Source organism: Muntiacus reevesi, chromosome 2, assembly GCF_963930625.1.
Source record: "Muntiacus reevesi chromosome 2, mMunRee1.1, whole genome shotgun sequence".
In the NCBI taxonomy this organism is placed as follows: domain Eukaryota; kingdom Metazoa; phylum Chordata; class Mammalia; order Artiodactyla; family Cervidae; genus Muntiacus; species Muntiacus reevesi.
Genome location: NC_089250.1, coordinates 248,241,722 through 248,808,244, shown reverse-complemented (window position 1 = coordinate 248,808,244; position 566,523 = coordinate 248,241,722). Strand labels below are relative to the sequence as shown.

Below are 566,523 nucleotides of genomic sequence, written 5' to 3'. Positions count from 1 at the left end.
GAATTCCCTGATGGTCCAGTGGTTAGGGCTCCATACTTCCACTGCAGGGGACAGAGATTCCATCCCTGGTCAGGGAAACTAAAAAATCTTGCCATGCCCTCAGGTACAGTCAAATAAATAAAGTCCAGAATGAAGTATTATAAATGTTGAGGTTCCATTTGAATGATCAGGGAGCTTCACCATATTTAGAATATCTTTACTATTAAAATTAATTGGATTATACCCTCTCTGACAATCCATCTATTTATATAGTCAGTTTATAGTAACTATAACTGTGTATTCTCTCATATTAGAACTATAAAATATGAGAACTAAAAGGCATTTTATCTTTAATAGATAAGAAATGTGAGGCTTGTAATGCTAATATTTTTTCCAAGGTCACACAGAGAGCTGATGGCCACTGGAAACGCTTTGCTGTATTTTTTATTTTTCCTAAGTATCTTGTCCTCTCATGCTTCAGTTTGGGACCTAAGCATTTTTGGTACAAGACTCAGTTTCTGTGACTATATCCCTAAGGGTGGAGATGCTTAAAGATCCCAAAGACTTCTCTTGAGTCCCAAGCACAAAGGAAGTAGGATGGAATATGAGAAATAAATGGAGGCTAGTGGGAGGAAACTGGTAGGTGGTAGAGAAATAAGAGCAAATTGAGATCTTTCTCCAACCACAATCTCCTTAGAGACAGAGCAGAGGGAAAATATTCAAGGAAAACATGCTTCTTATCAAAATATATTGTGGGAAAAAACCCTACAAATTTGGCTTTCTGAGAATAACTGCCAGATCTGGCTGCTACAAAACCAGCTTGCTAGCATTTAAAACTATTACACTTCTTTATTCTCCAGTATAAATACTTTACACTCATCTTGTGAGGACTGTCATTATTCTGCATCCTAAGATGAAATTAACAAGTATAAAAATCAACTCTATTGTACTGTAAGTGGACAAAGTAGATCAATATTAAAACATCTGTTGTGAGCAATGAGTTTTAGAATTTTACTTTAGTCTTTTTTGTTGCTATTTTGGCTGATGCTGGGAAAGACTGAAGACAGGAGGAGAAGGGGATGACAGAGGACAAGATGGTTGGATGGCATCACCAATTCAATGGACATGAGTTTGAGAAAGCCCCAGCAGATGGTGAAGGACAGGGAGGCCTGGCGTGCTTCAGTCCATGGGGTCGCAAAGAGTCAGACATGACTGAGCGACTGAACAACAAACAGTCAGCTTAATTTTTTCACTTACTTTTACTTTATGTTCACTGTAAAAATAAAAGTAGTTCACAGAATTCCTTGGTGGTCCAGTGGTTAGGACTCTGTGCTTTCACTGCCCAGAGCCTGGGTTCAATCCCTGGTCAGGAAATTAAGATCCCACAAGCCCGACAATGTGGCCAAAATAAATAAATAAATAAAAATAAATGCAGTTTTATTCTAGCATGTAATCAATAGTCTTTGAAGAAATTAGTCATACTTTCATCCTGCAGACCTCCCACACCCATTTCACAGCCTGCCCCTCTCACACCTGAGAGAAACACATTTCTAACGTCATTCCTGTACTGCAAGTTCTCTCAGCATTTGTCTATCACTAGTATAACATGTATGAGACAATCTAGATTAACTTAGGTCAGTTTATTAGCATTTATAAAGCCACTTGGAGGTAAGGGTGGTGGGGCTCATGTTTTCTTTCTACTTCTCCAAGTGTCCAGCAGAAATGTGGGTATTCAATGAACTGACTAATCACATACAGCTATCTATTTGTGCCTGGCATGGAAAATCAAAGATTGGGAGGCACTAATAATAATAACCTTCAGAGGACTGATGCAACAACCCAGAATCCAGAGCATGACTTTCTGCACATGAAGCCAATCATAGTGATAAATTCTACTGGTCTTCAGGCTTGCTAGCTTCTTAAACTGATTCATTGGAGAAGCAATCTATTAAAACAGTAAATAGCAGCAGCTGTGGAGTCTGAGAAATCTGTGCCTCTACCATCCAAGTGCTGCAACCTTGGGCAAATTATTTAATTTCTGCAGGCTTCAATTTCTTCATATTTAAGATGGGCATGATGATACCTGCCTCACAGGGCTGTTAAAAGAAACTGTGACAATGCATGTAAACAGCTTAGCAGAGTAAAGGTCTCAATAATGTCATTATTACTTATTTCTATTGTTTTAACTTTTAAAAACTTTACAATTTAGCTACAAAAATATTTCAAGCACTCTAGCTTCAAAGTCTGCATTATTATCATGGACATAAGTTTGCTTAGCATCCACTCCATTCCACATTTCATAGTTTGGTGATGCTGCCAATCTCAACACACCAAGGATGGGTACATGAGGCAAGCCTAGATTATAGTCTCCACCATTGTGGAAACAGAGAGACGTCCTAAGGGTAGACAAAGTAGAATTAATCAGAGTCCTTTCCAGAAACTGCAGGTGCTAGAATAAAACTTTCCTTTTTTAAAGGGGTTACTAAGTTAGGGCAGTACATTCCTACAACTGCTGGCACCATCTTAGCTGACTACACAGAATTAGATTCTCCACAGCAGATGTTGCAGCCAAGATAATTTGAGCCTTTGGATCCCTCCGGACCTAAACCTAGATCCACCCCCAGTCTTAGCAGTTATATGAGGCAATACATTCCACTTCTGCTCCGTTTGGTTTTGGTTTCTGCAAACCAAAATAATTCTTACTAAAAAAACTGTCTATGTCTGTTCTGATAGACAAAGATTTTTCTCCATCCCAGTCTACCTCTAATGTCAGGGCCTGTCTGTAAGCGCTAGATAGTTTTCTTGCCCTAGTTATAAAACGATAATCATAATACAATCTTGAGAAGTTGCTTGAAATGTATATAAAATTGATGTTCAAAAGAGGATGCTGAGACTAATAATTTATTATGCACTTTGGAGTTTCAAGAATCTTTGAAATGCTCCAACTAGCTTGCCTGTGCCCAAGCAAAGGTATTCTTCTTGCTTTCCTTTTACAGCTGTTTATAAAGTTTCTAAATCTCTTAACTAATATGGTAGTTTCTCATTTAATCTCTAATAAGAACCTCTGGTGGTTTTAGAACACTGGAGTGGGTGTCCTTTGTTTATGTCTGTCTACCATCCACTCCCCCTTCTTTTGGTAACATCAGCTTGATTATCTTTTGAGAAACTCCCATGTGATTTAGGCTTGGCCAACTGGAACATCCCAGTTATCTCCTGCCACATGCCTGGAATATATATGTATGAGTGAGGTCTAGTACTTCTGGCAAAATGAGTGGGAAAGAGACATTACAAAGATCTCAGTTCTCTTAAAAATTAATTTATGGATTTAATACAATTTTAATCAAAATCCCAAAGGATTTTCTTAAGAAATGATAAAATCACTCCAAAATTTATCTGGATAAATAAGTAATTACACCAGCCTCTAATTATTCATTGTTATTTTTCCAAATTCTTCTTGACTGGTGTAATCCACTTGAATGATCACTTATTAACTGTTAAAGTTACAACATACTGTGTGGTTACAAAACACTCGAATAAAAAGTCCAGAATCAGATTGCAGAATATAAAAATTAAATATACAAACAGTGGTGCAATTCCAACCAGTGAGGGAAAAACAGGTCACTCCTATGGTGACAGGTATGCAGCGTGTGTACTGCACACCTCAACGCAGCACACTCACTGCAGACGTCCCTAGTGAAGCACAGACCGTCTTCCTGCTGCACCCAGATATGACTTTGGAATCTTTCCGCACATGGCACTCCAGGCAGCCCATCAATCTAGCAGACAGTGCATACAAGAGGTTTATTTGACAAATGCTGAGACAATCGTTAACTATTTGGAAAAGCATAGAATGTGGACTCTCTCGCATACCTGTGTCAAAATAAACTCGATGTAGATTAAAGAGTTAAACGTAAAAAGTGAAACTGTAAAAGGACTTGAACAAAGCTGTTGCAAAAAAATGTTCTCAGAGAGAAACAGAGAAGCTCTGAGATGAGGAGACATGAGCAAGAGTGGAAAGCGTAGTCCTCAGCACTGCCTGGGTCCTTGACATTTCTGAGGCCTGGCTGCTCAGCTTTTCCTGGAGTCCTGAGACCTGTCTATATCTTTCCAATACTTTCACCCTTCAACTTGAACTGGTGGTGAAACCAAAAAAGCCTTGAATAACACACGTGCATTATCTTTACTTTAAAAAAAAAAACTCGCCAGCAACTACTTTTACCAAAAATAAACCTTTGTCTCTTTCAGTGAAAAATCAAAACTTCCCAATTTCCAAGTGTGAGGTGTAAATATTTTATGTATATGACAGTTTAATTAAATTTGAAAGATAAAGATTCAACTTTCTCATCTCTGTCCCATCAACTTTACTTTCATAAAGCATTCTGAAATACTTGCAAAACTAAAAACAAGAGTAGAACACGGTGGAAAGAACAAAATGTTGCAGAAAGTCAAAGTAATTTTTGTAAAAAGCTGCACTTTGGGAATTCCCTGGCGGTCTAGTGGTTAGGGCTTGCACTTTCACTCATGGGGTAACTAAGATTGGCAAGCCATGAGGTTTGGCCAAAAGAAAAGGTTGCACTTCACGTATTTTTCACTACTTACATGTCGAATCATTCTAGCAATGTCATGGGAGCCAGATCACAGAAACCAAACCAAATTTGAGTTTTGTAACTCTACTCTTTTTAAAACTACTGATATCATAATCACTGGCACTCTGTTTATATACAGAATTATTTCATGAATTTTTGTTTTCACACTGAAGTAAAACACACATTTTATGAAGGACTCGGTGCATATTCCTTAGAATGGCACTTAAGTAACTAAATCAACTGCTACTTCTCCAGATACAAAATATTAAACTCACCCAAATATACCATCATTTCTCCAGAAGGAGCCCCAAACTCCTTTTACTAATCTAGGGGCATAAAACCTTTAAAGGAAGAATATGCTCTTATACCATGTGATTGATGTGATGTTTTATAAACTAAAGTTTTTCTTCTCAATCCCCACAGCCAGCTGACAAGAGTTACGCAGCCTAAGGGCTTTATAACATGGCTGAGTGCTTCTGCTGTCCCTGTCCCAGAGTTAATTCATTATATCCAATCTACCCCCACATCCTGTCATTTCTTCCTTCAAAACAGTGGCTCTCTAGTTTCCACTCCAATGACTCTGAGGGATCAAATTCCTGTACTAATAACAGAGGCCAGAGATTCTCTACAAGTGTCCAAACTTTGGGAGTCCCAGGCAGTCAGAAGGAGGCTATCTGGGCAGGAAAAGGTCCCCAGTGGATTCTGCTGTTCCCTGGCAAGAAATCACCTGCTTTAAAATGTTTCTTGAATTGAACCTGCCCCTGTTCCCAGGGCCACCACTGTCAGCCCTCCAGTGGTTGCCATCTCTGCTTTGGACTCCTCTTCTTCTCCTGTACTTTTCCTACCTTCGCTCTTTCCTCTTGCACTGCATCCAGTGCATGCACTGCTGCCAACCCCAAATTCTGTTCCCATCATGTCACTTCCTGGCTCGAGAATGGATTGCATCAGTTCCCCATCCTTTCTATCTCTTCAACCTCTCCCTTCTCGGCCGGCCTTTTCTCCTTACTATACAAATAGGTGGCAATTCTTTCCCTTAAAACAAAATAAAATCCAAAAACTACAAAAGTAGGATCCTTCTTGGATATTTTATTCAACTCTAGTTACCACCCTTGTGGCGTTTATTTTTCTGAGAAACTTTAGAAGCTGAGAAGTATGGTCTATTCACTGCTCTCTGCTCCTGTCAGTCAGCTGAAATTGCTCTTGAGAGAACTCTCATGACCTTCTTCTCTAATCACCAAATCCAATGGACTTCTGTTTCCTTCTTGACTTCTCCAGCATCTCAAGATGCTGATCACCTCCGCCTTTTTGAAACCACTTCTTTCCAGATTTCTGTTCCTCCACTCTTGCTTTTAAATAGAGCAGTTCTGCAGGGTTCCATCCTGTCCCTACTTCTCTTTTTAATTTGCACTCTCCTAACGATTACATCAACACTTATGGCATCAATCACCACTACTACACTAACATCTCATGAATCTGCAGCTCATTTCTGACATTTCTCTTGACTACAGACCTGTACCAGCCTTCTGCGCCAGGATGTCACACAGGTGACTCAAATTCTACCTGTCCAAAACCAAGCTTCTCTTCCCCACAAAAAAACTAGTTCCTCCCCGATTCATTCTGATTTCAGTTACCCACTTTCCCAGGCCAGACATCTAGGAGTTATCCTCCCTCTCTTTTCCTCTCCCCCTCGGTCTCCAAACACCATTTAGCACCACCACTTCTAGCTACTTAATATCTTTCAGCTTCATACTGTCCCATCCAGTCTCACTAGCCTGATGGTGTCGCAACAGGCTCCTAAGTGCTTTCCCTGACCTCAAAGTCTTGGGCTCCTACACTCCGCATCTGCCACGCTTTCGGACAGATTGCTCCTTTGTTTAAAGCACTCCTTATTTAAAGCACTTTAACAACCTGGGTGGCTTGCCAGGTCTAAAACTCTTGATAGTACACACCCATCAGTAAATGTGTGAGTCTATGTGCTCATCCTATGAATATTCACTAAAGTATACGTATTATAAAACATATACAAGACATAAACATCAAGAATGAATGAGATAAAGATGAAATACACTAAATATATCCCTGATGAAGTCATGCCATCATTAGCTACTGTATGATTCAAAACACAATACAGCCTTATATAGTTCATTATTAAGGTTCATTATTAATGGTAATGTGTTAATCCACATTTCAAATACTCTTCTTGATGATTTCATTTTTTAGGCTGACGTCTTAACAGACAGGATTACCCTGAAATGTGACAAAGAGCTCCTACTAGGAGAAACGTAAAGCTCTACTGTTTTGTTATTATTTGTATTGCTAGAATTATCATGAATCCAAGGTTTCTCTGTGCAAATCTTTAAGTCACTTGTTCACTTTGTAAAGATAAATGCAGTTAAAAGCAGACAATATATCATAAATCCACTCAACCAGGCTCAAGAAGTAAGTTGTAATGACAGGAGCAGAAAAATGAATAAAGTCACCACTCTCAAGTCCTGTCCTCTGCAAAGCTTTTCTCTTCCCTGGAGATATCACCCTGTGTATCAAGTGTGAAATGTCACTGTCTTCTAAGACTGAGGAAGAGAACCAGGGTTATCTGTGCATTAAATACTAACACAACTAAAATTCTTCTTGTAGGTTTTAGGTTGCAAATATAAACCCCACTTAGAGACCACTGCTTGGCACTGCCTATGAGACCCTTACCAATCTGGTTTCTGTCTACCTTTCCAGCCCGCTCTGCAGCTACACCCTTCCCACACCTTCCCACGCTTCACTTCTCTCAACACACCAGCTACTCATCACTTCCCTGCCTTTGAGAGGCCATCTCCTTTGCACTGCCACCTCTGTTTCCAGGGCACCATGTTCTCATCTCTTTTAAAGCATTTATCACAGCCTGCTGTAATTGCTTCCCTACAAGCCTAAAGGGCAGAGATTACTCCCAATTTTGAGTTCCCAGCATCTACCACAACACTTCATTTGCAGTAGGTACTTAAGGTTGACAGAATGAAAAGGGTCCAAATTCCTTGGCCTGCTTTCAAGGCCTTGCATAATCTGGTTTCAATTTATCTATTCGGCTTAATTTTCTTCCCCTAAGTCCATTCCTATTCTCACTTCCTATCACAGGTCATGCTTGTTTTGGCTTCTGCGCATGTTACCTCCTCACGTTGAACTGCCTTCCAACTAGAGAAGCGACTCATCCTTCAAGCCCAGACAAAATTATCCTTTCCCCATGAGGTCACACTTGACTCTTCCATCCCCCAGTGGATCACCTCTTCAGAGAATTCTTGAAGAGTGAGTACTATACATTGCAGCAATTACTCTCTATTGGGTGCTCTTCTCTCCCCAATTTCAGTCTAAGTTCTCTGATGCCAGGGACCAGCCACCCTCAACTTCTTTTGCACACTGATCTCTCACAACACACTGCAACATGATGACGCACATGAGATGCCAGAAGTTCTGACTGACTGGGTGGAGATATCATGGTACAAGGGGGACAGCAGTGAACTAACTGGGTCTTAGTCCAAGTTCCATAACTGGTTAGTTAGATGACCTTAAACATGCTTATTTGACCTCTTTGGCCATTAAGCCTTCATCTGCAAGATGAGACTTTTTTTTTTTTTTTTAACAATTTTTAAAATTCCAGTAAGACTTTTCTTCATGCTCACAAGAAACATGAACATTTTCCCCCTAAAAATAAAGAGAAATTCTGAGACATTCAGTAACTCACTTAACATGAATGAACTTCAGTGCAATCAACATCAGCCTCAAAGGACGGTGTAAAGGTCAAATGAGAAAATATTCAGGAAAACGCACATATAATGATACACATCTGACCACAAAGTAAAGTAACCTTTATCCTTGAAGGACTATAGGCCAGGGAATACATCAGTTGAAGTTCTGAGTTACAGTTGAGATCTAAATTAAAGCCCAAGTATGGTTTCCAAAAATGCTCTTAGAATTTTCATAATCACTCTGTATTAGAACCAATAAATTTCTCATATTTTTCTAACAATTTAGAGAGCATATTTTAGCAAGAAGGGGACTCTATAAGAAATAATCTGGTTACAAAGATATGGCTGCTTATATAAACATGCTTAATCACTCAAATGAAACACAGTGAGACTAGTCAAAAAAAACAAAACAGAAACATAAAATGTCCTGACAATTTAGTGGTTCTTTAAGACATAGACTGATGAATATACAATGCAAAGTCCAAAGAAAATGTAAAATGTTTTCTCCAGAAGACTTTCAAACTTTCCAACATACAGTGAAGAAAACAGCAGTGTAAGAACCCAAACTAGCTTCTTCAAATGAGCAGCCTAATAACATCAGTAGTTAAATGTCCTTTAACATACACAAAGAATCAGCCATATATGACACTCAAAATCTCAAACTATTCTAGATATAAAAATTATTTTCAACTCTGAAATTAAATTTCACATCAGTCTACTTCCTCTATATACTTAACTATTTTCTTTTCCATAGATTTGATAACAATAATTTTAGAATCATATTTACACAATAGAAGATGATTTTTCAGCAATATTCCAACGAGAATTGCTTCAAAAATTTACTGATTCTTTTCTCAAATTTCAGATCTTATGCTGAACACCATTCTGTCTTTTCTAACCTCCTCTGGTTAGGATGTGTAGTCTAATTCAAATATAAATTCTAGAAGCTTTCTGGATAGACTATCTCTAACACACAGATATAGTTAAACTCATACAATATGATGGAAGAGTAGTCACCCCTTTATGCTGAGAATCAGTGTATCTCTGCATATCTTAACATCAGACATTAGTCAAAACTACAAGTACAAGGTTATTAGCAAGTTTTAAGGTTCTGAGCAGCAAGTGTGAAGGAACAGGAACAATCAGAGGGATGAAAAAGTAAGTGCAAAATTTAAAGATAAAAAAGTTGGCCTACACAAGGGATGACAGGAAAACAAGATTAAAAAAGGGGTTTGCATACAAGAAATGCAAAATCATTCTTGACCTGTTCACCTAAAATAACTTATTCTTAACATGTATTTCTTTTCAAGGAAAATGGAGCCCTGGATTTTAACAACTCGATATTCTGGCTATTCTGAGTGTCTTTGTTAACTCGTAGCATACCTTCATGACCCAGTCCTACCTTCCTTATTCAGATTTTGTTTTCATTACTGTTGCTTACTGCTTCAACTCCCAGTTCCCCAAAAGGCTCCCAGCACATAAACTGTCAAATGAACAATGGCCCTGTGAAGAGGTGTTATTATCATCCTGGTTTTACAGATGAGGAAACTAAGGCACAGCAAGGTTGAGTTAAGTTGCCTAGGGGTTACAAACCACTAGCCAGAAACATACCCTGGTCTAGCTCACCACAAAGTGCTCATTTGTGCTCTAACCTCCCTGGGCAAAATGACTTCTTCAGGTCTCTCACTTGTCTTTACTGGTGGTAGCTCTCTCCTTGATTCAAACTTGAACTTCTCCAACAACCTTTTCTTGGGCATCCTCAACCTCTGATGCCCACAAGGGTCTTTGTGCTGCACCCTTTTCAGAGTTGTAGTCTCACACTGTTTTTAGCCCTTAGCTGTACTATTTCTTAACTCTCTCTTATCTCAACTCCAAACTTCCTGAGGGCAGAAATCAGACTATCTTTAAGCGCCTCTGGCAAGTGGAAGAGCTGAATAAATTTTTCTTTGATGTATGCATGAATAATCCCTACAAATCCATGAGATTTAAAAAAAAAAAACCTTCAGTTCACTGGGTTCCCTAACCACAGGCAACCAGAGACTACAGCTTTCCTTTGCCTGGGGGTGATAAAGGCATGCCTAAAATTCTCTGCACACACCACAAAAGAGCATCACTATGCTATTTTAAGGCAGTTTTTCAAGTTTTGAGACATCAAATGGAAGGATCATTCAGTTCTAAAACTCTAAGGGCTAAGCATAAAAATCTATCTTTTAAAAGTAGCCTTCCTGGATGGGTCACTAGCTCTCAATTTTAAATGTCTGACTGATCCTAGGAAATCACTGTTTTCAGTGGTTCTGCATATTATAAGCAATTTTATTTTTATATTCTTTGATTTTTAAAGTTCAGTCTCATACCTCTCCACACATATAAGAACAAAAATGTCCTCTTTTAGAAAATGGGAATATAAGGTAGAACCTGTTAGGTAAACAGACATTCATTAAATGTTACGCTGCCATTTGTAAAGCCTCCTTCTAAAAGCACATGCGGCCTATTTTAGGTTAAGGAATACTATGAAGTGTTTACTAGATGATTTTTATTTAAGTGGTATGAATACCAGGTTCAAATTATATCTAAACAAAAACTGGATTTAAAAAATATAGATATGGGGTTAAGAGCTGAAACATCTGCCCATCACCACTGACCACCACATAAATAGTACTATAGTCAGTATTCTGGTTCTAAGAATTTATAACCAAATTCTTAGTTAGCACAATTTCAAGATACACATTTATGGCAACTTTTCCTTTTTTTACACACATACCACTCACACCGCCACAATTTATAATTTTACTCCTTTTATTAACACTAATTTCTGAGTAGTGCCTAGCCCCACCTAAGCGAAATATAAATAAGACTTATAAATAGGATATTATAAGGTGGGGCACTGGAATTTCACAATTAGAGCACATTAAAATATTTACTTGGAAACTAACACTTTCCCAAATGTCTACTAGCAGATTTAGAAAAAAGTGAAAATCACTTTGCCAAGTTGGACTTCTGGCCCCTCAGTTTGATGACTGGCCCCTTCCTACCTCCACTCCCCACCCCTTCCCTTCTGTTCTTCCTCTGCCAGGAACACCCTCTTGACTCATCCCTGCCTATGTCCATCACTTCCTTGGAGACCTGGCTCAAGATTCAGCTTCTTGAAAAACTCCTCCCTGATCAACCTGATTTCCACTACTTCCTAACTTTGCACTCCCTTGGTATTCATATAGTTTGCACTCCACAATCTATAATTTGTAAGTTGTTTTGCATTTTTCTATCATTTTCCCAACTAGACACCAAATAGAGACACATCATCTTTTATATTCTCTTCTATATAGCCAGCAGTAAATGCCTCTAAAATGACTGAATGGGTGAAAGAAGGCTGATTGCTCAAAAATTTCTGAAGTAATATTCCCTCCAACATCATGAGTCCTTCAAGAAGATAAAATTTATTTTGCCTTAGTTCCATAAAAGACCCAGGTAACAGTTCACATTCAAACTTAAAAGAATAATTCTGGCTATTCAAACATAACTTGAGATTTAACACTTCAGGCTTCTGAATAAGCTTAAAGCCTTGAAGCCTGTGAATGGTAGGAAGCTGGCACCCAGTCTCCTGCAAAAAGGGACAAAACTCTAGTTGGCAGTAAATGTTCAAACACGTGAGCCTCCACTGTTAAACAAGGCTCATTAACCACACAAACTTGCTGTTTCAGCTTTCTGGCTTCGATGAAATGCTATGATCTCCTTTGGTTATTGTTGAGAGCCAATGATGGGTTAAATTCCCATAAATTAACCAGCGTTTTGGTGGTTTGCCCAAGCATACCGCTGGCATCGGTGTGGATGAGTTTTTTTTGTTTTGTTTTGTTTAAAAAAAAAAAAACCGACCTGCCCAACCCTGAGAAGCCGGAGGTGAGTTAAGAAAGCGCCACTCAGGAGGCAAACGGAGACCTTCAAAAGTCCTGCTCTAGTTCTAAGTGTCAGCTTAGAGTGCAGAGGCGAGGTTTCGAGGACGGCTGCTCCAAACTAAAACCTTCCTAGGGGACTGCAAGCCACACTTCGGCGGCTGCCCAACTTTTTCTGCAGGGAGCATCAGTTTTTCCATCCTCAAAGCTCAGGCAACGGGGTTGTGGGGAAGCCGGCCGCCAGCAGAGGGGAAGGTGAGGTCTCCGGGTTGGGAGGGAAGGGGCTGGCCCCGCAAAGGGGGCAGGGTGGCAGAACAAAGTGAGCGCCGGCCAGCCCAGCCCAGCGCCGCCCGCCCGCCGGCCCCGCTCACCCTCCAGCAGCACCTCCTTGCCCGCGCGCTTCAGCGCCTGCACGGCCTGGTCGTGGGTGGCCTGGCGCAGGTCGGTGCCGTTCACCGACAGGATGGCGTCGCCCAGCCGCAGCGCCCGGCTCTGGTCGGCCGCCAGTCCCGGGAAGATCTTGGAGATGAGGATCGGCATCCGGTTCTCGCGGCCGCCCTTGATGCTGATGCCCAGGCCGCCCGCCTCCTGCTTCACCACACGGACCCGGCGCACCGGCGGTGACGCGCCCGCCTCGCCCGCCGGGCTCCCCGGAGGTGCGGGTGGACTCGGGGGGCCCAGGCCGCGGCTCGGGCTCCCGGGCAGCGAGTCGCCGGCGCCGCCGCCGTTCGGGAGGCCGTTGAAGGCGGCCGCCGCGGGCCCGAGAGCGGGCTCGGACTCAGCCACCGCGGCGTCGCCCGTCAGGCTCAGGCTCTCCCCGCTCAGTTCGGCCACCACTCGAACCCAGCGCTCCCTGAGGAGCAGCTCCACCAACCCCGCTTTGGTGGCCCGCGTCCACACCGCCATGGCCGGCCCCGCTCCCGCCGCCGCAGTCGCCGCAGCTACCCTCATTCCAGTCAGGCAGCCTCGGCGCTTCCCCCTTCCCGCCCGAGGGGGCGGGCCCGGTCCCGCCCCCCGGCGGTGATTCATTATTAATGAGGCCACGCCCACCTTCCGGAGGTGCGAGGAGAGGACAGCCTAGCCGCTTCCGGGAGGTTAAGGAGTTGCCCGCAGTCCAGTGGGTTACAGTTCACCGGACGTGGGCAGCTCGCGTGGTTTGGGCTCTGTCTCACGTTCTCCCTCGTACGCCTCCGATTTTCCCACCCCCAGCTCCTGACCTCTACCGTGCAACTCGCCAGAGCTGCCTGGGCACGGAGTAAAATCAGCTTCGAGAGGCACTTTGCAAGCCTGCAAGACCCAGTTGCAGGTACACTTTTGCATTGATTGGTTTACAGAACGCTCCGTGAAGTGTGCTCCTTTTTGAGGCCTAGAGATGAGATGAATAAAATGCACCACAGCTGAGAGCTGAGAGTCTAGTTGGGGAGGAAAACAAGACAATCAGCTAACCTGATGTTATAGTATGTGGTTAAGTGTCAAGTAGAAAATGCCCTGTGAGCAGAAGAGAACATTTAGTTGGGCCTGGGGTCATCTTTACAGAGGTGACAATGGAAACTCAAAACTCCAACCATTTGTCACTCTGCTTTATAATCCCCCATTTACTTGCCAGTATTGTCAGAGGAAAGGTATTTTTAGCCCTGCAGTCACAATAGCTAGGTCTCAAAGATATCTGTAAAATGACGGTTACTTAGGGAGATGCCAGAATCCAGGGTCAACAGAAAATAGGGTCAGTGGCAACGACAGGATACTAGTGTAAAAAGCCGCATATAACCACATATTTGGAAGTATTTGAACTTGAATTTGTAGATCTGACTTTCTCACCCTGGAGGCCATGGCCTTATGTTGGGGCAAGTGCACATGGGCCTCCCCAGAAACACTGCACAATGTAGGGCCTGCAGCAGCTTTTATCCAAAGACATAGGTGATACAATTCACTTGCTTCTTCCAGTTTCATGGGCTTGAAGAGCAGAAAGTAACACAACATTGTAAAGCAATTATACTCAAAGGAAAAAAAAGACATTGATTTAGTAGAATGGGGAGAATAAATCAGCTATCTCACCTTAAAATTACAAAACAAAAACAAGAGCTGAGGAAACTGAGGCCTAGAAAATCAAAGATTCTGGCCCAAAGCCCACAGTGAAGAAACAGACAACTCACGTTTCCCACCCTCCTGGTCCAGTGTTTTTTTTTTTTTTAAAGAAAATCACGCTGGAAAGATGGATCTCAAAAACATAAGATCACCATGCCCTCTAACTTTCCTTTTTTTTTAGCAGGAAAAGCAAAATTCCCCTATTTTCATTTGGGTAGGAGGGGAGTTGGGGGGGGCAGGGAGGGAGAAGGGGGATGCCAGCAGAGGGAGTGTACACCAATTCCTGTAAAAGGGGGTTGTATACCTGCTTGCTCAGGAAGTTCATGTTGAAGCTCGTAAGCTGTGTCCATGCACCACTCTGAATGCACATTCAAGTATGGGCAGAAACTTTCAAAGAGCCTCCTATACCAGAAGTGAAAACAATAAAAATAGAGACTAGAAATCACCCAGAGCCCAAGTGAAGAAAGAATTCACAATGAGAAGAGTATCTTACCCCTAAAAAATCATTACAGCAGAATCCTCTTTGCAATTAGCAGAACAGGATTTTCCAAGCTGCAAGTGTCAGCAGAAGCTCAACCCTCCAGCCTCTCCTAAATCAACTGCAGTGAGGCCAGCTCACTGTTTCGGCAGGTCCCGATGTGCCCACATGCACCTGCAGTCACAGACATTTCTGGCTTTGCTCCAGCTGAGGGGTGAGCCCCCAGAGACCTGAGTTATGTGAAATTTCTGCTTATTAGAGAGCACTTGGCAGCTGATTCCTTAGAGTATGAGCACAATTTTGAACCTTTTACATACATAATCACCCAGAGGTTGGGCACTTGAAGACACCCTGAAGAGCAAAAGGGAAGGGCTGGAAATTCTTTCCAAAAATGTCATGACCTTTTTGTGAACAGAATTGAAGGAAGTCACAGATCTTACAACTAAATAGTAGGTGAGGGCACTTACATAAGTTATATAACAAAATAATCCCAGGAAGAGAAGGTAAGAGAGATTGATACTGGGATTCCAAACTATTGAACTGGTTTTATAAGCTCTTCCATCAGAACTTAATTTTCCATATTCTCTTTCATCACTATTTTCAGATTGGCCAAACTCACCCAGTCTCCCAACGACACACCACACATTCCTGCTGGAGGCCATCCTTCTAAATGCTTCCTGCCCCTTTTAACCACTTAACCACCTTGCAAGATCTCATCCCAGTTTTCCCGTCTTCCCAATTTGTTGGGATTTTTTTTTTCCTTTGAACAACTTTATTCTATTCCTTGCTTGTTTGTCCAAGTAGGTTACAGAATACAGGAGGGCAGGAACCACCCATCGACTTCCTTTTGTTCCCCACTCTTCCAAAAATACCACCTTGCAGAGAAGGAACTCATTAAACATGTGATTGACTGAAATTCAGTGCCTCCTGCGGTGCAGTCATTTCAAATAATCCCTCTGAAGGTTATTGGTTCCTTGCAGAGTGAAAATTGCCATCTAGGAAATCTCAAGTAGTCAGTGGAAATCTACTTACTGTGGATAATGAAATCTGAATTAAAAAGAGTACACATCTGTTCCCATAGTTTCTTAGGGATGGCAAGACAAGCACACATAATTCTTTGAACAAGCAGGCTATTTTATCTGCCTCTAAAAAAGGGAATGGCTGTGATAATTCCTAATCACCTTTCATTCCTGTCACCTATCAGTAGGTATTCTCTGCTCAAGCTGTTATCTTACCATTTTCTCAGAACAAGGCAGGCATCGTTGCTACAATACTTTAAAGTGAGGCGGTTGGGTTAGCTCTCAGTTCCATAATTTCCTACAATTTTGACTCAGGCTTTGATTCTGCTGCTGCTGCTGCTGCTAAGTTGCTTCAGTCGTGTCTGACTCTGTGCAACCCCATAGATGGCAGCCCACCAGGCTCCCCCATCCCTGGGATTCTCCAGGCAAGAACACTGGAGTGGGTTGCCATTTCCTTCTCCAATGCATGAAATGAAAAGTGAAAGTGAAGTCACTCAGTCGTGTCTGACTCTTTGTGACCCCATGGACTACAGCCTACCAGGCTCCTCCTTCCATGGGATTTTCCAGGCAAGAGTACTGGAGTGGGTTGTCATTGCCTTCTTTGCAGGCTTTGATTCTAGGCTCTCTCAAAAGCCAATGGTCTTTTTCCCCTTTCTTCTTTTCTCTCATACTAGATGTGTGAGATAGCATGGTAATTAAGAGCACAAGGTTCGGCTCTGTGATGACTTAGAGGGGTGGGAGGGAGGCTCGAGAGGGAGGGGATGTATGTATACGTGTGGCTGATTCACACTGTTGTACAGCAGAAACTAACAAGTATAATTGTAAAGCAATTATACTCCAATTTTAAAAAATTAATAAACCTCTATCAGGTGCTTGCCTCAAAACAAACAAAAATAAAAGCACAAGGTTCAAATCCTAGTCTGGCCACTTACTAGTTATATGACAATGTCAAGGGACTGAGGTCACAGGCTTCAGTGTCTTTTTCGAAACACTTCAGACATCTTCTACCTCGAAGGGTGGCTGAGACAGTTGACTGGGATGATGGCTGCAAAGCGCTTAGCAGCACTGTACCTGATGCAAGAGTTCCATGAAAAGTACCACTGCTGTTCTCATTACCTGTTGACCTTTTAGCAGCAGCCACAATAAAACCTTTGGAAGAAATTCTCCAGCTGAGAGTCTATACTTTATCGAGGAATGAGTTCACCATCGTATTATTTGATTCCAGGCTTAAAGGGCAAATGGCCAAATTAAATTCGGTGACAAACAGATCTCATGTAAAGTTACACTTCAGCTAAAAGGGAGTACAGAGTGCCAAAAGTCCGCCAAAGGAAAGAATTAGTGGATCTGGGGCTGCTTCCAAGGTTTGAGTGTTGTGTAATTTCATGAGGAAGGAGGGCCTCAGGCAAAACTGCAGCCTTTAGCAAGCCTGAAGGTTACACCACAAAGGCGGCCTGATGCCAGAGGAAAAAAAGCAAGAGCTGCTCTGTCACTACTAACGAAGAGGCCAGAGGGAGAAAGCAGCTTGGAAGATAACCAATCCAACATCCAACTCTGAAAAAGTATCCACCCCCGTCAGGGAACTGTGCGATCAACTGTCCCTCTCGACAGTATGACTTTGTCTTCCAGGAGAAACATCCTAGAGTGTGTTTTTCTCTCCAGCACAAACATGAAGTGCAAGAGGAAAAGGTGCCTATACCCTTTAGCTGATGCCAGCGCATTTTAAAATTCATCCCACCAAGATAAATCACTATCCATCTGAAACCCACAAAAACGGATTAACTATCTCAAGTGTTATAACTATGAAAACCCACATCTGTTAACCACATTCCTAATGAGAAGCAGCTGGTGCCAGTTTTGTAGTTCTGCGACTTTCTTTTTAGGAAAATATTAGTGAGGACATTAACAAGCAGAAGGTTAGTTCACTGAATCCATTTAAGTTACGGAAAATCACCAGTGTTTTTTATTGACAATCATGGTAATTATATCATTTCCCATGAAATTCAAATAAGGTCCAAAAATAAAAATCAATTTTCCTTCCATACTGGTTCTAACAATTTCCAGTGCCTCGCAGTTAACACCTACAGTCCTCTAGTCAGCTTAAACTCTTTCTTCATATACAAGTGAACAACAAATCATGTTTATCGATGCCTGTGGCGTTTCCAATAAGGCCTTCGTCTCACATCTTATAAATAGCCAACTGGGGAGGGATCATGGATCCTCTGAGCTTCCCAAGTGGCACTAGTGGTAAAGAACCCGCCTGCCAATGCAGGAGACAGGAGATGCAGGTTCAATCCCTGGGTCGGGAAGATCCCCTGGAGGAGGGCATGGCAACCCACTCCAGTATTCATTCTTGTCTGAAGAATCCCAGAGGGAGAGGAGCCTGGTGGGCTATAGTCCACATCCACAGGGTTGCAAAGAGTCGCGCACATACGGATCCTTGGGAATCAGTTGCCTGCTGGGGACCCACCTCAGACAAATGCACACTTGTGTAAAACTCAGCATTCAAACCTGAGGGCTCACAAAGCCCCTGAAGCCCTTCCACACACTGTCATGGACTGAATCGTTGTTTCCTCAAAATTTACAGGCTGAAGTCCAGGTCCACAGCACCTCAAGAGTGAGACTGTGTCTGGAGACAGGGTCTTTAAGGAGGTAATTAAATTAAAATAAGGTCACTAGGGTGGGCCCTGAGCCAGTGTAACCGCTGTCCTTATAAACAGAGATTAAGACGCAGGCACGCAGGTAAGACTCAAGGAGAAAAGGGCCCTCTACAAACCAAGGGAAGAGGCCTCAGAAGAAACTGACCCTGTTGTTTCCTTGATCTTGGATTTCTGGCTTCCAGAATTGTGAGAGGATGAACTTCTGTTGTTTAAGCGACCCAGTGACTGTGATGCATTATGGCAACCCTAGCAAATTAATACAAACCCCTGAGTTAAGAACCTACACGGGAGCCTGTTATTTGCCTCCCTAACTTCCAGTCTCTTCTGCCCTTTACTTACACAAGTGGACATTTTTACTGTGCCATTCCTTTGAATCTGAGTGGTTCATAATAACTGTGTCTTCCACTGAATGGTAATTCTTAACTGCAGACTTCAAGGTCCACTCCTATCTGGCCCTATTTTTCACTACACGTGGGCTTAAGGGCTCTTGATCCAAATCTACTTAACTAAGCTGCTTAGCTCTCCTCTGCACTGGCTACTCTTACCTTTCCTAGGTACTTCATCTGCTTGTTACCATCAGCTGGGGAAGCTGTCACCCTCCAGGGTGTGCCCAGTATTACGGTACCTTTCAGCCTCATTTTCCTCCATTTCTGATCTATGCTGTTTCAACCACACGGAACTACTGGTGAACCCTCGGACAGGCTATGCTCTCGCTTCAGACCTTTGCATGGAGAATGCTGCAGGAAGGCCTCTTTTCTTCTCTTTTCCACCTTGCTAATTCCTACCCAACTCTCAAGGACTGTCTCCTTCCTTTAACCTCGTTAGGTGCCCCTTCTTTGTGCTCATCTCTAATGTTGACGGGCTTCTCTCAACTAGGCAGTGAAGTTCTTGAGGGCCAACACCATCTTCTGTCTGTTGGCTGATACAAAGCATATAGTGGACACTCAACAATTCTATGTTAAATAGATATTAAGTTCTAAAGACAGAACTGACACAAGCTAAGCCTTAATATCTAGAATTGTGTTGTCCACTAAAAAATCCACTTGCTACACATAGCTATTTAATTTTTTTTTCTGGTTGCGCTATGTGGCTTATGAAATTTTAGTTCCCTGACCAGGGACTGAACCTGGTCCCTCAGCAGTGACAGTGCAGAGTCCTACCCACTAAATAGCTAGGGAATTCCCAGATTAAAGTCAATTAAAATTTTAAAATTCAGTTCTTTTGTCATACCAGCCACATTTCAAGTGCTCAACAGCCGTATGTGGCTATGGTACAGCACAGATACAGAACATTTCCACCACCATGGAGAGTTTATTGGATACTACATCATAAGATGCCTTGAAATATGAAAGAAAAAGACAACACATTAGGAGGAAAAGGAGAAGAGGTCATGCCATTTACACAGCCTAATAGCCAAAATACACTAAAAAGAGAGCCAACTCATGAGTAAACAGGGAAAGGCAAAATACTATTTTTCACCCACTGGACAGGCTAAAACTAAAGTCTATCACTACAGTGTCAAAGTTTTAAGGAAATAAGTAAGTGCTTTCAAACCCTTCTGATGGACATATATTCAACTCCAAAGGGCAACTGAAAGTGAAAGAAAATGAGCACCATGTGAGTTAGCAAGTCCAGCCCTAAGAATGAACCTTAGAGTAACATCCCCATGAGAGCACGAGCAGACAGCATGCTAGTTTGTTCATTACAACACTCTCTGGTTTACACACAAGACTGCCCACAGAAGTCACTCTAATAGTGAAATCAAGTGCTCATCAAGAGCAAGAAATGCTTAAACACCTTCTCTGCAGCCTGTGGAATGGAAAATCCTTTGCAGACCATGCCTACTAATCCTATTTATGAGTGCATCCCTCCTGCTAAGAGACAGTAGAGGAATAATTATTAAGGATGCTACCTTGGCTTCTAATGAACCATTGTGTAACCATGGGAAAAATCACCTTCTCTTGTTCTCCATTTCCATGAGTGAGTATAAAAATGAGGCCAAGAGCCACATAAGTTTCTTTCAGAAAATTTTGGGCATCGCTCCCCCACTCCCACCCCCACAAGCCTAAACAGCTCCACTTTTATCTGTAGCATATATTTCAGTTCGGAACAAAGTTCCATTTGAAGAGAGTTTTGATACTTAAAAAAATCAAACTTTAAAACCCTCAAAGTACATGATCTCTAACTTTCTTCCAATATTCCAAGATTTCAGTTTCTCTCTATCTAAACTGGCGTAATCTCCCTGGTAAAGGTTTCATTATCCATTCAGAGATCCAATTACTAGTTACTGCATGAGAAAAGTGAATTTTTAAAGCAATTGAATCAGGTTAGCAAATATGACCTTTCTCAGGTTGGTCTCAGCTCAAAATTTTTCTGTGGCACTCGAGTATGAGCAGCAGTCTGCAAAATGCCTGAAACAGAAACATAATGCGTCTAGGTTACACAAACTCCTAAAGTAAAATCACCCTAAAACGCAGGCCCCAAAGTGTCCCCTATATACACTGTTTCCCTTTCCCTTCCCCCAATCACTTTCTGCTTCATTTGTAATTCAGAAACTCTCCTCTTAAGAAGAATTTCAAGGCCCAAAGCTTTTACTTCCCATACCATTTATGGAAGTCCAAGTCATTGGCTAGACATGTTGCAAAGGAATGCTATCTACTTTCAGAAAAGTTTTACTTCTTCACTCAGATGATCTGTGAGCCCTCTCTGTCAGAATTACACTCGCCAACATCAACGGGATTTCAGAATATGTTTAAAGTTAAGTAAATCAAGTCTTAAACTAGATTCCAGTTAATTAAGAGTCTCTGAATTTATAGCTCTACAGTCAGGGAAAAGCGAGTGAGTTAATATTTAAGGCATCCTAGCCTCCTTCTGGTCATAGTCACTGTAGCTCAGTGACTTGAATTTTGATTTCAATCACACAAAAAAAGACCTCAAAGATTTCTTAGGAAGGGTGGGATATTCCAGTCTACTGAAAGCCTGGGCTAGTCCAGTCAAATGCAAACTGGAAGAGTATGTCTCACTAAGAAGATGTACTTAAGAGAGAGGAAAGTTATTTTACACAAATGACCTGAAAAGTTGCATCTATTTGTTTACTCTTCTCACTGGAAAGAAAACATAAAAAGATGGGGCAGAAAGGCCATTATACACCTTGTTATATCTGTTCACTCTTAGCAAACCCAAAATAGGCTTTCCTTTATATTATAAATTATACGGCTCTGTTTATCTTATTACCTCTGTTAATCCTCCTACTATAAATTTTCATTTTTCCCCCCTTTCCAAGCTGGAAGGCAATACCAAAGATTGCTCAAACTACTGCACAACTGCACTCATCTCACACGCTGGTAAAGTAATGCTCAAAATTCTCCAAGCCAGGCTTCAACAGTATGTGAACCGTGAACTTTCAGATGTTCACGCTGGCTTTAGAAAAGGCAGAGGAACCAGAGATCAAATTGCCAACATCTACTGGCTTATTGAAAAAGCAAGAGAGTTCCAGAAAACTTCTATTTCTGCTTTATTGACTACGCCAAAGCCTTTGACTATGTGGATCACCGCAAACTGTGGAAAATTCTTCAAGAGATGGGAATACTAGACCACCTGACCTGCTTCTTGAGAAATCTGTATGCAGATCAAGAAGCAAGAATTAGAACTGGACAGGGAACATACTGCCTCGAAATTGGGAAAGGAGTACATCAAGGCTGTATATTGTCACCCTGCTTATTTAACTTATATGCAGAGTACATCATGAGAAACACTGGGCTGGATGAAGCATAAGCTGGAATCAAGATTGCTGGGAGAAATATCAATATTTCACATCTCAGACATGCAGATGACATCACCCTTATGGCAGAAAGCAAAGAACTAAAGAGTCTCTTGATGAAAGTGAAAGAGGAGAGTGAAAAAGTTGGCTTAAAGCTCAACATTCAGAAAACTAAGATCATGGCATCCAGTCCCATCACTTCATGGCGAATAGATGGGGAAACAATGGAAACAGTGAGAGACTTTAATTTTGGGGCTCCAAAGTCACTGCAGATAGTGACTGCAGCCATGAAATTAAAAGATGCTTGCTCCTTGGAAGAAAAGCTATGACAAACCTAGACAGCATATTAAAAAGCAGAGACATAAATAAATGGAAAAAAAAAAAGCAGAGACATTACTTTGCCAACAAAGATCTGTCTAGTCAAAGCTATGGTTTTTCCAGTAGTCATGTATAGATGTGAGAGTTGGACTATAAAGAAAGCTGAGCGCCAAAGAATTGATGCTTTTGAACCGTGGTGTTGGAAAAGAATCTTGAGAGCCCCTTGGACTGCATGGAGATCCCACCAGTCAATCCTAAAGGAAATCAGTCCTGAATATTCATTGGAAGGACTGATGTTGAAACTGAAACTCCAATACTTCGGCCACCTGATGCGAAGAACTGACTCACTGGAAAAGACCCTGACACTGGGAAAGATTGAAGGTGGGAGGAGAAGGGGATGACAGGATGAGACGGCTGGATAGCATCACTGACTCAATGGACATGAGTTTGAGTAAGCTCCAGGAGTTGGTGATGGACAGGGAGGACTGGCGTGCTGCAGTCCACGGGGTCACAAAAAGTTGGATACGACTGAGTGACTTAACTGAAGCTGGACGGTGGGGTTCATCTCAGTAAAAATGTTTCTCATCAGCACTTTACTCATGTCATCAGAGCCCTCATATTCCTCTGTCTGTACCACAGCCTTTCACCTACCCCAAACAAACAAAACCATACATACTGGGTTTTCACAGGCATGCAAAAGAATATATCCACCTAGATGAGAAAGAAATCTGTCTGCTTCATTCAGGTCAACTTTAGTTCTTCATGTTCTAATTTAGAAGATCACATTAAAACTCATCAACTGATGACACCTATAAGAATAACAATGTCAAAGCAAGCAGAAGAGAACAGAAAGGGTGAAATATCACACAGCAGGCTACTGGGTCACCACCTCCACTCCTGCTCTGTAAGAAAATGCCCAATGTTTTCCCTAACCTTTGGAATGGACTTAGAACATAAAAACATGTGTTACTGAGACTGATATCCCCAAACCTGATTCTTTCCTTTCAAATAAAATGTAATAGCTCACTACCAAAGGCCAAGGGCATCTATTTTTCAGATGGAGCATTACAGTTAAAATTCACTTTTGAAACATAACCCTGATTATGGCTTTTGGTAGTGAGGCTGGCCTGAATAAGCAACCATAGCTTCCCTATCCTCGAAGGCAACTTGGGCCAAGTTCCCACACCTCTGATGGGCTGTGGGCTGCAGGCTGGTAGACAATGAAAGTTGTCCGCCTTTGGAAGCCTCAAGCACGTGTTAGGGAATAGATGGCAACTATCGCCTTCCCCCACCCCTGACGTAAGGTCTGAAGAACAGGATACTAGAAAAAGTTGGATGAATTTGCGGTTAACTGGAACATTATACAAATGACAAATACCTGGCAGTTTCTGTTCACTTTCAGTCGATGAAGGCAAATTACTGTCCAGTATTTGAGAGACTAATATTCATAATGACTAGTCCTAAAGAATAATTTTGTTTTATTATCATGATTTGTGAAAACAGGGTAGACAGTTCAAGGAAGGACACACACGGTGCCCTTTTTAGGTTCCAAATTTCTTCTTTTTGATGGGTGGTGGGAGCTGAGCAACGATGTCATCCAAAGGCCGTTCTACCGCCACCAGGGTCTTTTCATCCAGGAGATCCATAAAGAGCAGAGGCTGGAGAGAGATGGTAAGGTTCTCACCAGGAGTTAGATTCCAGCGCTAGTTCTCAACTGACTAGCTAGGGCCAAAAGGCTAGCCTCCTGCGAGCTGGAGGGGAGTAAATCTCTGATGAGCCTTTTATAACTGAATCCAATCATTTAAGATTTTGGCAGGATTCTTCATATTTCTCTGTTAAAGAAGGTCTGTGAGCTTCTGATTTCTTAGGAATTTATGTTAACAGAGGACTTTGGAGCCTAAACTGACAAATGGCAAGTTACAAATTACTTTAATTTAAAACACCTCCTCCCCCAAGAAAACATTCTAGGATTCAATGAATAACTGTTCTATCACAGTGGAAAGCCTAGCCCAGAAAGGGGATCATAAATTCAATGACTTCCATTTGGTTGAAACTTATCTTGTGGAAGAACTATTCTCCACTGGAAATCAAATTTAAAAGCCCAGCTTTAACCCAGAGACCCAACTGAGCTCCACCATCACTTCTCACAACCAACGTATTTCATTTTTGTAAAGTATGATGTACCTGACTCTAATATACTGAGGCAAGAACAATCAGCTACAAACCTAAGGGACAAACAGCCTCAGAAAGGCAGCTTATTTTCCCAAACCAGGTTCCCGCATGTACAATGAAGGCACTCTTGTCTTCCTCTTGTGGGACTTACTATATTTTGATAATATCATAGGGAACCAACCACTCAGAATATGATGGAAGACGTATTACCTTATATTTCTTAGAAATTTTAAAGGCATGAGCTGTGCGCCTCCTGATGACATCAGATTCGTTTGTGGGAGGCAGTGGGTTGTACAGTAAGGTTTTGTCGTTTGGAAGAGGCTAGAAAGACAAAAATATATTGTTTAATCATTACTATTTTTTAAGTTGAGCCTCTACAGACCAAAAGAGTCTAGTGATTTTTCAGGAAAACCCCATCTTCTAAACATCATGTTATACACTTACTACCTCTGATTCTTCTTTTTTTTAATTAAAATATTTTTGACTGTGCCGCATGGCATGAGGGCCCCTAGCTCCCTGACCAGGGACTGAACTCACATTCCCTGTGTTGGGAGTACAGTCTGGATCACCAAGGAAGTACCCCCCCCCCCGACTTTTCTTACATCAGGGAGAAAGCTGGAGCCACACCCCCAGCTCTACTGTATAACGGGGGGGGGGGGAATATGTGGCAAAGAGAGCTCGGTACCCCATGCCAGCAAGATCAAAGGGCTGGCCTGGGGCTTCTGGCCAGTCTCGTTAGTAACACTTTGTGAGCCAGAAACAAACTGGCATGCATAGGAGCTCAGCCTGTGCAGGCTCTGCTTTCTAGAATCTCTCCCCAACAGATAATGGGCTGGCCAGGTGACACAAACCACCCCCACTGATGTCACGGACACTGCGAGAGATGACGACCTCTGGCCAAGCAAGTGATTATTTCATTTCTGACTTCCTTGGGAAATAGCTCTGCCCTTCATGAGGAAGTGATGGACTTATCACCAACACTGGGAGAACCAAATAACTTGGGCTGATCTGGGTTGAGTTATAAAGACGCAGCTGAGTGGGAGGGGCCCTTCCTGTATCATCATCTCACAGAAGCCACTTGTCAGCCAGCTCTGCTTCCCACACCGAGCACGCGGGGCTCACGAGATGAGTTCCAGTGACACGTCACGCACACCTCCTCTAGAGCCATCTGCTGCTTCCCCCGTGCTGCTCCTACCCCACCTTCACAACACACCAAAACACTGCGTGCTGGCTGTGCTTAAGCCCAAACTGCATTACAGGCACGGCCACAGCTCACGCCGCTGCTGGGAAGAAAGCGCCTGCCCAGAAAAAGACACGAAATTTAGGGTGAATCAAAAGAGCAGCTGGCAGAGGCTGGAATCCGGAACGGAGAAGAAAAAAACGTTCACATCCCACCTAAACCACTGCCACGAAGGATGGAATTTTCCTAATTGGCGTTTTCTTGAGACGCTAACAACAGCTCCTCAAACTGGCAGATAGTGTGTCAGTAAACTCAACCCGGGGGGGGCACAAGTGGTCAAACCCCCAGCCTGTATGTATATCCTTCAATGAAATCGTGTCAGTCACCCCAGGGTGCAAAAGAGGAAGTGACTGAGAGCCTGAATACGGCTACTTTCTGAATATGGACTTCATCTTTTTCCTACTTAATTTTATGTGCTCTGAGGCAGAGCAGGCAAATAGTCAAATCAGCAAAAACCAGCACACCAGGGCCTGCCCCTTCTCTCAGAGCCTCCGGAGACTGGGAAGAAAAATGAGGAAATCTGCAAAACAAAAAGCTCCTTCCTTCCAAAGAAGGTACCAGCAACCTTTACTCTGATTCTCCTTCCTCTAATGGTCCTCCTTTGCTTTCAGAACAAAGATTGCTAAGGAAAGTAGAACCCAGTGAGTAGAGGAGGCAGGGGTGAAGGACTCACCAATGACTTGTCGATGAGGCAGAACATGTAGGTGTCGTGGAGAAGGATGTGCATTGGTCTCTTGGGATGAAAACTGATGTGTGTGATGGGAGTGTCCCTTTGGAGCCAAAGATGATGAAACCCCTGCTTCTGGACGGCCCGGCTCCATTCTGTGTACTGCTTGTCTGGGATGCTGTACTCAAATACCTGAGAGAGGATGTGACACAGAGGAGATGCAGGCTGGCACCCAGAAAACCAGAAGGTCAGCCCTGACCGGAAAAATAGCTATGTAAACCCTGCCTGGATCATATTCAGGATATGCGTTTTCACTACTTTCTTTTTTTTTTTTGGTCATACCTCACATCATGCGGGATCTTAGTTCCCCACCTGGGGATCAAACCCATGACCCCTGCAGTAGAAACACAGAGTCTTAACCACTGGACCATCAAGGAAGTCTGAACTACTGTTTTTTAAAATAAAAAGAATTTAAGGTAAATTAAAGAACAATAAACAATTCAAACAGCCCAGAAAAGGTTATATAGTGAAAAAGCACCCTGCAATTTTAATCTCTTTTCCCCAAGACAAAAGCAGCCTGTTCCTTATTTACATCTTTTCAGAGATATTTTATGCATAGCGTACACAATGTTCTGCGTGTTGCATTTTTCACTGAGCATTGTATCATGGAGACTGACTCATATCAACATCCACACACATCACTTATGCTCCCTTTGAAGAACACATAATAATCATCTATTCACTTCCTGGATGTAGCAGGATTTTTCTATCTGTTTAATGAGCACTGAGGTATTTCCAGTCTTTGGCTACTACACATGAGGCTGTAATGATTCTCTCCGTATCAGTGTCTTTTTTGTACAACTGAAAGCAAACACCTGCCGAGAACTTCTAGAGTTGGAACTTCTGAATCAAAGATGATGTGCATTAAAATATTTTTTTTTAGGCTTCTCCAAATGCTTTCTAAGGGGGTCATACTAATTTATGCAATATATGAAGTGCTATCTCCTGGTACCCTCACTGCAGTGTGTGAGTAACGCTATTAATCTCTAATTAAACGGGTACAAAAAATTTCCCCCTAGTTTTAACAACAGAAGAAGTTAAAATGAGAGATTCCATTTTCTTCAAGTAATGGATGTTTGTGTAAAATCTGCTAATCAAAGTAGCCAGCATCATCTGCCTAGTGATCTATTCAAGCGTGCTTCTTGGAGCCCTGCACTGAGATGGTTGTTTTTTAAAATGTTTCTGAATTTTATGATAATTTATAAAGTCATATGTATATCTGTATATAATATTTATAAACTTAATAAAATTTATAATAATTTGGTTTTTTAGAACAGTGCTTCTTGGATCACATTTAATCTTTTGTATAATAGCTCAGTGAGGCAGGTATTATCAAGCCTATTTGACCAGAGAGGATTTATAAGTATTGATAAATTCATGCATAATGTGTTCTGTAGCTCCGATATTCTACAGCTCTTATAATTATATTCTCATTACAACTTAGTATGGAAAAGAGTGGTAGATAAAGCACTAATTTTGTCCATTGTATATTCTTGTCTCCTTTGTTGAAGATAAACTAAGCCATTGGTGAGTGGGTTTATTTCTGGGCTCTCTAGTCTGTTCCATTGATCCATATGTCTGTTTCTGTGTCACTACCAAACTGTTTTAATTACTGTAGCTTTGTAGTAATGTCTGAAGTCTCGGAGGGTTATGCCTCCTACTTTTTTTCTTTTTCCTCAGGACTGCTTCAGCAATTCTGGGTCTTTTATGATTCCATATAAACTTTAGGATTATTTGTTCTGGTCATGTGAAAAATGTCACAAGTAATTTGATAAAAATCACATTAAATCTACAGACTACTTTCAGTAGTATGGTCATTTTAACAATATTAATTTTTCCCATCCAAGAGCAGGGGATATCTTTCTATTTCTCTGAATCATCTTTGATTTCCTCTATTAATGTTTTATAGTTCTCAGCATAGAAGTCTTTCACTTCCTTGGTGATGCTTATTCCTAAGTATTTTATGCTTTTTATGTGATTTTAAAAGGAATTGTTTTATGTGAAAGCTTTACTATACACAAGAGGAAACTACTTTTATATCATTCAGTATTTGCAAAGAAAACTCCTCCAAAATTATTATCTCAGCTTTTTAGTTCCCATCCATTTGGAGGGAATTAGGAAGCACTGGGATCTCTTACCTGCTGGTCAGAATGAGCAATGACGAGGTTGTTGGTATTGGGTGCGATGGCCAGAGCAGTCACAGGGAAGTCGTAAGCAGGTACTGTGCAGTGAAGCTGGGGACAAATCAAAGACACAGGAAATTCTAAAATGGGATTCCATGCCCCAGGAAAGACCGGATGGTCTAGGTCAGTAGTTTTAAAATAGTGTTCCTTAGAACTCAAAACGTTCTAGTCTACGGAAGTTCCTGTAGACATCAGGTATTTTCCCAAATAATAAACTTTAATTCCATTTATTTAAAAAGTGCAAGTTTAACTGCCAAGAAAAATGACAGCGTTCACAGAGGACTTGGAGGTAAAGCCTTCCGGGCTGTCTCTACACAGGTATGAATTGCTCATAAATACATCACTGAACAGGGGATCTACAGCTCTACACTGAACTTAAAAGAAATTAACCCCTGTACAGCAACCATATGCCAATAAAAATTAATTAAAAAAAAGAAATTAATGCCTATACAGCAACCATATGCCAATAAAAATTAATTAAAAAAAAAAGAATGCCTAGGCATTAATGGACATATATGTCCATCACAAAGCATGTACACTGGTACACAGGAACACTTTTAAATGCCAGGCAAGGCTCAAAGAGCAGTACATGCTCTTGCCACAATGCAATAAAGATTAAGTTTAGGGTAATTCTTTTTTTTTCTTTTGCATTTTCTTTTTTTACTGAAGGATAACTGCTTTACAAAGTTTTGCTGTTTTCTGTCAAACATCAACATGCATCAGCCACAGGTATACATATGTGCCCTCTCTCCTAAGCCTCCCTCCCGTCTCCCCCGCCATCTCAGCCCTCTGGGCTGATACAGAGCCCCTGTTTGAGTTCCCTGAATCATAGAGCAAATTCCCGCTGCTACCTGTTTTACATTTGGTAATGGAAGTTTCCATGTTACTCTCTCCACACATCTCACCCTCTCCTCCCACCCCCACCCCCCTTACGTTTAGGGTAATTTTTATCTGACTTTCAGATGAAGATGACAACCTGTAAGGGAACATTAGTAATTAAATCTGGGGATGACAATATCATTGCTAATTAGTGAAAAATGTTTTGCTGCTATTCCTAGTTCTGTTTAATTTGAAAATATCTTGAGATTACAAGGCAAGCTATTGATGGAAACTGTTTCTATCTACATCAATTCCTCTGTAGATCAGAATTTTCCTCCTCAAAATATAGACAAAACCTGGATGTAGATTTCATTACTCATAAATCCTTAACTTCAAATTTCTGAGCACGAGTGGCTTCACTGTTTCTATTGACTGATTTTTAATTTAAGATTATAGCTTTGGGGTTTCAAACAAGTAAAACAGGAAAAATTTTTTGTTTAAAACAAACAAAAAAAAAAGGCCAGTAATTTTCCAGGTGCTTTCAGTCTTCCCTGAGTCTTATAACTGCAGGGCTAAGTTCCTCCTGTTTGCTGTGACCAAACCTCACGCTCACCTTTAGTTGTTTCACGTTGTACACGTGGACACCAGCACTGGAGCCTGAGGCAGCGAGCCAGTTTCCGTCCGGACTGACTGCCAGCAAACACATGGACTGCACGGTCCCTGCGAGGACAGAAGAGCAGCTCAGCCTCCGAATTCAGTGCCCACGGCCAGCCAGCCCTCCCTGAGTATGACGGCAAAAGCCACCTCAGTTTTCAATTACACACAGGACAATTTCTTGACAGTTTTACAAATAAGTTCTAGGTGCTAATCTGTCTACTACTGTAATTTAAGTAGCCATCCTTCATGTAAAGGGGAGCCAGAGAGAGAGAGAGAGAAACCGGAAAGCAGCGCTTGCTCGGGAAGGAGATGAGCTCTCGACTATGAGAGTGGAGAATCAGAGTAAGAGCTATCACCAAAATCTACACCTCTAAAGTCCTTTCCTATCAAATGTTTTTAATCAAAGTTACAAGCAGCAAATTCAATAGGTCTGAGGCAGATCTTTAACTTACAAAGTGCCTGCTATATATTTAGCACTAAGGCAGCATGGGCACAGATGAGCCATCTCTGTCATTAAGAGAATTTTAAACCAATGTGGCAACATGAAGACTCTTGTGGGATAAAAATCAGACAGTGATGCGATATGCCAAAGTAAGTGCTGCCTATAAAACATCCCCAAACAATGAAAAAGTTTTACAACTAGACATAAACGTGACGCTAAAGGATGAGGGAGGTGGGTAGAAAAGGGTGGCGAACACTGTGAGCCAAGTGACAAGGACAGGAAAACAGGTTTGAGGGCTGTGAAGAAACCAGCCTGACCATCAGAGGAAGTAAGATGAGAGCGGAGGACAAAATAAAGTCACGTGCATAATGCAGACCACAATTTTAAATGCGTGCTAAAGGCAAAGAATCTAAGGTAAAGCGCTAAAGGTAAAGAATCTAAGTTTCCTAATAAAACCACATATAGGTACTCAATAAGTACTGTCAGTTTACTTCATCTGACTCCTGACTTGTATGTTTCTTTTTCTGTTTGCTTCTGGGGCAGTTTATGAGCAGTGAGACTTTAAGTTGATTTTAAAAAGTTGATTTTCCAGGGACTTCCCTGGTGGTTCAGTGGTTGAGATTTCACCTTCAATACAAGGGGCATGGGTCTGAACCCTGGTCAGGGAACTAGGATCCCATATGCTTGGTGGCCAGAAAAGTCAAAGCATAAAACAGAGACAATACTGTGGCAAATTTCATGGGGACTTTGAAAATGGTCCAGATTAAAAAAAAAAAAATCTTAAAAGCTGGTTATCCATACAGATGGAGTCTAAATAACAGTGAAGTCATTACAATCCTGGACAAGGGAGAAAAAAAAAAAAAGACCCATGGGAAGTACTAAGTTCTTAACAGTCAACTCACTAAAAGTTATCTACCCATAGTCACACATTCATGCACACTCATGTTCTCAACACATACAGAAACATAGTCAAAAACATTCAGGTAGTGAAACTGTATGCACAAGTTCATTTTTATAAAAATTAACAAACCCAAAATTAACATGTCCACAAAATACCTACATACAAGCACCTCCTAGAAATATACACAGATAATAATGGTGGTTATTAGGATCACAAATGATTTTAAATTTCTTCTTGCTCTACTAACAAAACTCCAAGAAGCATGATGAAACTTCTCTGGCCCTAAATAAGGAATCAAAAACCCAGTGAGAAAAGAGTAGGTGTGAGCAACACTTCATATCTCATCAAGCCGTTTCACTTGCCAGGTATCTCGTCCTGCTTTAAATCGCAGATACATGAGTGAGTGTGTAGTTTTTGCAGGGCTGAGAGGAGCATTAATGAATCCCCAACAATTGAGATTTAAGTGGAAAAATAGAAACATCGGAGACTGGCAACTCTCTCCCGAGGTCAGGTCCTAACTTCTCACCGGACTGGGGTTGGAAAGTATGCAGGTGCTTGAAGCCTCCTTCCAGCAGCCGAATGACATGAAGAGACCCTTGATTTGATGCCACAAAGAGTTTTGTTGAATCCTCAGAAAACAAAATCTGGAGGGCAGAGCGAAGGAACACTGGCATTTTGGAAACCTTGGGGGAAATATTGGTAAAGGTCAGAAGGAGAGAAGTTAGACCCGAAGCCCATAAAAAATTACCAGCGCCAGGCTCACATCACATGAGTACTTCCTGTCTCCAAGGAGGCCCACTGGCCAAGGGCCTGGAACACTGACGTGCCTACTGTAGCCCCTCTACTCCCCCCGTCATCTCCTCAAAAGCCTAACCTTTTACTGCCATTTTGTGACATTTACCTACTCCTCCAAAAACATAATTTTAAATTTGGCAATAAGAGACCATTTTGTAATAGATTTCTCACTGAACAAGGATTCATATCCAGAAAATTTCCACTTCACACAAAAATCACCCCCTTATAAGGTTTCTTCTTATTCAACTAGACCCTGGGTTATCACTTACCCTCTGCAGGCTTATGTTGTCATGTTCGTAATTCAGTCGGTAGAGAAAAAACCGAGAAGCTGTAGAACAGGCTATCCAACCACCGCATGAGGAGATAGAGCTGCAGATAATGTTCTCAGGACCCTGGCAGAGTGAGGAAGCAGGACAAACGGTCATGTAAAACTTCACACAAGGTTCACTGTGACCTGGACCCTCAAGCTACTGCCACTCTGAACCCACAAATACCTACACGTAATCCCGACAGCCATATGCTGTGCATCACTATGATTATTCCACAGGTGGAGCATCTGAGGGGTGCAGCTTTGATTTCCAGAACAGAGGTCTCTGAATAATGTCAGCTTATCACAGCTCTTTGCATACTTCATAGGTAGCTTCCTACTAAACCTAACTCTAAAAACCTGACCAGGCAGGCATTGAATGCAGGGGAGCTTTGGAAGCCTGGTGACTTGGGGAATGGTTTTCTGTTTTGTCAATGACAACCTGCTTTAAAGACCTCTAAGAAATATTAAGTGAAAAAAAATTTGCACAACACAGGAAAAGTTTAGTGTAACATTTGTTAGGATTCAAAAACTCAAAGAACGTCTAAATGTAGGTAAGGGGACTTCCCTAGCGGTTCAGTGGTTAAGACTCCACGCTCCCAAATGAGGGAGCACAGGTTTAATCCCTGCTCAGGGTACTAAGATACCCCATGCTGCCCAGCATGGCCAAAAAAGGGAAAAAACACTTAAGTATGTATGTACACACACATACATATTCTCATATGCAGAACAAGGTCAAGGAGGATAAATAGCTAATCAATTAACAGCAATCACTTCAGGAAGGGTGACTAGAATTAAAGAGCTGGACAGAGATATGAACTATCACTGTTATTTGAATTCTTTATAGGAAGACTGTAATTCACAAGTATTTGTGCAACTGAAGATGTTTTAAAAGGAAGATACCAAAGCTGTTTGTATGGCATAGTCCCATTAGTATTGAAAGAAATGATATATACACATACACACAGGTGAACATTTTTTCTAAAAGAATATATAAGAAACCATTGGCAGCCATCATCTCTGAGGGGTTGGGGGTTAGAAGGAGGTTCATTTTTCACTGCATACTCATTTTGCATTATTTGTATTTTTAAGAACATGCATATTATCTTCATAATAATACCAAAACAAGAAATATCAATTTCTTATATTCATTCATCTAATCAATTCTGAATGCCTGACTTATAATCACAGGAAACCCAATTCTGTTGATATAGTACTTCATTCAAATAATTTTAGATTTTACAGTTCAGGATGTCAGCTAAGGACCCCCACCCAAATTTAGAATGGGAAATATGTTCTGGATTTCAGAGTCTGAACACCCAGTTCAACTTCCTTACCTTTGTCTTGAGGTGAAGTAAATGATCTGCATTTTTAGAGAGTGGAAGGGTATCCCCATTCTTTCCTGGAACAAGAAATATCTCTGATATTTTCCTTCCCAAAGGAAGGCTATACAAATGTTTTTTTTCTTTTAAAAAGCCATTCCTGGGTAGAATGGAATCTCTACCACTGGGAAGTCAGAAACATGTCTGACAGAGTGAGCTTAGAGTTTTCTGGGAGTATGTATAAGAAGAGGAGAACAACGAGCACGTTCTTAGCCTCTCCTTGGGGCCCCTGAATATGGCCACGGCACACACTCTTTTCTGAAGCTGCTCCCCACAGCCAGGCATGCAGGTGGATGGAAGTGAAGTTTGTGTGGCCTCAACTGCAACTTCTTTTGCTCATTGTGGAGCCTAAAGCCAAAGCCTCTATTATAAAACAACAGCACCCACATACATGTGTCATACCTAAGGCCATGAGGCTGTCACCCTGGTAAGATCTGCATGACCTTCTTTTTCATGAAGGCTTGTCACAACTCAACATGCAAGTCTGTCATTTTTCAACAGCCTGTTCTGATCCCAGTCCAGCCAGGGCGAACCACTCCACTACCCTTGCCTCCCCTATACCCTGCGGTGCACTGTACAGAACTGCAAACTTTCCAAAGATGATTTGGTGTCCAGCTTATGATTTTAACACTCTGAGGAACTCCTCTGCTGTATCTAGTGGATGGGAAACTGTAAGGATGTCAAACAGACAGAAAAATAATCGACTTCCGTTTTTCCACAAGCAGAATTTCAATTGCAATTTCTGGCTTCTCTCTCCCAGTTTTCTTGTTGCGAAAAAACCTTCTCCCAGTTTACCTGTTGCAACTGTGGATCCCAGTCGCCAGAGTTCCAAGTGATGAGCAAACTGGAAGAGGAGAAGCTGCTTCTTTTTTGCACAGGAAACAAGTCGTCGCTGTACCCATCCAAGAATCAAAAAGACAGAAACAAGCTGGGGTCATCTAGTGCAGCAACACCTCAGAACACTTTTACTGTTGAAACCCACTGACTTGACAAGTATTTCCTAAGTACTACCATACACCAGGCACTGTCACAGTGGTAAATAAAAACCTAGCTACTGGGACTTCCCTGGTGGTCCAGTGGTTAAGAATCCACTTTTCAATGTAGGGGATGTGGGTTCGATTCCCGGTCAAGGAACTAAGATCCTACATGCCAGGGGGCAACTACTGAGCCCCCGCTCTACAGCCTGTGTGCTGAAACAGGGGATGCCCGTGAGCCACAACAAGGATCCAGCGCAACCAAACGAACAAACCAAAAACCTAGCTACTGCTCTCAAGCTTACAGTTTAAAGGGTTGACGTAAAATTAAACAGGCAATTACACTAAAGGTGCAAAGAATTTTAACACGGCTAAGCACAGTATGTGATGAAAAAAAGGAGAAAGGATATTTAGTTTAACCCCACGGCAGTAAAGACAGGAGCCCAGACGAGGTTCACTGGTAAAGATCACTCAGGAAAGAAAGCGGGGCAGGATGTTCCAGGCAAACACGTGGCTCGGGAAACATCTCAAAGGTAAGAGAGCATCTCGGGGAGTAAAGAGGAGTCCTTCAGAACTGCCAGACTGGGTGGGGGTGGGTGTGGAGGTGCTGCAGGGGTGTGAGAGCAGAGGGGAGGGAAGAAGCTTTCTTCTCCGCATCAAGAGAGGTGTCATGAGCCATGCTAAGAAAGCAGGTCGTTATGAAGGCAACGAGGGCCAACCAAAGGTGTTTAAGCATGGAGCGATGAATAAAGTTACTTTCTGAACAAATCTTTGCCAGAGGCTTGCCTGAGAAACATGGAAGAAAGAAGAAGGCAGGTAACTACAGAAGACCTACAGATTCGCCTAAGAGTGAGTGGTGCTGTCTGTGGGACAGATGGACGGGGAGGTGAGGAGGCGGTGGGGGTTAGAGGATGATACTCACGTGGGGAAAAGTGATTTTTCGGAGAGCAGCATCGTAATTCTTTACCTCCACCTTCTCCATCAGAGGACGAATAACTAAGTGGGTGTCGGTGCCTGCAGTGAGAAGGACAGGGGAAAAAGCATCGGAATTAGAAAAAGCTCCGCATGAACGTAACTGGAGATAGGCAGAGTAAAGAAGCAGCCAGGCAGGGAGCAAAACCCACCTCCAGATATCAGTGCGGTGGGGCTGTGAGCCACGGTTCGCACGTCGTGGGTGTGATGCTGAAATGGCTTCGTCCGCACCCACTGCTTCTCGCTGCTGCTGGAAGTCACAGGGACCAGCTGAAAATGGAACACTGTCCCCTCGGCTGTGCCCACCACGAAACTGTCTTCTTGCTGAGAAAGGAAATCATCAAGGAGATACATTTGAGCAAAACAAGGCCCAGTGTTAAAATAAGCTTTTCTACCTGGAAAGCTTATGGAGGAAAACGCCCAGAATTGGGGATGGGAGGTTGCAGGGGTCTTTTTTCCTCCAGGAGCTAATAATTCCATGAATAGGTAACAACACGCCCCCTACTGACAAAATTAATACGAAGTACTTTAAACTTAAGAATGCTTTCATATAATGCAAACTAGACCTCAACAGAACAGCAACAATATTGGGCACAAGAGAAGGGGCCTCAAAAGAGGCAGCCAGAAGACAGAAGTTCCGAAAACCCTAAAATTCACTGTTCTTTTTAGAGAAGCAAGGGCAGGCTGAGGAGGGGAAGTGGCCTGATCAATATCACAAAGATGTACGTTCCCTGGTTCCGCAGTTTAAGGCTCTTTCTGGTCAGTATGTTGAGCACAGGGATTCCCGTTAGTTTTAAAAGGTCTTGCTGTGTCTACAACTACTTTTTAAAATTTCTCTAAAATAATTTTCATTGTAACTTTTTTTTTTTGCACATAATTCTGAGTAAGAAAAAAACAAAACAGGATACTTGATAGGGTAGTGAGAAAAAAATCAGGAACCTGGATCAGTAGTTAAACCAGTCAAATAGTGTAAAGAGTCGGTGAACTGGTCAAGAACAGTGAGATGTCTGAACACGTAAGAATGGGGTTGCTGTCAACTACACACTGTGATGGGAACTTTAAGTTCCATCATCTCTAATCTTTCAACAGCCTGAACCTTAAGTATCATTTGCCCCATTGGGAGCAACTGTAAAGGACTGCAATGAGCATAGCAAGTCCTGGTCAAGGGAGCCCTTTGATTGTTCAAGAGCCATTTCACAACTCTACAAATTGTGAAAAGCTGAGAGTGATGCAAAAGGTTCTCTTGCGTAGAGATGCAAAGGGATTCTGCTGGGTAGAAGGCAGTGGATGACTGCCCTGTGGACAATGAGTTTGCAACAAAATCGTAAAACATTTCACCTTCCTGACTGCCTGACATAACTGTGTTCTCTGATTTCTCCCTTTGAACTGCTTGTGACATCCTACTGGCTCCCTCATTAATTAATGAGTCAAAGAAAATCCTGGACATACGTTCATTTCACGTTTGTATGAATCATGATTTTACCTTTCTTTTCCCCTGCCTAATCATCATTTAATAGGCCTCTACCCTGCTAAGGAAACTGGAACTTCAAGAGTTTACCTGCTTGTCCATTTACAGACTTGACAAAGCTACACACTCTCTGCTGCCGAAGCCTTTGCTCTGGACACAGCCTCTCCTTTACCTCCTCTAAGGGTACAGTTTGAAAGTCATCAGGCCAGAGCAAAGTGGAAAATACTGAGTTGCTTAGGAACTCACATGCTCTTTGCTTCTACCTCCACTAAACAGATCAAGCGGCCATCTGCTCAAAGTCCTACCTACAGAGAAGAACTGGGAAGGAAGTTTCGCACTCCACATTTTCTTTCCTTGAGGTCGAATCATAAAAGCACTGAGAAGGAAACGAAAGCTCTCTTGGGGGCTTCCCTGCTGGTCCAGTGGTTAAGAATCTGCCTGTCAATGCAGGGTTCAATCCTTGGTGGTGGAACTAAGTCCATGGGCCACAACCAGAGAAGCCCAAATACCACAACTACTGAGCCCAAGCTCCACACGGAAGAAGCGTGCTCGCTGTAACCAGAGAAGCCCTCGCGCCACAACTAGAGAAAGCCCATGCTCGGCAATGAAAAGCAGTGCAGCCAAAACAAAAGTTAAACTAAAAAAAACAATTTTTTTTTTTTAAAGGGCTTTCTTGGAGTGAAGCAGGAACCAAGCAAGGGAAAAGCCGACTTGGAAGAGGTGTGTATATGATTATGGACACACACAAGGCCTCCAAGAAGATCAAAGGTCTGGATGTTTGCCAAAACTCACTCTTAAATCAATGAAAAACCATCAAAAAGAAACCTAAAAATAACTATCTGCTGTGGCAAGAGAGTGTGGAGAAAAGCCTTGAAATCAGGATTGGTTTCAAAAGAGATGTAAAAATGGTAACAGCACACTCACTGTGCCAGACACTGTACCTAGCACTTCACAAATGCAACCCATTTAATCTTTCCTCAGACTGCTATGAGGCATGTATTATGAACATCCCTGTTTTCACAGAGGAAGAAACTGAGGCGTAGAAAGCAGCAACCTGCCCAAGGAAGATACGGAGCTATATTAAGTGGCAGAACTGGGATTCAAACCCAAGTCTGCCCAGTTCCAGAGGGTGTGATAAGCATTTCTGAGGACTGGAATTTGTATCACTGCATTTTTTTTTTCAGTTTAAAAAAAAAAAGTACCACAATCCCTTGATTCTCAGGCACACACTTACCCACATTTTAACATCTCCGAAATAAAAATATCTTATATCTGTAAATCTTTGTATGTGTGACATCTTCAGATAAAGAACGAATATCAAAACTTGTGGAAGAGTTGTCAAAAGCCTAAAAGAAAACTTGGTGACCACAGTGGGGCATCTTCGATGAACACTGTGGATGGCAGAGAGGCACGTGTGAGAACTGAGAACTGAGAACTGAGTCCAAGTAATCCAGAGTCCTGAGTAACTGAGAACGTGAAGAAGTTCTAGGAATACCCTCACTGCTTTATTTCACACACTTTCCATTTTATACATGCATAAGAGTAATATGACAAAAATTTATGTCAAGGTCAAGGGATTTTCCAGGCAAGAGTACTGGAGTGGGGTGCCATTGCCTTTCCGAGTTTTTCAGTAAGAAAACATAAATTCTACATTTAAAAAAGCACTGTAGTCAGAATGGCCATCACTAAAAAAATCTACAAACATTAAATGCTGGATAGGACTTGGAGAAGAGGGAACCCTCTTGCACTGTTAGTGGGAATGTAAATTGATACAGACCCTATGGAGAACGGTATGGAGATCCCTTAAAAATCTAGGAATAAAACTACCATATGACCTAACAATCATACTACTGGACATATACTCTATGAAAATCATAATTCAAAAAAACACGTGCACCCCAATGTTCATCGCAGCACTATTTACAACAGCCAGGACACAGAAGCAACCTAGATGTCCATCCACAGATGAATGGATAAAGAAGCTGTGGTACACAGATACAAGGAATATTACTCAGCCATAAAAAGGAAAGAATTTGAGTTGGTTCTAGTGCGGTGAATGAACCTAGAGCCTGTAACACAGGGTGAAGTAAGTCAGAAAAACAAACATTGTAATCTAAACGCATATATATGGGATTTAGAAAAATGGTACTGATAAACCTATTTGCAGGGCAGGAATAGAGATGCAGACACAGAGAACAGACTTGCAGACACAGCGGGGGAAGAGGACGGTGGGACAAACAGAGAGGCACTGAAACATACATATGTAAAACAGCTAGTGGGAAGTTTGCTATATAACACAGGGAGCTCAAATCTGTGACAACCTAGGGGGTGGGGTGGGGTGGGAGGTGGAAGGGAGTTTCAAAAGGGAGGGAACATACGGATACTTATGGCTGATTCACGTCGTTGTATGGCAGAAACCAAGACAACACAGTAAAGCAATTGTCCTCCAATTAAGAATTTTAAAAAGCCTTGTATCAGTTTATATTGTAAAAGCTTATATGTTTATAAAATACAAACTTTACATTAAAAAACCCTGCTCTGTCAAAAGCGGGTTAATCCCTGGGTTAACCAGGGATGAGGAGAGTCTGAAAAAAACCTCTCAGCTAACTAACCTTTTAGGGACTACTCTCTTAACAGCTGGAGAGTAAGAGTTCAGGCAAATTCTGTGGGTTTAGAGACACACTGTCCTAAGCTCATCTTCTCCCACTACAACACTCAGGATTAGGGAACAGTGCTGGGGGCGTATCGCGGACACAGCCTTCTCCCTCCCTGCCCAGGGTATACAGGAACTGCGCCAACAGGGGCCTCACTCACGTCGGATACTGCAATGGACTGCACGTCAGCATTCGAGACCAGGTGGCTCTTCACGAGGGTCCGGGTAGCCGAGTCCCAGATCTGCACCTTCCCCGCAGAGTCCGCGCTGATGACGGTGCCATCCGAGAGGAAGGCCACGCCCCAGACGATGCACTTCCGCCTAGACACGCCCATGTACTGCCTGTCCACCAGCATCTTGCCAACAGCGCTCCCTGGCAAAACAAGCCAAGCCCACGTTTGAACAACACTCATTTCTCCTTAGTCTTGAAAAGCTGCCTGTGTTGGCATCTGGTAAGTTCAGCTGCTTGAGCCCAGACCACAGAGAGCCCGTAAACAGTGGTTATGGTGAACTCAGGTATGGACACCAAAATGTTACCTAGAGAAGGAGGGTGGGGCGGGGGCACGTTGACAGAAGAAATTTGTGGTGAGGAGATGAGATGGAAAGGAGACGTTTGAGACTTCACTTAAAAATGGCCAGCTGCGCATGCATGTGTTACTCTGTTCTTTTCCAAATCTCCATGAGAATGGGACAGAAGACAACAGTGTCAAAATGTGGGGACTGGAAAGCAGACAGAGTAGTAACTGACTTAGTAGAACCCGAAACTAAGTCCCAAATTAGCAGTAGGAAGAGCCAAGAAACCACCTGATTTCTACCATGGAATCCTCGAAGACCCAGCAACTGGTGCTCCAGACACACTGGAAATAGAGGTGAAAGTGGGGTTAAAAGGAGGGACTGGTTGAAAAAAAGTTTAAGAAACCTGAGATGCTAAAGGCAAAGGAGAAAAGGAAAGATATATCCATCTGAATGCAGAGTTCCAAAGAACAGCAAGGAGAGTTGAGAAAGCTTTCCTCAGTGATCACTGCAAAGAAACAGAGGAAAACAAGAGAATGGGAAAGTCTAGAAATCTCTTCAAGAAAATTAGAGATACCAAGGGAACATTTCATGCAAAGATGGGCACTATAAAGGACAGAAGTAGTATGAACCTAACAGAAGCAGAAGAGATTAAGAAGAGGTGGCAAGAATCACAGAAGAACTATACAAAAAAGATCTTCACGACCCAGATAACCACGATGGTGTTATCACTCAGCTAGAGCCAGACATCCTGGCATGCGAAGTCAAGTGGGCCTTAGGAAACATCACTATGAACAAAGCTAGTGGAAGTGATGGAATTCCAGTGGAGCTATTTCAAATTCTAAAAGATGATGCTGTGGAAGTGCTGTACTCAATATGCCAGCAAATTTGGAAAACTCAGCAGTGGCCACAGGACTGGAAAAGGTCAGTCTTCATTCCAATCCCAGAGAAAGGCAATGCCAAAGAATGTTCAAACTACCGCACAATTGCACTCATCTCACACGCTAGCAAAGTAATGCTCAAAATTCTCCAAGCCAGGCTTTAACAGTACATGAACCGTGAACTTCCAAATGTTTAAGCTGGATTTAGAAGAGCCAGAGGAACCAGAGATCAAATTGCCAACAACTGGATCATCGAAAAAAGCAAGAGAATTCCGGAAACACATCTACTTCTGCTTTATTGACTATGCCAAAGCCTTTGACTGTGTGGATCACAACAAACCGTGGAACATTCTTCAAGAGATGGGAATACCAAACCAGCTTACTTGCCTCCTGAGAAATCTGTATGCAGGTCAAGAAGCAACACTTAGAACTGGACATGGAACAACAGACTGGTTCCAATTGGGAAAGGAGTACATCAAGGCTGCATATTGTCACCCTGCTTATTTAACTTATATGCAGAGTACATCATGCAAAATGCCGAGCTGGATGAAGCACAAGCTGGGATCAAGATTGCCAGAAGAAATATCAATAACCTCAGGTATGAAGATGACACCACCCTTATGGCAGAAAGTGAAGAACTCAAGAGCCTCTTGATGAAAGTGTAAGAGACTGAAAAAATTGGCTTGAAATTCAACACTTAGAAAACTAAGATCATGGCATCCGGTCCCATCACTTCATGGTAAATAGATGGGGAAGCAATGGAAACAGTGACAGATTTTCTTTTCTTGGGTTCCAAAATCACTGTAGATGGTGATTGCAGCCATGAAATTAAAAGATGCTTACTCCTTGGAAGAAAAGTTATGACCAACCTAGACAGCATATTAAAAAGCAGAGACATTACTTTGCCAACAAAGATTTGTCTAGTCAAAGCTATGGTTTTTCCAGTAGTCAAGTATGGATGTGAGAGTTGGACTAAAAAGAAAGCTGAGCGTCGGAGAATTGATGCTTTTGAACTGTGGTGTTGGAGAAGACTCTTGAGAGTCCCTTGGACTGCAAGGAGATCCAACCAGTCCATCCTAAAGGAAATCAATCCTGAATATTCATTGGAAGGACTGATGCTAAAGCTGAAACTCCAATACTTTGGCCACCTGATGTAAAGAACTGACTCAAAGGAATTTCCAGGATGGTTGAAAAACCAGGATTCAAGATCTCAGAGTTGTGTAGCAGGCCCAGAAACTGGCTTCACTCGACTGAGGCAGGGCAGAAGGCTCTGGGAGAGAATCCTTCAAGGCGATAAGAGTGGTAGAAAGAAAACCAGAAGTGGGAATTACCTAGTGGTCCGTAGTTAGTGGCGGTCTGGTGCTTTCACTGCAGGGGCCCAGGTTCAATCCCTGCCCAGGGAACTAAGATCCTGCAAGCCATGCAGTGCACCCCACCCCACCCCAACCAAAACAAGAAAGAAAACCAGATGTAGCTGAACCTACGTTGGACAACTAGAAGAATGTAGAGATGAATCACTGATACATGTATCAATCACACACAGGAGAGAGAGAGACAGACACACAATATTAACGGTAAGTACACAGGGTACTTTCCAATCAAAAATAAAATTTAAAAAAAGCATACAGGAAAGGAAAAGACATTTACTCTGCAAGTAGTATCTATATAGTCTGAGAATAAAAACCTCAACTGCTAATCTGAACAAAATTACAATATAACCGTACTGGGAGGATCAAGAAGAAATATGAGTACATGTGGCAAAGGGCAAAGAAAGAGGGTTAATAGAGCAGAAGTCAATAAACAATGGGCTAAAACTGAAGAAAATAAAATACAGTATTTTAGGCATACTATGTATAGCACAGAGACAAATACCAAAAGAAACAGCTAAGAGTTGCAGGTTATTGCCTTTGAGGAGCAGGAGAGGGGATACCGGGGGAGTCCTGCTTTTTTGTAGAAAGCCTTAAGGAATTCTTTGACTATACGCATATATGACTGAGAACAATAAAAAACTTGCTTAAGCAGTACAGGGAAAAAGGCGACATCCCTGCCCTGTGTATCCTCTCATCTTAGAGGGGAGTACAGACGGCCACCTAACAGGTTGAAGTCAGTCTCATCACTGAAGGAATCCATCAGCCAAACCTCCAGGCCAAGAGCAGAGGAAATACATTACCGTATTACCAAGAACTTAGGTTCCTCAAAGACAGACACCTTCTTTTATGAAGAACTGGTATATATAAATAGGTATCTACTGATTATTTACAGTAAGTGGCTTACTGGTTGAAGGCAAATTTTAGTGTGAATTCTTAGGATGAAAAACACTGTATTCCATTGAAGAATCAAGATTCTCCTAAAAGCAGCAGTAGGAATCCAAGAAAGATATGAAATTCATGGTGACATCTCAGAAGGTTGGTGAAAGCACAAGGTCACAAGCTTTCTGAAACAGAGAAATGTGAATCTGACAAACAAGACCCACATCCCGAACGAGCTGAGAAAAACAGTCACCTGATTTGGCGTCAAACACGCTAATATAGTCTATGGAGCCAGCCGCGACGTGAGTACCAGCTGGATGCCAGCTGAGACTCAGGATTCGACCTGTGGAGTTTTACAACCAAAGAGAAAGTGACATACATGTAAATATACAGCCAACGGTAACAGTTCTCTTTCCACAGCAATCTACAGGGCTAGTATTCTATAGACTTAGTGCTCATCTACTGCATTTTTGTGAAGAACGGTTTTGTAACAGGTTGAGGAACAACTTTTTCCTGGGACCCACATGACATATTTGATGCTTGCTTTTAATAAAGGATAAACGGCTGATAGGAGTGTAAACAAGCACAAGCTTCTGAGGGTGATCTGGCAGCAACCAAACAAAATTTAAATGTGCGTATCTGTCACAGCAACTGCACTGGCAATTTCACCACAGAGAAATATTACCGGAAGTGAATAGCCCAAGTGAAGAAAAGAATGCTCATTACAGCACTGGCTTGAGTAGTAAAAAATAATATCTATTGATAGGAGTTTGGTCAAATAAATTATGGAACACCATAAAATGGAATGCCACTCACATGGGCACAACTCAACTCACACAGAAAGATGTCTGTGATATAGCAAATGAAAAAAACAAAAAAGCTGAAAAGCAAGTGCAGGCACTCTTGGAAATGTATCCATCCGTTCGAAGATACAAAAAGGTCTAGGTTCATTTAAAAATGTTGCCTACAGACTGAAATGAGCCACATGTGGCACAGAACATAACTTCTTGTTAACACTATTCACTGCCCTGATGACAAATAACCCTTACTTTTCTGACGATCAAAATTTCTTTCAAACTGGATTCTGTCTGGGGTGATCTGAAATAATTTCACAGATCCATCTTCACAGCCAACCTATCATGGAAAAGGGGGTGGAAAACAGAGAAAGCATTTCAGAGAACTAAATATACTCAGTTAAAATACACACATTTCTTCCCTCAAGCTAACACTTGCTCTGAAAGAGGAAAAATAGTTTGTGAAAGGGAAAAAGTACTGGTATCAAGAAATTTGGTTCCTGGCAGCCTTCACATCCCAACCAGAAAGCAGGCCAATGAGTGGCCTAATTCCTGCACAGGACATGGAGGACAAATAGGGTTTCACGGCATGTCTGTGCTAGATACAACGGCCTAAATTAAAGACCCAGTAACTGTGTCACCTTCATGGAGATATGTCAAGATACTGTAAAATAGTACCAAAAAAAAAATCAGAAACTCATCACAGAAAACTAATGGTAAGAATGCGTGGGGAGGAGGGAAATCTTGTCTGTGCTCAAAAAATTTTTGAGAAACATGGTTCTACAAGTTGACTTGTAAAAAGACCTATCAAAACTCTTAATATACTAACGTGTGCTGTGAATCTACAGAAGGATTTAATACCTGGTAATTCTGAAACAAAACGTATCATAGAACACAAAGTGCAGCCAAACAAAAGACAGTGTCTGTATCTCCCAATTCCAAAGGACAGTTTGGGAGATGCTGAACCAAACTGAAACCTCTGCTGTCATAAATGAACAAACAAGATCCAAAGTAGAAGCAGAAAGGGTGCAAAAGGACAAGGGATTTTTACATCTTCAGTAACAACCCTAATCGTGTATCTCCTATTGGAATTGAGGTACAATTGGTTGCTTGGTTGCTGGAATTGCGACTGGCCATGATATAACTTCACCTTCCTATGAACATAGGGAGGCAAGTGTAAATGGGCACAAGAGGAAATCTCGGTTTGGATCACCAATAGTTGTGTACTGACCAAAAGTTGAGAGCCACTGGGGCTGGCGGCCATGCTCCAGATGGGCCCTCCAAAGGCATCCACAGCATACTTGATGGTCAATTCCTGTAAATCATACTCGATAATTTCTCCATTGAGTCCAGCACTGAACAGTCGCTGTCCTTTCGCCCAGCACAGAGCTTCTGTGGCCCGAGACTCATGACCTGGGAAAAACTACAGAAACACCATAACTTCTCAACCCACCGTGAATTCACCAGCTACCAGCACTGAGTGGTCTCAGGCAGAAGGGGAAAATTAAAACACCTCTCTAGAAATAACTTAGTGTGGAGTTTCACACTATCTGAAGATCATGATACTGATATTTTCATTTTTTTTCAGGCTCACATTTTAGTTATACGGTTGGTTTTGTTTCTTTTTCTAGGACTTGTTCTGCAAAATGTTTTCAGACAATAAAGTCTGCAAGTAATTGTATTTGATGTTATCTGATTTTTAAAAATCATTGCAATGATCTCGATTGATGATTTCAAAGGTGTATACGTGTCAAAGATTATCAATATGTATACTTTGAAAACATGTTGCTTATTGTGGGACAATTTCACCAATAAACATTGTCTAAAAAATGAAAATAAAAGAAATGAATGCAGCTCACTCCAGCCTTTCATTCAAGTCTCAGATTTCTAAGTGTTTTCTTCTTGCTCAAAAAACATTCATACAATCAAGGAATTTTATTCTTATAGCTTCTTGCTACCAAAGGGAAAGAAGAGATACAATTTTTCCTATCTGAACTTAAAAAAGCACCTGTAAATGAAGTGATCTGCCCAAATTGCCAAAGACAATGACACGAATAGAAAACAACTCTCCTTACTACTAGTCCCTACTCTTCATTCTCACAGTTACAATGTTTTCATGATCTGAGAGTGATCAGCCTAATCAATCTTCAATAGCCAGGAAGGGAACAAGGAAACAAAGTGAAAGACCAGACTGAATTAATTGTTCAAGGAAAAAGAAAACCGACGGGAGTGGAAAATAAGATGTACTAGGTAAAGACCAGTCGAACATATATTAACTCAGTGATGTCTTCGTATTAAGCACTTGCTAAATGCTGGGAATACAGCCGTATCACTGACAAGATCCCTTTTTCATAAAATTTGAAGTTCAGCAGGGAAGAAGACATTAAACAAATATATAAACAATTACATAGTTGCAATGATAATAACAAGAAAAATCACATGATGCAACAAGCATGCATCACAGCATGTTTTTCATGCTATAGAATGTGACTCATTTTTGGTGATCAGTGATTTCTTAACTCCTGTTAGTGTTTCAGGGGTCAGCTCAGGTAAGTCATCCCTTTCCAGGAATCCTAAACCCACCTCATCAGGGGAAGGTACCTCTCCACTAAGATTCTATGCCCATGCTTAGGTCTATCATAAAACATTACACTATTTCAAAACTGTAAACTCATCTTTCCCCCACTGGATTTTGAGCTCCTTGAAGGTAGGGCCTCTGATGTTCATCTTAATGCCTAATGCTTGCAGTCACTTAGAAACAGTTACAGAGCACCTAAATTCCAAGTACTATGCTGCTAGACACTGCATTCATTTTTCCTTCTATTCATTTGTATCATGGTGTTGAGCACATGCAAGGCACTCAATAAATGTGAACTGAATTATTTTGCTGCACCTGAAATCTGTAATCAGAGACTTTGAAAAATATGCTGCTGTAACAGCCCTTTGCGTATACCCAAATGATATTTTATCTAATTTAAAATCTTCTTTACTTCCAAACATTAGGTATATAAATCTACCTTCTCTCAAATAGATAGCTTAGGAATTCATCTTCTTGCTATCACATCACCAAAATGTTTGATATTAAAATGTCTCATCATTTTTTTCTGAATTAACAGTGAAATGGGTACTAAAGTGGCAGGAAATGCCGCTTTACTATAAAGTTACAATGGTGCAGAGACTGCCAGGAAGCAATGATCTTGACAATAAGAACACTGTGCCCAACACATCCAGTAAACATCAGTTTCCAAATGGCAGTGAGCACCACAATTCCTAGGTAGGATCTTTCTTTCTTTTTTTTTTTTAGGTAGGATCTTTCTAACCAACATTACATAGATTGAAGCTCTAAGCTCATCAGTCAGACAAGAGATTGTATATTTGTTCTGTGTTTCTAAACAACAGGGAGAGTAGGGGAGTCACTGTCTTCTGATCTCTCTGAATACAAAAAAGACATAGATTTTGCAGAACTGAACTTAAGAGAAAAAAATTAACATCGACACCACCAAATCAGGCTCCCAAATGACTTACTTTCTCCTGAAAGTAGTTTGCTGACAAATTATAAATTTCCACAGTGCCATCTGTTCGTGAAACAGCCAATCTGTTTGACTGGTTATTGTAAGCCACACAGCGGATCCCTGATGGAACATAATTAAAGAAACGCACTCGATGGACATTAAATTCACCCATTCCTAGGAGGGGAGAAAAAAATCATTGTTAAACAGCGGTATGTCACATCTATTGTTTATTACCACCACTGTTCTGGACTTCCCTGGTGGCTCAGATGGTAAAGAATCAGCCTGCAATGAGGGAAACCTGGATTCCATCTCTGAGTGAATATCCCCTGGAGGAGGGCATGACAACCCACTCCAGTGTTCTTGCCTGGAGAAGCCCCATGGACAGAGGAGCCTGGCGGGCTACAGCCCATAGGGCCGCAAAGAGTCGCAAACGACTGATTGACTAAGCACAGCACAGTAACACTGTTCTACGTGGCAGGCTCCAAATGTATCTCACTGAAATTCATTTCTATTCCCTCCACCTTTTTTGGGGTGGAGAGAAAGCCAGGCAGGAACTGGGGGTGGGGAGGATGTGGGATCTTAGCTCCCCTGCCCCCTTCACTAGAAGCTCCCAGTCTTAACCCTGGACCTCCTGGGAAGTTTGACTGCGGCTCATTTTAAAATATTCAACTAAAAATGCTTTCATGGTGCACAAAGAATCTATCAAATGGTCTCCAGAAGCTCACACAAAAAAATTTAAAGATCAACACATAGAGCATCACCCAGCCTCCTGGCAAACCTGCCAACTGCCTGAAGGAAGTGCTCCAGGAAGAGAGGTGAGAATCTAAAACTTGATCTTAGAGCAAAAGACTGAACATAACCTCATTTTTTTTAAATCGGGAGTGCGTGCTTGAATGAAGCCACAAAGAACTGACCAATTGTATTCCAAAAGAAAGTGAAGTCGCTCAGTCCTGTCCAACTTTTTGCGACCCCATGGACTGTATGTAGCCTACTAGGTTCCTCAATCCATGGGATTTTCCAGGCAAGAATACTAGACTGGGTTGCCATCTCCTTCTCCAGGAACTGTATTCGAGGCAGAACTAAAGTCTCCTTAGTATTTGGTGCGTGAGATTTCTGGGGTTGGGGGTGGTGAAGAGGAGGATCAATACCTCGACCATTCTAAGCAAGCAAGAAATGTTGACAGTCTAAAGGAGCCTCTCAAAGTCAGGTCCGCAGAACTCCTAAACCAAAAAGATCTTTAACAAGGCAGGATTCCGGGTACTAATCCATAGCTCCAGAATCCCAGTCTTTGGGGGCGAGAGGAGGTCAAGGAAACTGCATTTTGGCAAACATCTCCATCTCCACTGCATGCTGTTTGCAAATCACAGACTTAACTACGGTGGTGACGGTGGGGCTGATGGGCAGAAAAACCAAGAGCTTCTCAGTGGGAAGAAGCTACAGGACTGATCTGGCATCTGTCAATTACTTTCTCTATCCCCAGCTCCGCCGCCGCCAACAGACGCACTTCGGGTCGGCTTCGCCCCTTACTCATCTCCCTTCAAGATGAAGAATCTTTCAGGAGAGAAGGCACGTTCGGCCCAGCTAGGCTATGCGTGCTTCCGAGGCGCGCGAGGGCTCCGCCGCCCCTTCCCTCTCCCAGGATCTCTGGAGTAGCCCCCATCCAGCCGCGGCACAGGGGAATCGGCGAGTTTCCCGGGGGGGGCGACCTAGAGCAGGCCGCACTCGCTAGATACACCCCCATTTCATTCCCGCTCCCTACGCCCCTTCCCCAACTCACCAGTGGAAGGGCTTGCCACTCAGGGAGCTCGCCTCTCTCCGCCCCGGCCCCACGTGCGCGCGCTCGCGTGTTCTGCCCCGGAAGTGCTCGCGGCGCAAGGCCGGAAGTGCGCAGGCAGTGCTCGCGGCGGCGGCGACGGCGGCGGGAGGTTCGGTTGTCGCCCGTTGGCCGCGCGGCGCCGCGATCGGCGGCCGCCATTGCAGGTCAGGCCGCGGGCAGGGAGCGCGGGAGGCCGCGGGGAGCGAGGGCTGAGCCGGGGATTGGCGGGGGGCGAGGGTGCGAGGGAGCGGGAAGCTAGGAAGCTGGGGCCGGGCGGGGCGCGCAGCTCGAGGAGAAGAATGGCGAGCTGAGGGGCGGGGAGCGGCGGGCGGGGGAGGGGAGGCCGGGAAGAGGGAGGGGAGCGGGGAGGGCCGCGCAGAGGTGGGGGCGACCCAGAGGCGCCCCGGGGTAGGAGAGCCGGGAATTGCGGAGAAGGGAGCGGTGCGGAGTCGGAAGGCGGAGGAAAGGGAGCGAGCAGGGCGGAGCGGGAGAAGGGCGGAAAGATTGGCCGAGCGCGGGCGGAGGACGGAGAAGGGGGCGGCGCGGGCCGGAACCTCGAGGTATGTGCGGGAAGGGGCTCTTCCCTGGGTGGGGAGGGAGCCCAGCACGCGATGCTTGCGAGAGAGAGGGAGATCTGGATCCCAGGAAGTAGCGGGAACATCAGAAGGGGTCTAAGAGGGGGGTAGGACTGTGAGTTCTTTGGAGGGGACATTTTTAAATCTTGGGGGGAAGAGGCTATTGGGAGCGGTAGTTAGGAGGGTGATCCAGCTTCTTTTGTGGGCGGAGTGAGAGACGGGAGAAGAGTGGGGTGGAGTCGGGTCCTGAGGAGCGAAGTACTTAAGGATTGGGGGACATAGGGGACGATTTGGAAGATGAGGGTGGTAGAGGAATAACGTTTAGAGCGATCTTTAGGAGGGTGAACGGTTTGGAAAGACCATTCTGGGGTTGGAGGATGGAGTTTAAAATAGTTTCCTTGGGAGGTAGAAGAAAGGGTTAAACAGCTTGGTAAGAGGTTCTAGAAAAAGACGGGGGGGTCATGGGGGGTGGGCAAGAGAGGGGAAGCGGACGGAGAAGTCCCAGAAAGTGGGAGGGGCTAGAAATAGGAAGTGCTTGTAGCTCAATTTCAAGGGAGAGGAGGAGGGGGTCAGGGGAGATGGTGAAGATGGGGCTGGTGGGAGGGAAATCCAGTATAAAGGGAGACCTCAAGCAGAACTAGACAGGAAGGGACTTTGGGCAAGAGAGGGGCTCAGGGCAGTAAGAGGAGGAAGGGTAGATGGGGCCGCAGAGTAGCAGAAGATGGAGAAAACTGGAGTAACTCAGAACGACTGAAGCCATCTTTTCTACCTATTGTCTACGAATACCAGTAATTGATTCCCTCCATCATGGGGATCTTAAAACGTGATGGGAAAGTCCCACATGTATGCATAGTGTCCACACACGTTTTTTAACACACTGTTCACTAATGAAAAGTTCGGAAGCATTCAGTTCCACCTACCCTCCATGGCCCCTTTTCGGAGGAGTGCAGGGTTTTCATTTAGAAACTGGATTTTAGCACTTAATAAGTCTGTCAAGAGACAAGGTCTTCCCTTGAAACTTTGACTATCCCCATCAGTCACAAAACCACAATAACACTGCTAATAAAAATAATCTGTATCCAGTTGTATATAAAAGTTCATGAATTGTTCATTTGCTGGAAAGGCACACAGAGAAATAGTTATCATGCTTAGAGAAGAAAACCTTCCAGAACTTAATCCCTGAAGCAGCTTGGTAAACCCTGACTGCCATGTTTGAATTGTTCTCCCATTGTGTAAACTTGATATTATTCTTACAACATGCTGCTTTTATAGGATGTTTTAGTCCACTATAAAGATTAAAATAATTAAAGAGTAGTGTAAAGTCATTCTATTGGACATGTACTAAGAAAATGCCATGTTCCTCCAGATAATCAATAGCTTGACCTTAAGTTTTACCATATGTTAGGCACGTGCTAAGGACTTCACATTCACAACTTCATTTAATAAAACAACCTTTTTGAGATAGGTTCTTTTTTATGCCCAGTTTATTGGTGGAGAAACTGACAGATTACGTTACCTCCATCATACATAGGCTAGAAAGATGGTAGAATCACAGAAGGCAGGTCTGACACTGAATTCTCACTAAATCCCTGAACACAGAATAGTCCTTGCGACCAAATAAGGACTCAATAAAGGCTAATTGTTGGCCCAGCAATTTGCAAATATTTTGTCATATTTAATTTTTTTAAATAAAAATGAATTTTTAAAAAATAAAGTGAAAGTCTTTATTCCCCTTTTTTTAAAAAGAAAAAAAATTGAAAGGGCCTAAAGAAAACAATTTTTAAAAGACTCTTTAGCTCTAATAAAATTAATACCATGCATACCACACTTTGTTACATCTTATTTTGGGAGGTGTTACCATTATTAAGGATCCTTGCTCATGCTGTTCTCTGTTAAGCACTTAGTAATATTAACAAACAATTCAGAAACCAATGGATAAAAAATTTTGTAGATTAGATGAATCAGTGACAAAGAATGCTCTGTTCTTCTGACTTATTTTGTCTAATATTAAGGAAACTGGTTTGGGCTATAGTTTTGAACCCTGGAGCTGACTTTGAGTACATCTCTAGGGATTTCAGAAACTTAAGTCTCAGCAATTGGATATGATGAAAAGCATGTTTACTTGATTTCAACTGCCTACCCCACAGATGTGATAGTGGCAGTATGTAAGATTTTCCTCATAGGTGGTTTATTTGCCATTCTGTGGTAGATGCTGTGAGAAAGGCATGTTTATAAAGCAGGTTCCTCTATAGACATCAGGCATGGCGGAGGGGGTTGCTTTGTGAGAGGACCGCAGGAAAGGATGGGTTGTGGGGGAGTTAAGGTCATATTCCACACCAGCCACTCTCAGGTGTTTGACCAGTTACTTAACCTTTAGCTTCTCTAAGCATTGTTTCCTCACTGTGAAAAGGGAGTGACAGACAGTGCCTGTCTAGGATTGTTTTCAGGATGAAAAAAAATCCAGGTAAATGTTCAGAAAGGTTTAGCTATGTAAGAAGCAGCTTTCTGTATTATAAAGATAATGTTTTGCCTGAACTTTTTTTCTAATTAGGAAACTGTGATAGCACTTCAATTTTTCGGGTTTTAACAACCTTAATAGTAACTGACTTCAAAATGACAGTTAAGATATATCCCAGATTTGGTCTGATTTCAGACAAACCTTTTGAGTTTTGATTAGGGCTCCCATTGTGAGTATGGGTTTGTTTTGAGAAGAAGGGATTCCTTTGCTACTCTGTAGTTTGTTCAGGCCTCTTGAAGTCATCTGGACTACTGTCTTGAGAAACAACAGTGTTTCAGCTTTACTTGCAACCTCCAAAATAACTCCAGGTCTTAAGGTTGGGAATGATCTGGAGTAACCTCAGATATTTCTAAAAAAATTTTAGATACTATTTCTAGAAATCTTGAAGCCCCCCCCCCCCCAAGACATTTTGTTTTTGTCTTTCCATAAGGGAAAAAAATAGGAGTTAAAATGTACACAATGCTTTTTAAAAAGCTTCTTTTACATAGCTAAAGTCATTTGACTAATGAGTACAGAACATATGTATTTATTTAGCTATGTAATAGCCTCAAAAACTTAGGTAGAAAAAAATTTCCCCTTCTATAAGAGGGGATAGGGAGTCAAAATAATTCATTGCAGGGAAAAGGTGTTTGATTTTTTCCATACCTTCCATCTCCAAGTCCATACTGTAGTCGTGGCTTTTGAGACTCCACTCTGAAATACATTGAATTTAAACATCTTTTTGAAATGTGAGATCATAAAATTCTTCCTGGCTCTACAGGAACTTGGAATTATTATTCTTAACCAAAAACAGTTGATCCTATCTAAATCTGGGATTAAACTCAAGGCTGTTGAGAGAGAGAGGTGCTGGGCAATCTTTTCCATTGACTTTTAGTTTCGTGATTTGATATGGTGCATTGGTCAAACTGTGCCTTCAGATATTGCTCTTGATAACAGCTGCAGTTTCTACACAAGCAGTACCTTAGAACAGACACTTAAAAATTGCTTTGGTTATTTGTAAATCTTGGAATGAGTTGAGACTGAAGAATTAGAAATCTCTGTTTTACAGAAATTTTTCATTATAAGGTTATTTGTTACCAACAGGATTTGACTTGTATTTTACTTCTTCACCTCTTTGTTTTCCTAACTTGCTCTGCCTGCTCTCAAGGGGATGGGGACAGATTGGACTGCATGTTCTCATGTTTTTTTTAGCTATCTCCACACTGGGTGAAATGCACCTCTGTTAGGTGTTTTGTTAGTAAAGTGCCCAGGTAAACACACCTAGTTTTAAGAACAGCTGTTTAGAGCATGGAGCAAGAAAAAAGAGTAATCTCATTCAGCCAATAGGATATTTTAAGGTGCTAAAGGAGAATTTTAAAATTCAAAGGGATGCGTTCCCCTGCATTATTTATTAATACTAACTTGCTAAATACACCCCCATATACATAAATACAGCCATATCAGTCCACGGGTTCCTGTGAGCTAGACTCTTGCAAACTGGATGTGAACTTCGTTTGTTGTCACATCTCCAGCCTCATTAGGTCTAGCACAAGTGTTTAGGCCACAGGATTCTTATTTTTAGGAGAATTGCTAGCTGTCTGCCTGTATCAATAAGTGTACTCAGGCAGGGCCTCCTACATAAGTGGATAGAGAGCCGTGTGGGCTTGTTGAAGCATTAGCAACAAGTATGGAGGTGCAACTACTCTGACCCAGCTATCAGACATCTGTTTTCCTTTATCCACTTTGACCACTTTTTCTTCTTGTTTTTATTTATTTAGCTTTTTTGGCCACACCTCACAGCTAGTGGGATCTTAGTTCTCTGACCCAGGCCCATGGCAGTGAAAGCCCTAAGAAGGCCACTATTTTGAAGTCTTGTTCTAGCAGGAGACTGTTCAGGAAATAGGGAATGCACCGAAAATATTTCTATTAATACATACCCTTTTTCTAAACAGTCCATACATTCCTACCTCAAAGTCAGAGGTCTTAAAGATTAATCTCCTTCCTTGCTGTGATTTTCCTAAAATGTGTATCTATGAGAACACTTTATTGCTTCTCTGAAACTACCTGTATTTTACTATCACTTACACTTACCAAGGAAAATACACTGTATCATCAGTCACCAAAAGTTTATTTAAATTAAACAAATATTGTAAAGCAGTTACCAGTCAAAAAGTAAATACAATTTTAAGAACTCATTTACAAGAACTCTTTCTTGATCTACATGCATTTATTAACCTTTAGAAACTTTACAACTTCAGTTTCATTTATTGAGCCTTTTTTGATTTATGGCTAAAATGTACCTACCTCTTAAGTTTTATAGTTATAATGTGGAAATGCTGATTTACTTATCCTTTGAAAAATTAGCTATATGTTAGCCTTCTAAAGCAGTTCCACATGTCTTAATAATATTTGGTTTTCATAATAGTTAAATGAAGCCGACAATCTAGGTTTTAGCCCTACAGTGACTTGTGTATGATGAGTGTCCACACTTCAGGCTGGAACCTGAACTTAGGGCTTCTAATTTTAAATTGTTAGTCTTTCTCCTTCAAGAGACCTTGGAAGAATATTAAAAGTGCTTTGGTTGGTCTGTTGATGGTGGAGGTACGGCCTTCTTACTGTCAGACCTTTGCTCGCCTGAGCCAGTGTATTACCTGTGGTCCAGGGGTATCACACTAGGCAGTGCTGCAGAAGGTCTGACTTATTCAAGCATGCCTTCTTGATTTAGCTCTTGCTAAATGCATGTAAGCAGTGCCTGTCTGATGCCTTCATGCCTTTTTGTTCTCACTTGGTTTTCCCCTTGGTTGGGAGGTATTGATTACAAATGTGAAGTCAGATGGCCTAGGTTTTTACGCTGGCTCTGCCACCTGCTAGCTGTGTTTGTACCACATATAAGCGAGAGTATATCCCTCAGTAACTTTTATCTGCAAAATATGGGTAAGTCCCTGTCTAACAGTAGTTGAATGAGATACCACTCATCATATATATGCACAGCGTCTGATTCATAGTAAACATTGAATAAATACTAGCTGCTATTTATACTTAAAGTCCAGTTATTGACCAGCCTCGTGATTCCAAAGTGTGTCTGGTGCTCAAGAGTAAGAGGTTCTGCTGTCATACAGGGCTGCTGGCAGTATATTGATACTTTTCCCTGGAGATTCAAAATAAAGATTGACATGTCAATAAGGAAACCTGTTTAAGCAGGTGTTTGCTAATTGTGAGCACAATCATAAATACCTGTTAACTTGTTCTACAGTTTGTAAACACTGATCTGATAACCTTGCACTAGCCTTCATCTATTCATTGGAAAGATTTGTACAGAAGTCATAGTTTAGATTCCCCATCCCTTCAGTCCCCTCGTCCCCATCAATCTACCTTTCTTAGGAAGACAAGTATAAGGAGCCAGTTTCAGTCAAAAATGTCCCATTTTAACTCATTCTTGTAGAGTATTGCAAACTGCCACCAGATGGGGCCATTGTATAAAATGAAAGATGAAGCGTCAGGGTTGTTTGAGTGTCTAAATGAAAGATGGGCAATGTGTTTGATGAGAATCATGTTAGAAATAAGCTTTACCATCCACTAAAGTCTGAAGGAACTTGTCCGTTCTCTCAGCTTTTAGTTCAGAGGGATCCTTTAAATCTTGAAATATAACCAAAGTGGCAGACATCCACTTACACCATCACCAAAGGAAAAAGTAAAATCTAAAAGAATTCCTTAGTTTTTTAGACATACACAGAATGGAAAATATAATGCCTCTGAGAAAGGCAAGTTAGCATACTGACGAGAGGGTGGGCTCTGCAGTATATGTCTTGGGTTCAAATCTTGGCTGGTTGACTAGTAGCTATGTGACCTTGAACACAACTGTGGTACCTATTAACTTTCCACACTGTAGTTGACCCTTGGTGATCTGAAGCAATTCTCTATGTGTCTAAAGCATTTAGAAAATGCCTGGCACACAGTATTAGTTATGATTATCCTAAAAAATATGTTTTTCCTTTACAGCTTCTCTTCCGTTGCTTTTTAACGACGTAAAGCTCATGGTGCAGATTGTTATTTCCAGGTGAGTAAATTTTGAGAGCTTTAATTTAACTTGAATGATTAAGTCTACATAGGTTTGAAATTTCCCTGGAAGAATTGGGGTCCTCAGATGCATCCGGCACAAATCCCAGCCTTTCAGTTTTGAGTTCAGTGCTTGGCACTGCCCAATTTCCCAAGAACTTGTGCTCAACAAGGTGTTCCCTTGGGCCTTGAATGGTGGTGTAGGACACTATGATTCATCCTTCACCCCTCCAAAATAGTGTAACCGCCAGCCCTTTGCTTGCAGTGCTGGGGCTGGAGGCCTGGCAGAATGGGTGCTGATGGAGCTACAGGGGGAGATCGAGGCTCGCCACAGCACTGGATTAGCTGGAAACCTCCTGGGAGACCTACATTACACCACTGAGGTGAGGGGACTTTTCTTTCCCTGCCTAATGCCTCAGGAAAGCAAGCTACACCAAGGTGGTGCTCCCAGGACCCACAGTGAGGACTGCCCTCAGGTTTGTTACTCAGGGTCTAGCCAGGCCCCACTTGTTCTCCCCTCTACCCCTGACCACTGCAGTAGCAGGGTAATTGAGCTTTGGGGAATCTGGAAAGGTCACGGTTCTGAACGTAGAACTTCTCTTACCTGGGGCCGGAAAGAATAAAAAGGATATGAGGGTGGGTTGTCCGTTGTGACTTCTCAGCAGTGGCAGAGGGAGTGGAGGTGTCAGCATCATCTCCTAAGAGCATCTCTGGAAGGCACCTGAATTTTGTGACTTTGCCCTGAATCTCAGGTGTCTCCTTCTTGTTCTGCCGAAGGGAACCCCTGTGCTGATCGTGGGGCATCACATCCTGTACGGGAAGATCATCCACCTGGAGAGACCTTTTGCCGTCCTTGTTAAACACACCCCTGGGCAGGACTGTGATGCACTTGACAGTGAGAGTGGCACCCGGTACCTGGTGACAGCACTCATCAAAAACAAGATCCTTTTTAAGACTCGCCCCAAGCCCATCATCACCAACGTCCCCAGGAAAGTATGAAAGAGCCTCGGATTTTCCCTCGAGAGCGGCCAACTCCTTGGACTCGTGCCCCCCTGCCACCTCGAGGACGGCTGGACGGTTCCCTGGGACCCCAGGGGGGTCCTGTTCTAAACACAGGCCACCCACTGGGCATGAACTCTGATCCCTTCCTTATGGCAGGCAGTTCTCTTGGTGGAAATTTGGCCCCGTTTCCAAGGAACCCCACTCCTTTTCCCACTTCATCAGGCTCACTGGCTTCAAATCCAGCACCTTTCCCTGCTGGTGCTCGTGACCCGGGCCTGGCTTCTTTCCCAAGAGGGATGAACCCCACTGGCACAGGTGCAGTTTCTTTCCCAAGGCCAGGTGGTCTCTTGGGCCCAAGCCCAGGGTCAACTCTGAATCCTAGGGCAGGGGCTCTTCCAGGCCCAGGGCCTCTGTCTAACCCAAGGCTAGGGGGTCTCCCAGGGCCAGGTCCAGTGTCCAACCCAAGGCCAAGTGGTCTTCTGGGAACAGGTCCTGACCTCAGAAGTGGTGGCCCCATGGGCCCTGGATCTGGACCCAGCCTGAGAGCAGGTGTCCTGTTGACTTCTGGAAATGGTCCTCCCAATCCTAGACCTGTTGGCCTGGGCCCTGGACCGAGTCCCAGTCTGAGGTCAGGCTTTGTAGGTACAAACCCTGCCCCGAGGTCAAGTATGTTTCCAGGTCCTGGCCTTGGGCCCAACCCAAGATCAAGTGGCCTGGGCCCAGGCCTTGGGCCTAATCCAAGGGCAGGTGGCCTGGGCCCAGGCCCTAATCTGGATGCCAGAGCAGGTGGCCTCTTGGGCACAGGATCTGGTCTTAACTTAAGAATGGCTGGGCCTCAAGGCCTAGATCTTGCTCCCATTCTAAGAGCAGCAGGTCTTTTAGGAGCAAATTCAGCTTCTTTCTCACAGGCTTCTGGAAACATGGGCACAAGCCCATCTTCCATGGCCAGACTTCCTGGCCCCATAGGCCCAAATTCAGGGCCTGGCTCTCGGGGAATTAGCCTTCCAGGGCCAAATCCATCTCCCCTGTCAAGGGCTCCTGGCCCCATTGGCCCTAATTCAGCTCATTTTGCAAGGCCTGCTGGCCCTATGGGAGTAAATGCTAATCCCTTTCCAAGGGGGACAGGTTCAGGGGGGTTGAACCCAGCTGCCTTCTCTCAGTCTTCTAACACATTGGCTTCAAACCCAATTAACTTCCAGCGGGCTGCTGGCCTCCAGGGTTCAAGTCCAGCAGTTTTCCCAAGAGCCTCTGGGCCACTAGGTCCCAACCCAGCTAACTTCCCAAGGGCCACTGGCTTACAGGGTCCAAGTCCAGCTACCTTCCCCAGGTCTACTGGCCCATTAGGCCCTGGTCCGGTTACCTTCCCCAGGCCAGCTCCAGGGCCCCTAGGCTCTTCGCCAGCAGGCCCCGTGGGTATCAACCCAGCTCCTTTTGCAAGGCCAACTGGGACCCTGGGTGTAAATCCAGCTTCCTTTCCAAGAATGAATGGCCCTGTGAGCAAGACTTTGGTTCCATTTCCTAGAGTGGGGAGCCTCCCTGGCACAAACCCAGCTGCTTTCCCCAGACCAGGGGGTCCAATGGCTGCAATGTACCCAAATGGAATGTTACCCCCTTAAACACCATTTTCTCTCCAGGACCACCTTGGTTTCCAGGCACTGTGGTTCTGGGCAGGTGAAGAAATAGATATGGAACTACAGTCTGAAGTACATACCTGGGGCTCAAGTTCAAACGAGCCTTTTCCCACTCTGCGTCTTTTCTTGACTGACGGAAACGTTACCTGTGGGATGTGGACTCTGGCATGTGGGAATGAACCCACCTTGAGAGAAGGAATCTCCAGCCTTCAGGAGCCTGCTGTGCTTTTGTCCCACAGCTTTTTGCCCCTTGTTTCTTACTAGTTTCTTGATTTGTTCTTGTGGACCTTTCCTCAGGGATACATTGGCCTGCAGGTCCCAATTCATACATAGTCCCCTGCTCACCACTGGAGAATGAGCTCACTGCTTTCTAGAAATGTTGCGTTGGTGAAAGGACCATGCTTCTGTAACACTGACCTGGTCATCCTCTCCTGCCATACCTTCTTCCCTCGGGGGCTTGAACACAGAACAGGGAAGTGCAGCTACTTCAGAGAGCCACCAAATACAGCATCCGCTGTATCCCCAGACGGACTGCAGCTTCCTTCTCCTGGGACTTAGAGGAAGCCAGAACCAAGGCTCCACTGCTCATCCAACTCCCTCTCCACTGGTACTCCCAATCAAAGAACCTCAAGATTAAACTGATGTGGATGGGATTATGGGAATTGGGGTGGGGGTGGGGGGATAAAGGGGAGAAATCACTGTGCTCTGTTCAGCCTGATGTGAAAGGATGGTTGGTGTTTTTCCCGCATTGTATCTTTTCTTACTGTTTCTTTAATAAATGAGACGAGAGGGCTGTTGATTTCACTCCCTTTTTATTACCTGTTCCACAGGGAAGGAAGCTTAACCACTGCTTTTCATTGTTTCAACTTGGCCAGAATCCTCCATGACCTCTCAAGATAATATACTTTCACTCAAGGAGGAAGCAAGCTTTGATTTTTAGCCTTAACTGGTTAGCTAGGGCTAACTCATTGGTTCAGTAATTTCTCCACAGACCCTATGCATCCTCTGCAGTAAAAACCAAGCCACCACAGGTGTGCAGTTACTAGGCAGGCCTACTGTATCCCCAGGTCCAGAGGCAGCTTTGACAACTTACCTGCTTCTGAGTTCCATGGGAATTACCTTGCTGAAACTAGTTCTGCCTTAAATACCCATCTTGGAACTGAATTAAAGAGCTTTCATTAGTTCAAAGAGGAAAGGAGGAGTTCAGAGATACCAGCCTTAAGTGAGATTCTTTATTTTGACAAATAAGTGCAGTATAAAAAATTTCACCAGAAAGTAAAAAAAAAAAAAGTAAAAATAAATATGTTTACAAATTGTAGAAATAATACAAAAGAGGATTAAAATTCTCATTGAGGAAAAAAAACATGTCCAATTGTATAAAGGCTCTTCCCTTGCAAGAAATGGGAATAAAGCTGAAGACCCAGTTTGGTTTCGCTGCTGAAAAATGTACAAAATAACTTAGAAAAACCAGTCGAGGTCAAACGTTGTGAGCCCACTTACTTGTACCTGCCTGCTCGACCTGGGGAAAGTTGATAATCTCTTAAGTGCAAGGCAGAGCTGAGAGTAGGACTGCCGAGTGTTCTCCATCTGGGAGTCCATCCCACGTTAACCTTCAAGTAAAAGCTGAAGAAAAACAAGCCCTTAGTGAAGTCTGAGCTCTGCAGTTGGCTGACCGGATTTCCTCCATTGTAGTGCTCAAAATAGTTTACTTCTTGGCCAGCAAAAACACGGAAGAGCCCGGAACAACTGCCTTTAGCAAATGCCTGCTGCCTCTTCCTAGCCCTCATGGATTAGGCCTGATGTCAGCCAGCAGTCTTCTTAGAAACTCGAGGCCTGTGCAATGCAGCAGTGTTGGCGCACCTGGAAACCCCATGAGTTGGCGGGCGATGAAGGGAAGCACCAAGGTTTGCCAGTCGCTCAGAGTGCACCTAGTTCCTTTATGGGCAGCACCTGGGCACGCTAGAGGCTTGCCCCCAACTACTCTCCACCTTGGTGCTGGTTCTGACAGGTCAGCAGGCCCTCTGGAGTGGACATTTGGAGAGAGAGCACACTGGAGCAAGCAACCCCTAAGTCAAAGGCTTAGTCAGTATCCCAGGTTTTAAACCCAAGAGCTCAGAGCAGTCTTGTGGATTGCGAATCTGTAGAAAACAGCCTTCCCTCACACCCTCTCCAAAAAAGCAGAGGAAAATCAAACATCCTCAAGAGGCATGAGAGAAGACAAGAACCTTAGAATTTAGATACCAGTTCCATCCCTTTGTTTGGTTTCTGGACAGGAGCAAGCAAGTGCAGTAGTGACTATCCACAACTTGGCTGTAAGAATTCCCTGGAGAAGCCACTGAGGAGGATGGACAGTCTCAACGATGACTGGCTTGGACTGAGGGCTCACTTAGGGAATGCTGAAAAGCTTTCCATTAGAGGTGATTGTCAAGAGCTACAGCCTGAATGTCATGTGTGCTGTCCAGCTGCCAAGGAACCTGTCCAGGCAGCTCCAGGCTGCAGCCAGCTTGGTCAGAGACTCCTGATCTCCCCCCACATGCTGATGGCAGGCTGGCCGACTGCAGAGGGGCCGAGGAGAGCCCTAGGCTCTGTCTCACTCGCCACCTTGAAAAACTTGGTGAGGAGGAGGGTGGGAGAGGTGACTATCACCGTGAAGGGAAGCCAAGTAAGGAGGCTGGCTTAGATTCAGAGCTGAATTTGAAAGAGGAATTCAGGAGTATACAGCTTGTAATACCCAAGTCCTCACTTCCTTTCTTATCACATTAGGGTTTGATCTTCTTGGTAGATGACCAAAACATTTCACCTCCTCAGAAGAGATCACAGACAAGCTAATCTAGATGTTTGGGCAATTTCCAGGTAGAATACAGTCAGCTCCCAGCCTCCATGTAACCCATGGCTTTTAGCACCACCATCAATGTTTGTTCCTCCTGGCCAGCTTTCCTTTTTAACATACATAAACACAGACACACACACACACACTTAAAAACAGTACAGTGCTAACTCCCTGCTAGTCTGGCTCATCCTTGGGATGCTGAGATGTGGAATGAGGTACTTCACATAAGAAAGCACCATTCCTGGACCCTGTTTTCTGATGCCCAAAGATCAGGCTTCTGGGCCTTGTATTTCAGGCACAATCTTATTGCATTGATAACTAGACTGAGGTGGGGACATGTTACTAGCTGGCCCAGATCACTCAGAAGTACTCCCACCACCTCTGATTGTGTTCAGATGGACTAAGAGAACCCCCTCCCATGGGCCCTCGTTGCTCACTCACCTGTGAGAAGCTGCCACTGAATGGAACTTACTGTTTGCTTTAGCACACTTCTGAGTTCCCTCTGGATTTCAGGGGAGGAAGTGGAATCTTGCCCAGAGGCCCCCTGTATGTGCAGAGGCAGCAGACAAGCGGCCTGAAAACAGTGCCTCCTCTGCCTCCTCCACTGCACTGGACTTGCCTCCTCGAAGCAGAGCTGTCCCAGGCCATACGACAGTCACCATTCTTTGCACTTTGGACCATTAAGAAACTAAAACAGCACTCCCTCTCCCTCCCACCCTGTCTTCTCTTCCGTTCCCCTTCCCTCCCTTACCCATTGCACTCTTCCCGCTCTGCTTGGGGGCTGCATCACACCTCAGCAAAGGCTAAGCTATACTGTTCTGGCTTCTTCCCACATCGCCGGGCGATGATGGCCAGGTACAGCATGAGGAGGGCCACCCAGTAGCAGCCATACAGGATGGCCCCAGAGACCAGGAAGGCCAGCTCTGTCTCACTGAACAGATCCTGGCAGTAAGCTGTGTAGGCCAGCCCCCCAAGGAGGACTGCCACCCAGATGGACACAGGGATGAGGCCAATGAAGTTCACCACAATGGTTTTTCGGCCAGAGGTGCCCCAGCCAGACTTGTTGATGGTAGCAATGGCAAAGATCTTGGCCGGCAGGAGGCTGGACATATAGAGAAGGGAGTAGAGCGACATGAAGATCATCTCTGCGTTGCCTCGCAGGAAGCAGGCGTAGGTGGCCTTGATAATGCCCACTAGCTGCACTGTCAGCAGAAAGAGGAGAATGTTCCAGATGCGGCCCCGGTAGAAGAGCTGTATGACCGTGGCAATGAGGAAGAAGGGGAAGAAACCCGTGACCACTGACTCGTAGGTCATCCAGAGGTGGTGCTTGTGGAACCACAGAGAGTTGTAGAGCCACTCCCGGAAGTAAGACTTGCTCCAGCGGGTCTGCTGATTGAGCCACCGGAGGTACTTGGTGGGGGTCTCCGTGAGGCATTTAGAGCGAGCTGTATACTTAGTCCTGTAGCCGAGACTCAGGACTCGGTTGGTGAGGTGCCGGTCATCCCCAAAGCTGCACTTGCTGCCCAGAAACTTCTGGTGGTACCAGTCCTCCAGGAATTGCTGAAGGAGGCTGTTGCGGTACATGCCCAAGGGCCCGCTGATGCACTGCACGCAGCCAAAGTAGGACTGGCAAGCCCGCTCCACGTTGAAGGCCATCCAGTACCGCACACTGCTCAGGAAGGAGATCCATGAATCGTACTTGTTGAGGATCTGCAAGGGAACCAGAGATTCTGGGCCTCCTTGCCTGAGGACGAGAGCCCCAGGAGACAGACACCAGAGACCAGGAGGCCTCCCTACACTCTGAGATCCCTAGCCCTTTGCTCTAGTTCCTGGCCACGAGTCCCAGCTCACTCAGAGGCTGAGAGGAGGCAACCACACCCAGTCAACTCAGCACCAGCCCCACCTCTCCTCTGTCATAGGCACCGACTGTCCCAATGAAGTTGCTCTAGCAGCCAAAGCCACCTTCAATCTCAGGAGGCGGCCTGTGGTGGTGGCTGAGAGAAAGGCTTGAGAAAGAAGCAAAGTAACACCCCAGCCCCCCATCCTGACCCTCTCTGCAGTTTGAAAGCTTCTTGGGAAGACATGGTATGTTGCCAGCAGTTCCCCTGGAAGAAGATCTGGCCCTTTATTCATACCACACTGCACAGAGCTCTTCAGTGTCACGTCCCCATCAGGAAGCGTTTTTCAGGGGGTCTAACTTTGGAGGTACTTGCTGCACCACCAGCCAAAAAGGAAGCACCCTCTAGGATGGATGGCCTCAGAACACTGTGCCCCTCCCAGCAGCACAGGCTCTCCTCATGCCGGTTATTTTCTGCCCTCCCTCCCCCCAGTGGAAATAGAACAGGAAAGGGGGTGGGTAGCAGATGAGCCCTTCGATACCAATGAAACTGTCAAAGAGGAAACCCCCTTCCAAAACGAAATGCACACTTCCCCAGTATATCCAATTAGATGACGAAGCAGAATCCAGACCCGCCGCCCCCAGGAATCCTTGGTTACTTCTTACCTGGACATCTCCCCCGACTCCCCCTACTTGAGGGTCCTCCTCCAGGACTCGAAGCATCTCAATGGTGCAGGCTGGATCCAGCACAGTGTCAGAGTCACAAACCTGCAGAAGGAAGGCACTGTCAGTCCATTCTGACACAGACACACCCACCCACCCCTGGTGGATCACTGCCTGAGGGACATAACCCCTTCACCAGACACACTTCAGACCACTAAAAAAGAGACCTATGCCAAATAGAAGGGGTGAAAAGAAACAGGAGAGTTCAGGTACCGACTTGATAGCTGCTTGGCTGAGAGAGGAACCCAGGGGACTTTCAGTGGTGGGCACAGAAAGGGAGAAGTGTCTAGTACTGGGCAGATCTTTAGCCCTGATTGAGCCAGGCTCCTCAGAAGTGGTCTTAATGTATTTCTCTGAGGTCCTTGGTAAGAAAGGAAAACGTCACTGAAATCAGATTGACAGGCACTGTGACTCGAGCAAGGCCAGCAGACATTGCTCAGAAGGCTGAGAAATGGCTCCTGCCAGAGGCTATCACCAAAGCTTGCTCACAGGATCATCACGAACGGGGCTGCCCTGTTTCAGCCTCTTAGCCAGCCAGCCCCAGTGGAGGGTGTATCTAGCCCAGCCTCAGCCCCACCAGTGTGGCTGCCAGGCCATTTGTGCCCTGCGGGCCGGGACTCCCAGACTAGGTCCCAGCAGAGCCAAGGGCTGTTCTCGCCTAGGTTCCAGCCCTGGGTGGGCCTAGAAGCTGGCAGCAGCTCCTCCGCTTAGAACCTGGATCAAATCCTGCCCACCCACCCTCCTCTCCATGGGAGACTCCTGGTTTGATTCTGTTCGGTGACCCATTATTGTTAATAGTTGAACCTGTACAACTATTGCCTCACTCCTTGTCTACATTTTAGAAAGTTATTGAGATGGTGTAAAAATCCCAGATAACCACTGGGTAGGGGAACTGGTTTCCTGACCCCTGACAGAGCAAGAAACTACCCACAGATGAGCCCAGAACTTATTCTGCAAAAGCCTAAAGTTCTTCTACTGAAGTTGCTGAGTGAGAGCCCGCCAGCCTGCAGGAAGGGGGCTGCACCCTAAGGCTCTGCTTCTTGCTCCACGCTGGAGCCTCAGTGCTGCAGACAAGCAGCGGAGGGCAGAGGGCAACCAGGCAGTCATCGCAGCCACTCCCTCCTGCCTCCCCACTGACATATCCTTACAGTACTGGCCCAGACTGGGAAGGAAGCCTCAGGCCACACTCCCAGAACCTCCTCAGCTTACAGGTCAAGCTTCCCAGCACTGCTGGTCACACAACTACTCCAGCCCTGACTCTGATTCCTCACACTGTGGCACTTCCTTCATCCCAGGGAGGTCTTTCCAACTGAGTAAGATTAGGAAAGGCTATCGCTCTTGGCTGCCTGGACTTCCCCACTGGCTGAAGCAGGCTTATCTCCTGAAGAGGGAAAGACACCTTCAGTGGGGCTCATGAAGACAGACTGAAATCCAGAGTGTTCACTGACAGGCGGGCCCAGGGCTGCTCCGGGCAGCGAGCCCATGTGAACACATTGAAAGGAAGGTGGATTCCAACCCACCGGAACACACAGGAAAGGAGGAGGTGTGGGAGGGCAGGGCTGGGGGGATCCTGTGCTTCGAGGGAAGAGATAGCAGTCACTACGGCTTGAGCCTATGCCAGGGCTCAAGGGCTTTTTCTAAGTCGTCTGAGTCCACAGGCAAGTCTCAGAGGCCCCTTGACCCTAAATGGACTGCAGAGTTAAGACCTGTCTCACAGCCTTCCCTCTCTGGTGCTGAAGGGGCCCTTGGGCCTAAGAAGGCAGGAAGAGGCAGGTGTACCGACTCTTACGCGAGGGTGCAACTTTCCAAACAGCCAAGACAAAAAAACCTGCAGCAAGCTAATTTTAGGTGGGTACCGTATAGAAAATTTAAATACTGGAGTACACAACATGCTGTCAGCAAGACTGTGCTGGTACGTACGTGGGCGACCACAGCAGCTGCTATTCATTCAAGCGATGGGCATATGTGGAGAAGGGCAGGAACAGAGACGGAACAGACGCTGGACCACAAATCTGGGTCCTGGGTGTCAGTTTCCACTTGGTACTGAGATGCAGAATCTTTGATCAGTTTTTTCTAGGTTTTGTTATATGAAAACCGGAGCCATGTTACCTTGTCAACATAATAAAATTTCCAAGGAGGTGTCAATGCCCGCTTCAGCTGGAAGCGAGGCAGGGTCTGTTGGGGTCCTGGCCCTGCCTAGATGGCTGCAGCACTGAGCTGGGGGGTGATTCGCACCTGTGTCCCTCCGCCTTACAGACAAGAACTTGACACCAGAAAGAGTGAGACTTTTCATCAACCCATAACTAAAACTATCTGAGTGCTTTGGAGCATGATTCTTTTTTGCTCTTCCCCATACTATATGAAGAGACTCATCCCCACTCTGCCAATGGTGAGGCAGTATTGCACAAGGACAAACGGCCTGGACTCAACTCCTGGCTCTGCTCATCACTGCTGTGTGATGTTAGGCAATTTAGGCATTAGGCAACTGCACTTCAGGCTCAGTTTCTGTAGGTAGAAATAAGCGTGGTACCTATCCTCTAGGAATATTATGAGGATTAAAAGAACTAAAACATATGAAGTACCTACAACAGTGTCTGGTATAAAGTAAATGCTATACATACTTGTTTGCCACTCTGGGGATACCAATCCACAGACCTGCCCAGATTCCAGAGATCTGTCCAGATTCACAGAGCTAAGTACCAGCAGATCCAAGATTCCCACCTAGGTCTTCTTGACCCCAGGACAGCTGTTGAAAATTACTGTGTTTACTGCCTTCTGAAGTAAGTGTAGGGGAGGAAAGTACATGACACAAGGGACCTTGACTGGACCTAAAATTCCCCAGGAGATATGCCTCGCTGGCTGGACACATCCACACGTCCACACACACCTAGGGAGGCACCCTCACCTGGATGTAGTCCACCGAATCACCAAGGGCCTTGAAGGCTGTGTACATGACCTCTCGCTTGCCTCCCCACTTCTGCATGATGCACGAGAAGGTGCTGGCCCGCACCACGTCCCGAACGCGGTCCATGCCCTCCTGCAGGCTGGCCTCCGTCTCGCCCTCACCCGCCTCATGGAAATTGCTGCGCCACACAAAGAAGCCGGCTTGCTCGGTGCCCCCGAGCACCTCATGGAAGATGTCCAGCATGTAGGCATCCTCCTGGCGGTTGCCGTCCACCACCAGGACCACTTTGAGGTCGGGGAAGGCGATGCGCTGGGCTGAGCGCAGGCACTTGCGCAGGTAGTCGGGGTCCTCCTGGTACGCAGCGATGCAGAGCGCCACTGAGCGCCGCAGTGGGGAGGGCAGCTTCAGGGTCCGGCCTGCCCGCCGCATGCGCCGGTGCTCCAGGAAGGCAAATAGGCTCTGGATGAGCAGGTGCAGGCCCAGGATGGCACCGTACAGCCCGAAGGACAGATAGTGTTTTTCTGTATGGATGAACTGGTAGCCTGTCACATAAGCTGCCAGGATCCCACCCAGCACTGCCAAGGCAAACAGGCTGGTGCCCACCACGCGCAGGGCTGTTGTCAGCTGCACCGGCATCTGGTGGGAGAAGGTGCGAGAGGTGGGTCAGCGGGAGGCAGCTTCTCTGGTCAATGGCCATGGGGGCATTTTCTCTGGGCCTGGCCTAGACCCAGGGAAATGATCCACTAGTAACAACCATCACCATTTACTGAGCATGACTAAGATTGGAGACTCGAAAGCCAGACTAGTAGTAGTAGTAGTTGAGTTTAGTAGTAGACAGAGGACAGGCTCCTCTGTCCATGGGATTCTCCAGGCAAGAACACAGTTCTGCCACTTACTGTGTGCCTGTTCTACCCCTTAGTGTATTCACCTGTAAAATGTGTGTTGCAGCACTAGCCTCCTAACATCTTTGAGGATTAAATGGGTTATATACATAAAGCACTCAAAGCAGCATTTATTATCATTAGCTAAACCCAAGCCAGAAAGATCTGAGAGAGACCTAGCTGGTGGCAGAACTGGGATCTACCTGACCCAACGCTCTCACAGGCAAGCTTCGGTAGGGTGAGCCTGAGGCCAGAGGAAGCTCTGAGCATCTGAAAAGCCAAGAAGAGGGAGGAAGTGGAGGGGCAACGGCAGGTAGACAGACTTTATGCCCTACACCCACCAGGGGATCACACCATGAAGAAAGTGGGGAAGGAAAAGATGAGAAAGAGCAGGAAACATAAAGAGGTGCATGAGGGAAAAAACAAGGAAACAGCTTCCCTTTCTCAAAACAACTAAATCTGTAAGAGAAAGTTTACCAACGTTCTCTGCTTTCTCACCTTTTTCTCTTTGACTTGAGAGGCAGCAAAGAAAGGGAAAGTAACCAGGAAAAGCAGACACGGGAAAGAAAAGGAAATGAGAGCTGGGGTGTGGACAGCCCTCCTGGAAGCCCAGCACTGGGGCACCAGGGGGAACTGCAGCTCCCACTGCAGCAGCCCAGCAGCCTGGGAGGGGTGCCTGCCCGGGAAGCCCCATCCACTTGGTCCTAGTGCCTGCATGGGATCTCTGTCCATGTACCCCTGCCCCGCTACTCCAGGAAATGCTGGCAGGTTTTGTTAGGAAAACTCAGGACTTCTAGCATCTGCCCATCTGGAAAGAGCTGTGTTTTAGTGAGCCGAGTCTAGCACTTGGTACTTGAAGCTTTGTGCTGGAGACACAGCCCTACTATCACCCCGGCTGCCTGATCTTGCCCAAATTCTCTGGAACTTAGCAACTCCCCTGGGGAGGGATTCCAATGGTTTCTTGTTCCATAGGTCCCAGGTAAATCATTATAGTGATTAGTAGCCCTGAAGGACTATCTGAGTTGGGGGGGGGGGGGTTGGGGGAAGGCTGATGAGGACAGCTCCCTGCCCTCCACTCTGAGGCCCCCTCCCCATCTCCTCTCCTTGCCACCTGCCTGATCTGGAGAATCCTGTTACCACCACCGCCCACCCTTTACAGACAAAAGGGTCTCACTTCCAAGCTTGCTCCAAGTCTGGGTCTCACTCAAACTGACTCCTGACTGCCACCTCAACACAAACACACTTTCTTGCTAGGGGGCTGGTTCCCCTGCCACCCTTCACAGAGGAGGGATGAGGAACACGCAGTCGGTGCCTAAATCAACCGGAGATTCAGGCCTCAGCAGCATTCCAGCAGCTTCGGTCCGGAAAGTGCTGTTGGCAGCCTCACCTCTCCGGGAAGCTCGGCCTCCGGGCGCTCTGCCCCGCTGTCCCGGGGAGCCTGCCGTGTGCTTCCTCTGTAGGATTCCCAGCCGTCCTTGTCTACCCCCCGCCCCACCCCGGGGGGGGGGCCCTCGTACACACTTGCAGCCCACGGGTCCCTAGGCCCTGCATCCACCACCCAGGAGCACCCCCACTCCCCTCTAGAGCTTATATGCCATGGGGGCGCTGCGGGCACAGCTGCCTGCCTGCGCGCTGGTAAAGAGCAGGGGGCGCCGAGACCAACCTAGCAACCTGCCCGGCGCTGGCGCCCCGCCTCGGTGCAGTGCCAGAGGCGGTGCCCACCAGGGTAACGCAGCCCGGAAGGCACTAGCCATGCTTCTCACCCCCACCAGACCTTGGCTTTCTAACGAAGGCGGTCCCGGCCACACCCACGTGCCCGTTTCCCACGACCCAGCCGGGAAGAAACGGAAAATGCAAGGAATCAGTCGGACCAGGCCCCACTCACCTCCTGGGGGTGGGGGGGGGGGGCGGGCGCTACCTTGGCAAAGTGTGCCTGCAGACAAAGGCAGCATCCTCAGTGTCGCCGGCCCCCTCCTTTCCCGGGGCAGGACCCCTCCTCCCCCGCTCAGGAACTAGGGGCTTTATCCTGGCACCCCTACATCACAGAGGCCCCAAGAAGGTCCCGCAGCCAGAGACCCCATGTGCAATCAGGCTCTGGTGCCAGCTCCGCCTCAAGTGGCCCTGCCCAGACAAGGGGCCGTGTCACCCCTCAAGCCGGCGGAGAGGAGCCTCTTGTCCCCCTACACCCCCTTTGCTCAGAGGAGATCCAGGAGAGCTCGGCCCCTGTAGGTTAATGCGCACCCGGCTTCAAGGGCAAGAGATTGGGGACGCTCTCTGAGCCCTCCCCCTGCACCGAGAGACGTGGGAAAGAGAAAACCTCCAGCCGAAGACGAACGCCGCCAATCTGCTCCTGACGCCGCGCGGGGCTGCCCAGTCTGTAGGTTCTCCAGCTGACAGGTGTGCCCTTCTGCGGGGCCCACACGCGCGGCAGGACGGAAACTTGTGCGCGGGGCACGGGCTCTTTCCTTTGCGCCTGGCCGCCCTCCCAGCCCCTCCAAGGCCGCAAGGGAAGGGGAGCCCAGGCCGCGGGTACTTGCGGCCATGGCCCGGCTGACCCGCAGTAACCGGGGCGCCGAAAATCTTGGTGCCTGCACAGGTGCGCACACCCGGGCGGGCCTGGGGCAGCGAGAAACTCCAGTCAGCCTCGTGCCCCTCACCGTCGTCCACCTCCTAATCCATTCACAAAACGGGAGCCGCAAGGGAGGAAGGGAGGAGAGGCTGGAGAAGGAGAGGATGGAGGAAGAAAGGGAGGAGGGGTCAGTGGGGAGGGGGCTACAGGAACGGCCGCCGGGAAGCCTGGAGATGCCGCAGCCCTCAGCCCGCCTCGCGGCGCTGCACGCAGCACCCACACGGCTCGGGGAGCCGGCGGGGTCCGCGGGGCTCAGCAAGCGGCACCGCTGGAGCCCGGCGCGCCCGGGTCCCTCGGGCAGCCCGCCCCTCCGTGAGGGCTGGCCGGTCGGCCAGGCCCGCGCTCACCGTGCCGCCGGCTGCCCGCGCTCCGGTGCTCAGCAGGCCCGCGGCGGCTCCATGCCCCTCCTCCCGCTCCTCGCCGCCGCGCCTCTCTTCACGGTGCGCCGCTGCTGCCGCGCGCTCCGACTGACGAGCGCTGGCCCCGCCGAGCAGCCTTTAAGTACCGAGCGCGCCCCCGCCGGGAGAAGCGCCCTCCTCCGGCCCTGCGGCCGGGAAAGTTGGGAAGAGTGGGAGGGCTCCCCCGAGGGCTGCGAGGAGCATCCCCTTCCCGGCTCGGCCGGGGGTAGCCCCACGCGGCCGGCGCGCGGCGGCACGCAGGGTCCCGAGTGGACACGGCTCCTCCTGTTCGGAAAGACTCGTAGCCTTTGCACACTCCGAAATTGCGGTTCCCCAACCGAAGCCAAAAGCCGAGTTCCGCCGCGCTCGGCCCGGGACCAACTGCCCAGGGAAGAGGTGGTCATTGTGCTCAACCTGGAACCTGAAGCGCAGTTAACTTCAGTATAACCCATAGGGGCTTCCAAAATTGTGACTCTCAGTTGCCCGTTGCCCCGCGCCCCGTCTTCTAAGCCTCGTCGAACTCTACTCACCCTGTAAACCAAGCAGGTAGAAATCCCCCGACTGCTGCAAGCGAAGGGGCTGTGCTTTGTGTAGAACACTCCCTAAAGCCAAAACAGCAGAACCTTCCTGCTGAGGGTAAAGAAGGCTCAGAAGACAATACTCGTTAAATATAAAAAAAACTGGTCAAAGGTGTTAACAATTGTGACAAGCTCTAAATTCCGCAGTGGGGCGCTGATGACTTTAAGGCTTTCAAGAGCTGCAACGGTTTTGCAAGAACCTTGAAAGTTCCCTGTGTCCTAGAGCCAAAACCAATTCCTCCTCCCCGTTTTTACACCTTTACTTCCAACACCCACGACTTCCTAAATTCCCAACTGACCTTATCACCAGAGGTTTCCAAGTTCCCCAAAGCTGACGCTAGACCTGGGTGAGGTGAGGTGAGGTGGGGTGGGGTAGGGTTAGGGAGAAATGGGGAGTTCTTAGCATTCAAGGAAGGAAGTTTACAATCAGCTGAACACAATGGTTTCTCAATCTCGGAAAATCTTGGATGTATTATAACTGAAGACTAGTAAAAAATGAATTTACATATCTCCTGGATACCCCTGGGACAACCGCTACGAAAATTTATAGGAATGTGAGTTGCAGTCTCCAAGTTGCTCCTCTCAGAAGTCTTAGGGGCTCACTGTGACTCAGCTGGGTCACAGAGCTCACCTTTCAGTCTCCCAGGTAAACAGACCCTTGACACATCACCCACTCCCATCTTGCAGTATATAAACCAAATCATTTTGGACTCTTGCTTGAGAAAGTCATCACTAATATGCTACATAGTTTAAACATTCTTTTTTGTGTGTGCTTTTAATAACAAGTGTTCAGGACTTCCCTGAGGGTCCAGTGGTTAAGAATCTGGCTGCCAATGTAGGGGACGTGGGTTTGATCCCTGATCCAGGAAGATCCCACATGCCAAGGAGCAACTAAGCCTATGCACCACAGCTACTGAAGCTCAAGTGGAGAGAAGACCTTGGTTAAGCCCTTGGAGTAAGTTCTGTCACTAGCCATGTGGCACTAACCTGTGTCTTCATCCCGGAGATGGGACTACTTGACAGGACTGTCATAAAGCTTGAAAGACCGACTGAGAGTAAGTGCCCAGTAAAGGTTAACTCCAGCCAACTTCAACCAGAGAATGGCATCTGCTTGCCAATGCTATGGATTCTACACACCTATCCCTCCAGGGTGTGACACTTGGTGGCAGGAAGTTCAGTGTTCATGAAAAATGCCTTGTCTCAATTGCATTAAGGACTCCATGAGCTCTAACTACTGCCTCTACACCCAGGGGCTTGCCAGACTGGAGGAGCTATCTAATTCTACCTCCCACCCAAATTTGCAATCTACAAATTTTTAGAGCAGGGGAAACAAGCAGAGGCTGGGCAGCTATGAGTGACCAGCTTGGTGGGAAGTGAACGCCCCACTTATAGGAGATGTCCCTTTGAGAGGGATGGCCCAGCGTGGCTAGGTGCTCTGTTGTTAGGAGAAGCCAGAAATTCAGATTCTTATGTGAAGTCTTCTCCTATTGAAGTGCTAGCTACCAATTCAAACATTAAAAGACACTCCACAGGTCAGGCCAAATGTGTCTGAGTCAGATCCAGTCAACTGGCTGCTTGCAAGTCTGTTTAGACGATTAAGGAACAGAGCAGCCAGTTTGGAAAGATCCCTTCTGCCCTCAGCAACGCAGCAGCATGACTTCTCCGTGTGCAAGTTTCCTGGGGCTGCTCCGCGATCATCTCATGCCTAGTTAATTTCCAAGACTCTAAATTTGTCCCACAGGCTTAGTGCCTAACTCACTCAGCTGGTTCCAGGGAGGTTTATAGGTGGTGAGCTGGTATAGCACCACCTCACTAGTCAATTAAAACCTCTGAAATAAGCAGCAGGCCCAGGGCACCATTATGAGAACAGTAAACACTCTTCCCATATCCACTGGCTTGGCTCCCTAAATGGCTTCCCCTGGGGAGCAAATTCTCTTTTTCTGGTCTTCAGGGCCAGGTGACCTGGTGTGATCAGACAGCTAGGAGAGCTTTACCCTTGTGGCCAGGCAGAATTTGCCTGTAATTAACATCCACTTTGCTGGACCCTATTTGCATTAGTCTCTTCAGGGGGAGGTGGGTTGGGGAATCTTTAAGGGGCTGATACAACAAAGCTCACATTTATCTCTGTTTACCACTGGGGATTTAGAAATAGGAATAATTCCATACCCAATTACTTAAAAACGTGATTTCAGAGGGTGCTGAACTGGCTGCTACCCAGGTTCCAGAGGGTAAGCCTCCTATTCCGTTCTGTGGCAGAAGGTTCATGCAGTATTTCAACATTCATGTATGACCTGCTCTGAGCCGAGAAGAATGCTCTGGCACTGCAGTCTCAGGCTGGTCTGTGCTGTCTAAATGGTTATCCATTTGGAAGACAAATACACTTGAAAACTTAAGTTACCATAGAAGAAAGTTTATAATTAAATGTTGCTGAGAGACTCCAATTAGAAGAATTTGAAGATTTTTTTCAGGAAAGAGATCTCTGAGCTGGTATGGGCTGGGCAGAGTTCCACGGAAAGTGGCAGGAGCATTCTAGACAGAAGGCATCATTTACAAATAAGAGTGTATAGAAGAGGAACTTCCCTGGTGGTCCAGTGGTTAAGAATCCATTGGCCTTCTAAAGCAGGGGACATGGGTTCCATCCCTGGTTGGGGAACTAGGATCCCACATGTGTGCTAAGTCACTCAGTCGTGTCTGACTCTCTCTGATCCCATGGACTGTGGCCTGCCAGGTTCCTCTGTCTGTGCGAATTCTCCAGGTGAGAATACTGGAGTGGGTTGCCATGCCCTCCTCCAGGGGATCTTCCCAACCCAGGGATCAAACCCAGATCTTCCACACTGCAGCCAGATTCTTTACCATCTGAGCCACCAGGGAAGCCCAGGATCCCATGTGGTGCAGGGCACCTGAGCCCTCGTGGCAGCACAGCTACTGAGCCTGTGCACTGCAACTAGAGAAGCCAGTGAGCCACAGCGAAGATTCCACACGTCACAAACGAATAACCTGACGCAGCCAAACACACATTCTAAAAAAGAGCAGGTAGAGGAATGCGTCTGGACAAGGCAATGGCAACCCACTCCAGTATTCTTGCCTGGAAAATCCCATGGATGGAGGAGCCTGGTAGGCTGCAGTCCATGCGGTCGCACAGAGTCAGACACGACTGAAGCGACTTAGCAGCAGCAGCAGCAGAGGAATGTGTGAGGTGTGTTTGAAGTCCAGCAAAGACCAGTCACGATGAAACAAAAAATTTACACTGAAGAACCTGCATCGCTGCCTGCCAGGTAGAAAGTGCCTGATACAGTCTACCTGCAGAGGAGGAAGCTGGGGATGGATTCCGGAGGGCCTTGGGTGACACAATGGTCGTCTGGGTTTTATCCAGTAGGTAACAGAACTACTGATGATGTCAGAGCAAAGAAGTAAGAGGTTACAAGTCTTGTTTGGTACTTTGGGGTAAAGACTAGGAGTGGGGTAGGAGACCTGTTAGGAGGCAGAAGGGATCCATCCTCCTTCTGCCGAGCCTCTCATGTCTCCAGCACTGGCAGGTGGGTTCTTTACCTCTAGCGCCACCTGGGAAGCCCTAGGAGGCAGATAAATCACAACAAAGGGGCGAGAAAAGGCTGTTGTGAGAATCATTGGTGCTGCCTTCAGGAAGTGGAGGTAAGGGCTGGCAGTGTCAACTACCGGGGCACAAGTGAGATTACAGGTGGTGGAGTAACCAAGGGAGAGAGACTTCTAGAGTTTGGAGGGCTGAAGAGGCCATTCTCAAAGCTCTGGCGGGTCTGAGGAGACTGAATCCGACACTACCACAAACAAATCTAACACTGCTACAAACAAATCTCACCTTTCAACTATTTTTCAAATCCAAACCCATGAGATATTCAAATACCTGTGCCAATAGGAGCCCGCTGTGCAACCCCTGCTGTCACCTCTCATGCTTGAAGCTGTGGGATCGCCCTGCCAGGTGCTGCTCTGCCCCACTGGTGGCCTAGAGTCACTGGGCAGAGGAGGGGTAGAGGGATGTTCTAGCGCCACAGCTCCCTCTGACCTCTGACCTCACGCTTCAGTGCTCCACCTGGCATCCAGCCCACAGCTTCCAGCAGAGCAAAGCAGAATGGAGGATGGCAACCAAGCCATGAGGGCTCCTCCAATGGCTACAGGCTTCATCCCATCAGCTTCCTCTGGGCTGACCACAGTCAAAACCTCTCAAAGCTAGTGAAGGTGAAATTTAAATTGGCCCCCAAAGAGCAGCAGGCTACGTCTCCCAGGTGACTAAATAGGGCCTTCTCCTCAAGGCAGCCTAATCTGCAATACTAGTTAATACGTAATTTAAAGTGGAAGGTGCGTGCCTTGACAGCAGCCAGGCAGCTACCTTCAAACAAAGTTATCCTTTCATAGCTCTCCCTCTTACGGACAAGTAGTCTGTAATCAGTACCATTTCTAGGGGCTACGTTTGAAGAAGGAGGCTCAAGGACTTCTCTGTCCTGCAGTTACAGTGGTTAGATTTTAACCCTAGTCTTTCAATCCTTGGATGGAAGGGTCGTTTTCATTTCAAGTTAAGGGGCCTCTGCTCGACTGGAGGCAGGGCTGCCAGGTCCTACTAAGGGGCCAGGTTCTTTTAGGCTGGCTTGAAGGTCAGAATTAGAAGGGCACATGATAATGAAGAATCAAGCCAGACTTGGAGATGATTTTCTTGGAATCCTGAACAGGAAAAGCTCTTCCTGGCCATCTTTCCTTCCTCTCCCTCCCCCAGGTGAATGCAGAAAGAAATCCAGAAGGCGATTTTAAAGAATAATCTATCTTCTTGGTGGAATATTGTGCAGCTACTAAATATGATGTTCAGGAATAGAATGTAAGAATATGCAAAAAATACTTATGATGCAAATGTTAAATGAAAAGGCAGGATACAAAAATCATCATGTATGAATGACTGCATTTAATGTTGCTGTTTCCTTTTGAATCCTATGAATTAAAAGTCAGGAGAGAAATTCACCTAGATATTAATATCAGGTTTGGGTGGTAGATCAATGAATTTTTCTCTTTGCTTTTTTCTCTGTACTCTCCAAATATTCTATTAATGGTACAGTGCATAGGAATCTGCTTGCCAATGCAGGGGACACAGGTTCGATCCCTGGTCTGGGAAGATTCCATATGCCTCGGAGCAACTAAGCCCATGAACCACAACAATTGAAGCCTGCGAGCCCTAGAGTCCATGCTCTGCAATAAGAGAAATCACTGCAACAAGAAGCCATCTCATTGAAACTAGATAGCAGCCCCCGCTCTCTGCAACTAGAGAAAGCCCATGCAACAGTGGAGACCCAGCACAACCAAAAAATTAAGTAAATAAATAAAAATAATAATATAAAATAAAATTATATAAATTGTAAATTCATAGAAAATGGTGCTGGGTGGGATAGAGCATCATATATGGGTTCACATTCAAAAGGTCTGGCAACCTCAGTATAGGGAAAAAGCAGGGAAGTTGGGAGGGCCAGGATACAGGATTAGTGGTCGCCAAAACTCCAGTAATTTGCTTTATTTAAATCCCTCGTACTGTTCAAGAGATTTTTTGCAGGGAAGAAGGGAGTATGTAGATCTGAGCCTGCTCATCCAGCAACTCTGAGTGAATTCCAAAAACACTCTTTCCTCTTGGCAACACAACCCTGAGCCCAGGGCACAGGATCTGCCTGGCACAACCCAGCTGGTGTCAACCTCCACTCAGCCCCTCATCCAGGATCATGGTGATCCTGGGGAGGAGAGGCAGGCACTCTAAATGTGGGCTCTAGGAGCATCCTGAGAGGATGCTCTTCCTGAAAAAAACCAATTTCCAAGAATGGTGATGTCAACAGCATCTCACTCTTGCTTGGGGAGAGGCTGTCTTCTCTGGGTGCTATAAACCAAATCCCATGCTGGTACCCATGGGCATGTCCACACCCACACGTGCACATAACATACTGTACACAGAACCAACATGTGCACACTCGTTCATCACACAAACACACACTCACTTTTCCCAGACCTGATCGGGACACAATCCCAGCCTAGAGCCTCAGCTGCAGGGTCAAGGATCAACAGGAGGGTAACAAACTGCTTAAGGGTAACCTCGTTCCATATTCACCTGTGCTTTGTTACAGTATTGTCAACCACAGTTCTTAAATGTGCTGGTACTTCTGCTTCATGTCCTCTTTCTTGATTAAAGACACAGTTAGTCGCTGTCACAGAGGAGGTCCAAAGCTCCATCATCCATAAAAGCAATTGGAGAAGAGCCAATGGTAGGGGCAGTTCCCATCAGTCCTCTGTGGGGAGAGACCCCCCCCCCCAATATGTCCCACACTCATTTTTTGTTAGGACACCTCCCTAACACACACACTCTGTGTCTTTCTCTCTTCCTGCCCCCTGCCACCCTTTTCTCACCAGATAAGCTAATGCACTGGTTCTCACGTCTGGCTACTGCACATTATTAGACTTTTAAAACTCCAGGAGGTTTTTAAAAACATGAATGTCTGAACCCTATCCCGGATCAATTTAGTCACAATCACTGGGGGTGAGCTCCAGGCTTGAATTTTTATTGAATTCCCTAGGAGATTCTATTATGCATCCAGCATTGAACACACATCCCATGGATTCTCCTCACATGGGTTTGCAAGTGCATCTCTGGCACCCGGAGGACAGCAACCAACCAGCCAGTCCTGGAGCTGAGCTCCAGAGCAGATGAGTATCTACCCAGCACCTTGCCTGCCACGCTGGTCTGAATGAAGTGACCTTAAAGACTTAACAATGAACCAATGAACTATGAGCCATGAGGTAAAAAGGAAAAGGAGAAAAGACATCAATTTGAGGTAGAAATTAGCAGGGAGCGCCAAGGAGATAAACAGAGGTGGATGGGACCACCTAGGCGTGTCAGTCCCCAGATCTCTGAATCTACCTGGAATGGGGTTGATACAACCTTTCCATTGGCAAAAGTGTTGCCTGCTTCTTCCAGGATAACCGGGGCAAAGCCAGGGAGGAGAGAGTTGCCAAAAAGTAACCAGGATTTGTTTCATAAATGACAGGATTTCTGTGCATGGAGGGCTTTTCCTCCCCAAAGGATGGGTTAGGGTGGTGGATCTGGGCTGCTCTCTTTTGGGGCACAGAGTCCCCACAACTTTCTCTCACATGGTCCTGGCCCTGGCCACAGAGAAACTCCCACAAGTCAGATGCTGGAGCCTTGTTCTTTGCAATCTCTGAACAACACTGACATAGTTTCTTTGGGAAGTGGTGGTGGGAGGGTGGAGACTCACCCCAGGCCCAGCTCTCCGAAGCATCAGTACCACATTTCTTTTAGTACAGACAGCCTAATTTCAGGCTGGCCCTTCCCTAGGATTAATATGGTCACCATAGGTTTGAAAGTGTGGAAAGTGGCTCTGTGGTCTAATTAAGGTATGCGTGAATGTGGGTGGTGGGGCGGGGTGGGGGTGGGGGAGCCTGTTCAGGCTCTAGAGATTCTGGAAGCTTGGAGCAGGTAGCTTTGTTCTCCCCAGCGCCCAGCTACCTATGCGTGTGATGACTAGGGCTGTACCTCTGAAAAGCCCCACCCAGGCACTGTTCTAAGCAGGCTTTAGCTCTTAAGGCAGTCAATGAAGATTAAATCTTATATCATTTAATAAACCACTTAAAGGCCCAGTAGCTGTCCCCAGGCCCCCAGCAGAGAGGATGCTCCTGCAGCTCTGAAGCGGCTCCTCACAAGGAGCCCACCCTCGGCGCCCCCGCATCTCTGTGATGGAGTTAGGCGCTGGCTACCTGGTTCCTGTAAGAACCAGCAAATAGGGACTTCCCCAGAGTCCAGTGGCTAAGACTTCTCGCTTTCAAATGCAGCAGGCACAGGGTTCCATCCAGATCAGGGAACTGAGATCCTCCTGTGTGCCTCAACTAAGACCCAGCAGAGCAAAAAAAAAACAAACTAGTGAATAATATCAGAAGCTTCTCTGCTCTAGTGCACTCACTCATTTCTCCCTGTTTCTCTTTCCATTTTTAAGAACTTATCTCTCTGAACCCTATTTTCCCCTTCTGCAAAATAAGCCCATGAATTCCAGTCTCATTTTCTTTTCTCTGAAGGAATGGTACGGAATAGAGGTATCAGTGTATATATGCAGGAAGTATATACCCAAGACTTAAAACCATCCATTGTTATTATTCTGAGATAGTGAAACCTGAGAACTTTTCATAGGAGGTGAAAAGTTAAAAAAAAAAAAAGAAAATCTATAAGGAGACATTTCTGGGTTCTGATTAGAGTTCATGGGAAGACTTGCTACATTTTCTCTGCCCCTACACACAGCTCTGCAGCCTCAAAGGTCTACTGCCTTGGCCACCCCAGAAAGAAGAACAGGTCCTTCAGTGGGTAATTTACAAGAGCTGTCTAAGTACAGCAGCAGACAGGCTAAGGGGCCTGAGCAAATCTCACGTCCGGCTGCTGGACAAAGGACAAGGTCAAATACGGTACGTGTAACAAGTTCTGGTGTTTGAAGTTGGGTTTTGATGTACAAGGACACTATCTGGAGGGAGTCTGGACTGAGGTTTACCTTGAAACACATGCTCCATCTGAAGAGCCAGGGAACCATTGTCTTTATTCTCACTGATATTAAGAACAGTTTTTTGGATTTCTCTGATGGTCCAGGGGCTGAGTCTCCACGCTCCCAATGCAAGGGGCCCAGGTTAAATCCCTGGACAGTGAACTAGATCCCACATGCCGCAAGTAAGGACTCACATTCCGCAACAGAGACTGAAGATCCACGAGCAGCAACTAAGACTAGCACAGCCAAATAAATAAAATAAGCATTAAAAAAGGAAAGGGAAAAAAAGTGTGTGTGTGTGTGTGTGTGTTTTACCACTTGGAAACATAGTGTCTGTCTACTGGGTAGCAAAGCACAGTGGCTAAAAGCCCAGCCTTGGGAGTCAGACTGACTTGAGTCCAAATACTGGTTTGGCTCCTTTTCACTAACTACGTAATCTGGAGCAAGTAATTAGCCTCTTATGTGTCTCAGTTTTCCCATCTATAAAACAGGGATAATAATAATACCTCCCTCCTAGGCCTAGTGTGAGGATTTAGTGGATTAATAAATGTCAGGTATACAGAAGAGCATAAGAAGCTCTTTATAGTGTTAAGGTAATGAGGAGCTCCAGCAATCATTTCACTTGGGTTTTACAGGATGAACCTGATAATCTGAGGCGCCGTCAGACCCTAGGTCCTGAGTCTGCTTTGGGAACCACGGTCATCATCAAGGGGGCGCTTCTAACCCTGTGAGAAGGCACTCCCTGAACACATAGGACTGAGTCTCAGAGTGGAGAGCCTCGTCCAGCACTTCTGAACAGACCTGCGGGGGCTCAGGCTCTCTCTCCAGGATGAGTACTCGTAGCTGGCTGCCAGTGAGCACAGCTGCAAAGAGTGTCACTGTGCCCCTATTAGTGGCTTTGATCCACAGAAAACTCCATCCTCTGAAGACTCCTTGGGCTGGAATTTTTTAGAGAATGGTGTTAACACTGCGCTGTGGTGACTGAACCTGTATGGCATGGCTATTAACACAGTCAGCTAAGGATGGAGGAACAGAGATCAGCAGAAGCAGGTTGATAGACGTTTTGGTACAAACACTGAAAAGATTTGTATCTTTCGAATCTGGTCTTCCAACCTCTTAGGACTTATAGAAACACTTCAGGATGCAAAGAGTTATATCTGAGAAGCACTGGAAATTAGAGATAATTCAGCTGACCATCAAGAGGCAAATGCTTAAACCAGCTGTGGCTCATCTATACAATGGAAGACACACCACATCACAGGGTAGAGTCTAAGATATGTGACTAAGAAAATGTCTCCAAGATATGTGACTAAGAAAAAAATATACAGGACAGTCTTTATGGTGACAATCCCATTTTTCCTTTCGAAAGCAGTAATGTACATTTGAGTGTACATTTGGGGAAAGGGTGAAAGGAAGGAAAGATCTAGGGATATACACCCAACTGCGGATCAGTGGTAACCTTGGGTAGGAGTGGGGGTGAGTATATCTTTGTTACATATACTTTAAGTCTATTATAATTCATAAAACATGTAACACACATGTGCATGCACAGACAGACAGATGCAGCCAGGGCGTTTGTACCTGAGGAGCTGGCTTTGTTGCTCGTCAGCACTCTGAGGGCAGGGGACAGGACAGGGCTAGCATCCCTCAGCACAGGTCCTCGCAGATTCAACCACTGCTTCGTGGAACTCACATACTGGGGCTTCTGTGTGTACATGAGCGCCTGAGTGTTTCCCAAACTGTGCTCTAGTTGGAAGTGTTTTCCTTCTATACTAATTTTGTGGGGAGAGGCTCCCTAGGATTCAGTGTATGTTCCAAAGAGTCTGCTTCAACCCCCCAGGAGACTTTGGCCAAATTCCACCGAAAAGCAAGAACAATAGTTTGCCTCTTCGCTCCATGATGCTGTCCTGAGAATTAAACAACCTCATGGATAAAAAATGACCTTCAAACTAAAGGAAACCCAGAGGGATTGGCCTTGCTCTTCTATGCCCAGGGATGCAGAGTGTCCTGGGGGTGGGAACAGGTAACACCTGAGTCCTCCTGGGAGCATGGACCCCCTGAGTCAGCATGAAGGACACGTGGGGAGGGATCACAGGGAGGACCCTTTGAGTAAGTGGAAACAGCCCCTTTCAGGGCTGACGGTGCGGGTCTGCGTTCCCGCTACACGGCTGGCAGGCACGGGTACCCTGAGCACAGCCCTGAGCCCTGGCAGCAGCCGGTGTTCTAAGACAACTCCCCAACCCCCAAGCGGCCAGGCAGCTCGGAGCAAGTGGTGCATGGAAGGGAGAGGAGCGCGCACTGCAGTGAGGCTGCCGTGTGTGACTGCAGAAGCTCTGTGGCTGCAGAACTCGCTAGAGGACACAGCTGAGCCCTTAGAGGTCATGCCTGCTCCTGTCCAGGGTGCAGGGGAAGAAGCCCATGCCTACCCCTCTTCCATGGTCAGGCAGAGTGGCTGCCTCCCACAGCCCACCCTGAAACTCAGTTCCCGTTTTCAGCTGCCCCCCGCCTTGCACTGAAATTCCAACTGAGCCTTTGATTCTGTGCAGAGACTGCAGAGGCCAGTCTGATTGTGCACAGGTCAGATGAATTATCCTCCCACCCACTGATCAACTTTCACTCACCCTGGCTGTCCCTCCATGGAGGGACTGCCCGTGAGTCACAGGCAGGTGGCAGGCAAGGCTCCATTCACTCACAGCCTCACAGACAAAGAGCTGGAGCAGGGCGGGGACGGAGGCCAGACCCACAGGGCTGCTGTCCTTTCTTCTGCTGCCAAAGAAGGAGGGTGGTGAAAGGGGACAGGGCTCACTGCTTCCATAGGACGGAGGGAAAAAAAAAAAACTGTGGTTGGGTATGAATTCCCTCTGCCTCAATGTATTTCCCATTTTACAGCTTTCATCACCTTGGGCTCAAAGTACTTTCCAAAAACAAGCTGAAAGAGACTTCGCCTTCCAATGCAGGGGGTGCGGGTTTGATCCCTGGTCAGGGAACTAAGATCCCACATGCCTCCTGGCCAAAAAACCAAAACAGAAAGCAGAAGTAATATTGAACAAATTCAATAAACACTTTAAAATGGCCCGCATTTAAAGGGAAAAAAAGGAATCTTAAAAAACACCAAAAACATGCTGAAGGGGCTTCAGGTGGAAATAGGTCTGTGGCTGCCCCTACCTCACTCAAAGTGGTCCCCAGGCTGTGTGTCCCACACCCTTTCCCTCCATTTCCAGTGGGCTCACACCACCCCTCCTCTTTCACCTCTCTCCTCTCCCACCTTGGACCCTGGCAGTCGCCACTTCCTCTGCCTGGACTGCTCTTCCCCCAAGTATCTTTGTCTGCTCCTTCACCTCCTTCTGATCTTTACTCAAATATCAGCTTCTCAGGGAGGCCTTCTCTGGACAACTTCTCCAAACTTACAGCTCTCAGCCAATACGCAGCCCAATTCCTGACCTCATTTTTCCCTATAGCACTTATCGCCATTTGATGTTCTATTCTTTATCTTATTTCTTGTCTGGCTCCTTTTGCTATAGTGTCAGCTCTCCCTGAAGGTCAGGGTTTTGCTTGCTCTGTGTTCTCAGTGCCTGGTACAGCATCTGGCACATAATAGGTGCTCAACAAACTGTTATCATTGTGATTTGCTTTCCTACCCAGCATCCCTGGTTGGCCGTTATCTGGGGATGGATTGGCAGAGTCATAGGAAAGTGAAGAAATGGAAAAGAGAGGTAAAGAAAGAACAAGAATATGAAAATATGGGAAAGTATGTGTTTGGAGAGATGATACGGAGCAAAGTGCAAGTTAGGAGATTTCTGATTAAATAACAGAGGGTGGGGACGTCCCTGGTGGTCTAGTGGTAAGACTCCACACTCCCAATGCAGGGTGCGATCCTTGGTTGGGGAACTAAAGATCCCCCATGCCACACAGTGCAGCATAAATGAATGAATGAATAGATAAATAAATAAATAACAGAGGATGTGTAAAAGGGCAGGTATGTGCTAAGGAGGAAGGACAGCATACCAGAGAGGGAAGCTATCCAGAATGTCCAAGAAGTCTAACCTGATGAAGCAGTCGATGCTTGGGCAGAGTGCCTGGGTTTGGCTGCAGTCACAGCTTTCGGTCTCTTGCTGGTCTTTTGCCACAGTCCCATCCTCTGGAGATCAAGGGAGCTGTGCCAGTGGGCCTGGAAGCGGAAGAAGAAGTAGGGAAGGGAAGGGGGTGCAAGTAAAAGACCCATGAGTGACACAGGGGAGCTTGGGGCAGACCACTATGCAGTGGAGGAAGTGGAGGTGAGAGGCCAGGAGAGCTTCAGTGGCAGAGATGGAGGGAGGAGCCTGGAGGAGCAGCAGGAGAAGATGGCCCCAGAAGGAGGAGAGATGGGCAGAGGTGGAGGCAAGTGGAGGGACACAGCTGTGACACAGAAGCAGACACACCTTATAGGCCTATGCAGGGAACTGTCACCACTGCTCCTGCCATCTGCCCCTGGAGTTCTATACCTTTTTCTTTTTTAAGTTATGTGTTTTTATTATCCTAAAGCTCTAAATTCTCATGCTCTTTCTCAAGGATGGAGATGTATAGAGATATATATATCTATATAATATCTACATAGATAAACATAGGAGATTATAATTTGGAAACTTTTCATGTTTAAGGTGTTTAGGAGGGTAACATTAAGGTATTAAATCCCCTTGAGTTTGGGATTCCCGGGTGGTGCTAATGGTAAAGAATCCACCTGCTAATGCAGAGATGCAAGAGACATGGGTTTAATCCTCGGGCTGGGAAGATCCCCTGGAGTAGGAAATGGCACCCCACTGCATTTTCTTTCCTAGAAAATTCCATGGGCAGAGGAGCCTGGCAGGCTACAGTCCAGGGGGCCACAAATAGTCAGACACAACTGAGCAACTAGGCACACACAATGACCCTTTGAGTTTGGTAACAAGGACAGAAAAAGTTACTTTCTGAAATTGAATCCACCAAAATCAATAAAGAACAGATGCTTTTAGCCAGTTGCCAAATAATTCAAATTAATAGGCAACTTCTAATGGAGATAAAGGGACCAGGATGCTCTGTGAGGCACTCCCTCTATGGGTGTTTAGACTGGAGTTTCTCATTCTAATCAAGTTGATCCAAGAGGGTATGTCCTAAGAATTGCAATGCATTTAAAACAAAGCTGTAAATTAAACCAACGGTTTGACACATCTGATTGTCTTAAGAGGGTGGTATGGAGTTTAGTTAGAGGAAGGCCAAAAAATAAAAACTTCCAGTGTCTATCCAACTGGTCCACAGGAGATTCTTCTCTGATCTGAAAGTGCAATCCTGATGTTCTAGACATCTTTGATCTGGAGAATGGAATAATCTCGATACCCTAGCTGAATGGAAATATTCCTTAAAAACACCTGATTGCCTATGTTCTAATTCACTGCTCACCACAAAGGTTCTAAGCTAAGGACCATGTCTGTAATTTGGCCAGATGGAAATAGTCTGAGGTAAACCGGCAAATGGACCTGCTTGCAGACAGATCCTTCAGTCACTTGAGAGTTTTGGGAAACTGTGTTTTGCTTCTGCTGTGCCTGGTCACCAGAAAGCGGGGATAAAACTCCAACAAAACTCATCCCTGAGGACTGGTTAAAGACTCTGGGTTAGCCTCACCAAGGTGTTGATGACAGAGAGGGTTTGTCTGAAGCAGTCATCCAGTTTCTCCTTTTTGTCTTCTCTTTTAACTGTAATCAAAATTCAGAGGTCGAAATATGTAAATTGGTATAAAGACATCCATAGCACTACATGTGAAATTACTTCAGCAAACATGGCATCAGGTCACCAATAAACAGTACACTTCCAAAAGGCATTTAGCATGAACACGCTGTCTAAACATTCCTTAATCTAAAGGAGCATAAGACTGAAGGCAGGATATAAACTTTCATCTATGATGTTCATGGTTCTTTTCTGCTATTATCAGGGCAACTCTATGCAAATATTAGCAGAGGAAGTGAAAGAAAATGGTCTGGGAGGGCAAACACAGTGCTTACCCTTCTTCTCTGGAAGATTCAACCAGTTTGATTCTTTTTTCTGGAGATTGAATCCTCAGTGCTACAGCTTTTCATCTCAATAGCAGAGGACCAGATTCAGACCTGTTATTCTTTCCAGTTGAGATTATTTTATTCCATTTCTGCACATTTTGATAACAAATTCCTTTCCCTCCCTACCACCAGCTGTATCTCCATCCTCTGAAATGCCACCTGAGCAGCCAAGGATGACTAGCCCTGGCTGTTCCTCATTATAAAAGGACTATCACCAGGGAAGAATATCAGATATGTGATAGGTGAGTGGTCAAGTCTATACTCAAGTCGTAAAAGAATGGTTAGTTAACCAAATTCCATCGGTTGTGTTAAAAATATACTTCCATCAGGTAGATGTCCTTCTCTGAATGCTACGGGACAGTGAAAAATGTTCAGATCAATGAAACCTGTAATATCTTCTATTGGTACACACTTTAGGCTGAATGCAGTGTGACTAAACAGATGACACAGGAAGGTCCGCATGAAGACACACGTGACCAGAGACAGAAAGCCACCTCCAGGGGCAGCCATGCTGCCAGCTCCAAAGGGGCAGTGGGGCCACCTGCTGGAAGGCCTGGACACTGCTCAGGCTGCTTGGTCCCTCTGCCTCCTCCGAGTCCTTCGAGGCTGGTCTATGGCAAGACCGTGATCTTTTTCTCTAGCTTCTGTGGAGGAAACAGGAAGTTTCTCATGATCTCATCCAGCTCTTCCAGGGCCAGCTGGGCATGAAGCCTGGCCACGTCATCGGGCTCCAAATACAGCACGTGCTTCAGCAGGTGGTAGAGATCCTTGAGGACATCCCTCAGCACCTGGACGAGAAAGACAGAGTCAAGGCCATCTGTCTACTGTGCCAAATTTTCCCTGAGTGACCTAACTGCCGTCTCCTATCTGAGGCGTTCTGGGAGGAAACCCACAGGGTCCTTTAAGAAGATAAAAAGTGGTCCTCTCAGGTGGGAGATGGGAGTGGGGCAGCTGTATTGAGATAGGCTTCCCTTTGGGTTTCTCACACACTCTTGACCCCTTACCACACTGGCCTTTGTGGTTGCTACTCCCTTTTAGCTACTGACCCAAGTAGAGATCCCAGACCCCTTCCTTCAGTCCCAAAGCATGGCACCAACCTCAGGACCACAGGCAGGCAGTACTGCCCGATGCAGGTGCTGTTAGCATCCTCCCCCACCAACTCCCACAAAGCCCTTTGTGACACCCACAGAACTGGCATCTAGCTTATGAAACCCAGGGGGCTATTCTTTGGCAACCATGCTTTTTCTTGCCACTCCTTTAAAAATTTTCCACTAGTTTCATTCTGGTGCAGTTCTCTCAGCCACTCTGTAACTTTTTTTCAACTCCAACTCTGCCAGGGGAAACAAGATAGGACTCCATAAACACAGACCCATTTCTTCTTGTCCAATACTCTGACCTGATGGTCTCATATGGAACTGGGAAGGTGCCAAAGAACAAAGCACCTCCTCCTAGGAGCTTCTAATTTTGTACCAATTCCTCCTGGCTTGGAAGTCAGAACTTCTAGCAAGAAATGGGTTCTTCTAGCAAGAGAGCAGGGAAACTCAGTATAAGGGGACTTAGGGATCATTTGGGCAGATGAAGGACTGAAGAGTCCAGGTCACAGTGGATCACATATCTTGCCTGCAGCTACTTGCAAAGTTACTTCTGGTCTAGGACTCTTTGCCTCAAATGCTACATTTTTTGGTTCAGGTACTGTACTAGATATTTTCTTTATATTATCTAATTTTTATGCCAGTCGTATAAAGGGAAATTATTAACCCCACTTTACAGATAAAGAAACAGAGTCGATTAGAGAGTTAAGTAAACTTCCAACATCATTTGGCTAAAGAAAGGAGGAGCCAGTTTTTAAACTTTCAGAGTCTGTGTTTCTTACCTGTTTATTTTTATTGAAGAGGTAATACAGTATAAAGACCATATTAAAAAATAAGTCTCTCTTCTACCAAGACTCCTAATTTCTCTTCTCAGAGGATATCATTCTTAATTGTGTGTGTGTGTGTGTGTGTGTGTGTGTGTATCTGCCTTTTTTTCCCTTCCCCTTTTTAAAGCACAGAATTATATGCTACACTGCTAAGTACCATGATTCCCACTCCACCAAACGTATTTTGAAGATCTTTTCCTATTACAAAAATTACTGCAATAAACATTCTGCTACCTAATCTTTGCAGACATGCACAAGTGTATCTGCAGGACAAATATCCAGAAATGGAATTCCAAGGTCAAAGGGTAATGTGCAGTAAAAATCTTGATAGCTGGCCAGAGAGGTTGTAATAATTTATATTTTTACCTATCACTTTGAAAACTCCTATTTCCCCATATTCTCATAAGTACTGCAAACTCTTTGCTAATTATTAATGGCAAAATAGGACCTTGCTGTTTTAAATTTGCATCTTTCTAATACATAAAAAAAGAAATAGGAGAATGGAGAAATTCTTTCATTCTTTCGCTTCTATGGCTTTCCAGAAAAATCATGTAATAAATATATATATAATAGCTTATATACAATAGACACAGATTATCTCTGCAAAATACTGGTTGCCTCCGGCAAGGGAAACTGGAGAGAGATGCGGGGGATTATATACCCTTTTGTGCCAGTTTAATATTGTATTTTATGAATATATAATCTATTAAAAATAAATATGCCTTTTTTGAACTCAATTAACTGCTAGACAAAGATTTTCCTAAGGCCACTTACTAGGTAAAGGAGACACAGAACCTGCTTTTAAAAGCTTACCCTCTGGTGGTGAGTCTGCTTACCTTCTGGAGGTAAACGAAGGCAATACAGAACAGAACATGGAAAGTTCCTGAGAGCAGAAAGTATGTGAAAAGAGGTTCGAGGAAACAGAGGTCACATTTTAGGAACAGGAAGTGAATTGGAAATGGTGAACAAAAATGATGGGAAATGGTTAATTCAGTGGGTAGTGAGTACATTTATATCTACGATGTAGTTAAATTTAGCAATTTTGGGGGTGGATCTGGCCCCCATGGCCCCCTGAACGTTCTACACAAGTACACTAAGCATGTAGCATCACACATCTTGAACTTGCTAAAGAACAGAAGATGAGGGACTTCCCTGGTGGTCCAATGGTAAGACTCCATGCTTCCAACGCAGCGAGCCTGAGTTCAATCCCTGGTCAGGGGATTATGCTCCAGCTAAGCTCCCTTATGCTCCAAATAAGCTCCAAATATGCTCCAAATAAGCTCCCTTATGCTCCAACTAAGAGTTTGCATGCCTCAACTAAAGATCCCACATACTGCAACTAAAAAAAAAAAGATTCCTTACACTGCAACTGAGGATCTGGGGCAGTCAAATAAATAAATTAATAGGAAGAAAAAAAAAAGAATAAAGACAGAGCCCTTCCCATCATTTGATATTCTCGAACAGCATGGGCACTGGGGAGTGGAAGGAGCTAGGTAGGGGTTGGGGGACACAAAACCAGCTCCCCCGGCCACCTGCTGGTCTCCCTCTTGTCCCTGGGTTCCAGCTGTGTAGGCCTTTTTCTTTCCTTGTCTGAGCAAAGCCCCTCCCCAGCTCAAGGCCTTTGCTTATGTTGTTCCCTCAGCCTGGGAGACCACTTTTGCTCTCTCTTCACCTACAAGTCCTCCTCACCCTCAGCCTGAAATGCCATATCCTAGCTCCCACCTAGCTAAGCCTTTTAGAGTTGTGTCTGTAGCCTCTCTCACAATTGCAATTTACTCACTGTGTAACTAAAAATATATTTTCCTCACTAGCTCACACTACTGATGCTGATGCCATGTCTTGCCTTGTACACTCTGGTGTAGTCTCAATGCCTCATAGAGTGACTGGCACATGGCAAGTATCTAAAAAATATTTATAAGTGAGAGAAGGCACACATGCATGCTATTCCTGGCTAGTCTGTCACTTGGTAAAAGTTAAAAATTCTAAGAACATTCATTGAAACAGTGTCATGAAACCAGGCCTGATTCACAGGTGTGTGACCTGTGCAGCCACACAGGGTCCCATGATCAAGAGGGCCCCATGCTTGGTTTAATGGTCTGCTGCTGCAACGTGACACTTAATAACTGCATCTTTGAGCTTGTATTTTATAAGTGAAGTTCAAGAGGACACAGGAATCTGACGGTGTGCAGAGGAGACCTGCCCCATACGTGTTTCCCCCATTCCTGCCGGTGCCCCATGAGCTCTGCTCTGATGCACCTACATGAAGGAGTTCAGCTAGTCCTGAAGTCTCTACCAGGGGAGGGTGTCTGTTACATTCATGACTGAAAAGTGAAGGCACTGAAAGCCTGGAGAGGCCACACTTCTGTGGAAACTACCACTTGCTTCAAACACAGTAAGCAGGCGACGACTTTCTAAGAAACATGGATGAGGAAGGAACCCATCATATCCTCTGCATGAATTTCCCGTGTTAGCCAGCCATTTATGCTGAAAATGATGACAGAGAAGGAAACAGGACAGCCCACAGTTCTTGTTCTTTCACCTTTTTCTTATCCATCAGTAAACTGAAGATAAAGGGTGTTGGTAAGATAAGCATGTATCAAGATGTGAAATAAAAACAGTTAATTTTGTGCAGACTTTCCACTGTTCTGCTCGGAAGGAAATACATATGCATGCACCAGCTACAGAATACAAATTGTATAATTGTGGTGATCCCACATTTAAGTTAAATATGTGTGGGTTTAAATGAGTTAAACATCTGAAATTGGCATCACACAATATAAAGATGATCAGTAAAAATAAATGCTAATGGTCTAACACATAAAAGGTTCTCAACTTAGAACAGTGTTAACAGCAAATAATAAACCCCTTGACAAGTCAAATGACAGAGAGACTGTGGAAGAAAGGAAAACAACTTGATATTTAAAAACCCTGAACAGTACTTTCTCCTTGTTTTTTTTTTCACAAGTGACCCTGCATTTTCATTTTGCACCGGGCCCCACATACTATGCACTTGGCCCTACAGACAACTCTCTCTGCTCCTTGCCCGATATCTCAGCATTAAATGCCTGAATCCTACAGGCAAAGTCCACAAAGATGCCACCCCACCTCTGCCATGCGGTTGTCTCCTGACGTTCTCTGGAGCTGCTGGGTCATGACGCGTAGGTGTCTGACTCTGGAACTATCACCTGCTGCCCTTTCATAACCTAGCTTTCTCCTTCCCCAAGGCTGCCAGTGTGAAAAGGAGAAACGATTCTGGAAAGAGGATTACTCCCCACAGGGACTGCCTCATGCTTACTCACTCATTCAATAATCGTTATTGAGGGCCTACTTCGTGTCTAGGCAGTGTGCTGGTGATAAAAGGTGAATAATGTACAAGCCCTACCCTCCGGCAGCTATAGCCCAGCAGGGAGGCAGACACGCACACCAGTGTGAGCCTCAATCTAAGAGATAAGTGTACGTGATTCCACAGAAGCAAAGGAAGTTATTTCTGCCTATGGAGGTGAGGAGGAACATTTCCCTGCCATGCGAAAAGGCCTTCGCTCTGACTTTTATTTGTAGCCAATGGGTGGCACCACAGAGTGGCCAGGGGAAGTTTTACTGTCTGCCCCCCTCACCCTCAAACCACCTCAAATAAATGCAGAGTCTAAGCAGACAAGCATGCCTGTTTGTGAATAAAATTTAAAGACAAATCTCCCGACACTCTCTTCAATGGATTATAGCCCAGTGTCTCTTATACAGAGATTCTAGTGCTCCCATTGTTTATTATAAGGTCGTCTCTTTTTCTTCTTCTTTCACCTAGCCAGAAACACCTTAGAGATTTTTTGCTAGAGCCTCCTAATGGGAGATTTGGACTGACATATATACACCACCACGTGTAAAACAGAGAGCTAGTGGGAAGCTGTGGTATACGGCACAGGGAGCTCAGCTCACTGCTGTCATGACCCAGAGGGGTGGGATGGGGAGAGTGGGAGGGAAGTCCAAGAGGGAGGGCATATACATATGCACATGGATGACTTACTTCACTGCACAGGAGAAAACTAAAACAACACTGTAAAGCAACTGTATTCCAATTTTAAAAACGGAAGACAAGAACAAAGTAAGATGAGCTTTTCTTTGTTAAAAAGGAGAGTTCTGAGGCATTCTGGTTGCTAAGGTGCTTTTTCTTTCCCGGTGTGCGTAGGAATTTTTTCCTGGCACTGCTGTGTCCTTAAAACAATAATGCTTCTGCAAACACCACTTCATACTTCAGGGGTGCTGAGTCCCTTGTTATCAGTTACCGGATCTCCTTTTTTAGGTAACTGAGTGTTAGGAAAAAGACTCCTTAATTAATGGGTCTGTCTTAGCAACTCACCCTGAGACTTCTCCCCAGTCCCTATAGAGCTGAGGATCCCACACATTATAGGACTTCCTCTGGACTCCCCGAGGATCAAAGCTTTCCGCCAGCCAGGGATTGTCACCAAATCCCATGGATCAGGGGCTGAATACAAGGAGAGTTCAAAGGTAAAGTTACTCACAGGAGCCTCTGTGGTGGGCAGGATATAGGCAATCCCACAGAGGAAACCTCTCATTAAGAGTTCAACACACCTGCTCTTCATCCCCCCAAGCAGCAAGGCCCTAGGACTCTAAGGAGAGGTGGTGGAGGGTGCGAGGGGGGTGGGCCAGGGATGGCTTCAAGAAGTACCCAGATTCCTAGTCTAAAAGCTCTTTGGAAACGGATGGGGTTCAGGTGCTTTTAAGAAAAGAATTTAGAGTGTGGGTGCAACACACACACTTCCTCTCCTCCCCCTCCACTCTCGCCTTCCAGGGGCCGGTTCCCTGGAGCGCACAAAGCGGACGCTTCAGGAACACAGGAAGCCTTCAGGTTAGACATGGCTTAGAAAAGCCAGATGAGGCACGACCCACCGAAAAGGGACTGTGTGAGCAAAAGGCTGCCTTGGGCGCACAGGTGCCTTTTCAATGGAAAACCAGGAAAACTGTTTGCCTCTTTCAATGAGCTTGACCCCAAACACGCCCAGAGTGGTGGTTGTATCTCTGTGTTAAGATCAAAAGAAGAAATACATGGCGAATAGCTCTCTTCAGTGTAATTCCCAAGCTTATTTATATATTTGATTATAAAAACAATATAACCACAACCCAGAATATCTGGGAAACAGGAAGGAAAAAAAGGTCTCTAGTCAAACTACCTAACATAAACTCCATGAGTAAATACATTTAACAATTAGTATTCATTTACATTTTAAAATTATTTTAAAAGTCACCCTTCCAGGTGATTTTACAAATGAAACTAAAGGAAGTGAAACCGCTATTCTTTTGTATTATTATGTGAGATCAATAAGACATACAAATGGCCATAGATGAGACATTAACAGAAATAAGAATTTCAGAAAGCATGATCTAGAGGAGGACTTTCCACCTACATTTTTGTAATATTTAAGGCAAAAATGGATTACTAAATATGAAAGGATTAAAAAGTTAAACACTATCACACACTAACTGTATTTAGAAATTCAGTCTTCTATAGAGCTAGAAGAATTGTGATTCCTTTTGTGGTTAAGAAATAAGTGCTGGGCACAAAGGCAAAAGCAGAGAAAGAACAGGGAAGTCAGATATTGAAATAAAAGGCAGGAGTTGACATGAGAAACAAGTGAACTGGAGTTGGTGGCTGGATACTGACCTGGCAGACAGAAAAATTCTCTGACTGGGGCCCAGAAGAGGAGGAAACCCCAGGATCCAACTAGTTCTGTTTAAAGACAGGCTGAAATAAGCATCAGGTGTGGCATGAGGAAGTCTGGTCAACCTTTGAGAATCCTCATCTTGACCCCTGTGCTTCCATGTTAAAACCAACGTATGGGGACTTCCTTGCTGTCCAGTGACTAAGACTGCATGCTCCCAATGCAGGGGGCCCAGGGTCGACCGCTGGTGAAGGAACCAGAACCCACTTGCCACAATTAAGGGTTTGAATGCCACAACTAAAGATTCTGCATGCCAAAACTAAGATTAAAGATCCCACATGATGCAATTTGGCCTGGTGGGGCCAAATAAATTAAAACCAAAACCAATGTCAGCCTAATGTCTGAGGGAAGTGAGTGAGATCAGAAGAGACTAGTTATGGGGCACAGTCAAGCATCAACAACAGAGCACAAGCTGGCCAACGTTTCCCGAACTGTGTGCAGGAGACTGAGGTCAGCCAGCTGGGTGCTGAGGGCCGGCTCCAACCCTCAGGAGCTCACCACTGTCTGGGGGAGACAGACGTGCAGAGTCGAACCTAATGGTCTGCTGGCAGGTGGACTGGGTGAAGTGAATACTGGCACCACAATTAGCAGCTGGGGAATCCTGAGCAAACCACTTGGGCTTTTGGAACACCAAAGATTTCCTCTCGGGATGGGAATAACACTGCCTCTTTTTAAAGCTGCTGTGAGAATGACTATCTGTAATGATCCAAGCGCAAGGATTTGCATGTGGTGGCGGCTGCACAGGTGGCAGTAATGCTGTGATCTCGGGACTTCCCTGCTGATGTGACTAAGACTCTGAGCTCCCAATGCAGGTGGCCCAGGTTCCATCCACAGTCAGGGAACTAGATCCCGCTTGCCGCAACTAAAGTTTCTGCATGTTGCAACGAAGACTGAAGATCCTACGTGCTGTCCAACTAAGACCAGGTGCAGCCAAATAAATTTTAAAAAATACTGCGACCTCTCTGAGGCCAGACTGTGTCCATCTTACTACTCTTGCATCACTGAGACTGCAAGCAGAGCCTGGCAGGTAATAATCTTTAACGAGCATAAGGGTGAATGAACATGTGATAACAACAACTAATCTCCACATAGTATCTATTATGTGCCAAATGTGGTTCCAGGCAATTTATCTCTAGTAACTCACTGAATCCTCACAACACCATGAGAGAGGTACTATTATCTCCAATTTGTCCACAGAGCTGGTGACAGCAGGAGGCAGGATTCACACCCTGGGTGTCTGGATCTGAGTCAATGCTCTTTATTAACCACTAGATTATCCTGCCTCTCCAAGTGGTTATTTCACTACTATGGAGTGGGGAACATAAGCACATATATTGCCCACCTTACAAGTTTACTGAGAGAGCAAAAGAGATAATGCAGCTGAGGGCACTTTGCTATCACAGTGTGGTGATCAATAATTCAAAATATCAGTGGTACTATTACTCTGACATTGAGGTAATTGGATTTACCACCCAGGGGCTAAGAAAATAAGGGGAAAGGCTCAGCTCTGAAGATGAAAAATAGAGAGCAGGAGCCAAAGAAGGAGCTGAATACATGGAGGAGAGTCCGGACACAAGGGGAGGGCGGTAAGAGAGGGGAAACGGGTCTGGTGCAGTCTGAGCACGGGATCGGGGCCAGCCTCAGGCTCTGGCGGTCGGGAACACGTGCGCACCCTGCACAGAGCTTAGAGTACCAGCAAGGGCTCTTCCGGTCAAGCAGAGAGCGCCCAGCTCTGAGGCCTCCCTCGGATAATGGGCAGGAAACAAAATAAAGTGGGGAAGCGGTACGGAGGCAGACAATCTGAACCTCACTGAGGAAGTTCGGTCCAAAGAAGGATAAATGCTTTACTGATAAAACCTAAAACTTCACTTTGATGGCTCTATGAAAAAGAAATCAGGCCCAATTCAAATAGAAAGACCTGGCTTTTGAGACACTTCATTGAAAAGCGCTGGGTGGGTCAGCAGAGAAAGACAAGATTACTAATGGCTGAGAGATTCCTATTTGTGCCTGACAGATCATCTCAAACATGAAGTTCAGGGCGGCATTCTTATTAATGCTGGAGGTTACTGAGCTTTTCAAAACCTTTTATTCTTAAAGTATTTTTCTCTGATAGGCCTAGAGATAAATGGCATTTTTATCCTTTCTGGGTTGTGTCTGGCTATTAAATAAAAAGGGCATCTCAAGTGCAAGGTGGAAATGGTGGGAAGGGGGTGAGGGGGTATCAGGTGTGATTTTCATTGAAAAATAAGGGGAAATTTGTAACTAGTGATGTGCTCAAAACGCTACAGGGATGCAGACAGGCTGGGCAGTTGAGGGGCAAAGACTAAGACGGGCTTTACGGTGAACCCCTGGGAGAGGTAACAGTTCAGGGATCCTAAACAAAAAGTAGGCACTGGGGCTGTTCACTCGCTGTGGCAGGGACTGGAGCAGCCGCCGCCGTGGCGCTAGGAGCAGCGGTGGCAGCATCTCTCAGCATGTCTTTAAATAGCAACCTGAGGAAGGCAGCAGTTTTCCTACGTCCCCACAGGCACGGAAATAGAACAAAGAAGGCAGGAAAAAATGGCCGGAGGATGTGCAGAGGCAGCAGGCTGCTGCTCACAGGAGAGGAGATGGGGCGCTTTGTCTGTGGAAGGGGATTAATATCCCAGCTTTCAAACTGTACTCAATTACTGCATCTGGGGGAAAGGGGCTTCATTTTCCTTGGCCCTCGAAGCTTCCCATGCAGACACCCTGCCGAGGGAGCACCAGCCTGCTCCCTTTCTACACTCATGCCTCCCACGTGGGATTAGACAGCGCCTGTGAAGGCTCACTACTACCGTTCGTTGAGTGTTTACCAGCTTCAGTCACTGTTGAGCCATTCATGCGCATTATCTCATTCAATCCTATGAGGTAGGTGTTATGAGGCCCAGTTGACAAAATAGCGAAAGAGGATGTAGAGAGGTTTAGTGATTTGCTCAAGGACACGGCTAGAATTCAAACCTGCATCCATCAGGCCTCACTACAAACCCTGCTCTTACCAGGAAATCCAACACACAGGCGGATGCTCTGGAGAGAATCTGACCTTTTCCCTGCACTTTCAAAGTAGCTGATTTGGATGAGGCCTGGCTAGGGAGGAGGAGGAACAGCAGCTGGGTTCCTGGCTGACCGCAGGCGGTAGGCTTCCTCTGGGGCACTGCTTAGCTTGGGGCATCTCACAGCACCCCAGGCTCCTGTGGCTCACACAGCCTCATGTCCAGCTTGACGGGCCATCAGGGAAGTGCAGGCCACTCTCCTTAAGGCAGCAGTCCTCAACCATTTTGGCACCAGGGACCAGCTTCGTGGAAGACAGTTTTTCCATGGACTGGGGTGTTGGGGGATGGTTTCAGGATGATTCAAGTGCACTACATTTACTGTCCATTTTATTTCTATTATTACTACAGCAGCTCCACCTCAGATCATCAGGCATTAGATTCTGGAGGTTGGGAACCCCTACTTAGAGGGTCTGCCTAGTGGGATTCAGGCTTCCTAGATGGCTCAGAGGTAAAGAATCCATCTGTCAATGCAGAAGATGTGGGTTCAATCCCCGGGTTGGGAAATCCCTTGGAGGAGGAAATGGCAACCCACTCCAGTATTCTTGCCTGGAAAATTCCAAGGATAGAGGAGCCTGGTGGGCTACAGTCCATGGGGTAGCAAAGAGTCAGACACGACTGGGGGACTGAGCACGCATGCACACACACTAGTGGAATTCAGCACTCTGTGCAAGATGCCTCAGGAAGAAAAGGTTAGAGAGTTACACCAAAAGGCCAGAGGAAACCACAGTCACTGAAGTCCTGGCAGGGTTGGTAGTATGTGTTCATATATACACGGCATGGACTAGAGCAGAAAAAGCAACCTGCCCACCAATGCTTAAGTATTGCTACACAGCCCAGACTCTGCCTCTGAGCAACACCACCATTCTAACAGTGATTCTCTACCTCTGCTGCAGATTACAATCCCCTGGAGAACTATTAAAATGTGTGGACCCCCACTTCACACCTAAGAATCAGAATATTAGGGGTATGAGGTTAAAGGCGTAAAAGAATTTTTTTTTTTTTTATTTCTTTTTATGCTCTCCAGGTGACTCTAACGAGCGGCCAGGATATAGCAATGCAACATGTGAGGCAAAAATACTGGGTGTTGCTGTTTTTGTTGTTTAGTCACTAAGTCATGTCCAACTTCTTTGTAACCCCAAGGAGCAGGCTGCCAGGTTCCTTTATCCACGGGATTTCCCAGGCACCCCATGAAATTTTCCCAGGCGTGGGTTGCTATTTCCGTAGGAGACATGTCATGGTTTCCAAAGAAGGCTCACTATGACAATTTGGCCATGAAAAATCTAAGTGCCAAGAGCAAGGGTGATGTGATTAAGACATGACCTGTTGTACTTTATAGAATTTTCTTAACTATCAATTACTAGATTTTGCATTTTCTAGCGAGGGGACTGGGTCAAAAACATTTCGATCCACAAATTAATACTGCATCTTTTTTTCCTGGAATATTTAAAAAACTTGTTCTTAAACATGTACATTGGAATACAATTCTTTTTTATTTTTTGAGTGCAACTCTGAAGACAGAGAACGTTACAGGCTCCCCAAAAATGCATGCAGCTGCCTCCATTACTAGATTAGCTGTAATTATGGCAAAAAACCTCTGCTCAGATGGGAGAAATTAAGGAAAATACATATGCTACAATTTTGACAGCAACGTACACACACATACACACACTTGTGTGTGTGAGTGTGTGAAGCCAAGTTTTGAAATGCAGCCAGTTCTGGTTGCTTGTCAGTATTCTTTCTGTCACTGTGCCTCAGGACTCCTCCCAGCTGATCTGGGGACAGCATGTCTACAACCCAACTGCAATGAAAACTGTAGGCGTTTCTGAGTAAGGAAGGTAAAGCTGCCTCCTAACGAGAACACCTATTTGGGCAACTTCTGATCTGGGGAAAGGTGAATACCGGAAAAGTTAGGAAGCCCCAGAATTTCCAGTTTAAGATCTAAGCAGTCTATTTGTTGCAAAGGCGGGTACAAAGAAATTTAAGACATGTATTGCTCCATGCACCTTAGACAAAAGATTTCATGCACTCTCTCAAAAGACATTTATTAAGTGCTATTCTGTGCAAAGCAATGTGCCAGATTTGGGGAATATAAGAGTGAGTGGAAAAGCAGTCAGATTCACAGAGACAGAGATTGCTTGGGGCTGAAGGGTGGGCTTCCCTGGTAGTTCAGTTAGTAAAGAATCTGCCTGCAAGGCAGGAGACCCCGGTTCAATTCCTGGTGTTGGAAAGATCTCCTGCAAAAGGGACAGGCTACCAACTCCAGTATTCTTGGGTTTCCCTGGTGGCTCAGCTGGTAAAGAATCTGCCCGCAATGCAGGAGATCTTAGTTTGATCCCTGGGTTGGGAAGATCCTGGGTTCGATCCCTGGGTTGGAAGGGGCTGAAGGAGGGGGAGAGTTAGTGTTTAACAGGTACAGTGTTTACGTTTTATGAGACGAAGAGTCCTGCAGAGGGATGCCGGTGGTTGTAGTACAAAAATGAGAATGTACTTAATGCTACTGATGTGCTGTGTGTGTCATGTATATTTATTACATTTAAAAAATTACTTATTTATTTGTTGCACTGGGTCTGAGTTGTGGCATTTTCAATCTTTGCTGTGACATGTGAGATCTAGTTCCCTGACCAGGACCCTGCACTGGAAACACAGACTCTTAGCCCCTGGGCCACCAGTGAAGTCCCCTTACTGCATTTTCATTAAAAAAAAAAAAAAAAAAAAAAAAAAAAATATATATATATATATATATATATATATGTATGATTGGTGTGTTCAGGGGCTGTGCCCTGTTGACAATAGAGGTGAACAAAGAAGTGCAATATCTACGGTGGTCCTGAGCTGATACATAAACTACTATAGAGCCTGGAGAAAGGAGGACTAAATTTGCCTGAGAAATCAGGATAGGCTTTTTACAAAGACCAGAACATTTAACATTTAGAGTTCTAACGGATGAATATAAGTTTATCAGATGGAGAGGTTGGGGCAGGAGAAGGCATCTGAGGCATAAAAAACAGTATGGACCAATACGCTGGAGGCAAGAAATAGTACGTTGACTATGTGGAGCTGGTGCGAAGTTCTCAGGGCTTCTGGTTGGGGGCGGGGGGGAGTACAGGAGAGAATTATAAAGTCCAGAGGGGTCCCGATTAAAAAGGACCTGCCCATCATGCTAGGGAGCCTGGCATTTATCTTAGGGACCACAGGGAACCTTTGAAAAAATGATAGTTGAGGACAGGTCTTCAGATATGCATTTCAGAAAGATCTCTTTGGCTGCTCTCTTACCACACTGAGTAACTGAACATCTACTAATCTGGAGAATTAAAAGAGTAGAAGTCCCCTGGTGAAGGAAAGAAGTCCTAGGAATCCAGGTCTGTCCCAGTACACTTGTTAACAGTTTACCTCTTCCTCAAGTATAATCTCAGGCCTATTCTTCTTAGTTCCTTCAGAACAGACAGCTGGCAATGAAGCAGCCTGGGTTTGGCTCAGCTCTCTTCTGTCTGACCTGGGCACCTAAATGTAAAGTTTCCCGACTTCAATTTTCTTACCTACAAGTAGGGTTATGAGTGTAATTATCTCACAAGGTTGTCAGGGTTCAATGAGATAAAGCATGTGAAGAACTCAGTGCTTGGGATTCCCCTGGTGGTCCAGTGATTAAGAATCACCTTCCAATCCAGGGAATGCAGGTTCAATCCCTGGTCAGGGAACTAAGATCCCACATGCCACAAAGCAACTAAGCCCACATTCTGCAACTAAGACCTGACACAGTCAAAAAACAACAACAACAACAAAAAAAAAACAACTCAGTGCATTGCCTGGCATATAGCAGACCCCTGGTACACATTAGTTACATCATTAAATGCTAAACCTCAGAGAACACACAATTTGTTTGGAGCAGATTTGCTAAGAGCAAACACGCTGTGGGGTGATGAGCAATGAGCTGGAACAGACCCCAGAGCATTAATCCAAACTGTTACTTTAAGTTACTCCAAGGAGTCAGAACCTCGCCCTTTCAGAGGATGGAGCAAAGATAAGTGGGTTTTGCAACCCAGAGGCCTATCTGATTATTAGCACAATCACTCTTAGAGGAAGAGCAGATTCTCAATCAGGCTGCAGGGCAGGAGGGAAGTCCCAAGCCTCTCACTTCCCAGCCTGCAGCCCCAGAGGTACTGTGTCTCTTTCAGTTTTTTTCGGCTCCCTTCCTTTTCAGTTCTGGGTCCATTATGAGAAGTTGCTAGATGGCATAGTCCATGGTTGGCCTATGCTTTTGGCAAGGGCTACAGGAACACAAGGAAGAATAAAAATGAAGCCTGCGCTGTTTCCTGTCTCTGCTCTCTGAAGAGTTCCCTCTGGCAGGTCCCAGGAGCAGGGCATCTGGGTCCGAGGCTGGTCCCAACACTCTGCTCTCCCTCTGTCATTCTCCAGGGTAGACAGTAAACCAACACTAAAGAGAGACTCTGGTCTGTTCTCCTTTTGGTTTCCAGGATCCAAAGCTGCCTTCCATTAGCTGTATTCTATGTAGAAAATGCCCAAGTGACTCAGTTTCTGAGTCCTTCAGATGACAGTCACAGAACCTGTGAGGACAAGTTCAGGAGCTGCACTGCCTGGGTTCATTGACTGGGCTGTAACTTACTATTAAAATAGTTGCTGAACAAGTTACTTATCTTCTCTGTCTTAGTTTCCCCATGTATAAAATGGGGATATTAATCATACCTAAGTGGGATCATTATGAAAATTAAATGAATGAATTTAAAGCACTTAAATATATGTGCTACCATATAATAAATGCTCAATGAAAGTATTTTCACTAGGTTGTATGATACACTGAATTTTTTAAGAATGCAAGTACTATATAAATTGAGAGAAGCTAATAGTTTTATTTGTTTGGAATTTTACAGAGAGCAGTTTACCAGTTTGGAAAATCAGGCTACTCAACTTACTTCTCAGTAGCTGGTATAAGAAATTTATTATTGACTTGTATTTGTAGCTCTTACATTCATGATGGTTCTGCACAGAAGAGGAACTGAACAGTTCATTGTATCTTTAGAGTTGGCCTAGATATTACTATATTAAAATATGTTATTATAAAATACTATTCCTTTATTCCTTCTTTATATTATAGTTGAATATTACATTGATTTTTAAATATAGGTAGGTTAAGGAGCTATACATTTCATTTCAGGAGGATAAAAAGGGGAACTCTAAAATATTTGTTAAAATAACTTGCTGTAATCACAGTATGTTGGTTCTGATCTAGAGAAAGGGAGTTGACATTGATGTTTCCACATATGATAGTTATCTTGTGCTCCAATTCACTTTCATGACGTGACCTAAGACACTGTGGATAAAAAGGTGAACCTTGTTCAAGTGGGTGAGAGAATTAAGCAAGAAGAAGAGGGGGAGATACTATATTCTCACAAGCCCTTGACCAACATGAGCTCCCAAGAATAACTGGAAACAGTGCTAATCCTTCCTGGCATTACCTTTGGAAAATCGTAACCGCAGTCTCTTCATGAACTTCGTTTCTTCATTCATAAAACAGGATGGTTGGATTATTTTCCAAAGTATGTCTCATGGAACATTACTACTTGGCATGCTTATAATGAAAACAGGGTTCCTTGGTAAATGGCTGAGGAGCTGAGGAAGCTGGTAGTTTTCTTTGTCACAGGACTTCTCAAATCCCTTAACAGGCAAACGTACACAGAATCTCCAGGAGGGGAGTATACAGCAGTACACAGCATTTTCCAAAGTTATTTGACCTTGGACACCTCATGTTGAAGGAGCAACTCACGGAGTTAATAAGCAAAGTGAAATTTTTTGTGAATTGTAAATGAAATAGTCTCTAAGGACTTTTCTACCACGAAGATTTCAAAATTCTGTGCTTAAATGACAGTATCTTCTTGGTGATTTTAGATCAGATTAGGAAGGGTAAGGATAAAGCTATCCTACAGAAAATAAAACAGCTTAAGTCTGATGTAGAAGAGGAAGACAACTCAGGTTCTAACATATGTAAGTCTATGTAAATGAGTATGCAGAAGAGGCAGAAAGGGAGCAGTCTTTAAATGTTAGGTCTTCCAAACTGTCACTTATGTTATCACTAGAAAAAGTTGTACACTTATATTTTAGCAGAAACAGTACGGTACTGAGTCCCAATTTTTTCAGTTTTACTTCTTAAATCCATCACTTATGTCATATTGATTTGGCCAAGTTACTGTTGAGGAAATCTACGGGACTATCCCCTACTCCCAGGCACTGGCTCCAGCCTCTTCTCTCATAAATGGCTATGGGGGAGGCTGAACCTCATTTTATACAAATTAGCAACCCCACACGTCCCACTTGGCCCAGGCATGCTGGCTGACCTGGGATGGGTATCCGATCTTAGCTGGCACATTATGTTTCTCCCCTGAAATTTTTGCATTTGAGGCCAGAGAGAGAATATCTCAGTGTTAGATGTAAGATGCCACACTGGGCTACCATCAGTGGTCATGCTGCTGTCAGAACAAAAAGAACTAACAAGGCCACGGGCAACAAAAGTTCAGATGCTAGAAAGCAACTGGATGAATCCTAGGGTCATGGTTCTGATTTGCCCAGGTTAGTACAGATTACATCTACTGTGATGCTATAATTATTAATAGTGTCCGCTCAGAAGTGTCCTGGTTTGGATGGCAAATTGATTCTTAAATCTAAGAAGCCCAGAAGCAAGTCTAATGTACTACAGAAATGCAAAAAACTTCAGGAGTTGATGCGCTATACTTCTTAACATGGAGATGAACAGAAGCCCTGGTTAGAAGTGAGTATGAGTAGAATTAGGTCCCCTAATGCCTTCCACTCTGTATCCAGGTGACTGCCCCTCCCCAACCACAGCAGAAGTCTAGAGTTTTATCCTCTTGAGGTCCAATTAGAGAGACTCTGGATAGATGAACATCAGATAAAGATAAGGATGAGGTTGCTATGTTGAAAACAACAATTATGTGAAAGTCCACACACTGAATGGTGAGACTGCCATCCTCCTCCTTCCACCTGTCTTTCAGAACCCTGGCAGCCAGGCTCACATCCTCTAGGAAGGAGACAAGACAGTTCTTCTCTAACCAGACTCAAAGATAAGACTTCAAAATAAGTCGGAATCTCCCAATGAATTGGCCAGATCACCCTCCTATACAGTCCACCTGTTCATAAGTATTGCCCATGCACACAGAGCATCATGAGCTTTTAAAGTGTTCTATTCTTAAATCTTGCAACAGGTTTAGGAAGTAATGGGTCCAGAGAAGAGCAAGTGGATGAAGGGTTGATTGTAGGAGTCATGTGAAGATATTAGAGTACCTGATGTATTTGAAACTTTTAAGAGATTTATAAACTTTTAGCAGAGATTGGGGATGAATTGATCATAGATTTATAGAAAAGGAACAACTATAAACCTGAGATATTTATCAACCTCAGAGAAAGCTGAAATTCATATAAGAAAGGAAATATAATCATATCACATGGCTCAGCTATGAATAATGGTTATAGTCAGAATAATATAAACATTAAATGCTGTACAGTAAAAACTGTAATGTAGTTGTATAGGGAGAATGGGGAAGAGGAATGCATATATTTGTGGGGGGCACACTAATAATAACTAATACATATTGACTTTTTAGAGCCTATACATTCTAAATACTTTATATAAAGAAGTTCATTTAATTCTCACAGCAACCCTATAAAATGGTACCCATTATCCCCATTTTACAGATGAGGAAACCAAGGGAACTCAATCTTAGACATTCTAATCTTAGAGTTCATGCTCTAAGCCTAAGCCACATATACTCTGCTGTCTCATTCCTTCTCACTGCAGGCCAGTTTTTTTATACCTGAGGAACATAATGACTACATCCCACTTGTACGTATTAGATCTAGTCAGAAGTCATTAAATGAACTGAAAAATCAAGAAATAAGAGTATAAGCATGCTACTTAGAAATGTAAGAGTAAACATTTAAAAAAGTATCTCATCAATAGGATCTCTGGTTCCTCTGCCTTTTCTAAAACCAACTTGAACATTTGGAAGTTCACGGTTCACGTGTTGCTGAAACCTGACTTGGAGGATTTTGAGCATTACTTTACCAGCACGTGAGATGAGTGCAATTGTGCGGTAGTTTGAGCATTCTTTGGCATTGCCTTTCTTTGGGACTGGAATGAAAACTGATCTTTTCCAGTCCTGTGGCCACTGCTGAGTTTTCCAAATTTGCTGGCATATTGAGTGCAGCACTTTCACAGCATCATCTTTTAGGATTTGAAATAGCTCCACTGGAATTCCATCACCTCTACTAGCTTTGTTCATAGTGATGCTTTCTAACGCCCACTTGACTTCACATTCCAGGATGTATGGCTCTAGGTGAGTGATCACACCATCGTGATTATCTGGGTCATGAAGACCTTTTTTGTACAGTTCTTCTGTGTATTCCTGCCACCTCTTCTTAATATCTTCTGCTTTTGTTAGGTCCATACCATTTCTTTCCTTTATCGAACCCATCTTTGCATGAAATATTCCCTTGGTATCTCTAATTTTCTTGAAGAGATCTCCAGTCTTTCCCATTCTGTTGTTTCCCTCTATTGCCAACATCAGCTGGATCATCGAAAAAGCAAGAGAGTTCCAGAAAAACATCTATTTCTGCTTTATTGACTATGCCAAAGCTTTCGACTGTGTGGATCACAATAAACTGTGGAAAATTCTGAAAGAGATGGGAATACCAGACCACCTGGCCTGCCTCTTGAGAAACCTGTATGCAGGTCAGGAAGCAACAGTTAGAACTGGACATGGAACAACAGACTGGTTGCAAAAAGGAAAAGGAGTACGTCAAGGCTGTATATTGTCACCCTGCTTATTTAACTTATATGCAGAGTACATCATGAGAAATGCTGGGCTGGATGAAGCACAATCTGGAATCAGGATTGCCGGGAAAAATATCAATAATCTCAGATATGCAGATGACACCACCCTTATGGCAGAAAGTGAAGAGGAACTAAGCAGGCTCTTGATGAAAGTGAAAGCAGAGAGTGAAAAGGTTGGCTTAAAGCTCAACATTCAGAACACTAAGATCATGGCATCTGCTGGTCCCATCACTTCATGGCAAATAGATGGGGAAACAGTGGAAACAGTGTCAGACTTTATTTTGGAGGGCTCCAAAATCACTGCAGATGGTGATTACAGCCATGAATTTAAAAGATGCTTACTCCTTAGAAAGAAAGTTATGACCAACCCAGACAGCCTATTAAAAAGCAGAGACATAACTTTGCCAACAAAAGTCCATCTAGTCACGGCTGTGGTTTTTCCAGTGGTCATGTATGGATGTGAGAGTTGGACTGTGAAGAAAGCTGAGTGCTGAAGAATTGATGCTCTTGAACTGTGGTGTTGGAGAAGACTCTTGAGAGTCCCTTGGTCTGCAAGGAGACCCAACCAGTCCATCCTAAAGCAGATCAGTTCTGGGTGTTCATTGGAAGGACTGATGCTGAAGCTGAAACTCCAATACTTTGGCCACCTCATGCGAAGAGTTGACTCATTGGAAAAGACCCTGATTCTGGGAGGGATTGGGGGCAGGAGGAGAAGGGGACAACAGATGGCTGGATGGCATCACTGTCTCGATGGACATGAGTTTGAGTGAACTCTGGGAGTTGGTGATGGACAGGGAGGCCTGGCGTGCTGTGATTCATGGGGTCAGAAGGAGTCGGACACGACTGAGCGACTGAACTGAACTAGTCAGCAGGATACAAGATTAATATACAGAAACCTGTTGCATTTCTTTACACTAATAGTGAAATATTAGAAAAAGAAAGTAAAAAACAATCCCCTCTAATATAGTATTGAAAAAAAATACTTGGGAATGAACTTGACAAAGGAGGTGAAAGACTTATATGCTGAGAACTTTATAAAACACTGAAAAAGGAAACTGAAAATGATTCAGAAAGATAATCCCTGCTCTTGGATTATAAATGTTAATACTGTTAAAATGACCATAATACCCAAAGCAATCTACAGATTTAATGTGATCCATATCATATTACTCACATTTTTCATAGAACTAGAACAAATAACCTTAAAATTTATATGGAATCCAAGAGACCCATAATTGCCAAAGCAATTCTGAGGAAAAAGAACAAAGATGGAGGCCAAATCCTTCCAGACTTCAGAAATTACTGCAAAACTACAGTAATCAAAACAGCATGGTATTGGCATAAAAAACAGACATATGGATCAATGGAATATAATACAGCCCAGAAATAAATCCAAATCCTATGGTCATTTAATCTTTGACAAGGAGGCAGAGTATACAGTGGAGAAAAGACAGTCTCTTTGACAAGTAATGCTGGGAAAGCAGGACAGTGGCATGCAAGTCAGAACACTTCATAACACCAACACAAAAATAAATTCAAAATGACTTAAAGGCAAATATAAGACATGACACCACAAAATTCTTAAAAGAGAATATAAATCATAAATCTGACATAAATCACATATTACATGGCTGAGCTATAGATAATAGTTATAGTCATAATAATATAAACACTAAATGCTATACAGTAAAAACTGTAATGTGATTGTATAAGGAGAATGGGGAAGAGGAATGCAAATACATATATTTCTTATGTCAGTCTTCCAAGGCAATAGAAAAAAAAGCAAAAAACTTAAACAACAACAAATGAGCACTAATCAAACTAATAAGCTTTTGAATAGCAAAGGAAACCATAAACAAAAAGAAAAGAACCTACAGAAAAGGAAAAAATATTTGCAAACAATGGAACCAACAAGAGCTTTATTTCCCAAATACACAAATAACTCATGCAACTCAATAACAAAAAGACAAATAACCCACTCAAAAAATAGGGAGAAAAATGTAAATAGATATTTCTTCAAAGAAGACATACAGATGGCCAATAGGCATAGGAAAAGATGCTTAACAACGTTAATTATCAGAGGAATCAAATAAAAATTACTAAGTTAAAAAAATACACACCAGTCAGAATGGCCATCATTAAAAACTCCACAAACAATAAATGCTAGAAAGGGTGTGGAGGAAAGGGAACCCTCCTAAACTGCTGATGGGAATGTAAACTGGTACAGCCACTATGGATAACAGTATGGAAGTTCCTGAAAAACTAAAAATAAAGTTGCCATATGATCCAGTAATCCCAAATATGGGCATATACCTGGACAAAACCATAATTCGAAAAGATGTATGTTCATTGCAGCACTATTTACAATAGCTAAGACACAGGAGCAATCTAAATGTCCATCAACAGATAAATGAATAAAGAAGATATGGTCACATATATACAATGGAATACTACACAACTATAAAAAGAATGAAGTAATGCCACTTGCAGCAACATGGATAGACCCAGAGATTATATTAAGTGCAGTAAGCCAGACAGAGAAAGACAAGTATCATATGATACCACTTACATGTGGGATCTAAAATACAAGTGAACTTACGTATGAATCAGAAACACTCACAGATACAGAAAACAAACATATGGTTGCCAAAACGGACAAAGGGGACGAAGGATAAATGAGGAGCCTGGGATTTGCAGACACAAACTACTCTATACAAAACAGATAAACAATAAGGTCCTACTGTATAGTACAGGGAACTAATATTCAATATCATGTAATAACCTACAATGAAAAAGAATACATGTAACTGAATCACTGTGCTGTATATCAGAAACCAACTTAACATTGTAAATCAACTACAATAAAATCTAAAATAAATAAAGTACACCACTTTACACCCAGCAGGATGGCTATAAATCTGGTAAATGACAGACAAGAGCTAATGAGAATGTGGAACATTTGAAACCCTCATGTGCTGCTGGTAGAAAAAAAAAAATGGTGCAGCTGGAGAACAGTCTGGCAGTTCCTCAAAAAGCTAAACATAGAGGCACCATACAACCCAGCAACTTCACTCCTAGGTATATATCCAAGAAAACTGAAAACATATGTTGCACAAAATCTTGTACACAAATGCTCATAGCAACATTATTTAAAATAGCCGAAAAGTGGAAATAACCCAAATGTCCATCAATGAATGAATGAATGGGTAAATAGATATGCTAGATCTACATAGTGGAATATTATTCAGCAATAAAAAGTAATGAAATCCTGATACATGATCATCATATGGGTACAAGATCATCATATGGATGATCTTGACCACATTATTCTAAGTGAAAGGAGCCAGACACACAAGGTTGCATATTATGGTTCTTTTTTATATGAAGTATCTAGAAAAGGCAAATCCATAGGCAGAAAGTAGGCTATCCATAGTAGAAATCCACAGGCAGTAGTGGGTGCCAGGGGTTGGAGGGGTCATGGGGGAATAACTGCTAATGAGTACAAAGCTTCTTTTTGGGAGTAATGAAATGCTCTGGATTAAATGGTGGTGATGTTTGCACAACTTAATGAATATACTAAAAACCTTGAATTGTAGGCTTTAATTTTACAGATATGAGTTACATCAGTTATATCTCAGTTTTAGAAATTGTCAGAAAAACCTACAAGGTGAGGGGAGACAGGGGCTACTGTGCTATTGATGGACAGAGCATGGTCAATTTACCTTTCTTTGGGTCAGCAGCAGTGGCCTTGCATAAGTGTCTTTGTCTGCCTGGACCTGGCCTTGCCTCTCTTCTATTCACCAGCTTCCCTCAGGCTGGGTCTGTCTCCAGCCTGGTCCTACTCTCCTGACAACTTTCCAGCAGCTCTCTCAGACCCTGGCTCAGAGCCTGGGACAAATACACCACTGAAAAATGCCCCTGACAATCTCCAGAGTTATCTAGCTGCAAACCCTTTCTTTAACTCAGGGGTTTCGAGGCATGACTTCTGAATCACTATCCCATATAGAAATCCTGAGAGATGGTACAGATCCTTGGAAAAACAAGCATTCATTACTGACTAAACATTTAATTTTTAATGTGTGGGAATGAACATTTGAAAAGTTGTGCTTCTGGTCTGACTGGGTCTTAGGAAGTGAAGAAAGTCATCACAGTTTCTTGGCAACACCTTGCTAGAGGGAAGGGATGAGAACTTGCTACTTACAGAGAAAGTATATGGCTAAACAGGAAATGAAACTTGGTACCAAGTCTCCATTCGATAAACCGCAACATTGCTTTAAACATTCTCAGCATGGGAAATTAAATCAGTGACTGCTTATTGTATATTTTCACATACTACTGGTGTAATTCTTTGCATTAAAAAATAATCTTTATCCACTCTTTGTTTTTAAAAAAGTAAGCAGCATGAGGTTCGGAACAGTAAAGCAGGCTAGAGCACGGGCCTACAGAAAAGCAGCCAGGGCTTAAACCTCTACCACTCAATACTAGCTGTGTCAGCTTGAGTGGCTTGTTTAACCTCTGAAGGGCTTCCTTTAGCTATCTGTAAAATGGGGGTAACACCACCTACCCCTCAGAGGTCCTGAGGGAATCAAGTGAGACAATACAGCAACGGACTAGCTCAGTGCCTGCTTTATGAGAGCAGAGAGCATGATTCTTCTTATTTTGTGGTGCTATATCCACTGCTTCCTTGTGGTAGGCAAGAAAGGGGGAAAACAACAGTGTTGGAGGTTAAATCAAGTCCAAACATATAAGTTCTTTTAGTTCAATAACTACAAAGCTTCTAGGCTCTTGTGCATTTTCCCAGTCAAGTTGGTACCAATTATGAGGAGGAATGAGGTGATGTATGCAATTGTGAGATGCTTGCAGAGTTGAAAGGCTCAACTGCAAAATCTGAGATGACTGAGGGTGAGGGGCTGACATGATAGAAGGTATAAGGTTCTAAAGTTCCAGCCATGAAAGAAATTTCCTATTCATTTGGATTGAATATAAAAATATCTTTGAAAAAAAAAATTATCTTTGGTGGGTTTTCACTAGTCATTCAACAACCCAGCAAATCTATGGATCAGACATTAGTGGTGGTTATGGTGGTGATAATAACATCATCCCCACTATAATCCTCATCATTGTTGTCTTTGATATTTGAGACACTCCACACAGAACAGGCTTTTCTCAAGATGCAACAATAATGAACAAGTGGAGAAGCATGAGCACAAGACAGAAAGGACTGTGGGATCCTAAGGGCCTCTGATGAGTTAGATTTTGTCTTCCAGTCCCCCTGTGTTCGGGTCCTGACGCCCAGTACCTCAGAATGTGACCCCACATTATTTGGAAACAGAGTGGGAGTGATACAATTAGTTAAGATAATGTCATACTGGAGCAGGCTGGGCTTCTGACCCAAAATGACTGGTGTCCTTACAAGAAGAAAGCCATGTAATGACAGACATAGAGGGAGCATGCAGACCACCACAGAGGCAGAGACTGGAATAAGGTAGTGTCAAGCCAGTAAACACTCAGGATTACTGGCAAACCACTGTAGGCTGAGGAGAAGCAAGGAAGAACTTCCCAATTGACCTCAGAGAGAGCACAGTCCACCTTGATTTTACACTTCTGGCCTCCAGAACTACAGGACAGTAAATATTTTACTTCATTATATTATTTTAAAATCATTTCATCTTGTATTTTTTTGGCTGTGTCATGTGGCATGTGGGATCCTAGTTCTCTCACTAGGGATCAAACCCATGCCCCCCTGCAGTGGAAGCGCAGAGTCCCGACCACTGAACCACCCTGGGGAGTCCCAAGGCAGTAAAATTTTGTTGTTTTAAGCCACCCCATTTGAGGTACTTGTTATGGTTGCTCTAAGAAATTGATACAGGGCCTCAGAGGATTTTTTCTCTAAGATTGAATGGAGCAACAGCAAGAAGAATGTCTAAGAGTGAGTCAGAGGGAAGTGTCTGTGGGGGATACAACATACTTTAAAACCCCTCTATGCCTCTGTCTCCAGGGCATCATAAACAATGCTGCAAAATGCTGAATTCCTATTAAATGCTTTTTATTAATATTATCAATAGGTAAACACCTAAGCCCAAGCCAGTAGTGGATGACTGACAAAACTCCTGCCCTGTTCAACTGGCAGTGGCGTTATGCTCCCAGGAAGGGGTGATACTCCTTAATTTCAGTCTTGAAAGGGCTCTCCTCAGCTCTTTTTCAAAGTTTACAAAGGAGTAATTATTACCTGGATCCAAGTCATTTTTATATAAATGTTCTTTTCATTTGCTCCTCATATGGAACCTCTGATTTGTTAAAAGGAGTAGTGTCTGTGGAACCAGCTCTGGGAAGGAAACTGGGCTCGTTTAACTGCACCCATAGCACCAAAAAACCCCACAACAAATGTCAAAATAATTTTGGGGATAAAGCAAAGCCAATAAAATGCAGAAAAGATTCCATGTAGTCTGTCAGTTCACTTATAACCTGCTGCGTCAGAGACTGTCACATCTCCCTTGGGTTCTAGTTCTCAGTCTGGACAGACAGGCACAAGGTGAACCCAAGACACATTTGCTAATCTTTTGGATGAACTGCTGTCAGTTCATGTGACTGTATGTGACTGCTGTCATTAAAAAAAATAACATCATACACAAATCTTTTCTAAGCCTTGGTTTTTGCTTTCTCTCTCACAAAAAAGTAGGAGAGCAACTTCCAACTGCACAAAAGTGAGTGAACCCGCTATTACTAATGTTACTGGGAACAGACTGCTAGTATCAGAGTCCAACACTGGACTCAAAAGAAGGAATCAAAAACCATTCCTGGGACTTCTCTGGTGGTCTACTGGCTAAGACTCTGTGTCCCCAATGCAGGGGGCCTGGGTTTAATCCCTGGTTGGGGAACTAGGTCCCACAAGCTGCAGCTAAGACCTGGCACAACCAAACAAATAAATAATTATTTAAAAAAAAAATTCCTGGGTGGAGGCCTGGATTTGGCTCTGAACCTGACTCAACCATCAATTAATAATTAATCTCAAACTCTTCTCCCTGAAGATGCTTCCAGATTTTGCTTATTTTTGAAGACACAAGATGGTGTTGAGGGTTGGTTGTCATCTTGAAGGAATAAATTCTAAAGCCGACTTACTTATCTCCCATTAAAGTATAGATTATTCTTTTGTCACTTAAAATTAGGGATTAGAAGGAAGAAATGGTACGTGCTATAATTACTTGTTAATGTTAAAAAACAAGGGAGAAAGTTTCAATATTAAAATGTCACCACACTTAGTCACTACAAACCTGTGTGCAAAGTTCTAAAGTATTTCATGGTTGTTGTTTTTTTTTTCTTTTTTCTGACCACAACATGCAGGATCTTAGTTTCCTGACCAGGGATCAAACCCATGCGGCTCGAACCCATGCCCCCTGAAGTGGAAGTGCAATGTCTTAACTACTGGACTGCCAGGGAAGGCCCTCACAGTTCTTCTAAGTCAACTTTCAGTAAACTATGCAGAGGACTGTGGTATTATTTACCTACATAAATCTAGAACTATGGTCAACCCCAAATCATTCATTCTTTTTCTTACGATACTCAACCTTTTCCCCAGTGTATATATAGTTGGTTCGTGTTATTCATAATATTAATAGTTATGTTCTATAAAATTGTGTGAACACTGAATTAACAGATCCTGAATTAATGGATACTGAACTATTGCTCCTAAGGGAAATATATGGTCAGGATTCTGAGAGCCTCTGGTCACACCAAATCACTCATTCAAAAATCTTTAAAAGGGCTTTCCTGGTGGCTCAGTGGTAAAGAAGCCAACTGCCAAAGCAGGAGATGAGGGTATGATCTCTGAGAGAAGATCCCCTGAAGAAGGAAATGGCAACCCACTTCAGTATTCTTGCCTGGAAAATTGCATGGACAGAGGAGCCTGGTGGGCTTCAGTCCATGGGGTCACAAAAGAACTGAACATGACTTAGCAATTGAGCATGTATGCACCCCTAATGCACTGCATGCCTCCCAGATACAACTGGTAGGCTGTTGCTCAGCCCTTACTGTTCCAATTATTCATTACTGTCTTTGGAATGAATGAATGTCCTAATAATATGGGTGTGCTACACATTTACAATTCTCAGAATAAACAAGTCACCTTGCAAAGACTTAACCTGGGGAGAGTTGGAGAGTTAGGCACAATTTTCCCATGCTGTCTCCCGTCTCATAATTTCCATGATAAGGAGGGCTGTTCTTAACTCTGAGGCCAACAGAAAGCACAGGTATAAACATATCTCTTCTCCTTGGCATTCCTTGTAAATTCAATTTTCAGCAAAGGTAAGGCAGAATTCGCTTATACAGGGGGTTCCCTTCTGGCTGCAGGTTATACTTGAGAATGAGTAAATAAACAGATATGATCATAAGGCCAAAACAAGGCTAAGCAGAGAAAGTGTTTCATTAAGAAAGAGAAGGCTGTATTTCCCTCCAAAGTGGCTATTCTAGCTATGTACAAATGGGAAAAAGGTAAAAGCTACCCCATTGGTGGAGGTGGTAATGTCTTCCCTCTCTGATTCCAGTCTATCTCCTGATCTTTTGGACCTCCACTTCTTACCGGACTCTGTTTTCTTTTCAAGCTGCCGGGAGCACAGTTTGTAGGCCGGCACATCCACAAGAAACAGAGAATTCACTGAAACCTAGGATTATCTTTTGGCACTCTGCAGCTTGAGAGACAGTGATTAAGAGGAAACAAAACAAAACAAAACTTCACCAACAAAGTGGCATTTTCATTTCAGCTGTTCCTGGGGGCAAAACAGAGCAGTGAAGAAAATCTTAGATTGAAAGCTCTGCGGTTATCCCCACTTCTCATTAAAGTGTCCCTGATGATAATCACACCTACGATTACAAGACTTAACACACCTGGTCTCAAGGGCGCACCAGGAAGAGAAGTTGTACACTCATCTCATCTCATTTCGTTTTCTTTATTCACTGAGTAAGCACAATTTATAAATTTCAGTGAGTACAGACTGGAGACAGTTTGGAGAACAGAAGTTTTTCATTCACATGGCTTTTTGAAAGTGACACAAACCTTCCATGGCTACAAATTATTTCCGTACTGGTGAGACAGGCAGTGTTGCTCTCAGTGGCTACATGCAGATGTGAAAAAATCTGGACAGCGCTTCTATTTCTTCTTGCACTTCACTAACCAGACATTTGCTATGCTACACACATACACACACACTTTCTCACTGAGTAAGGATGCGTGCACTCACAGAGTTTTTAAGATTTAGTTTAATAGTGTTGTGACTCAATTTTTAAAATAAATTTTTATTTTGACATAATTTTAGATTTACAGAAAAGCTGCAAAGACAATACAGAGAATTCCTGTATACTCCTTACCCAGTTTCCTCTGTTGTTAACAGAGGCGCTATATTTGTCAAGAGTTTCGTAGATTTTGACAGTGGGTAAAAAACACTGACTTTTCAAATTCCATTTTGTACAGCAGATTCTCAACAAGAACAGTGAGTACCCTAAAACCATTATCTGAAATGTCAAGTTATGATCTCTCCGTCCCCCACTCCAATCAAGGTCCTAGATAAAATAACTGGGGGATAACTAATGCTTGTACAAAAATGGTGTCAGGAATTCGATTTGGCAAAATTCTAGCATGAACAAAGCTAAGTGTCTGACAAAACACTTTCTTAATGGCTTCACTGACACTTGGTTAAATACTGATGTGTCGGCCGTAGACAAGCATTGTGGATGCCAAGAAGTGAATTATTAATGCAAACTCTCTTTATAAAGTCAACTGGGAATGTGTTTCCAATAAAATCAAGCAGAAAATTAATTTAGAGGTCATTCTTTCTTAGCACACACGTGAACAGATATACTTTCTTCCTTAGACTGGTCACACACTGGGGAGAAATCCAGCCAAACCCACTTGGAGGAATAAAAGTTTAATTTATGCAACGACTAAAATCTCATGGATTGCACTCACAGCTAGAAAGGAGACATCTGAAATGAAGCCCTTTAGTGATTCCATATGAACAATGAAATGAGTCAGGAAGACAAATCACTCAAGTTCACGCTATAAAAAGCAGGCTTGGTGCGGTCCATAGCTCACCCTGGAACCTGTCCCTCTAAAGGGAATGCTGGGGCCCAGGACCTCAACCTATAAACTTGTGTCCTGGTTTTTCTGGAGGTTAGGATGCAGTTTGCCTAATGTGATACAGAGAAAACGAGACTCTTACAGAAGATGCAAACAACAGAATTTTCCTGCTATAAAAGTCCCTGCTGACTTGATTCATCTGTATGAATTCACCCAGGAAAAAGGTTCCAGGCCTGTCCTGGTGAAAGGAAGACTGATGAACAGATAAAGAACAAAGAGGGAGGGGATCTGCAAATGGTAAGAGACTGACTTACCTCAGTGGCCTTCTGGCTGAGTCCCCGAAGCAGCAGCACAATCACGTGGATGGCAGCTCTCCGCACCTGGACTTCATGGTCTGTTTTTGCCACAGCAATCAGACAAGCTGTTACCTAAGAGGGTCAGGGAAGAAGAAGTCAATAAAAATCAGAGTTGCACAATTACCTAAAGCCTTTCAACTGTGTTCCACTTTCTACACATTCATTGCAAAAATGTGGCTTAGCCAGGGGTGGACTGCGTCCTCATTCTCCATGAAAAGGGAGAGATGTAGTGGTGGAGACCTTGATTTAGTCTGGCTTTTCTGGAAAGGGGCAAAATCTGGTTTGGAATTCAGGAGGGAGATTTGGGAGTGGGAAGGAAATATACATGCATATAATAAAGGCATGGTCAGAGGTAAATTTCTCCTCCAAAGTGGAAGGAACTGTTACCTGCCCCACTTTGGGGACATCATGTCGAAGAAAGAAAAACTGATCTGAAACACAGTGGTGTATAGGGATGTGAGGACCTTGAAGACTGACCCAAGCAGGCTTTCGAGTTCAAGGCCTGGCATGAGGATCAATGTGCCAACTGATGAAATTTTCAGTCCAGGGATAGAGAAATACATAAATATTCAAACTGATATTCTAGCATGTCCAGATACCCCATCCGACAAGTCCAGTGTATGGCCCATGCGAGTCACAAGGGGTCAGTTTCTGAGACTCCCTGCCTAGGCATCTTCACTTGTGGAATGGGTCCTTTAGTGTTCATTTACTTTAAAAGACACTTCAGTAACAGAAAAGACTTGGGAATTATTTGCAAAACATGGTATAAGATATAGAGTAATAATTATACGTCATAAAATGAAAAATTTCTATACCTTGTACCAGCCATCCTGCTCCCACCCTACTCCTGGTAGGCACAACAAAAATATTCTAAAACCTCTGTAAAAAGACACCACTAGAAACAGCAGTAATGATCCTTTATGAGGTATCTGTGCAAGATCGAGAAGGAAAAAAACATTTTGGAGTGTAACCAATGACAGCAAAAATCTGAAGGTAAGTCTAAATTATTCACTTGGTTTCTTACATACTTTGTTATGTGATTTACTGTGTGAGTGTATATCTTGGCCAACTGGTAGGATTGCTAACCATGATAAGAAAATAGCCAGATTGTGTGCTTGGGAACATGTATAAATACATATTACATTTAAAGAATGGTTTTTTAAAAAGGTTTAAAAAAAGCACGTAGGCACAAATGAGGAAATAGCTTGTGCAGAAATTTTAACTATGCAGGTTGTATTTTTCACAGCTTTCAAACAGTTGGGCATAGTTCAAAGTGTCTAATTAATCAGCGATGGCAGAGGGATTAGAAGAAATAGCTTGTTCTTAAATATAATTGCATCTGTGATGTACTGGCATTTAATCAAGTTGTACATCTATTAGACAAGCCTGACGCTTACAAGTGAAGGGAAATCCCAGAAAAACTCAACTCTTTGGGGACTGTTTCTCAATAAGACTCAGCAAGCTGCTTTTGCTTTTACCTGGGACCCCAACCCAATGCCATCAGGGGCTTCCATGCCTCTGGCATTAACGGTAGAAGCAATTCAGTCCTCGGAGGAGTCCCTTGGGTGACCTCCAAAAAGGCAACAGTATAATAGGTACCTCCACTTGCAGGCTTAGTATTTACGAGGTAAGAGCTGAAATCAGAGAACAAGTTGGAGCTAGGTCTGAGGCCTTCCTGACACATAAAAGGTTAGCTTATTCAGTCTGATAACTGAAGTATGAAAGCCAGCCCAGGCCCATGTAATACACAGACTCTGCAAAGCCTTTTGCCTGCTTCCTTCAAGGTTTGGTTCTGGCCCACGTTTCTACATTTGGTGGACAAAAGCCTCCTGGCCTGGAACCCCGCCTGGTCCAACGCTTCTGCCTCAAGGTTCAGTGTAGAATCAGCTCTGACTGTCAGGCATTTATTCCACAGTCAGGACAGGCAAAAGCATCTTGACTGGAAAAGGGCTTCTGCTGTAAGGCCAGTCCTTGAATCCCTGTGCCACCTTAAAGATGTGACTGGGAGGAGCTGGTTATTCCACACCTTGCTGAGATCAGCCATAATGGCCTTGTGCTCTTGGTGACTTATGACCAGACTGTACCAAGCCCATCTGCAATCAGCCACTCAGGACAGTCAGGCAGAGGTCTGTGACACCTTCATCACAGTACCAAATCCCATGACATGTATACAATGTTCGGTTGTGCAAAATGTTTTTTCAAGGCATCAGAATTTTAATACGGTCTTGCACATACCATCAAAACATACAAACAGCTTCTTCCGTTCAGGTCAAGCTCCCATAACCAACTCGGAATGCTGTCCTTCAGCAGGCCAGTGGGGCAGACTCCTCGTCAAACACTACAAGCAGGGAAGACGCCTGGCCGCTCTCTTCCATCTGGCCAGTCTGAACAAGTCACTCTCATGGCTGGTCGCTCTCACCTCCAGCCCCAAGGACATACTCAACACTGCCTTCTACCCCCTAAAAGCTTTGGAGAACAGATAGATGATGTAAGGTCTTTACTAATTTATGAATTGGGATAGTATTTCTCTTCTAAGTCTTCCCAAAGGGCAGAAACCCATTCCATGGTATCTTCATGTCACCTGCCCTAAGGGCCAATGCACCTATACTAATAAACTAAACTATGGAAGGGTTTTTTTAAATTGGATAAACTATGTAAACCATCTCCACTTCTGAAAGCCAAGCAGAGAGAAAAATGACAATCGCTTTGGAAATGTTAAAGGTCAGTTTAACCAATTTGACACCTGATAGGAGCCAACAGAAATATGGAAAAATATCACTCCCCAAATAGCTGGCACACACCAGGCATAATCAGAACTATATAAATAAAGATAAAACAAATGGCAAGAGGGCCAAAAATCAACTTTGGAAAATTTCAGAAGAGAGGTAGCAGGGTTCAGGTATCAAGAAAGCATGATTTCAACTTTCCAACAGCACCTTCCTCCCCTTTCCCCAAACTTCCTCTGTTAAAAGCCAGCCAGTCTGCTAACTTGTTCAATGTTAAATCATTTGTCTTTCTGTCAACTAAGAAACGTTAAGGTGGGACAAAGTGAGAGCGTAGCACTGACATAAACATACTATCATATGTAAAATAGCTAACAGGAAGCTACTGTGTATTACAGGGATCTCAATTCGGTGCTCTGTGATGACCAAGAGGGATGGATGGGATGGAGGTCAATGTGGGAGGGAGGCCCAAGAGGGAGGAGACATATGTGTATATGTAGCTGATTCACGTTCTACGGCAGAAGCCAACACAACACTGTAAAGCAATTATTCTCTAATTAAAAATAAATAAAAATAATCTTGCAATTGAAAAAAAAAAAAGAAACTTTAACAGCCAGGCAGGATGCCTCTAATTCACTTAATCTGATGAGAAACAGAACCGTGGTGGCTCTGTTCACTTCCTTGAGGTTCCCCAGGACATCTACATGAGCCTTCATCTCAGTGCTTAAGCTGTTATCGAGGAAACAACACTGATGGTGACAAATCTGGTCATCAAATCAAATCACTCAGTGGAATCAGAGGTGACAGCTCTGCATCAGCCTTCAAAGCCCGAGTTTGTGGAATTCTGGGCACCACCTTACAAGTGGCTTGCTCCTGTACTTGTCGCCTGGGGCATATCCTATTTGCTGTTCTGAGGATGGGCCTCTCACTGCAGTTCGCTTAAATCATATTTACTTTTCATGGAGAATGATAAAGATGAAACAGACTATCAAGATTTGGTTTCAAGCAACACAGTTTTTGACAAGAACAAGGAGAAATTGGGGAAAAATAATAATGGTTTCCAGACAGGTTAAATCTTGACATCAACAGAGAGGAAAAACCTGAATTCCCAGTAGAGGCTGTGAAAGGGCTGGTCCTTTCAAATCCTTTTATGTTCCTTCCCTACTTGTAAGCAGTGTCACGGCATAGACAGTACCCAAGTCTGGACTACCCAACGGGGTGGACAGCTTTGCTCAGAAGCTCGAAGCCTATGACCCTTGGATCAGATCACGTGAGAAGTGCCTATGAAGGCTAGTTTGTTCAATTTTATATCAAAACAGGTTACACTTCCCCTTTCCTCTGCCTGCCTAATGCTTGATCAATGTGACTTCCCTGCTGCCCCGACAGGCCTACCTGAGGGTCCCAGCTCTGTGTTCCCTCAGGACCTTGGGCTTGTCACGGGATATCACTCTATTCCACTGTCTATTTATTCCTGTGTGCCACAGTCTACTGAGATTTCCTTGGGGGAAGAGATTGGGTCCTTTGTGTCCTTTCATATACCTGACACACGACAAACACCCATGAAGAACTCTTTCAGTTTGCAGCCAAAGACACATTTCCCCAGAGTTAAAAGTTCCTTCTCCACTAGTACATGCTGGGGTCAAGCATGTCTGAGACTACAAAAGACTTCAAGAGCTTTCATGAGACAGTGAAAAAACTTTTGTAGAAGACACAATAAACTTTTAAAATAAATTAGATAGGACTTCCCTGGTGGTCCAGTGGATAAAAATCTGTCTGCCAATGAAGGGGAGGCCGGTTCAATCCCTGGCTGGGAAGATCCGACATGCTGCAAGGCGACTGAAGCCTGTGTGCTACAGCCACACTCTAGAGCCTGTGGCTGCAAGAGAAGTCACTGCAATGAGAACCCTGTGCACTGCAACGGAGAGCAGCCCCTGCTTACCCCAACTAGAGAAAGTCCATATGCAGCAATGAAGACTCAGCACAGCCAAAAATAAATAAACAATTAAAAAAAAAAAGTAATTTCATTCCTCTGCTCTGGTTACCCATCTCACTCACAGTAAAAGTCAAAGCCCAGAAGGCCCTCTCCCCATGTATCTGCCAGGATCTGCTCCTGCTCCTTCACGTGTGCTTAAGTCACTCATCACTGAAGCTTTCCTTATTCATCCTGGTTCACAGATTCACATATAATAGCAAAGTCCCTCCATCCCCTTGCCTGACTAGATTCATCTCCACTTACTCTATCTGACACAGTACATATTTGTTTGTTCACTTGCTTGTTTGTCACCCAACTGTCCTCTTTAGAATGTCAGCTTCATGAGGACAGAAACTCCGTTCTGTTCAGAGATGGATCCCGAGCATGTGGCTTGGCTCCAGTCTCATAACTGGCACAGAGTAAGTGCTCAGGAAGTATTTATCAAATGAAAAACAAATGAATGAACAACTATAAAAAAAAAAAAAAACAGGCCAAATCTCCCACTTATTTGATGCGAATGGACAAGAGTAACCTAACTACAGGAGGACCCAGTGGCTGAAATAGGAAGACTGTCAGGTGTCCAATCAAGTTCAAACTTGCAGTCCACCCAAAGCAGCTGGTTTGGCACTGATGACACAGCAGGCGTGGGGAACTACATAAGAAGGAGCATCTAAAAAGAGACAGGAATTATGTGGGATGGAAACACCTGGTTTTTCAAATCAGAGGGAATACATTGTCTTCTGAAGTTTCATTGCCAAAAGCAAGTGCTGTTAAAACAAAACTGCATGACCCTTCCTGTCAGGAGCTTTTTTCATATGGCAACTCTCCTTCTTTTTCAAGGGCACAAAGCAATCTTATAAACAAAATGAAAACATTCATTGAGAGACAATACAGAGGAGTCGTTAAGAGCACAGGTTCAGGAACCGAATGCCTGCATTCAAATCCCAGCCTGGCATGACCTTGGTAACGAATTTAATCTCTCTTATTTTATTTACTTAGGCTGTGTCGGGTCTTAGCTGCAGGGCATGGGCTCTTCGTTGTGGCATGCTGGCTCAGCTGCCCCGCAGCACATGGGGTCTTAGTTCTCCAATCAGGGATTGAAACTGCATCCCCTGCATTGAAAGGTGGATTCTTAACCACTGGACCACCAGGGAAGTCCCTAACATACTATATATTTTAACAAGTATATCATTTATTGTCTGTCTCCTCCCACTAGAACATCCCATCCAAGATGATGGGAGGCAATGTCTATTCTGAAGAATGACAGATATCCAGAATGTTATTTAGCATATATGCTGTTTGGCTCTCAATAGCAATTGTTGAATGAATCACTGTATACTGTATCTAGGCATACACATTATCCCTAGATCCTTGTAACAATCCTGCATTATAGATATTTTAATCCCATTTTCTAGGTCAGGAAACCAAGCTCAGAATCTAAGTCATCTGACCAAGTGAACACACAGGTAAGTGGGTGGTAAGGTGGGGCCTCATTTATTCCCATCCCCAAGTATGCCTGGAAATTTGGTTCTCTTCCAACAGGTCAGGGGGGTCTCCAGAAAGACGACATGTTTTTTTCTTTGACACTTCTTAAATGTTGCAAAATCTGCTTTGGCACAATCTTTCTAATTAACCAAACCAAGAAATTTCTCTAACACTTTCAACAGGAAATGATATGCCATCAGCATGTTACAGTTTCCTTAAGAAAAGAAAGGAAAGATGAAACTAGGAACTCAAAAAGAAGTATGGTCTCAGTTTCCGGGTTCAGAGAAGATCATGATGTCAAGCATAGTTTGAGTTCATTGGTTTTAGAAAATGTATGGGATATGGTCAAATCTGAACTGATTCACTTGGACATTTGGATGAAATTTTTATTCAGGTCATATATTGTACTGTTAGTCGTTCAGTCGTGTCCAACTCTTTGCAACTCCATGGACTGTAGCCCACCAGGCTCCTGTGGGCTCCTCTGTTCATGGGATTGTCCAGGCAAGAATGGGAATACTCCATTCCCCATGGAATGGGTTGCCATGCCCTGCTCCAGAGGATCTTCCCAACCCAGCGATCAAACCTGGTTCTCCTGCATTGCAGGCAGATTCTTTACTGTGAGCTACAGGGAAGTACCTATTCAGCTCATGGCTATGTTCAAGAAAATTGGGGGATGTTCCCACAACTCTGAATATACTAAAAACCATTGAATTGTACTCTTTAAGTAGGTGGATTATGTACAGTATGTGAACTCTATCTCTGTTATTAGGAATAATAGTATTTGGGTTTGGTTCAGATCATGGTCCAGGAGTTTTTTTCAGTTCAGGGTTTATGGTTCAGTTTGGGTTGAGTCACATGATCAGATCAAATAAACGGAGTAAAAAATACGGGAGCCATTTCAATACTGGACCCAGAATATTTATAACAGACTGAAATCTTTAGCTGATATAAAAAAACAGACCTGCAAAGTCCTTAACTGTTACAAGTTAATAGACTAAACAGTAAGAGAATGCAAAGTGCCACCTAAAAAAAGTAAAAATCAGATGCTCAATGGTTCATGTGTATTAGCATACTGAAAGATTTTAAGTTGGTGAAAATCATTGTTTTTAAGTTATTAAAAACTTAAATACAAAGGGGCTTCCCTGGTGATCCAGTAATTAAGAATCCACCTGGCAATGCAGGATATCTTCAACCAGTGAGGGCCAATTAGAATATGTATTTGCCTGAGATGTTTCTGTGAACAAAGATGACACTCATAGGTAGCCCAGAGATCTAGGGCAAAGTTTTTTTTGCCCTTCCTCAAAGTTTCTTCTGTTCTGTTTCCTTGGAATATTTACAGTATATCCCCTTTTATGGCTTAAAGCAGGTTAAGATGACATCCTGTCACTTGCAATTTAAAAATTCTTACTAATACAACTTTCAACATACATATGAGACTATCAAGGCTGAGGGAGGTTAAATGACTTTCTAGATCTAGAAAAAGAACACAGGTCTCCTAACTCCCAGGGCCAAGCTACATTATAGGTCCAAGTGAAAACAAGCTATAGAGAAAGGAATCAATCTGCAATACCTCATGAACCACGGAGCCCAGCATAAAGTCCAGCCTCTGGCACAGCTCTCCAAGGTTGGACAGGCTGCTGGCCCTGTGAGCACTCTCTGGATCTCTCGCTCCTCTGAGGAAGGTGTGGATTAAAGGTTCTCGGTACTTTGAGACCATGTCCCCTGCAGCAAAAGGGAAGAAATCACAGTCTCGTAAAACAAACTTTTAACTACTTAAAGAAGGAATAATATATCATCATTGAACAGTGTATGGTGTTTTATGCTTTTCAAATTACTTGTATAACCATTAAAAAATCATATCTGGAAGAATAATGCTAGGAAAAACATGCATGATGAATTATTTTGTGAAAAAGCAATTTATATACATATATATATATATGAAAGAAAAATGAATATATTGTAAGTACATAGCTTAAATACACTTTCACAAATTCAATACAACTCTCGCAGTTACAGAAATAGCAAGTTTGGTCCTAGGCTAGACCCTGGTCATCAGCCTAGTACTTTTCTTACACTGTCACCCTACCTACTCAAGCAAAGCAAGTGAAAGACAACCAAGGCATTTTGGATCCTTGTCAAGGAAAGCTTGATGATTTGTTTATTGAGAGACCTACTATGTGCTAAGCACAGTTGCTGATAGTTGGGATACACCTGTGAACAAAAGAAACAAAGAGCCTTGCCCTCTTGCAGTTTCCACTGCAGTAAACTATACAGTAAGTTAGAAGGTAATAAATGCCATGAGGGGCAGCAGGAGGAAAGTAGGGTAAAAATATCAGAAGGAACAAGGATGGTGGCAGGTTTGTTTTTATTTTATTATTACTATTTTTTTGCATGCAGGATCTTAGTTCCCCAAGCAAGGACTGAACCTCTGCCTCCTGTGGTGGAAGCACACAGTCTTAACCACTGGACCACCAGGGAAGTCCCAGACTTCTTCGTTGAGTTGGCTGAGACATTCAGTCAAAGGCTAGACGGTGAGGCTGTCTCCATGTGGATACGGTGGGGAGGAGCACATCAGGAAGAGGGAACAGCCAGTGTAGAAACCCTGTGGAGGGGCATCAAGAAGGCCCAAGATGGGACTTCCCTGGAAATCCTGGCTAAAGCTGTGCGCTTCTAATGCAACAGGCCTGGTCAGGAAACTAGATCCTGCATGCTGCAACCAGCCAAATAAATAAATTAAATAATTTTTTTTTAAAAAGAGAAAGCCCGAGAGGAGGCTAGAGGGGAGATGGTAAGGGCGGGTGGTGGTGCAGCTCTTGCAAGGCTTTATAGACCTCTGTAAGGACTTGGACTTTTTTCAGAGTAAAATGAAAGGCCTTTGGAGGATTTTGAGCAAAAAAGTACAAAAAGATCACTCTGGCTGCAGTGCTAAGAACACACCTTAGTGTAGGTGAGTGTGTATGTCTTATGGAAACAGGGTACAAGTCAGAAAGCTGCTTGAGAGAGAATGGTAACTTGAGAGGAGGAGGTGAGAAAGATTCTGCTTATTTTCTAAAGATTGTACCAACATGACTTTTGGATGACTCCAGTGATGACTCCTAGGGTTTTTGCCTTTGTGTGGTAGAATGAAGTTACTACCAACTAAGATGGGAAAGGCTCCAAGTAAATCAAGTTTGGGGCAGAAGGAAAAGTCAGAATTCAGTTTTAATATGTTGAGCAAGTAGTAGAAGATATACAGAGTGTTCAGGAAAGAGAAGTCTGGGTTGAAGATATACATTTTTGAGTCAAGGGAATATAGATGATACTTAAAACCTTGAAACTAGATATATAATCAAGCAGTGAGTTTAGGCAGGGAAGGGAAGTAGACTAAGGACCAAATCGGTGTTTCCTTCAACCCTAGGTCTGGGATGAGTCTGGGAAGGGAACCAGCAAAGGAGACTAAAAAGAAATAACCAGCCACATAGGGGGAAAATTAGCCTGGTATCCTAGAAATTAAGAGAAGAAAGTCTACCAGAGAGGAAAGAATGGTCTACATTAAATGCTGCTAATAAGTAAGGTAAAAGAAGACCAAAACTGACGATGAGATTGAGCAACAATGAGGTCACTGCTGACCTTGACAAGAACAGTTCTGATGGGCTGGTAGGGGTGAGTACATGACAGAAGTGGGTTAAAGATAGAAAAGGAGAAAAAGAATTGGATCATTTAAGGAGTTTTTCTGCAAAGCAGATCAAAGAAATGGATGATAGCTAGTCAAGGAAGTAGGGTCAAGAAAAGTTTGGGGGGACTCCCCTGGCAGTCCAGTGGTTGAGACTCTGTGCTTCCAGTGCAGTGGGTGTGAGTTCAATCCCTACTCCGGGAACTAAGATCCCACATGCCATGCAGTCAAAACAAAGGAAGAAAAATTTGTGTTTCATTTTTGAAGAGAGGAGAAATAAAATGCTAAGGCACTCTGAATTGGGTAGAGAGGGAGGTGGGAGGGGGGATTGGGATGGGGAATACATGTAAATCCATGGCTGATTCATGTCAACGTATGACAAAACCCACTACAATATTGTAAAGTAATTAGCCTCCAACTAATAAAAATAAATGAAAAAAAAAAAAAAAGAATTGACTTTAAAAACAAAACAGAAACAACTTCTTCCTCCATGGACATGCTTAGAACTAAAGATGTTTTGGCTTGATCTTGGGTCTGAGGCCCTAGTTCCAGAGCCCAAGTGTAACACTTCACTTCCAGCCTATTTGTAGCCCGAAAGTTACATGACATCTAGACAGTGACAATGGTTTTTGAAACATATGTTTAAAGTCACCAAAATGGTAATTACACAGAAAAATCAACAACCTGCTCTATCAGGCCCAGCTCTGTGCTGCCCTGTGCTTAGTCACTCAGTTGTGTCCGACTCTTTGCGACCCCATGGACTGTGGCCCACCAAGCTCCTCTGTCCGTGGAATTCTCCAGGCAACAATACTGGACTGGGTAGCCATTCCCTTCTCCAGGGGATCTTCCCAATCCAGGGATTGAACCCAGGTCTCTCGCATTGCGGGCAGATTCTTTACCATCTGAGCCATCAGGGAAGCTCCAGGTCCAACTCAAATGTCTCAAATTCTACTTCCTTTGTGAAAACCTTCCTTAATATTCTTTTAGCCTTAATTTGTTCTCCTTGGAAGCCCCACAATACTTTGGTTTAAATCACATTTGTTACTAACACCTTGATTCCTAGAGAAATATCTATTTCTCACATTAGACTCTAAATTCTTTGAGGGAGAACTTTGACTGCTTCATCTCTGTTGTTATCAGTTCTTAGTAATCTTTGCATATCCTAGACACTTAACAAATGCCAATGTTGACTTGAATTTACTCATTTCTTCAACAAAATATAATTATGTGCTGGTATTATGCTCATGTTCGAGGGATACAAAAATTGATAAAACATAATCTTTACCCTTTAAAAAACCCAAAGTTTAGGGGGTGGGTATAAACAGATAAGTACCAACAATTATAGTTCTGTGTGGTTAATGCCGTCATTGAGTCGAGCAGAGGTTGCTTAGTATAATTTCACTAATTTTAGTCACTTGGAAGGGGGAAGAGGAGAAAGTTTATTTTTTGCTTTCCCTCAAAGTCAGGAACACAATGTACTTTCCTTACAATGTAAGAAAAAGATGAGGGGTAATTTCTCTAAAATGCTCCCAGTTCCTAATATAATACATGCAGCATGAGACTCACCCCCCTGCCCAGTTAACATCAACATATAATGCAGAAATTGAACCAGTGATGACTTAGTCATACCCTGTTTTCAGAACCCTGTGCCTACTTAGACCTAGTATTTGCACTTCTGAATACCAGTCCTAGTGAATGCAGTCACATGTTATGCACAAGAATTTGCATAAAGGCTTCTCTGCAGAGCTGTAATAGTGAAAAATGAGAAGATATAAATTAAAATGAATTAGCGTGAAAGTGGTTAAACAACCATACACATTGTGGAATACTACATGGTCGTTAAAAGGAACAAGACAGAACTGGAAAGGTATCCCTGGACTGTCCTGGTGATCCAGTGGTTAAGACTCTGTGCTTCCACTGCAGGGGGCGTGAGTTTAATTTCACAGGCCTCTTGGCCAAAAAAAGAAAGAGAAAAACCACTAAAAAAATATTTTCTTAAGACGATATTAAGTGAAAGAAACTAATAGAACCAGTATCATTCCATGTACGTACATAAAAATGCACACACATAATTTCTCTCAATATTAACAAACCCCATCTACAGATTTAAATATGTATATTAAGCATACAAATGCATAGAAAGAAGAGAAAAAGGATATACTGAAATAGAAAGGTTAGATAACTTGTTCAAAACAACCAAGATCAAATGTAGGCAGTCTTACACTTAACTCCTATGATACAATGCATTTAAGATATTTCCAACTAAAAGAAAAACATATTTCTCTACTTTTGGTATAACACTGTCCTTTTCTGGAGTCAGAAAGGAGCTTGCTTGTTCTGCAGTGAGATGTGCATCTAGAGTTAAGAACTCTATGTTCTAATTTTGTTTAAATTTTATTTTTTCGCAGTACCACTCGGCATGCAGGATCTTAGTTCACCCAACCAGGGATCGAATAGGTATCTCCTTGCAGTAGAAACGTGGAGTCTTAACCACTGGACTGCTGTGTTCTAATTTCTTCCCTGAGGCCAACTAGCAGTGACTTAGGGCAAATCCCTTCACCTCCTCAGACCAACTGGAGATGAGTCAATTAGACGAGACTGTCTCTCTGGCCCCTTCCAGTTGGAGGTCTATGAGGTGATGAGTCACCTTCGGCTTAGCCATCAGGGGAACGAGATTCAGGAGAGCAGGAAGGGAAGAAAAAGCATCTATTCATGAGCCCTAGAGTGGGAGGCTGCTGTGGTTAAAGGAATGAAGGTCTCTGTTGGGAAGGAAGTCACTGAGAAATGACAGAAGTCTGGAATCCATAAAGGAGGGGAAATTGCAGGTTGAAAAGGTAAGAGCAGATGACAAACTAGTTATTATTTATTAATGTAGGGATTTTAAGTTAAAAATAAGCAGTAAACTGTAAAGCAACTATAGACCTCAATTAAAAAAATAATAAGTGGAAAACTAACACAGCACTGTAAATTAGTTATATTTCAATTTTAAAATGGATTAAAAAATAAGTGGTAAAGAAAAGGTGTAATGGTATTCAAAGCATACTGAGGAAGAGGAAAAATATTGACCAAGCAACAACACTGGAGTGAGATGTCCCCAAAATGGTGACAGAGAAGATACTTTTATGAGTAATGTTTTGATCTGGTTCCAATTTCCATTAACAACAGCTCCAGTATTCTTATTCATCCAGACTCAAAAGACTGGTGTTCTTTTTTGACTTCTCCCTGTCACCCTTCAGACAGTCAGGCAGTTCATTTATTATTCTTCAACCCTCATTTACTTCCCTATGGGAATTGAGGCAACTTCCAATAAATAATACTGAAACTGAAATGAATATTTTTTAAAAGCTCTATAGTGAGGAAGTACTGACTATCCCATGCTAAGAATGGTTATTGCAAACGAACCCCAAATTTAGTTTAGCAATTCTAATAGCTAAGGCAAAAAAAAAAACCAGAAAACATATTTCACATTAGCAATAAAAGAAGGTACATCTATTTCCTTCTTTAGGAAGAATACCAAGAGGTATCTCACTCATTCATTCAGCAAATCTTAATTGAGTGCCTAAAACGTTCCAAGTATGGTCTCAGTACTGGAGATAATATATAGCATGAACAAGAAAGCAAAGTTCCCATCTTTATGAAGCCTACTTCTATTGGAGGAGAAAGACAATAAATAGTAAATAAACTTTCCAGCAGCAATAAGAGCTATGAAGAAAAATAAGGAAGGGGGAGCAGTTAAGAGTCAGGGGTCAGGGCTCAGGGAAAAGGTATCAGAGGAGAAGAGCTGAAGGAAAAAGTCATGTGACCTGGGGGAAACTGAAGAACAGAACGGACAACATAAGTTTTATATTCAATGTAGAAATCATGTGGCTGCTTCTTACACTTTCTCACCATAAAAGTTAAGGGCATACCATTACATTAACAAAATCAAAATTTAACATTCCATTTACATAAATTCCTGCCTTGCCAGAGCTTCATTACAACTTTCCAAATGAGCATCCATTTAACTGCATGCTCCACCAACCCCACTCCCAAGCATACCTAAGAACCAAGAGGAGCTAGTGGAGACCCGGAATCTTGAGAGCCCCACACTGAATCCAGCCAGCTGGCTCTGGGCCCACCTGCTCCCTTGTTTTCCAGGTATTGGACTGGATGAGCTGGAACACTCCCTGCACCCACCGTGCATTTCTCAAAGTGCCACGACGTCATGTTTTCCGCAACCTGACCTCCCTTAGACCTCGTATACACAGCCAGGACATGTCACACCTTGCTCAAACCTGGTCTTCTTTGGGAATTTACAGCTCTGCCCCCATTTCCTGAAGGCTCTGTTAACCTCTGACGGTCTTCACTCTCCCTTGCTCCTATCGTGCTGTGTGGTTGGTTTCTTAAGATTATACTGGATCCCAGTTGCCAGTTAGCCCTGACCAGGTTTCTATGCAGAACAAAATGAATGTATGTGAACAGAGAACACAGCTTCCAGGGCTACATGTGACACCATCACAGAATTCAAAGATCCTACAAAAAGGGTTCTTAATTTTAGCTTAAGGGATCCCCATGTGTCAAATTTTCTTGTGTACGTCTCACTGGCATTCTCCCTTTCTTCCTCGTAAAACCACTCTAATTTTGCTCAAATATCCATCTTCTCCCTGTCCAGACACCACTTATCTGATTCAGGCTAAGGTCTTTATTGATCTAAATGAATCATGGTGGACATACCCTCTTAATTGCTCTGGGCATGTGATCCAGTGTGAACAAAGAGATGTGAAGGAAAATCTGATGGAAGACTCTAAGAAAATACTTTGCCTCTGGTTATGTGTAGCCTGGTGGGCTACAGTCCATGGGGTTGCAAAGAGTCTGACACAACTTAACGACTAAACAACAACAAATGATTTTAAAAACATAACACCTCAGAGTTGCTGCAGCCAATGCAAACTATGAGGAACTAGGAGATGAGGGTGGCAGAGTAGAAAGATGAAGAGATTTGGGGTCCTGAATGATGTAATGGAGGCAAAGAATTAACCAATTCAGGGCTTTTGTCATGTGTAATGATTTACTCCTTATTATTTAAGCCAGTTGAGTTGAGAATTTGTTAGCTGTAGCCAAAAGTATTCTAACTGATTTGACATATGAAAATTTAATGGTGTAGAGGTCTTCTATATCAGTTCTATGTCTATCAACACAAAGTCTAAAAAGTTAGATTTGCCAATACAAAGACACTTAAGATGGTGTATGTTTTTAAAAGGATTCAGAAGTCACTTTTATAACATATAAAAGAAAAAAATAAGCCCGATAATTTTCTTACTTCTAATTACAATTTTAATTGGGACAATAGCCTAGTACACAGCATGACTCAAAATATCAATGTATATATATATTCTGGGTTGACCAAAAGGTTCATCTGGGCTTTTTTCCATAACATCTTTTTTTGTTAATTTATTTTTTAATTGGGGGAAAGTTGCTTTAACCATGTTGTGTTGGTTTCTGCCGTACAACAACGCGAATCAGTCATAATATATATTTATCCCCTCCTTCTTGAGCATCCCTCCTCTCCCCCTCATCCCATCCCTCTAGGTCATCACAGAGAGCCAGGCTGCACACCCCTGTGTTGTATGGAAGCTTCCCACTAGCTCTTTCACACATGATAGTGTATATATGTCAATGCTACTCTCCCAATTCCTCTTACGCTCTCCTTCCCCCGCTGTGTCCACAAGTCCATAAATTTGATTAAACCTTCTGGCCAACCTAATACATACAAAAGAGCAGAGTCATCTTTTTACATCTGCCAACTTATTAAATAAAGAAAAGTGAGTAACTATTTACAGTAGGAGCTCATGTAAGGGGGTTACATGCTGAGTGTATTTCACAACTACTGACTAACCACCCATATCATTATGAACTAAAACCTCAGGCTCTGGGACATTCACTGCTATTCCCTAGTTTCTGATTAAGCAACAAAACCTCAATTATCCCATCTGGGAGGGTGTTGGTTAATATATATTTTTGGCTTCTTTTTCTGCTCTTCTTTATCCAGATGAGATGTTTGTATTTCTTCAGTTTGAACTTACCTGAACCACAAGGTTCTAAGATCCTAATTCACCTTTTGTTAGAAAAGGTGGCATACACTTGCCCCCGACAAGGGCAAGTACTTGTTACCATCCTGCTATCTCCTTCAAACTATGCATACTGTATGGCTTTTACAAAAAATAGTATTGATTTCTGAACTCCCTAATCCCCATTTTCAGAAAGTATTTCCCATAGATTACAATATTTAGACTAAGATATACCCATGGAACTGAAGTTGGAGAGACTATCATCTTTTCCTCAAGCATTTAGCAACAGCTTCAGGGAAATGAACACAGTAAACTCAAGACCAACTTTTAGAAACTTTCGCAAGTTGATTTTAGTTGAGTTTTTCCTAGTTCAGTTCTAATGGATTTTACTTTGTGCAATGACAATGATAACACCTGGTTATTTGCATCTCTGTATTCTTCTCAGGAAGTTAGCAATAATCAACCCTCTTTTAAAGCAAACAGCTGTGCATTCAAGGAACCAAATGAAGGATCTAGATTTGTTTGAACAAATGATTAAAAAACGAGTTTCTTTGGAAGGTAAAAAATCAAGTGCATAGTGAAAAGAGAGAGTTGAAAGAATTTTCACCTGCCTATGACTTGTGTGAATCAATTATCATCTATATGAAAAGATTCCTTCAACAAATTAGGATTCAGAAGTTTTTTTTTAATCAAGTGTTGCTATGGTACTTTGAAGTCTAGTTTGATAGATTCATTTATGCCTATCAGATCCTCCCTTCTCTCATAAAGGATCTGAGATTACCATCTGCAACACGAGACACTTACACACTGAAAGAGCACCATCAGATCTGAACTGACATAGTGAACTTCTGTAGTTGGGGGATCTGCTGACTTCAAGGGCTCACCTACTCTTCTAGTTCACTGAAACATGTCATAAAGGTGATATTGAGAAGAATTAAGTGAGAAAGAAGATCTCATCCTTGGTCAAATCTTTACAACATCCTTTCAAAACTCTATTATTAATGTCTGCGTGTGTGTGCTCAGTCGTGTCTGACTCTGTGACCCCATGGACTGTAGCCTGCCAGGCTCCTCTGTCCATGGGATTTTCCAGGCAAGAATACTGAAGTCATTCAGATACTGAATACCATTTCCTACTCCAAGGGATCTTCTTAACCAGGGATCGAGCCTGTGTCTCCCTAGTCACCTACACTGGCAGGAGGATTCTTTAACACTGAGCCACCTGGGAAGGTCTGGAGGGCCTCTATTCCTTCCTTCTTGCCTCTCTCTCTCTTTCTCTCGCCCTCCCCATTTTTTTTTTTTTTTTAAACACAGAAGTGAGTACAGATAAAATTATTCCTAACTAATCTCTTCTATCTACCAACAGGAAGTAACTAAGAAATACCATATCCTCTAAAAAAAAAAAAAAGAAAGAAAGAAATACCATATCCTGCTAGTGAAGGTGCTGCTGGGTAAAAGCAATTATATTTTCCACAGATTGAATGATCACGTACAGCCAGCACTCCTCTGTAATCAGAAGTTTACATACATTCTGAGTAATGTTTTAGATCAATGTCTGTCAAACACAAACATGGGTACTGAAATTGCGCAGTGCAACTTGATTATAATGTGTATCCAGGTGATTCAGAATTATCATTAAAATGAAAACACAGCATTTAAAAAAATCTTTTAAAGAATTCACAGATCCCTGAATTCTATCAGAATTTAATCTCCATACTCCAGCCCATCCATATAGCCAATTCGATGAAAACATTTAATGTGTACTACGACACACAAGGACTCTGCAGGGCACTAGGGATTTAGTGAAAGTGAAAGTCGCTCAGTCGTATCTGACTTCTTGCGATCCCATGGACTATACAGCCCACGGAATTCTCCAGGCCAGAATACTGGAGCGGGTAGCTGTTCTCTTCTCCAGGGGATCTTCCCAATCCAGGGGTGGAACCCAGGTCTCCCACAATGCAGGCGGATTCTTTACCAGCTGAGTCACCAGGGAAGAGATTTAAGGGTGAAGCAAATTTTGCATATACACGTCCAGTTGTTCCAGTACCATTTGTTGAAAAAACTGATAATGCTTTTTTGAGGAAAGGAATGGTTTAACAGGAGACTGAGTTTAGAGAATCTGATTGTATACATGTGTTCACAAAGAACAAAAGTTTTTGTTCTATGATGGAGAGTGAGGTTTACATTGCAATGACTTATATGCAGAGTACATCATGAGAAACGCTGGGCTGGAGGAAGCACAAGCTGGAATCAAGATTGCTGGGAGAAATATCAATAACCTCAGATATGCAGATAATACCACCCTTATGGCAGAAAGTGAAGAAGAACTCAAGAGCCTCTTGATGAAAGTGAAAGAGGAAAATGAAAAAGTTGGCTTAAAACTCAACATTCAGAAAACTAAGATCATGGCATCTGGTCCCATCACTTCATGGCAAATAGATGGGGAAACAGTGGAAACAGTGGCTGACTTTATTTTTCTGGGCTCCAAAATCACTGCAGATGGTGACTGCAGCCATGAAATTAAAAGACACTTACTCCTTGAAAGGAAAGTTATGACCAACCTAGACAGCATTTTAAAAAGCAGAGACATTACTTTGTCAACAAAGGTCCGTCTAGTCAAGGCTACGGTTTTTCCAGTAGTCATGTATGGATGTGAGAGTTGGACTATAAAGAAAGCTGAGTGCCAAAAAATTGATGCTTTTGAACCGTGGTGTTGGAGAAGACTCTTGAGAGTCCCTTGGACTGCAAGGAGATCCAACCAGTCCATCCTAAAGGAGATCAGTCCTGGGTATTTATTGGAAGGATGGATGTTGAAACTGAAACTCCAATATTTTGGCTACCTGATGCAAAGAGCTGACTTATTTGAAAAGACCTTGATGCTGGAAAAGATTGAGGGCAGGAGGAGAAGGGGATGACAGGATGAGATGGTTGAATGGCATCACCGATTCAACGGACATGGGTTTGGGTGAACTCTGGGATTTGGTGATGGACAGGGAGGCCTGGCGCACTGCGGTTCATGGGGTCGCAAAGAGTTGGACACGACTGAACTGAACTGAAATGCCTTCAGTGTCCTCTTACTCTGTTAACTGATTGTAAAGTCAGTCAGACAAAGGATATGATAATCTTTTAGGGATCAATTTCCCCCCGCCAAATGATCAATGATTCAAATAGTAAGAGGTTTCTCTACATAATAAGGGTAGTAAGTAAAATATCAAAATGCATTAACTTTTACATTCTTTAGCAAGAGAAAGTCTTTCTATGATAGTCACAGATGAATCAGGTCATTAACACAATCACTGCATGGTGTGGCCTCATCAGCTCAGAAGTGCTAATATCTCCTTCACTCTCAATGTAGGATAGGGGGGTGTGTGTGTGTATGTGCGCGCGTGTGTTTTTCTGTGTGTGTGTTTGTGTGTGTGTTTTCCAGTCATGTCCGACTCTGTGACCTCACAGACCACAGCCTCTGTCCATGGGATTTCCCAGGCAAGAATACTGCAGTGGGTTGCCATGTCCTCTTCTAGGGGATCTTCTTGACCCAGGGATCAAATCCAGGTCTCCTGCACTGCAGCCAGAGTCTTTACCATCTGAGCCACCAGGGAAAGATACAAAGAACTCTGACAACACAATTAAAAAGACATAAATAAGTCAGATTCACAAGCACACAGCTGATTCACTTTGTTGTACAGTGGAAACTAACACATTATACTCAAATAATAAAATAAGAAATAACCCACCCCAAAAAAGTCAGTTAAAAAAAAAGGCACATGTTTTATGACTTTATAGGAAATATCCACAATAAGAAAATCCTCAAAGAGAGAAAGTAGGTTAGTGACTGTGTGACTGGTAATGGGTATAGGTTTTTCTAGGGGTAGTGAAATGTTCCAAAATTGATTGTGGTGGTGCTGGTTGTACACCTTTGTGAACATACAAAAAAAATTGATTTGTGCACTGTAAACTGTTGAATTGTAAGGATGAAGTATATCTCAATAACTTTTTTTAAAAGTAAGTTTTTGAATAAGAGGGGTAAAAGTAGGGCTGCAGAATCCAGTTTATGTTGAAGCTGGAAAAATATATAACATAAAAATCTTTACATATTAGAAGAGAAGAGGTGTATGTGTATAAGCAGAATCTGATATGAAACATAACTCTGCCTTTCAAAAGATCAGAGATCAAAGGCTTGAGGCAAATCTCACAGACAATTCACAATAGTGGCTCCTTTCAAACATGAAGCGGGAGATCTGGATTCTTTGATGGTATGCCCACTACGGGAACCAGGTCGTGCCCTTGACTGCCAGTCAAGCAGAACCCAGAGATTTCCTACTGCTTTACGAATGGCATTGCTTCTGCTAGCTCTATGCTTCCTTATTTGTCAGTAAAAGATGGTGCCAATACAGTTTCAGTCTTTACTGCCTCATAGCTGGCAGTTTAACAGGTAACATTTTTTTAAACCTTTTAATTTTCACTGCATCAGTTTTTTTTAAAAATTAGTATAATATAAAAGTCTCTTAAAAGGGGCAAGGAAAATACTGAAGGGATAGACTCAGAGGTTCTTACATATTGTTATAGCCATTTGGACCAATACTCCATCTCTGGGTATGCCAAACCACATATGACAAACATTAACCCAGGGACAGTGAAGACCTCCTGCCAGTGTTTTAAAGCCTTTGTGCTCCAGCCTTTTTATTAAGTCTGTCCCAATTGCTTCTTTTTTTTTTTTTTCAATTGCTTCTTTTTATTTCATTTCCTCTTAGGGACCAGACTCAAGTGGAGATGGAGAACTGGGGTCTTTATGTGCATATCTTTGAATCTTATCTTTCCAATTACATTGGATCTCAATTACATTGTTTGAATCCCCTTTGTAATCTAACCAGTTCAAGTAGTCTCTTCCTTTTCCACGACAGTACTTTTAGATTTGATATTAGATATTCTGGGGAGAAAATAAGAATAAAAGCATAAAGAGGTCAAATGTCACAACACACACTTGACTTCACTAAATCTCTTACTGGAAAAAGGGATCCAGAAAAACTACTTTTTCTCCCATTTATTCGGGAACTAAAGTGACTAGATAGTTGGGGTAAGTACATGGTGGAGAGTCACATGCGCTCACAGAAATATTCCTGCTGACCCAGTCAGTGAGGAAATAGGAGACAAAATACAGATCTGACACTTTTCATGGACCCTTTTATGTCCTTCATAACATCTATTAATTTTTCCTGCATTTCAGGGTCTAGAATTCTATTTCACTACTGAAAGAAACATAGTAGAATTATTACTGGTTTCTTTTAACATTTCATGATTACAAATTATTGCCACATGTGGACCAGAGTCAACAGAGACAATAATTTCAATCAAGGTCAGAAGGAAATTAGATTGACACAGCAGATCCTAAAGCTGTTTAGAGAATTAAATAATTTAAATGCAATTAATTTTTTATGAAATTCATCATTAAAAAAATTCACAGGTAAATTCTGATCTATTAACAACAATTACTTTTCAGCCATGAATTTTCCCTACAGCTCTGGGGAAATCACTTCTTTTCTGATTTTAGTTTCCCTTCTCCACACAGCCCTTTACAAACACAGAAGAGATTTTAGTTATGATAAGATGTGCAGCTACAGTACAATGGGAGAAAAAAATGGTGTGTGCATTTGTAAGCCTCTTTATCTGCAAAACACCTGTGTGCCTATAAATGCATAAGAATTTTACATTGGTAGAAAAAAAAACGTTCTTAATTCTGTACTAAGGAAAGAAAGAATTTAACAGGCTGATCCCAGGTCACACAACTACAGAAAGACAGACACATTCTCTAGCCTCCCGGGCAGAGGGCTCTTACTACTGCCATCAGGACATTTACTTGGCTCACTAACAACAGCAGGAACTTCTGCTCTAAAACAAAAGATATCAGTGTGGCCCGCTGATTCCCTGACACCTCTGACATTTCACGGTCATCACCAATTTTCATTCTTGTTTAACCTCATAAGGCATGAGTGGAAGAGAAGCCAGGGATTTATGTCTTATAAAAGGGCATAAGCAATGGGGCATAATAGGAATAATTTCCTAATTCTAGCCTGAAGAGGAAAACAAAAAAAAAATCTCCCCTCTTCTTTACTATCTTCAAAGTGGTAACATTTCCGGTTTCCTAATGGTAGGAGATGACTGGTAAATGGCCTTGTGAAAGCTGCTAAAGTGCTATGCTTGATGCACATATTAGGGCATTAAAGGGCTGGAGCCAAAGCCATCTTCTGGTCTTGATGGGGCTTGCCAGGGAGGCAGGTCCCAGGAGTCACTGGGCAAGAATGCTGGGTAGTCCCTGGATAGAGTCTCCCTTATTGGTGTCTACATGTCAGGACCCTTTTTCTCCCTCAGGCGAATTGTTGATTTGCTGTTTTTTGTTTTTCCATTCATACTGTGATCCTTTTTAAGGAAATGTAACCAAACGGTGACCCTGAGCTAGGAATAGATTAGCAAAGATCTGAGAGGCTAGTTTCATTGTACCTCTTCACAGACTACATAGGACTGGATGATCTGGATATAAGTTGTACAGAGACAGACTTTGACAGGCTTAGATGTAACCAAGGGAAGACTTCTGTGGGACAAGTTATTTAAAACAAACAAACTTGTTAGTAGGACTATTGTTGGAGCAAGTGACTTACCAAGTGTGCTTTAAAGAGATACAGAGACCGTCTTGTCTCCAAATATCTCTATTTGCAAACTGTATTGCGTCAGAGTCTGTTTAATCATTAGAACTATGTTTCTTTAGCCTAAAACACTTCCTTATTCAAAATGCAAACCATTTTCCAAGAAGGCAGCAAGATAGGAGGCTATCATTCACACCTTAGTAAATATTAATATACCTGCTATTCCTTTTAACAAGCTGGGAAAAACAAGAATGATTTGAAATGATTTCTGAAGTTTAATGACTTTCTGGTGATGGTCAAAAAGAAAGTTTTAAGTGTGCAGGGAGAAGAAAAAGGTTAACGATGGGCATTGAAAGGAGAGGGAAAGATTGTACTTTACACTCTGACTCTTCCCATGACTTCCAATAAGAGCAACGTGCAAGTAAGAACCATAGATAAACATCTTTTGGACAATGTAAAACAATAGACAGGAAATGCTTTGTACCACTAGATTTTTGGCAACCGAATGAACTAAGGTAATACAGAAAGAAAGACAGTTTGAAACAGTGGATGCCAAGATTTCTGTAGCTGTGTATTAACTAGGTTACTCATTCCATCTCAACAGGTCATTGAATTCCAAGATTGGTTTAACCAGTGTATAAACTTTCAGCTTACACAGTTACCCTACAAGGAAAATCTACAACAAATGACTCTACCCTAGGTTACTGACAAGACAGAGATTAATTCTTCTGAAAAAGGTGCTGAGACAGTAACAAACTTCAGAAACATGGTGGAATTTTCTTGAAGGGCGGAATTAATAAAGTAAAGCCAGAAATGCGATCACAAGGGAGGAAAAGTTCCAGGTTTATGGTAAGTTATTTTAAAAAAGATGAAAGAAAAAAAAAAAAAACTAGGTATTTTAAGTGAAGTAAACTCTCTTTATGATTTTGTAATGATGAAAGTATTAAAACCATTCCAGTGACTTAATTAATTTAATTTGCTACCTAAATGTTCAAACTCGTTAAAGCATGTCCAAGAGTTAGTGAGCCTCATAATATTGACAAACAGAAATCAGGAAGCCTGTGGCCTGAGAATAAAACTTCATGCATAAATTCTTAACAGAAAAGCCCTCAAGTGCTATGAAATCAGTCTTTACCACATCAGGTCCAGCGAAAAGAAAACTAAGTTACAACTTTTTTCTAAAGGGAATATTATATTCCAATCAGATTGCTAGCTTACTCTCTTGCAGGTCCGTAAGTAAAAGTGAATGCAAGAATCTATTTTGAATTCAAGAATCTATTTTAAAACTTGTAAATAAAAGATATTTCACTGTCCTATGTTGTTTCATAGCCATAAGAAAGAAACCAAATTAATGCTTTAATTTACTCTAAAGTGGAATTGGGGCTTCCCTGTTGGCTCACTAGGAAAGAATCTGCCTGTTAAGCAGGAGAAGGGTTCAATCCCTAGGTCGGAAAGATCCCCTGGAGAAAGAAATGGCAACCCAATCCAGTCTTCTTGCCTGGGAAATGCCATGGACAGAGGAGCCTGGTGGGCTACAGTCCATGGGGTCACGAACAGTTGGACATGACTTAACAACTAAACAACAACAACAACAAAATTGAAATTAGGGGTGTGAGATGAGAAAACAAAAGTATGAAGACAGGGAAAATAAAAATAACAGCAGAATAAAAAACTGAAACATTCGAGTATAGAGTGTCCTTCAATATCTGTGGGGATATTGAAGTTTGTTCCAGGACTCCCTGAGAAAATAAAAATCCATGGATGCTTAAGTTTCTTAGCTGGCCCTTCATATCTGCAGGTTTACAGAAGCAGGGCCAGCTCAACTGTGTCATCTTTAAAGCAAGGACTCTTTGCCAATGACATCTTCTATCTCCTGAGCTAATAACTGCAGCTTGTGATTTTAGAAAAAAAATGTAATATCTATCCAAATCTATTTAAAGAGCTCTAATTATAAAGGGTAAGTTTCTGCTGTTTAAAGTAAGACACAAAGTTTGATGTAGCAGGAAGAAAAATTTAAGAATGATTTTGTAAGATGAGTTATACTTCCAAAGAAACTTCACTGATGAGCAAGCAATGAAGGGTTGCCAAAGAAATATATACATATGTATTTACTTGAATAATGGTTACCTTAGAAAAGTGTCAGCAGACTTTTTCTATAAAGAGCCAGACAGTAAATAAATACTTTTGGCTTCAAGGACCAATTTATGTTTGTCATTGTAACTACTGAATTTTGCCAATGGAGTGCAAACATAGCCACAGCCAATACATAAATAAGCATGACTGTTTTAATAAAACTTTCAATGGACATTAAAGTTTGCATTTCACATGTCACAAAACATTATTATTCTTTTACCTCCCCCTCCCCCAAACCATGTAAAAAATGTGAAAACCGTTAGCAGCTCATGGGCTACATAAAACAGGTAGCAGGTAAGATTTGGCTCAAGGGCAGGGGTTTGTCAACCCCTACAATTCCCTAACACAGAAGTCCATGGAATGTAAACTGGTGTAGCCACTACGGAGAACAGTACGGAGGTTCCTTAAAAAACTAAAAATAGAGCCACCATATGATCCTGCAATAATTTGAAAAGATACATTACTTCTATGTTCACAGTAGCACTGTTTACAACAGCCAAGACATGGGAGCAACCTAAATGTCTATCAACAGAGGACTGGATAAAGAAGATATGGCATGTTCTGTGTGATACACACACACACATGCTATGTTTATACATATACACACATACAATGGAATAGTACTCAGTCATAAAAAGAATGAAATAATACCATTTGGACCTAGAGATTATCATGGGCTTCCCAGGTGACTCAGTGGTAAAGAATCCACCAATGCAGGAAATGTAGGTTTGATCCCTTGAGAAGGAAATGGCAAGCTGTTCCACTATTCTTGCCTGAGAAATCCCACGGACAGAGAAGCCTGGCGCACAACAGTCCATGGAGCTGCAAAAGAATCTGACTTAGTGATCGAACAACAGATATTATCATAATAAATGAAATCAGAAAGCAAAAGACAAACATCATATGATATCACTTATATATGGAATCTAAAAAAATGATACAAATGAACTTATTTACAAAACAGAAAGAGACTCACAGACATAGAAAACAGACTTTTTAGGTAGTTATCAATGTAGACAGTAAAGGGAGTGGGAAAGATAAATTATGACTTTAGGATTAACACATACACACTACTAAAAAGCAGAAAGGGAAAGATATACCCAACTAAATGCAGAGCTCCAAAGAATAGAGAGGAGAGATAAGAAAGCCTTCTTAAGTGAACAAAGAAAAGAAATACAGGAAAACAACAGAATGGGAAAGACTAGAGATCTCTTCAAGAAAATTAGAGATATCAAGGGAACAATTCATCAAAGATGCACACAATAAAAGGACAGAAATGGTAAGGACTTAACAGAAGCAGAAGAGATTAAGAAAAATGGCAAGAATACACAGAAGAACTGCACAAAAAAGGTCTTAATGACCCAGATAACCATGATGGAGTGATCACTCACCTAGAGCCAGACATTCTGGAATGTAAAGTCAAGTGGGGCCTTAGGAAGCATTACTATGAACAAAGCTAGTGGAGGTGATGGAATTCCAGCTGAGCTATTTCAAATCCTAAAACATGATACTGTTAAAGCGCTACACTCAATATGCCAGCAAATTTGGAAAACTCAGTAGTGGCCACAGGACTGGAAAAGGACAGTTTTCATTCCAATTCCAAAGAAGGGCAATGCCTAAGAATGTTCAAGATACTGTACAATTGTGCTCATTCCACATGCTTATAAGGTTATGCTCAAAATCCTTCAAGCTAGCCTTCAGTAGTACAGGAACCAAGAACTTTCAGATGTACAAAATGGATTTAGAAAAGGTAGAGGACCCAGAGATCAAATTGCCAACATCTGGTGGATCACAGAAAAAGCAAGAGAATTCCAGGAAAACATCTACTTCTGTTTCATTGACTACACTAAAGCCAATGCGTGAATCACAATGAATTGTGGAAAATTCTTAAAGAGAAGGGAATACCAGACCACCTTACCTACCTCCTGAGAAACCTGTATGCAGGACAAGAAGCAACAGTTAGAACTGGACATGGAACAATGGACTGGTTCAAAATTGGGAAAGGAGTATATCAATGCTGTATATTGTCACCTGGCTTATTTAATTTATATGCAGAGTATATCATGCGAAATTCCATGCTAGATGAAGCACAAGCCAGAATCAAGATTGCTGGGATTGCTGGGAAGAAATATCAACAACCTCATATATGCAGATGACACCACCTTAATGGCAGAAAGTGAAGAGGAACTAAAGAGACTCTTGATGAAAGTGAAAGAGGAGAGTAAAAAATCTGGCTTAAAACTCAACATTCAAAAAACGAAGATCATGGCATCTGGTCCCATCACTTCATGGTAAATAGATGGGGAAACAATGGAAACAGTGGCAGACTTTATTTCCTTGTGCTCCAAAATCACTGAGATGGTGACTGCAGCCATAAAATTAAAAGATGCTTGCTCCTTGGAAGGAAGGCTACGACAAACTTAGTGTATTAAAAAAGCAGAGATATCACTTTGCCAACAAAGGTCCATATAGTCAAAACTATGGTTTTTCCAGTAGACATGTACATATCTGAGAGCTGAACCATAAAGAAGGCTGTTCAGTTCAGTTGCTCAGTCATGTTCGACTCTGTGAAATAACTCCAAAGAGGTATCAGAGAAATAACTCCAGAAAGAATGAAGGGATGGAGCCAAAGCAAAAACACCACCCAGTTGTGAATGGGACTGATGATAGAAGAAAGGTTTGACGCTGTAAAGAGCAATATTGCATAGGAACCTGGAATGTTAGGTCCATGAATCAAGGCAAATTGGAAGTGGTCAAACAGGAGATGGTAAGAGTGAACGTCAACATTCTAGGAATCAGCAAACTAAGATGGACTGGAATGGGTGAATTTAACTCAGATGACCATTATATTTACTACTGTGGGGCAGGAATCCCTTAGAAGAAATGGAATAGCCATCATAGTCCACAAAAGAGTCTGAAATGAGGTACTTGGATGCAATCTCAAAAATAACAGAATAATCTCTGTTCGTTTCCAAGGCAAACCATTCAATATCATGGTAATCCAAGTCTATGCCTCAACCAGTAACGCTGAAGAAGCTGAAGTTGAATGATTCTATGAAGACCTACAAGACCTTCTAGAACTAATACCCCAAAAAGATGTCCTTTTCATTATAGGGGACTGGAATGCAAAAGTAGGAAGTCAAGGAACACCTGGAGTAACAGGCAAATTTGGCATTGGAGTACAAAATGAAGCAGGGCAAAGGCTAATAGAGTTCTGCCAAGAGAACGCACTGGTCATAGTAAACACCCTCTTCCAACAACACAAGAGAAGACTCTACACATGGACATCATCATATGGTCAACACCGATATCAGATTGATTATATTCTTTGCAGCCACAGATGGAGAAGCTCTATATAGTCAGCAAAAATAAGACCAGGAGCTGACTGTGGCTCAGATCATGAACTCCTTATTGCCAATTTCAGACTTAAATTGAAGAAAGTGGGGAAAACCACTAGACCATTCAGGTATGACCTAAATCAAATCCCTTATGACTATACAGTGGAAGTGAGAAATAGATTTAAAGGACTAGATCTGCTAGAATAACTGAAGAACTATGGATGGAAGTTCGTGACATTGTACAGGAGACAGGAATCAAGACCATCCCCAAACAAAAAGCAAAATGACTGTCTGAGGAGGCCTTACAAATAGCTGTGAAAAGAAGAGAAGCAAAAAGCAATGGAGAAAAGGAAAGATATACCCATTTGATTGCAGAGTTCTAAAGAATAGCAAGGAGAGATAAGAAAGCCTTCCTCAGCAATTAATGCAAAGAAATAGAGGAAAACAATAGAATGGGAAAGACTAGAGAGCTCTTCAAGAAAATTAGAGATACCAAGGGAACATTTCATGCAAAGACAGGCTCAATAAAGGACAGAAATGGTACGGACCCAACAGAAGCAGAAGATATTAAGAAGACGTGGCAAGAATACACAGGACTGTATAAAAAAGATCTTCATGACCCAAATAATCACAATGGTCTGATCACTCACACTCACCAAGAGCCAGACATCCTGGAATGTAAAGTCAAGTGGGCCTTAGGAAGCATCACTATGAACAAAGCTAGTGGAGGTGATGGAATTCCTGTTGAGTAATTTCAAATCCTAAAAGATGATGTTGTGAAAGTGCTGCACTCAATACGCCAAAAAATTTGGAAAACTCAGCAGTGGCCATAGGGCTGGAAAAGGTCAATTTTCATTCCAATCCCAAAGAATACTCAAACTACCGCACAACTGCACTCATCTCACATGCTAGTAAAGTAATGCTTAAAATTCTCCAAGCCAGGCTTCAGCAATATGTGAACCGTGAACGTCCAGATGTTCAAGCTGGTTTTAGAAAAGGCAGAGGAACCAGAGATCAAATTGCCAACATTCGCTGGATCATTGAAAAAGCAAGAGAGTTCCAGAAAAACATCTATTTCTGCTTTATTGACTATGCCAAAGCCTTTGTGTGGATCACAATAAACTGTGGAAAATTCTGAAAGAGATGGGAATACCAGACCACCTGACTTGCCTCTTGAGAAATCTGTACGAAGGTCAGGAAGCAACAGTTAGAACTGGACATGGAACAACAAACTAGTTGCAAATCAGGAAAGGAGTACATCAAGGCTGTATGTTGTCACCCTGCTTATTTAACTTCTATGCAGAGTACATCATGAGAAATGCTGGGCTGGAGGAAGCACAAGCTGGAATCAAGATTGCTGGGAGAAATATCAATAACCTCAGATATGCAGATGACACCACCCTTATGGCAGAAAGCGAAGAAGAACTAAAGAGCCTCTTGATGAGAGTGAGAGAGGACAGTGAAAAAGTTAGACTTAAAATTCAACATTCAGAAAACTAAGATCATGGCATCTGGTCCCATCACTTCATGGCAAATAGATGGGGAAACAGTGGAAACAGTGGCTGATTTTATTTTTCTGGGCTCCAAAATCACTGCAGATGGTGATTACAGCCATGAAATTAAAAGACGCTTGCTCCTTGGAAGGAAAGTTATGAGCAACCTAGACAGCATTAAAAAGCAGAGACATTACTTTGCCAACAAAGGTCTGTCTAGTCAAGGCTATAGTTTTTCCAGTGGTCGTGTATGGATGTGAGAGTTGGACTGTGAAGAAAGCTGAGCACCAAAAAATTGATGCTTTTGAACTGTGATGTTGGAGAAGACTCTTGAGAGTCCCTTGGATTGCAAGGAGATCCAACCAGTCCATCCTAAAGGAGATCAGTCCTGGGTGTTCATTGGAAGGACTGATGTTGAAGCTGAAACTCCAACACTTTGGCTACCTGTTTCGAAGAGCTGACTCATCTGAAAAGACCTTGATGCTGGGAAAGATTGAGGGCAGGAGGAGAAGGGGATGACAGGATGAGATGGTTGGATGGCATCACCGACACAATGGACATGGGTTTGGGTGGACTCCGGGAGTTGGTGGTGTACAGGGAGGCCTGGTGTGCTGCGGTTCATGGGGTCACAAAGGAAAAAAAAAAAAAAAGAAGGCTGAGCACCAAAGAACAGGTCCTCTCAAACTGTGGTGCTGGAGAAGACTCTTTAGAGTCCCTTGGACAGCAAGAAGAACAAACCAGTCAGTCCTAAAGGAAATCAGCCCTGAATGTTCATTGGAAGAACTGATTCTGAAGGTGACGCTCCAATACTTTGCCCATCTGAGGCAAAAAGCTGACTCACTGGAAAAGACTCTGATGTTGGGAAAGATCAAAGGCAAGAGAAGGGGACAACAGCAGATGAGATGGTTGGATGGCATTACTGACTCAATTGACATGAGTTTAAGCATACTCTTGGAGATGGTGAAGGACAGGTAAGCCTGGCATGCTGCATGCAGACCATGGGGTCGCATAGTGTTAGACACAACTTAGCAACTGAACAACTTTTACTACTATATACAAAACAGGTGAACAACAAGGACCTACCGCATAACACAAGAAAGTATATTCAATATCTTGTACTAATCTAGGATGGAAAAGAATTTGAAAAATAATGTATATATATATATTTTTTTTTTAAATATATTTATATATATATAACTGAATCACTTTTCTGTGTACTTGAAAATAACATAACATTGTAAGTTAACTATAATTCAATTTTTAAAAGTCCCCATAAGTTTTTTATTACAGAAATTCTGTGTTGCTACTGCAGTCACCAAGGTATATTTTACCTCTAAGAATTCATGCCGATATCAGACAGCTGATTTTGTAATTTCACACTAAAATTTGGCTTTTAAAATCTTCACATTAATTCAAACAAAAATTTGGGTTAAAGCAAACAACTGTTCATTACAGTTGTGATTAAGGGCATGATCTTTGCAATCAGTAAAATCAGGCTTTGAGTCCCTGATTGAGCACCAACTAGCTATGATCCTGGGCAAGCAGTAAGTACTCCGAACATGTTACCTTCTCTATAAAATGGTAATGATAATGAAAGGAGTCACCTTGTAGGGTCATTTCAAGGATTATGTGAGAACATGTACATAAAGTGATTAATGGAGAGCCTGGAATAAAATAAGTATTCAACTATGATTTGTATTCTTGAATAGGACAGGATGATCATACATTTTACTTGTCTGAAGGGCTGTTTATTCAGGGTTGGCTTTGGCCGTGGGAGAATGGAGGAATACACTGTACTAACTCAAAAATAACAAAAGGAAAATAATAGCAATCAACATTTATTCACCCCTTACCATGAAAGATGCTTGTTGTGAACACTTTACATATATTATCTCTTTAATTTCATAACCATGCTATCAGGAAGCTACCATAATTATCCCCATCTTACAGAAAAGGAATAGAGAAGTTATGGAACTTGTTCATAGCTATTAAATGTTAAGAGTTAAGACCAAAAGTGAGGAAGTTATGACTCTGGGGATTGCAGTGCATACTCCTGACAGAGAGAGGTTAAATCTATACATCAAATTCCTATTTCCCTACCCAATGGCTGCCATTGTAGATAGTCCTACCTCTCTTCATTGGTCTCTGGCAACCTCAGTACAGGAATTAATATAGCCATAAATATATCTCTATAATGATACTCAAATATTTGTAAGTGATTTTGTGTGTGTGTGTGTGTGTGTGTGTGTGTGTGTGTGTGTGTGTTTTATTTCATTTGAGCCTCTCAACATTTCTATGAGAATAACTGGGTAGACTACACTAGGTAGAATTGCTGGGTGGATTATAACTTCATCTCCACTAAATGTTAAAAAAGATGACAGTCTCTCATTTCTTCTTCTGAATTGCCTATAATATCTACTTTTTCTCACCATTCTCACAGGCATCCCTCTAATCAAAGTCTTCATCTCTTTATGCCAGAGAATACCACAACAGCCTCTTAGCTATCTCTCTGGCTCCAGCCTCTCCTTTCTTCACTCATGTTTCATGCCCCTGCCAACCACACCTATGTATCTCTCATCACGTTGCTTCCTTTCTTAAGAGTCCACAGTGATTCCCAAATGCCCCTGATATCAAGTCCTAACTCCTCTGCCCAGTCTTCAAGGTTCTTTGTGGTCTGCCCCACTCTATCTAGCCTCACTTCCCCAAGGAACCCAACACAATCTGCTGTAGGGTGACACGTCATCTCTATTCTCCATACGCAATTCAGGCATCCCACTTTTGTTCTGTTCTCACACTTTCTTTCCTATCTGGGGACATCATTTTCCTTCTTTATTACATGTAAACCCTCACTCAGTATCCATCACCATCTCTACCAGACTGTCCAACAACTTTCTACCAGTCTCCATTCTAGTCTTTCGTCTCATTCTCATCCTTCACATAGCAGCCAAAACGATTTTGCTAAAAAGTAATTATGATCAATTCTTCCCTCCTTAAAATCTCTCACTGACTTCCATTTAAAGTCAACATAAACCCAAATCCCTTAACACAGCACATACAGCTCTTTATGATTTTGGTTTCCTGAGCTAAGCCAGGCCATAGCAACCTGGCCTGGGTTTAAAAAAGGATGAGAATGATGGCTTCTTCTTTTTTTAACGTTATTTTCTCCCAAAGCAACAAAAAAGCAGGACAAAGATTATAAGGGAGATAAGTATTCAGGTAGCTGAATATAGTCTACCATTGTCTCTCTTGGATCTCAGGGAAATGTGCTGAAATTAAGTATGTGTACACCAGACACAAAGCAGCTTGCGCTAAGACTAGAAGAAATGAAGTGAGATTTGAACTACTGCCCGCTTCAGGTAAGACAAAAATCTGAAGTTTGAGTCCAATTTAACTGCCTGCTAAAACAAAAAATTTAACACTTTGAAGGACTATAACAGAATCCACAGCCTTCTCAACATAATTTAATAATGTCCAGGACATAATCCAAAGTGACTTGTAATATGGTCCATTCTCAAGGAGAAAGATACTCAACAGAAGCCAGGATTGAATGATATAGACATTTCAATGATCAAAGACAGATTTTAAAGCAGCAACTATAGCTGTGCTCAGTGAGGTAAAGAAAAATACAATGAATGAAAAGATAGGAAAAATACCTGAAGTTTAAACAAAAAACACCGCATTTCTAAGTAAGCCACGGTAGGAAAAGAGATCACAAGCAAAGCTAGAAAATATTCTGAAATGAAAACATATCAAAATTATGGCATTCAACTAAAGCAATTTTTATAGGATAATTTACTAATGGGACTTTCCTGGTGGCTCAGATGGTCAAGAATCTGCCTGAAAGGTGGGAGATCCACTCTATGAAATAGGTCTTATTACAATGATCACTGTACAAATGAAGAAACTGACACAGAGATGTTAAATAACTGGCCTATGGTCACATATTCAAGACTTAAGAAGTGGCAGCTTTCAGATTTGAATGTAGGCAGCCTGACTTCAAAACAAGGGTTTTGTAATAGTTCATACAGAAGAAAAATATGGGAGTAAGGATTCATCATACAACATGTAAAAATTTGGGCATGCTGATGTAAAAAAAAATTCTTCACCATAACATCTGAACCATACTTACACTGTGAGCAGTGACTTCATCTCATTTCTCATTTTAGCAACACATGATGTATCATATCAAAATAATGTCATCAATTTGATTTTTTTGTTGACATTAAAATTTTAAATTTGTTCTTAAGCTGTGAAAGAGCTAAAATATATCACTAATTTTATGTTTTTTCATATTAATTAATATCATCATTAATATTATGATAAATATTTTCACCAGAAAAAGCATCTCCTCAAAAGACACCATTAAAGAAAACACTGGTAGAAACTACTAGCAATACATATGTATGACAAAGGACTAGTATTTACTCCATACAAAGGACACTTACAACTCAATAAATACTTGGAGAAATAAAGAGAAACAATCCAGTTAAATGGAAAAAGATCTTAACAGTTCCTTCAAGAGATACAGGAGTAGAAAATAAGCACATGAAAAGACAAGAGCTTAACATAATTAGTCATCAGGGAAATATAAATTAAAACCATAATGACATGACACCACACATTTTTTTAAAACGGCAAAAAATTTTAAAGAATGCTATTAAGTGTTGGTAAGGATATGGAGCAGTTGGAACTCTCATATCTTGCTGGTCATAATGTAAAATTACTTTGGAAAACATTCAGGTAGATTTTTATACAACTATTATATGATCCAACAATTTCACTCCGAATACTTACCCAAGACACACACACACACACACACGGCTTCCCATTATTATATGATCCAGCAATTCCACACACACACACACACACACACACACACACACACACAGCTTCCCACGTGGTAAAGCGATGTAGGAGACTCAGAAGACGCAGGTTTGATTCCTGGGTCAGGAAGATCTCCTGGAGAAGGATATGGCAACCCACTCTAGTATTCCTGCCTGGAAAATTATATGGAGAAGCCTGGCGGGCTACAGTCCAGAGTAAAGAGTCGGACACAACTGAGCATGCACCACCACCACATATCTTCACACTAAGACTTATACAAGAATATTCCCAGCAACTACACTCAGAATAGCTCAAAACCGGAAACAACTTGAATGTCCATCAACAGGTAAATGTATGAACGCCTGTGGTACATTCAAATGTAGTACTACTACTTAGTAATATAAAGTAGTAAACTACTAATACACACAACAAGGATGAATCGCAAAAACTTTTGCTGAGCAAAAGAATTCAGACACAAAAGGGTATACACTTCATGATTCCATTTACATAAAACTCTAAAAAACAAATCGAATCTACAGTAGCAGAATGCTTATCAGTGGTTGTCTGAGTTGGTGTGTGACATGGGAGATGATGTGGGAACAAAGGAACTTTCTAAGGTGACAAAATTTTGACTGTAGTGATGGTTACACCAGTTTACAGCAAACCTCACTGAAATGTACACTTGAAATGGGGGCATTTATTGGATGTAAATTACAACTTGGTAAAGCTGATTTCAAAGAAAGCAAACTGCAGACTAATAATATGTAATAGTATATAATTATACTAAAAATAATAGTATGTTAAGATTCTGTTTTTGGTGAAAGAAAGCCCATGTAAAAAGCCCACATATGTTTGCATGTATCTGTAGGAACACAGGAAGAGGTGTGAAAGAATACATATCAAACTATTATCATTGTTTACCTTGGGAGGTAAGAATATTAACTATAACATTTAGCAGAGACTGGATTTTTCTTTATATACCCATATAGATCCATGTATTGTTAGGCTTCTGTCAACAAACACAATAAGCATGCACTAGTATGCAGATATGTTTACCAGTACGCCATCCCTGAACGTGGTTTCTTTCATCAAGAGTCAGAGGCCACTTCCCTTCCCCTTGAACCTGGGCTGGTCTGGGGACTCACTCTGACAGCAGACTGTGGCAGAAGTTATACTAAGCCAATTCTAGCTTTAGCTCTTAAGAGGCCTGGCAGTTTCTGTTTCTGTTTTCTGGGAAACCATTCATCATACTGAAAAGAAGTTTGGCTTAGACTGCTGAATGATGACCATCCACACGCAAGAACAGACTGAAGCCATATGGAGGAGCACTAGGGTGCCCCAGTCAAGGTCCCAACTGAATGCAATCTCCTGGGTGAGCCTAGCCGACTCCGCAGGCAGTAAAAGAGCCACCAGCTGAGCCCAGACAACACCATGTGGAGCAGAGATGAGATGTCCCTGCCAAGCATTATGTGGTTCACAGAATTCTGAACAAATATATGGTGGTAGTTTTTTGTTTTGTTCTTAAATTTTGGCCATACCCCGCGGCAAGTGGGACACAAGCTCCCCAACCAGGGACTGAACCTGTACCCCTCGCATTGGAAAGCAGAGCCTCAACCACTGGACCTCCAGGGAAGTCCCTAAATGGTGGCTGTTTTAAGCCATTACGTTCTGAGCTCTTTTACTACATATAAGGGAACCACAACATATGCGATGAAGCAAAAAACCCTTAAACTAACATTTTAAAATTAGTAAATTAAAAGTTTAAATATTTCTGGAAACTACTTAATTAGAAAGCCCTTAAGGTGATTGATTATAATGCTGCACCTTTAAACAAGTTTCATTGAGCAAGATATTTCTAAAAGCGATTTGTCATTCCTTGACTAGTATTATATGTTATTTAATAGCAAAATGCATTAATAATTTATTACTTTTTTTAGGCTGCTGCTGTACAGCTTGCAAGACATTAGTTCCCCAAGCAGGAATTGAACCCACGCCCTTGGCAATGAAACTGTGGAGTCCTAACCACTGGACAGCCAGGGAATTCCCAGGAGTTTATTACTTAAAATGCCTTTCTTCCCACTGCAATCAAGACAAACGACAAAATAGCACAAAAGAGGACATTTTTAGTCCACTCTCTTTGAAAAACAATTTTCAAAAGATATTTTTCTCTATTTGACAACAGACATAGCAGGGGGTTCAAAAAGCCCTGTCTCACCTACAATTTCAGGAAGTAATCTGCTAGTACATAAACAATTTAAAATAAAAACAGCCAGTGACTGAGTGAATCCACTTTGGCAAGTATCAATCTCACAGAAATAAAGGTCCAGTATTTCAATATTTACATATATATGAACTTTGCACATATACATATCTAATAAATATTTCCATTGGCCCACATATATGAGAATTTATATTGCAGCACTGCATGTCATAGGAAAAAAATGAAGACAAACAGCTGAATAAGTGAATTGTGGTGCATCTACACTATAAAATTCTATGCAGCTATTTAAAAGCTTCTCTTTGGACTTCCCTGGTGGCACAGTGGGTGGGAATCTGCCTGCCACTGCAGGGGACACGTGATTGTTCTGTGGTCCGGGAGGATTCCACGTGCCGCAGAGCAACTAAGCCTATGCGCCACAACTGCTGAAGTCCGAGCGCCCAGAGCCCGTGCTCCGCAACGAGAAGCCACCATAATGAGAATTCCTCCACCACAACAAAGAGTAGCCACCGCTCACCCAACTAGAGAAAGCCCTCACACAGCAGGCAAGACCCAGCCCAGCCATAAATAAATAAATAAAGTTAAAAAAAAAATTGACTCAAATTAAAAAAAAAGTTTTCTTTTAAAAAAGCTCCTCTCCTCATCTTAAATCCCAGGCTAACCCAACTGGGTTAACTCACAGTAGCCTGCTGGACAAATCCAATTATTCCATTTTCCTTTGTTTTCTACCACGGGCTAGAAGGTGTTCATCAGAGCAGAGCCTGGTGCTGAATCTGCTCCTCTATGGGCAGGGATCGTCAGGTTTTCTAAAATCAGACTACGGGCTTCATCCTGCAGTTGGAGGGGATCATGGGCTACTTATCACATAGATGAATTGAAAAGTGGCAACACTGAACTAAAACAAAAGCAGATGATACAGAAAGAGTTGACAAAACACATTAAATGAGTGCTATGCAGGCTCTAAGAGAGAGAGATATATATAATACACACATACATACATCTCTTAAAGGCCCAGGACCCACCCTTCTCGGGGCATAGAGAGTAATTTGAGAAAAGGTGCTTTCTAACCAAGAAGTATAAGCTGCTGTGCCCCAGTATTCTCAGTGTCACTAGCTGCCATGGCGCAGTCTAACAGAGACCTGAAATTTAGTTCTCTCCTCTCATTCCTCATTCCAAATATTAATTCCTTGTTCTTTCTTACAGTGTTCCCTGAAGGTAAACTCTTCAGATGAAACAATGTGAATTTGACTTTCTATTTCTGCTCTCAATTATCGACGTTTCTGACCTAGAGTAAACCAGAACTTGTCTAAGCTTGCTGATTAGAAGACTACGTTCTGCCTCTAAAAATAAAGTGCTGTTCTTTGTATGTCATGATGACACTACCAGATCTGAGTTGCTCTTCCAGGGCAGCTCTGAGTCATGCATCCACCCTTCCATCCATCAGTCCCTCCCTGACCTCCTTCCCTTCATCCACCCCCTCTCCCTCCAGCATTCTCTGACAGATTCCTCCATTCATTCAGGGAGCAAAGGTACACATTTCAGAGATGGCTGGTCAGGGTTAGCCGAGAAGGCAACGGCAACCCACTCCAGTACTCTTGCCTGGAAAATCCCAAGGATGGAGGAGTCTGGTAGGCTGCAGTCCATGGGCTAGCGAAGAGTCGGACATGACTGAGCGACTTCACTTTCACTTTTCACTTTCATACATTGGAGAAGGAAATGGCAACCCACCCCAGTGTTCTTGCCTGGAGAATCCCAGGGACGGGGGAGCCTGGTAGGCTGCCGTCTATGGGGTCGCACAGAGTCGGACACGACTGAAGTGACTCAGCAGCAGCAGCAGCAGGTCAGGGTTAGAGGATAGGTATGAAGCCATTGAATAATTTTTCTCTGATACTGGCAGTCTCTTTCACTGCTGACCAGAGAGGACATATCTGAAGGGCAACTTAACACTAAATATCAAGAGCCTTAAAGTATTAGCATGCACATACTTTGACTAAGTAATTTCCCTGTAGGAACCAACCCTAAGGAAGGACTCAAAGATTCACCAAAGGATTTATGTATAAGAATAATCAATAGCACACTTTTCATAATCCTCATAAAGTTCCTAATAAAGTAAGAAACCAGAACCACCTAATTAAACATTAATATCTTTTGAGAAGATAATTAAATAAAATTATGATAAATTCAGGTGATTAATTATAATAACTAATAAATCTTATATTTTCAAGAAATATTTAATGACATGGAAAAGTGATTATAAATAATGTTAAATGGAAAAAAGGCAGCATATATACTACAAATCTGAGAAAGAAAAACAAACTAAAGGAAACATCAAAATATAAACAAAGAATGGCTACTTCTGAATGGTGAAACTATCAGTGATTACTTTTTTATACTTTTTAATATTTTCCAAACTGTCCAAAATTATTACATATTACTAATACAATTAGGAAAGGAAAGGTCTATTAGTAACTTTTAAAGTTATAACTCTAAAAAAAAATTGACATGAGGAAAAGAAAACAGAAAGCAGTGAAGAAAAAAATTATTCAGCCTGAGCTACAACTTTTACTTTTGGCCAGATTAATATTTTTAATTCACATTAATGTAAGTATTTGTTGAACTATACTGATGCTAACCTAGGCAAACTTGGCAAGAAGCATTTCATTTGATTTGCTGGATTTTGCTGAAAAATTCTCCTTTCCAAGTATGTAAACTCTAATACTTGACAGTCATTCATTGCTGCTGAAATCTATGAATACTGAACTCCCAGACTGGTATCCAATTATTCACACATTCAACATACTTTTTCACTTTAGATCAGGCTTTGCCATTAGTTGAAAATCTCTGAAAGCTGACATACAAAAGCTGTTCTTCAAAAACTGACCTGCTGTGTTTGATAACGATGCGGAACTGATGTAACCCTACAGCATTCTGACACATTTAACTGCAGGGTCTAAGCAGAAAAAGGACAGATGAGACTGTTTCCTCTGAGCTCCCACAACACTCCACACAGGCCTCGCCATAAATTAGCAGGTCGCCTCACAATGATGTGTGTATGAGCTGACCTCTCTGACTAAACTATAAGCTCCTTGAAGGACGAGATTGTGGATTTTCCGTGTTTCTATCTCCAGCCTCAGGCACAGAACCCACCATTCAGTGCATACTCAAAAAATAGTTTTAAACTGGACTACACTGATGACTCTATGCCCCAAATTAAGGAAAAAAAAAAATCATATTCAAGACAAATAAAACCAACTTTGAGCATTAGGAAGAGTTACCAAATAACTCAGGAATGTATATGATTTAGAACTTGACAAAAGCAGGAAATTAAACAAGCATTCAGAGAATGTTCGGGCATTACTACAGGCAGAGGTGGAAACTATTCTTCCACCAAAGACTTCTGATCCAAACTCGAGATTGAAATGAGAGCCACAAATGAGTAAAAAGCAGTTCCATTTATATCTCCCTCTTTTTCCTTAGAATGAGAAATAAATATTAACAAAGGATATAAAATATTCCCTAAATACAAGAGATAATTTTAAATTACACTTTAATTCTTATTATGGTTCATTAAATGCAAACAGAAGGCAAAAAAAGAGACATATGTAATTGCTTCAAAGATGGTCACAAGCTCTAATAAGGACACACTCCTATAGTTAGCAAAAATCAGAAAAGGCTATCCACTAAAAAGAATGCTTGTAAGATTCGTATAAAATACATAATATTAGCCATGTGCAGAACCTCCCACATGCAAAAGGATTTGTAAATACATTACAAAAATGAATGAATAACTTTTTCCAACTCTCTCCAGTGAGAGGGCAATCTAGGTTGCAACTGAGATGGGGGATAGGCTGGAATTCAGCTAAGGCCATGAGGACGACTGCACAGCTGAGTATGGGGACAGCTCCAGAGCATGCCATTCATCCAGTGACGTCTCTCAGACTTTCTGAATCTGTGAACAACCTGCACAATTTTATGTGGCAGTCCTGGATTCAATTAACGCATCTGTGATGTTATGAAGCAGAAACAGGAGCTCTACAACAGGGCACATCAACAGAAGGCCTACTGACATTCTCGGCCAGGTCATTTTTGGTTGCAGGGGGCTGTCCTAGGCACTGCAGGATGTTAAAAAACTTCCCTAGTGTCCACCCACTTAATGCCAGTAACATCCTCTCTGCCCCCAGCTATAACAACTAAAGAAAGATGTCTCCAAACATTGCCAATGTCCCGTGGGGGGCAAAATTCTTCCCTCCACTCCCCCATTTGAGACTCACTGGTCTAGAGGAACAAAGAATTGGGTAGTGTTGGCCCAGCTCTGCTGAAGAGAGAGAATACACTGTATCTGCCATATGTGAGCAAGGAGTGTAGTCTACAACAGATCAGGAATAACACTAGGCAATCTCAGAAGGAAATATCCTCACAGATGAACTCAATACCTTTTGCTTTAATTGCACTTGCCAGGTGTTGTCCCAATTATCAATTCAATATCTTGAGCACAGTTACTTAATTCTATACATTTAAAAGAAGTTTTAAAAAATGCAATGACATATAACAACCCACAGGTTATTGCTGACACTGGGCCATATAAGAGGAAACAGATGGAGAAACATTTGGAGTGACTGGTAATTTAGCAATGTGTTAAGATTAAATTTCTAAAAGTACAATAAAAAAACTAAATAGTTCTTTAAATAAAAGAAATGAAACTAAAAAAGAAGAAATGGAGAAAAAAGGAAATGGAACTAAAATTCTTCCACCATATTTTCTATGTTAAGGAACAGAGATTAAAATATTGGTTTGCCAAAAACTTCATTTGTGGTTTTCTATAAGATTGTACAGAAAACCCCAAACCAACTTTTCGGCCAACACAATATATAGATTCATACTTATACGATGTTGCTTTAAGAAAGCCTTTCTCTATAAGAGAGAAACCATAAAGGAAAAGATAGATTTGCCTACATCAAAATAAAAAGCTTCTGCAATTCAAAACAAGTTAAACAGAAAATGTGAACAAAACTAAAATGTAAACCCAAAGAAAATATTTACAACATAAATGTTAGTGGTTCAAGATCTATAAGTATATAAAGTTTTACAAATTAAATAACAAAATCAACACCACAATGGAAAAATGAAGAAAGGATAGGAAGAAGCAATTCATATGCACACGCACACACAAAAATTTAGCCTATGAAAACTATTTAACCCTATCAATTGAATAAATAGAAATAAAAACAATAGCATTTCTTTATTTATGTTTGATAAAAATAACACACAGCGTAATAGTGCTGATGAAGGCACAAATATCAAACATTCAGATATAAGCTGGCACAATTTCTTGGGAAGACAATTTAGCAATAAATACATTTAAAAATATGCATATGCTTCTAAGAAATTATACTTTTAGAAAATTTTCCTAGGAAATTGTCATGGGTCTGGACAAAGATTTAGCTATAAGAATATTTGTCTTAACATAATTCATAATAGTGAAAAATCAGAACAACTGTAAGCTGGTCAGTTGAAAAAAATTATGATACATTCAAATGATGTATTATCATGCGATCATTAAAAATTATAGAGGATGTGGAAAATGTGCATGTTAATGACAGGAAAAAGATGCTTACTGACATGGGAAAATTTTCAGGATGCAGTATCTGGCAGTGGGTTAGAAACTGGGTCTGGAGTCAGACTGTCTGGGCTGAAATTTTGGATCCATCACTAATTAGCTGTGTAACATTAGGCAAGTTAGTAACCCTCTCCGAAGCTGTTTCCTGATGTGTAAAAAAAGGTAACTTCTATGAAATAACACCAACAATCAAGGCAACAATCACCAGTGGTTACTTAAAACCAACAGAGGGAAGGTTGATGGGGAAGTTTATTATGGATTTATCCTATGGGAAACATCACTGATCAATCTCCACATCACTAAAAGAGGACACCAGACATCATACACCTCGAAATGTGAGACAACAGGAAACAGAAGGCACAAGATAGCCTGTGATATATTCTTGCCCCTTAAAATCTGACCCAAATTTTACCCAAGAGCCTATATCTATCAACTTACTGGAAATATGGGGATTTAATTCCATTAAAATGAGATTCACAAGACAATCAAAATAAATTAATGCTGATAAAATGTCAGAAGAGTGCTTACCTCTGGGGCAGGTATAGACTAGGAAGGGAAAAAAGGAAACTTTATGGGTTATTAGAGGTTTCTCTGTATTGATCTGGGTGGTGGTAAATATGTAAAGAATAATAAAACTACACTATTAAAATTAGAGGGCTTTATATACTTTTTTATATGCATATAATACTTCAATTGTTTTAATGGAAAGTAAAAAAAAAAAAAAAGCTCCAGCTGACTTTTCATCATTGTCTAGCAGTAGAAAGAAAAGCAGGGGTGGTTAGAGAACTGAAGCCAAGAGGAAGTGGTGGTGGACAGCACCTGGCTGCTACCTGTGGGTCTCATGCTCCCATGGAACTCCCCCTGCTGCAAAGAAGAGCTGGAGGGTGGGGACAGCACAAGGCTTGGACCACTGGGAAATTAGGGTACTTATTAAAGAAATCTTATAAAGTGGCTGTCACAAGGATTTCCACACTAATAGGAAACTAAGGATATTGGCTACGTTGTAAAAATGGGTTTTAATTTCACTTAAAGGATTTCAATAAGCCATCTCACCTATGCACCTGGACAAATTGGTAAAGTGAATTAGAAAGTCGCAGTTAAAGCTAAGGCAATGTTTACGGCTGGGTACTTGCTGGAACAGACATCAGGAAGATTAGAACTTTGAGCATTGATGGAATATGCTTTGAAATGCCAGAAGGAGGTTTTGGAAACTGTGCTAATTATAGGAACATGTAAGGAGGAGCAAAACCTGTCTCCCACTCAACCTAGTCCTTCATCCCCACTTTCACTCTCACCACAGGAAGTGATCTGGACTGGCCCATGGAGACAAAGAAGTGTGCATTTTCAGTGTTTATCTTCCCAATGGTAGAGGTCTATCAGAAGTTTCAGAGAAAAGATATGTTCTTCTGATGCCACCTATGTATCAGACACATTCTTCCTGAGATCGACAGTCACAATGTTACACACAATGGAAGTCGGAAGCTGCATTTGATCCTGCAATACATTAAACTGAGTACTCACCACCTACTGTGAGAGAAGCATCGCTCATAATGGTTCACTTGCCTGGTATGTTTCAGACCCATATTTAAGACAAAGGCAAATATAGAAAGTTGGCCGTTTTTCAGAGGAGAGAAAAAAATTATCTTTTTAATTTCACTCTCATGAGATTTCCCTTTCAGTTATGAAAGAATTTAAGTGTTTGGAGATATAAGTTCTATCTTCTTTAGCCAGAACGGTCACCCAGAAATTAGGAAAATTAATGGCTATATCCATAGACATGATACATGACTATGTGAAAACTTTTGAAATCCTTGGACGTACTGGTGAAGGAAGAACTCAATGAGATTTCGTGATACCAGAGGCAAAAAAGCTAGTTTTCCAAAATCTTCCCCTAGTGAGTGAAGAGTAAAATTTAACCCTTACAATAGGCATATGAGGCTAAGTATTATTAATATCTTCTTTTTATATATCAGGACACTGAGGCATCACGAGGTCAAGAACCATTCCTATAATCAAAAGTCACTAGCAAGCAGCTTGGGATCTGATCCCAGGCAATGCAACTCTGGAGCCCACAGTCTTAATACTCTCAACTCATGGTTGTGGTTTTGAGCAATTTCCTCTGAGTTGGCAGGTTCACTTCTTATCTTTTTTTTAGTATTTGTTTATTTGGCTGCACTGGGTCTTTGTTGTGGCATGCAAGATCTTTAGTTGAGGCATGTGAACTCTTAGTTGGGGCATGGAGGATCTAGTTCCCTGACCAGGAATGGAACCCAGGCCCTCTGCACTGGGAATGTGGAGTCTTAGCCATTGGAGCACCAGGGAAGGGCCAGCAGATTTAATTCTTAGCACTACTATTTACCAGCTGAATGAGTCTTAAACAAATTGCTGAAGTTCTTTGTGCCACAGTTTCCTCATCTATGAAATGGACCTAACAACAGCCTCTTTAGAGAATGTCTTGGGAAAATCAGATGAGATCATGAATGTAGATAACCAGGTACACAAGAGCCATTTAAGCAGAGTTAGCACCCCTCCTTCTCTGTCTGACATTCCCCTTCTTTTCATGCTCACTGTTGCTCAGCAAGTGGGAAACCTCTCGCCCCAGCTCTGAGGAAAATCAGGCCCTGACATAGCACAGGGGAGGGACTAAGCAGCTGCAGGAGCATGCGCACTACTGGGCCAATCTGTCGGTGTGCACTGGACATTTGCTAAATCCTTGAACATAAAATAGTTCATCCCAGCTCCCAGACTGTCCTCCCCTTGCTAGCATAACAAGCCTCCAAGGTGCACAGACTTTGGTTCCACAGCCACACCACTTCCTGAACCCATTTCAGAGGCTGGAACAAGAAAACTCACCTAATGCCCTGACGATTCGCATCAGGATTTCCCCCACTTTCATTCTGGTCTCCGGTGTGTGCCTGTCTTTACTGCTATCATACTGAGCCAGCAGGACAGGCAAGATTTTCTCAGGGTACACGTCTGAAAGGAGGGCAACCCCTAGGGTGAAAAATGGAAAGAAAGGATTCATTACTGTTTAGCACTGAAAGGAAAATAAGCCCAGACAGTTTGTGATGGGATGAACACAGAGACATTTTTATTTATTTATTTATTTATTTTTTCACAGAGACATTTAAATCCACCTCTGTAATTCCACCAGCAAGGGCTGCCCTTCATTTGGAATGACAACATTGGTAGTGGAAAGAACATGGGTCTTTAGAGTTCACACTCCTGGATTCTTGTGGTCTCAGCCCTATATGATCTCTAAGATCACATTCAGCACTGACATTCCATGACCTATGGATTCTAGACTCTGGAAGCTGAGGCTAGATGATTACATAACATAGCAAGGATTCACACAGCAGGGGAACAGACTCGATCAAATGCCCTGGAGGGAGTCTTTCAGGTCTGAGTCAGTAAGTTTCTAAGTCTAGTATCACTCCTGCCAATCCATCAGCCTGAAGCACAGCAGCGCTTCCTATCTTTGCTGCAGTTCTTTACCCTAGAATGAGTTTTCTCTGTAAAACTGACAATGATGAGAGCAATTTCCGTAAGGAAATAAGGAATGCAAATTCTGGGCATGATGAGGAGTAGAGACCCAGCTGAGTTTCCTGATCAGGAGAGAAGATTCTGCTCCGGATTTCTCCTTCCTAGTACTTGCCGACACCCTCTCTTCTTCACACAGCACACCTAGAGGTGGAATCTGCAGTAGAGGTAACATTATCCGGGCCCAGACCCATAGCAAGCAAACTTCACAAAGGTTGAGAGAAGAAGGGAAATAAGACTAAGACAGGACCAGAAATAAAAACCCTAGTCTCAAAGCTATATAAACACAAATTCCATTACTTTGGGGTGAGGGAAGGTTTGGGGAGAGGTTACGTACTTCTAAAGAATAGTGAGGAAAAAGAAACATCTGCAGGTGTTCTATCACTGATGTCATCATAAAGCCTAGTACATATTACAGATCTGTAGCAACCATAACTCCTATTTCATCAGAAGTTCCCAACTCAGCAATTCCATGGATCTGTCTCCTTTTAGGAATATAGTTATACCTTTATAATGAAAATCGGTGGGGAAAAGGGATTTGCTCTAAAAAGCTTTGATCTGTATCTAGCTTCTCTGAAAAATACATATTACCAGAGTCCCTTCTACTGTCATTTATGCCTAATTTTCTCTCACTAATCTTTAGCAGAGAAGTTATTTACTTCTGTGAGCATATCCTGCTGTATACTTCAAAACCAAGTGAACTGGGACATCCCTGGTAGTCTAGTGGTTAAGAATCTGCCTTCCAATGCAAGAGGTGCAGGTACGATCCCTAGTCAGGGAACTACGATCCCCCATGCCACAGAGCAACTAAGCCCACACACCACAACTAGAGAAGTTAGTGCACTGCAAAGAAGACCCAGTGCAGCTGAAATTAAAAAACAAAACAAAACCCAAGGGAGTTCCTGATTTTCTCTCTGTAGCAAACAGACTTTGGTTGCACATAGCATCTGTTCTCTCTTCTGGTAATGACACCTGTTGTTCCTTTAGGAAATATTCCTTCCCTATTCTCAGTCTACGTTGTTTGAGCGGGGTTAATGACCCACTTTCTCTCTTCATATGTGAACTAACTCATATCAAAGGTGCCTTAGGATATTCCATCCCATCACCACCACAATGTCTGGTTCAGGAATGAGGAAAGAGACTCAATCCTAGAACCAATTTTGGAACTACTAGGGAAGATGAGCTCGTGGAGTTTGTGTGTTTGTGTGGATGGTTATTTTGGCTCTTTGTTTTCTTGTTTTTGCCTGTTGAAGTGATTAACCTGGAGCTCCCAGTGACCATCACTGGGAGAAAGTCTGCTCCACAATGGTGTCAATACAGAGGAGGGTCAAACCAAGAGACGAAGGAGGAAAAGAGAACTGCATCACGCTTTGAGCCCCTGGATCCAACTATACTTCTACTCATTAGAACCTTAGGGTGCATCAGCCAATAAATATCCTTTTACATTTACACCAATTTGATTTTTTTTCACCCAAAGGAATACTAATATATCTTTCTTAAGATTAAAGAAACAATCCAGGTTAAAAAATAAAGTTTCCCATAATGCTAGACCTGTAGTTCTACCAGGGAGCTTTAATTCTTCCAATCTTTCATAAAAAGGTTGCCAACAGCACAGTACAGTTTCCTTGCTTCCCACAGTTCCAGGTTAGCGATTGTTTATCTTCCTGCTGGCCTGCTCCACTAAGGGTTGCCAAATGGCTCTCTGTTTGAATTTACCTTCTAGGATACAGTTGCTACCTATGAATTTACAAATCCCTAGAGAACATTGGTTCCTTCCTTACTCTTACACAAACCAGTGAAGAGAAGCACATATGATGGTTAAGACTACAGAACAATTTTTTTTTTTTAAAAAGATAAGATTTTAAAAATTTTGACAACTGAGGAAACCTGGCCTTAACCTTCCTATAACCCTTGGCCCCTCCTTTGTAATCTGAAAAATGGGGTAATTTCTGGGTCAGTCCAGGCTTTAAGGAAACATGACACATCAATCCCTTTGGCAATAAGGACCAAATGATTGTGTGAGAGATACCTGCTCCTGCTCTGATCACAGGAAAATGACTAGACATTTTGAGATGTGGTGGAACAGATAAGATACACAGAAGGCAAAGGTGAACCAGATCTGGCAAGAGTTCATAAAAATGTTCTGATCTGTGTTTGGAGGCAAAGCATAGGATAAGGCAAATTAACCAACTGAAAAAATATTACTGAAAGTAATTATGCAACAAAATAGAGATAGTCAATTTTGTAAGACAATTGTTTTTTCCCCCAAAGACTTTCATTACAAAGCCAGAACTGTATTCTGATCCAGTGTTGACTTCAAGATGATCCCTTAGCATACTGCTCAGTGATCTGCAGACCTTGGAAAGTCACGGTAGTTTAGGTCTCACTTTACACAAGGGTTTTACATTGTAGGAAAGATAGTCTAATCCTAAATATCTTTGCTGACTAACTCTCTCCTGGAAATCTGCTAAGTCATCCCCACTGTAAAACTAATCTGACTTACTTTCCTGAGTAGGTAACAACTTATCTCCCAAAATACCCACATCAACTTGGAAAACCACCTACTCACTTGAATTTCTGCTTAAAACTGTTAAGAAACAGAAATGCCTGCATACAGTATGACTCTATTTACATAAAAATGTCCAAAATAGGCAAATCTGCAGACAGAAAGTAGATTTCGTGGTTGCTTAAGGCTGTGGGAGTTGGGTAAGAAATAAAGACTGACAGCTAGTGATATGGAATTTCATTATGGAAAGATAAAAACATTCTAAAATTAATTACAGTGATGGCTACACACACTGTGAGTATAACAAAAAGCACTGAATTGTACACTTTAAATGGGTGAATTGTATGAAATATGAATTATATCTCAAAGACCTGTTATTTAAAAACTGCAAGATTCATAAAACTCAATAGCAAAAAGAAAAATTGACTAAAAAATGAGCAGATGATCTGATTAGGCATTCTTCTAACGAAGACAGACAGATGGCTAAGAGATGCATGAAAAGATATTTAACATCCCTCATCACCAGGGAAATATAAAACAAAACCACAATGAGATGCCATCTCACACCTGTCAGAAAGCTATTATCAAAAAGATAAGAAATAACAAGTGCTGGAGAAGATGTGGCAAAAATGGGATTCTCATGTACTGTTGGTGGGAAGGTAAATTGGTATGACTACTATGGAAAACAGTATGGAGGTTCATGAAAAAATTAAAAATAGAGCTACCATAAGACCTAGCAATTCTACCACTAGGCATTTATCTGAAGAATATAAAAACACAAACTCAAAAAGATACGTGCACTCCTATGTTCATTACAACATTGTTTACAATAGCCAAGACACAGAAACAATCTAAATGTCCATCAATGGGTAAACGGACAAAGAACACATTGGTAAATAAATACAATGCAATGCTAATCATCCATAAAAAGGAAAACTCAAATTTTCAACATGGATGGACCTTGAGAGAACTATGTTAAGTAAAATAAATCAGACACAGAAAGATATTCACAAGAAAATGAGAAGCTTTTAAAGAACTTTTATGGAATAAATTCTAAGATTCATTGTTAAGTGAAATGCAAGGTGCAAAACAATGCGTATAAAAATTCAACAATTTGTGTACAAAGGGGAAATACTCATGAATAGTTCTGTACAGATACACAAGAAACCAATGATATTGGTCCTTTCTAGGGAGGGAAAAGGAGTAACTAGGGGATAGATAAAAGGGATTTTTTAACTCTGTATCTTTGTATTCTTTTTAAATTTTGAACCATGTAACGTATCAAACATAAATAAATAAAATATAAGTTAAAAATCTGTGCTAAGGGGCAAAGTCTTTTAAAATGGAACAGCCTCTTTTAGAGGTGAAAATGCAAAAATAATTTTCAATCAGATGTAACAGAATGACCACAAGCATCTTCCCCCTGAAATCTCTCTACAGTTAATAGCCAAGGAGTAAAAAAGGAATAAACTGATCAACAAGAATGAAAAAAATATAGATATCAAAGGCTGAAGTATGGGTAAAGAGAACAAAGATGGGACAAAATAATGACATGCATTTGACAGAGCTGTTGGATCATTTGTGGAAAAACAGCAATTATCTGATAGAAAACTAAGCAAATACACAAGAAAGGACAACTGAACTAGGCATAGCCATGAATAATATTCATAGAGTCAGCCGAAAACACTGTCCAGTGATTCAGCCAAAAACTGTGAAAGGGAAATGAAGAGAAGGAGTAGGAAGAGAAGGAGTGCAAGCATGTGTCTACAGGCATGCATGTGCATGTGGATGTTAACCCTCCATCCAATCTACAGGAAATGAGTAGATAACGTGCAGAAATTTTAACAGCGAGATCTGTGAAAGCATTTTTCATATAAATATACGAGAACAAACTATTTAAGGTGGGTGGAGGGGATGATTATCACTGAGGACTAACTGTGAGGCGTAAGCTGGGAAGGAGACAAGCTTCTTGATTCTTCACAAAGGATGTTCAAAGAAATTAACAGATACATATTAATTTTAAAAACTAGAAAAAAGTTAAAATGTATATTAACCTGGGAAGAAGCTCTAGTTTGAAAGAACAATGATGGTGAAGAGGTAAAGCACAAGGAACTTTTCCTTCCAATTCCAAAAAGATAATCACCAGCCCGTGACTGTCCTCTCCTGTTGCAGCTCAAGGACACAAAGAGAAGAAAGATTGACCCTGGAGAGAAGGAGACTGCTACCCTCTAGCAGATACTTCAGTTGTTACATTAGAGACTGCTCATTATAATGGAAATTAACAATCATTTCAACTCCAAGAATCCAGGAAGCTGCACAAACTGGGGAAGTTGGTTATTAAATCAAGGAAGTATGGCGAACGCAACTGAATAGCCAGGTTGTCTTTGTAATTAGAGTAAATGATAATGTCTAGCATGCCAACATAATGTTCAGTTTCTCTAAAGCTCCAAAGTTGTGCTAAGTATGGACAAGCCCCAACACATCTATAAAGATTTAACGTGAGTGAGTGTTACTCAGGCCTGAGGAAAAAAGAAGGTTAGACTAATAAGTTGAAGATTTGTAAGAATGGCGGTACGGTACCTACAGTCTGCTTCTTTAAACCAAGATCTAAATAATATACTCAAACACTAAAATCAGGCAAATATATTTACTTACATTGTTCTCTAATTCTCATTTTGGAAGGAAAAAAGCTATAATCTATACTTAGTGACAGTTAACTGTACTTGCCAGAAGCCATTTGGATTATGAAATATTTACCTATCATAATAAATGAAAATCTTGTAGCAAAGATAGTAAAAATTCTTACCGTTTAATGAGTGTTTTCAATATGTCAGGCATGGTCCTAAGTACTTTACATGCATTCATCTGTTTAATGCTTCCAACAATCCTTTGCAGTAGATGCTATTAATACTATCATTCCTAATTTTACTGAGGGAGAAGCTGAGGAACAGAAGGGTAAAAAATATGGTCCCAGATCACACAGCTGCCATGTGACAAGAGCACGACTGCAAACCCGCATCTGCTATCCCACCAAGAAAGTACCAGCTTTGCAAATCCTAACCCTAAAGACAGCAAATCTTACATTTTCAAGTGTTTCTCAGCCATAAGATTTACTTTCTATTAGACTCCAAGGTCAGAGGAAGGAGAGGCAGTCTGCACACTGCATCCTGTATGAACAGGCAGAATCCTCGTGGGTTCCAGCTGGGCTTCATAGGGACTGCTTTGTTCTTAATCGGTATATTTATTTATTTATATTTATCTTAACGTGGAAAAGGGAAGTAGCAATGTTAATGAAATTCACAAATGACTTTGACTTGAGATGCTGCTGACATTAGCGATGACAGAGGAGACCTACAGGGAAACTTGGATTTTAGTGAGTTTCTGTTTTTGTTTTTTTTTTTTTGAGTTTCTGTTTTTAATCATTGATTTTCAAATATCTCCATGTCACTTCTTTATGGGCTATTGCAATTCCCCTAAATCTCTTATTCTACTACCCACCCCCCAAATAAATAAAACCCAAGTCAGCACCAAAAAGCTTAGAATCTACCTTGTTAGGACTGCCTCTATCAATTACTTCTGGGAGATACAGAACAGAGCTGAGAAAAGTGAGCCTTAAGAACACAATGATCAAGGGCTCTATTGTTAAAGTACAGAAATACAAACAAAGCTGCCCTAATACTGACTGAAGGCATAAGTGAGGAAGGAAGGAAGAGAAAACAGCAATTAGTGCTGCTTTGAGAGTAATCATTGTCCTGTGCATTCAGAGAAACTTGCATTTCAGCTGATCCTGGGTGAGAAAAAAGCAGGATGTTATTTATTGAGTTCTCTTTACAGTAGCTTTCAAACATTAACATTCTCTTTATGCCATCAAAAGAAACAATTGCTGATAATATGAAGAGAAGGCCTTCTGATTTTCCAGAAAACTGTCTGTAGTTATCTTTTAGCTGTATCTGGGTAAGAAACAGTCTTGGAAGACCCCCAAGCTAGGTGGTCCCAGTAGAGGGAGTACTACCTGAACTCCAGATTCATTTCTTTCTAAGTTTTCTACTGACATTTCACCTCAAACTTAGGCAAAGAGAAGCTGCAGAATCAGCAAAGCTGACTGATGCGTCGGGTTCTCACTAGTTTTGAGAGTCAAAGCCTCCCAGGGGAGTGATCACCTGGCCTGAAGCTCTAACAAGACATGGCTGATCTTTCTCATGATCCAGTGTCTTAAGGCTCTAAGATCTGCTCTGTGCTTTGGATACCAAGCAGTGATAGAGGCAAGATAGAAACTCCAGAGTTCTCCCTTTTTTCCTTCAGTTGAAGGTAGCAGATATCCTGATAAGATAAGATGATTAGGTAAGTCTCTAGGTGCTCTGGGCCAAGACTGGCTCAGAAAAAGTGACTGTTGCGAAATCAGTAACCATGACATGTAGGATATAAATGGTAGTTTCATATGGAAACCAGGCAGCGCTGCTGTAAATCTGCCCTGATAAAATGCATATATATACTTAAACACTCTGCCTACAATCCTGGCAAGTGACCAGACCTCTAGTCAGGGCCCTCAGGTTTAAATCACTTTGCTAAATAAGCAGGACATCTATAAACAGAGGAGAAAAGGAGAAGCCTTGAAAAACCATTTCCACAATCAAAAGAATGTTACTTTTCCCCTGATCATACATAAAAAATACATAGTCACTATAAAAGATTCAAATACTAGAGAAAAACATAAGAAAAAAGTCACACATGGATGTATGGGAGGATTGAGGAATAAAGGCTATGGGGAACCGGTCTCTTTTTAGAGTAATGAAAATGTTCTAAGATGGATTGTGGTGATAGATGTGCAACTCCGAATACACTCAAAGCTATTATATTACACACCTAAAAAAAGCAAATGGTATGGTATGTGAATTATATCTCAAAAAAGCTGTCTCTAAAAAAAAACTTGAAACCTGAAATCAACATAAGCATTTTAATGCCCACTCATCCATACCTCACTCTTGTGAATAAATACACACAAGCGTGCACACACACACACACACACACGTATACACACACATTTTTTATAGTGAACAATTTTGCTTTACTTAAGTCTGTTTTTTTTCTGGGAAGATTGGGGGGGAAGGTTTATTCCCCCAGATGGCTTGGCTTGCACACTAGGTCATTTGGAGTGGTCTAACAATAATAATGAAAACTTTAATAGCAATACTATTATTTAGCATGGAGAAATAGTAAGGATTCTTTTCAATTTTACTTTCTTTAAAAAGAGGGGGAAAGGGGTCAATTAAAAAAATACAAATTGGTTACATAGGAGCGTATAGAAGTAATCTGCAGCTATGGCATAAATCCTAAAGCTTGGAAAACAGCTTTAGAATAAAGGCAATGGAAATCATTCTTTCACACATTCACACATTAACAGAGTTCTACCATGTGCCAGGTACTAAGTGTTACAAATGTAATACGACAGTGCCTATCTGAGAGAGACAAATCAGACAATGATTACAAGACAGTGTGGTTAGTGCAGCATTTTGGGGTATAATGAGAACACAGGGAGAGAAGAGTGAAAAAAGGGTTTAGGAAGGGGTGGGGCTTCCTGGAGAAGGGGACAAATGAGCTATGAAAGCATAAGGTTCTTCAATTGGGTTTTTTAATTGAGAGCTGTCCCTGGGACCAAGAGCCATTTGCAAAATTATTCATCGATGGAAAACATTTCATAGACCTTTTCAGACAGAATTAGCATAAGCACCTAACTCCCATTTATATTCTTAGGGTAGATTTCCCCAAAGATAAAGAACTGGCTCCAAGGGTATAAAAACATTTTCAAAGCTGCATTCCTAAAATGTTCCAGTTACTTTTCCTACCAATAGAGTTCAAGGGTGCCTAGTGAAATAGGCACCCTACAACTGGCCAGCACTGAATATTCTTCCCATCTTAAAAAAAATCTGTTTTTTGAAATGGTGTTAAAAATTGTATTTCATTATTATTTTAATCTACATTTCTTTGCCTATTAGAAAAGTTCCTTAAATCTTTATTCCCTGGAGAAGGGAATGGCAACCCACTCCAGTGTTCTTGCCTAGAGAATCCCAAGGACAGGGGAGCCTGAAATGCTACAGTCCATGGGGTCTCAAAGAGTGAGACACGACTGAGCAACTTCCACGTTCCTCTACCATGAATTGCCTATTTTTTTTAATTATTTTTTTACTGAAGGATAATTGCTTTACAGAATTTTGTTGTTTTCTGTCAAACCTCAACATGAATCAGCCATAGGTATACATATATCCCCTCCCTTTTTGAACCTCCCTCCCATCTCCCGCCCCATCCCACCCTTCAAGGTTGATACAGAGCCCCTGTTAAAAGAGTTTCCTGAGCCAGGCAGGAAATTCCCATTGGCTATTTATTTTACATATGGTAATATAAGTTTCCATGTTACTCTTTCCATACATCTCACCCTCTCCTCCCCTCTCCATGTCCATAAGTCTATTCTCTATGTCTGTTTCTTCACTGCTGCCCTGTAAATAAATTCTCCGGTACCATTTTTCTAGATTCTGTATATATGCATTAGAATACAATATTAATCTTTCTGACTTCACTCTATATAATAGGTTCTAAGTTCATCCACCTCATTAGAACTGACACAAATGCATTCCTTTTTATGACTGAGTAATATTCCACTATGTCTATGTACCACAACTTCTTTATCCATTCATCTGTCGATGGACATCTAGGTTGCTTCCATGTTCCAGCTATTGTAAATAGTGCTGCAATGACAATGGGATACATGCATCTTTTTCAATTTTGGTTTCCTCAGAGTATATGCCTAGGGGTGGGGTTGCTGGGTCACATGGTGGTTTTATTCCTAGTTTTCTAAGGAATCTCCATACTGTCTTCCACAGTGGCTGTATCAATTTACAGTCCCACCAACAGGGCAAAAGCATTCCTTTTTCTCCACACCCTCTCCAGCATTTACTGTTTGTAACTTTTTGATGATGGTCATTCTGACCAGTGTGAAGTGGTCTCTCACTGTGGTTTTGATTTGCATTTCTCTAATAATGAGCAATGCTGAGCATCTTTTCATGTGTTTGTCAGCCATGTGTATGTCTTCTTTGGAGAAATATCTGTTTAGGTCTTTTTCCCACTTTTTGATTGGGTTGTTTGTTTTTCTGGTATTGAGTTGTATGAGCTGCTTGTGTAATTGGGAAATTAATTCTGTCAGTTGTTTCATTGCCATTATTTTCTCCCATTCTGAAGGCTGTCTTTTCACCTTGCTTATAGTTTCCTTTGCTGTGCAAAAGCTTTTAAGTTTAATCAGGTCCCAGTTGTTTACTTTTGTTTTTATTTCTGTTACTCTAGCAGGTGGGTCATAGATGATCTTGCTTTAATTTATGTCATTGAGTGTTCTGCCTATGTTTTCCTTTAAGAGTTTTATAGTTTCTGATCTTACCTTTAGGTTTCTATTTCATTTTGAGTTTATCTTTGGTATGGTGTTAGGAAGAGTTTAATTTCATTCTTTTCCATGTAGCTGTCCAGTTTTCCAAGCACCATTTATTGAAGAGGCTGTCTTTGCCCCATTGTATATTCTTGCCTCCTTTGTCAAAAATAAGGTACCCATAGGTGCATGGGTTTATTTCTGGGCTTTCTATCTTCTTCCATTGGTCTATGTTTCTGTTTTTGTGCCAGCACCACACTGTCTTGATGACCGTAGCTTTGTAGTATAACCTGAAGTCAGGAAGGTTGATTCCTCCAGCTCCATTCTTCTTTCTCAAGACTGCTTTGGCTATTCAGGGTCTTTTGTGTTTCCATATGAATTGTGAAATTTTTTGTTCTAGTTTTGTGAAAAATGTCATTGGTAATTTGATAGGGATTGCACTGAATCTGTAGAATGCATTTGGTAGTAAAATCATTTTCACAATAGTGATTCTTCCTACCCAGGAACATGGAATATCTCTCCATCTGTTTATATCGTCTTTGATTTCTTTCATCACTGTCTTCTAATTTTCTGTGTACAGTATCTTGGTCTCCTTAGGTAAGCTTATTCCTAGATACTGAATTTTTTTTTGCTGCAATGGTGAATGGGATTGCTTCCTTAATTTCTCTTTCTGAATTTTCATTGTTAGTATACAAAATTCAAGTGTTTCTGTGTACTGATTTTCTATCCTGCAACTTTGCTAAATTCACTAATTAGCTCTAGTAATATTCTGATACTATCTTTAGGGGTTTCTATGTGCAGTATTGTATCATCTGCAAACAGTGAGAGCTTTACTTCTTTTCTGATCTGGATTTCTTTTATTTCCCTTTCTTCTCTGATTGCTGTAGCTAGGACTTCTAAAACTATGTTGAATAGTGGTGAAAGTGAACACCCTTGTCTTGTTCCTGATCTTAGGAGGAATGCTTTCAGTTTTCCACCATTGAGAATAATGTTTGCTGTAACCTCTCTTGGAGAATTTTGAGCATTACTTTACTAGCGTGTGATGAGTACAAATGTGCAGTAGTTTGAGCATTCTTTGGCATTGCCTTTCTTTGGGATTGGAATGAAAACTGACCTTTTCCAGTCCTGTGGCACTGCTGAGTTTTCTAAATTTGCTGGCATATTGAGTGCAGCACTTTCACAGCATAATCTTTTAGGATTTGAAATAGCTCAACTGGAATTCCATCACTTCCACTAGCTTTGTTTATAGTGATGCTTCCTATGAACAAACGGTGGACTTTTGTGTGTGTTACAATGTTGGATGTAACACACACAAATTATTAAGTAACGAGGCTTCCTATACTCAAAGAAAAATAAGACAAGCTTGAAAATATCTTCAGGGATAGAAAGCAACCAAATCTGATGCAGCACATTTGAAAAATAAACCAAAGAAAATGTTCAAAGAGTAGGATAAAATTAAAACTTCAATGAATGAGTTTTACAGTAGACAAAGTTAAGAGAGTGTTAATGAATCAGAAGATAGAAAGGAAGACATTATGCAGAATGCAGCACAGAGAGACAGTATTTAATCTCTGGATGGAGAAATCAAAAAGAAAAAATTAATAGATGTCATCTCATAAAAGTTTAAAGTTCATTAATGTCAAAATAATTTAACCTTAATTGAAATGCAAAGTATAATTAAAGAAAAAAGATTTGCAATGAGAAGGACAAACATAAGTCAGCAGAGACAGAAAATAGATTTGCTGTTACCTAGAGCAGGGACTCTGGACAGAAAAGGAAGGTAACTACACAAATGAAGGAACAAACTAGAAACACAGAAGTCCAAACAAATGAAGAGGAAATAGGCAAACTACCTGAAAAAGAATTCAGAATAATGATAGTAAAGATGATGAAAAACCTTGAAAACAAAATGGAGGAAATGCAAGAATCAATTAACAAAGACCTAGAAGAATTAAAGAATAAACATACAAACAACACAATTACTGAAGTTAAAAATACTCGAGAAGGGATCAACAGCAGAATATCTGAAGCAGAAGAATGAATCAGTGAGCTGGAAGATAAAATGGTGGAAATAACTTCTGAAGAGCAGAACAAAGTAAAAAGAACGGAAAGAATTGAGGACAGCCTCAGAGACCTCTGGGACAATATCAAACGTACCAACATTTGAATGATAGGGGTCCCAGAAGAAGAAGAGAAAAAGAAAGGGTATGAGAAAATTTTTGAAGAGATTATAGTTGAAAATTTCCCCAGCATGGAAAAGGAAATAGTCAATGAAGTCCAAGAGGCACAAAGAGTCCCATTCAGGATAAACCCAAGGAGAAACGCGCCAAGACACATATTAATCAAATTAACAAAGACTAAAGAATATTAAAAGCAGCAAGGGAGAAGCAACAAGTAACATACAAGGGAAACCCCATATGCTTAACAGCTGATCTTTCAGCAAAAACTCTGCAGGCCAGACGGGAATGGCAGGATATATTTAAAGTATTGAAAGGGAAAAATCTACAACCAAGAATACTGTACCCAGTAAGGATTTCATTCAGAATTGATGGAGAAATAAAAAGCTTTTCAGAAAGTTAAGAGAATTCAGTACCACCAAATCAGCTTTACAACAAATGTCAAAGGGACTTATATAGTCAAGAAATACAAGAGAAGAGAAAAGATCTACAAAATCAACCCCAAATAATTAAGAAAATGGCAACAGGAACATATATCAATAATTACTTTAAATGTAAATGGACTAAATGCTCCAACCAAAAGACACAGACTGGCTGAATGGATACAAAAACAAGACCCAAATACATGCTATCTACAAGAAACCCACTTCAGACCTCAAGACACATATAGACTGAACGCAAGAGGATGGAAAAATAAATTCCATGCAAATGGGAGGCAAAAGAAAGCTGGAGGAGCAATCCTCATATCAGACAAAATAGACCTTAAAATAAAGAAGATTACAAGAGATAAGGAAGGACACTACATAATGATCAAGGGATCAATCCAAGAGAAAGGCATAACAGTTGTAAATATCTATGCACCCAACGTAGGAGCAACTCAGTACATAAGGCAAACACAAACAAACATAAAAGGAGAAATTGACAGTAACACAATAGTAGTCAGAGAGTTTAACACCCCACTCACACCAATGAACAGATCATCAAAACAGAAAATTAATAAGGAAACACAAGTCTTAAATGATACATTAGATGAGATAGATCTCATTGATATCTTCAGGACATTCCATCCAAATGCAGAATACACCTTCTTCTCAAGTGCACGTGGAACATTCTCCAGGACAGACTACATCCTGGGTCACAAATCAAACCTCAGTAAATTTAAGAAAATTGAAATCGTATCAACCATCTTCTCCAACCACAATACTATGACACTAGATATCAATTACAAGAAAAAAACTGTAAGAAACACAAACACTAAATAACCAACAGGTTACTGAAGAAATCAAAAGGGAAATCAAAGGATTTCTAGAAACAAATGACAATGAAAACACAACAACTCAAAACCTATGGGGTACAGCAAAAGCAGTTCTAAGAGAGAAGTTTATAGCAATACAATTCTACCTCAAGAAACAAGAAAAACATCGAACAGACAACCTAACTTTACACCTAAAACAACTGGAAAAACAGGAACAAAAAACCCCAAAATTAGCAAAAGGAAAGAAATCATAAAGATCTGAGCAGAAATACATGAAAAAGAAATGAAAGAAACAACAGTAAAGATTAATATAACTAAAAGCTGGTTTTTTAAGAAGATAAACAAAATTGACAATCCTTTAGCCAGACTCATCAAGAAAAAAAGAGAATCAAACCAACAAAATTAGAAATGAAAAAGGAGAGGTTACAACAGACAATGCAGAAATACAAAGGATTATGACAGACTAGTATAAACAACTATATGGCAATAAAATGGATAACCTGGAAGAAATGACATATTCTTAGACAAGTTCAACCTTCCAAGACTGAACCAAGAAGAAACAGAAATTATGAGCAACCCAATTACAAGCACTGAAACTGAAGCTGTGATAAAAAAAAAATCTCCCCAAAAAACAAAAACCCAGGACCAGACGGCGTCACAGGAGAGTTCTAACAGACATTTAGAGAAGAGCTAATGCCTATCCTTTTAAAACTCTTTCAAAAAACTGCAGAGGAGAGAACACTTCCAAACTCATTCTATGAGGCCACCATCACCCTGATACCAAAAACAGACAGAGACAACACAAAAAAAGAAAACTACAGGCCAATATTACTGATGAACATAGATGCAAAAATCCTCAACAAAACTTTAGCAAACAGAATTCAGCAACACATCTAAAAGCTCATACACCACGATCAAGTTGGGTTTATTCCAGGAATGCAAGGATTCTTCAATATATGCAAATGAATCAATGTGATACACCATACTAACAAAGTGAAACATAAAAACCATATGACAAAATTTAGCACCCATTTATGATTAAAACTTTTCAAAAAATGGGCATAGAAGAAACCTACCTCAACATAGTAAAGGTCATACACGATAAGCCTATAGCAAACATTACTCTCAACGGTGAAAAACTGAAAGCATTTGAAAGCATTCTCTCTTAAGATCAGGAACAAAACAAGTGTGTCCACTTTCACCACTATTACTCAACATAGTTTTAGAAGTCCTAGCTACAGCAATCAGAGAAGAAAAAGAAATAAAAGGAATCCAGATTGGAAAAGACGAAGTAAGGCTCTCACTGTTTGCAGACGACATGATACTGTACATAGAAACCCCTAAAGACATTATCAGAAAATTACTAGAGCTAATCAGTGAATTTGCTTTTGAACTGTGGTGTTGGAGAAGACTCTTGAGAGTCCCTTGGATTACAAGGAGATCAAACCAGTCAATCCTAAAAGAAATCAGTCCTGAATATTCATTGGAAGGACTGATGTTGAAGCTCAAACCCCCAATACTTTGGCCACCCAATGCGAAGAACTGACTCCTTGGAAAAGACCCTGATGCTGGGAAAGATTGAAGGCAGGAGGAGAACGGGATTACAAAGGATGAGATGGCTGAATGGCATCACTGACTTCACAGACATGGGTTTGAGCAAGCTCCGGGAGCTGGAGATGGACAGGGAAGCCTGGTATGCTGCAGTCCATGGGGTTGAAGAGTTGGACAGGACAGAGCGACTGAACTGAGCTGAACTGAAGTCCAACATCCAAAGTCTTCTGGGACATTGTTTCCTTGTGCTTGGCTATTTTGTGACTATGTTATAATTATTATACATAACTAAATATACAATAATTATCTTAAGAGAAGGAATGGGTAGTTATTGCTTAATGGTTAAGAGTTTCTGGGTGGGCTGTTGAAAAAGTTTTGGAAATAGAAGTGACACAACATTATAGATATACTTAATGCCACTAAATTGTACATTTAAAGATGGTTAGAAGAGAAAATTTTATAATAAATGTACCATAATAAAATTTTTAATCATTAAAAGTTTTAAAAATATTATGAGGATTCTTTCAGGTCTAGGGTGACGGTCCCTTCTTCTATAGAGATACGCTTTTTTGTAAGACATCCACAGACACCATGAGTATATAAATATTTAAAACTCTAATTCCCAGTTTGAACTTTCCAGAATCCCAGTAATACAAATATGCAAGAGAGGTGGACCACTCTGGGATTACAGTCTCTCCAGTGACAAGACAATGCCCTTTCCAGTCCCTGGGGATAAGATGAAGGAATACCATTTTCACTTTCTATTCACCTGAAAGTGTATTCCTTTGGGATCTAAGCTTAACGCTAGAGGTCTTCTATTAGACTCCCCATTTCAAGTTGGGACTAGGGCTACCCTTGTGGCTCAGACGGTAAAGCGTCTGCCTACACTGTGGGAGACCGGGGTTCGATCCCTGGGTCGGGAAGATCCTCTGGAGAAGGAAATGGCAACCCACTGCAGTACTCTTGCCTGGAAAATCCCATGGACGGAGAAGCCTGATAGGCTACAGTCCATGGGGTCACAAAGAGTCAAACACGACTGAACGGCTTCACTACACTTCAAGTTGGGACTAGACAGGCTATCGCTTCTACAGGTCTGACCTTCAACAGCAGGAAACTAAAACTTAATTTCAGCAAATTTCCTGAGGGTAAATGCAGGTTCTTAAGCTCCATTTACCTTTTAGGATCTGGTTTTCTCTTAAGAACCCACAACAGTATCCTAGCCTGGAGGATTCCATGGACTGTAGAGTCCATGGGGCTGCGAAGAGTCGGACATGACTGAGCCACTTTCACTTTCTCTTCAGATGCTGGCTCGGTAATTTGCTATTTTCTTGTTAGCTCTTTTATGCTTTTAAAGTGTCTTAAATATGTTAACCTGCATAAAATTGTTTCAATTGAGGTATCTCATCGTGGGACATCATCGACTCAATAGACATAAGTTTGAGCAAACTCCAGAAGATAGTGAAGAACAGAGAAGCCTGGCGCACTGCGGTTCATGGGGTCTCAGAGTTGGACATGACTGAGTGACTAAACAACAATATCTCATCATTGGCTTCCCTGGTGGTTCACTGGTAAAGAATCTATCTGCTAATGCAGAAGACACAAGAGATGTGGGTTTGACCCCTAGGTCAGGAAGATCCCCTAGAGGAGGAAATGGCAACCCGCTCCAGTCTTCTTGCCTAGAAAATTCTTTAGATAGGAGCCTGGTGGGCTACACTACAGGAGGTCACAAAGAGTCTGAGCACATATTGAGCATACATCTCACCATTATTGGAAATGGAAAAGAGAAATGTATTTTCTTCTAGATTTTTGTCTAGTTGAATAGAAGATTTAATGTTTTAACACACCTGACAAACATGGTACATATTGAGGTTTCTTTGTTGTTAGTAATAGTTAGCATGTAAGATTTTCCATTTATCAAATCTGTCATCCTAAACAAGCGATAGTGCCTTTCCTTTACACTGCTGTCTCACTGAGCATAACCTGAAGCTATTTTCACATTTTTCACACACAATTTTTGACCCACTCAACAACCTAACAAGTGTCACATACAAAAACGTCTAATACGAACTGATGAAAGACCAAACACATGGTGCCACCAGAGAATCATATTTAAGAGCAGAGCAGGGTGGCTCTATGAGCTATAGTTTTCCCTTTATGTCCTTGTTATGAATAGCATCCAGACAGACATATCTGGACAAAATTTTGCTTCTATTTTAACCATTTGGTCGCTCAACTGCAAGACAAGAAATAATGGATAGATTCAATTTTATCTAATTAGTATTCCTCGACTTAGTAATTCTGAAAACTGAATCACTTTGCAACCTAAATATAGAAAAGTTATTATTATGGTCTGGTTCCTAAGCAACCATTTCATTAAGAAAAGCTCCACTTGGGAAAAACATCTGTTTGTCAGTAAGGTTTCTGCTGTTATCATATAATTTCACAGTGAAAAAGCCATGGTCACCCTGTGCCTTACTAATCCCTAGTTGTGAAAAGGTCAACAGCGGGTACTACAACAGAGAGCCATCTGTTTCAATCTGGGATAGTCCCTGAAACTTGTTACCAGCTTTCCTAAACAGCCACATAATTCAAAGGCCACTATCTTCTGGTTATAAAAGCAATAAATGTTCATGCTAGAGAACATGAAACCGCTAAGAAAAAAGGCACAAAGAAAATAAAAGTCATTTGAGTTTTTGATGCCTTCATATTAGATCTCACTTGAAAAGTGTATTCTGTTGCTATAAAAAAAAAATTTGAAAACCACTGACCTAAAATAACTCCATATGTTTCTGCCTTTGTCGTCTGCAATGGGAGTATTTTTTGTAATGGTTAGGGGCTGTGTGTTGGACAACTGAACTGAGAGATTTCTACAGACAGTCAAACATTCAGTGACAATCTCTAACGGGGTGAGAAGGTGATGAAAGGTATGTGTCACATGACATATCACATGTGACATGGATTATAAAACTTCCTTGTCAGGTCACGTAGATGGCCCAGGACAGTGATTCTTCTAATCTTTTGTTGTTGTTTTTAAAGCAGCAGAATCTGATGTTTTTTTAGAGGAGGTTCAATGAAAGAGAGAAAAAGAAAAGAGCCTATCCAGCCCACCCCTCCTTCACTGACCTGTGGGGTCCTTCCAGGCTGCAGGCTCCTCCCCTGGTACAGCTCTGCTACTTCACCATGCCCTCGGTCTGCATCACTGGTCCCTCCCTTCTTCACTAGGCACCAGATCTCACCTTAAGGGTCACTTCCTCCTACCCCTTTCTGTCAGGTAAAATGTCCCTAACACAGGCTCTAGTATCACTGTCTACCTTCCTTCCCAGCATCTGTCAAAGCCACATTTCACATCTGTGTGACCTTTTAAACTTTTAAAGACTTTTTTTTTTTTTTTGGATGTGAACCATTTTTAAAGTCTTTACTGAATTTGTTACAATACTGCTTCTGTTTTATGTTTTGGTTTTTTGGCCCCAAGGCAGGTGGGATCTTAGCTCCCCAACCAAGGATCGAACTCACACCCCATGCATTAAAAGGTGAAGTCTCAACCACTGGACTGCAAGGAAGTCCCATTTGTGTGACTTTTGATTAGCATTTGTCCCCTCCACCTCCTCCCTGCCTCAAACTATATATATTCCATGAAGGCAGGGCACGACTGTTTTTCCTCAGCAGTATACTGAGTGCAGCACCCTTACACAGAGTAGGTGGTCAATGAATATTTGTTGAATGAATGACCATTTAAAACTATTAAGGAAAAAACCAACAGCCAAAGATATTTTACAGTCTTTCTGTCACTGTCTAAAGTCAGGTTATCAATAATGGAAAACAGATGTTGAACATAAAATACAAAAGTGCTTCAGAGGGGCTTCCCTGGTGGCTCAGTGGTAGAGAATCTGCCTGCAACCAAGCTTGTGAGCCACAACTACTGAGCCCACGTGCAGCAACGACTGAAGCCCGAGTGCCCCTGAACCCCTGCTCTGCAACGAGAGAGTAGTTCCTGCTTGCCACAGCTAGAGAAAAGTCCTCACAGCAACAAAGACTCAGCACAGGCAAAATTAAATTTAAGAAAAAGAAAAGAAAAAGAAGTGCTTCAGAAACTGTCTTCGCCTAAGAAAGAAAACTTTAGCTATCGTGATTTGGCAGGTGGACGGAAGGATGACCTAATTAGGTCTTTGGTAGTGCAGAGTCTGTGATCTGCATTCCCTGAGGCTCAGTTCATTCCCTATCTTCCAGCCTCCTCTGGGACAGTAGAGATGCCACCAGATCAGGAAAAAAAATTAAGTGTAAAAGTCTAATGCAAAAATCTAAAGGTGAGTTGCTCCAAACTACACTGTTTAAGTGCATTTTTCCACCACTGCCCAAGATCTTGACGTGACCACAGAGGGGGGAAATGATATTTCAATCAGTTAAAAATGTTAAACCTATGATTCAGCAACACAAGTAACTATGTCAAGGTGAATGAAAAATATAATTGGGCTTATTAAGTGTGTGAATAACTTCAAGAATCATCTTAATCACACTGGGTGTGATTAGGAATTTTAATTTGTATTTGAAATGAAGGGTAAGATAAACACTTCAGTTTGGGAGGGAAGAGCAAGGGAGGGTGACCCTACAGCTGTTGCCTCAAGGAAGTTTCAATAAAATATGGGACAGACATAGAAAACGGACTTGTGGACACAGGATGGGAAGGGAAGGAGAGGGTGGGACGAATTCAGAGTAGCACTGACATATATACACTACCACGTGTAAAACAAGGGCTTCCCTGATAGCTCAATTGGTAAAGAATCCATCTGCAATGCAGGAGATCCCAGTTCGATTCCCGGGTTGGGAAGATCCACTGGACAAGGGATAGGCTACCCATTCCAGTATTCTTGGGCTTCCCTTGTGGTTCTGCTGGTAAAGAATCCACCCACAATGCGAGAGACCCGGGTTGGGAAGATCCTCTGGAGAAGGGAAAGGCTACTCACTCCAGTATTCTGGCCTGGAAAATTCCATGGACTGTACAGTCCATGGGATCCCAAAGAGTAGGACACAACTGAGTGACTTTCACTTCACGTGTAAAACAGGTAGCTAGTAGGAAACTGCAGCGTAGTGCAGGGAGCTGCCCCCGGTGCTCTGTGATGACCTGGAGGGGTGGGATGGGGGGTGGGAGGGAGGGTCAAGAGAGAGTGGATATATGTGTACTTATGACTGCTCCACACTGTTGTACAGCAGAAACTCATACAACACTGTAAAGCAATTATACTCCAATTAAAAAAAAATTTAACGTAAAAAAAGATTAATTCCTTAGAGATTAAAGGAATACTGTACTTAAAGATAAGTCTTGAGAGTAACTTGCTATTTTAGTTGTGTGCTCTCTTTTATCCTTCTTAACTTGTCTTCAAATATCAACTTGACTAAAGAAAGGATGGCTCCAGGGCAAAATTTAAATAGCTGTTCTGCAGGGAAGGTATTTACAACCTTCTTAATAGCTTGCAGACATTGAGGCAACTGAGTTTTTATCCCTAGGTGTCTCATAAGTGCCTTATTGGTAATAAATTCTGCCTCTGTGACAGCTAGTTTACACGAATAGGAGGTAAAGGATTTGAAATGAGCCCTGGAAACCAAGAAATTAAGACGTATGTAATTGCTTAGCAGAAACTGTCAAGATCCACTGGTTCCAAGGCTTAATTCTACTGGTCTGTAAGAGCAGAGGCCATGGTGATTGGAGATGGTGAGAAAAAGGAATGGAGAGAGAGGAGGGAAGGACAGGGAGATCTATGGCCTTGACTTTGGAGTTGATGCTAGACTTCATCACTCCCTGGTTAGCCTTTTACTTGCAACAATCTTTGAGCTTTGGTTTCTTTGTCTGAAAAATGAGTAGATAAAGATGTTGACTCTTATAGGGTTTTTATGGGGAGTAAATCAATTAATGCAAGTTACCATCTGATATGTGGCTGGTGCTCAATAAATCATGAGTGAGTATATATACTGGGTTGGCCCAAAAGTTCATTTGAGGTTTTTCCAATATCTTAACCTGAACAAACTTATTGGCCAATCTAATACAAACAAGTAGATAAAATAACAACCATCAACAAGCATGATGCTTTCAAATCCAGGCATGCCATCACCAAGACATTACTGGTGGACTGGCAACAACAAAAAGCTTGTAAGGCCCTCCTAGAGCCCACATGGAAAGTTCGGCTGCCTTGTCTTGGCGTTCTGACAGCTTACGGATTCCAGCCTAGTCCCACTTCTCCCCATCCTGCCCACTTTGCTCCGCTAACAATCTGAACTGCTTACAGTACTATCTGCCTTTATACTTGCCCTGCTCTTGACTACCTTCCTACCTCTGCTTTTCTTTCAACCTCAGTTCCCTCGTTCCACCTCCACACTCTAAATCCTGCTCATCCCTATTAACAGTCCTAAGAACTCCATGAAAAACTGCTTTGGATTTTTCTAAGTTTATTTTTTAAAGTATATATAATGCTATTAAACTGATAACAAAAAATAAAAGTATGTAACTCAGTGATTTTTTAGTATATTACAAGGTTGTGCAATGACCATCACTATCTAAGCCCAAAACATTGCATCTTCTCCCCAAAGAAACCTCACATTCATTATCAGTTCAGTACAGTTCAGTTCAGTCGCTCAGTTGTGTCTGACTCTTTGTGACCCCATGAATCGCAGCACGCCAGGCCTCCCTGTCCATGACAAACTCCCAGAGTTTACTCAAACTCATGCCCATCGAGTCGGTGATGCCATCCAACCATCTCACCCTCTGTCGTCCCCTTCTCCTCCTGCCCCAACCCCTCCCAGTATCAGGGTCTTTTCCAATGAGTCAACTCTTCGCATGAGGTGGCCAAAGTATTGGAGTTTCAGCTTCAGCATCAGTCCTTCCAATGAACACCCAGGACTGATCTCCTTTAGGGTGGACTGGTTGGATCTCCTTGCAGTCCAAGGGACTCTCAAGAGTCTTCTCCAACACCACAGTTCAAAACCATCAATTTTTCGGCACTCAGCTTTCTTCACAGTCCAACTCTCACATCCGTACGTGACCACTGGAAAAACCATAGCCTTGACCAGACAGACCTTTGTTGGCAAAGTAATGTCTCTGCTTTTTAATATGCTGTCTAGGTTGGTCATAACTTTCCTTCCAAGGAGTAAGCATCTTTTAATTTCATGTCTGCAGTCACCATCTGCAGTGATTTTGGAGCCCCCAAAAATAAAGTCTGACACTGTTTCCACTGTCTCCCCATCTATTTCCTGTGAGGTGATGGGACCAGATGCCATGATCTTAGTTTTCTGAATGTTGAGCTTTAAACCAACTTTTTCACTCTCCTCTTTCACTTAGATCAAGAGGCTTTTTAGTTCCTCTTCACTTTCTGCCATAAGGGTGGTGTCATCTGCATATCTGAGGTTATTGATATTTCTCCCGGCAATCCTGATTCCAGCTTGTGCTTCTTCCAGACCAGCGTTTCTCATGATGTACTCTGCACAGAAGTTAAATAAGGAGGGTGACAATATACAGCCTTGACGTACTCCTTTTCCTATTTGAAACCAGTCTGTTGTTCCATGTCTAGTTCTAACTGTTGCTTCCTGACATGCATACAGGTTTCTCAAGAGGCAGGCCAGGTGGTCTGGTATTCCCATCTCCTTCAGAATTTTCCACAGTTTATTGTGATCCACACAGTCAAAGGCTTTGGCGTAGTCAATAAAGCAGAAATAGATGTCACTCCCTACTCCCCTCTCTTCCCATTCTCTGGCAACCACGAAACTGCCTTCCATCTCTATAGATTTGCCTACTCTGGACATTTCATACAAAATGTGGCCTTTTGTGTGTGGTTCCTTTCATTTACCAAGTTTTGAAGGTTCACTCACTTTGTAGTATGAATCAGTACTTCGTTCTTTTTTGTTGTTAAATAATACTCCACTATTTAGATATACCATCTTTAATTTATCCATTCATCAGGTGATAGAAGTTTAGGTTGTTTCTACTGTGAATGAAAAATATTGCCTGCCCTACCAGTAAATAAAAGATGCTACAGTCGTTAAGCCATCACATTACAGTCGCTCTGACGGTGAGCTCTGGGGGAACTCAGGATGAAACAGGATGCCCGTCACCTAGCAGTCAGCCACCCGCTGACTGCAGCCACCCGCTGACTGCAGCCACCCTGACAGTGACCCCCGGGGAGACTCAGGATAAGAAGGCACAGGATGCAGGCCACAGAGAGCTGAGGTGCCTAACAAAGGAATCACTTCAGTGAGCCCAGACTCTTACATCTTCTCATACACAGAAAAGCACTAAATTCCTTAACTTGACGTATCTGGTTTCTTTAATAGTAATCTTTTGATATTCTGACTATCTGGTCTTTGTGACAAAAACTCCTATATATCCTGGTTCCTCCCTTACCTCTTTAGAGTTATCTAAGATGTTGTGTCCCAGGCTTGAAGTCCTCAGAAAGTCTGCCAAATAAAACATAATTCTTAACTTGTAGGTTGTGCATTTTTTCAGTCGACCCTATTTTTTTTGGCTATTACAAATAATGCTGCTATAAGTATTCATATGTAAGCTTTTGTAGGGACATATGTTTTCATTTCTCTTGGGTGTATATCTAGGAGTGGAACTGGTGGATCATATGGTAACTTTGTTTAACCTTTTGAGAACTGCCAGACTGTTATTCAGAGGAACTGCACCATTCTATGTTTTTACCAGCAGTGAGTGTATGGGCACTGCTTTCATAAACTGTATTATTTTAAAGTAAGTAATTTTAAAATGCAATTTATTGGCATCAGAAATGTAACAAATATCAAAAGTCCTATACAGAAAGCTACCTGTTTTTCTAATCCACAATCTCAGTAAACTATATATATCCCAGGATTGTTCTGAAGGCTCTCTCCTGACACTCCTAAAATGAGGCTGGTGTCCCCAGTGCTGAAACAGTAATGACCAACAGTGGGAAGAAGGACTGGCAGTGTGAGGTAACATACATATGCCACTAACGGAAGATGAGTTTTAAAGATACACATAGACATTGCTTAGAAAATAACAGTACTGGGCTTCCCCAGTGGTCCAGCAGTTGAGAATCCGCCTGCCAATGCAGGGGACATAGTTTCAATCCCTGCTCTTAGAAGATCCCACATGCCACAGAGCAACTAAGCCCATGCACTGCAACTGCTGAGCCCAGGCCCCACAACTACTGAAGCCCCCACGCCCTAGAATCCATGCTCCACAACGAGGGAAGCCACAGCAAGGAGAAGCCCACGCTTGGCTTCTAGAGAGAAGCCCCTGCTTGCCACTACTAGAGAAGTCCCTGTGCAGCAATGAAGACCCAGCCCCGCCAAAAATAAATAAATAAACAACAAAAAACAGTACTCACTGACAAATGAGCAAAACCACATACATACACACAAAAGCAAGCAAACATGAGATCAGCGTGTTATTAAGCTATAGGAAGAGTTCATTTGTAGTGAAACCATGTCTCATACACAGGCCTGGTTCTCTCATACCTTCGACCATCTGAGAACTCAGCCCTTGTGCCTTGGAAACAGGAAAAACTATTTTAGGATTAATTATTTTTCCCTGTGGCAAGAGCAGTCTTCAGAGATGGAGAGACTTAAGATTCAAATCATGGTATTAACATTTGGTATCTGTGTCACTTTGGGCCAGCTGCTTAACCTCTTTGAGCCTCAGTTCCCTCATCTGTAAAACAGGGATAAAAATTTCTAACTCACAGAGCTACTGTGACAGGCACATAATTCTATAATGTTTATTTCCATCTCTCTTACATGGCAGCTATCCTGGGAAATCTTAGAAAGTGAAAATGACTAAACTTGAAGTAGCTAATTATCTTTTACTTATAGGTAAAAGTACTAAATTGCTAAATGTGTGCATGCATGCTAAGTCACTTCAGTCGTGTTCGACTCTTTGCGACCCTATGGTTTGTAACCTGCCAGGCTCCTCCGGCCATGGGATGCTCCAGGCAAGAACACTAGAATAGGTTGTCATGCCCTCCTCCAGGGGATCTCCCTGACGGATGGAACCCACATATTTTATGTCTTCTACACTGGTAGGTGGGTTCTTTACCACTGGTGCCACCTGAGAAGCCCAAATTGCTAAATATTCTGATGTAAATATGAGTGAATCAATCTTCAATTGATAGAGGAAATCACTGGACAGGTATACAATCTCAGAAGACATATTTTATCTGCACTGCAGTAAAATCAGGTACAGTGGACTGGGAATCCCTGAAACATGGGTCTGGTGTTCTATTACTCTCCCAACCTTTATGACTGTAGGCAAGTCAATTCTTCATTTATAAAAAAATTTTAATATGTTTTTATTGTATTTCAAGACTGTTGAAAGAATCAAAGCTTTCTAGATGATTAAGTGAAAATGAAAGTGAAGTCGCTCAGTCGTGTCCGACTCTTTGCAACCCCTACCAGGCTCCTCCATCCATGGGATTTTCCAGGCAAGGGTACTGGAGTGGGTTGCCATTTCCTGCTCCAGGGGATCTTCCCAACCCCAGGTCTCCTGCATTGCAGGCAGCTGCTTTACTGTCTAAGCCACCAGGGAAGCTAGATGATTAAGCATTATTCAATTTTATTAAATATTGATAATCATAATCATACCTGTTTTCCATCTTTAAAAGCACACCAATAGGAGCAAATTCTATCATTATTTGGAAAGTTCTAAAGTAACCAAGTGTATTCGGGAAGCAGGGACAATATTTGAAGGTCAACAACAAGGTCCAAATTATTACTTGCTATGTAATCTTCGAAACAGGACTTAACCTGTGTAAGTCTCAGGATCTTTAGCTATAAAAAGAGGATCTCTCTCATCACACCTAAAAATTAACTCAAATGGATAACAGACTTAAACGTTAAGAGCTAAAACAATAAAACCACTGAAAGAAAACACAGAAGTAAATCTCAATTATCTTGGATTAAGCAATGATTTCTTAGAAATGACACCAAAAGTGCAAGTAATAAGACAGGAAACTGACAGTCAGACTTCATCAACAGTAAGAAGTTTAGTGCTTCAAATGACACTAGGTATTTTTCCAAAGAAGATTATAAATGCACAATAAGTTCATGAAAAGATGCTCAGCATCATTAGTCATTAGAGAAATGCAAATCAAAATCACACTGAGATACCAACTTCACACTCTAATATGGCTATATAAAAGGATAGACAATAACAAGTATTGGTCAGGACGTAGAGAAACTGGAGCCCTCATGCATTGCCCCTGGGAAAGTAAATTGGTGTGGCAACTCTGGAAAACAGTTTGACAGCTCCTCAAAGGGTTAAACATAGAATTACTATAGGACCCAGTAATTCTGCTCCAATGTGTATACCCATAAGCAATGAAAATGTATGTCCACACAAAAACCTGCACATGAATATTTATTACAATGTTACCCATAAAAGCTTAAAAGTGAAAACAATGCAAATGACCATCAACTGAGGAATGGATAAACAAAATGTGGTTAATTAGTAGTACAATGTAATATTATTCAGCCATAAAAAAAGAATGAAGCCCTGATACATGCTACAACAGAGATGAATCTCACAAATGTTATGCTAATTGAAAAGAACCAGACACAAAAGTCCACATATTGTATGATTCTATATTATGAAACATCCAGAATAGGCAAATCCATAGAGACAAAAAGGAGATTAGTGGTTCCCAGGGGAAAGGGGAAGTAAAGAATGGGAACCAACTGATAATGGATCTAGGGTTTCTTTTTAAAATGATGAAAAGTTCTGAAATTAGTGGTGATGACTGTTCAGAAACAATTCAGAAACCACTGAATTGCACATTGTAAGACAGGTGAATTTCAGCTGTGTAAATTAAATCTCAAGAAGTTTAAAAAATGGGGATAATGCCTATTTCCAGAACTTCAAGAATTTACTGAGCTAGCATATATGAGAGACGTTCACTAAATGCCCATTTGTTAATTAAGTGGTACAGAACACAAAAGGAATCTTCCCATTTCAAGGAAATAAGTGAAGATGATAAACTTCCCAGGACCCATTCCACATTTCAATGCCCAACTCATTTAGGTGGTCCTTCAAGGGGTAGAATTATTTTCAGTTAATGGTTGCCTAACTTACTTTACTTGAAGTAGAAATCTGAGAATGAGATAGGGAGTTCAGTCTCTGACAAGTTAAGACATGTAATCCTGCTCAGTTTGAAACTCTGTAAAAACAATTTCACTTTGTATCTACTTTCCTGCCTTCCAGGCTTTTTGCCTTTCCCTCCTCTTAGCTCTTCTGCCAGAAATGAAAACTCTTCTGTGAAAGGAAAAGGGTGGAAGAGTCAGTGCAATTTGTTCAGGCATGTTATGTTGAGATGACTAGATTCTCTTCACGACACTCACTGGCATACTTTCACCTCTCATGCTTGGCTCAAAGCCTACAGTTTCTTTCTTTTTTTCAATGAGCCAAGAAGTTTCGCCCAAAGATTCTTTTGACATGGAAGGGGATCACTTGGAGCTGTGAAATGCATCTATCGCTGGTGTTGCTTTCAAAATGTTCTTTAAATAATTAAAAGTGACCGTGAGGACCCACGAGTAGATCCATACTAAGATAACTGGGCCATAATATCTTATTTGAAGAATATCACATGTTTATCACATTCATTACGGAACGTCTATTTCAAGACTGAAATGTGAAAAGTGCTCAAAACATCAAATATACATTATGGGACTCTTAAGGACATATTTCATCTCCTATTTTTGAAAAGAGGAAGACTTTTACTTTTTATCTTAAACACCTTCTTGCCATTTAAATGTTTTTTAAAACAATAAGAATGTGTTAACTTACACTATAATGATAAAACAATGAGAAAAAGAATATAGTAGGAAGTCTGAAAAGGAGAGACACTTAAAGGACACAGTCTAAGATTAAGTGTTCTATTTATAAACTCTGGATTGTAACTGGAACTCACTAACTTGTATAGAATTCTCTGCCTGAAGAAGCTGCTACTGAGTGTCTGGGAGCAGCTGCTATGAGAATTAAATCAACTATCACTTTCTCAGTAGAAATAAAAAGAGATGTGGTCTTTCATAAAATTAAATTTTAACTCATAGGGAATTTAGTTCTCAGTCTGTTTTGATGCACAGATAATATGTACATCAGAAATTTCTGGGATCCCTGGTGGTTCAGTGGTTAAGCACCCGCCTTCTAATGCAGCCTCCTTGCACTATAGGATATCTACATGCGGGCTGGTCTTGTCTGCATGCCTCACTGGAGTCCAGAATGGCTTGGCTCTGGAGTGTTAGGCCTAGGCAAATAACACTGACATGCAGGTGGGAAAATTCAGCTCTTTCCTTTCTTAATGGGAAATTCACCTAAGGCCTTGGCCTTGAAGTGCATGGTACAAACACCAAAAACATCAATTAATTCAAACTTGTCTGCTGTGGGGAACTGAGAACAGAAATTAGACCTCTACCTCCCACATTCCTTCATCTCCAAATTAGCTACTAACTGATTAGCACACCAATTAAAAGTACTATAAACAAACACAAAACCAGCAGTTGTGATTTTTATAGCAGACCCTAGAGGCTAATGAGCTCAGTGGGTTAAACAGCTAAGAGGCTTACACAGCAGCGTTGCTATATGAGAATGACACATCGCTACTTCCCGAAAACCCTGTCCAAAAAAAAATCAATGAGAAACATCTCCTGGACAGTATAACAGCTTCCTGGAAAAAGTACAGGATGACTGTTTCTGAGACTTACTAATTATCAGCATTTCAGGTCCTTGCTTCATTGATTTATTTGATTTCCATAAGTGCCATTCACTGTCATGTGGAATCCTGAGCCCCATCAAGTCCTCAGGCTTATCTCAATTCCTGGCTTCTGTGACCTCTTGGCTGCCAATAATTACTTTCTCTCTCAACATACTCCACTCTTCTGCTCTCTCAGAGCTGTCCTTTTTCCTTGAGGAGTGGTTATTTTTGTCTCCTCTGAAGAATGGCCTCTTGAGTTTATTCTTGCTCTTGTGCATTTCGGCCATCACCATGTGAATGTACCTGGGGAGGCCCTGGACCAGGAAGGATCAGGAACAAGCACAGCAGAGAGACGTACACGGAACAGCAGGACTGCCCAGCCCAGCCCAGGTCAGCCGAACCCCACTGGCCTACAGATGTGTGAGTGATCACAGATGAGTGACAATAAACAAATAACACTGAACGCTGAGGCAACCTGTCACATAGCAGAAGTCACCTGATTGAATGCGCCTACTCAAGTTCTAGCTCTGAGAAGTTACCCTTATCACCATGTTATTACCAGCAACCTAACAAAAGAAACAGGAGTGACATGCACTGCTATGTTAAAATGGATAACCAACAAGGGCCTACGGTACAGCACAGGAAACTCTGCTCAATGTTATGTGGCAGTCTGGATAGGAGGGGAGTTGTGGGGAGAATGTATACATGTGTATGTATGGCTGAGTCCCTCTGCTGTCCACCTGAAACTATCACAACACTGTTAATCAGCTGTTAATAAGCTATACTCCAGTATAAAATAAAAGTTTAAATCTAAAGAAAAGAAATAGTGACATGATGACAATGATGATAACATTAAAATCATAATTAGCTAACACATATTGAACACTTAATATGCACTAGCACTTTCAAAGTATTAACTCATTTAATGTTAGCCCCCTTCATAAATAAACTTTTACTGATAGAACAGTATTAGATTTACAGATTTATTGAGAAGACGCATACATAGTTCCTGTATACTGCATACCCAGCTGTCTCCTATTACTGACTTTTACTTTAGCATGGTATATTACCACAATTAATGAACCAGTACTGGCATTTCGTTATCAACTAAAGTCCATAACTTACTCAGATTCTTTAAGTTTTTCCCTAATGTCCTTCTTTTGCTCCAGGATCCTATCCACCACATTATATTTAATCTCCTTAAGCTCTGATGGTTTAATCCCTCTCCTCCTCATTAAACTTTATTATTATTATTTTTTTGGCAACAGCTTTATTGAGACACAATTCACATACTGTAAAATTCACAATCTAAAATATACAATTCAATAGTTTCTATCATACTGACAGTTGTGCAACAATCACCACAGTCAATTTTAGAATTGTGTGAGTTTTCATCACTCCCCCAAGGAAATCCTATACCCTTTGGCCATCACCTCCCAAACCTTCCCCCTTTCTCCGCAGCCCTAGACAACTACTAATCTACTCTCTGTCTCTGTAAATTTACCTATACTGGACATTTCATATGAAGGAGCCATAAAAAATGTGGTTTTCTGGGAACGGTTTCTTTCATCTATGTTTTCAAGGTTTACCCACATGTTTCAATACTTCATTTTCATTGGCTGAATAATATTCCACTGTATATACATACCACATTTTGTCTATCTGTTCATCAAATGGTAGACATCTAGGTTCTACTTTTTGACTACTATGAACATTAATGAACAAGTTTTTGTATGAGCATATGTTTTCATTTTTCTTGGGTGAATACTTAGAATTGCTGGGTCAAGTGACAACTCTGCATTTATTTTTTTCAAAGAACTGCCAGACTATGTTCTAAAGCAGCTGTAGGGACCTCCCTGGTAGTCCAGTGCTGACTCCACTCATCTAATGCAGAGGGCCTGGGTTCAATCCCTAGTCAGGGAACTAGGTCCCACATAATGGCAAAACTATGACCTGGCGTAGTCAAATAAATAAAGCAAGCAACTGTACCATTTTACATCCCTACTTAGCTCCCTTTTTTACAGGTAAGAAATTGAAGCCCAGAGGGATTAAGTAATTTGTCAAAGTTCATATAGCTGAAAAGCAGGAGAGGTGGGGGAGGGTTGGTGCATCCTGGTGATCAATCTCCAGACCCCAGCTCCTGAGGACTACAGCACACCACGGAGCCCAAAGACTGTGAGTTAATTCTGCCTTCTTACCAGGTCTGCCCCTCACCCTTCTGGGGAAAGGTGCTTAATTCTCCACACCCCTTTTCATAAAGCCCATCTCTAGACTTAAAATCCACAAATTAACAGGAGACGGAATCACAACAAAGAATCATAAATGAGAAATAAAAAGACTGCAAAAAATGTTTTGATAATGAAATATATTCCAAGATTCTTTTAGTTTAACAGGAGAGCAAAGGTGCACAATGACAGTAGCCATGTACCTAAAAGGTCAAAGTAATAGGAGCTCACATGTGAGGCATTCTTTACCGCCTTAAATTTGAGGAAATGGGATTTAATCTACAGAATGATAAGTAAACATAAATAAAGGCTTCCCTATCATTATGAGATACTGAACTCTTCAGGGTCCCTTTAGGAGCCCTCCAGAAATATTACTCTCATGACTGAAATTAAGTCCTAGCTAGGGGGCAGGAAGATGGACAAAATGACCAGCAGGTTATGATTCTATAACTTTAGAGATTTTGTGAAAACACATGATTTAATTTTTGGTCCACTGACTTAAAGTCCTTTAACCAGGACTAACTTACCCTGAATAGCAGACAGATATACAAAGGTGTCTTCATGCTCCAAGTTCTCCAAGAATATCTGAAACCACAAAATATAGCAGTGCCATGATTCACAAAGAGCAAGCGAGATTTAAGACACCTTTAGAGCAGACTCCAAAGAATAAATGCTTGTACTCCTCTTTGCTGTAGTTAGATACTGGTCTGACTGTGAATCTGACTGTGAGGAAAATAGTATATATGTTTCAAGTTCCATTTTTATAATGGTTAAAAAAGGGTAGCGATCAGGGGGAGATACTTCTTGAAGTTGTCTAGTATACATTAAAAGTAGGTATGGAAACCAAAATCTGGAAGAACAATTCTCAACATTTTTTCCACTACAGCCCACAGCAGATAACCCGTTCTTAGAAAAGACATGACAGACCACAGGCCCTGACACACAAGAGGCCAGGTTTGGGACCACGTTCACTGAATGGCATACCTGCTATAACTTGATCCTTTTCTCTTACACTCAAGAAAGCATATGGAATGGTGGGAGGGGGGATCGGGATGGGGAATACGTGTAACTCTATGGCTGATTCGTGTCAATGTATGACAAAACCCACTGAAATGTTGTGAAGTAATTGGCCTCCAACTAATAAAATAAAATTAAAAATTAAAAAAAATAAATTAAAAAAAAAAAAGCATATGGAAATGCAAGGGCAAGACAGAGATGTTATTACTGGGATAACCTTGAATCTATTCTAATTTATTAAAAAAAATCTTTTGCAAACTTCAGCTCTTCAACTGACATTAGTAACAGTCTGTAAAAACTCTGGCCTTCTGCTCGGCCCAGGACAGGGCTTGATACACAGTCAAGGCTCCTAGACAGTGGGCCTCACCGTGTGTGTGTGTGTGTGTGTGTGTGTGTGTGTGTGTGTGTGTGTGTGTGTGTGTGTGTGTGTGTGTGTGTGTGTGTGTGTGTGTGTGTGTGTGTGTTCACACAGTCAAGGCTCCTAGACAGTGGGCCTCACCGTGTGTGTGTGTGTGTGTGTGTGTGTGTGTGTGTGTGTGTGTGTGTGTGTGTGTGTGTGTGTGTGTTCACACAGTCAAGGCTCCTAGACAGTGGGCCTCACCGTGTGTGTGTGTGTGTGTGTGTGTGTGTGTGTGTGTGTGTGTGTGTGTGTGTTCACACAGTCAAGGCTCCTAGACAGTGGGCCTCACCGTGTGTGTGTGTGTGTGTGTGTGTGTGTGTGTGTGTGTGTGTGTGTGTGTGTTCACACAGTCAAGGCTCCTAGACAGTGGGCCTCACCGTGTGTGTGTGTGTGTGTGTGTGTGTGTGTGTGTGTGTTCGTGTTCACACAGTCAAGGCTCCTAGACAGTGGGCCTCACCGTGTGTGTGTGTGTGTGTGTGTGTGTGTGTGTGTGTGTTCACACAGTCAAGGCTCCTAGACAGTGGGCCTCACCGTGTGTGTGTGTGTGTGTGTGTGTGTGTGTGTGTGTGTGTTCACACAGTCAAGGCTCCTAGACAGTGGGCCTCACCGTGTGTGTGTGTGTGTGTGTGTGTGTGTGTGTGTGTGTGTGTGTTCACACAGTCAAGGCTCCTAGACAGTGGGCCTCACCATGTGTGTGTGTGTGTGTGTGTGTGTGTGTTCACACAGTCAAGGCTCCTAGACAGTGGGCCTCACCGTGTGTGTGTGTGTGTGTGTGTGTGTGTGTGTTCACACAGTCAAGGCTCCTAGACAGTGGGCCTCACCGTGTGTGTGTGTGTGTGTGTGTGTGTGTGTTCACACAGTCAAGGCTCCTAGACAGTGGGCCTCACCGTGTGTGTGTGTCTCACCGTGTGCGTGTGTGTGTGTGTGTGTGTGTGTTCACACAGTCAAGGCTCCTAGACAGTGGGCCTCACCATGTGTGTGTGTCTCACCGTGTGTGTGTGTGTGTGTGTGTGTGTTCACACAATCAAGGCTCCTAGACAGTGGGCCTCACCGTGTGTGTGTGTGTGTGTGTGTGTTCGTGTTCACACAGTCAAGACTCCTAGACAGTGGGCCTCACCGTGTGTGTGTGTGTGTGTGTGTGTGTGTGTGTGTGTGTGTTCGTGTTCACACAGTCAAGGCTCCTAGACAGTGGGCCTCACCGTGTGTGTGTGTGTGTGTGTGTGTGTGTGTGTGTGTTCGTGTTCACACAGTCAAGGCTCCTAGACAGTGGGCCTCACCGTGTGTGTGTGTGTGTGTGTGTGTGTGTGTGTGTGTGTTCGTGTTCTACTCACTATGTGTTTGTGTTCTACTCACAGGACAGGGCTTGATACATAGTCAAGGCTCCTAGACAGTGGGCCTCACCGTGTGTGTGTGTGTGTGTGTGTGTGTGTGTGTGTGTGGAGTGTGTTCTACTCACTGTGTGTTTGTGTTCTACTCACCATGTGTATGTGTCTGAGTGTGTTCTACTCACCTTGAGAAGCTTCTCCTGCACATCAAGGACTTTTGCTTCTCTCTGCTCTATCCAGCGAGAAAGAGTTCGCAGGGCAGCAGCCCGTGTTGGAATTTGAGGATCATAAGCTGATAAAAGAGCTTCCTGGAGCTCTTCTGTGGTTTCACTTCCTGATTTTTGGTTTGCAGTGGTGCTGGGCTCGCGGACTTCATGAGAAGCAACATGGCTTTGCTGTGGTTCAAGGTGGCCATGAGACACATCACTATATCTTTCATAACTGGTTTGTTGCTGCTCTTCCCTTTTACCTTCTGGATCCTTTTTGTTTAGAGTACCCTGGGCAGCCACACTGACAGCCTCAGTGGAAAAAGCCCCATGAGTAGAGATGGTAATGCGGAGATCAGCAGCAAGTTCCTGGATGACAGGGTCAGGGTATGTGCTGGAGACCTTCTCCAACAGAGGCAGCAATTGCTTCAGGACAGCAAAATCACTTGACTTCAACTACAAAATGAAATTTAAAAAATGCAAACCCAAATTAACATAGCACAAGGCAAGAGACGCTAAGAAAAAGGGGCTGGAAGCAAATCTTGTTCCTGGTGTAATTCGCACATAGCCTGAATCTGGCACTCTAACACTATGGTCTTATAATTAACATTTATTGAATACTTACCGTGTACAGGTACTTTTCTAAGTAATAAAGTACATTAGGAACAAATATTATTACTCTTTCCCCCCCCCACTCCCTCACATATTATTACTCTTAATATTTATAATCTGATGGGCAAACACGACTGTTATTACTTTAATTTGCATTAATCAGACTAACAGCACTGTTAAGCATCCTTCCATGTTTATTAACTGTCTACATTTCTTCTGGGAACAGCCTGTTTTCATCCTTTGTATCCCACTTACCTCTTAGGCCTGTTTGTCTCTACAGTTGGTTTTTTTTAATTAATTTATTTTTTAATCGAAGGATAATTGCTGTACAGAATTTTGCTGTATTCTGTCAAACATCTACAGCTATTCTTACCATGACATATTTTAATATCCAGTCACATGGTGAAATTCTTTTATATTTTGATCTGTATTGTATTATTATACTTTTTACTAGGATGTACCTTTTGCCATAAAAGATGAGTTCACATTAGCAAAGTACTTAGTGCCTGACACACAGTAAGAACTATGTGAATGGTTTAAATATAAATACAATAAACAAACAAACCACACACACACATATTCACAGCCCTATAAAACAGTTACTGTTACTATCTACATGTTAAACAGGGGAGGGACTTCATGAGTGGTCCAGGGGTTAAGATTTCACACTTCCAATGCAGGGGATACAGGTTCAATCCTTGGTCAGGAAACTAAGATTCTACATCAGGGTGGTGCAGCCAAAAAAATTTTTTTAATTAAATTAAAAAATAAAAATAAATAAATAAACAAGCGGGGGAAACTGAGGCACAGAACAATTAGGTAACGTGTGTAAAGTCACACAGCTGAAAGATGGTAAGATGTGGACCTAACAAGTCTGGCTCCAGAGCCCACACTCTTAACTAAACTCTGCACAGTGTCATTTGAATGAATAAAGCTGTTCTTAACTGCAAGATCTAAAGTGGCTGGCCAGCATACAAGGGCACCTCAGGCCTGGAAGGGACTGTGATGGTAACTGGCAGAAGGGAAGTCCCCCTAGAAAATGGGAGTGAAAACTACTTAAGATTTTATTCTCTCTAGAAGCTTTGTTCTAATAAAGCCTTACTAGGAAAGGCGCATAAGCAGTCAGTGAAGAAAAATCAGTGGTGATACTTTTCTGTCTGAAAATACTGAAAAAACTGTGATATGAAGCTTCATGAAGCCCTGATCATTTGAAAACCTTACACTTCTAAAATTCTTTTTAGAACAAGGCAGGGTATTTATTACTCACTCATTCATGCGTTTCATTATGCAACCAACCAATCAATTAACCGTTTCCATAGGACCTACATAGTATTCTCATATTACATTTCAGCTTCACAGAATTGTTATTGTTCATTTTCTCTACCACTTTCCTCGCAGGTAAATGAAAAGTTGAGATATATGGCAGGTTTGTACCTGGAATTTCACAATAAAAATATATATCGCCTAAGAAAAAGGTCCATTTTATCAAAAATCTATGTGGTACTGGAAAAGATACTTTAGGATAACTGTGCTGGCGCTATCACCATGCTGGACTTCATCCAGTGCCTCTGCAGTGTCATGTGCCTTTGTTTGCTCTTTAGGTACCTGAGATGAGAATATCTACTTCTAACTATAGTGTATGGCTTCTTTTTCATTTCTAGTATATGTAACAATTTCTTCTTAAAAAAAAAAAAAAGTAAGACAAATAGACCAATGGAACAGAACAGAGAGACCAGAGATAGATCCACATAAACACAGTCAACCGATCTTCGACAAAGGAGCAAAGGCACTACAATGGAGAAAAGATAAAGTCTTCCACAAATGGTGCTAGAACAACTGGACATCCATAGGCAGAGAAATGAATCTAGACACAGACCTTACACTGTCACAAAAATCAACCAAAAATGGATCATGGACCCAAATGTAAAATGCAAAACTATAAATTCCTATAAAATAACCTAAGAGATATCTAGCTGACCTCAGGTATGCTGATGGCCTTTTTAGGTGAAATACCAAAGAAACCCATTAAAGAAATAACTGATAAGCTGGACTACATTAAAATTTAAAACTTCTGCTCTGCAAAAGACAATGTCAAGAGAAAAGACAAGATAAACCACAGACTAGGAGAAAGTATTTGCAAAAGATACATTTGATAATGGACAGTAACCTAAAATACACAAAGAACCCTTAAAACTCAACAATAAGAAAACAAAAAACTCAATTAAAAAACGGGAGAAAGACGTGAACAGACACCTCACCAAAGAAGATAGCAATCGAAGATATGCTCAACATCATATGTCATCAAGGAATTGAAAATTAAAACAACAATGTGATAACATGACACAATCATTAAAATAACTAGAATCTAACACTAACAACACCAAACACTGATGAGGATGCGGAACAAAAGAAACTCATTCAGTGCTGGTAGGAACAAAACGGTAGAGCCGCTTTTGTAAGACAGTCTGGTAGCGTCTCACAAAACTGAACATTTTGCTGCTATAAACTTGAACAATTGAACTCCTTGATATTTACCCAAATAAGCTGAAAACTTATGTCGACACAAAAACCTACACACAGATGCTTATAGCAGCTTTACACATAACTTCTAAAACCTGGTAGCAACTGGATGTCCTTCAGTAGGTGAACGGATAAACAGATTGTGATATATGCAGACAATGGAATATTATTCAGATCTAAAAAGAAATGAGCTATCAAACCACACAAGACATTGAGGAAACTTAAATCTGTACTTCTAAGTGAAGGAAGCCAATCTGGGAAGGCTACAGAGTATACGATTTCAACTACATAATGTTCTGGAAAATGCAAAACTAGGGAGACGGTAAAAGATCAAGAGTTAGGGGGAGGAAGGGATGAATAAGCAGAGGATTTGGGGGTTAGACCAGCTATTAGGTACAACACTATAATGGTGGATATTATACATTTGTCAAAACCCATAGTGTACAACACTAAAAGGGAACCCTATTGGAAACCACAGACCACAGGTGATAATGATGTGTCAATGTGTGTTCATGGATTGTACCAAGGTACCATTCTGGAGCCAGATGTTGATACAGCAGGAGAGGCTTTGCCTGTGTGGGGGCAGGGGGTGTACAAGAAATCTCTGTACCTCCTGCTCAATTTTGCTCTGCACCTAAAAGTGCTCTAAAATATAAAATCTATTTTTAAAAAATAACTATGTTTTCTCCCTATTTTCAAACTTGGTCACTGTGCAATTCATCTTATTCCACTAGGTAACTTCTCTAATCACCATGGACAGGTAGGTGGATTCTGAACCAAATAGCTTCTAAGGAAATGAAAGTTATGTATTCGCTCAGCTTCACAAGGCTACAGATTTCTCACTATGAGAATACCCAGGAAAATCTAAGACTATAAGTGCCAACTATTTGTTTATAAATGTTCAAAAAAGTTTTTGAGGTATAAAGTAATAATTAATTGATAAATGAGCAAACTGAAGCACTAAGTAATTATCAATTATTTTTCAAGGGTCACCAAGGGCTGCTACCAAAATTGAGAAGTAACTGTAGTCCTCATTTTTCCTCCTGCCATTGCTTCTCAGCATAGATCTCACATCTAGATCTCAGAACTCTGTGTAAAAGCCCCGAGGCTGGAAAGAGCATCCCACAAGAGAGTGACAGACTCCTTCATCTGGCTGCCTCTTTCCCAGTTTCTGGAATGTTTCAGGAACAGAACAAGCAGTGCTATGTCAGCCCACTTCTACAATCTCCTTTAGGAATGGAAGTTAGGTAATGACTTGAAGTAGAAGTTAGATTAATGATTTGTTCTAAATTTCTGCAAATTATCAAATTTAGAAACTGGTGGTTAGATCAGTAGGGGTGGGATTAAGGGTGGTGGGTGGTGGGTGGTGGGAGAGGGCATGTCCTCTAAGGCCATGGTCCCCAACCTTTTTAGCACCAGGGATCGGTTTTTTCTGGAAGGCAATTTTTCCGTGGACTTGGTGGGAGGGATGGTTTCGGGATGATTCAAGTGCATTACATTTATTGTGCACTTTATTTCTAATATAATGCCACTGATGATCTCATGGGAGATACTGGTCTTTGGCCTGGAGGTTGGGGACCCCTGCAACAGAGCAGAACCTGGGTGGTCAGCCAGAGGAGGGCATGTACCTGAAAATCCCCCACAGGAGACTTTACAAAGCTCCCCTAGAGGACAAACACACTCTCACTCTGCCTTACCTGCTGCAGTGAGAATTGGAAGAATCCAAAAGTCTCTTCCAGCAATAAAATGCTGACCGAAAAATTCCTAATTCTGAAAAATATTTACATTTACCTTGTGTTCTCATTTCTGTATATCACCTATGTTTCTTCAGATATTTAGCTGAGCAGTTTATATGTCTAGGTCCTTATTGTTGCTGTCCTTATGTTGCTGAATTTACTTATAAGTGGAACTTGAAGGCAAACTCCATGAGGGATCAGACACTTGATAAACATTTCCTGAATGAGTTCATCCCATGATACTCTTGGAAAAGTATTAATAGCATGAAATCTCAAGGTTTGGCTTCAAGTCCCAACCCCCTAAGACCATGTCTGCTCCACGTGGCAGGGCTTCAGAGGACTCTGGGGGCCCTGGAACATCATGCATAAACTGCTTCCTGTGGGGACAGGGAAGTCATCAACACCATACTTTTACTGATGATCAATCCTGACATTTAGAAAACAAGTTTGGAATTACAGCTGTCTAGCTAGCAGCCTTAAACCTATACTTTCTCTTCTTAGACACTGTGTTCTAATAATCATCTTACATAAATTAGAAAGGTTCAAAAGCTGTTACAGTTTGTTTCATTAGCTGAAACAATGAACCATGATCAGGGGTAGGTATAATGCTTCTAGACTTTGAAGCAAAAACCTAGCCTAGTGTGACAATGAACATCTGAAAACATAATTCAGGATCATGACTTTTTTTTTCTAATACAAAGACAGAAAACAAACAAACAAAAAGAAAACCTAGCATTACTATGGAAGCCACTTATAAATCCTTCAATCAAACAGAAAAAAAAAATTAATAGATCTAGGGCAAAGGTATGAGGTGACGTGTTTATGTTCACTTTAACTGCAAAGTCAGAGGAATTCAGGATATAGTCGGTGAGTCAGGATGGCTCATGGAAGGGCAGGGTCACAGTAAAGGCTATACTACATCTGCATCAGTCAGGTGAATATCTGTTAGAACAGGACTAATCTGCATAGCCAGCCCCACAATGACGGACTTCAATAAGGAATTGGAGATTTCTGTGTTCTGTTTTCCATTTGCGACATGGTTTGAAATTCTAAGTGTTAAATAAGCAAAAAAACACACTCTCAACTATGGAAACAAAGACTATTCAAATCAATACTCAACCAGAAAAACACAAATCAACCAGGTCAGCTAAATCCATTAACAGTACAACTTAAGAAAAAATATTCCAGGGACTTCCCTGGTGGTCCAGTGATAAAGACTCCGTGCTCCAAAGGCAGGGAGGGGAGGCCGAGTTTAATCCCTGGTCAGGAAAACTAAGATTCCCGCATGCTGCTTAGCGCACCCAAAGAGAAAAACAATTTCATTGGTGAACTCCTCCTTGACAGTTCTAACAGGAGGAACTGTTACAACTGAACCAAAAGTGCTTCCAAAACAATAAAAAATTAGGAGTGCTAAGTAAATCTACCAAGAAATGGGTTTCACATTAACAACAGGCCCAAATAAAATTTCTTTTCTCCTAAAGGACAAGCTAGAGAGAGGCAAATTCTAATAGATCAAGAATCAGTATCAGAATTTAACCCTTAAACTCAAAAATCCATTCCCAGAGGAGTTCCCTACTCATTGCTAAGAGTTCTGTCCAGTTTGATTTCAGGGCAGATTTCATAATACTTGCACTAATCCTATTCCACTTTCTCGCAGTCTTCTAACCTAATGCGGTATGTCACACACACAGATGCTTACCTATCCACTTTGTTCTGACCCTTGGTCTCTACAGCTCAGCTACACAGCCTTCTATCAGGGTCTTAAGTGTACAGAGCTCCTTCCTGCTTCCAGTCCGCATACATGATGCACTGTCACTGAAAGAGGCCTCTCCATCTGCCCTACACACACTCCCCAATTCTTATGCATCAAGTCTTAGCTTAAACTTATAGACAGTCCTTATGGAAATCTCCCCAGCCTAGGTTAGATGTTATGTTCTCTTGGTACCCTCTACTTCTTGTTTGAGGTACTTCACTCAATTCTATTTTTTGACACAATTATTTAATGCCTGACTCCCTCATAGGTTCTAAGTTTCATGGCAGGAGGGACCACTCACTGCTCCATTTCCAGCACCTTGGCTCAGCGTTTGGCACATAACAAGTAGGCAATACATATTTTTTGACTGAATAAAGTTAAAAAATTATAAATTAAGTATGTAAAAGATACATGTACTGGAAACAAAACTTTTAACGTGCCACATGATATGAGTTGAACAATGGATCCTGTGCCAAAATAGAACTATTGAAAACATGGAATCCTATGCAGCCAGTAGGTTACAAAGATTCTTCCCTGACAACAGCAGCAGTGACAAGGGATGAGCTTCAGAGAACCATCACAGCGAAGGCCAGAGAATCCAGTATGCACCACAGATGCAAAACAGGTATTTCCAAATCCAGCTTGTGCCAGGTCAGAAAGGGCCCTGCCCTTTTGATGGGCAAGTCTATCCAGGTAACAGACAGGAAGTGGTCCCATTTTCTTGTCTTCTTCTTGGAGAGAATTCTTATCAACAACCTGACTTGTTTATCCCAGTTCTCCTGTGTGCAGTAGCCATTCTGACTTCTCACAAGGGTATGGATGAGAAGCAACACGTTTTTCTCTTCTCCCTCCTTTCAAGTTTGTCTCACTTCTCCAACTCACCTGAACGGCTCCTCCCAGCATGACGGCCACCAGCCCCATGGACATGCTCAGTGTCTGTGACTCCACGGTGCTCTCTGCCTGGTGGGCCAAGCTTGCACACGCTCGCTGCAGGGTTGCTGCCACAAAGTCCACAACCTACCACAGAAATGAAATTTAGAATCAGCAAGAAGCAAGGAAAAAAAGAAAAACAATTCAAAATTCTCTTTACATCTGATGTCTACATCTTCATCTCCTCCCTCATCAATGTCACAATAGCAAGAAGCTTCAAGAACAACTGCTACCGTGGAGCAGGCATGGTGCTCAGTGTTCTACATGCACAAGTTCACCTAGGTGTCATGTCAACTCTAGGATGTACTCTTGTCCTCATTTTCAGATGAAGAATCTCAGACTTAAAGAGGCAATTTGGGGGACTTCCTTGATAGTTCAATGGTTGAGAATCCACCTGCCAATGCAGGGGACATGGGTTCAAACCCCGGTCCGGGAAGATTCCACATGCCGCGGGGCATAAGCCCTAGCTACTAGCATAAGCCCAACTACTAAGCCTGGGCTCTAGAGCCCAAACTCTGAAACAAGAGAATCCACCACAGTAAGAAGCTCGTGTACCACAACTAGACAGTAGCCCCGGCTTGCCAGAACTACAGAAAGCTCCTGAGCAGCAACAAAGACCCAGCGCAGCCAAAAATAAGTAAATAAATAAAATTTTTAAAAAGAGGTGATCTGCTCAAAGCCACACAGTCAATAAATGAGAAAGTCCACATACACTTTCTCAAATCTTTTAATACATCAATCTCACCTTCCTTGACTTTTCGTGAATTTTGCTGGGAAATTTAAATGAAAGATGATTTGTTAAATTTCTGACCATCTCTGAGTGTCTTAGATTTGCTTCTCCTAATGAGGATTCCTCCTCAAATATTCCTTACTCCCATTTCGATAGTCTAGTTCTAGTAGGCAAAGAATATGCAAAAAGGCATTCATTTTTTTAGAATTCAATGTCCCCAAATGATCTGCACGACCAATCCAGAGTCATTTTTTAAAGTATTGAATGGTTTTAAAGGATTAAGATTATTCATATATAAGAGTTTACACAGCATCTGGATAACAACTAAGCCTTAAATGGAATTAATTTGGTCAGCATTACTTTAACTGTGCTTTGATTAATCATCTTAAGTAGAAACACATTTGAATAAAAGACGCCTACACATACCCATATATGTGCACACACACATACATACATGTGCACACACTCACACTTATATTTAGGATTAATGACTCAAAAGGAAAAAGATCAACTTGAAAATGGGATGGCTGAGATAGGTCATAATAAGCCCCTCCCTAAATAACATGCAAGTTTGTATGTTCAACTCTCTAGGCAAATCACATGCTATGCTAGAATCTTTACTGCAGACATAAAGTCAGGAGAATGGCTTGTTAACACTTGTCTTTGGAGCTAAGGCAGGAAACTAGAAAGGTTATTAAAGTTCCACTTACTGGAATAAACAACATGGATTACGGCAATTTTCATCACCCTCTCAAGCCTGAGAATTTATTGATTACTAGAAGTTAAGGACATTGGCTTTTCCCAGAGAAACTGGTGCATCTACCAACTTAGGTTCCACCTATTTTGCCTTCAAAGAGTCTTCTAAAGCACTCCTTGATTATAGGAAGCTTCTATTTCAGCACAAATACACTGTTAAAATGCTGGAACAGAATTATCTAGCCTTCCAGCTTTTTCTAAATTTCTCTCCTCTATCTCTCTGCCTACCTACCTACTGATCTATCTATCTACCCCCCATAGATTGATCTATCTACTATGCTTAATATTGCTAAACAAGTGGTATGATCCTAATTTTGTTAAGAAAGAAACTTTCAGTTTATATGTGTATTAAAGGAAAAAAAAAAAAACCTGGGCACTGTTAACTGGTGTGAGAGCCAACTGCTTGTTACTTATGAAGTACCTTTCCCCTAAACTTTCCTGTAACAACAAAACCTCTATACCCATTTTGACAACACCTCCTCCCCACTAATCATTTTCTGTGATTTTATGAACTGTCAGCCATAAGAATAGATAGGTATGTGACTGCTGTTGGTTCTAGAATTTATGTATATTGAGCAGACAATGGAAGACACCTTTATTTTTTACTTAAACATTTTTGTAAAGCTATATAATTCTAAAAGCCAAATGCTCGTGGAAGTTTATAAAGAAAAAATGGCAGTTCCCTACCCTATTTCTCCCCATCTGATTCTACAGAGACAACTGGTTTTACTTAGCTATTTTAGTGATAATAGTAAGCATTTACAATTTACCAGGTACTGTTCTGAATGTATTATAGGTATTTACTCACTTAAATCGTCAAAATGATCCTTTGGGGATATGTAAACCTATTGCCAACATTGCCCTTACAGATGACTCTAAGAGAGCTGAGGCCTCACTGTTGAGCCTACAGATTTCAACTTAATCCTCCCATTCTGCAGTGTGCTGCATCAGTCAAGTTCAAAGTCTTTGGGTTCAACCTCTCTCAAGAATAAACCTCTAGTCTTCTGCTGGGGGGGGGGGGGGGTGGCTATACAAAGTTAAAGAAGGAATCAAATAGTTTACTGACTCTTGTGGAGCTTGTCAACATGGTCCAAAGTCAGCTCCATCATTAGGGCTTGTCTGGTGCCCCCAGTCCTTCCAGGTTTCTGCAGGGAGAAGTGGTTTGTTTGCTTGTTTTTTCCTTTTTTCAAAAAACTTCTAACAGCTCTTTAGAGGCACATGGCTTTGCTTCCTGACTTCTCTCATGCAAGCACTTAGCTTTCCATTTTCTGAAGTTGCTACTATCTTCTAGTTTCCAAATTTTGTTACTCTCTTTGATCCACTGTATCTCTCCTCCTGCTCTGCTGGTCACTGTGGTTTTCAGAGGGAATAGATAAGCACCATCTTTTGTTCAATATAGCATCTTTAATCAGAAGTCTCTACTTTTTAAAAAATTTGTACTTCTATGTGGCTTGAATATTTTTACAGTGAGCAGGTGCAGATGTTACTTATGTTAAAAAATGTAACATATGAAAATAAAACCCCTTTTACTCTGCCAATTACAGTGATCCAGTTATAGAATGGTGCAGAGGGTGGCAGTTTCCTGGAAGGGCAGGAAAAAGGGAATCTTGTTCACTCCACTCCATATACACTGGCCCCCTTGCTGATCCTGCCACACACTGGGCATACTTCCTCTCATCTGAAACACTGTTCCCTTAGGTATATCAATGGCTCCCTCCTTCCCTGCTTCAGATCTTTGCTCAAAAGTTACTTTTCTCAGTGAGATTCTCCAGGACCACCCTGTTTACCTTACCCCCACTCCCTTCACCATCCCTTTGCTTGTTGGATTTTTTTCTCTCCAGTGCTTATCACTGTCTAACATGCTGTGTCTTTCTGCTTGTTTACTGTCTCTCTCTCTCTCTATATATATATATGAATCTAAGTTTCATGAGAGCACAGATATGTCTGTTTTGTTCACTGATATGTCGCTGATACCCAGAAGAGTAGGTGGCACATAGGAGGCCCTCAATACATATTTATGGAATAAAAGAACTTGGGAGTTGGAACAGGGCTCTGAGTCAGTAAAGACCATTCCATGCCTCATTCTTCTCTGCATTATCTGACATACTAATATGCCATTTGCAACACAGTTTTTAAAGTTTTTCATCTTTCATCCAGGAATCCTTCAAAATGCATTTGTAACAAATAGAGAGATGTGTCTTTTTACATAACTGTGCTGTGTTTAGACACTCAGTCGCGTCTGACTCTGCGACCCCATGGGCTGTAGCCCGTCAGGCTCCTCTGTCCATGGGGATTCCCCAGGCAAGAATACTGGAGTGAGTTGCCATGCCCTCCTCCAGGGGATCTTCCCAACTCAGGGATCAAATCCAGGTCTCCTACACTGCAGGCAGATTCCTCTTTACTGTCTGAGTCACCAGGGAAGCCCAAGAATATTGGAGTGGGAAGCCTATCCCTTCTACAGGGGATCTTCCTGACCCAGGCATCAAACTGGTATCTCCTGCATTGCAGGCAGATTCTTTCCCAACTGAGCTACCCAGGAAGCCCCTTTTACATAACTACCATACTACAAATACACAAAATACAAATTTCTTATATCTTCTAATAATGGGTCCATGACTTTTACAAAAATGTCTTGATACAATTGGTTTGTTTGAATCAAGAACCATTCAGTACACTTCCCTGATAGGGGTCCCATTTAAGCTGCAATAGCCCTGTCCCTCCTTAATGCCATTTATCTGATGAAGAAACTGGGTCATTTGTACTATGTAATTTCCTGCATCATGGATTTGGCTAATTGTTTCTTCATGGCACTTAATTTGCTCCTTTATCCTGTGGGGTAGGGGGGGTTGTTTTATATTGTTTGGGGTTTTGGCGAGGAAGAATAGTTCCTGGTGGTTAAGGCATACGTCATACTGCATTACATGAGAGGCACAGAATAATGTCTGCGTCTCTTCTTATAGTGATGCTAAGATTACTCAGCCCAGTGAATCCCTGGCAGTCCAGTGGTTGGGACTACTTGCTTTCACTGCTGAGGGTGCAGGTTCAATCCCTGGTTGGGGAACTAAGATTCCACAAGCCGCACAGTGAAACCAAAAAAAAAAAAAAGATTAATCAGAATAAGCTGAAATATATAGGGAAACATATACTGACACTCTTTCTTTGACTCTCTGGAATGAGTCCAAGAGTCGGACATGACTGGGCAACTGACTGATATTAGCATTAACCGTGAAATCCATCAAAAATAAAATGAACAGGCAGATGGAGATATAGATAAAAATATGGTAAAGCAAGTACAGTAAAAGATTAAGAACAGAATCTAGGTGGTGGATATCCAGATAATCACTATAAAATTCTTTGAAATTTGAAAGTTTTTATAATTAAATACTGGGAGAAGAAAGGATAAGATGGTCTTGGGTCTATTTGGCCTAATACATTCATTATAAAGGATCCCTAATGGTTTTTGCAGACATTGATGATTGCTACCTCAATTGATTATATCATTAGGGGATTGCAAAATATTGATATAATTTTCTAGTTCTCATTTTGAATTTTCCAGCTGTGGCTCTTACACAAAGAAAAAAAAGTCTTCATTGACTAATTACATAGAAACATAGTTGCCACAGGAAAGATAAATGTCTTATTCTTTTCCTGCATTTATCGATTTACAAAGTAGTGAACTGATCACCTAGGAACCTCTAAAGATGTCCTATGAGATACCTTTTGGAGGGGAACTTGATACATTTCAAACCACTGCAGGCATTATTCTTTTTCATGCTCAAATTGTCCTACCTGTGGTCAGTGGGAGCCCCTGCAAGTTAATCTGAATGCTACTGACATGAGCCTGTTAATCTCAGACTTCTCTCTTGTCTTCAGGCACAAGATGCCCTGAGGCTTACACTGTACAATTTCTGCCCTGGACCTGAATGAACCTTAAATCCAATGAGCTTTGCGTTCTTTTGGTAGGAAGTGGTGATTAGAAACTATAATCTGGTACTAGTGATGCTTAGGGCTACTGGACTGTCATTGTTTCTTGGCACTGACAATGGACTGAGCTAGGAAATATCTGTTTTTAAAAATGAGAAAAATAAACTATGAGTTAATACAAACACTTCAAGGTAAAATTTAATATGATAGGGGTTCTACTTAACTTAATTTTAAATTCATTAAACTGTTTTATTTCTTATACTGAAAGTCTTCATTCCTAATGATATTAACAAAATTACTTATAAATTATTTATTACTTATAATTTATCCATATGCATGTATGTATTTCAAAATAATGTACCAAAATTATCACCATCAGTAAGTCTACAAGATGCAGTTCAGTGGGGTTTTCTGTGGTCCTTTTTGTCCTGCTACAGTTTAACCTCAGATGAAAGAAAATTTAATGGGACAAATCACTTTTGTATCAGCCTAATGCCATTGTTCCTTAATTAGGTGTAAAGGGAGATAAGTGGGAAAGTTTAAGTCATATCAGTTTTTAAAACATTTCCCTTTCCAACGAGCATTCTGAGACAAAAACAAGGTCTGGGTGAAAAATTCTTTAGCGAACTGATATAAACACAGGAGAAACAAATCACCCTACTGAGTAATACAGGGTCAATGAACTGAAGGAGTAAGAGGCCAGAAAAGAAATCATGAGCATAAATCTCATTAAACAGGCATGATAAGTCAGAGCTGACAGGCAGCTGCAAATTTTCTCAGCAGGAGCTGTAGTGAAATGCTGCTTAGCAACACCCGAAGGCAGAGGACAATGACGATGATACAAAGAGCTGGAGTGTCAGATTTAAGTGTGACAATCAGACCATCTTACAGCTGATTATTCACCAACCAAACCACAACCAACTGTGGTAAAAGGGTAAAGTATGACTACACTGCCCATGCTTTAGTACTTTTATTTCCTACTTTTAAAAAATGCTGGCAAAGGGCTTCCCAGTGGCTCAGAGGTAAGGAATCTGCTTGGCATTGCAGGAGACACAGGTTCATTCCCTGGTCCAGGAAGATCCCTCATGCTGTGGAGCAGCTAAGTCCATGCACCACAACTATTAAGCCATGCTCTAGAACCCCTGAGCTCAACCACTGAGTCCATGTGCACAACTATTGAAGCCTGCAGGCCCCAGAGACCATGCTCTATAACAAGAGAAGCCAGGGCAATGAGAAGCCCATGCACTGCAATGAAGAGTAGCCCTTGCTCGCTGCAACTAGAGAAAAATCCTTTCAGTAGTAAAAATCCAGCACAGTCAAAAATAAATAAATAAATAAATAAATATTTTTAAACGCTGGCTTAAAAAAAAAGGCTGAGCCATTAAATCAAACACTGATCTGATCCAGTTACTTGATCTTGGAAGCACTAAATAAAATCTGTAAACTTCACAGGCAAAATAAAAAGGCAACAAAAACACTTCATAGGTTGTGATAAGCTATGAGTTAGAGGACTTATAAAATTCAATGTGATCTTATCATTAGTGATTTTTTTTTTTCAAATTTGAGTTTTAATCATTCTCAACATTTTTTTTTTCCTGCCAGGACATACAGCTTACACGATCTTAATTCCCAGACCAGGGGTTGAACCCGTGCATTCTGCATTGAAAGGCCAGAGTCCTAACCACTGAACTGCCAGAGAAGTCCCTTATTCTCAACTTTTAGTGTACATTAAAATCATCTATGGAGCTTAAAAAAAAATACATATGTCCAGACTCTAACGTAGACATGCTGAATCAGAATCTCTAAAAGTGGGCTGGACATCAATATTAGGAAAAAGATCCCAGGTCATTTATTTGCACCAAAAGTTGAAAACCACTGAGATATATAAATATTTAAAACAGTTCTGTTTTATGTGCACAAGAACCACTTCAGAAGCTTGTTAAACATGACGATTCCCAGGACTTGTGAAAGTTGTGATTCTCTTAGCCTGGTGTGGGCTCAGTAATTTACTTTTAACCAGAATTCCAGGTAGCACTGATACAAGTGTCATCAAAACACACTGTGAGTGACATTTTAAAAAATATCATTGGGAAAGAATGAAAGAGACCAAAACAGACAAACACCACCAGGCGGGGATCCGTTATGTGGCAGCCCACTGACCTGAGTGATGTTGGTGAATATCTGCTCAGACATTCTCTCGCACAGAAGAGCCACCAGTTGGAGAACCAGCAGCTTCCGCTCCTGACCTTCCACCAGAAGAGTCTGGTGCTGCTCTAATTCCAAAAGGCTTTTGTTGGAGAAAGACTTCATTTTTAACTCTGTTTCATCTTCCACAGCCACGTGAGTCAACTCCTATCAGTGTGGGAGAAAAGAAAAAGTAAAGAAAAATCCTACAGAACTAAGGACTTTAAAAATAGACAGAAAACTCATTTGAAATGTGTATATGGAGAACCAGTCTGTGTTCATTACAGCACTAGTTATAATAGCCAAAAACTGAAAACAAATCTCCTTCGATAAGAGAATGAATAAGCTGTGATGTTTTACTATATTGTAGCAGTTGAAATAAATGAACTAGATCTACACAGATATCAATCTTAAAAACACAACTGAATGGAAGAGGTAAGTTGCAGAGTAATACATATATCATGATGCCAAGTATATGAAAATGTTAAACTTTACAATAAAAATCATAAACACACACAAAGAACTAGTCTGACAAACTACTTACTTTATCACTATTTTTATGATCTCTACCACTAGCCTCCCTTGAACTGAGGTCATATAACATTTCCAAACTCCTTTTAGTGACTATTAAATGCTTTCACCACCAGAACTCTTTTTCCCTAGGATATTCAGAACTGAACTTCCACTAACAGGTAATTCATTACTGTGGGTTTTATAAGATTTTCCCTAGCTTTCATCTGTAAATTTCCTTGGGAAGGGAAGCCTTAAGCTCCATAACAAGGAATACTTTACCACAGTATTAATAACTAACAGTTCAGAGCAGTGGTGCCCAACTGTTTCTGGGCAATTTTGTTCTCCAGTGGGCACTTAGCAATGTTGAGGGGCATTTTTGGTTGTCATAACTGGGAGATGACACAGACATCTATAAGTAGAGGTCAGGGATGCTGCTAAACATCCTATGATGGACAGGAAGCCCCCATTCAAAGAAACAAATACCTAGCCCAACATGTCAACAGCACCAAGGTAGAGGAACCCTGGTTTAGAGCAAAGCCCTTTGACTTTTTGAAACAAATTTTAAAGAAATCATCCAATTAGAGGAGTATTTTCTTGGGATGTTATTTACAGTGAGTGGGGTATGAATGTGAATAAGAGAGGTGAGAAACCTCAAAAAAGTATCCCCCACGTCAATTCTATGAACATCAGTCCTGATTTCCTCCTTGCATTCTCCCAACCCACACCAACCTTAAATTCCATAGACATTCTCTTAGAGTGGACATTTTCTTTAGGGAAAATATCAAAGCAGGCAGAGATCAATGATAGAGAATCAGAGACACTGGCTCATGGTCTCTAACAATGCAAATAAGGAGTAACAGGGTGCAAGTTACTGACATCGGAGCAAAAGAAAACAAAGCCACCAGACTAAGAAATAAACCCGGAAAAGGTTTCAAGTGGCTACAAAATGTAATGAGAGAGGCAGAACTGCTAAATCTCCTTTGCAAATACCTGACAAAACAACAGTCAGAAAGGATGAGGGATTATTCCACAGCTGTAAAACCTGCTATTAACTTCAAAAGAGTTCTTACTGTCAACACAGAGCAAAGATTAACCCTTTCGTAGATCGATCACTTTACTTTGGTCATCTCTAAAAATTCAGTAGAGATTACCTCGCAAAGGAGTTCAATCCTATGTGTACTGCTGAAGGCAAATTTCTTTTTGACTGAACCAAACACTACTAAAAAATAAATTACCCTATGGACTTTATTTCTCCTAAATTAAGATCTAATTTTAGAACCTAAAATTATGACTGCCTGGCAAACTCAAAGGAGCTCCTGATACTACCCTAGAATCAAAATGACTGTGAGCTATACACAATTCTTACCTTCAAGCAGAAGATGAAGAAGTCACCGGCTAAACCACATTCCTGGCAATGGGACAGTAAGCCCCCAAGGTGCTCCACTCGGCACTGCTCTGAGGACACCTTCTGGTATAGGGCTTCATCTTCATCTTCATCACTGCAATGCAGGGGGAGATTTATCACCCAGAGGTATTCTTTTTTTTTTGGAGACCCCATTAATAATCTTCTAAAGTAACATGTTAATTTCATACAGTAAATCATTATAAAAGCTCAAAAGATGTTTAAATTATTTTCCTGTTTCTCCATGCTGAAAAAGTTATTTATTCTCAGAAGTTAGGATATCATGTCCTATATGGTCATTTGCTCAAATAAGGAAAAGATTCCCTTGACGGTGGATACTGAAAGATCACTATTGATATTATTTCAATAAGCTTCAAATGCAAAGAGGAATTAAAGTATAGGTTTACGCATATATTCTGGTTCCTGAAGAAGAGACAAGAGAAGGCTGAAAAGCAAGGCCAGACCACAGAGAATGTTGGATGTCATTCAAAGGAGCTTGGGTTTTTTTTCAGTGAGCTGCTAAGGGTTATGAGCAGTGGAAAAAAGACATAATCTTCATAGGAAGAGATTCAGTCAATCTCAGTGAGCCAAGTGTTGACTTGTAAAAATCCATAGATTCAGAAAACTGAGTAGGCTGAATTTCCAAGTAATAAAATGTGGCTAAATAATCAAAAACAGTGCTGTGATTTCTGCAAAAAGTTTAAAGAAAATTCTCACGAGGTACTACAGCTTCTAGTTTTCATTCATCACGTAAGTGTGAAAAAGCCAACACATAATATTCTTATACTATATCACGTAAATAAATACAAAGGTACAAAAGATACACTAAAAACAAGACACTAAAATCATGTAAACTGTGATTAGGATAGTTGGTAATTTTTGTTTCCTCTTTATGCTTTTTTATGTTATACAAAGAACATTTATAACTTTTGTGATGAAAGAACAAAACTTCTTTCAGATTAAATTGAAGGAAAAAAATGACAGGTGTTGCTTCATTTCAGTGAAAACTACAATTATTAAAGTTAATTTAGCAAACTATCTCACTGGGCAGTATGTCCCAATCTGCTGGTTCACTAGTAACATAGTATTTATACTCCTTTAGGAGAATGAATCACCTAGAAGTTTAGGATTACTTCCTATATTATCCTAGAATCTTCTAGAGGTCAGTCATGTTATCTCCGACACATTTTAAGTTAGAAGAAAAGCTGAAATTGTGTCTAAGCTTCTGTGAACCATTCTATCAAAATGAAATACCATATTCAAATATTCTTTAAAAAATAAAAAATAACATGCTAACAATGACCTTAAGAAGCATTGTTTTATTCATTCTTAAAACTTCAATGGAAGAATCATTTTCAAATAGTCATATTTAGCTCCAGAAAAGTAAAAATTCTGGATCCAAAGATGACAAAATCTAAGCTGCTCTTGTAGAGTTTCTTTAATCAGACTTCTTATTGATAACTAGCGCTGCTGGGCAGAATGGTGGAGTGAAAGGTAAGTGGCGATAAAGACCACGGGCTTGGGGGATGAATACCATGAGCAGTTTTAGAAGAAATCGTAAACACACACACACACCCCACATACCACCACCACCCCACCACCCTGGTCTTGTACAGCATCAACTTACTGGAGACATGGAGTGTCTTCAATATGTAATGAAAGCTATGGATCCTATTTTCAGCAAAGAATCTGTAGTTGCGTATAAAAAATCCCTTGTGTATGATTTCAAGGGGATCACAGAGTCCCAGAAGTCCAGGTAGAGACCCCTGGTTAAGGATCTATCGATTCTGGCAGTGAATGGAAATTCATTCAATCACTGCCAATTTACTTTTTTTCCTGCCAAGGAGAGAAACTATAGTTTCAATAAAAACTATTGATTTTGACTTACTTGCACTAAAGACTTGTTAAGATAGTAATAAGTTTTAACTGCTGATAAGTCAAATACTATGAAATTCTCTATGCAGTCACTAAATTGATCTCAGGCTAAATTGTTCCAAAGTGGTTTTAAATAAACATGACAAAAAATATTAAGCTCCCTTCGTTCAGGGGCATAGTTATAACTGCAAAACCTACACTGATGGTTCTATTTGCAATCAGTATTTTTTTTTTCTATTTTTCTTAAGTCCTTCTAATTGAATAAGTGCTTTAAAACTTAACCAAAAAAAAAAAAAAAAACCACCACTTAATCAAGCTAACCATGAATAAAAATATTAGACTTAAACACTTTAACAAATAGCAACACTTTGAATGTGATATGACATTTGAGTAGAGCAGCTGCTACCAGTTAAATATTACATGAACTCTGATCAACAAGAACTTATGTTCTGAGGTGGTAACATATACATATGTCACCCAGAAAATGGAAATAATGTAAAATACATTTGTGAGACATCAGTTCAGTTCAGTTGCTCAGTCGTGTCCGAGTCTTTGCAACCCCATGAATCTCAGCACGCCAGGCCTTCCTGTCCACCACCAACTCCCGGAGTTTACTCAAATTCATGACCATCGAGTAGGTGATGCCATCCAGTCATCTCATCCTCTGTCGTCCCTTTCTCCTCCTGCCCCCAAATCCCTCCCAGCATCAGGGTCTTTTCCAATGAGTCAATCAACTCTTCACATGACGTGGCCAAAGTACTGGAGTTTTAGCTTCAGCATCAGTCCTTCCAATGAACACCCAGGACTGATCTCCTTTAGGATGGACTGGTTGGATCGCCTTGCAGTCCGAGGGACTCTCAAGAGCTTCTCCAACACCACAGTTCAAAAAGCATCAATTTTTTCAGCGCTCAGCTTTCTTCACAGTCCAACTCTCACATCCATACGTGACCACTGGAAAAACCATAGCCTTGACCAGACGGACCTTTGTTGGCAAAGTAATGCCTCTGCTTTTTAATATGCTATCTAGGTTGGCCATAACTTTCCTTCCAAGGAGTAAGCGTCTTTTAGTTTCATGTCTGCAGTCACCATCTGCAGTGATTTTGGCTTCCCTTGTGGCTCAGCTGGTAAAGAATCTGCCTGCAATGCTGGAGACCTGGGTTTGATCCCTGGTTTGGGAAGATCCCCTGGAGAAGGGAAAGGCTACCCACTCCAGTATTCTGGCCTGGAGAATTCCATGGACTATCACACAGAGTCGGACATGACTGAGTGACTTGTGAGACATAGGAGAAATAAATTATCCATTCCACTAATATCAGTTAGCTGTTTTCTAAACTATCCCTAAGAGAAACAAACCTCTATCACAAAATTACCATAAGAGTGCTCTGAGAGAATTTCCCATAGGAATAAGTCCGACTCTGAACACACATATACCATTTTGAATGTCAGAAAGAGAATTGGATTGTTATAGTGTTGAGGGTGAAAGGTGTCTGCCAATTACTCTGATTCACTGGCAAAGACTCTGCGAAGTAAGTGGGCTTGTTATGACAAAGAGCTGTGAGACTGCAGTAAACTGCACCTATTAGCATCTAGCAAAAACCTGCAGGATCATTTAAGGCTCATCTTTCACTTAGAGGTTATAAATAGCACCTCAGCTGCTAATTTCTGGTTTCCTTTCTATCAGCGCCCCTTAGTGGACAAGTCATAGAACAGCCTCTTGGGTACAATTAAATCTGAAGAGAGAGCCAAGAATGGGTGGACTCACCAAACGGCCTCCTTGACGGCAATCATAATGCCGCCCTGAGCGGCAGCTCTAAAGTGGCACAGAGAATGGAGAGAGGGCACAGATCTGTCCAACCCTGCAAATCCTTTTAGGCTAGCAATTGCCTTCTTTCTCTCCAGTCTCCCCAGAATCCATAATAAGATCTCTTGGCAAAGTGACCTGGCAGAAAAAAGCAGTTATAAATGAGCTTGTCATCTTATTCTACATGTCTAACAAGTTAACACAGAAAAAGAAAGGATGACTGTCAGGTTCCCTGCATTCTAAACGCTGGCACAATCACCTAGTATTACTGACGTGTGGGAGAGGAAACTATGCTTAATTTCAGAAAGCAAACATCCTGAAATTTGATGAGTGACTGACTAATCTCTGGCTGCAGAAGCAGCTCTGATATGACACATGAGCCCCACATGATTTTTTTTTTAATTCCAAGTGTACTCACTGCCTTTGCATCAGGCACTGTGAAAGAAAGTTGGCACAGATCAAACTACCTACCATCAATGGGACCTATAACTGGTGACCAAGAACACCAGCAAATTCTTGCTGACTCCTTAGCCCCCTTATCTGTGTGAATAAGCTAGGATAGAAGTGGAAAAAATGTTTGTTTCTTCCTTCTCAGCCTGATGAGGACATGATAGTGCTGTGAGGACTTCAATTTCAAAACTAGAACAAGAATTATAGGAATGGTCTTCAGAAGCCAAATTCACACATTTATACCCTCCATCTTCCAATGCACTTTCTCTTGCCACTTCCCTCATGGCTGTGACACCCTAACCAAAAGGCAATATGTAAGCTGTGAATAATCTGCCAGACTGAGTACTTCCCTTTATCAACTAACAATGATGATGATAATGACTATTTACTGAGCCTACAATTTTCCAAGGATAGTGCTATACAATTACTTCAATACACTTCAATACAGTTAGTCTTCATAATAACCCCATGAAGAAGATAATATTACTGTATACGAGATTACATATGGGGGGATTTCCAAACGACAAAAATCAGAATTCTGTAGTACTTCGGAAAGGATAGAAATTTTTTAAATTTTTATTGGAGTATAGTTGATTTGCAATGTTGTGTTAGTTCCAGGTGTATAGCTAACTGAATTAATTATACATATACATATATCCACCCTTTTTTAAGGTTCTTTTCCCATATAGGCCATTATCGAGTATTGAGTAGAGTTCCCTGTGCTATACAGTAGGTCCTTATTATCTATTTTATACCTAGTAGTGTGTATGTGTCAATCCCAATACTCCAATTTAAGTCTAAGAAGGAGGGAGAAACAACACAAATCGCTTGAGAATAGAGTTGATACAAAATGAGTCCTACTTAAATTCCAATACATAGGATTATTTTCTGGATGACTGAAGAACTCCTTCATTCTTATTAACACTGCACAAACACCAAATCCAGGCCTAAATTACAGAGTACTAAATTCAGATTCAGGTTTCCCAAACTTCACTTCTAACAGCTCACAAGGTGTTTATGGTCCAACCTCTATTTCCTCCTCCCCAGACATACAGTTTCAGTATTGTTCACTGGTCAAACAGGGGCATGCTTATACGTGTAAACAGAGGATTTCTCTCTGCTGTCTAAAACAGAGGCTGAGGAAAGTCATTCTAGAAACTAGATCCAATTCCCCTGCAATCTGCAAAGCACACTTTCTTTTCGAGAGGACTGTCAGAAGTTTTTCTGACTTTGAAAGAAAAAAAAAAACTACGAAGGGGCATAAGTCATACTCAAAATAAGAACAACATGCAAGAAAGACTTCACTGTTTACAAACAAGAAGGTTCTCTAGGTTGTTTACCTTATGTGAGACACGCTCTGCTTGGTAAAACAGTAGAGAGAGAAGAGGATTCCCAGGACAGGAAGCAGAGAATCCACCAAAACTGATAAAGGTTCATTCCCGACCACGTAGACCTAGGGAAAAGGACACAGTGGTAGAGTGAGTGCAAGGCCTGAGGAATGGGAGTCAAACACTGCACACGTATCGACAGGGCCTGAAGGCTGACCTTAAGCAACACTCTAGTCCTGAGGCGAACACTTAGAAGGCTAAGGCAAACACCTGAGACTGGTAGACACGCTGGAACAGAGAGACTGAAATGAAGCATCACCCTTCATGCGTGCAACCTGAAGAACCACTGGGGAACCAGGTAGGTGGACCCATTTTCTGACTTCTTCCTTTCCTACTTCTGACGAGCTCAGAGCCTCCTCAGCTACTATTCATCTATACAATAATTATCTTACTGTTAAAGGCCCTGCTACTAGGACTAACAAGCAAACAGAAAAGTTTAAGACTAGATTTGAAAGAAAAAAGCAAAACAAAATTTGCTCTAGGTTTATCCTTTTTTAAAAAACATTTGTTTTTATTTATTTATTTGGCTGTGCTGGGTCTTAGTTGCAGCACACAGAATCTTCTGCCTGTGGCATGTGGGATCTAGTTCCCTGGCCAGGGACTGAAGCCGGGCCCCCTGCATTGGGAGCACAGAGTCTCAGCAACCAGACGACAAGGGAAGTCCCTAGATTTGTCATTCTCCAGATGTGACTGCCACATGGACAAATCCTATTCTCTCCAGTTCAATCAATGTGCACCTAGATCTGCACTGGCTTTACAGGGTTAAGCGTGTGAGGATGCTGAAGCTGATTAACAATAACTATGTTAAATATTTTATTTGTACCTTTCAAAAAGGATTCAACAAACTTTTCTGAATACATACTGGAATCAAAGTACTGTTCTAGGCACTGCACTACTCTGAATATCAAAGTGAAGAAGACTTGTTCTCTTTCATTGCTTGTGATCTAACAGGAAGAATAAAATGAGTTAAACCAATAATATTGTTATTATTATTCAAAGTGGGTAATTTAAAATACCTTACGAAGTGCTAAAATGCTATTCAAAACTCCAATCAAGCATAATAGGATTTTAAAATGTACTTAATTCTGCTCTAATACATTAACTAAAACCTGATGGTGTCAACGGTAATAATAATAAAAGAAGAAAAAAGAGGCTCTGACAATGATCACACCCTTGATATGTGTTCCAGGAACTATGCTAGGATTTCTATCTTCCAGGTACCAGGTTATTCTTTTAAAGAGTTGGCTCACTGAAATTATAACAATCTCACAAACTCTGTATTAGCAGACCTATTTTTTTTAGTATAATTGTTTTACAATATTGTGCTAGTTCTGCTGTACAAGTGAATCAACTGTATGTTTACATATATCCCCTCCCTCTTGAGAGTCTCCCTCTGACAACTTCCCCATCCCACCCCTATAGGTCATCACGGGGCACCAAGCTGAGCCCCGCTGTGCTACACAGCAGCTTCCCACTAGCTATTTTACCCAGGTAGTACATATATGTGAATCCTACTCTCCCAACTTGTCTCACCCTCCCCTTCCTCCAAGGTGTCCACACGTTTGTTCTCTATCAGCAGACCTATTTTAAAGGATGAAGAAAAGAAAACTTAAAAGAGGCCCTAATTAACACAAAGAGGAGTGAGGTGGAAATCAATGATGTTTATGGGAAACTGAAGGTCAAGGAGGCACAAGCTGGAAAAATCCCTGTGCTTTTCCAGAGAAGCCTGTCCCTTTAAATCAACCCTAATTTTTCATACTCCTTAAGCCTCCCAACTCCTCTGTGGAGCCTGATAACGAAGGAGCCAGCTTCCTGTGCATGATCTAATCTCCATAAGCCCAGCTAAATGAGGTACATTGTATGGCAGTGTTCAGAAATAATATGCAGGCCTAATTATGATATCACAAATTACAGGAGGTAAAAAAGGAGATCCCCCAGATAACGTAAGGGCCTATTGTTTGGCTCTGGATTGTGTGTTCCCAGAGGTAATCCCTGTGGAGCCATCCTTCCTTACCAGCATCTTCAATACAAAAAACTAAAAAACAAATGAAGCTAAATCTGTATTATTTACTGGGCCAAAGCACTTCAAACTTTAACATGAATTCATATCAAGCACATCTCTCACAGGGTAGGCTATTGTTGATAAATTCCTCCAATGCTTAAATTCTCTTCTAATACTTTTCTGTATTTTCTTAGAAGGAAGAGAAAAAACTATAGTTACTTATACATACAAAAATGTTATCCATTTTTACATAAAGGTGCAGCATATGTTTACTGAGTGCCAATTTGTGAGACATATTCGTGGTTCTGAGGATATAATGGGAAACAAATTATCTGCTTCATTCTAGTGACAGGACGGAAACTAAATAAATATACAATATCAGGTAGTGAAATGCTAGGAAGAAAAACAAGTTTAAAAGGACAGAGAGTGATGAGGGGAAGACCATGTGAAAAGAGGGAGAAATTAAGAGCAACTCTTATCAAGTCACCAACTAATAAACCGATAAGTTCATAGATAAGAACAGAGAAAAAAATTTTTTCAAAGTAGAAAGATTTAAAGTCTCCTTTGGCTCAAACTGATCAATTTGCTTTTTCTATGAGAGCTCAGAGAACTTGAATGACTTCTGCTTGACACAAACAGGATTGTCACCTCCCTTTCAACATTAATAGTTAAAATTCTTCCTTGGACTGAGCTCCAATCTACTTCTCTTTAAATGTACTTACTGGAAGTATATCTATTTTTAAAAAGTTTTGGACTGACCATCTAAAAACAATCATCAAAATCTGTTTTTTTAAAATCTACCCTATGATTGCTCTGCATCCTAATGACCAGACAGCATTTTACAGATGAAAGACAGGCGGTGGTACTTATGCAATTGATTCAGCTTAAATTCTACCTCTTCCATAGATCTGCTATATTATTTCATTGTTCAACAGTTCATTCATTCATTCTCTAATTCAAATAACCATTAAGCATCTAACCACCATCAATGACTTTTCTTCTATCAATTCCAAAAGCACTTTAGAGCTTGTAACATATAATCAGTCTTTGCATATATAGTTATCTCTGACCTCTTCAACTAGCCTGGAAGGCAGAAGTCAAGTTTCCTACTTTAGCACCTGTAAGAACAGATGATTAAGTTGTGTTACCTGAATTTCTGGTGAATAAGCAGTTGAAACACAGCAGTATACAATTTAAAGGCACCCCATGTTACCGCTTTTATTAAGCAATCAATAACAACCATTTATTGCATGTCTCCTCAAGAATGAACCAGGTATTCAGCTAAACATTTAACATATAATCAATCCTCACAAGAGTCTTACAAGTTAAGCATTTTATTCTCATTCTAAAAGCGTGGAAAACTGAAGCTCAGAGAAGTGAAGTTAGTTGGGCAAAGGTAGACTGTTAGGAAATGGTAGGGCCAGGATGAACCCAGATCTGTCTAACATAAAAGCCATGCACAACCCAGAGACAGAAAACAGACTAGCAGCTCCCAGCGTTGAAGGGAGGGAGACGTGGGGACCGAATGCTTAATGGGTATGGGGTTTACATTTGGGATGATGAAAAAGTTCTGGAACTAGCCAGTGGTGCTGATGGCTGTGCAACACTGTGAATGCCACTGAATTATACATTTTATTTTTTGAATTATACATTTTAATATGCAAAATGTATAATTTTATGTTATGTGTATTTTATCACAGTAAAAAAAGAGCAAAGCATATACCCCATGGCCTCCCAATACTGATCTCCTCTTGTGAATAATATTTTTCTTTCTTCAATCCCTAACCCATACCAACTTTTTCCCTGCTGGAGCCCCTCAGAATCAGTGGATCCCGGCTTGTTAGGCTATTAATGGCCTGTTTCTGCAACCTCTGCCAAGTAGGGCCGAAGCTCCCAGTGGCACCATGGACAGCACCTCAGCGTGGCCACCTCTTCCTTCTACTGAGAATCTTAAATAGCCCCTTTCTGTCAAGGTTTCCATAAATCTCCAGGGCCATAGTGTAGCCAGTCTCTTCAAAGGACAGCCCCCTCCTTCCAATCTCTTGCCTCACAAGCAGGTTAACAGTGTGGTCTGCACCTGACATCTAACATTACCTTCCACTTACACTCCCAAAGTGAAAGCTGGTCACTTTCCCCTTAATGTGGATGTTCCACATCCCCGTCTTGTATCCGGAATTCAGTGACCCACAAAGGGACACGGAAGGCTGGACTGATTCAGCCAATGCTGCAAAGCCATCTCTTGGTGCCAGCACTGACAAGGACCAAATGCATTAGGGAAAAAAACCCTTGCAATGAAGTCACACCACAGATGGAAAAAACCGTTGGGGCCAGTTTTCCTCCTAATTGCCTGCACACTAGGCTGGTGACAATACCAAATGAAGAAGCAACAAAGACACAAACGTAAGTTGTTCCTGCCCAACCAAGAGGAGGATCTGACTGCCCTACCTCTGCGCTCTAATACCCAAATGTTGTGGAATTTCCTTGGACTATGCTTATGTGCAGTCTCTTTCTAGTGGACAGTCTTCCCTGCTCACTAGGACGCAAAGTGGGATGGGGATTCCAAGTTCTGAAACACAATCTAATACTTGTTATCTTATTTCTCTTCCTGTGATAAAGATGTTCCACATCAAGTACAGAACAGACTTTTGAACTCTGTGGGAGAAGGTGAGGGGGGGATGTTTCAAAAGAACAGCATGTATATTATCTAGGGTGAAACAGATCACCAGCCCAGGTGGGATGCATGAGACAAGTGCTCGGGCCTGGTGCACTGGGAGGACCCAGAGGAGTCGGGTGGAGAGGGAGGTGGGAGGGGGGATCGGGATGGGGAATACGTATAACTCTATGGCTGATTCGTGTTAATGTATGACAAAACCCACTGAAATGTTGTGAAGTAATTGGCCTCCAACTAATAAAATAAAATAAAAAAAATAAAATAAAATAAAAAAATAAAGTGGAGCAAGAACTTAAAAAAAAAAAAAAAAAGATGTTCCACATCATTTGGAAGCTTCCTTTTTTTAGCAGTAAAACTATCAGGTGTGTTACACATAGGATTGCTTATAAATACTTCCACTGACCTGCTGAGAGATTTAACATGAATCAATTGACTTCTCTGAATCTTAGTTTCCTTATCTGAAAAACGACGTAGTAGTAGTAGTGTTAGTCGCTACGTCCGACTCTTTGCGATTCCACAGACTGTAGCCTGTCAGGCTCCCCTGTCCATGGGATTCTCTAGGCAAGAATACCGGAGTGGACTCCCATCCCTTCTCCAGAGGATCTTTCTGACCCAGGGATTGAACACAGTCTCCTGCACTGCAGGCAGATTCAGAAAAATAAAGAGGTTGATTTAATCACACTTTAAAACTCTTTCCTATCTCATCTAGTATTCTCTGACTGGACTGCAAGTTTGCTCATGGTGGTCTTTACTTTTCTGGTCAGCCATTGAGCAGTAAGACTAGTTGAAAAAAATTAACCATTCCTCCCTACCCCCAAATATTTGAAACACTGACTCTTCAACTTGACTAAGATATAAAAAATTTCTAACCTTTCCTCACATGCTCTCTGTTCCATCAGTTCTGAAGTTAATACTCTAAAGATGAAATCCTGTTTAGGTGAAAGGTTTCCTGGTACCTCAAGGGTACTTAAGGTATCTGTACAACTAGGGATCACCACACAAAATACCAAGAGATGGGAAAGCTAAAGCAGGGACAGGAGAGATAGACTCTCAAGGTATCTTTTTAATTCTCGGGTGTGAAAAAGCCTCTCTGAGAATAAGTGAAATGGTGCTTTGAAGAAAAGTGGAATTTCTATAACAACTTGTGACTTTTTCAGCATAAATGCATAGGACAAGACACAGGGGCAAAATAAGAGACCAGTGTGTATTCTGTAAAACCAAAACAGCTCAGAAAAGATTAGACAAGGAGACAGATGGGTACCAGTGACCCCACTGGCAGCCTCGGGATTTCCTCGTTCCTTTTTGGGGATTTCCACATCCATTTAGGAATGCATCTTGGCCTACTATTACAGATCCAGCCCTGGGAAGAGGCGTCTGTGGTTAAGCCTCACAATCCTTCATCTAAATCTAGAGGACTGCTGCTCTGACAAGTAAGAGAGGCATGTTTCTGGGTGCTCTTACCTATAAATCACACTCTACTGTAACTCTTTCTTTGCTTGATTGGGAGCTCCCTGAAGGTAGCAGCTGATTCTTAATCATTTCCCTACTTGTAAAGTGAGCAGAGTGGCATTCAGTAGGTACTTGGTAAACTTTTTGGCATCTGATTGACTGAATCAAATGAACAAAGTAGACTGGATGCTGTTTACTTTCTCAAAAGTTCTGTTTTTGTGGGGAAGTTACAATGCCCTCTCTATTTTCATTTTTTCTTTAAACAAAAGCTGCAGCATCTAGAAATTATCAATCAATGCCAATTAACTAAACAGAATCACAGAACTTCAGCCATGGAAGGAAGAGCAGATTGAATAGGAAGTCTGATTTTATTCTATTGACTTGTTCAGCATCTAGCTTCATGTCTGGAGGACTGAGTTTCTCTGGGAAGATTGACTGGAAATCTGAATTTTAAAAGAAAGGAAAAACTAGGAGGAAACAAAACAGTCAAAAGTATTAAGAATAAATATCTGTTTTTGTTTCAAAGCAAAACAAAACAGAAAGTAGCCCTCATGTGCTCATTTCATAGACTTCCATCACATTGTTAAAGACATCCCTTAGACACCCCTGCAGAGTAGCTGCAAAAGCACCGGGAAGCACTGAAAGAGCACCTGGTGGTCCACTGGTTTAGACTCCGAGCTTCCAATGCAGGGGGTGTGGGTTCAATCCCTGGTTGGAGAACTAAGATCCTACATGTCTCATGGCTCGCCCCCACTCCAAAAAAAAAACATAAAACAGAAGCAATATTGTAACAAATTCAGTAAAAACTTTAATTGAAAAAAAAAAAAAGGAAACATGGGTGTGAACTTTGTTTCGGCCACCTATATGGTTGCTCAAAACTACACAGTAAGTGAACACATTTAAACCTCTCCAGGTCCCAGTTTCCTCATGTATAATGTAGGCATTAAGCTTTTAGCATAAGCACTGATTAAGATAATTCATGTTAAAATATTTTGTAAAATTTACAGCCACATGCAAGTGTTAAATTTAGTCCTAAATATTTTATTCTTGTTGCTGCTACTGTAAATGGAACAGTTTTCTTAATTTATGGCCTTATCTTCTGCAGGGATGTACATGTATGGAAATACAAATATGATGAGGCTATTCAGAATCAAGCTGACTAAATCCTAACACTGAAATTCAATACAGGCTGGAACTTGATTTTACCCCTGTTAAAGATTAAACTAGTCAAATGCTGACTTCTAAAATATCCCAGTGATCCTTTTGATTAGTAGTGTTCCAGAATTTCTAATGCACTTACTGAGTTTAATTAAGACTTGTAAGAAGCAGAAGAACCCAGCAAGTTACTTAATATAGTACTTTGCACTGTTCATGCTTTCAGAGTATAAAGCATAAAAAAGTCTTTTAAAAAAAGTTTCCCTGAACCAAAAAGGAACTGATGTTTTTTGAGCACCTATTATAGAATATAATGAGCCTACCAAAAGTTACTTTATTCATCCAGTAGGCAGGTATCAAGTGTCAAATTTAAGTGACCTAACATCACCTGGATAGTCAACCCTGGAGCCAAATTCCAGTCTTAAGTCCATTTGACTCAAAAAGCCAAGTGCTTTTCACTACATTATACCACAGAATCTGAACTGCAGCATTTAAAAAATTTACTGCTTGAATTTCCCACATCCTTGAAGGATTTTTTTTTTTTCAGTCCTTTGCATGTTATTCAAGGTTACAGTTCAACAGGAGACGGAAACATCCAGAAAGAATGACTGCCTTTAGGGAGCGTCCACAGGTGAAAGGGAGACTAATGTCTCACTGCAGAGCCTTTGGCACTTATTAAATTTGTACCTTGTGCAAATATTATCTTTCTAAACAAAGAAAGAGAGTAAGAGAGAAAGAGAGAAGGAAACATTGGTTCTGGGACCAGCTCTGCCACTCACTCGTATGGTTTGGGACAAGTCACTTCACAATCTTTTGGATTTTGTTACCTTTACTGTAAAAGGAGGGATTAATTTGTCAAAACCCAAAGAATGTACCACATCAAAGGTGAACCTTAATGTAAACTATGGACTTAGGGTGATATTGACATGCCAATGCCAGTTCATCCACCGTGACAAATACACCATCCGGTGAAGGATGCTGACAGTGGGGGCAGCTGTGCACATGCGGGGGCAGGGGATACATGGGAACTCTGCACTTTTCACTCAGTCTTTCTGGGAACCTAAAACTGCTCTACAACATAAAGTCTATTAAGAAGAAAAAAAGGATTACACTAAATAATTTCTAAAATTCCTTCCAGCTCTAAGAGTGCAATATTCTAATTTACTCCACACAAATCATTAAAAATTCAGAAGGCGGAATAAACTGGTCAATCTTTCATTAGAAATTCATTAAGATTAGATGCAGGAGTCGGGTGGGAGAAAGACTTGGATAATTAAAGTCAAGATTTCCTAAACCTGGAAACAGAGAGATAAAATGGAAATGAGAATGTAGAAAATAAACTAGGTTCTTTCTAGCTTTTCCAGTCCTAAAACTTACTCTGCCATTAGGGAGTCTTGGGCAAGCACAGTGAGGAATAGAGAGAGGCAACATCCCTCCACCGCCAGTACTGGATTCTGGCCAGTTCTCTTAAAAGCAAGAAATGTGCTAATCAGAGAGAACTGGAATTCTTTTCTTGGCTGTGTCACACAGTATGTGAGATCTTAGTCCCCCTATCAGGTATCAAACCAGGCCCCCTGCATTGAGAGTGAAGAGTTTTAACCACTTGAATGCCAGGGAGTTCCAAGAACTCGAATTCTATCCTGTCCTACCCAGAACCAATCTCCATGCCATCTGGGCCACTCTTCACCTCTGTAGGTAAAGAAAAATACATGAATCCCCTTCATACCAGGGAAAACAAAAGAATATAAACATTCTAGAGACCAGGCTCCAGACACTCAGAGGCAGGAGACAGAAAGGGATGCCACTGAACTAAAAGCTCTTTGAGAGGCATATACCTTTTTTAGCTTAATTTTACCAGAAATAAAGCACACATAGAAATGACAAGAATTATTTATGGAGATTAAATACAAGTGGCTACGCCAAGTTTTCACTTCAGCTCAACCAGGACCTGTATATATACTACCTGTACTGCTAAGAACTTTCCACCTGGCCCACAAGGGTCACCCAGCTCCAGCCCATGCCGGCATGTATGTGAAGGATGCAAGAGTTAAGTGCCTTCCCTTGTCATTGTTCCTGCCATAAAATTTTCATTTAGAGAGCTGGTAGCTGATTCCTTTAAATACCAAAATGTATTTCAGTTCAGTTTAGTTCAGTTCAGTCCCTCAGTTGTGTCCGACTCTTTGTGACCCCATGAACCACAGCACGCCAGGCCTCCCTGTCCATCACCAACTTCCGGAGTCTGCTCAAACCCATGTCCATTGAGTCGGTGATGCCATCCAACCATCTCACCCTCTGTCGTCCCCTTCTCCTCCTGCCCTCAATCTTTGCCAGGATCACGGTCTTTTCAAATGAGTCAGCTCTTCACATCAGGTGGCCAAAGTATTGGAGTTTCAGCTCCAACATCTGTCTTTCCAATGAACACCCAGGACTGATCTCCTTTAGGATGGACTGGTTGGATCTCCTTGCAGTCCAAGGGACTCTCAAGAGTCTTCTTCAACACCACAGTTCAAAAGCATCAATTCTTCGGCACTCAGCTTTCTTTATAGTCCAACTCTCACATCCATAAGTGACCACTGGAAAAACCACAGCCTTAACTAGATGGACCTTTGTCGACAAAGTAATGTCTCTGCTTTTTAATATGCTATCTAGGCTGGTCATAACTTTCCTTCCAAGGAGTAAGTGTCTTTTAATTTCATGTCTGCAATCACCATCTGCAGTGATTTTGGAGCCCAGAAAAATAAAGTCAGCCACTGTTTCCACTGTTTCCCCATCTATTTGCCATGAAGTGATGAGACCAGATGCCATGATCTTAGTTTTCTGCAAGTTGAGCTTTAAGCCAACTTTTTCACTCTCCTTTCACTTTTATCAAGAGACTCTTCAGTTCTTCTTCACTTTCTGCCATAAGGGTGGTGTCATCTATGCATATCTGAGGTTATTGATATTTCTCCCAGCAATCTTGATTCTAGCTTGTGTTTCCTCCAGCCCAGCATTTCTCTTGATGTACTCTGCATGTAAATTAAATAAGCAGGGTGACAATAAACAGCCTTGACGTACTCCTTTACCTATTTGGAACCAGTCTGTTGTTCCATGTCCAATTCTAACTGTTGCTTCCTGACCTGCATATAGGTTTCTCAAAAGGCAGGTCAGGTGGTCTGGTATTCCCATCTCTTTCAGAATTTTCCACAGTTTATTGTGATCCACACAAAGGCTTTGGCATAGTCAATAAAGCAGAAATAGATGTTTTCCTGGAACTCTCTTGCTTTTTCAATGATCCAGCAGATGTTGCCAATTTGATCTCTGGTTCCTCTGCCTTTTCTAAAACCAGCTTGAACATCTGGACGTTCACGGTTCATGTATTGCTGAAGTCTGGCTTGGAGAATTTTAAGCATTACTTTACTAGCGTGTGAGATGAGTGCAATTGTGCGGTAGTCTGAGTATTCTTTAGCATTGCCTTTCTTTGGGACCGGGATGAAAACTGACCTTTTCCAGTCCTGTGGACAGTGCTGAGTTTTCCAAATTTGCTGGCATATTGAGTGCAGCACTTTCACAACATCACCTTTTAGGATCTGAAATAACTCAACTGGAATTCCATCACCTCCACTAGCTTTGTTCATAGTGATGCTTTCTAAGGCCCACTTGACTTCACTTTCCAGGATGTCTTATATTCTAACAATTTTGGAAGGAATTATATTTAAGATGAATTGTGTGTAACCCTTGCCTTCTTAAAGCACACTGAACACAAAATACTTTGTTTTTCAACTAATTTTGTACCCTTTGGGGGTATATTTTGTGTCTCCTTTCTTGTTACAGTGCTCTTGTCACTGTGCCTTAGTCAGTTTAACTTCTGTTACTTCTAATTCTGCTGTGGTCTTTAAAAGATAACCAGTCTGATCAGGACTGTGTATAAAGCAGAAATGAAACTGGCTCTGAGGATTAAGGGACTTTGAGTAAGACTAACAGGGCAGCCAGTTGGACATCTGTCATAACACAGGTGACATGGGATGTTAAATTGGAAATGTCAAGTAAAGCAACAAGATAAAATGGACTTAAAACTCCAAAGTAAGACACCAGACTATGATGCGATCAAGACTAAAAAACTCCTCATTTGGAAAGAGGGAAGGAAAGATCCAAGGTGTGGAGACCAAGAAGTGACTGATGAGGAGGGTTTCTTCAGAGAGAGCTGCTGGTGAGAGTGAGTCCCACTCCACAATCCACCAATAACAAAAAGATAATAACCCAGAATAAAAACAGGCAAAGGCTCTTCATAGAAATTTCTCCAAGGAAGACGTGCAAATGGTCAGTAAGCACATGACACGCTGTTCAACATCATTAGCCGTGATGTTGTTATTTAGTTGCTAAGTTGGGTCAGACTCTTTTTGTGACCCCATGGACTATAACCTCCCAGGCTCCTCTGTCCACAGGATCTCCCAGGTAAGAATACTGGAATGGGTAGCCATTTCCTTCTCTAGGGGATCTTTCCAACCTGGGGATTGAACCTGTATCTCCTATACTGCAGGCAGATTCTTTACCACTGCGCCACCAGGGAAGTATGCCTCGTTAGCCGTGAGGGAAACATAAATCAAGGTCAAATAAATATTTCTTTAAAAACCATCAAACACTGAAGAGTCAACTACAAAAGACCATATATTATATAACTTCATTTACATAAAATATCCAGAATAGGCAAATCTATAGAAATAGAAAGTAGATTAGTGGTCGCCTAGGGTTGGGGCAAAGCAAGGAGAAAGGGAGGTAGCAGCTAAAAGGTATAGACTTCTTTAGGGGCATAAAAATATTCTAAACTTAGATTGTGGTGATGGCTGCACAACACTGTGAATATATCAAAACAAACTGAACTGAGCATGTAAATGGGTAAATTGTGTGGTATGTGAGAGCCATCGCAATCAGTCTGTTAAAAAGGCACGAAAAGAAAGAGAGCGAACACCAGAGCTGGAAACGTTCCCAAATGCCTCTCTAAAATTAAAACACCCTCTTGTACCCTCTCTTGTTTCCGAGTGAGTTGCTGGATCAATTCAACCACCCCAGATGTTTTCCTTATTTCCTGCCTTTGAGCTGTACTCTATAATTTAGTATTAGCAGAAAGTTAATAAAGACAACACACTCTTTGTTGCTCAATTTTACACCATGTTTACCATTTTCCTCCAACATACACATTTCCTCTGTCTTCCCTTCGCAGCTGAGCTGCCAAAACCTTGCAGAGGGAATAATTAGCCTTTTGTACCCCTTCCTGCTTTCAAGACGGTCCCCGTCCTTGTGCACAATCAAGTGTCTACAACAAACTAATGCTTTGCCTGTCTCTTCAGGAAGTTTTTACTTCACTCAACTGTTCAGAGCTATGAGGGGATTTTTCCCCCTCATGGGGGGCAAGAATAGGAGAAATGGACAGGACTCACTATTTCTCCATCTCTTTGATTTTTAGAGGCTATTTCACTTGCCAGAAAGAAGTTGTCTTGCTTTCTTTTTCTTCTAAGAGCAATTTATTGACTTCCACTGAACACTACGAGGAGTTTGTACCAAAGTTTAGTCAAAATTAGTCCTATCCCTACCAGCACTTTCAAGTCTTTCTAACACTCCACACCAGGCTATTTTACTATTTTTTTCATCATAGTATTTCTTAGCTGGAATATGACTGAAGATAATCTTTCTAAAAGTTATTTGGGCCTTATTCTGTAATTTAGAACGTTTGCTTTCTAGACTGTTCTGTATAATTTCTTGTCTTCATGTTATCTGAAAAGTACTTGTCTACTAACAAGTATAACAGGATATAAGAACTTCCTTTTCATAAGTCTCTAATGAGGCATTAAATGAAAACAAACAGTATTAAAGCCACTAAATCATCATGTCTTGTTTTATCCATGAACAATTCAATTCTGTACTTGTGTGCAGGTCAATGCTATGAAAGTTATACTCTATTTTTTTCAACAGCAAAATAAGGGTAGTAAACATCAAATTTTAGTAAAAAGTGACTGTTACAGAGAATGAGTTTTGAATTTTTAAGCAGCATGCATTTATATCTACCAATTTATTAGCATCATAATAAAGCGTAAACCAAACCAAAAGCATCTGCCTTCCTTTTGGGTTTTCTTTTGGCCATGCCACGTGGCATTTGGGACCATAGCTCCCTGACCAGGGATTTAACCTGAGCCCCCTACATTGGAAGTACAGAGTCCTAACCACTGGACCACCAGGGAAGTCCACATCTGCCTTTTTATCGGAAAGAACATGACCTAAGATCAATTTTATAACCTTATACACTGCTGGGAGCAATGTAAAATGGTACAGACACTTTGGAAAATGATCTGACAGTACCACAAATGATTAAAACACAGCATTACCATACGATACAGCAATTCCACTTCCAGGGATGAGAAATGAAAACGTATGGACACACAATCACTTATACATGAATGTCCAGAGCAGCATTATTCATAATAGTCAAAATGTGAAAACCCAAATGTCCACCAAATGGTGAATGGATAAACAAAATAAGGTACAATCTACAACAGAATACTATTCAGCAATGAAAAGGAGTGAAGTGCTGCTTCATGCTATAATAGAGATGAACCTTTAAAGCATCACTTTTTTTTTTTTTTTTTTTTTTTGCACTCTAATCCTAGGTTTATTCAACACAATTCTTTTACTCTACACAACAAAGTACAAACACAAGATCATCTAAAACGCTACAAAGTTACAAAACTCAAAACAAAATTTATAGTACTGACTGTACAATAAAAGCTGAAAAAGCAATGTACACGCTGCCAAGGTAACCAGTAAAACCACCAAGAATACCAACACAGTGGAGTTGGGGTGGGGGTGGGGGTTCTGTGATGACCTGGCAGAGCTGGCTCTTCAACGATTTCAGAAAGAGGAGTCTGTGTGTGTGTGTCCTTGCACACAACTACATGTGTAAAGAACCATTCTAGGCAGATGATGGTGGTGGGGGTGGTATTTGACCCTAGAGGTTAGAAGAGGACTCCGGCTGGGCCAGGCAAACAGGAGTAGCAGTTGCCTAAAAGCATGCCTTTCCTGTGGGACCCCCCAGACCGGCCCCAGGCCACCTGTGGAATGGGAAAATGGGCTCCCAGGCTGGGGCTGTCCCCACACCTGAAGCCCCTTGCTCACCCCTGCTGGCTCTGCCACTAAACTCTCAGGAACTAGAAACGTGGAATCGCTCTAGCTAGAAAACTGGAGGGCATCTTTACAAGCACGACCCCAGACCCACAACACTCCTGCCGCTGGAACCCCGCCGCCTGGGGAGACTGATCGCTGCCTCCACCTTGAAGCCTGCCCCGAGGGAGGGATTTCCTCCCTGTGACCCCTCTGGAAACGGAAAAGAGCGGTGGGAAGGAGTCGCAGGGGCGGAGCTCCGAGCCCCGCCTATCGGGAGGAGTTGGAGCTGGAGCGGCTGCGGTGACTGCGGCGGCCTGGAGAGCGGGAGCGACGGCGCGCGGGCGACCGACGGCGCGGGGAGCGAGACCTTCTCCTCATCCGTGGGGGTGACCTGCGCCACATAGGAGGAGGTGGCAGCATCCTCCTGGGAGGGCTGAATCTCCGGGGGGGTGGCCGGGGCCAGGGGGCCAGCACAGCGGTGGCAGTGATCTCCTGGCCATCAATTTGACCTCCGTCCATGTGCTTCAGCGCCTTCTCAGCCTCGTCTGGATTCTCAAACTCCACATAGGCGTAGCCTTTAGACAAATGGGGGTGCATCCTTTCTACAGGCATGTCAATCATTTTAATTTTCCCATAGGTGGAGAATATCTCCATGATGTGATCCTTGGTCACATTCCTGGTGAGCCGGCCGATGTGCACTTTGGTGGGTTTCGGGGAAGGGCTCCGCCTCTTCCTTTCCTTCTCGTCTCTCTTCGGTGGCTTGGACTTTGAGCGGGAACGCCGCCTGTTGTCGTGTCTGCGCCGAGAAGGGCTCGGGGAGCCGGAGGAGCTGCTGGAGCTGGAGCTGCGCGATGTGCTGGAACTTCCCGAGCGGCTCGAAGCTGAAGACGAGCTGGAGCCGCTGCTGGAGCCCGTGCTGGTGCTAGAGCCTGAGCTGGAGGTAGAGCTGGACCGGGACCTGGTGCTGCTGCTCCCGCTGGAAGCGCTGCGCCTCTTCCGAGTCTTATCCCTGCCGCGATCCTTCTCACTTGACTCCTTGGTGGCCCCTTTATCTTTAGAGCGGTCCTTGGACTTCTCATCAGAGCGGTCTTTGCGTTTGGTGGGAGAAGGCGCCCTAGTGCTGGACTTTTTATTATTTTCTTTGACTCCTAGCAAGCTCTTCTTTTTCACTCCTGATAAATCCATTCTCCCCTTCTGAGGTGTTCAAAGCAGCAATGGCGGCCTCACTTATCTGAACTCTCACGTCTAACTTGAGTCTGAGAAACGATCCCTAATCGATTGCAATTTACGCCAAAGTGCAGCATCTTCCCGCCGCCGCGACCTCCTCCCGCTCTTCTCAGCCTCCTAAAGCATCATTTTAAGTGAAAGTGAAAGTCACCGAGTTGTGTCCAACTCTTTGTGACCCTATGGACTATACAGTCCATGAAATTCTCCAGGCCAGCATACTGGAGCGGGCAGCCTTTCCTTTCTCCAGCAGATCCTCCCAACCCAGGAATCAAACCAGGGTCTCCTGAATTACAGGCGGATTCTTTACCAACTAGGCTATCAGGGAAGCAAGAAGGTAATCACAAAAGACTACATACTGTATGATTCCATTCATATGCAGTGTACAAAACAGGTTAATCCCTATAGACACAAAGTAGATTAGTGGCTGCCTAGGGCTGGGATGTGGGGAATGGTGTGGATTTCTTATGAGGTAACAAATGTCCTAAAGTTGACTGTGATGACAGCAGCACATATCTGTGAAAATTCTAAAAGGCCATTGATTTGCATACTGTAAATGGATAAATGTATATTATGTAAAATATATCTCATAAAGTTGTCTAAAAAAAAGATTTACTCTAATGCAAAAGACCATCAACTGATGACAAATAGAGTATGTTAAATACTCATAAGATTAAGTATTTTACTTACAATAAAAAGGGCCAAAAAAATTAAAAAGGGCCAAAATGCTAACTCATGCAACAACCTGGACGGACCACAGAAACACGATGCTAAGAGAGAAAAAGCAGCCAGTCACAAAAGAACACATGTTGCATGATTCTCTCATATAAAATATTCACAAAAGGCAAATCCACAGAGATATAGAGCAGATTAACGGTTGTTGGGGATTAGAGGTGGGAACAAAAAGTGACTATACGTAGGCACAAAGGATCTTCCTGGGGTGATAGAAATGTTAAAACTGCACTGGGATGAGAGACTCACAACTCTGTAAAATTACTGAAAAATAACTGAATCATATACTTAAAACATTATTTTTTTTATCTGTAAAGTATATTTCAATAAGGCTGTTTTATTAAAAAAAGTTTATTATAAAAATATTTTAAAGAGACAAATAACTCAATTATAGGAAAAGGAGTACGTCAAGGCTGTATATTGTCACCCTGCTTATTTAATTTATATGCAGAGTACATCAAGAGAAACGCTGGGCTGGAGGAAGCACAAGCTGGAATCAAGATTGCCGAGAAGAAAAAAAAAAGATTGCCGAGAGAAATATCAATAACCTCAGATATGCAGATGACACCACCCTTATTGCAGAAAGTGAAGAAGAACCGAAGAGTCTCTTGATGACAGTGAAAGAAGAGAGTCAAAAGTTGGCTTAAAGCTCAACATTCAGAAAACTAAGATCATGGCATCTGGTCCCATCACTTCATGGCAGATAGATGGGGAGACAGGGGAAACAGTGGTTGACTTTATTTTTTGGAGCTCCAAAATCACTGCAGATGGTGACTGCAGCCATGAAATTAAAAGACACTTACTCCTTGGAAGGAAAGTTTTGACCAGCCTAGACAGTATATTTAAAAGCAGAGACATTACTTAGTCAACAAAGGTCCGTCTAGTCAAGGCTATGGTTTTTCCAGTAGTCATGTATGGATGTGAGAGTCGGACTATAAAGAAAGCTGAGCACAGAAGAATTGATGCTTTTGAACTGTGGTGTTGGAGAAGACTCTTGAGAGTCCCTAGGACTGCAAGGAGATCCAACCAGTCCATCCTAAAGGAGATCAGTCCTGGGTGTTCATTGGAAGGACTGAAGTTGAAGCTGAAACTCCAATACTTTGGCCACCTGATACGAAGAGCTGACTCATTTGAAAAGACCCTGATCCTGGGAAAGATTGAGGGCAGGAGGAGAAGGGGACGACAGAGGGTGAGATGGCTGGATGGCATCACCGACTCAATGGACATGGAGGAGGAGGACAGGAGGAGAAGGGGACGACAGAGGATGAGATGGTTGGATGGCATCACCGACTGAATGGACATGGATTTGGGTAGACTCCGCCAGTTGGTGATAGACAGGGAGGCCTGGCATGCTGCGGTTCATGTGGCTGCAAAGAGTCAAACATGACTGAGCGACTGAACTGAACTCAGTTATTAAAATGGGTAAAATATATGAACAGGCAAGTTAAAGAAGAGATAATATGAATGAACCAAAAGACAAAAAAAATGTTTAACCTCACTAGTAATAAGAGAACTAGCTACTAATTAAAACCACAATGCACTCAACAGATAGACAAAACTCCCTGGAAACAACTCAAATGTCCATCCATCAAAAGAAGAATAAACAAATAGATGATACGATTATAAAGTGGACTAATATCTGGTAGTGGAAATGAACGGATTTAACTTACATATATATATTACAATGCCACTTAAATAAAATTTAAAATCATGCACAATACTAAAAATAGCCTAAGGAAAAATAAATACAAATTCAGGATAGTGATCCCATAGGGTGAGGAGCAAGGGAAATGTGATCAGGAATGGGCTGACAGAAGATTTCAACTGAATTGGTAACATGTAATTTTTTTAAATAGAGTAGTTGATGCATAAAGGTTTGATTCTTCATAATTTTTTGGTTTGTTTGAGCCATTTCACTACAAAGTAAAATTTTTTAAATTTACTCTAAAATATTTAATTTACTGCCATAGAAAAGAAGTAAATTTGGAATAAATTTTTTTAATTATTGAAATTAAATTCATAGGCCATAAAATTCACTCTCTTAAAATGTACAATTCAGTGATCTTTAGTATTTTCACAAAATTGTACAACCATCACCACTATTTAACTCCAGAACATTTTCCTTACCTCAGAAAGAAACCCCATTCCCATTATCAGCCACTCCCAATTCCCCAGACCCAGCCTCTGGCAACTACTAACCTACTTTCTGTATCTGTGAATTTGCCTAGTGTGAACATTTCATTTAAGTGGAATCACATGATGAATACTCTTTTGTATCTAGTTTCTTTAAAAATTAAAAAATCACAATTTTAAAGTGTTCATTCATGCTGAAACATGTATATCTGTACTTCATTCCATTTTATGGATGAAAAATATTCCATTATATGAATATACCACACTTGTTAATCCATTCATCAGCTGATAGACATCTGTTATTTTCACATTTTGGCTATTAAGAATAGAAGAAGAAAGTCGCTCAGTTGTGTCCAACTCTTTGCGACCAGGCCAGAATAGGAGTGGTAGCCTTTCCCTTCTCCAGGGGACCTTCCCAACCCAGGGATCGAACCCAGGTCTCTTGCGTTGCAGGCAGATTCTTTAACAGTTGAGCTAGTGTGAATAATGATGCTATAAACATGTGTGTACAGATTTCGTATGAACATATTCTCGCTTCACTTGGGTACATAACTATGAGTGGAACTGTTCAGTCCTATGATAACTTAAAGCTCAACATTCAGAAAACTAAGATCATGGCATCTGGTTCCATCATTTCATGGGAAATAGATGCGGAAACAGTGGAAACAGTGGCTGACTTTAATTTTGGGGGCTCCAAAATCACTGCAGATGGTGATTACAGCCATGAAATTAAAAGACGCTTACTCCTTGGAAGGAAAGTTTTGACCAGCCTAGACAGCATATTAAAAAGCAGAGACATTACTTTGCCAACAAAGGTCCGTCTAGTCAAGGCTATGGTTTTTCCAGTGGTCATGTATGGATGTGAGAGTTGGACTGTGAAGAAAGCTGAGTGCCGAAAAATTGGTTTTGAACTGTGGTGTTGGAGAAGACTCTTGAGAGTCCCTAGGACTGCAAGGCGATCCAACCAGTCCATCCTAAAGGAGATCAGTCCTGGGTGTTCATTGGAAGAACTGATGCTGAAGCTGAAACTCCAATATTTCGGCCACCTCATGCAAAGAGTTGATTCACTGGAAAAAACCCTGATGCTGGGAGGGATTGGAGGCAGGAGGAGAAGGGGACGACAGAGGATGAGATGGCTGGATGGCATCACCAACTCAATGGACATGAATTTGAGTAAACTCCGGGAGTTGGTGATGGACAGGGAGGCCTGGCATGCTGCGATTCATGGGGTCGCAAAGAGTCGCACACAACTGAGTGACTGAACTGAACTGAGCTGATGATAACTCCATGTTTAACTTCTTAGTGAAGTGAAATTGCCCAGTCATGTCCGACTCTTTGCAACCCCATGGACTGTAGCCCACCAGTCTCCTCCATCCATGGAGTTTTCCAGGCAAAAGTACTGGAGTGGGAACTGCCAAATGATATTCCCAATGCAGCTGTACCTTTTAACATGAAATATAATTCTGAAAGCTATTTACTCTTGTAAATGTTTTCAACAGTATGATATCAGTATAAATGTATTGAAATAAACTTTAAAGAAGAGTATTTACCCCAATGACATCTGGGCCTAAGAGTAATGGATTTCATTTTTGTCCAAAAGATGTATTTCATATATATTTAAGATTATAACCATAGAGAACATGTAATTTGTATAAATATTTTTTCACTTTTACTGTATATGTAGGAAGTCATTTCCATAACTCATTTACTCAAACTTACTTCTTCATGATGATGATTCGATCAAAAACTATAAAGTAGATTCAATATTATCATACATGTTTAGGAAGCCTACAGTATTGCAAATGCCTTTATCAATTTCTTCTAAGGATATGCTTTCATCAGTGGCAAATGCACTTAAGAGAATCTGAACTGCTTAAGATTCAAAGTAAATGATAAAATTAACAGCTTATACTTTCTAATTTTCAAAGTAAAAAGATTTTGATGGTTTAGAATTTAAGATTAGTAATTCTAATCTTGAAGTATCAGTTTAAAAGACAAAATTATTTTAAAAGACTAAGTACAAATATTAACTAAAAATATTAGTGACTTAAATTACCAACCTTATATATATCCTCAATACATCTACTAAGTTGTTCTTCTGTCACCAAAATGGTCCCTGGCACCACATCACTCTCTGGAATCTCTAAAGGACAAAAAACAAAATTACTTATGCTCAGCATCTCAATGGGCCTAGGGAAAAATGCTTTACTAGAAAGTCTGGGAAGTAACAGCTAAAATTAGAAAATCAACATGGTTACAATACAGCATCATTCAAATACAATATTTCACAAGAATGTTTCACTGATTACAACATGCATTGTTATTTTATGTATCAATAAGAAAGGGGGAAAAAAGCACTTCCAAGTAACTTATGAAATATTATCACTTAGAATTCTAATTTTAAATTAACAAGTGGGAAGTTGCAGATTAAATTAAATGAAAATGGCAGAACCAATAGTTGTATCTAGGTTACTGGTACACAGATGTTCATTATACTATTCTCTGTACATGTATTTGAAAATTTCCCTATAAAATTAAAAATTTAAAAAATTTAAATTAAAAAAATTTTTTAATTTGAATTTTAAAAATATAAAAATTTAAAAATTTAAAAGCTGAACTTTTAAAACAGAGCTTTAGAAAAAAAATTATTAAGAGAACTTAGATTTATTTTACACAGTTTTGTTATATATCATTCCTTTTTTTTTTTTTGCTATTCTGCATGGCATACAGGATCTTAAGTTCCCTGACCAGGGATTGAACCTGTGCCCCCTACAATGGAGGCATGGAGCCCTAGCCACTGGACCGCCAGGGGAAGTCCTTATCATTCCTGATAAAAGCTAAATAATTGGAATAAACAGGATAAAGAATTAAAACTTCCCATTAATTAGTGTCCAACTCTTCTGAAACATTTTTGGTATCTGTTGTGCCATAATATACTGACCTCTGAGCCACAGAGGGCAGTGGTGTGATATCCTCAAGAGCCCTTGGCTTTACTACTGTCATCATAATTTTCTTCAAAGTCACTGACATCCATTCTACAAGTTTTAACACTCACTTGCAGGCATAGACAATATCACAGTTGCTACCTGACCAACAATGATAGTGAGACGCAGCTAGATATTAGAGTTGCTACAATGTGAAAGAGATTTCCAAAATAAAGTTTTTTTAATGTGAAAAAAAAGTGCATCTTGGAATTGATAACATGTGGTAATTCATCATATTTGCTACATAGCTGTAAAAAATGTGCTATAATATGAAAAACAAATAAGAAAGCGTGTACGTTAGATTGTTTTTCCAGTGGCAATGATGGGGTTTATGTATAAGATCAGTCATATCCTAACTCAGTCCTTTTTGTTATCAACAGATGTTATATGCAAAACATGTAGCTGGCATAACAGATGTAACCTAACACATGAGAATGCCTGGTAAAGAGATGCTCAATAAATTTTCTTTGAATGAATGAACAAGAAACAGGACAAAAATAACTGACCCACAACTGGACCGAATCTAGGCCTCCTAAGCATAGTGCTCTAGCAGTAGTGTCAGCCACTCAGTCATGTCTGACTCTTGCGACCCCATAGCCTGCCAGGCTCCTCTGTACATGGAATTCTCCACGCAAGAATACTGGAGTGGGTTGCCATTCCCTTCCCCAGGGGATCTTTCCAATCCAGGGATTGAACCCAGGTCTCCTGCACTCCAGGCAGATTCTTTACCACTGTGCTACCTGGGAAGCCCTAGTGCTCTAGACCAGGGCTCAAACTGGAACACACACTTGAATTACCTAGTGGGCCAGTCAAAACAGTCCTGGGCCCAACATCAGAGTTTCTAACTCTGTAGGTCTTAGGCGGAGTCCAAAAAGTTGTATTTCTAATAAATTCCCAGGTGATGCTGATGCTTCTGGTCCTGGGACCACACACTGAGAACAACTGCTCCAGACTAAAGGAAATACCTGGTCAGTCACAGGCAAGAAGATAAACAGACTAGGAATGAGGTATGGTCTCACATGAAATTAGATATAAATGAAGTCCTAGGCCTTGATGACGAGTGCCAACAGAAATAATACTTCATTTCTTGAGTCATTTTTTGAGGAATACACTAATCCCAGACTAGATTTCTATTAAATACATAAAGGAATTTTAATTATTTATTCAAATATCATGTTTATCATGTTTGAATATTCACAAGTTTCACTTCACCAAAGCTCAATTTGGTGAAGCTTTGCTAGCACAAGAATCAGCCTTTCTTTATTTTCACCCACTGAATATTCATTGGAAGGACTGATGCTGAAGCTGAAACTCCAATACTTGGGCCACCTGATGCGAAGAACTGACTCACTGGAAAAGACCCTGATGCTGGGAAAGATTCAGGGCAGGAGGAGAAGGGGATGACAGAGGATGAGATGGTTGGATGGCATCACTGACTCAATGGACATGAGTTTGAGTAAACTCCGGGAGTTGGTGATGGACAGGGATGCCTGGCGGGCTGCACAAAGAGTCGGACACGACTGAGCGACTGAACTGAACTGAACTTAAACCCCTCTACACACATTCAGAAACATTTATACTATAAATGACTTCTATACAAAGTCTACACAGAACTAAACTGGGCTTAACCACACATCAATTTTTCTCTTTATTTTGAACCTCAGAAAATACTATTATGGAAAGGTTTTGTTTTTTTTAAAAAACTCACTAAAAATGTTGAAATGATACTCTGTATCCTAGTACTAACCTCAATAAAGCATGAAAATATACAGAGGGAAGTGGTTAAAAGACATTAAAACACAGGGAGGGAGAGGCTCAAGAGGGAGGGGATGCATGTATACAGTTATGACTGATTCCTGTTGTTGTAGGGTAGAAACCAACACAACACTGTGAAGTAATTATCTTCCAATTAAAAATAAAAAACAGACACACACTTAAACTCTCTGGCCAAATCTGGGAAAATCTGAGCATCAAAATGAATATAGGAATATTCAGTCATCCACTGAATTAAAGAAGAATCTGAATCTGTATGGGTATTTAAATAAAACTTTTTTTAAAGAGATGAAGCAAGGAGGAAGAAAAGCTCTTCCTTACAGAAGAATATCAACTAACAAAATAGAAACAATTTAAAAAAAAAAAAAAGAACATCACCATTTCATTGGCAAAAATTATCAGGGGATACCAAACCACAGTATGAAGGACTGTTCGGAAACAGGATATTCACACTGTCTCACATGTTGACCATCCCATAGAATATTATTAATTAAAAAGGGAGGAAGGTATTTTTACAATTGATAAATCTGGTTGCTACCACCTTAATCAAATAATCACATTTAACTTCACTAATGGAATAAACAGATGACATGTGTCCATAACCTGATGGACTGAAAAATAAAATCAGATACAGTATTCCTGCCAAAATGTTTAACCTAGATCTAATCACAAGGAAACAATTAGACAAATACAAACTGAAAAAGAGTCTATAACCTGGGCTTCAAAAGTGTCAGAGTGAAAGACCATTAGGGATCTATTCTACATTAAAAAATTAATGTAATAAGTAAATGCAATATAATTTTAAAAAAACAGATATAAAAGAAATTCTTCAGACAAATAAGAGATCTGAATAAAGTCTATATATTAGAGGATGTCTGGAACTAACTCTCAAATGCTTCAGGAAAAAATATGTATGTAGGAAGAGGGAAATGAGAAAGTGAACGTGCCAAAGTGTTAATTATGTGAAGTATATAGGGGTGAGACGATGCATCCTTCTTAGAACTTCCATGAAGTGGATTTTTCAAAATAAAAAGTTGAGGAAAAAACAAAACTAAAGACACTGAACTACATAGACTTAAGTCGTTTAAATCCAAAACACACACACCAAAAAAAAAAAATCCAAAACACAGAAGAAGGTCCTTTAGAGGGTCCCCAAACTACCAAACTTCCTTGTTTACCTGCTGTATTTAAACATCGATGAAGAGGAGCTAACACAGGCTGAAGTAAGTACTTGGCTGCCAGTTGTGGCTGTTCCCTTGACATAGTTACAAAGGTTGTGGTGGCAACTCTCTGAAACTGTCGTGCTGCCAATTTATCTTGAAAGTGAAATAAATCCAAAATCTAAAAGAAAAATTCCATGAGGTAAATACAGGCTCTTTGTAAGAAGCACTGCAACAACTAAGAAAAGAACACATTTCATATTAATTTCTTTGCACCAAAAAATAAACTCACTGCAATAACACTGATCCAACAGAACTGTTTGTTTGTTTTTTTTAATTAATTTAACAACCCAGCACCAAAGGGTATGAGAACTGAAGGAGCTACGTTTTATTAAACAATTTTACCAGATTTATAAAATGTTATTTGTAGAAAAATTGGAGAATAATTTTTAAGAAAAAAAATTAAATTCCAAATTACTATAAACACTTTTGGTGTATTTTTTCCAATATGTTCCCTGTACAATTCTTTCCTCTCTTCAGTTGAGACCATACTTAATATTCAATTTTGTGTATTGCTGAAACCTTCTCATGTTGTTAAAAATATTATTTCCAGATATTCAGCTTTCCTCCCAAATTTTGCTATGATAAATAGCAATTATGGGGTCAAAACATATAAATATATTCAGAATCTGAAGAGCCTGTCAGATCTGACCAAGGGTCTACTTTATTCTCAAAAAATAAACATTAAAAAACAAAAACCAAACAAACCACTGATCTCTCATATTTGAGTCTAAGCACCCAACAGAAAAGTACATTCTGTTCCTAGTTTAAAAGTGACTCAAATGTTTTGTAGACAGGAGAATTTGCTGTCTCAAAACTGTATGTGACCTGTGATGCTGCCAAAAACAGGCTCAGCAAGACTAAAACCTATGACTTATCTCATTTCCTTAAGTGCCAAAATTATAGCTACTAGTTTTAGAAAATGTTTAGTCATCATTGTAAACAGCTTTATCCTGTAAGATAATTTCTACTTAATATCTTCCAGTGTAAGATTTTACATCATGATATTTGTTCCCATGCATGCTTCCCCATGAGAACCTGAAGACCAGCATAACAGCTGAATGACTTTCTTTACACTGTACTCCAAAAGGCATATCTTACATCTAAAAGCATGTGAAGTAGTGACACATTTTCACCTATCAGATTAACAAAGAAAAGTTTTGTAACACTGTGTAGGTAAAGGTGTAGGAAAACAAATACATATATAATATCAATCAAAAATTTAAATACATATACTCTTTAAGCAAATCATTTTGATTCTAAAAATCTTCCCTATTAACTGGAGCACTGTAACAGCAAAACAATGGAAACAATTTAAATGTCCATTAACAGGAAGCTGGTTAAATAAATTATGGTACATAATATGATGAAATACTATGCACCCAAGAAAAAGAATGAGACAGCTTAATATGAAATGATCTCCAAGGTACACTGTTAAGTGAAAAAAGCAAAACTGAAAAATAGTGTGTGTAGCATATTATCATTTGGGTAAAAATTAGAATATAAAAACAAATACATACACATATAATTGTAAACACATGATTCACAGATTGTCTCTGCAAAATAAATAAGAAATTGGTACAGAGACAGGAGAGAGACTTATTTTTTCACTTACTCTTTTGTGCTTCTTAAAATTGTATACCATGTTAATTTACCTTTTTTATTTACTACATATTTTAAAAAAATAATTAAAAACACAGAAAAGACGGGATGGGGAACACATGTAAATCCATGGCTGATTCATGTCAATGTATGACAAAAACCACTACAATATTGTAAAGTAATTAGCCTCCAACTAATAAAAATAAATGGAAAAAATATATACATATAAAAAAACCTTTGGAAAAAAAAACAGAAAAGATAATAAATACAGCAAAACTATAGTTTCATATTCCAGTTTTGAGGGCAAGTTAGTCAGTTACTAATGATGGAAGTGAAAGTCACTCAGTCATGTCTCACTGTTTGCAACCCCATTGACACAGTCCATGGAATTCTCTAGGCCAGGATACTGGAGTGGGTAGCCTTTCCCTTCTCCAGGGGATCTTCCCAACCCAGGGATCAAACCCAGGTCTCCCACACTGCAGGCAGATTCTATAGCAGCTGAGCCACAAGGGAAGTCCAAGATTACTGGAGTGGGTAGCCTATCCCTTCTCCAGGGAATCTTCCCGAACCAGGAATTGAACCGAGGTCTCTTGCAGCGCAGGTGGATTCCTTACCAACTGAGCCATCAGGGAAGCCTATCAGATCAGTCTCTCCCACAGGTTTTTAATGTTATTAAGAAAGTCCTTCACTGAATAATAAACATTATATTAACTCAATACTGTTGTTGTTTAGTCACTAAGTCATATCCGACTCTTTGCAACACCATGGACAGACAGGATTTTCCAGGCAAGAATACTAGAGTGGGTTGCCTTTTCCTTCTCCAAGAAGATCTTCCCCCACTGAAATGTTGTGAAGTAATTGGCCTCCAACAAATAAAATAAAATTTAAAAAAAAAAAAAAAGAAGAAGATCTTCCCCACCCAGGGATCAAACCTGCGTCTCCAGCACTGCAGGCATATTCTTTACCGCTAAGCCACTGGGAAAGCCCCTAACGCAATATTAGGTGAACATTAACAGTCCTCTTTCTATAAATAAGCAGATAATCCTCAAACAGACAAAAGAAACATGATTTACCTGGGGGCAGATATCTCTATAATAATCCTCTGGTGAAAGAGACTGCTGGGGACAAGAGGCTAAAATCTTTGCAATCAAGTCACACTTCTTCCAGTCGGCAGCTGTGGCCTCAGCATCACTCCCTCCAGCCGCCCCGGCTGTCAGCAATGGATACAGACGTCAAAAATTCATAGCACCTCACCACATAAGGTCCTTAAATTAGAGGAGAAGCTGTTTTCTTCCCTATTCAAAGTCGCTAATTTCTTCTGTAAGATAAACTACCTCTTTGTACTTTCCTTTTGATGTTGGTCTCTGGCAAGTTCAGAGGAAAAAGTAGCGCTTAACCATTGTAACAAGAGTATTCATATTATCTGAACACTAGTTTCTTCTTTGTGCTTATTACTGACATGTTTTAAATGATTAGTATTTCTATTATTCTGTCTCTTTACATGCATCATGTCATTCAAACTGCCTTAAACTAGAGTTAGGGAGTAACAGGTATCAGATTTACCTTACCCCCTTAGAAAAAATATGTAAACGGTGGCTTTCAGACACTGGACAAAAGCAGCCCATGTACTGGTCCCTAAGAGAAGGGAAGCAAACAAGGTGAGCCCCATGAACACCCTAGCCTACTACCTTCAGAGAGGATTTTTTTTTTTTTTTTTCCTAATTTTTTCGTCCATACATACTACGAGGCATGTAGGAACTCAGTTCGCTGACCAGGGATTGAACCAGTGCCCCTGCACTGGGAGCATGGAGTCAACCACTGGACCGCCAAGGCAAGTCCCTAGAGAGTTTTGAGGCCACACCACAGGTAAAGGAGAATCCAGTGAAGCCTGCTATGTTGTTGAATTAAAGAAACACAGTTCAGAATTCAGGGACGTCAACACAGCTAGAGCTTTCAGGGTAAAACAGCAGAGAGGAGAAAGTTACACAGAGAGGGAACTCCAGAGATCAGCAGAGGAATCCTCTCTCAAGTCTTCTGCAGAGTATGGTGTGTGTGTGTGCTGAGAGAGACGGGAGAGAGAGAGAGAGAATTCAAGGCAAGAAACAGCAGAAAGGAGTAGGGAGAACAATCCCCAGAGTTCATGCAGGGCCTGGAATAGTTAGTGTTCCTACTAGTGAGCATGGAAAAGCCTCTTAATACGTACAGAGTCAAGTAAAATCCCAAAAAGGTATCGCCTTAGTATTGGTGCCAAATTACCTTAGGTTAAAGGCTATTATCCACCCACAGTAACAAGGTTTAAGAGCCAGAACTGAAGGACTCAAACTGATACCAAGAAAATTAACCGCATCCTAGCACAAAGCCCAACAAAGGAACTCAACAAAATATAGCATCTGGCAGTGCTAAATTAAAATACCCGCTATCCATTCAAAAATTACCAGGCACATCCACTCCAGTGAAATATTTTTTAATATAAGGATTATGGTTAGAAAAAAAGAGGTAAATATCAGAAGAAACCTGCTCAAAATGTGCCAAGTGGTTATTTGGAAAGCTGCTAAGGACGGCTATTTTTTTCTAAAACCACTATAGACGTATTGATTCTTTAAATTATGTGCATATGTAATTTTTTTTTAAATTCAAAAAATATAAATTAAAAACTACTACCATACTTAGTATGATAATTAACATTTCTTCTCTTAATGAGGACTAAGAGACTGTAACTGGAAACGAATCTAAAATTTCTTTCCAAAGCTTGTATCTCTTGGGTATCTCCAGCTTGAGGAGAACACTTTTATATTTTAAGTCCTGAGGTGAAGTATTCTTAGGACCTCTGGCCTTTGCCACAGAGAATTTCATGGTTTCTACAGGGTTTACTTAAACTTTCTGTACAATGTTTTCCTCTGACATTATAACTTATTTGAAACAGTTGACAATATTACGCAACAAGAGCAGTGTATCACAACTATTTTGGGGGAAAATAGCAAGAAAATGAGTTTTTTTGGAAAACGAGTTCATTAAAGTTTAACTTCCTCATGCCCCACAAAGGCACAAAGCCTAGTCTCCATCAGGTGTTACAGTCAAAGGCTGGAGGCCAATAAAGAAAAGTGGATGCTGAAGTAACAAACGTCTATTTCTTACCACCTGCTCCTTCCAAAATGCCCCGGACTACTGCCTGAACACCGCTGGGTCTCATCAACCTTTCAGAGAGGAGCTGCCCACACAGACGCCGGAGCCAAGCTGGGGCCCGGCACCTAACTTGCATCTTCCCTTCTGAGCAGGACTGAAAAAAGAAGAGAAATGTGTGAATGAATGTCAGCACAGTGGATAGGATTTTTTTTTTTTTCAGCAATTAAAAATATACAAATATACTGAGTCACACTGATAATTAACAGTACACTATACAGACTTCAAAAGGGCAAATTTTTTTCCTTTAAAAAAAAGGGGAGGGGGGAGTTCCCTGGTGGCCCAGTTGTTAGGATTCTTTCAACTAGGATTTCTTCAACTTTTGCTGCCATGGCCTGGGTTCAATCCCAGGTTGGGGAACTTAGATCCTGCAAAGCTATCACGGCAAAAAAAAATTTTTATAAAGAAAAAAAAAATCTTTGTAAACATTTATAAAATCTTCTTCAGCCTCACTTTTAATTTTAAGGAAGTAAAAACATAGTGAAATTTCTTCAAGTAAAATATCAAGTGAAATTTCAAACCCAGAAATATATAAATATGCTTGTGAATAAAATACAGATTTGGGGGACACAAGATCCATGCAACAAATCTGAACGCAGGCCTTACGATCAAATGCAGCTTCCAAAGGAGACTCACCACTAAGAGAGGCCACAATAGTGAGCGGGCACTCCTGTCCTGGCCTCTGAGGTCACAGCTACTCTGATTCCTTTTGACACAGCAGCTTTAAGAAGAGTTAGATTTCCTCAAGAACTCCTTTTTGAGAGTTCTGTGGCACCACCATGAACAAAACAGACTTGCTGTCCCTTATTTTGGGCTGGAGTGCAAATTATAGTGTGGTCATTCATTGTGTTTAACTGTGTGAGCATAAAACTTAAGTGAAGGAAACATTCAACCCCAACTAGTTTCTAATTATTAATAATTAGAGAAATTTGAGGGGGTTGATGTGCCATGCACTGTGTTAAGTACCCCCCCAACAATCGCAAAAGGGACTTTATGAGGAAGGTACTGTTGTCACCCCCATTTTATGGGTAAGGAAAGTGAGGGATGGAAAGGCTTACTAATTCCAACAATAGCACACTGGGGTTGAATTCCAGTGTGCCTAACTCCTGAGCCTCTGCTTTCCACCATGTCCTTATAAGGTGTTTTGTTTCATCTGGCAAACTGTGGACTCACTAAGAAGCAGAGCATGAGCAAGAGGGTCCCAATATGAGGCTCTAGTAGTATTCTAGGGATGAGATGAAAATGACTTCAGCAAGGAGATGTCTTTGTAGTCAGCTTCAGCTGGTCCTACAGTTAACTGTTTTGACCCTTCATGCTTTTTTTTTCCCCTTCATGCTTTAAAAAAAAAAAAATACATATTTATTTATTTGGCTGAACCAGGCCATAGTTGCAGCACGTGGGATCTAGTTCCCTGCCCAGGGATCAAACCCAGACCCTCTGCACTCAGAGCAGAGTCTTAACTCATGGACCACCAGGGAAGTCCCATCCTTTGGACCTTCATAGTTTACTAACCTAAACTCATAATAAAATTCAGGTACTAAAAGAAAATAAATAATTCCAGCTACATCACCAAATTTAATCATTTTGGATAAATAATTACTTTTAAGGAAAAAAGAAACTATATTTATGCTGAGCAGAATATATACTATTACATTTTTCAAAAAAAAAATCTAAGAATTAATAACTCTAGTTTTAAGTCATTGACTTCAAATACTCCATTCAAAGAATAAGATGTCCAAATACTTCTGCCAGAAGAATATTGTCAAACAGCCAAATTTTAGTTTAAAAAAAAAATACTCTGTTTGAGAATGAATAAAATATATTTTTGTCATAAGCCCTAAAAAATTATCACAATATTATTGGGAAAAGTGTCCATTTTTCATTAGAAGAAAAATCCCTTAAAATTATTCCAGAGGTTGGTATAATTTAGTTTGGCAAATACCATTTAACAATCTAAAAGACGAAACAGGATTCTACTAGACTAATTTCCAGGAGAAGACAGTTGTTCAGTCACTCAGTTATGTCCAACTCTCTGCAACCCCATGGACTGTAGCCAGCCAGGCTCCTCTGTCCATGGGATTTCCCAGGCACGAATACTGGAGTCGATTGCCATTTCCTTCTCCAGGGGATATTCCCCACCCAGGGATCAAACCTGGGTCTCCTGCATTGCAGGCAAATTCTTTACTGCTGAGCTACCAGGGAAGAAGACAGTACGCTACACTCTATCATTAAAGCTTCACCCACAAGAGTCCCCAGGCATGCATACCTGGGGCGGTCCTCCCTGGAGGATAAGTAATTCTCGGACTGCCAATGGCTGATACACTTGATCCAAGATGTCTCTTAGGGCCTTCCTCGATAGGGCTCTCTCTTCTTCAGTTAACACCTAAAAGAAACATGTCCTTGGCTTCTGTGAGATACAAAACAGGCAAGCAATAGAAGGTAATGCTCTGCAACAGTGAACAAAGATGCTTGTGAGGGGAGCAGAAGGCTGACTTCTTTTGCCTCTTTTTTTTTTTAACTTTTTATTTTATATTGGGGTATAGTCGATTAACAACGAACGATCATGTGAGGTGGATAGCCATTTATATTTATATACACGCATCCATTCTCTCTCAAACTCCCCTCCCATCCAAGTTACCATATAACATTGAGAAGAGTTCCATGTGCTATATAGTAGGTCCTTGTTGGTTATTCATTTTAATTCTTTTGCCTCTTGGTTTCCTTCCATTCAGAGGAAGCTATAATAAGGAAACACCCCGGCCCCCTCTCCATTCCCTCACCCACTTCTGGGCAGGAGATTGCATCCACTCATCCGATTGCTGAGTTCTGGCACACACAGAGGAGCTTGCCCCTCTTCGGTCTCTTGGGCATGAGCGCAGCTTGTTCTGCTCTTCTGTGCCACAGATTTTTCAGGGGCATGTCCTCTGCATTGGGGCAGAAGGAGCTGCAGTTTTCTACCATCCTTTAAAACTGGGTGAGAAGTGCATCTCATTGTGCAATGCACTGTTAGGAGACCCATGGGTCTCTCTCTATAGATCTTCCAGCTCTACCTTGATGAGTAATAAAGGTGACATTCTGACTTGTCATCTCTTACTCTGTTAACGGTCTTTTCATTCACTCAGAATTTGGGCAGCAAAGAGGGTGCTGTTTAACTGGGTCCCTGCTCCAAGCCACAAGAAACTGACCCCCTTTGGGAGCTTCACAGTCAAGACTCAGAATCCTGCTCGTTGTGATTTAGTAAATTGTGCTGCAGATGCTGATCAGAGCAGGAGCTGTTGCAGAACCTGTCCAGCTTCATACCGTCCACCCACCATGTTTCCCTCTCTCCTTCCACCCCATTACTTGGTCCTTTCTGTGGTTCCCTTTTCTTTTTTCTCTTCTGCCTGAGTCCTCTGGGTACCGCTTAGCTCAAACAATAGTCATTAGACCTGCTCCAGACACCTCATCTCAAGGAAGTGCAGGCAGCAGGCACTGATGGAGCTGTCAAGACGCACACAGCCCTGTTGTAAAGAGCACAGAGCTCTCCTCCGCAAAACATAAGGGCACTGGAGGAGACCATAATTTCATGTGACTGCTCAGGTGACCGTGGCCTTTAAATGTCTTCTGTTCTACTTTCTTTTGTTAGCACAGGGAGAACAAACAGAAAAGGAACAAGTTGGAGGGTGACAGAGAAAGGCTGACAGAAAGATGAGGTGAGTGGACGTGATAAAATCTGGATGCAGACCCTGGTTACATTCACACCTTCACAGCGTCCTCTGTTTAGGCTCCTGTGCTGAGGCTGGCAGTGCTCTCGTGGGGAAGCAGTGGTCCCTGTATGTTACGCTTGTGAGTCTTGTCTCCCCAGCGACTGTGTGAGCCGTTTGAGAAAATGGCCACGTCTAATGCTTTTTTATCCTTCACACTTTTATCATCTAGATGCTCAAATCCTTACTGACTGTCAACAAAACATTTGCCTGTACCCTTAACACCTAATAGTAACAACCAACACTGACTAGATTGTGCAGGGTACCCAGTGCTTGCATACTTCATCTCAATTATCTTCCCAAGAACTTAATGAAGGAGGCGTAAACAGCTTAATATTAATATTAATAGTAGTAACTTTTTGGTGAGCACTGCTGGGTATTGGGCCAGGTAACTTATACACATTATCCTTATTCCTCACAGCCACCTTCCAAGGTAGGTATTATTTTTTTCCTCAAGGCAGGCATTAATAAACACATTTTACAAAGCAGGAAAGAAACAGAGATTCAAAGAAATAGCTTGCAACCGCTGTTTCAAAAAGAAGGGAACAGGTGAAATGGACTCTCCAGGAGTGAAAGGACTCATACTTAATAAATGAAAGGTCCAACCCCCTAAAAAGATTCGTCTATCCACCAGAGATGCTTAGGCATTTAACAAAAATTCTAGGTCTTTCCATCAGCACTTTTCCAAAGAACTGAGATGACCTCTTATAGCAACCACACACAAGTACACACAGAGATTCCCACACACTCTCTCTCAATGGATGCTTACCTCCTCCTCAGGGCTCAGCGGTGATCTCTTGCTCGGGCAGAACCCCAGCTGGCACAGACCTGCGGCAATGTCCCCAAAGTGGCGGCAGAAAACCAGGCCCCCCAGAGACGCGTGCTGAGCAACACCGAGGAGGCCCCTGCAGCTCGTGTGCAGCCTCCGGGCAGCGCTGGGGGCGGCACTGAGGCACACCGCGTCCTGAACGACGGCCCCAAACTCAGTCCTGTGCCTCAGAGGGACTCCGACACCAGGCACGAGATAGGGGCAGACACCCAAGGTCACTACGAACTGTAAAGCTGACTGGACAGTCTTCTGCTGGGAGACGCTAAGCGTGTCCGGGCTGAGGGCAGGAGCAGCTTCTGGAGTCTTCGGGTTGGGTTTACCTGGACTGAAATCAGCTGCCAGGCGGAGCATGGTTTCCTTCAAGCACAGCAGCAGCAGTAAGGCCTGGGAGGTAAAATGCCAGGTGACGTCCATAGAGTCTTGCGGCCACTCTGCCTTAATAGCAATTTCATCCCGTAGGAGTTTCAATATCTTCCAGTGAGGATCTTTCAGAAACTTGTCCTCCAAAGCAGACAGGTTAGATTTTAAAGTAGCCAACAGGATGTCATGCTTCGTGATCTGCAGTGAATTTGAGCCTGATCCTTCTGAAGAAAAATCACTCAAATTACATACATGGAAAACACACTGTGCTTGCCTCCATGAGGAATGCCTTGCCCACTCCAGTTCATCTTCTGAAACCTGACTCAGATGTCGTTACTCCTAGAAAGAGGCCCCCAACTGTGCCTCCCCAGCCAAGGCAGAATTCAAGATCACATTTCCTATCCTACCACAGCACTTGCATGGAGTCAGAATTATGTTCATAACACATTATATTGGGTTAGACAAAAATTCATTTGGGTTTTTGATAGCATTCTATGGAAAGACCTGAACACACTTTTTGGCCAACCTAATACTTCATGGAGTTTGTTTCCATTCCGCACACGTTCTGAGGGGACAGGGTGCTTGCTTCCCCAGAACCAAGAGGCCAGATCTTAATCAACTTACTGGGCTGAAATTATAGCCAGAACAGAAATCTAAAAAGGTAAACATTTACCACAGAAGGCTCATTCAAACTGTTCTAGATCCCAGGGATAAGGAATTGAAGAAAACAAAGTCCTTTCCGTCATAAAATTACAACCAGTGAAGCAGATCACAGAATATGGACACGGGATGCAAAGAAATTAATTCAATCACATACGGTCCCTAATATCTAGTCTCAATTTTTCCTGAACTCTCCCAATATGGTCTTTACTGCCCTCAGCTGGTGAAGGAGCTCACGCACACTCTCAGCAGCTGACATCCTTGCTGACTCCCTCCTTGAAACGCTCCTCTTAGGTTCTAAGGCAGCAAACACCCTGTCCTGGTTTTTCCCTCCTAGCTCAACGGCCATCTCGAAATGTCTCCTCTACTGGTTCTTTTCCTCTACCAGATATCAAAGTGCTCCAGGGCTTGTCCTGAACTCTGGATTATCTTCCTCGACAGTTTTATTACATGCCTGGCCCATGACTACCCTCTAAGTTTCAGAGACATATTTCCAACTGCTGAATGAAATCTCCACTTAGATATTTCTTAGGCTTTTCAAATTCAGCAAATTACTGATTCTCCCAAGTACCTTACACTCCCAAGTACAATCTAACCTGGTTACTAACTGGTTATATCTCCACCTTTTTCTTTTCTACAACCTATCACCAAGTCTTTCCTGTTCTGCTTACTAAATCACTCTCAAGTTTATTCATTTTTCTCCATTTCACAACTACAACCTTTGTCAAAGCCATGAACATCTTTAACGTGAAGTACAGCAGCACCTTCTTGACTGGCTTCCCTACTTTCACGCTCCCAAAAATTTACTTTTCACACATCAGATCCTCTTAATATTTAAAATAGATTTCTCTTCAGAATTCCCTGGCAGTGTAGTGGTTAAGACTCTGCCTTCCAATATTGGAGCACAGGTTCAATCCCTGGTTGGGGAACAACCTAAGATTCCCACATGCCACAAGGTATGGTCAAAAATTAAAAATAAATAAAAAATAAAATAGATGTCTCTTGGTGGAAGCACACACACATTCCTGACGTGTGCACACCTAAAAGTGGAAATGCTGAGACACAGGTATCTGGAATCTCAATCCAAATATTATCTCCTCAGAGGTGACCTTCCTTGACCACTCTAAAAGCCATCCCCCACACTATCAACTCTGTGATAACACCCAATTTCTTTCCTCTATAGTACTTATCATAGTCAGTAATTATTTTATTGGTATTTTCTTTCTTCTCTATTAGAACTTAAACTTAATGAGGGTGGGTACCACGTCTCTCTCATTTGGTCAGTGCCTTGCACAGCTTACATAAAGTAAGCCCCAAACAAGTATCTGTTAGTTGACTGAGTAAAAGAATGAATGAAGAGTAATAATAAAGATCTCCTTAGAACTCCTATAAGACCAAGCCTCTCACAGATAACTATCAACTCTGAACAAAGAGTAAAAAGCAAATATCTGAAGGTGCCTAAAGGTGATGAAAGTGAACAAAAACTAGAGAAGGCACTCGAAAGGAAAAAAAAACAGCACTGAATAAGTTTCCTGCTCTTCAGTCTGGGGTTAGGTCTTTGCATACCAAAAACACTAGAAGAAACTCATCTTACTGACTTGAGAATCAAAGCACAGAATTCAGGGCAACTACAGCAGGTGGAAAATAAGAAATCTCAGAAAGTATAGAACCAGAGAGGAAGAGCTCCCAGTTCTGCATAGTCACTTCAGTTCAGTTGCTCAGTCGTGTCCGACTCTTTGCAACCCCATGGACTGCAGCATGCCAGGCTTCCCTGTCCATCACCAACTCCCGGAGCTTGCTCAAACTCATGTCCACCGAGTCAGTGATGCCATCCAACCATCTAATAAAAACTGTGCTTAAATCTGTGGCTAATCTTTGAACTAAGCATTCATGGGAAGAACTTTAAATACCTCAGCTAAAATGGAAAGAACTGTTGCCCATCGCAGAAGAGACAGAGCTTAGAGTACGAATCAGTCAAATGAACTGCCTACTTTAGGGAACTCCCTGGTGATCCAGTGGTTAGGACTCAGCACTTTCAGTGCCATGTGCCCAGGTTTGATCCCAAGTCAGGGAACTACGATCCCACATGTCCCATGGCATCGCCAAAAAAAAAAAAGAAAGCCTAATTAAAAACCAAACCAAAAAAGATCAATCCTCTCTGGAGGACTATAATAGAATCTAGAGTTTCAAAAGCATATCCTTCATGGTGTCAGTTATACAATCCAAAAGTCCTAGACCTGATGAAGAAACATGAAAGTGACCCACCTCAAGAGAAAGACATTCAAATAGAGACTAATCCAAGATGACTCAGGTGTCTGAGCAGACAAAGATTTTCAAGCAACTCTTATAACTGTGTTCAAACATATGATGGAAAGTACTCATTATGAATGAACAAAATGAAGACACTCAGCAAAAAAGTAGCAAGCATTTCTTAAAAACCCAAATGGAAATACTACAATTTAAAAACAAAATATCTGAAATTTTTAAAAACATCAATGGATGGATTTAACAGCTTTGAGATGACCACCCCAAAAAAGTGAACTTGAAGATATACCCCTAGAAATTACCAGTCTGAACAACAAAGACAAAAAAGATTTTATAGAAAAAGAGCCTTAATATCTGTGAACACTATCAAATGATGTACTTGTAATAAAATAGAGTAACTAGAATAAAAGGAGAGAAAATGGAGCACAAAAGGATGTGAAGAAATAATGATCAAATTTTTCCAAAATTTAGTGAAAAAGCATAACATTTACAGATTCAGTAAGCTCAGTGATGCCCAATCAGGATAAGTAGAAAGAAAATCACATCTAGGCATATGATAGTCAATCATTAAAATCAGGTAAAGATCACACTGATATAGGGCAGAAACCAACACAATACTGTACAGCAATCATCCTCCAATTAAAAATAAATAAGTAAAAATTAAAAATTAGACAGAGACAAAGAGAAGATCTTGAAAGTAGTCAGAAAAAAACAGTCAGCATAGGAGACCAATGCTATGAATGAACTTATCATCACAAGCAATGACTGTTAAAAGATAGTGGAAAAACATTAAAGTGGTAACAGGGTAAAAAACAAACAAAAAACCACCATCACCACCTGATGTGATGACAGGAGGGGAAAAAAAACCACCTATCAAGTTTCAATTTTATATCCAATAAAAAGTAACCTTCAAAAATGAAAGGAAAAGGAAGACATTTTCAGATCAACGAAAACTAAGATAACTGTCTGCCAGCAGATCTGGAATACAAACAAATGCTAAAGGAAGTTCTTCAAGCTGAAGGAAAACAGTACCAGATGGAAACTTGGATCTTCAGGAAGGAAGGAAAAAGCATCAGAAATATTAAATATGTGGGTAAATATAAAAGATCCATTTGTTTCCTCTTTATTTGTTTAAATATATATAACTGTCTAAAGTAAAATCTATAAAACTGTATTGTGGGGTTTATATCTTACAAAGACACAATAAACATGAAAACTATAACATAAAACCCAAAAGGGGTGGAAAGCTATAAAAGAACCCTTACACAAGATTTTCATGTGTCCTGTGAAGTGGTACAAGATAAATTCTAAGCAGATTGTGAAAAATTATGATGTATATTGTAATTCTAGGATGACTACTAAAAATGTAATGCAAAAAGGTGGATTATGGTTATAAAACTATAATAAAATCCTGAAAACATAAATGAAATCAAACAACAATAGACTTCAAAAATAAAAATATATCTTCTAAGAAAGATGCAACTGATGATAACTAAAAGGGTGTTCAACAATACATTATTTATAATAGTGTAAAATTAGAAATACACCTTGAGTAAATTATAGTCTACCTGTATCTAACATACTCTATTTTATATGCAACATTTGTTTTGCTTATTATCATCTCTCCACCAACGAGAACAAAAACTCCTTGAGGACAAGGATATTGCTCTGTTTTGTTCACTGCTATGTTCTCCTTGACTGGAACAAGGTCTGTCTGACACAGTAGCTGTTCAAAATAAGTAGTTATTTATTGAATGAATGAATGATGGATGAATTATTTGAAGCCATTATACTATGATGAACATTATTCAATGACATGTTCACTAAAAATATTCTAAAGTGAACAGAGCATGAAATACTACATGGGGAAAAGATATGAACAGTTTACAGAAAAAGAAATGCAAATTGCTCTTAAACATGAACATATGATCAACCTTGCTCCTAAGAGAAAAGTAAATTAAAACTATACCGAAATATCACTTCCCATCTATCAAGTGGCTAAAATCCAAATGTTTTTATAACACATGGTGTGTTTCAGGGAAACACACACTTTCATACATGGCTGGTAAGAGACTAAAATGGTACATTCCCTAAGAAGAGAAATTTGGCAATATCTCACAAAACTACATAGGCATTTAACCATCGGCCCAACAATCCCTCTTTTAAGAATCTATCCTATAGATAGATGCACAGGCAAAAACGCAAACTGGCATACACACAAAGCTTGCTCATGGCCGTATTGTTAGACGGGCAGCAGTAGGGAAGGGATGGGGCTGAATCAAAGTGCGCTTTGTCTTGCAGAAGCTAACCCTTAAATTACACCAGTGTCTCCAAAAGGTTACAAAACATCCAACAAGACACTGTAGTACAAGCAAACACTCAAGCACCTGTTTGCTTTCAGTTTGGGGCAACCTAGAGTAAGCGCTGCCTCTTTATAATGCTTACGGATGATCATGCCTGCCCTTTCATGAATATGCATGCCTCCCAGGCTTAAAACTACTCTGGTCCAATGGTTGGGGGAGATAGTGCTTTTAGGCCTATTTAACACAGAACAAACCTGACTCCATATTGGGTCTATTCCTTTAGCTCTAATCTTCGTGCCCTAGTGTCTGAAATATACACCATAGCCTTTTCTCTACCTCCTAGGTTTGACCTTTAAAGGTATAACGCTTTTCCACTTATACAGAGATAAAAAGGTGCAGAAAAGAAAATAACATTTTTCTCCATTGAACATTTTTCTCGGTTGGAGGTCTATAGGAACATCATGGCTAGATTGACAACTGTGCCCAGTCTGCAAAAAGCCACACCCTATCCCCTTTTAGTATAAAAGAAGCCTGAATTCTAACTAGGTTAAGATGGTTTTCTTGTACCACCATCTTCTCAGTCTGCTGGCATTCCAAATAAAGTTGTTATTTCTTGCCCAAACACCTGTCCCCCAATTTACTGTCCTGTCATGGTAGAGCAGTGAACAGTAATAGCTTGAACTTGGCAACACTATTTCCCTGATTCCTTACTTGTCACATGTAATAAATGCTTCTACTTTAAGAAAGTACTTGGTGTGTTCACTAAGGACCCCAAACCCACTGAGTCTGGTAAAAGTATTTTTTACATTAACAAAAGTTTTAAAACAACTCAAATTTACTTTACAATATTGTAGTGGTTTAAATTTTTTTTTTAATTTTAAGAGTTTAAATATTTCTAAAAAGAAAAAAAGAAAAAAAAACCCCAAATATCCATTCATAGAAAACTGATGAATAAACAGTGGCATATTCACATAATGGAATACTGTGCAGCTGTAAAAGGGAAAGAGGAAGATTTCCATGTACCACTACGCAGCTATCTCTAACACATATTGAATTTTAAAAGGTACAGAATGTATATAGTATGCTAACTTTTGTGTTAAAACGGGAAGGTACACAGATTATTTTTATTTTTTAAAAGTAGTGGAAGAACAAATTAAAAATTCATTACAATGAATTATAGAGAAACGGGAAAAAATCAGTGGGAACAGACACGGATAAATGCATCCAGCTTTAGAGTTTTCCTCTTAAAGCACTGTATGTTTCTCATGGGCTTCAAAGGTGGTGCTACTAGTAAAGAATCCGCCTGCCAATGGAGGAGATGCAAGAGACATAGGTTCAATCCCTACGTCAGGAAGATCCCCTGGAGAAGGAAATAGTAACCCACTCCAGTACTCTCGCCTGGAAAATTCCATGGACAGAGAAACCTGGTGGGCTACAGTCCATGGGGTCACAAACAGCTAGACATGACTGAGCACACACATGTTTTTCATAGTTTGAAAAAAACAAATCAAAAAGAAAATTCAAAATATTCCTAAAGATAAAAGATAAAAAAAAATGAACCAAAAAAAAATGAACCTAAAAATTCTATACTTTATGTCCAAGGTTGCCAAAATACAAGCTACAGGTCAAATCTGGCCCTTTACCTATTTCCACAAATAAATAAAGTTCTACTAGAACATAGTCATGCTCATTTATTTACATATTACATGTGGCTGCTTTCGAGCTATGATGGCAGATGTGAATAGCTGTAACAGAGACAGTATGGATCACAAAGCCCAAAATATTTACTGCTTGCGTTTTACAGAAAAAATGTTCCAGCTCTTTCTCTAAGCCAAATTAGCAGTATAACCACACATAATTATCTCAAATGACTTGAAATATAGAACTTTGTACATCCTGAGGACAAAAACAAACAAAAAATCCCTTAGAAACAGTAGGATTGTTGATGATAGTAATGTTGGACTTGTTATTTTAAAACATTATATGCATGTGTGAGTGTATATGAATATGTGACTATATATTTGCATGCATATATATAAGTAAATAACTGTATTAATTTTATTAGGAATCAATATCTACAGGTAAGAGAAAAGAAATACAAAGATAAAAATGTAAAATATAGTAAAGAAGAATGGCTAGGTGGACAAACACATGTTAAAGAGTCTAGGTCATGGTAGATGAGTTTTCATGGTAAAATTCCTTCAACTTTTCTATAAGCTTAAAATTTTTCTTAATGAAATGTTAGGAAAAATTTAAACTCTGTAACATTTCATTTTAATTAGGACTATCAGTAAGAACTTTTGATTTGCTTTTGTTTTCTGAAAATCCAAATATTTCCTGGCTCTAATCATTGAAAAAGTCTGGAAGCAATGACATCTCAGTGGCAATAAATATTACTAGTGTCCATCTTGTGGTCCCTAAATATCACTTATTCTTAAAAAGAATTGCTTTCAAGCATAGAGCAAGAAATGTATAAGATGAATCTGAATATCTTCTGTCCTAAAGCAAAGAAGCAATCAAAGACTACTAGGTCACATCAAAGAGTCCAAGAGCTCATTTGAATGACTCCCACAGGCCACAGATGGAACAATTAAGAGTATCAAGAATAATCACTGCAATAAATTGAAACACATATATACAAAAACACGACTACATAATAAAACAAAACCAAAAAATATCACTCCGTTGGCTACCTTTGGAGACTAAGACACTAATGCATTTTTCTGAAAACTGATTGATAAAAGAACAGGATGAACCTAACTGTATGAAAACTTATATGTGTGTGTGCCTCAGTACATACACAGGAAAAGATCTCAAAAGCTATACTTCAAAGTGTTAACAGTGATGATCTCTGGATGGTAGGGCTTTGGGTGATTTTTCTTTTTTGCTTCATTAAAATTTTTTTCACAGTAAATATGTATTGTTTCTGTACTAAAAATATATTTTAAGGTTAGAAAACAGTATGTAGTATATAATATCACTTTTATAAACAAATTATACATATATATATATATCTCCAAAATGTAATCTCTGGATTGTGGGATTGAGGTCATTTTAATTTTCTTCTTTAAGCTTCTCTAACTTTTTTTTTTAAAGCTTTACTATAAGGAATATTAGCTACTTCTATGAAAAGAAAAAGGAACAATAACATTTTAAAATGTTATTCAATCTAGTGAGAATCACTAAAATAGTGAGAATCAGAAGAGTAAGATTTTTCAGTATTTCTCTAAGACTATTCAGGGCAAGTGTTCTGACCCACTGGCATGAATATCTGTTGCCTTTGAGTGATATACACCCAAACAGGAAATGAGTGCTTTCACAGCTTGTTGCCACTAATGACTAAGATCAATAAATAATCTCTAAGTAACTTCCTGTGACTTTATAAGATCTTGGAACTTAAACAGGGCACACAAAGAAAGTGATTAACAAAAGCTACTAGCTCCGTTTTCTTAAGAGTCCCTTATAAAGTGGTCTCCTCTGCCCTCTTCTGGTGATAAAAACAAAAGTTACTTGAAAATAAATATGGCTTTCTCTGAGAGCAGCAGTTCTCAAAAGTGTGGTACAAGGTCTCAGGTTTTGAGGGCCTTCCCAAGATTCTCTCAGAAAGTCAGAAAGGTCAAAACTATTTTCATATTAATACTAAGACAGTGCCTTTTATGTTCTCATTCTTTCTTGAGTGTACCAAGTATGAAAATTCATTAATATTAGTTCATATTCTATATTAAAATCAACTTTTAAGAAATCACTTCTTGTTGAGTTTTAAAGAGGAATACACAGTTATCTGAAAAGATGATGGAAATTTCCTCCCTTTTCACTTACATATATAGATGTGTGAGTCTAGATATCCATCTGTTTCAATAAAAAAACCTGTCATGATAGATTGAACAAAGAAGTAAATATGAAAACCCAGCTCTCTTCTAATAAGTCAGACACTTATGATTTGCAAAAAAAAAGTGTAATAAAACAATGCCATTCAAAAGTAAAACAATGTTACTCTTCCAACTGTTATTTTGGTAAAATATATTTTTTTATGTGAACATGTTAAGGTTTGTTACTGTTGTATTTAAATAAATTTAAAAGGGTTCTCTTAAAGTCTTAATTTGTAATACAGTAAATATTGATACACATAATCCACATAAAAGCTCTTTTAAGTCCTCCACTTTTTAAGAGTGTAGGAGTACTGAAACCAAAAAGTTTGAGATCTGCAGCCTTAAAACAGTGTTTTTCAAACGAGAGTCATATACTGCTTCCATAACTTTTTGGCCATTTATTTTGAGCACCAGCTGTATTGCTATTTGCTTTATTCATTTATTTCTTCAAGTTAAATCTTTTTAAACTTAAATTAGTAATAGTTAATATACTATCCTAAGGGCTTTATGTATTTAATTCAATCCTTGCACCAACTCTGTGAGATATGTGTGTGTGTATTAGTCGCTAGTCGTGTCCGACTCTTTGCGACCCCATGGACTGTAGCTTGCCAGGCTCTGCTGTCTGTGGGATTCTCCGGGCAAGAATACTGGAGTGGGTTGCCACTGCCTTCTCCTCTGTGAGGTATAGAGTATTATATTAATATCCTTATTTCCAGATAAGAAGACTAAGGTTAAGGCATTTGCCAGAGAGCATATTCAACTCTGGCAACCCAGTTCCAGAACCCAAGCTCTTGATCACTATTTAAAGCTTTTCAGCCTCAAAATGTTTCTCTACATACTGCCTACAACCATCCCCATCATGCTTTGGGAAATGCTGCCCTCATAAACAAAGTTATTTATTCTTCCCACAACCAATTTAAAAGTCTATGCTTTGTGACATTTAAAAGCAGACTTCACAATTTGTGTGGTACTTTCTAGTAAATTCAAACTGTAAAATAAGGGACTTTACTGGTGGTCCAGTGGCTAAGATGCTGCACTCCCAATGCAGGGGGCCCAGGTTCGACCCCTGGTCAGGGAACTAGATCCCACATGCCACAAGAAAGATCAAAGATTCTGCAAGACCCAACTAAGACCTGGTGCAGCCAAATATATATATATATGTGTGTGTGTGATACAGTTTCATCATATACAAATCACCAAAATTTATAGCCCCCCAAGCACCACATAATTCAATTTTAATGACTGAGTTCAATGAACATATATTTAGTCTGGCAAGTTATTTTTTTAGGAAAACTACTGCTGAAATGCTGGGAAAGACCAACGGTGAGAAGCGGGGAACAGAGGATGAGCCAGTTGGATGGCATTACCAACTCAATGGACATGAGTGTGAGCAAATTCCGGGAGGAAGTGAAGGACAGAGAAGCCTGGCATGCTGCAGTTCACGGCATCACAGAGTCATCACAGACACAACTTAGTGACTGAACAACTGTTGAGATGACCTCAAGCAAAACTTCACTGAAACTGACAAAGCCCTTTCCAATTCTGCTTAACACACCTCCTAATAAGGGAAGTCGAGCTATTACTCTTACTTGCCTCACAACTGAGAACAGAAATGGAAGGCAGGTGAAGAGAAAATAACGCTGTAGACCTTTTAATAGCTCAAAAGGGAAAGACTCGGTATCTTCCTTCCTTTCGGTCTATTCAATTTTCATCTAGACTGAATTCTCCTTCCTCTTGTATCCTTCCACAGCCCCATCCTCAGATAACTCCTTCACTAACTAACCAACTGCTACCTGTACCCTCCATTCACCACTAGTATTAATATTATCTGCTATGTTGAATATCTTTGGCCTATATGTGGAGTGGGGTTTCCTCATGGGCTCAGCAGTAAAAAATTGTCTCCTGCACTGCAGGAGACACAGGAGACCCTGGTTAGATCCCTGGGTCGGGAAGATCTCCTAGAGGAGGAAATGGCAACCCACTCCAGTATTCTTGCCTTGGAAATACCACTGACAGAGGAGCCTGGCAGGCTACAGTCCAAAGGATTGCAAAGAATTGGACACAACTGAGCGACTGAGCACACTATATGTGGAGTACCATCTCCCCCAACAAGATACTTGATAGCACAAGTTGTTAAATAATATTTCTATCTCCAAAATCACTGAGGACAGAATACTACATACAGTTGACTTTCAGTAAATATTACCTCAAAAGTAGTCAATTGAAAGAAAAAGAAGTTGAACTAGCTGGAGGTACTTTTAGCAAATACTTTCATCTTGTCTCAACACCCTCTGTCCATCCGGAACATATGAATACTTATTATGCACAGGTATTTTTGTAATTCCTTCAGCAGTTGATATGATAAAAGAAAACAGCAGAAAGATTCACACAATATAACCTATTTGTGAAAATAATATATTACCAAATTATTCTTTTTCAGATAACAATGTTTGATTTCTCTTAAGCTAAAGGAGTACATGTAGTAACCCCACCACATACTGAGAGTTAGAGAGGGTCCTCCAAAAGTGAAGTGTATGTGTTTTGCAACAGATGACTACTTCCAGACTATTTAACTTATTTAATCCCTGTTCTCAGTAATGTTCTAGATTGTTGAAGTTGCTAGACAAGCAACCTCTCCACTAATAAGTCAAGAATGCATTTTGCTGTTTAATTCTTCACTGTGGCAAAGTAGTATACACAGTTCCACACTACAGTTGAAGGCATCTGAAATTCAAATCCTAACTCTACCACTTAGGAGACTGACATTGGGCAATTTCCAATGTACCTGAGCCTTGGTTCCTTCATCTGTAAAATGGAACACAAGTAATATCTACATCATGGAATTGTTGTGAGGATAAAAAGATCCATACTTAAATAGCACATTATAGGGGCTGACACTTAGCAGGCACTCAATTACTTTTTTTTTTTTCTCCTTTTTGCTCATACTGCTCGGCTTGTGGGATCTTAGTTCCCCCACCAAGGATTGACTCAGGCCCTCCACAGTGAAACCAGGGAGTCCTAACCACTGGACTGGCAGGTAATTTCCCCTACTAGCTTTCACTTGCCCCTAGTATGATATACTTACTGTTTCCTGACTTTTCTCAGTTTGGGGTGGAGGTGGGGGAATCTCAAAATCTGAGACTGGGAACATAACCTTCATGTACCTTACTTTCCTCACCCTACAAACCCCTTCCTCCAAATTATACTCTCTAATTTAAAGTAGGACCCTATTTCTTGTGTATCTTCCCCAAAGCTCCACATAACAGCAGAGGCTCCATACTGAATAATCTGCCTTAGTCTGACAAGAGGGTTCAGTAGACTTTGGTTCTAAATTCGTGTTCCGCCTCTAATCTGACCATCTGATCTTGGTCAGGTTATTTATTCTCTTTGATGAGTCGGAGGTGTCCTCAGGAGTAAAAGGAGAGTGCCAGGCTACACCACACCCAAGGTCCCTTCTGATTCTAAACTGGGAAAGATTAAGAGTGACCGTAAATCTCTACCACAGACTGTAAATCTCTAAATCCTTTCCCCCAAACGCAGTTCAAACCTCACTGCTTCCTTTCTCTGGACTCCTTGGCACTCTGTACAAATGTCCAGTGTCCACAGCAGACCCTGCGCTCTCAAGAAGCTGGGACCTCTCTGAGGAAGCTCTGGGAGACTCTGAGGCAGCTCTGGGAGATTCTCTGAGGCTGTGGTTGCAGTCCTCGCAGAGCTGCAGTGAGGACGGATGAAAACACGTACCCACGGTGCTTAACACAGTGCCTGGCCCAAGGTAACCGCTCGAGATACTTAGGCTAGTCTCAATATTCAACGGTTCCCGTCCCTCCTTGAACCTCGGTTTCCTCAAGGGTAAAATGACGCTGGACAGACCCTGCCCAAAGGCCCCAGGTGCAGCCCGGCGCCGAATTTCGTCCTCTCACCTCCCGGGCTCAGCAGCAGCTTCAACGCCTCCAAAATCTGCTCCAGACCACACTTTTCCAGAACCCTGCTGCAAGCGACCTGACTGACGGCCGCCATGACTGAAGCGCAAAGCTCTACTGGCCACCTGCGCATGCGCCTCAGCGGACCGGCGCCGCTGCCGGGTGGCGCGTGGCCGACGCACTAGGGGCGGGATCGACTTGTCTGGGAACGCCCCCTTTGGGAAAAAATGTATTTCCCTCGTCACCTGTATTTCCCTGGGGTTCAGTTCAGTTCAGTCGCTCAGTCCTGTCCGATTCTTTGCGACCCCATGAATCGCAGCATGCCAGGCCTCCCTGTCCACCACCAACTCCCGGAGTTTACTCAAACTCATGTCCATCGAGTAGGTGATGTCATCCAGCCATCTCATCCTCTGTCGTCCCCTTCTCTTCCTGCCCCCAATCCCTCCCAGCATCAGGGTCTTTGTCAGTGAGTCAACTCTTCGCATGAGGTGGCCAAAATATTGGAGTTTCAGCTTCAGCATCAGTCCTTCCAATGAACACCCGGGACTGATCTCCCCCAGGATGGACTGATTGGATCTCCTAGCAGTCCAAGGGACTCTGAAGAGTCTTCTCCAACACCACAGTTCAAAAGCATCAATTTTTTTGGCGCTCAGCTTTCTTCACAGTTCAACTCTCACATCCATACATGCCACTGGAAAAACCATAGCCTTGACCAGACGGACCTTTGTTGGCAAAGTAATGTCTCTGATTTTTAATATGTTACCTAGGTTGGCCATGACTATCCAAGGAGTAAGCACCTTTTAATTTCATGTAGGGGAAGTAAAAATAGCAAACACAAACTGTCAACGTGCACGATTTGAGAAACAAAACGTGATTAACTTCTGTATAAAAGATGAGAAGTAGTTTATAAAATAATATGAGTTTTATTCAGTATGAAAACATTTTGTCACCAAAACACTGAAGTAGTGAAGTAATCAGATGCTGCACCTTCTTATAATGAAGTTTGGTATGTAAAATAATTTTCAATTGTTGAATTTCTTCACTAGTGATATTTAAAAATAACTACTAAACACACACACCAATTGAAAATAGCTGCAAATATTGTTCTTGATGATATGATTTCTTAAATGGACTAAGTACAGCTCGCAATAAAAGCTCTATCTTTGCTCTATTCACAGACATTCCTGGAAAATTCAGTGTTAAAATTGTGCCACATCAAAATTGTGTTAATATGTAGAACAGAATGGTTTGGAGATATATCATCAGTAACAGCTTTTCACTTACAGGAATCTTGGTGGGACATTCAAAATTCATGTTGTCTGAAAGGCATGCTACAAATCCAGGACAACGTTTCTGAGGGCAAGACTAGCATGCCTGCCTCTCCTTTCCTTAAAAATCAGTAACCTCGCCTACCATTGTTACAACCGGCTCCAACACCCACTCTGTGAGACTGCTCCCAAGAGGCTGTCCTGCTTCTCTCTCAGATCCCTGTTGATGACTCTTTAGTACTTAGCTGCGGAAAGCCTTGGAAATGGGATGTGCTCCATAGGCAAGACCACGCCACTGGGGGAAGAAATGGTTCGTTTAACTCTCTCTCAGTGAGTCAGGCCCCTTCCTAGTCACTCCCATTTCTCTGGACTCCAGCCCTATGCCATCAGCCATTTCCTGCTCTCAAAGGTAACAGAATCATTTTCACGAGGCTATCTTGGGGAGTCAAAGTGATACTGTTCTCAAGTATTTAGCAATGTCTGCCACAGAGGGGATGCTTAATAAATTGCATCTGGATCTTCCTCATCTCTTCCTTAAATAAAACCTACTAAAACATCTTTAAATTGGAAACCACATTTTTCAAAAAATATTTATTTATTTGGCAGCACCAGGTCTTATTTGTGGCAGGTGGGATCTTTAGTTGCAGCATGTGGGATCTAGTTTCCTGACCAGGGGTCAAACTCAAGCCTTCTGCACTGGCTGCACAGAGTGTTAGCCACCGGAGCACTAGGGAAACCCCAGCCTTGCTTCTTCCTACCCCTCCATGCAACCCACAATAGCTTCCCCCTGACAAAGAGATTTTATTGGTTTCACCACATGCCACGTCACATGCCACATGGATGGATATCCTTCCAATAAATTGACCTTAGAAACACAGTTTCCCCTTCCCTCTATTCAGTCCCAACAGAATGACACAAAGTTCAGGAGTAGACATTTTAATATGAAGCTTCTCTCTCCATGTTTCAAATGAGCTTACCTACAATTTGTCTAACCCGGAATTGTGCGATCAAATAAAAGAAGTTTGACAATGGTGTAACAAAATTCTTTAATAAAATTTATAAAAAAACAAATATTTAAGAATAATTTTTGCAGCTTGAATTGCTTTCCTTTTCCACTCCCAAAGAAAATGCAAAATTATCTGCACCCACACACATATACACTCAAAACTATAGTGACATTCTCTACGTAGAACTACATTAGAGTTTAAATTGCTGAAAAATCAAGACAGTTCTAAGAAGTGGTTGAGAGATGTTCCTTTTCTTCTAAAAACAGTTGATAGGTAGGGAAGTAATTTAGATAAAATTCTGGTCTATGGTTGTCAAAAGTTTCTTAAAAGATGCATTTCAACTAAAGGAAGATCCAAATTAATGTACTCCCTACCCTCACCTTCCTTTGCTAACACCCTTTCAGCGAGTGTTTTCTTCCTCTGCAAAGGAAAAACAAATTGGATTTGAAAAATATTCTCAAGTTTCATAGCTGGAATTTAGGGCAAATGTGTCCAGACCAGCTAGCATTTTCTATAAATATCAACAAAAGCAGACTTGGGGATTCTGTGCTTTGGGTCCAAGGATCCTGGCAAGAAACACATATTGAAATTCCTCTAGTTCAGAATTTCCAGGGGGTGGAGGTAGAGCCACCTCAACTATCCTCAGCCTCAGTTGGCTCAATGACAGTCGCCCCTGCCATCTCCAAGCCCATTTTTCACATTTGCCCTCTGCTGTGCCCTCTTGCCAGCTTCTGTCTTTGGCTACAGACTTTAGGCACAATTCCAAGTCCTGGAATATATCACTCTTTCGTTTTAGAGAGAAATAAACATTAGAAGTCTAGTAGTGAATTCCCACTACTGGTGGGAATTAACCCTGGTGGTCCAGTGGTTAAGAATCCTCAATTCCCCTGTTAAGGGATGCAGGTCTGATCCCTAGTCAGGGAACTAAGATTCCCCATGTCCTGCACTGCGGTCAAAAAAAAAAAAAAAAAGGTTCAGTGGCACCTGAAACTCACCGCCTTTTCTGGCCCAGCCTCCCTATTTAGAACCAAAGTACCTTGTAATGATATTCACATGACCAGCATCCTTACTCAGAACAGGTTAACTGAATAGATGCCCATTACAAGTTACGTACTCAGAAGATAAAAATGAAAAACCGTTAAGCATTAAGGTCTTAAGAGTACACAATACCCACTCAGTACATGGCCAGCCTAAGACATAATCCTCTTTCCCTAAAAGGGCCCAATAATATCTGCACCAGAGAAATGTAATAGAATTCAGAAGGAGTAAGAGTGGATCTCAGAACACAGGACATCAGTGCAGTGATGGGAGGAACAAAAACACACAATTTATATATATATATATATATATATATACACACAATAGGGAAACTGACCCCTCCCCTTCCTTTTAAAAATGAGACAAAGCCCTTAAGGAAATCTGCAAGTTCCTAGCAGAATCTTCTGAGGCTGAAACCATTCTTTTGAAGTATTAAAATTTAGGGGTCTTTTGGGCATCATCACCATGTCAAGAGCAATGAAAGGAAAAAGATTCAAGGAATAAGTCTAAATCGTTATAGTACACAGATTAGATCTATAAAGTGGAAACCAGGACTATGCTATCACTGATCAGTCTCTTCTCCAGAAATGTATCCCAAGTGAAGGGAGCTGGCAAACAACCAGGAGTATGATTCCCGCATTTTCCATCACACGAGTGTAGGGACCCATCTCTCTTCCCATCAGTCTTGAGTCCCTTAGTCATCCTCGCCACCTCCATACATGTCCGCCAGCTTCTTGAAGCGATTGCCCCATTCATTCAGGTAGTCATAGTCCTGGTCTTGGTCTGACTCTGAGGAGTTCAGGGAGCTCAGACTAGCAGCTTCAGAACCACTTCCTTCATAATCAAACACCAGCAGAGAGTCATAGGGTGGGGCAGTGGGGTCAGTATCAGCTGCCTTCAGGTTCTAAAGAAGGAAGACAATAGGATCTTTTATTGAGAGGAATTGCACACCTGTCATCTTAAGCAAAATACCTTCTCTTGGTGAATAAAGCAAAATGTACACAACACACAGCAATGCAGCCATCCTGCAGACGCCAGGGCAATGAAGGCCAGCAAAGTAAACTCAATACCGACGGGAACAGAAGATGGTCATTACATATTTCTAATGAAAGGAGAAAGTATGGAGCAGAATGTTTAAAGTGGCAAATTATATGTAGGCAGGGGAGATGAGCACCAGCCAATCCAAATGGACGGAGACTAAAAACAGTCACACCAGGATAGTCTTGTGTGCGTGCTAAGTCGCTTCAGTCGGGTCCGACTCTTTGCGACCCACTGGGCTCCTCTGTCCATGAGATTCTCTGTTCATAGGATTTGCATTCTTTTCTTTATATACATTTTCCTAATTTATATTTATAATTTATATTTTTTAAATAGCAAACATTTTATTTTTGTAATTAACAAACAGCTACAAGCACAAATAAACATAAATGGAGGGAAAGACCTGATCCAGATGTATCTAAAGGGATGGTTTAAACTGGCCCTTCCTGTTCTCAGTTTTTTCTAAGACCCAGTGTTAGAATGGATCTGGCTTGGGCATGTCCAACATAGCTGTGCTTTTAGAGTCCCTGGTGATGACAACTCCCCTAGAAAGCTAAAAACCATGAAGACTCATTTAAGGCCAGTGAACTGTCAGACCAGTCCTGAAAATCATTCCAGTGACCGAGCAAGTAATCAGGTAACATAGTTTAAGGAAACAGATCCCACTGGACTATTATTTTCCCTGGTTCTTTGCTTAATCCCACCATTTCTTCCTCATCCTACCTGAAGCTAATTAACTTAAAAGTCCTGACCAATAACCTGTAGGATGAATTTCTTTCTTGCCTAAAAGTTTGCTAGAAAGATTTTGGTCCTCTGCTCTGTCCTTCCTACCTCTTGAATGGAAAACAGACCCAAGGCCTGGAAGTGTGACAGCCATCTTGTGGTCATGAGGCAAGAAGCATGAGAACAAGGATCTACATGCTTAGATCATGCAGCAGAAAGATAGAAAAGGCTGATGCTCCATTCTAGACTACTTTACCTCAGTCTTCTGTTTGCACACAGTATCATATTTATTTAAGCTTCTGGTATTTATAGCTGAATGCATTTCTGACATATACAGAAATTTAATATTACATCTCAGTGCAATGCAGGGAAAGAGACCATTAGTGAAACCAAACTGAATCTACTTTGAATCTCTTTTTCCTTCCTAATTCTATTAAATCCTTTCAAACAAGTCTCAGTTTTTCAGCATGGGCTTTGCAAATTCCCAAAGACTAATTCAAAGTGCTATTAGTTCTGAAATTTAGATGAGGCACAAATTAAAAAAAAAAAAAAGGTGGGAAAAAGGGAGGTAGCTCAGGGATCATGCAAGATGAAAACATGGTGAAGGAAAGAACCTAAAGACTTTTCACTTTTGACGCAATCGCTCCTCTCCAAGTTTACAGATGAGCTTGCTGTGCCTTGACTTTTGACTGTGTTTACTTACTTCATCAATAAAGTTTCCAATTTCATCAGGATTGGCGGGGCGGGGTCGGTACTGGGGCACACTCATGAGGGTTGGTGCCACGTCATTGCGAGTCACTTCAGGCCGAGCATCCAGGCCCCTATGTAATTGGCTCAAGTCAAAGTCCTTTAGAGAAAAAGGTAAAAACAGGGTAAAGAGTAAAATAGAAACAGTCATAAACATAGGGTCATATATGGTTTACATATTACAGTACTGGATGAGGCCTAACTATCAGCTGTATGATGTCTACAACCATGTACTAATGTAATCTGAAGTGGCAGTTAGTTTTTTTTTTCCCTGAAATGGTAGCTCTCAACCTATGAGTCTCCAAAACAGCACCGGAAGGAAATATAGCATAAAAGCCTTGTGAGGAACACTTGTGGGAAGAGATGGAGATTGTTTTAAGAACTTTTCAAAGGGTATGATTATTAGATTATTATTCAACAAATATTCGCTCCTTTCCCACCATATCCTCTGTGAAAAGAACAGAAATTCATTTCTGTGGGGCTTTATCCTTTGACTTGACCAATGGGACATTAAAACATGTGACAGAGGCAAAGGCTTTATGTGTACTTTGCAGGGACAAAGAAGGCAGGAATTACATGGAACTTATCTGAGTGCAAGAACATAAATGTTAACAATGTTTATTAATGATGATGGTTAACGACCACATCTATTTTCTTGGGTAAGGTCTTTTAAAAAAAATACACAAAGTGACGCAGAACTATTTTACATGTCTGCCTTCTCCTAATCATTGCTTCCTCCAAATAAAGAGATTGCCATTAAGCTTTGTCCCATGGTTTTCAACACCCACCTGGTCTTCTTCTCCACCTCCTTCTTCATCATAGTAATACACATTGTCCCGGGTGTCATCTTCTGGGGGCAGTAAGGGCTCTTTGACCACCCTTCTCCTCCGAACAAGTAGCAGAAGCAGCAGAATAAGGACTGGAGTAGGGAAGAGAGAGATGAGAGCCACAAATCATCAAGGCTGTAAGCAGCAGCCAGCACAGACCAGATAGACGGCTGTTAGGCAACTTACATGTCTTCACAGCCCTGAGGCTAATACATGCAGCACAACACAGTAGACAATTGCATGTGACCTCCTTAAACCCATCGGTCATTTCTCGAAATCTGGGGCAAAGTACTCCAGGAGCAGAAACGGTCCAAGTAAAGGCCTTGCAGCAGGAGCAAATTGGTGTGATTAAGGAAAGGCCAGGTCAGGGTGGTTGTAGCAGGGTCATGGGGGGAAAAGAAGTTGGGGGGTGGGTGGTCAGCAGAGAGACCTCGTGCAGACCTCCGGAGGGACTATGGCTTTGATTCTGAGTGAGTTAGAGCCATTGATGGTTTGTGACCAGGGCTGTGTCAGCCTCAAGGTGATCGATACATACATATTATTCTTATTCAGTTATGGGGGTGGGGCACAGACTATAAAATCACATAGCACACAATAAAAAATTTAAAAAAATCAAAAAATTTAAAAATTAAAAATAAATGACAGCAAAAAAATTACTTGGCATACTCTTTATCTTAAGATAAGCTTTAAAATATATTAATTAATTTTCAAAGTTTTCATCTGCTCTTGGGCTATATACATTAACATCGTAGAAGTAAAAGGCTGGAGCACTCGCCAGCAGTACTTACTCAGAAAAGCAAGGATGCCTCCGAGGATTCCCAGGATGGCGGGAACTTGCAATCCTGCTTCGGCATAAGCTGTGGCCTTCCTGCAGTTGCTGACGATCCCATCACAGTCACACACGTGCACGTCAAGTGTGGTCACCTGGTCTTTGTTCTGGTTGTCTATGAGCTTGAGATTGATTTTGTGGTCACCCACCTCTAAGGTTTTCTTTGGCTTCAAAATCAGAGATTCACGTTCTGGAGGAAGCAACAAAAATGAGGGGACTGAGAGAGAAAAAGTTCATTCCAGACTAAAATGATTAAGGAACTAGAGACATTCCAAAACCGAGTGAAGATGACAACTATTTGAGCGGCAGCTGAATGGGCAGCATGTCACAGACTCAGGTGGGAGAAATACAAAAGGACCTTTGGTTAAGTGTCACAAATGTAGAAGGGACTAGGAAACACGCCTTGAAAGGGGTGACAAGTGGATACTGAGAAGGGAAATTCAGAGGGCGGGGGAGAAGGGAAGCAGAGAGTCAGAGCAAAGTTTCCAAAAGAAGAAAGACTCCGGTGCCCACCTTGGTCATTGTACTCAATGGTCCAGTTGACACTCGCCCCGTGTGTCAGTTCTGCTGTGAAGGGGGAGGTGTTCGGGGGGAGATCAGGATCAATGATGTTGATGATGTGAGGCTCGGGATTCCTCTGGCAGAAATCCATGACCCGGGGTTCTGGTACGGGGCCATTGTCATTCACATCATCGAGGAACAGGAGCAGGGTGCCTGTCCCAGTGGCAGGCGGAGAACCTAGTACAGAGGAAATGTCAGAGATCAGGATCACTAGTGAATCCCTACTGCCTCCCATCAGACCAAATCCAAATCTTGTCCTGGCTCTTCAGGGCTACAGCACCAAACCCCAAACTGCCCTCCAGAGCCACCCACCCTGCTGGTCCCCGGCCATCCTCAACTCCTGGATGGGCAGGCCTCTGACTTCCTTATTCCTCACTTTGATAATAGTTACTCAAGTTATTCCTCATACCAAGGACTCCCTGTCTTCATACATAACTTTATTCATCCATTAAATTTATCCTCTCTATGCCAGGGTGGGAGGTGGGTAGGGAAGGGAAGAAATGAGATGAGTTTGGGATTAGCAGAGGCAAACTATTACATAGAGGATGGGTAAATAACAAGGTCCTACAGTATAGCACAGGGAACTGTATTCAATATCCTACAGCAAATCATAATGGAAAAGAATATGAAAAAGAATATATATGTGTATAACTAAGACACTCTTTGTACAGAAGAAATTAATACATTATATGTCAATTATACTTCAATGAAACTTAAAAAATATGTATTTTAAACCACTCTAAAAATTCCTCATCACGGGACTTCCCCAGGTGGTCCGGTGGCAAAGAAGCTGCACTCCAGCTGCAGGGTTCACGGGTTCAATCCCTGGTCAGAGAACTAGATCCTGCATGCCACAATTAAAAACTAGCATGCCACAAGGAAGATTGAAGTGCCTACATCGCCCCCTACTCATTCACTTCCTCTGAACTTCTAGGGCTTTAGGGTCATTATCACAGAGTTGAGCCTTTTAAAATCACTGCAAATCAATTTTCAAATAAAATTTGGAGATTTGTACATATTTCTGTTTGTATTTCTTTCACATCCTGACATAGCATTTGGTAAAACAAAAGGAAGGTCCTCAAGGAATTATAGGAAAAAAAAGTCCAGAGGAATATATCTCAAATCCATAAATATCTATACCTAGGTGGCTGTGGTGATTTTTTTTTTAACCTCTTAAAAAAATTGTGAATTAAAGAAATTTACCACTTTAACCATTTTTAAAATGTACAGTTCAACAGTGTTGGTATAATCACATGTTGTGAAACAGCTCTCCATAACTTTATCTCACAAAACTGAATTCTGTACCCACTAAACAATTTCTCATTTCCCCTTCCAGTTCCTGGGAACCACCATTCTACTTTGTTTCTATGAATCTGACCACATTAATCTCTCATCTAAGTGGAATCACACAGTATTTGTCATTTTGTGACTGGTTTATTTCACTAAGCAGAATGTCCACTGGGGAGAGAGAGGGAAAGAAACTTAACCAGAGGAACTAGCAGTTCTCTTTAACAGTAATTCTGCTTCTGAATATCTATCTGAGGGAAACACTTGCCTCCCAGAGGCATGTACAAGGATGTTTACTATCATTCACAGAAATAATGGAGAACTGGAAACAACCCTGGTGTTTTTTAATGTGTGAATGGTTAAATTATGCTATATCCACATAGGGCTTCCCTGGTAGCTCAGCTGGTAAAGAATCATCCACATAACATTTTACTGAAAAGAGACAGATTTACAATGTGCCAAGATAAAGCTCTGTGTCTTCAAGGCATATGTTCAAGGGAAAAAATTAAACATGCATATGATAATGGGGTTTTTTGTAATAAAAACAAAAATAAGCTATAAACCTGACAGTAGCTTTATAATAAACCATATTTCCATATGTATGTCAATGTATTTGAATACAGAGAGTCTGGAAGGAGCCACATTTCACTAATGGTGATGATAATACAAATAAATGACAGTCCTTACAGAGCACAGAATAGATTAGCAGGCACTCTCCCAAACACTTCTACATAAATTTAACCTAGATAGGGCATCATCATTTTTGTCAGATAAAAGAAGTAAGAGACATTAAAATTAGGTAATAAGTTCAAGTTCACACAGGTATTAAGCTTTGGTCCTAGGATCTAAGTCCAGGCCGTCTGGCTCCCATGGGGTTACAGAGCAAGTGGTAAAAAGGAACTTCTGCTTGACCTAAATTCTGTGCACTTTGGACAATCATTTTGAGAATGCGTTAAGAATGAAAGAAAAAGAAAGAACTCATGCCTCCAAAAGGACAGGGGCAAGGAGGTAAGCTATTTAGGAGCGGGAGACGGCAAACACTCGATGGTAGGGGCATCCTCACCATTGTCAGTGGCTATAATGAGGGCCGTGTACGTGCTGTTCTTCACATGCTCGACATTCTCTCTGTCCAACTCAGCCCGAGTGGAAATGGCACCTGTGTCTGGATTAATCTCCAGCCAGTTGGCAGCATCCCTCCAAATCCGATACCTGGAAAGACACAAGCTCTGGTTTAGAACAGGAACAGTGAACAGCAGATAACTGAAGAAGGTGAAGGTTCCTCTTTGTTTGTTATACTTTGCTCCCCTATTTCATTAAAAAAAAAAAAAAATCACATCTATAGAAATTCTATCAGAAAGGTTTGAGGACCATCCATGTACCCTTCACCCAGATTCACTCATTGTCAGTATTTTGCCGTATACATAAGTGGATGCACATATAGACATAAATCCCTGTTTATGCTAAACCATTTGAGAATAAGTTGCAGACACCATGTTCCTTTACTGATAATTACTTCAGTTTGTTTTCTCCTAATAACAAAGGCATTCTCTTATATAATTTGATTTTCAATTTCAGGAAAACATCACTTCATACATGGTATATATTCAAACTGTCAGCTTCCTTGGAACTGTCCTTCATAGCATCCCCACTCACCCTTGCCCAATTCAGAATCTAATCCAGGATCAGACACGGCATTTAAATGTCAGATTTCTTTCTTTCCTTTTAAAAAACTTTGCGGTCATGTTTTTCGTTTTGTTTTTAATCTATTTACTTGGCTGCTCCAGGTCTTGGTTGTGGCACTTTCGTTGCCGTGCGTGGACTCTCTAGTTGTGGTGTGCAGGTTTGTTAGTTGCGGCATTTGGGCTTAGCCGCTCTGCATCTGCCAAGTAGGATCTTAGTTTCCCAACCTGGAATTGAACCCATGTTTCCTGCATTGCAAGGCTGATTCTTAACCACTGGACCACCAGGGAAGTCCCAGACATCAGATTTCTTTAGTCTTTCTCAGACCAGCCCCCAAAAGGTACAGTAGTTCTCAACTGGTCACAATATGGCACCCAGCATCTCTGCCATGAGCATTTGGAGATCTGTGTGTGGCACTATTGGCATTTAATGGGAGGTGCCAGGGAGGGTAAAGTTCCTTCTGGTATTACACAGTGAGAAATAAATAAAAACGCCAAGAAAATATTGTTTGTTAAGCAGCATCTTATTAAGAAAACCAGAATCAGAAGAAACATAAGTACGAGAAACAGATACACTGCCCAGTTACCTATCGGGGTCATGGAAAGGCTCAGAAAGGGAAATAAAGAAATTGAAGGAGGAAAGGGTCCTGGATAATCGTGGACTTATCCTCAGGACCTAAGAAGTGCACAGCAGGGCGTTTCCAGAGCACCGGGGGGCGGGGCCAGGCCAGTGGGGCTGGATTCACTGGAATCGATTAGAGCTGCCCGGGTGGCCGAGGGCACATAGAGGCCCGGTCGCGAGCTGCCAGACCATGCTGAGCAGAGTGTGCGGCCGGCTCGCATCAGCGCTGGGAGGGACACGCGCGCCGCCGTCCGCGTCACCCTGAGGTGTCTGCACACGTCCAGCTCGCGGCCGTCCACAGATAAGAGCGAGAGGACGGAGAAACCGCCCCGCGCCTTCGACCAGGCCTTGTTGGAGTTTCTGGTGTGTTCGCTCTCCAAGAAGCCGCTCAGATATGAAGCATCGACAAATGAATTGATTAATGAAAGAGTTAGGCAGAGCCTATCCAATTATTGATGGGATTCCTAATATGATACCACAGGCAGCTAGGATGACACATCAAAATAAGAAGCAAGAAGAAGTGGAGCAGCACTAGATCATATTTAAAACAACACACACAACTAAACATTCTAAATACCACCTACCTTGTAAAAAGTCAGAGTGACGGGTAATAAGTGGAGGAGAAGGATGTTTCTGTCTCTCCCTACGTTGACTGTCCTGATCCCGCTGGTGTCTTTAGCAGGACTGTTTTACTCAGCCTCTGTGGAAGAGGACTTCCCTCAGGGCTGCACTAGCACCACCAGTCTGTGCTTTTACAGTCTGCTCTTGCCGATCACCATGCCTGTTTACGTGTTCTTCCACCTTTGGACTTGGATGGGTATTAAACTCTTCAGGCATAATTAACGCAGTCAGAGCCAAGATGGTATATCCTAATGATATGCTTGAGTGCCTGTCTCTGAAAGCTCGTCTACATGGAAATACTGGAAACCGGCTTAATTTGTAGGAAAGATGCTTTGCCTAGGTTTCTGTCAGGGGTCTAGGTCTATGGGAGGCTTAAGCTGCAGAGGCATCTTTACTGTACTTTGGTTCTGCCCTTGGTTTTTGAAGGTTCTCATTTATACGTGGGGTATCAGAAGGAACATTTCAGCAAAGTGTCTTGTTGGAAATTAACAGCCCCAACCATCATTTGATGGCTTACCCATTCATAATTAAAAGTTACTATTTTGAAATTTTATGTTTAGATTCAAAGTCTTTGCTAATGTCACATGTTAATGATGACTAATTCCAAAGGAGCTATGGTGGAGTAACTATAGAGAAATGCATTTGAACTAATGTGATATAAAACTATAATAAAATGGAAACTTCATGGACTTGCCAAAAAAAAAAAAAAAAGAAGAAGAAGAAGTGCACAGCAATGAACTACATATACAGAGTGGTCTTTATTCCAGGAGTAAGGCTCTCTGCAAACATTATTAAGACTTGGTCCTTGAACTTCCCCCAAAAAGATGCTTTGAACATCTGTTTCGCTACCACAAGTTAAAATATCAACATAGCCTGGAGAACATAGAATCGCAGGCTTTACTAGCAAAACAAAAATCCTACAATATCACAATGTCACTAACACACCTAGCAAAAATAATAATTATTTAATAATGTCTATTCTATGTGCAAGTTTCTCTATTTGATTCCAGGCTGCTTTTTATAGTTGGATTGTTTGAATCTGTCTTTAAGCATAGTCTACACACTACAGTTGATTGATTTGTCTCTTAAGTAATATCCTTAATCTATGGAAGATTAACACCCTCACCCTTCTGTCATTATTTGTTAAAGAAACTGGGTCCTTGGACATAGAGCTCCCATATTCTGTATTTGACTGGCTGCTTCCTTGTGGCATTTAACTTGTTCATTCCCTGCACTGCATCTAAACCAGATCCTAAGGCTTGATTAGATTCTGCCTCCGCCTTTCTTGTCTCTCTCAAATATTTAAGTTGTACATGCTGTTGAATCACACTGAGTGGCACGTCGTATTGGGCTGTCCTTGCTTTTTCAGTAGATGTTGAAATCTATCAGGAGGTTTGGATGATCCCAGCTGAGTTCCTCCATTAAAAACTTCTCATTATCCTTAATCCCATTGCTTCTAGCAGCCGTGAGGATCACTACCTGGAACCTTTACCTGGTCCATCCTATATCATGCACACTCACGGTTTAAAGGTATTTATGAATCATTCCAATCAGGGTGCCAGGATAACCTCACTTCCCAGGAAAACCTCAACAGTTGAGGTTGCACTTAAACTCTTCTTGTTCAGTTTATATATAGTAAGTTACAAGCAATGATACTAGAACACAAACACCCCTCCCCTAAACATGAATATGCTCAGTTAATCACTACACCTGGCTCTACTCTGGATTTGCATAACTTTTTCTTAGTAGTTCAGAGCATTCTGACAGTTTCCTCTAAAGTAAATATTAACTGACAGGAATCTCTGAGAAGACATACTGATCAAGGTCTTTGTTATCCCTGGAAAACATGCCCTTGCTAACAAGACTCAGATGTGCCACGCTTGGATTTGTGCTTATAGTCTTCCCTTTGTGCTTCCACCATTGTCACACTGGAGCACCAAGCATGCAATCAGACCCAGCCCTCAAAAGAAGAAAAAGGTTCTTTTTCATACATGGCCACAAGGGTGTTGTCGTAGGTTGATTTGTCTGTGTGTTTTCAGCATCTGTGGCTGTGATTTACATTACAGAGGTATCTTCCAAGTTAGAGGAAAAACAGAAACAGTAAGCTACTTTCAACACAATGCCATGTGTATAACTGAAAACCACATTCCTGTTATACTTTGTGAGAGAAGCACAGTAAATCTACAATGGCTGACTATGGAGGAAATGGAAAAGGTGTGGGAAACGGGGGCAAAAGGCTGAAAAAAAAAAAAAAAAGTCAGGGACTTCTCCTTGGTGGTTCAGTGGTTAAGAATCCGCCTTCCAATGCAAGTGACACAGTTCCATTCCTGGTTGGGGAACTAAGATCCCACAGGCTGTGGGGCAACAAAGTCCATGCACCCCAACTAGAGAAGCCCACACAATGCAGTGAAAGATTCCACATGTGATGAATACGTATGACTGAGTCCCTTCACTGTTCACCTAAAACTATCATGACTGTTAATTGGCTATACCCCAATACAAAATAAAAAGTTAAAAAAAAAAAAGACTCCACATGTGCAACAAAGATCCTGTGTGTTGCAACTAAGACTTGAGGCAGCCAAATAAATATTTAATAAACAAGCAAGCAAGTCAAACAAGATAAAGGTCTTACACAGGCCAACGATGATAAAATGTCATGAACAAAATAGTTTATACACATACATACGCACACACCCAGTTGCTCCAAGTCCATGGAAAGCCCCTCACACTTACGTGATCTTCTGTTCCATAAATGTATCTGGCTCCCGGGCGGTATAGGATGTGATCTCCAGGCCCACGCCAAAGTCCTCGGGCACTTCTACCCTCTTTTGAGGAGGTACAAAGATGGGGGCTTCATTCACATCTATCACGTCCACAGTGACGGTGGCCGTAGAAGTGGGGAGAGTGACTTCAAAGGGGGCCACGTTTGTCACTGCCACGTACAAGATGTACTGCTGCTTGGCCTCAAAATCCAAGCCCTAAGGAACAGAAAAACCAAGTTTAAAAATATATATTCTATGTTAAAAAAAAAAAACACACATACACATTCAATCCTTTTTGATAATCAATATATCAGTGGTTCTGAAATCTGGCTATAGTAAGAATTAACTTGAGAGACTTCCCCGCTGATTCAGTGGCAGAGGCTCTCTCTGAGCTTCCAGTGCAGGGGGCCTCGGTTCAATCCCTGATTAGAGAATGAGATCCCACATGCCACAGCTAAGACCCAGCACAGCCAAATAAATAAAAAAAATTTTATAAAGCAAAAGAATTAACTTGAAAACTTTTTTTTGGCCATGCAGCTTATGGGATATTAGTTCCCCCATCAGGGACTGAACCAGGGCCCTTGGCAGTGAGAGCGCAGAATCCTAAGCACTGGACTGCCAAGAAATTCCCTTGAGAACTTTTAAAGAAAACAGATGCCTGGGTCCTAACCCCAGAGCCAGTGAATAGGAATCTCTGAGGCTGGGGTCTGGACGCTGATATTTTTAAAAAGCTCCCAATGACTAATATGCAACTGGATTCACGGTGAGGTCCCCAGGGAGAGAATAAAGATGAATTACATGAAATCTCAAGTGGGAAGCCTCTGCTAATAAACATAGCCCACTGAGTCATTTATTAACCTGAGACTAGTAAGAACGTTCATGTTCTATGCTGACAAGCTGTTTGTGTGGCAGCAGATAGATAGACAACCCTGCCTGGCCATCTCTCTAATCCCAGTAAGTTTAGTGGCAAGAACATGAAGTTCAGAAGCAGTCAGCAGTGAGCTCAAATCCTGGCCAGGACATTTCCTAGCTGTGTGTTTTAAGAAATTTAACCTCAGGGTCTGTTTCCGCATATAAATAGGTAGGAAAAGAAACTATCTCACAGAGGCAATGTAAGGAATAAACTGGAACTTTTATGAAGGACCTTGTACATGAAGGGAACTCATATTACTACCACCTTTCTTTTTTTGACAGAATAGCAAGAGAAAACCTTGACATCAAATGTTTAGTGGGAGAGAAGACTATGTACTAAGTGATTCAGAAGTGAAGTGGCTCCTCATTTGCTCAAGGGGAGGTCAAACCTCTGGGGCTAATCTTGGGATTCGCTAACTCTTTGACTAACTTCAAGAAGGAAATCACTCCGGTTCTTAGGGTTTGAGTTTCCTAGACATTTTTCACAGGCATATCTGTCCCACTTCTAAAGTCATCTAGCAAAATAGCAGTAACCATAAACCATTTTTCTTCTCATCTGGAAAACAGTTGTGGAAGATGGGCAAATGTTTCAGAGAAAGAGGGTATTAAAAGAGATGGATATGTATGGCTAAGTCTCTTCGCTGTTCACCTAAAGCTACCAAATACTGTTTATTGGCTGTACCCCAATACAAAATAAACAGCTTTAAAAAAAATTGTATTTTTTAAAATGGTATTTCCTGGGGAATTTCCTGGTAGTCCAGTGGTTAGGACTCTAGGCTCTCACTGCCAAGGGCCCAGGTTCAATTCCTGGTCAAGGAACTAAAATCCCACAAGCCATGAGGTGTGGGGAAAAAAAAAAAGCAAAAACATTTAGGGTGCTATGTGGGAGCCTCCTGACTTCCCACATGAGCCTGAAGAGTCACTGCAAACGCCAAATGGCCCACTGGAAACTGGGAGAGCCATCGTCCCCCACTCCACCCAGGCCAAGCCAGACTACACTGGAGAAGGCATCAAGGACAAGGGTCATTGGCTGGGTGGTCAATTTCTGCATCCTGCAGGAACCATACAAACCTTAGCAGTTTTCAGAGTGCCTTCATTGGTGACTGGATCCGTGACAACGATAAATTGCTTCTCGTTATCATTTAATACTGTGTAAACAGCCTCCCATGCTGGGGTGCCGGGGACGTCAGCATCGGTCACTGTGAGTGTGGTGATGGCCACGTTAGCCTCGTTCTCAGGCACCGACCCCACGTACTGAGGAGCAAAGGAAAAGATGGGTCACTTAGGACGTACTCAGACCGAGCAGTGGAGCCAGGACTCAGGGGGCTAAAGGAGTCCTTGCTTGAGCCCAAGCTTTGAGAAGAGCCTTGGAAGAAGTGCCCACTCTATTAGTATGACCCTGTCAGCGGAGCAGCCGGCACTTAGGTGTCCGGTGGGTAGGTGAAAGAGCCAAGGCCCTGCCTGCCCACACCGCTCAGCACACTCTGGCCCAATTGCTGACTCCGTCACTTATCCCCTACTCCCCTCTGCTCACATCGCTCTGAGTGGTGCCAGTAATTTTCATAAAAGTCTGGCCATTATAGCCTCCTGCCCTTTGATAATATCCCACTGCACTTAGGATACACCCTGAAATTTTAAATTCAGTTCACAAGGTTCTGTAGGAGGCAGCTTCATTTGGCTCACTACACTATTTTTCAGTTCTTGCTATGCAGCAAGTATTCTCTTGATTCAGGGCATCAAACTGTCTCTCCGAAGCTTCTCTTGAACTCATAAAGCCTAGGCTAGGGTGGCAGACACTGCTGTCTACTGAATATCCATTCTTCTCTTCTTCTCTAACATTAATACATGGTTGATGGCAGCAACATGACCAGGTAAAATACTTTATTTCCAGTGTTCCTTTGCGGACAGCAGTAGCTAATGAGAAGTAGTGAAATTTATGGGATGGGTCTTTACAGAAATAATAAAACTTGACTTAGCATCAAAGTCATAGGCACCTCTCACCTTTGCCTTCTTTGTGAACAAACCAGACACAGCTGGAGCTCCATGCGCCATCCTGGGCCACAAAGTGACATTGGGGATAGAATCCATGCACCAAGGATGGAGGGAGACTGGATAAAGGAGGCTTGGTTTCTATTGACAGAGTGGACTACGTACCTGAGTCTTTTAAAGTGTAGAAAAAGCAACCCTATTTGTTTAAACCATTAAGAGTCCAATCCCTGTTACTAACCACTAAGCTGATTTCTAAGGAACACAACAAGGTTTCAGGTTCCTAGTACCTTCTCTCTGACTGCATTAAATAAAATTACACACAATAATTAGTTGTCCAATGTCTCCCTAGCTAGACTCTAAGTTCCATGAGAACAGTATCATCGTCTGCTGTGTTTGTGATAATATGCCCAGTGTCTAAGACAGTGCCTGGTATAAACCCAGAGGATATTTATTCAATAGATAAAACCTGGTAAGATCTGCTACCAAGATGCCCAATATGAGGACATGGATTCAGGAGGTACATTTTGCAACTTCAGAAACCTAGGCCAACAGGCACCAAGCTGAGGATGTCAAACAACTGGCACCTCGACCTGCTTGCTCTTTAGCTTGAAGTTGACTAGTCTGGGAAGAGTTACCTCAGGGTTCACCCCTGAGATACTGGGAAACAACCAAGGCCCTTTCTTTGGAGACTGTCTAAGAAGGGGCAGGGTTACCGTGGTCGGGTCGAATCTGGGAGCATTATCGTTGGTGTCCAGGACCGTGATCACGGCCGTTGCAGTTGTGCTCAAGCCTTCGCCGTTAAGGTCTGCTGCCTGGACCGCCAGGGTGTATGTGGGAAAACTCTGCAGAGATCAAACAAAGCCGAGTCAGGACCCACAGCTACATCAGGTCCCACCTGGCTCCCAGCAGAGAAACAGAGTATTTTTTCATCTGCTTAAATGCCAATAACCCCACCTGCCTGCCTGGCCCCAAATATCTAGACAAACACTGAGATGCAAAGCTCTGACCATCACCATGCTAAGTGGCGACCAGCCTTGGCAGAGTTTTGCGTCATCCAGGAAATTGAGTTAATGTGTATTTGCCCTCCACACCCTCTGCATCCTCCTGACCCCTGACCTCCCGGTCCAGCCCGGTGGTGAGCACGCTGATGACGCCCGTTTCCCTGTTGATGGTAAACATTTGGTCGTGCGGCAGCGTGGGCTCTTGGGTGAGGATTTTGTAAGCGATGGCAGCATTGTGGGTGTTCACGTCGTCATCTGCATCTGTGGCTGTGACCTGCATCACAGAGGTTCCTGGAAGCAAAGAAGATTCAGTCAAGCTACACTTGATAGTTTCCAAAATTCTGACCAAAGTGCTAGTGGAGGAAGAAAGCATTCTACCAAATGAATGAATGGTGTTCCCGGAACCCAGTTGGTTCAACTGAAACATTTTGGTTCAACTGAAACATTTTTGCTCTCATACACTAAGTGAATAGTGCATAGGAGAGGAAAAACCCCAGCAATTTCCACAATTCACTTCTTAGCCACATTTCCACCTGAGAGAACGGTCATCTGAGATCACTGCCTTCAAGATGGAAGGAAATATTTATAACATTTGTGACAAAGCACTAGTCCCCAGGATACTGAAATGACTCTTTAAGAATCAATAGGCAGAGAATTCCCAAGTTGTTTAGTGGTTAGGACTCTGTGTTCTCACTGCCAAGGGCCTAGGTTGACTCTCTGGTTGGGGAACTAAAATTCCCCAAACCGAATAGTGGGGCGGGGAGGGGTGGCGGGGGGTGGGGAGGAGAGAACCAATAGATGAAAGACAAAAAGCCCAAGAGAAAAAAAAAAAGGGCAAAAGACTTGAACAGACAAGTTGTAAAGAAATCCACATGGTCACCAAACATATGATGCTTCTTTGGCCCATTAATAATCATAGAGATGCCATTTTAACATTACACTAAGATATAATCACATACTCAACAGACTGGCCAAAAAGAAGTCTAACAATTTCATGATGTATATTGCTGGTAGGAGTATAAATTGATTCAACCACCTTAGAAAATTATTTGTCACCATGTAGAAAAGTAAGCAAAGTTAACAAGATGTTACCCAGTGTTAAGTACACACATCAGAAAAGATGAATGATAGTAAGGGGATGATTATCACAAAAGTCAGGGTCAAAGTTGTTCAGTTATGTCCAACTCTTTGCGAACCCATGAACTATACAGTCTATGGAATTCTCCAGGCCAGAATACTGGAGTGGGTAGCCTTTCCCTTCTCCAAGGGATCTTCCCAACCCAGGTCGCCTGCATTGCAGGCGGATTCTTTACCAACTAAGTCACAAGAGAAGCCCATAAAAGCCAGGGTAGTGGCTGCCTTTAGGGGACAGAAAAAAATGTGATCAGGAAGGACTGTACAGGGGCCGTAAATGACAAACAAGATCTGTTACCTTTTCTTGGCTGCACAGCATGGGGAATCTTTAGTTCCCCAACCACGGCTTGAACTCACATTCCCTGCATTGGAAGTGTGGAGTCTAAACCACTGGACCACCAGGGAAGTCCCCGAGGATCTATTTCTTAACAAGAGAAGGTTGTTTTTAAACTGCTCTATAGTTGTTTATTTATGTAGCTGCCCCAGGTCTTAGCTGTGGCATCTGGAGTATGGAGTCTTAGCCACTGGAACACCAGGGAAGTCCAAATTGCTCCTTTCTTAAACTGGGCTTAAACATTTTCTACATGTTTCTGTCAGGAGGATATTTTACACACACACTATCTTCCAAAGAGGTTCTGTGCCTATGAAGGGCCTGACCCCAACACTTAGAGCGGGGGGGGGGGGCGGGGGGGGGTGCAGTCCAAAGAATCTAAATTGTCTTGGTGGGTGTTGAGCTCCTTGTAGCTGGACATACCTGGAAGAGCGCCTTCCAGGACAGACCCCTTGAAGACCTCCTGGGTGAACTGGGGCTTGTTGTCGTTCTGGTCGGTCACAGTGATCACAATCTCCATAGGCTCCTCAATAGCTTGTCCATTCGAAGACACAGCATGAGAGAAGAGCTGCAAGAACCAAGTGAGGGTTACTCGGGAAGAGGACTTGGGAGAAGTTGTCCGACCAGAGCAGCGTGGGCTCCACTGGACCCCACTCCCTTCCACTCAAACAAGGACTCCCCAGCACAGAACCTATCCCACACATGTGCTGCTGCTTCAGTGAGGTCATGACACTGGTTAAGACCATGACATGGGAAGACCCATGAGCTGGAGAACAGAGGCCCCACTGCCCACATGGGGGCTGAAGACCAGGCCGAGGAGATAAGTGGAAACCTGAGACTCTCTGACTTACTCCAAGCAGGGTCAGATCTGCTCTGGACACTTGAGTCTAGGGTTTCCCCAAGACCTTTCTGCATTTGGCATCAAGGCATTACCTCCCAACTTCCCTGAGCTCACACTGCTCTCAAGGCCCAGAAATGATTTTTGTTCTCCAGCATCATCACCAGCCTCTGCCTTCGTGTCATCGTCGTTGTTTAGTAGCTAAGTTGTGTTTGACTCTTTACGACCCCATGGAGTGTAGCCCGCCAGGTTCCTCTGTCCATGGGATTTCCCAGACAAGAATGTTGGACTGCGTTGTCATTTCCTCTGCCAGGGGATCTTCCTGACCCAGAGATTGAATCCACGCCTCCTGCATTGGCATGCGGATTCTTTACCATTGAGTCAGCAGGGAAGCCTATCTGCCTTTATGTCAAGGACATTCAATCCCAAGAACAGGTTGACATCTTGGGTCTAAGATCATGTCTGATACCTCGAGACTTTCCCCAACTTTATTCCTAACAAAAACAGCCCCTGGTTTTTCCCAGGTCCTCCTGTCATTTCTCCTTATTGACAGGTCTAGAGGAGTCAAGCTCTTCAAATGTCCAGAGCAACTGATCTACGATCAACATGAGTCGACCAAAGTATTTTGGAAATATGTAACCCCATCGTTAACAAGCTTCCAAGAGACACTCACGATGTACTTGGCAATGTGCTCTCTATCCAGAGGCTGCGTCACTTTTAACCATCCTGTTTCTCTTTCAATAATAAAAACACCGACAGGGGGTGTGTCAGCACCTTGGCCAGTGATGCTGTAGAAAACTTGGGTTTCTTTATCCCTGTTAGATTTGATCTGGAGACAAAGCAGAAAGAGATGAATGAGCATGAAAGGATCCTGATATTGGTTGTTTCCCCTTTCTCTCCTAGGTCCATCTCGGCCAAATTCTCTCCCAGAGAAATAGGGGAACTTCCTTCTGTACCTGGACCAATGCCTTAGGAAATGGGCCTTTCTCATTTTCTGGACAGCTGATAGGAGGAATAACCCAGTCTCTCTTCTGTCTCCTGAGACCATGGTGGAGGCTGGGAAATGTGAGTACTTCCATCTGGGTTCCAGAAGGAGAGTCCTGAAAGGAAAGAAGTTGAGGGAAAAAATGGGATAATTTAGGTGAGATGATACAAGCTGAACAGTTCAACCTATCCAATAAGAATCTCCTATCTTCTGAGATAAGGACATGGTTTCCATTTAGTAACAAAAGAAACAGCCAAAACAAAACCCAATGAACCCTTTACCATATCACCAGGTTGGTTTCCTCTTTGGATCTGTCTTGGTGTCCAGAGTACAGGCAATCATTATGCATACAAGATTACAGGGTTTGAGGGTTTGACATTATTTTACAAGTTATATCAAGTCCACATCTCACACCTGTGTTGTTTTGGGGTTGTTTTTTGCTTTTTGGCTGCATAGCATGCAGGATTTTAGTTCCCTGACCAGGAATTAAACCCTCACCCCCTGCAGCGGAAGCACGGACTCTTAACCTCTGGACCACCAGAGAAGTCCCAACACTTGTCATTTTTAAAGGGCATTATGCCCCCAATGACTTAATATCAGAGCTTATGCAACGATTTGATATTTGGGTGTTTTAAATTTTTTCTCTCATATTTTTCCTAGGGATATAGGTCTTCAAAGTGGAGTTAGCCTAAAGAATAACTTTTGGGAACTGATACTAAGGATTACTTTGTGATCAATACTAATCCCTTAATCTCACTGTGTTATTTTATCGGTTTGGTTGCATTTGTTCTAACAGAAGTTGTTGGGATGGGAACCAAAAATGCCCTTTGAGACTCAAATTGAACGGTTTTCGTGTGCAATAAAGATAGCTTTACACACACAGCGAAATAAGATAGCTGAAGATGAAAGGAAAGATCTTCCGAATTGTTTAAATGTTAAAGTGATTGGCGGTAACACAGTAAAGGCTCCAGAGGACAATTCCATCTTGTCATCTTCCACACTGTCACTGATGCCTGTCTATGAAGTGTGTGTCAAACCTTATTTCTTACCTTTTAAAAATGTGATTCAAAATGCACATGACAGACATGAAACATGACCAGATAGCATCACAAATCCTTCTCATTCCTTCGTACTAGCCACTCACACTCCTTAACACACACACACACACACACACACACACACACACACGCGCGCGCGCGCGCGCGCGCGCTCTGCATTCATCTTCTAGAGAAGCAGTCCCACCCTGGCCATGGGCAGGCTCTGGAGCCAGGCTGACTGGCTTTGCATCCTCACTGTGACACCTTGGGCTGGTTATTTAACTTCTGTGTCCCACATTTTCCTGAGGATTATATCAGTACCTTAAATTCCTAATGTTTAAAATGAGGATTATATCAGTACCTCACAGGGTCCTTAAAAAGTGAAAGTCGCACAGTCGTGCGACTCTTTGCGATTCCATGGGCTGTAGTCTCTTTCCTCTCTTTCCTCTGTCCATGGAATTCTCCAGGTTGTCATTTCCTTCTCCAGGGGATTTTCCCAACCTGGGGATCAAACCCAGGTCTCCTGCATTGCAGGTGGATTCTTTACCAGCTGAGCCACAAGGGAAGCCCTATGGGGTCCTTGGAAGGGTTAAATGTGATACTAGTGTTGCCATAAAGCACTTAGGATAGTGCCTGAGGACTTCCCTGGTGGTCTAGTGGTTAAGAATCTGCTTGTCAAGGCAGAAGACACGGGTTCAATCCCTGGTCCAGGAAGATTTCACATACTGCGGGGCAACTAAGCCCATACCCCACAACTAATGAAGCCCAAGTGCCTAAATCCCATGCTCCAAGAGAAATCACTGCAGTGAGATACCCCTGCTCCTTCAACAAGAGAAAGCCCACATGCAGCAAATGAAAACCCAATGCAGCAAAAAAAAAAAAAAAAAGTGCTTGAAACAGTACATGCTGACAAATGCTAACAAAGATGATGGTTGGACTGGTTGGAAAACAGAGTTATCGTCTTAATGAAATAGAATTTGAGGTGTGACCTGAACACAGGAACAAATATTAAACTGATTCTTGGTACTATATCTTAAGACTAAAAATTACCATCTTGCACAGCCGTGGTGAGCAAACAGACCTTGATGCATGAATGCAAATTCATTTGCCATACTGAAGAGGAAGGCAAAGAGCATACTTTGCTGACATCAAGATTACAGAACATTTTCAGAGAATGATAATAAATAATGATGAACACTATGCTGGCAAAACATAACATCTTTATGTGTGAAATTATTATTTCTTTTTTTTAAAAAAAATTTATTTATTTATTTAGCTGTGCCATGCAGCTTACAGGATCTTAGTTCCATGACCAGGGATTGAACCTGGGATCTTGCCAATGAAAACCCAGAATCCTAACCACTAGGCCACCAGGGAACTCCCATCATGTGTGAAATTAAAGGGAATCATGCCTAAGCATAAACAAACTGAACATGGGATTCATCCCTCAGGAAAAAAGGATACCAGACTGGAAAACTTATCTAACTTAAGAGAAAGAACTGGAAAGTTAGATCTATTTATAGACTTCCCTCCCCACCCCCCACCCCCCGGCTTTCTTGAGGTATAACTGACAAAATAAAAAACTGTTTCTATTTAAGGTATACCATGTGATGCTTTGATACAAATACATAGGACCTATTCTTATATGAATGAAAAGAGAGGTAAGATTATCATCCCTTCCAATGTAGGGCCACCTGGCACCACAAGAGTGGTCTGAACTAGAGACAAACCAAAGTCAACCTCAAACCAGTTGTGGCAGACTTGTCACCTTACCGTCCAGGCTTCCCTGGTGGTAAAGAATCCACCTGCAATGTGGGAGACCTGGGTTCGATGCCTGTGTTGGGAAGACCCCCTGGAGAAAGGAATGGCTACCCATTCCAGTATTCTTGCCTGAAGAATTCCATGGACTGAGGAGTCTGGCAGGTTACAGTCCATGGGGTCACAAAGAGTCAGACACAACAGAGAGACTTTCACTTTCACTCAATATCTTCTTTTTTAAAAACAAAAATCTTTCTTTCCCTTTCTCCCATGCTCTCTCTGGGATTATATACATAATCAAACAATGTATCCAAGTAGAACTACATTTCCTGTATTACACCTGTTGCTAGGTATGACCATGAAGCAAAGTTCTGACTAATGAGATGTAAGAGGAAATACTGCTTCAAAATGCCACAAAGCCTTCTTTAAAAGGTGGACAACTAAGTGATATATTTTCGGGCTTCATCCTGTTCAACTTCCTACTGTTCAGAGGAAAGGTGTGATGACTGGAGCTCCAGCATCCATCTTGGACCATGAGGTATCACTGAGGACAGAAGTCATATATGTGCTAAGGATGACAGAATGAAAAAGAAAGAAAGAACCTAGCCTCCTGATGACTGTAAGAATCTCAATAATGGTCACAAGTTACAACAGAATTGCCTAAACTTGAAAGACAAATACTGTTTCACATAAACCACTGCAATGTGTGCTTTTCTATAATATGTATTTGAACCTAATCATGAAGGCAGGTGGCAAAGGTGAAAAAGTAAAGTTGAAAGACCAGCTTTGGCTCATAAGAGGCCTCCATGCACCACTATCTAGCAAGAACTTATCACATAGGACTAACATGAATGATGGCATCAGTTGGAGACTTGAGTCAGGAAGCTATGTTAATTTAGTTCTACTAAGTTCCCCAGTTTTCTGGTCTGTCCGATTACACCAGGGAGAAAAAAAACAAGATCTCCCAGGAGTATTAAATTCCTAGAATCTCAGCAGTCTTCAGGGAGAAAAACTAGAGCCAGCCTGAAAGGCCTTGGCACTTACAACACTTACACACTCCCAGGATACAACTGGAACAGCCCCCTAGAGAGACGTTCAATAGGAAGCACCTCGGGAGCAGTTTAGAAACTGGCCAAGGCATCTGGCTTTGGGTAGCAATTTCAGAAACATTCTTGCCAAGAATCTGGGCAGACTTATATCCTTTTCTCTCTGGCCAACTCACCTCACCCATCTGTCCACCCTGGTCTCCTGGTATGTGCCAGACCCAAGAGCCAGGCATTGCAAATTCAGTGGAGAAGGAGATCATGGAGATTGCAATCCAATCAGGCCAAAGATTCACGGTGATTCCTCCCCTTCTTTGCCAAGACCCTCCCCGTTAGAGACATGAAGAGCAAAATGACCAGAAAACTGACTTCATGTAAATTCTTCCTCCAGGTATAGACTGAGCAGAAAAGTTATAAATGACTGACTACTTGTTATATGACTTCCATAGTTTCAACATCTTACAAGTATTAATTTATGTAGTCAGTAGCATTTCCATTTTACAGATAAATTCAAGCACAGACAGAGTAAATAACTCCCCCATGGGACTTCCTGGTGGTCCAGTGGCTAAGACTGTGTTCCCAATGCAGGGTGCCCAGGTCAGGGAACTAGGGAACTAGATCCCACATGCTGTAACTAAGAGTTCACATGCTGCATGCAACTAAACATCTCAAGTGCCACAATTAAGACCTGACACAGTCAATAAATAAATATTTTAAAAATAAATAACTCCCCAGTGGAAGGGTTGGTACTCAATTCCAGACAGAATCCATGCCCTTACCCTTATTCTACACTATCTGCAGAAATAAGGTAGTGTATCTTGCCATCAGCCCAACAACAACAACAACAACAAATCAACAGCAAGAATTAGTTCAGTTGGACCATGCGGCTATTTTGCATCCCATCCCTCTACCCCCAGGGGGCATTGGCAGTGTCTGGAGGCAATTTTGGTTGTCACATCTGGCAGTGTTACTAGCTTCTAGCAGTTAAGACCAGGGATGCTGCTAAACCTCATAGAGCACAGAGGACATCCCCATAATCCCCATAGAAATTATCCAGCCCCAAATGTAAATAGTGCCAAGGCTGAGAAACCTGGATTAAGCAGCAGACTAAAACAATAGTGAACTTCCAAGACACTCCAACTTACATGATGGTGGTGGTGGTGGTGATGGTGGTGCACTGACACCTTCAGTGTCACTTTGGTGGAGAGCTTCCTGTGGGTGGAGTCCCAGGCATGGATAAGAAAACTTAGCTCTGGACGATGAAGGTGCACAGGCTGCTTGACTGTAACCACGCCATCTGTGTGCACTTGGAATCGGGTGTCGTCAGAAACATAGACTGTCCTTGGTAGGCCAGCACATCCTTCAAAACTCACTGCAGGGCATAAATGACAGTGATTAGAAAACTGGGGAGATGAAACAGCATTCCTTTCCTAGAAACTGAACTTCCTTCACCCACTAAAAGTCTAACTCACACAAAACAGGCACAAGGAAAACAGACCACAGTCTGGTGACAAACGGCAAAGGTAATAAAGTAACAGGTGCCATCTTCACAAGTCCAGGGCGACTTCACTGTGGTGGTTCTTTTCTCCTCTACTTGGAGACTGAGAACAAACCTGCCTAGAAAGGAACTTCTCCTTTTCAGTAACAAAAAAGGGCCTCTCCTTCAGATGACTCTTGATAATGTGAAAAATAACTGAGACAGAATACCTATTGAGTCTAAAAGTTAGAGACTGAGGTTCAGTGAGATACTATGGATTAACTACATTTAAATAAACAGTGGAGGGACTTCCCTGGCAGTCCAGTGGTTAAACAATGCAGGGGACGCAGGTTCAATCCCTGGTTGGGAAGCTAAGATCCCACATGCCGCAGGGTAACTAAGACCACAGTTACTGAGCCTGCGTGCCTCAACAAAGAGCCCATGCAGCCAAAATTAAAAATAAATAAATAAGCAAACAATTTACATTTCAATAAACAGTGGCAGATAATAAGAGAAAGCCAGCAGGACATAATGGTTAAGAGTAAGGGCTTGGGCAAAATTTTTAACCTCCGTCTCTTCATCGGGCTTCCCTGTGGCTCAGCTGGTAAAGAATGCACCTGCAATGCGGGATGCCTGGGTTTGATTCCTGGGTTGGGAAGATCCCCTGGAGAAGGGAATGGCTACCCACTCAAGTATTCTGACCTGAAGAATTCCATGGACAGAGGAACCTGGCAGACTATACAGTCCAAGGGGTCACAAAGAGCCAGACACGATTGAGTGACTTTCACTTTCTTTTCTTCATCATCAAAATGAGGATAATCATAGTGCTCACTCTTCAAACATGGTCTTATTTACTGTCAAGGGTAGGGCTCAAGTCCCAGCTCTGCTTATTAGCTCTGAGACCTTGGGCACATCACTGAATCGCTCGGTGCTCCAGTTTACCCATCTGTAGAATGAAGGTATTTGACAACTACTTCCTAGGGTTGTTTTAAGATACACAGAACAGTGCCTGGCACATACTAGACACTTCATTTATTCAATACTCCACAAAAGACATTGATAACGGCAGATATTAATTTAGAACTGATTATATGCTTATTTTCTGAGGCATTGAGAGGTAATGCCTGCTTGCAATCTGAGACCACCCAGTGGAGAAGCTCATCACTATCAGGGAAGACAGTGAAGATTTCACAGGAAAATCTTCAACCTGATCATACAGTGCAGTGAGACAAACGCCAAAGACAGAAGGGGACTACTTGGATGAGGGAACTTAGGATCAGTGGCTTAGAGACAAACTCCTTAAAACTCCACAGTCATTAAAGTATTAAAACTTAAAAAGTATTAATACCCAAAGCTGGAGAAGCTGTGGTGAAAAGCATCTGCATTAAACATCAGAGTCCCAAAGGACTCATTTAACTAGTTTCCATCAAATAATTTGTCAGACATTGTGCTTGGCAGTAAGGACAAAATTGTGAATAGACAGGCAAGGCACCTGCTTGCGTTGAGCTTATACTAAATTGTGAAACAGATGGACCATAACAAAACTGAATCTCAGGTAGTGACAAATGCTAGACATAAAGGAATTTTAAAAGAGGATAATGTAAGAGTGATGGGGGGCGGGGGAAGAGTGATGGAGAAGTATGGGGAGTGTATAACTTTTACTGGATGGTGAAAGCTGGTCTCTCTGAAGTTGTAGGTGTCTGAGCTGAAACCTAAAGGAGTCAGCCTTATAGAAATCTTGGCTCAAGAGCCTTCCAGGCAGAAGAAATAGTCGATAAAAGTTCCTTTTGGCAAACTCAAATTGGCCTGTTCTCTCTTTCAAATAACTGTCTCTCATTCCTCCAGTGCAATTTTTAGTTTTCCCAAGAAATCTTTTATTAAAAAAAGAAAAAAAAAGTCTTGTTCTTTTGCCTATTTCACATGGCTAGACTAAGCACAGCATAGACGCTTCTACATGGACATGGATCTCTGCCAGAAACCCCTCAAGTGGGTTATAGTGTCTGGGCTGCAGTTTTCATTCATTCCACTAGGGGCCACCATTGCCAACTTTTCTGACACCAACAGCCCCACCCTTGCTAGAGAAAATAAGACCTTGTTAGGGGGCAGGAGGATAAGCAACACGATTATTCCCATTTTGTAGATGAAGAAACTGAGATTCAGAGGTTAAGACATTTGTCTGATCCCTATAACTAGTGAACAGCAGAGTTGGGATGGCCCTTAATATGAGTAACCTAGTCTCAATCACTCCCTGAACCCTCCTTTGCCAGTCTGTTTAAAAAAAAAAAAAAAAATCAAAACCATGCCACATGCCTACCCTCACCTTTTAGTCTGGTTCTACAACTGATTTCCCAAATTTGAAGGGGTTGCGGAGGGGTGAGCATAGCACTTTTTAAAATGACAGGAAGAGGTTGGGAAGAAGAGTCTCAGAGTCTGTGACTGGAATGATTATATAAACCCAGATTCTGCAGATCTGTTCTTGCAGAGTGACCTTACACAAAATGCTTAACCTCTCCGGGCTTCCGTTTTTTCTACTGGCACCTGAAGGATACCACCACTGACTGGGCCCACCTCTTCAGGGTTTTGTGAGATTAACCGAGACAGTGAATGTGATCACAACCTTGTCCCAACCACACCCCAGCAGAAACAATGGGGCCACTGGGTTGTGTTTGGGGGGCTTGCAATATAATCAGGGAACAAGAGTTACCGTCATTTTCCACACTGAATTCTGTGCCCCAGCCGGCCCAGATCTGGGCAGTGAGAGCTGGGATGAGCATGATTGGACTTGCCAAGGGTGGCAGTCTGAAACAATGAAAATGGTTTTGCAAATAACTTAATGCAAAGCTCTTAACCTGCTGTGGGGCATCTTGTCTTAATGGTAGCTAAGCCCTGCCCTGTGAGAAGTGACAGAAGTAGTGTACGCGCCACAGGCAGGCCCAACCTGAATTTCCAGGTACTCATTAAGGCCCATTATCTTTCTGTGCAACCTGAGCCTCTGGGCTGATTAGCCAGAAATTACAGAAAAGACTGAGGGGATCTCCAGGTCTGAGAAGGCTCTGGGAAGCTGGCTTCAACCCTGGCAAGGGCTGGACAGTGTCTCAGAGCCACAGGGAACACTAACGCCAGCATGTATGGGGAAACAAGACTGGCAATCTGTAGAAACCAGAAGATCAGTATATGAGGATTAGGTATATTTGAACATTTCTTTTAAAAAAAAAAAAAAAAGTGTTATTTTTTTCTGTCTGCACTGCACGGCACGTCTTAGTTCCCTGACCAGGGATTGAACTCTCACCCCTTGCAGTGGAAGAGTCTCAACCACTGGACTGCCAGGGAAGTCCTACTTGAACATTTCTAAAATAAAAAGTTAAATAAAAAAGACAGCAAAGGACTAAGTATTAAATCAGCCTCTTGTCCTTTCTTAAACCAGTCATTTGGCCACTTGGTTTCGAAACTAGATCCTAATGACAAGAGCCAAGAACCCACTGGCCATCTCTAAATGGGAAGGTCTTTTCCTCACAATAACATCATCATCACCATCAAAAACTAGATTCAACAGCTTCAACTACCTTTTATTCACTATTTTCTTAATATTTAACATGTGAGAACATTATGTGTCAGGTTCTGTTCTAAGCACTTCACAAATACTAACTCATTTAATCCCAGAACTCTGAGAATTTGCTGCCATCAGCGTCCCCTTTTTATAGACGGGGAAGCTGAGGCAGTTATTAAGTGGCAGAGCCTGGACTGGGACTTGCTACTTCTGAGAGTCCACGCTCCTCTCCCCGCTGGCTCTCTACAGGTCAGACTCTTGTCCTGTGTGCTCTTGGAGTCCAGTTTTCTGATTGAGGCCATCCTGCGGTGTAGGCATCACCAGTCCCATTTTCTTTGCCCTGAATTAAAGGCTGGTGGGAGGAAGGGCCAGGCTGTCTGATCCCAGAGTGAGTGTTCTTCACTAACTATTCCCATTTGCGAAATGGGGATAGAATACTTCTTACGTGGGAGAAAAAAAAAATGAAAAAAAGACATTCCAGAGCAGTTGGAATTCCACACAGCAGAAGTTTGATAGTAATTTGAGTGGAGGTGGAGGGAAGGGTGAAAGAGGTACAGTTGGAGACAGTTTTTAAAAACGTAACTTTCTGAAACATTTTTGTATTGTATGGTATGTTACAATTACAGTGAGTCACTTTTTAAAAGGACAAAATGACGAGTGATGTAACAAGGGTCTTTAGGGATTTCCCTCATCCTCCGGTGTTGGAAGACTCTGTGCTTCCAACCAAGAATTTGCATGCCGCAACAAAAGATCCCACAACTAAGACCCGGTGCAGCCTCGCAGCCAAACAAATAAAATATATATATGTGCATATTCTAAAAAGCATCTCTAGCACAGTGTGACTCCTGTAAGTTGTCATTCATCCTACAAGTGCCCCATTTTCTTGCGTATTTGGCAGAAGCAGTAGCTTAATCTGAGAACCCCCTGAAGAGATGCCTGAAGTCCAAATACAAACGAAACCCAAGTCCATGAAAAGCTTCGTAGTCCTAGGGCGGCAACATTCTTTGCTTGGAATCGCGTTGTGCCACAAACAGTCCTGCCTGAAGGCTCCCATTTCTTCTCTCACCCCTGCCCAACTGGAATGTCAGTGGGTAGGAACAAGACAGTCCCCAGAGCCTCCATATATTTTAGGGAGATGTAAGGACAGAGCCTGCCATCAGATTCAGCTACCCGTAGTTATTTGGTAAGGAGCAGGATCTCCCGGTTTCTCAGAAGCAGCTACCTGCAAGTGGGGTCTTCCCCACAGCACGCACAAAGAGATGCCTTCTGGGATGTCTCCCTCTCCGAGGGAGGCATTTTCCATGGCTAACACCAAAGAACACTGCATTTGTTTTTATTTCAAGGACCACTGGAACAAAGTATCAGATGAGAAAATTTTACACTTGATCTCAAGGGCAAGACCACAAGCCTTCTGAGGCCCTTGGAGATCCCGGGGGCCACACTGCCATTGTGCATCCCCAAACCAAGGGCTTTGGTTTCTAACTTAAATATTCAAAATAAGGAATAAGAAGTCTTACTTGATGGATGAAAGGAACCCTGGGAGACAGATGTGTTACTTGATGGATGAAAGGAACCCTGGGAGACAGATGTGTATCGTCTGGCTGGGCAGGCTCTTGCTTTGCTAAAGAGCCACAGTGTTTCTAACTAACTCCAACCACAAAGTCCTAAATCTCCATGGGTACCACCACCTAGAAAGTTTCTTTTTAGGTTCCATTTTCTTTGATGGCACTGGGTGACCAGAATGTCTTCCTTTGGTGGGTGTTCATGAAATTACTAGCCATTCCGGGTTTAATAGCCACCCGTGCTCAGCAGAAAATGTAATTCAATGTTTAAAAAATGGGAGAGAAAGGATGGCGAGGCCTCCAGTTTGTCCACACTTGGACAATGTTGAGATTCAAGTTGCACGAGGAAGACTATCATTTTAGCCCCAATAAATCGCCAGTTATCTGGGCCCACTTGTTACTGAGAACTACGGGCAGTAACTCCACCTAACAGCCTGACTAGACACAGCAGGCCTGGTGGGTAGAGTCCAGCAGCCCTGGCTTCTAAATGAGGAGCTGGGCTCAGAAGTCTCAGTGAAGAGCCTTGGCCAAGCCACCTAGCTATGAAGTGGCAGGGCCTGTAGTCTGACACCCCGTCAGGACTTAATCACCAGGCGGCCTACCATCTGCTTTGTGGAGCCATTTGTGAGACTGGCTGCTAGCTGAATGGCCAGGTGGAGGGGAACCAGAGTAAAAATAGCCAAGTTTCCCTGTCCCTATCTCCACAAGACACACACACTCACCCCCCTCTCTTCTCGCATGAAAGATGAAAGTGACACCTTGGACATCCAGTGCTGGGGCCTCAGAAAAACATAAGGACAACCAGACAGCCAAGCAAAGGAGGAAGTTTCAAAGATTCAAGAATGTTAGGTCTCTGCGTTACACAAGTTGAAGTAAGTCAGAGTTCCTTTGATTGGCCAACTTAACATCCAGACCTTTTTTTCTGGCTAAGATAAGCAGCTTGGAATGTCATGTTGCATAAACACAACTCGCAGGTGTGTCCACAGAGCCTGTGTATTGTGCTCCCCCGGGACGTTCTTGGCTGGGGCACCGGCAGCCCATCAGATCGCCCTTGTCGACAGGCAGCTCCTGTGGGATCCTAGGGATGGGAAATTTTATTTTATTTTTAATACTTATTTGTTTGACTGTGATAGATCTGGGGTGTTCGGGATCTTCAAGGGAAGTTTATTTTCATGAAGCTTATCGAGTTCTTTGTCCTGGTCTCCCAGCATGTTGTCCAGAACAAATTATAAGTGGTCTCTGTCTTCATTTAACTCACACCCTAAAAACAGATGTCAACAACGGGTGCCGCCCAGGTGGGAGGCAAGGAACAAAGTCTCCTCCTCTCTGTTTCCATCCAAACAGACTGGGGTGGAGGGGGCAACAGTGTACAGAGAAAATGGTGAGGCTGTGGTGGAAGGACCAGTTATCCCAGAGCCCTGTGAAGAGGTGTCCACAGGATAAAGGGGTGACCATCACCCTGGATCTCCCCCTCTTTTTTTAAAGATGTATGGATTTATTTCTTTATCTTTGGCTGTGCTGGGTCTTCACGGCTGCCTGTGGGTTTTCTCTAGCTGCAATGAGTGGAGACTGCTCTTCAGTTGGGATGTGTGGGCTTCTTACTGTGGTGGCTTCTCCTGTTGCAGAATGTTTGAGCTTTTGGAGTTGCAGAATGGGACTTCAGTAGTTCCGGCACATGGGTTTAGTTGCTCTGTGGCATGGGGGAATCTTCCCAGACCAGGGATTGAACCCGTGTTCCCTGCATTGGCAGGTGGATTCTTAACCATTGGACCACCAGGGAAGTCCTCCACCTTTGTTTCAAGGTTACACTCCTGCCACCTGGGTCACTCCAGCAGGTTATGTTTGCCTGTTTTGTGCTTTTGCTTGGGCTAACGCAGAACATTCTCAGACAGCAAACACCATGGATGCTGATCGCAATCAGAACAGTGAAAAATGTCACAAACAGCACTTCCACAGTTGGGTACAAGCCAGTGCAAATACTTTTATGGTTTTACATTTGTGTAAACGGTGTCAACCACGGTAGGGTCAAACCCCAGCTTTGCTTTTTTAGGTGCCACTGTAGACAAGTCACTTCGACCTCCCTCCTTAAGTATCATTTTCCCCTTTCTGTAGAAGGAAGCAGCTTCACTTCCTTCGAGGGATTGCTTCAAGGATTCTTTCTTCAACAAATATTTACAGAGCCTTGACTTGGTGCCAAGCATCATTCTAAGGCCTGAGAAATACAGCAGTGAACAAAGCGTGCATCCTGTCCTCATAGGGCTTTCATTCCAGTGGGGAAGAGATAATTAACAAATAGAATGAAAAGTGTTAACAGAGAAAAACAAACAGGTAAGCGGGTTCCAAGCTTCTTTGCAGCAGCAGGGCCAGAGGGGACAATTAAAATGCATTTAGGGAATGCTCAAAAAGAGGCATTTGAGGGACTTTGCCTGGCAGTTCAGTGGGTAAGATTTTGTGCATCCACTGAAGAGGGCATGGGCTGATCCCTGGTTGGGGAACTAAGATCTCACATGCCACAAAGGCATGGCCAAAAAATAAACTAAATAACAATTAACACACACACACACAATATTCCACTGTATGGATACAGAACATGAATAATCTTCCCTGGTGGTTCAAACGGTAAAGAATCTGCCTGCAGTGCAGGAGACCCGGGTTTGATCCCTGGATCAGGAAGATCCCCTGGAGAAGGAAATGGCAACCTACTCCAGTATTCTTGCCTGGGAAATCCCATGGACAGAGGAACCTGGTGGGCTACAGTCCATGGAGTCGCAAAGAGTTGGACACAACTGAGCCACTAATACACACACAACAATAGGAATAATAAAATAATTTAGAAAAAAAAGGAGGGGGAGAATTTGAAGAGATGGCCCCACCCAGCTTCTGGCTGTGTGTCAGACCAAGGGATGAGCTACATCGCAGCAAGGGGCAGTAGGTGGCCTGCTCAGCACTGCATACCCACTTTTGCTGAGCTCTGTTCCAGGGCTGAAGACGCAGGTATGAAACAACAAGTAGTGATCCCTGCCCTCCCAGGGCTCACGTCCTAGTGGGATGAGAGTAACACTAGCACGTTGCTCCCACACAGGCCTGGGAGGGGCGTTGGCTCCTGTCCCTCCAGTCTAGAAGGACCAGGGGGCCTCCCCAGACCACCTGCCCTCAAGATCAGGGCTAGAAAAGAGTTCAGTTTGAAATCCTTTGCCTTTCTGGGCCTGTCCTGGACAGTTCAGAAATGAACCTATTGATAAAAACCTCACCCTGTTCAATCACCATCTTCCTGCCTAGATGGGGGGAGGGGCTCTGGTGTCGTCAACTGGAGATCTAGGGCTTGCTTCTCTGCTCAAGTCTGAGACCGAGGCCTTGGCTTCAGTTTCCAGGGTGGACACTAACTGCCAAGGAATCTCACTGCCATTCATTTTAAAAAGGGAGGCAGGTGAAGCAGGTGAACCCCACTGTTAAGGAGGAGCTGGCCGCCTGCCCACTGCAGAGGTGCACAGGGACCTCTTTGCTGTCACAGGGAGGAGGGAAACTGGTTTGGTTTCATCCAAGAGAACAAGAACCCTCTGGTTTACACACTTAAATTGGAGGAGTTTTATTATCCAGCTCCTGGCTGCCAGTTAAATACACAACACCCGACCTGCCTGCCTGAATAGAGGTGCTAATTGATTATTCCCACCGGCTGCAACCCAGGAAACATTCCTGTGGCCAGGTTGGGCAACTCCAGGAACTGTTTGCTTATTGATTAGAAAGAAAAGACTTCCACCCACACCACAGAATCTGCCCACTTTTCCTTTCTGTTGGACTCCCAGAGGCCAGGGAGCGCCCTTCTCCCTCCACCTCCTGCTGACTCCTCAGGGCAAGGGGCGACTGGCATTCCTGGTCTGGGGGACTGGCTCCTAGGTTCCCATGCACCAGCAAGGGGTCTCCAGTTCTTGGCTGCCCACTTATGAAATAAAGCACTTTGACCAAAATATCCCAACCTCATCTCCGTCTGGGGTCTAGTGTAACGTGCCCTGCACAGAGACTGTCCTCACCAGTTCAGTTGCTCAGTAGTGTCTGACCTCTTTGCAACCCCATGGACTGCAGCACGCCAGGCTTCTCTGTCCTTCACTATCTCCCAGAGCTTGCTCAAACTCACATCCATTGAGTCAATGATGCCATCCAACCATCTTATCCTCTGTTGCCCTCTTCTCCTTCTGCCTTCAATCTTTCCCAGCATCAGGGTCTTTTCCAATGAGTCAGCTCTTAGCATCAGGTGGCTTATCCTAGAGACTACCCCAGGATGCTTCTTAAAAACACCCAGGCTTGGGCTATGCCACAGGCAAACTGATCTCTGGGGCTAGAGGATATTGAATTGTAAACCTTTCTGCCAGGCACTTGGAGCAGGGCCTGGAGGAGAATGGTCCTACAAAGGCTTCCCCAGGGAGAGACAAAAGGCAAAAAGTAACACAACAAACAATGAGGGAAGTTATCACTCAGGTTTTAATTGTAAAGGCTCAGAGATGTTAAGTGACTCTCCCAAGGTCACACAGCAATGAGCAGCAGAGCTGGGATTCAAATACAGGTCTCGCTGGCCCCAAGACCCATAGTAGGGGCCTGGCATTGTTCTGCTTCTCCAGCCTGAGCCTCCTTCAGTCCCCACCACTGTCTCTCTGATGGTAGGATGTGAGCCACCTGGTGATCTCCCTTCCATTTACTCTGGGCTGTTGGATGTTAACCTGGTAGGTTAGCACACACCTCACATTCCTCAGTCACTTCTTATCAAAGTCTTTGTCACCCACACCTATTTTTTCCCCAAATTTTAGTTTTTGTTTTTAATTTCAGAAACAATACTTGTGTATATTAGAGGAAAGAAAGTGACAAAGCAGAGAGGAGGTAGTATTATTTATGACAACCAAAAAGTGGAGACAAATCAAATGTCCCACTGAAGAATAAACAAAGTGTAGCATATCCATCTACACAATAGAAATCACTCTGTAATTTAAAAAAAAAAAGATGAATTAATTACTTTCTGTTAATAATTAATTAATTAATTACTGCTCATAATTAAGTCATTACTACTACAAGCTGCACCATGGGTAAATGTTGAAAACACTATGCTAAAAGAAGCCAGTCACACAAGACCATGTACTGTATGGCTCAATTTATATGAAATATTTAAAACAGGCAAATCTATAAGGAGTAAGTAGTTGCTTAGGTTTTAGGTTGTAAACTAAAATTGTCTATGGTAGCAAAACTCTGTGAATATATGGAAAAGCCATTGTATCCTACACTTTAAAAGGGGGGAATGTTAAGATGTGTGAATTACATCTCAGAGCTATTATCAAAAAACTAAAAAGGAGAGGGGAAAAAAAAGAGAGAGCCAAAAGCACTCATGGACCCAACCACCCGCAGGGAGCCCAGATTTGATCCCTGGCCAGGGAACTAGATCCCATGTGCTGCAACTAAGAAGTTGCACATCACAACTAGAGATTCTGCATGCTGCAACTGGCGGAGCTCACATGCAGCAACTAAGACCCAATGCAGCCAAATAAATAAATACTTTTAAAAGATTTAATAGCATAGATAAACTTTAAAGGCGTTATGCTAAATTAAAGAAAATGACAAAAGACGACCAGTCATGGAGATAGGATTCAGTTAGTCTGGAGCAGGGTTCTAGAAATTCTAGGAAACCAGAGATTCATTGGAAAAGACCCTGATGCTGGGAAAGACTGAAGGCAGGAGGAGAAGGGGACAAGTTGGCATCACCAACTCGATAGACATGAGTTTGAGCAAGCTCTGGGAGTTGGTGATGGACAGGGAAGCCTGGCATGCTGCAGTCCATGGGGGTCACAAAGAGTCTGAAGCAACTGGCAATTTAGCATGCATGCATGCAAGAGTATTCTAAAACTAGGCTGTGCAGCTACCACACAGCTGCGTACATCTATGACCTGGCTGTATGCAGTGGGTAAACTTTATGGTATGTAAATTACATCTCAATGAACCTGTAAAAATATAGTTATTACTAGGATTCCCTTTGAGGAGGACCTCATGAGTTCAAGTTCCAGGGTTCAAAAAAGACACAAACCCATTCATCTAAAAACACAAGGTCAGAGTGATGAAAAAGTGGGAAAAGAAAAGAGGCCATAAATCATTCTTAATGAATAATAATTAGAAGAGTAAATATTCCATATAATGACAGTCATTATGTGCGGGCACTGCACTGAGTGCTTCACAAACACTGACTCCTAAACTGCTAGGAAGCAGGTGGGGTTTTTTAATCCCCTTCATCCAGATGAGCCCCTGAGGCCCAGAAAGGCTTGAGTCACCTGTTCAAGGTTGGAAAGCCAGCCAGTCTATGAAGCGAGAGTCACACACCCAGGACCAGCCAAGGCTGGTTGAACCACTGGGCTAAAACTGCTCTGCCTTGAAGGAGAGAAGCTCCAGGGGAAGGTGACTTGCAGATAAGATGGGTCCAAACCCACGCTGGGCACAAAGGCAGGTTGCTAAAACCAGAGACTGACTCTCTGTACATGGATATAACCCAGATAGAAATGTTCCAGTCTCGGGGCAGCATTTACCCAGCACTAGTGGATGTGGAAAAATGCTGACACTAGCACGGAGCTCCAGATTTTGAATCATTCAGTAAGTCATGAACAAGGTCCGGAAACCTCTTCTCCAACACAAAGAATGAGTATGAGGCTTGCGCCATTTCCAGCTGTGCGCTGTGCTGGAAAAGCTTGGGCCCTCTGCCTCTGACATTTGGAGCAGAACTCCCCAAGCACAGATGGACGCCAAAGCTGCACAAGTCAGGCATTTCCCACAGAGTCTCCAGGTCACATGCACTTGCAGATGACTCCGAAACAAGTGCTCACTTGTCCAAGAGTGCTTACAAGAGGAGGCTTTCTCTTTTTCAATGGAGGCCAGCATCGTTTTTCCTCATCAAGAACAAATAAGCATTGATGGGAAAGGCCGTTGCTTCCAAGAGCGTTTGCCTGATCAGCTCAGCTGGCTCTGGAGGTGAATGCTCAGCCCCCACGTGCACAGGCTCCTGGGAAAGAAGTCTCACAACCATTCCCTCCTCTGAGTCCCGGGGAAAAGCAGAAATGTCTCAGGCCAGGGAGCTCACCCCAAGACTTCCAAGTAGGCAGGACAACGAAAAGAAGAAAATTACACGAAGACTCCCCAGGCCACAGGTCCCACATGCAAGCACGTTGGGCACAGCCGGGGTCCCGGGGCTAATTCTCTGGGCACACTTGCTGCCACAAGGCCCTGTGGCATCTGCCCCAGCAGTGCTGCTCACACTTTACTTTTCTGGTTGCGGTTCTTACAAGACTCAGTGGTTTCTCTACCTGGCTTCTTCCCATTTTCCAATCAACAATTGGAAACTTGCATACATGCAGAATGACGTATGTACAAGGTTATCCACTAAGGCATTGTTTGTACTAGCAAAACATGGCAGAGAACTCAAGCATCCATCGAGAGGGAGTTAGTTTAAACTGCAGAATGTTCTTACAATAAAATCTGATGTGAAAAAAAAATCTAATGTGGCTTTAAAACAAAAGAGAAGCCTCCTGATGCACTGCTGTGAATGTACTTTAAGACATTAATGTGATAAAAGCAAGGTGCAAAGCAGTGCAGGGAGATTAAGAACACAGGTTCACTTTCCCTTGTATTTGCATCTCAGAAAAATAACTGAGGTTACAAGTCTGGGGGAGGGGCTGTTGTTGGACCCAAAGAGGACCGGGTGGGGGTAGAAATTTTTCCTGTATAATTTTTTATATTGGTTGATTTTCCGTTCAAAAGGTTAAAAAATAAAACAAAAAACCTCACAGGGAGCACAGGCAAATTGCTCATTATTTACTTTGTAGGAAAACATTAATTTTTGCAATTGTTCGGAGGACCTCCATCCCTCAGAATCTCAGCAACTCAAGATGCAGGAGACTATAGGAAGGGCTCGGTGGGAGTGGTGGGAAAGAGCAGGGATGACCCACACATGACTGGAGAAGGAAGAGTTGCTGCGGGGGAAATGGTCAGCTGGTCTAGGAAGAACTAAGTCAGGTGATGGATTCTCTCTGGGGTTTGTCAGGAAGACAAGTGCTCAGGCAAGTCCCTTTCATTCATTCACTCAGGATTAATTTACTTACTGGTGACACAGAGGCTGAAGTGTAAGAAGTGGTGTTCAAAGGCCGTGAACAGCGTGGCTGGTAGAGTCAGTATGACTTTTTTCAGAGGGCATCCAGACCACATGTATACATGTCACATGCTCACATCCTGTCATCCAGCAGAGCCCACACGCAGGACCTCATCCCACAGAGGGACCCATACATGTGCACAAGACAGATACACAAGGAACCTCACCACGGTAGCAAAACGTGGAAACAGCATCAATAGCGGACTGATGAAATAAACGATGGCCAACCACTCAATCTGTTCCAATCCCAAAGAAAGGCAATGCCAAAGAATGCTCAAACTACAGAACAATTGTACTCATCTCACATGCTACTCATAACTCGGTTGTTAAAGAATCCACCTGCAATGCAGGAGACTCCAGTTCAATTCCTAGGTCGGGAAAATCTGCCGGAGAAGGGATAGGCTACCCACTCCAGTATTCTTGGGCTTCCCTTGTGACTCAGTTGGTAAAGAATCTGTCTGCAATGTGGGAGACCTGGGTTCGATCCCTGGGTCAGGAAGGTCCCCTGGAGAAGGGAAAGGTTGTCCACTCCAGTATTCTGGCCTGGAGAATTCCATGGACTGTATAGTCCATGGGGGTCACAAAGAGTCGGACACGACTGAGTGGGCTTCACTTTCACTTTCACATGCTAATAAAGTAATGCTCAAAATTCTTCAAGCCAGGCTTCAACAGTATGTGAACCATGGACTTCCAGGTGTTTAAGCTGGATTTAGAAAAGGCAGAGAAACCAGAGCTCAAACTGCCAACGTCCATTGAATCATCGAAAAAGCAACAGAGTTCCAGAAAAATATCTGCTTCTGCTTTACTGACTATACCAAAGCCTTTGACTGTGTGGACCACAACAAACTCTGAAAAATTCTTCAAGAGATGGGAATACCAGAACACCTGACCTGCCTCCTAAGAAATTTGTATGCAGGTCAGGAAGCAACAGTTAGAACTGGACATGGAACAACAAACTAGTTGCAAATCAGGTAAGGAGTACATCAAGGTTGTATATTGTCACTCTGCTTATTTAACTTACATGCAGAATACATCATGAGAAACGCTGGGCTGGATGAAGCACAAGCTGGAATCAAGATTGCCGGGAGAAATATCAATAACCTCAGATATGCAGATGACAACACCCTTATGGCAGAAAGCAATGAGGAACTCAAGAGCCTCTTGATTAAATTGAAAGAGGATAGTGAAAAAAGTTGGCTTAAAGCTCAACATTCAGAAAACTAAGACCATGGCATCTGGTCCCATCACTTCATGGCAAATAGATGGGGAAAGAGTGGAAACAGTAACAGACTTTATTTTGGGGGGTTCCAAAATCAGTGCAGATGGGATTGCAGTCATGAAATTAAAAGACGCTTGCTCCTTGGAAGAAAAGCTATGATGACCAACCTAGACGGCATATTAAAAAGCAGAGACAATACTTTGCCAATAAAGGTCTGTGTAGTCAAAGCTATGGTTTTTCAAATAGTCATGTATGCATGTGAGAGTTGGACTATAAGGAAAGCCGAGCACAGAATTGATGGTTTTGAACTGTGGTGTTGGAGAAGACCCTTGAGAGTCCCTTGGACTAAAAGGAGATCCAACCAGTCCATCCTAAATATTGATTGGAAGGACTGATGCTGAAGCTGAAAGTCCAATACTTTGGCCACCTGATGCGAAGAACTGACTCGTTGGAAAAGACTGACTCTGGGTAAGACTGAAGGCAGGAAGAGAAGGGGACAACAGAGGATGAGATGGTTGGATGGTATCACCAACTCAATGAACATGAGTTTGAGTAAACTCTGGGAGTTGGTGATGGACAGGGAGGCCTGGCGTGCTAGCCCATGGGGTCACAAAAGAGTCAGACACGACTGAATGACTGAACTGAGCTGACCCACTCAATAGGAAACACCGCAGAAATTTAAAAGAACAAGGTAGCCACTAAAAAGAATCAAGTAAATCTATACATAATAACATGAGAGGAATCTGTCTTTAAAGAAACATCAAGAAGCAAAATAATACGGTAGAGAAAATGTTTAGAACATCTTCCAAAGGATACACTGGTACCACTGGAGAAGGGAGCGACAGCGGATGAGATGGTTGGCTGGCATCACTGACTCAATGAACATGAGTTTGAGCAAACTCAGGGAGAGTGAAAGACAGGGAATCCTGGAGTGCTGCAGTTCATGGGGTTGCAGAGAGTCAGACATAACTTGGTGACTAAACAACCACCACCACTGGTTGTCTCGGGGGATGAACTGCTGGTGGAGGTAGTAAAAGATGGGAGGGCTGCTAGCCTTTATATTCTTCTGTACCACTGGAATTGCTTCATGTTTGCTTCCCCATCAACTTCACTGGTGGCTCAGATGGTAAAGCGTCTGCCTACAATGTGGGAGACTGGGTTCAATCCCTGGGAGAGGGAAGATCTCCTGGAGAAGGAAATGACAACCCACTCCAGCATTCTTGCCTGGAAAATCCCATGGACAGAGAAGCCTGGTAGGGTACAGTCTGTGGGATCACAGAGTCGGACACGACTGAGCGACTTCACTTTGCTTTCCCATCGTCACATAAAGACATTTTTCTTTTCTTTGAACTGAAGGAGGAGGGAAGGTGTTAGGTTGACTGACTTCAACGGGAAAGTCCTGCACTCAGGCTCCCCAAGCCCCTAATGCTGACTTCAGCTGCATTATCCGAAACAAGACACCCAGGATGGGTGAGGCCATCTGGTCCCACTCTGGTCGATTCTATTTGCGGTTTGCTAAGTACACTTCTCTGGGTTACAATCTAATGGTCTAAATGACAAATGCTGTTTTTTCCCCCAAGAGTCATGCTTTAAGAGGGACATTGACCCGTAGAACTGGTCCAGAGGAAAGGGGGCACAGAGGGTAAGTGGCAGAGTGAGGGACAGACTGGTCCTCAAGATCCACAGGGCAGAGTCCTTCTAGAAGGGTTAGCGGTTATGGTGGCACCAGAGGGCAAGATAAGGGCCAGAGTAGAGCAGAATTAGTGAGGCCACCTGAGAAGAAAAGGAAATGTTTTTGCTAAGAGCTGACCTCAAACACAGAAGGGGGCTGCCAGACTTCCATAGCCTGATGGCTTCCTCGGGTGCAGCCTCTATACTGACTGAAGTCCTGTGTATAAGCTTGAAGTCTTCATAGGAGAAGGAAATGGCAACCACTCCAGTACTCTTGCCTGGAAAACCCCAAGGACAGAGGAGCCTGGTAGGCTACAGTTCATGGGGTCACAAAGAGTCGGACACGACTTGACTTCCCTTCACAGACCTGGATTTTAAACCTCATCTATGCCTTGAGCCATGTGACTTCAGCTTCCTCTTTCTAAAGAATGGTCCCTATGCATGGGATCTTTGGACAAGATAAGAGTTCTTATCAAGAGCCCAGCTGGGCCTTCTTTGTGGTCATTCACGTTATATCAATAGATTTATGGAACTATAAACCGCAGCTGTCTGAGGTCACCCTGCCAGAGAGACAGGGCCACCAAGGAGGTAGAGTCGGGGATGCTCTCATGAAACCAAAACCCTATCAGCGCCTCCCTCTGGCCCATCCACACCCCTAAGGATCTACCGCTCCTGCTGTGGGGTGTGGTGGGCCCTTGCCTGTGGGCAGGCTCTAAACCAGGTTGATAGGAGGTCAATCTGCTCCCATCCTTCTTTCCGACCTTTCAGGCCCAGAGGGAGCAGTATCATATCTGAAAGTGAAAGTGAAAGTCGCTCAGTCAGGTCCTACTCTTTGCATCCCAGGTCAGAATACTGGAGTGGGTAGCCTTTCCCTTCTCCAGGGAATTTTCCCAACCCAGGGATCAAACCCAGGTCTCCCACACTGCAGGTGGATTCTTTACCAACTGAGCTATTGGAGAAGCCATCTTATCTGAGGTTACTGATATTTCAGTATATCTGAGGTTACAGTAACCTCAGATATACAGATGACACCACCCTTATGGCAGAAAGTGAAGAGGAACTCAAGAGCCTTTTGATGAAAGTGAAAGAGAAGAGTGAAAAAGCTGGTTTAAAACTCAACATTCAAAAAACGAAGATCACAGCATCCAGTCCCATCACTTCATGGCAAATAGATGGGGAAACAATGGAACCTGTGAGAGACTTTATTTTCTTGGGCTCCAAGATAACTGCAGAGGGTGACTGAAGCCATGAAATTAAAAGACCCTTGCTCCTTGGAAGAGAAGCTATAACCAACCTAGACAGCATATTAAAAAGCAGAGACATTACTTTGTCAACAAAGGTCCGTGTAGTCAAAGCTATGGCTTTTCCAATAGTCATGTATGGATGTGAGAGTTGGACTATAAAGAAAGCTGAGTGCGAAGAACTGATGCTTTTGAACTGTGGTGTTGGAGAAGACTATTGTGAGCCCCTTAGACTGCAAGGAGATCAAAACAGTCAATCCCAAAGGAAATCAGTCCTGAATATTCATTGGAAGGACTGATGCTGAAGCTCCAATAGTTTGACCACCTGATGTGAAGAATTGATTCACTGGAAAAGATCCTGATGCTGGGAAAGATTAAATGTGGGAGAAGAAGGGGACTACAGAGAATGAGATAGTTGGATGGCATCACCGACTCGAAAGACATGAGTTTGAGCAAGCTCCAGAAGTTGGTGAAGGACAGGGAAGCCTAGCGTGCTGCAAACCATGGGGTCACAAAGAGTCAAACACAACTGAGCAACTGACCTGATCTGGAGCAACATCCACCCCTTTGCAGGCCACCTGGAAACCTCTCTGTGGCCATGAAAAGAAGTTTCCCACATCACTGTTCTGCTCAGTCTGACGCCCTCCCTGAGGACTTAGCAGTGAGCACCTGTGACTTGAGCCAAGGTTCCAGGTCTATGAATGGGCGTCAGAGAAAATGGGAGCCCCTGGAATTACAGTGGAGACGTAGAGACCTACAGAATGCTCCATCGTCTTCGATAAAGGGGCCTGAGATCCCCAAAGAGGAGCCCTACACTAGACATGTTTAGGGCTTAACATCGTGGGTGCTGGGAGGGAGGAGGAGAGAACGAAGGGCTCAACCAAAGCCACAATGACTGGCTGCTTCCAATGCCTCCCAACCCCAATTGATCTGAGCACCAGGTGATAAATTCACTTCAAACCCCTAAACCTTGAGTCCTGTGAATAATAAAAACAAAGCACATGTGACGGGCAGGGGGTTTAAAATGGGACTTGAGAGACACATCAAACACCCAACTCTCTGCTTCCCACAGACCCACTTCATTTCTTGACACCTGGACTGCTGCTTGGATAAGTGCTCCGTCATGTCCGACTCTTTGTGATCCTATGGACTGTCAGGCTCCTCTGTCCACGGGATTTTCCAAGTAAGATGTGGAAGTGGGTTGCCATTTCCTTTTCCAGGGGACCTTCCCAACCCAGCAACTGAACCCGCGTCTCCTGCATTGCAGGCAGATTCTTTACCGCTGAGCCACTGGGGAGCACCCTGGACAATTGTAGTAGCCTCCAAATTGTCTTCCCAATTCTTGCCCATATCCCCAAAGCCTCTTCTCTGCACAGAAGTCCCAGTGAGCTTGTTAAAATCTCAGGTAGATCCTGACATGCCTCTGCTCTCCTCACAGCCCTCCAGAGATGACCCTCTCTCCTCTCCTTCCCTCACAAGTCACCCCCCTGCCTCCAGCACTCCCTCCTCATCCTTCTTCACTGCTTCACTCGTTTGGTATATCCTCCCCGTAGTTCCATGAGGGCAGGGGTTTTGCCTGCCTCTAAAATGTCATGTCATCACTGTATGCGTGCATGCTAAGTTGCTTAGTCATATCCAACTCTTTGTGACCCTATGGACTGTAGCCTGCTGACTGAGGGACCTGAAGTCAGTCAGTCCCAAGAGAAGAGAGGAAAGGATGCTCATTGAGACAGAAATAACCCACACAACTTCATAAGTCTTTGCAGGCAGATGAGGACTCTAATGATTCCATACTAGACCAGTTACCAGCAAGGCACGAGAAGCACCATGGAGACTCTCAGTCAGTCCTCACACACCGGCAGGCAGGTACTGTGGCCCCATTTTACAGGTGAATAAACCAAGACAAGATTTACACAGGTGAAGTGACTTGCCCAAGGTCACAGAGCCAGCAGACAGGCAGAGCTGGAAACTGAACTCCAAACTTACCCTAAAGCTGTCACCTTCACCTCCACCTTGCCCTGCCCCTCTGATGTGTTCGGTCGGCATGTCTCCTCCCTGGCTGTCTCTGCCTTTTCTCTCCATGCACTAAGTCACCAAAAGGCAGTGTCGTGTTCCAGATGGGAGCGCTTTGTTCCTGAGACAGCCATTGGGCATCTCATTAAACCCGCAGTGCAGGTGGAAGGCTGAAGTGCTGACAGGCAGGCAGTGTGCAGACATTTGAAAAGACCCTTTTCGATGAGTTCTTTGGGGAATTTCCATGGCACAGGAACTGGCTCTGAGAGCTGCAAATAAAGCTGGCTCAACACCCTGGCTGGTAATGGGGCTTGTTGGCCCCAGCAAAACCTGAGCATCCAGCTGGCCATCCCCAAAGGCCTTAATTTGCTTAAACGAGAGCATCACCTTTGGGTGTTAATTCCAGAGAACTTCCTGCTTTCTAACATAAAGGAGTTAGAGCTAGCATGCCAGGATTGGGGGGGAAGCCCTCCCTCAGTCAGTCAAGCCCACGGGAGGACTGGGCATTAACTAAACCCCATACCACAGGGCCGAGGGGTATCACTCATGCCAGCTTTCATACTTCCCCTCTCATTCTTAATGCAGTCATTTCTGCTGACTGGGCAGAGGTTGGAGAACCGGTCGGGCTACAGCTTTCTCTTCTAAACACCCTTTTAAGCCATTAGCTTAAGCTCATCTGGAAAGTCTGCCTGCCTGCCTGCCTGCCTTTTGATTACACAATATGTCAAACTTATCTGAGCATCCATTTTCCTGGGCAGGTAGGTGGCTGTGGCTTCCTGGAATCCCTTCTGTTTATGTGAAGCCTGCAAACCAAGGTTCTTCAGATAGTGTGGTGGTGCAGACCCACCCAGCAGCTGAGGCTGGTGACTAACAGCTCGGAGCAGAAGCTCTCCTCCCGCCAAGAGCTTTCTGTTTCACTAGCGATCTTATTTTCTCCCCCTGGGCATTTTACTTTCAAACTAAAATATTAATTCACATAAAGTTTCACCAATTCAAAGTGTACAATTTCAGTGGTTCTTAGTTATTCCCTATGTTGTACAACCAGCACCACTGTTTAACTTCTGGAACATTTCCCATCACCCCAAAAGGAAGCCATGTACCCCACCAGCAGTTAGCCCCAATTCCTCCCTTCCCCTGGCCCCTAGTAACCACTCATCTGTTTTCTGTCCCTGTGGATTTGCCTCTTCTGGACATTTCATATGAATGGAATCATACAATATGTGGCCTTTTGTATCTGGCTTCTTTCACTTGTTTTTTAAATTCATTCATGTCACAGTACGTATTAATATTTTATTCCTTTTTTGTGGCTGAATAGTATCCTGTTGTATGGATATACCACATTTTGTTTACCCACTTACTGGCAGATCAACATTTGGGTTGTCTTCACTTTTTGGCTACTCCGAATAATGCAATAAACAGTTTTGTGTAGACATATGTTTTTAAGGCTCTTGAGTATATACCTAGGAGTGGAGTTGCTGGATTATATGGTAACTAAGTTCAACTTTTTGAGGAAATGTCAGACAGTTTTCCACAGGGGCTGCACAATTTTACATTCCCACCAGCAGTGTATGAGGGTCCTAATTCCTCCATATCCTCAAAAACACCTGTCATTTTCTGTTTGCTTTTCAATTAGACATCCTAATGAGTGTGGGGTGTTATCTCACTGTGACTTTGCTAATGACCTTTTTTTTAAATTTATTTTTTATTGAAATACAGTTGAATAAAATGCCTTTTTTTTTTTTTGACCAGGGATCGAACACACACCCTCATCAGTAAAAGCATAGCGTCCTAACCACTTGACCACCAAGGAATTCCCACTAATCACCTTTTAACGGAACATCTTACTTCCTAACAAATACTTCTTTGAGTATTATCACCTAACAAATACTATTTTGAAGGCAATCCTGGCTAAAGCCTTTGGTGGTCGTCAGAGTAATCGTAATAATACTAAGAATAGCTACCACTACTACCATTAACACCACTGACACTTTCTATATAGCACATACTATGTGGCCAGGCTCATTATACTAGACATTTTATCCTCACAATAACTGTATGAACTGGGTGGTATTATTCTCCATTTGACAGATGGAAAAACCGAGGCACAGAGGGGTTGAGCAATTTGCTCAGGGTCACATTGCTTACAAGTTACTGGTATGAACCTGGAATCTGAGCATAAGCAGCCTGGCCCCAGAGCCCTGGAGCAGTGTATTCATGCATGACTTTCCGGCACTGAGTTTGCTGGGAAAGCCTAGAAAGCACAGGAAGCACAACATATCTGAGCACCACCCAAAACAAGCCCAGGATGATTCTGCAGCTCAAGGTAAAAAGCCTGTACATACCAACATTCCATCCTGTGACAGGCCGGACTATCAGCACAGGACGTGGGACCGCACGGGTGTGTCTGCTCCGAAGGCAGATGCACCTGGGCTGAGGTGTCAGCTCGACCACCCAGACCTCCAGCTAGAGCGAAATCATCTGCCCTCCCCTAGTTCCTCATCCATCAGTTCAGTTCAGTTCAGTTCCTCAGTCGTGTCCAACTCTGCAACCCCATGAACCGCAGCATGCCAGGCCTCCCTGTCGATCACCAACTCCCGCAGTTCATCCAAAGCCGTGTCCATTGAGTCGGTGATGCCATCCATAAGAGGGGTCTAATTGTGACCTCGGAGGACAGTAGCAAGACATTCTGACAGAACACATCAGAGTAAGTACAAGAAAGAGACCAACAGGCTTGCTGACATTCAAGCCTGGCAGACTCAGATTCTACCCACATATTGTTTTGCAAAAAACCATGCATCACTCAAAAAGCACTAAGTTTTCCCTTAAAAGTAGATGTGAAGGATTCCCATTCTTTAAAAGTTGCACATAAAATGACACTTTACCATGCAGGGAATTCCCTGGCTGTCCAGTGGTTAGGACTCGGTGCTTCCACTTTCAGGGGCGAGTTCCATCCCTGCTTGAAGAAATGGGACCCCAGTTTTTTGATACCAAAAATAAAATGAGACTTTCCTATGCAAAACCTTATAGTGCAGGTTCAAGTTTGACTGATTCAAATTCACAGAATATGAGTGCCGTGTTCAAGGGTTAACACCCAACTCTGTGTATCAGGCATCACATAAGCACTGAGTCATTCATGTTTAGGAAATGGAGATCGAAATTAGGCAAAATAGCAGAATTATATCAACTGCACTTGTTATCTGCCATTGTATTAAAAGAAATGTAATAAGATAGCTCTATTGAGGGACTTTTTTACTTTCACTGCTAAAGTACCCCCCTTTGTGGTCTGTGGAAGACACAGGAAGAGTGGAAAGGGGGATGTTTAGCTAAAGAGAAAGGCCAAGTATCAGAAGTGAGACCTCTGGAAAATGCTCACATCTGAGCTTATACAGTCTTGAACTTGAGGTCTAATTTCAGGGTCTATTAAATCATAACCCTTTATTCCTTTTGAAAGCAGCATGCTGACACTGTCAGCTCTATTCACCCTTAGAAACCTCAGATCTGGAAATGCCAGCTAAGCTATATTACAGGTGAGGGAAATATAGTAGGTCTTTTAAAATTACAAATTACAAGTTTGTAAAATTAAAATTACAAACTTGAACTCCATATATGGCTGTGTGTACGTGGGTAGAGCTTACATGAAACTCGTGTGCTTATAAACACAAAACAGAAACTTCCAACCCACCCTTACTAGCATCCAACAGATGCTTCAAGTTCTGCCCCAAAGTGGGGGAATCAAAGGAGGCCAGCAGACTCTGGTCGGAAGGCAAGAAGCCATCTTTCTTCTCTCATTGCCTGCTGTGTACACAGGGGCGGCTATGATCACTGAAGCCAATGCTTTAAATGGCTAGAGTGTAAGATTCTATAATAAATAAGAGACATTCTTGAGATTCTTGGGGATATTTGAATCTGAGGCAGATGGTTAGATGATATTGTAAATTTTCTTTGTTGTGATAATGGTTCAAAATGAGAGTGCCCTTACTCTTAGACAATGCAGGCTGAAGTATTTAGTGGTGAAATGTCTGTAATGTATTTTCAAGTGACTCACAAAGCAACCATTCACAAAGATAGAGCCAACAAGACAGTGTTGGTTATAAAATGAGAGTATTCAGGTGTTCACGGTACTATTTTTCAACTTTTATGTATTTTTAAAGTTTGTAATAATTAAAAGTTCCAGGGGTGGGGGAAGATTCTAAAATAAGAATTAACCAAATTAACTGAAAATATATTCAGGACTGACCGATATTCAGCTAGTTTTCACACAGATACACCAATGGTCCAAATATTGAAAGAGCCCCCTTTCAGTTGGTGAGGAGCCTCTGCCCTGAGCCTCCTGGGGGTTGCCCCCATCCCCAGGGAGAGGGCTGCCCCCATCCTCCAGCTGATGCTCAGGACCCTGGCACCTGCTTGACTACCAACTGCAGGCGTTCCCTTTGATCAAAGGGTCCGTGTTGCATGGGTCAACATTAAACATTTCAAAACATCAGTTCTGCATCATCTCAACTACTGGCCATTCATCACGGACCATGCTCTCCTTGGGGTTCCAGAATCTCTCCTTCTGGCCAACCCTGTCCCCACAACTTGGTTCCCGGGAATGCGAATGGGAGAGCCCTGTGGCACAGAGGTTAAAGGGTATGATGGACCACAGTGTAAGCTCCAGCCCTGCCACGTCTCAGATACATAACCCTGTGGCCAGTCACTTTAATTTGCCAAAAAACTCAGTTTACCTCACTGTAAAAAAGAACTCACTAACAGTCAGTTATTCTCTAATGCTGGTTTTGAAAATGAGATCTTTTTCTCAGCATGAATGATAGGGAACAATTTGAGCACAACTCAAAGTTTCAAACTTGCTCATGTTGTGTGATTTTGTCTGAGAGAAGCACTAGGTGAACATCGAAAACTATACTCGGCGCAAGTGTAGAAATGTACAAAACACGGATCTTTCAGTTACCTTGGTTCCTAGCGTGATATGTGCCACAGCCATTCCATCTGGGGTTACAACTTTCCACTTCCTTCCAGACTATCCACCTTCCACAGTAACTCACAAGCTACAACCCTTCAGACTTACTCCCATAAGCAAACTGTTTTTTAAGTATCACAATGAAGTTTCTGAGCATCATGCCCCTAGCCATTTTATTTCCCCATAAACCTTGGTTTTTATTGGGCAGTTCTGCAAAGCATGGTGATTAGGAAGGCCTCCGTCACCTTACCGCAGAGCTGATTGGGGTTTCCACCTCCCAGAGCATGGTGATGTGTATACAAGACTTACACAGGCAGAGGTTAGCCCAGTGTTGGGTATGCTGCAAGCACTTAGTCAATGCTGGTCTCTTGCTCTGAATGCAGACAGAGCCTGGTGTATAAAATGTGCTCAGTAAACCTTTCCTTGAAAGGTCTGTGGCTCACTAATTTTGGTGGATGAATTAAAGAGGTTTATCCTTCTCTCCCAAGAGGTTGGGAGGGGTGGTAGTTGTCAAACTGTAAATTTGAGCTGGGGCTTCCAAGAGCTGATGGAACCCTGACCTTCACGACTGGCCTGAGGAGAGTTGTGACTGTGTGTCTCTTTTGTGCAGAGAGTCCAGGACTGTTGACCACGGGGCTGCTGCTAAGTCGCTTCAGTCGTGTCCAACTCTGTGCGACCCCATAGACGGCAGCCCACCAGGCTCCGCCATCCCTGGGATTCTCCAGGCAAGAACACTGGAGTGGGTTGCCATTTCCTTCTCCAATGCACGAAAGTGAAAAGTGAAAGTGAAGTCGCTCAGTCGTGTCCAATTTTTCATGGCCCCAGGGACTGCAGCCTACCAGGCTCCTCTGTCCATGGGACTTTCCAGGCAAGAGTACTGGAGTGGGTTGCCATTGCCTTCTCCACATTGGCTATATGGGGCCAATTTTGAGACAAGGAGTCTAGACTCTGAGTACTTAATTCAGAGCCCCGGTAGAGTTATTAAGTGGCTAAGAGCCCAGGTGAGAGGTCATATGACCTGAGTTCAATCTGAACTTTACCCTTATCAACTATGCCACCTCAGGCCCGTAATGTTACCTCCTGCCTCCCACTCTCCCAAGTACAGCAGAGAGGTTGATGGTTCCTATTTCCTAAGGGGGTGAGGTGTCAAGTCCTTAGCACAGTGACAGACCCAGCAGGAAAGTTCAGTGCACATTAGCTACTACTTTAGAGCCAGGAAAAAAAATTAGAGGCCACCAGAAGCAGAGTTGGGGCAGGAAATAAGCAGCAAGGGGAGGTCTGACTTAGCTGGAACTGCAAAGGCAGGATCCTGTGGGCAGAAACTCATTTCTATCAGCCATCCAACCCTAAATCCCTTCTGACACGGAGCCCACACTCAGCTAAGCCACGTTCACTGAACAAACTTAATGGTCTGGTCTCCAGATGGTAATTTCCAAAAGAAACAGACAGCCTCCTCCGGCTGAGGGCAAAGGTTCCCTGATTAGCCAGAAGGATGCATCAGCCGCGTGGACTGGTTGGCGGCACTTCATCTGGGTGGAAGCTGATGCGGAGACATTCCTCTGCCCTTCAGAAGAGACTGTCCGGACCAGAGACAAGCTCTGGCCTCCTCCTGCCCCTCCAGCGTCATCGTCACCTGTGACCCCATCGTGTCCACCAGGCCCTCGCCCCCTCCAGCTCACTGAACCCTCTGGCCTCAGAAGCTCGGTCCTTGGGGCTTCCTTTTCTGGGGATTTTCTTCCTACAGTTCTTTTCACAGGGTCGTCCTTCCCGACATTACAAACCTGTGACCACGTGCCTGACCCACTCAGCTACAGTGGACCCCTCCCCACCCAGATTCTCCCCTCCCCATTTTTCCACTTTATTTCTTCATAGACAGATGAAAATCAGCTATGGAAATCCACTCCCTGAAATCCTATTTATTTACATGCTAACGTCTACTTAGACACTAGAACTGAACTTCCTGAAGGCAGAGGTCTGGTGTGTCCCCGGACCAGTACCTGGCACACACAGGCCCTGAATTACACACGGACTGACTGAGGCGGGTGTGGAGCTAGTTATTTACCCATAAATAGTAGAGGGCTGGGTACTATGCATGGGGCGGTGGGGGGAGAGGGGATAAAGAGAGGCCCAAGCCCTGACCTCAAGCCCCACGGGAAGGACGCAGTCAGCAGGGGCCTAGCCAGGAGTGATGTCACGGGAAGCAGGTCCTTTGTAGAGTGGGCGGAAGAGGCAGTACTTCCCTGGGGCATATACCTGGTGGTGACAGGCAAGGCTCTCAGGCCAGCAGGTAGGAAGCTTGACCATCTAGGCCAGAGAAAGGGCTGGACCACTCGGCTCCCAAGAGCCTTTCCACCTCTGAAACTGTGATTCTTGGGCAGAGTTGAAGAAAACCAGATAGTGATCAAGATAGGACATGGAACTGATCGGGAGGAAAGGTTTGCAAGGTGGACTATTACCTAAAACAGGCAGGTGCACAAAGGACTCCTGACAGGAACCCAGAAGCAGCCAACAGGTGTTCAGTAGGTCCAGCATTGCAAGATCACAGTTTTGAATTACCCACACGTACACACACCTGTCTACAAAACACTTACCTAGGCCTTTATCTGTAGTTAATGATAGAGATCATGTCTGTGATAAGTACAGAAATAAGAGATCTGTAAGACCTACTATGTGGACTTCCTTGGTAGCTCAGTCAGTAAAGAATCTGCCCGCAATGGCAGGAGACCCAGGTTCGATCCCTGGGTCAGGAATCCCCTGGAGAAGGAAATGGCAACCCACTCCGGTATTCTTGCCTGAAAAATCCCACACACAGAGGAGCCTGGTGGGCTAGCCCATGGGGTTGCAAGAGTCAGAAACAACCAAGTGACGAAACCACCACCACCACTGTGTGTGTGGCAGTATTCTGAGCCTTAGAAGTACAACAAAGGATAAAACAGACTAAGTGTCAGGACTTCCCTGGTGGGCCAGTGGCTAAGACTCTGCACTCCCGACACAGGGGGCCTGGGTCCGATCCCTGGTTGGGGAATTAGACCCCACATGCCACAACTAAGAGTTAGCATGCTGCAACTGAAAGATCTACACCGGATTAAGTCTCATCCTTAAGGGACTCACATACTAAGAAAAGGAGACCGGGAAATGATGTACAAAATTAAGCTGAACAGTAACCAAGACCATGGGGGAAAACACACACACAGGGAAAGACGGTACAGTGATAGGGTATGACGTGCACTACGACACGAGACGGGCTCTGGTGAGGGTGAACCTGGAACAGAGACCTGAATGACCTGAATGAAGGAGGAAGAGGGCCCCAGGACACCTGGGGGAAGGAGGGGTGTGTGTCCCAGACTCAGGAAGCAGCAGGCACCCTGGCCAGAGGCAGCAGAGTGCTGGGGAATGACACCCATTGGTAAAGTCTCCACCACTACACATTACTGCCTTAACAGGCATTTGTATGGCCACTATAAGGTACAGTAACAGAAACCTTCTCCAAAATATTTCCTGCAGTGTTATCTAGGTAGTGATGCTATGCACACTTTTTCCCTTCTTAGCTATCTACATTGTCTAATGTTTCCCCACAACCAACACTTACTAGTTGTATAATGAAGACAACTACAATATAGGAGGTATAGGGAAGATAAGGGAAGTGCAAGAGGTACTGCCAGGATTTCAGGCAGACTCAAGCTCTTTGGAACAGCCAGATTCCCAACTAAAGCACTGATTTGTGCTTAACGCACAGAAACCCAATCATGCAACTAATCTTATTTCGCTCTGTGTTTTGACTGGTAGGAAGCTCAGAGTCAAATTAGTGTTCTGGTTTTAGCAGGGACAGAGGCTTTGTGGCAAGCATCTGGCTACTCAACTCTCCTCACTTTTATCTTTATTTTTCCTTAATCCATTTCTGATTCCTATCTGAGACACATGCATTATATAACTAGGTACCTGCCCCATATCTTTATTAATTCTTCATTGGAATGAGATGAGAATAAACAAAGCGAAGAGACCAACAGAGGCTAGAGGTTCTTAAAGAAGTCTTGAAAGGGAATTCCCTGACAGTCCAGTAGTTAGGGCTGCATTTTCACTGCCAAGGTCTGGGATTCAATTCCTGGTCAGGGAATTAAGCAAGGGGACTTCCCTAGTGGCCCAGTGGCTTAGACTTTACTCTCCCAATGTAGGGGACCCAGGTTCAATTCCTGGTCACAGGACTAGATCCCACATGCCTCAACTAAAGAGCCAGCATGTGCGACTAAGACCAAAACACTCAAATAAATATTAAAAAAAAAAAGATCCTGCAAGCCTCAGCATGGTCAAAACATTAAACAATGATAATAAAATGATTCTTCTAAAGCAGAAGAAGTAGTCTTGAAAAAGGAATTGCTTCAGGAAAATGTAGCATCATGGGAAAGAGAACCCCCCTTCTCTGGGGGATCCTAACTTGACCATCATTGACCATTGCCTAAAATGGAAGAGATGATCCAGTTCACCAGCTTCTATCATGAAGAGGATAAGATTGCCTTGAAAAGTGAAAGTGAAAGTCACTCAGTCGTGTCCAACTCTTTGTGACCCCATGGACTATGCAGTCCATGGAATTCTCCAGGCCAGAATCCTGGAGTGGGCAGCCTATCCCTTCTCCAGTGGATCTTCCCGACCCAGGAATTAAACCAGGGTGTCCTGCATTGCAGGTGGATTCTTTACCAGCTGAGACTTAAGGCATTCTAAGTAGCAGATCCCTGTGTCTAGGTGGACCCCAAGCTAAATGAACCTCACTGAGTCTCATTTTCTCATCCACAAATGAAGTCTAGAACCTACTATTCCCTCAAGAGTGGTGGGGAGAATTATATAATGCTCTGCAAAGGTTCAGGGCACTGCCCAGCAAATAGTAAGAGCTCTATCAATTCTAATAATAAAAATAGATATTATATTTTACAATTATCAATAACAGTAAAAAACCAGTACTATTTCTGAGTGCCCAGTGAATGCCAGACACTTTATAGTCCCATTTTGCAGAGCATTAGTCTGCTCATCCACCAAATGGGAATAATTATAATAGGGTTGGTGTGAAAAATACATAATACCAAGTTTGTATCCAGAACTGAAGGGTTCTTGATAATGCCCTTTAATTATGTGATTCATACACTGAGGTAGATTAGCTGAAAAAAGGCACAGGATATAAGGAAAAAACAGATCCAATTACGACAGGGAACTTTCCCATGAGAGAAAAAATCAGTCTTTAAAAAGTGTTCAATATCTAAAAGTCATGACACGTCCAGAAATACTGGGCTGGTCAAAAAGTTCATTCCGTAACATCTTACTTATTAAAAAAAGAAAGACAGAAAAGGAGATGAATCACATGTTTTAGGGAAAGCCTGTTCAACAGCAAGCAAAGGCAACCCAATAGTCCTCAGGTTCATGATCAATTGCCCTCTCAAACAAAATAAAAATATCTGAAACGTCTTACATAATCTCTGGATCTGTTATCAAATTCCACATGGATTAATCATAAACCACTCCTTCCTCCCCACCAAAAAAGATAGAAAAGCAACCCTGTCCACAGTAAGGAAAGTCCCTAAAACTATTTCTTGGCCCAACCTAAACCTGAAACTTCAGCTGCCTTATCTCCGTGTTGGATCTGTTTTCTGCTCCATTTGAGTTTCATGCCAGGATAGCAGCAGGGCTTGCGAGGTATTTTAACATTGGGCTGGGCAACTCATAAATTAAGCAGCTGTGTTTGTAGGCTAGTAAGTGACACCTTGGTCCAAAACTAAATGAGTTAACTTGTCAAGTCATCCGTCAGCCTGAGCTATCCGGGCTGCCCTCGCTCCAGCAGCCTGGATGGCTAAGATCTTGGATAAAGCAGATGCCCAGTGACTATCTGAATGGAAGAATGAATAATGGGTGGATGGCAGGATGGCCGGATGGACAGGTGATAGGAGGGAGGGCAGAGCCCCTTGGTCATCCAAGCTCTCCTCTCCAAATACACTGAAATTCTTCCTCCAATGATTTTGCTGTTTGTTAGACGTCTTACATATTTTGTTTGTATTTGCTTCTCGAAGAACACTTGGGGAGTTTGTAGCCCTCAACCTTAACTTCCCTTCACCCCTGCCTCAATGGACCTGACACTGGTTCCCACTTCAGACTGATTCTTCCAAGGACAGCCAAGGCTTGACCACCTGTTTTGGGGAAAGCTGAATGCCTCAGAATATGATAAAAGTTATGGACCCTGTGAGCCAAAAACTGCACACACACACACTCCTCTTGTCTACAGCTTTGGGTTGATTCATAGACCTTGCCCCCTTCGCCACCACCACCACCACCACCAAGAACCATTTGGAGAGTGTGTTAAAGGGGAAAAAAATCCCCTCAAATCCCCTTAGTCCTCTTGACTCCATCTCTGGAGGGAAGGACCCACTGAGTCTATACTTCTAAGTCTTCCCGCAGAACCTGACTCTAGTCCAGGTCTGAAGTGCCATCCCGGGCCTCCAGAGCAAGCACAGAATGGGGCTTATTTAAAATACAGATTCCTAGATCCCACCCAGATTTATAAACTGGCATCTCTGAGGGGGTGAGACCCAGCAGCCTGCATTTTTAATTAGTTCCACAGGTGGTTCTGAAGCAGGTTAAAGACTGAGACCTGTTTCCCAGAATAAAGGGTTTAACACTTTTGGGCTGAAAGCCTGTAAACAATTGTTAATTAATGCATCAGCATTTCAAACGGCACAGCCTGGGTGACCACATTCCAAGGAGTGGGGAAGGGGAGCGAGAGACACTCCCCTTGAATGACCACATCAGCCCACCCCTCCCCCTGCCCACCCATTCCCAGACCCCCTGCACCCCTCCCACACAGACACCCACAACCCTCTTCCAGTTCCGTCTCCCCTCCTCCATTTCCCTCACCCTCCCAGCCACTTCCTCAACTGCCCAGACACCCCAAGTAATGCCCATCGTTCCTTCTCTCACCCCCACCTCTGAGCTATGCAATGGGACGGAGCCTGGGACCCACAGCAAAATTACAGGTGCAACCCCCCCATGAAGACTCCTCTCCCCCAAAAAGAAGACTCCTCTCCCACCCACCCTGCTCACTCAGGGTGGTTGGTGTGTACCAACCACCTTCTAACACTCTACTTACTCTGTTTGTTGTCCCTCCCCCTTCACTTCTAGAGTGGGCAATCTGCACACTGGGTGGATTTTTCACCTGTGACCTCGTCTTCCCAAGGCCTAGTCTGAATGCCCAGCACAGGGCAGGCGCAACAGATTGTAAACTTGAGTTGAAGTTTTGGGTTCAGTCCCTGGCTGATGCTAAGCAATCGCTCAAAAAAGCAGTAGCGATCAGATCACCCTAACTTCCCTTCCATGTAAAAAGCAGGAATTGAACACTTTCAATTGAGCTGCTCTTAACAATTGATTTATCTTTAGAAAGCAAACAGCCATGGAGGGAGAGGAGGACGAAACTTTAAAAAATTCCATTATTGTTTAAAAGAATGACCACAGGGATTGCATCTAAGCTCAGCTGAAAGTGGGGTTTTTTAGTTTGTTTTTCAGAAGAGGAAGACCAAAAATCCAATGGAAAAGATAAGAGACCTAGGAATCTGGCTTCCTCATCCACATTATAATTCACTACTCCGTCCCCAGGGACCCTACACCCTCATTCTCCACAGCAAATGGGCCCCTCAGAGGACTACTTATTGTCGAATACATTCTAGGCGCCATGCTGAGGACCTGTCTCAAGGCACACAGCCTGGTGGGTGAGGAGAAAGGAGAACTCAGGGGATCTGAACCTTAGAAGGTGTTGGGGAGGAAGGGGGACGTCCTGACTCATGTCAGAAGATCAGGGAGGGCTTCCTGGAGGAAGTAACCACTGAGCTGGCCCTGAGAGAGGAGTTAGTTGGGCAGGGAGCACAGGAAAAGTGTGCCGGTGGAGGCAGGGAGAGCCCAGATACTCTGGGGAGGGACCCATGGGCCACGTCAATGAGAGGCCCCGGAGCCTCTCTGAGCCCAGAGCCTGGGCGATCATAGGGCAAGGTCCAAGCTACAACCACCAGCCTAGTCCTCCCGAGGGAGGAGTCCCTCAAACTACCTGCAGACCACCCCAGGGCCCAGAATAGAGCTTGGTGAGAAGACAGAGCTGGCAGGATATGGGGACTGGATCTGGACTGCACTGGAGAGACACAAGGCCCCCTCCTATCACCTCTGCCCCGATCCCTGGAATCCTCACTCACAGGGCTCTGGACTCTCCCGCTCTGCCCCAGGCCTCCACTTGCCACTCCCAGGGTCTGGAACACACCCACATATCCTGATCCTTCACTTCTCTGGATCTTTGCTCAAAGGACCCCTTCCATGAGGCCCTTCCCAGACCACCCACTACTTCTCAGCAACTGCTCACTCATTCTTAAACACCCTAAACATTTCACATATTTATTATGTTTCTTGCCTGTTCCCATCAATGCACTAGGATACAAACTCCACACAGAAAGAGATTCCTATGTCTCTGGTTCTCTGCTGTATCCTCAGTCCTAGATCAGTGCTTAGCACATAAGAGCTACCGTTATTTATTCAACGAATGAATGAACGAAATGAATGAATGAATGAATGAATAGGACAGGTGTGCCATTTGAATGAATGATGAGTAGAACAGGTGTTGCCATTTGCTGAGAAGGGAAGCAAGGTTGGGGACAGTAGTGGATTTTGGATAAGCATTTGGAGTGGTTGAGGGACAGACAGGCTTGAGGGCCACATGGATGGTGGGGCTCATTTCTGGTTCTTGGAGGCCACTCCAGATGGCCTCAGAGGAGCCTGGGACTGAGCCAGTCCAGTGGCCCCAGGGCAGACAGAGGGAGGAGAACCTGCTGCTCCTGTTCCCCGAGCTCACCCAGCCTGCCCAGGTCTCTGCCCACAGGGCCCCACCCAGCCAGCAGCAGCAGCGTTGTTATACAGTCCTTTTATGGCCTTTGTCAGCCAGAGGCCAGGCTGGAAGAGCCTTGGGGGACAGGGTGGTCCTGGTAGCCCCCCACCCTCCTGGTGAGGCTCCAGGACAGGAAACTCAGTTTCAGCTCGGCTACCTGAGTCACCACCCAAACACCCCCTGTGTCATATTCCTGGCCCCCATGAGTCTGCATGAGAGGTCCCTCCCCTCCACCTAGGCTAAAGGCACCCCCCCTCCCTTGGCCAACAATAGACATGCCACCGTCTCCTCCCCCCCTCGCCTTCCTGCTCACATGCCACCCAACACCCCAGACCCGCCTCCCCCTGCAGAAGCTCCGCCAGCTGCTCCAGCCCACACAGGTCTTCCCCCACCTGAGTTGTGAACGCTCCCATTGTCTGATAACTTGGCATCTCAGCATTCTGATGCTCTTCACCTCATTTCCACAGCCCTCTCTCACTGCCTGCCTCCAAACCCCCACGGACAGGAGAAACTTTGTGACTAACACAGAGCACATAGTAGGCATGCAAGCACTGTACTGAGGGGACTTGGTTGGCTCCTGTGATACTAAAAACACCTTCCTGAGGTTGGATAGAATGAGAGGAAAAAGCTCCACAGACTGATTGTCACATCTTACCTTTCCACTTGCAGGAAACTTCGGCTTTTAAAAAACCCACAAATACGGGCACATGTGTCCTGTAAGTGATTAGAAAAATGTCTGGGAGGACGCATGCCAAATCGCTAATGTCAGTCACTTGAGAAGGGGAGGGTGTTTGAATTTTCTCTCTCGGATTATTTAGGTTTTCCTTGAATGGTTTGTTTAAGCTTTATAGTGGAGAACTTCAAACATATCCCAAAGCAGAGAAAATAGAAGGATGAGCCCCATGTACTGAGTGCCCAGCACCAACAACTAACTGCAGGGTGGTCTTATTACATCCACCCTCCATCTCAGACCCCTTATCTTTCCAACCATAAATAATACATCCCTGGTTATCTCCAAAGGATCAAGAACTGTAGACAGACAACTAGCCCTTGAACAGGCACTGGGTCAAGAGTGTTTTAGATCTGGGGAGGTCAGGAAGTCAAGTGACAAAGCAATATAGCTCTCCTCATCCTCAGTTCTTCTATCTGGCTCTTTCACTCTTTACATTCCTTTTTTTTTTTTTTTTTTTACCCCCTTGACACAAGTCTAAAGTGGAAACGTCTAATAATAAAAACTCAGTACTTGAGTGTTTGCTGTGTGCCAGGCACTGAAACCACTTTATGTCCGTTAACTCATTGAATCTTTGTAGCAACACTGCGAGGTAGGAACAACAATTTTATCCCCTTTTTACAGGTGAGGGAACTGAGGCACAAAAAGGTTAAGTAACTTGCCAAGGACATGAGGCAAGAGTTGAATTAGGATTTGATTCATCATCACTCTCGGAGGCTCAGGGAGGCTGACTCCTTCATTTCACAGGTTAAGAGAGAAATAAATGCTGAAGATGAAAGCCACAACCTTGATATCAAAATTCTGTTGAAACTAAGAGTCAAGCCTTGCACCTGCTAAGTGATGTAAGTTTTCTAGGCTGAAGAGCCTCCTCGGGTATTTAATTCCCAAAGTCTTAAGTACTCCCATGGCTTAGGCGAGAAGATTAGCAGAGGGGAGAGAAAAGAAAAGAAACCATAACTGAATTCCAAAGTCCAAAGAAAAATCAGCACAATTTACACAGAAGTTTCAAAACCAAAGATTCTGACAAGCTCTGAAATATCCATCTGCGAGGCACAGACGAGCATTTCTTTAGAAAGGCAGACTTGAGAAGGCAAAAGGTACAGGAAGCACACCCACAAATTCTCATTTCTCTATAAAGTTTAGTCATGATGACAGGCCCAGGAGGTGGGGTGGGAATGGAATCAACCACGTGACCCTCCCCAGCAGCTGTTGAACCCAGTCATTCCCGCAAGGCCGTGGGCTCCTTGTTAAGAATGCAGAGATCTAGGGCCAGTATCTCCCAGGACTTGTGAGTAAGAGCTGGCACCAAGAGTACCTGCGACCTGAGAGGTGATGTCAGGGAGCTGATTCAATCTCTGATACAATAACCTCACCGGGAGCGGCCTCTCGATGGCCGTGATTCAGGGCTCTGCCCCACCTGTCAATAGGGCTCAGGTTCTTAGACCAAGCTGACTCAACGGTGACGTTCTCTATGGAAAAGCCACAGCTTTTCCACAAACAAGTCGGTCAACTCATTCCCTTTTCAAAGACTCCCACACAGTTGTGATGAAGAATTTGTGGGGGAGGAAGTTTGCTGTCTGAAAACCCTCATATGAATCCAGGCTCCATTCTGTCAGGTCCTGGGACCCTGGTAGACATGTAACCCTCCTTCGGCCCCCTCTGCCATGAGGAAGAAACTATATGTGGAGCCGCGTTCCTCTTGGGCCACACACCAACATGGGGAGAGGGGTGGGGAGCAAGGAAAGAGAACCGGATCCTGGCTTGTGTGGTGACAATTAGTTCTCGGGATTATTCCTCTAGAAAAATGCCTACCCAGAGTATGGTCATTACCTGGCACCAATGTGGCCTTAAAGAATGGAGGGAGGGACTTTCCTTGTGGTCCAGTGGTTGACTCCCCATTTCCACTGCCAGGGGCAAGGGTTTTATTCAGGGAACTAAGTTCTCTCATGCTACCCAGCCAAAAAAAAAAAAGAAAGAAAGAATGTGGAAAGTCCCGCTCTCTCAAGAAACAATCCAATTCTAATTACATATTCAGCATCTCACTTCTTCAGGTCTTTACACTAATGTCTTTCTTAGTGAAGACCTCCCTCAAATCCCCCCACCCCAGCACACGGAATTCTTATCACCCTTCCTGCAGTATTTGCTTTCCCTTCCATAGATCATGATCCAACTGCCTCCACCCCAGTCTCTTCCAATGAGAAGAGAAGGAAATCCACGAGGACAAGGATTGTCTTTTGTCCTCTGCTAGATCCCCCAAGAACAGGACACGACTGAGCAACTGAACAAGATCCCCAACGTGTAGCACAGTGCTAGCTAAGTGCCCAACGTGAACTTGTTCCGTGGACAAAGGAATGCCTCAGTCATCCGGAGGGATGTCTCTCCGAGCCATTCAGAGCAGGAACTATCCATCGCCTTCACTTGGCTGCTCACAGACCGTCTGCTTAGTTGGCTTTTCCTGCTGTAAAGAGTGCAGACTTTGGAGTCTAATAGCCGCTGAACAAGCAGCCAGGCTCTCCCACTTCTGGTCTGTGTGAACTGCAGCTGCTCAGGGTCTGTCACCACTGGCTTTGTGAGGTGTAAGGGAGAGCCGGCATTGCGAAAGAGTTCGGGAGACATAGCACGTACTACCCGTGCAGTGTTATGATAACAACTCTTATGTCATAAGAAGAGGATTATTGTCTTTGAGCATTTTGCATCCTCCAGTTCTCTACCAGCTCCCTCCAGGCTCCTATGCACTGCCAAGAACTGGAAGAACGGAAACTGAGTCTTGAACAATTAATGGGCATGAAGGATACCCGGGAAGGTGTTGGGTGTATTTGGAAGCCCTGCTCAAGGAAGGTGTCACCCAGACAATAGGAAACCAAACAGATGGCTCTGGCGGGCTCAGATCTCTTGTTTAGATTTTGATCAGGTGCTTCTTTACACCAAGAAGTGTGGGGAAGAAATGGCTCATCTGACCTTTTCACTCTAGCTGGCAAGCTGTTTTTGTGACAAGACAATGAGGTAAGGTTACACCAGGGATGCGCAGGGCTCAGAGAAACTGGGGAGTGCCAAGCGGAGACAGAGGCCCTGAGAACATCCTCTTCTCCTGGTGTCCCTTCTGTGACCGATACTGAGAAAATTTCCTCTTTTCTTTAAAATAAAAAGCACAATAATACCTGAAACTAATATATGTCAATTGTATCTCAATTTGTTTGGAAAAAGGCACCACAGTGGAATAACTTCTAAAAGCAAAAGATATATACAGACCTATATGTACACTCTGAAACCTCATTCATTCATTCAACAAATAGTTATTGATACCAAATATGTGCCAGGAACAATTCCAGGTGCCATACCAATACAGCCTGTGAACTCAACAAGACAAAAAGCCCCTGGCCTCAGGGAGCTCTTGTTCTAGCGGGAGGAGACTGATGGTAGACAGAAGTAAGTGAAATATACTTTAGATGGTGAAAAGCAATACAGAGGAAAATGAAGCAAAGAAGGGAGAAAGGGTTACCGCCTCCAACACGGGGTTCAAGAAAGGCCTCGTTGAGAGGGTGACATTTGAGCAGAGACTTGAAGACATAAAGGAGTGAGCCATGCAGTTGGCAGGGGGAAACTACTGTTGATGATAGACAGTGCAAAGGCCCTGAGGCTGAAGTGTGCCTGATGTGTTCTAAGTACAGTCAGGGCAAGAGGTAAGGGGTGGGGCAGGGGGTGGGGGTAAGGGAGGCAGATTGTGGAAGGCTTATAAGTTGAGAAAAGACTGGCTTTCACCCTGTGTAAAAATGGGACACCACTGGCAGATATTGAATAGGAGTGATGGTCTCTAACTTAAATTTTAAAAGCCATCACTCTGACTTATGAGTGGAGAAAAGACAGTGTTGGGGGGAAAAAAAGAGATAAGACTGTTGGGGGAGGGGCAGAGGAAGCAGACCAGAGGGGAGGCTGTTGCAATGTCGGTGTGAAGACGCTGGGGGAAAAAAAAAGTCTTGGGAAAACTCTCCCGGGAACCGAGGAGGCGCACTGGTGTGTCTGAGCGCCAAACCACAGAGACAGGTGTTCCCCTTAGCCTTCAACTTGCCCAGCTATCGTAAATCTGAAGGGCTCTCGGCCTGTTACATGCTCCTCTAATTACGAAGCCCACTAATGATTATCTAGACCTTGGCCAATTATCCCACAGGATTCTGTGCTGGCCACCATTTATGACTTTCCTCAGGGGGAGCAGGTTCAACTCTTTAGGCGGGTCCCAGGCGGTCCCAGCAGTGACACCCGAGCTCACAGGGACCCAGGTACGTGTTCCCTCTTCCTGGTGTGGACAGATCCACACCCAGACCTTGAGCTGGCCCTGGGTTAGAACATGAGTTTGCTTAGGACACTTTCCCTCCCAACCTGCCTGGAATGCCAGTATAATTGGGCACGTTCAGAGACCCAGAAAGTCGAAAAGACAGAAAGGTAAAAAAAAGTGCAGTTCACCTAGTATTTTTCTGAATGAAAGTCAAGAGGGACAGAGGCTGAAAATGGCTCAGAGGTGAAAGACAAAAGAGGTCCTCAAAAAAACAGGCTGAAATCTAGCATCACAACTAAAAGTAGCGAAATGCAAAAGGTGTGAAGACCTGTTTTTCAAAGGGGAGAAGGAATTCGCCTCAAAAAGGTGAATTAGCAGGCTTCCCTGGTGGTCCAGTGGTTAAGAGTCTCTCTTGGAATGCAGGGTTCGAAACTAAGAAAGTTGAAACTACTACAGCCAGGCGCCCCTAAAACCCAAGCTCAACAAGAGCAGTCACCGCAAGGAGAAGCCCGAGCATCACGACGAAAAGCAGCCACCACTTTCTGAAACTAGACAAACCCTGCACACAGCAGCAGAGACCCAGGGCAACCGATAAACACTATAATGATTTTTTTTTTAAAGGTGAGTCAGTTTCACGGGAGATGCAGTGTGGCGACAGGGTGGTTGAGGGGCGTGGGAAAGAGCACAGTTTTCCGAAGATAAAAGTCCAGCCCTGCCACTACCTGGCTGGGTGAGCCCAGACAAGCTGTCCAACTTCTGAGTCTGTAGGAGATAACACCACTTCCTGCCTTGGGCCACCGGGAGGATTAGCTCAGCTGTCAGGTCTGTGAGGACCCCCACTTTTGCAGGTCCCACTCCTAATACTGGTTAGAAACAGAACACTTGTATTTTTATTTGTTGGCCGCCTCCAGATAAATACCCTCAGCAGAGCCCTTCCATCATGTTCTCCTCCAGTGTGTGGGGTCCCTGTAACACCTCTGCATCTACTGATTAAGGGAAAAGGAGCACTGCCCTATACAAATTCCCATTTATACTGGTGCCTGCTGTCTCTCGGCCTCCAGACCTTAAATTCCCAAATGCCTCCAAGACAATGCCGCTTCTGGGTCTTTAGAATTAATTTTCCTTCTCCACTGGCTGCTCTTTCCCCTCTCTTCCCAGCAAAGGACCGCCATCTCATCCACCAAGGTCCAGGGGTATAACTGACTGCCGCTCCAATCCTCTGAATATTTTCCCACACCAATGACTTTCTCCAGTAAATGGCAATAGCCACTGGTGGGGGGCGGGAGTCTCAGAGAATTTCTAGAATCTCCCTGAAGACCCCCAGCACTGGGTGCACAGTGAGGAGAGGTTTGTGTACTGGCTACCCCCATCTCCATCCCATGGGCTCTACCCATCACCCCTAGAGGTCTCCTTCACTGGCATGGCGGAAAGATCAGTCTTATCCTTCTGGATCAAGGGTGCCCTTGGATCCCTGGACAACAGATGTCCACACCCTGGCTGCCACTGGATATTTACTCATCAAACATTCGGGAATCAAGCCACTGGAGTCGTCTGGGGTGACGAATCAGGTAGGCTTTTGGGGAGCTTTTTAAAATGCCCTGTCAGAAGTTCCCCTTTCAGAGACTGTAGCTCAGTGAACCTGCAGGGGATTTTTGAGGTAATCTGATGCTTAGCCAGGGTCTCAGGGGCTAGGGCACAGCATTTTATGAAACTGAAGAATAGACAGGCATCCTTAAGCCACGTGTATTATGAAATATGTTTCAAAACCAAGCCAAGGCTGCCAGGTTCAAGGTTACCCTCATTTTCTGGCCCCTGCCCTAACCCAGTCGTTCCTTGCCCACTGACCCCTCCCACCCCAATTCTGAACAATATTTATGGGCAGGTCCATATGGGGGAGGCAAGCCCACCCCAGCCTCCCCTCCCGCCCCCCAGCACAGCAGCAAGCCAGAAAACACTGCAGCATTTCCTTTCCTAGCAAAGGGCACTTTGGTCTAGTCACTATTTGCTGTTTGCAGAACAGTGTTTGCTTTAACACAGAAACAGGGAGCGTGAGGAAACTGGTTTGGCTGGTTTGCTGCATGGGAGAGCACACAGGGAAACGTTTGAACCAAAGCTCAGACAAGGGAGAGTCTCACACACGAGGCACCTAGGGGCTTTAATGTGTCACCTTCATCGGGCACCTGATACTCAAGGTGATACGCGTACTATTATGCCCATTTAACAGAAAGGCAGTCTAAGGTTTAGAAAGTCCTGGGCCCACGTCCCTCAGCTGGTAAGGAATTCCTGATTCCAAACTAGGCAGTCTGACTCAAGAACCTTCTGAATCTTCTTGGGCCTTGAGAGGTGGGGGAGTGGAGGATTCAGGTTGGTAAGAAGAAGGAAGGGGAAGAGGAAAAATAACAGAAAGAGGGGGCATAAAACGCTCCCAGCAGTAAGAAGCAAAAGCTGAAGTATATAAAAGGAAAACTTCAATTAGTAACAGAGAAAAGGAGAGGAGGGGAGGGAGGAGAGAGACACCACAGTTTTTTTTTTTTTTTTTAATGGACCAAAGACAAAAAAAAAATTAAAATGTCTAATAACTGCCCTTCCATTTCCAGAATCAGGTTTGAGGTCTGCCCTCTGTGCTCTCCCTGGTTTTCAGAGGGAAGCACTCAGTACCCTATATCCGTAGACATACTTATCAGTATATCCCAGCCTCAAGAGTCACTGGCTGGACATGAAGCCCTCACGAGCATCTAGAAAGTTCTAACAGACCCCATTCTCCCTGACAATTACAATCAATATCAGAGGCTAGCCCCAGGCCACAGTTTGAGATGAGAAAAATAAACCAAGGGGTGAGAGGTAGTGAATATTCATTCATTCATTTGTTCAAAATAATATGAGTACAAACTCTGTCCTTAAGAAATATGAGCCATTTAATGACTCTTCCCTGTTTCCTTACATCCTTCTCACTTTATGTTCAACTCACATCAGCTTTATTCATGACTGTAATCCCATATCCAGCCCAATGCTGACACTCAATCTGTGCTCAACTCACAGTTGTTGACCAAAGAATCTAAGTGAAGAAATGAATATTCAAATTTAATCCTCACAACAATTCTGTTTAAGTATTATTGCCCTCCTGCCCCCCAGTTTTACAGATGAGGAAACAGGGTCATAGAAGTAACATGATTTACCCAAGGTCACACAGTTAGACTAGTCAAAGCTATGGTTTGACTAGTACATACAGAAGTCATGTATGTGAGAGTTGGACCATAAAGAAAACTGAGCCCTGAAGAATTGATGCTTTTGAACTGTGGTGTTGGAGAAGACTCTTCAGAGTCCCTTGGACTGTAAGGAGATCCAACCAGTCCATCCTAAAGGAGATCAGTCCTGAATATTCATTGGAAGGACTGATGCTGAAGCTGAAACTCCAATATTTTGACCACCTGATGTGAAGAACTGACTCACTGGAAAAGACCCTGATGCTGGGAAAGATTGAAGGCAGGAGAAGGGGACAACAGAGGATGAGATGGTTGGATGGCATCACCCACTCGATGGCATGAGTCTGAGTAAGCTCTGGGAGTTGGTGATGGACAGGGAAGCCTGGCGTGCTACAGTCCATGGGGTCGCAAAGAGTTGGACATGACTGAGCAACTGAACTGAACACAGCTAGTAGTGGAAATTCAAGTCTGATCTTTCAACTCCTGGAACTCCTATCCTAATCAGCCCCAGCCCAACTGCCTCCTTGAAAGCCTACAGCCCTAAGTGGAGATGCGGGTGGAGGCAGAGTGGAAACCCAGAAAGTCTGACTGTGATGGTTGCCTTTAAGGGATTTTGGGGTTTTGGCAGCTTCTGGGAGATGTGAGAGCTGATCATTTCAGCTTCTGGCATATCTGAGGCTGGAAGGAGCATTCCGGAAAAAGGTTCACTCAATAAAAAGTCCCAAAAAGCAAACAGGGATTTCCCTAGCAGAGAAGAAAGGCAGTTCTAGTGGCCAGGAGAGAAGCAGCAGCCACCAGTCTTCCTTTGGTGGCCTTCCTCGGGTCTTTTCTGCCACTTCTCGTGAGACACAAAGGCAAGGGCAGGACGATGGGCCATTAATCTCCTTCCCCAGGGTCTGGGCACCAACCCTTGTCAGTAAAGGGAAGTAAGAGCCAGTAAGGGAAATGACATCTGGGAGTTTGAGGGGCAGGGAAGTGGGGATCTTATGATGTAAGGTAACCCCAACCAGGCTTCCATATTTGTTTCTTAAAGCCTGGTTTAATTAGGGGGCCTGCATACTGTTTCCATCACCTTTCAGCACATCTTTTACAAGGAGGGGGAAATGGGTGTATTTAACCCACACAGGTGGGTGCCTGTGAGCACGGGCCATCCATCAAGCAGTCAGAGCTCAAACGCAAAATATAAGCCCTGTTTGCCTAAAGCCAGGTGGTGGAGGAAACGAGGCAAAGAAATCATCAGTTTGAAAGCCTGCCTGGCTTTTTTTCTTTTTTTTTTAACACCACCCCTCAATCAACTCAAAGCTGAATGCACTAGGATAATACTCCTGAGACCCGAAACTAACGCCTGGGTTTCGCAAACAAGTTTGTATTTAAAAAAAAAAAAGGAAAATAATCAGAAACTCTAAAGACCAATTTTTGTTGTGCTTTTGGTGTTTTGTGTTTGTTTATTTGAACATTCTCCATTCTAAAACCTGGAGAGAAACCAAAGTAATAAATACAAAACTGAGTGAGATGGTGGGGTTCAGCCATTTCACAGGACACAGGAATGACCCAGAAAACTACATCCCAAGACCCCCTGAGTTTGGTCAAAACCCTACTCCTGACATTCTTCAGCCACCTGTGGACATAACATCACAGTCTCCTCATTCTCATGCTCCCATGCAGCAAATTCCCCATGGGGCCAATGTTTAAACCTGGCACTAATATCCCAAGCCTCCATCTTCCTGGACAGTCCAAAGGGAATGAGGCTGCCTCCCTAAATCCTGGTTGCCTTTTTAAAATCACAAAGCCAGTTCCCTGAAGTTGCATGTTTTTACCAGAAGGGCACTTTCATCCTGGGTCAAGTCCACAGTGGGTTGGAAAGAGACCTTATGGTCCAAAAAAAAAAAAAGAAAGAGATCTTATGATCCAAAAAGGCCAAAAAAATTAAACGTCAGGAAATCCGTTGAGTGGGGCTAGGTGTGTGTGTTTCTCTGTGTGTGCTCAGTTATGTCTGACCTTTTGGACTGTAGCCCACCAGGCTCCTCTGTCCATGGGATTTTTCAGGCAAGAATACTGGAGCAGGTTGCCATTTCCCCCTCCAGGGGATCTTCCCCACCCAGGGATTGAACTCAGGTCCTTTACATTGGCACATGGATGCCTTACTGCTGAGCCGCCAGGTGTGGAGACAGAAAGCGAACTGGAACCAACATCATGAGCACCAGGATTCCAGAGGCTGCTTCTCTCATCACCACCACCAGCTACAGGCTCCTTCCACCTGCCACCGGGTCTGGTCCACCTCCATCACCACCAGCCCCCCTCAGGGTCCAGTTCTATCACCACCTCTGCTCTCCAGGGCACACCAGAAGGAGGACTTCACAATGCGAATGAGTTCCCCAAATACACTTTCTTTTTTCTTTTTTTTTGAGATTGAGAGGAGAAAGGAATGGGAGAAAGACCAGCTGTTGATCCCTGAGCAGAGTATGGAATTGCCTTATGCATCAGTTTCCTCATCTCAAAACAGAAATGACAATGGTGCCCAGCGTCATAAGGTTCAATGAGGTGAAATATGTGAACCAGAGTTTGAACCAGAGTCTGGTTCAAAAGTGAATAGGTGTGATTATTAATAATAATTATAATATAATAATAATATTATTATTATCATGTAACAATAATAATATCATGTCAGATACAAGAACTTGGTGGTGGGGGATAAAAACTAGACTAGCCCACCTTTGGTGTTACCAGATGTCTTGGTGAAAGAAAACCAAGAAAGTGATCAATACTTGTGTCGCAACACCTCACACACAGATGTACACAGTTTCTAAACTCTGCCCTGAATTCAAGGTTCAGTCAACTTTGCCTGCTCCCAGAAGCCAGTCTTTGCTCCCCACTGATACCCATCCCCAGCCACCCACACTGCCACCTAAGTGCCCATAGACCACAGTGTCCTCTAAGCAGGTCCTGAGACATTTCGGGACATTTCTCATCAACCTGCTGGAATGGGAAATACCAAGGGCAAGGGTAGGGTATTCCTTTAAGTCCTCAATCACTCCAGGGGTCCAGCACAGGGCCCAGCAGAACATCAAGCTGAGATGGGCCAAGTAATGGGGGACCAACTGCAAAATCAAGCAGACAACACCCTATTTTTTCCTTTTTGACCCAATAGAAAGCTCCACACAACACAGACGGGCCTCAGAAAAACAAATAGGTTTAATCAATCAAGCTGCAGTTTCTCTGTTAGAAAAAAAAAGTCGCCTACTGTTGGAACAACTTCTATAGTTGAAAAAAAATTTATAGCATGATTGCTGCATTTTTCACGTGGCCAAAGACTGGAAGAATAAACAGTGAACTCCCTTAGGGGTATTGTGGGTGAGTCCTCCTTTCAAAAAATGTTCCTTTTATTGTTATGATACTCATCCAGTCAACTAAATCAAGAGGGAGGAGAAAGTCCTTTGATAGGAAATAAGCACCTGGAGATCAGTGAAACCAGAAGAGAAACCAACCTTTCCTGGCTCTCACTCCCGGGCAATAACGAAGTGAAACAAAGCGAAATCTAGAATCCTGATTATCACAGTGATAAGACCCAGAAGTACACTGTGTCTGTTTTTCATTCCCTGAGTCAGGGCCACCAGGCTTTAAAAAAAAAAAAAAAACCACACCAAAAAACCACACACACACACACACACACACCACTATTCCTTGGGGAAATAGTACCTGTATAAAAATATTTTCATCTCTATGAGCAAAAGTCACAGCCTAGTAACCAAGAGAGGACTCCTCAGTCATCCCAGAGATGCTGAATGGGGCCTGGAAGTCAGAACCTAGATCAGATTCCTACTTTGACCCTGGGGCCAGTGGACTCCACCCTGAGTCTCCCATTTGCTCATCAGTTAAAAAACGGGAATTACCACCTCCCCCACCTCCCTCTTCCCACACACCAAGTTTTAGACGTTGGAAAGGACAGACTGTCTTAAAGCGGTCAGGATAATATGGGACACACCGAAGGGCCCCATAACTAAGTCAACCATACAAGACAGCCTCTCAAACCCAACGCTATATCCTGGCAAAAGTTTAGATGCCCGCATCTGTGTAATCTACAAAGGGTGTCACCTGAACCAGGAAAGACGGCGCTCGCCCAGTCCAGCCCGCGGGCGTAGGAGCGCCATTTCTCCGGCCCTGCCCTCTCCCACCCCACCCGGCTCAGGGACACTGGCGGCGCGCCCTCACCTCTGCCCAGGACTCGCCCTCTCTCCAAGTTCCGCCGGGGCACTGTGAACGTGTAACTCTCAGCGCCAAAGCCAGGAATGCAGGGCTCCGGCTCCTGGCAGAGCCACGATGAGACCTGGGGGTAGGGGAAAGGTATGAAACCGGGGTGGCTCGGCGGGGCCCCCCTCCTACCCACACCGAAACCAACAGCTCCTCCCTTCCCCCTCTGCTGGCACCAATACTGGGGGAGGGGTGGGTGGGCCCACCCCACCCCATCCCCCCACCCCCATCTCCCCCCATTCCTCCCCACAGGGCAGCCAGCCAGCCAAGTCAAAGTCTTTCATTCGGAAACCTGTGGCCGCCAAGCCTCCAGGACTTAGGAGGGAAGGCTGCTGGCTCACCTTCTCCAGCCTCAGCACCCCTTTCCTTTCAGTCTCCTTTTCAATTTCATTGGAGGCATCTTCCCAATTCCACTCTCCCTATACCGGGACCGCTCGCACTCCTAAGTCCGGTTCCTCAGACCGCGGGCGCTCCGACCTCTTTTCATCCTTTCTTATCCCGGGGGGCGGGGGGCACACCTATTCACTGCCCGTTACAGGGCAGGTGCCTTTACCTATTGGTTCCGCTTTCCTTTCCTCGTTCCCAGCTCCGCCCGGACTTACACCAGGGCTCCCCGTCCCATACCCCGACGCCCACCCCGCTGCCTGCCCTCTACTCCCAGCCCGTCGCCCACCCGAGTGCCCGGAGGCTGCAGCGAGGCGCGCCCCCACCTCTGGCATTTGCGGGAGGCCGTCCGCAAAGCCGCGCTCGCCCTTCGCTATCACTGGCTCCCTCTCCCACTCCGTTCCCCATGGAGTTCTGAGCGCGGCGCAGTTTCCGGGCCACTCAGGCCCTTAGGACCCAAACTTTTTTGGAATAAGAGGGAGCAGGGGACGAGAGAAGAGTTTGGGGGCTGGGGCGCGGCTTCTGGGGCCGCAAGGCATCCCGCGCAGTCAGGGGACTCAACGTACCTGCAGCAGCAGCAGGAGCGCAGAGAGGTTGCGGCACCGAGGGCCCATGGCGGGCCGGGCGGGGGCTGAGTAGGATCTAGCTGAGTTGGGCCGGGCTAGAGCCTGGCAGAACTTCCGCGGACTCACAGGTGCTCTGAGGCTCCGGACGCCACTGAGCTGCCGGGCGCCGCGGGAGCCAGGTGAGCCTCGACGGCCCCGCCCCCGGCGCCAGGATTGGCTGAGGATGCACCTGCCGGCCGCAGCCAATGAGCGGCGCGGCAAGGCCTCCGCTTCCTCCGCGGACTTGGGCGGACGCTCCGCCCCCGATCCCGCCCCGGAGCCGCGAGCTGACCCGGTGACCTGAGAGTAGTCATCCCGTAATGGTAGGGGCTCCACGATCCCTATTACCATTAGGTTTGAATACCAACCTCTGGGGCCAGAGAGGATTTCACCCTTTCACCACTTCTGTCTTTTAAACTTCAGATCTCCATCGGTTCTTGAATAGACAAATCAATTCACTCACTGGGCAGAATCCTCCCTTTCAAAGCCTCAGTTTCTTCACCTACTACATGGTAAAACAATCACAAACGCCTTCCTGTGTTGTTGTGAAGTTGTCACACAATTAATTAAGACCAATGTTTTGTGCACCACAAAAGCTCTATACAGATGTGAGGGACAGTAAGAAGTGACGATTGATACTGGGCATTACAAGTTACTGTGCCACAGGCTCTGTGCTAAGCATTTGACATTAACCATCGTATTTCCTTTTATCTCAAAACAACACAAGAATTGTGCTATTATTCCCATTTAATAGAGGGACAACCCAGGCATAAAGAATTTGAGGCCAGTAGGAAGTAGTAGGGGGCTTCCCTGGTAGCTCAGATGGTAAAGAATCTGTCTGCAAGAATAACTTGCTTCAATGTCCCATGCGAGGGACATTATCTTTCCTTTTACCCTGGGTTCGATTCCCAATCGGGAAGATCTCCTGGAGAAGGGAATGGCAACCCACTCCAGCATTCTTGCCAACAGAACTCCATGGACAGAGGAGCCTGGTGCACTACAGCCTATGGGGTCGCAAACAGTGGGACACAACTGAGCCACTTTGAAAGATAGAATAGAAGACTGGAACCCACCTCCACTGCCTGTTCTTCTATTGGCTTCACCTCATGTGGCCTCACATAATCTTCCGGCTGGAGCTGCAGGTTTCAATCTGTCCTTTAATGTTGACAGGAAGAGATCCATCAGAGATCAACCATACCTGTCATTTGTGAATAACTCACTTCAATGTCTCATGTAAGGGACATTATGTTTCCTTTTACCCTTGAAGCATGATCAGAACTACAGTGTGTTTAAAAAGAAATGGTAATTATGTGATATGATGGGGGTGTTAGCAATGAGTTAGGTACGTGTTAGCTAAGTGTTAGTTATTATGGTAGCAATCATTTTGCAATATATGTATCAAATCAACATTTTATACCCAATAAATTTATACAATGTTATATGTCAATTATATCACAATAAAGCTGGAATTGCTGGAGAAGGGACAGGCTACCCACTCCAGTATTCTTGAACTTCCCTTGTGACTCAGCTGGTTAAGAATCTGCCTGCAATGCAGGAGACTTGGGTTCAATTCCTGAGTTGGGAAGATCCCCTGGAGAAGGGAAAGGTTACCTACTCCAGTAATCTGGTCTGGAGAATTTCATGGACTGTATAGTTCATGGGGTGCAAAGAGTCAGACACGACTGAGTGACTTTCACTCACTTACTCAAAGCTGGAAATGGGTTTCCCTGGAGGCTCAGGTGGTAAAGAATCTGCCTGCAATGCTGGAGACCCAGGGACCTGGGTTCAATCCCTGGATCGGGAAGATACCCTGGAGAAGAGAATGGCAACCCACTCCAGTATTCTTGCCTGGGAAATCCCATGGACAGAGGAGCCTGGTGGGCTACAATCCATGAGGTCACAAAAATTTGGACACGATTGAGCATCTAACACACAAACACACAAAGCCAGAAAAATACAGTAACAACCAGAATAACAAGAACTACAGTGTGTAGCTATGTGACTTTGGGCAAGTCAGTATTTTCATCTGTAGAAATAGGTCCTTAGGAGCTAATATAAGAAAATCACAAAAAAATAGAAAAGAAAATCACTGGGGCTTTCCTGGTGACTCAGTGGTAAAGAATCTGCCTGCCATCGCAGGAGACAAAGGTTCGATCCTTGATCTAGGAAGATCCCACATGCCTCAGAGCAGCTAAGCCCTGTGGGCCACAACTACTGAGCCTATGCTCTAGAGTCATGGAGCCGCAACTGCTGAAGCCTGTGCGCTGCAATAAGAGAAGCCACTGCCAAGAGAAGTCCGAGCCCCACAACTAGAGAGTAGCCCCCATTCAGCACAATTGGAGAAAAGCAACGAAGACCCAGCACACCCAAAATGATAATAGTAAAATAAAATTATAAAAAATATAATAGAAGGCTGAATAATATTTTTTTAAGAAAGAAAATCACTAAGCAGAGTACTTAGCACCTGGTAGCAACTGCTCAGTCAGTGTTGAGTGTGGAGGTTGTTCTCCAGAAATAACCAGCCCCTATCCCCTATGCTCATGGGGAAGACCATGTTTAGAATATTTCACCCAGAGTTGAAGCTGAATCTGAGCCCACTGCAGCTACTTTCTCAACCCCAGAGAAGGGGCACTGTCTCAAATCAGGACACTGTTTCAGGTCAGTACAGCTCCCTGGCCCCCACCTGTCCCCTCCATTTTAATGGGTTTCTGAGCACACGCCCAGGCCATTTGGATTTCTGCCTCCTAACCCACCAAGAGGTTTGAAGGATAAAGGCTCCAGTATTTCCTTTCCCACTGGGGCTCCAGCAGGACTGCACATTAACCAAGATAATGGAAATACAGAGAGGCGTTTCCCCCATGGGGTGGCTCATCCGTTTATTTTTTTTTCCCTCAGTTATGTAAAAATTCATATTTTATACCATCACTTGGCCCAGGGAGCCTTTAGGGCTTTGCTTTCCTCCTCTCAGCAAGCCCTGGCCTTGCAGCTCCACAGTGGCTCTCATCGACTCCTCCATTAAACTCTGATAATTCAATATAAAGGATTTTAGAGAACAATTAGAGGCAGTGAGGACAGGTTGGGCATGAGCTTGCTTCAGACTTCTCGGCAAGCCCTTCTCCAAGCTCCAAGGAGTGGGCTGCCTGCCCTCAGCTGTCCCAGATAAGCCAGGGTGGACAGGGGATCCAAGGGGCGTCCCTGTGGAGATAGGGCACTGTGTGGCCCTCCGTGAACTGCCTCAATGTCTTCTTCCATCAAAAAAGGATGCCTCATTGTGAGGCTCAAATGAGCAAGTGAAAGTGAGCCTCTGCTGCCTGATCTCAGGCTGATGGAGGGTTCAGATTCCTGCTCTGCCACTAGCTGGGTAACAAGTCCAGTCTCAGTTTCCCTCATCCATAAAATGGGGATGTTGGTAGCACTTAGTTCACAAGGTTCTTGGAAGTGCTAGTGAAGTCAGCTATTAGCTCTGTCTGTTCAATGCATTCCCCTCCAGGTTCCGGGAAAAACTGTAAGCCCCCGTGGAGACGCCTCACCCCCAGGCTGTTAGTCTCTTAGGTAGCCCTGACCTCTCCTGGGACAATCTCTTCCATGGCGGCTGTTTAGTTATTTAGACCTTCCCAGAGTCATTCGCATTTTAAAGAAAGCTCTGGGATATAATCCTTTCAAAGGCAGGAAAACTTTGAAACTAGTTAGTAAACTCTACCCCTTGTTCTTTACCTGATGTCTGTGGGTGGTGTAGTGGGGTGAGTGGTCCTGAAAACCCCTGAGATTGTTAGCAAATCTTTTGATGCAGGAGGTATGGTCCATGACGTTCATTAGCTTCTCAACTTGGGGGAAGAAAAATAAAAATCTTGGAGTCAAGGTCTCTCTGAAGGCCGGTCCAATGTAAATGGTAGAATTTCAGGCATTAACCGGGAAAACGAATGTTGACCAGCGGCCTTGCAGGTACCACCCAGGCGGACAACAGACCCTACTCTACTGCTGGTGCTAACCAGGCTTTCATGGTTGGCATGACCAACATCAGATTTCCTTAGTGCCTGCAGGGTGTGTCTTGGAGGACCTTCAGTTCCTGGGTGTCCTGGCAACGGATCAGTCTGGAGGCTAAAGATTAACTCCCCAGGCGGTTCTGCCCCTTTCATCTTCTGGCAAAGGGGTGGTGATAATGGCACTCAAACTGGGAGGGGCACCTCTCCCCTGGCCTCTGCCAAGAGGAGCCCGACCCCCTAGCCTGCTGGGGAGGAACCCCAGGGACGATGGAATTGCTGGGGACTGCAGCTGGATCAGACTCCCCATTGAGTGGGGAGAGGAGGCTCCATACCAGCTGCTCCTGGGTCTCCTGACACCTCTGCTGGCCTGTCTGCTGGCACACAGGGGAAAAAACTGGATATCCCACGTCAGTCTCCTGTTAAAATGTGGTAACTGATAGGGGTGCCACCCCTTTCAGCTCAGTCTACAAAAAAACATTTTTATTTCAAACACAAGGAAAATAGTATAATGCGTATCAGCATATAGTATAATAAAATACCATGTATCCATCATCCAGCTCCAAAAGTTATTTCTTTGCAATTTGTATAATTTTGTAACATGTGAACGTTGTATCAAATCTTGTTTCATAATTTCATCCTTGAGTTTAAAAAGAAAATTAAAAGACTATTTCTTATGGGAATTTTCTGTATGACTCAGGGAACTCAAACCGGGGCTCTGTGACAACCAAGAGGGGTGGGATGGGGAGGAAGGTGGGAGGGAGGTTCAAGACGGAGGGGACATATGTGTACCTAAGGCTGATTCATGTTGATGTTTGGCAGAAACCAAGGCAGTTCTGTAAAGCAATTATTCTTCAATTTAAAAAAAGAAATACATTTTAAATTGAAAAAAAATTAAGACTATTTTTTAAAAAGTAGTTTTAGGTTCATAGCAAATTTGAGTAGAAGATACAGAGATTTCTCAAATACCTCCTCCCCACATGCATAGCCTCCCCATCAACAACCCCTACTATAACAGTGCATTTATTAAAACTGATATGTGTGTGAAAGTCATTCAGTCATGTCCAACTCTTTGTGACCCCATGGACTGTATAGTCCATGGAATTCTCCAGGCCAGAATACTGGAGTGGGTAGCCTTTCCCTTCTCCAGGGAATCTTTCCCAACTCAAGGATCGAACCCAGGTCTCCTGCATTGCAGGCAGATTTTACCAGCTGATGAACTGCCCTAAAAATCCACTGTGCTCTGCCTGCCTGCTCATCCCTCCCTCCTCCCAACTCTGGTCAACTACTGATTTTTTACAGTCTCCAAAGTTTTGCCTTTTCCAGAATGTCATATAGTGGGAATCACAAAGTATACAGACCTTCAGACTGGCTTCTTTTACTGAGTGATATGTATTCAAGGTTGTTGCATGGCTTTTCCTGGCTTGATAGCTAATTTCTTTTTTTAGCACTGAATAATATTCCATTGTCTCGATGTACCACAATTTTCTTATCCATTCACTTACTAAAGGGGATCTTGCTTGCTTCCAAGTTTTGGCAATTATGAATAAAGCTGCTACAGACATCTATGTGCAGTTTTCTGTGTGGATGTAAGTTTTCAACTCCTTTGGATAAATACCAAGAAGCATGGCTGCTGGTTATATGATAAATATTTGTTGAGTTTTGGGAAAAAAAAAAAAGGTCAAACTGGCTTCCAAAGTGGCTGCATCATTTTGTATTCCCACTGGCAGTGAATGAGGGTTCCCACTGCGCCACATCCTCACCAGCAGTTGGTGGTGTTAGTGTTCCAGACATTTTGGGCGTTTCAATATGAATGTACTCCTGCATTTTTATTTTTGCAGAATATTTTAAAGCAAATCCCAGGTAACATAATTTCCCCTGTAAATAGTTCAGTCTTCATCTCTGAGAACATGACCATCATCCAATTAAGTTGTAATGCCTGATAAAATTCCCAATAATTCCTCAATATTGTCCAAAAGCTAAAAAACGTGTTTTTTTAACAGCTTAAAAAATATATTTACTTATTTATTTGGCTACACCAGGTCTTAATTATGGCACTCAAGACCTTTATTTGTGGCATTACTGTTTAGTTGTTAAGTCATGTCTAACTCTCTTGTGACCCTGTGGGCTATAACACACCAGGCTCCTCTGTCCATAGCATTTCCCAGGCAAGAATACTTGAGTGGGTTGCCATTTCCTTCTCCAGGGGATCTTTCCAACCCAGGGATCGAACCAACATCTCCTGCCTTGCAGGTGAGTTCTTTAGCACTGAGCCACCAAGGAGTTCAGTTCAATCACTCAGTCATGTCCGACTCTTTGTAACCTCATGGACTGCAGCACACCAGGCCTCCCTGTTCATCACCAACTCCTGGAGTTTCCTCAAACTCATGTCCATTGAGTTGGTGATGCCATCCAACCATCTCATTCTCTGTCATCCCCTTCTCATCCCAGCTTGAATCTTTCCCAGCATCAGGGTCTTTTCAAATGAGTCAGCTCTTTGCATCAGGTGGCCAAATATTGGAGTTTCAGCTTTAGCATCAGTCCTTCCAATGAACATTCAGGACTGATTTCCTTTAGGATGGACTGGTTGGATCTCCTTGCTGTCCAAGGGGCTCTCAAGAGTCTTCTCCAACACCACAGTTCAAAAGCATCAATTTTTTGAGCCACCAGGGAAGCCGCATGCAAACTCTTAATTGCAGCATGTGGGATCTAGTTCCCTGACCTGAGATCAAACTCCAGGCGCTCTGCATTGGAAGCATGGAATCTTAGTCACTGGACCACTAGAGAAGTTCCTACAGTATTTTTGTATCAGAATTCAAGTAAGAGTCACACTTTACATTGGACTGTATGTCCCTTGCATCTCTTTATCTTTATAAAAGTTTCCCTATCCTTTTTAGCCCAGCTTTTTTAAAGTATAATTGACTGCATGTATTTCAGTAGACAATTTGACATTTTGGCATATACACACACTCTGAAACCATAAAAACAGTCAAGAAAATGAACAGATCCTTTTTTGCTTGTTTGCTTGTTTCTGTCCTGATGTAATTCCAGATTTTGGTTTGTTTGCTTATTTCCGTTTTGATGTAATTCCAGATTTACAGAGTTTGTTTGTTTGTTTTATAGTTTGTTTGTTTTTTTTAGTTTGTTTTTAAGTGGCATTATTTATTTTTTAAGATACCAGGTTATTTGTCCTGTTAGAGGTCTTGCATTTTTATATTTGGCTGAATGCATTCTCATGATGTCACTTACCATGTCCCTCTCTCCCATATGTCATGGAAACTGGTACTCAGATCTGGAGCTTTGATTTAAGTCAGATTCAATTTTTTTTAGGCAAAAATATTTCATAACTGGTATGGAGTCCTCCCTATAGAAGCGTATCAGGAAGCAAGAAACTGGCTGACTCACTTTTAGGATACCAAGATTCAGCTGGTGTCAGCTGATCCTTGTATTATCACATTCTCCATCAGCCTTTCACCTTGTGGTTTTAGCACCATGGATGATGGCTGCCCACATCTATTATATCATTAGGGAAAACAACAAACACACAACAATAAGCACTCTCATGTGCCAGGTACTCTGCTCAACAATGAGGACACAGAAATAAACAAAATTTTAAAAAATAAATAAATAAACAAAATATGATTCCTGCCCTTAAGAAACTCATAAGGTGAGAGACACAGACAGGTAAACATTCATCCACTTAATTATTAAATATTATTTGAATGCTAACTAGGTACCAGTATCATGCTAAATGCCAGTAATTATAATATAGTGTGTAAGAAAAGTGACAGCTACCATTCCTCAGAACTCACAATACTCTAAGTAGCATCAGTCAACATATAGACTTTGGGGCTCTCACTACACCCATTTTATACATTCGGAAGCAGAGGCTCAAGAGGTAAAGAGGTCTGCCCAAGGTGACATGTTAACTGACAGAGCTGGAATTTGATGGGTTCAAAGCCTTTTCATCTCCATGCTGTACTGCTGAGATCAGGGCGGCCTTTTATTTCCAGGTGCCATTTGAAATGAGAGGTAAACCTTGCTTAATTTAGCAAGAAATGGTCTGTCGAGTCGACCTGACATTCCAGACTCTGGGGTGGTAAATACTGGTTTTTTGGGCTTCCCTGGTGCTCAGACAGTCAAGAATCTGCCTGCAATGTAGGCGACTGGGGTTTGATCCCTGGGTCAGGAATCTGGAGAAGGGCATGGCAACCCACTCCAGTATTCTTGCCTGGAGAATTCCATGGACACAGGATCCTGGCAGGCTACAGTCCTTGGGGTTGCAAAGAGACAGACATGACTGAGCAACAAACAGTTTCACTTTTATTGGTTTTTGAGCCAGACTGGAGCTTCCAGTACGTGAGGGGTGGGGTAGGGGTAATGATGAGAGCTGGGTCCTGGATCGAACCATATGGTCCTCCAACTTGCCCATAGAGCAAAAGGCATTCTCCCCATTTTGCAGAGGAGGCAACTGATGCTCAGAAAGATGAACAGTGAGGTCATGGCAGAAACAGGCCTCAGGTGGGTGCTCTGGCACCAAGACCAGTAAGACAAAATGGTTCCCAGCACAGATGTTAGTGCCTCTCTGCCTGGGTCTGAATCCTGCTCTTCCCCCTGCTGGCTCTAAACCTTTGAATGAGTCACTTAAAACACTTTGGACCTCAATTTCCTTATCTGCATAAATGAGAATACTATTAATAATACCATCCACCTTGTTGGGTGGCTGTGGGAATTGTGTGAAATAACCTAGGTAAATGTGGAAGGCAGGAAGTCCTAAGTAAACATTTCTAAGTTCTGGTAAACATGAAAGAGAGAGCTCTTTCTAGTCTCACACCCAGGTGGACAAGGCCAACCCTCTCCAGGACCAGCAGCCAGAAAAATCACTCTGTGCCACATTTGGCCTGGCCTAACCTTAACCAGTCCATCCAAAAGGAAATCAACCCTGAATACTCTTTGGAAGGACTGATGCTGAAGATAGATACTCCAATACTTTGGCCACCTGATGCAAACGGGTGACTCACTGGAAAAGACCCTGATGCTAAGGAAAGACTGAGGGCAGAAGAAGGGGGAGACAGACGATGAGGTGGCTGGATGGCATCACCGATTCAATGCGCATGAACTTGGGCAAACTCCGGGAGATGGTGAGGGACAGGGAAGTCTGGCGTGCTGCAGTCCACGGGGTGGAGAATAGTCCATCACGACTTGGCAATTGAACAACAACCCTAATCCTAACCTAAAAGTTCATTCAGGTTTTTCTGTAAGATATTATAGAAAAGCCTGAACGAAGTTTTTTGGCCAACCTAATACCAAACTCCAGGAGGCAGCTAGAGCACAGTGTAGGGAATTGACCTTGTGACTTGAAGCAAAATCTCTTTCCTTCCCCAAGTCTTGGTTTCTTGTCTGTAAAATGACTCAGTCGGCTTGGCTGGAAGGATCCTTTAGTTTTCTTCTGCCTCTAGAAACTATGATTTCGAGCTTCTTGAGGCTAAGTCGGTGAGCACTGTATGTGTGTGTGTGTAGTATACACACATGTGCCTACCTACCCATGGGCTCGTGAAAGGGGTGCATCTTGGTTGTCCCAGGTCCAGCAGTTCTCAGCAAGAGTACAAGTCTTGCAGGAAGGGAAGGTGAAGCTGACCAGACAGCAGTCAGACTATGGCAGTTGGAGAGACAGCTTCCTGCAGGAGTGGCGACCAGTAGAGCAATAAAACCTGGGCAAAGAGCAAGATTTTCACCGGAAGTCTAGGAGAAAACTCCACAGTTCAGACTGAGGATGGGGGTCCATAATTTTCGAGAAAGACTCTCCAACATTTTAGAGCACAGTCATTCATTTACTCATTCATCCATCCTTTTATTCAGTAAACATGCAGCATGTGCCTAGTGCTTTGCTGGTGAGGGAGGTGCCTCCCCATCCTCAGAGAGCTTTCAGTCTGGTGGAATAAGACAAGGGAACCAGGTATTTATGATCCAAGGCAATAAGCAAGGATGATATTAATATTTAACAACTAGTAGAACCAGGACAATCAAAAATGAACACCTGCCAACACATCAACACACCAACATAGGGTTCTCAGTCCTGTTGTGTCGGGCTTTACCCTTTCAGTTGCTGGGTGGGGGGGAGGCGTGGGGGCGTGGGAGGGGCTGGGGCTTGGGGGCCACTTGAGGGACTCAGGGAAGCAGCTGATTACCAACTGATGTGGAAAATTTTCAACACTGCATTTTAGCCATTAGAATACCCATATCAGTGATCCTGATTGGAGGATAGCCCTGGTGATAATGATTCAAGATGATGAGAAGGCACAGGGGCTCGGGGAAAGCTCTGTTGGGGAGTGACATTTAAGTTGAATTAGCCAGAGTGTGCCCGCCTGGGCAAAAGTCAGGAGAGGAGGAGGGCTCAGCATTTTCAGGTGATTCAGTTTTGCTGGAAGAGGAGGAGGCAGACATTAGACCCAGCAGACAGGTAAGGAGAGTGTTGTGTTGTAGGGTTCGGGGTACGGGCCGTGTTAGTCACGCTCAGTGGCTTGGACAGCGTCTCCAGAGCAATGGTGAGCCATTGAAGGATTTTAATTAGGTTCGGGGGAGTCACCCGATCCAGTTTGCAAACCCCCCAGGCAACACCAAGGAACTCATTTTCCAAAGACCTGAACCAAGGCTCAGGGAGGTTAAAACACCTATCAGATGACATGCCGCAGGTTGGATATAGCATAAATAGAACTGCTCACTTCTGGGTCCCCTTTTCTATTGAATATCATGTGTATAAGAGGCTGACCCTTTTGTATGGAGCTTTAGAGTCTGCAAAGCAGACTAAAGAAACTGCAGGAACATATGTGCCTAAGTAGGAAAAGAAAACTTGAGGGCTCACATACCAAAAAGCACATGATGGGTGGACTTCAGGCATGGATAGCTCCAGGTGGTCAAATTACATCATCATAGATCTGTCTTGCTCAGTCTTTGCTTTCCTCTATGTTGATTTTCTTCTTAGATTCTTCTGTCAAGGCAGAAACAGACTACTAACCCACCAGTTTAGCAATCCTAGCCACTAAGTACCATACTTTTCCAATAGGTACAGCAAGTCTCAGGTTTCACTTTTATGCCCTGACTTGACTTATGTGAAGACATGAACCAAGCCTGTGGCCAGAGAGATAGCTAGGTGGTTCTGATTGGCTAAGACCAGGTCATGTGTCCAGCCCTGGCATGATGCAAGAGGAATCAGCCTTCTAGGACCACATGGACTAAGAGCAGGGGAGGTGTGGTCACCTAAAGAAAAATGATGGTGTTGTCACCTAGAGAAGAGTGAACAGATACTAGGAACATAGAAACTAACATTTAAGCTATAGCCCGATCCTTCAGCATTAGGAGGAGGCTGCTCACCTGGGGGAGGGTGGTCATCTCTGACCAAGGACCTCAAAAAGGTGGGGGGCATGGTCTGACTGGTGCCTGCTCCCTGGGGCAGGAACCCTGCCCCTCTGCAGAGCTCCACCTTTCTAGAGCCAGCCAGGGAGCTCCAGTCCAGCTTGGAGCCCCCAAAACCACTTCCCTTCTTCTTAATTCCAAGTTTTGGCCTGTGCCTGCTGGGGCTGGGGTTGGAGGTTGGGTTCCCTGCAGACGTTCCTCTTAGTAGACAGAACTTAGTCATGATGTGATGGAAAAATTTTTTAAAGTTTAAAAATAAAATTTAAAAAGCCAAGAGCACAAAGATAGATACTGAGACTGTGTTTGCAGTAAGATCTTCACCCTTGTAAGCCTCTCCTTCCCCTTCTCTGTCCCTGGTGAGACGTGTTGCTGGGCTATGGTTTACACTGCAGAACTCCCCCTTCCCCAAAAGCAGAACTGGGTAGTGCTTAAGAACATACTCTGGAGATAGGCTGTTTGGGCTCAGATCTGAGCTCTGCCATTCAACAGTTAGTTATGTCTAAGTTATTGACCTCGTGCCTCAGTTTCCCCACCTATTAAATGGGTTTGCTGGTGCTGACAGTAGAACCTCACATGTAGGGTTGTCTAGGAATCAAGCGAGCTAGTACCTGTTCAGTGCCTGAAAAAGCAATATTGCACAGAATAAGCAATATATATATATATATATATATATATAAAGGGTGGCTATTATATGCCACATCAGCTGCTTTGAATTCCTTTCAGGAGATGGAGGCCCCTGGAGGACAGGGCCTGGTCTGGCTTGTTTGTTACGATATTCCTGGCGTTCACTGTGGAGCCTGATCAAAGCAGCCCGAGGTAAGTAACTACTGAATGAATGAATGATTGAATGATTGAATGGCTAGTGCCATGGGAGCAAAGACTACCAGAATCTAGGCTGGCTGTGTGACCTTAGGTGGTTAGCTTCCCCTCCTGAGCCTCAGGTTCAACCTGAGGCTGAGATTAAAAACAGATTAAAACAGATCAGATTAGCCACTGTTACTCAGACTTTTCCAATCTGGGCCCCCATTTATATTGTGCTGGGACATACACACACTGAAATTGAAATTTTCGCAAGATAACACTTACTTTCCTCTGTGCAATATACTCTGATATATTCTATTTTCTCCTGTATTACTCTATTTTACCCTTTTTCATTTTTTAAAAAATGTGATCCTGACCCAGTGAATAGATTTGAAGTCTTACTAACTTCTGGAGACCTATAGTTGAAAAACTGAACTGGATAAAAGCATGGTCTTTTCTGACTTGGACCCTGATGCTGTTATAAATCTCACCTAAGAAACATCATTTGATTCTGTGTGATGGATAAGAGCTTGGACCCTGGCAGGAGAGGGCTGGGTTCAAGTCCAGGGATACTGACCTGTGCTGATCTTGTTATTAATATGTAATCTCTAGGTGCCTAGGTTTCCTTCTTAATACAATGGAGGTAAAAATGACTCTTTCCTCTTCGGGATGGTGTGAGGGTTAAGTGAATTGAAACCTGCAAAGCACTAGATGCTTCTAAATGCTCCAAGAAGAACTTTTTAAAAACATTTTTGTTATTTGAAAAGAATATCTATAACACTTTGTGGGTAGTCTTCAGAGAATCAGACCTCAGGAGATATTTGTGCATTTTTTGGAGGTTATCAGAGCATTCCTCTCCCTCTCTGGGAAAAAAGACAACTGAGTTTTCAGGAGGGGAAGGTACTTGCCCAAGATAACCAGCAAGTCAGAGACAGAGCTTCAGGCATCAGGCCTCAGACTTTAAGAAGGCTCTACAAACTGTTGCTTCCAGAGAAAGCAAGGGAAACCCCCTTTCCTCACTGCTCAGAAGCCACAGATCTCAAGCCTTCTTTCTTTTTCTTTGCATAAACCATTTTCCCCTGTTTTTAGTTCACTGATTTCTAAGATGTCAGTGTTCACTCTTGTCATCTACTGCTTGACCACATCCAATTTACTTGATTCATGGACCTAACATCCCAGGTTCCTATGCAATATTGCTCTTAATAGCATCAGACTTTACTTTCACCACCAGACACATCCACACCTAAGTGCCATTTCCGCTTTGGCCCAGCCACTTCATTCTTTCTGGAGCTATCAGTAATTGTCCTCTGCTCTACCTCAGGAGCATATTAGACACCTTCTAACCTGAGTGGCTCAACTTCTGGTGTCATACCCTTTTGCCTTTTCATACTGTTCACGGGGTTCTCGTGGCAAGAAAACTGCAGTGATTTTCCATCCCCTCCTCCAGTGGACCACATTTTGTCAGAACTCTTCACCATGACCCATCTGTCTTGGGTGGCCCTGCAAGGCATGGCTCATAGGTTTTGAGTTACACAAGCCCCATTCACCACACCAAGGCTGTGACCCAGTCTTGTAGAAGGGCACCTATCTTTAAATACTGAAGTATGCATTATATATAGTAAAATTCTCTCCTTCTGGTGTGAAATTTTGTGAATTTTGACAAACATATACAATCATGTATCAACCCCCAAACTCAAGATATAGGACAGCTTCTGTCATGCCAAAAATTTCCCCTGTGCCCTTTGGGTCCAATCTCTCCATTCACCCTTAGTCCCTCCAGTCACTGAGCTCTTTTTTTTTTTTTTTTGAAGACTTCATAGAATTTGTTACAATGTTGCTTCTGTTTTATATTTTGGTTTTTTGGCCCAGAGGCATGTGGGATCTTAGCTTCCTGACCAGGGATCGAACTCACACCCCCTGCATTGGAAGCTGAAGACTCAACCACTAGACCACCAGAGAAGTCCCAGCTCTTTTCTGTCTCTATAGTTTTGCCTTTTCTAAAAATACTTTTGAGATTCATCTATGTTGTACATAGATACATTTTTGCTTAGCAGTATTCCACTGTATGGTTACCACAAATTGTTTATCCATTTACCAATTAATGGGCATTTGGGCTATTTCCAGTTATGGGTTATTATGAATAAAACTGCTGGGAATATTCAGATGTCTTTATGTGGACATATGTTTTCATTTTTCTTGGGTAAGTATCTATGAATAGAATTGCCAAATCAGATGGTTACCATAGGTTTAACTTTCCAAGAAATTGCCAAACTGTTTTTTCCAAAGTGACTATGCCATGCCATCATGCCATCAGCAGTGCATCAGAGTTCTAGTTGCTCTATGCATGCTCCACACCAGTGTTGGCACTCTTAAGTTTTAGCCGTGTAGTGATATCTTATTGTGGTTTTAATTTGTATTTACTTAATGACTGATATGGAGCACCATACATCTTCCTTATTTCTTTACAAAAATTATACACATAGTAAATAGCCACAGTAGAAAAAAATTAATGTAAAGATAAGCAAAAATAAGAAAAATTAAAGATCATCTGTTACCCTAGAGTTAATCATAACTGACATTTTGAGCTATATCCAACCTCGGTCTCTTCAGATAAACATATAAATTGCATTTTACTTATTTATCTGAGAACATGACACATGCACCTGATACAAAGTTTGAAAGGAATGAAAGGGTAAATATTGAGAAATAAGCCTCCCCTTCATTCTATTGCCAAAGTTAGAAAGCCCAACCAGACGTGGGATATCAGAGAACAGGTATTAACTGCATCCCTTTGATGTGCTGGTGAGAACATACACATCAAGTCCACTAAAACTGAACACACACAAGCCCCAGAGCACCCATTCCTCAGCCTTTAACCAGAGAAAACAGCAGCAACCTGTGCACCAGGATACTCATACAAGGATATTCATAGATGCATCATTCATTATAGCGAAAATCTGGAAAAATCCAGATGTCCATTGACAGGATAATGGATTTTCAAAATGCAATGGTGAAAGTCACGCAGTCATGTTTGACTCTTTGCAACCCCATGGACTATACAGTCCATGGAATTTCCTAGGTCAGAATACTGGAGCCTTTCTCTTCTCCAGGGGACCTTCCCAACCTAGGGATCCAACCCAGGTCTCCTGCGTTGCAGGCAGATTCTTTACCGGCTGAGCCACAAGGGAAGCCCAAGAGTACTGGAATGGGTGGCCTGTCCCTTCTCCAGCAGATCTTTCTGACCCAGAAATCGAACCTGGGTCTCCTGCATTGCAGGTGGATTCTTTATCAGCTGAGCTATCAGGGAGCCTCTCAAAATGCAATACATTCATCTAATGGATGGATACAGAGCAGTGAAAAAAACTGACTGCAGCTACACACAACAGCATGAGTGAATCTCCATAGTATGATGTCGAGTGGAAAAACTAGCTTCAAAGGATTCCATACAGCATGATATTCTTCTTATAAAGATTAGAAACAACTCCAAGTACACAATATATTATTCAGATCATAAGTATACATGTATCAACTATACAAAGGGAGCAAGCAAAGGAGAAGTGCAAACATCAGAAGATTGGGTGACCTTTTGGGGGATGTAGAGATCTTGGGATAGAGAAGGAGCCCATGTGTACTGTCCACCCTGGGTTGGGTGGAGAGTTAAAAATAAATGATCAAAAATTAAAATAAATGATCAATGAATCCATGGGCCTCTCTAGTGGTCCAATCATTAAGAATCTGCCTGCCAATGCAAGGGACGTGGGTTCAGTCCCTGGTTGGGGAAGATCTCACATGCTGTGGAGCAACTAAGCCCATGTACCATAACTCCTGAAGTCTATGTACCTAGAGCCTATGCTCCACAATTAAGGGTGGCCCCTCTGCTCGCCACAACTAGAGAAAGCCCAAGTACAGCAATGAAGATTCAGCACAGACATAAATAAATTTAAAAAATTTTAAAACATAATCAATTAATCAAATTGAAAACTGGGCAGGCACAGACCAATGATATAAATGTATCATGAATCCAGGATTATGATTCATCTAATTTTGAGCACATGAGATGCATTAAAAATTAAAAAGGCAGTCTTCCTCTCTGGGCCCCAGCCACTTCATTCCCCTCCCTAAAGACAAATACTGTTACCACTTTTTGTGTTTCCCTCAGAAATAAACCACCTTACTCTACCTATGCTATAGAGTAACTGTTTTTACTCAACAGCAGTTCATGGACAACCTACCACATCAATAAACATAGATTCCTAACAGCATTTTAATGGCTGCGTAATTTTCCACTACTTAAGATGCCTATATTTTATTAAACTATTTCCTTTTCTGATGGACCTAGGCTTCCCCCCCCCTTCCTAGCAGTGTTTATTCTCATAAACAGTGTTATGAGGAACTCCTTTATATACATGACTTTGATGAATTCTATAAAGAGGTCTTTAGGGTAAGTTTCTGAAAGTGGAGTTACTGGGTCAAAAATGATGTGCATATTTCAGAATTTTGAGCCAGATATTGTGCCCACCAGCAAGGAGAGCGGTCTGGGGGCTGGCCTGGTGCTGAGAGGTCTTTTGTTACTGAAGCTACCCCAGAGGTTATTCAACAGCAAAGCCCTGTTAACCATTCCCAGGACCTCCCTGTGGGGCGGCTCCCTGGACAGAGGAGAACAATGAGTCTTTATTAAAATGCAATTCACCGAGAAGGCTTTATTAGCACAGATCTTGCCCTTGCATTTGGGTAGCTCTCCGGGACTGGTGTGGGACTGTCTCCTGAGGGAAGATGAGCAGGAGCCCAGGGTGTGCCCGGCTCCTCAGTGCCATACCCCACTTCTGGTCGCTCAATTGTACAATTAATAATGTGCCATGGGGAAAAGTTAGCATGAGAGTCAGATGGCCTGGGTTAAAACTTTTGTTCCTCTGCTTCCTAGCTGTGTGACTCTGGGTAAGTTTAGGCTCTCTCTAGTTTAAGTTTGCCCTTCCCTAAACTTGGGGCTAATGCTACCTAGCTCATGTCTGTCTTGACACATAAACGAGCTTATATACATAAAGTATTTAAAACACACTTGGCTGGTCTTCCCTGGTGGTCCAGTGGTAAAGAATCTGCCTTCCAATGCAGGGGACATGGATTCGATCCCTGGTCCAGGAAGATCCCACAAGCTGCAGAGCAAATAAGCCCGTGCACCACAACTACTGAGTTGGTGCTCTAGAGCCAGCATGCCACAACTAGAGAAGCCTGGATACTGCAATGATAAGCCTTTGTACCACGGTTAGAGAAAGCCTGTGTGCCCCAACAAAGACCCAGCACAGCCAGAAAAAAAACAAACAAAAGCAAACACTTGGTGCGGAAAGTGCTCTATAATTATGAACTACCCCTAGGTGTCTGCCGTTGGCTAGACTCACAACCCCTCCCCTCAAGGCATCCTCAGACTGGTGGGGGAGATGGAAGCTTTTACAGTTCAGGGTGATGAGTACATTAAGGTAGATGCCAAACCTGGAAGACTTTCTGGGAGAAGAGTCATCAGGGCAAGAACCAAGTCACTTGTAGGCTAAAGGAGAGGCAAAGTGGCTTTGAGAGAGGCGGGACCAGCCAGGAATCGGAAAGATGGGATTCAGAGAAGGTGTTGGATTTTAAGTCAGCAATTTCTCAGCACCAGCCTGGTCCCAGGTACTGCGTCAAGTGCCAGGGGTGAATGCGGGCTGGAGATGATCAGGCAGAGATGCTCAGTAAGCTTACTCTCTAACTGGAGAGTGGAACATGAAGCCTACTTACAAGCACTGGACTCCGATGAAATCTACTAGAGGAAGGAACACAGTGTCAAGGGAGCAACTCATTCTGACTCCAGGATTGTGAAAGGCTTTGTAGAGGAAATGCTTGCACAAATTGATCAAATTTGGGGGCAGGGGGGCAGAATTGAGGAGAAATAAGACACCCCTGATCGGAGAAAAAGGCCCAAGCAAAGGTGAGGCAATGGGAAAGCCAGCATCCTAAAAAGATATTGTGTGGCTTGTGGGGCCTGAACCAGGGGAGAGTTGAGGGGAGGGCAGGATTAAGGCTGTAAGGTCAACTGAGGCCAGGATTTGGAGGGCATCACATGACTTGCTACTTGGACTTCATCTAGTAGGTCATGGGAACGGAACAGAAGTCTTTAATCAGAGAAGGGACATGATGACATCTGTGTTCTGGGAAGGTGACCTTGGCACAGATGGGGGAGGAGTCCTGGGAGGCAGCACCGCACCACTCAAGGGCCACTGCAATTGTCTAAGCAACAGAACGGGTGGGCACAGAGAGCCCAGGGCTGGGGGAGGGCGGCGGCATGTGTACAAGCAGCTCCCTGAAACACTTACAATCCAAACCCCTGAAGTTATTCCCCTGTGATTCTTGAGTCGAGCTGTCTAATATTGCTGGAAAAATAAACCTGCTCCTGACCCCAGGCGGCGGGAGCAATAGTAACCCAATATGCTTGTTGATTAGGATGAGGGTCAACGGAATTACTAGGGGGAAATAGAGCGACATATTAAAGTGAAATGACTTGCTTTTATTGTTTTTTCCTTAACGGAAACAATACATGAGATCAACATTTAAAATAATTCTCAAGGATGGTAAAGTGCAGCCCACCAAAACCAATCTTGGCATTTGTTTCCATACAGACATGGGGGGTGGGTGGGACTAAAGCGTGGGGAGATCTCAGGAGGAGGAGGAGGAAGGGGAGACTCTGGCCCAGGGGCAGAGGGAGGAGGAAGCTGGCCTGGAAGGGAGGCTAATGCGCTGGGCCTGGAGGTGGACTGAGGATGGACCTTGGAATTGGAGGCCCAGCCGAGTTTCGTACCTTTCTCAGCTCTGATTTTCTTGTCAAACGGGGGTAAAAACAGCCTCCTCATATGGCACAATAAATGCTATTGGATCTGTATCTTAAAAAGATTCCATTATCTTGGCCACCTGACTGGCACGGGATAAAGGGAAGCACTCTGCATACTACCTGGCTTTTAAAAACTTTCTTAAAGTTTTTTTTTGTTTTTGTTTTGGTTTTTTGGCTGGACTGCATAACTTGGGGGTCTTAGTTCTCTGAGCAAGGACTGAACCCAGGTCCATGGCAGTGAAAGCGTGGACCTGGGTTCAGTGAAAGTGCTGGGTCCGAACCATGGGACCACCAGGGAATTCTCAAAAACTCCCAAGAAGTTTCTTAAGACGAAGGGTTGTTGCTGCTGATAGCTTTACTGACTACCATTTCCTTCTGGAGTTCTCATTGGCCGCATGTCATCCACGGGGATTCAACTGCTCTTGTTTGAAACCTCTCTCGTGGGGTTGTCCAGGATGGGGTGCTCTACAGCTTCAGGACCCCAGGTCCAGTGGCTCGCAGCTTCCTCCATCCCCAGCTTCCAGGAAGCGCCAGGGGTCGATGGGGTGACTTACTCCTCTTCCTCCCCACTGCCCACAGCTGCCTGGCGGCTCGTGAAGTGACTTACACGAGGGCCCTGAAGCTCTTGCTTTCAAGGCCTGTGCTCAGGCCTCGCCCCTCGGCTTTTACTTCTCTCCAGTAAACCACCCATGGGAAGAGAAGAGGAATATGCGGGACAGGATGTGGGTTCCCTTCATGGTAAGGGATCACCACTTCTCCTTCACTCTTCCTCTTCCTTCCTCTCCAGCTGGTGGCGACTTCCCTCTCCCATCTCTAGAAGGAAGCAGAACAGAACCTGAGAAGCTGGCACCAAGGCCCCTACCTTCCAGGGGCCCCTGGCCTGCAGGCAGCCCAGACCCCTCTCCAGAACCCCACACAGGTAGAACCCTACTGCACCTGAACATTTCCACTTCCATGTCCAATAGGCACCTCAAAGTGCTCAAAAATACAGGCAAGTTCAGAACAAAACCCACCATTGCTCTTCTCTGACCTGCTCCTCGGCTTGTCTTCATTTCAGAAAATGGCACCATTATCAGCCCAGCTGCCCAGGGCAGAAACCTGAATATCGTGTCCTTAATGCCTTCCTCTTGCTCACTGCCTACATCTGATCAGCCATGGAATCCTTCCAAAGATCCCTGAATCTACCCATTTCTTCTTTCTCTGGCTGTGCCGTGCAGGTTGTGGGATCTTAGTTTCCCAACCATGGATCAAATCCCCACCCTTAACAGGGAAAGTGCGGAATCCAAACTGCTGGACCGCCAGGGAATTACCTCTACCCACTTCTGCCCACCCCACCCCCCGACCTTTGTCCCAGCCACCTTCACCCCTAATCAGACAACAACAATGCCTTGTATGCTTGCTGGTTCCCCTTTGCCCACAAATGCACTCTGCTTGTTTCTATCCCTGCTTTGTGCTCCAGAAGGTCGACCTGTCTGTATGGGCGGCACCAGCCCCAGATCCTTGCCTTCTGGTTTCCAGCATGGAACCCATAAGAGATGGGGCTGGGAGGAGAGTGAGTTCAGACTCCCCTCTCCCGTCCCTGCCAGCTGAGGTTTGGCAGTGGCTGCCTTCTACAACCTACGGCCACAGCTCCTGCCATGTGGACCCTCTACTGTGGCTCCAGCTCTCACTGGCGGGTGAAAAGTCATTTCCTCCCCTTGTCCTATGTCCCATCAGACCTAAGGGTGGTGATGGCTTCCCATCTGCTAGTCCCAGGGGTGTCCAGCTACCCCACACTGGTGATGGAGCCCAGTGATTCTCAACCAGGGATGACTGTGCCCCTCCCTGGGAACATCTGGCAATGTTGAGAGAGGTTTTTGCTTGTCACGGCTGGGGAGGGGCGCCACTGAAATCTAATGGGGAGAGGCCAGGGATTCGGCTGAACATCTTACAATGCACAGAATAGCCCTCACCCCACCCCTCGACAAAGAACTATCCCTCCCACAAGTCAACAGCGCTGAGCTGAAGCAACCTGGCCACCCTGCCCACCGCACTGTGAACAGGACCTGCACCAACTCTGCTCACAAGATGTTTTGAGGTTCGTCTCTGTTTCTTGCCAGCATCCTGACTGATCAGGTCTCCCCCTCTTCTCTTTCTCCCTCTCCAGTTCATTCTCCACACAGGTAGCCCAAGGGCTCTGCCTCGCTGCCTCATTCCTTTCATTTTTTTTTAAATCTAACTTTTGAGATGGGTACGGCATTCAACTAGTTTAAAAATAACAGGAAGACTTCCCTGGTGGTCCAGTGGTTAAGATGCTGCACTCCCAATGAAGGGGGCATAGGTTCAACCCCTGGTTGGGGAACTAAGATCCCGCGTGCTACACTGTGTAGCCAAAAAAAAAAAAAAAAAATCAAACCAAACCAATCAACCAAACAAACAAACAAAAATTCACACAACACAAAAAAGTTATGAAGTACAAGTGTCCCTTCCACTCCTGTCAGCCATCCACCTGATTAATTCCCAGCCCTCTCCCAGCAGTTAACTAGCTACTGTTAGGAGTTTCTTTATATTTTTCTAGAGCTGTGCAGTCCAATATGGTGGCTACTAGCCACATGTGGCTAGTAGATTTAAATTTAATAATTAAGTTAAAAATTATGTTCCTTGGTCACAGAAGCCACAATTCAAGTGTCATCTGTGGCTAGTGGCTACTGTGTCAGTCAGCTGAAATACAGAACATTTTCACCATCAGAAAAAATTCTATTACACGGGGCTGTACTACAGTTTCTCTCTGCAAATTTATGTAAAAAATTCATGTAGTCTCATTTTTTATACAAAAGGTAGCACACATTCCACATTGTTCTCCAACTTTGTTTTTTCACTTGACAAGATATCTTATGGATCTTTCCACATTTGTGCATAAAGAGCTTTCTTTTTTTTTCTTTTTCATTTTCAGTTGTAGAAACCTTCCCTGACTCCACATCAGGTCAGACTAAAATCACTAGTCCTGTAATTGCTTGGTTCTTCCTGGCCTGCTGGTCTCCATGCAGTAAGCGTGACACAGTTTACTTAAGCAGCCACTCATTGATGGACTAAGGGCTCCGATTAACCTTTTGCTTTTACAGACAATGCAACAACAGTGAATGGCCTTGTCCACCTGGAATTTTGCATGTAAACATATGTCTATCTAGAACACAGCCATGAGGGATCTTTCTAGAGTACCAATTTGGTCATGCCTCTCCCCTGCTGAGCACACACTGCTCCTCCTAATCTCCTTCTCCAGCCCACAGCAAACTCCTAGGCAGCCCTCAGGTCTCAGCTTGGATGTCACCTCTTCCAGGAAGCCCTCCTGACTCCACATCAGGTTGGACTAAGATCACCTGCCCTGTAACTGCCTGGTTCGTCCTGGTCTCCTTCCTCAGTCTGGAGCTTTATAAGGGATGCACAGGATGGGGCTGTCTTGTTTTTCCCTGTATCCCCAGGGCCTGGCACTCAGTAAGGGTCCAATAAATATTTGCTTAATGACGAGGTGGGTACTAAGTTCTAGCAGTGGTTCTTACCAGCACTCCATGGGCTCTCGAACCAAGGAGCTGGTGAGCAGCTGATTCAGATGGAGAAACTGAGGCACAGAGCTGGCAGGCAGCCTTTAGATCAGCCTCCGCGACTCTGATCTCTTTTTTCTAGCTCACTTTATGGTTAACAACAACAATAATAGTAATAACATTAACTATAAGGTTAATATTTGCCAAGTATTTCTATGTGCTAAGTGCTACTCTGTGTGTTACATGAATTAACTTATTTGATTGTTGCAGCAACTCTGTGAGGTAGATACTCCCATCATCCCCATCTTACCGGTAGAGAAACTGATAACTTGTCACAAATGGCAGAGAATGACTTGAACCCAGGCTCTGGGGCTTCAGGGCTCACACTCTTATGCACTCTGCTGAGCTGTCCACTAGTCTTGGCAGCTTCTCCCTTATCCAAAGTTCATTGTGGCTCTTCATCAACTCTCAAACCCAGAGCTTCTTCTCTTGTCATCCCCATCCCTCCCAGCTTGACTAAGTTTATTTTCTACTTCATTGGGTTCTCCCGGAACAAGATCCTGAGACCTGAGCCAGACTGGGCTCTCCTAGCCATTTTTCTCTACGCCTCAGTTTTCTCATCTGTACAAGTCAACGGCAAAGGAAAGCATGACACTCTCCTTTCTTTCAGCCTCTTATCCAACTCCCATGTATCCTTTAAGGACAATTTAAAGAGCCTTCTCCTTCAGGAAGTCTTCTCAGATTTCTCCAGCCCCTAAAGTTCCCTCCCACTCTTCCCTGAAGTAGGCAACTATTAACGCTCAGATTAGCACTTAATTCTTCTTTTATATTCTGGATTGTAAATTTCCCCCATGCCCTCCTCAACAAAGAAAGTGATACTCTTTGAAAGAACATATAAGATAAAAAACAGAGCATGGATTTCAATTTTGGAGCTTCATTCTTTGAAGTACCACCTTCATGTGCATGTATACACTTGTATACATGTTTATGGCATACCTGAGTCCCACCTTCATTAATCTTTACTTAATACTGTTTCTTTATTTTTTAATTTTTTTAATACTGTTTCTTTAATAAACTCACTATTTAAAACCTAAAAAAATTATTTTAAATGAAAAACTAACAGTATTATAAATGAAAAACCAACATCCTTTGTCATAACTAAAGTGAAAATAAATACAATGATGATGGAACAGTGTCATTAATTTCTAGGCCTTGCTTCTCTGGTTAAAAGAGAACCATAAAGGTTAAAGTCACTGAAGACTTGCAAAGCACAAAAAAGGGGACTCTTTCCTTGACCCAAGCAGAAAAAAGATTGAAAGAAAACTGAAAATGGAATAACTTTCTCTGTGTATGATTCAGGATCACATAAGGCTTTAATACCTTGCTCACGCCTCACCCACCACCCTCTCACATCCCACACAGGCCTGAAGCCTAGACTCTCTGGCTTGGTCAGAACAGACAGAACCAGCACCACCTTTCATCTCCTCTCTCTAGCCTCAGTCTGTAGGATGGAATGAGCATAACCACCCCAAGACTGCTGCAGGGTTAAATGAGATGTTAAAAAAAAAAAAAAAAGCAATGTTACAAGTGGCGTCCCTGGATTCTCTCAGCTCTGCTGCTGCTTACCATCTGGGCGTGACCATGGGTGACTTACCTTGCCTCCCTGGGCCTCAGCTTCCTCACTGCCAAAAGGGAAATTATAGAGGACTTCTCGGGTGGTCCAGTGGTCATGATTCCACACTTCCAGTGTGGGGGGCATGGGTTCCATCCCTGGTCAGGGAACTAAGATCCTGCCTGCCACATGATAGGGGAGGTAGTTTATAAAACCTTCCTTGAAGGCTGTAAAGCACCTTTATTCCTTTATTTGACAAACATTCATTGAATACCTACAATGGAACCAGGAACTATTCCATGGGCTGGAGATGTAGTGTGAAAAAAAATAAATAAAAATCCCTGTTCTCATGGAGCTTATATTAAATGGGGGTTTGGGAGACCAGAGGACAGATGGATAAAACATATTTTCTCTGTCCATGGGATTCTCTGGTCAAGAATACGGGAGTGGGTAGCCTTTCTCTTTTCCAGGGAATTTTCCCAATCCAGGGATCGAACCCGGACCTCTAGGATTGCAGGCAGATTCCTTACCGTTTGAACCACCCCATAGTACAGTACAGTGAGAATAAATACTATGGAAAAATAAGGTGTGGTGGATGGGGGCAGGGTTGCACTTCTGAAGTGGGACAGAATCTCTAACCGGTAGACATTTGGATGATGCCTGAAGGAGGTGAGGAGCCATGATACCCCGGGGTGAGGGGCATGCCAGGCGGAGGGCACAGCAAGGGCAAAGGCCCCAAGGTGGGAACCAGCCAGCATGATCCCGAGAAGAACAGGAGGCTGACTAGCCAGAACAGTGGTAGGAGTGAGGCGACAGCAGTAGGAGGTGAGGTCCTGGGGCTATGGGGTCAGATCCAGCAGAGCCTGCTGGGCCATTTTAAAACTCTGGTTTTGATTTGCAGTGAGACGTCAGGGTATCATCTTACACATGGTACGTGTGCATAACTCACAGATGCTCTAAACGTAGTAATTCCTGAAATTACTTAGCATTGTCTCACCAGAAGCCCTGGGCTATCAAGCTCCAGGGTGACTAGAGGCCTGCCCTCCGCTGCCCTGTCGGCTGGCCCTGGTTTTTTGGAAGGCAGTGGGGACGGGAATGGATGGAAGCGAGCCCGGGCATTCCTGACCCACCCATCCCCTCTCAGATTCCTCTCCAGGCCCGTCACGCCCCTGCCGCATGCTGGGCAGTGGGCACAGGAATGCTGAGGCAGCTGAGGGCTGGACTCCACCCGGACTTGCAGAAGGTCTAACGACAAGCAACAACAATAGCCATGGTGGCGGTTACCAGTTATTGAGCCCAGCTGCCCGCCTGGGAGCGCCCCACACTGGCCTGCTGTTAGCCCTTGGAGAGAGGTGTGGTCTGGGGGGAAAGGAGGCTGGTGAGCCACACCCTCACCTCTGTGACCTCCAGGGGCTCTATTCTTCACCAGGGCTCTGTGCCCCCAGACTCAGGGCTTCTTTGTGACAGCTCCATTCCCTCAGTCCAGGGGCCCCCGACGGAGAAGAATCTTGCCGCTCCGGCCTGCCAGCTCTGCAGCTGCCCGCAGGCCTGGACAGGTCCAGGCCGCCTTCTCGGTGGCTGAGAGTGGAGCAGAGGAGGAATCAGGTTTCGCCGCTCTGGGATGGAGGCGAGGCTGCTGAGTTGGCTTTTCCAGGGCTGCTGGGATCAGGCCCTGCCTTGATCTCAGCCTGCAGGCTGGGTGTGGAGGTGGCGGCTCAGGACTGGGCACATGGGCCCTACTTCGTACCCTTCCGACCTCATCTCCCACTGCGTTCTTGCTCCTCCCACTGCGTTCTTGCTCCTCCCTCTGCTCCAGCAGTCTCCCTGTGGTACTCAGCTGAAGTTCCCCTAGCACTCCGGCCTCAGGGCCTTCGCATTTGCAACTTTTCCTAGACATAGCTGCATACTTGTTCCCCAGTATTCTTCATTCTTTGCTCAAATGCCCCCTTCTCAGCAAGGCCTTTCCTAACTACTAGAATCGAACCCCCATTCCAGCTGCTTATTTCTTATACCCATCCCAGGGAGTTGGTGATGGACAGGGAAGCCTGGCATCCTGCAGTCCACAGGGTTGCAAAGGGTTCGACATGACTGAGTAACTGAACTGAACTGATCCCAGCTTTACCTTCCTCTATAGCCTCACCTTTCACTGTTCTATTTTACTGATTCATCTTGTTTGCAGTCTGTCTCCCACTGAATGTCAGCAGGATGGCCCTTAGGCTGGCAGGAAGGCTTAAGGAGCTTAAGGAGCCTAAGGAGCCTAAGGAGCTATGGAGTTGTGATTCCTAGCACCTGTGTCTCCCACCCTGCCCAGCAGAAATGGTCCCAGGCCCTCCCCACATCGGTCCTGAGGGAAGCTAGCACAGTCCCAGTATACTCCCAGGCCCAGGGTCAGTGGAAGGCTGCTTGTCTAGATCAGTGGACTGAGCTTGGATGGGTGGGCTGGGGAATACACACACACACACACACACACACACACACACACACACGTGTGCACAAGGACCCTCATGGTATAGGATGGAACCTGGGGTGGGAGATTGGCAGGCTGACCGCCACTCCTGGGCTGGAGGCTAACTCTGCCCACCTAGTACCCTAGGTGTCTGGGAATTCAGATTAAAACCTGGCCTTCCAGATAACTATGAAGACATGCTTGTCCATATAGGAAGAGAGGCTCTTTAATTGAACAGTTTATGACCTCAAATTATATGGTATGTGGACCCTACACACATTTTTTTCCCCAGTGCCACTCCCTGCCTTCATATATTAGGACTGGACTTTTTCATTTTCTGCATTTCTGTATTCCTTGCAACCTAGAACAGTGCCTGGCACAGAACACATGTTCAATAAATAGCTGTTAAATTAATGAATAAAAAAGCCCTGGGGTGATGTCCCATATGAACCCAGAAACAGTTGGAAATGCTGTGGCTTTTCTGTGTCAGGACTTTAGCGTCTCAGGACCAGGTATGGCCAACTCTGTCATGGTGGGAGTGGGAGGGGAGGCTATGCCATATCTGAAGGGTCTCCTCCGCTGCCTGCCTGCACTCAAAAAAAGAGCCTGTAATACTAGGGAATCAAGGAGACTGGACCCAAAAACTGTCACGTCCTGGCTCTGTATGTTCGTTAATCTCTCTGATGCTCAATTTCCTTTAAAAAAGAAAACCATAAACCCTCTCCCCACATGGTTGCTGGTGGCAGAATGTACATAACTGACTATATGCAGGTGAGGGGCCTGGCCAGTCATCGCCCGATGAACAGTGACCGCCACCACCACTCTCATCATCACCATCACCATCAGTGTCCAAGGCAGTTCCTGCCTCACGGCAGCCAGTGTGACTGCTCCACCCCCAGTTCCCTCCCAGGGACCAGGTTGAGTGGCGCTGGCCATGCTGTGGTTTGAGTGAATGGTGCCCTCTGCTGGCTGCATAGGGGAAGTGCCTCCAGGGAAGTGACAGCTATGGCTGAAGTCTTCTGTGGTCAGGAAGGGCGGTTTCCATCCATGGTGTGAGTGTGGAGATAATTGGCCCTGTCAGTCCCTCAACCACCACCACTGCAGTGATGAGAACAACACCTACTCCTGTGCCAGACACCCTTCTAAGCACTTTCCAGATATTAACTCACTCCTCCATCTTCCAGTCGATAAAAAGTGAGGCACAGAAAGGTTAAGTGATTAGCCTAAGGGGTCACTCTAGAGGTGCTAGGATATGAACCTGTGCCTTGAATCATGCCTCCCTGATGGGAGTATTTTAGTGGGAGGTGAGAGGTAGGCTCTGCCTTTAGCCACAAGGCATGGGACCCCCAGTGAGTCTGGAACAGGACACGCAGGGTGTGGGCTGCCCGAGAAGCTTCCCAGGGTGACTGTCCCACCCTTTCAATGACAGGACTGTTGCCTGGCTGATCTCAGGGCCCCTCCCTTACTGGCCAGCCCTCAGCATTTCCCTACCTGGGCCTTCTTGCTGCATCCCCTGTGTGGGCCTGTGGTTAGGAAGGTCCACATCTAGGACCATAGGAAACCATGAATTTGAGGCCTCAGCTACTTGCCAACCTTCTAGGGATGAGAGCCATCCCTTGGGGCCCTTCCAGGCCTGGGGCAAAGCCTGCCTGGTGATACAGGTCCTATCGGTAGCCTTTCTGGGAGGAAAAAAAAAGATGGTCAGGTCAGGTACCAGGGAAAAGGCATGGTGAGAAGTGAGACTTGGGCTCTGCCCATCTGAGCTCTATTGGAGGGATCTTGGGGGTGCCTGGTTTTGGAACCTCTATCTTTTCCCATCTGAAAAATGATGGGCAGATTTTCCAAATGCTCTGCATTTGGGTTCTTAAGGAGAAACATTGCGAGGACAAAGCCAAAGGCCAGTCTCCGAGCAACCTGACCCCTTCTTCCCATGGTGTTATCTTTTTTTTTGGTTAGACTTGGGTTCTGCAACTTTGGCTTTAAGTCTGGAGGGGAAATTATTTAACAGAATGAGCCCGAGGGGTCCTTTCAGCACCAAACCATCATCCTGGACCTTCACTCAGAATCAGGCAGCCTTGATCCCAACCAGGACCACGGGCCCTCCTCACTTCTCTGCAGGTGTTGGAGGACTGGCATTGAGGCATCTGCAGAGATGGATGCTCCAGGGAATTTATTTTAATACTGTTACGGGCAAAAAACTAGAATCACTAGTGGCCATGGGTGGCGGTGAGACTCACTCAGTTCAGTTCAGTCACACAGTCATGTCTGACTCTTCGCAACCCCATGGACTGCAGCAAGCCAGGCCTCCCTATCCATAAATCTAGGCTAACATGAGACTTCCCTGGTGGTGTCCAGTGGTTAGGACTCTGTGCTTCCACTGCAGGGGGGTCAGGTTCAACCCCTGGCTAGGGAACTAAGATCTCACATGCTGCATGGTGCTAAAAAAAAAAAAAAAAAAAAAAACCATGCTAACTCATCCAACCTAGATGTGTTGGAGACAATAAGGCAATGTATCATTGCACAACCTGTTAGAAAAGATACAATGCACATTGTGCATGTAGTGCATTGGGGGGCGGGGAGTAAAGGATGGAAGGATTCATGCTCAACTGTTGGACATCAAAATGTGAAGGATTAACGTTCAGAGTGCACAAAGGCCAACATTCAGGTAGTCCCCGCTGGTATGACTGGCTACACTGGTTATCTACAGTTAGCATTCACTCTGAGTGGTTGGCCCTGGCGAGTCACTAGCTGCAAATATTCTGACTTATTACAGGTCCTAAAGACCAGAGTTCATTCTGCAGAAGAGACACAGGTCCCAAGTGAGAGGGTGACATAACATCCATCCCCATCACAGAGCCCAGGATCCTTCTTTCCAGATCACTCAGAGGCTGCAGGGCAGTTCCACTGCCAAGGGAATCCAGATCCACTGCAGAGAGCAGGCTTGGCTAGAATAGGTTGCTTTTGCTCCTCCACTCCCCACTCCCCCAAAAAAAATCTCAGAGGAGGAAGGGCAGCCTGGACAGTGGCTGCTTGGTTTTATTATTAGTCTCAGTGAAGATACAGGCTTTATTCAGGCTTCTCAGAGAGTTTAAGATAACGGGCAGCAGGTGTTTGCTGGTTGAGACACCTAATCCTTCCCATACAACCTTATCAGCAAGAGCTGCAAGGCCCTGGTGGAGGGGACGCTGAGGTTGAGGGAGCCAGAGGCTGCAGCTACAGGGAGAGATAGGAGGCAGCCAGGAGCGTGGGCTGAGGCGCTGTGGACCTAGGGTGGGTGAGACACTTTATCAGACTTTGTTCCCTTTAAACTTCCCCATCCAGGGTCTGAGGCTTCAGGACACCCACAGCCTCACCCTTCAGAGTCAGTTCAGTCGCTCAGTCATGTCTGACTCTGTGACCCCATGGACTGCAGCACGCCAGGCTTCCCTGTCCTTCACCAACTCCCGGAGCTTGCTCAAACTCATGTCCATCGAATCGGTGATGCCATCCAACCATCTCACCCCCTGTCATCCCCTTCTCCTCTTGCCTTCAATCTTTAAGACTTTTCAGAGTCTCAATCTTAAATTGTGTGGGCAGCAGAATCATCTGAAAGGCTTGTCAGATGAGACTGCAGGGTCCCGCTTGCTAGTAGTTTCTGGTTTGGCAGTGGTGCTGAGGCTGCTGGTCTAGGGACGGCCCCCGGGAGTACCATTTCTTTATAGAATCAGTCATTCTTTCGCAGGAAGGAGACATCTATTTCCACTTCAGTGATCTTCTCGGCTTCACTTCAGATTCTTTTCTTCTAGTTCATTATAAAGATAAACTTAAAACTTTGCTTTAACAAGGGCACACATGGAATTCCTGCTGCCTCTTCATCCTTATTCCTGCCATCTGTGCCCTGTTTTGTCAGGAATGTTCTAATTTCATTGACATCCTGGGTGAGTTCTCTAATCTTCTGGCTTGATTCTGGTGTCAATCAGGCATCATTTAACAAAAAATAAAACGAGGCCATTCTTAAAATGAGGAAGATTCCCTCAGAGGGTGATTGTGAGGATTTGTTGAAAGGAAATAATTGGAAGTTAAGTGCTGTCTGGGTCTAAAAAGTATTGACTAAACGGTGGCTGTTATCAATGAACATGGATAGCACCTGCTGTGTGCGGGATGTGAACTCACTTCATCTCCACAGGAACTCCCCATTTTACACATGAGAAACCTGAGGCAGGTAGACGTTAAGCAACTTGCTAGGAAGTAGTAGTGCTGGACCCTATCCCCACCCACCCCCCGCAAACATCCTGCCTTTCGACATAGAGCCCACAGCACAAAGAGGAAATCTCCCCATACTGCTGGTCCAGAAAAGAGGAAACCTCCCAGTACTGCATCTGTGGTGCAGCTCCGTCAGGAGGAAGGAAGTTAATGGTTCTCACACAGGGACAGCAGCTCTCATCTGTAGGTAGGCGAGCTGACGTCTGCCTCCTCCGGGTCTGTAAACAAATCCTGAGCTTCCACTACTATCAGGAGGAAGCTGGGGTGAAGCCCACAGGGATAAAAGCACGACTCCACACAACTCTGCAAATTCTAGAAAACCAATGAATTGTACACTTTACATGAGTGAATATGGTATGTGAATTATACATCAACAAAACTATTAAAAAAAAAAAAAAACTTCACTCCCCTGCCACCTCTGGGAAAAAGTTCCTTTAATAAAAAAGTTCTAGTACATTTACAGGATTGTCATCACTCTTCATCTACAGCACTCGATCGGGAAAATAAAAAATAAAGGGCCACCTAGACGCGCTCAGTGTAAAAACGCAGTTATTCAATCAAACAGGAGGCCTGGGGGCCCAGAGACCAGAGAGAAATGCGTGAGGGCATGCCTGGGCTTCTGGAGGGTTCCAGGGGTGGTTGAGGACCTGCCTCTCACTTTTTGAAAATAGCATTAAAAAAAAAATGCAGATTGTGGTAAGAGGCCTCTTACTAAGGAAAAGGGTCCATTCCAGAGCAAAAGCCATTATGGGGGAGTCAGAGTCGGTCAAGGCCCAGGACCCAGGGCTGAGCATTTTATGGCAGCAGGGAGACTCCCAGAAATTGGGCAGCCCTGGTCTAGCCTAAGAGGTGCTCACTGTTGAAATCAAACTGCCCACGTTCCTCCATTCTGAAAGGCATAGAGACCTGCCCCTTTGAGGTCAGCTTCGAGGCCTCTTCCCTCCAAGTTGCTAAGGCCACTTCTCAACAAGCTGCAAAGTCCTTGGCCAAGGTGGGGACAAAGACCCCTTGGAGACGCTGCCGTGGCCCGGTGTTTAGGGAGTCCTAGTCATCCTGGCCCCCGCCGTACATGTCCGCCAGCTTCTTGAAGCGGCTGCCCCACTCGTTCAGATAGTCGTAGTCTTGGTCCTGGTCAGAGGCCGAGGAGGTGAGCGAGCTCAGGGAGGCGGCATCGGAGCCACTTCCCTCATAGTCGAACACCAACAGGGAGTCATAGGGCGGGGCCGTGGGGTCTGTGTTGGCCGCCTTCAGGTTCTGGGGGGTGGAGAGCAGGGTGTTAGGAGCTGCGGAACCAGACACGGGGCAGCTGCGAGAGCTCAGGAAAGTGAACTCATCCGGCTGAGCCTGCATTTCTTCATCTGCAGAGCCCTGTCTCCCCTCCCTTAAGGTTTGAAGGTCGAACATGAAATGCACATAAATCCTCAGCACAGGGACCAGCGGAGAGCGAGTGCTCAGCGCCACAGGCCAGCGGTTCAGGGTGGGGACTCTGAAGTCAGATTTCACACACGAGTGTGTAGACCTGGGCAAGCCTCTTCAAGTCTCCCTGCCTTTGTTTCCCTCATCTCAAGAATGCGCGCTAAGTCGCTTCAGTCGTGTCCGACTCTTTGCGACCCCATGGACTGTAGCTTGCCAGGCTCCTCTGTCCATGGGATTCTCCAGGCAAGAATACTGGAGTGGGTTGCCATGCCCTTCTCCAGGCGATCTTCCCGACTCAAGGATCGAACTCACGTCTCTTATGTCTCCTGCAGTGCCACCTCGGAAGCCCCACATCTCAAAAATGGGGAGACTTCATATAGTTTCAGAGGAGGAAATGAATGTATGTTAGTATAAAAGTGCATATTAGAGTTACAGGGGAACATAACAGAATTCCTCCTCTGCAGAGTTGACATGACCAGGCATTAAATGAGACAGTTATTTGCAAACTGTCTAACACAAATATTCTGAAAACTGTCTTCATTCAACTGGAGAGAAGATCTCCTGGTCTTTAGCTCCAAGGCAAAGATGCTCTGAGCAACTTCCCCCAGATGCTTTTGTTTCTGTATAGGAATCTCAGATGTGCTTAAGGCTAAAGAACAGAGTCTCACCACCAGGCTAGTTTGAGAAAGCAAGAAAGGTAAGCAGGGTTCAGGCCAAACTAAGGTATTCTGACCATCCACTGAACCCTGTGCCTACTGCTGCTTCCTCCAACCCCCCAAATCCATCCATCCTTCCTATCCTGCTACCTCCTCCTTCCCTCCCTCTTATTAAAAACCTCCTTTTACTGATTGCTTTCATGGCACCAGCCTATGCTAGCCTCACATGGTTTATCTCCTATGTACCTAGGTTGTGATTCTCACAAGCCTGGCTGTATATTTTATTTCTTGGGGAACTAAAGAAACATCAGAGCTTATGAATTCCCTGGTGATCCAGTGGCTAGGATTCTGCGATTCCACTTCAGGGTGCACAGGTTCCATCCCATCCCTGGTTGGGGAACTAAGATACTGAAATGATATGCAGCATGGCCAAAAAAAAAAAAGTCAGAGCCTAAAAAAAAAAAAAACACTGAATATCTGGGTCCAAGGCACTGATATTTTTAAAAATTCCTTAGATAAATCAAGTATGTGCCCAGAATTGAGAATATGGGGGACACTTAGCAGCAAGAGTTGTCATTACCTAATGTAGGATAGGTGCCAGGCCAGTGGTTTCCAAACTTAAATTACCTGGGAATCTTTTTTTAAAATTCATTTATTTTTTAATTAAAGGATAATTGCTTTACAGAATTTTGTTGTTTTCTGTCGAACCTCAACATGAGTCAGTCATAGGTATACATATATCCCCTCCCTTTTGAACCTCCCTCCCTTCTCCCTCCCCACCCCACCCCTCTAGGTTGATACAGAGGCCCTGTTTCAGTTTCCGGAGAGAGTAACATGGAAACTTATATTACCATATGTAAAACAGATAGCCAAGGGGAATTACCTGAGAATTTTTTTTAAAAATATTCTGAAGTCTGGCCCACATGCAGATCAATTAAATCACAGTCCCGGAGGGTGGGGTGGGTGGGGTTGGGGGGTGGTCAGAGGCTTCAGTGTTTGAAGTTCTCCAGGAGATTCCCTGAGCCAGCACTGCTCCAGGTGCTTACTCATCCAGTCCTTAAACCAACCTATCCCAGAGGCCCTCAACTTTACTCCACGCTGGAATCACCTGAGATCTTTACAAATTCAAACCCAGGGAGTCCGGCTCCCGAGTTTTCTCCTAACAACCACTATATGTGTTGAATAAATAAATAATTCCTAATCAAAAGTCCTGTCAAACCAGAGATCACCTGGAAAAGTCAAGAGCCTTGACTCCGAGTTCATCTAGACTGCAACAGAGCCTGCTCTTCCTCATTGGTTTTTATTGATCAAATTGCTCATTTGTGCCAGACCCAGTCCTCTCTTACCTTTGTTCAATGATAAATGAAAGTGAAAGTGTTAGGCACTCAGTCATGTCTGACTCTGTGTGACTCCATGGACTGTAGCCTGCTAGGTTCCCCTGTTCATGGAATCCTCCAGGCAAGAATACTGGAGTGAGTTGCCATTTTCTCCACCAGAGGATCTTCCCAACCCAGCGATCGAACTTGGGTCTACTAGCAATGCAGGCAGATTCTTTACCACATGAGCCATCAGGGAAGATGATAAACATCAACAAATTAAAAGAAAAGAAAGAATTCCTAACCTATTCTTTTTTTTTTTTTCTAACCTATTCTTTGACCACTTTGAAACTTTGGGTTTAATGGAGGAGGAAACAGGAGGCCCAGAAGTTGCTATATATGCCAGAGGTCACACTGCTAGCTTGTTGGTGACCGACCCAGGATTTGAACCCAGAGCTAAGACTCCAAGCCCGTGCTCTTTCTCTCATGCTGCTGGTGCTTGAACTAAAGACTGCCCTAGTCTGGGCCCCCACGCCTCACCTCGATGATGAAGTTGCCGATTTCATCTGGGTTGGCTGGCCGAGGACGGTACATGGGTGTGGGGATGAAGGATGGTGCCACATCATTGCGGAGAACCACCTCAGGACGGGTCTCCAGACCCCGGTGGAGTTGGGTGATGTCATAGTCCTTCAGGAAAGTGGAGGACATGGGATGGAGAAGAACCCTCCCACTCCCCCCATTTACATTTCATCCCACTTCTGTGCCTCTTGGATGTTTTGGTTTAAGTGTAAGTCTTAGAAGACAATGTCAGAGGTCTCTGATAAGCCTTAGAGTCCACATTCCCTCCTCTCAGATTAAGCACAGGTTCCAGGTTGGACTGGCTGGGGCCAGAGACAAGAGCAGTGGATAAGGCACCCTCTCAGAAGACTGACGCTTCAGGCCAGGGTCTGGGCGACGCAACTAACATGGTCAGTTGGTTGACCCAACCATCACTGCCAGGGGCCATGGGGGCACCACCTCCCGACCCCAGGAGGGCCCCCCAGTGCCCTACCTGGTCCTCCTCGCCACCCCCCTCTTCGCCGTAGTAGAAGACGTTGTCACGGGTGTCATCTTCTGGGAGGAGAAGGGGCTCCTTGATCTTCCGCTTCTTTCTCACCAAGAACAGGAGCACCAGCAGGAGGACTGCAAGAGTTGGGGAGTGTGAATATTCATCCCCAAACAACCACATGGCTGGCCAGCACCCCCAAACTCTTGAAGTCCCATGTAATTTTTGATCCCTCCACTCAGTCACCAGAGCTTCACACACTTCAGTGGCCCCTGTGCACCTAGGAAAACCCTCGCCTCCTCATCAAGGCTACAGGACTAGCCCGACCAGTCTCCAACCCTCCCTCTCTGCCCAGGTCTGGTCACAGACCTCAGGGTTCCTTGAATATACTCAGCAGTCTCCCACTTCAGAACCTTCATCCTGGCTCTTTTCTCACCAGGAACACTCTCCACGCATACATATGGCTCTCACCTTTCTGCTCTCAGCTTAAAACCACTTCCTCCTACTGGTATTCTGACTTCATTTCCCCACCTGTAATTCTGTATTTTTTTACTGTTAGTCTTCCCATATTGATGTAGTGGTCCTTATGGAAATCCTCCTTTGTGGGGATGGGAATCTCCCAGTAGATGTTATTTTTTTGTTTTTGGCTGCACCATATGGCTTTTGGCAGCAGTCCACAACCTTTTTGGCATCAGTTTTAGCGCTACTTTCTTCTTTGTAGAAGATAAATCTTCCACAGACGGAGGTGGGGGATGGTTTCAGGATGCTTCAAGGGCATTACATTTATTGTGCACTTTATTTCTATTATTATGTTCAGCTGCACCTCAGATCATCAGGCGTTTGATCCTGGAGTTTGGGGGCCCCTTGCTTACGGGATCTTAGTTCCCTTACCTTAGTTCCCTTAGTTCCCAGGGATTGAACCTGGGCCCACAGCAGTAAATGCACCCAGTCCTGACCACTGGACTGCCAAGGAAATTTCCAGATATTACTTTTCAATATGACTTTTCAGTCATGAGGTGTCCCATAATAGCCAGAGACTTTAAGTTAAAAGCAAGACAATGCAACTTTGATGTGGTGCAGTAATCTGAACTTAGGTGCAAACACTATTTTGGAATTTTAAGATAGGGAATGAGTTTCAGTGATATGATCTAAAAGGCTGGAGGTCTATTTGGACATAGTGGGGATGGGCTGATTAGTGCCCAGCTGCTGCCCCTAACTGCTGTGACTACCCCCAGTTAATTCCACATGAGGAGGGCAGCCCTGGCCCTCTCTGCGGCTATTTAATGGAGGAGGATACAGCCACTGCTCAGCTTTATCCCCCTTATTCACCTGCTGAGGGAACCATTGTCCTCTCTAGCCAGACAAAAGTGGTGGAGTCATCTTTGTGAGTCCCTGGGTTCTCAGGATGCACACCCTGTGTGGGTCAGACTGTGACCTTTCCCTCCCCTTTCCTCCCCACTGGCTTAGGGAAAGGCAGGAGGCAACCTGGACTGCCTACCTGCACCCAAAGCGCCTGTGTTCAGCTGCCTACTGTTACCTCCATTTGGACTTTTCCCATGGTCCTTCCCAAACTGGTTAATGGAAACTCCATGTTTCTACTTGTTCAGGCCTTGAAGTCATAGATGGCTCTTTTCCTCATCTGAATCTGAATTGATTCTACCTTGAAATATAGCCAGCTCTCACCACCTCTACTGCCACCCTGGATCTGAGCCACAATTCCCCCCTCACCCCCAGATTATGGTAGTAGCGGCCCTCTACAGTCTGTTTAGGAGGAATCCTGCAAAACTCAAGTCAGATCATGTTGGTCCTCTGCTCCAAAACTGATGACTTCCCATTTCACCCAGAGTCCTTACAATAACCCACAAAGCCCAATGCAATGCTCCACCACAGCCATCACCTCTCTTCTCCCTCTTGCTTTTCCCACCAGTCATTGCTGTTTCCACACAAAGCAGAGAGTCACCTCAGGACCTTTGCACTGTGTGTTCCCTGGATAGCTGCATGATCTGCTTCCTCAACTGATTCAGGTCTTTACTCAAATGCCCCCTTCTCAGTAAGCCTGTTCTTGCCGATCCTACATAAAATGCCAGATCTCCTTCTCCCCTCACTTTCTTTTAATCCATAGCAACACCTATTTCTCTGGTGGCTTATTTGCTATCTGCTCTCTGCACTGGAAAGTAAGCTACATGAAGGCAGGGGCTGTTTTTTTTTTTTTTTTTTTTTTTAATTAACTGGAGGCTAATTACTTTAGAATATTGTGGTGGTTTTTGCCAAACATTCACATGAATCAGCCATGGGTGGACATGTGTTCCCCATTCTGAACCCCCCCCCCCCACCTCCCTCCCCATCCCATCCCTCAGGGTCATCCCAGTGCACCGGCCCTGAGCACTCTGCCTCATAAATGTTGCACTCTCAGCACCTATCACAGTGCTCAGTGCAAGTACGATGATTAATTAAAGCTTGTGCTTATTGCATTCATGCGTGAGTGAATGAGTGTTTTCTGTGTAAGGACAATTCAGAGAGTGAAAAAAGTAAATGTGATAGGTTCTACCATGAGAGCAAAGAAATTAGTTTCCAACTAAACACTTCTGCTCACTAGACCAGTGTGTCTCAAGCTGAAACATGCATTAGAATCCACTGCAGGGCTTGTAAAAACACAGATTACCAGGTCTTACCCCTAAGTTTCTGACTTGGGAGCTCAGGGGTGAGCCAGGGAGTTGGCCTGACCAATTCCTGGTGATGCTGATGCTCTTGGTCTGGGGACTACACCTTCAGAACCACCACTGTAGCCACCAGACGATGCGACAGCAGGGCAAGTCTGCTCCCCACTGTATCCCCAAAGCCTGCACCTCCCCGAGGCCCCACAAACATCTATGGGCTAAACGACACTTCCAGAATTAAGAGGACAAGGAACAGATGGGCGACGTCGGTGGCCCGAGTCTCTAAGTTTGGGGTGGACTCAGGTTTCTAACTACCCCAACCTCAGAGGGGAAGGGTGCCGGCACTCACGCAGCAGAGCCAGGGCAGCACCCAGGATGGGGAGGAGGAAGCCCCACTTCCAGGGCTCCGGGCAGGTCTTCACATGGCCGTGGCAGTCGCACACGGTGGCGCTGATCACCGTCAGCTGCTCCTTGTTGCCGTGGTCAGACAGGGAGAGGTGCACATTGTACGTGTCTTGCTTCAGGAACTTCTTCAGGGACAAGGCTACTGCGTCTCCTGGGGCAGACAGACAATTATTCACCTCGGGAGGCCATGAATGGTGGGACCCAAGCCCACCACGATGGAGGTCTGAGGAGGCAGACTGCATCTGGGCCACGAGGAGCAACGTCTTCATAGCGCACTTACACCGAGCGTTACAAACAGACACTTGGTCCAAGCCAAATTCCCCACTGAGGGAAGGATTATTTGGATAGAAGAATAAAGTCATCATTCTATTTTAAAAAATCAATAATCACAGTATTTCTAAATATGACATTTTTAAAAATTCATGGCATGCAGGGCCAATAATTTCTCAGCATCACTAGCTGCCAGATTGTTCTTTGCTTCAAAACAAACAAGCAAACAAACACTGTTCTTCCTAAGAGACAGCTAGCACACTCTTTTAATATTTATATTAACTGGCCACCTTTTTTTCTACCTGAAAATTTATTACCATTTGTTATGGCAGCATTTTGCTCTTTCAATTGTATATATAATGTTTATACCTCAACTCTATGATAGAATTTCAATATATCTGAAACTTGGATAATTCTGAGTGAGCATCAGTTATCAAGAAATCCAAATGCATATGAGCTGGTGATGTAACTGATGCCGGGAGCATTAGTGACTGCACACAAGCTCAGAGGTGCCGGCAGTGAGGCTGTGCTCGGCACCGTGCTAACTGGCCTTTGAAGGCCTGGGGCAGGCAGCAGAGCCACAGAGCCGAAGCCAAGCTTTGGAGCAGCCTGCACAATGGGAGCCACTCTGGGGAGGCTGCTTGGCCATCGTGGAGTGGGGAGGGGGGCTACGTTTGTGGGTGAGAAATATAAGGTCAGAGGCCTCTCTGAAGAAAGGCCTTTGGTTTAGACCCAAGTTTCTCAAAGAGGGCACTTAATAGTGGCTTGAGTGGAACTATTCCCGAGCACTCAAGTCCTCATCACCCAATGCCAATAGTGTCCCCCAACCCCACGCATCATTGGGACGTTCAAAAACAACTCCGTGTTTCTAGCCCGCCTGCCCTCAGGCTTGCTGGCCTATCTCAGCACTGACCTCAAGCCACTTTCAGTTCACAGGCTCTGCACAGTCACTGGGCCCCTCTTAGCTGAAGGGCCAGAGGGAGAATTCACCCCGTTCCCACTCAGCAGTGGCAGACAGAGAGAGTTTTGCACGCTGGATGTCTGGTCCACCGAGTGGAGAGGCCAATGTGGGGCATTTCACCAGAACATCCCTCCTGCCTTCCTGTTCCCAGGCTGGAGAGCTGACTTCTCAGGTGATGATGGTGCTGGTGGCGGCAGTGGGGACTCAATGGACACTATGTGCCAAGCCCAACTCTGATCTTCACCTCAACTTTAAGAGAAAGGTTCTGTTACTCCTCATTTTACAAACACAGACACTGAAGCTTAGGGAGGTCAAGTAAGCAGCCCCAGTTCACATGGATGTAGAGTTGGGATTAACTCCTCTGACAATAGAACACAGACAGAAAGAACGACGAAGTCAAAACCAAGAACCAGTGGTAGTGTCAGGTATTGGCACCACTGGGCTTTGAGGTAACGCTCACTCTTGGCAGAGCCGGACTGTGCCTGTTGGTGAAGACGGCCACTGGCATGGACTGAGCCCTGATGCACCAGAAGAAGCGCTTGTCATGTATTTAGTCTTCACAGTGGCTGTGCAGAGCTACATTACCGGCACCATCCCACAGGCAGGGAAAACTGCTGAACGGCGAGGTTCAGTAACTTGCTCACAAGTACAAGCTGGTAAACGGAGGGGCTGGATCTTGACCCAAGGTATTCTGACTTCAGAGGCTATGCTCTGTAAACCAAACAGTCAGGGAGGGGAAAACGGCTTCCAGGCCACAAGGAGGTGATAGGAGACCAACTTGGGTTTCCTCAAGGAAAGGTGCTGGGTATATACCCCCAAATCAGAGGAATCATAAAAACGGGACAATGTGTGTGTCTGAGGCAGGTCTCCTCAGTCCTTTCTGGCCTGGCTCAGTAGCAGCAGCAGAGGACACCAGGCATTTGGTTACTTCAGGGAAGAACCTGAATGTACTGGTCCCCCATGCCCCTCCTGGGGGACCCTAGCCCCAAGAGGAAGAGGGAGGCATTTCAAACCAGGGTGAGCTTCTCCGGGGGCCTTATTGGCACTTGGGCCTGGATGTGCTGTTCTCACGCACCTGAGTCCTTGCCCACTTGATGCCAATAAGTCCCCTCTTCAGTCCTGTGACAACTGAAAAACCACTGAAGGCTGAGGAGCGTTATGGGGTGGGAAAGAGAAAGGACAGGGAGGTGGCTGGGAGCAGGGGTGTGAGGGCCAGGGACCCTGTCTTCAACTTCTGTTCCACTGCTTACCCACACTGTGCCTGTGGACATGGCATTTAACCTTTCTGAGCCTCATTCTCATCTGTAAATAGGGATAAAAATACTGACAATAGAGGATGGTAGAAATTTAAAATAAGAAAAAGTATAAAAAGCCTCTTGCACATTGCCAGGAGTGGATAAATGGTAGGCAGCAGAGGATCCTGGTAGAGTAGACTGCCTGCATCCCAATCCTGGGGCCATTATCTTCTAGTCATAATGCCCCTGGCAGGATATTTAAGCTTCTGTAAGCCTTGGTTTCCCTATCTGTCCAATGGGTGCACATACATGTATATGTATGATTAACAGTACCTGCTTTACAGGGTTGTTGTGAGGATTCAGTAGCTGAATCTATGTGAAGTGTCTGAAGTGCACATAGCACATAGCAAGCATGCTCAGGAATGTTAGTTGTTATTACTATGCTGGGTTCCCGACTCTCTCATTATGTCACAGTGAGAAAGGCATGTCCCAGCTCTCTGTGGGCCTCAGTGCTTCCAACTGTACAGGAAGGTGATTGGGCTAGAACGGTCTTTAAGGATTCCTGTGGATTCCCAAAGGTTTAGACTAAGTTAATAAGCAGCATTTGACTGACATCGCTTTTGGTTTTTTTGGACTGTGAGGCTTGCAGGATCTTGTTCCCTGACCAGGCATCAAACCCATGCCCCCTGCAGTGGAAGCCAGGAGTTCCAACCACTGGACTGCCAGGGAATTCCCCTGACTGACATTCTTGAGGAAACCGGTAACTTGTGACCCACAAGACGTTGGAGCAAGAAGGTAGATGCTGGATCTGGGTAGGGAAAAGACACCCGTCTGCCACCACCACTCAGTTACCTTTCTCGTTGACTTCCGCTGTCCAATAGACGTCCGAGTCGTGTGCGAGTTTGGCCTGGAAAGGGGCAGTGTGGGGGGACAAGTCCTTGTCTGTGATGTTTAGCACCTGGGGCACAGGGCTTTGGTTGCAGATGGTGATCTGACGGGGCTCGGGGACCGGACCGTGGTCATTGATGTCCATCAGTGTTAGCAGGAGGGTCCCTGTGCCAGTGGTGGGAGGGCTCCCTGTTCAAATCACACATATGATTCCTTTTCAGCATCTGCCTTTGGCTGGGTTGATCAGTCTATATCAGGCTCCCCCAGGACTTACCCAATAAACCTCAGAAGGGTCCTGTTTACTGTCCAACTGTAACCTTTCAAGAGTTTCCCTGCCCTCGCTTCATTATAGATCAAACCAGTGACGGCAAATGCATGGCAAACATGTCACCATTCTCATTTTGTGTCCACAGTAGACATTACTAACTGATCACAGCACAGCCACTTCATCCAGACAGCCACTACCAATCTATCACCATGAAAAAAAGAACGGCCACCTCAGGGCTGATGCTGTGTTTGCTGACCAGCTTCAGGGAAGTTTCGCTTCCCAGCCCTGCAGTAACCTCTCGCCTGACTCCAGGTCTTGGTTCAGTATGTGTCAAATAGAGATGTCATTACATCATTACCCCCAACCCTGTCGAGGCGTGACATCACTCAGCAATCGTAACACTTGTAAGGCAGCCTCTTTCAGTCAATCACAAGGGGAAACCAAGAGGCTAACTCAGGACTCAGTGAAGCACAAACAGGCTGAAAGGTATCTTCAGGATAACTCCTAACTCCTGGGTCTTAGGGAAGCTGAACCAGCCAACCCTAGGACCACCACTCTAAGTCTCCTCCAAGAGACCACTTTGACCTCCCAGGTAGGATTGCTGACACCCCTTCCCCACATCACACTCAGCCTGCAGAGGGGATGTGCTGTGTCCTGGGCTCCAGAGGGGCCGAAGGGAGCTCTCACCGTCGTCTGTGGCCAACACCATGACTTCGTAGACGTTGCTCCTCACAAACTGCTCATCCTCACGGTCCAAGATCCCCGCGGCAGTGACCTGTCCACTGTCTGGGTCCATCGCTAGCCACCCTGCCGGGTCTCTCAGGATGTGGTAACTGGAGCAGAAAAGTTGCAAAGAATCACACCCAGGGTACTTCAGAGTTCCAATTTTAGTATATGTGCGGCCGAAGCAAGCCCTGCTTCAGAGTTCTAGTGTCATCATTCAAAGTCTCCGCATGTCAGCTGGCAGAGGGTTTCATGGGACTTGGGAATCCTAGGCAGGATCATGTGGAAAATACATCTCACCCCCAGTTGGGCTCCTGAGCAGAAGGTGGGAGGGGGCCAGCAGGGATATGTGAGAGGAAGTGGGGAACACCTGTCCCCTGGACTTAACCTCCTCTGTTTGGACGGTAGGAAGGGAAGGCCCTGTGCAGGGGTGGTAGTCAAAATATTTAGCAGTCTTTATGGCAATTAGAACAAATACTGCTGCATATAATAAACAACCCATCCAACGTACCCATGTCTTTGGCCGAACTCGAGCCAAGCCCTTGCATACCTGATCTTCTGACTCCCCTTGTCTGGGTCCCGTGCGGTGTAGGCACAAACAGGCTCCCCAATGGAGATGCCCTCCTGGACTTCGATGACTTTGGAGGGTGGGACGAACACGGGTGGCTCATTCACATCCTCCACATGGACCACTACGGTGGCTGTGGAGGTCGGGAGTTTCACCACAAAGGGAACCTCGTTGATCACTTCAACGTACAGGGTGTGCTGGGTTTTGGCCTCAAAATCCAAGCCCTGGGAGAGAACAGGAAGGAGGACCAGAGTCGTCATTTTGTGAGGAGGCCCCATGCCATGCTGTGATGTCTGGAAGAGAGGGCCCACCACGAGGGGCTGGGGCTCCCACCAGCAGCAATGCTGCCCCCGGCTGCCCCATAGAGCCTCCTGGTTTCCTCCTGAATTTCTGGAGTGGATACCTAGGTGGGCCTCTCAGACCATCACCCCAAAGGCAACTAGACTAGTAAGCCCGAAGCCTAGAACTGGTTCCCACTGGGGTGACGACGCTCCACAGTGGGTGTGGTCGGAACTTGGAGGGGGCATTTCTAGGTGTCCTAATGACAGGGAATGCCCCTGATGGGGGCAGGGACACAAAGAACTATCCCATGTCCCACGGGACTTGCCAACATCTGGGCGTGAAGCTCTGTTTATATTTACAGTCTAGAATGTGTTTTCCATATAAATCAAGTTTTTGGTGTGGTTTCAATTTATACTAAATTTCCTAGGAATGCAACTTCTGAGGGGAGCTCATAATTTGTTCAGGCCTTTCTTCAAGTTGTTTATTTGAGGTTCTGGAAAAACATCAATATCACTTGTGGTAAGACTCACTACAGCGACATACAATATCTACTACACTTGGATGATTCCACAAACAGATGCAAGAAACTGGCCACTTCATCATGTTTTCTAGTGTAATTGTGCCCAAAGGTTTACACAGGGAAGCATTTTATTATCAGTAAATTTTCCTGAAAATTCTCCTTTATTTTAATTAGGGCATTGCATTTTTCTAGAAGTTACATAAGTTAGAGAAGTTATATTAAAAACAAAATTCATTTTACAATGTGAAAGGGGCATTACAAAACTTTGGTTACAAGGAGGGGACAGCTTTTAAAGTATTGTGGCTCAGATGGTAAAGTGTCTGCCTGCACTGCCGGAGACCTGGGTTCGATTCCTGGGTCAGGAAAATCCCTGGAGAAGGAAATGGCAACCCAGTCCAGTACTCTTGCCTGGAAAATTCAGGGGACAGAGGAGCCTGGTAGACTACAGTCCACAGGGTCACAAAGAGTTGGACACGACTGAGTGACTCACTTTCACTTTCTTTCTCAAACTGGGCCATTCTTTATAATAAACCAACAGGTAAAAGACATCAAGAAAGATTAGTCCGATTTTCTTGAAGCATCAATTTTACTCAAGATTTTTCAAGAGGCAAGGGTATGCCTAGACGTAATTTAAAACAGTTAAAGTAATTTAAAACATTTGAAGTAAAACATTTTACTATCCAAATACCAAGATATGAACTATGGATTGAAGGCAAAATAGCAAGGATTCCAATAAAACAGACCCTCTGTGTAAGACCGATTAGGAGCAACCACTAGATATACTGGGAGGAGGGGCCCCACTGACTGGCCTCAGTTAGATCAGTGACTCTGTTTTATGCATCTGTTTTACGAACTGAGTCCCTGGAGATGATTTAAACAAAGGAATTCCCCCACATAAGAGGGATGGGAGAGTGCTGCAAGCCACGGGCCTGGTACACTCCCTGGTGAGTGGTCCCAGGTATGTGTCCCGGGCAGGCGGTACCCCTAGTCCTGGAGACCTCCCTGCCCCAGGTGTGGCCCCTGTGCAAAGCCCAAACTGACTCACCTTCTTCGTTGTCAGGATACCCTGGTTGCTCTCCGGGTCAGTAGTGATGGTAAAATGGTCCCCGTTGTCACCTCCCACGATGCGGTAGGTGGCACGCCATGCCGGTGAGTTAGGGGCATCCAGATCAGTCACTGTCAGCCTCTGCACCTCGTGGCTCACTGCGTTCTCGGGCACGCGGGCCTCGTACTGTCAGCGTGGAAAACACAGCCCTGTCAGAGCGGAGAGGCTGACTCCTCCTAGAGGCGGCTCTCCTCTCTTCACCGGCGGAGTCCTCCACCCAGCTCCAGGGGAGCCCCAAGCCGCTCACCCTTTCCGGGACATGCACAGATGCAGAATGCCCCAGGAGTCAACTTCACAGCTTGCTAGGACAGACACATCGCAGTGACCCTGGGCCTGTTTTCCCAAAATCCCATGGCCTGATGCTCCCAGAATCTCAGCCACCTGGGTGCCCAAGGCCCCAGGAAGAGTGGTCAGCTATATCTAGCTGAAATCAGAAAGGCACAAGGAAGATGGCAAGAAGGGCTAGGTGTCTGATTGCTCTGGGGCATTGACCAGGGACTTTCTTGGAAATTCAGAATAGATGGCCGTGATGGGGAAATCAGCTATTCTGAACAAGTTTTCAACAGGCCTGAACAGTATTTAGCAGCCCAAGTTACCTAAAGATGGAAGTGGTGGGTATCATCTTGACTAGCACTGAGTCCTCTGTCACATGAAGTGACAAGCATTCACCGGGGCTAGGTGGGCAGGTGTAGGTGTGAGTCAAGTTAGGAATTTCCATATCAACAAAGATTTTCATATTGAGCACTTAGGTACCAGCGATTATGCTAAGAACTGTACATAGATTATTTCATTTAAAACCCAGAACAATGCGGCAGGTATTAATATTGTCCCTATTTCACAGACTAGGAAATAGGGTACAGAAGAGGTTAGGTGCTTCGCCTCAGGTCACACAGCTTACAAGTGCTGGGGCTGGGACTTGAAGCAATGCAGGTTGATTTTGGAAGTTTCATCAGAAAGGAGAAACTCAATTCCTCATCCTCTGACAAGGAAAGAATGCATGAAGGAAAGGGTGTTACCTTCTGGGGATCAAACACAGGAGCATTGTCGTTGGCATCGAGGATTTCCACTATGGCCATAGCCGTGGTGCTGGAGCCGTCCCCATCCATGTCTGTGGCCTGGATGGTCAGTGTGTACTCAGGGACTCTCTGGGGAGAAAAGGAGGGTGGAAGTGGAAGCCCCTGAGAGCAGGGCACAGCCTTGAGTGTACGTGGAGGGAGGGGAATGTTTCTCCCTTCCAGTGTTCTCCTGATCCCTTGCTCGCCCACTGCAGGAAAGACCAGGAGCCAAGGGTGGAGGGAGAGGGGAACTGTGGGTCCAAATGGTTCTCCTGGGCTGGTCAGCTGTGGGGTGCAGCCTGGGCACTGCCTCCTGACTCAGGGAAGATCCAGAAAGGGAGCTCTGAGCAGGAGTTTGACAAAGGTATGAATTAGGGAACTCTAGTACCCATGGATGGAGAAGGAAATGGCAACCCACTCGAGTGTTCTTTCCTGGAGAATCCCAGGGATGGGGGAGTCTGGAGGGCTGCCGTCTATGGGGTCGCACAGAGTCGGACATGACTGAAGCAACTTAGCAGCAGCAGCAGCAGTACCCACGGAGCTAACTGCTTTGTGGTACACATGGGACAAATCTGGGCAATGTGCATGCTAAGTGAGCCGTTCCAAGAGGAAATGAGAAAACCTACGGAAAATATCAAATGTCTGTGTTTCACAGCTGCCTCCTCAGCCTTAATGAGATGGCTTGGCAGAGTGCCACCAGCCCAAGGGCGCTGTGGGACATCGATACAGAACCTGGCCACAGCCCTTCCCGGCCGACTCGGGCTCTGGGGCAGGGGCTTCTGCTCTAAGTGTCAGGGCCCGGCCTGGGCAGGCAGCCCCTTTGTGAAGGGCCACTCACCTCCCGGTCCAGGCCACTGGAGATGACGCTGATTGTGCCCGTGCTCCGGTGGACTGTGAACATGAGGTCGTGCGGGTCCTTTGGCTCTTGACTGTAGATGGAGTAAGCAACCACCCCATTGTAGGTGTTGATGGCGTCATCCTCATCCGTGGCTGTCACCTGCATCACGGAAGTGCCTGGAGGGGAGAAGGGCTGATGAGTGAGCACCCTGCCCTCCCAGTGCCAACTTCAGCCTCACCCACTTCTGGAACCCTGAGAGGTTCCACCCTGTACGCCAGTTTGGACCCACCTTCCCCTCTCACCAGAGACTGCTAGTTGCTGCCCACTTCCCATTCTCCCCTTCTTCCTTAGAAACATAATCCTCATAATCACTCTGTTCTGAGCACAGGACCACCAGGAACCACGGCCATTGCCCAGCACTTCTTGCAGCTAGCTGTGGCCACGAGACTGAATTGTGACGAATGAGATAAATAGCTTTGGGGAAGCATTTTCCTGAAATAAGGGGCTTACTCTTCCCACCTGTTCCCTCCTTCCAGAAGTAACGGCTGGAGCTCCAGCAGTAATCATGAGGTGATCTTGGGAACGAAGCCAAAACAGCAGAGCAATGAGATACAACGAACCTAGGTCTCCTACGCTTTAAAGCACCATTCCAACCTGGCCTGACCATGTCTAGGCTTCTGGAATACAAGGGGGAAGAGGCTCCATCTTGCTGAAGGTAGTTTTTCATTTAAAAATGTCTATTGGCAGTCTCACCAATTCACATTTCTTTGTAATTCTCTACAACTTTAAAGGAAGAGGAGGAGTTCTCCCCAAAAGTACCTGTCTGTGAGGTCATTAATGTGTACCTATTTCGCTAGTCTTTTGCCCCGATTAATTTTCTCTCTTTTCTTTTTTTGAGCTGCACCATGTGCCATGCAGGATCTTACTTCCCCAACCAGGGACTGAACCCACACCCCCTGTACTGAAAGCATAGAGCGTTAACTGCTGGACCATCAGGAAAGTACCTGCTCTAGGATCAATCCTATTCAGGGATTTTGGGATGGAGTGGGGGAATAGGGATTTTTTTTTTTTTTTTTTTTTTTGGAATACGGATTTTTAAGAGGATCCCAGGTGATCTGATGTACAGCCCAGGACACCACATGTTAAGGGTTCTTCCAGCCTTTAAGAGTCTGGCTGACCTCCAGATGGTTCCAGAAGTTGACCCAAGGCCAGATCTGGGTCCAGGAGACCTCTATAGCTCCTCACCTCCCCAGTCTCCTTACCGGGTAGCACCCCTTCCAAGACGCTCCCTCTGAAGACATCCTGGGTGAACATGGGCTTGTGGTCATTCTGGTCTGTTACAATGATGGAGATGTTCATGGGATCTTCCACAGAGGCGCCGTTCTCCGACACAGCATGGCCGAAGAGCTGTGGGTGCACAGGTCTGTGGTCAGTCCGGCACTCCCCTCCCCAACAGCTCTGGGGCCCTGCTGGATGCCAAAGGTTACTTGCCTCATACTTGGCAATCTTCTCCCGGTCCAGTGGCTTATTCAGCAACAGCCAGCCTGTTTCCTTCTCTATGGCGAAGATACCCTCTGGTGGGCTGTCTGCCCCAGGCCCTGTGATGCTATAGAAAATCTTGGTGCCTCTGTCCTTATTAGATTTGAGCTGGAAGCAAAAGAAAATGGCAGCTGACAAAATGATAACGATCTCACAACTGTAGCAAAGAACCCTCCATGGAGAGGGGTGGAGAGGCAATGCCTGATCAGAAATTGCTCCCATCACAGAGGCTTTCCTTCTGGAGGCCCCAGGGCTCAGCAGCAAGAAACCTCATACTCAGGCCTTTGAATGAGGGTCCCTGCAGCCACCAAGACTCCCGGGGGGGGGGGGGAAGGCACAGCCATACCTGATTCAGCCTCTGGGGGAAGGGACCCTTGCCATTCTCAGGCACAGATATTGGTGGGACCACCCATTCTCTCTTGCGCCTTCGTAAGACAGGTGCGGGTGGGGAAATCTTCAGTGCTTTCCTTTCCTGCAGGGAGAGAAGATGCCTTAACCCAGGTGTGCAAACACACCTGGAACACACCTATCATCCTCTCACCTACAGGGGCTCGGGATGAGGAGACCAGAGGCCGAGATGGGTGTATTGCAATAGAAAACTTGGAAATAATCTAAGTGTTCACTTACAGAGAGGGCCCAATTAAATACACTGTAATATATCCATCTAGTGGAAACTGTATACAGCTTGAAAAATGAGGATGAGGAAGGTCTCTCTGTGCTGATATGGAAAGATCTTTGATATACACTTAAATGAAAAAGAACACAGTACAGAACAGATTAAAATATTAACAGTTTAGTATTCTATTTAACAAACATTTATATAGGGCTTCATATGTACTAAGCATTGTTCCATCTTTTGTGTAAAAGAGTAGAGAAATAAGGCATATATTCATATCTCCCTTTACACAGAGTTTGGGGGATACTAGGGAAACCAATAATGGTGGTTATCGGTGAGAAGGTGAGAGGCCTTGTACTTTTTTTTGCTTATTTTATAAAATACTAAAAAATTCAATTTTATATTGAATTATAACTGATTTACAATGTTTAGTTGTACCGATGTACTTTTTTAGTTTATTTTTTTATTGAAGTGCAGTTGAATCACAATGCTGTCTTAATTATCGCTCTACAGTAAAGTGACTTCATTGTACACACACCTACTGATGTATTTTAGTGCAAAGAGAAAGTGAAGCCATGGAAATGCTATGTTATTTTTTTCACAAAAGAGGGAAAAGTCTGTTTTATATCTACATATATAATATACATAAATATATTTAATATAAATATAGAACAAATACATAAATCAATTCTAGAAGGAAAGAAACAGGTAATCGTAACCATGTATTCTGTTAGAGGGGTGGAGAAGGCATTAGGCAGGTAAGGAGAAACAAGGGGAGGTTATGTGTTCTATAACTTCAATATTTAAAGTTTTGGAACCATGTGGATATATTAGCTGTTCAAAGAATTAAAACAAAGAAGGAAATGTGGCCCAGAGCTTCAGGACCATCTTCCCAGAGGGTCATGGGATTGACAGTCCCATGTTGGGATCGCCTTCATTTGTGGTTTACCCTCAGGATGTGAGAAAGACAAAAAGGAAGATGGGACAGAGAATTCCAGGGAGGAAGGGCATGCCCCACTCTGGCACCCCCTACTGGGCAGCAACAAGCACTGCCCTGCTTAGATGGTTGCCCACGCCCACAGCTATGGGCAACTGATGGCTAACCCTGCGTGTTCTGCAAGGGTAATGTGGCTCCCGACAGCCACGGCAACCTCAGACTCCTGGCCAGCAGCAAGCCGGGCGTACACGGAGAATGTCTTTCTTCTGTCCTGCAGGTGCACACGGCATTTTACCTGGACTGTTTCATCGTTCAGAACAATGACGTCATCGTCAGTCACCAGGACCGACTCTTGCCCAGGGCAGTCTGTGAAGACCACTGTGGGGAAGGGAGGAAAAGAATATTAGGAAGGAGGCGGCTTCTGGAAGCTACCCCATGGGAACCAAGACCTGACAACAGCCTCCTGACTGGATCAAGGGCTGTTCCAGGCCACTGCAGAAGGAGACTTGACTTACTTCATCTGACCAGCTGTGTGACCAAAAATGAGTTTCAGATGGGCTCCCAAGTTTGGTTTTGAGAAGGAGGACCACTTCCAGGTTTGTGGGACAAAGAACCAAGACCACAGATATTTATCAACATGAGGCCCATGGAGTCTCACGAGACCCAGCGCTGACCCAAGGTCACAGCCGGAGGCAGAAGAGTTGACGCATTTCTGAAGGCTACATGTCTCCCTGCATGCCATATGCATCCTGCTATGCAGTCACCCACACAGATCATTCTGATAACCTGTGGCTGTTTCAACTTGTCATGTTCCTTCTGAATTCTCCCTGCTTGGCCACCCTTTTCATAAGTAGTCTGAGTTAATAACTACCATTCGCTAAGCCGGAGACTGGGTCCATTTCATCTTTACAACTATGCTACCAAGGTAGGTATTAGCCCCTTTTCAAAGAAGAGACAACTGAGGTTCAGAAGGCTGACCCCAAGGCATATACTAGAGAGTATTCACAGCCAGTATTCTTACCCACCCTTCCCTGTGGCCAAGCATGTAATCAGGAAACCTGCCGGGGGGCACCTCTGGGCCTGTCAGCACCATGCTCTGACTCAGGGGTTCCCTTATGTTGGCCTCTGTCAGTTTCCTAGACTGCAGCACTACCAGGCCCACAGGGAGAGCACTGTGCCATGAAAAGGTCAGGGTGAGGTCTCCCAAGTGTCCTTTCTTGAAAAATTGTCCTTTAGTTTCAGATGAGGATGATAATTGTTTTAAAAACCCTTCCCTAAAGAAAGGTTAATAGATGAGAGACTGTAAACTATAAAAGTAATGTGAACATCATGAAGTATTCAAAGCAATATATAAGAATATAACATAAAAAATAGAATTCCAAATAATATTCTGCTATATAACGAATTCCTAATCTCAAGAACAACAAAAAATACACAACCCAGCCTATAAAGAAAAAGACAAAGGTGAAAAGACATTTCTTCAAATAAGGTATACAGTTGGCCAGTAAGCATATGAAAAGATGCTCAATACCACTATCATTTGGGAAATACAAGAGCTTCCCTCATAACTCAGTTGGTAAAGAATCCACCTGCAATGCAGGAGACCCTGGTTCAATTCCTGGGTCTCGAAGATCTGCTGGAGAAGGCATAAGCTACCCACTCCAGTATTTTTGGGCTTCCCTTGTGCCTTGGCTGGTAAAGAATCTGCTGCAATGCAGGAGACCTGGGTTTGATCCCTGGGTTGGGAAGATCTCCTGGAGAAGGGAAAGGCTATCCACTCCAGTAATCAAAATCACAGTGAGATATCACTTCATACCTACTAGGGAGGCAAAAAAAAGAGTAAACAAGATATAAAGACAGACGAAGTCTTCTGCATTGGAAATGTGAAATGGTGCAGCCACTGTGAAAAAGTTTGGTAGCTCAAAAAGTAAACATAAAATTACCATATGATCCAGCAATTCTACTTCTTGGTTTACACCCTAACGAGCTGAAAGTAGAAACTCAAACAGACACTTATATATGTATTTTCATAGTATCCCTATTCACTTCCCTGGTGGCTCAGAGGGTAAAGAGTTTGCTTGCAATGCAGGAGACCTGGGTTCGATCCCTGGGTCAGGAAGATCCCCTGGAGAAGGAAATGGCAACCCATTCCACTATTCTTGCCTGGAGAATCCCATGGACAGAGAATCCTGGTAGGCTACAGTCCATGGGGTCGCAAAGAATTGGACACGACTGAGTGACCTCATTTTCTTTCATTTTCTATTCACAATAGACAAAAGATGGAAACAACACAAGTGTCCATGAAGATCTAATAAACAAACACAATGTGGTCTAAACATACAATGAATATACACACATATATGTATAAACATACATTCTTTATAAGGAATGAAGTTCTGACACATGCTATAACTTGGATGAATCTTGAAAACATTATGCTAAGTAAAATGTCACGCAAGTGTGTGCATGCTCAGTCGTGTCCGACTCAGCGACCTCATGGACTGTAACCTGCCAGGCTCCTCTGGCCATGGGATTCTCCAGGAGAGAATACTGGAGTGGGTTACCATATCCTACTACAAGGGAACTTCCTGACCCAGGGATCGAACCTGAGCCTCCTACATCTCCTGAATTGGCAGTTGGATTCTTTACCACTGTACCACCTGCCAGGCACAAAAGTGACTGCACTTATATGAGGTACCTAGAATCCTCAAATTAACAGTAAGTAGAACAGAAGTTACATGGGGCTGGCGGAGAGAATGCGTAGTTATTGTTTAATGAGTATTGGAGTTTCTGTTTGGGATGATGACAAAGTTCTGGAGATGGACTATGGTGGAGTGATAGTTACACAACAATTTAAATGTACTTAATGCCACTGAACTGCTTACTCTAAAAGAGTCAAAATGGTCAATTTTATGTTATGCACATTTTTACCTCAATAAAAAAGAAAAGAAGCAATCTGAAGTAGGAGTGCAAGACGGGACAGTCACTTTGGAAAACAGTTGGGCAGCATTTATTGAAACTAAATATACATGCTCCCCAAGACCCAGTAATTTTACTTTGAGGTATGGACCCAACAAAGATCCACTCACTCAAAGACAAGTATAATAATATTGAGAGCAGCTTTATTTATCATAGCTAAAGACTGGAAACAGCTTCAATGTCCATCAAGGTGGAATGAATAGAAATGTGGTGGAATATTCACATAATGAAATAAATCAATTACAAGGACATACAACAACATGAATGAATCTCACAAACATGGTTAAGTGATAGAAGTCAGATACAGAAGGACACATGTACGATTCCATCAACATGAAGTTCAAAAACAGGTAAAACTGGGTGAAAGAACTTAAAGACATTGGCCATCTTTCGGGGAGAGGAGTTGTAAATGGAAGGGGGAGGAAAATGGTCTTAAAAGCATATAGACCTGCCTTCAGTGCCCCAGAGCCCCAGAGCTCATACACAAGGCAGGCTCCTTCATGGGAAAGCTGGAATGTACCCGTGAGAAAGAGAAGATTGCTTAGAAACCAGCTCTGCCTCCTTGACAACATCCCCACTGAGGAGTCCTGGGCTGTGACAACATGCTCGGCTAGCGAGAGGACAGGAAAAAGAGATCTAGGCCTGAGTCAGCTCCGAAGGGCCCCAAGCACAGGGAGATCCCCATGGGGACCCTGCCAAAATTATTTATTTGACTGTACTGAGTCTAAGTTGTGGCATGTGGGATCTTCCATGTGGCGTGCAGGATCCTCAGTTGCAGCATGCAAGCTTTTACTTGTGGCATGCAGGATCTAGTTCCCTGACCATGGATCGAATCCAGGGCCCCCTGCATTGGGAGTTAGAAGTCTTAGCCATTGGACCACCAGGGAAGTCCCCATAGTAAGAGTTTTTAAATTATCTACAGAAGTTCTTATGCTATGAAGATATAGTATGCAGAATGTAAAACTGCATATATAGTATAGGTTAACTCTGCACAGGAAAGAAAAAAAAAAAAAAAAAACACTGGAAAGAAATGAAGCTTTCCAATGGCTGGAGTTACCAGCAACTTATTTTCTTATTTTTCTCTAGGTCCAATTTTTCTCTTAACATGAATTGTGTCCCCACCCCCTCAAATTCATATGTTGAAGTCCTAACCCCCAGTACCGCAGAACGTGACCATATTTGGAGAAAGGGCCTTTGAAGAGATGATTAGATTAAAATGAGGTCCTGAAAGTGGGCCCTCATCCAGCATGATGAGTGTCCTTTAAGAAGAGGAGGAAATTTGGAAACAAGACAGTTACAGAGAGGACTATGTATAGACACATGGAGAAGCCTGCCATCTACAAGCTAAGGAGAGATTCCTCAAAACAAACCACCCCTGCTGACCCCTGCTGATACTGGACTTCAAGCCTCTTGAGCAGTGAGAAAATAAATCTCTATGTTTAAGTCCCTCAGTCTTTGTTTCTTTGTTACAGCAGCCCTAGCTGCCTAGAATAGGACAGGCATCCATTGAGAGTCAGGAATCCCTCCCGTCATGAATTACTATTATTTACAGCTGACACGTTTATACGTTCTCACCTAATCTTCACCAACCACCCTATGAAGTAGATTTTAGCACCCATTTTCTAAATTGGGAAGATGAGAGGTTAAGCGAATTCACTAAAGTTACATGGCTAGGAAATGGAAGAGCTACAAGTGGTACCTAGACCTGTCCAGATGGAGTTATTTATTTTTTAACCACTATGGTTTTATTGGGGCTTCCCTGATAGCTCAGATGGTAAAGCATCTGCCTACAATGCAGGAGACCTGGGTTCGATCCCTGGGTCAGGAAGATCCGCTGGAGAAGGAAATGGCAACCCACTTCAGTATTCTTGTCTGGAGAATTCCATGGACCAAGGAGATCCCAGTCCACGGGGTCTCAAAGAGTCGGACACGACTGAGCGACTTCACTCTATGGTTATGTTATCTTTCTGATATACCTGAGAGTATGTTTTCTTATCTCCTCCCCAGCCCCCATTACCTGTTGTCCTTCTCCATCTATTGAAATAGCAAAGATTGATTTTAAGATGCCCAGTGGGGCAATGTGATATTTGGAGAAAAGTACTAGATTGGGGGATAATAACAGTAACTCTCTTAGAGTTGTGAGGACTAAATGTAAAGAGCTGAAAAATAGGAAAATGCATTATGGCTGGGTCTGCTGTTAATATTATTAATGGAGATGAAGACCCATTCTTGTGTAGGCAGTGACCTTAACTTGCTGGGTGAGCCTGGGAAAGGCACTTGACTTCTCCGGGCCCCCAGAATCAATTGTTTGCTAAAGCTTTGAACCTAAAGCCTACCTTCCTTTGGTTTGAAAGGAGAGAAGTATGCTATTAAAAGATGTATTCAAGAATGGCAGGACCAAACACAGTTTCTCCTTGATGTAAAAAGAAGAAAAGCTTAAAGGGAATACTTCAAGTCACTAGGTGATTCAGCATGGCTTAAAGAGGTGTTAAGGACACATGCAAAGGTTCCTCAAAACTCCAGCAGCTGGAACCATCAGTGTGTTGATGCAGAATTTGAATTAACTTATTAGGAATTCAGGTTTTCTCATTTGGAAGATGAAAATTAGACTGACTTCACCATGTCATCTTGAATATCAACTAAGATAAAACTACAGAATACAAATGTGTAAAGCTCAGAACTTTATACGGACTCTTATACCACCGGAGAAAATGGGAGTTCAGAGGTGAGATGGCGTGCCCAACATCGTACAGCTAGTGAGTGGAATTAGAGGTGGGAAGGAGGTTTAAGAGGGAGGGGACATATGTATACCTATGGCTGATCCATGGTGATGTATGGCATAAACCAACACAATATTGTAAAGTAATTACCCTCCAATTAAAATTAATTTTAAAAATTGATTGGTAAAATTCACCAGTGGGGTGAGTGGTCATATTCTAAAATCAAGTTCTTCAACACAGCATTCATTCAAGAACAAATTGAGTGTTTCCTAAGTGCCCAACATTCTTCTAAATGCTAGAGATGCCTTCGGGAACACAAACATGTATCTCCAAGTACCCTTAAGTTCTTACAGGATACTGCCTCCTATCCAGAATCACCTTTCCACAGCTATCTACCAAACTAATCAATAATGCATTGATTGTAATAGCTAAAGTCCAGACAACCTAGATGTCCATCAATGAGAGATTAACTTTGTGTTATGATACCATCTATACAAGAGAACACTATATAGCTATTAAAAAAAATGCTATAAAAGATAAGGAAGCCCCCGTGTGTTGATATGGAAAGATCTCTAAGACATATTGTTAATTGAAAAAAAATATGGAACAATATAGTCTATGCTAACATTTGTATTTTAAAATGAATATTTCTGGAAGGTGACCCCAAAAACTGGGTTTTATGGGTGGAGAGGTCAGTAGCTGAGAAAGAGTAAAGAGACTTTTTACTGTGTACCTCTCCAAATTCTGACTGACATGATTGCATTAGCTATTCAAACACTGATGTAAAATAAATTAACCATCACTTGCCCTATTCTTAAAACAGTCCTCTTTCCTGGTGGCTCAGCCAGTAAAGAATCTGCCTGCAATGCAGGAGACCTGGGTTTGATCCCTGGGTTGGGAAGACCTCCTGGAGAAGGAAATCACAACCAACTCCAGTATTCTTGCCTGGAGAATTCTATGGACAGAGGAGCATGGTGGGCTACAGTCCATGGGGTCGCAAAGAGTTGGACACAACTGAGCGACTAACACTTTCCCTTCCTAAGGGAAGGTCTTCAGCGAGCAGAGGGGCTGGCCAGATAAGCCTGTCAGCTTTTTCACTTAGTAAGAGACTCTCAATGAACTCTCCAATCTTCTCCTACCCAGCAGGGAGCTAATGGACTGACACTCCTATTACTCAGATGCCTTAATTCCCCAAACTCTAAAAGCTGCCAGAAACCCAGAAACCCTCTTCCTGCTGCCTACAAAATCAGCCCCCCAGGAGTGTACAGCACAGTTCACTACCCTGTTTGCTGCCACAGTCCCACGGTTTTACGGTTCCAGACATTTGCAGCATTTAATCTGGGCTGTCCATCTGTTCTTAGAGGGGACAGTACCAACAACAAGGAGATGTCAATAGTCATGTACTCCAGGTGTACGTGCCTCCCACTCAGACTGCACATTCCAGCGGCACCAGCGGGCCTGGTCCCATCGGCTCTCACCCACGTTGAGCAGGATGCAGAATACAACCATGGAGCAGGAGTCAGGCAGGCAGGAACAAGCTTCAAAGACCCACTCTGCCCGAGACACCCAACTAAGTGTTTTCCTATCCAAGTCCTCAAGAAATAACCCGCAAGGTGGCTATTACCATCCTATTCTGACAGCTCAGGAAACGAGAGGCTGCCCTGGGGTTAAAGTGTCTCAGGAAACAGTTTCAGAGAAGAAAGCGAAGTAGATGGGGCCCTGGAACCAGGAAGCGGCAGGACCAGATTTCAAACCTGAGAGGCAGAGGCAGAGGAGTAACAAAGGATATAGGATTTGGGGACTTCCCTGGTGGTCCAGTGGTTAAGAATTCGCCTGCCAGTGCAGGGTACACAGGTTCAATCCCTGGTCCAGGAAGATCCCACATGCCTCAGGCCAACCAGGCCCATGTGCCACAACTACTGAAGCCCATGCCCACATACCTAGAGCCTGTGCTCCACAAAAAGAGAAGCCTCCACGATGAGAAGCCTGTGCACCGCAACTAGAGGAAGTCAGGGCAGCACTGAAGACCCAGTGCAGCCAATAAATAAATAAAAAATATGGGGTTTGGAGGCCAAAAGACTTGGGTCCACAACCATATTGTGTGAACACACAGAAGCTGTTTTCTCATCTGGAAAATGGGAATAATACCTAGCTCATAAGATTATTGGGAGAAATAAGTGGCCTAATGTTCTCACAGCAATGAGCACTATGTCTGGACCAGAGTCAGCCCTCAATAAAAGGGACCTTTAGCCCACTCACAACTAACCAGGATTTCTGACTCCAAGTCCAGGCCTCTCTCTGCACCATAGAGAAACCATCTCTCAAAGCAGGCATGGGGTTAGCTACGGCCATGTAGCTTTACCCGAAGGCTGAAACATCGAGAGGAGAAAGGAACACACAGGACCAAAGAACGTCACAGGGTGCTGGCTCCGTCTGCACTTGGAGAGGACTGTTCTGTAGGGGGTGCTCCAGGGTTCACTGGGAGAGGCGGAGGATGGAGATCTCACAGTCAAGCTGACCTGCCCAGGGAAGCTTGCTGAGGCACCTGTAGAAACATGAGCAGTTTTCTCCGCAAGCCATGAGTCACACAGAGGCTGGTAAACGATCAGCCCTGGGGCGGATCATTACAACTTCCTCCCAGATGCTTCCTGGCACTGCTGGCTTGTATCACTGGTTTCAAAATGAAATTGATCCGAAACCAGGTCTCTTCATCACTCATCCCTCTTCTCCCCTTCCTTCTAACAGCTAGTGAAGTAAGCTGATTCCCGTTCCTGACTGCAGTCTAGCTCCACAGGCCACGTATCCTGGCCAAGTCATGGAGGCATGAATGGGCTTGTGGCAAACTGTTTCTGGGCAAGTTGGTGAGCACTGATGAGCACATGGGGCAACAGTTTAGACTGTAAGGCCGAAAAACAAGAGACCTAAACATAGCTCTTACTTCCACACCCACATAGGATTTTAAAGTCATTTGACTGCTTTAAACTCTGTTTCTCCCACAGGGATTCTGAATCATAAAGTCTATGAACCTGATGAAAAGGTAGGCATCTGTACCAATATAAATTGATAGGTTTCAGCACGAAGTCTAAATACACAGTACCAGGGACTTCCCTGGTGGTCAGTGGTTAAGACTCCAGGCGCCCAATGCAGGGGGCCTGGGTTTGATCCTTGGTTAGGAACTAGATCCAAAATGCCCCAAACTAAGAGTACACATGCAGCAATGAAGGCCTGGTGCAGCCAAATAAATAAATATTAAAAAAAAAAAAAAAAAAAAAAACAAAAAAAACACATGCAATTCCTAGAATACTGTTGAGGAAGGGAGTTAGTAACCTGAGGCTGCTTCTAGAGGGAAAAAAAAAAAATCTTTTTTTTTTTTTTTTTTTTTTTTTAGATTAGAGCTCTAGGATATCTGCTAGATAGAAACATTCAGTGGAACCAGGAGTCCCTGGCCTGTGCTCAAAGCTCCTCTCTAAAGACCAGCCTGCCAAGCATGGCCTCAGATCCTGAGCTGGCAGCACTGTAAAACCTGGTCAAGAAGGGTTGAGTCCCTGGGGTACTAGAGCCATTGAAAGAAGAAAGCTTTTGCTTTTTAAATAGACTTCTAAGAATTAATGGATACTAGACTGAGAACTCATTCCAGGCCTGCTTTTAGGTTGGAATTGAGTAGACACCTCCAAACTCTCAAGGGCACACCCTTGAGAGTCAGAAGCTTGTCTTCTCAGCCGTGACACAGAGGTGCTATGTAGTCCCAATGTCCAACCTTACTGGATGTTATGGTAAAATAAAACCGTCCATCATTCTGGGGCAAATGTCCTTCAAATGATCAATCTTGGACAGTTTCCCTATTGATCTTTGGATATCTTGATGAGAAGGAAATAATAATACCAGTTTAAAAGTGTTACAGCCCAAAGGCATCTTGCTGGGGAATGGGGGAGGTACTGTCAAAGACGTTTCCATTCTAGTTTGCTTTAGGGACACCTCTAGCTTATAAAGCAAACAAATTTATCCTTGTAGCTATCACTATCTTTTGTTAAGGGATTAGAATAAAAAGGTGAGAGGGAAAGTGTATGGAATTGCCTTCAAAGAAGATTCTGGCATTTTCCTGAGTAAAATCATACATAGAAAATAGTTCAGTTACCAAGAAATACAAATTAAAAGGACAAGTGTTGTGAAATACTTGGGGAATGGATGCTGCTAAATATTGTTAGAGGGTTAGAGGAATGTAAATTGGCAGAAACTTTTTGGAAATTAAGACTTAAAGAAAAAAAAAAAAGACTTAAAGAAATCCTTTGATCAAGGAATTGTGCCAGGAAATCAACCAAGATGTGGCAAAACCATACCTGCACCGATGTTCACTGACTATTGCTTAGTGTTTAAAAAGTCTCAACAACTTAACTTTCAACAGAATACTTAAGTGTGTGTGCTACAGTAGCTCAAACATCTCATCTACAGCCTTCATGTTGTAAAAAATATCAATGAAAAACAGTGGTCTGCTCGGCAGGGGGCGGGGGAAACACGTCATAAAAACAGCCATTTATAGCTTATAGCCTGAGCCTGACAATTATAACATAAAATATTAATATTTTTATACTTGTAAAAAAAAAAAGGTGGGGGTGGAGCTGAGTCTAGGCCACCAGGAAGGCAGACTAGTTCTCTCTACAACCAACGACTTCCCAAGCCAGACAGGTCCAAGATGGAGGAGGGTGAGCAGAATCTGATCTGAGGAGGCCAATAGGCAGAGGTCAAGAGGCATGCTGGGTGGCAGGGCTAGGACACAGGGAGCCTGTGAGACATGCTGGGAGCCCCAGGGGCTGTCCCGTGGTATGCTAGAAGATGAAGCATCCCAAGTGTACTGCCATAGCTGCTTGGCGTTCTCAGAGGAGCCAAACTCTGATTCCCAAATGCTGAGAGCAGCACAAGAGGACCCGCTGCCTTGGATGTGTTAATGATGACCCATGCTGAAGCATTTGGTGAAAGGCATTCTCAAATGGCTGTTGGTACAAGGAATGGCTTTACGAAGCCCTTCTCTGATTCACAGAAGTAGAAAATGAAGCTGGATTGTTGAGAAAGCAAGTCAGGAGGGCCAGCTGTGGGGCGATAAAGCAATGGGACTCAGGGCCTCTCCCTCAGATATCCTCAAGGAAGACTTGGTTAGGAAAACGGATGTGGACGATCTATTGAAAATGTTTGAAATAACTAAAGTCTGATGGGTGGGAGACCTCCATTCTGCTCCTCTTCCAGTTTTTTCACAGTAGACATGTTTTTCAATCAGAAAGAGATGTGATTTTGCCCACCTCTGGCTAGTAAAGTTATATGGTAACCTCATGCTGTTGAGGAGGAAGCAATTCTTTCTAGAGAAGTTTTGCCTCTCTGCAGAAAGCTCTTTGGAAAGACCTAGTGTTACTCAGGTTCTTCTCATCTTTGGGAGCTGGGTCCTCCCTTATACTCTCCAGAGAGAAACCCAAGCTGAGCTGTACTCCCCGGCACTCTGGGAGTTCCAGACACAGCTGACTCAAAGTTCAGTGTTAGCACGCTGTCGGTGATCCCCACCCCAAGAGTGAGAGCGGAGATCTGGAGACTGACCTGGGACCTCTGGGATATCAATCAAGGGTCTGGTGGGCAAAAGGGCTGCACACTGGCCCTGCAGCCTGGGGCAGGCCACTTCATATTTAATCTGTTAACAGTAAGCACTCAACAAATTATTTTTAGTCTCTAAAATGGGAACACACATACACATACATACCCAGGCTCTGGTTAGGGCTAAATAAGATGTATTGTGTTTTTCAAAGCACAACCAAGTATTCAAAACTAGTGACAGGGATTTAAAAAGAGAAACAAAAGAACCAAGAAGGTAAAGGTCATTTGAAATACTGAGGTAAGCAGAAAATTAAGAAATAAAAAAATGAATCAACTGCCATTAAGACAAGCATTGGAAATTAAATTCAAAATGCCATGCTTTCAGAAATTCCCTGGTAGTCCAGAGGTTAGGACTTGGCGCTTTCACTGCTGGTGGCCCAGGTTAAGTCCCTGGTCAGGGAACTAAGATCCTTGCAAGCCAAGGGGCCAAAGGATATTGGGGCGGGGGGAGTTACACTTCCATTCACATCTCACAAATCTGTCCCTTTCTTTTATATCCTCTCTAAAAGATACACTTAGCTCTTCACAACAGTCTTCATGATATCACAGAGCAATGGTTCCCAAACACAACTGATAAAATCACCTGGAGAACTTTAAAAAAAAAAAAATTCAGATTCCCTGCTTCCAGCTCACCCATTACTTCTACTGAATCAGTTTCTGGAGGAGGATCCAGGAAAGACAGTTTGTTGGTTTTTTAAAGTTCCTGATTCTCACCTTTATTGTAAGGTAAATTGGTATGGATTTTTGAGGGCGCTTCAGAGTATGTATTAAAATTTCAAATGTCCAGATCCTTCTTCTGACCAACATATATACCTGTCTTTTCAACATCTCCCCCCTGATGCTTTAAAAGGCATAATCCATAAATCTTAAAATCATTATATCAAAAAGCAAATTCATGATCCTCTTTGCTCTTGGCCTGAATCTGGTCCTCTTCCAGTCTCTCTCCCAGGGAAGGGCACAGCGTGTACTCAGCTACACAAACCCAAAATCTGGGCCTCAGAAGCAGCCCAAGGTCTGTGTCTAGAATACCCGAATTAAAATGTTGGTTTCAGTGACAAGACTTTGAGCAATATGTTTCCATTATCTATAAGTAATACCAGTAATACCGATCTCAGTTAAAGGAGTTACTGCTTAGCATAGTGCCTAGCCTACGGTTATCTAACATCCTTTTCTTTGACCATTTCTCCCTCAGACTTTTCTTGCCAGTCAATCGCCAAGACTCATGTCTCTCCATCTCTCCTTCCACCAGTTTAGTATTTACTATATCATTTTTAGCCTAAATGAATACAGTATTCTCTATTTTAATAAAGGAGGATCCTTTAAAAATTCTATAGATGATACATTTGAGAAGATAAGATCACTTCCTTTTTTGAAACTTATCAGTGATAATGCCACTCTTCTCAGGATAAAAACCAAAATCTCTAATGTGCCCAGTCCCCATCTCCACTGTCTAGCCACAGTGGCCCTCTTAAGAGCATCATAAGCCCTTACCACAGGGCATCTGCATACCTGCTCCTTCAGTGTCTCCTACATTCCCATTCCAATGCTACCCAGTTACCTCCCAACATCTTCCAGATCCAAATTCAAAAATTACTTTCTTAGGAAAACTTTCCCTCAACCCTCCCAAAGTAGATCAGTTTCCCCTGTTAAAAACTCTCTGTGCTCAGTCTTGTCCAGCTCTTTGTAGCCCCAAGGACTGTAGCCCACCAGACTCCTCTCCAAGGAATTTTCCAGCAAGAATTCTGGAGTGGGTTGCCGTTTCTTACTCCAGGGGGTCTTCCCGATCCAGGGATGGAACCTGCATCTCTTGCCTCTTCTGCATTGGCCAGCAGATTCTTTACCACCAGAGTCACCTGGGAAGCCCATGTAACTCTCTTCCCCAGGATTCATTACAACTTGTAATTACACGTTTACTTCTATTGCCTATCTCCCTTAACTAGTCTGTATAATGCCCAAAGGCAAAGACTGCTAGAATCTGCTTATTACTATATCCCAACACCTAGCACAGTGCCTGACACAAAGTAGGCATTCAGTAATTGTTGAATGAACTACGAAAGTCCCTTGAGCCAGCAATTTTGCCTCTAGGAATGCAGTCTAAAGATACATGTATAATAACTAGTCTAGTTGTAGCAACATGGCTATTATTACCACTGCTAACACCTAGCATTTATTTATTTCATGCTTTCTTATACACTAACTCAGCCTTATGAGATCCTCATTATTACCCGTATTTTACAGATGAGGAAACTGAAGAATAGAGGTTAAGCAAATTTACCCAAGTTTCTACAGCTAGTAAGTAGACAGACTGAACACAGGCACACTGGCTCTGGAACTCCACACAGTTATATTTTTTGCAGACTTCCGTTGTCAAATTTGAAATGTTACTGGAAATACTAAAGTCTCACTTTGCGTGCAAAGTTTGAAGAAATTAAAATCTCCCAAATTAAGAAAAATGTAAAAAGTGACATAATTTCAAAACAAGAGAGAGTAGTGAATTATAAGCATCTAATGGTTTTAGAAAAGGCAGAGGAACCAGAGATCAAATTGCCAACATCCGCTGGATCATTGAAAAAGCAAGAGAGTTCCAGAAAAACATCTATTTCTGCTTTATTGACTATGCCAAAGCCTTTGGCTGTGTGGATCACAACAAACTGTGATTCTGAAAGAGATGGGAATACCAGACCACCTGACCTGCCTCCTGAGAAATCTGTATGCAGGTCAGGATGCAACAGGTAGAACTGGACATGGAACAACAGACTGGTTCCAAATCGGGAAAGGAGTCCATCAAGGCTGTATATTGTCACCCTGCTTATTTAACTTCTATGCAGAGTACATCATGAGAAACGCTGGGCTGGAAGAAGCACAAGCTGGAATCAAGGTTGCCAGGAGAAATATCAATAACCTCAGATATACAGATGACACCACCCTTATGGCAGAAAGTTAAGAAGAACTGAAGAGCCTCTTGATGAAAGTGAAAGAGGAGAGTCAAAAAGTTGGCTTAAAGCTCAACATTCAGAAAACTAACATCATGGCATCCAGTCCCATCACTTCATGGCAAATAGATGGGGAAACAGTGGCTGACTTTATTTTTTTGGGCTCCAAAATCACTGCAGATGGTGATTGCAGCCATGAAATTAAAAGACACTTACTTCTTGGAAGGAAAGTTATGACCAACCTAGACAGCACATTAAAAAGCAAAGACATTACTTTGCCAACAAAGGTCTGTCTAGTCAAGGCTATGGTTTTTCCAGTGGTCATGTATGAATGTGAGAGCTGGACTATAAAGAAAGCTGAGTGCAGAAGAATTGATACTTTTGAACTGTGGTGTTGAAGAAGACTCTTGAGAGTCCCTTGGACTACAAGGAGATTCAACCAGTCCATCCTAAAGGAAATCAGTCCTGGGTGTTCACTGGAAGGACTGATGCTGAAGCTGAAACTCCAATACTTTGGCCACCTGATGCGAAGAGATAACTCATTTGAAAAGACCCTGATGCTGGGAAAGATTGAGGGCAGGAGGAGAAGGGGACGACAGAGGGTGAGATAGTTGGATGGCATCACTTACTCAATGGACATGAGTTTGGGTGGGCTCTGGGAGTTGGTGATGGACAGGGAGGCCTGGTGTGCTGCAGTTCATGGGGTCACAGAGTTGGACACGACTGAGCGACTAAACTGAATTCCCTTATTCCACACATGTACACTTCACATATGTTCATAAGAGGACATGTCTTGAATCATGGGAGTTATGAATTATTTGAGGTTTTCAAGGGTAAATCTTTAACATCAGTGCAATCACCCTGTACAAGACTGTTTATTGCAGTGATATTTGGGTTTAAGAAAAAAATCCATAAGTGCCTCTTAGAAAATAAGATCAGAAATAAGTATTTTCTTTAAGAATGGAAATCAAGTTTTATTCATCAAAATACTTGCTAACTAGATTTTGAAAACTAAAGAGAAACTTGAGAAAAAGTACATTTCACTTTGATAAATCACACTCTCAAGCTTTTAACATCCAAGGAAAATAATACAAGTGCTAATACATTTGATAGTTCACATCTGAGTTCTGCAATTTAAATTTTTAGAATTTTTTATTTCAAATGCTTTTGAAACATCAGATAATTAAATCTTAAAACATGGTTAGTGTGAAAACTCGTTATTTTTAAATGTTATTGTAACCTTACTAGGCTTACTGCAAAGTCTGTCTTGAAGGTATTATTCAAACATAAAAGTTTAATTTATCTGAATGGGGTCAAGAGGAACAATTTATCCAATCGTCTTTCTGCAGCAGTCTTTCCTAATAAGGTGATTCTTGAGAGTTAGATTTCTAAAAATCCAAACACCTCACAATTTTTATGGTAACTCCCCCCTTCTTCCACGTCTGCAGAAGATAAAAATAGGGAGTTAGTTAAATAAATCATGGTATATCTGGCAGGTAGAAAGACTATGGAGCTGTCAAAAGCAAGATAGAAGTGTGTTTACCAGTCTGGAAGGATGTCTGTGAGTCAGTAAGTTAAAAAAAAAAAAAAAGAAAAGAAAAAGTAAGCTGCAGAATGATTGTAAGTGTGATATAGGTCCAATCCTTGTTATAAAAATTTCTGTGTATACACCTAATTTCATTGTTATGAAAAAGGTCTACAAGGATTCACGTTCAACTATTAACTGTGCTTATCCTACAGGAGCAGAATTGAGGAAGAGAAGCACTTTCACATGTTTATTTTTTATTTGCTTCTGTTGAGATGCAGTGAAGCTCATGGTTAAAGCTCAGGCAGCTTAGATTTGAATCCAAGTTCTGCTATCTACTATTTTCACAATCCTGGGCAAGTTATTTAACCTCTCCAGCCTCTCTGTAAAATGGAGTAGTAATAGTACCTACTTCAAGGTATGATATGGTGATTAAACAAGGTAATACATGTAAAATGCTAAGAAGCTGTACCTGTCACATAGTCCCATGCTATTATTTTATTGAAAAACACTGTCTTTACAGTGAACAAATCTTCATATATTAATGTAAAATCCCAGCCAGTGAGCCCAACTTTACACAAACTATATAAAATACTATATATGAAAGGGGTTGTGACAGAAATAGAAAGCTCTCTAGGCAATTCTGACAGTCAGCCAAGCTTGCAAACTACTGACTCAAAACCAGTTGGGTTCCAGTTGGGGAATGCAGGAGCATTCTGGAAGCGGAAAAAGACCATAAAAGACCAGAAAATAGTAGGTCTTGAAGCCCTGGTGGGAAGCCCCGACTGAAGCTGACTCTGGGGTGAGGGCAGGGTGTGGGCCTGGCATCTTGTTCTGGCTTGTGTGCGGGGAGCCCACAAGTAGCTGTCTTCACTCTCTGCCTGAAGCTACAACAAGATGGGGCTCGTTGGGAGGAGGCAGGCGGCCTTAAGCAAGACACCCAGGATGGCAGCTGAGCCCTCCGGCCCTGCCCTCTATTTGACCAACCACCTCCAGGGCTAGCCACGGAGGCGCTTCCCACACAGGGGAGTTAGGGCCGCAAGGCCGAGGAGCTGGGACCAGAGCACCTGCCTCAGGCCCAGAAGCCCGGTCTCCCTCGCCTGCGCCCAGACGGACGCCATCAGGTGTGTCCTTTGACAAGAGCCTGAACAACTTCTGAACAGACCTGAAATGGGGAGGGTGGAAGACAGTTCCAGTGGGGAATATACTAGTTTCCAAACTTGGGGGAGGAATCTTCTCAGAAAAACCCACAGGCATACAATTAATTCCAGGGAAAGCAGAGACTTCTTAAAGTTAATGTGAGACCCTGAGGTCTGACCTCCCTGCTGGGCAAGATCAACCTGTTTCTAGTCTCCAGCACAGGTTTGAGGCTCCTTGGTAAGGGAGAAATAATTTCAAGTTAATCACATGTGCTCTCAAGCAAGGAAGAGTGGGGTTACAGAGGCTGAGGAGGAAGAGGAAAGCCTGGGCTCATGCTTCCCCGGCCCCATTCCCATTCTAGCCCCTGGGACACTCAGGGTCCTGAGGGAGGGCGGCTCTCTCCTCCTCCTAGGGTTCTGTGTGGCCCACAGAGGCTCTGGGAGCGGGAAGCATCCCCCAGCCCTCCCGCCTCCTAGCTGTGTGGCCCTGGCTCCCAGCCCTCTCCTCGGATGGCAGTGACAGAGCCCCAGCTGTGAGCTCAAAGACAGGATAAGGGAGGAAGGAAAGTGCTCCTGGGTTTCCCTCTTCAGGAGAAGGTGTTTCGGTTCACTGAGCAAACAGCAGGAGCCCAGGGCCCCGAAGTTCATCAGGACCCTGGCAGCCACAGCCTGGAGGGATTTTGGTCAGTCTGAGGAATTTGCAAGCTACTGATGTTCTAGGAGACCCACAGCCACATGGGTGCCCAAATTTGGCTGGGAGAGCAGGGTGGGTGCTGGATTTCAAGCCCCTCCACTCAGAGCAGGGCTGGGGGAGGTCCTTGATGCTGGGAGAAGGGGAACATGGGGTGAGGAGAGGGAGGAGATGAACTACCAGAACCCACAGTGAGAGCACTGTCAGCTGGGGGCCTGGTATCTGGACCCTCCCTATTCCCCCACAACCTAAAGAGGAGGCTGGGGGCCTGGATGGAACTGTCCCCGCCTCAGCCCCGCCCCCACCACTCCAGATCCTGGTGATTAACAGAGGCCTGCCTGTGGAGGGAACAGGAATTCAGAGGTCTCAGGTCAGATGTTAACCATTTCCAATCTTCTCCAGCGTGGCTGAGGCCAGAGGACTCACAACCCTGACTCCAAAGTACCTCACACGTAGGAGTCCAACCTGCTTCAAGTCCTGACTCCACAATTTACTGGCTGAGTGACCTTGGAGGAGTTACAAAGTCACAAGCCTAGATTTCCTATCCAGTGAAATGGGGCCAATTCTGCTCCCCTCATGGGGCTTTTAGGAGGATTAAAAGGGCTTATTACATAAAGTACGGAGTGTAGTTTCTGGAACTCAGTAAGCGCTCCAGTAATGGTATTTAGGTTGTGTTTTTTTTCTGATTTGTTTTGTTTGAAAGCCCTTCCGTGCCAGCCCTGCTGCCTGGTAATGCCAGCTAACTAAATGAAATGAGGGGGGAAGATTCAGCTGAGGCTGACCACGTCTTCGGGTCTGGGACAAGTCGGGAGTCGAGAAGGGATGGTGGAGGTGGGCCCAGGGTCCTGGATCCAGAGGAGACTTACAAGACACTGGCCTCCATGAGGGCACACCTGGAACGCCAGCCACATCTCCCGCCTTTCCCAAACACCATGCTGCCTCTCCTATGGGGGACGGAAGTTCTGAGCTGGTCTGGACCCTCCTACTTTGCTTCTGTTCTCCACACCTTACACTCCATGGTCCAGCCAGACTAAACGTGTTTAAGTTCCTGGACCCCATATGCTGTTCCCTTGGCAGGAACACTCCCTGCCACCCCTCATGTCCCAACCCCTTCCCCAGCCTCTGCCTTGGACATCACTTCCTCCAGGTGCCCTCCACCTCCAAGAGCATATCAGCAGCTCTTCGTTTGTGACTCTGTATTTTTCCCCCTTGATTACATATACATATATTACTTATTTTGTCCATCTCCCCCCAACTAGTAGGTGGAATGGCCTGCAAAGCCCACTAAGGTATACCTGGAACCTAGACTAGAGCCTCACACTTGGTAGGTGCTCAGTAGATATTTGCTGAATGAAGGATTCACTATTAAAATTGCCTGGTGATTGATCAGCTTCCTCCTGTAGTTAGGGAGCTCACTGAGGTGAAGAAGCTGTGGGCCTTGCTTGCCTGTGAACTCCGAGCACCCAGTAGGTACTCAGGTGCTTGCTGGCAGCATGACAACCAGTCAGCTTGGCCTTGAGTCTCAGACACCTCACTGCCTCTATGATGAGGGAGGAGCTAGACTCGACCACCTTGGTCACATGAAGAGGCTGCTGCCCACCCACACGCTGGTCAGGACAGACATCTACACCCAGGAAAACGTTCTCACTTGAGAAATTCAGGACCCTTTCCAGATTCCCCTTCTACTTGGGGGAGCGTGACAAGCCTGAGCTTAAGAACAAATAAAGGAAAGGATTTCTCCCTCAAAACAAAGGATGTGACCAGGTACTTAAAACTGCTGTCTCTTAGCACAGGGCCAGGTGGGAAGCAGGAACCCAGACGGGATGGGTCTGGTAAGGAGACTGTTGGGAGAAGGGAATGGTAGATAAATTCCAGAAGAGGCTCAGCAACTTCAAGACACAGAAAAGCTGACATCTCAGTACTCAGCCACTGTGCTGAGATCCCAGGTAATCCTCAGTCAACCCAGCAATTAAGCTCCCAGGTATGTACCTAACAGACCCACCTCAACAGTTTCACTTTAACAATGGCATTCGTGCAGTACCAGCTGCAATGACCAAAAAGATGGAAACGTCTCAGATGCCCATCAACAGCAGGAGTGTGGACGGCCCCATGACGAATACTATGGAGGGATGACAGTCTACCATGATCACATCCAGAACTATGCGAGAATCCCAAATGTGCAATGAAAGAAGCCAGATCCAAGAGGATATTCAGTTTAAATGTAGGCGAATCAATCCATGGTATTTGAAGTCCGGATAGTGGTTTTCTTGGAGAGGGTAGAGATGGGGAGGGAAGTGGCATCTGAGGTGCTGATAATGCTGTTTCTTGATGTGTGTGCTATAGGGACACTGGTGTGTTGTTCAGTGACAGTGGTTCTTTGAATGGAGATGGTTCAGTCTCAGGACAGAGGACTCCACTGCTTTGGGGAGGACTCCACTGCTTTGGGGAAAGAGGCCCTTCTCTCCCTCCTCCTCCTCCTTCATCATCCTCCAAATGCTCTGCAGAGCTATCGTTCCCTAGAAACTCAAGCCTGTAGGCCATGCCTTCCTCATGCAGCAGGGAGGTGAGGGCACCCTGCATGGGTAACCTAGGAACAGAGTGCCGTGTGACGAGGTGGGAAGGGAGACTAGAGGTTTGAGACCTGCTCCCCAGGCACCAGCTAACGGTGATGAACGTCAGGCTTTGGCAACCAACCCTACTTGGCTGCTGAGCCAGGAAGGCAAGCCAGGTGGGCTAGAAGCCCCAGTTCCCAACTATTCATTCCACAGAGGCAGATTTATTGGGCATCATGGAATCCCCTTGGGTGTAAACCCTGGCCTTACTGCTGACTTCCCTGGAGACCTCTTGCCAAGTTTCTTACCCTCATTTTACAGTTGAGGGGGAGATATCACCACCTGCATGGTAAGGCACTTATAAGCATAAAAAATAACTAAACTTAGACAGTCAGCTCCTCCACGGCAGGGTCTTAGTTTTGTTCATTTTTTTAGTCACAGTTCAAGAGTAGTGCCTGATACATGCAGCTGTTAAATACATGTTTACTGAAAAAATGACATGTAAATAGAGGGCCTAGCCCATAATGGCAGCTCCAAAACAAAAGGCGATTTTTATACAAGTTGAAATAAACAAAACCATTTTGAAGTTAACTCCTGCTCAGTCAGATTTATTACTGAACTTTGAAGTTTCCTACCAGAGCTAATGAGGGTTAGCTTTAATCTTACCCAACACTGACTAAGGGTGAGTTGAACTTGTGCAGGGGCCATAATGAAGTACTGGATTTCTTTTACTGTAATTAAGCTGCTTCTCTCAACCGTTCACCATGAAGGATGCATAGACCACTTGAAGTCACTCACTTTTAATCACTGCACCAATACCACACAACCTCCTTCTTCCCACATCACCTTTGTCTTTGGTTTTAGACCACACTTGAAGAAAGGCAGACCCCAGACTGTGGGGTGGGGGCAGGGGAATATTCCTGATCTACCTCCTTCCAGATTAACCTCTCACTCTTGGTCTCTGTAAGCCTGGTTTCATCTGACCCAAGCCCCCATCACTAGGACCCTTAAGAGACTGCATTCAAGCTGGTTTCCTCTGCAAGTGTGTTTCTGGAAAACTATGATGAAAAGGAATAAATGGTTAAGTCCTCTTGAGGTAGAAGGCTGCTATTGGTGGGATTTGGTGCTCCAGCATTGCACTTTTTCATTTCATCCACCTCCCACTTTCTGGTGGTTTAAAAAAAAAAAATTCCAGGAAACTTGGGAGTCAGAAACTTCCATTCAAGACCCACCGAGTCACTGCAGAGATGACTCTGGTGAAGTCACAACCACTGAGGTTTCATCTGTAAAATGGGCAGAACTTCACAAGACTGTCATAACTTTTGCAAATACCTTCGGGACCTGTAAGTAACAGGTCCTGGGCATAGACCTAGAGGTGAAAGTCATATCTGTGACCCCCAAGGAAGCTCACAAGTTTAGCCTAGGGAATTGAATCCACTAAGCTGATCCTGTGTTTCTCCACCTCTAAAACCTCCAGCAGGATTGAGATACATTTTCTGAAGTCCCAGCTCTGGGATTAAGAGCTCAAGTTGTTTAAATGTACCTCACCAGCTTCAAGAGAATGTCAGGAGGATAAAGCAAGCTCAGAGTTGTGCAAATGCTTTGAAGAGGAAAGTGCACATACAAACAAGGTATTAATTATATCAGATAATGTCTTTGAGCTCAACTTCATAGACACCTGTGAAGTTCATAACCCGGGGGCAAACAACAGGGGCAATTGTTCCTTGGCTATAGGGAAACTGTTGTCTGCTTGGCCAAATTTGAGAGTTTGTATGTACCCTCAGGACAGCCCTTTCAACATGGCTGGAGCCAGGCTGGGGCTCCCATGTATTGAGGATAGGGAGATGGTTTGGAGGGAGGGAGGTAGAAAAGATATCAGCTGTTGAAGACTAAGGGGAGAAATACCACTATTTTTTGCTGCAGAGTTTATTGGACAAACTGGGCCCAGAAACTTGCTTTTACTTAAAAAGAAGGCAGCATCCCATTTCATGGGAAGACTCCTCTAAGAACTCGGCACGTTGCAGGGAGCTCTGCTCAAGGTTAGCCAAGCACGTTGACCCACCTTTTGTTTTATAACCCAGGTGTGCTCCTGGCCTGAACCCACCATTTTTACAACCATAAACCAGACATCCGAGAAAGCAGAATTTTCTCAAAAGGTTTAAAATGACTGACGTCACTGAGAAGCAAGCACTTGGCAACCGGACCGTGAAATCGAAAACCTGATCACCACTTCCCCACAACAACCTCAAGCTTAGTGAAGTGACAGTTAACCTGATATTTCTTCCTTCACTAAGAAAGATAAGGTGCAGACTACAGTCAAAGCTATAGCCTGCTCTCCCAGAGTGTAGCTGGAGAACTTGACCATGAGGGGGAGGGGGTACAGATTTGGCAGAAGTCTGGTTAGCAATAAAGCTTCCTCAGGGAGCCGGAATTGGATTTGGGGCCCTGCCCAAGTTAACATTTTTACAGGTTGGCTGAGCTGCAGTTTGTTAGCCACTCAGTAATAAACCCATGTGCAAGAATTTAAAGTTTATGAGGCATGGCCTCTTAATGCTTCTCCTCAGCTCCCTGCAGCCAAGAGTTTAAGGAGCTTGGCCTGCCTGGGTGTTAATTGTTTTGTCAATCTGCAGAGTTATTTGGGGGGGGGGGGGGGGAGGAGAAGGAAAAAAGGCTTCCACAGACTGTAGGCCCCCAATCCTCTTTTGAAGAGACAAGGGAGAGCCTTTCTGTCCCCCAGCCACCCCCACATTCAAGCTCTGGGAATCCAAACCTGGGGTGAAGGGTAGGCTGATGTGGGAATCAGAAAAATGCTAGGTGGCACAGGTTTTTAAATTGCTTTGAAAATTTTAACTGTAGATCCCCTACCCAGAAAAATCCACACACAAACTCTTAAATAACTTCACAGGTTAAGGATTCTCTGAACCCCAAGGATCCTGGGATACACTTGTTTAAGAAGTTGGATTTGAGCTGTTGGAGAGCCCCCACTGTCTTGGATGGAGGGAAAGAGGCCACCATCTGCCCCTCAGCTGCCTGAGTCTCATAACAAGCTGGTTCTGCTCATCAAAGTATCCCCCATCAAGTTTTTAAACTTGAGGTGGCGGGGGGGGGGGGGGGGGGGGGGGGGGGGCAAGTAACTGTGAGATCAAAAATGAGCTTTGATTCCCCATCTGCCACGCCTACAGATGGAGACTTTCCGGCTTCTGGATCTCCACTCCCTCAAGTACCCTAACATTCCAGTACCGAGACACTGGGGGTCGGGGGTGTCCCCAGGGCGTAACGGCCCCAGTTCAGGTGTGCCAGGCCCAGTTTCCAGGCAGGCGGCAGGGGCGCAGGCCCTCCGGGAAGGGCAGGGTTAAGAGTGCATTCCAGCTGCCGGGGAGCAGGGGGGCGGGGGGAGGGAGCGCGAAGAAGAGAAACAGACCGGGTCTGTCGGTCGGAGACACAAAGCGCGGTACACAAAGGGGGCCCGAGAGGGGCGAAGGGGGCTGCCCGGGGCACGGCTCATCCCCACACCTGCGCGGGGGCTGGGGAGGAATGTGGACGGCGCATTCCTCCACCGGGGCCAGCAGGGGAGAGCTTCCCACGTCCAGGCGGGGAGAGTAGCCCAGCCGCCCCGCACCCTGAAGGAGGGGGGCAAGGTAAGCCGCCGCAGAGGGACAAGGAGGGGCTGGACACCAGAGGGCTCAACGCTTTCCGGCCTTTCCCTTCGGCCGCCCACCCCTCCTCAAGTTCCCGGGATGCTGTCTGCGCCTCCCCCCACACCTGAGGCGGCGCCAGGAGTTCCCCACGGCAGCCTGGACACCCCGCGTGCGGCCCCCGCCCCGCAGTTCCACAGGCGGGCCCGGGGGCGGGGGGTCCTTACCTTTTCCCAGCGCCTGGCCGGGCTCCAGCCCCGCGCCTCGCGCCTCCAAGGTCACTTCAGCTTCCCCGAAGCCTGCCCGGCACGGTTCCGAGGCCGCGCGCGGCAGCCAGTAAACCTGCGCCTGGGGGAAGGAGGAAAAGAGGGAGGCTGGGTCATAGGCGTGCCCGGCCCTGCAAACCCATCCCGGGGAGTCCTCACAGGCTGTCCCGGACAACCCTGGCCCCACGGAGCCCAGCCCCGCGCTCTCCCCGACGCCGCCGCCGCGTGCGGACCCCGCCCGGCAGCCCTCTGAGGAGCGTTCCGGCCGGGGACAGGGCAAGGCAATGAAGTACCTGGAGTAGGAGAAAGAAGCGGAGGAGAAGGGACGCGAGAGGCCCACCACGGAGCCCCATGGCTGGAGAGAGAGGGGTGAAAAGCTGCCGCAACAGCGGGCTAGGGCTCCGCTAAGCTCAGCGTGAGCCTTCGAGAACCGCGGCCCGCGGGAGCCGGAGGGAGGGGGCCAGGTGAGCGCAGGTAGGTGCTGATTGGTCCAGCGCCGAAAGATCCCGCCCTCTCGCAGGTGGGGCCCTGGTTGGCGCGGTGGAGGCACCCAAGACCCCCACTTTTAGACACACACACACACACACTGTCTTTTCCCCTTCCCTCCTGCGTTCTCTTGGCTTTTCTGGAGTTCCTCTCGGCAAGGACCCAGGCCCTGTCTTGCAGATTCTGGGTTCGAGAGGGGAAAAAACCCCGACCCACCCCCTCCTCAGCCTTTGCAGCACGCGAAGAAAAAGGTTTCTGTGCCTCGCGGCCAGAGTGAGAAAAAGAAGTGGAGATGCATCTGAACTCGACTGCAAACAGAGGCGCCCCGTTCATGCTTCCCTGAGGCGCTCTGTTACCCAAAGCTTTGATGGAGGCCGGGTGTGTCCGCCCCACACCCGGCGATAGCCGGGGCGCGCGGGGGGTGGTACCTTCTGCCTCTTTCCAACCTCCCACGTCAGCCTGCTCCCAGGACTCCAGAGTTTAAAACTGGCAGTGAGGTCACCAGGGACCGCGTTACAAAATCTGCTACTACTCACGGAAGCCTCATTACTTCCCTCGCACAGCAGAACAAATGGAGGCTAGGAGAGAAGATTCCAGAGGTCGAAGCCGTGGTGACACCAAAAGGTGCGAGGCAGAGAGGTGGTTGTTAGCCCCATCACCTCAGGCAACCTCCCCAGCACCCCTCCCCAAGTAATATACATAATTAACAATTTCTCAACCTGTGAAAACGCAAGTAAAGGCATTTTTTAAATCGCGACTGTTTTTTATTGGTTTGCAGTACTGAGTATTAACTAAGTGAAAACTGCTGGCTGCGCGGAGCAGCCTTTCCGTAAACCTCCCTTCAAAACAGCTCTTCTGCATCCTTCCCGGGAGCAGATGGCGGAGCTGGGCGGGATTCGCCTCTCTACTGCACACCCAAAGTGCCCTTCCCCTGGCCGCACGCAAATGGGCCATGGGCCCTGAAACGGTCCTGACTCAGTCGCTCCGCAGTGCACGCCGTCTCCGCACCCAGCTGAGCTTTCCCGGCCAGCCCCAGCCTCTTGTTCCCGAAGGTCTTCCCACTTTCCTTAGCTGTCTTGAGAATTTCAGGCTGACTCCTCATTCCTTTTCTCCCTGCTCCCCATCTCACATTCAGAGGTTTGAGGAAGAGACTGGAGTCTCTAAGTATAGATTTTTTTTTTTGGCCCTCATAAGGCTAACCTGGAAGCCTGCCTGTCTTTACCACCAGGCCTGCAGCGAAAAGGAGGTCGGTTTGCGCAGTGAAGGTGGGAGTTCTCTTTCAAAACGAGCTTTGGCTCTGGGGGCGCACCGCCTCCGCTTAAGCCACCAGTTATTAGCGCGGTGGCCTCAGGCTAGCCTCTGAGTCTCAGTTTTGCATGCATGCCTCTAGTGGGGCTATTGTGCTAACTGCTCTCTAAAGTACTAGGACTGAATGCATTAATGCAAACAGAAGAAGATTAAGTTAATTAACACGTTTAAAATGCTAAACTCGGCACTTGGCATAGAGCAAGTGCCCAAATGTTGCCTGATATTATAGCTTTAGGATCCAGCTCACTGGTCCCCTTCCTTTACCTCACGAGCCGTTTATCTCCTCTGTAATACCTTCAGGTTCCCCAAACTAAGAGAATAAGAAACGCTGTAATCCTTCAAGTTCACGACTGATGGTAAAGCGAGCAATTGCATTTGGTATCAGGGGAGCTCTCGGTTATCCGGCCTGTGGTCTCGGCAGCTGGAGGTTGGGGAGGGGGCACGCGCGGTTAAAACCCAAATCCATTTGCTGAGCACCAGCCCCCCTTGCCTCGCGCCTCTCTCTCCCGTAGGGGTCGCTTTCCGTGCTCGAGGGGAGGTTAGATACCCGAACAGAGGCTTTTCCTGCCGGCGCCGGCCTCAGACTGTACCCGGGGGGCCCCGCCTACCCTCGCCTCTCAGGTTCTCCCGCGCCCGCCCGGAACCAGATGAAGCCATTAGGCGGACAGTTAAACACCAACGAGCGTCGGGATACAGGCCCTAATTAAGTAAACACCCGACTGGAGGGCTGTTGAGCGCACTCATTTCCGTCTCCTTCCAGAGAACTCAGCATTCCGGGCGCGGGAGGGGAGAGGAGCTGAGAAGCTGAGCGTCAGCTCTTCTGCCTGCACCTTGGACCACACTGCTGGCTTCCCTATAGCTCCCCTAAGCCGTCCGTTCGTTCATTCATTCATTTAGGAAATATTTGCTGACGGCCTACAGTGTGCCAAGCACTGGAGATACAACACTGAATGAAACAAACACATCTGCAACCCTGGATTGCAGATCCCAGATTGTGAGGGGTGAGCAAAGTAAGTAAATATAGCATGTTAGTCAATATGTGCTATGCAGTAAAGAACAGAATGGGAAGTGCCAATTCACGGGACAGAAGGCAGAGTTGAAAACTATGAATAATGTGATCTGGAAGGTGGTTTTAGGTCAGGATCTAGCGGGAGACAGAATCCAGCTACATGCTGATTGAAGTCTTAGTGAAGGGACTAGAGGAATGGGCAGGGTTCAGGGGTGTTGAAGGTCCGGAGATAGCAGCAGCGGAAAGGCAGCTACAACTTGGAGGACTGGATGGCAAAGGGAGGAAATGCTGTCACTGGGGGTCGGGGGTTGGGGCAGGGGGAGCTGGAGTGTGGAGGACCACCCCTCTCAAATGGAGCTGCAGTCTGGGAGGGAGAGGACACTTGCCCAGAGCAGAGCAGGGAGGATGTGTGTGTGGTGGGGGGAAATAACCCAGCATCTCTCTCCTTTCACCGTTCATCTTCTGGCATTGCCCCTCGTGGACCAAATCCACACAGAAACCTGAGGGCAAGAAAGAAAGAGAAAGGCAGAAAATGGAGGAGGGGCTGATAAGCAATGGGGAAAGCCCAGGGTCCTCCTTGAGGAATACAAACCTTAAGGCAGTGGGGAGCAAATTACACTAGGATAGCTGAAGTATGAGGATTGAACGAATTAATACATACAGATGAGAATTAATTAATATTTTTAAAACTCTAAATTCAGCACCTGGCATAGAGCAAATGCCCAGATGTTGCTTAGTAGAATTTCCAAGCGGAGAAATAAGGCAAAAGGACCTGAGGCAAGAGATTACTTTGGACAGGGTAAAAAAAAAAAGCCATCCTCCAACTAATAAAAAAAAATTTTTTTAATAAATAAATATGTATGACAAAACCCACTGAAATGTTGTGAAGTAATTAGCCTCCAACTAATAAAAAAAAAAATTAAAAAAAAAAAAAAAAAAAAAAGCCAAGCCAGTATGGCTGGAGTGGAGTGAGTTAGTAGGAAATGAGTCAGATTCGGGAGGGTGAGAAGCAAATCTTGTAGAGCCTTCAAGGCTAGTGTAAGAATTTTAGCTTTTCTCTGAGAGGGAAAGGAGGAAGGCCCAGGAGGGTGTGAGCGGAAGAGAGGTGTTGAAAAGACTATTGTACATGAGGGCAGAAGCAGTGAGGTCAGATGGGATTCCACTGTAGTCATCAGGCAAAAACTGAAATGGCCTGGTTCAGGGTGCTCCTTGTGGAAGGGGTAAAAAAATGATCAGATTTTTAAACATTAATTTTTAATTGAAGGATAATTGCTTTACAGAATTTTGTTGTTTACTGTCTTTAAAAAAAGAAAATAAAAAGTACTGATGAAGAAAAAACTGAAACACTTGTGCACTGTCGTAGGAATGTAAAATGGTAGAACCACCATGAGAAATAGTAAAGCACTTACTAAAAAAAATTAAAAATTGAATTACTGGGACTTCCCTGGTGGTCCAGTGGCTAAGACTCTGCACTTCCAATTCAGGGGGCCTGGCTTTGATCCCTGGTCCGGGAACTAGATCCCATGTCACCTGCCACAACTAAGACCCAGCACAGGCAAATAAATAGATATTAAAAAAATAGAATTGCGGTATGATCAAGCAGTTCCACTTTTAGCTGCTGCTGCTTAGTTGCTTCAGTCATGTCCAACTCTGTGCGACCCTATGGACTGTAGCCCACCAGGCTCCTCTCTGTCCATGGAATTCTTCAGGCAAGAATACTGGAGTGGGTTGCCATGCCCTTCTCCAGGGGATCTTCCCAACACAGGGATCGAACCAGGGTCTCCTGCATTGCAGGCGGATTCTTTACCAGTCAGTAGGTAAACCTACTTTAGGTAGGTTTATACTTTAGGTATAACCCCGAAAGAACTGAGTGCTAGGACTGTAACATATTTGTACATCCATGTTCATAGCAGCATTATTTACAACAGTCAAGAGGTAGAAGCAACCCGAGTGTCCATCAACAGATGAATGGACAAACAAAATGCTTAACAGGTACAGAGTTTCAGCTTTGCAAGATGGAAAGAGTTCTGTGGATGGATGATAGTGATGGGTACCCAAAAACGTGAATGTACTTAATGCCAATGAACGGTGTTATGCGTAGTTTACCACAATTTTCAAAAGTTACTTTAAAAAAGTGATCAGACTCAGCATGTATCTTGAAGGTATTGCCAACGAGATCAACTAAAGGATTGGATGGGGGTGTGAGACAGAGCAGGTCAGTGATGACTCCCAGGACTGGGGCCTGAGCAACCAGCAGGGTGGCAGTGCCACTTCCTGAGACGGGTAAGGCATGTGTAGTGGACACTGTCAGGGTGCTGCCACGTCCCCTGCGATCCCTTTGATGGCTTCGGAATGCCCCCTGTTTGGCTTCTGTGTGCTGATGCTCCCAGCAGCCTGCACATGTGAAGAGCTAGAGGCTTGCCCTTTAGTTACTGGGATCCCTTTTCCCTTGTAAGTAAGTGCCCAGGAGTTCACTTTCCCAGCCCTTAGCCAATAACCAACTGGTGCTGGAGTGTGGAAGCCGAGTGCCCCCACCCCTAAACTCCCAGGGGTAACTTACATCCAGCATTCGTTCCCCTGTTGGATCAGGATGAAGCTACTCTCCAGGGGCTTGGTCTGAAATCACACCCTTACTTGGCTTCTTGCCCTCTTTATCCTGTTCCTCCACTCCTTCACCAGTTCCTCCTGGGAGCCCTTCTGTATTTAATAAGTCCTTCAGGGTTGGCTTCTCGGAATCTCATTGTAGGCAGGGCAAGTTCGGGATCGGGGGAAGATCAGGACTTCGGATTGGGGCATGTTTAAAGGTGCCCAGTGGTGGCATGTTGAGGAGGCTGTGGTTGGAGACACAGGTCCAGGGGAGACATCTGGCCCAGGATATACCTTTGTCACAATGAAAAAGCATCAATTTGTGAAGAGAGACTTGCCCAAGTGGAACCCTGAACTTCAGGCAGGAGCTTCCTTCCCATCATGGCCAGAGCACAGCCTTCTTTGACACAGATATTTGCTCTGTCCTTGATGCCCTCCACCCAGACAGGGCTGAGACTCTCACTCATCTTGCTCTTTCATAAAGAAGTACACTTTCCCTGGGTTTCTTGTCTCCATTTCATATTTAAATACATGCTACTTACTGCCTTGTGGGATCTCTGGCATTATTCCTTTCCTTTACTCAGACACTCTCCTTCTGCCTCACTCTCCACTATCTCTTTCCCCCTCCTTTAAAGCTCCTGAGGTCAGGGATCAGGACATTCAGAATATCACTTCTGTAGATTTCCTCACAGCACATTACCAGCCAACAGCCTGTGGCATTTAAGTTAGGGTTGGAAGACAGACATCTGAATCTTGCCTCTGAAAACGACTGTCTGGGTGATCTGGGGTGAGCTATTTAATCTCTCGAAGTCCTCTGGAATGAGTAATTCCTACTTGGTGGGTGATGGTGAGAATTATCCCAAACTGAACTGACCTTCCCCTGCAAACCCGCCCCTCCCACAATCTTTCCATCTCAGCAATTGCATCCTTCCAGCGGCTCAGCATGAGCTGTCTTTCAGGTTCTGACTCATCTTCTACCACTTGTCTCTGCTTTTCCAGTGCTGGCCTCCCTGTGGTTCTCTGAACACACCAAGCGTGGGCCTTTGCACGGTGCTTCTCTCTGCCTGGATCCCCCTTCCCCGGGTGTCCACCCGCCTCTCTCCCTCACCCCTTCAGGTCTCTGCTCAGATGTGGCCCCTCAGAGAAGCCTTCTCTGCCCTCCCTGCATAGACAGCCCTCTCCAATTATCCTCCTCCCTTTTTACCCTGCTTTATTATTTTTTTCATAGCACTTACCACACCCTAATCTATAGGGTATGATAATCCATTTATTACATATATAATTTTTTTAAGAGGTAACAGTAATGATTAGAGCAAGGACTCTGGAGTAATGCTGTCTGGCTTTGAATCATTAATTCAGCTCTTCTGAGTTGTGAGACCTTGGCCAAGTGACTCTCAATTCCCTTATGCCTCAGTACCCTCATCTGTAAAATGGGATAAGCAAAATAATACCTTCCTCACAGGTTATGAGTTAATATTTGTAAAGCAAGTTGGAAGACAGTAAACGTAAGTATTCATTATACAGTATTGATTGCCACTCTCCCCTCACTTAGTGTATCCTCCCGAGGCGGGGGTTTTTGTGTTTGTTCATTGCTGTACCTCCAGGACACAGAACAGCCTGGCATAAAACAGATACTAAAATATGTATTGACTGAGTGAAATCAACAAGATAATAACTGCTAGGCATCTGAGGCAAATCTGACCTGCCTCACAGAGCTGATGTGAAATCCAATGAGCTAACAGAGGGGGGGAGTGTTTTGCAAAGTGTCATATAAATAATACAAGCCCTAATAAAATGAACTACTACCATTTCCTGAGCACACTCTGGATTCAGATGTTAAATATTTTCATGCATTATCTCATTCTCGTCCTCCTAACTCTATACACTATTTCATATTACATATTCCCTTTTCACAGGGGGGGAACTGAGGTGAAATCCCTTGCCCAGGGCCACACAGCTAGGACAGAGGCAAAGCCACGGTGCAATCCAGTTCTGTCTCACTCTAAAACTCATTGCCTGAATCAGGTGCCAACCTGCTATCCACCAGTGTTTGCTGAAAGAATGAATCTGAGGAGCAGGTCTTTGATATATTAGGAAGAATCCCACGATATCCGATCTTTTCTCTTAAGAACCTCTTAAAATAAACATATTTGCCTCCGGTCCAAGGTTAAATTCTGAGTCCTCCAAGAAATATTTAGAAAGAGCTTTTCTGCCCATTTTTGGTAGCAAAATTCCCAGAGCTCCACTCCCACATACACACTTACAGGGATGTGTCCCAAAGACAAGCGGGTGTTCTGCGGTCTTGTCTAGGAAGTATCCTTAAAATCGGGTGAGGTCCTATTTCCTGCTCCGTCCCCCCCCTGACCAGTGCCCCGTACAAATGCTTCCACAGTCTAACTTCTTTGGGTCTCTTCCGGAGTGTTCTGGGACCCTCTGTTCTCCCTAGTGATATCTCTGGCCAGCTTCCCGATTTATCACTTCTGAATCCTTAAAGGTGCTGAGGCGGCTGATGCCCAGCCAGAAACCTGATCCACATACCTTCCCTTTCCCTGAATCTCTGGCAGGGCTCTGCTGCTTTCAGCATGGTGAATGTTTGTCAAGACCTGAGCTGTCAGTTTCCAGAAATCAGAGGCCAAGCATTTATGTATGCGTGAACACTGAAGGCATGGAATTGATTAATCAGTAAGCACTCATGAAGCCCTGAATCCCTGTGGTTGGCTAAGGTCTAGAGACTTTAAGATCTGTTCAGTTCAGTTCAGTCCCTCAGTCATGTCCGACTCTTTGCGACCCCATGGACTGCAGCACACCAGGCCTCCCTGTCCATCACCAACTCCCGGACTTTACTCAAACCCAAGTCTATCGAGTCAGTGATGCCATCCAACCATCTCATCCTTTGTCGTCCCCTTCTTCCGCCTTCAATCTTTCCCAGCGTCAGGGTCTTTTCCAAGGAGTCAGTTCTTTACATCAGGTGCCCAAAGTATTGGAGTATTAGGAGGACCCAAAAGACCTTAGAGAATATATTAACAAAATAATGACAATCTGTTCTCAGAGTCATGCTTCATCCTTCCCTTGAAAGGCAGGGGTGGAAAAAAAAAAAAAAGAAAGGCAGGGGTGACCTCTGCAGATGGGGTTTCCCCAGGCTCACGTGAGAGATATTGGTTCAGCCAATAGGCGGCACTAGAGGGGGCCTGGAGGGTGGGACAAAGGGAAAAGCCAGGGTATTCCTGCTCCTTCAGCTGTCTTAACATGGCTGTGTCTAAGCTAGAGCTACAGCTCCTGCTGTGGGTCCAGGTTCAACCAGACTCTGGCTCCAGAAACACCACCATTTCCCTCTCTTCCCCCTGCTAAGGGGTCAAAGACTTCTTGCTGCCTAATCTCTAGATTGTTTCACTGCCTCCTGTTTGGCTTCTCAGCCTCTGCATTAAGTTCCCTCTGCTTTAAATATGCACAGTGGTTTGTCTTCCTGATTGGACCTTGACTGACAGAATAGTTAAAACTTACCCAGTACTTACACTGCTTGGAGCACAGACACTGCTCCAAGTGCATGATGTAAATTAACTTATTTAATTGTACTGTCTGAGGAATGATTATATTTTACAGATGAGAAAACTGAGGCACAGAGAGTTTGACCTACCCTAGTGAGATACCAAACCGGGATGTGTATCAAAAACTAGTTGCCCAGGAAGAGGTGGGCTTCCCTGGTGGCTTCCTGCCAATGCAGGAGACACAGGTTCGATCCCTGATCTGGGAAGATCCAACATGCCATGGACCAACTAAACCCGAGCACCACAACTTCTGAGCCTGTGCTCTAGAGACCAGAGCCGCAACTACTGAAGCCCGAGCACCTAGAACCCGTGCTCTGCAAGAGCAGCCTCCGAAATGAGAGGCCCCCACACCACAACCAGAGTAGACCCAATTGCTGCAACTAGAGAAAAACCTACATAGCAATGAAGACCCAGCACAGCCAAAAATAAATAAATAAAAAATTTTAAAAAAAACAGAGGAGGTGATGGATGCCATTCTAGCCCTACTGAATTGGATTCATCAGTCCATGAGGCCCAGGAATCTGGAGACTTAAGAAGCTCCTTAGGAGACTCTGATTACACTAACGCAGCACCCCTCCATGAATTGGTACTCAGGAAACCCTGACCTCATTGGCTGATGAGGACACTAAGATCCAGATCAGCTGTACAACAAGCTCTGTGGCAGACAAAAACACTGCCAAGGACAGCGCTTTCTGCTACTTCCACTGCCTTCTCCTTCAAGGTCACATGGCTGGCCCTGATGTTTACACTTGCTCTCCCCGGAGCCATCTGAAGGCACTTCTTATTAGAAATGTTGTGGAAAATTCAGTATACAAACAGATGTGTATGCGGGACTGCTGAGTGGTTAATCAGTATTTGGGAAGAGAAACAGGGAGGCGGTTTAATTCACTTAATCTCTTATTTTCAGTCTTTTCTGAATCACTTCAGGGAGAGTTACCCCTCCCTTCATTCTACCTTCCCCATTCTGACTAAGACTTTTTGGTCCGGCCAAGAATCTGTATTTTTCAGCAGGGGCCCAAAGTGATCTGCCAATTAGAAAAATACAGTCAGAATCCAAAATGCTCGGGGACTTCCCTGGTGGCTCAGTGGTTAAGAATCTGCCACACAACGCAGGGCAAGTGGGTTTAATCCCTGGCTGGGGAGCTAAGATCCCAGATGCCGCAGAGCAACTAAGTCCAAGCACCACAACTACGGAGCCTCAGAGCGGCAGCAAAAGATCCTGGATGCTACAACTAAGACCCAAAGCAGCAAATAAATACTAAAAAAAAAACCCATAAAATCCCAAATGTCCAGAATCCGAATCGACTTCTGCAGTAGCATCGGCCCCACAGGGGTTGAATTGTTGCTGTTCCTCCTATGCCACTGCCATATCCCTAGCACCATCAACAGTGCCTGTCACACAGCAGATGCTTAATAAATATTTACTGAATGATATTTTTCTTGCATTTTGAAAATATTTTCTGTACAGCTATTCACTGATCTTCATGATGGACAGAACAGATATCAGAGTCCTCATTTGACAGAAAATGAAACTGAGTTCAGAGAGATGAGGTGACTTTCCAGGTCACACAGTTAATGAAAGGTGTCAGAAGCTCTCTCCATGAAATTCTTCCTTTCCAGCTGATGGTGGTGAGAAGGGACACAGGTGGAAGAATGCCAAATGTGAACACAGAATGAATTACCATTTACTGATAGAAGTCAAATTAACTCAATAAGGATAAGAAGTTCTATCATTTTTCACTGTAAAAGGTGATTAGAGATTCAAAGATTCCAGGGGATACACAAGTCCCTCTATCATTGGACCCCAGCTTTCCTGTCATTAAATTCGAGCAGTCCTCACTTACCTGCTATATTGGTAATAGTAACCTGACCGACCCCATTCCTTATGGTTAAATGCTGAGCACTCTGTATATCTTATTCCATTCAACCCTGTCATCTCTCTCATCTGGACCATTTCAGTAGCTTTCCTCGGTTACCCTCCCATTTCTTTTCACCAACACTGTCAGACTGAACGTTTACAACTGCCAAGCCTGATCACTTTGCATCTATGATTAAAATCCCAAAATGCCTCTCCATGCTGCTCTGTCAAGGGCCTGTTTGGTCTAGTCTCCACCTACCTTTCCATTCCTTACATTCAAGAAATATTTACTATGTGTCAGATGTTATTCTGAGCACTGAGGATGCAATGGTGAATTAAATAGAGCAAAATCTTTTATTTTCAAGGACTCTGTAATAAAAATGTAGATAAGTAAACAAACAAGATAATTACAGACTATTGAAAGTGCTAAGAAAGAAAAAAAGCAATAAGATAGTCACTCGGGAAGCTCATTTTTGAAAGAATGGTCAAGGCAGACACTCTGAGGAAGCAGCAATGAAGCTAAGACCAAGACTGAGAAGGAGTCAGTCATAGAAAAGCTGAGAGAAAGTACTCCAGGTGGAGGGAACAGCATGTGCAAAGGTTCTGAGGTAGGCAACTGCTAGAAATCAGGAACAGACGTCAGTGTGGCTGAAGCAGAGTGAGTCTTCAGAGAAAGGGAGATGAGGTTGAAACAGGTGAGAGTCACAGATCATATAGAGTTCTAGAGCCACAAGTAGTCTGACTTTTACTCCAGAATAAGAAGAAAGCTATTGAAGAATCTTAAGCAGAGGAGGAATGTGGCCTGATTCATGTTTTATAACAATCCTCCTGGCTGCTATATGAAAATGAGAATTGGGGCAGGAAGAATGGAAGTAAGAGACAAGAGAGGAGGCTGGTGCTATGTCCAGATGAGAGATGGTGGACCTGGCAAGGACTACTGCCAAGAAGATGAAGAAAAATGGTCAGATTCTCAATAGAGTGTGGGGTAAAAGTCACAGGATTTGGTGATAGGCTGATTCTGAGGCTGAAGAAAGGAGGAATTAAAAAAAAGAAAGAAAGGAGGAATCAAGGCCTTCTCTTAGGTTTGGGGCTTGGATCGATAACAGTGGAATTATTGGAGAAGAATCAGGTGCTGGAAGAATCAAGAGTTCCATCTAGACCATGAAGTTGGAGGAGCCGTGAGCTAGCCAGGTGCAGAGATCGACTTGGTCATGGGCTATTTGTATCTGGTGCTAAGAGGTTAGGCTGGGTCAGAGATACAAATGTGGGTATCTCCAAACATGATGCTTAAAGGTATTGGATGAGCCCCGAGACACTCTGACATTCGAGGGCTGAGTGGAGAAGGAGGGACTAAGGCTAATCAAAGGAAAACCAGAAGATTGAAATCAATAGAAGAAAGATTCAGAAGAGAAGTGGTAGACTGGGTCAAATGCTGCTGAGAGGCTATGAAGGATGTGGTCAGAGATGTGTCCATTAAATTTAGGTTTTGAGGTCACTGGGAGAAGAGTTTCACTGGAGAATCAACCTAGAAACCAGACTGGATTAAACAGAAGAGGTGAGAAAGCATGTACAGTCTTGACAATTCTTTTCAAATTTTCTTTTAACAGGAGTAAGGAAGTGGGGTGTAGCTGCAGGCGTGTGTGGACTCAGGTGAGGGTGGCTGTTGTTTTAAGATTTTTTTATGTGGACCATTTTTAAAGTCTTTATAGAATTTGTTACAATACTGCTTCTGTTTTATGTCTTTTTTTTTTGCATGCGAGGTATGTGGTATCTTAGCTCCTCCACCAGGGTTGAACCCACACCCCCTGCACTGGTAGGTGAAGCCTCAACCACTGGACCACCAGGGAAGTCCCTGTTGTTGTTTTTAATGGAATTTACTAGAGCCATTTTCTCCAAACTTCAGTCATTGAAGAACGCTCTGTTTTTGTCCTATCCTTATATCATGGGTACTCTATACTTAAAATTTTTCTTAAAATCAACTCACTTTTAATTTAAACAAATTTACCTTGAACACTTACTTTAAGCAATTACTACAGTACATCAAATGGGAAACCAATATCTCTTGCCATGAACAAAAGGTAACTGATTTGAAAATCAGTACAATGAAAATAAAGCACAAAAAAAAAAAAAAAAGAAGAGAAAGCACAATGTCAGTAAACTAAGTGGTTATTATTGCTTGCTGAGGACTGATTCTGGGACCAGCTCTGAAAAGGGAAATCATGAGGTGTTAGACGTTAAAGACATATCAACATCAAAGGGAAACATTCTCCTTGGAGGAATGAAAGAGAATTGAAAGGAAAATAATTGTTTCCCTGTGTGATTTAAAATCACCTACTACCAGACCTAACCTCTGGGAAACACCTCTTAGAACACTTCCTTTTTAAATTAAGATATAACCTGCACTTAGTTGAGTGCACACATCTTAAATGCAGAGCTTGATGAATTTTTACATATGTATATACCAATGTAATAACCACTCAGCTCAAGACATAGAATTGTCCAGCAAGGCCAGGGCCAGGCTTAAAGCATAATAGACAAAGGCTGTGTCCTCACCGCATTGAATTTGCTCCTCCTGGTACCCCTGGTGCCTAGTACAGTGCTAGGACAGAGGAGCTGGTCTGTCTCTTTTTAGCTTATTTATCTATATATATATATATATATTTTTTTTTTTTTTTTTCTGTAAGCATTCTATAGTGAAAGTGAAAGTTGCTTCAGTTCAGAAAGTTGCTTACTCATGTCCAACTCTTTGTGACCCCATGGACCATACAGTCCATGGAATTCTTCAGGCCAGAATACTGGAGTGGGTAGCCTTTCCCTTCTCCAGGGGATCTTCCCAACCCAGGCTTAGAACCCAGGTCTCCTGCATTGCAGGCGGATTCTTTACCAGCTGAGTCATAAGGGAAGTCCAAGAATACCGGAGTGGGTAGCCTATCCCTTCTCTAGTGGATCTTCCCAACCCAGGAATTGAACCAAGGTCTCCTGCATTGGAGGCGGATTCTTTACCAACTGAGCTATGAGGGAACGCTGCAAGTATTCTATAAAGAATATGTATTATTTCTGAGTTAAAAACCAGTCTTATCTGAACTCTAATTTTCCAGAGAGTCTAATCCAGAATCCGAACTCCAGTTTTCAAGAGGGTCTAATGTAGAATCTGAACTCTAATTTTCTAGAGGGTCTAATCCAGAACCTATCAGTCAAAATCTATCAGAGTAACATCAGGATATCCCTCTGGATATAAAACCCAGCTTGAGAAGACAGAAGTGTCCAAACAAAAAGATTCAGGAACAATTCTGCTTGAGATGCAAACGATTTCTCTTGCTTCCCCATTTCCACCTGGTCTCCCATTAACCTGTGTTTTTGCTTTCACACCCTCATACACAATAGCTGAGAACACCAAAGCCGATTTGTCTGCTCTCCTCAATAAAATAGTGACAGCAAGACAAGTAAGTCTTTAAAAATTTAAAGAGCCTGATAAGTCCTCCATTCGGCACCTGCCACAGAAGGAAACGGCCTCTGGCGTATGCCTCTTGTGCTCCCCGCTTCCCTAGATGCCTCCTGTCCAAACACTTCTCTCCATGGCTTACCCTCAGCTGCTTGCAGGAGGGTGTTAGGGCCCCTTGCTGGGGGAGTTGGAGGAAGGGGAATCACCTTAAATTCAGAAGAGTGAAACTAAGAGTTGCTCTTCAAGCATGTTAGGGATCAAAGCCTGAGATCTGAAGCTTTGGCAAAAAGACAGCCATCTGCGGGCCTGGGTGGGCCCCACCTGGGGGCCTGGATAGCGCTGCCAGGTGCTATCCACACCCAGCTAAGCCTGCCTGTGACAAGGCAGGCATCAGGACTGGCCCGGGAAGGCCACATCCCTGAGCAGATGCTGCCGGAAAGGAAGCATTCAGAACGTTGTGATTAAATTAATACAGGAGTTGGGGCAGGGGGTCGGGTAGTAAAGAGGAAGAGGAAAACAATTACCAAACCAAATTAACCCATGTTGCCATTTTAACTTCTTTGTTTCCAGTGTTTTTCCTATGCCTAACTTTAAAAAAATGATACAGCTAGTATTCTTTTTGCGTAAGTAAGAAGAACATTGTGATTAAAACAAGATCCTTCTTGATTCCTACTTAGGCATTCCCATCTCCGCCTTCAAAGAGGCAAAGACTCTGAGGTGCCTTCCTCTGTACATTTAAAAAATACTTTTATATAAATGTCATAGTCCTATAACTTGCTTTTTCCAGATGATCATATATTTTTTAGTATTATCCAAGTTGTTATTGTTGTTCAGTCACTCAGCGGTGCCTAACTCTTTGTGACCCCATGGACTGCAGCACACCAGGCTTCCCTGTTCTTCACCATCTCCCAGAGCTTGCTCAAACTCATGTCCATTGAATCAGTGATGCCATCCAACCATCTCATCCTCTGTCATCCCCTTATCCTCCTGCTCTCAATCTTTCCCAGCACAGGGTCTTCTCTAGTGAGTTGGCTCTTTGCATCAGGTGGCCAAGGTATATCCAAGTTGATACACATGAAATTTACTCCTTTGTTGCCTTTAGCATGTATATAACCCACATGTTGCTGGTAAGCATACCAACAGCCAACACTTAATAGCATTCCTCTCTACCAGAAACAATTCCAAGTATATTAACCCCTTGAATTCTTTTGAGACCAAGGAGGACAGAAGGAATAAGTCAAATAAATTTCTTGTCACACAGCTGCTAAGTGGCAGGGTGGGATCTGGTGCTTAAGTCTGAGGTCGAAGTTCAGACTCTCACCCACTACACCATCCAACCTGCATCTGTGTCGCTTCCTAGTTTTTGACTGTGCAAATGAGGTCCCAGTGTCGATTAGTTAGGCACTGCTGGGTAGTCAACCATTCCTAAAATGTAGTCTCCTAAATCAGTAACAGTTTGCTATTTCTCATGATTCTGAGGGTGGACAAGATGGTTCTTCTGATCTTACCTGGACTCACTCAGTGGCTGTGGTCAGCTGGCAGCTTGGCTGGCTGGCCCACAATGGCCTCACTCTCATGTCTGGAGCATCAGTTATGACGTCTGGCCTTCTCCTTCCAGCCAGACTTTGTCATGTGATGGCAGAAATGTTCCAAGAAACTAAGGGCAGAAGGTCCCTGAGATCTAACTCAGAACCTGGCAATAATCACTTCTGTTGCATTCTGTTGGTTAAAGTGAGCCACGAGACCAGCTCAAATTCAAAAGATGGAAAAAGAGACCCCACCTTTTGATAGGAGGGACTGCAGAGAATTTGTGGCCATTTTTAATCCATTAAAGCAACTATCTTTACATGTATTCCTGGTGCACAGGGAGCATGTGTCTCTAGGTTGTCTACCAAGAAGTAGTAGTGCTGGAACTACAATTCGACTTCAGTTCTTTAACTAGTCGAAGAGTTTTTTTTTTTTTAACTGATAATATAATTCATATACCATAATATTCACCATTTTTAAGTGCATAATACAAGAGTTTCTAGGTTGTGCAGCCATCACTATTATATAATTCCAGAATATTTTTATTAACCCAAAAAGAAATCCCTAACCCATCTGCAGTCAGTCCCTATTCCTCTCCTTAGCCTCTGGCAAGCATCTAAGCATTTAACTGTTTTGGACATTTCATAGAAATAGGATTATACAATATGTGATCTTTCATGTCTGGCTTCTTTAACTGAGCATAATGGTTTCAAAGGTCATTCACACTGTAGCATGTATCAGGATGGCATTCCTTTTTTTGGCTGAATAATATTCCACTGTGTAGATTAACTACATTTTATTCAACCATTCATCAGTTGATGGACATCTCTGTTGTTTCTATTTTTATGCTACCATGAATAACGCTGCTAAGAACATTCATACACAAGTTTTTGCACAAACGCATTTTCAGTTCTCTTAGATATATATAATGGAATGGAATTCCTGGTATATATCACCAGGAATTCAGGTATATTACCAGAATGGTAATTCTATGTTTAACTCTGTGATGAACTGCAAAACCTTTGTCCACAATGGCTAGACTATTTTACATTTCTACCAGAATGAATGAAGTTTCCATTTTCTCCATATCTTTGCCAACACTTGTTATTTTCCATGTTAAAAATTAGCCATTTTAAAAAACAGCCATCCTAGTGGATGTGAAGTGGTATCTCACTGTGATTTTGATTTGTGGTTCCCTAATGACTAGTGATGGTAAGCATTTTTTCATGTGTTTGTTGGCCACTTGAATGTCTTAGAGACAGATCTATTCAAATCCTTTGCCTATTTTTAAAATGGGTGCTTGTCTTTTTATTGTTGAGTTGTAAGAGTTCTCTATATATTCTGGATACTAGATCCTAATTCAAATACTTGAATTATTTGATGTTCAAATACTTTTTCTGTGGGATGTCTGTTCATTTTCACAATAGTGTCCTTTAAAGAAGAAAGGTTTTTATTTTGATGAAGTCCAATTTATCTATTGTTTCTTTGGTTGCTCATGCTTTTGGTGTTGCATCTAAAAAATTGTTGCCTAATCGAAGGTTATGAAGATTTACACCTATGTCTTCTAAGAGTTTCATAGTGTTAGCTCTTACATTTAGGCTTTCAATTCAGTTTGATTTTGCTTTTGAGGATGGTGTGAGGTAAGAGTTCAGCTTCATTCTTTTAGATATCCTGTTGTCCCAGTACCATTTGTGGAAAAGATTATTGTTTCTCCATTGAGACCCTTGTTGAAAATCAGTTGCTACCATTACAATATCAAGTAGTAAGAACGACAGCATCCTTGCCTTGTTCCTGGTTTGGGAATAGTTCTATTTTTTCACCATTAAGTTTGGTTTCATGTAGGTAGGGAGATATGTCAAGAACAGGAATTTCCCTTTAATTCTGATTTACTAATGCTTAATCATAAATAAGTAAGAATTTTATCACCTACTTTTTCATGCAGGTATTCAGATGATCACATTTTTCTCCTTTAACCATACAGTGTAGTATATTACATAAACAGTTTCTTTCTTTTTTTTTTTTTTTTTGGCTGTTGAAATGCCCCTGCATTCCTGGAATAACCAGTTGTGATTATTTTCTGCCCTGAATTCCTTTTCTAGCTCCATGTCTTAGATTATGCTTTGGAGGGGCAATGGCATTTCCTGTCTGGGTCCTCATCAAAAACTCCAGTTTCTTAGTTGAATGTTCTCCCAGAGCTTCTGGAAGCTTGGATTTGCTCATTAGTAACGTGGTGGGGGTGGCCAAGAGGCTCCAGGGCAAAACCAGTGCTTTCAGCTGTGTGAGTATTTGCTGGAGAGAAACCAGGTGAAAGTCAGGTGGGAGGCAAACAGCAGTCTCCCCAAGTCACCTGCTTCCGTCCTTAAGCAACGGAATTCAAATTCTCTGCTTGTCTCTAAAGTTTATTCTATCTCATGAACATTTATTTTTCCTGTGAAAAGTATAATTGAATCATTCTGTGTTCTGAGCACTTTCTATATGCCAGATAAGCTGCTTAGGGCTCTCATATTAATACACTGTTAACAATAATTCAAGCTACCATTGGCTGATAGTTTACCTGGTTCTAGGTAATTGTTTTACAAAAGTTATTGCACTTCAGGACTTCCCTGGCAGTACATTGGTTAAGACACCATGCTCCCAATGCAAGGGGCATGGGTTCGATCCCTGGTTGGGGAAATAAGATTCCCCCATGCCCCACAGTGTGGCCAAAATAGATAAATAAATTTAAAAAACCCAATTGCTAAAAAAAAGTATTATCTCTAATTTAAATATGAGGAAGCTGAGGCTGAGAGAGGCTAACTTGCAGAGGTTAGGTTCAAAATCAGACACAGCTGAGGTTCAAAATCAGGTTTGTCTCACTGCAGAGCCCGTGCCCTTAACCACTGCTGGACACACAGTGGGTAATTAATGAGCTCTGTCAGCCCAAACTCCCATGATCAGTATTAAGCACCGACGGTTCCCTGTGACCAGCGCATGACTGAGCAGGGCCACACGTGACGGGCTGGAATCATCTGTGGTCTAACTGGTCTCAATGTCGCGCCATGACGCTTGCTCACATGAGGTGTTCCACAGTAACATCTCCCTTAGGGAAATTAGTGTGCACATTTTCAAAAAAGCTTTCACAGAATAACAGCTTTGAAATGTAATTCATCTACCATACAATTCCCCAATTTAAAGTGTACAATTCAGAGGCTTCCATGGCATCCCAGTGATTGGGAAAAGAAGATTTCATTGCCGGGGCCTGAGTTTGATCCCTGGTCCAGGAACTAGGATCCTGCAAGTTGCATGGCATGACCAATAAAATAAAAGGTTTCAAAATAAATTAATTAAGTGCACAATCCAATATTTTTTGTATAGTTACAGACTTGAACAACCATCACCATGATCAATTTTAGAATAGTTTCATCACCCCAAAAAGAAGTTTTAAACTCTTTAGTAGTTACTCTTCATTTTCTCCCAAAGTCCCCACTATTGGGCAACTGCCAATCTCCTTCTGTCTCTACAGATGTGCCTATTCTGAGTATTTCACCTAAATGGAATTATACAGTATGTGGTCTTTAGTGGCTGGCTTCTTTCACTTTGAATAATGTTTTCAAGGTTCATCCATGTTGTAGCATGTGCCAGTACCTCATTACTTTTTATTTTCAAGTAATATTCCATTATGTGGATATACCACATTTTGTTTATACATTCATCATTTGATGGACACGTCTCGACTATTGTGAATAATGCTGCTATGAATATGCAGAGAAGCTTTTAGGTGGACATATGTTCTCAATTCTCATGCTTCAGTTTTTACATGGCATTACTTATTTTAGTGCAATCTTTGTCCATATCCAATTCAACCTCTTCCAACTTAAAATGCTCAAGAACATGGGTAAAGAAATGGCAACCCACTCCAGTTTTCTTGCCTGGAAAATCCCATGGACAGAGGAGCCTGGCGGGCTACAGTCCATGGGATTGCAAAGAGTCAGACAACAACTGAACAACTGAGCCCGCGTGAAAGGTGTTAACAACCTAATCCCTGGAACCGGTAACTATGTTACTTTTCAAGGCACAAAGGGCTTTGCAGATGTGATTAAATTAAGGATATTAATTTAAGAGAAGGTAAGATTATCCTTCTCTCAGCAGTGGCCATAGGACTAGAAAAAGTCAGTTTTCATTCCAATCCCAAAGAGAGGCAATGCCAAAGAACGCCCAAACTACTGCACTATTGCACGCATCTCACATGCTAGCGAAGTAATGCTCAAAATTCTCCAAGCCAGGCTTCAACAGCACGTGAACGGTGAACTTCCAGATGTTCAAGCTGGATTTAGAAAAGGCAGAGGAACCAGAGCTCAAATTGCCAACAAATCCACTGGATCATCGAAAAAGGAAAAGAGTTCCAGAAAATCATCTATTTCTGCTTTATTGACTACGCCAAAGCCTTTGACTGTGTGGATCACAACAAACTCTGGTAAATTCTTCAAGAGATGGGAATACCAGACCACCTGACCTGCCTCCTGAGAAGTCTGTAAGCAGGTCAGGAAACAACAGTTAGAACTGGACATGGAACAACAGACTGGTTCCAAATCGGGAAAGGAGTACATCAAGGCTGTATATTGTCACCCTGTTTATTTAACTTCTATGCAGAGTACATCATGAGAAACACTGGGCTGGAAGCACAAGATGGAATCAAGATTGCCAGGGGAAATATCAATAACCTCAAATATGCAGATGACACCACCCTTATGGCAGAAAGTGAAGAACTAAAGAGCCTCTTGATGAAAGTGAAAGAGGAGGGAGAAGAAGTTGGCTTAAAACATATACACAGTTGTTCATGTCAATGTATGACAAAACCCACTGAAATGTTGTGAAGTAATTAGCCTCCAACTAATAAAAAATAAAATAAAATAGAGGGGGAAGCAAAGGAAACAGTGATAGACTTTATTTAGTGGGGTCTCCAAAATCACTGCAGATGGTGACTGCAGACTTGAAATGAAAAGACACTTGCTCCTTGGAAGAAAAGTTATGACCAACATAGACAGCATATTAAAAAGCAGAGACATTACTTTGCCAACAAAGGTCCATCTAGTCAAAGCTATGGTTTTTCCAGTAGTCATGTATGGATGTGAGAGCTGGACTATAAAGAAAGCTGAGCACCGAAGAATTGATGCTTTTGAACTGTGGTATTGATGAAGACTCTTGAGAGTCCCCTGGACTGCAAGGAGATCCAACCAGTCCATCCTAAAGGAAATCAGTCCTGAATATTCATGGGAAGGACTGATGCTGAAGCTGAAACTCCAATTCTTTGGCCACCTGATGCGAAGAACTGACTCATTGGAAAAGACCCTGAGGCTGGGCAAGATTGAAGGCAGAAGAGAAGGGGACGCAGAGGATGAGATGGTTGGATGGCATCATTGACTCAATGGACATGAGTTTGGGTAAACCCTAGGAGTTGGTGATGGACAGGCAGGTCTGGTGTGCTGCAGTTCATGTGGTCACAAAATGTCAGACATGACTGAGCAACTGAACTGAACTGAACTGAAAATTATTCTGGATTATCTGGGTCAGCCCAATGTCATAAAAAAGGTCTTTATTCATGAAAGAGGGAGGGCCAGAGATGGAGAAGGAGGTATGACGATAGAAGCCCTGTGATGCCCCGTGAGGAAGGCTCAGTCAATCATCGCTTTCTTTGAGGATGGAAGGATGTCATCCTCAGAGAATGTGAGCAGCCTCCAGATGCCAGACAAAGTAAGGGGATGTGTTCTCCCTGACAGCTTCCCTGGCAAGAAGGCAGCCCTGTCAACACCTTGATTTTAGCCCAGTGACACACGTTTCGGGACTTCAGATCTCCTGAACTGTTAAGATAATACATTTGTTCTAAGTCACCAGGTTTGTAGTCATTTGTTACAGCAGCAATAGAAAAGTAAGAATATACTTCTGCTTTCATTCATTCAGTGAAACTGTATCAAACACCTTCTATGTGATAGGTAACAGGAACAAGAGACTCTGGAATGAATAACCAGATGATGTCCCTGTCCTCATGGAGTTTATGTTCTAGGGGGAGAAAGTAGATAAAAAACAAATTTAAAAAAGTAGATTAAAAAAACAAAAATGTAGTATGTCAGGTGGTGTTGAATGCTGTGGAGGAGGGTGAGATAGCTAGAAACTGATGGAACTCAGGATTGGGTGGAGATGGAGGAGTGGGCAATGAAGGAACATCTGAGCAGGCATAGGAAGTGAGTCTGTTAAGTCTCTGGGGGAGACCATTTTACACAGGGGGGGAGAGCAAGTGCAAAGGCCTGGAGATAGGAAGGCACTTAGTGTGTTTAAGGGACAGCAAAGAGACCACAGTGGCTGAAAATGGGTGAACCAGGGGCAGAGATGCAGAGTGAGATTACAGATACGGGAGAGAGAAGAGGGCCAAATCATGTGGGGTCTTGAAGCCTTAGTAAGGATTTTAACTTTTACTCTGAGCAAAACGTGAAGTCCCTGGAGGCTTCTGAGCAGAAGAGTGATGGGATGTGACTTAACCTCTAAAAGGATCGCTCACTGCTGACTGGAGAACACAGTGGAGGGGAGCCAGGAGGGCAGCAGAGAGACCAACATGGAGGCCCTGGCAGTAATCCAGGAAAGAGATGATGCGGTTCAGCCCAGGGTGATAGTAATGGAGTTGGTAAGGATTGGAGTCAGGATATATTTTGGAGGAGATGATATATAATTTGCTGAAGGAGCAGATGTGAGTATGAGAAAAAGGGAGGAGTCAAGGAACTCCACGTTTTTTGGCCTAAGCAACTGGAAGAATAGAGGTAATATCTAGGGAGGTGAAGGCTGTGAAGAAGGTATAATGGGAAGACTGGTGTTTCAGTTACCTATTGGAACAAAAATAAATCACCCAAATATATTAGTTTAACAATGATTTATGATTTCTCTTGAGTACATGGGTTGGCAGTCTGGCTGTTTTTTGGCTGATCTAGCCTGGGTTGAGTCAAGTGGTTACCTGATAGCCCATCTGGGGCTGGAAGGTCCAAGACGGCCTCCCCCACATGGCTGGATCCAGAGCCAGCTGCTGGATGGGCTGCCTTGCTCAGCTGCTTTGCTCAGCTTTCCACGTGGGCTCTCATTTTTAGTGAGGTGAGTTTGGATTCTTTTCCACAGTGGCCGCAGGATTCCAGAATGGGAGAGTAAAAGCTGCAAAGCCTCTTACATCCTAGGTTCTGACATTTCTACTCCATCACTTTCTACTGATAAAAGCAAAATACAAGGCCAGCCTAGGTTTGGGGAAGGGGTAGAAATGTATGTGAAGAAATTAATGCTCACACTGCAAAGAGGCATGGACACAGGGTGGGGTGATTCACTACGACAATTCTTATACCAGTTACTACAATGAGGAATTGGTTTGTGGGCACATTAAGTCTGAGATACTTCATAGACATCTGGGTGGAGATGTTGAGTAGGCTGTTGGATACAGGAGTCTGGAGTAGAGGAGAAGGGTTTAGGGAGAGTATACATTTGGAAATAATCCTATAGTAATTAAATCCACAAAACTATAGGAGATAACCAAGAGAGACAGTATAGACAGAGAAAATGGTTTAAAAACGGAGTCCTAAAAAAAAACCCCAAACTGAGTCCTGATGCATTTCAGTGTTAAGAGGCTGGGTCGACAAGGAGAGATAAACAAAGTTGACTGAAGAGATAAGAAATGGAGGAGAGAGTGCCATTCTGGAATCAAGGAAAGGAAGTTTTGTAAGGGGCAAGGAGGAGTCAAATTCTGCAGCTGACAGACTGAGCAAGACTAGGGACTGATAAATTTCAGTTTCCTACAGTGGAAATCACTGGCAAGCTTTGTGAGAGACATTCCGGGTGCCCACTGAGGCAAAAACTTGATAGGAGTTGGTAAAAGAAAGGATGGGACACATGGAGACAGACGTTCAGACCAGTTTTTCAGGATTTTCACTGGGAAAGGGAGCAGAGAAATGAGGTAATAGCAAGAGGGAGATATAGGTCAAGATAGAATTTTCCCCCCAATATTTTATTAATGAAAAATTTCAAACACCAAATGGTTGAAAGAATTTTACACTGAACACATAGAGCCACCACTTGGATTCTTCTGCCCACATTTTCCTTGACTTGCTTTATCACATATATGTCAATCTATCTACCCATTTCCAAGATAAGCTTTTAATTTTTTTTTAACATTGACACATTATAGCAAGACTGAAGGTTTCTGGGAAAATCCAGTGGGTAGAACAAATTGATGAGGCAAGAGCAAGTCAGGGGAAGGATTATGAGTACAATGGGCTGGGTGGGAAAGAGGGGCTGCGATCGAGTGCTAAGGAAGGAGTTGGCTTTCAAAAAGGAGCACAGACAGAATAGCCATCATTACAGGAGTGAAGGCGAGGCACGGATGCCAGAAGGTAGGTGCATGCGAATGTGGGAGCTTGTGGAAGTTATCTCCTAATGAAGTCATCCACTGAGAGTGAATACAGGGGGCGGAGGAAGTGTTGTAAATTAGAAGAGAAAGGAAAGAGGTGTGCAATAATCTTCTAGAAGAGTGGGAGGGTGATTTGTCTCAGAAATACAGGAAGAATGCCAAGCAACCCTGGGAGTCCATCTGAAGTTAACGGTCAGGCATTTGAAACGAGACAACACGGCTTTGAGTTTTCCTCAGCCTTGTTCAGCTGCGTGGGTGCAGGTGCAGTCGAAGAGTTAGATGTAATAAATTTTTTTCCCAAGTGAGTACAGCAGAGGGGCAGAGAAGTTGAGGATGTACATGAAAGTATGACAATAATACTGGAACATGGAATTAAAGCCACACAGAGAGGGAAGTGAGGAAACGATAAGGGTAAGAGACAATGGAAAGGTGGTGGGATAAATGGACTGCAGGTCCCAAAAGGGTCAGAGAATAGATAGAGTTTCAGGTGGCAATTAGTGAGCAGGATGCTGGAAACTTAGATTATGGAGGGGCTGAAATTATTGGAATGATATGGTCAAGGCCATGTTCATGAGAGTGAGTGACTGAGGTGAGGTGTAGAGGACAGAGTATTGGGGGAAAAGAGATCAGGGAACTGAGCAGTTTTTAAAAACAGCTTTCCTGAGATAAACCTTTCATACACCTTGCCCACTGAAAGTGTACAACTCAATGGTTTTTAGCATACTCACAGAGTTGTGCGAATCCATCACTAAAATCAATCTTAAAAACATTTCTTAAAAAAAAAACAAAAAACATTTCTTATTACTTCCTAAAGAAACCCCTATCTGTTTGCCATCAACTCCTATCTCTCCACATTCCCCAGCCCTAGGCAACCACTACTCTACCTACAGTATCTATGGATTTGCCTCTGGACAGTTTACACCAATGGAATCTTATAATATGTGGTCTTCTATGACTGGTTTCTTTCACTTGGCAGGATATTTTTGAGAGTCATCCTTTTTGTTAATACTGGAATGACTAAAATTATGACTGCTGTTGTTGGAGAGAAGGACAGTGATCCAGCAGTTAAAAAACCTTCAAGGAAAGGGAAGTGACCCAGTGTCTGCAGATGTCTGCTGTAAGGAGGGGAAGAAGATGGTACAGTTTGATGAAATCAGAGTCAGTGCAAAGAAAGAGAGGTTTACTCCAGGCAGTCCATTAACAGAAGATGATAAGGCTGGCTATAAGGTACCAGAACCAGAAGGTCAAAAACCAAAGTTGTGCACCCAGGGATCCCACGCTCTCTCAGGCTGCCTGCCGCTCCTTTCCCTCATCTCACCCGCCAAAGCCTCCGGAACTCCCACACGCCACAACCTTTCCTTTCATGCATGTTAGGTTGCTGTCTGATTGACTTCATTACCAGGTCCTACATTTCCAGGACAGGGAATGGGACTGGCTCAACCCAGTCTGACAGTTGGTGTCCCCCTGGATCTGTTATTCACTCCTGGTTCACTCCGTCATGGCCTGAGTGGTCACAGTGGGGTCATGAGATAACACGGCAGCTCAGGCAGTGGATTGAGAGCCTCTCAGAACTGACATGACTGAGAAGAGGAGGAGCAACCTCACGGGATCCCTGAGGAAGACACCAGAGAAGAAGGCAGGGCAGCTGTGCTTAGACATTCAGGGCACTGCTGTCCCTGTGGTGGAGCTCTGGGCTAATGCCACCTGTGGGCGGTCCCAGTCTGGGGAGCAATTTCTGGCTGTCCCACACCTTCCCAAGCCATCCCGGCAATAAACCCTCACTGCTCAGCAGGAGGAGTCAGCCCTGCTGCCTGAGGAAGCCTGACTAACACACTGTCTTCTCACAAACCAGTGCTGGAGGATTTGCTGAGACCTTTTCCTCTCATTTCACAGAAACTTCAGGAGAGAGAAATTTCATCAAAAGAGGTCAGTCCAACCACAACCCTCCAATGCCCTGAACTGATCCGCATGGAAGAGACAGAAAGGAAAATAAGAACAAAGGAAAGAACTCTCCGAATTTAAGGGGGAGGGGAGTTGAAGGTTATTTTATTTTTAGAAAGTATTATGATTAAAATAAATAAATAAACATACAGAGACAAACAACACAATTACTGAAATTAAAAATACTCTAGAAGGAATTAATAGCCGAATATCTGAAGCAGAAGAACAAATCAGTGAGCTGGAAGATAAAATGGTGGAAATAACTTCTGAAGAGCAGAAAAAAGTAAAAAGAATGAAAAGAACTGAGGATAATCTCAGAGACCTTTGGGACAATATCAAACGTACTAACATTTGAACGATAGGGGTCCAAGAAGAAGAAGAGAAAAAGAAAGGGTATGAGAAAATTTTTGAAGAGAGTATAGTTGAAAATTTCCCCAACATGGAAAAGGAAATAGTCCATCAAGTCCAAGAGGTACAAAGAGTCCCATACAGGATAAACCCAAGGAGAATCATACCAAAACACATACTAGTAAAGCTAACCAAGACTAACAAAGAAAGAATATTAAAAGCAGAAAGGGAGAAGCAACAAGTAACATACAAGGGAAACAGCATATGCTTAACAGCTGATCTTTCAGCAGAAACTCTGTAGGCCAGAAGGGAATGGCAGGATATATTTAAAGTATTGAAAGGGAAAAATCTACAACCAAGAATACTGTAGCTGGCAAGGATCTCATTCAAAATTGATAGAGAAATAAAAAGCTTTTCAGGCAAGCAAAGTTAAGAGAATTCAGTACCACCAAACAAGCTTTACAACAAATGTTAAAGGGACTTATATAGTCAAGAAATACAAGAGAAGAAAAAGATCTACAAAATCAACCCCAAATAATTAAGAAAATGACAATAGGAACGTATATATCAATAATTACTTTAAATGTAAATGGATTAAATGCTCCAACCAAAAGACACAGGCTGGCTGAATGGATACAAAAACAAGACCCATATACATGCTATCTACAAGAAACCCACTTCAGACCTCAAGATACATATAGACTGAAAGTGAGAGGACAGAAAAATACATTCCATGCAAATGGTAAGGAAAAGAAAGCTGGAGGAGCAATCCTCATATCAGACAAAATAGACCTTAAAATAAAGAAGATTACAAGAGACAAGGAAGGATACTAGATAATGATCAAGGGATCAATCCAAGAGGAAAGTGAAAGTGAAGTCGCTCAGTTGTGTCTGACTGTTTTCGACCCTGTGGACTGTAGCCTACTAGGCTCCTCCATCCATGGGATTCTCCAGGCAAGAATACTGGAGTGGGTTGCCATTTCCTTCTCCAGGGGATCTTCCCGACCCAGGGATCGAACTCAGGTCTCCTGCATTGCAGGCAGACGCTTTACCCTCTGAACCACCAGGGAAGCCCAGTTGTAAATATCTATGCACCCAACCTCAATACATAAGACAAACACTAACAGACATAAAAGAAGAAATTGACGGTAACACAATAATAGTAGGAGACTTTAACACCCCACTCACACCAATGGACAAATCATCAAAACAGAAAATTAATAAGGAAACACAAGTCTTAAATGATACATTAGATGAGATAGATCTCATTGATATCTTCAGCACATTCCATCCAAATGCAGAAGAATACACCTCTTCTTGAGTGCACGTGGAACTTTCTCCAGGGTAGACCAAATCTTGGGTCACAAATCAAACCTCAGTAAATTTAAGAAAATTGAAATTGTATCAAGCATCTTCTCTGACCACAACACTATGAGACTACATATCAATTACAAGAAAAAAACTGTAAGAAACACAAACACATGGAGATTAAACAACACGTTTCTATATAACCAACAGGTTACTGAAGAAATCCATAGGGAATCAAAAAATTTCTAGAAACAAATGACAATGAAAACATGACAACTCAAAACTTATGGGATGCAGCAAAAGAAGTTCTAAGAGGGAAGTTCATAGCAATACAATCCTACCACAAGAAGCAAGAAAAACATTGAACAGACAACCTAACTTTACACCTGAAACAACTGGAAAAAGAAGAACAAAACCCCCCAAAATTAGTAGAAGGAAAGAAATCATAAAGATCTGAGCAGAAATAAATGAAAAAGAAATGAAGGAAACAATAGTAAAGATTAATAAAACTAAAAGCTAGTTCTCTGAGAAGATAAACAAAATTGACAAGCCTTTAGCCAGCTGCTGCAGTTGCTAAGTCGCATCAGTCGTGTCCAACTCTGTGCGACCACACAGACGGCAGCCCACCAGGCTCCTCCATCCCTGGAATTCTCCAGGCAAGAATACTGGAGTGGGTTGCCATTTCCTTCTCCAATGCATGCATGTGTGCATGCTAAGTTTCTTCAGTCGTGTCCTACTCTGTGAGACCCTATGGACAGCAGCCCACCAGGCTCCCCTGTCCACAGGATTCTCCAGGCAAGAATACTGTAATGGGTTGCCATTTCCTTCTCCTTTAGCTAGACTCATCAAGAAAAAAAGAGAAGAATCAAATCAACAAAATTAGAAATGAAAAAGGAGAGGTTACAACAGACAATGCAGAAATACAAAGGATTATAAAAGACTATTATGAACAACTATATGGCAATAAAATGGATAACCTGGAAGAAATGGACAGATCCTTAGAAAAGTTCAACCTTCCAAGAATGAACCAAGAAGAAACAGAAATTATGAACAACCCAATTACAAGCACTGAAATTGAAGCTGTGATCAAACATCTCCCCAAAAACAAAAGTCCACGACTAGATGGCTTCACAGGAGAATTCTATCAAACATTTAGAGAAGGGCTAATGCCTATCCTTCTAAAACTTTCAAAAAGTTGCAGAGGAAGGAACACTTCCAAACTCATTCTACAAGGTCACCATCACCCTGATACCAAAACCAGACAAAGACAACACACAAAAAGAAAACTACAGGCCAATATCACTGATGAATATAGATGCAAAAATCCTCAACAAAACTTTAGCAAACAGAATTCAGCAACACATCAAAAAGCTCATACACCATGATCAAGTTGGGTTTATTCCAGGAATGCAAGGATTCTTCAATATATGCAAATAAATCAATGTGATACACCATTTTAACAAATTGAAAGACAGAACCATATAATAATCTCAATAGATGCAGAAAAAGCCTTTGACAAAATTCAGCACCCATTTATGATTAAAACTCTTCAAAAAATGGGCACAGAAGGAATCCACCTCAACATAGTAAAGGCCATATACGATAAGCCTACAGCAAACATTATTCTCAATGGTGAAAAACTGAAAGCATTCCCCTTAAGATCAGGAACAAGACAAGGGTGTCCACTTTCACCACTGTTATTCAACATAGTTCTGGAAGTCCTAGCTACAGCAATCAGAGAAGAAAAAATAAATAAAAGGAATCAAGATTGGAAAAGAAGAAGCAAAGCTGTCACTGTTTGCAGATGACATGATACTGTACATAGAAATCCCTAAAGATAGTATCAGAAAATTACTAGAGCTAATCAGTGAATTCAGCAAAGTTGCAGGATACAAAATCAATACATAGAAATCACTTGCATTTCTACATACTAACAATGAAAAATCAGAAAGAAAAATCAACAAATAAATCCCATTCACCACTGCAACAAAAAGTATTAAATATCTAGGAATAAACTTAGCTAAGGACACAAAAGAACTGTACACAGAAAATTATAAGACTCTAATGAAAGAAAACAAATATGACATAAACAGATGGAGAGATACTCCATGTTCCTGGGTAGGAAGAATCAATATTGTGAAAATGATTATACTACCAAAAGCAATCTACAAATTCAACGCAATCCCTATCAAATTACCAATGGCATTTTTCACAGAACTAGAACAAAAAATTTCACAATTCATATGGAAACACAAAAGACCCTGAATAACTAAAGCAGTCTTAAGAAAGAAGAATGGAGCTGGAGGAATCAACCTTCTTGACTTCAGATTATACTACAAAGCTACAGTCACCAGGATAGTATTGTGTTGACACAAAAACAGAAACATAGACCAATGGAACAAGATAGAAAGCCCAGAAATAAACCCATGCACCTATGGGTACCTTATTTTTTGACAAAGGAGGCAAGAATATACAATGGGGCAAAGACAGCCTCTTCAATAAATGGTGCTGGGAAAACTGGACAGCTACATGTAAAAGAATGAAATTAGAACACTTTCTAACACCATACACGAAGATAAACTCAAAATGGATTCAAGATCTAAATGGAAGACCAGAAACTTTAAAATTCTTAGAGGAAAACATAGGCAGAACACCCAATGACATAAATCAAAGCAAGATCCTCTATGACCTACCTCCCAGAGTAATGGAAATAAAAACAAAAGTAAACAAGTGGGACCTCATTAAACTTAAAAGCTTTTGCACGGCAAAGGAAACTATAAGCAAAGTGAAAAGACAACCCTCAGAATGGGAGAAAATAATAGCAAAGGAAACAACTGACAAAGGATTAATCTCCAAAATATATAAGCAACTCATATAACTCAATGCCAGAAAAACAAACAGCCCAATTAAAAAGTGGCAAAAAGATCTAAACAGACATTTCTCCAAAACAGACATACAGATGGCTAACAAACACATGAAAAGATGCTCAACATCCCTCATTATTAGAGAAATGCAAATCAAAACTACAACGAAATATCACCTCACACTGGTCAGAATGGCCACCATCAAAAAGTCTACAAACAATAAATGCTAGAGAAAAGGGATGTGTGGGAAAAGGGAACGCTCTTGCACTGCTGGTGGGAATGTAAATTGATACAGCCACTATGGAATACGGTATGGAGATTCTTTAAAAAACTAGGAATAAAACCACCATATGACCCAGCAATCCTTCTCCTAGGCATATACCCTGAGGAAACCAAAATTGAAAAAGACACATGTATCCCACTGTTCACTGCAGCAATATTTACAACAGCTAGAACATGGAAGCAACCTAGATCTCCATCGACAGATGAATGGATAAAGAAGTTGTGGTATATATACACAATGGAATATTACTCAGCCACAAAAAGGAACACATTTGAGTCAGCTCTGATGAGGTGGCTAAACCTAGAACCTATTATATAGAGTGAAGTGAGTCAGAAAGAGAAAGATAAATATCATATTCTCACGCATATGTACAAATCTAGAAAAATGGTACGGAAGACTTTATCTACAGAGAAGCAGTGGAGAAGCAGACATAGAGAATAGACTTATGGACATGGGGAGAGGGGAGGAGAGGGTGAGATGTATGGAAAGAATAACATGGAAACATTCATTACCATATGTAAAACAGATAGCCATCTGGAATTTGCTGTATGGCTCAGGAAATTCAAACAGGAGCTCTGCATCAATCTAGAGGGGTGGGATGGGGCAGGAGATGGGAGGGAGGTTCAAAAGGGAGGGGATATATGTATACCTATGGCTGATTCATGTTGAGGTTTGACAGAAAACAGAATTCTGTAAAGCAATTATCCTTCAATAAAAAAAAAAATTAAAAACAAAAACAAAACTCCAGCCAGTTCCAGCCTTCCACATGAGAGAAAGGAAATACCCAAGTCCAGTCCACCCTAGACATCATGTCCCAAATGAGGGGGGAACAACTGAGAATCAGTGAAGCTCACAGTCCATATGTACTGGCTCATGAAAAGACTGAGACCTGATCAGAGGACCACAGCACACTTCTCCAACGCCCATACCTCACCACCTCACTACTTAGCCTCCTTTCAGGAGTTCCTTTTGGACTTCCCTGGTGGCTCAGATGGTAAAGCATCTGCCTACAATGCAGCAGACCCGGGTTCAATCCCTGGGTTGGGAAGATCTCTTGGAGAAGGAAATGGCAACCCACTCCAGTATTCTTGCCTGGAAAATTCCATAGATGGAGGAGTCTGGTAGGCTACAGTCCATGGGGTCGCAAAGAGTCGGACACGACTGAGCGACTTCACTTTTACCTGATACATTAAGTTTGGATATATATATATATATATATATATATATATATATATCTCAAGCTAAAAGGCAAAAATACAATTTGATGGACAAAGCAAGCATCAGAGCCTGATTCAGACTCAGATATGACAGGGACGTTGCAATTATCAGACCACGAATTTACAATTATGCTAGGGGCTCCAATGGATAAAGTAGACAGCATGTGAGAAAGATGGGCAACATAAACAGAGAGCTGGAAATTCTAAGAAAGAACCAAAAAGAAATGCAAGAGATCAAAAACACTGCAACAAAAATGAAGAATGCCTTTGGTGGGCTTATTAGTAGGCTGGACACAGTTGAGGAAAGAGTCCCTGAGCCTGAAGATATTTCAGCAGTAACCTCCAAAACTGAAATATCAAACAATGAGAAAACAGAAAGTAATACTGAAGAACTGTGGGACAGTTACAAAAGGTGTCACATATATGTAAGGGGAATATCAGAAAGAGATGAGAAAAATGAACAGAAAATATTTGAAACAATAATGATGGAGAATTCCCCCAAATTAATGTCATGACACCAAACCACAGAGCCAGTAAGCTCAGATAAAATCAAATAGAATAAATGTTGCCTTAATCCACACTTCACTAGGCATAGCATTTTCAAACTATGGGAAGTCAAAAATAGAAAAAATCCTGAAAGAAGAAAGAAGGGGGGGAAAAATCACTTACAGAGGATCAAAGACAAGAATTAAAGCTGATGTCTCCTCAGAAACCATTTAAACAAGAAAAGAGTGGAGTGAAATTGCTAAAGTGTTGAGAGAGAAATTCCACAAACTCAGAATTCTATACCTTGTGAAATGATTCTTCAAAAGGAAAGGAGAAATACAGATTTTCTCAGAAAAAAATCAAGAGAATTTGCTGCCAGTACATCTAACTATATGTTGTCTACAAGAAACCCACTTTAAATGTAAAGACACATATAGATTAAAAGTAAATGGATGGAGAAAGATATACCATACTGACACTAATCAAAAGAAAGCAGTGGCAGCTATACTCATCTTGGACTTCAGAGCAAGGGAAGTTATGAGGTATAAAGAGGGGCACTGAATAATGACAAAAGGGTCAACTGTCCAAGAAGACCACAACAGTCCTTACCATGTAGATGCCTAACAACAGAGCATCAAATTATGTGAGGCAAAAACTGACAGAACTGTAAGGAGAAATAGATGAATCCACTGTTACAGCTGGAAACTTCAACAATCCTCTATCAGAAATAGACAGATCCAGCAGGCAGAAAATCAGTAAGGACATAAACTCAACAACACCATCAATCACCATCAATATAGACTACTTCACCCTCCAACAGCAGAATATATATTCTTCTCAAGCCCATATGAAACATTCACCAAGACAAACCACATTCCAGGCTATAAAATATATCTTACTAAAATTAAAAGGACAGAAATCATACAATGTCTGCTTTCAGACTTCATGGAACTAAACAAGAAATCAATAACAGAGAGATAGCTGGAAAACCCCCAAGTACTTGAAGAAAAAACAACACACTTCTAAATAACACACAGGTCAAAATTCAAGATAAATTTTAAAACATTTTGAACTAAATGAAAATACAACTCATCAAAATGTGTGGGATGCAGCAAAATTCATGCTTAAAGGGAAATTGTAGCACTAAACCATGTATTAGGAACTTGGAGCACTGAATCATCTGTTAGAAAAGAAGATTTAACTTCAATCATCTAAGTTTTCACCATAGGAAACCAGAAAAATAAGAGACAACTATTTTCTTTTGTTTTGGCCATGTCATGCCACATGTGGGATCTTAGTTTCCCGACCTGGGATCAAACATGTGTCCCCTGCAATGGAAGCGTGGAGTCTTAACCACTGGACCACCGGGGAAATCCCTAAGAGAAAATTAAACCCAAAATCAGGATGAGAAAAGAAATAGTAATTAGGAAAAACAAACAAACAAACAAAAAGAAATAGTAATTAGGGCAGAAATCAGTGAAATTAAAAACTGCAAACCAATAGAGAAAATCAACAAAACTAAAAGCTGGTACTTAGAAAAGATCAATAAAATCAGTAAACCTTTAGCTAGACTAAGAAAGAAAAAGAGAGATAAAAATTTCTGATATTAGAGATGAAAGAGGGAATATCACTACAGATCCCCAGGATATTAAAAATAATCAGGGTATACTATGAACAACTCAATGTCCACAAATATGATAACCCAAATGAAATGGACCAATCTTCTGAAAGATACAATCTGTCAAAACTCACACAAGAAGAAGTAGACAATCTAAATAGACCTGTATCAGTTAAAAATGTTGAGTAAATGATGAATAACCTTTCAAAACAAAAAGCATCAGACCCAGATGGATTCACTACTGAATTCTATCAAATGTTTAAGGAAAAAATTATACCAGTTCACTACAATCTCCCTCAGAAGACTGAAGCAAAGAGAATACTTCCTAACTCATTCTATAAAAACAGCATTAATCTAATACCAAAACCAAAGACATTAAAGAAAAGTACAGAACAATATCTCTTATGAACACAGATGCAAAAATCCTCAACAGAACAATAGCAAATTGAATCAAATAATGTATAAAAATTACACATCATGATCAATTGGGATTTATCCCAGGTATACAAGGCTGGTTCAACATTTGAAAATCAATGTAATCCATCACATCAACAGGTTAAAGAAGAAAAATCATATGATAATCTCAATAGACGCAGAAAAAGTATTTGGCAAAATTCAACACAAATTCACAAATTCATGATAAAAGTTCTCTGTAAACTAGGAATAGTGGGGAACTTTTTCAACTGAATAAATAATTATCTACAAACCTCCTGAAGTTAACATCATGCTTCATGATAAGAAACTTGAGGTTTTCCCACTAAAATCAGGGACAAGGTAAATGTCCCCTCTTACCACTGCTTTTCAACATCATACTAGAAGTCCTAAATAATGCACTAAGGTCAAAAAAAGGAGATAAAAAGGATGCATACTGAGAAGAAAGAAATAAAACAGTCTTTGTTTACAGATGACATTATTGTCTATGTAGAATATTAGAAAGAATCAAGCAAAAAATTCAGGAAATAATAAGTGATTATAGCAAGGCTGCAGGGCACATGGTTATTATTTTTTTAAAAGAAAATCTGGAGAAGGAAATGGCAACCCGCTCAAGTATTCTTGCCTGGAAAAGTCCATGGACAGAGGAGCCTGGCGGGCTGCAGTCCATGGGGTTACATGACTGAGCATGTGTGCACGAGGGTGGAGGGAGATGGGTTGGTAGCAATAAACTGATAGAACTAAAAAAATAATAATAATAAATTAAAAAGAAAAAGAAAATCACTTTCCAATATATCAGCAATAAACAAGTGGAATTTGAAATTAAAATCACAATACCACTTACATTAGTATCCCTCAAAATGAAATACTTAGGTATGAGTCTAATAAAATAGTACAAGGTCTAAATGAGGAAAGCTACACACTTCTGATGAAGGAAATCAAAGAAGTTAAGAAATGGAGACACGTTCCATGTCCCTGGATAGAAAGATTCAATACTGTCAAAGTGTCAGTTCTTCCCAACTTGATCACTGGATTCAATGCAACCCTAATCAAAATCCCAACAACTTATTTTGTGAACACTAACAAACCTCTCTAGAGTTTATATGGAGAGTCAAAAGACCCAGCATGGCCAACACAATACTGAAGAAGAACAAAGTTAGAGGACCAACACTACCCAACTTAAAGACTTTATTAACCTACAGTAATCAAGACAGTGTGGTACTAGCAAAAGCACAGACAAATAGATCAATAGAATAGAACAGAGAACCCAGAAATACACCCACATAAATAAAGTCAACCAATCTTTGACAGAAGAGAAAAAAAAATACAATGGAGAGTAAATAGTCTTTTCAACAAATAATGCTAGAACAACTGAACATTCACATAAAAAAAAAGCATATAGATACAGACCTTACACTGCTCACAAAAATTAACTCAAAATAGATCACAGACTGTAAGATAAAACACAAAACTATAAAAACTAGTAGAAGATAACATATGACCTTGGGTTTGGCAATGACTTTTTAGATACAACACCAAAAGCATGATCTCTGAAAGAAAGAACTAATTAGTTGGAGACTTCATTAAAATTAAAAACTTCTGCTCTGTAAAAGACACCTTTAAGAAAATGAAAAGACAAGTCACAGGCTGTATTTGCAAAAGATGTATCTGATAAAGGACTGTTAATGAAAACACACTTAAAATTCAACAACAAGAAAACAAAAAACCCAATGAAGAAATGCACAAAAGATCTGAGAAGACGGAAAGTAAGCATATGAAAAGATGCTCCACATCATATGTCATGAGGGAAACGCAAGTTAAAACAATGAAATACACACCTACTAGAATGGCCAAAATCCAGAATGCTGTAACACTACCTGCTGACAAGGAGCACCAGGAATTCTCACTGATTGGAGGTGGAAGCCTATTGGCAGGGAAGTCTGGGAAGTAATCCTACATCAACAACGAGAAGAGGGTGAATGACCCAGGTGGAGAGAGCCAATCCAAAGTATTTACTTCACCCTCCAGAGGCGTTACCAAATTTCACTCCTAACCACAGAGGATCTTAGCAATACTTTGAGCTTTGCCAATTCAATAAATGAAAAACGTCACCTTATTGTTTCAATTAGCCCTTCTCCCCAGTTGGCTTAATGGTAAAGAATCTGCCTGCCAATGCAGGAGACGCCGGAGACAGCTGGTTCGATCCCTGGGTCAGGAAGAGCCCCTGGAGGAGGAAATGGCAACCCACTCCAGTATTCCTGCCTGGATAATCCTATGGACAGAGGAGCCCGATGGGCTACAGCCCATGGGGTCTCAAAGAGCCGGACACGACTGAGTACACCTCTTCCTTCGGGAGAAGTTGAGTATCCTCTCTCACAGACCACTACAATGTGCACCCCTGTGAACAGGATTCAATGGGGGCACTGCCCTCTGCTGCTGTGCAACATGGTGGGCCTGTAATGAAGTTACATACAATTTTAATTTCCTTTTGTGAATTCTTTAGATCCTTTGCCCACAAACTGGCTTCCCCCCCGCCATGATATATTTAACTGAAAACATACATCAGAGCCTGAACACATGGCATCTTCAGTGTCACAGATTTCCAAACCTACACCTTAGTGTAGGTTAATTTTGTGTCAACATGCTTGGGCTAAGGGATGCCCAGATAGCTGGTAAAACATTACATCTAAGTGTTTCTGGATAGATTAGTATTTGTACCAGACTGAGTGAAAAAGACTGCCTTCACCGATAGTGGTGGACACTATCAAATCCAGTGAGGGCCTAAATAGAACAAAAAGGCAGAAAAAAAGTGAATTTGCTTTCTGCTTGAGCTGGGACATTCATATTTTCCTGCCCAGGAATACCTGCACTCCTGGTTCTTGGCCTTTGGACTTGGACTGAGACTTCTACCACTACCCCTCCTCCTCTTCCAGGCCTCTGGGTTTGGACTGGTACTACATCTCCAGCTTTCCTGAGCTGAATTCTCAGTTTCCATAATTATATGAGCCAATCCCTCACAGTGAGTCTCGTTCTATATGCCTATATCCATCCTATGGATTCTGCTTCTCTAGAGAACCCTGACTGATACACCTAATGACCACACAACTTTTCTCCCTTTCTGTCTTCTCCCTCCCTGGGGATGGTCCTGGTGAAGGGTAAGGGAGGAATAACCTCAACTTGAAATGTCACAAGCGTTTCAAGCTCTGGGGCTCTAAGAACTCTAAGTTGCATTCAAAGTGCTTCTCCCACACAGTTTATAAGAAATTCTCTTTTGCCTCCTGCCTGCTGCAGATTTAGCTATGAATCATGCTGGATGGACCTCTGAGGACACAGTGTGCCTAGTGAGATGGGTGGCCTTTCCTGCCTGCTGGGCTTGCGTTCTTGAGGTTTATAATGTCTTCTTGGTGAATAATAGCTTCGTGTTCATGCCAAGGCCTTTTCGTCTTTGCTGACCAAAGAGGATGGAAGCCTGAGATCTCAAATTCATCAGCAGGCCTTTTAAAACTGGTCAATCAATCAGGCCACATGGAGTCACAGAAAGTACAAGCTGCTGATGCAGAAGGGCCCAAGCACTCAGAGGAACACACCATTTGCCTGGGAGTGTGGGGCTGAAATTTTTTCTCTGTAAAATGTCCAGTTGTTAAGGGGCCTCAGGTGCTCAGTGGCAGGGCCAGCGAGCAAGGAATGTACTTAACGGACTTCCCTCTAAGCCCTGATCTGATGTACCAAATTCCATCATTAGATATTCATTTCTTTGGCATAAATCTTCCCGCAGTAACCCAGCAGTTTCTCCCAACTTGCTGATTATTTTTCACTTGATCAGTCTCAAAGCATCCTAGTCAGTTTTAATCCCTTCCTCTTGGTCCCCTCCTCCCATCCCCCATTCAATCAATGATGGAGGTGCCTTGATTATTCCTTCAGTGTGTTGCTGGCAAAGGTCTACTGGAGTGGGAAACGTACTGGCTGTGTGACCTTGAGCAATTGATTCAAACTCTCTCTGAGCTTCAGTTTCTCCATCTGTAAAGTGGAGCTAATAACATCCTACCTCATAGGGTTTTTTGTAAGGGTGAAAAATAATTCATGACTTTGTTAAAACACACACACACAATGCCATTTCCCCAGAAGCCTCTTCAGTTGGCTAGTGTCAAGCCTAGTGATTTAAAAGACCCTTTGCATATACTATAAGACACACAAATAATACATGGTTTTATAAAAATAAGATCAGAGTTCATCTTTTGAAAAGAGAAATGTGGCCCAAGTTGGTTTTTTTTTTTTCCTTTCTGTTCCCTGCTCCACGACCCTAATTCAGGTCATTACTACTTTCTGCAAAAGTTTCTTAACAGTCCTTTCTATAACCATCTCCCCCAACCCTGCCCCATGTGAAGTTTCCCTCTCTCTAAAACACCCTCTTCCTCACTGAGGCTGCTCAGGTAATTTTTCTAAAACAATCTATAGATTAGAACCTCCTCATGCTCAGACACCTTCAATGGTTCCCACTGCCTTTGAGTATTGAGTCTAAACTCTTTAGTCTGGCAGTGAAGTTCTCTCCTGAACTGACCTAAATCTCATCCAGTTCAGCAAGCATTTCCCCAGGGCCCATTGTGTTCCAGCCTCAAGCTTAGCTCAGAGATGGGGATTTGAGGCTTAGACATAAGCCTCAAATTGCCTACATTTGTTGGATCATGGAGAAAGCAAGGAAGTTCCAGAAAAACATCTACTTCTGCTTCATTGACTATGCTCAAGCCTTCAACTGGGTGAATCACGACAAACTGTGGAAGATTCTTCAAGGGATAGGAGGTAATGATCAGACTACCTTACCTGTCTCCTGAGAAACTTCTATGCAGGTCAAGAAGCAACAGTAAGAACCAGACATGGAAGAACTGACTGGTTCTTTTCCAAGTTGGGAAAAGAGTAACTGACTGGTTCTTTTCCAAGTTGGGAAAAGAGTATGACAAAGTTGTATATTGTCACCCTGCTTATTTAACTTCTATGCAGAGTGCACCATGTGAAATGCCAGGCTGGATGAATCACAAGCTGGAATCAAGCTTACCAGGAGGAATATCAACAACCTCAGATATGCAGATGATACTACTCTGATGGCAGAAAATGAAGAGGAACTAAAGAATCTCTTGATGAGGGTGAAAGAGGAGAGTGAAAAAGTTGGCTTAAAACTCAATATTCAAGAAACTAAGATCATGGCATCTGGTCCCATCACTTCACAGCATATACAAGGGGAAAAAGTTGAAGCAGTGATAGATTTTCTTTTCTTGGGCTCCAATCACTGCAGACAATAACTACAGCCATGTAATTAAAAGACGCTTACTCCTCAGAAGAAAAGCTATGACAAACCTAGATAGCATATTAAAAAGCAGAGACATCACTTTGCCAACAAAGGTCTGCATAGTCAAAGTATGGTTTTTACAGTAGTCATTTTCAGATGTGAGAGTTGTATCATAAAGAAAGCTGAGCACCAAAGAATTGATACTTTTTTTTTCATTTATTTTTATTAGTTGGGGGCTAATTACTTTACAACATTGTAGTGGTTTTTGCCATACATTGACATGAATCAGCCATGGATTTACATGTGTTCCCATCCCGATCCCCCCTCCCACCTCCCTCTCCACCCGACTCCTCTGGGTCTTCCCAGTGCACCAGGCCCGAGTACCTATATCATGCATCCAGCCTGGGCTGGTGATCTGTTTCACCCTAGATAATATACATATTTCGATGCTGTTCTCTCTAAACATCCCACCCTCGCCTTCTCCCACAGAGTCCAAAATTCTGTTCTGTACATCTGTGTCTCTTTTTCTGTTTTGCATATAGGATTATCGTTACCATCTTTCTAAATTCCATATATATGCTTTAGTATACTGTATTGGTCTTTATGTTTCTGGCTTACTTCACTCTGTATAATGGGCTCCAGTTTCATCCATCTCATTAGAACTGATTCAAACAAATTCTTTTTAATGGCTGAGTAATATTCCATGGTGTATATGTACCACAGCTTCCTTATCCATTCGTCTGCTGATGGGCATCTAGGTTGCTTCCATGTCCTGGCTATTATAAATAGTGCTGTGATGAACATTGGGGTGCACGTGTCTCTTTCAGCTCTGGTTTCCTCGGTGTGTATGCCCAGAAGTGGGATTGCTGGGTCATATGGCAGTTCTAATTCCAGTTTCTTAAGAAATCTCCACACTGTTCTCCATAGCGGCTGTACTAGTTTGCATTCCCACCAACAGTGTAAGAGGGTTCCCTTTTCTCCACACCCTCTCCAGCATTTATTGCTTGTAGACTTTTGGATAGTAGCCAAGAATTCATACTTGTGAATTGTGATGCTGGAGAAGATTCTTGAGAGTCCCTTGGACTGCAAGGAGATCCAATCAATCCTAAAAGAAATCAACCCTGAATATTCATCGGAAGGACTGATGCTGAAGCTGAAGCTCTAATACTTTGGCCACCTGACACAAAGAGCCAACTCACTGGAAAAGACCCTGATGCTGGGAAAGATTGAAGGCAAAAAGAGAGATGGTTAGATACTATCACCAACTCAATGGACACAAATCTGAGCAAACTCCGGGAGATACTGTAGATATTGTAGAGGAGACTGGTGTGCTGCCGTCCACAGTCAGACATGGCTTAGCAATGAACAAGACTTACTCAGTTCCACCACCTAGTGGGGAGGGAGACAGTGAACAGGTATTTTCTGTAAGGTAACAGTAGGATAAAGGTAATCAATCCCAAAGAGCTCTGAAAACTTGGGAAAGCACCTGCCTACCTGGTCATGTTCTCATCTCTCATCCAAACCCTCCCTATTCTGAGTCCTGCACATATCAAGGCAACGTTTCACCCCCCAGGTGGGTAGGGCCTGGTGGCTCAGATAATAATACTGAAAAAGCGTCTGCTTTCATTGACTGTACCACTGCCAAGACTGCATACTCTTCAAGGACATCAACAGTAGAACAGACAAATCAACTGATACGCTCACCCAGCAGAACACTAAACAGTAATGGGAATGACTAGGCTGGAATGACACGGTCAACATGGATGAATCTCATGGACATAATGTTGAGTGAAAGCATCCAGACACAGGAACTTCCCTCGTAGTCCAGTGATTAAGAATCTGCCTGCCAATGCAGAGGACATGGGTTTGATCCCTGGTCTGAGAAGATCCCACATGCTATGGTGCAATTAAGCCCACACACAACTACTGAGTCTTCCCTCTGCAACTAAGAGTAGCCCCCGCTCGCTGTAACTACAGGAAGTCCGTGCGAAGCAATGAAGACCAAGTGTAGCCAAAAACAAGTAAATAAATAATTTTTAAAATGCTCAGCACACAGTAAATATTAAATAGATGTTTGCTAAGTCAGGATTCTTTCCTCTAGGATACTGGAGTCACCTCAACAGCCTCCCACTTCATTTCCTCTTTAAAGGGCTGTATTAGTTAACTGTTACTGTATAGTAAACCATCATGAAACTCAGTGGCTTGAAAACAATTTCTCACGAGTCTGTGGGCCAGATAGGTGGTTCCGCTGCTCTGAGCAGGCTTGGCTCATCTCACCTGGGCTCATTCATGTATCTGTAGTCAGTCAGCTGGCAGGTCAGCAGGTGGCTGGCGGGGCTAGGACAGTCTCATTCATGTCTGGAGTCGGCTGACTTCTGTCTGGGCAGCAGGGGTGAATGGGCCATGATGATCCAGCAGTCTAGCCTGGGCTTGCTGTCATGCATGCAAGGCTTCTTGGGGCCTGAGTGATCCACCATCACTTCTGCAGCACTCTATTGGTCAAAGCAAAGCTGGTCCCTATTCAAGGCCTGGGGTACTAGACCCTACCTTTTAGATGTAAGAGCAGCAAAGTCATATTATGAAGGGTATGGAGATGGGAGGGCTGAGTGTGGCTAGTTTTGATATAAAACTAGCACTAGAGCATTGATGCCTGGTGTGGGGAGTTCAGAATATACTTGTCAGTTGAGGAAGTAGGAGTGTCGCCTCCCAGTTTTAAGGCCAGATCAGAGTGGATTCAAATGCCGGCTCCAGTAACCATCTGAGAGGCCTTTGGGTGACTTACTCCACCTCCCCGAGCTTCAGTTTCCTCATAGGGTTGCTGTGAAGGTCAGTCAAGGGGATGCAGGGAAGGGGATGAGCACAGGCCAGTGTAGCTGAGGCTCACAGAGTGAACAGCCCAAACTAGAGCTCATCTCATCCTCAGAACACAGTTCATCCTGGGCTCTGCGGACTCCTGCCTCGGCTTCCCATGGCTGAGAGGGAGATGGAAACCAGGCCATGTGGGAGCATGATTTCATATTGAGAACCATGAAATGTCAGTTACAGAGTAAGAGCTTCATTATAGTTCTTTGGGAAAAGAAGTAAGGAATGTGATCCGGTGGGCAGAAGGAGGGGGCTGGGGAGGAGGATGGGGGCGGGAGAGAGAGATGGAGGTCCAAGAGGGAAACGCTGAGCCATCGCAAAGGAGCCTCCCCTCAGCCCCTAAAAAATCATGTGAATGACATTTTTATTTGATGTTTTGTTTTTGCTCTGATTACAAAATTACTGTGTGTTGACTTGACAGAGTTTTAAAAATGTACAGACCGAGAGCATTATGCTAAGTGAAGTAAGTTCAACACACAAAGACAAATAACATGTGTGCTCACTTAAATGTGAAATCTAAAATCAAAACAAAAAACTCAGACTCACAGATACAGAGAACAGATGGATGATTGCCAGAGGTGGGGAGTGGGTAAAATGGGTGAAAGGGGTCAAAGGGAGCAAGCTTCCAGTGATAAATAACTCAAGGGATGTAATATACAACATGGGGACTATAGCTAATTATACTATAGTGCATATCCGAATGTTGCTAAGGATAGACCTTAAAACTTCTCATCACAAGAAAAAAATGTGTAACTATGTGTAGCAACTAAACCACCACCATCACATGTGGTGATGAATATCAACTAGACATAATGTAGTTTGTAGTGATCATTTAACAATATACGAAAGCAAAAGTCACTCAGTCGTGTCTGACTCTGAGACCCCATGGACTATACAGTACATGGAATTCTCCAGGCCAGAACAGTGCAGTGGGTAGCCTTTCCCTTCTCCAGGGGATCTTCCCAACCCAGGTCTCCTGCATTGCAGGCAGATTCTTTACCAGCTGAGCCACAAGGGAAGCCCAATATATACAATATAACAATATATATATAGTTGTATATATACAAACAGCAAATCATTATGTTGTATAGCTTGAAGTAATATAATGTTAATGTCAGTAAAAACAAAACAGAACAAAAGCAAAATACACAGGCTTTTTCACTCCTAATCCCACCAACCAGGTATCATGGCTGATAATTACAAGCGCCTGTGTGTGTGCCCACACTGTCACAAATGTTTTGTATTCCCACGACTCTCGTGGTAACTCCATGAGCCGGATGTGCTGGCCCCACTGCACAGGGGAGGGGCAGACAGGAGCACAGAGAATGTTTGTCACTCACCCAGGCCGTCAGCTCTGGTAAACAGCAGAGCCTGGATTCCAATCCAAGCTACGGAGGGCCTGAGGTCTTACATGTCCCCACAGGGCATGGCACCACCTGGGCATGGCTGACACTTGGTATATTTCCCTCTACTTTCGTTCACTTTCTGGAAACTGTACCACTACTTTATTACTTTTTCAAAGGCTATTTGAAGAATGAGTACTTGTTAGATGTGGCTGTCTTCCCCTTCCCATTTTTTTTTTTTTTTTAATTTGTAATTTTGACATATAGTCACCCCTCCAAATCCACGGCTTCCCTAATGAAGGATTTAACCAACCACAGATTGAGAATATTTGGGGGAAAAAAACCCCAGAAAGTTCCAAAAGCAAAACTTGGATTTGCCATGTGCCCAGCAACTACTTACATGGCATTTACATTGTATTAGGTATGATAGGTAACCTAGAAATGACTTAAAGCATATAGGAGGATGTGAGTATCATGTTATATGCAAATACTGCGCCATTTTCTATAAGGGACTTGAACATCTGTGGATTTTTGGTATCCACAGTGGTGGGGAAGGCAGGGGGTGATGCTGGGACCAATCCCCTGTGAATACAAAGGGACAGCTGTGACTTCAAACTTACAGAAGGATTGAAAGACTAGTATAAGACACTCTATATCAACCAGCTGTTTATCACGTATTTTCTCATTTTCTCTCTTCACATAATTATTTATATGTATGTATGCATTTTTCTGAACAATCTGACATTAAATTGGAGACATCATGGTCTTTAACCCCTAAATGCTTCAGTATGCATTTCCTAAAAACAAAGGCATGTCCATTCATAACCACAGTACAAAGAGCAAACTCAAGACATTTAGCATTGTAGCAATACTATCATCTAATTTATGGTACATATTTAAACTTATCAATCAGCTGTGTGTGCATCTATGGGTGTAATTTTTTTCCCCCCAGTCCAGCATCTAAACCAGGATCCTGTATTGCAAGTAGCAGCCCTATCACTTTAGCCTCCTTTAAACTGGAATACAGTCTCAATCTTTGTCTTTTCTTTCTTTTAAATGAATTATATTTGATTTACAATATTGTGTTAGTTTTAGATGTACAACATAGCTATTCAATATTTTTATAGGTTCTATGCCATTACAGGTTATTTCAAGATAATGGGCATAATTCCCTGTGCTGCACAGTATATTTTGGCTGTTTTGAATAATGCTGCTAGGAATGTTTGTGTCCAGATTTTGTAAGGACACATTTTCCTTCCTCCGGGGTATATGCATGAGAATGGAGTTGCTGGGTCACGTGGTAACTCTACATCTAGTCATTTGAGGGGCTGGGAGAGTCCCTCAGTGGCTGTTCCATTTTACCTTCCCCCCAGCAGTGAAGGAGGGTTCCTTCCAGAACACTTCTACAAATAGAAACAACCCCAGAGATGGGCATCACTACTCTCATCTTCCCAACAAAGACTGAGGGGCAGAAAGGGGATGTGACTTCTCAGAAGACACCCTACCCCAAGGACTGGGCTCCAATCCTGGGACTGCCCTCCTTCCTTCAGGAAACCCGACTTTCAGGCCAAAACAGTAGGTCTTTGAGAGGTGATGGGGTAAAGGGCAGAGAAAAGGAATCTGCAGATACCAAGCCTCACAACGGAGATGGAAGTTTCTGGTTTTAGGAATGGAGATATCAAAGCCACTTATGTTTTTGTTTTATTAGGTGACAGCCAGAGCCAGGTTCTGACTAATTAATAATGATCAAAGTGCTCTGGCAAGATGGAGTGCTCTGCAAACACCAGCCATGAATTATTCACAACTGGGTCTTCTTAACTGGAGGGAGGAGTCTGCCACGGAGCAGAAAAAATCAAGGTCCTCACTTTCCCCTCAGCTTGCATGAGCCTGAGCTCTCCTGCAGGACTCAGTTTCTCAATCCAGAAAATGGGTCTAGCTATAAGCTCTCATCTCTTTACAGTCCTAGGCCAGGACTCGGCATCCTGAGTCCTGTTCCCATCAAGGCAGTACATACCAAGCTGCCTCCACCAAACAATAATTAATAATACCACACAAAGTTCAGGGGTAGACAAACATTTTCTATAAAGACCAGGTTTTTATTAGGTCTTGGGGCTAATTAAACACTTGGGCTTTGCATGTCTGCTACAGCACTCAACCCTGCCTTTGCAGTGCAAAGCCACCACAGACAATACATAAATGAATGAAAGCAGCTGTCCCATGAAATTTTCTTTGTGGACACTGAAATTTGACTTCTGTATAATTTTCACATGTTATAAAATATTCTTCTTTCGATTTCTCCCTACTATTTAAGAATATAAAAACCATTCTTGGCTCTTGGACTATATAATAACAGGTGTTGCCTCAAAATGTTAAACATAATTGCTGTTTAACTCAACAATTCTACTAAGTATATACTGAAAATAAACGAAAATGTAAGGGACTTCCCTGGCAGTCCAGTGGTTAAGATGACTCCACACTTCCACTGCAGGGGATGCGGGTTTGATCCCTGGTCAGGGAACTAAGATCCCACGTGCTACGTGGCCAAAAAAACAAAGTAGAAGAAAAACACAAATGTCCATCAACTGATGAATGGATAAACAAAATGTGGTATAGCCAATGAAACATTGTTCAACCATAAAAGGACCAAAGTTTTATATACACATGTTACAATATGGATTAGCCCTGAAAACAGTCAGGCTTTCGAGAAAGCCAAGGCTCAGAGAAAGAACTGACAAGGACACAGGTAACCAGTGGTGAGGTGTGAGCAGAACCAGGTCTTTGAAATCCCTGTCCAGTGCTTGCTGCAGCAGACTTTCCCAGAGTTGCATTCAGAAACCAGTATGTCACTCCTCAAAGGCCCAGGGGAGAAGAGACCTAGCGAGGGGACACCTCCCTAGACCTGTCCCTCCCTGCTATGCCTCCGCATCACCCTGCCTGTTACCCATGCCAGCTTCCTCCTCTCCGCCCCTCGGCTCCTCCCAGTCCTTCTCTCTCCTTTCCTTCCCAGAACCACTAACCAAGGCTGTCCCCTCCTACTTCTTACTCAGGGTGTCGGGGAGAGGGGCAGTGGGGAGTACAGGGAGGCTTCTCCAGAAATCCAGTCCATGTGACATATCTGGAAAAGGGCTCCAAAAGGGTGAGGAATAAGTCCAAGGTCACACAGCAGATACGGAACCTTTGAGTTCCTTGATATTTTTGAGAATGAAGAGAGACGGTTTGCGGCAAGAATAGGGTTTGAGATGAGCCAAGCTCCATCCCATTCCTGATTTTTCTCCACACAACACATACCCCCATAACTTCCCCCCACCCCTGCCCTGCTTCATACTTTCAAAGGCACTACTAGGGAGGCCTGGCGTGCTGCGATTAATGGGGTCGCAAGAAGTCAGACACGACTGAACGACTGAACTGAACTGAACTACTACAAGAAGGGCTTTTAAAAATATTAAAATACTAAGTGTAGAAAAAACCCAGCACCTGGATTCAAAGCTTGGCTTCTTCACTCACCATCTGTGCGACCTCTGGCAGCTCATTTCATATCTCCGACCTCAGTTTCTTCACCTATGATTTGGGAATAATAATGGTACCTACTCAAAGAGTTGTGTGACAATTAAATGAGGCTATAAAAAGCACTAAAAACATGTGCATGGCCCTAGCAAGCACTTAATACATCTTTGCATTTTCCCAGTGATTTCCTTCATACATATTTTTTCCCTACAAAAATGAAATCATTCTGTATTCACTATGTTATAATGGATTTCACCCCTCACCTTAACTGAATTAACATCTTTCCATAGCATTAGAAATAGAACATCTTTCTTTTCTCTTTTTTTTGACTCACCATGCATGGTTTTTGGGATCTTAGTTTCCTGACCAGGGATCGAACCCAGGCCTTTAGCAGTGAGAGGAGAGTCCTAACCACTAGACCACCAGGGAATTATCTAGAACATCTTTCTTAAGATAGCATATGCATATGTAGTATTCCATTTCCTGAAGTGGGATCCTTACTATGATCTTTGTTTTCCCATGACCAAACATGTTCTTCCTTGTCTTTGACCAATTACTGCTTCAGGGTAAATTCCTACGGAAGTTGCTGAGTCAGAGGGTGTGCAGGTGTTTTAGGTTTTTGGCCCGTAATTGTCAAACTGCCCCTAAGAAAAGTTCACAACTAGTTTCATTTCCACCAACTTGGAAAAGAAGGCCCCATACTCTCCAAGGCTTTGTCTCCTCTTATCATTTAGAAACATAATTTCTAACTTGACCCAAGAGAAGTGTTATTTGCTGCCATATTTTGATCTGCAACTCCAGCTCTTCCTAATGAAACTCAATTCAGGCATCTGCTTAACCCTACGATTCTCTGGGTGGCTCTGGACTGGTCATCAACCTCTCTGAACCCAGAAGTCTCAGCTATAAATCACAAATAAATCCTTAGTTTCTCTCTCACTCTTTTTTTTTTTTTTCCTGCACCAGGTCTTACTTGCAGCATGTAGGTTCTCAGTTGCAGCATTAAGGATCTAGTTCCCTGACCAGGGGTTGAACCTGGGCCCCTGCGCAGTTTTAACCACTGGACCACCAGGGAAGTCCCCTAAGTTTCCTATATAACATAATGTATGTAAAAACTCAACCCCAAGTCACATTCTAATTATTTGAAAAATGGCTGTAGCAGAAACAAGGATGGCATCTCAGGAGACCCTTGTAGGTAACTGTGGTGCACATGGGGAAACTGCGGCCTGGGAAGCGGAAGTCTTCCCAATAAGAAAAAATCAGAAATATTTTATAGAAAAATGGGGTGAAAACATGACTAGGCAATTTAAGAGTCTCACGCTCTACCGACTGAGCTAGCCGGGCTGACTAGGCAATTTAGAGAGGAAATCTAAATGTGTGCTACTAGACAAAGAGATGTTCAAACTCATTAGTTGTCAGGGAAATGCAAGCCAAACAAAGAGAAACCAAGTCACAGAGTAGCGAACGTCAGGAAGCTGGATAAAACCAAGTGTCGCTATGGTATAGGGAAATGGGACTTTATATACCACTGCAGAATGCAGACTAAGACCGGGAAACCCAGCAACTCCACTCCTGGACAAATATCCCAGGGACCTTCCCACCAGGTATGGATGCTCACTGCAGTTGCTGTCTGTGGAAGCTAAGTAGTGTAGTGTTAGTGGCTCAGTCATGTCCAACACTTTGCAACCCCACGAGCTATGGCCCACCAGGCTTCTCTGTCCATGGAATTCTCCAGGCAAGAACACTGGAATGGGTTGCCATTCCATTCTCCAGGGGATTTTCCCAGCCCAGGGATCAAATCTGGGTCTCTTGAACTGCAGGCAGATTCTTTACTGTCTGAGCCACCAGGGAAGGAGATAAATGCCCCTCACTGGGAGCAGATGTGCAAAATAAGATGAAGGCCTCGTATAGAACAATTATGCAGAGATTCAAAACAATGAAATAAAAAAAAAACACTATGAAATAGACTGTGGCTCAATGAACAAAGGCCTGTGGGCCAAATGTGACACGTCACCTGTTTTTGTACAACTTCACTCAAGCTGAGAATGATTTACATTTTGAAATGGTGGAGGAAAAAGGAATATGTTGTGACATATGAAAATGAATAAACATATTATCTCCCTCGACTCCTGTGGGTCAAGAGTTTGGGAATGGCTTGACTGAGTGTTTCTGGCTTGGGATCTGTCACGAAATTGCAGTTAAGATGTCACTGGGGCTGTAGTCATCTGAAGGTTTGACTGGAGTGGAAGAATAACTCAAGATGGCTCACTTACATGGCTGGCGAGTTGGAACTGTTGGCAGGAGGCCTTAGTTCTTCTTAGACCACTCCACAGGGCTGCTTGAGCGTCCTCACAGCATGGCAGCCAGCTTCCCCTAGAGTGGGTAATCAAGGACAGCAAAGAGGATACTGCAATGTTGTCCATTCTCTAGCCTTGGAATCTGCACACTGCTATCCTTGCCAATAGTCTATTTGTTGAGTAGGGTCGGCTCTATTCGGTGCAATTCAGCAAATATTCAGCTCTATTCAGGGACTGCTCAAATATATGAATACTGGGAGATCTCACTGGGGGCCATCTTGGAGGCTGGCTACCACAGTACAAAACACAATGTGACCTATAGTAGATCCTTTTTAATTAAAAAATTAAATTCACAGTCACATAAGACAACACTACACACTTGACAAAGCTACATGCAAATTCAAAGGTATTTATTATAAACAGAATGGGGGAGGAGGGTAACGAGAGTGGAGGAGAGGGATGACAAGAAATGAATGAAAGAGTGAATTAATAAAACCAGAGAAAAGTCTTGCACAAACCAACTAGGAGTGGGCTGAGATGATTAACCAACTAAGAGGAACTGAGATGATTAATTCAATTCTCTTTACTCAAGCCTCCATCCTACTTTGTACCGCTCCCACAAAGGGAAGAGAGATGAAGAAAACAGTTTCCTTGATTTCTTAGATCACAAGAACCCAGCCTCCCTCATTAAGTGCCCCTCTCTCTGCCTGACACACATTATTCAATTCATGGTTGTCCTGCAGGGTCTCCAGAGTTTCAGTTCCTGGTTAAATAGAGAAGATTTCTGCCTGCAGAAAGGGGCGTGGGGACCAGTAGAACAAGCCTGGGAAGAAAAGCCCCAGTTACTACCCAAACAGTGGTGCTGGTGGATTGCTCACCCCTCTTGCCAGGGTTCTTCCTTCTCTGGAGACAAAGGGCTTTCAGAGTGCAGAGGTCTGCAAGTGCCCTGAGGTCTAGCGTGTGGGTGGTGGGAGAATCAAAGCTCTCATTTCTTCACAAATATATCTTGTGACTCTAGACCTTGTGACTTCTTTTATTTCTTTTAATCTTTGTAAGCTCACCATGCAAGAATTGTTATTTCAAGATATCCAGAGAAGTTACATTATTTTTAACTGTTTCACCTTCCTGTAAAATCATTCATTCATTCATCCAGCAAACACTTATGGAGAACCTACTATGTGCCAATATTAGCCATAGAGCACAGAACAAAGCAGGCAAAGCCCCTGTCCTCATAAGGGGGTGGGGGAGTAGTGGGAACAGATGTTAGACAGTATACAAACAAAAAATACAATACATAAACTGAAATCAGTTAAAGAGACAAAAAGTCATTGTGTTATCAGGGAATTCTTGTATTTGAACTGAGACCTGAAGGGTAATAAGGAGTTACCCAGTGAAGAGATGTTTTGGAGAAAAAATAGCAGGTGTAAAGGCCCTGAGGTAGGAATAAATTTGTGTTGGAGATGATTAGGAAGGCAGGCAGGACCCATATCAGAGAGGTTATGGTAGTTCTTTGTCTAAAGAACTTGGGCTTGATTCTCAGAGTGTCAGATACAATTGATTCCACTATAATTAGTCACATGACCTTGGCCAAATTACTTCTCTCCTCTGAGCTTAGCTTACCTATCTATAAAGGGTAATATTGAGTTAGCCAAAAAGTTCCTTCAGTTTTAAAGTAAAAATAAAAGACACATTTTCCATTTTCACCAAGAACTTTATTGAACGTATTCACCGTTTTGCTCTACTACCTTCTGCCATTTTTCAGGCAACTTCATAATACCATCTTCCCAAAACTTTTTGTCTTTTTGAGCAAAGAACTGGTCCAGGTGCCTTTTACAGTCTTCCAGGGAATTGAAACTTTTTCCATTAAGAGAATTTTGTAAAGAACGAAATAAATGGAAATCCGAAGGTGCAATGTCTGGTGAATATGGGGGATGAATCAGAACTTCCCAGCCAAGCTGTAACAGTTTTTGCCTGGTCATCAAAGAAACATGTGGCCTTGCATTATCCTGATGGAAGATGATGCGCTCTCTGTTGACTAATTCCGGACGCTTTTCATCGAGTGCTGCTTTCAGTTGGTCTAACTGGGAGCAGTACTTGTTGGAATTAATTGTTTGGTTTTCCGGAAGGAGCTCATAATAGAGGACTCCCTTCCAATCCCACCATATACACAACATCACCTTCTTTGGATGAAGACTGGCCTTTGGTGTAGTTGGTGGTAGTTCATTTTGCTCACCCCACGATCCCTTCTGTTCCACATTATTGTACAGTATCCACTTTTCATCGCCCGTCACAATTTGTTTCAAAAATGGAACGTTTTCATTACGTTTGAGTAGAGAATCACACGCAGAAATACGGTCGAGAAGGTTTTTTTCACTTAAGGTACGTGGGACCCAAACACCAAAGCGATTAACATAACCGAGCTGGTGCAGATGGTTTTCAACACTTGATTTAGACACTTTGAGTATGTCGGCTATCTCCCTTGTGGTATAACGTTGATTGTTCTCAATTAATGTCTCGATTTGACTGCTGTCAACTTCAACTGGTCTCCCCAATCGTGGGGCATGGTCCAGCGAGAAGTCTCCAGCACGAAACTTCGCAAACCACTTCTGACACGTTCGATCAGTCACAGCGCCTTCTCCATACACTGTGCAAATCTTCTTTTGTGTTTCAGTTGCATTTTTCCCTTTCTTGAAATAATAAAGCATAATATGTGGGAAATGTTGCTTTTTTTCTTCCATCTTCAGTATTAAAATGGCTACACAAAAATTCACCAATTTTGGTAAGTTTTTTTTTAATGCATGCTAATATGACAGCTATCGTGATACAATCTAACAAAATTGTTTTCAGTGAAGTTAAAGACAACTAAGCCCTACTAAATCAATCTTGCAGAAAAAACCAAATGAACTTTTTGGCCACCACATCTTAAAATTCCCGTGATGGAGGGAATCAATTACTGGTATTTGCAGACAAGGGGTAGAAAAAATGGCTTGAGTCGTTCTGAGTTACTCCAGTTTTCTCCATCTTCTGCTACTCTGAGGCCCCACCTACCCTTCCTCCTCTTACTGCCCCGAGCATCAAAGCCCCTTGTTTTATAGCTCTGCTTGAGGTCTGCCTCTATACTGGTTTCCCTCCCACCGCTTTTTCCACTCTCTCCCCCGAGCCCCTCCTCCTCTCGCTTGAATTTGAGCTAAAAACACTTCCTATTTCTAGCCCCGCCCACTTTCTGGGACACAGCTGTCGACTTCTCCTCTCTTCCCCATCCCTCCTCCAAATTACACCCCCCCATACACACTTTCTCTCAGACATCTCACCAAGCTGTTTAACCCTTTCTCCTATCTTCCAAGGAAACTACTCTTTAAACTGCCTTCCTCCACCCCCTACCAGTCCCGAAACAGGCTTTCCAAACTGTTCACTCTTCCCAAAGTTTACTCGTGAAACGTTATTCCTTTACCATCCTCATCTTCCAAGTCGTTCCCTATTTCCCCCAATCCTTAAGTACTTCGCTCCTCAGGACCCGGACTCCACCCCACTCTTCTCCGTCTCTCACTCCGCCCACAAAAGCTGGATCACTCTCCAGACAGTCTCTTCCTTCCAGCCACCCGCCCAACTACCGCTCCCAGCAGCCTCTCCCTCCACCACTTAAAACGTCCCTTTGAAAGAACCTCAGTCCTATCCTCCGCTAAGTCCCCTCTCCGATGTTCCCGCTACTTCCTGGGTTCCAGATCTCCCCCACTCTCGCCAGCATCGCGCGCTGGGCTCCCTCCCCACCCAGGGAAGAGCCCCTTCCCGCACACACCTCGAGGTTCTGGCCCGCGCCGCCCCCTTCTCCGTCCTCCGCCCGCGCTCGGCCACTCTTTCCCGGTTTCTCCTGCTCCGTCCTGTTCTCCCCCTTCCATTTCTCTGCCTTCCGACTCAAAGCCACTCATTTCCTACTCCACAAAGGGGGCCTCCCTACCCCAGGGATCCCTCTGGGGCTCCCCTACTTCTGCGCACTTCCAACCTTGCGCGAGCACTTCCGGGGCAGAGCACAGGAGGGCGTGCACGTGGGGCCCCGGCGCAGAGGATAGCGCCTAGTGTCAAATCCACCCGCTGTAGAGCTGGGGAAGGGGCGTGGGGAGCTAGGATGCGCCGGGGATGGAGAGTAATGGTGTGTGGAGTTTGAGCGGATGCAACTTGCAGTGAGGCTAGTGGTTAGAAGAGTGTTTGACAGATGCTGGACCAGTCCTGTCGGAAGCTCTGGGCTCTCCCTGCCCCATGAGTCCCACCGGCACTACCGTAGTTGAGTCTGCGATCTGCAAACTTAGCATGCAGTAGAGATAGAGATGTTTGCCCAAATGCAAGTTCCAAGCCCCCGGCCTCAAAAGACAGATTCCGGAGCTGTGGAATAGGACCCGGAATCCTTCATTAAAAAAAACAAACCAACCACTTTTCTACATGAAGTCGAAACAGTGGTTTCAAAACAGTCGCAGACATAGAAGTCTGCGAAACTGACTTTGAGACTCAAAAGACTGTCAACATTTCTTGCTTCCTTAGACTGGTTGTGGTATTTATCCTCTTCTTCTCCACCCCCATCCCTACCCCTCAGAAACCTCACACACAGAATACAAAGGAGACCTTAGTTCTGCCTAGAATACAACTGGTCAGCTCCATGTGGCTCCACTCAAACGCGTACTCCCAGTTAGAGAATGAGGTTATATTCAGTCTTCTGCTCCAAGATCAAGTTTTAGATTCTCGTCCCTCTTTTCCTGGACCACTTCCTTCAAGTAGTTGGCAGGAGTGCTAGAAGTCTGGGTGATGCTCTATCTTGATATTTTAATTTTTTTATTTTAAATTTTTTATGAATTTTGATAGAACCTGTGTGTGCCATGAAAGCATCATTAGTTGAATATTTAGAAATAAACGTCCGTTGGACTTCCCTGACTTCCAGTGATTAAAGCTCTTTGCCCTTAATGCAGGGGGCCAAGGTTCCATCACTGGTCAGGGAACTAGATTCCACATGCCACAACTAAGGGTTTGCATGAATTTAAATAACCAGAAACTAGCTCCCAGGGCCTCTATCCGCAAGGGATGCACCTGAGGGGAGGAGATCTGGAGTACCTGGCAATGGGGCAGATCAGCGTCAGCGATGTTAAGACAGATCCAGGCTCGCCCGGTACAAGTTCTGCAGCCTCCAGGGCACCCTCTGCGATATGACACCGCCCTCTGGTGGCCACCAGCATGCTTGCGGCGTCCGGGAAGGGAGAGGACGGGACCCTGCAGCACTAGCTCACATTGGGACCCGCTTTGGGAGAGTTCCCCACAAGGGCAGCCCCGCTTTGGGAGAGATCCCGACAAGGGCAGCGCCCCCGCAATCCCAGCTTGTTCACCGGGGGACCAAACGTTTTAAAGAACTCCAACTACGAGCTGGCACAGGGCAAAGCGCTTTACAGATATTAACTCAATTCTCACATAAGCCCTAACGGCTAGCCTCATTTAAGAGTTTGCTACAGGCCACTCAGAGAGCAAGTATATATATATATTTTTTAGCTGTATAAATTTAGCTGTATAAAAGATATTTGTTCGGGGCTGGTGCACTGGGATGACCCAGAGGGATGGGATGGGGAGGGTGGTGGGAGGGGGGTTCAGGATAGTGAACACATGTAAATCCATGGCTGATTCATGTCAATGTATGGCAAAAACCACTACAATATTGTAAGGTAATTAGCCTCCAACTAATAAAAGTAAATGAAAAAAAGATATTTGTGTCTCCATTTCTGAAAGATTTTGTTATATACAGAGTTCTAGGTTGACAGATTCTTTAAGTACAATGAAGATTTCATTCCCCATTCATAGGGCTTCCACAGATGCTATTGGGAAGTCAGAAGTTGGTCTTTTTCTCTAGTTGCTTATTTACCTTTTATATACTACTTTTTCACCATGATGTATCTGTCATGGACTTACTTTTAGTTATCCTCTTTGAATTTCATTGGATTTCCTGAATCTGTACCTTGGTATGTCTTTCATATACCTTTTTCTGTATTTGCCTTCTGGGAATCTGATTAAATCTATGTTGCTCTTTCTACCCAACAGCTTAAGGTGTTTGTCTTCTGTACTTCTCTGTGCACTGGTTTCTGAACAATTTATTCTCACCTATATTTCAGTTCATTAATTCTTTCTTCTTTTATATTTAATTTGCTGTCAAACATACAACTATTGGAGTTTTTTTTTTTTTTTTAACTAGCTTTTTGAAAAAAATCCTGCTATGTCAATTTTTTAAGGTTTGGTTACTTTCTCAAACCATTACTATGTCAATTTTTTAAGGTTTGTCTTCATAGATGTTTTCAACAGGGTCTTTTATCTCTTTAAAAATACTAAGAAAAAATCAAGAAGTGCTATTTTATACCCTGTTAATCCCAATACCTGATGTGTTTGTGTCTGTATTTGTTGTCTATTATTTCTGCATGTTCTCTTTCATGATTTATTTCCTTGAGTGTCTGATTATCTTTGAGAATGTGCTGGACGGTATTTTAAAAAGAAGTGTGTGTGTGTGAATACTTTAATGTCTGAGACGATAATATCTTTCTCTAAAGCATCATTTTCATTTGCTTTTATTAGGCAACTGAGCACACCACTAGGTCAAAGTTTTAGGGTTTGAAGGCTGAGGATCTCTACACCTCCAAGACAAGCTGAATTTGGGAGACATGTCTATGCCAGGGCTTATTTCCAGTTTAACATTTTCTTGAGGGTGTCTTCATTTGGGGTCCCAGTTCAAATGTGGGGCGATTATTCAGACTCCCAGCTGAACATATTTACACTTGTGTCCCATATACTGCAAGTCCACCAACCTTACAGCTGGGTTTCACAGGTGTCTCCTTCCACCAGCAAATGCCTTCAGGCAAAAGTAGCTTTGGGGGGTTGGGATTATGATTTCATCTCTTGCTTCTCCTAGAGTTTGAGCGTTAATTCTTCACTCTCCCTTAGCTCTTTGGAATGCTTTTCTTTTCTCAGCGTTTTATTCAGCTTAAGTTATTTTTCATGGAAGAGTCGGCCCTAATTACCTAGATTACCATTACCCTTAGTGTAACCCTTCACTCAACGCTAGGTTACTCTCCCTCCAGCCTAACAGCACAGGACCCTTCCCTGTCCCAAGGAAGAGAGCTGACTGGAAGAGAGGAAGAGGAGATAGTGTTTCTGGTTTTATGGCTCTGCTTCAAAGTAGAAATTCACAGTTCCTCAGGAAAAGCCACACTTTTTCCAGAAAGTGGAGATGTTACCTTAAACTTCTCCACTTACCTAGACTACCTCCTATCATAGGGTAAGGGAGTTAGAGGTGAGTTTCGGAAAAAGACAGAGACTGGCACTTTACAGGAACAGATCACCTTTAACGAGGCGAGAGGGGGCATCAGTATTAGTGAGCTGCTGCACTAACCCAAGAAATGAGTAAGTATATACAGACATATATGTGGAAATCTACCGTCTTAAGGGGGCCAGTTCTTCTCCAAGGCTGTTTAGATTAGTTATCTCTTACATGGCTGGGGCAAGGAATTCTGGAGATCGGCTGGGACTGGCTGGGAGCTGGGCGTAATCAACCTTAACAGGTCCATTTTTTTTTCTACCGGTGAGAGAGTTCTTTGTTTTGCATAGAATGGTGAGGAGCAACCAGAGGGGAGTTTTAACTCCAGGCTATTTTGAGCGTGCAACTTTCCCTCAGTATGATTCAACGGCTCCCAAATTATCCAGATCACGTGACAGACATGGCAGTTTCCGGCCAATGGGCAGAGCCCGGGAAAACAGGACAAGGTCCCGGCCTGGGATGTTCTAGGCTAGCCATAGGACACGGGTGGAGGCCACAGGAGGGTAGCCTGGCTATGGGCAAATATCATGCGCGCGCCCAACTTTTTCCCCCTCCGCACTTTCTCAAAAGGGAATGACCACCATACGAAATGCAAACGTCCCGGCGCAGCTCGAAACTGAATGTTGTCAGGGGTCAGACCCACGTTCCTCTCGAGCGCCCCCGTCGGCGGCGGAATACTTCAAAACGGAAGTACTCCACCGCCAAGCCTTTCGGGAAGTGTAGTCTCCAGTCGCGCGACGACCGCCCCCCCCCCCCCTCCCCCCCGGGCCGCTCCGTCCGCACGCGTGTGGCCGAATTCCGTGGACTATACTCCCAACCCAGAGCTGGTACAATGTTCCGGGGTGGAAATGGGCTTCCTTTCTTTTTTCTGGCCTCGCAGCATGCGCGATCTTAGTTCCCCAATCAACACCAATGGAACCCGTGCCCCCTGCAGTGGAAGCGCCCGGGAAGTCCAAGTGGGCTTCCTTTGACACTTCTTTAAAAGGCACACCCAGAACTTCCTGTTATTAATTCTAACTTTTATACTATAAAGTTAATGTGACTGGAGTCTTTTTTTTTTTTTGAGTCACCCTTTTAAAACGGCTTTTCGCCCTTGCCAGGTTATCAAATACCTGTTAGGAGCTCATAACATGAGAAAAAGCAATTTTGTGCTTACTTAGGTTTATTAAAACTTAGACTAGACCAGTTCAAAACTCCAGATTCACACCTTAATTCTTAGAGGCCCGAATGAGTCGAACAATGGTTGAGAAGGAAGGTGCCTGTCGGCTGTCTTAGTCCTGTTGAGCTGGAGGCCGGTGGCTTGCCCCATAGGTGGCTTCCTCACAGGGAGATGCGCGCTGGTTTGGGGGCTGCATGCAGCTTCATCCCGGCCCACTGTATTCATTCATAGAGGAGTGGGCTACTTTAGTCCTCGCCTCCAACCCCTCTCCAGGTGGGTCACACGCAAGTTTGGTGGGGCAGCCCCTGGGACACAGTCCGATGGCTCCTGCCCACCGTCTAACTTCTTTCCTCGGGTGGGCTCAGGCACAGGATAAACACATGTCCCGGTGTGCCAACACAATCCCAGCTTCCCATCTACTTGGCTCCCCCTTGAGAATGAGCTCAATGGTCCTGGTTTAGTGAATCAATAACGACTGAACACGCACTATATACAGTCACCCTACCCAAGATCCACTGAAAATTCAAGATCTTGGTCTTGTGAACACTGACAGCAAAGAAGTAGGAGAGCGTGGGCTTGTCTCAGTTTCGAACTCCACCCACAAAGGCGGACCCTCAGAGGGCTTCACACTCAGCGGGTAGAGGTTACTCCAGCAGCACACCCCTCCCCTCAGAAATCTCCAGACTCTTGCAGCACCTATCCGTGTTAGATTACTCCCCACCGCCTTGCCACCAAATACACACGTCATGAGTGCACGGCGAGCTCTCCTAAGAACTCGGGGTAGTAGCCGCGTAGTGGGCCTGTGGTTTTGATGGGGATAAAGACATAAGTTCCAGTGATTTCAGATGCCCCTAATAGCTCTTGGTGCCTGATATCCGTAGCGCCATGCATGGGGAGGGAGAAAGGGCTCAGCCTATGACCAGAGGCACCATCTCCCCTGGATATGACTGTTCTGTGGGTAGTCAGTGGGGCCCTAGGAGTGAGAGGCTGTGCATCTCCACCTTCTCATGCATCCTGTGGGGAGCATGTGCCTGCTTCGTGTGGTGCCCTCTAGAATGCAGGGGAACATGACATTTTTTCATCATTCAGATTTTAGCAGCAATTCTAAGCTAATAGAAAAAATCCATGCCAAAACCCTGTGACAACTCTTTAACTTTTGAAAATGAATAATAAAATCTGAGAACTGGTAATTGCCAGTTTCTTAATGCACATAGTAAAACAAAAACCACATTAATCATTACAGCTAATACTTATCTGGTCATACCAGAATAAAATACCATCTATGTTACCAGGTCCAAATTTCCTGGCTCCTTTATCCATTAAAATGTTTAACAAAAAAAAGTTTTTTTTCAAAATTATAGGGCTTTCACTAAAACTTGCTAGCAAAAATTAGCTCTTTCCTTCCACCAACACCTGCCAATAATCATTTATGCTGCTTTTCTATAGGAAGCCCTCTGCTCCCCTGTCCTCCCCTTCTTTTTAATTATTCCCTAATATGGCATTTCTAGAGTGGGAACTGCTCTACTTGATTTTACAGTACCAAGACATCCCTTTCTTGGGCCTGGATCAACTTCGCACCCTTGGAAACACGATTGCCCATTATTCCTTTTCCTAAATCCTTCAGGCATGCTGAATAGGTCAGCATAGGTTCATGGTACCAAGGGGGAACCAAGCATGATTCCCCAGCTTGGTTGTGTGTGAGGAGGGACCAGATTAAGAGCAGGGAGGCAAACTAACTGTAAAAGAGTTTAACATTCAGAGACGCATATACGACAAATATGCATCACCTTCTTTTAGCAAATATTAATATTTTGAGATTTTTTATTTAAAAAAAACTATAAAAGTTTGTCTTTCTTTATCCCTTCCCATCCCTTCCCCCTCTAGCTCCAGAGGAAACCACCACTCTAAAGCTGATATTTTAATACTTTCCTACTTTTACTTCACAAGTTGATTTTTATGATATGGCCCTTTAATAAGTTTTATCACATTGTATATAATCCCTCTGTGTAACTTCATCTTCAATTGTTTTTGATGTTAGCCTTGTTAGTACATGTACATGCAGTTCAACCATTCATTAAACATTGGCGTTATCTCCTATACTGTGGAAAGGGCACTGAGCAAGATATGTAAGTTGCTGTTCTCAACTATCAAGCTGTTCACCTATTTTTGTACCTTAAGAATGTTATGTTTCAATAAAATTTACACACACACACACCCAAAAAAACAGAAGGGCATATAAAAAGTAAGTAAAATATTTACTATGTCAGGTGGTGGTAGGTACTGTAGAGAAAATGAAGCTGGGAAGGGAGATGGGAGTGTGCCATGAAAGGGGACTGCTTTTTTACTATTGTTATTTTTTGGCCACACTGCACAGCTTGTGATATCTTAGTTCCCCTGAGCAGGAATTCAACCTGTACCTTCAGCAGTGAAAACAGAGAGTCCTAACCATTGGACTGCCAGGGAATTCCCACAAATTGCTATTTTGGTACAATAGTCAAGAAAGGGTTCACTGAACAAATATCTGCTGGAGGTGAGGAACCAAACCAAGTGATATTAGGGGAAGAGGATTCCAGAAAGAGAGAAAAGCAACAAGATATGGCCGTCCTCATACATCCTGCAAGTTAGCAAACAGAACTTAATGAACCTTGGATGTGGGATGTGAAAAAAAGGAATCAAGAATGGTTACCCGAAAAAAAAAAAAAAAAAGAATGGTTACCCAATGTGGGGCTTGAGCAACGGGGCTTACGTTTTCTCAGATGGGAGGTTTGAGGGAGGAACTTGATAAAAGATGAGATTGGGATGGGGAGATCATGAGTTAGTTCATCTTTGGATATATTAAATTTGGGATGTCTGTTAGAAGTCCAAGTGGAGATGTCAAGTAGGCAGTTGGTTATGAGTATGGACTCTTGGAATGGAGATAAAATTTTCAAGTGGGTATTTAAAGCCTTCAGACTGGATGACAGCCCCAGTGAGGGGGACAGTAAAAAAAGAAAAGAGGTCCAAAGACAGAGCCCTGTAAGTCCTATATCAAGAGCAAGGGAAGATACGGAACTTCCCTTACACCGCCAATGAAGAACAAGTTCTCATTTTCTCCCTGCCAGACTTCTAATTTTTTGCCAGCCTAATGAATATGAAATAATATTTCACTGCTTTCTTTTGCAGTATTCTGATTTCAAAATGGAGCATCTTTTCATTTTGAAAAGCCAATCTTCTTTGACTATCAACACATCTCCACTGTACTGTTAACAAGACTACATTAAGTACCTATTGTGTCCCTGGCTTTTTGATAAGCAAGGAAACAAAAGTTAGCCAAATGATGTGGACTCTGCCTTCCTGGAACTCACCATCTACTTCAGGGTGGGGAGAAAAACCAATCCATCAAAAGTACAAATCATGGTAAAATGAAGGACATCAACATAATCCATTAGAATTTAAAAGGAGACCAATTTAGCTGGGCAGTCATTAAAACCTTCCCTGATGTGACATCTGCATTTTTAACAAAAAGTAATTAACTAGTTCAGTATCTATCAAGGCCCACTGCAGCTATAAAGACCTGAGCACCAGCATAAGTATACCTAATAACAGAAGAATTGTTTTCTTATCCACGATTGCACAGAGAAATGCAAGAGGCTTTGTAGGACATAAGGCCTGCCCTGGTGATTTTCCCCACACATACCCAGGCAACAGGAGTGGAAGATTGGTTTTCTCCTGTTTCTCTTTTGCAATTTTGAGCCTATTATTCCTGCACTATTATATCTATTTCACTCTTACATGAACCTCACACCATCTGGTTATACTTACCTATACATGCTGACACAGTAACCCCATTCTAGGTATTTATCTCACTATGGGCATTTTAAGAAAAAAATTTTATGGAAATAAAAAGGCGAGGGTGCTTCAAAAGGTATAAGTATTCAATATTATTATTATAAAACCAATGCCCCAAACTATCCAAATATTATTGCAATAGTAGTGGATTTGTTAAGGGGATCATGAGACTATGTAGCAACATGAAAACATTTATAAGAAGGTATTTTATTTAAGTATGATACAAGATTTTATCTACAGTACAGGCAAATACAAATAATTGATATATTAAGGGATGAACGTTGTGGGTGAATTGGGGGGACTTAATTTACTGAAATAGTCAAGAAAAACCTTCCAAGGTCCTTCATTTTGTTTCCACTTGGGTCTCCAGTTTAAACTATCACCATACCCCTTCTTCCATTCACCCTCAAAAGCCTGTTATATGCAGTTCCTTGAGCATAACATGGCTCTGAAGACATGATGAAGATTAGAGAGTAAGAGCTGTGCCTTTGCAGCCAGGCAGCTCCGGGTTCCAAGTCTGATATCTCTTTGGGTTTTTCTCCCCATTAGAAAACAAAGATATAATACATACATTGTTTCTTCAAAGCAACAAACAGAAATATAACAAAAGGGGAATCATTCCACTGGTCCTGGGGAACCCACTGAATCCCAGGAAGAGCTCTGGAAATTGAATCCAGTCCAGGGACTTTAGGAATGAGAAATGAGAATACCATCATGTCGCCTCATCCTGTGCAATGACAGCAGACCTGCCCTCTCTGGTAAAGAATTAGGTTCCAAGCAACTTTAGGCTTTCACCTTATCAGCCTAGTGACCTCAAATCAAAGTATCCTTGCTAAAGTCTCTTTTGAAAAAATTCTGTTGAAAGACTCTAATCGGCTCAACAGTCCCTGAACTTATCTTTGAGCTCCTGGATGTCTTGACTTGTGTTCTTGTGGTCAGTACAGAAGGGACTGTTACAAGAGGAAGAGGGGGGCAAAAAAGCTGGGTAAAGACAAGATACCACAAGACCTATTAGGGCAGCTGTAAGGATTAAATGAAATGATGGCTGTAAAGTACTTAGCAGTGTCTTTCAAGAAGTAAGCATTCAGTAAATGCTATTATTAACTCACCTGGCTGTGATGAGTTTAGCAGTTAATCCCTCTTCCTTTGATGCACCACTCTTTAATCTTAGCCAAGTTCTGAAAATGGAAAAAGACAAACTGACTCCCATTCAACTAAGAAGGCTATTTATTGAAATAATACAATGATGTTCCAAGAATGTAATTCATATTGCCTAGAAAGCTCGGTGTTCATAAGTGCATGGTGTGTGGTTGCTGGACTAGGCAATCCTCCATTCATACATACATCCTGGGCTACCCCCCACCAATGACGATGTGCTGAGATTCAGGGGTGGTTGGATCTAGGCCAGACTCCACACACAAACCAGTGGTCTCCTTTAGGTATCCTGGAACCAAGTCTTTATAAACTTCCGTTAACAGTTACGTTGTACTCAACTGGTTACAATTCATGCCATTCTTGCAAACAGTCCACTATGGGGATCCCCAATCAAAATCAAAAGGAGTTTCTGATAGGCTTCCCAGCTAAGAAGCCCATCAGTGGAGGAGGTTCTGAATAGAATTATTGACAACATAGGCATGGTCTTGGCACTCAGTGTGTACAAAGCACTAAGCAGAGAACATCACAGAAAAGGTTTTTTTGAACAGTTAAAAAGTCTTGGGAGGACAAATCTGCTACAGAATAACCCATCCTGCTTCACGTGTGATAAATGCACTGGGCTAGACATCCCACATTTCGGACCCCACACACATTTTTCCAGGAAAGGATTATGAAGGATGTTTCGGAGCTGCGTCACGTTATCCAGCATGAGACAAAAAGGATAGCTCCTGCTACCTGGCATGCAGAGAAGCCAAGTAGGAAAGGATTACCATCAACACCAACCCTTATCACTCCTCCCCATGATTCATCATTAGGATGGAAAAATCTGCTTATCCCGGGGCAGGGGTAGAGGCTCTTTCATGAAAGGTGTCAATTTCCACAGTTGCTCCCAAGTTTATCTGCACTACTGGTGCCAGTGAATGAACAGATTCTGGAAATTCCTTTAGAACAGCCCATGGGAGGCTTTAAGGGATATTAATGACTAGAGTGGGCTCCTGAAGCTGACCTCATGCTTTACTGATGGAAAAGCACCATAGAGCCAAAAAAGTTAATTTTTTAATGGTGAAAATTTCCTTGGCACACAAAATGATCTGCTGTATGCTGATTCCCTAAACTGATTTAAAGGCAAGTTTTATGGCAAAAGATAACTGGACTCATACTTTAGAGTAAAATTAAATTGGGGGATTTTTTTTGTCTATGGTTCTGTGCTGTTTTCCCATTGACCAAATCAATATAGGAGACTTGGTGCAGTGCTTTCCCATGGGAGGATCATGAAAAGCACAGCAGGAAGACTTAATAAATTCTATGAAACTGACCACATGTTTCCTGAAATATGATACTTGGGAAAAGGAAAGAAGTCATTAGTAGTTCAACTATTTACAACTTTGGTTGTAAGCTTCCAACAAGCTGCTTTAAATAAGTATGACAAATTTGCATATGCCTTGCTGCCTCTTATATTCAACTCCTGAGTGCCTGTTAAATATTTGTGCATCTGATTTATTTTAAAACTTATTTTAAAGCCCTGAATTCCAAAATATCTTTTCAGTGGCAAGACCACAGGGCCAAAGATCCAGAAGTCCTGCATTTTCCACCCAGCTTTACTGTTATAAACTGTATCAGGCTTGCAAACCACTTCACATCTTTGGCCTTCAGTTTCATCTGTACAAGGAAGAGGCTGGACCAGCTGATTTAATTCTTTCAACGGTGAATTCCTGGAGGTGAAACTGGTTTCCATGGTAAATTTAATGTAAGAGCTGCAGTTGAATTCACTTGTTAAACAATTTAAAAATGAGTTTTGGTCATCACTGTGGGAGTTTTATTTATTAAAAAAGGCTGTAAACACTGAGAGTTACAAATTAAATTGTTGAAAGTTGGTGATTCCCTGCATACATATATTCAAAAAGCTTTACAAAGTCCAATATATAGGCATGTCATTTCTAACAGGTTATATAAGATGTCTGTAGTTGTTTTCACATGTATGTAATCAGATCTGAGAATGTGGCTTTTATTAAAAAAAAAAACACTGCTAGTACAGAGATTTCTCAACACACAATGCGCACAAGCATACACACCTGCACGCATGTGTGCACGCACACACACACAATTCATTACATCCTCAAGCTTCCTCTCCAGTAAGAATCGTCTGATACTGAATAATATTTTAACTAAAGCTTTCTTGGTATTTCTTAATGTCAAGGGTCTTAGAGTTTATTTCGTGTATGAATTCGCAGATGTTTAGTAAGAGCTGAGCTTCGACTGAAGTTTTTCCCACATTCCTTACAAGCATAGGGTTTTTCTCCAGTATGGATTCTTTGATGATCATGCAGATTGGTTTTCTTTCGGAAAGCTCGCCCACATTCATTACATTCATACGGTTTTTCTCCAGTATGAGTTCTCTCATGCTGAATGAGGGATGAACTCTGACTGAAGGCTTTCCCACAGTCAATACATTCATAGGGTTTCTCTCCAGTGTGGGTTCTCTCATGTTGAGTCAGTGATGAGCGTCGACTGAAAGCTTCTCCACATTCATTACATTCATATGGTTTTTCCCCAGTATGAATTCTGTGATGCTCTATGAAACTCGTACTCCTTTTGAAAGCTTTTCCACATACATTACATTGATAGGGTTTCTCACCAGGGTGAGAAATAGGTTGTTGAATGAAGGCCTGCTCACAATCATAGGGGTTCTTGTCTCCAGTGTGGATCCTCTGATGGTCAGAGAAGTCTGCAATGTGACTGAAGTCTTCCCCACAGGCATTGCAATGATAGGATTTCACTTCAGTGACATTGCTTTCATCTTGAGTAAGAGATGAGCTGTGCTTGAAATCTATGCTATAGTTATTGCTTTGGTATGGTTTGCCTCTTTTATGAATCCTCATGTGTTTGTAAAGGGATGGGCTCTGACCAAAAGCTCTCCCACATATGCTACATTCGAAAGGTTTCTCTCCTGTATGTGTCCTCTCATGTTGGACAAGAGAAGAACATCGGCTAAAAGCTTTCCCACATTCCTTACACTGGAAGGGTTTCTCTCCACTGTGTGTAACCTCATGCTGAGTGAGGGATGTGCCGTGCCTAAATGACCTCCCACACAAATTACATCGATAAGGTTTTTCTCCCGTGTGAATTCTCTGGTGCTGAACGAGAGAGGAGCTGCGCTGGAAGGCTTTCCCACAAAGACTACACTGATAGGGTTTCTCTCCAGTATGAGCATTCTCATGCTGACCTAGGGAGGAGCTATGCCTGAAGGCCTTCCCACACACATTACATTCAAAGGGTTTCTCTCCAGTGTGAATTCTCTGATGCTCAGTAAGTTGTGTTTTCCAGAGGAAGGTTTTCCCACAGTCAGTACATTCATGGTGCTTCTTTCCAGGGTAAATTCCCTGATCTGTACCATTGGGGAAAGCTCCGTCTCCTTTATGAGTTTTCTCATGTTTAGTCAGAGATGATCTGTGAATAAATGCTTTTCTACATTTATTGCATTTATAAGGTTTCTTTTTTGCAAGGATATTATCCTGATTAAGTAAGTCTGAACTATGTCCCAAATTGCTCCCAAGGGTATCACATTCACTAGACCCTGGAGGAATGTTCAGCTGTGTAACCAGTTCTGTGTTCAATCTACAGTTTTCACCAAATGTATTTTGCTCACAAGTTTCCTCTGGTGTGATTATTTTCTTCTGGGTGGATGAATCTGGCCCCAGATGTCTCTTCCAGTTTTCCTTATGCCTTTCTAACTGGCCACTAAGGTCCCAAGCATCTTCTCCCGTGGTATGTGAGAGCTCATCTGTGCTAAGGGATACTTTAGATATGCTCTGCTGCAGATGTGAAGATTTGGCTTCAGGCCTGGTCTTCCAGTCTGAAAGAAACCCAAAGTGCAAACATCCCCTATTCCCCTCTGTTAAAACAAACTGCTACAGTAGGAATGAAAAGACAGCAATTATATATCACTTTGTTTTGAAATTAGTCCAATAACTTCAAAAGACCCTGAATGGAGAAAGGAAGAGTGGAGAGAGATGACAGAGCTGTCATTGCAGAGCTATCATGAAGGATGAGTCCAGAACGAGAAAGCCCACATAGAAGGGCTTGTTAGGGAGTAAGGGAACCAGTTAGCATGAGAGAGTTAGGCACAGATACAAACAGAATAGGATCATAGTCTTTCATGAAAAGTCCTATCTGCTATTCATGCCTCTTTGTCCATTTTACAAACTGCCATGGAATCTGTCTTCCTAATACATTCATTTCATAATTTCTTTAAAGTCACTTCTGAGGCTTCAGATCTTCAAATCTTGCTGAGAAAATCTGTAGCCAGTGAACTAACTGAAATGATTCTTTGACGTAACTAGAGATAGAGGGCTATACTTCCCAAGCAGATAAAAAAGTAATATTTCAAGAGGCAAATCATCCTTGCCCTTACAACTAGAGCTGTGGTTTTAGTCTATTTGAGTTCTGATTCTACATTAACCACCTCTCTTAAGCAAAACCAATTTATTTTAATTTGCCTAAAAAATTGACCTTTAAACCTTTCTTTAACCTCTGAATACTAACAGAAAATTAATTACTGCCTAGGTTCTAAGAATGGTAACTTTTTAAAAACTAAGTGGAGGGAGGTTTCTGGAATGCTAGAGATGTTCCATATCAACGGAAGTTTGGGTTAGACAGGAGAATGCATGTGTCAAAGTCAAACAGATGGTGCTTATAAGAGGTGTAAATTTCACTGTAGTTAATATTTTTTTAATTAAAAAAAAAAGAACTATGAACAAATATTGAATTCCTGTCAATGATATACATGCTGAAGTACACAGGGGTGAAATGTACTCATGTCTGCAACTCATTAGGAAATACATCAAAAGTAAGACAGATTAATAGATGGATAAAGAAATATGTGTTAAGCAAACATAATAGGTTACTATATAATATAACAACAGGTTAACAATTACAGCATCATGGTGGTAGTACATGGTGTTCACTGTATCTTTTCAGCTTCTCAAATTTTGAAAATTTTCATATAAACATTAGAAAGGGAAAAAAGAACAGTAACTAAAGAACTCTAAATTCCCAAATTCCTTACCCTGGAACAAGACTCATTTCTAAATTCCTGAAGACAGAGAATACTTTGTATTCCTTTTAGAATATTTCTCAGTGGGACATTCAAGAAATGTTTGGTGAAATTAATGAATGAGAAAGTTCTTTCCCCAGCAAGATTCCATAACAATCAATAATTTTCTGACTGCCTTCTATATGCTCTGCAACACAGAGGGAAAATATTTAGAAACATAATAAATAGACACTCCAGGAGCTTAAAAATCTAAGAATAAAAACAAGACAATCTTTTGATAACCAAAAAAAAAAACCCCCAACAGATGGCATGTAGTAAATTTGATTTTGTGTGGTAGAGATGATATAAATGGTATTTGTGACCAGGGAAGAAAGAAACAAGTATATGAGCATATATTAGGTTTTATGAATTAGAGAGACCTTGACCTTATAGATGGCTTTGGACAGAGAGAAACTATTATCTAATGAGGGAAACTGTATACTTCTTACAGAGAACATCAGCAAGTATGTAGGGGTGAAATGTATTCAGGTCTGTAACTTCAAAAAGAAATTCAACCTAGGTGGAGCTCTCTCTGGCAGGAACAGAAAGATATTACTGGAAGATATGATGGGGACCTTAAAAATCAAGGGAGTTTCTGCTTCCTATAATGAGGTAAAAGGTTCTTTCAGAGAATGGTAGTTTATGAGATAAAGCATTAAATTTCAACATGGTCCATGACGTGATGAATAAACAAAATGTGATATATCCATACAATGCAATATTACTCAGCAATACAAAGGGGTGAAGTTCTGATACATGCTACAACATGAATGAACCTTAAGCTAAGTGAAAGAAGCCAATCACAAAGGGCTACATATTATGATTCCATTTATAGAAAATATCCAGAATAGGCAAGTCCATAGAGACAAAAAGTAGATTAATGGTTGCCAGGAGCTGGGGGGAGTGAGGAGTAGAAAGTGACTGCTAATGGGTATAAGATTTCTTTTTGGAGATACTGAACATGTTCTGCTTAATTAGATATTGGTGATGGCTGCATAACTCTGTATTTATCCCAAAACAACCACTGAAATGTGCACTTTTAAAGGGAGAATTTTATGGTATGTCAATTATACCTCAATAAAACTATGATTTAAAAAACCCAATATCGATTACAAAAAGATAAGATAGAGTGAGCAATTTCAACCGGGAATTATAGTAATCTAAATCTGAGGCATGGTTTAGGATATCACCAGTCCAACTTAAAAGGCAGGAAAATCTAAGATACTTCTCAAAGGAGGAAAATAACTTGGATTGAAAGAAAAATACTAGACTGACTGTGGTTTCTGGTCTGAGGAACTGGCAATCTGATAATTCCTAATGGGCAAGAGAAGAAATGGGTAATAGGTAAGGTATCAAAATGTGCTGTCTGGGGATGCAAAATGATTAACTTCGATTTTACATCTTTAATAAGAACTCTGTGGGACTTGCATTGGAGGGGTCCTGTGGGAAGGGAGAGAAAAAAAAGTGACCAGGGTACAAGTAAGGACAATTCTGAGTCTATAGCACAGAATAAAGACCTGTGACTACCAGAAGGCAGGCACCCTTTTACAGGGAAGTAATATAGAATGGGCTTCCCAAGTAGCTCAGCTGGTAAAGAATCCACCTGCAATGCAGGAGACACCGGTTTGATTCTTGGCTCTGGAAGTTCCCCTGGAGAGGGGATAAGGTTACCCACTCCAGTACTCAGGCTTCCCTGGTGGCTCAGACAGTAAAGAATCTGCCATGCAATGTGGGAGACCTGGGTTCGATCCTGGGTTGAGAAGATGCCCTGCAGGAGGGCATGGCAACCCATTCCAGTATTCTTGCTGGAGAATCCCCATGAATAGAGGAGCCTGGCAGGCTACAGTCCATGGGGTAGCAAACAGTAGGACATGTCTGAGCAACTAAGCACAATACAGAAAGAACGAAGAGGAAGCCAGAAGGCAGGCTCCTTAAGACAGATTCACCAGGAGGGGAAAGCAAGAAAAGCCAAAGACCTAAAGCCAAGAAGCACTGAACAAGTGGGCAAGTCAGGAGAGAAGGATACTCTAGGAACTTTGGAGGGAGGAAATGAACCAGACGGGCAGGAGTGCAGGACATTGCTCCCCAGACAGGTGGAACAGGAGTACAATCAGGCAAAGAAGCCTGGAGGGAAGGAGAATCAAGATGATGGGTATTCCCTACAAGTCTTTCTGCAGTGAAAGCAGAAAGACGAAACAAAGAGGAGACACAGGAGTTCAATTAATATCTGAATGAGTAAGAAGAGAGATCTCCAAACAATGCAGGGAGACTGAGGATACTAGAGGAGAAAATGATCCAGAAGTAGGGTTACAAGACAGGGAGAGATGGCATTCTGAGTAAGAAAGGGCTACTTTCACAAAGGAAAAAGGGGTACCTTTTCCTCTGAGACCTATCAACAGCAACAAACCCTACTGGAGAAGGGAGACACACAGAGATGTCATCCAGGAGACGGTGCAGCTCTTATGGAGGAGCTCCCAAGGCAGCAAAGCGAAGGTGCTTCCCTCTCCCTCAGCTGTGCCACTTTCTGCACTGATTCTTGGATTCTCCCTCATTTACCTGGACAGACAGGTCTTTGGATTTCTCCCTCTGCTATCCATGGTTCTTCTCCTTGCTCCAATTTGAAGATCACCTCTGGCTTGGAAACTTGATATCCTGCTCATAGGTAAACACATAAGATTTGGTTGTTTATGTAAGTTGACAAAGAACCCTCTACAAGTCAGAACTAGGACTTGATCCTCAGTAACTCTGAAGGGGAAAAAAGGTGCAACTTGAGGAGTCATGCAATCAAATGGCCTACTTCTGGTTCCTATTTACCTAAAAAGCAGGCTCAGAAACCCATAAACCTGGGTCTCAACAAGATGAACAAACTCTAACCCTGAACACCCTGCTCACAGTCACCCAAACTGTGAGCCCCACAAGTTGAACATCTGAGAAAGGGAAGATCTGCCAATACATAGACAAGAAGATGTGGTCCTTACCAAGAGAAACCAAGTGGCTATAGTTCTCCAGCATCACATCCCTGTACAAGCGCCTCTGAGCAGCATCCACATGGTGCCATTCTTCCTGGGTGAAGTTCACAGCTACATCCTTAAATGTCAGTGATTCCTGTAGGAACACATTCTTGCTCAAGTAGGGATCAACCCCACAAATGTTCCCATGGCAGTACTGGGAACCTACTATAGGGTCTATCAGAAAAGGTGATCACATGTTTGATATCCTGAGGTGGCAAAGTGGGTTAAATATACTAGTTGTTATATAATTTTATAGAGAATCTAATATGGCACACAGGAAAGTCATGAGGGGCAATATATTCCACAATCCTGTAAGCCTACTTAGCTTTCTTCTTGTTACCTTCAAAGCCAAGTCTTTCTATATTATCACCAATTCCTCACTGCCCATGCACTGTCTTTGCTACAAAACCCAAATACAGCAGGGAATAAAAAGTGACTGCACCCCTTCACCCCCATTGCCAATTCCACTAAACTCCCTACAAGTAACTACTATTAACAGTTTGGTGTATATACTAAGCCGTCCCTTTCCATGTTTCCTTCATCCTCTCCCCTCCCCCACACGGTCTTGTTTTATGAACTATCATTTATATTGTTCTACATCCTGCTTTTTACATTTAGCTATGTATCTTGGAAGTCTTCCCTTAGTGCTTTGTATACTTTCACCTCATTACTTTGAATTGCTTCACAGCACTCCAGAGTACATTTGGAGTACCATTACACACCCATCACCTAAAACTCACAGCACTCCACTGTGCTAAGAATAAGACTCAAACTCACTCCATCCCTCACTGGGCTCTGGCCCTGCTGACCTCGCTGATCCCTGAACACACCAAGCTTCTTCCCACCCTGGGCACCGGATTCCCACATGGCTGACAACCAGTCACTAGTCCTTTAGGTCTCACATCCAGAACTGCCACCTGAGAAAAGGTGTCTCAGCACCTCCTTCTAATTTACTATGCATCATCTTTCCATGCTTAATTTTCCACCTAGCACAGACAAGTATCTCTCACTGTCCAAATTCCTGCCACCTGAACTTTAACTCAGGAACCAAACAGATGCAGATTTAAAAGGATGCTTGTACTTCTAATAATTATCTGGAATTTCTTGTTAGCTTTTCTGTCTCCCTGACTGCACACTCTGTGAGAATAGGGACTTTACTACCTTATTCACAGTTATATGCCCCTCAAGTGCCTAAAGTGATGCCCAGCACATAATTGATGCTGAAAAAAATACTTGGTGAATGAATAAATGGACCAATTCCTTTTGGATATTTGGATTAGTTCCAATATTTTGCTATTACAAGCATCACTGTAATACACTCTTTGGGCAAATATGCTAGAATTTCTGTAGACTGGCTAGCTAGAATTAGAACTGCCAGATGAGAGATATTTTGCATGCTGTACTTCCCTCCATTCACTCCTTCCTCACCACCCACTGAAACCAGGCTGGCTAAGGACTTCCATGCCTCTGAATAGTCAAGTTCTGTTTTTCATGTGTTGATTTCTGTCTTGCCTCACCAAGCCTTGTTAAGACACCTGTCATCATGCTCAGTATGAAATATGTCCTTTGGTCTTGGTTAAACCAATTTCTAACTCAAGAAGTACATAATAAAGTATGTGAAGACGATCAGCAGGAAAGCAGACCCATGAGCTTGCTGGAGCAGTGAGGGAAAGTTACATGGTTTCTGCCTGATTTCATGCCCTCCCTGTGTGCTGAGCCATAACTGAACAGGAATTCTCAAGTTCTTGGAAGACATCATCCTCTCTCCACCCTCCCATCCATCTGTCCCTTGTTAATTACATTTCACACTTTGGAGGTAGATTAGCACATCTTCACTGAGGTCTTCTGATCTCCCAACAGAGGGTCAATCCCCATATGATGTGCTTTAAGCCGCTCTGCAAATCCATAACTATTTAAAACACCTAGTAATCTATTTAATCCTTGTTACCACCCTTATGGCAGAAAGCGAAGAGGAACTAAAGAGTCTCTTGATGACAGGTGAAAGAGGAGAGTGAAAAAGCTGGGTTAAAACTCAACATTCAGAAAACTAAGATCATGGCATCCAGTCCCATCACTTCATGGCAAATAAATGGGGAAACAATGGAAACAGTGACAGACTTTATTTTTTTGGGCTCCAAAATCACTGCAGATGGTGACTGCAGCCATGAAATTAAAAGACACTTGCTCCTTGGAAGAAAAGTTATGACCAACCTAGACAGCATATTAAAAAGCAGACACATTACTCTACCAACAAAGGTCTGTCTAGTCAAAGCTATGGCTTTTCCAGTAGTCATGTACGGATGTAAGAGTTGGACTATAAAAAAAGCTGAGCACTGAAGAATTGATGCTTTTGAACTGTGGTGTTGGAGAAGACTCTTGAGAGTCCCCTGGACTGCAAGGAGATCCAACCAGTCATCCTAAAGAAAATCGGTCCTGAATATTCATTGGAAGGACTGATGCTGAAGCTGAAACTCCAATACTTTGGGTACCTGATGTGAAGAACTGACTCACTGGAAAAGACCCTGATGCTGGGAAAGATTGAAGGCAGGAGGAGAAGGGGACAACAGAGGATGAGATGGTTGGATGGCATCACCAAGTGATAGACATGAGTCTGGGTAGGCTCCGGGAGTTGGTGATGGACAGGGAAACCTGTTGTGCTGCAGTCCATGGGGTCGCAGAGAGTTGGACACGACTGAGTGACTGAACTTCCTAGTTAGATGGTGAGCATTATGAGGGAAAGGGGCATATTTTTTCTTTTTTTAACTCTAAAATACCATTGTCCAGTAAGTATCTGACCCAACACTAAATATCCGTTTCCAGACTGGGCTGAGCCTTAAGGAGATGGCTGAGACCTGAATTTTAGAGAAAACGGGAGTGGCCCCCATCTCAGTGACTGAGGTGCATGATCACATTCATAAACAACAATGGTTCCTCCCTATCACATCTCTGCTCAACACTGTGGCTGTGTCTCCACAAGAACAGCGAAGGGCTGAAATATGGTAGATTTTTCTGACAGAGGTCAGGAATTGACTGTGCCAGGTAAGATGATACTAGATTAAAAAGAAAAGAAAGACACTAGATATGTATTAGGTACCTGGCTTTACCATATGCACTGTGGTAGAATAAAAATGCAAATGAAAAACACTGCAGTCCTTGAATAGGTTTCAGTTTATTTTAAAATGTGTTATTTATTAAAACATGGTATGAGACAATACATAGTAAAGTAAGGTGCTACCAATGTTCCGGGCACAGGAGAGAAACTTTAAGGAAGCCTATGTACTGGGCCTTGAGGGGTAAGTACCATTAAGAGGGGAGAAGAAAGAATGGGAATCCGGTCCTGGGATTGACAAATGAAAGAAGGGAGGCTGGTCTTGGGATGCAGATGACCAGCAGGGAAAAGGTTTGGACCAAAGCAGACATTTTAAGTTAGGCTGTGAGAAGTAACACCTTTCTATTCCTACTCTGTCCTCTAAACATACAGCCCCTGTGGTTTAGGAACAGAACTGCCAATCAACCTGGATTCCTTTGCTTAACTGGTTCCCTATGTTTAAGCATGGACTCTTGACTTTATTCTGCTTCCCCAAATAGGCTGAATGAATGGTCAAGTATGTGCTGACCAGTAAACACATGTCTAGTCCACGACACTCATCACTTCTTGCCCTGGTTGGACAACTAACCTGTTCTACTACTCATGGTCTCATCAATTCTTTCCTATGTACTATTAGAGTCACTTCTCTAAAACACACATTTGATCATGCATACAAACCCTTCATTTCTTCCCACTTTTCCCAACACTTACTGCCCTCACTCAGCGCATGCCACCATCATCTCTTACCTGGATCATTGCTACAATCTCCTACCTTGTCCCTCCTTTTCCACTCATGCCCCAACCCTCCCAAGTCTGTTTTCCATATAACACCTAGACTCATCTTCTTAAAACCTTTCAGAGCATGTCATTCCTTTGCTTAAAAAAGCCTCTGATGGCATCCCAATTCACCCCAAGTAAAACTCAAAGTCTACAGTAGCTACACAGTCCTTCATAATCCATCCCCTGCCTCATCTCCCTGCCTTCATCTTAAACCTCATCTCCAACCTACTGCTCTCTTACTTTCACTCACCCCACCCTCCTAAAAACTCCTGGAACACAAAGCACATGTTTCCACCTTGAGGTCTTTGCTCTGCCTGTTCCTTGACTTGGAAGCCTCTTCCTGCAGATATGCACATGGCTCCCCACTCACTTTCTTCAGCTTTTTGTTCAAATGTCACTTCACCAGAGCAACCTTCCCTGACCACATCATATGAAATAGCACCCTCCCATCCCTCAACTGTCACTCTGTGTTCTTTTTCCCTTTTCATAGTCCTTATACCTGATATGTGATATTTTCATTTGTTTACAGGCTGCATCCCACAGCAGAATATGAATTCCAGGAGAGAAGTGATATTACCTATTTTCTCTACAGCTCACAGAGCAGGTGCTCTGTAAATATTTAATAAACTTTCCTTGAGATTAAAAATTAGACTACTTGTTGTGAGCTCCTGAGCCCTTCCTAACCTAGTCCTCACCTAATTCCACAGCCTTAGCTCTGGCTGCTGTTTCCCTTGTACACCATGGTTCAGTGTGGAGAACATTTACACCGCCTTGACACAAAACGCTCTTTCTCTTCTGCAAGCTCTGCTTCAAAAGGTTGGTCTTCCCTCCTCTGCCTGACTAACACTTACTCTCCCACCAAGACTCAGTCAAGTTCTCTCCTCGGGGCTCTATTCCTACCTATAGGTCTGGGCTAAGTCCACCCCACCACAGCTCCCTCCCTGGGCTTCTCTTCAGCACAGCTCGTAAGACTACATTATGGTGACTGTTACCTACTGTTCAGTGGTCTTCTAGCAGGTCAAGTTCCTTGTCTCAAGAATCTTCAAATCTTCAGAGGCCAGAACCATTTCGGGACATAAGGACAGTCAAGAGTTTGCAAGATTAAACAGGTAAAAAGAGCCTTGGTGTCAGTCAGCCACTCTGAATTAGATCACCTTTAGGACATTCCAACACAAGTCACACCTCAGACTGTAATGATCCAGTGATGTCTTGCATACACTGCTTATCCTTCTTTCAGATATAACTGGAACTCATAATCAATACCTTTTAAAAATTAACAAGGAGTATTAAATATTCCCCTCCCTCATGCTGACATAAAGAGGACCTTGGCCAAAAGATGGAGCCCAAAGCACACAACTGGAAATAGCACATGCTAAGTTGAGAAGGCCCAGTGTCATGGGCCCCAGAAGGCTCCACGACTAAAAAATGTGTAGTTTTCTCGGGCAAATCACACACACCTCCTGGAGATCCAATTTTCTCATCTATGACACAGACTCCCTGAACTGAAGAAATAAGAGTTTTACCAGCAGAAGGGTGAAAAAGGACATTTACAACTATAAAGCGACATGTCCCTCTGGCTCTACCCTATACCAACCCAGTGGGAGAACTCCCCTAAAACTAACAGTCAGGAAACTTTGCAGTTTTAAAACTTTGCAAAGCTAAAAACCAGAGTCTGGCAGCTAATGAGTAAAAATAATCTTATTTATTTGTTATATATTTTAAAGTATTATATCTATACTATATGTAATCTTTAATAAAAAATGTAGTATTTAATTATGTATATTATATACAATTGGCCACACAATGCCCTAACTCTCTAGATCTATGCTGTCTAATACGGTATCGACTAGCCACATGTGAACACTGAATACTTATAAAGTGGCTAGTTCAAATTAGGACATGCAGTTAACTGTGAAACAATGGATTTCAAAGACTCAGTACAAAAAAAAAGTAAAACATGTCATTAATAATTTTAAAATGTTGATTGGTGTAGAAATGGTAAGATTTTGGCTATATTAAATAGTATATACTGCTAAAATTAACTTCACCTTTTTTTTAACATTGTGGCTACCAGAAAATTTTAAATTATCCATGTAGCTTGTATTATGCTTGTTTTGGCTAACACTGTTCTTAATTGTTCTAGATCTCCAGCTCAGGTCATTCTCTCTAGGTGACTGAATCATCTTTCTCTTATAATTTTGTACCCTGCCATACATCCCATGCTTTCCACAAGTGGGACTCTTTTCCCTGACTATATTATTACTCTTTCACGTTTCCTTGCCTTTGCACATCCTGTTCTGACCATCGTTTATTTTCTTCCCTCAGCTCTAGACAGAAAATTCTGAGTCATCCTTCTAGAACTAGTTCAAGTCTCTTCCTTTCTGAAGCTTTTCCAGATCCCGCATCCTCCCCCTGCCACCTCTGGTATTTGGTCTCTATCTCCATTTCAGAACTGTAGCTATATTTTCACATTCTTCCCCCTCAACAATTTCTCAAACTTCTTTTCACTTCAGTATTTTCAAAACTATGTATGTTCGAATTTTCCAGAATCACATGGGCAATTTAGAAAAATTGGCCAAGCATGAAGGGCCCTACCAGGCAACATTTAAAAGCCCCTCATGTGATACATCATAAAAAAGCAAAAATTAACATTTATTGAGCATTCACCACAGCCCACACACCCTCTCACTAAATTTTCTCACTCACTCCTTACTGCCAGCCCACAGGAAGCAGGCACCTTCTCCTGACTGGTTCTGAAGGGTGACTCTGGCTAAGAATACCACCTGGCACAGAGCAGGCATTCCAAAAATGTCTGCTGAGTAAATGAATTGGATAATTCTTACCAAAGGAAAATGAGGGGTTATTTTGAGGATTAAAAAATATAAAAATTAAATATATATATATATAAAAATTAGCGAATTCTGTTCTTAAATTACAAAAAGCAGGGGTAAATGGCAAAATGGTGGCATTAATAGCCAAATCTAAAAGCTGGCTCCTCTGAAATGCTGGTCAAACAGAAAAATCTCTGACAAATTTAGTGAAAGAAGAAATAAAAATAAACAAAACTTAAAATAAGGGGAAACAAATGTCTATTGCTCAGACATATACAAACTAAGGAAGATTTTTAGCAAGAAGACCTACCAGCAAGATCTTCTGATGTCCAGGTGGACAAAGAAAGATACCTTGGTTTTGGTGATATATATAGGACAGGAGCCTGCCAGCAGAATTTTTTTGAATAATCCTGAGGCAGACTAATCTTGAGTGGCCTGTTCTGAAATGATGGATCAAAGGGGCAATACAGGTTGCCTTGAATGAGACTACTAGGTGTAACGGAAATGAGTATGGAACACAAATTCTGCACTACCAGTGTTTAACGGTTTGGCCAAATGCCATCCTGCTGTGAAGTGATTTATAGCACCCAACTTTACTTTCCAGATAATTAACAGGTTTCATATGTGATACAACGTGGTTTTTTTTTTCTTTTGAAAAGCAGAATACTTATATACAAACATATACACTAGATGGAGCTTTAAAAACACAAATAGATTCTACCACAGAGTAAGATATAGTAGTTTGCAGCAGACTAGAACAACAAGAAAAACAATTCACAAAAAGCTAGTTAATGCAAAAATCTAGTTAAATGCAACCTATTGGTGTAGAAACAGAGAGGGCTAGAATGTTAATATTCGGGATAGAAGTAAATGACAGAAAGGATATGGGAAAATATAGTTGTTTTTCCTGGGGGCACTAGCCGATTTTGGCTATAGGAAGGAACCTGAATATTGAGCCTGTCTCGGGCAGAGGGCTATAGCTTTCAGGGGTCATGGGTGGGGGTTAAGGGAGATCAGAAACCAGGGAATGACAGAACTTTGGCAGCCAAGGCTGGAGTGAAAATTTTTTAAACATAAGCGGCTTCAAACACATAGCCAGTTTCTTGAAATTTTTGGAATACTGACACAGGGCAGGAACTTGAAAAATCTAAGCTGAGAAACACAGTAGTGGGGGGAAAAATGAACAGAATTCATGAACTACCAGGAGGACAGACTCTTAGAGAAAACAGCATGCTATCAATAAAAGCACAAGGTCATCCCAGAGGTAGACTGTATCTTATCAAAACTGCAAACAATCCATGACTCATATTTAAAAATCTATCTAGAAGGAAAACTCATAGAAACAGATGTCTTCACTCACTGTAGTTATTCTAAATGTTTAAAAAAGAATACCAAACCTTTATAAACTTTTCCAGAGAAAGGAAGGTGGGACCTTTCCTGTTCATTTCATGAGGCCAGTACAACCTTGACACCAAAACCTTTAAGACATTTCAGTAAACTAAAGTTAGAGATCGCTATCTTATGAATTTAGATGCAAAATCTTAAAAAAAATTCCAGCCATATCAATGGACAATATACCTTGACAAGACTAAATGATGTTTATTAGAGGAATCAAAGGATGGATTTAATATTTAAAATTCAACTGACTTAGCCTTCTACTCCTCTTTACTGCAGATTCTCCTTTCTCCCTTGCATTTTGTACATTTCTCTTCTGCCTTCCCTTCTTAGAGCTGAAGGGTCAGAACAGCCCTGCCTTGAGAGATGAGAAAGGTGCTGTGGCGATGTACCCACCTGCATCAAGAGTGCTGAGGGCAGGTGGAAGAAATGGTTAGCATGGCTGAGATACCAGAAACACTGAGCAGATAAGTAAATGTACTGAGAATGCTGAGAGCCTGGTTTCTCACTACTGGAAAAAATTATCTAATAAAATTTAAAGGAGAGAAGCTAGGAAAACCACCTGGAGTATTGGACTGGAATGTAACTCAAAGTTTAAATACATAGAAATAGTTATATAAAAAAAAATAAGGGGATAAACCAATAAAATATCCAACAGTGTGTTAAGAAATGTGAAAAATCTTAGTGAAGTGGGTAATTTTAAAATCCTAGGCCACCAATGTTGGCAGAAAAAAGGAGAAACAGTAATTGAGGAAGAAATAGAGAAAATCATCCTTGCTATAAAAAGCCTGGATTCAAATATTTTATAGGTAAATTATTTCAGAAGATAGAACTGAAAATCAACCAAAATGTTTCTACAGATTAACTGTGAGCATGCCACCAAAACCTGCCAAAGATCTCCCTCTTGCTCTGAGGGTTGCTTTACTTAAGAACACAGATGTAATTTTTTTTAAAAAAATGTTTTAATCATCTATTGTAACCAATGGGATTTTATCCCAGTATTAATAGTAGAAATTTTAAGAACAATTTAAATGTTTTATGAGAAATGGTTAATTTTGTCATATCATACAAAGCAATATAAAACAGCTATTAAAAATGATTTAGAAAACAAAAGATTATCTCAAAAATCATACTTAATGTTTAAGTGAAAAACATGCATAGGGAGAAAAGGAAATTCATGAGAATAAATAAAGAAGCGCTAAAAGAATTTTCTACTAAAAAGTCTGTATTAAATACATGCTCACATACTTTGATAAAATGTATTTTAATAAAGGTAGCAGAAGTCACAGAAAAGTCAGGAAAAGAATTGTATTTTTGAAATATGTCTTAGAGAAATAGATTTTGACATACTAACACTGTCTTTAAAACAAATTTCTTAAAACTGTTCGGTGAAAGTCACACTGTTTCATGCAGTTACTTTGTCAGAAAATGAGCATCACCACAACTGGAAAAATTACATTTTTGCTATGTGAGGAGACGAAAATGCAGAAAGTGTAAAATGACTTCTTAGGCTTAAGTGATTATTAATGTTTGTTCACGTGACACCCACTTAAAGCATGTGTACTTTGGAGCAAAGGATGAAAGAAGTCAGGCAGCCCAGCTGCACAAAAGCAGGAAGACCCGTACACAGACAGACGGGTAAGCACAGAACTCCATGACTAAGAGAGCACCATGACAAGTATGCATGGTGCAAGGAGAGGCACTTGATCTTACCCAGGGGAAGCAGGGTCTGAATTGAAGCTTAAAGACCAGCGTCAGTCAGCTTAGGAAGAGGTTAAGAAAGGGGGCCTCCGCACAGAAGAAGCCTGAATATCCCTGACCACAAATATCCTGACCTGGTTCAGCAAGTGGCTTGGTTTCCCTGAAGCACCGTGTCTGAGTTGCAGTGACCTGAGACAGCTTTCGCTGGGTCTGTTCATCCTGATGACTGAGCCACAGAGCTCTCTTGCGATCTAAAGTCAACAGACACCAGGGCCTGGTCCCTTTGCATTGCCTCCCCTTCAAGATACAACACCGAGAAACCTGGTCTCCACAAGCAGCTTTTGTTTATAAAACCTTCCTCATTTCTTACTTTTCTGGTGGCTTCAATTTTAAGAATGGTAAACAGCTTTTCAAAATCCTAGCTAAAAACACAGTACACATATAATGAAAAAAAAAAAAAAAAAAAGAATGCATAGTGTTTGCACAGCTACAGTTACTAACCATCTATACATAGATCCCCAAGATTTGGGGGTATCTCACCTGGCCCATCTCTGTTCCCACTGCCCTCCCACCATAGGGCCACTTTAATTGTTCGTTAGCCAAGACCTGGGAGAAGGTCTTACCTGCAGGAGCCCCAATTTCCAAACTCTTGCTCCTGCACATCATTCACAGCAATCTTTAATTGTACAGTTCCCAGCTCAAAAACATGGGCTCAAGCTACAACAGTCTCCTGGCAGCTCCTTGAACACACCAGACACACATCCCACTGTTACTCCTACCCAGAGCACTATGCCCCAGACCTGAATGTTAACTCCCATACGTCCTTCCATTCATTCGTTCATATAGTCATTCAGCATATAAAGAACCCCTGATATGTTAGGACACTTTTCTAGGCAGTTGGGAAACATTAGTAAACATAAAGCAGAGACCATTACAAGTTTTGTTCACTAATGTATCCCAACCACCTAGAAAAGTGTCTTGGACTTCCCTGGTGGCTCAGCTAGTCAAGAATTCACCTGCAATGCAGGAGACCTGGGTCTGATCCCTAGGTTGGGAAGATCCCCCGGAGGAGGGAAAGGCTACTGACTCCAGTATTCTTGCCTGGAGAATTCCATAGTCTGAATAGTCCATGGGATTGCAAAGAGTTGAACTCAACTGTGCAACTTTCACTTCACTTCTTCAGAAAAGTGTCTTAACACAACACAGGGGTTCAGTGACTATCTGCTGAATGAACGGATGGATTACCAAGGCCAAAAAGAAAAATGCCCAAACTTTCTTGTATTCTCATCTTCCCACACCCACAGTCATACAGGACAACGGTTTCAGGTGTAGGCCCCTCATCTCCGTGCCTCCCAACTCCTGTGTGCCCAGATACTCAGTTGTATCAGACTCTTTGCGACCCCATGGACTGTAGCCTGCCAGGCTCATCTGTCCACAGGATTCTACAGGCAAGAACACACTGGAGTGGGTTGCCATTTCCTTCTGCAGGGGATCTTCCCGACCCAGGGATCAAACCCACATCTCCTGTACTGGCAGGTGGATTTTTTTAACCACTGAGTCACTTGGGAAGCTCCCCAACCCCTGACCACGGTCAATCAGCTCTATTCCCACTCCCTTCATGTTCACTTGCTTCCACCCTGCTCCTATTCAAAGATGCAATCCCCACTGACTCTTTCCTGCAGTCACACTTTCCTTTCCCTTCTGCACTCGCAGCAGGCTCTGGATCTCTGCAGCAACACTTGACACCACCTTTCTAGTGCTATACTTCTACATGAGGCTGTCTTCCCCTACTAAATTAACTTCCTGGATAAGTAGTCACATGACTCACTACTCAACTTTTGTACTCCTCTAAGGGCCATGCTCACAGAAAGGGAACCACTGACAAAGGGAAATTTCTGCCTAAAAAGCCCCATTTGTAGGGCCAGTGTTCTGTCATGTCCTGTCCTCCGACCCGGTCATCAACTGCAGCCTGCGGTAGGTAAACCAAGTGAACACCGTCAGGCCATTCTATGAGACTACAGCTGAACCAGAGTGCTTTAGGGAACACAGGCTTAAAAGTGAAGGTTAAGCAGGTGCCTAAGTTCACTGCTCAGAATACAGATCCATTTTCACCATCAAAACATAATCCTACCCCCAACGTGGAAATGATCATCACCTCCACGAGGTGTTAAGTATGTTAAGTCATCTGAATTCTCACAAGCTACTGAGGAAATACTTTATATGGAAAGGTGCTGATGACAGTGATTTGCTCTGGCTCTCCTCAAACCAAGTAACTGTTTTGTTCTAGTTTTGTTACTTGTCTTACTCCTGAAGGCTCACTCATTAAAATGAAAACATGTAACAAGAAGTAAAATAATATAAAGGCATGATATACTGTGTTTAATTTATTATAAACTGCTTTAAAGAACGTTGGTAATTTTTATCTGATTCGACTGTCTCCTGCCCTAGCAATTAGAATTTGTGAATTTTTCCCCCTTAACTGTAAGGAGAGTGTGGATTAAAACACCAACTGAACCTTGTTATATTTTCACGGATAGACTCTATGTAATTCAATGGGTAAGCTCAGAGTTGGGATGCTTCTAGAAAGTACCTCCTCTCTCACAAGAATAAATAAGTTCACAAATCAGCACCATGTTAATTAAGTTGAAGGCTGGACATCTTGGGACGTGCATTACTATACCAGTTAAAGCGAAAAGAACACGAAAAGCTATGGGACAATCTTCCTTTGTTGTTTCCCTCCTTGCCAGGGAAGAGACCATCTCCAGCCTCTTCCTAAGCAAGTCCAGACCAGGCTTCTCTGGCCCCTTAAGGTCTCTCTCTGGCCCCTGGGTCAGAAGCTGGGGCTCCTCTCTCCTTCACTCACAGTCACTTTCCCCTCTAGTTTTCTATCCTGTCACCCCACCCTCCAGATACCTAATCGAAAGAATTCAAGGAATTGGCTTGGCACTCGGGAGTCCCAACACTGTCACTGCCCAAACCATCCACTGTCAACTCCTCCCACAAGCCCACTCCTCCCCGGCCCCCTCCTTCCCACAATGCAGCCCCCCTTCGGAGAAGCCCGCTCCGCCGAGCTCTGGACACCCTGGTTTCGCAAGGCTAGGAGGCTCCGAGGGGGCGAAAGAGCCGGGAAAGGATTCGCTCACGTGGAGAACAATGACCGCTCCAAATACACCCCGGGATAGCGACGGGCTGCTCACCTGGTGCCTGGCCGTCGGAGGCCTCGGGGCCATCCCTGCGTCGCTGGGCAGGGCTCCCAGGGACAGGGTCTGGGGAGAGAGAAGAGGGCCCACTCAGCCGGCTGTGACCGCCGACCCCACCGCGGCCCGCCCGCCTCCGCCCCCCAGCCACTTCTCCAGCGTAGAGAGGTGGGGGAGCGCGCGGGCCCCGCCTGGGCCTGCCTCCCAGAAATGAAAGGCTCGCCGCCGGCCGGACACCCTCCTCCGGCCACGCCCAGTCCCACCCGCGGGACGGTGGGCGCGGCCGCGCGCACGCACGCCAAGCTCGTGGGAGGGGCTGCCCCGACCCGCGCACTCGGAGTCACCGCCTGCTGGGGCTCCGGACTTCGCGGCCTCGGGCCCACACGGGGCTCCGGCCGAGGCTCCCGCCCTCGCTGCAAGCTTAGTGCTCTGCAATTCTGAAGCGCTCGGGGCGGCCCAAAGCGGCCTTAGCCGCAGCGCGGCTGGACAATGGCCGCAGCGGCCCGGTAGAGCGGGAAGTGCGCCTGCGCACGCGGAGCCTGGCGCCCTCCACCCACCCGGCCGTGGCGGGCGCGAGACTACACTTCCCAGAGGCGCCCGCGCTTGGGTCCCACCGAGGCTGCCGGAGAGGACGCGCGTTCTCCGAGGCGCCCGGGTGGGGACCGCTGTCAGGGCCCAATGGGGCAGAGAGTGGAGCTCGAGTACTCCTCCGTCCGAGTAACAGTCACCGAGCGTCTTCTCTGTGCCAGGGTCGTGTTGCTCGTGGCAGGATACTCCGATAGATCGGGCAGGAAAGATCCTGCTTTGGGGAAGCGAGCATGCACTCCTGTGGACTAGGCATAAAAGGTAAACATGTCAACAAGACAGTTTCACTTACTGACTTCAGCCATAGGAGTAAGACCGTGAATGGCACGGGGTAACATGTTACTTCTATGCCGTGTTCACTCGTGGGTCACTGCCGAAGGCTTGGACACGGACTCTCCAGACCACATATACTACGACTAAAATACTTGATGAAATAGTTGGTACTGTAGAAGGAAAAAACAAAAAGCCTTCAGATGAATCCCCCGGTAGCCTCCTGAACAGTATTCAAAAACAAACTGTACTGTGGTTCTTATGGTTTAGTCGCTAATGGTTTAGTTCGACTGTTGCGATCCCATAGGCTCCTCTGTCCATGGGATTTTCCAGGCATGAAGAATACTGGAGTGGATGGTCATTTCCTTCTCCAGGGGATCTTCCAGACCCAGGGGTCCAACCGGGGTCTCCTACGTTGAAGGTGGATCCTTTACTTGACTGAGCCACCAGGGTATTACAATGTTCTATCCGTACAGTCGCTCAGTCCTCTCCTCTCTTTAGGACCTCATGGACTGCAGCACACCAGGCCTCCCTGTCCATCGCCAACTCCCGGAGTTTACTCAAATTCATGTCCATTGAGTTGGTGATGCCATCCAGCCATCTCATCCTCTGTTGTCCCCTTCTCCTCCTGCCTTCAATCTTTCCCAGTGTCAGAGTCTTTTCAAACGAGTCAGTTCTTCACATCAGGTGGCCAAAGTACTGGAGTTTCAGCTTCAGCATCAGTCCTTCCAATGAATATTCAGGACTGATTTCCTTTAGGATGGACTGGTTGGATCTCCTTTCAGTCCAAGGGACTCTCAAGAGTCTTTTCCAGTACCACAGTTTGAAAGCATCAATTCTTTGATGCTCAGCCTTCTTTATGGTTCAGCCCTCACATTTGTACATGACTACTGGAAAAACCATAGTTTTGACTATATGGACCTTTTGTCAGCAAAATGATGTCTCTGCTTTTTTAATAGCTAAGTTTGTCATAGCTTTTCTTCCAAGGAGCAAGTGTCTTTTAATTTCATGGCTGCAGTCACCATCTGCAGTGATTTTGGAGCCCCCAAAAATAGTCTGTCACTGTTTCCGATGTTTCCCCATCTATTTGCCATGAAGTGATGGAACTAGATGCCACAATCTTAGTTTTCTGAATGTTGAGTTTTAAGCCAACTTTTTCACTCTCCACTTTCACTTTCATCAAGAGACTCTTTAGTTCTTTTCCCTTCCTGCGTAAGGGTGGTGTCATCTGCATATCTGAAGTTATTGTTATTTCTCCTGGCAACCTTGATTCCAGCTTGTGCTTCATCCAGCCCAGCGTTTCTCATGATGTACTCTGCATATAAACTAAATAAGCAGGGTGACAATATACAGCCTTGATGTACTCCTTTCCTGATTTGGAACCACTCTTGTTCCACGTCCAGTTCTAACTGTTGCTTTCTGACCTGCATACAGATTTCTCAAGAGGCAGGTCAGGTGGTCTGGTATTTCCATCTCCTGAAGAATTTTCCACAGTTTGTTGTGGTCCACACAGTCAAAGGCTTTGGCATAGTGAATAAAGCAGAAGCAGATATTTTTTTGGAACTCTCTTGCTTTTTCAGTGACCCAACGGATGTTGGCAATTTGATCTCTGGTTCCTCTGCCTTTGCTAAATCCAGGTTGAACATATAGAAGTTCAAGGTTCACATACTATTGAAGCCTGGCTTGGAGAATTTTGAGCATTACTTTACTAGCATGTGAGATGTGTGCAATCGTGTGATAGTCTGAGCATTCTTTGGGATTGGAATGAAAACTGACCTTTTCCAGTCCTGTGGCCACTGCTGAGTTTTCCAAATTTGCTGGTGTATTGAGTGCAGCACTTTCACAACATCACATTTTAGGATTTGAAATAGCTCAACTTGAATTCTATCACCTCCGCTAGCTTTGTTTGTAGTGATGCTTCCTAAGGCCCACTTGACTTGGCATTCCAAGATGTCTGGCTCTAGGTGAGTGATCATACCATTGTGGTTATCTGGGTAGTGAAGATCTTTTTTGTATAGTTCTGTGTATTTTTGCCACCTCTTCTTAATATCTTCTGCTTCTGTTAGGTTCATACCATTTCTGTCCTTTATTGTGCCTATCTTTGCATGAAATGTTCCCTTGGTATCTCTAATTTTCTTGAAGAGATCTCTAGACTTTCCCATTCTGTTGTTTTCCTCTATTTCTTTGCACTGACCACGGAGGAAGTCTTTCTTATCTCTCCTTGCTATTTTTTGGAACTCTGCACTCAAACGGGTATATCTTTCTTTTTCTCCTTTGCCTTTCACTTCTCTCCTATTCACAGCTATTTGTAAGGCCTCCTCAGACAACCATTTTGCCTTTTTGCATTTCTTTTCCTTGGGGATGGTCTTGATCCCTGCCTCCTATCCAGTGTCATGAACCTCTGTCCATAGTTCTTCAGGCACTTTGTCTATCAGATCTAATCCCTTGTATCTATTTGTCACTTCCACTGTATAATCGTAAGGGATTTGATTTTGATTTAGGTCATACCTAAATGGTCTAGTGGTTTTTCCTACTTCAATTTAAGTTTGAATTTAGCAATAAGGAGTTCATGGTCTGTGCCACAGTCAGTTCCCAGTCTTGTTTTTGCTTACTGTATAGAACTTCTCCATCTTTGGCTGCAAAGAATATAATCAATCTGATTTCAGTATTGACTATCTGGTGATGTCCATGTGTAGAGTCTTCTCCTGTGTTGTTGAAGAGGGTGTTTGCTATGACCAGTGCGTTCTCTGGGCAAAACTCTATTAGCCTTTGCCCTGCTTCCTTCTGTACTCCAAGGCCAAATTTGCCTGTTACTCCAGGTGTTTCTTGACTTCTGCTTTTGCATTCCAGTCCCCTATAATGAAAAGGACATCTTTTCTGGGTGTTAGTTCTAGAAGGTCTTGTAGGTCTTCATAGAACCATTCAACTTCAGCTTCTTCAGCATTACTGGTCAGGGCATAGACTTGGATTACTATGATATTGAATGGTTTGCGTTGGAAATGAACAGAGATAATTCTGTTGTTTTTGAGACTGCATCCAAGTACTGCACTTTAGACTCTTTTGTGGACTATGATGGCTACTCCATTTCTTCTAAGGGATTCTTGCCCACAGTAGTAGATATAATGATCATCTGAGCTGAATTCACCCATTCCAGTCCATTTAAGTTCGCTGATTCCTAAAATGTCAATGTTCACTCTTGCCATCTCCTGTTTGACCACTTCCAATTTGCCTTGAATCATGAACCTAACATTCCAGATTCCTATGCAGTATTGCTCTTTACAACTTCGGACTTTATTTCCATCACCAGTCACATCCACAACTGGGTATTGTTTTTGTTTTGGCTCTGTCTCTTCATTCTTTCTGGAGTTATTTCTCCACTGATCTCCAGTAGCATATTGGGCACCTACCAACCTGGGGAGTTCATCTTTCAGTGTCCTATCTTTTTGCCTTTTCATACTGTTCATGGGGCTCTCAAGGCAAGAATACTGAAGTGGTTTGCCATTCCCTTCTCCAGCGGACCACGTTTTGTCAGAACTCACCATCATGACCCGTCTGTCTTGGCTGTCCTACACGCATGGCTCATAGTTTCATTGAGTTAGACAAGGCTGTGGTCCATGTCATCAGATTACAATGTTATTTGACTACTTATGATAGTTCAGTTGGTAAAGAATCTGCCTGCAATGCTGGAGATTCCGGTTTGATTCCTGGGTCAGGAAGATCCACTGGGGAAGGGATAGGCTACCCATTCCAGTATTCTTGGTCTTCCCTTGTGTGGTTCAGCTGGTAAAGAATCCGCCTGCAATGCAGGAAACCTGGATTCAATCCCTGGGTTAGGAAGATCCACTGGAGAAGGGAAAGGCTACCCATCCCAGTACTCTGGCCTAGAGAATTCCATGGACTGTATAGTCCATGGGGTCATAAAGAGTTGGACACGACTGAGCGACTTTCACTTCATTTCTTGATTCCTTAGTATCAGTAGCTTAGTATACCATTGCTTAGTGTCCCCATTTTGTGCTTGGGGAAATATATAAATGACGGGAAATTTCAACACAAAGAATTAGATTTATATAATTATGTTTTGTCGGGAAGATCCCCTGAAGAGGGAAATGGCAACCCACTCCAGTACTCTTGCCTGGAGAATCCCATGAACAGAGGAGCCTGGCAGGCTACAGTCCATGGGGTCGCAAGAGTTGGACACATCTTAGCGACTAAACCATCAATTATGTTGTTTTTTTTCTTCTTTTTTTAAATTTTTAAAAATTTATTTATTTATTTATTTTTTATTTTTCAATTATGTTTTATATATCACAAATGCTCTAAAAACTTACTAGACTTAGACTTGACTTTTTGACATTAGACAATCACACATCCATATGATAGAAAATAATTGCAAGTAAATGTTCCTTACATGCTTTACCAAGAGGATGGATATTAAAAAAAAATAACCCTTTCTACCACTACTGCAGGAGTATAATGCTCTGGAACAAAGCAAGCATCATTCAGAAATATGAATGAGGGGTCTAAGGAGGCCGCTCTGAGGCAAGGACTTAGTAGACTGAGACTTAAGGAGGCAACTGCAGGAACACGAGGGAGAAAAGAACTTCAGGCTGGAGGAACTGAGGGTGCTGAAGTCCCAGGGTCGAGACAAACTGGGTGGGTTTTCAAAACATACCTAATGTAACTGTAGCAGAGTGAAGGGGAGGGAGAGTGACACAGAGGTCAGGCAGTTAGGCTGGGGTTTGATGAAGCAAGGCTTTAGAGGCTATGATAAGGAGTGTGGATTTTACTTTAAGTGTGATGGGAACCGCTGGATTAGCAGCAGTGGAGTCACTTACTGCTATGACGGGATAAGAGAAATATTTCCTGTTGTTCCAGAATCGGTAACCAGGACTCAGAGCTGAGACTAAATTCTTCTGCATTCAAAAGAGAGACAAGGGACTTCTCTGTTGGTCCAGTCGTTAAGAATCTACCTGCCAATCCCAGGTCCTTCCCGGACCCGGTTCGATCCCTAGTCCGGGAAAATTCCACATGCCACGGAGCAACTCAGCCGGTGCGCCAAACTACTGTGTACTCTAGAGCCCATGCTCTGCAACAAGAGACACCATCGTAATAAGAAACCCGAGCACCTCAACTAGAGAGTAGCTCCCCACTTGCAGCAACTAGACAAAGCTCTTGCACGACAACGAAGACCCAGCACAGCCAAAAATTAATTAAAATAAACAAAAATAAATAATTAAAAAAGAGAGGGACAAATGGTGTTTTTCACAGAACTAAAAAAATTATCCTAAAATGTGTATGGAAACATTAAAAACCCTGAATAGCCAAAGCAATTTTGAGAAAAGAACAAAGTCGGAGGTATCACACTTCCTGATGTCAAGCTATATGATGAAGCTGCAGTGATCTAAATGGTATTGGCACAAAAGCAGACACATACATCAATGGAACAGACTAGAGAGCCCAGAAATGAAGCTACACTTATACGGGCAATTAATCTATGACAAAGAAGATAAGAATATACAATGGGGAAAAAAAAAGAGAGCCTCTTTGATAAACAGTGTTGGGAAAACTGGACAGCTACATGCAAAAGAATCAAACTGATACTCTCTCACACTGTGCACAAAAATAAATTCAAATGGATTAAAGGCTCAAATGTAAAACCTAAAATCATAAAATGTCCAGAAGAAAACATAGGCAATACTCTCTTTGACAGAGGTCTTAGTAATATATTTTTTGATGTCTATCGGGGCAAGGGAAACAAAAGCAAAAATAAGCTAATGAGGCTACATCAAACAAAAAACTTTTCTCCTGCAAAGGAAATATCAATAAAATAAAAAGACCACCTACTAATGAAACAGGAAAAAAAAATCTACTGAAGATACCTGTAAATGATATATCCAATAAGGTGTTAATATTCAAAATATTCAGAGAACTCAAAATATTCGTACAACTCAACATAAAAAACCAAACAACCAAATTTTAAAAGTGGGCAGAAGATCTGGACAGACGTTTTTCCAAAGAAGACATACAGACATATGAAAAGATGCTCAACATCACTCATCAAGGAAGTGAAAACAAAACCACAGTAAGATATCACCTCACACCTGTCAGAATGATTTTTATAAAAAAGACAACAAATAAAAAATGTTAGTGAGGATACTGAGAAAAGGGAACCCTCATGCACTGTTGGTGGGAATGTAAAGTGCTACAGCCACTATGAAAAACAGTTGGAGATTTTTCAAAATATTAAAAATAGAACTACCATGATCCAATAATTTCACTCCTGGGCATTTATCCAAGGAAAACAAAAACAGTTACAAAAGAGATATGTACCCCTATGTTCACTGCAGCATTATTTACAATAGCCAAGTGCCCATCAACCCATGATGGGCAACCCAAGTGCCTATCAACACACAAATGGATAAAGAAGATATGGTATATACACAATAGAATATTAGCCATAAAAAAGAATGAAATCTTACCATTTTTGACAACATGGATGGACCTAGAGGGTGCTATGCAAAGGTAAAATATGTCACAGAAAGACAAATACTGTTTGATTTCAGTCCTATGTGGAATCTGAAAAGGAAAAGAAACGGAAAACAGAAACAGAGTTACAGATACAAAGAACAGAAGTGGTTACCTAGGAGAAGGGGTTGGGGGGAGAAATAGATGAGGAAGATTAAAAGGTACAAACTTCCAGTCTTGAGATGAGCCATCTGTATAAAATTACAGTGTGGCAAATACAGTCAGTGACAAAGTAATGTCTTTGTGGTGCTCTACTGTAACTAGGCGATCATTTGACATGAATAGAAAAAAAAATCACTATGTTGTGTAACAGAACTAACAGTGTTGCAGGTCAATTATACTTTAAAACCAAATAAACATACAAAGTCATAGAAAAAAAGATCATATTTGTACTTACCAGAGGCAGAGGGTGGGGGGACAGGAAACTGGATAAAGGCAGTCAAGAGATATAAATGTCCAGTTATGAATAAGTACTAGAGATGTAATGTACAACATGAGCCATATCATTAACACTGCTGTATGTTATACATGATGGCTTTCCATGGTGGCTCAGGCGTAAAGAATCCGCCTGACAATGCAGGACACGCAGGAGAAACAGGTTTGATCTCCGGGTCTGGAAGATCGCTTGGAAGAGTAAAAGGCAACCCGCTCCCGTATTGGCTGGGAAATCCCATGGATAGAGGAGCCTGCCAGGCTACAGTTCATGGAGTTGCAGAGACACGATTTAAGAAACTCAGCATACAGGCACGTGAGGAGACTAAAGGAAGAATTCTTCAGAAGAGCAAGCCCTCCACCTAGTGGGGAATGTGAGGTTCTACACCCTCAGCCAGAAGAATGGGAGAAAGAAAACTTTGCGAGCACCCAGAAGAAGGGGAGGGTTTATAAACTACCCCAAGGCCTCCCCAAAGCAAGGGAAAGGGGAATTAGAGAACAGGATGAGGGCGTGTAAGGAGAGCAGGCTGCATTTTCATTATTTGTGTAGTAAGTGGATGCAGTGGAAAAACGACTGGGCTTCGGTCGCCGGGGGAGGTGGGGCAGGGGTGCAGCTCACAACAGTTAAGAGGCTGTGTAATTAATTGATTATGAGAAGAAGCTGAGGCGTTAGAAGAGGCTGAAGCAGAGTCAGAACTCGCAAGTCTAGTATTAGCGGGTTTCCTCTAAAGAACTCACGAACACACGTCCATTTTATCGATGAAATATTTTTAAAATCTTTTTAAAGGCATTGGGGAATTACAAAATGTGTAAGGAACACACAGAACCAAAATGAAGCAAAACTAACTCAGAGTAGTAGACAAACCACAGAAAACTAGTTTTCACCTGGAAGTCATTTGCCAGATGAGACAAACCTGAACTTTGTTTCATGGTCCTGTAAGTACTGAGGCCAGGTGATGAAACTCAAACCCCGTCCAAGGATGGGTATCTAACAGAAGACACACAAACACACCCCAATTCAAATTGGGACCCCAAGGGTGAACACCCTCCTGGTGGAGACTAAAGATAAATTGCCTGTTTCAAATCTTGGCAATGAGTGGAAGAGGTAGAAAATATCTCCGCTGAGAATTTGTAACAACAGGAGGGTCTCTGTGTGGATTTGCAACCTGAATTCACAGTCCATGGGTGCTCTAAAAACTGCAAGCTAGGGGCTTCCCTGGTGGCGTAGGCGGTTAAGAATCTGCCTGCCAGTGTGGGGGACACAGGTTCGATCCCTGGTCCAGGAAGATCTCCAACATGCCACAGAGCGACTAAGCCTGTGTGCCAGAGCCCATGAGCCACAACTACTGAAGCCTAGGAGCCTAGAGCCTGTGCTCTGCAGCAAGAGAAGCCAATGCAACGAGAAACCCGAGCACCGCCGCAAAGGGTAGCCTCTACTCGCCCTGACTAGAGAAAGCCTGTGTGCAGCAACGAAGACCAATCACAGCAAAAAAAAAAAAAACCTTCACAAGCTAAAAACTTAGTTTCTGTTGGCCCCAGGTTAATGGAGCATCTGGCAGAAGTAAGCACAAATCCTGCCTGGAGGAAACTACGTTCCCAAGAAATAGGAGCTCACAGTCTTGAATCACAAAACACATATAGGAAACAAGGAACAAAGAATGACAGACAGGAAAAAACTGTATAGTCAGATTTATAACTGTCAAATTGAGGGAGTTCTCAAACACAGAATTAATATGTCTAATGTTTCAAAAATTATTTTAATAAATTCAAGTATGGGTTTAGTGTATGAGTAGACATCAAGATTTTTATATTAATCTTATAAAACAGAACAGAATAAGATCCAAGTAGAATTCTTATAAATGAAAAACTATAGTAGGTTACAGACTTCCCTAATAGCTCAATTGGTAAAAAAAAAAAAATCTGCAATGCAGGAGACCCTGGTTTGATCCCTGGGTCGAAAAGATCCGCTGGAGAAGGGAAAGGCTACCCACTCCAGTGTTCTTGGGTTTCCCTTGTGGCTCAGCTGGTAAAGAATCCGCCTGCAATGCAAGAGACCTGGGTTCGATCCCCTGGAGAAGTGAAAGGCCACCCACTCCAGTATTCTGGCCTGGAGAATCCCATGGACTGTATAGTCCATGGGGTTGCAAAGAGTCTGACACGACTGAGTGACTTTCACTTCACTTTCATGTAGGTTACATTTAAAACTTCACACACAAAGTTAACAACAGATTAGGCAGAGCTGGAGAGAAAACCAGTGAGCAGAATCTAGACCTCAGGAAATTATTCACAAAAGGACAAAGAGAAGGAAAAGATGTAAAGCAGAGTGCTATAATATATCTGATCTGAGTTTCCCCAGTGGCTCAGCAGTAAAGAATCTGCCAACAATGCAGGAGAACCAGGTTTGATCTCTGGGTCAGGAAGATCCCCTGGAGGAAGGCATGGCAACCCACTCCAGTATTCTTGCCTGGAGAATCCCATGGAGAGAGGAGCCTGGGAGGCTACAGTCCAAAGGCAGACAAAGAGTTGGACATGACAAGTGACTGAGAATGCATAATGTATTTAACTGGGTTCCAAAAGAATAAAAGAAGAAATAATGGGTCTGCGTAATATTTGAAAAGATAAAAGCTGAGAATTTTCAGAACTGATGAAAGCTACAAACTTACAGATTCTGGAATACCAACATCCCAAGCCAGATAAATAAAAAGACACTTACACTGAGACACATCTTAGTGAAACCAAAAAAAAAAAAAAAAAAAACCCCAAAGATCTTAAAAGTAGTGAGAGAAAAGACAGGTGATCTTTGAAAGAATGAGATGTCACTCATCACAGGCTCTAGAGATCAGAAGGGATCTCTGAGAGGCAGGAGGGAGACCTGAGCTGGGCTGGAGCTGGGTGTGCTCAGCCTTCAGTGCTCAATGGCAGTAGGATAGCAAAATGGTGCAAAGATAGGTTTATTCATTTTTTAACCTAAGATTAAAAAGTTTTCAAATGTCCATTTCAAGGATTATTTATAAAACCTGAGAAGGGACCAACTGGAGATTTTGGAGGGCAAAACCCCTTGAGTCACATCACTCTGGTGGCTGGCTTGGATTTCTGCATAGACAGATCCATAGACAGACACACACACCCGGGAGAAATCTCTGATTCCTCCTCGTGTTCTGAAATCCTGCCCCAAACCCGAACTACCCCTAACCATCCTCCCAAACCAGTTCACCTAAGGTCTGAGTGCTAACTGGTGCCTGTCAGCTGACTGCCGCTCCGGATATCCAACAGGGCTCTGAGCCCTGGGGAGGAAGCCAAACCCACTGCGGAATGGGGGGATGGTCTGCGGGGAGTCCCAGAGCAGCCTTGAGTAGCTCTAGACACTGACCCCTGGGTCCCAGGCATGGTCCCCTTCCTTCTGCTGGAGGTTTGCACTCTGGACGGGAGGGTCGGGGCACCTCTCAGGGAAAGCGAGGCCGTACCCCATCCAGCTCTGCTGCTGGAGGTCAGGGACAGTTATGGACTGGCCACAAAGCTCAGACATCCGAGTGGCCAGTTTCCTCGAACAGGTTCATACCTGCGGGTAGACCACCATGCCAGCTTGCAGTTACAAGCCTCCCAGCCAATCAAGAGTCACTTTCTTCTCTGCATCCTCCTGTCTCCATGACAACTACCTCAGCATCTGGTGCAGACTCGCAGTTCTCCTGCTGAAAAGACCTTCCTGCAGGTCCCGTCCAGGTTCCTTGCACAGGGGTTGGGCTAGGGAGATCGGGGGGCGGGGGGGGGGAACCTCTAAATGTGCTAGTGGTACCCGAAAGCCTCTTTACACCCTGAAACGTGGTGGGAAGGGTGTTGCGGAGCAGAAGATGCTAGATTCAGTGGGACTCTGTCTCAGCCAGGGCAGAGGTAATGTGTTTTCTACATCACCTGCTCTTTTACTGCCCACATAGATTTGACCGTTAACTCTTCGCTCGGTCTGCTAAGGGTCTAGGTTTCTGGCTGGGGCCTCCCCTATAACACAAGCATATTCAAGTTCCAGTCATTTTAAAACATTCATTAAAATGTGCCACGCTCCAGTTTCCACGAAAATTTGTGAGAGGATACGGGTCCCGGCAAAAGTAGCTGGCCCAAGTCCAACCCCGTTAAGTCGGAAAATCAGCAATTCCTGGAGTACCAGGTAACTCAGGTCCCCTGACTATCTTCCGTGTGCACACTTGAGCCAGAAAGACTAGACGGGGGCCCTGAGTGGACTGTGTATCTTCAGCCCTCCACTGCAAGATCTTCGGCTGAGCTTTGAGTCGGACTCAGGGAAGCGAGTCTCAGCACCCTGGTCCTCTACTGCAGATAAGACCAAGCACCTGCTTCAGTCAGTTTGCAACTTCCAGAGCATCCTTCGGTGGAGCATGGGGCTCGAGCACCACCTGCCTGCCACTGTGCACCTACTGCTGAAAAGATATCCGCATAGCAATAACAGTTATTGGAAGTTTCTGCCTGGCTAGGTACCTCACATTCACTACAGCAACTGAATTTAACAACTTACGAAATAGATATTCTCATCCCAGTTTTACATATGAGGAAACAGGTTCAGAGAATTTAAGAAGTGTGCCAAGGTCACTTAGATACCAAGTGTCAGATCCAGGATTCATCCTATCTCAGGCATGCTCTTGGAAAGTGAAATGTTAGTCGCTCAGTCGTGTCCACCTCTTTGCGACCCCATGAACTGTAGTCTGCCAGGCTCCTCTGTCCATGGAATTCTCCAGGCAAGAATACTGGTGTGGGTAGCCATTCTCTTCTCCAGGGGATCTTTCCAACCCAGGGAACAAACCTGGGTCCCCCACATTGCAGGCTGATTCTTTACCATCTGAGCCACCAGGAAACCCTGTGATATACTCTCCACATTACAGTTGAGTCCCTGGTGATCCTGTTCCGAGGGCCCTCCAATGGGGTCTTCTGCCTGCCTCTGACCCTATAGGCTCAGCACAGTTTTCCCCCAGAGCTCTCATGCTCCTCTGTGGATCACCACCCACTAGTCATCAGACCAGAGTCTGGCTGCTACTGAGACTCGCCTGATGGTCACTGTGCCTGCAGGCCACCACACCTGCACCTTAAACTGGACCACCAGATTTTCCCCTTATTGTCAGTATATTCAGGGCCCAAGTTTTCATTAATTACTAGGATAACCCATTTAATATGTTGTAATGGGCATTTTTTCCCCTCTTCTGCTCAACATCCCTTCCTTTCTGTCTCAGTAGCACTCCCCTTTCTTGAAGGAATTTCTTGTCCCTCCTCTATGAAGGGATGGGCGATGGAGGGTGGGAGAAGGGAATGGGAAAGGGGGATGAGAGAGAAAACATAGAGAAAGATTGTCTGAATGAGTCCTGCTGGATTTGTGTGTACAGCTGTTGCCCAGCTGGTCCATAGTTTGATCACATGCACCAATAATTTCCTTTGTCCTTTGCCAGTTTAAAATGACTTCTCCATCTCTTGCAACTAGAGTCCTAGACACTACATTACACTAACCACCTCTGAACTTGAAATATTCAAAACAGATTAAAGCCACTCACTAGTCCTGTGAGTGGCTTCACTAGAAATGAAGCCTTTGCTTAATTATAGAGGGCGATGTATTTTGAGATCAGTCAAGCTAGCTTCTTCATTTTATAAAAGCAATAGAAGCCCAGACAAGGAAAGACACTAACCGGAGAGGAAGAAAATGGTATAGGAAGGAAAAGATGCATGTGATCAGCTAAAGGAGATTCTTCAGTTACATTGTAGCATTATATATATGCATACACACAAATATATTTAAACGTGGGGTTTACAACATTCTAAACTAAAAAACGATAATAAAAAAATGACACGTTGTTGTATTGGTCTTTCTCTTCAGCTCCATTTACAGGACTGCTGTTGTGTGGTCTCCTGCACGTGTCTTTCCCTCTCTGGGTTTCTATTTCATCTTTTAAAAGGAAGGCTCTGGTTTGGCTGATCCAAAACCCCATTTTATATTTCTTCCACAACTGCTATGCCTGGCTCAACCAGGAAAAGTATGACCTGAGTGGAGCTGAGAAAACAAGAAAGTGAAAATCACCTGAGTCCTTTGTCCCTGCCTGTGCCTGGAGCTGATGGCCACAGATGCAGGAGCATTTGTGACACCCAGCTTGGGCATTCTCTGCACCTCCCTGCCAGAGTAGGGATAAGGCAGCAGTGGGCTCTGTGGTTACCACGGCAACCCGCCGGCTGGCTTATCCTCTGTTTCCCTCTAGTGGACATCCAGGATTCCTACAGCTCTGTCATTTTTCTCTTGGGCGGCCTGTTCCGCAGGCGGCTGTCCAGGGAAGAAGAGGCTCTCCTACAGGCCCTGCTCTGCTAGGCCATTTTGAGCCTTGACTTCAGTGGGCCCGGTACCCATCCCACCAGTTCAACCATTCCAGCTTCTCTCCCCTGGAGCCAGGTTTCTCTGACTTTGTTGCCCATGCCCAATAGTCCTAACCACTCACCCCTTCCAGTCAGAGTCCTGGGGTCTTAAGGGCTCTGAACCAGGGCTCTTCCAGAATCCCCCTAGAAAGTGCAAAGTCCAATGTGATGTGAAATAAAACACTCTTCCTTCGGCCAGACCCCACCCCTCACCCCAACAGCCCTTAATTCAGACTTCAGCTTCCAGAGCCACTTTTCCAGATGGACTTTGTCCATCCTTAGGATGGGGTCCCATAGACACAAGAGCCTGGCCAGGATCCAGGAAGGGACCAGTGTGGTGTGGGCATTATCAGAGCTGGGTATGGCAGCCTCAGTTGGGAAATAGACAAGCCTACCGACGAACTAACCCAACATGGGACTTGGTGGGGGGGATTTCCCTGGTGGTCCAGTGGATAAGACTCTGAGCTCCCAATGCAAGGGGCTGGGGTTCGATATCACATGCTGCAACTAAGAGTTGGCATGTCACAGCTAAAGATCCCACATGCTGTAACTAAGACTCAGAGCAGTCAAATAAATAAATACTTCTTTAAAAGTACATGCATGAATTTTTTAAAAATGTGACTGGGGATGGGCAGTGACAAGGTTGGTGGTGCAGGGTACACTGGGAGCAGGCGTGAGGAAGGGGGACTCTCCCCAGCCTGAGCCAGAAAGAAAAGCTTATTAGTGGATGCAATGTCTGTGTTGAAGCTCCAAGGATGAACAGGCACATGGCCTAGAGTAAAGATGTGAGGGACAGTTAATAATGGACTGGGGGGTCTTTGGAGTCTGCCTTCTTGAGGATACATGATCAGGGTCCATGGATCCTGTCCTTGTCCTTTGACCCTTCTCACCCTGCTCCCTCGCTCTGAGCAGTCTCCTCCAGCCCCAGGATTATAACCAGCATCCCTTTGCTACCTGTGGTCCATTCTACCTTGTCACATGCAATCCCTGCTACCTGGACTGCCCTTGACTTACATGCCTCTCTGGGGAACCCATCGCTCAAGACCTACCTTGATATTCCCTCCTTTTTGGTGCCTTTTCAAAACCAATCTTTCAATCATACATTCATTCTACAAACTGCTATTGAGCATCAAGCTTTAGGTCCAGAATGGGTCCCTACCTTGTAACTGTTTACCTGTCTGTCTCTCCCCAGTTGACCAGGATCTCCTGGGGGCGGGCGCAGGCAGGATTGTATCTTTTGTTTTCTTAAACCTCAGCTTTTAAGATTCATTCCCTGTATGAATGGATGGATGACTGAATGAATTTAGGTATAGCATCTCCTTGTAAAACCACAAGAAACACTCCAGTTACCAGAGCTGGAACCCTCTGACTCCCAGTTTTGTCTCCTGACACTGTCCCCAAAGAATTTGGCCATATGTTATTAAATTGAAGTGAATTAAAATTTGCTTGAAATAACCACAGACTCCCCAGCTCCTCTGAGCCTGCAGTGACCGTATTACATCTCTTCCAGGCACAGAAGTTTGACATTTCATTGCAAAGTCATTTTCTTCTCATTTCCTTATGTTGCTAAAATATTCTATTTCTCTTCACTTCCCCTTTGTGTTCCCATTACTCACGTTTAGTTAAATTTATCTGCTGCCATTTAATCATCTGAGATAGGCTTGCTGGTGGGGACATTCTTAGGGCACTGCCTTCCAGACCATCTGTCTCCTCTGGGGCCACTCTGAAAACAGGACCCAGATCACTGCCCCAGGGCTTCTAGGCTGACCCTCAGACCTTTGGTTTGTCCCCAGGGCAACTCTGACTTGAGTCCCCTCTCCCTCCCATATCTACTGCCTTCCTCACCCCAGCTTTCTCCTCTTCTGTTTCCTGGGGTTAGGTTTTCATTCTGCCTCTAAGTCCAGGAAACAGAAGATCTTCTAAGACCCCTTTGGTCACGCTGAGCAAGGGGTCTCATAACTGTTCTCTCATTGGGTCTCCTGAGTAAATCCTTAATGGTCCAAGGTACCCAACAAGGCAGCCAGTGTCGGGGGTTGTTTGGTGCCTGCCTGGGACTCGGCCATATCCACCATGTTTCTGTGGCTGCCGGACACCTTTCTTCTTACCTGCCCACCTACCCGCCTCACGTAAGGGTGGGGAGTATTCTTTTTCCTGGAGACAGTTGGCAAAGACCAGGAAGGCAACTTTGGCTTGGAGTGGAATCCCAGTTTCCCTTCTCAGTAACTGTCACTTAGGGTCTGGGGTTGCCCTTGGGGCTGAGGGCTTAGAACTGCTCAGGACACGGGTGGTCAAGGCCCAGTGGCCACAGAGCCCCTGCCTGGGCCCTGGCAGGGGGCAGGACCAGGAGCCCAGGATGGCTGCCATTTCCTGGGCATTTGCAGTGTGCTGGTTGCTGTGGGCTCATCTGGAGAGCTGGGGCTATGAATCTCCTCTTCCCAGGGGGATAGTGAAGGATGCTCGCCCCCCACCTCAAGCTTGGGGGACAGGGCTTCTGGGAGACCACTGCAGAAAGCTCAAGACAAGTCCTTTGGAGCCTCAGGGACAGAGTGAACTGGGGCGACTTATGCCAGAAAAATCCTGATGGAAGGAGACAGGCTGGCCAGATGGCTTCGCGGGGCAGCTAGGAGAGTAGTCGTGTCGGGATCTGCCTGCCCGCCCGGAGATCAGGAGGGCAGAGGATGAACGAACACTCGCAGAGGATGAGAAGTGGCCGCTGACAGGAGAGAGCCAGCATGGGGCTGTCTCACGGCCTGATCAGAAAGCCTCCGGGAGGAACAAAAAGACATCAGCCAAGGGGTGAAGAAGGGGTCAGAAGGCGATTTAGCTTAGATTTCACCCAGGGGCTGGGGAAAAAGGTAGCTTCATAAGTACATTTAAAGGACAAAGGGAGACAAAGATAAATTGTTTTATAGTTAGTTCTGTTTTATGAGTCATGTCTGTAGGGCTACACATAAATTACTTTTTTTCCCTAATGAAATGTACGTCATTCTTGTGTCAATTCAAAACATCTTCATCTTTCTAGAACAAGGTTGTGTTTCCAGTCTTTACTCATCTATATTTTCTATGGTCTCTGGTTGCACTGAGGTTAAAAACATCCATTATCTTTATTATATCTGAAATAGTTTATGCCCTAGAACTCTTATGTCAATTTTCACAACAACCCTGGAAGGGAAGGGCTCATGTTAGCCCTGTTCTGTTTTCGAGGGTCAGAAATTCAGACCGGGGCTAAAGGGTACATAGCAGTGAGTGGCAGAGGCAAAGTTTAAATGGAAAAGTCAGGCCTTTATTGGGGTGAGGGTGTAGGCAATGGTGATGCAACAGGGGATGAGGGGCAGCCCTCCCCCAAGCTCCATCTCCACCCTCATTATATATATATATATATATATATACACACACATATTTATTTGGCTGGGTCGGGTCTTAATTGCGGCACACAGGAACTTCATTGTGGCATGTGGGCTTAGTTGCCTCGAGGTATGTGGGATCTTAGTTCCCTGACCAAGGATCGAACTCTCATCCCCTGCAATGCCAGGCAGATTCTTAAGCACTGGACCACCTGGAAAGTGCCCCCAACTCCCATCTTAAGTATGTGCAGCTGTTGTTGAGATGCCCTCTGAGGATGTTCTGGGTGGGGCTTCCTGACAAACACCTATAGCACAGTGGCCCTCGCTGCCCAGGACTTTGACAAGAGTGCATGAACCACTCTGTCCCCTGGAGACCACCCCACAAAGGAGCCAGAAGGAGATATCCTTAGTTGATAGCCGTTCTCACGCTACTGGATCAAGTGTGATGGCTAGAATTAGTGAGCCCAGAGTCTTTTGTGAGTTCAGGTTTTAGGGGGAGTAGGACCCAGAGCTAGGAGACGGGTGAGCAGCCCCAGATCCACACCAGGGGATGCTGCCTGTGACTGACAGTTCCTGGGAGGCTTGGAGGACTCCCACATTTGGTTCCAGCCCAGGATCTCCCTGGACCCCTGCAGGGACACTCCCCCTTGTAGTTTTGGCTGTTGATGGTTCTATTCTCACATCAATAAACCCCCAACTAAGAAACTAAAAACGCCTTCACAAAAAACTTACAATTCCCTGCCTGCACTGACCCACACCAGAGTCCTCCTTTCTTAATGCCACTTAATGCTATGTGGTCCCAGGAAGGCCACTAGCCCTGCTCTGGTCCCCTAGCCTCTTTTCTGCCACTTCGCTTCCTTGGACTAGATGGAGAAAAATGGGAAGACTGGTCTAACATCTAGCCCTTTGTGCAGACATGTGGCTGTCGCTTGCAGGAAGGACAGAATGAAGTCCTATGGGTTTTTTTCAGCCCAATCTCACCTGCTTGATAGGTCAGAGGGGATGTCTGCCAGAGGCTCAGATGTAGCTGATGTCAGACTGGTTCTGAGCGGGGGCGGCGGGGGTTGGGGGGAGGTACAGGGGGATGTCTTGCATTTCACTCTTTCCTGGGACTTCACAAGCGATTTAATGTGACTGTGGTAGAGGCCACACTGGGGGTGTTTGGCAGGTGCTATTTTCAATGAGAAGCTCCTCTTTCATTTTTTCTGGTGAGGGGGTTTCAGCAGGTGTTGAAGAGTCTGAGGCAGTAGAGGGTGAGCTGCAGTAAGCAGCGTGTGTCTGGCATCTAATTTGATTTGACTTGTTTTCCTGGCCATGCGAACCTGTAGCCAGAAATAAAAAGCTCAGGCTGCGGGGGGTGACAGCTCCCTGCCTCATGTCTCTGGCTCCCTCCAGCCCGAGGGCTCGCTCTATAGCTACAGGGCCATGTGAAGGGAGCACAGCCAAGGACTCCTGCTAGGCATACACAGCCTGGGAGATTGTTTTTCATTATGTTTGAAAAGCCCCAGAAAAATCTCTTCCCCAAACTTTCTGCAATTATGCAAGGAGGTGATTTATGAAGCATGGGTCAGACTGGGCCAGCTCTCCTGGTTGGCTAAAACTGGCCTAAAAAATAATGTGTGGTTGTCAGATCCTAAATTAAATGATTCAAATACTACTGCAGCTGATTAAAGGGCTTTATTCAATCTCCTCTTGACCACATGCTCTTCTGTGAGGGCAAGAGAGATACCGTTTCTGGAAGAATTGCAATGTTCGGAGACCGTTGATCTAAAGTCATGGATGATGTTTATTGAATATGGTTCCTCCTCCCTTTGATGAAAGGCGAGAGTAAAGAGGGAGGAGGAAATGACTTACGGTTGGTTTTACTATGAACAACCCTCCTTCCGCCAGGCGTCTGGGTAGGAGCCCCCACAGTGAACCAAGGCTGGGTGGCTGAGGAATTTTTAAGGATCCTTAAGAGATATCTAGGCAATAATAACAAAGGTCAACAAATGAAACTCAAGCATGAGTAAACAGATTAAAACAGTGAGTGCATCTGGGACGCTGGCAGACAGTCTTTAGTGGTGCCTGCCGCAGGACTCTCAAGGGCACCCAGAGACTGGCAGGAGAGGCAGCCCTGTGCTGGTCCATCCGTGTCCTCCCTTCTTAGCCCTGCTGATTGGACCAGGAGAGGACTGTGAGCCAAAACAACACATCCAGAGACACACAGCGTGCTGTGGCAAAAAGCGGGTGAGCGAGCTTGGGCACATGACAGCAGAAGTCCAGCACGGAGACGGTGAGCGGCTGGTGCAGACGCGGACAGGAGGAGAGGGAGAGGTCAGGAGTTGAGGTCGGCAGTATGTTCAGATGTGAGGAAGCAGAAACTATCCAGAAACGGAAGCTAGGAGACGGGAAAGGAAACTCAGAGTGAAGGAGAACGCAAGGAACTGTTGGTCAGGAGAGAGAAGAGAGCAAAGCAAGCTCAGAGACTGTGTGAGCCTGAGAGAGACACGGAGGAGCCCGCCGGCCCCCGGAACGGCCCTTCCTCCTCTGTTCCCGGCTCTGTCCCAGTTTGTGCTCGTCTTGAAAACCCCTTCGTAAGGTGGCCTAGGCAGGACTCTAAAGAGCCCAGGGGGACACAAGAATCAACAGAAGTTTTCAGCACTGAACAACAGGGCAGTTCACCATAAGAAAAACACACGCAATTTATAGAGAGTGAGTCATCTAATCTCAAAGGGACGTGATGAGGCGAAACCAGCGGGGAAAGGAATGGCCTTTTGGCCGCAGCAAGGAGAATGGCAGGCACTGGGCAAGAACTGGGTTCGCCTCCTCCGGGGCCACCCCTGACCCTCCTCTGGGCTTCTGTCCCTGGAGGAAAGTAGGCCATGCAGACAACAGTCATGTCCTGGCCCTTCTACTCCAGGGCAACTGTCAGGGACCTCACTTAAGGGAAGTTCGCTTGTGCATCCCAGGTGCCGCCTAGATCTGGAGAGGCAGAGACCATGGAGGCCTGGGCCCCCGCTGGGCCCATCGAGAGGTGCAGGGCACACTCATCCCCGATTCCTTCAGGCCCCTCTGCAGGCTGCTCCCTCAGAGTCTGGGGTTTGGGCTGGATGGTCCCCTGGTCATCAAACCTCTCTCATCGCATTTCACAGGGCTGACTTTTGCTGCCATCCCATCTCCTAGCTTCCTAGCAGAATCTGGGTTAGTTATCCCCACCCAAATATTCGTGGGGGCTTTGCTTCTACTTCCCCACATCACACCCTCCTCTGCTGAGACACATGGGGTCAGCTGTCCCATGGGACTGGTTGCAGAGAAGTGAGCAAATGCCCAGGGCATTTTCCTCACTTAATGGTTGGCAGACAAGTCCTCCCTAAACACCTCCTATGGCCTGGGCACTGATGATGAGCCAGGGAGGTGGGACGGGAGCCCACCACCTCCTGTCTACGCAGACAGCGCCTTCAGCACTGACCTCAGGTACTTGACCAACGCTCCTCTCACTGACAACCACCAGGCTCCCTCCTTCCCTTTCTTTAAGTCTCAGCTCAAGGGTTACCTTCTCAAAGAGGTTCAGCTGACGCCTGATTTAAACAGACCCCCTCCTCCCTACCCTGCTATTTTCCCCCATGCCCTACCCCATGCCACAGAATATGGTTTCATGTTCACTGTCTGTCTCTTCCCACTGGAGTGTAAGCTTAAAGTTTTGTATGTTTTGGCATCTAATCCCCTGCATCTGAAATAGGGCCTGGATCACAATAAGCATCCAATAAATACTTGTAGAATAAATTAATTTACCAAATAGTTTTCATTTACACTTCACTTTTTAGCCAGAGTATATGTTTTTTCATATGCTGAGAACCAGTCTGGCGTCATGAGAAAGGTCCTAGACTCTGGTGCCAGGCCGCAGGGTTAGGTACTGGCCATGCCACTTACGTTATAACCTTGAGCTAGTCACTTTGCCTCCTGTGCCTCAGTTTACTCATCTGTGGGATGGGAATACTCCCTAGTAATGCTTTTGAGATTTAAAGGAGTTGATGCATATAAAGGCTTGCAACAGATCCTGCCTATATAAACATCATCTTAATGTTTTATTGAGCGTTTGTGTTTCATTTCCAATGTCTCTGTTCTGTCCTTTGACCACATTTATGGGGGCACTTTTTCTAATTGATGGGCAGGCTCTCTAAGCCATGCTCTCCTGGGTGTGTGCTGCACATTCAGGGCTCGCACTGCCTCCAGAGGGCGCCCGGGTCCCACTGGCACTGGGGCACGGAACTCCAGATGGAGCTAAGACCTGTGGGTTCGTCCCCCTCGTCTCCACCCTCTTCCCGCTCCCTGACCCAAGGACAGGGAGCTGGCGAGGGGTCCAGCGTGGATGGCTGGATGCATCGTCTGGGGAGCACAGCCTCCCAGATCGGCCCCCGCTTTGGATGATATCACCACCCACCACCCCCACTGCACCCTGCAGAAGCAAGCAGGGATGCCCAAGGGTCTCGGAGGACGACCCTGCAGGTTGCCCCCAACTCAAGCGAAAAGAAGCCCTGGTTATTTTACTTGGAAGAATTTGTACATTAACATATCTTCATGGGTGTCTCACTGTGATGGGAGAAACTAGGGACAGAAGCAGGGGTGGGGTGGGGTGGGGGAGTAGGAGGGAACCGGGGTGGGGTTCCCACCAGCCTGGCTAGTAGGGTCACCAGGCAGCAGCTCCCTGCCCAAGCAGGGGTCTTAGACGGCAGCACCTGGAGCCAGGGAGGCAGATGATGGGCTTCAGGGGCCCCAGAGGGAGGTAATGGAATAGACACAGGGTCCCAGCTGGAAACGAGGGGACACCAAATCCTCAGGGCTGCTGACCAGAGACCTTCTGAGAGAGACACAGAATGCTGGGTGTGGCCAAGACTGTACGGGGTCCAGTGGACACAGCAGCCTGGAGGTTGCAGCAAGAGGAGGGGCATCAAGGGAACTTGTGACCTGAATGGTGGGACGGGGTGTTCACACCTCATAAAAGTTACCCAGGATGAGGACGGGCCTTTGAAGTGGGAAAGAGTGAATCAGAGCCCAGAGCAAGGACTGGGAAGTGGGGGGACAGCATGAAAGAGCCTCAGAGGTAGGTTGTGGGCTTTGTTTAAGGGCCCAGGAGCCATGGTCTTCAGGGGTGTTTGGGGAAGGGGGGGCTGGAGAATGAGCAACAACCCCCAGGGGCTGTGGGGAAGCTGTGGTGGGAGGGGGCGGGTTAATAAAGTAGGAGATGGACAAAGAGGCGAGCAGTTCCTACAGGGATGGTGCCTGTGGCGGGAGGATGGCAGAGGGGAGCAGGTGAGAAGATGTGAGACTTCGCTGGACGGGGGTGGGAGAGGGGGAGACGGGGCAGGCCCCAAAGCAACCCAGGGCCTCTGGATAGAGGCCAGAACAGCAGAGCCCTCGCCCGTGCCCCCAACCTCCCTCCACTGCTGCTGCTTCTTCTCAGGACCCCTCTCCTGTCAAGAACCCCTAGCACCACGATGGGGTGCTTTGGAAGGAGGGAGCCTGGGGCTCTCAGCACACACCCAGGAGCTGCACACATGAGAAAGCTCCCGGAAGCCTTTAGTGCTTTAAAGGGCCCCGGCTTGGTGTGCTGGCCCCATTAGAGGGAACAGTTTCTCACAATGGAGGCACAAGTAGGTTGTTTGATGGTAATTGCTTTTCTAACCCATAGAGAAAGTGCATCACAAACCCACCGCAATTAAGTGAAGTGGTCACAGTCCTCTTTCTTTTTTGATTTAGAGCTATTTAGAAATATAAGCAGCTGACTTTGCTTCCAGGGTTTTTTTTTTCCCTTCCCTCAACCGAATCTTTACTTTTTTTTTCTTTTGAATCCCATTAAATAATCTAAGTGTTCCAGGAGGGAAGAATGAAAAGATGTTTGCGTTTCCAACTCTGCAGCCAACCACTGTTCAGATAATACCCTCAGTGAGTAACCTGGGAGTTTAATATCCTCAAATATTTATAATTATGTAAAAATAGCCCTAAGAAATGTTCAGCTTACTCACAGCTAGGTAATTATCCGTATCCAACATTCACAGACTCAGAGCTGCTTCTCACAGTTCAGGGGCATTCATTCCTCTGCCACCCGAGGCATTCTGGGTATGTGGAATCAGTGGGCAGATCCCTAAAGGGGCAAGGAGATGGCTTGTGCGGGTCCCTCTCCCGGTCACACTGCGGCCCCCTCCCCTGCTAGGGTTCAGATCCCCTTTCCTGGGTTGGGAAGATCCTCTGGAGAAGGGAACAGCTACCCACTCCAGTATTCTGACCTGGAGAATTCCATGGACTGTATAGTCCATGGGGTAGCAGAGTCGGACATGACTGAGCAACTTCCACTTTTCCTTCGTCAGAGCAAGAGAAGTCCCAATGTGCAAAGCAAATGGCGCCCAGCCCCTCTACTCATGAGGAAGAGTCACTGCATTGTACAAACACGCGCAAAAGGAGGACTCAGTCATTCCCAAGAAATCCTTGAGTCAACCCGTAGATGAAGTCCCATACCAGGAGTATCCATGGAGTCTCAGATGCCACCTGAAAAAGGATGCTGTGATCCGATAAGCATGGGATAAGCACACTGTACTTTGTGGCCCTTTGGAGAGGCACAGCGCACAGCCTCTATTAATACATTTCCCCTTTCCTGTCATCTCTCCTGCTGCTCTCTCTGCTCCACGCACATTTCCAGAAGAATATCAAGAAAACTATTTTCCCTGCATAATTACCCGCCTCCTCCCCACCCACCTACACACATCTTTCCTGCTTTGAAGTGGCAGCTGCTCTGATTTCTTTAAGTGGACTGCACTCTGCATTTACCAGTCAGGTAGAGTTAAAGGGAGGGAGCCCCAGCCAGACTGGAGGTGAGGGACCCCAGCACCAGCCCTCCCCTCACCAGACTCGCTGCCCCTTGGTTCCTCTGTCTGATTGAGGGTGCTTTCCCACCTCTCCTGGGCTGGGGGTGCAAGGCTACGAGTCCCTGAATGGGTCACCAACCAGCTGCCTAGCCCTCATTCTCCTGAACCCAGGCAGCCTCAGTCTTGACCTTGCAACCTCATTGGAACTTACTGTTTAGAGAGATCAGCTAGCATGCTCTCAGCTGGAGGTGACAGATAACCCAGCCCAAACTAAAACAACAGAGTGGGGTGGTTCCTGCAGCCTCAGAGTCCAGAGGAAGCCGATGTTCCAGCTGAGCAGGGCAGCGTCTCCATCACCCCGGAATCCTCTCAGGCCTGCCTGCCTCTGGACCTCATCCCCAGCCTGGCCACACTCAAAACTGCAAATGGGACAAATTTGTTCCAAACCCATGCCCCCATGTCTGTGCTTTGACCACTCAGACGAGTCAGTAGGTCTTTCTCCAGATGATTAAGATAACATGTCTCAGGGGCCCTTCAAAAGTTCCCCTGGTCTGGTTGACCCAACTTGGGTCTGAGGTCCACCCCTGAGCCAATCACTAGGGCCAGGTGGACAAATGTGCTGACTCATTTCACTCAGTCAAGGCCCACCATGCAGCTGGGGGCGGGTGGGACGTCCACAGGCTGCCAGGGGAAGGATGGACATCCCAATAAAATGTGGAACAGGGTGCCAAGGGAAGGGAGGATGGATGCCAGAGGCCACAGGGGCAAATGTCCATTTCTCTGGGTAACTCACCTTATCTCTTTGAGAAGCAAAGGTGAGCCTCTTTCTCTGTGCACCTCAATAATGAGATTTCCCAAGTAGGGTCCTTGCCTCTCTTGTGTCTCCGGCACCTGGAACACTGGCTGACCAACCAGGTGCTCTACCTGTCAGAGTGGGGGGAAGGGGTCAAAGGGAGGGAGAAACAGGGCCGCCAACTCCCTGCTGGCTGCGTGTGGCTGGCTCTGGGCTCTGGGTGAGTTGATGAACTGTCAGCCCTGGGACCAATGGAGCCGGCTGGCTGGGAGCCCAGGGCCCAGAGTGACACATGCCCTTCTCCACAGGCCTCGCTTCTGAGATGGCTGGGAGGAGGGAGCGCTTTCACCAACAGATCTATGTGTGCCTGGCATGTAAATATGTCACTACCCAGACTAAAGGGGCAATTCAATAAAATTCTGGAAGCATCTGGGGGAACGTCTGCTTAGGCCAGGTCCAGGAATGGGTAGAGCAGAGCTCAGAGCAAGTGGACAAGACACAGCAAGCCCTTGCCCTGTGGGTGTAGTCTGGTGGATGCAGGCCACAACAAAGCTGGCGCAGAATCAGGGGCACTCCATCACCAGAGGTGGGAGGGGTCCCCTCAGGGCACCCTCTGTGTCACCTAAGGTCTGTCTCTCTGCAGCCAGGAGGAGCCCCGAGGTGTCCTCGTATAGATGCTGGGTGTGCTGGACATTTTCCTTTTACAAACACATGGTTTGTGAGAAATCAATCCAAACCTGCATGTTTTCACCTTAGATGCTAAGGCTTGAAGGGCAGAGCGCCTCTCCAACTTTCCTTATGAGGAAGTTGGTACCTTGGACATAATGTTCAGCTTCCTTGAGAGCTCTTCTTAGTAAGAGGAATGCATTTATTTCTTCAGGAAAATAATCTGTTGCTCTAAATTTTTGAAAACTGCCTTAATCTCTATGCCTAATTCCAGAGTGGATGTGTGTTCAATGTCAAGGGTCAGGAGACAGCCCAGGTCAGGTGTTGGGGCAGTGGCGAGAAGGGATCTTGTGGCCTTGCAAATCCAACTCCCATTTTCCAAGAAACAGAAAGAGGAATAAAATGAATAGGAGCCACATGGCAGCATGTAACATAAGGGATGCAGTAGGGACTTTGTTAGTAACCTTTCTGGCAGCTCTTTCCCGGATTGACCCCCTTCAGTGAGACCCCCTAGAGCCCCTGGGTCTGGGAGTAGCTGGGTCACCTCAGAGGGGCACTCTTGGGGTTGGGATCCATGGTCTGTTCAGTGGGAGTCCATGGTGGTCACCCCCGGAGGGCACTGCTTCCCCCCCCTGCCTATTCTGGTTCATTCACCCGACAACCGTGTCCATTCACCTTGCAAATAAATGTGTGTCGTGCACCGTCCATGTTTCAAGTTCTGTTCTAGATGCTGGGTCTGAAATGCTAGGTTACCTAATTCTCAGGACTGAAGAGGGTCTCCGTGTTCTCCCCATTTTCTCAGCCCTAAGGAGGAGGTGTGGCGAAGAACAGGTGCCAAGGAAATTTCCAATCTAGGCTTCTCCTTGGGCAGACTGTATTCCTAGAATACATGTGGGCTTTTCTCACTGACATGTCAAGCAGGCAAGTGCATACCTATGCCATCCACATTCAAGGCTGCCTTACCAGACACTGGGAGAGCATCCTTGAATAAATCTCACAGGCTTTAGTGGGAAGAATCCCCAGTGACTCTCAAGTTCATCTCTCTAGTTTGATGGGTGAGCAAACTGAGGCCAGGGAGGCTGGAGGTTTGCCCGGGAGCCCATTAAAGCAGGACGGGGACAAAGTGGTGAACCAAGTCCTGGACTCCTGATCCCCAGGGCAACATTTCTATCAGATGGATTAATCAGGAAAAAGCCCAGCAGTATCTGCTGAGAATGAGGGGACTTGGGTGAACTGCCTGCACTGGGATAACTGCTTTCTGGGCATTATATAATTTTCCAGGGTGACCAACTGTCCTGGTTTGTCCACTACTGAGAGACTCCCCTAAAAGTGGGACTTCCGGTGTAACAATGGAAAAGTCCCAGGAACTTCCCTGGTGGTCCAGTGGCTAACACTGCACTCCAATGATGCAGGAGGTCTGGGTCTGAGCCCTGGTCAGGGAACCAGATCCCACATGCCACAACTAAGAGCTTGCATGCTGCAGCTAAGAGTTCACATGCCGCAACTAAAAATTCCACCTGCTGCAATGAAGATCAAAGATACTGTGTGCTGGATCTGCAGTTGGGGCCCAGCACAGTCAAATAAACAGATAAAAACAAACAGTTAATAATAATGAGAAGTCCCAAATGGGACGAGTTAGTCACCCTACATTTAACCCTCTCAAAACCTTATGAAGGAACCACCAATGCTGCTTCCATTTTTTCTTTTTTTTAATTATTTTTTATTGAAGGATAATTGCTTTACAGAATTTTGTTGTTTTCTGTCAAACCTCAACATGAATCACCCATAGATACACATATGTCCCCTCCCTTTTGAATCTCCCTCCCATCTCCCTCCCCATCCCACCCCTCTAGGTTGACACAGAGCCCCTGTTTGAGTTTCCTGAGCCATGCAGCAAATTCCTATTGGCTATCTATTTTACATATGGTAATGTAAGTTTCCATGTTACTCTTTCCATACATCTCACCCTCTCCTCCCCTCTCCCCTGTCCACAATGCTGCCTCCATTTTAAAGATAAGAAAACCAAGGTTCAGAGATAGCACATAACATGTTAAAGGTCTCACAGTCAGTAAATAAAAGCAGCAGCCTTGGAACCCAGAAAATTCAACTGCAGAGCCCACCAGCCTAATCACCAAGTCAGATCAGGGACCTTTCCTAAAAGAGGAGGAAACTTGCAAAATTTGGCTTGTGAGCACATATTTGGGAGACATTTTTTCTGGAAGAAGAGTCTAAGGCACTGATCAGATGTTATAGGGGCTTAGGACCCCATAGAGGCTTAAGAGAAGGTCTGGGGAGGCATCACAAAGATTCCTATACCAAGTTCACTTCCCTTCTGCTCTGAAGACAGAAAAGGACTCACGTGTAAGATCAGACCTCTCAGGGTTCATGTGCAACCGCAGGAAAATACAGAAGATGTGGGCTGTGCAATTCTGGATGGGTCCTGAGGAGTCATGAAACTGCCTTCCCTGGAAGTGCTTGCAAAGGGGAGAGTCGCTGCTCAGTGGCTATGACTCAAGCTTGACCTCCACCCAGCTCTGGGGGATCTGGGGGTGCAAGCCCTTGGGTGCCCAATCTGGGGAGGCAGGAAGCAGCTCCCAGCTTTACCAGCTCAGCAAGTCCGCTTGCCACTTCCTGTGCCCCATGGTTTGGTCAGGTCAGCAACTAGTAGGGGGCCTTGGGATTCCCCTGGGAAGGGCTTTTCTAGAATACACCATGTAAGCTAATATTGATGGAGTGGGTGTTTACAATTTGAAGTACTGTGCTAAGTGCTTTATGTGAAAGAACTCATTCATTCCTCACCACAGCCTTATGAGGTAGATACTATTATTATCCTCATTTTACAGGGTAAACTGAGGCTCAACGCTGGTAATGGACTTGCTGAAGTCAGCCAGCTGGTAAGAACTGGCCCTGCATTGGAATCCAGGCAGTCTGATGCCAACCATCCCTCTGCCAAACGCCTGGCTGTTTGCTACTCCTGCCATTACGGTCTCTGTGGCTTGTTCCTCCCCCATTGGGTGCACAGGGGCACTCTGAATGTCCCTCCCCATAGCTTGGTGCTTAATCTGTTCACAGATCCCTTGGGAGACACTACAGACATCAGTACGGTGACAGAGGTCAATGCACCTGCGTCAAGGATGGAAAGTGAGAGGAGAGAGAACAAGATTTCCTCACCCCGACATGTGTGGCATTCCCCAGGATGAGCCCAGAGAAGACAGGAGCGAGGGGCCCACAGCTACTCAGCCTGGCAGGGCAGCAGTGGGGCCTCACCTGCAGGATGAGAGGGACAGCTCTGACCCAGAGAGAAAGGCTTTCATCCACAAAGGCACAACCCAGGTCCTTCTTCCCCACGTTGGCTGGGGAGTCGTTTTCCCACCAGCATCCAAATAAGCATCCCATCAGCTGTGGCTCCTCCACAGCCCCACATGCTCCCCTGAGCTCCAGGCCTGTGAGCTGCCTCCAGATGTGAGCTGCCGCACAGAACTCTGGAGTCTGTTTACCACACAAGGGCAGGTGGGCGGCCAAGGGGACCCACGGGGCTGAGGTCCAACTGTGTTCTGCTCACCCAGCCGTGTGACCTGGCAGGAGGCCACCTTTGCCTGAAGGAAAGGATGCCCTTCCCGCCTCTGCACAAAGGCACCATATGGGCTGGTGGAGGCCTTGCATTTATATTGGCCTCCTGATAGTTCCACTAGGTACCTGACAGGCATCTCAAATGTTGCAGGATCAAGACTCTTGATCAAGAGCTCTTGATGTCTGCCCCTTCAACCTGCTCCACTCTGGACTTCTTCTTTTCAGTGACGGCCACCTCCATTCACCCAGTTACTCACCCAAAACACTGGACTCTTCTTTCGTTGCCCCTCACATGCAAACCAGTGGTAATTCTATCAGCTCCACCTTCAAGCTGGCCAGCTCTCCTGTCCTCCATAGCTCCATCCAGGAGAAAGGCCACTGTCTTTAAGACCGGTAGAGTAGACATGTATCATTTCACTGCCCTGCCTCAAACCCTCTGGGGGATTCCCCACATTCTTAGAATGCTAACATCCAAACCTCTCACAGTGGCTGACATCGCACAAAGTGTGTGCTCCACACTCCCAAATCCTCAACAGAGGGAGCTGACCTGGGCTTATCATAACAGGATCTTGTCCAACAGAGCTTCCTTCCAGGTGAAGGGCAGTGACAGAAAGAGGCTGGCGTAGGTCACAAATGGCCACTGGAGGAGGTGAACCCCATTCCAGAGAGCTGCATCTGTAGGTTCCTACTGGGGAGGGCATGAGGAGGAGCTCTGAGGAACCCATGCAAGCACCCAGCTGAGAGAGATCCAGACGTTTCACATCAGTCACAGAGAAGGCCAGGATGTTTGATCCCAGCTGCAGCATCAAGAAAGGCCTTCTTGGGACTTTCCTGGTGGTCAGTGGTTGAGAATCTCCTTGCCAATGCAGAGGATACCTGTTTGATCCCTGGTACTGGAAGATCCCCCATACTATGGAGCAACTAAGCCCTTTGCCACAAATGCTGAAGCCAGCATGCCTGGTGTCCGTTCTCCGCAACAACAGAAGCCCCTGCTTGCCACAACAGAAAGCCTGTGTGCAGCAATGAAGAGTCAGCACAGCCAAAAATAAATAAATAAATAAAAATTTAAAAGAAAGTCCTTCTTGCTTCTCTCTCTACCTCACGCCTCCTCCCTAGTCCATCCCCGAAGAGATGGACTGGCAAGTGGAGGGTGAGCTGGAGCAAGAAAAACAAGACAGGCCCCCCACAACCTCCTTGTCCCACTGCTGGCTTCTGTGGTGAGGCAAGACGAGGTCAAAGTAGGACAGACACTTACTTGATTACGTGAGGGTAGCTGGAAAAGATCTGGAGCGTGCTTGAGAGGTTTTCTGACAGGTGGAGGTGAAACTAGAGAGAAGGCGGGGTTTGCAGAGGCCAAGTCCAGCTCGTTTGATAAACTCCATACAGGAAAGTTGGAGACAGAAAAGTGCCAGGTGGTATCCAGGGAACAATTCACTCCATGTAGCTCTCCTATACGGCGCATGCTGAAGGCAGTTGTGGGGATGGTGGTGGGGAGCAGGCAGGGACAGGTCACACCAGCCTAACAGATCAGGTCAAGGCATCTGAACCTTCCCCTGAGGACACAGGGGAGGCAGAGACAGTGGTAGGCAGAGTCCCAAGCTCTGATTTATATGTTATAAAGTTCATTCTGAGTGTGAAGGGTCAGAACTGACGTGTAAGGGGCCTGAACAAGGTCAAGGAGGTGGGATTGGCAGGGAGGGGGTGGACTGGTGAGAAATCAAGGAACTGAAACTGGCAACACATGCTATGTTGGTTCTAGGGTCCCTTGCTACACTAATGAGTCACTGAGGCCTCAGGGGAGGAGCTGTGCATCGTAGCATGCCAGCCCCAGGCTGGGTCTTTCCCTCTGTTCTCCCACCAGTCCTCAAATGACCCTGGAGGTGGGAATCATCACCCCCACACGGCCAGTGCAGGGACTGGCTCAGAGAAGCCCAGTGATTTGTTGGAGGCCATACCTTTGGGTAGTGAAGCAGCCAGGACTGGCCTCACTACTAGCTCTGAGGCGGGGATCCATCCTTCCTTTCCTGCCACTCACGGGGGAAAGGGGGTTGCAGGAGACCGACTGTCCTTGTCTACTCACTGAGGGACACAGCAGGGCTGGGACCAGTCTGAGCCACAGGGGCCTGCAAAGTGTCAGACAGGGTTCTGTGTTTCCCGCTTAACCCCTTTAACCTTCTCAGTGGTCCTCGGTGTAAGTTACTATTATGACCCACATTTTACAGGTGAGTAAGTGGAAGAACAGAGAGATTGTCTAACTTGCCCAAGGTCACACCGCATCTGGCAACTGACCAGGCTGGGGCTTGAACCCAGCTGCTCTGGCTCAAGTCTAAAGCAGTGGACACCCCGCCCCCATTCCTCCAAAGTCCTCCTGCCCCCTGCATGTATCCTCTCCTGAGATTTTCCATCTCACAGGGTGTTCCTACTCCCTCGGCCTGAGTGACCTTGATCCAGCCTCAGCCCCTCGTCATTACCATGGCTTCTGAGCCAACCCCTAAGCATCTGCCTTGACTTGCTCAAGTGCCTCAGGCCAGGACCTCTGGACCGACCTTCCCTGCCCACTTGGCCTGAGAGGGGTCAAGCAGACCTTCGGGGTGGAGGAAGGGCACCACCCCTGCATGACCCTCGGGGGGTCAGATGAGGGCTGAGAGCTGAGCCCCTGGTGTCCCTCCCACCACAGCCTTGCCACGTGCACAGGCCACAGACCACAGAGACACCGAGTCCTTTGTTCCACCCAGTTTAAAATAAGTCCAGCCCTGCTCCACAGCGAGGGTGTCAGGCCACCCTCCTCAAATGGACTTGTGCCTAGGGAGCTCTGGGACTGCAACTCAGGGACCATGATGACCACCTTAACCCCTTCCTCTCCATGGGGACAGTTTCCGGGCCAGACAGCATCCCTCTTGTCTCTACTCTGGGATCCTCGCCCTCCAGCGGGAGTGGTAACTACAAAGAAGGAGGAGGGGCAGTAGTTCCTTGGGCTCCAAAAGGCCTGGGGTCAGAGGTCCGCAGTCCCAGGGCAGGCAGAATGGGGCTTCAGCCTCTCCTGATCCTTTGGTGTTTCTAGGGGGTCTGTGCAGCCCAGCCCACCAGGAACTGAGATAAGGTAGTGAGGCCTGGCCCTGGAGAGGGGAATGGCAACTCAATCCAGTGTTCTCGCCTGGAGAATTCCATGGACAGAGCCTGGTGGGAAACAGGCCATGGGTCGCAAAGAGTCGGACACGACTGAGCAACTAACACAGCCACAGTGAGGCCTGGAGAGGTAGGAGCTACCTGAGGGCACCCAGGGAGCCAATGCAAAGCAATGGTTCGGGCTCCAGCCAGTTCCCATAGCTGTGGGCGCCCTGCCCCATGGACACTCCGTAACCACGCCTGAGAAAGGCCGTGTCTTGTTCTGACGCCCTAGGACACCCCAGCCACGCCAACGAGGCAGTGACCTCGAAGTCTGTTCTCTCCAGCAGTTTTTCCTAACCGCAAGACCATGATTTTCCCTTTCATTTATTTTTTCCAGTCATCCACATGAAGAGAACATAAAGAAAACATAATAAAAGAGCTCCTTAATTAGAGATGGGCCATAATGGTAAAGAAGTCTCACTATAAATAGAAGAAATCTGACCTCTCCAAGCTGCCCCTGGGATTAGGCGGAGACCTGCACCCTCTCATTAAGCAGCCCCTCCATCCGACCTCGGGCCCTGGGAGGCAGCTGGGTTGGGGCAGGGATGGGGGTGAGAGGAACCTATGGGCTATGTTGCACAGACACACTTCGAGTGTGGGGGTTTTGGCATCTATTGTGAGCAGCGTTTCCTCTGCTGGGGCGGGAGGCCAGGGACAGATTTGGGTGTAGTTCGTGGACGGGGTCACCTGGGCTTGGACAAGATGCCTGGCCACTCTCTCAGGACACATTCTCAGACATGGACGATGGATCTTCAAGGAGATTCAGAAGCAACTGGTTCAGCACCCTTCCTTGACTGTTTACTGTATGCCAGGCCCAGCACTCCCCACACATGAGCTCATTTAACCCTCACAACAACCTTGTAGTATTCTGATTGCCTTATTATACAGGTGATGCACAGAGAGGTTAAGCAACTTGCCCAGGGTCGCCCAGCAGATAAAAAGTAGAGACATTTGAACCAGGAAGCTGCCTCCAGTGCCTGTAGGTCTAACCACAACACGACCCTGCTTCCCGGAGAGGGCTGGGGAAAAGATCTATGTCAGCTTGGAGAGGGGTCTCTGATGCCTTAGCCCCATCTGGTTTGACAGGCCCGGGATAAGGAAAGAGGTAAGTAATAGACTGGCTATGATAGAGGATGACAGGGAGCCACGAGGGAGAGAGGAAAGGAGGGGCGGCTGACGTGAAGGAGGATGTTACTGATCCTCAGAGTTACCTGGCAGGAGCTACCAGTCACCTCCATTAGAATGCAACACCCCTGGGGGGACGTGGAGAGCTGGGAAATAGAAACAGGAACCCACGTGGAGGGAAGGTCGTGTGCCACGTCCTAACAGCAGTGCATGCCGCAGTTACCCATCCAAGCGGGTGGGTAGAGAGGACCACATACTAGAAGCTGGTCCAGGGTCACAGGGGCTAGAGTCAGCAGCAACTAGGTGTATGGGGGCCCAAGGTCAAAGACAACTAGCATCACGGGTACCCTAGGCAGCAAATCCTCAAGATCCTGGGCCTTCAGGGCACCACGTCCCCAGGCCTTTGAAGGCACCCAGGGCCACAGATTCTGACACATACCTCCCTCTACCTCCAACCTCCCTGGTCAGAGAATCAGCCCTGGCAGATGGGTTTGTGTTCCCAGTGTCTGAGGGCAGCAAGGCTCTGAGAGGCGAGGACAGTTCTGCTCAGCATGAAGATGCCCAGCATAGCCAGGGGCCCTGGAGGCTGGTGTGAGGTGCTCTTGGGTGGGCGGCCCAAAGGGTGAGGTAGTCTGAGGACCCACCCTTGGAAGGATAGCACCAGATCACAGGAGGCGAGAGGTTGTGCCATGTGGCTTTGGGAGAACTCAGAGCCTGCTAGGGGAGGGCGCTTGAGGGGCCAGGAAGGAATCACAGACAGGAAAGGCCTGAGCTAAAGCAATGTGGAACGGTTCCTTGCTCACAGGCTGCCCTGGGCTGAGGGCAGAGCCAGTCTTCCATTCAGGGCCCCAGAGTCCTGGCTATGTTCAATCCTAGGAGACATGCCAAACACAAAAAGCACGGCCACCCGGGAAGATGGCCAGTATCCTCACCGGGGCCCCAAGATTTACAGAAAATGAGATGCCAGATGGCACCTTCTGTAGGCCTTGAGGGACCCTCACCAAGACTGCTGGAGGCGGTCTGCCTGATTGTCCTCCGAAGACTCCCATCAGAAGCCTGGCCACAGTGCTCAGGGTGGCCACCCCGGAGCCCTGGACCAGTCCAGACCACTCAGACCCTAGGCATGGCCTGGAGAGCCAGACAAGAGGCCAGGAGAGACAGCTTTGGTCTGGCCTCAACACCCTGCGATCAGCATCTCCAGCAAAATAAGGCAGTGCTAAGAAGGCTGGCTTCTTTCTCCAGTGTAATACGCTGGCACTAATAAGGCCACTGCTGTGCACATTTACAGAACCTCTGATTTCACAATCACCGAGGGCTTTGCAAGTATTAATTAAGGCTCAAAGCCCCTGGAGCCTGGAGCAGATTCTCATTAACCTCATTCTGCAGACTGCCTCTACCCCCCAGTCCCATGGATGTGGCGAGAGCTCCAGCCCTGGGAGCTGAGCTGGCAGGGCTCCCTCCCCGTGTCTCAGGGTGGAGGGGTAGATGAGGCACTGGGCTCCTGATGACTTTGTGACACTCAACGTCAGAGCCAGGTCTAGATCAGACAGATCGCAGCTTCTACTAGAATAGCCGACACAGAAAGGATTTCCCTCCTTTTGGCTTTTTAAAAAACAACAGCTTTGGGAATTCCCTGGTGGTACAGTGATTAGGATTCTGTGCTTTCACTGCCAGGGCCCAGGTTTGGTCCCTGGTCTGGGAACTAGATCCCACAAGCTGCGTGGTGCAGTCAAAACACACCAAAAAACCAGCTTTATTGAGATATAAGTCAAACACCACATACTGTGCCCACTGAAAGTGCTCAGTTCAATGTTTTCTAGTATATTCGCAGAGCTGTGCATCCGTGACCACAATCAATTTTAGGACAATTTCATGACCACATTCTCATGACCACAAAAGGAAACTCGCACCCCTTGGCCATGACCCCTGTTTTCCCAGTATCCTCCCCAGCCCCAGGTAACCACTAATCTACTTTGTGTCTCTATAGATTTGCCTCTTCTGGCTTGTATTTATTTATTTTTATTATGGGAAAATGTGCATAACATGAAATTTACCGTTTTAGCCGTTCTTAAGCATCCAGTTCAGTGGCATTAAGTACATTCACACTGTAGTGCAACCTTCGCCACCATCCATCTCTGGAACGTTTTCATCTTTCCAAACAGAAACTCTACACGCATTAGACAATGGTTCCCCATCCTCCTTCCTCCCAGCCCCACTCTAACCACTATTTTACTCTTTGACTCTGAATTTGTACCCTAGCTACCTTGTGGAACCATATACAATAATTGTCTTTTTGTGTCTTGCTTATTTCACCTAGTGTAATGTTTTCAAAGTTCATTGTGGCTTGTTTATTTATGAACTACTTAAGCCAAAGGTAGAGAAAACAATTTGCAACACAGCTCCCTTATTTAAAAGGTCTTCCCTGTAGCTCAAACGGTAAAGAATCTGCCTGCAACGCAGAAGACCTGGCTTCGATCCCTGGGTCAGGAAAATCCTCTGGAGAAGGGAATGGCAGTCCACTCCAGTATTCTTGCCTGGAGAATCCCATGGACAGAGGAGCCTTGCGGGTTACAGTCCATGGGATCACAAAGAGTTGGACATGACTGAGCGACTAACACTACACTCCCTTGTTTAAATCACATATCCCTGATCTGCTAAATGCGTTTGTTAGCCTCTTGCTATATTTGTTGTTTTCATCTCTTTTTGCTGTTGTCTTCCTCAGAGCTAATCCACTTGTGTCTTTCTTGTTCATGTTTTCATATTTTCATGACCTAAGTTTATAACCATAGCAACACATGGTACTATTCTGTGTCTTTACAACATATTTAAATGGTGTCAGATATTGTCCCATCTTGTCATTTTCGCTCCACTCCACATTGTATCTCTGAGATGGAGCTGTGTTGATCTGGGCAGCTCTGGTTTGCTCATTTCTTCTCCTACACAGTGTTCCTGGGCATTGTGTACCCCACTCTGGCTTTCTTCAGGGGGTTCCCACATTTGGATTCTCACAAGAGAAGCTAGGGTCACTCCCATCTAAGCTAGGACAGACACAGATATGCTTCCAAGCAGTGGAGCAGCTACCCAGCAAGAAAGCTGAACGTGACAGTGGGCCCAGAGCCTCCACTATTCACACCAGCGCAGGCTCTGGGCTTGGAGCTGAGAGGGCCACGGCCTGCCCTCCTGTGCAGGGGCCAGCACCACAGAGATGGAGCAAGGGTATCATTCTTTGTTCCATGACCTTGGTCTCTCTTTCTGGGTTGCAGACTCCCTCGAGAGGCTCACAAAGCTAGGATTTTCTCTCCCCATGGAAATGCAACCACAGAGAACCTGTAAGCTCACCCACTGGCCCCCAGGGTTGGGCTCCGGTCACCTCTTCCCATTGGCTTCTCTACACAACTCGGGGAGCCATGTGGCTTGAAGGTGTTAGGGAAGTTTGACTGAACCTTGTAAAGATGCTTGGTAACTGCTTGCTGAGTGAGCAGTCAAGTGAATGAGTGGATGAGAAAACACACAAAGCCTCTGGCACAGTGTCTAGTAGGTGCTCAGAAACAGTGACTGTGATTAACATGTGTGTGTTTTTAAAGTTAATTTTAATGAAGTATCTTTTACATAGAGTGGAATCTACCTTTGTAGTATACAGTTCTATGAGTTTTGATAAATACACAGTCACATGATCACCGTCATACTCAATGTATAAAATATTTCCATCACCCCAAAAGGTTCCCTTGTGCCACTTTGTAGTCAAGAGCCCCAGCCCACCCTACCCCAAGACCCCAGAAACCACTAATTTGTTTTCTGTTCCTATAATTTCGCTTCTTCCAAAATCCAGGTGAAATCAATAGTATGAAGCCTTTGAGTCTGGCTTCTTCCACTCAGCATAATACATTTGACATTGATCTCTACTGCCACTCATATCTGTAGCTGTTTTCTTTTTATTGCTGAGTGGCATCCCGCTATGTGGACGTACCGCCGTTTGTTTATCCATTTTCCAGCTGAAGGACATTTGGATTGTCGCCCAATCTGGGGCAATTATGTATAAGGCCACAATAAATGGTGACATAAAGGTTTCTGTGTGAACCTAACTTAATTTCCCTTGGCTAAATATCTAGGAATTGGGGTTTCTGGGTCATATGGTAAGGACATGCTTAACTTTATAAGAAGATACCAAAGTGTTTTCCAAGAGACACAGAAGTACAGAACAGACTTTTGAACTCTGTGGGAGAAGGTGAGGGTGGGATGTTTCGAAAGAACAGCATGTATATTATCTATGGTGAAACAGATCACCAGTCCAGGTGGGATGCATGAGTCAAGTGCTCAGGCCTGGTGCACTGGGAAGACCCAGAGGAATTGGGTGGAGAGGGAGGTGGGGGGGGGGGGTCGGGATGGGGAATGCGTGTAACTAATGGCTGATTCATATCAATGTATGACAAAACCCACTGGAAAAAATAAATAAATTTTAAAAAAGAAGATACCAAAGTGTTCTCCAAATTGGTTGTGCCATTTTGCTTCTCTCGAGCTATGATTCAGAGTTCCAACTGCTTTGCATCCTAACCAGCACTTGGTATTGCCAGCTTTTTTCTTTTGACCATTCTAGTAGGTGTGTGATGGTATCTCTTCACGACTTTAATAATCTTTCCCCCCATGACTAACGATGATGCATCGATATGTCTTATTGCCAGTCAACCCTGTGACCTCGGTGTGGGGCTGACCAGCCTCCAGGCACAGATACTGCAGGAGGAGTGCAGGGAGAACCCCGGTCACCATGAGGCCCAGGAGGGGACAGGAGGCAGGGCTGGACCTGTGCCAACAGCCCCATTTTGCTCAAAATGAGTGGGATGCCTGCTGTCTCTCCACGCTCAGCTCCTCACCTGGGATGAACTGGCTGGCGGGGTGGTAACTTGGCTCAGGCTGTGACAGCTAGTGCTGAGAACACCTTCAGCCACCCACGGCGGCCCCACTCGGGGCACAAATGCACTTGTGGTACCAAGAGTAAGGGTGAAGGATGGGGCAGAGCTGCCCACGGCAAAGGCTCATTCAAAGGCACACTTGCTTCCCATGAGCTCCACTCCACACCTGTAAGGACAGAGGTGCTGCCCCATTTTACGGGTAGAGCTCCACGAATAGGGGTATCTACTTCCGTACCCAAAATGAGCTCTCAGCGGCTCCCAATAAGAGCCTGTCACCCTGCCCCACACCCAGCTTCTGCTGCCTGGAGGCTCAAGGGAGGCTGCAGGTGGGAGGGCCTCAGGCTCACCTCACCAACCAGAGATATCCAGACCTAGGTCTCCTGGCCTCCCCCATCTTCCTGTCTTTTCCATTGACCACAGCCGCAGCTGGTACCCCGAGTGAAGCACCTGCCTGGCCCCACCAGCCCAGCTCTCTGACCAGGACTCTACTGTTCATCCACCCTACCCGTGCTGGCAGACTCCAGAGAGATGATCTCCCCCTCAGGCCTCGTTCCTCCTTGTTCCTGGAGGTCTCCAACCTCCACTGCGGCCCCACCCAGCTATAGATCTGCTGGTCTGGGTCTTTCTCACCTCCCACTTCCTTCTCTGGCAGCCTCCCTCACTGGCTCTGCACCCTGCCTGAGACTGGTAGTGGGCACGATGTCCACAAGGTCTGGGGCAGCAGGGAAAGCTTCCTGCAAGACCTGGAGGACAGAGGGGGCCTGGGAGGGAGCAGGGGAAGCCTGGAAGAGGGAGGAAGGGATGTCAAGGAGCAGGAGTCGAGGTACTGCTGGGGGTGAAAAGGGCGTGAGGGGAAAGGGTGGAGAAGGGTCTGCCACACCTGAAGTACTCTACCTTTGACTCTAGAGGAGCTTGGTGATCATCAGGAAGGTCAAGGTCAAGGGCTTACCCAGCTTGTTCATTTCTTCCCACCATCCCCCCATCCAGACCTGCTGGAGCCCCAGTCGCCCTCCCTCCCACGATAACTGGTGGAAGGCCTGGGGACTGAGGGCCCATCTGTCTGGTCACTTGCTCGTTCCCTTCCATCACTCACTCAGCAAACAGCCAGGGAGATCTCTTCTGCCCCTGAGCAGGCAAGGCCTGAAGGACACAGAGAAAAGCCCAGAGGACGCTTTGTGGGGGTGACTTGTGCCCTAGGGCAGGACCATGTCCCTCAGGATTGTGTACCTCACATCTACAGTTCCCAGGTAGCACCGGGAGGCCTGGGGAAGTGTTTGCTGCACAAACAGCACAGAGATCACAGCCCCTCTCCCCGGGGCATGCCCTGTCCAGCCTTTCCGCATTCTTCCTCACTCACCCAAGGCGGGAGGGCAGCCACCCCAGGTGGGCCCCCCCTGGCGGTGCTATGGAGATTTACAGAGTGCCCCCTCCTCCAAGTTCCCCAGTCGTTGGCAAGAATTCATGCCATGGGTCCTGGGATGCCCAACTTGTACCATCTGGCCTGGGGCCAAACACCTCATCACGGGCCTCCTTCCTGGGGTTTCTCAGGCTGGCACCACCAGCCAGTGCCTGGCGCTGGTCTTTCCCATCGAACCAGGGGAGGGCCACCCTGGACTGAGAGTAATAACACCTCGGGGCTCCTGCGCTGCGTGCCAAGCACCGCCCGCTCAGCACAAGCCTTCTCTCCTGGCTCTGGGCTTCTCCAGCTCCACCCTGCCCTGGGGCTCCTCACCTGTGCTGTCCATGCCTGGACCACTTTCCCCACACCTGCTGCTATCACGGCAGTAGTCTGGGGGACAGGAAGGCCCTATCCGCCAGCAGGCCTGACTGGGCAGGCCCTGAGAAGTCGCAGTGGTTCAATGGGCAAGGGCAGGAAGGCCCTGCTGGTGGTGCTGCAGGGCAGGGAACAGGCCAGTTCTGAGTCAGTGACCACTGGTATCCCGTACCCCACAATGCCAAACATGGAGGATCCTGGGGAGCCCTCAAGGCCCAAGTGAACAAGTGTGGCCATATCTGCCAGTGCCTCGACTCCTCTTCCAACCTCTCCAGGCCTGCATTTCACCTAACAGCAAGTGGAGGGTTGAGTGGCCACCGCTAAGTGCCCTCCCAGCTCTGATAAACTAAGGTTCACTCACTGTCAACCCTCAGCGTCAACTAGTCCACGAGTTGCATCCTGAGCAAGAGAAGCAGGAGTAAGCATCTCTGACCCCTCTTCCCAAACCCAACTCGGGGGGTCTGTGCCCAGTGTCTTAACCCTCCCAGGGTCCAGATTGAGGCTGAGGGAACGCAGACACAAATACCAACTTGCAGACCCTGTGACCGGGGTCCGGATCGTCTCAGAGAGGAGAAGGGATTGTCCCCCCTGGCAACCCCGTGAGGGTGGTGCGGGGGATTGGAACTCAGGACTCTCAGCTCCTCCGGCATGACCCCCGTGCTCTAGCCTCTACTCCAGACACACCCACGGTTCCTGCCCATGGCCCCTCTCAGCTCTCCCACCTAACTCCACCCATGCACACATTTTGAAGATGAACTCTGGTTATGGTGAATGCCATTCTGAGGTCACCTGTGGACTGAACTCTCTGCAGGTCAGTCTAAATCACAGAAACCTGCCAGGACGGTGAGTGAGTGAGTGACGGTGAGTGAGTCCCATGGACTCACTGTGAGCAACCAGAAAAAGGTCACGTGACAGCAAGGCTCAGGGACCACGGCCGAGACTCAGCTCCTTGGCGTCATCAAGCTGAGTCCTTTGACCTCCCCACCAGGCTCTGGCTTCTCCTCCCTTCCCCTCCTGCCCCCAAGGATGGGGACTCTATGGGAAACCGAAGCCTTTCCTTCCCAGAAGTTCAAAGTTATGGTCCTTGACTGTCTGAGGAATCCTGGCAAGAAGGGACAGCAGGGCTCTGTTTCGCAGGTGACTGATAGCCCCCAGGAGTCAGTCTATTTGAAAGCTATCAGATAGGGATCACTAACACCCTGCTGGCCAGGGAGACACCTGCGGTCCGTCCCCACCTTCGCCTCAATGAAGGATGGCTGCCCAGGCAGGAGGTGATGGATGGGTGGGCAGGAGATGTGTGCCTTGACTCACTCCTGAGCCAAATGGCCATCCCTCTATCCCTCCAACCATCCTTCCATTTATTTTTTATGCATTCTGGGTTTTGGTGGGAGCTGGGAAAAAGAAGTGTCACTAGAGCCGAGACAAGAAAGGGCTGGTGGCCATGGGGAGTGCGGACTCTCCTCTTCCTACAAGAGAGTCCCTTCCTCGTCCTCTCACCACCACCAGCCACTCAGATACCCCTCGCCTCTTCCTAATGACCTTCCTGCCCATGGTGTGTCCACACTCAAATCCATTCTCTGCTTTGGCTGCCAGGGTCCCTTTCTAAAACACAAGCCTGATCTAATTACCACTTGTGCCCCTCCCATAAATACCATCCGCATCCCTTAGCAGGGACTGGAGGGTTTCACAACCTGACCCCCACCTGCCTGAGTCGTCTCTGGTTCCAAAGAGGCATTGATTAATGTTGATGAATGATTGAATGGACAAACAAAGAGCACACTCCAAAGTCTGGCGGGGCTCACTCACGCCATACAAACATCAGGATTCGGAAAGGCCAGGCCCCTGCAGTGACCAGAGGGTCATTGATGTCAGCTTTGCCTTCTAGTCCTGGATGCTGCTCCACAGCTCCAGCCTGAGGGGAATGGGCCCTCAGATCAGCAGCCTTGACCTGGGTGGTCCCCAGGGTTCTAGAGCCTTTGGTTCTATGGCTCTTCCTAGGGAAGTCTGACCTGGAGGCTGCCTCCTTGGAATAGGGCCCTGAGCCAGGGGCCAGGCCTCTCTCATAACTGACCGGGGCCCTGACACCAGCTGAAATCACTTGTTAACACAAAAATGAACTTCTGTGGAAACTGGGCTGTAACTGTTGGACTGTGGCTCTTTGGGCCCAGAGGAATTTTCTCAAGAGCTGAACTAGAGATGCCTTAGTTCATTACCCTCAGGTCCTGTTCAACTCCTCCAGCTTCTGGGGTAGTATCATTGACAAACAAGCCTCTTAAGATGATACCAAGTCTGACACCATCTTCTGGAAGGATTTCCAGGAGACCCCTCCCGCCCTGTCTTGGGCCTGAGGAGTGCATGTCTCAGGGATTCAGTTGTAGTCACCAGCTAGACAGATGCAGTGGAGATTCTGTTCTGAGGGTCCACCCTACATTTCATAGCCAGTCAAGAAAGGGTATGTGAAAAAGTCATACATTGTTCATGGGAATGTGAAATCAAACAACCACTTGGAAAATAGTCTGGTAATTTCCTTAAAAGTTAAACATATACCTACCATATGACCCAGTCATTCCATTCCTAGCTGCTTACCCAAATATTCACATGCAGATATTCATCAGCTCCAAACTAGAAACAACCCAAATGTCCATCAGCAGATGAAGAAATAAAATGTGGTATAATCCATGCAATGAAATACCACTAAGCAATGAAGAGGAATTAATTATTAACATATACAGCATGGATGAATTGCAAAACAAATACACTGAGTGATAAGAACAAGCAAAAGTAGTACATACTGGATGAGTTCATTTCTATAAAATTCAGAAACATATAATCTAACCTGTAGTGACAGAGAGCAGAGATGGGTGGGTGCCTGGAAACAGTGGGGATGGGATGGAGGGATGACAAAGGGACACAAGGAAACTTTCGGAGGAGATGGATGTGTTCATTCATGGTGGGGATGGTTTCACATGTGCACACATATATATGCTATATACACATATACATTAAAGCTCACCAGATTGTACACATTAAGTAGTGTGTACAGTGTATATGTACAGTATATATATAGTGTGTACATATGTGTGTACAGTATATATGTGTACATATATATGTGTACATATATATGTGTGTGTACAGTATATATGTAGTGTGTACATATATAAACTGTGTTCAGTTTATATATGTCAATTATAGCTTAATAAAGCTATTTTTTCAAAGGAATAAACAAGTGAGTCTCCTTGGACCTTCACTGCAGCCTTCAGGACAGAGTCCCCACTCAGCTTGGTCTCCAAGGCCTAGTTTCCTGCAGCCTGGCTGTTCTCTCCAGCCTCTTTCTGTGTTTCTCTATTGCAGGGCAACCAGTCAGCTCTGGCTCCCTGAAGGTGCCAGGCCCCCTACGGCTCTGTGCGCACTGTCCCCTCCAGCAGCTGGGTCATCTGCTGCCTCATCCACACAGAGAACTCCCCCTGTGTCAAGCCCTGCTCAGCAGTGCCCTCTCCTTCCTCTGCGCCCCACAGCCCAGGTACTCAATCTGTCACCAGCATTTGTCTGTCCCAGCCAGACCGGGGGCTCCATGAGGTTAGGGACACTGACATGTCCATCCTTATCTTACCAGCGCGAGGCACATGGGCAACCGTGAGCCTTTACTCAGAAGATTCCACCTGCCCGAGAAGGTGAGGTGGGTCAGCATGGGGTGAATGTGAGGGGTTCAGAGCTAAGGAGCTAAGAAGCGGGGGAGTGGGACAGAAGGAACAGTTCCAAGGAGAGGCAGGGTGCCTCCCTGGGAAGGGGGAGGTTTAGGGTTCAGCCAGAGCCTCAGGGCAGGTGGGGATGGGTGGGGTGCACCCCTTCCTCCCTTTCCAAGGGAGCACAGGCAGCCTTGGCAGAGGAGAAGGTCTGGCTCTGCCTCTTAGCCCCAGGATTCTTCGAGAGTTTCCAAAGTCTGTTTGTGCCCCCAGGTCAGGTGGGAAACACAAGAAATTCCATCTGTGGTGAGCAGCTCAGAGGAGCAGAGTGGGTGGCAGGCTCTACAGTGATTCCTGGACACCGCGAGAGAGAAACGCCACAAAGGGACCCACAGGAGGGCCCCCCGCTATGGGTGACTGTCGGCCAGTCCTGACCTCATCCTCTGCGGTGCAGGGGTCCTGAGCGAGTCTCTGGCTGGACAGTGTGCCAGGGCGACCCCTTTGCCACACAGCCCTGCAGCCTTGACCTTTCCATTTAGCGTCAGCCTAAGCTAAGCTAGCTCATCTTTGTGTTGGGAGCCGGGCCATGCAGGCAGATGAGCGCTCCCACTCAGCCTCATCAATCAGGGAACAGTGCAGAGGCTGAGCGCAGAAGGCCTGTGGGAACTCAGTCATCAGGGTTCAAATCTGGGAGACTAAATACCCAGAAATGATGCCTCACAAGCTTCTAGGCTGGTAGCTAGAGACACAGGTGTGTTTGGGGCTAAAATTCCTGCACCTGAGCAGCATATTCGGGAGGAAGGACAGTCACAAGCTAGAGGCAATGCCCAGGGTAACAAGCCTGGGCTGGAGGCAGAATGCTGCTGTTCCAACTCTGGTCAGACTAACTCCTGACACCACAGGCAGACAATCATAAACATCGCATTTCTCTCAGAACTCGAGTATCCCTGTGGGGGACTGCTCCCATTCTTTACCCCTCAGGAGAACCACATGTGAGCTGGCTGTTCTTGGGTCCCATCCTAACTGGTGTAGTAACTGGTTTCCCACCAAAGGGCTCATTTAAGTTCAGTCTGTCCTTGAAGGTAATCCTGTGACACCTCCCTCAGAAATGGACCTTCTAATGTTGCATTGCTCGAAAGTTTCTCAAGCTGGCATCACCAGGTGAGGTCCTATAAACTCATTCTTAAGTCCACATACTTTGCTTTGGAAAGTTGCCAAGACTCTCAGCATCTCAGCATCTTCCATTTCAAAGGGCCTGCAACTCACTCCCTTTCTTTCATTTCACAAGTACTTTTACTGTGCCTGCTAACGTGGAGCCCTATACTAGATGCCTCAGGGAAGACAGAGGAACACCCTACTTCATGGAGGTCGCAGTCTGCATTCAGATGCTCAATGATCCACAGAGCCTACAGAGTTTGGTCCAGCGTGCCTGGACCTGGGGATGTGGAGAGTAGGAATGAGGGGTAGGGGGACACTCAGTCCTATTCACAAGGGGCGTACAGCCCAATGGGGGAACCAAGAAGCCAACACAATCCCAAGTGCTCTGTGAACTGATCAAAGAATGTTCCAAAACAGGTGTACCAGGAAAGAAGGTTGGGAGTAGCACTTGTTTTATATATTCTCATTCAGAGCTCACTCTCCAGCAGAATTAGACGAGTTGCATCTTTTGATTGGGAGTGTCAAGGGTCAGGGCCAGCTTGTGGGGAGGTGCTGCTTGAACAGTCTCTGAGTAATAAACAGACGTTTTCCAGGTAGGTGAAGGGTGAGAGGTCAGCCCAGGCCATGGAAACAACACAAGTAAATCTCCGAAAAACATCTTATGATGTGAGATAAGAAGCATCTTGAAAGAATTATAAACCTTGCTATGGGAGTTCAAAGAATTCCAGAAAAATTCCCAGATTAAAAAAAAGAATGCAGTGATGTTTGCCTCTCGATACAAGAATGGGTGCTGGCCTGATTCTCCTCCCTCTGCTTCTGTAGGGAATGTCTTGGAGACAGCTCATGCTAAAAGCCCTTAGTAATGTTTTCCTCCAAAGACACACCGATTCCCCACTGGATAATTAGGCTAGAGTTGAACCTTCCGGTAAGGTTCGAGAAGGATATTGCCTTTCCTCAAGGGCCTAAACTGCCACAGCCCAGGGACCAGGGCTCCTTAATTGATGCATTTTATCCCCATTTGAATCTCATTTTCCATTTTGTAAGGGCTTGTACCTTTTTTTAGCTAGATGAGCTTGTTTAAAAGCTGTCTATTTTATGCATGTGAACAGGTAAAAATGGAAAAAAGGGCTGCACTTGATAAGACAGTGACTTCCTTCTATAAAGTATTCTATAATGAGTGAGGACGGTGCGACTTCTCAATCTTACAGACCTTGGCTGCTCTATAGCCAATGCAATGGTCTCCAACCTCACACCCCACCTAACTCTGAGATCAAGAAGGATCTCTCTGGGCTGGGACCCTGCAGTGTGCGCCGTCAGAATGGATGTCTGAGAGCTGGTGCAAGGGCCATGGGGACCAAAATGGTTGAGGTTAAGCTCAGGGAAGGACAGGAGGGTCCCCAACTAACACCAAATGGGGCTGAGGGGACAGGATACTGCAGTGTCATCCAACCCTGAGTTTCAGGAATTCTCTTTGGGAATGTCACCCATAAAAAGCAGTATCTATGACCTTGGAAACATGCTAAAACCCTCTGCAGTCAGGGAGAACTGTGGTGACCCAGGCTAACACTGATGGTGGGGTGGGTGGGGGTGAGAGAACCGTAATGGCAGCAGGTGGAGGGGTCAGAATTGACTCTGGGGAGAGCCCGCACAGCCTCCAGGGGACTCCTTTGTTCCAGCTCCTTGGGTCAGAGAGAAGCACTCTGACCTCCTGGCTCCAGAAACTGGTTCCTCTGGGAATGAACACTTCCCAGTGATCTTTTAGACCCAGGGTTTTTTTTTCCCCCTGCCAGAGGCTAGGTTCACAAGCCAAGTGTGAACAAACTGCACAGCCAAACATCCTTGGAGGCCTGATAGGTATCATTTCTGGGGATGCTGCTGAGGCCGTGGGTTCAGACTTCACCAGGGGCCCTTCATACTCCCCAGCACTGAAGCTGGTGGTCAGGGACCTCCTCTGTGACTGGCAACCAGCCCAGCTTGGCTGTGCTACAGATCTTCATGTAGGGGTCAAACTTTAGCTGGTACCTCAGGGACTGAAGGAAGATACACAACTCTGGGCATTAGCCCCCCAGGACCTTTGGCCTCAGACTTAATGACTGGGCTCCCGCTTTGTCCCAAGGATGCGGCCCCACCAGGACATAAGAGGAAAGGGAAGAGCTGTTTACTACGCCAGGAACAAGCACTATGTGTAGAGTTCTGTCTTTACTTTCATTTTCTCATTTAATTCTCCCAGCCACCCTTTGAAGTAAACAAGACTGATGCCCAGAAAGGAAAACTGACCAACTCAAAATCACACAGCATGAATATCTTGTATAGCACAGGGGAATACAAACATTTTGTAATAACTTTAAATGGAGCATAATCTATAAAAATATTGAATCACTAGGCTGTACACCTGAAACTAATATTGTAAGTCAACTATACTTCAATCTTTAAAAATCAAACAGAATGAGAAGCTCCTCCAACTTCTGTTTCAGAGAAAACAGGTGCTGAAAACAACCCTAAACACTAGACAAGACATGAAAAATCCTTTTTAAAAAGTATCAAAAAACTGGCAAGTGAGAAAAGAATAAGGTCAAAATCAAAGGAGAGGCAAGAACTGTGAAAAGTAAGGAGCACCAAAGTCATTTTGGCTTTGTGAGTGTCGGCAGCTACAGGTATACATGAATCTCAGTCTGAATGGCCTTGAGGGGCAATGGGGACAAATGTTAAAACTTGGGGCCTGTCACAAGTCGGGGATCTACCAGGAGACCCTCTTTGATTAAGCCGGCACCCTAGAAGGCCTTACCTCCAGGGGAATGCAAAATAAGAGGGGAGGGTATGTCCCTCAGCACTTGTAACCACAAGCTAGACTGCTTACAGAGTAACTGCCCAAATTCATCTCACTGAGTGGTCCAAAACACCTCAAGTCATGAATTCAGTTCAAAGCACTCCTGGACTGCTGCCTGGAAGAGGGTAAATCCTCTCTGGAGGAAGGCAGCTCCACCCCAGGCTTCAGCAAATAACCATCAATAAAATTTCAAGGAACTTTGAGCAGTACACAAGTCAAAACTAACCAAGTACACAAGCAAACAATGAACAAAAACCAGCAGAGACCACAGACATGGATGCACAACAACTTCAGATAGTGGACAAATTATAAGCCAATCATGCATACTATGCTTAATGAAATAAAAGACAAGCTTGAAAGTATCTGCAGGAAGTAGAAGACTACAAAATGTGACCAAACCAATTTGAGAAAGAAGTAAATGGAACTTCCAGAAATACAAAATCACATAACTGAAATTTTAAAATGCAATGAAAAAAATCCATATGTATGTATAACTGAATCACTTTGTTGTACACCTGAAATTGACAGAGCATTATTAATCAACTATATTTCAATACGAGTTTTTTAAATAAAATGCAGCAGAAGATTAGATTTAGCAAAAGGGACAACTGTGAACTAGCAGGTGGATTAGAAATAAACAACAGAAAACAGCACAGGGAGACCAAAAGACAGAAAATACAGAATAAAAGCTTAAGAGACACAGAAAAAGAGTGGCGTATCATTAGTAGGAGTTCTGGACAGAGAGGAGGAAGAAGAGAAGAGAGGCAATACTTGAAGACATACTGAGTGAGAATTTTCCAGAACTTGTAAGAGACGCCATTCACAGAGGTTAAGTATCCCAAGAAATTCCAAGCAGGATTGAAAAAAGAAGGGGAAATGAAAGAAATACACCCTTAAACACATAAAGTAAACTGCAGAAAATACACTCGGGCTAGAGAGGGAGAATCAAAGAAAAAGGCGGTGTGCTTAGATTACAGCTGACTTATCAATGGCAACGGCAGAAGCTGGGAGTGGGAGAGACCTGACAAGCCAGAATTCTTTATTCGGTGAAAGTAACTCATTCAATCTGTGAAAGAGCACGAAACAAACACATTTTTTCAGACAAACAAAACCTGAGAGAATGTATAACTAGGGAATTCTCATTAAATTTTCATTAAAGGATATTGTAAAGGATGTGCTGCTGCTGCTGCTAAGTCGCTTCAGCCGTGTCCAACTCTGTGCGACCCCATAGACGGCAGCCCACCAGGCTCCCCAGTCCCTGGAAATCTCCAGGCAAGAACACTAGGGTGGGTTGCCATTTCCTTCTCCAATGCATGAAAGTGAAAAGTGAAAGTGAAGTTGCTCAGTCGTTTCCGACTCTTAGCGACCCCATGGACTGCAGCCCACCAGGCTCCTTCGTCCATGGGATTTTCCAGGCAAGAGTACTGGAGTGGGTTGCCATTGCCTTCTCCGTGTAAAGGATGTTTATTAGGCTAAAAAAGAAAAAAAAAAAGGCTACAAATGAACTTATCTATGAAACAGAAATAAGATTACAGATGTAGAAAACAAACGTGTGGTTACTAGGTGGGAAGAGGGGCGGGGTAAACTGGAAGATTGATATTGACATATACACACTACTACACTTAAAACAGGTAACTAACAAGAACCTACTGTAGAGTGCAGAGAGCTCCACTCAGCACTCTGCAATGGCCTATACGAGAAAAGAATCTAAAAAAGAGTGTGTGTATATACATACACACATAGAAACTGGCTCACTTTGCTGTATACCCGAAACCCACACGACCCTGCAAATCAACTCTACCCCTAATAAAAAGTTTAAATGGATGTACAGTAGGCAGGGGAAAAAAAGTTATCCCAGATGGAAAATCTGAGATGCCAGAGGTATGAAGAGCCAAAAAAAAGTGGTAAATATGTAGGCAAAGCTGAACAAACATTTGCTGTGTAACAAAACAGGAATTATAAGGTCCTGTGAGGTCACAGTAAAACCAGAGGGAATTAAAGCACATTACGATAATGTAACAGTCAGGAGTGGGTAGACAGAGTTAAGACGTTTCAAGATTTTGCAAAGAGGAAGGTAAGTTGATTAACCTTAGATCTTGATAAGTATGCATGTAGTAATGTCTAAGAAATAGAAAAGGAAAAAGAAAAAGAAATACCATGTATGACTTTCAATTAATAGAGGAAAAAAAGACAATAATAAAAATAATAAATTCAAAAGAAAAATAAACACAAAAAAATGAGAAAAACAGGAAGCACAAAATAGGATAGTGGATTCAAGATCACTGCGTGTGAGTGTGTGTGAGTGTGTGTGTGTGTGTGTGTGTGTGTGTGTGTGTGTGTGTGTGAAGCTGGCTTCATTTCTGGCTCCACACAACCTTGGAAAGTCATCCTCCATCCCGAGCAATCCCCCTGCCTCCTGACACAGCCCCCAGCATTACTTGTCTCCTGCAGGGGCTTCACATCCTGCCCCTCCCAGTGACCCTCCATCAGGGTCGGGCTCCCTAAGGCTGGCGACTCAGTCTGGCATTAACAGCAATCCCCTGCCGAGGGCCTCCTGCCTGCCTGGCTACAGGTACACACTGTGCACGCCACAGCCATATCCTCATTTACTCCTCACAGCGACTTAGCATGTTGGTTGTGACATCATCTCAGTTCTACTCATGAGGAAACTGAGGCTTTGAGAAGTGAACTAACTTGCCCAAGGTTACCCAACTATGAAGCCAAGGTTGCCCAACCTGGGCCTGTTTGTCTAATTCAGAGGTCATACCCCTAAAACATTAAGGTGGCATTCAAGGATTTTGGCAGGGGTATGGTAAAATACCTACAGCATAAAATATAACATCTGACCATTTTTATATGCCCAATTCAGTGGTGTTAAGAACAGCCACGTTGTTGTGCAACCATCACCCATTCATCTCCAAAACACTTCACGTTACGAAGCTGAAAGTCTGTAACAAGTACCTGACAAACACCATCCTACCTTCCGCCTCTTGGTTTTCCGGGAATATATACCAACCGGTCCCAAGCTCCCATCTAACCATCGCAGCCTACGCTCAGGCAACTCAGTCCTGTCCTCTGAGCGTGCCCTGCACGATCCTAACTCCTTGCCTTCGTTCACACAGGTTCCTCATCCTGCGGTTTCCTTCTCCAAGCCCTAGTCTTCTGAAGTCTCATCCTAAATGTCTCCTCTCCAGGAAATAGCTCCTGCCTTTATCGACTGTCGGGGACTTGCATCATGCTCGAGTTACGTGTTCACATGTCACCTGCCCTACTGGACGGTGAGTTTACTAAGAGCCGGGACCTTGCCTGGTTTGTCCTTCAGCCCCCAGAGTACCCTCTGCAGTGCATGCTGTGCATGTTTTCTGAAACCTTTAAATCCAGTTCAAGCAGACTGGTAGAGGCTGCACACAAGCAGATCCTTTCCCAAGAAATGCAACTTGAAGGACGGGGCACATTCTCCTGGAGTTGGGCACCGAAGCATTCCTGCCCTCCCCATGATGCAGCAATGGAGAAGCCTCTGTAGGCAGGGATGCTCCTGGTGGTGGAAGCGCTGCTTCTGAGCTCAGGACCCCTCTTCTATAGCCTCTCACCTTCAGGAAAGAGCTCCAGCTCCTATTAAGCCCCAGCCTCTAGCCCTGAGAACAGTTTGCATCTCTGTGCCACCACAGCCTGTTTCCTTTCCAGAATTCACAGGAAAACTATAAACTACAGCTGGCAAACCTCTCACCGTCCTTCTAAGACTCAGACCCAGGCAAATCTAATCGAAGCAATCACTGCCAATTTGGTGCTGCACCGATGAGGCCAGAGGCTGAGAAGATACAATGGAATGAGGAAGGATCATTCCTATTCCTGCCCAGGAGGAGCTTACAATCTAGGTGGAGAGATAAGACACATGGGAAAGCTATGCAGAGGAAAATGAAATTAGGCCTAATTACCAGTTGCAGGCCACAGGGGAAGAGGTTCCACAAGACTGAGCCTCAGAGACAGGCTTAGCACACGTGAGGGTAGCCAGGCCTGAGGGAGCCAGGGCCAGAACAGGCCTGCCCAGCTGGGAGAATCTGGGACCCAAGCTGATTCTCAGGTGACAGCGCAGGGTCATTCCTATGTGCAAAACTGAGGGACCGGAAGAAGGGTGTAGACCAGGTAAGGGGTGTGGTATCCTTGAGGTGATCAGCCTAGATAGGTGGACAGAGGGTTGATGCAAGGGTCAGGGAAAGGTAGCTGAGGTTGGAAATGGCCAAGCTGAGGACACCAGGCTGAGAAGCTCGGGTCTTGATGGGGACAGTGCTGAGGAAGCACTGAGGAAGATACACCAGGCAGCGCTGCCCCACCTCCCGCTTCTTTCTTCACAGACTCAGCGCAGTGAGCTGACCCCTGACTGCTGCAGAAGCACTCCCTTTCCAGACCCAAAAACAGTAGAAGAAAAAAATAAAGCCTAGATCCACTCGGAAAAGGGTAAACCAGCCTCTCCCAAACTTTCCTTTGATTTGCCCCCAAGACCTTAAATACACCCTTTCAACCCCTTCATTCATTGCAGTTGCTTTTCTTTGAAACCATCAAAAAATGTGGGGCTGTAGTCTGTCTTGCTGGCAGGAAAATTCCACATGCAACTTGCAGCATTTAGAGGGTGGGAATTGCTGACCTGGGAGTAGAAGTCTGAGTGTGGTTCTTTACTGGACCCAGGAGTTAAGTCGCATTGTGATGAACTAGTTGGGTAATCTTGGGCAGGTCACTGAATCTTATGAAACCTCAGTTTGCTCACTTCTGATATGAAGATAACAATACCTGCTCCCACTCAGGAAGGCTGCCTACCTTCCAAGCACATGGGTTTCTGTAAGTGTCAACTAGGATGTCAGGCTAGTTGAGATTCCAGTTGTTTTTTTAGAATTCTAAAATTTGCTTCTCTCTCCCAACAGGGAGTTCCAGACCCTCTGGCAGTCACTGTAAGAGATAACTATCTGGGAAGGCACATTGTCACCAGCACTACTGTCCATCAAGGCTGGAATGGCCTCAAAGGGATGCTGTCCTGGTCTTTGCCTCCATGATCAATGCCAGATGGGCATGCTGCAGGACATCCAGAGCAGGGGGAAGGGGGACAGTGTCTCTGTCCCCACCAAGTGCTTGAGTGTGAGCAAGAGATCAGAGGCTGAACAGCTTAGCAAACATCAGAGACGGGACAGAGGCTTTGGGAAGAGGTGGAAATGTGGAAGTGTGGCAGTGGGAGAGAGGACAGAATACTAACTAACCCAGAGCACCAGGAATCTTGCAAGAAAATGGTTGAACCTAGACGCTTACCTCACACTGTATACAAGCATTTCAATGGATCATTGACTTCAATGTAAGAACTAACATTATAAAATGACTAGAAAAACATATGGGAAAAATCCTTTATGGCCTTGGATTTGGCAAAGATTTCCTAAATAATACGCAAAAAGCACAATCTCTATACTGATCTAAAAGTCTTCATCAAGATTTAAAACTGTTGTGCTTCAAAATACATTGTTACAAAAAAAATACATTGTTACAAAAATGAAAAGGACTAAGATAAAATATTTACAAACTATGTATCCACCAAAAGGCATATTTTGGTGAATATCTATATAATATAAATTACATAAATGTTACAAATATATATTTAAATAAGCAAGTATAAACTTTAGTCTCCTTGATGTTTCAATATAGTTGTTACCTGATTCCATTTTACCACAGAAACTGTCAATAAGTTCCCAGAAAGAATATAATATATTTGAATAGATATTTGAAATACAAACCTTTTGGTGGATATACAGTTTGTAAATATTTAAATATAATATATAATCTAAAAATATTTTCTAAACCTACAATATATTTTTATTTTAATGTATAATATGTAACATATAAAATAAATTATAATTATTTTACATATTATATTAATATAAACAACCCAGCTTTAAAAATGGGCAAAGAATTTGAAGGGACACTTTGCCAAAGAAAATATATGGATGGCAAATAAACATATGAAAAATGCTCAACATCACTAGTTATTTGGGAAATAACTAATGGTAAGTTAATAAGATACCATGACACATCCCCTAGAATGGCTAAAATTTAAAAGACCAACCAATTCTGAACGTTGACAGGGATAGGGAGAAACTGTAAGTGGAAATGTAAAATGATTCAACTGTTCTGGGGAAAAGTTTGGCAGGTTGTTTTTTTTTTAAAGTTAGACACATGAGCCAGCCATTTCATGCCCAAGAATCATAAAAGCATATACTCACACAAATTCTTGTATTGATATATGAACATTGATTGAAGCTGTATTTCTAGTAGCTTCAAGCTAGAAACAACTCAAATGTCCATCAACGTATTAATGGATAAACCAATTGTGGTATATTCATAGGGTAGAGTACTACTCAGCAACAAAAAGGAACAAAGTAATCATATAAGCAACAACATAAATAATAATGTGGAGTAAAAGAAGGCAGATTAAAAAAAAATACACACACTGTATGATTCCACACACATCCAATTCTAGAAGAAGTAAACCGACCTATAGAAGTAAACCTGACAGCAGATGAGAGGGTAGCTGAGTGGGGCAGAAGGGGCAGGAAGGTGGGGCTTCAAAGGGGCACAACGAAATGAGTGACAAATACACTCAATGTCCTGACGGTGGTGATGGCTTCACAGTGGAGACCTAGGTCAAACTAATCAAATTGTATTCTTCAAACATGTGAGTTTACTGTACATCAATCATACTTCAATAAAGCTGTTCAAAAGAAGGAGGAGGAGGGAATGTGGCACCCCTTGACTCATTGGTGAGACCAGTCACTCTGCTCTCCTGGTTGAGTGCAAGCATGGGTGTGGGGTTTATCTACAGAACTATGTCTCCTCTGCCATCCAGGTATTCTTTACCTATTTGGCTATATCTCTCCCAGTTGTTTCAAGTTTCTCAAAGGCAGGGCAGTGCCTTTTGTGTCCAGCCTCCCCCTTGGGGAAGAGGAAGACAAAAGGATGGGGCAGCCTCCATGGGGAGCAGAAAAAGGGCTGGTCTTTCACTGGGACCAGTGGTGATGACATGAGGATCCTGGAGGGTGCACCCAACCGAGTGGAGCATGCAGATGGCTGTCATTCCTGCCTTGTTTGTGGGATGTGTAGCAATGCACTTGGGGAATACTCCTAACACTGCTGCAGAACTGGATAAGGCAGAACTGAGATGCTGAGCCCCATCAGGCTCCCGAAGGAGCTTACCCTTCAGGTCAGGCCTGTTGGACAAGATGGTTATTACAAAACCTACAACAAGTTGTGAAATAATTCTGGAGCCAGGAAGACAACGCTGTGTGCAAAGTGCTCCTCCAGCAATTGACAGAACCCAAATTCCAATCTTTACCATGCTGACCTGTTTGAGATCTCTATGGTCTTCTGGACAGACTGTCATTTTGGCTGACTCACCCAGAGGTTGGTGACCTTACAAAGCCAAATTCTTAGCTCTCTCCCTTCTAGCAGCCAGACCAGCAATTCTTCATGTCATCAGGGCTTGGCTTTCTTTTTTTTTTTTTCTTTTGAACACAGCATGTTTTTTTTTTCTTCATTTATTTTTGTTAGTTGGAGGCTAATTACTTTACAATATTGTAGTGGTTTTTGTCATACATTGACATGAATCAGCCATGGATTTACATGTGTTCCCCATCCCGATCCCCCCTCCCACCTCCCTCTCCACCCGATTCCTCTGGGTCTTCCCGGTGCACCAGGCCCGAGCGCTCGGGGCTTGGCTTTCTGAGGGCCCGTACTCGACTCTGCATGCGGGAGCTAACTTCTGTTGCATTCAACCACTACAAGGGACCACAGTGGCAATGGTTCCCATTGTTGTTTTGTCGATAAGTCGTTTTCAACTCTTTTGTGACCCCCATGGACTGCAGCACACCTGTCCATGGCTTTTCCCAGGCAAGAACACTGGAGTGGACTGCCATTTCCTTCTCTGCGGGATCTTCCTGACCCAGGGATCAAACCCGTGATTCCTGCATTGGCAGGTGAATATTCTACCACTGAGCCACCAGGGAAGCCCAACAGTTACCATAGATTTATATAAATATGAACAAAACTGAGAATGCAATTCCCCACCCTGCTGTCAGTGCTGCCAACAACTATGACCCTCTGTCACCCCTTGTGGGTTACCCTTGACGGCATCAGCCTCACTGAAGGAAAGCCTGATTCAAAATGTTGACCACAGAGTGGACATTGGAGACTACTTCTTTCATGACCAAAGGAAAAACTGTTTCCTTCACTCACACTACTTCTGATACCAAATATGTGGGGTTTTTCCTTATATTTAGCAATTCTGACCTGGAATTAGAACAGACCCCAGAGATAAAAGGCTCAGCCCCACAAGACTGCCCCTCTTTAGACAACCATCACAAGTAGTGGGTCTCCAGGTTACCCACACTTCCCACTTGGCTACAGATTGGGAGCTTCCATGACCCGCCCCCTCCTTCACGTTCCATAGGTTGCTATGTGGCTCACAGAACTCAGGGAAACACTATACTTACTATTATTGGTTTATTATAAAGGTTCCAAGCTGGGAACTGTCAAACAGAAGAGATGCAAGGAGCAAAGTATGGGGAAGGGGCACAGAGCTTCCATGTTCTCTGTGGGCACATCACCTGCCCAGCACGTTAAGAAAAGAAAGAAGAAAGTGTTAGTCATTCAGTTGTGTCCAACGCTTTGCGACCCATGGACTGGAGCCCACCAGGCTCCTCTGTTCATGGGATTTTCCAGGCAAGAATACTGGAGTGGGTTGCCATTTCCTCCTGCAGGAGATCTTCCCAACCCAGGGATCGAACCCACATCTCCTGTGTCTCCTGCATTGCTGGCAGATTCTTTACCAGCTGAGCCCCTGGGGAAGCCACCACCAGCACCTTAACATGTTCACTAATCTGGAAGCTCTCTGAAGCCCTTCATTTAAGGAGCTGAGATGCACATGAGCCTGAGACTCTCTGTTGCTGCAGCTGGCTTCCAGCCTCGGCTTATCACTCGCCATTTCCCTCCAAGCCACCTTCCTCAGGCGTTGGCCTTCTCAGCGTGTCACTCGTGTCCAGTCTTCGCTCACTCCGGGGACTCACCTCAAAGCTGGACTTCCTTGGCCTGACTCCTGAGTATCTCGTGTCCAGCTGCCCTCTCCCTCCTCTGGCTAATTTGCCTCCTGTCTGATCCAATCTGGCCTCACCCCACCTGCCAAAGTATTGAGTTGGCTGGTCGTGCCCTACAGGCATTCCCTGATCCCACTTGATGGAGGATGATCCAGAAGGAACGAGGGGGTATGTCAAAGTATGGAGGTTCAGGGTAAGAAACTAGGGGTTTCTCGGGAATTAGATGGGAATAGGCATGAGCTGGAGGCAAGTTCATTCAAGATTCGAGAGACATGCTTGAGGGGGCCATCATGACTGAGGGTGGAAGCCTCCTGGAGATCCCAGGAGCTAAGCTGAGGTGCTAAGAGCGGCTAAGCTGGGTTTCAGGCTAGGAATCAGAGAGACTGAGGGAACTCAGCAATTGGCTGGAGACAGCTCTCAAACTGGGCACCTCTGTCAGCTGGACTCCCTATGTTCCTGTCTGCAGCAGCTCAGAGACACTGCTCAGCAAAGCACACCAGAGACTGGAAAGGCCAGAAGAGGAAGAGCCACAGTGGCCAAGAGAGCTCCCCCTTGGGGTGCTCCGCTGGGTGCTCCGGAGAGTGGCTGCACGCTCACCTTGCAGCCCAGGCTAGATTCTCCCTAGGACACAACACCACAGGTCTAGAACGTCAGAGAGTTTTCTTAGCTCCTTCAGGCCACACAGATACAGTTAGTAAATCCAGCCCTAAGGAATTTAGATTAACTGCTCCCATCTGTTTATCATCCAAAATCTAGAGTGGAGTTGGGAAGAGGCAGGAAACACATATTACAATTCAAGATGCCAGGATCTCAAATAAGCGTCAAGGAGTTAATTTGGAAACATATAATCAACTCCCAAGAAGAATGTGGCTCCAAGGCTTCTAAGAAATGAGAATGACGCTAAGATGCCAGCATGCACCTACGAGTGCCATCTCTAACCATCAGCAGCCATGTGGCATGTGCTGACCCGAACCAAGGCAGTGAGAAGCCCAGCGCTGAGCCCAGTTCTGCCACGATTTGCTGCGGGGTCCTGGGCAGATCACTTCTTTCCTGGCTTCAGGTTCCTGGTCTTGATGACACTCCCTGCCCTGTGTCAGGCTGCATAGGGAGCCTCACCCACTGCGCGCAGCTCAGTCTGACTGGTCTGATTCCCCAGTAAAGGCTCTCTGGGCTGTTTATCTTCCCCCATCAGAGAAACTGAACTTCTCTAAACCTCTGTGGCTCTTGGACAGCCTTGCTGGCACAGAGCACTCTGGGGCCAGTCCTCTGAAAGCGGCCACGTCTCTCCATGTGACCCTGACACAGGACAGCCAAAAGGAGAACAGAAAAAGGAGAAGCAGACCAGCGGCGTGCGTACCCCCAGAGAGTGCTCAGCTTCCCCCCACAGACCCCAGGGCTCGCTGCTGTTCTTCAGAGGGACAGAGTGTTTGAACCGGATGGCTCCGGTGGCTTCTCTGCTCTGTGGCCTTGCTGAGTGACTGTCCTGCCCTGTGCCTCGGTTTCCCTGTCTGCCAAGGGGCCCAGTCGTGAGGAGTAAGTAAGGATGTTAAACAAGTGTCAAAAAACAAACCCCTCACAAGCATAACTTTCCTCCTTGGTCTCTTTCTAACCACCTCTCACTCATCTCCAGGCATGCAAGCAGCTGCTCCATCACTCTCAGTTTGCCGTAAGTTCAGAGCGAGCCTCCAGGCTCTGCATGAAGCAGTTAATGAATGGCTGTAAAAATGTATAGTTATGTTACGAATAAACGGAATTTTGGGTGTTCCCTGTTGCTTTCTTTAAAATCAATTATTTTTTCCTAGCAAACTCTACCACCAGCTGAATTTTGGAAATCTGGTGTTTTTGATAATTTTAGTGGATAAGAATAGCAAAAGATTATGTTAGCCCAAACCACTTTTTTTTAAAAAGGGAGAACAAAACTGAAACTCAATTCATTTTTAGAAATGTCTTTTTGAGGTCAAATATTTATTTTTAAAACAGCAAGAGTATTAACACACATATGAAAAGGATTTCTCCTACCAAGTATTTGGCTGCTCAGACTCAAGAAATCCCAGAACTCTTCAAATTTTCCATTTTGATCTAGATCCAATTTCAGGGCTTTCTACTCATACTGAACAGAATATGAAATTAACTTCTTCTATTCTAAATAATATTTGTTGAGAAAACAGTCTTACAATGTTAAAAGCAAATTTGTCCACAAATATTTTAGAACCAGCTTTTACACTGTTTCTTACCATGCCTTATTATTGTTTGCACTGGAGCGTAGTTTGGTTAGTCTAAATTGCCTGACTTCCACTTGCCTTTATATTTCACTAGATTAGACAAGGAGCCACATACTGGAGAACCCAATCACAGCTGTAGTTGACTTAGTGTCTAGAAAGAGTTTCCATACTTTTCCATCATATGTTTAAAAACAAAACAAAACACATTTATTTTTATTTGGGCGTGTTGGGTTTTAGTTGTGGCACACAGGCAAATGAATTAGAGTTACCTGGGTCGACATGGAAGATTCTGAGATGTGACATGGAGCTGCCAGCCCTGTAGGCACAGAGCCTTCATGAGCCATGCTGTTTCACTGGGTCCTGGAGCAGGTAGTGGATGGCTTCCTATGGTGAATGTGAGAATCATATACAAGACTGGTCTGATTCAAAACCACCAAGGGTCCAATGCCCAAATTTCCATCATTAGAAATTTAATCTTCTGGGTGAAAGTTAGTGGGCTATTTTAGAAATCAAAGAGATCCAATAGTTTCTGGTTCCACTGTATTCTGCTGGGCAGCCACTGGCCACAGCCAAACCCCCTTCTCACTAAAAAGCTCTTGGAAAGAAGCTGAGGCAGGAAGGCTGAGCAGCAGGGCCAAGGACAAAATTGGAGGCACACCAGTAGTTAAGGTTGATGAAAGGAGGCCAGAGCAAACAACTGGGAAACATTAAGAGACAAGAAAAGCCAAGGAGGGACTTCCCCGGTGGTCCAGTGGTTAAGACCCCAAACTCCCAATGCAGGGGGCTAGGGTTTGATCCCTGGTCAGGGAACTAGATCCCGCATGCTGCAACTAAAGATATCATGTATTGTGACAAAGATCGAAGATCCTATATGCCACAACCATGAACTGGCACAGCCAAATAAATATATTTTTTTAAAAGTCAGTGAAATCACAGTTGTTTAAGGAGGCATTACAGAAACTGATCCCATATCACAGAGGTAAATCAGTTCACATGAAAAGATGTCATTAATAACTTGACAAAATACTGCTAGTGGCCTCAGCAAGGGCAGTCTTGTTAGAATGATGGGGGTAGAGTCCCAACTTGGTGGGGAACAAAAGAAGGAAATGGAAGCTTAAAATGTGGGTTACTTTTAAGACCTTTGTTCAAAACACAAAGGTGGGGGTGCCAGGGAAGAGATAGTAAAGCTAAGGTTTTCTAGAATGGGATGGAATTATGCTTGTAGAGAGAAGGAAAGGAAAGGGAAGGATTAGGGAATCAGAGAAAGAGGGTAATTTATTGAACTGGGTCCTGGAAGAGGCAAGAGAGGGTAGGAGGGGGAGCCTAGGAGGAAGTTGCTCTTGGAAATGATGCATGGATCCTGTTGGCAGCCAGAAAGCGAGGAGCTGAGAACCCGATACACTCCATGCTCCCAGAGCAGCAGACATTACGGTCACTGGAGACAGAAACAGCAGTGGGGTGGACCATCTGAGGAGAGCTGGACAAGCAGGAAGCAGCCATCATGGGGAATGAAATTAGTGTCTGGCCAAGTGTAAATAAAAGGACTGACAAAGAGCTGGCTGAGGTGGAAACCACATCTCTGAGTGGTGCTAATTTTCTTTTGTCCCAGTGGAGCTGGACAGACCTGAAGCCCCACAGAGACATTGAAAAGCTGGATTATTCCAGGAGGGGGTAGGCAGAGAGGGTACAGCTGGACATGGGCCTTAAGGCCACCGAGAGTGCTGGTTAGGTGACAGCAGCTCTGGGGACAGCTGGGGTTGGGGGACAAAATAGACGTCTCCAGTTTTCTTTTTCATAAGAGACAACAGTATATTGTTGTAACTTAAAAGCCATTATATAGAAAAGCCATTTGAATGACTGGAGTTGACATTTTCAACACTGAAGTAGCAGTCTGCACCCCATCCTGCTTCTGGGTCCCTCACCAGAGTCAAGTGACTGCTATCGGCACACAATTTTCCCCGCTGACGTCTCTGGGCCTCAGGTGCACTCCACAAACTCAGAGGTAACAACCAAAGGAGGTTTCTGTCTTTACTTCCCACCCCTGCACCAATGACAGGTACTTAAGGTGTCAAAAAGAGAAGTTTACAAGTTTCTAAAACATGGTATTTTGGTCAACCTGATGAATCATTACTGAAAGAATGCCTGGGTTGAAGACTATTGTGTCCAGTCTTTGCTTTTTGAATAGGGACCTGCTGCTGACCACTGCAGCAGTTTTGTCACCCTCTTAAACGCCTTTAAGCAATTAGTCAGTTTTTCAGAATTTAGAGATGTGTTCTACATTTTTGCGCTTTACAATTTTTAACTCATTTTCTGGCAACTATTCCTGCTCTGCACTGTTTATACTCATAAAAAGTCAGAATTACCTAAATATCCAACAGGAGTTGTTTATAGTCCTCTTTTCTCTTATTAGAAAAACAATGCATGTTCATGTCATAAAAGGTAAAAGTGCAGACAGGTAAAAGAACTGAAGGATGTGTGGACTCCCTCCCAGAGACACCAGTGCTAGTTAACACCCAGAATCAAGCTTTCCAGGCTTTTCTCTAAGCCTGAATATAGTGGGTTCACACCGTATTTACTTTTTGCAACCACTTATAATTGCCTTAAGGAATTCAGCACTCCAGGCTTAAGTCCCCAGTCTATTGCCTCCCTCCCCAACACACACCCGCTGCCTGCCGTGTGCCCTAGGGAAGGGGTTTTGTAAGTTGAGAGCTGAGGATGCGGTGAGGTAAACTTAAAGAGGAGAAAGACATTGTGGGCTCTTGTTGGAAGGTGAAATGGCCACATCTACCTCAGGGACTGAAACGCCCTCACTGAATAATCATGTTTACCACCACCCCTGGACATCTGTAAATCATCTAGAACCTTGTAATTTGTGCTTTTAGAGAGTTCCACAAAGCCATGGTGAGCCCCTCAGCTGAGGACACTCAACTCATGGCCGAGTGGAGACAGCGAAACTTGAACTTGAGCCATAACAGACGAGGCACAAAATTCAAAGGATTAAATGAACTACAAGTGCCAACCGCCATCCTGAATGGTTGTTGTCCTGAAATAACATAGAAAGAGTGCCCTTTTCAGCGTGCAGCATCCCAGGGTGTGGGATGTGGAATGAGAGGATGTGCTCCAGACCCCCAGGGGTGCTGCCTTTCCCTGCCCACCATCAAACTCTGTGACCCAGTTCTTTCAGCCTCCAGTACAGGAAGATAGAACATGGAGAGTTTTTTTCATGCCCCTAGGACACCGCAGTGGATGGCATTCCTTATGCAGTCTTCAGGAAACTGATCGGTGGATTGGCCTCAGTGGGCCAGACGGTATGTCATACTTGGTTCGGCCCCATTCTAAACCTTGAGAAAGTTACCTAATTTCTCCGATTCTCCAATTACTTGCCCATAAAATAGGGGCCCTGGTAGGATTATGAGGACTAAACTGAGGCTGTGTAGGAAAAACACCTGGCACCTTATCTGTCATGCATGGGGTGCCCAGGGAGTATTAAATTCTTTACCTTCCAGCCCAGTGGTCCCATCATGCCTTCTCAGATTTACCACAATCTGAGTAAGAGCATCCCAGAAATGGGAGTGAACAGCATGTATTCATTCAAGTCACAGTTACACAAAGTGCCTGTGTGCCTAGCACCCTGGAACAGTGACTTCACTTAAAGGTTTTTCAAAATACTATTTTAATATTCAGACAAATCTCATGGAGAAGAAAGCAAAATTTGCATTAACTTTAAAGAAAAATGTGAATTATCTGGCCCATGCCCCAGGCTTCCTAGGAATCCCATACAGAGAGGCTTGAAGGTGCTAAGTCAACCAAGGACATGACCTGAGGCCCAGGTCACACAGGTCGTCACATTTTCCTGCAGTGAGTCATAAACCAGAAGTGACATGGTCCCTCCCTAGAAAAATCAGGGTGGAAAAGAACTGGTCCAGAGAAAACCAGCCAATTACACAGGGAGCCCTCATGGTCACTGTGTTCATTGTCCCCAGAGCCTTGCTTGCACAGCCTGTCTTTCTGAGAGTCATCCTTGGGCCAACTCTTTCAAGATTATCTCAACTTCAGTTCTCTGGAAAAGATACTCCCATTTCTAGGAAGACATCATGAAATTTGCTGTATGTCAAATCTGGGATGCTTGGCCAGGTCAAAGTTGTTTTCCTCGCTCACTTCCTAGTCTAACCTCCAACACTTCCAGGGTCACCCTCCAAGGTCAGATTCTGGGATGTAAACTGGATGTGAATCCATCCATTTTCTTTTGTTCTCTGTGCCCTGAGGGACTCAGATCTGTGGGGTCCTCTTAACACAGGTCGACCTGGGCTGGAAATCATATCTCCCATGTTTATCTTCTCATCATAAAAATGTAACTCCTCCACTGAATCAATCACCATGTCAGATGTCAGCTAATTTCATATTTGATATAAACAGAAAAATAATACCCATAACCATCTCTGAGTGGTGGGAATATAAGTGATTTCTAATTTCATCATTTTGCTTACCTGTATTTTCTCAATTTCAACAATGAAATGTACTTTTTGGGTACAGAGAATGAGAAAAAAATGTAAAGACTAACATTCCTCTCACTTAGCTGTTTCCCAGTAGATTTGTATTCTGAATTCAAGCTTAAAATTCAAAACAGAAAGCAACAGAATATTTTTCCATATGATAGGAGACTAGAAATTCAGTGACCCCTCCTTGCTCTTGACCAAGCTGAACCAAATTGCAGTTTATACTGAGGTTTACCAGATGAAAGGAAATTGTTTTTGAGGCAGGATTATTTACCCAGTGTATTTTGCATATGGTTATGAGCCAAAATCACAACAAAAGCAGAAAACCTACTGGTAAAATCATTCAAAGCCATAGACTGGGGAGATCACATTATTCTCCAAAACAATGTAGGAACCTGAGGAGGTGACACCGGTTGTACAACTAGATTTGTAATTCATTTAACAAATATTTGCATATTCACTGTGTTCTAGGCACATTCTAGGCACTGGGTATGCAGCAGTAAACAAAACTAGCAAAAATCCCTGGCCTCGGGAAGACTGTATTCCCATCAGGGAGACAGAAACAGGAAAATCCTTAGCTTAGTATTAATACTGTTTCTATTGTTTTGACTGGTTTCCTGTCATTTTTCTCAGTGAAAGAAAACTTTCTACCAAGTCACTACTACCTCCAGTGGCTGGGTATTTCTTGACACAACCCTTTCAGGAGTGGGGCAGACTGGATTCCAGTACCTTTGGAGTCACAGTAATTAAAGAACTGGAGAGCTGCCCTGCCTTGATCTTGCTACAGTGATTGTCACAAGGACTTAACTGATACCAAGTGGTTCCTTTATTCCTAGAGGAAGAGGATGAAACACCCCAACCATGAATGGAATAGAGAACTGAGCCAGAACACTGGGAAACCAGGAGCTGCCAAAGCGGGCTACGGGGATAAGCTGAAACAGGAATAAGACTGACATAGGGAGAAGATTTTAGCTCCAGGTAAGTGAAAATATTTCAACAGCCAGAGCTGCCCCACAGTGGAATGCACTGAAGAAAAGGCAATTCCCAGGCTCTGCTGATGAATGATCAACTCCGCTCTGCCACTTACTGACTGTGTGACTCTCAGCTACTCCCATAAACTCGATGGGTCTCAGTCTTCTTGTCTGTAAAACAGGAATTGCAGTGGGGCTTAGTTCATGGAATTGTGGTAAAGATTTAATAAGAGACGCATGTAAAGTTTCAGGGTACTGCCTGATACAAAGTAACTTAGACACTGAAAAACTCTACTTAGATCAGATGATGTTTGAGAGTTTACATACTATGCTGGTTTTATAGTGGATTTTATCTTATTTGATATCAAAATAATATTACATACAATCATATTTGGCAAGAGGATTAAAATCCTGTAGTATTAACATCACAAAGATCACTAGCTACAGCAGGGATAGAACCTACAGTCACCTATGAGGATCGCTCTGAACAATGTGAACACATTTCTGATACACTATGGTCCAGGCCCAGCCCATGACCTCTGGCTGATTTGGACACACCGTGATCTTTGGCCTCCCTGGAGGTGCACCAGGGTACTGGGCAAAGGCCAGGATCAGGCCAGTACCAGTGTTTGGCACTCAGGGAATACCCTAAAGCAGAAGCACCACCCCTGTTACACGTCCTGGGCTGATTCGGGCATGATCGGGGGTTCAAAATAGAAAGTCCCCAGAGAGGCTGTGCTCAATGTCATAAAACTCCCAAGGGCCCATTCATGGCACGGCAGCAGTGCCAGCCTCAGCCCCACTCTGGGTCATCCAGGGCTGATGGATTCAGATGGCAGCCTGTGAGGCAGGACTCCGGAGGCACAGCCAGGCAGGACTGGAAAGCCCCAAGCCACAGCTCAGTCGCACGAAGGGCAGCCTGAAGGCAGCACGGGGTAGAATCCCAACCTACTCATAATCCCTCCTGTTTCCTGTGGTAGGGGCCATACTCAGACAGGTCTCCTCTTCCGGCCCAGGGAGGACGCCCAGGGGCAGCTGCGCAGCCACGGGTGACCTGCTCAGCCCCTCCTCCTGCCCTGGCTGCTGGTAATGGTCCACGGGTAGGGGAGGGCAAGGAGCCGGCCCACCTGTGTGCCCAGCAGGCCCTCTGACAACTGCCATCTCCATTCCAACGGCCTTGGGGTCAGCGGTCAGTCTTTAACTGTTGAGCCAGTTCTAACCCACAAGTTCCTGCCATCACACCCTCCCTCCAGCTTTCCAGGCATGCCTAGACCTGTCTGAACTCTCAGCAGGTACAAAGCTCAGGCCTACCTCCTCTGACTCTCCTCATGCACACTACTTAAGTATCAAAATCCCAAACAATAATACCTTATATGTGTGCGGTGCTTGGCATTTTTCAATGCACTTTTCATATCCCGTGTATGTGCTGTGTGTTGTGCTTAGTCGCTCAGTCATGTCCGACTCTTTGTGACCCCATGGCCTATAGCCCACCATTCTCCTCCTCTCTCCATGGGGATTCTCCAGGCAAGAATACTGGAGTGGGTAGCCTATCCCTTCTCCAGGGAATCTTCCTGACCCAGGAATCGAGGCAGGGTCTCCTTCATTGAAGGCAGATTCTTTACGAGCAGAGCTACCTGGGAAGCTATCCCATGTATAGCTCACAAAATCTCCAGGAGAGTTGAGATTCAATGCCCCAAACCCCAACTCGGCAATGGTCTAAGGAGATGCCACCATGACTAGAGTCCAGCATACAGGCCCTGCCACCTGCACCACAGATGGTGCCCATACACTGCTCTCACTGGAAACTGAGATTGCACCCATCAAGTCCCTACAAGGCCTGTGAAGCAGACCCTGCTCCTTTGCTGTCACTGGCTTCTAACTCAAAACTGGCGAGGGGCGGCATGGGCTGGGGGTGCGGATTGTCTGACTGGAGGAGCCTGAGCCTGAGATCAATGTCCAGGTCTTAGCTGCAAAGGAAAACGGCTCTACCTCATGAGGCATGGAATTCCTCAAGCACAAGAGGGAGGCTCAGCTGCCGAGCAACCAGAATGAGTGACAGATGTCCAGCCCTGCATCTCATTCCATCATCCCACCAACACTTGAAGTTGTCAGAGACATTCTTATTATCCCCATTTTAGACAGCAGAAGCTGACCAGGGCAGCTTCTCTACATATTGAAATAAAACAAGGAGAAAAGCAGTCTTATTTTCAGTCAGTTTTAAAAAGATCAGCTGCAGAAGTATGGAATAACAGGATCTAGGTTTGCCTGAAGGCAAAGTCATGTAAAGGTAAAGGTCATGTAAAGACAGTCTTAGAATCGCAGCAGA

The 566,523-nt window shown here is 43.8% G+C and overlaps 11 protein-coding genes, 1 long non-coding RNA gene, 1 other non-coding gene and 1 pseudogene across 17 annotated transcripts; 5 read left to right on the top strand and 9 right to left on the bottom strand.

The window, feature by feature from the left end:
- Positions 1-12,312: 12,312 nt before the first annotated feature.
- On the bottom strand, positions 12,313-13,136 carry LOC136157463 (beta-2-syntrophin-like). Its single transcript, XM_065919342.1, has one exon. It carries the CDS (start codon positions 13,129-13,131, stop codon positions 12,313-12,315), a length of 819 nt encoding a protein of 272 aa, XP_065775414.1. The 5' UTR covers positions 13,132-13,136.
- Positions 13,137-23,958: 10,822 nt separating this feature from the next.
- On the bottom strand, positions 23,959-50,016 carry UTP4 (UTP4 small subunit processome component). Of its 2 annotated transcripts, none has more exons than XM_065925632.1 (17): positions 49,916-50,016; positions 48,152-48,312; positions 45,858-46,049; positions 44,882-44,966; positions 44,086-44,175; positions 40,351-40,562; positions 36,221-36,392; positions 36,019-36,110; positions 34,918-35,014; positions 34,078-34,142; positions 32,703-32,825; positions 32,165-32,321; positions 30,252-30,358; positions 28,775-28,870; positions 26,583-26,768; positions 24,880-24,990; positions 23,959-24,155 (listed from the first exon to the last, which is right to left on the bottom strand). In XM_065925632.1, the coding sequence occupies exons 2-17, from the start codon at positions 48,308-48,310 to the stop codon at positions 24,039-24,041; spliced, it is 2,061 nt and encodes a 686-aa protein (XP_065781704.1). In that variant the 5' UTR covers positions 48,311-48,312; positions 49,916-50,016; the 3' UTR covers positions 23,959-24,038. The 2 variants fall into 2 exon arrangements, with proteins under 2 accessions (XP_065781704.1, XP_065781705.1); XM_065925633.1 differs by having other exon boundaries at positions 49,912-49,984.
- On the top strand, positions 50,014-58,081 carry CHTF8 (chromosome transmission fidelity factor 8). Its single transcript, XM_065925637.1, has 4 exons — positions 50,014-50,118; positions 57,026-57,083; positions 57,348-57,465; positions 57,860-58,081. Exons 2-4 carry the CDS (start codon positions 57,061-57,063, stop codon positions 58,079-58,081), a joined length of 363 nt encoding a protein of 120 aa, XP_065781709.1. The 5' UTR covers positions 50,014-50,118; positions 57,026-57,060.
- Positions 58,078-60,408, top strand: DERPC (DERPC proline and glycine rich nuclear protein). Its single transcript, XM_065925636.1, has one exon. The coding sequence runs from the start codon at positions 58,078-58,080 to the stop codon at positions 59,698-59,700; it is 1,623 nt and encodes a 540-aa protein (XP_065781708.1). The 3' UTR covers positions 59,701-60,408.
- Positions 60,409-63,307: 2,899 nt separating this feature from the next.
- On the bottom strand, positions 63,308-72,359 carry HAS3 (hyaluronan synthase 3). Its single transcript, XM_065925635.1, has 4 exons — positions 71,868-72,359; positions 68,011-68,646; positions 65,049-65,150; positions 63,308-64,255 (listed from the first exon to the last, which is right to left on the bottom strand). Exons 2-4 carry the CDS (start codon positions 68,644-68,646, stop codon positions 63,332-63,334), a joined length of 1,662 nt encoding a protein of 553 aa, XP_065781707.1. The 5' UTR covers positions 71,868-72,359; the 3' UTR covers positions 63,308-63,331.
- Positions 72,360-86,791: 14,432 nt separating this feature from the next.
- On the bottom strand, positions 86,792-267,650 carry TANGO6 (transport and golgi organization 6 homolog). The gene is made up of 19 exons (XM_065919341.1): positions 267,621-267,650; positions 266,337-266,517; positions 252,900-253,543; positions 250,654-250,770; positions 248,343-248,484; positions 246,281-246,417; positions 243,564-243,726; positions 239,689-239,771; positions 219,084-219,196; positions 217,255-217,431; positions 213,582-213,714; positions 211,679-211,870; positions 204,061-204,195; positions 196,537-197,013; positions 194,137-194,194; positions 162,092-162,232; positions 124,852-125,003; positions 117,060-117,173; positions 86,792-87,886 (listed from the first exon to the last, which is right to left on the bottom strand). Exons 1-19 carry the CDS (start codon positions 267,648-267,650, stop codon positions 87,710-87,712), a joined length of 3,366 nt encoding a protein of 1,121 aa, XP_065775413.1. The 3' UTR covers positions 86,792-87,709.
- LOC136161114 (uncharacterized) lies at positions 140,316-153,638 on the top strand. The gene is made up of 3 exons (XR_010661687.1): positions 140,316-140,464; positions 149,837-149,935; positions 153,341-153,638. It is a non-coding gene; the product is annotated as an uncharacterized lncRNA (long non-coding RNA).
- On the bottom strand, positions 232,548-232,620 carry TRNAG-UCC (transfer RNA glycine (anticodon UCC)). The gene has a single exon. It is a non-coding gene; the product is annotated as a tRNA-Gly (tRNA).
- LOC136161107 (RNA-binding protein with serine-rich domain 1-like) lies at positions 233,661-234,877 on the bottom strand. Its single transcript, XM_065925623.1, has one exon. It carries the CDS (start codon positions 234,722-234,724, stop codon positions 233,807-233,809), a length of 918 nt encoding a protein of 305 aa, XP_065781695.1. The 5' UTR covers positions 234,725-234,877; the 3' UTR covers positions 233,661-233,806.
- Positions 267,651-267,734: 84 nt separating the features above from the next.
- Positions 267,735-340,689, bottom strand: CDH1 (cadherin 1). Its single transcript, XM_065925624.1, has 16 exons — positions 340,525-340,689; positions 339,536-339,650; positions 293,519-293,745; positions 288,507-288,650; positions 288,224-288,379; positions 287,136-287,280; positions 285,363-285,538; positions 284,960-285,088; positions 283,329-283,511; positions 281,317-281,561; positions 276,725-276,870; positions 274,327-274,551; positions 273,773-274,003; positions 272,946-273,076; positions 272,114-272,257; positions 267,735-270,553 (listed from the first exon to the last, which is right to left on the bottom strand). Exons 1-16 carry the CDS (start codon positions 340,570-340,572, stop codon positions 270,344-270,346), a joined length of 2,655 nt encoding a protein of 884 aa, XP_065781696.1. The 5' UTR covers positions 340,573-340,689; the 3' UTR covers positions 267,735-270,343.
- On the top strand, positions 278,153-278,497 carry LOC136161111 (protein preY, mitochondrial-like; annotated as a pseudogene).
- On the top strand, positions 278,562-279,028 carry LOC136161113 (phosphatidylinositol N-acetylglucosaminyltransferase subunit Y-like). The gene has a single exon (XM_065925631.1). The coding sequence runs from the start codon at positions 278,590-278,592 to the stop codon at positions 278,803-278,805; it is 216 nt and encodes a 71-aa protein (XP_065781703.1). The 5' UTR covers positions 278,562-278,589; the 3' UTR covers positions 278,806-279,028.
- A 29,545-nt stretch (positions 340,690-370,234) lies between the features above and the next one.
- On the bottom strand, positions 370,235-415,317 carry CDH3 (cadherin 3). The gene is made up of 16 exons (XM_065925626.1): positions 415,093-415,317; positions 414,761-414,881; positions 391,021-391,103; positions 389,519-389,644; positions 389,125-389,280; positions 388,896-389,040; positions 387,634-387,809; positions 386,757-386,885; positions 385,681-385,866; positions 383,816-384,057; positions 383,230-383,375; positions 382,239-382,463; positions 378,865-379,071; positions 375,865-375,995; positions 375,354-375,500; positions 370,235-372,679 (listed from the first exon to the last, which is right to left on the bottom strand). The coding sequence occupies exons 1-16, from the start codon at positions 415,150-415,152 to the stop codon at positions 372,470-372,472; spliced, it is 2,490 nt and encodes an 829-aa protein (XP_065781698.1). The 5' UTR covers positions 415,153-415,317; the 3' UTR covers positions 370,235-372,469.
- A 62,945-nt stretch (positions 415,318-478,262) lies between these two features.
- ZFP90 (ZFP90 zinc finger protein) lies at positions 478,263-499,834 on the bottom strand. Of its 4 annotated transcripts, none has more exons than XM_065925629.1 (5): positions 499,622-499,834; positions 499,325-499,393; positions 486,300-486,426; positions 485,878-485,973; positions 478,263-482,082 (listed from the first exon to the last, which is right to left on the bottom strand). In XM_065925629.1, exons 2-5 carry the CDS (start codon positions 499,355-499,357, stop codon positions 480,431-480,433), a joined length of 1,908 nt encoding a protein of 635 aa, XP_065781701.1. In that variant the 5' UTR covers positions 499,358-499,393; positions 499,622-499,834; the 3' UTR covers positions 478,263-480,430. The 4 variants fall into 4 exon arrangements, with proteins under 4 accessions (XP_065781701.1, XP_065781700.1, XP_065781699.1 ...); XM_065925628.1 differs by having other exon boundaries at positions 499,659-499,834; XM_065925627.1 differs by having other exon boundaries at positions 499,669-499,834.
- Positions 499,835-566,523: the final 66,689 nt, after the last annotated feature.

Bases quoted from the DNA above. Each gene is read 5' to 3' on its own strand.
- LOC136157463 (XM_065919342.1), bottom strand. From the start codon at position 13,131: ATGAGGGTAGCTGCGGCGACTGCGGCGGCGGGAGCGGGGCCGGCCATG.
- UTP4 (XM_065925632.1), bottom strand. From the start codon at position 48,310: ATGGGTGAATTTAATGTCCATCGAGTGCGTTTCTTTAATTATGTTCCA. The intron at 34,143-34,917 runs GTAAACTGGGAG...TTCTTGTTCCAG, and splicing joins GGGATCCACAGTTGCAACAG to GAAAGAATGGGGATACCCTT. The intron at 26,769-28,774 runs GTAAGAGATCCC...ATCCTCTCTCAG, and splicing joins TTGCTCATTCTGACCAGCAG to GTATTTGAGTACAGCATCCC.
- CHTF8 (XM_065925637.1), top strand. From the start codon at position 57,061: ATGGTGCAGATTGTTATTTCCAG. The intron at 57,084-57,347 runs GTGAGTAAATTT...CTTTGCTTGCAG, and splicing joins GTGCAGATTGTTATTTCCAG to TGCTGGGGCTGGAGGCCTGG. The intron at 57,466-57,859 runs GTGAGGGGACTT...GTTCTGCCGAAG, and splicing joins ACCTACATTACACCACTGAG to GGAACCCCTGTGCTGATCGT.
- DERPC (XM_065925636.1), top strand. From the start codon at position 58,078: ATGAAAGAGCCTCGGATTTTCCCTCGAGAGCGGCCAACTCCTTGGACT.
- HAS3 (XM_065925635.1), bottom strand. From the start codon at position 68,646: ATGCCGGTGCAGCTGACAACAGCCCTGCGCGTGGTGGGCACCAGCCTG. The intron at 65,151-68,010 runs GTGAGGGTGCCT...TTCCTTCTGCAG, and splicing joins ATTCGGTGGACTACATCCAG to GTTTGTGACTCTGACACTGT. The intron at 64,256-65,048 runs GTAAGAAGTAAC...GTTCCCTTGCAG, and splicing joins GAGTCGGGGGAGATGTCCAG to ATCCTCAACAAGTACGATTC.
- LOC136161107 (XM_065925623.1), bottom strand. From the start codon at position 234,724: ATGGATTTATCAGGAGTGAAAAAGAAGAGCTTGCTAGGAGTCAAAGAA.
- TANGO6 (XM_065919341.1), bottom strand. From the start codon at position 267,650: ATGAATTTTGAATGTCCCACCAAGATTCCT. The intron at 219,197-239,688 runs GTTGGTAATTTA...CCTTTTCCCTAG, and splicing joins GTATTGAGGATATATATAAG to GTCTACGTGGTCGGGAATGA. The intron at 125,004-162,091 runs GTGAGTTTTCTT...CTTTTGCTGCAG, and splicing joins GCGAATCGTCAGGGCATTAG to GGGACATGGTCTCAAAGTAC.
- LOC136161113 (XM_065925631.1), top strand. From the start codon at position 278,590: ATGTTTCTGTCTCTCCCTACGTTGACTGTCCTGATCCCGCTGGTGTCT.
- CDH1 (XM_065925624.1), bottom strand. From the start codon at position 340,572: ATGGGCCCTCGGTGCCGCAACCTCTCTGCGCTCCTGCTGCTGCTGCAG. The intron at 293,746-339,535 runs GTGAGGGCGCGC...TATGCCCTGCAG, and splicing joins AGGGCGAGTCCTGGGCAGAG to TGAGTTTTGAAGGATGTGCT. The intron at 288,651-293,518 runs GTAAGTTGGAGT...CTTTCCTTTCAG, and splicing joins ACCACCACCACCACCATCAT to GACTCTCCTTCTGGAACCCA.
- CDH3 (XM_065925626.1), bottom strand. From the start codon at position 415,152: ATGGGGCTCCGTGGTGGGCCTCTCGCGTCCCTTCTCCTCCGCTTCTTT. The intron at 414,882-415,092 runs GTACTTCATTGC...TCCTTCCCCCAG, and splicing joins GCTTCTTTCTCCTACTCCAG to GCGCAGGTTTACTGGCTGCC. The intron at 382,464-383,229 runs GTGAGAGCTCCC...TGATTTGAACAG, and splicing joins GGTGTTGGCCACAGACGACG to GGAGCCCTCCCACCACTGGC.
- ZFP90 (XM_065925629.1), bottom strand. From the start codon at position 499,357: ATGGCCCCGAGGCCTCCGACGGCCAGGCACCAG. The intron at 486,427-499,324 runs GTGAGCAGCCCG...GTGTTCCTACAG, and splicing joins CTCCGACGGCCAGGCACCAG to GAATCACTGACATTTAAGGA. The intron at 482,083-485,877 runs GTAAATGAGGGA...GGTTTCTTTCAG, and splicing joins CCAAAGACCTGTCTGTCCAG to ACTGGAAGACCAGGCCTGAA.